The sequence below is a fragment of the Panthera leo genome, chromosome A3, assembly GCF_018350215.1.
Source record: "Panthera leo isolate Ple1 chromosome A3, P.leo_Ple1_pat1.1, whole genome shotgun sequence".
Lineage (NCBI taxonomy): Eukaryota > Metazoa > Chordata > Mammalia > Carnivora > Felidae > Panthera > Panthera leo.
The window spans coordinates 123,516,955-124,075,240 of record NC_056681.1 but is presented as its reverse complement, the minus strand read 5'-3'; the positions used below and the strand labels follow the sequence as shown (position 1 = coordinate 124,075,240).

Genomic DNA, 558,286 nt, shown 5'->3' with positions numbered 1-558,286 from the left:
TAGAGTCCACTGCTGCTTTGCTCATCAGAGAAATCACAACCTGTTCAGTTCTACCTGTTGATGGGAAGCAGTTCTCTTCTCATATCTCCATCCCCAGACCAGGGGTCCAAGTCCTTTACTATGGTAGTCATGCCTACTGTTCACTATCTATTGCTAGCTCTCCTTGTGACCACATGGTGGACTGCATTTTCCTGTCCCCTTGGAATTAGATGTGACCACAGGACTTGTGTTGGCCAATAAAATGTGGGTTGAAATGATGTATGTTCCTTCTAGGGTAAAGCTTCAAGAGCCAGTGCACAATTTCCTGCATTTTCCATTTCCATTTCTGTTTTGGTAACTGGAAGTGTTCTGTTAGCCTGGGTCCTGATATAACAACGATATGGAGGAGGGCCAGCCCCCAGCCAACCCTATGTGGGCATGTAGTGTGTGCATAGTTAACTTTTATTGTTTAAACTACTGAGATTGGGGGATGTTTATTACTGCAGCATAACCTAGCCCATACTAACTGTTTATCCCTCCTCTGTTCATGAGTCGTACGAGTACCCTGGACTGCTGACCAATTAAGATGCATCTCAATTTGAGAGGTGCCAAGGAAACCACACTTGATGTGAACTCATCCTTTCCCTGGCCTCCTGGACATCTCTCTTTCTCCCTCTCATGTCAGTGATTCCTCATCTGTCTTCCCAGTCCTTCTCCTCCTGGCTACCCCCCCACCCCTTGCCCTTGTTTTGTCCCTTTCTTCCCATAGTCACAGTCTTATTTTGCCTCTGGGGGAAGAAAAGCTGGTTCTGCAAATACACCTAAAAGAAATTTTGTCTTGTGAGGGCTTTTGAATCTTTGTTCCTGCTTAGGTGTGCACTGAAGAAAGAAAAAACTGTCCAGCCCAGCCCTTGGGTACCTGTAATAAAAACAGAAGGAGATAAATACACATGCAAAAGCCAGCAGATTATTTCTTTGAGATATAGGCCCCATGCACACAGATAAGCACATGCTAACACCATCCCTTTTAAAATAGCAATGGGTACTATAGATTTTTCTAAAAATTCCTTAACAGTTAATGTAGGAGAAATATTTTACATAATACTTTTTATATTAATATATCTCTTTCTTGTTTAAAAAAATTTTTTTAATGTTTATTTATTTTTGAGAGAGGGAGAGAGAGAGAGAGACAGAGCTCAAGAGGGGAAGGGCGAGAGAGAGAGGGAGACACGGCATCTGAAGCAGCCTCCAGGCTCCGAGCTGTCAGCACAGAGCCTGATGTGGAGCTCAAACTCATGAATTGTGAGATCATGACCTGAGCTGAAGTCAGAAGCTTAAGCGGCTGAGCCACACAGGTGCCCCTTGTTTTTTTTAATTAAAACATTTTTTAAAATGTTATTTTTGTGAGACAGAGAGAGAAAGAGAGAGACAGAATGAGAGAGCACGAAATGGGGAGGAGCAGACAGATAGATGGAGACACAGTATTCAAAGCAGGTTCCAGGCCCTGAGCTGTCAGCACAGAGCCTGATGCAGGGCTCGAACTGAGCCATGAGATCATGACCTGAACCGAAGTTGGACATTTAACTGACTGAGCCACCCAGGAGCCCCAATTTTTTTTTTAATTTGAGAGAGAGAGAGAGTGTGTGTGTGAGCAGGGGAGAGGGGCTTCAGAAGAGAGAGTGAGGGAGAGAATCTTAAGTGCAGAGCCTAATGTGGGGCTCGATCCCAAGACCTTGGGATCATGACCTGAGCTGAAATCAAGAGTCAGGTATTCAATTAACCGAGCCACCCAAGCACCCCCTTAACACATTTCTTTTTAATAGATGTTTAGTATTATTGGCCTAATGTTCATGGATATTCAGTTGTTTCTACTTTGTCATATTACAAGTAAAGCTAGAAGGACCACCTTGCTATATAAGAAAGTGATGATCCAGAAACAGACACCCTCTTTGTTCCCAAATCATCATTGTTCTCCTGGGTCTCCAGCTTGCTGACTACAGATTTGGGAACTTCTCAGCATATATATTTATTATTATTCTTCATATATATTCACATATATATGAGAGAGAGACTTATTAGAACATATAGGAAATGTATATCTCCCATGTTTTTTTTTAATTAAAAATTTTTTGAATGTTTATTTTTGAGAAAGAGAGAGAGAGAGACAGAGTGTGAGTGGGGGAGGGGCAGAGAGAGAGAAAGAGAGAGAGAGAGAGAGAGAGAGACAGAATCCAAAGCAGGCCCCAGGTTCTGGGCTGTCAGCACAGAGCCCAATGTGGGGCTTGAACCCACGAACTGTGAGATCATGACCTGAGCCAAAGTTGGATGCTTAACCAACTGAGCCACCCAGGCACCCTTCTCCTATTTGTCATATAGATATTTGTTGCAGATATATGTATCTCCTATTTGTTCCTGTCTGGAGAACCCTGACTGATACCATGTCACCTTGGACCTTATGAGAAATGCACATTTTCTTGGGCCCTAATGAAACCAATTGGATCATAGCTCTTGGAGTGGGACTCATCAGTCTGGATTTTAACAAACCCTCCAGGAAGTTCAAGATGGTCATCAAAGGTTGAAAGCTGTTGATCTAAAAACACTGGGGGCAGAAGACAGTGCTCCAGGCCCTTGACTGACTTCTTTCATGTGCTCCTGGGTTCCTTGTGGGTTCCACTGGACATTCAGTTTGGCTTGATTATCCTAGAAGTGGATCTGAGACATTTGAGCTTACAAATATCCCAGATTGGCAAAGGCAGAGAAGGCTAACCATCAGCTCACTGCAATCTGGAGGCCCAGGGAAGCCAGTGGTGCAGTGCTAGTCCAGACCTGAAGGTCTGAGCAACAGGAAATCCTAGTTCAAGTCCAGAGTCCTGAGAACCAGGTGATGTCTACAGAAGAAGATGTCTGTCTCAGCTCCAGAAAAGAGCAAATTTGCCTCTCCTCCATGCTTTTGTTCCATTTAAACCCTTGATAGGGGTGCCTGGCTGACTCAGTCGGTTAGAGCAAGCAACTCTTGATCTCAGGGTTGTGAGTTCAAGTCCCATGTTGGGCATGGAGCCTAGTTAAAAAAAAAATAAGTAAAATAAACTCTGGACAGATTGGAAGCTGCCACATTGGTGAGGAGGATCTCCTTCACTCAGTCACTGATTCAAATGCTAATCTCTTCTGGAAACACCCTCACAGACACATTCAGAAATACTGTTTTACCAGCTTCTGGATGTCCCTTAGCCCAGGCAAGTTGACACATAAAATGAATTATCATGGGCACCCACTGCTGGGCTGTGCTCCTCTCTACTCCGTTTACCCTGTTTCTGAAAGTTTCCATCGCCTTCTTGCAGGAACCTCGTATTCCTGTTGGTTCTATCTCACACTGTGGAGCTTTTTTGAACAAGTGTCTTCACCTTCTGTGACTCAGTTTCCTCATCTATAAGACAAGGAGGTTAAGTCTTGCTCCACAGGGCAGTGGTAAGGGGGGGACTGTGTAAGTGTTTAGAAGGCTTCTGGGGACTGAGTACATGTTCACTCCATTCTGCTGGCCACTTCCATCAGGGCATCATGTCTCAGCAGAGGGGTGGGGAAGGCCGGCTGGGCCGAGCAGACCCTGGCTGCACCCACAGGCATCCCTGCCCTGAGGGCTGTATGGTCCAGTAGATGCTATTGTGATGAAGGGATCTGTGGGGGGAAAGACGCCATGTAGGGTTTGTGGCCGGTCTCAGAAGGCAGGATCACGGTGCAGACCTTTGGGACTCTGGAGCAACGCCATGCCCTCCGGGGTCAAGAACTAAATGCCTTTTGAAAAACAATTTCTGGCATGCTTCTGGGCCCCGGAACAGATGGAATGCCTGAGCACAGGACACCAAGTGACCATGCAGCCCAACTACCTGTCATGAACCGAGTCCTGTCAGAGCCACCATTCGTAAGGTGGAACAGGCCCCATAACAATCCACGGTGGGATGGAAGAGGTGCGTGTGGCACTAAGTGTGAGCAGCACCAGAGGGCACAGCAAGCAGGGAACGCAGAAACCCCATGGCCCCTACTGCGGTGCACCAGTGCCCTCCCTCACCAACCGCTCATGGCTGTAGGGAGGGTTCTAAGTGACGCTCAACCCTCGGAGGGAAGACGAAGTGGCCCAAGCTCGCTGCATGGGTAGGTTCCCTTGGTTCTTTGGGTGTAAGCTGAAAATGGATGGCGGCTGCACTCCAACCTCTAAACAATCAGTTTAGAGCATAAAGGAAATAGCTTTTCATTCATTCATTTTCTCATTTGTTTTTTTTAATTTTTTTTTTAATTAAAAAAAATTTTTAACGTTTATTTATTTTTGAAAAACAGAGAGACAGAGGTGAGTGGGGGAGAGGTAGAGAGAGAGGGAGACACAGAATTTGAAGCAGGCTCCAGGCTCTGAGCTGTCAGCACAGAGCCCGAGGCGGGGCTCAAACCCACAAACCACAAGATCATGACCTGAGCCGAAGTCGGACGCTTAACTAACTAGCCACCCAGGCGCCCCCCTACCTTTTTTTTTTCCTTTTTTTTTTTTTTAAGTTTATTTATTTATTTTGAGAGAGAGAGACAGAAAGAGACAGAGAGAGCACGTGAATAGGAGAGGGACAGAGACAGAGAGAACTCTAAGCAGGCTCTGCACTGATGTGGGGCTTGAACTCATGAGCCGTGAACTCATGACCTGAGCTGAAACCAGGAGTCGGACACTTAACTGACTGAGCCACCCAGGTGCCCCTGTACACAAATTTCATCCATTCATCCTCTCTCTCATAAAACATCTGTGGTTTGGCCCTGATCCCTCTGCCTCTCCCAGTAGGACTTGACACTTTTATCTGTCTTCTCTCTAGCGCTTCTCCAGCATTCTCTTTACACCAGACCCTTCCCATCAGCATTGAAAAATGCTAACATCTCAGGGCGCCTGGGTTGGCTCAGTCCGTAAGCGTCTGACTTCGGCTTAGGTCATGATCTTGCAGTTTGTGAGTTCGAGACCTGTGTGGGGCTCTGGGCTGACAGCTCAGAGTCTGGAGCCTGCTTTGGATTCTGTCTCCCTCTCTCTCTGCCTGCCCCTCCCCTGCTCACACTCTGTCTCTCTCTCTCTCTCTCTCAAAAATAAATAAATACTAAAAAAAAAGAATTAAAAAAAATGCTTGTCTCTTTCATCTTACTTAAACATTCCCAGAAGAAAAAAAGAAAACAACAAAAAAAAGCGAAAACAGAACTCCACTTCTCCCAGTATCTGTTTCCTGTCTCTCTTCCCTTCCTTACAGACAGACTTCTTAAAAGAATGGACACCTGACGTCTCAGTTTCTCATCTCCCTGGTGCCCCTCAAGCCAGGCCTCCATGGCTGTCACTCTGTCACTCAGTCATGTCGGTCATGTCGCTTCTATCTGTGTCCCTGCCACAGCCTGATGCAGGCCACCCTCACCTCCTTCCTGAGCTCTGTGATAGCCTCCCAACTTCTTTTCTTCTTTCTTTCTTTCTTTCTTTCTTTCTTTCTTTCTTTCTTTCTCTTCCTTTTTCTTTCTCTCTTTCTTTCTCTCTCTTTCCCTCTTTCTTTCTCTCTCTCTCTCATTCTTTCTCTCTCTCTCTCTCTTTCCCTCTTTCTCTCTCTCTCATTCTTTCTCTCTCTCTCTCTCTCTCTCTCTCTCTCTCTTTCTCTCTCTCTTTCTCTCTCTCTCTCTTTCTTTCCTTCTTTCCAACTTCTTTTCAAGTAACAATTTTTGTTCCTTGGATCCATCTGCACATAGTGACCGGGATGATCTTTTAAGAGCATAAATCTCAGTATTTCACACGCTGCATTAGTGTGCCAGAGCTGCTGTTACAAAACACCACAGACCGAGTGGCTTAAACAACAGAAGTGTGTTTTTTTCATAGTCCTGGATCAAGATCTTGGCAGGTTTGGTTTCCGGGCAGGATTGTCCCCTTGACTTGCTGCGTATCTCACGTGGCCTCTCCTCTGGTCATGTGCTCTCCCGGTGTCCCTTCCTCCTCGTATAAGATCACCAGTTCTGTCGGATTGGGGCTCCACCGGAATGACCTCATTCATCCTTAATTACCTCCTCAAGCCCTGTCTCCAAATACAGTCATATTGTGTGGGTAAAGCTGCAACATACGAATTTGCAGGGGAAACGAGTTCAGTCCGGGACAGACCAAAGCTCTCTACACGGTCTAGAAGGTCCCGTGTGGTCTGGCTTTTGCTTGTTCTCCAGTCCTATCTGCTCAGCCGTCCCCCTTTCCCTGTGTATTTCTCAGTTCCTTCTCTAGGACCTTAGTACACACTGTTTCTTCTGCTTGAAATATCCTTCTGCCACCCTTCCCCACCCTTAGCCTATGTAATCTCCTTAGTCCTCAAAAACTAGCTCGTGTGTCTTCCTCAAGGACTTCCTTCCGACTTGGTCCTGGTGAGGGCCCCCACTTACGTTTTCTCCCTGCACGCCTTGCTTCTCCTGTGGCACTTAGTACCATCGTAATTAAATCTCTGACTGCGTAATTCATTGTTTGATGCCTCTTTCCTTTCTACAGAATCAAAGCTCTGAGAGAATAGGCAACAGACATATCCTATTCACTGTCATATCCCCAGCAGCTAGCATAATGCACTGTACCCACGAGGTGCTTAAAAAATAGTCATTCAAAGAACTAATTCACAAAAGTTAAAGGTAGACTCCTTATCGGAACTTCAGGTGAAGAGAAGAATCAGCAACATCAGTAATTTTAAAACTCTATTCCTCTGTGAACCTGTTTCTAGCCAGGAAAGCCAGGCTGATGGGAATTGCATCGTGCTGACCTACTGTGGAAATTGCACATAAGACTCTAGCTAAAATCTCTGTGGTCATTGTTACGTTTCCATCTCTGCCCAAGTTGCCCAGTTATGGGAGATTGTTTTCGAAGATGGCTGAAGAATTCATCCCATGCTCCTTTCCAATGGCCCAGGACTTCGCAGGCCCTTCTAACAAGAGTGTCAACCTGTCCTCCCCTTAACTCTGGACTGGCCTTATGACTTGCTTTGGCCAATAGAACTGGGCAGAAGTGATGTTATTGTCGGCCTTGCCTGCAAGAGTCCTTACAGCATCCACTTTGACTCTCCTGGAATGCTGCCCAACCCACCATGTACGGAAGCTGGGTTAGCCTATTGGAGGCCGAGAGACCAAGTGGAGGGGAATCAAGGGGACCCAGCTGACAGCCAGCACCAACTTCCAGACATGTGAGTAGGACCCTCTTAAGCCTACTTCCTGCCCAGCTGATCCTTTACCTGACACTAACTGCCTGAGCAAGCCCAGGAGAGACCAGCAGAGGAACCCACGTGATTGGGAGAACAACAAATCTTTACTGGGTGGCTTATTACCCAGAATTGGCTGAGTGGAACATCAGCCCTCCTGACTTCCACATGTTGATCCCATTTCCTTTTCTCTAAACAGTCATGCCCTCCCTCCTGACTCTCTCACTGTCACACTCAGTGTGAGTCATGAGAACACTCCAGAATGTCACTATTTCCAACTATAAATCCAAAAGCGAAAGCAGACAAGATAAGTGATTCACAGCAGCATCTATATGTGTGTCTTTCATGGAGTCCAGATGAAAGGGCGTTGTCAGGAACCATATTCTTGGAAAGATGGCCACTTTCACTCACCTAGGATGTGGGGCTCCCAAGGTGGAAGCTGGAGGCAGAGTCGTCGTGCCCATTTCACATGCCCTTGGCTACAATTTCTAAACTTGAAATGCAACCTAGGTTTTTTGTCATATGAAAAGCTCCTTCCTGTGACAAAGGTCCATATCTTAGAAACTCTTCTGTGTGTACACACTGGCCTATCCCGTTGGCCAGTGCATTGGTCATTGCAGCATTGCTGGTGTTGAAAAAAAAAAAATCAACTGATGGGGCTCCTGGGTGGTTCAGCTGGTTGAGCCTCCGATTCTTGATTTTGGCCCAGGCCATGATCCCACGGTCATGGGATTGAGCCCCACGTCCAGCTCTGCCACGAGTGTGGAACCTCTCTCTCTCTCTCTCTCTCCCTCTGCCCCCATCCCCTGCTCATGTACACACTCTCTCTCTCTTAAAAAAAATTCAACGGAATAAATTAAAAAATTTTTGTTTGTTTATTTTGAGAGAGAGAGAGACAGAGCACAAGCAGGGGAGGGGCAGAGAGAGAGACACACACACAGGATCTGAAGCTGGCTCTAGGCTCTGAGCCTGATGCGAGGCTTGAACCCAGGAGCTGTGAGATCATGACCTGAGCTGAAGCCGGACGCTTAATCGACTGAGCTACTCAGGTGCCCCTCAACTGAGTAAATTTAAAGATCTAATTTGTTTTTTCGACAGTTCATGAGTTGAGAGGCACCTGGGTGGCTCAGTCGATTTGAGCATCCGACTTTGGCTCAGGTCATGATCTCATGGTTCATGAGTTTGAGCCTCACATCAGGCTGGCTGCTGTCAGTGCAGAGCCTGCTTCAGATCCTTTGTCCCCCTCTTTCTCTGCCCCTCCCCCACTCAGGCATGCGTGTGCACGTGCTCTCTCTCTCTTTCAAAAATAAATAAATATTAAAAAAAACCCCAGAGGTGCTTGTGTGGCTCAGTAAGTTTAAGCATCCAACTCTTGGTTTCAGCTCAGGTCACGATCTCATGGCTTGTGGGCTTGAGCCCCGCATCAGGCTCTATGCTGACAGTGTGAAGACTGCTTGGGATTCTCTCTCCCTCTCTCTCTGTCCCTCACTTGCTTGTGCTCTCTTTCTCTCAAAATAAATAAATAAACTTAAAAAAACTTTTTTAATATAAAAAAACAAAAACAAAAAAACAGTTCACGAATTGGGCGGTATCCCATCTGGCAAACAGGAAACAGCTCTGAAAGGCTGCACAAAAATGAAAGGCTTTTATAGGCATAAGGGGGCAGGAAAAGGAAGTTTCTAGCAAAGAGTGGATTGTTTCGGGCAAGGTGACCTCCCTATGGGGGATGGAAAGGGTCTGTGGAGCAGATTACTTCACTAGTGCTAACCAGGTAATTCCAGAACAACTTAAAGGTTACATTCCTGGGAGAGGCTGAAACTACATTTAGGTTAGTTGTTAAGTGTTGATGTGCTGACATGAGGCTTAGCACAAGTGACTCCATTTGGGGTTGTTGTCTCTCTCTTTTGAATAATTGTATCGGAAAAACCTTGGAAATAACCCAAATGCCCAAGAACAGAGGATGCATAAATATTCACAAAATGGAATACCACATAGATAATGTGAATGAGCAAGAACTACATGTACTGGGCACCTGCTGGCTCAGTAGGTAAAGCATATGACTCTTCAGGGTTGTGAGTTCAAGCCCCACAGTGGGTGTAGAGCCTACTTAAAAAAAAAAAAAAATCTCAAATCTCAAAAACCATATCATCGAGTAAAAACAGCAAGTTGCAGGAGTGCCTGGGTGGCTCAGTCAGTTAAGCATCTGACTCTCGATTTTGGCTCAGGTCATGATCTCGCAGTTTGTGGGATCGAGCCCCACGTCAGGCTCTGTGCCGACAGCATGGAGCCTGCTTGGAATTCTCTCTGTGCCGCTCTCCCCAACTCTCTCTCCCTCTCTCTCAAAATAAATAAACTTAAAAAACACAAAAACCTCAGCAAGTTGCAGAAGTTATGCAAAGTACAACATTATTTGTATAAAAGCTTAAAACATGTGAAACACTCCCATATATCTTTAGGACACATTCACGTGTAATAAACGAATAAATATATTCATGGAAATACTAAACAACATATATGAGAGAGGGAGGCTATGGAGCAGGATTGGGGAGGGGTGCACAGTAGTTTCTTCTGTACCAAAATGATTTAAAACGTATGTGGGAAATACAAAGATTGGCAAGGTTGGGTGGCAGGTATTCGTCTTTATATTTTTCTTATGCTTGAACCATTATGCAATAAAAATATAAAAGCCTCCGTCCTTCACTCTCCTGACCAGCCGGTTCTATCTTTACCGTAGTCCGATCTCTTCCACATGGGCTTCCCGGCAGCACTCCTGCCACCACGTGGGGCAAAGTAATACAGCATAAAGAGGTCCATGGCATGCTTAGTTTTATTTTATGACAATAGAGCTTTAAGTCAGGGCAAGTTTCAGAGAGAAAGAGAATTGCCTCCAGGGAGGGCTGTTTTCCCAGTGTGGGCTCAAGAAATGTTTAGAGAAGGGTGACTGGTTTGGACAGGACTTCCTGTCTGCGAGTCCTGCCAGCCTCTCATGAGCCATGGCAGCCACGGGATGTAAAGTACAAGGTCAAAGCTTGATGGAGACATCAGAAAGTGTCTACTTGAGCAGACACTGCCTGGGTGGAGAAGCTCATCCAGAGGCCTGCTTCTGGAAGGGAGGGTGTGGGTCACTGAGGAGGGAAAGGAGGATGAGGGGACATTTGGGAAACATACTTCGGGGAAGGGAGTGAACAAAATGGTATTTGCAGCCCAAGAGTTCCAGAGCCACTTCTGTGTGTGGTCTGGGCAACTGTAAAACCCTTGACCTGGACGAGCCTAGAAATAGCAATGAGTTTTCATGCTCCTCTAAACCACTGTGGTAGCTGGTAGCTGGCCACCGGCACAGACTGCTCGATGGAATTTGGTTTTGACATTTACTGGCAGTGCAACCCCAGGCAGGTTATCTAAACTCTCTAATCTCTGTTTCCTTATCTCGACATGGTGGGGATAATAATAGTGCAACACAAATAAAACTGGCTGGCTCAGTTCTAGCTCGGTTCTGGGTTGCTTCTAGAAGATACATAGTTCCTGCTCAAAAATTTTTTTGAAAAGTAATGTAAATATGTATATAAATCTCCCAAAGTGACAAAGGGGAGCTATAGTACAAAACATGTAATTAGAAATTCCTAAACATCTTCTTTACCCAGCAAATTCCCCGGAGCCCTGTCCTCATGGCTGCCTCTCCCCAAATTCTCTCTCATCTCCACTTCCCTCTTGACCACTTCTTTGGCCTTTTGGACAACTTGCTTTTTTTTCTGAGAGAAGCTTCCGGGCCTTCAAAAATATAAGTCAACTCAGCCTTTCAGTCCTTTTGATTCTCCTTCCCGCTAACGATCATAGGAAAGAGACTGTGGTCCAGCAGGCAAACCCAGAATCCTCTAGAAAGGGGCGAATGGGAGGTGCCAACTGAATAGGCTGTGAATATTGATGCCTTTTGTCCCTGTCACAATAGCATCTTGCTCGGGCTTGTCGTAAGATTAGATGAAATAATGCACGTCAAGAATTTAACAGTAACCGATGCAAAGTCCCCAAACCATTTGTTATGATACCGACTGTTATAGTCACCATTGGCGTCATTATTCCTAGGGACTTCTTTACTTTGTTTAAATTTCAAGAACATGGGGCAAAAGTTCAAAAGGAAGTTCTGAGTTCAACTGTGGTCAAGAGGTTGTGGGGCATTCCCCACGTGAGATGTGCCCCCACAAGCACCTCTCCTTGTGCACCTCTCCACAAGCACCGGGGACATTGCTGTAGTTGATTCAGAGATGGGAGGCACTGTTGGGCAGTCCTCTCATGACTCTGGGAGCCCACCGAAGGGCCCTGACCTTCCCCAGGCCTCCCCTTAGGTGCTGGCCAGAATCCAGGGTGTTCCACATTCTCTGCTCCCTATGGCCTCCCCAGGGCAGCTCACAATCCACTCCACCTGCAATACCTTGGTGGCGGTGCCTCTGCAGAGGGGCCTCATCCTGCGGCCATCTGACTGTCCCGTCCTGAAGAACTGGCAGGCCTGCAAGGGCAAGGTGAGACCATCCCTGGAGTAGTGACCTGACCTCAGGAATGTCCCTTAAGAAGGGCCTCAGCAGAGTACTGTGTGCCAGAGCCAGGCTCCCAGGAAGGCAGCCAGAGCCTGCGGAGATGGGTTATAGGGACCAGAACTACCTAGATACGAGCAGACTTGGAGAGGGAGTCATTTTCCAAGAACTGAAGGGCTGTCCTATGACAAGGGAACAGATGCTGTGTTACTTTAGACACAGCTTCCAGAAGCTACGAGAGGGATCTTCTCCCCTCAGGGCAGTCTAAGTGAGGAATTGTTGTTCTCCTGCCCTGTCAGTGGAGGACTGTGTGTGCACGTGCTCATAGGAGGGGGCGGGACAAGCAGAAGCTGGATGACCCCTCAGGAAGGTCAGCTAACGGTTTTCCAATACGTAGCATGTGTCAGGCACCATGCACCCCAATGTCTATAGCAGTGCTATCAACAATAGCCAAATGTCTATCAGCTGACAAATGGATAAAGAAGATGTGGTGCATATATACAATGGAATACTACTTGGCCATCAAAGTGAATAAAACCTTGCCATTTCCAACAACAAGGATGGAACTGGAGGGTATTATGCTAAGTGCCATAAGTCAGTCAGAGAAAGATATCATATGCTTATATGCTTTCACTCATATGTGGAATTTGAGAAACTGAACAGATGAACATAGGGGAAGGAACAGAAAAATAAGATAAAAACAGAGAGGGAGGCAAACCATGAGAGACTCTTCAATACAGAGAACAAACTGAGGGTTGCTGGAGGGGCGTTAAATGGGTGACAAGCATTAAGGAGGGCACTTTTTGGGATGAGCACTTGGGTGTTCCATGTAGCAGATGAATCATTGGGTTCTACTCCTGAAGCCAAGATGACACTGTATGTTAACCAATTCGAAAATAAATTATAAATAAATAAAATAATTAAATTAAAAAAATACTTTATGTGGCTGAGACTGTTGGTCAGGAGTCCAGTTCTCTTCCATATGGATTTGTCTACATGGCAGATTAAATATCCTGAAAACATGGCAGCCAGGTTCCAAGAAGAAGCTTCCAAGAAGAAGCAAGCCCCAGTGTAAAATCGCTCACCAAGCTGCAACCTGCATCATTCTTGCTGATGTCCCATTGGCTTAATCTAGTCACATGGCCAAACTCAGATTCCTCATGGGAGGGGACCATACAAGCAGGTGAACACTAGGGGGCGTGGTTCATAGAAGGCCACCAAAGTGCCAACATACCACTTAGTTCAAGCCTTCTCTGAACTCCTCAGGCCCCTCCCCTGTGCCCAGTTGTTGTAGCACTTACCACACTAGACTGACTGTTGTACTGTATTGCCACTCATATTTATGGACTGGAGCTCCTTTGAGAACAGGCAATCTACCTGATTCCTCCTGTATCCCACTGCTGGCACCCAGTATGTTTGCAGAATAAATGATCGAATGAGAGTGGCGGCTGCCATTACTTCATAGCTGCCAGATTCAGGCCCTGCCTCTACCTCATAGAGACATCGGAGGTTCAACAGCTGTAAGATGTCACATGTGCTAAGTCCCTAAGTAAGCTCCATAAAGTATGGCAGCTATGTCCTAAACCAAGATCCTGGCACACAGGAAGCAACTAACACATGTTAGTGGAATTAATGAAGGAGTGAATGAGGGATTGAACTTTGTAGGCATATCACTGAGATTTCCAAACTATAGATGGATCAACTTCTTTCTTCAGCATATGTTATGACCAAGTGGAGTAGCAATCACACAACTCCACACTTCAAAGATGAAGCAGTTCCAAGAGAGTTGTCTAAAAGAGAGATTTTTTCCATGCTCTCCTTTTTTTTTTTTAAAGTTTATTTATTTATTTTGAGAGAGAGAGAGCCAGCAGGAGCAGGGGAGGGGCAGAGAGAGAGGAGAGACAGAATCCCAGGCAACCTCCAGGCTGTCAGGGCAGAGCCTGATGCGGGGCTCAATCTCATGAACCCTGAGATTGTGACCTGAGCCAAAATCAAGAGCCATGCCCTTAACCAACTGAGCCTCCTGGGCACCCCTCCATGCTCTCCTTTCTGATTGAGGATCCTTAAGAGGAACAGCTTTGTTTGTGGCTGGAGAGGAAGCAGAGGCCCAGGGATGGCGGGATGAAACATATCCATCACTGCCTCCTCACGATTGTATTGTCTGCTCCCCAGAGTCTGGTTCTGAGCAGGGGCTCCTAATATAGGCTCTGTCTCATGCTATAAATAGCCGCAGGCACATCTTCACTGGAGCCACGTCGGAGTGTGGAAAGCCATTGTGAACTGAACTCCTCCCTATTGCAAAATTCTGACATCATAAGATAACACAAGAAGTGAATCATCTCTGTATAAATACTTTGATTAGATCATTTGCTTTCAAGACTGGAAACAGGGAAGAGAAAAAACTTGGTGTTATTGTCCTCTGGATGTTACAAAAGGGTAACATTCCCTCCTCCCCCAACTGAATGCTAATTACCCCTCAGTTGTGAGAGCAACTTATTCTTCTTTAAAAAAAATTTTTTAATGTTTATTTTTGAGACAGAGTACGAGTGGGGGACGGGCAGAGAGAGAGGGAGACACAGAATCTGAAGCAGGCTCCAGGCTCTGAGCTGTCAGCACAGAGCCCTATGCAGGGCTTGAACCTATGAGCCCTGAGGTCATGACTTCACCCGAAGTCAGATGATGCTTAACTGACGGAGCCACCCAGGCGCCCCGTAGAATAACTTATTCTTTTTGTTTTTAATTTTTTAAATGTTTATTTATTTTTGAGACAGAGAGAGACAGAGCATGAATGGGGGAGGGTCACAGAGAGGGAGACACAGAATCAGAAGCAGGCTCAGCGTGGAGCCTGATGTGGAGCTCGGTCCTACGACCCTGGGATCCTAACTTGAGCTGAGATCAAGAGTCAGATGCTTAACCGACTGAGCCACCCAGGTGCTCCTAGAATAACTTATTATTTAAAAAAAATTTTTTTTATGTCTTTATTTTATTTTGAGAGACAGAGTGTGAGTGGGGGGGAGAGGCAGAGAGAGAGGGAGACACAGAATCTGAAGCAGACTCCAGGCTCTGAGCTGTCAGCATAGAGCCCGGCCTGGGGCTCAAACTCACATACTGTGAGATCATGACTTGAGCTGAAGCTGGACGCTTAACCAACTGAGCCACCCAGGCTTCCCTAGAATAACTATTCTTATGTAAGACCACATTTCCCTAGATTCTATACTTCGGCATATTTTGTCGTTTGGACCTCAGTTTAAGCAATTCAAAGAAAAGGTCTTGGATAATAAAATTAAATAAAAATGAGTTTTTGCTTTATACATTTTTTTCCACTTTATGAAAGGATTAATGATATTATTTTCTTTAGGTGAGCTCCTTTGATTCATTAAAAATGAAATGTATCTAGTTGGGACTCACAAACTGGTTCTGGCCAAATCCAGCCTGCTTTGCTTGTGCCTTTTCTGGGCAATGCAGTGGTTTGCTTTTCAATTCTGGACTTTGATAACTTAGTACAGCACGTTCTCCGGGTGCCCCCCCAGGCCCCACCACTGCCCAGTGTCTTACACACAGTTATGTGACCTGCTGGACCCCTGTGGACACCTGAGTTTCCAGTCTTGCAGTTTTGCATCTTATGGGGAAACTGAGACCCAGAAAGGAGGGTCTGCCCCAAGCTGAGCGGCTAGGAACTGGGAGCCAGGAAAAGCAGGTCTCCAGCCTCCTGGTGTGAGGCTCCCCTCCCTTTGGTTTACTGAGTCTCTGAGTGGCCACACCACTTTCCCATAGGTTTTGCTAAAGTAACAATGTACGTATGTGCTTTTGCTAATGTAACAATGTATGTGCCCTCCCAGCATAGGCCACAGACCTGGCCAGCATTTGCCAGGGTGGATTTTGTCATGTGGGCAGTAGATAATGGCAAGTTCTCCTGACCTTCCTCCTTCCTTTCTGCCCTTCCTTTTTCAGGGTGAGGCAAACCTCACAATGCTGTTACTATCAGGCAAATCTCATGCATAGAAGGAGGAACATGTTTCTACTTGTCCTGTTGCTACTTCCCCCTTCTCCTCAAATGGCTCTGATTAGAAACTTTGTCCGCACAATAGTTACACAGTCAATGTTTTAGCTGGTGCAAAGAGGTATTTCTTTCTTCTGGAAAAATCCTACTTGGTTGTCAAGGCCCTGCTCAAATGTGACTTCCTGTGTGAAGTCACCTCTACCTTTCATTTAGGTATTAGTGATATCTCAACCCCCAGTGGGGTGTGTGTGTATCTTTATATGTTGGTTCTGTGCCCTACTTATCCTTTGTGTCCTTCCTTACCCTTCTGTAGTCCCCTCTTCAATCCGTGCTTGCTGAGTTGAACTGAGAGGATTGAGGTTTGATAGGAGAGTTCCAGAGAATAATCTACAGCCTCTATTTTACTACCAAAATTGGAAAAAAACTAGATGTTGATTCTCTTTGTTGGAAAGGAAAATATGTCATCATGCAGAAAGGCCAAACAGCTCTATTGTTCAAGAAAACACCTCCCAGTGTTGGGATGAGAGTTGGACACATTAGGGAGGGGGCTGCTGATTTACAGGGGGTAGATGAAAGGCACTGGGGGTGCCTGGCCTGGAGAGCAGTGACAGAGAGGGGGACAGGGAGGCTCCAGATTGTCCCAACCACAGTGTTCAGCTGTCTGGGCCCTATGAAACAAAACCCAGCAGTGGGTTTAGCACAAATAAAAGGAAAGCATACCCATAGGAAGATTAACAGGTTTCAGGGGGCTCATACAAAAGTGACTCCCTGAGATGATGCATGAGGGAGTAGCTAGGGAGACACATGGACTTGTAGACATTTTAGAGCAGAGCCATCCAATACATGTGTAACGTGAGCCACACGTGTCATTTAGAATTTTCTGTGGGGCGCCTGGGTGGTTCAGTCAATTAAGCACCCAACTTCAGCTTCGGTCATGATCTCACGGTTTGTGAGTTCGAGCCCTGCACCAGTCTTGCACTGACAGCTCGGAGCCTGGAGCCTGCTTCGGATTCTGTGTCTCCCCTCTTTCCACCCCTCCCTCACTTGTGCTCTGTTTCTCTCTCAAAAATAAATAAACATTATGGAGCACCTGGGTGGCTCAGTCGGGTAAGCATCTGACTTCGTCTCAGGTCATGATCCTGAGCTTCGTGGTTTCCGGCCCCGCATCGGGCTCTGTGCCGACAGCTCAGAGCCTGGAGCCTGCTTCAGATTCTGTGTCTGTCTCTCTGCCCTTCCCCTGCTTGCACTCTGTCTCCCCAAAATAAATAAACATTAAAAAAAATTAGGGGTGCCTGAGTGGCTCAGTCAGTTGGGTGTCTGACTCTTGGTTTCAGCTCAGGTCATAACCTCACGGTTTGTGAGATCTGGCCCCGCATTGGGCTCTGCGCTGACAATGCAGGGCTGGCTCGGGATTCTCTCTCTCCTTCTCTCTCTGCCTCTCCCTTGCTTGTGCTCTCTGTCTCTTTCTCTCTCAAAATAAATAAATAAATAAACTTAAATAAAGATTTAAAATGTTCTGGTTGTCACATTAAAAAACCATAAAAAAGAGGTAAATTAATTTGAATTATATATCCAAATATATCCAACATATTAAATCTAATATATTAAAAAATATATTCAGTTATCTAAAATATATCATTTCAATATGTAATTAATATAAAAATTATTAATGGACTATTTTACATGTTTTTCAATCTGAGACTTCAAATTCTAGTTTTTATTTTATAGTTACAGCCCATCTTAATTCAGGTGCTAAATTTTCATTGAAAATACTCAGTCCGTATTTGGAGTTTATAAAATTTCCAGTAGGGAAAAGTAGATTCACATAGCTAAGTTGTTTCAAACATATGTAAAAGTTTCCCAGTAGCTGAATTAAATATCAGTTTTATCTTTTTATTTTTTTGTGGTCCATATGAGAACTCACTTAATTCTTTCTTTTTCCATTATTATTGAGCTATAATTGACACAGAACATTGGGTAAGTTTTAGGTGTACCCATTTAAAGTGTTGATGTGATATACTTCCATATTGCAAAATGATTACCACCATAGCCACACCTCCATCATGTTACATAATTACCATTTCTTTTTTGTGGTGATGGCATTTATTATCTACTCTCTTAGCAACTTTCAAGTATTAATGCTGTATTTTTAACTACAGTTACCACGTGCCTTAGATCCGTGGAACTTACTCATCTAGTAACTGGAAGTTTGTACTGTCTGACCAACATCTACCCATTTCCTCCACCCTGAATATCAGTTTTTCAATTTCAATTTCAATTAATTAAAATCAGATAACATTAAAAACTTAGCGCAGCAGCATGAGCAGCATTTCAAGTGTCCAACAGCCACATGTGGCCAGTGGCTACTGGATTGGACAGTGCAGTTTAAGGGTGATTAGGAGGTGGTCCATTGCCCACTGCCTACTCGCCTTGACCTGGCCCTAGGCTAGACAGATGGGTGTCTTATCAGAGTTCAATGCCCACATTCTGAAGTTTAACAGTTTAGCTATGGTGGGTCTGTGAGCCCAGCCTTCCCTGTGTTAGGCCTGGGTCGCACTGGGTCACAATCCCAGGGCAGGACTGGGATGTTTTACCTGCTGTTGCTTTTACCTGTGACCTCAGAAAGCGGCTCGAAGGCTCAGCTCTGTAACTCATGGCTGAATGTGCTCAAAAGGACCAGACAGGACCACTTTGGTTTTCCCATATTGCAATAGCATGTGTAGTTCTAGAAGAGCCTTTCCCTTTTCAGAACTCATTGCACTGAGATGGAAGGTTGACAATTTTTCTAGAGACTTGAAGGTACTCCTCAAGTTGGAAAAAAAAGTTAAAAAATCAAATGCTGTCAGGAATGTCTATGGCATTGTTGATTCCCAGTAAATGTTTGCTGGCAAATAAGCATAACTTCTAATTACACCAGAATATCCAACAACTGCTTTCTTAACTAGGGGGAAAAAAGAAGATGGTTTTTGTGGTTGAAGTTGTTTTACATTTCTGTGTATTACATGTAGGGCAAAAGAGATCCATTTTTTATGTAAATTAGCAAAATTCCATAGCTTTATGTCTCTTTCTTTGAATCTCTTTTAAAGTTTTTTTTAAAGCTTATTTTTAATTCTGTGTGTGTGTGTGTGAGAGAGAAAGAGACAGAGAGAGAGAGAGAGAGAGAGAGTGTGCAAGTGCCAGAGAGGGGCAAAGAGAAAGAGAGGATCCCAAGCAGGCTCTGAGAACTCTGTGTGGAGCTCGATGTGGGCGCCATCCCTCGAACCATGAGATCATGACCCAGGCCAAAATCAAGAGTGGGACACTTAACTGACTGAGCCACCTAGGTGCCCTTCTTGGAATCTCTTTCAGAAGTTACTATTTATGGGGCTCCTGGGTGGCTCAGTTGGTTAAGCGGTTAAGTGTCCCACTCTTGATTTAGCTCAGGTCATGATTCTAGGCTTGCAGGATCGAGACTCATGTGGGGCTCAGCAGCGTGGGACAGCATGGAGTCTGCTCAAGATTCTCTCTGTCTCTGTCTGCCTCTTTCCCCCATCCCTCTCCCCTGCTCACACATGTGCGCTGTCTTTCTCACTCTCTAAAAAAAAAAAAAAAAAAAAAAAAGTTTATTTAGGAAGGAATTAATTTCTTTTTTTACATTAAAAATTTATTGTTTGCTTGTTTTAGAGAGAGAGAGAGAGAGCACGTGTGAGCGGGGGAGAGGGGCAGAGGGAGAGAGAGACAATCTTAAGCAGGCTTCATGCTCAGCACAGAGCCAGCCACAGGATGCAATCCCAGGACCCTGGGGTCATGACCTGAACCAAAATCAAAAATTCGATGTTTAACTGACCCAGGCACCCCATGGAAGGAATTAATTTCTTAAGTGTATATGACAATAGTTAATATGTGTGTATAAATATATCTGTGATGAATTCCTAAAGAATCTACTTGTAAAACACCATAGATATACACATATATAGTACTATATACACATGTAAGGTTCTTTAAGGGGGGAAAAAAAAAACCATTAAGATTGCCACAAGGTGGCACTAAAATCTAATGAACATTCCAGTCTCTGGTCTTGTCTGAGAGCAGTTGGGGGGTGATTTAAAGGATCTGTAGGAAATGCTGGACAAAAAAGAAAACCAAACAAATTAAACTGAAGATTGGACAAAGATTAACATCTCCCTTTGTCTGAGGGATAATTTCCCCCTCTCACTGGTGTGGTATCTACCATACAGTGGATCTATATGTTAATAAGACTAATTTTTAAAATGAATTCTTCTTCTGGAGGAATCCTCACTCTTGCCGGCAATGGGAGTGTCCGGTGAAGGGAGAAGGGAGGCAGGGAGGAGTCTGTTTGACACATCACCTAGTTTGGAAAAGTTTATCTTGTGAGTGGTGGAGTCTTTGAAATAGTCAGTCTCCACAGAATTTGTCGACGTCTCCGGGACGTAAAAATGAATACCACGAAGAGAAGTAGCTGCAGAGCACGGATTTTTCTATTTGTTTACTTTGGCATATTTACCAACTGAGTATTTTTAGAAATTATTGCGATATTGAAAGTCAGGCTTGGAACACTCATATATTATGTCTGAGAATCAGGAAATGAGTGAATTGAATCCTTCTTCCTGATTCTTTGTATTTCAGTTTTTTAAAAAATACATGGCACAAAGCTTTAATTGTTTGATATTTTCTTAATATTTGAAGCTTAAGAGCATAGCCAAGGTTCCCAAGCTATATTAAGACAAAGAAAAGCCATGTAAACAATACAGCTATAAACGGTTTTGACTAAAAGAAGAAAAAATAAGATTTTTTTAATAGGCAAAAGAAAGAAAGGAAGAAGAAAAATTTGCAGATGGGAGCCCTAAACCAATGATCAAAAAACCCCTTCTTTTCTCCCGTGGGATCCTACTGAGCAAAAATTACTTGTTGGCAATTTAGTCCCTTAAATCTGGAAAACAAGAACAGTGGAGCTTATCCAGTATGAGGAAAGCCCTTTGGGGCATTTGGATATGTTCCCTATGGGACAGGCTCTAGGGGTTAGGGCACTACTGTCTTATTTGACTTGTTATATCTGTGGTGTTCATGTAGAGACCCAGACCTCAAAATATGAATCATAGGAGAAAATACCACAGCTTGGTGACAGCTGGCTGCATGGGTTCGGTTGGATGGTTGTTAAGGGGGAGTCTGGAGTCTGAGGTAGGAGACCCCCAGAAAGTTCTGAGCATTTGGGTGAATTCTCAACAGTCATTTAGTGATTCTTGCATAGGGCCAGGCATTGTGGTAGGTCTTCAAGATGCTGAGAGAAGATGGAATTTTGGCTCTCTACCAGCTTCCAGTCTTAGACAGGGAGGCAGAAACCTGAGGCCATAACTTCGTCCTGATGTGTGGGTCTCTCCTTTGCTGAAAAACCAATAAGCATCCCACTGCCTCTAAAATGGATATGCCCCAATCTGTTCAGTTGGTACTTTAGCCCTCCATGATTAGCCTCCACCTGAGTTTCAACTCTCTCTCTCCATCAAGTGCAGTCACACTAAGCTATTCCCTGTTCTTAGAGTATGTCTTCCTCCTTCCTACCTCTCTCCTTTTTTAAGGCTTTGCCTCCTTCGAGGAAGCCCTCCCTCTGTCCCCACCCCTCCCTCTTCTGTCCTGTGAAATTCTTTGCCTTAGGTCCTTTTAGATCAGAGTTCGGGATAGATGAATCAAGTCCTGGTGTGTAGGAGGAGACCTAGCACCCTACCAGAGACTAACTTGCTGGGTCCTCACCTGCAAGTCCTCTGTCCGCTCCTCTCTGTCCCCTGTCTGCCCCTCTCTGTCCCCTGTCTCAGGCCTCATCCTCTTCTTGCCTAATGGGGTGGGAGGTTGTTGGATTTTATTGTACTGTTTACTTCTGACAGTTCTCAGCCTTACTACCAGGACCCTAATTCATCATGCAACCCCTGGCTGAGGCTGCCTTTTGCTGCCTGGTAACTTCCTCCAAGTGGACATAAAGTCCTGCACCCAGCCTCAATCTTCCTTTTTCACGGGTCTCTCTTTCCCTAATCCTCACCTAGAGATGGGGGTGTGTGTGTAGGGGGTGGGGCAGGAAGAGGGTAGGCGATAGGACTTGAAGAGCTAGAAGCTAGGCCCAGGACCACCCAGCTCACAGTCAGCTTTTGGTCTCTGGGCCCAAACCTAGGGCTGTCCCAGGGAAGAGTACCAGGGTGGGGGGAGTTGGGAGTGGCGGAGTAGGTTAGGGAAAGGGCCGCTTCTAAGGGAAAAGAAAAAAACCTTGCTCGGAAACAAACGTGTGTGTGTGTGAGCGCGCGTGTGTTTATTTAAAAACAAAACCGCTTAAAGGAGCCGCTCCCTCCCCCACAGGGCCGGCCACCGCTGGGAGTTTGCAAGGAAGCGGGACAATTTTGAGCCAACGCCCCACAAAGTGCAGCCTCTCTCGGATCCGCTCGCCCAGGCCCCGCAGGCTCCCGGCCGCCAGCTCCGGGCCCGGGCTGGCTGCGAACAGGACGCGGGAAAGAGGAGGGGGGAACCCCGGTGCGGCCAGAGCCCCGCAGCGACAGCGGAGGCGCAGACTCCCCAGTCGCCGCCTCTCCCAGCCCCGCGGCCTGGGCCGTCAATCAAGCACGGCCGGCCCCGCCCCTGGGCTGCGGCGGGTGGCCAATCAGAGCCAAGCTCCGCAGCGATGAGCTCAGTCGGCTCGCTTCCCATTGGGCGGCTATATTAAGAAAGTGGCCGAACTCTTTAAATAGCGGGCGCTAGGGCCGCAGCCCGCATCTGCCACCGCAGTCTGCCTGTAGTCAGTGCTCTCTTGTATCCCGGGCGACACCTATAGAAACTGGGGAAGGGACCCGGCTGGCTCCGCTGCTCGAGCCACCGTTTGCGCACAAAGGCACCGACCCCGGGCCCGGGGCGAGAAGAGCGGCCACCGCCCCGGAGCAGCGCGGAGACCCACGGCGCGCCCTATGCCCCCGCGCCCCCGCCACGGCAGCCTGAGCGCACGGAGAGAACGCGCCACCGCGGGGCCCGGGTGCAGCTAGCGACCCTCGCCCCCAGCGCGCAGCCCGAGGTGAGCAGTGAGCGGAGAGCGGGACGGCAGCGAGGCGTTCGCGGGCCCCCTCCTGCTGCCCGGGCCCGGCCCGCTCATGGCGGCCATCCGCAAGAAGCTGGTGGTGGTGGGCGACGGCGCGTGCGGCAAGACGTGCCTGCTGATCGTGTTCAGTAAGGACGAGTTCCCCGAGGTGTACGTGCCCACCGTCTTCGAGAACTATGTGGCCGATATCGAGGTGGACGGCAAGCAGGTGGAGCTGGCGCTGTGGGACACGGCGGGCCAGGAGGACTACGACCGCCTGCGGCCGCTCTCCTACCCAGACACCGATGTGATCCTCATGTGCTTCTCAGTGGACAGCCCCGATTCGCTAGAGAACATCCCCGAGAAGTGGGTGCCCGAGGTGAAGCACTTCTGCCCCAACGTGCCCATCATCCTGGTGGCCAACAAGAAAGACCTGCGCAGCGATGAGCACGTCCGCACGGAGCTGGCCCGCATGAAGCAGGAACCCGTGCGCACGGATGACGGCCGCGCCATGGCCGTGCGCATCCAAGCCTACGACTACCTCGAGTGCTCCGCCAAGACCAAGGAGGGCGTGCGCGAGGTCTTCGAGACCGCCACGCGCGCCGCGCTGCAGAAGCGCTACGGCTCCCAGAACGGCTGCATCAACTGCTGCAAGGTGCTATGAGGGCCGCGCCCGCCCTGCCTGCCCCTGCCGGCGCGGCTCCCCCTCTCGGGCTCGACCCTCCCCCTCCACACCGAGCCCGAAGAAGGGGAGACCTGCGCCCCCCAAGGACCCCACCGGACTGCCTGACGTCTGCCTTTCGGCCCGGCAGCTGTGACCCGGCGGCTCTGGAATCGCCGTGGGAGGCACCGGGCGCCCCCTTTCCAGTGTCTGTGTGCGTCGGGCTGTGTTGCACAGGCCCGGGCGCCCCGCTGAGTGCCAAGGGTCCCCTGAGCACCCCTTTCTGAAGAGCAGAGCCTCTTCGGAGTGTGTGGCTGTGTGTTTGTTCGATTCCCCTGCCCCACTTTCACCCACCCCCGCCTCTGATCCCGGGAGAAGAGCTTGGCGCCGGGGTGCAGCCGCGCCCCATCAGATGTGCGCCCGGAACCAGCGAGCGCCTGCTGTCCCTTGTCTGTAACATAGACCGCGGGAACTGCGGGAGGGGAGGGCTGGGGAGGATGGGGTGTTATATAAATATAGATATAATTTTATTTTCGAAGGTAGGATGGTGTTATTTAATGGTGGTGGTGGGTGGAGTGACAGGGCGCCAGAACAGCTCCGGCCCACCTTGGGTCGGGCGCCCATCCAAGCATGAACAGGACTTGGCAATCTTTCCAACCCCTGGGGAAGACTTTTGCAACAGCCTTGGGGCTGAGAGGACACAGCTTCCAGACTCACGTCTCCTGCGGGCCAGCCCCAGGCGAACCCCTCACTAGCCCTGGGCTGGAGGAGGGAGAGAGGGCTTTGGGTCGTTTTTTTTGCCATAAGCGAACTTTGTGCCTGTCATACAAGTGGAAATTGTTCATTCCAAGAAACTGATGTTATTTGATTTATTTAAAAGCTAAAACTTGCTGGGTTTTTTTGGAAAGAATTCTTTGCACAATTGTTTTATTGTTTGACACTTAATGCACTTGTCATTTGCATAAGACAGTAGCATTCTGACCACCCTTGTACGCTGTAACCTCAGTTACTTCTGATGTTTTTTTTTTAAAGATGATGACTTTTAAACAAGAGGAAAAAGAAACCACTAATTATTGTTTTAGTTTTCTTGAAAAAAAAAGTGGCAACACTGTTTTGCGATTTTATTTGTGCAGGTATGCGCACTATTTTGATAAAAGGGCAGTAACAAGTATTGGGACCTATTTAACCCCCCCCCCCCCTTTTTTTTCTTCACAAGGCAGTCTTTAAAGCTATGTGAAATTTTCTCTGCATCTCTGTACAGAGAATGAACCTACCCCTACCCCTAGTCTCTCCTTTCTCCCCCTCCCTTCCCCACCCAGTGGTACTTCTACTAAATTGTTGTCTTGTTTTTTTATTTTTTAAATAAACTGACAAATGACAAAGTGGTGAGCTTATGATGTTTACATAAAAGTTCTATAAGCTGTGTATACAGTTTTTTTATGTAAAATATTAAAAAGACTATGATGATGACATTTATAAAATGGCTCCTGTGATTTAATAGCGTGTGGGGGCAAGGAGAGACTTCTGGGCAAGATCCTTCTTGCCGCCACTCTTTCCCTCATGGTGTTTGGAGTAAATGAGGCCGAAATCCTTTGGGGATGTGTGGGGGGTTGGGTGGCACGGGAGACCAGTTGCTCCTGTCCCCATCCCAGAGGAAGATGAGTGGGGGACCCAAGCACCCAGTGCCAAAGTCTCTGACCTAATGCATACTGTCTGCCTATAACACCGTGTCTAAGTCCGTGGGTTCTTACTCCTTGAAACTTGAAAGGTTGTCATTCGTGCCTGTTAAATTAGGTAACCTTTTTGTGTTTGTCACAGATGTGGGGCCGAGGTCTCTAGCTAGGAGGCTGGTTACCGGGTTCCCTTCACATCCTCAAGGGGTTCCACAGTACCCCAGATTGCAGGTTGTTACCTGTAGGTTGTTACCTTTCTAGCTGGAGCTCCTAGGTGGAAGGGGAGAGCCCAAATCAGGACCTGATTCTTCTTTCAACAAACTTTTGTCTCGGTGTGTGTCTATACAGAACCTAGAATGCTGTATTCTAAGTTCAGAGAATGGCCACATCACGGACAGAACACTGGATGTTTGGGGTGGCTGTGATTTAAAGCTGGGGCAGCCACATTGTGAGATTTAATCAGGATGACCTCCAAATTCAGACACTTAGCCAACTGCAGGGGGTCTCAGAAGCAGCTAGGCAGGGCAGAGTGATACTTGGAGACCACACCAAAATCCTGCTCCAGGCATGATGGCTCAAATCTGCCAGCTCTCAGCAGTTTCTAGGGAATGTGGCTGATAATGTTCACCTCTCCCAGCTACCTAAGATGTGCGGTTTTTGTTTTGGGAATCCGCACTTTCTGACTTTCCAGCCCTTAGCTGCTCTCCCTATCTCCCTGCACACCCAGGGCTGAGACCGAGGAGTTTCCTTTTGAAGTCATTTGCTTGAAAGCTTGAGGCTTCTGTTCCCTGTCTTTCCAGACACCCAGGGTCTTTTGTTGTGTGAGGCAAACCTGGTTGCTGGTGATCTTTCACCCACTTAAACGTGTCCAGAACAGGGCCTCCTGCACAGCCAGGCCCATAGGCCAACAGAGGGGAATTGTCTGGGCTTCTCCAAGTGCAGAGTGGGAGATGGTCCACCCAGGCTGGCTTCTTCTATGAGCCACTGCCTCCCCCCTTTCCTTGGCCCCCCAGCCCCACTCACCTCCATCCCCAGAGCCTACTGTTTCTTCCTTGCTTAAAGACAAAACTTCCCATTGAAAAACAAAGTGTTGATTTGCAGGTTTTACAGCTAGCAAATCCTTCTGTACCAGGGAGTGCAGGACTCTGGAGAAGAGCTCAGGCTTGGGCTCAATGCCCAGGACTCAGCTTTGTAACCAGCCAAGAGCCCGGAGACCCACCCAGCCCTCTGAAAGGGCCTTTTCTGAATTTCCTGCCTGCTCAAATCTGCCTGGTAGCTAAAAGCTGTCTGGTTTTTTAATTTTTTTATTATTATTATTTTTTATTTTGGAAGACAACCACCCAGATGACGCATGGCAGCCTGAGTTATGCTTGTTTTAAAATGCATGGCATTTAATAATCCTGCCGGAACACACTCTTCTTGCTGCATTAGGATCCAACTGGAAAATATAAAGATGAATTGCTGTAGGCTGGAAAATCAATTAGGAAAAAGAGGTAAAACATCTGGTGTTACTCTTAGGATATGAAAATTCATTTTGCACATTTAAAATAAATGTGCTGAGTTCATTTAATTGCCTGTTGAGCTGTTTCGTAGAGAATAGTGGGGTGTTTCATTGATCCCGGGCATTTCATAGCAAGGGGCACTGGCTTGGGTTCTCGTTTAATCTTAATTTTAAACCAATCTGGATTGTATTTCTAAGTTCTTTTTCACATGTGTGTACTTCTTTTTCAGTGTACTTAGAATGGTGGTTTTCAAACCTAACCATGCATCAGAATCGCATGGAGGGCTGGTTAAAACACAGATGGCTAGGCCTAGCCCCCCGACTTTCTGATCCAGCGGGCCTGAGGTGGGGACCCCAAATTTGAATTTCTAGCAAGGTCCTAAGTGATGCTGATGCCGTGGGTCTGGGGCCCTCAGTTTGAGAACCACTGACTCAAAATGAGGGAGAGTCCTTGTCAATGCACAGAGGAGGGGGTCATCTGGTAGTAGAGTAGATGGAATTCCTCGGACTTAGGGGGTCGCACCCCCACCCCTTGCAGTCCCAGCTTCCTTACCCCAGAGAGTCCAGCACTTTCTGAGACCTTCCCTTCTGAGATGAACCACACATAACCCGTATCTTCTCTACATTCTTGGGCGAAGGGGGCTTTCACGCCCTTCTAGAGATTTATTTCTGTCCCTTGTGAATTCAGAATGCAGCAGCTCTCTGTAATTCGTCCAGCACTGGCACCTACTTTGTCAGCTCTGCTGAGATGAGAGAGAGATACAAAAGCAAATAGGGCAAAGTCTTTGCCCTGGTGGGCCGGGCAGTTCCAGGAATACATTCGCTAAGGCACTGAATACAGTGTGCTCAAATGGAGGCATTAGGCCCAGGGCACAACAGGAGCCTGGGAAGTTGGGGAGGGCTTCTTGGAGGAGGGGACATTTGAACTGAGTCTTAAAGCAGGATGGAGTGATGTGTAGGTGGGAGATACAGCTTCTTTGTATTACTGTGGGGCCTGGCCTCTGGGGAATAAAGCTCTCTTGGGTGGGAACCACCTTCCACTTTTAGGCCCTCTGGCATATATTTCTTCAGTCAAGAAAAATGATGTTACCCAGCCAAGTCAAACACAGCCTCTCCCCTGCCTTCCCTGTCCACACACAGGCCAGTAGAGAAGGTTGGTGATGATGACGGTTTCATTGTTTTCTCTGTGCCTTCCAGGGAGGCGGGGCGGATACAGGGACTGGCTTTGTGGTCACTGTGCTCCTGGGAAACACACAGCCTGGGCTCAAGGAGGCTGGAATACCACAAAGGGACCTTGTACTCTGGCCCACTGGAGGACAGTCCCTTACCACTTTACTTGGCCCATCTTCTGGCTGGAGGGAGAACCTGAGCAGTCAGGCTGTCCCTCCCGGCCCCAACTCTCAGCAGGCCCCTTTTCTGGCCTGAGAGATAAGAGTCTGGAAGACCCAGTTCATTCCTTCCTGCCCATTCTTTTAGCCATAAGTATTTCCTGTATGAGGAAGAGACTCTGTGCCTAGCATCATGCCAGGAGCTTGGGACCCAGTAGACAAATGGGCAAGTATCTTCTGTCCCCTCATAGGGCTTTCCGTCTAGTTAGTGTGTCTGAAAGATGTAATAATAATGATGCTGATGACAGCTAATATTTATTGGCTCAGCATCGGGCCCTATTCTAAGCCCTTCATCTGTATCATTTTATTTAGTCTCTGTATTAGTTATCTGTTGTTGCATAACAGATTATCTCAAAACTTAGTGGCTAAGAATAGCATTTATTATCTCACAGTTTTTGTGAGTCAGGAATCCAGATACAGCTTAGCTGGGTCCTCTGGCTCAGGGTCTCTGCTAAAACTCTAACTAAGGTATTGGCTGGGGCTGGATTCTTCTCAAGGCTCCCCTGGAGAATCTGGCCCACTCACTTGGTTGCTGGCAGGATTCAGTTCTCACTGGCTGAGGCCACATATTCAAGTCCTCACCAGTAGGCCTCTCCATAGGGCATTCACAACATGGAAGCTTGCTTCATCAGTGCAAGTGAGAGAGAAGATCCGGGGAGAGGGAGAGTGTAGGCAAGACCAACCTAATCTTGGAAGTGACATCCCATTACTTTTGCTATATTCTATTTATTAGAAACAAGTAACTGAGTCCAGCATGTACTCAGTTGGAGTATATTACTTAAGGACAAGCATACCAGAAGGTGGGACCATGGGGGACCATTTAGAAGCAGTACACCATAATCTCTATGACAACTCTCAGGTAAATAGTGTTATCCTCACTTCCTGGTGGGATAACTGAGCTGTACGAGGTTAGACAACTTGCTCATGGTCACAGAACACATACAGATTTGAACCCAGGCAGTCTGGCTCCAGGACAATGACCTTACATACATGGTGGGAGGATGATTTGAGAAAAATAACCCTGACTGCAGTGTGGAGGATGGATTGGAACAGGGAAAGCCAGAGGCAAGAAGGGCGGTCAGGAAGACTTTTTCCTGGTCTAGGTAGAGATGAGAAGGCCTGAACCAAGGCTCTGACATGGGGAGGAGAAGGCAGATTGGAAAGGCATTCAGGAGGTAGAAGGTATGGGAATCTGAGTGGGAGGCACCATGCTGACCCCTAGGATTCTGATGTGGGTGATGCTGAGGATGCTGATGCCATTATTTAAGGCAAGAGTAAACAGAGGACAGGCAGATTTGGAGGCAGGGCTCTGGAAGGACATGTTGAGTATGGTTTTATATATAGTGAGTATGGGGTACCACTGTGCTCATTCTCCTCACCTTCCTTCTCACACTACAGGCTTGTACTTTCTGTAGAGTTGGACCAGTGTGTGCTGCTCAGGTCATGGCGAAGGTCGCAGCTTTTATGGATGAGAAAAATCTCCCTTGAAGGGAGGAGACATTCATCAGATCACCCTCCTTGGAAGAAGCAAGTGCTGGGATAGGTCTTAGAAAGTTAGGCAACAGGGGAAGGGGGCTCCTTCATCTCCCTGAGGACCTGCTGTAGGTGATTTTAAGATCTTGCTGGGTGAGGGGAGGAGACGTTTGCTCTAGGTGAGTGGCCAGGGTAGACAGAGACCCTATGAGGGCCATTCATGTTCTGTGGGCTTCAGGAGTAACCATACTCAATGGCCAGTTGCAAGTTATGTCCGGTAAATAATAAATTCCTTTCTGTTCTTTTGGAACCTTCAGTAAAATCTTGCTAAATGTTCCAGCCTGGCTTTATTTAGCTCTGCTGTGGAGATTTAAGGGAAGAATATCATCCATGCCTGGGCAATAAGTTCACTTATTTATTTTTGAGAAAGAGAGAGAGAGAAAGAGAGCATGAGCATGAGTGGGAGAGGAGCAGAGAGAGAAAATCCCAAGCAGGCTCTGCCCTGTCAGCCTGGATGGAGCCCAATGTGGGGCTCAAACTCATGAACATGAGATCATGACCTGAGCTGAAATCAAGAGTTAGATGCTTAACCGACTGAGCCATCCAGGCATCCCACTTTTTTTTTTAGGTTTATTTATTTTTGAGAGAATGAGCATGACTGGAGAAGGGGCAGAGAGAGAGGGAGGGTTGAGAAGCAACACTTCTGAGGGGCTTCCATCATGGTGGTTTCATCCGGAATCAGAACAGGTATCCTTGGGATAAAAATATTCTGGGATAAGATTCGTGGTTGTGATGGTCATCTGTCCTTCTCTACATGGATCAGTTTCCTCACTGCTAGCCACAAGTCAGGATGCCTATGTGGCACTGGTGGCACATAGTTGGATGGGTTTATGGGTCAGCTGAGCAAAGAGGGAGTCATCAGAGAATAGGTGGCAGCAGAAGTGTTGGAGAAGGGATAAGATGCCCTGGGAAGAGTACGTAGAGGGAGAGGAGACTGTAAACTAGATCAGAAGCTCCACGATGAGCCTAGAGGTCATGCCTGCTCCATCACTGCTGAGTCTCTAATACCCAATATGGTGCTTGGCACATACTAGAACCTCAATAAGCTGCAGAATGAATTAATTAATTAAAGAAGAGACAGAGATTTTGGGAGCATGCACTTCTAAGAGACCCAAAGAAGTGGCAGAGGTTTGCAACAGCTGCTGTGGAGAATAAGGGGAAGCATTGTTAAAGAACGGCTGGGCTACATGGAGGGTCCAGTAGTCCTTAGGTGCTGGGAAAGAAAAAAGCAGGGAAATTGCTCCGTTTTGACATGAGATACATGTAACGCAGTAGTGACGAGTAACCAAATATTTTCATCTTGGGGGCTGAGTCGAGGGCAGTTAAGAGAGTGTTCCTAGACGGCAGGGCTTTGGGCCTGACAAAACCAACTGAGAGAAGGTGCCTGGCCCAACAAGCTCCCTGGGGAAATACTCCCAGTGATCCTGGGATGAGCAAGCAGTAGAGAAGCACATTTCCAGGGCTCTAGGCCACCCTCCCCAGGGCCACCAGAGTGGCGGGGTGGGCACAATTACCATCACTTTGGGCTGAGGAAGCTGGGTGGTTTTGGACTCTGGGTTGGGAGCTTGGCATGACTGGTCCATGTTTTCTATTTTAGAAATCGTGATCTGAAAGTACAATTCTAAGGGCTATGGAACCAGGCCTTGGGCTTTTATGACTCTCTGACCTCTGTCCCCTGGCTGTCATTTGGAGCTATTTTCCTTTTCTCTTGAATCCTGAGAGGGGAAGAAACAAATGTTACTAGGAGCAAGTTTCTCATCACTTTGTTAATGATTGATTTCATTTCATTCCAGAACTTGTTTGACCTTTGGATAAACAATTGAAACCTTCTGGAGACACCTAAAAGGAATGTAGGAATGCATTTGCTATTTAATGGTAGAAAGATTATAAATGGGACTCTGACAGAATAAAAAGTATTATTTATAGGAGTGCTAACAAAAAGTCACTTGTAACATACACATTCTTCAGCAATGGCCAAATAAGGGAAAGTGTGATATCTGGTCACATAACCAAGCTGACTCTGTAAATGAGAGTCTCCGTCTACCCATCCCCCTTTCTCAAGCCTGAGCAATCTCTGGCTACAAATTTCTTCTAAGGAAGTCTAGAATTGTGGGACAAATGGAGATCCTGACCACACACACAAGATAACACCGACATAAATTAGCCAGCCTGGATTTTCAGAAGGTGTGTTTAGCTGTGCCAGGGGAGAACTGTTCAAAGTTTTTACTTCCTGGGTAATGGTAGAAATCATAGACGGTATAGTTGGTTACCTGCCAAACTGGAAAGAAAAAACAAAGATGAACTGCAAGGAAGGCATGAACAACTCAAAGGGGAAAGGGGCACTAATTGGGTTTAGAAAGCCACGAGTTGTCCAGCAGGCTGAGGTGATCCAGCCTCCTTCCCTAACATGGGGACAAACTAGAAAGCAGCCTCACCAGTTAGCCCAGGAAATTCAGAAGGCTCAGTGCCATTGTAAAGTGGGATGCAGAGGAGGCCCTGGAAATGGCTTCAGCCAGGGCCACGGACCCACCTGGGCATGTGTAACCCTCTCTTCCTCGGCTGGGTGTTGGAAGAGATTGAAGCTCATGGAGCTGGCCCAGGACCTCAACAAAGATGGGCAGGAGGGGAGCCCCCCTCTTTCCCACTCTGTTGTTATCTCCCCCAGCAGGACAGGGAGTATGTTTAGTGGGGAAATCTAGGATTATAGGCAGAAGCCCCAGCTCTGTCTACACTCTGCGTGCATTTTTGGGCCAATTACTTTTACTCTCCATCGCCTCAGATTTTCTATTTGTAGAGTGGAAATAATTTTGGAGATTAAATAAGATCAACCCAAGCATTCGGCACAGAGCCCAGCTCATCCTAAGTCCTCAACAAATCTTGGTTACCTTCCCTCTAGGGTGTTCATCTTAGCACCTGAAGCACAAAGTAGAAGCGGAATAAATTTTGCTGGATAAATGAGTGTATAATAACTCTTTTGTTTGTCAAGGACTTTTTCAACTGTAAGCTCCTCAATTATCACATCATACTCATTTTTGCAACCCCAGCGTCTAGGGTAGGGTCTGGTACATATAGGTGCTTGGTAACCACTAAGTTATTGAATAATAGCTTGAGTTCAGAGGGTCCTTGATAAATTGGGGATTCTCAGGATTGCATAGGATCAATTGCCACTCAGGAAGGAAGTACCCACCAGTTGGGTCCCAGAGGATGTGGTAGCAGGAGCTGAATCCCCTGAGCTCTGAGGGGAAGGGGGTCTGCAGACCAGCAGGCTTTCTCCCTTGGAGCATGGTGCTCTCAGCAGGGGCTGGATGGGCAGTGTACCAGTTTGTTGACCCATCGACACAGAGTGAGGAGCAGGGTGGCTGGGGCAGAGAGCCAGGGAGAGCCTGCCTAGCTTACCTCGCTGACATGGCCACAGATGGAAGGAGAGTTGGTAACTTTTACAGGTGAACAAGTGCCAGGAAAAACACTGACGACTCCTAAGTGATCAAGAAATGTGCTTGAAAGATCTAGCCATTAGTACTGTGTGTGCAAGACCCAGGACTCAGCTGCTGCATTTGTAACCTGAGAAAGCAAGTCCCTGCCTTTTTTATGAGCTCAGCAAAACCAGCAGACCCCACCATGGAAAGGGAAAACAAAGAAATGAGGACATTTGATCAGTTGCCCACAGTGCCTCTAAGAGCATGAGCCCAGAGCTCTGTTTCTGCAGGAATGTACCAAACGCACCACAAGTGAGCTGGTAATCGCTTTAAGTCTGGGCAAACTGGTTCTCCTGGCACAAGGTGGGAACTGAGCTTAATTAGACTGCAGGATTTGACTGGAGGAAAGGCCTTTGTTCCAGGTTGGCTCCAGTTTTTGTTTTGTTTTGTTTTTACTTTCTTGTTAAATAAGAACAAAAATTGTATTGTCGGGGCAGGAGCACAGGGCAGGGGTTTGGTATGGAAATTCTCATTCAGAGGTAAACTCCCCACATTTCAGATTTTTCAGAAAGCCGACCCTGAACTTGAGTCTGGTAATGCCTGACCTTCATGGGATCTGGGGTGGTATCCTGGGGAGGGCTGGCCGCTGTATGGAGACTTGGCTGGCTCACTTTGGCAGGTTTTCTCCAAGTGACTTGGAAATGGATGCCTGAATCGACTCTACGGTGCCCAATTCCAAATTCTGAGGAGTCTGGGCCACACTTGGGGGTTTGTGGCCTGGCAGCCTCCACGTCTGGGGAGATTGTGCTGTGTTGGTCAGTGGTAGAAAATGAAGTCAAGCATGGTCACTTGGCTTATCTTGTTTGGAGGCAGAAAGTCTTATTTCAGGGTTTGGGCTGGAAGCAGGGATCTGGGATGGATTCCTGAGGGGGCTTTGGAATCATCCTCTTCAAACCACACGAAGATTTGTCAGGCCCCTCCTTGGCAATGGGCCAGGGGTAAAACATCATTTGAGTTCAAGGAAATCTGAATTTGCCTCCTGGAGGGAGTGGACCAGTCTAGCAGATCCTGGTAGTCCAGGAATTGGAGAACTAGAGGTTCAACTGGTCAGGGCCACCAGGAACGGGGTCCAGGCCCTAAGGAAAAGCTTTCTGGGCTCCCTCTCGGACAGACATTCTAAAATCTATGACTAGGATTTGATCTAGCTCCCATCTGGGCCTCTGGGCCTGGTAATTAGTATGGCTCCCCTATCATCAGCAGCCCTGCAATGCCTGTGTGCGGCTGGGTTGGGGTGCTAGGGCTAAGAACAGGGTGACGAGGCAGGTTTGGGGTGAGCACAGGAGGATGGGCTCAGGGCTCAGAGACAAGGGCATCTGAGAGCTCTTCCTAAGGAATGGCCAGGGACTTCTCTCTTTTTGGGACACCTCCTGTCTTTCCTTATACACAATCGTTGTGCCTTTAAGAAATAAAGCCCATCTTGATCCAGCTCATCCTAGGTGTGCTGCTTGGGGCCCAGATCTGGTGGGAGGAGGAAGACGTGAAGGCATACCCTCTTTCACTTGCTGCCTAAAATGAAGCTCTTGTGACCTCCCCCCCCAACCCCCCTTGTCTGTCACCTTACCCAGCTCTCACCAACCGTTCACAGCAAGTCTAGCTGGAAAGCATCAGGACCATGCTTGGGAAATCACCCAGTGGCTGCCGGCTCCATTCCACACCTACTGTGTGTCAGGCCTGTGTGAGCAGGTTGCAGCGGGGGGTGGGGGGGGTGGACAGGAGAGCACCTGAGATAAACTCCCCATCCCTGGGAACTCTCTGCGGTAATTCTCCTTTCAACATCTGGGTATTTCACTACGCAGAAGAGGGGGCAGGGCTGTCACAACTAGAATCCTCCAGTATTTTCTTCCTGAGAATAAACATGGTATTTGAAAGGCAAGAGTCTTCCCATTTCTTGTGAGTAGTGGCTGCTTCTCTGGGCCTTTGGGGCTTAGCTCGCTGTTGTATTTACTGCAGGCCTTGGAGTAAATATCACTTCCAGTGGGAGGCCTTCTCTTGACCTCGCACAACCGAGTGGATAGCCCTTCTGTGTGTTCTCCAGCACCTTACCTTACCCTTATCTCAACACTTATCCACTGTATTTCTTAAAAAAATTTTTTTTTAATGTTTACTCACTTTTTTTGAGACAGAGATGGAGAGTGTGAGTGGGGGAGGGGCAGAGAGAGACGGGAGACACAGAATCCTTAGCAGGTTCCAGGCTCTGAGCTGTCAGCACAGAGCCTGACATGGGGCTCCAACTCATAAACTGCGAGATCGTAACCTGAGGCAAAGTCGGACACCCAACCGACCAAGCCACCCAGGCGCCCCTTATCCACTGTGTTTCAAAAGCCACCCACGAGCCTGTGCGTTCCTGAGGGCTGAGACTGTGTCAGCATGCTGGCTGGGACACAAAAGGTGTTCAGTGTGCTTCTGGTGAGTGGCTAAGTTATTGGTCAAGTCTGTGTGGTGCCTCGAGGGAAGAACCAACAGAAGTTCAAGAGGCAGATTTTGGCTCAAAAGAAGAAAGAATACTGTAGCAATGAGAACAGTCTGAAAGGTCATGAGTCAAAGGTCGTGAGCTCTCTGTCACTGAACATGATCATATCACAGCAGGATAACTCTGGTCCAAAACGTTATAGGATGTTTCAAGTATCAGGTGGATGGAGCTCTCGAGAGGCAAGACCAGCTGCGGATGTTCCCAAGTGCGGGGTAGGAAGAGGACAAGGGAAGGGGGCCTGGAGTTGGCTACGGATGCTCCTTGGAGAGGTCCCCATGAAGAGACAAGGCTGAGTTTTGTTCCCACGGAATCTTCAAAGCAGAGCTCAAAGGTCATCTGCCTTTCCTGACTTCCTCACTCTCCTTCTTCTGCTCAAAACACATTGTTCCTGCCTTTATTAACATCCTCATCCCTCTTTAGTGGAGTCTTTAATTAATTACACGGCTCTCATCTAAAATGTGATCGCTTGGAGTCCAAGGACCCATCTTTAATTATTCGTACCCTCAAGCATCTAGACCTGGGCCTGGCACAAGCACTGAGCAAACTTTCGTGGAACGACAGACTAAATGAGGGCCTTTGTGTAAGACCAAGAGCTCATGGTCCTGCCTTGGAGGGAACAATAGCATATGTGAAGAAATTCAAGGAATAATTTCGTAACTAACTGTGTGACTCTGAGGGACAGTTGTTTCATGAAGGAGCTACTGCAGAATCTGCTGGCCCGCAAGCCGTCCCTGATAGGTTTGGGGGAAGGACTGAAACAAGATGTTTCTTCCTCTGCTCGAATGTAAGTGCCATGAAGGCACAGCCTTTGATCATCGCAGGTGCCTGGCACCACCTTGGTGGTCCATAAATATCTACAGAATGGAAGCATTTTAGTTGCTGTTGTTTGTTTTCTTAAAGCAGATGGAAATGGTGTTGATGATTCATTTGTCCTCAAACTGTGAATGTGAAGTCCAATGGGAAGGATTTGCCCAGAATCAGAAAATCCCCACAGCCAGAGCTGGCTTCATGGGTGCATGATGCTGTCGCCATCTTGAAATTCTCAATTTTTTTAACAAGGAGCCCATGCTTTCATTTTATGCTGGGCCCACAAGTTATGTAGCTGATTCTGCCCACAAAAGAGGACACTGTCAATCCATAGCAGAAGCTGTGCCATGGGAACTTCTGCAGAAGCAGAAGTTCTGCCATGGGACTAGCAGAAGCAAGGAAGAATCTTTGGCTCTGGAAACCCATCTGGCATAGTGACTTGCCTTGTGGCCTCTGGGCTGCTCATGGGGGCTCACGGGCTCCTGACTGATCTGAATCTGCAGCTGTTTCTTCTGCTTAGCTCCATCTGACCTGAAGTGACTTCAGGGAGTGGCAGGGCAGCCACAGTCAATGACCTCACACCTTTTGTCACTGCCAGCATGCTGTCACTGGTGTGGGGAGGGCTCTCTCCCTACCAGCTGGACACTTGTCTGGCACATTTTGTAAACAGTGGCTTCAGCAGCATGGTTCTCACATGAACCTTCTCCACTGCAACCCTTTCAAGGAATTTAGAGCATTTTGCTGACTTGGTTGGAAAACATCAAGTGGTACCCTTAGGGTACCCTTTGCTGATGCCAATCATTTTCTAATTCTTTAGGGCTGAATTCAAGGAATCTTCTAGCTAAGAATGAGCTTACAGAAAATGGGAGCACCTACTCAGGGTGGGGGTGATTTTTCTCTCCCTCTGGTTCAAGGACTTTGATCTTGGTGGGTTGGGGCACCTCCTGCCCCGCCTGGGGCCCAAAGCCCTGTTCATTTCTCTTAGGGAGACCACCAAGTTTTCATGCCTATAGGGTAGTGGGTGGCAGAGTTGTAAGGGAGAGCACCTTTCTGTCCCAGGGGTCTGGACCCCTGTGTGTCTGACAGTATGGACCAGTCACCACTAGAGTCACATTCAATCCTGAGAAAAGCCACCTTCCTCTGCCCCCGGGACACAAGATAGGTAGGATGGCTGGGCTTTGGAAAAGGGACTCCAAAAGCCATACCCATGCTGCCCAGCTCCTGTTGCTGTTTCTTGCTACTCTGGGATGGAGCCCAGTGGGGCCTGTAATCTCACAGAAAGCGGGGCTTCTGTGAGTTTTCAGATTTATTCAGGGTGTTCAGTGAGCATTCATGAATGTGTCCCTGGCATTGTTCTTCCCTGAACTCTTCTGGCTCAGACAGATCTCACTAACAGACAGGTGCACATCAGGCTTTTGAAGGTGGCCCAGAGTAGTTCTTAACCTTTCCTACCACTTTTTGGAAAACAAAAAATGAGAATTCAAGTTGATGAATAGAAACAGAAGATTGTGGGGGTGCCTGAACGGCTCAGTCTGTTGAGCAACCGACTTCAGCTCAGGTCATGATCTCACAGTTCGTGAGTTTGAGCCCTGCATTGGACTCTCTGCTGTCAGTGCAGAGCCTGCTTTGGATCCCCCCGCCCCTCTTCCGCATGCTTTCTCTCTCAAAAATGAATAAATATTTTTAAAAATTAAAAAAGAAAAAGATCTAAAAAAATTGTTTAGAAAAAGAAAAAGATTCTTACAACATCAAAATTGATGTTATTGTTAGATAACATCAAAATTGATATTATCTTTTCTACAAAATAGTATTTTTTAATGTTTATTTATTTTTGAGGATGGGGAGGGGCAAAGAGAAATGGAGACAGAGGATCCAAAGTGGGCTGTGCACTGATAGCAGTGAGCCTGATGCAGGGCTCGAACCCACAAACTGAGATCATGACCTGAGTTAAAGTTGGACACTCAAACGACCGAGCCACTCTGGTGTCCCAATAGTGTTGTTTTTAATTTCTATACACTACTGGATGTGGGAAGGAGGCCAGAGGTCATTCAACCCAACCCCATCATTTTAAAGACGGATAACTGAGGTCCATGGGGGCTGGGGGGCTGCCCAAGATCACACAGCTCATTTGGAGCAGAAGTAAGAACCCAGGCCGCCCTGTCCTTCTCTCTCTCCAACATAAAGTTCTCAAGATACTTTAGTTATTAATTACACATTCACAGTTAAGGACCTGAGGAGTAACTGAAAGGGCATATGTTTTCAGTGCACTGGCAATAGCCTCAGTAGGTTTTATGGCTGTTTGTTCTGTCATTTCATCAACCATTCATCCCGACTCCTCACTGAGCAACTGCCTTGTGCCAGGCCCTGTGCTCAGTACTAGGAATATCACGTAGAATCAGATATGGCTTGAGTCCTCAGGGGCAAGTTGTACTAGGGAGTCTGTGTGTGGACATACACGCCCCCAGCTAGAAGCTCCCTCCACAGTATCCTTTACAGGACATCACTTTGCCTTAGTATCAGCACACTCCAGTTAGAAAACCTGCTTTGAGAGATCTGGTTCAGAGACTTTGAAAGTCAGAAGAGTGAGTAATCCTAGAGGCCCATCAGGTGGAGGTGACTTTTTCAGCTTTATTTTAAGCCAAAGCTGGATTGCTGGATCTGAGCATGCTGTCCAATCGGCTGATGGAGGCATCTGTGTCAATGATTAGACATGAGCACATGTGAAATCTCTCCCTCGCTCTCTCTCTCTCTCTCATACACACATACCACGCAGTGTCAGATGAGAAAAAGGAGACCCAGAGCAGTTTAACCACTTGCCTAACTAGCTAATTAGTTAATCCAGACAGCTAGGGGATTCCTTAAACTTTCCGTTCATTCAGGAACTGAAAAATGGGATGGAGTTTCCCTTAGAAATGACTTCATCTGGGGGCGCCTGGGTGGCTCAGTTGGTTAAGCGTCCGACTTCGGCTCGGGTCATGATCTCACGGTTCGTGGGTTTGAGCCCCGCGTTGGGCTCTGTGCTGACAGCTCAGAGCCTGGAGCCTGTTTCAGATTCTGTGTCTCCCTCTCTCTCTGACCCTCCCCCGTTCATGCTCTGTTTCTGTCTCAAAAATAAACGTTAAAAATTTTTTTTTTTAAAAAGAAATGACTTCATCTGAAATGTCACTGCTTCTAAGATGACATCTTGGAAAGGCATCAAGGTGGTCATGGTCTCCTGTGGTGCCTTAGAATCTCGGGAAGTCACTGCTATTGTGGACGATTTGAAGTGGCTACAAGTCTAGAAGTCAAACTGTACTGTCCCCGATGCCAGTTGCTCCCTGTGACAAAGGCCTGAGACATCTCAGCTGGGGCTGGGGCAGGTGTTGGGCAAGCCCTCCCCCTGCCCCCTTTTAGCCCAAGGAGTCCCTGGGAGCTTGCAGGGTGGCAGGAAGGATCAAGGATGTGTTCAAAGCCTGTGCCCCCACCGCAAGATGTTTTGGTTTAAGTATGGGATTATTGTTCTCCCTTCAAAGCCCGTGATAAAAGCTGCTCAGGAGTGCCCTGCAGGGGCAGGAGGCTTTGATGCTGCAGGAAGGCCAGGACCCTGCCTCCTTCTGTAAGTAACTCAGCCCATCCACACACTCAGAACTGAGGGCTTCTTGAGTGGGAGAGACCTCAAGTGGACTGAGTCCAACTTCCCACGGATGGGTTCTTTCCAGAATAGTCTGCCCCTGTTTGCTTTCTTCCAGAGACAGGACATGTGCTCCTTTTTGAAAACACCATCTACAAGAGCTTTGGACAGGGCTGATCTTCTTGTAGGAAAAGGCCACCTTTCCTTCCCGTAATGTCTATCTAGGGGGTCCCAGCCCCGTGGTCTGAGGGCTAACCCTGCTCTCTGTGGTCCTGCTGCCCTGTGGAGGTGTGAGTCTGGTGTCCACTGTGCTCAGGGCCAGTCATCCGAAGGTCACTTCTTGGCCATTCTTCCCAGACGTGGTTGAGAAGCACAGGGGCTCCTGAAAGGGCGACCTTGAGGATTCTGGAAAACCAAAAGCCAACAACTCCAGTTGCACACTGACCACAGCGGAGCTAAGTAGGGCAACAGCCTCAGAGGCTTCTCAGCAACATGGAGCGTGGAAGCCACAGACTATTGGGGATTCCCTACCTGTTGCCTTGAAAGCTTCGCCCTATGTATATAAGCCTTCTTCCCCCAGGGGCTTAGTTAGCCACCCCAAAGCTGGGCTCTGTTCATCTCTGAGTCTTACTATCTCGACATAACTTCTAGCTGGAGGCAGAAAATTTTCTTGCTGTTTTGGAAACAGCTGGAGTACAAACCACCTCCAGCCTTGGGCTCCAGCCTGGGGACTCAGAACCTCAGGCTCAGTCAGCACCATGTTCTGGACATACATCCGCACAGGGCTGATGGTCGCAGGAGCCCATGGGTGGGCGAGCAGTGGGAGCAGGCATAGATCTGTGGGCAGGGGCCCCCAGGTCATGTCACGCCAGCCTCCATCATTAACCATGGGCCCTCTGGCTTGTGTCCGGAGAAGAGGCCCAAGACGAGGCTGGGCTGGGTGGCAGTGTAGCTGGGGGAGCTGGGAGAGTGTGACCCCTGATGCTCCAGAGGTGACCCTGGAGGACTGGGCAGGGTTTGCCTGGACCGCTCCTTAATGAGCCCACCCAGGCACATGGCTCGTCCCATTCACCTCTTCAGCAACATTTATATTCAGCAGAGTCATCCTAGCGAAAATGATTCTTCCACTGCCTGCCTAACTGAACGAGCAAAACCCCTGGGGGTTATTTGGACAAGAGTATAAACGATCTCAGGAATGTGACCTGACCTAGTAAGTACAGGAAAAATGAAGGAAAGCATCTTCAAGGTCTTTGGGGATTAAGTGGTAGTAGGCATTAGGGGTGTGTGTGGGACTCTGGAAGGGGGTCCTGTTTCTCGTGCACCAATGGGGGCACTATCTCAAAGCAGGAGGAGCAAAAGGGAGCTCGCCTGTTCTGCTGGAGAAGCTGGGCAGGCCCTGTGCACTTAGGAAGCTGCTGTTACACTTCCCTTCAACACAGGGTAATGACCGAGAATTAATGTTTGTGTTTGGGGAATGTGCTTGTTGTGTGTGTGCGCGCACGCGCGTGTGTGTGTGTGTGTGTGTGTGCATGAGAGAGAGAGAGAGAGAGAGAGAGAGGGCTCGAGTGACCTGATCATTACCCATCTAGTGACCTGAGAGAAGGCGGAGACTGTCTGCCCTATACACCGGTGGGGAGACCCAGAAAAGACCCAGATGCCGTGCCCCAGAGCCCAAGTGTCACGTGAATTATGCTGCTGATCAGCAGCCCAAGTTGAATGATCCTGTCAGGCCAACAATGGCACTGGGCTGGAACTACACTAAATAATTCAGACTGGGAAGCAGACTGCCAGGGATTGTGGTTTCACCCAGATTACCTAACCAGAGAAGAAACTGGAAGGGGCAGATCATCCTGGGGTCAGACCACTTTGTGTCTGCTCAGGGAGGTGACTGGGGGTTTTCCCCAAGTAGGGAGGGAGGTTCACTCTGTAGACATCGAACTACGGAGTTGCTCTCAGGGAAAGTCATAGATCTGAGCACAGCTCTGTGCAGCCTTGGGTCTGTGTGGAGAGGGAAAGACCTCCTGAACTGAGCCTCTGCCTTAGGGTGACGATCCTCCCCCAACTGGGGGACTCTTCTTGGTAGCAACCGCTCTGTCTAGATCCCAGCCACTGTGGGCTCAAGGCTGCAATCACCGAGTCTGTTTCCTGAGGGCAGAGACATTGACTACTGATGGATGGGCCCTGCCCAAGCTCTGGGTGTCTGTAGGCCTCCATGGGCCACCCATGGTCAGAGCCAGAGCAGAGCAAACTGAGTCACTGTGCAGCCTGGAGAACTGGGTCCAGGGCTCCTTGATGGCTTTATTTCCCAACTTTTATCCCCAGCTTCTAGAACTGAGGCTAGTACAGAGTAGACCCTCTGTATATCTTTGCTCAGTGGATTTATCAAATAATATAAAATAAGCCAACTTCTTTACCTCAATAAGCACAGCTCAGACATCATACTTTCTTTATCCTTTAAAAATTTTTTTTAAATGTTTTTATTTATTTTTGAAAGAGAGAGAGAGAGAGGCAGAGCAAGTGGGGGAGGGGCCAAGAGAGAGAGGGAGACACAGAATCCGAAGCAGGTTCCAGGCTCTGAGCTGTCAGCACAGAGCCCGATGCGGGGCTCGAACTCACGGACCATGAGATCATGACCTGAGCTGAACTTGGATGCTTAACCGACTAAGCAACCCAGGCACCCCTCTTTTTTCTTTCCTATTTTTCTTTTTTGACATCATAGACTTTCTTTGATGATTTCTAAAATGGTAGAGTCCTGGAATAACCATCATTAGTTAATAATGTGGATGAACATTAATTATATCATCATGGAACACTAGTTATATTGTGACCTTCTCATTTTTGCCTCAAATCTATTTTATTTGTTGGTAAATAAGAATCATTATATAGGAGAACTGGGTCCAGGGCTTTTTTATTTTTTACTTTATTTACTTTATTTTAATTTTTACTTCATAATTCTTTTTTAGAGCTCTGTACATGTTTGCACGCGACTGTGGCATTTGATCTTTGCAACAGTCTTGGGCGATAGGAAGGTTGGTGCAGTTTTGTTACTCCCATTTTCCTGCTACACATATTGAGGCTGAATGTATCCCAGACCTGAGATTCCACCTGATGCTTTTCTTTCGCCCTCAACGGGGAGGCCGGTCCATCAGAGTGTGTAATTCTCCTTTTGTCCCACCAAATGGGAGGCGGCACTCAATCGGGCCCTCATGTTATAAGGCAGATGTAGGCCCCGAACAACCCTGCAATTACCAGGGAGAGGGTGTAATTTGGGGAACTCAGCCTGGGTGGGCTTTATTCTGGAAATCTCCCTTGTGATTAACTCTACTCTTATCAGACAGGATTATGTGTGGGAAATAGAAGCAGTCGGTTCTGACTCTGGCTCAGTCAGGCTGCACTCCATGTGCCCTGGGGGGACACCGTGGCTTCTGTGTCAGAGGCCTCTCTCCTTGAGCTGAGTGTGAGAGTTGCCAACTGAAGCACAGGTATGACGGTCCCCATAGGGACCCCTGCACACCCTGGTCCTGAAGTGACCCCCGAGTCCTGGTGGTGGCCACTCCTCTTCCTCCCCAGGTCCCGGGCAGTGCTCCAGCCCTGCGTGGAGTCTGGTCTGAACCTGCCACTCTGCCTCCATCACCAGCAGTTAGTTGCTGTTGGAGGACGTTCGAGTGCCAAGCCCTGATGTGCGGAGCTGTGACTCCAAATGGGAATCTCAGTTCAGATGGCTGTTTCACCTCTGATTTTCACCAAAATGTACTGTCCTGTCCCAGTTTTCTAACCTGTAAAATGGGTGTCTGGGCCACTGCCGTGCGGTATTCTTGTAGGGTAGCGTGGAGACCGACACTCAGTGACCTGCTCTGTGCTCCATATTTATCTTATTTATTCTTCAAAACCACCCTCTGGGTAGATATTCATGCCCCCGTTTTGTAGTTGTAGAAATTTATACATGGAGAGATTTAGTGATCTGTGGGAAGAAAAACAGAGCAACCCTGGACATTTGGAAGCTGGCCTTCTATTCACAGCCAGCCTGTGCTCCCCTGTTGGACATAAACGATCTCACAGGACACCAGCCTCACACAAGGGCACCCTGATCCAGGGTAACATGGAGCCAACGAGGCTGCTTCATTTTGTGTGAGCACAGGGAAAAAGTCACTATGACACCCCAAAAATATGATACCCCCTCAAATGAGTGCCTGCAACCTCTTTACAGCTGTATCCTCGTCACAGCTCTTCTTATGGGAAGATTGGACACTTGTCCCCCCTTTGTAACAACATCCAGTTGAAAGCAAACTCCCTCCTCTTCGACCTCCCCCAAACCGCCCAACCAGGCTCAGATAGGTTTTTTCTAACACCCTCTGAGATGCCCCTCGTATGTGTTCCTCTATACTGCAATGAGTAATAAACCCAGCTTGTTTCACTGTAGGTGTGATCTTGTGGTCTTCTCGGAGGGTGTTGAGCCTTGGCCAGGATCCCATGGTTGAGGAAGGATGAAGACAGGATTCAAACTGAAGACTCAGGCTTTTCTGATCAGAGCCTGTGTATTACCATGTGGGCCCTCCTGTCTGGGAGAGCAGTGAAAATGACTGATCTCAGCACAGGACAGTGCTCCAAACCCCCAAGGGAAGCTCCCAGTCAGACGGAGGCTCAGAGTTCGGCGTCCACTCATGGTAGCCTTGACTGTGGTGTTACACTCTAAACTTCCCATATGCTCAGAAATCACCCCAGCTAGATAGCTTTCTACTTGCTGACTGTTTGAAAGTGGAAATAGTGAGCCAAACACCCCTAATCTGTCATGTGGTCACACCCATTGACCAGGCACAAAGATCCCCTAGCCTGTAGAGTGATTGCCCCACCCACCCCTGCCGCCCAGCTTCTTGGTGCCTGGCACATGGAGCCTTCCATGTGTTTTCTTGGCAAGGACATCTGAAACCCCTTTCCCAGTATTGTCCTTTGTTCCTGGTGATGTCTCTATAGCAGTGTCCTTGGTCCCGGCAGGGCACTGGCTTGAGATTTAAGGACTAGCCATTCTCACAGACCTTCTGGAGCCCAGAGGTCCATGTACCCAATGGCTCATGACCCAGACTTTGGCATAGCTCCCACCTGAGAGCATCTGGCACCAATACCAGGGGAGCATCCTTGTTGTCACAGCTGCTGAAATAATGACAATTACTGTGGCCACCCGGTGCCAGCACTGTTTGTAGTGATTGTTTTGTGCCAAGACATTCTTTATACTTCTGGTTTCTTCATTAAAAAACCCTATAAGGTGGATACTATTATTCCCATTTTACTGACAAAGAAACGGAGACTCAGAAAGTTTGATACTAACCTAAGCTGACAGACTGTAAGAGGCAGAACCAAGATTTGGGTCCAGATCTGTCTCCAAACAACTCTACTTCTTCCCCTCTCTGGTGTCTGACTACCTGATTACATGCACCCAAGTAGTTGTTGCACTTACCATTCAAGCCTATGGTGGATGCTGTTCTCTGCCACGATACCCACTCAGGACAGGAAGACTCATCCCCCAGTTGCTGGGGCTGCTGTGGCTGCTGTGGCTGCTGACCTCCCTGGGGATTGCCATTCACCAGAGACAGATGCCTTGTCTGAGGTTATGCCTCTTCTAGGGGACGGTCCACATCCAGTGACTGGTCAATGGGGGCAGGTATAAAAGCCTGACCCTTGTCCCATCTGGGGAAACTCTGAGGGGCCATCTGAACTTCATAGTTCCCTGTGGGCTCACCTGAGGCCTTGTGATTGCAGTGCTGCCCACCTTCTCCTTCTCCCAATCCCGCCTCCTTCCTTCTCCCATAGACGGTCATCTGGAAGGCACTCCTTGGGAAACTTCCTGCACAGTGTTCTCTGTCACAGTCTGCTTTCTGGGGAGTGCAACAAGGATGTTTTGCAAGATTAGCTGGGGCTTGCAGATTTACCCACTGGCTCTGTCAGCAGCTGCAATGTCTGGAGGAGGGTGGTTCCTCCAGCAGGAAGGACAGCCATTCCTGTGTCCCTGGCATCAGTCAGCCAAGCCGAAGGCAGAGGACCTATTCAACGAACTCTAGGGCCTCACCTGTTTCCAACAAGTTCTCTGCCACAAGGCTCTGCTAAATAAGTGTTTAGCAAGAAAGCCCAGAGCTAACCCTTTCTTTAAAAAACAATCCAGGGGCTCCTGGCTGGCTCAGTCGGTTAAGCATCCGACTCTGACTCTTGGTTTTAGCTCAGGTCATGATCTCACGGTTCTTGAGTTTGAGCCCCGCATCAGGCTCTGCTCTGCCGGTGCAGAGCCTGCTTGGAATTCTCTCTCTGCTCCTCCTCTGTCTGCACTGTCTTTCTTCCCCAAAATAAATAAATAAACTTAAAAAAATATTCAAAAAATTCAGATTACAGGGGCTGATAGTTTGAGTTTATTTTTAAGGTAAATTAAGGTAATCCACTTTTATAGTTTAACCTCTAAAACAGAATAAGTCATTTATAATGCCTTGACTAGGGAAAACAGCATGGTAACAAAGATATTATTACCTGATTCTCCAAATTCATCACTTATTTAGTTCTCTAGGCCAACCTCTGGGCTAGGGTTAGGGAGGCAGAGATCTAAAAAAAAAAAAAAAAAAAAAAAGATACACACATGATTTTCTTTAAGTTTATTGATTTATTTTGAGGGAGACAGAGACAGCATGAGTGGGGGAGAAGCAGAGAGAGAGAGAGAGAGAGAGTCAGAGAATCCCAAGCCGGTTCTGCACTGTCAGTGCAGAGGCCTGCCGTTGGAGCTCAAACGTGAAACCGTGAGATCGTGACTTGAGCAGACACCAAGAGTTGGATGCCTAACTGACTAAACCACACAGGCGCCCCCCATGTCTGCATTTTGAGCTTACCATCTAGTAGATGAGGCTGACTGACATCAAAGCAGTTATAATAAAAAATATGATAATGATAGTTTCAAGGGTCCAGACTCTGGTTTAGAATGTTGAATGAAAAAAAATGGACATTATATATCCATATTTAATTCAATGAAAACTAGGAAGAGACAAATCAGAAGCTCTGTCATCCAGAGCGATTCCAAAGAGGAGTATAATTTAGGAATTTGCTCATCTTTTTCACTAGCTCCAGACCTCACTCAGCTGAACCTCAAGGGGTTGGGGCTGCCCAAAACCTTTATGGAAAACTTCTTGAGCATAATTGTGTATAACCTGTGGCCATCTGCCAAAGTCTTAAGAGTTATTGCACTAAAATTGTAGTTGATTATATCTCTTTCCTACTCAAAAAAATGTGTAATGCTTCCTTTCCCACCCTCACTGCCTCCTGGATAAAGTTCAACCCTTCTTCCTCCATTATTCCCTAGAAAACTTTCCTTTGTGGTCCAGTTGGTCCACTCATTGGATCCTAAACTGAGGGGACCTTGCAGATAGTTCTGGTCTCCTTGCCTTTGCTCATGCTCATCCCCTTTCTTGGAACATCGTCCTCACTTCTCTCAACAAGCCTATTTAGTGCACATGTCCCAGGCCAGCCACCATTTTACCTCCTCTATAAAGTCTTCCTTTGAAGTGACCTCTAACCTCTGAGAGGTCTTGTATTGTTCCTTAGTAGGATAATAAAGCCCTGTGACCCTGTGGCGGCCCTTCATTGTGGCCTTGACCTGTTATTTTACTGTGTTCTGTCACTCAGTGTTCCACGAGTCTATAAGGTCCCTTGCAAGACTATGACCTAACATGGAAGGGTCAGTTTGTGTCCCAAGAAGTGTCCTAGAGGACCCTTTGGGAGGACTCTTTGCATGTCCTCCATGATGTGATTTATAGGACCAAGCTAGAAATGAGAAAAGTTGCTCCCTTTATCTCTTTATGAAGATTTGGCACATTTGGTGCTCCAAATATTGAACAGAACCAAGACAGCTACTTTGGGGAAAAGGGGTATTATTTTTCACTGTTGAGAATAGATTAACCCAACTTCCTTTTCTTTTTAAGAAAAACCATAAATCAAAAAGGAAAAAAAAAACACCTCTATGTGACCCTGTCTTGGTTCTCTGGGAACAGCCTAATCTGGACTCAATCCCAAAAGGGGGGGAAAAACAATTTTTCAAAATGCTAATGGGCCTACACATTTGAGTTCAGTTCAGGTTTTTAGAAAAATGAACTATGATTCATGTGCGCATGCACGTGTGTGTATGTGCGTGTGTAATGGTACCTGCCTTTGTGTAGCCTGTGTGCTGATGTGTGTGTGTCCAAATATCTGGTCATGCTGCTCTTGAACTTTCCCCGAGTTGAAAACAGGCCTGGAATGGTGCAGGGGGAGCACTGGGTGGCCCACTGGACGCCAGGAAGACGCTCTTACCAGAATCCAACCCTGTGAACACCCTGATCTCTGACTCTCAGCCTGAGATATAGAAGCATCTGCTGTCTGAACCGCCCAGGCTGTGGTGCTCTGTTATGGCAGCCCGAGCTGACCAAGTATGACTTTAGGACCTGAATGCTGGAAAGTGGAGACTGGGTTCAGGAATGAGTTCCTGCTGTGGGGAGGTGGAAGCTTGGTGGGGGGATCAGAATGCTCCCAGACTCACGTCTCCCTGGGCTGGCTGAGACAGGTAACTTCCTCAGACAATCTGCTTCGGAGGAAGCAGTGATTTCGGGTCCAGACGTGCACTTTAGCTCCCACTGTGTAATTAGAGGATGTACAGCAATGGGCAGCTGGGCCCGTGGCGGGCCTGGCACTCAGATCGCGGTCTGTGGTAATGCTCGGCCCATGTCTGGCTACGTAGTGGCTCAGCTGAACTCGGGTTCCTTCCCTCCCTGTCGTAGGGGATGCATGTTCTTACAATCTTCCTCCAGGGAAGCTGGCCTGGGGGGAGAAATAACTGAGTCCCCAGGGTTACCGTGAGACCTGTCTCAGCCTCCCTTCTTCTGGGAGTCTTCCCCATCCTTTCCAGTCACCCCCGCCCATTGTTCTTGCACAGCTGAATTTCTTTTTCTTTCTGTCTTTTTAAATGGAGCAGATGTCTATTTTCTTTGTTTTTGTTTTATTTATTTATTTTGAGAGAGAGAGAGAGAGAGAGAGACAGACAGACAGACATCATGAGCAGGGGAAAGAGAGAGACTCCCAAGCAGGCTCTGCACTGTCAACGTGGAGCCCAATGCGGGGCTTGAACTCATAAACTACAAGATACAGACCTGAGCCAAAACCAAGAGATTGGATGCTTAAGTGACTGAGCCACCCAGGTGCCCCACTGCACAGCTGAATCTCTGGCTGACAAGTCCATCCGGCCTGAAGAGCCCGGGACCAGAGCCTCCTGGCTGTGGTGGGTTTGGTCCCATGCGGCTTCAGAGAATTGACTTGGTCTCCAGCGTGGGGTCGTGGAAAGACGTTGTTTGGACAGGACCATCAGTAAGGAGCCTGGGTGGCCCTAAGCCTGGAGGAGTCTCACAGCCTGGAGGGGAGGCCTCTGTGGGATTTCTGACCTGAGTGAAGGTGTCGGTCCCCAAGCCCCCTACCCCAAGCTACAAAACCCTGTGCTCTGTGGAAATGATCTCCACCTTCTCTTTGTATACCTCCACCGCGAAGGCATTTTCTATAGCTCTGCCAGTGTAAGCAGGCTGTGTCGGGCTGCCTTTGAGAGGCTAAATGGAGGTGGGGAAGACTGAGAAGAGGGAGAGAAAGATAATGGAGGGAGGTTCTAGAAACCTAGATGGTGATATTCAAGAAGGATCTGGCCCAAGACCGGGGTGGTGGACACTTGGGCTGCCCCCCGCGTGGTGCTTTTGAGGCGGTGGTTTGGATGCCGCATATTCTGTACCTTCTAGGAAATGGGAGACCCTCAGGAATCTGGCCATCAGGCCAGGGGCTGCGGCCTGTCAGCCTCTCTCCTGTCTCCTCTCAGCCCAGCGGCCCCACCAGGCTTCCCCACAAACACCCATTCCCTGCTCCCTATTTGGCCCCTGCCCCGGGAGGGGGGCACACTCAGAGGGACCGTCCTGCCCAGAACGCTCCCCTGTGCGAGGGAGGGGCTTACGTAGATCCGAGAGTCGGCTCCTCCAAGCTGCAAAGAGGTGTTGTCAGATCTGGCTGCCCTTTATTTTATTTATTTATTTTTAAAGTTTATTTATTTATTTATTTATTTATTTAATTTTGAGAGAGAGAGAGAGCGCGCGCAAGCGCGCGTGTGCGCGTGCAGTTGTGTACTTTCACATGGGGGAGGGGCAGAGAAGGAAGGGGAGAGAATCGCCAGCAGGCTATGCGCTCAGCACAGAGCCCGAGTGGGGCTCAGTCTCACGACTTTCGATCACGACCTGAGTCAATACAAAGATTTGGCTGCACTTTAAAATGCTTGGTGCAGGGGCACCTGGCTGGCTCAGTGGGTAGTGCATGATCTTGATCTCAGGGTCGTGAGTTGCAGCCCCATGTTAGAGGTAGAATTCACTACAAAACAAAACAAAACAAAACAAAACAAAACAAGAATAGAATGCTTGGTGCAGCTTTTGCTGTCAGGTGGTCCCAGCCGGCTTCTTCAAACTGCCCCTCACCCTGTGTTTTGTATAGCTAAGGAGACAGAGGTTGAGAGAGGCCAAGGGTTCTGCCCGGGGTCACGTATTAGGGTGGGAGCTCCCTGGCCCTGGGGTTCTTGGGCTGGATGAAGGGCTTGTTGCTGCCGTGGAGGGGCATTTTGCTATGATAGGCCTTCCTATAGGCTTACAGGCCACCTCTTGGCTGTGTGGCTGGCCCAGCTAGGTCGGCGTGTGCGGTGGGGTCTGGGGAGGGGCTGCTGGTGCAGCATTCACAACAGCATCTCACAGCCAATCTGTTTGCTCAGGGCCTCTGCCTGGCGTCAGGGTCCAGGGACAGAGTGGCAAGGATTCTGTAGTTTTCATCCATCCCCTCCTGAGTGTGAGTTGTGGGTCCCCTGTGATCTGGGGGCTCAGGAAGCCTGCAAAATACTTCTGAAATTGGAAAGGGGCAGCACAATTGGGGGTGGAGCCCTGGGCAGTGAGGGCCAGTGGGGCCCTGCTCTGTCTCAATTAGTCTTGCAGGCTGTATCTCCTCCACTGCACCCCGAGTTTCCCACTTGCCTGTTGAGGGGTTGAGTGGATGCCTGAAGGCCTGACACTGGGCTGCAGGACTGTGCCTTCTTTGTCTCTCACATCCTTGTAAGACTTCCAGGCAACAGTCTGAGCAAACCAAGGAGAGCCCTAGCCCTTTTTATTACTTCTCTGAGGACAAAATTTGTAGGCCAAGGGGAAACCCAATTACTGTGCCCTTTTGTCTCTTTTGAATTACTTCCTAATCTATCTATTAAAAAACAACCTCAAGCAGTATCCTAAATAAATGGGCTTTAAGCAAGGGAATTATCGATGTGATTCATTCTCCCTCAGGGCAGATGTGCAATTTATCTTTCAGCAAAGCACACAGTGACTTAACAAATTGAGCCTAAGAACAATGGCCATCAGCCCGACCATCCCCAGGAGAAAGAATCAGCATTCTGAGTCAGTGCCGGGGCTCTGACCCCATTAGGGCCTTCTCTGGGGGAGCTCCTATAATGGTGACATCTTAACTAAATTGGGCCCCAAGAGCAGGCAGGCCTGGTAAGGGGGCACAGGGCATAGCCAGGGGCTGAGCAGAGCTGGGCGGGGGACGAACCCCTCCTTCCCTCCTTCTCCTGGAGCCAGGAGGGGCTGCGCCTCAGGAGCCTGTGCAGATTGGCCCAACCTCTCCCATCTCCCTCACTTCACCCCCCCCTCAACCCAGTCGCCTTCCAGATTGCTGCCAGGAGGATGCCTCCCCACCCCTGCCCCCCCCTCCCAGGGCGTTTCACACTCTGATTTTGCATTGCCCTCTGTGCAGTTGAGGGGGCTGAAGGGATGGGGGTCGGGGTGGGGTAGGGGTCAAGGGGTAGCATTCTAGAGGTGGGCACTACATGGACTCTTGGCCCTTGGCCCCATGGCAGCTGCTGCCCTGCTCCACACCCCCCGAATCACAGGCTGGAACAGGGCCAGGGACGTGGGACTGAACCCATTTTTCTTTTTTCTTTCCAGAGATGGCAGTAATTGTTCCTCCCCAGCCTGATGTGGGAGAAGGCTGAGTTTTGCTCTGGACTTGTCTGCACACTCCTGGCCTTCGCCCCTCACCCGGGACAGGCCTGGTCAGGTCTGCCAGGCCCCGGGAGATTTGCTTGCTGGCCCAGGGCCTCACCCAGTGCACGCTGCTCTGCCCTGGGCCCTGCTTTCCTGAGGCCCAGCAGCCAGGGGCCTGTGGTACTACCAGCTGAATTCTAAGTAAACTTTCCCAGAATCACAGAATCTCTTGGAAACAGAACCCCTTGGCAATGTAAAGCATTCTCAGAACTGAGGAATTACAGAAAAATAGAACCTCAAGTTTGGAAAAGATTCTTCGGGTAATCTACCTTCTTTCCAGCACAGTGGCCTCATCTGCCTTCTTGTCTCCTGCTGTCTCCTTGAAAGGAAGCTTGTCCTTGTGGGAGATCTTCCCAGTGCCTCTCTCCTCCCTGGATCCGTGGGTGTCTCCACTTTGCAGTTCCTTTGCAGTTCCCAGCATTTGCGACCTGTGAAACACTAGCAAAAGCAAAGTGTGTGGGATTCTGCGTGGAGGCGGGGAAAAGCCCTGTATCGCTCTCTGTGTCTTTCTTCCTGCAGCACTGGTGCAGACAGGTTTGTGTTGAGATGACAGAACCGCGATCAGAGCCACGAGGGTCATCAAGACTTTGTGTAGAGGACAGTGCCCTGGAGACGCCCGAGCTACAGCAGCCTTTGCGTGAAAGAGAGATAAACTTGGTGAGATTTGGGGGCCATTTGCTACCCCAGTATAATGTAGCCTGTCCTAGCTGTGGTGTTGTGATTTATAATAAGAAGTATATGTATTTGATCTTCGTCCCTGTTTCTGGCACAGAGTCCTCAAATTCCTTGGAATTTCCTAAGTGGTTTGAGCCCTAAAGATGTCTTTTGTTGTGTTGATGAGGTGACTTTTGGGCCACATCTAGGATTAGGGGCTGGTTACCAGTGGAGCCAACCTGAGTACAGGACTGAGACTTTCAGTCCTATCCTCCAGCCTTCCGGGTGGAGGGAAGGACTTGAGATTGAGGTCAGTCACCAATGGCCAATGATTTAATCAATAAGGCCTAGTTAATGAAGCCTCCATAACCACCCCCCCCCCCCCCCCCCCGCAAATGGGGTTCAGAGAGCTTATGAGTTGGTGAACACATGGAGGTTCAAGGAGAGTGGCACTCTTGGAGAGCCTGGTGCCTCTGTACCCCTCCCCCATCCATGCCCTATGCAACTTTTCCATTTGGCTGTTCCTGAGTCATATCCTTTTGTAATAAACAGGTGATCTAGTAAGTAAAATGTTTGAGTTCTGTGAGCCACTCTCCTGGATTAATTGGACACGAAGAGGGGGTCATTGAAACCTGAAATCTATAGCTTGTCAGTCAGAAGCATAGGTGACAACGTGGGGTGGCAGCTGGTGTCTGAAGGTGGGGTGGGCGCAGTCCTGTAGGGCTGAGCCCTACACGTGGAATCCGATCCTGTCTTCGGGTAGATAGTATCAGAATTGAGCAGACTTGCAGGACACCCAACCGGTATCCGGAGCATTGTTTGTTCGTGGTAGGGAAAATCTACCCTACTTCGGAAGTGGTACCTAGCCTGTGTTCCAAACTTCCCGGAACAGGAATTCACTATGACCATGGATTTTGGGTTCATTGCTGAGCAGCTGTCAGGTGGAGAATTCCTTTTTCCCCCAAACTGAAATCTGTTTCCTCAAAGCTCCCTGGTTGCCCACCCCAAGTAGGTGAAATCCATCTTGACAGTTTCTTGTAGTCCTTTGGGGCTCTCTTTTCTCCCTATGCCAGTGACTCTCGCTCTTTAATGTGAATCATTTGGAGGGCTTATTAAAGTGTGGTTTCCTGGGTTCCATCCCCAGTTTCTGATTCAGTAGGTTTGGGTCAGGACCTGGGAATTTGCATTTTTAATTTTTTTTAATACATTTATTTAGACAGAGAGACAGAGCACAGGTAGGGGAGGGGCAGAGAGAGAAGGAGACACAGAATCCGAAGCAGGCTCCAGGCTCCGAGCTGTCAGCACAGAGCCCGACGCAGGGCTCGAACTCACAAACCACAAGATTGTGACCTGAGCCGAAGTCTGATGCTTAATTGACTGAGCCACCCAGGTGCCCCAAGGAATTTGCATTTTTTAATAAAGTTTATTTATTTTGAGAGAAAGAGCAAGCGCAAGCAGGGAAAGGGTGAAGAGAGAGAGAGAATCCCAAGTGAGAGAATCCCACTGACAGTGCAGAGCCCAAAAAGGGGCTTGATCTCACAAACTGTGAGATCATGACCTGAGCCAAAATCAAGAGTAGGATGCTTAACCACATGAGCTACCCAGGTACCTGTAGGAATTTGCATTAAAGAAAAAATTTTTTTAATGTTTATTTATTTTTGAGAGAGGGAGAGACAGAGCGTGAGCGGGGGAGGGCAGAGAGCAAGGGAGACACAGAATCTGAAGCAGGCTCCAGGCTCTGAGCTGTTACCATGGAGCCTGACGTGGGGCTTGAACTCATGAACTGTGAGATTGTGACCTGAGCCGAAGTTGGACGCATAATCCACTGAGCCACTCAGGTGCCCCCGAATTTGCACTTTTAATAAATTCCCAGGACTGTTGCTGCTGGTGGTCTGGGGACCACACTTTGAGACTAACTCTCTGCGCCTTCTGTTAAATCTCCCCAGGAGCTTGCCAGCCCATGTTGGTCATGGCTGCAGAGGTACCCTGCCACGCCCTGCAAAATTAGAGCCCTCTACTTTGGTCCTCCCCTATTGGGCTGGAATGGTCCGAGCCTGGTTTTGTCCTTTCCTTGAGCTGTGTGACTTCCTGGGCAGGGCCCATGGTATATTCATATCTATGGCCCTCAACCTGACACCAGCCAGTCACAGCAGTCAGTAGGCGCTCAGTGAACACTTACTGAGTGGATGAAATGCATTATCTTCACCTCTGAAATCTCTCACTAATCTTCAGGCTCTTTGTACAGAAACCGCCCCCCCCCCCACCACCGCCATGGAACTCAAACTGCCCGCCCTGTAGACATTGGGGTCCCTGCCAGCTTATAGGTGTGTTGAAGAGGGAACGGTGGGTAGGGAGTGTGCACCAAGATGTCTTTTAGTAGAAGAATGGAAACATAAACTGTGATCCATCCAGACAATGGAATACTCTTCAACGCTAAAAAGACATGAGCTATCAAGTCATGAAAAGACATGGCAGAACCCTAAGTGCATATTACCAAGTGAAAAAAAATCTGAAAAGGCTGTATACTGTATGATTCCAACTCTGTGACATTCTGGAATGGAAAAACCGTGGAGACAGTAAAAAGATCAGTGGTTGCCATTTGGGATGGAGATGCAATGAATAGGCAAAGCACAGAGGATTTTTAGGGCAACAAAAATACTGTGTATGATACTGTAATAGTGGATACATGTCATTATACATCTGTCAAAACCCATAGAATGTACAACACCAAGAGTGAACCCTGGACTTTGGGTGATAATGATGTGTCATCAGTTGTAACCAATGGGTCATTCTGGTGGAGGACATTGGTGGTGGGGAGGCTGTACCTGTCTGTGTGGGGGCAGGGGTGCATGAGAACTCTGCACCTTCCTCTTAATTTTGCTATGAACCTAAGGCTGCTCTAAAAAATAGTCTATGAAAAGAAAGAAGAGGGAGTGTGCCTCATCCTCTCTCCAGAAGCTCTAATCCTAGGGCCTGGTGGGGGATGCCCTAGTTATTCCTGTAAAGTCTCAGGAATGAGGCAAGCCTGCTCCTGCCGTGGGATCTGCAGATGACTTTCCCCATGCTCACGCAGGCCAATTCTGACCTTGGAGAAGTATTGGGCTGTCTCAACTTTTGCAAACACAGACAGGCTAGCTCATGCTTGGCTGCTTTGCAGATGGTGTGGGCTGTGACTTTCTGGGGGGCCTGCTAGGCCAGATCTTTAGTTTCTCTGTCCCACATCGATGCACTAAGTCCTAGGGCACCACCTCCTGTATCATGTGCCTTGGCGGGGCTCATGGAAACAAGGCGGTCATAGCTGAGGACTATGATTCCACTCCTGCTGGGTGCCAGCTCTCAGAGAGCCCTGGACGGGCTGAATGACGAACAACCTGTCAAACCTGGCTCCTGAGGATGGAAAGCTCTGAGGCTGACTCTGGGGTGTCCCACTCTGTCCCCAGGAGAGTGCTGACCTTGCTGGAAGTCAGTGAAACCCTAACCCAGCTCCGTAGTTCTGGAAACCAGGCCCATCGTGGAGGGACCCTTCCAAATTCCAAATGCTTACTTATGATTTGTAGAGAAATAGGCAACCATATCCAGAGGCTTCTCTTTGGTCAGCACTGCTCTCTCAGGTTCTCTGGTTGGGTTCTCACTGTGGTGGGTGACAGATGCTGACCCTAGGCTCTATGTGTTCAGCTCCAGCCTTGTTCTTTCCTCTCACCCTCCACTTCCTCCTCCTTCTCCTCTCCTTTCTATTTTAAAATGTTTATTCTGAAAACAGTTAAACATGAGAAAATTGAGAGAGTGCTATAATAGACCTCTCATACCTAGTATCTAAATGTAACAGCTATTCACATTTCACTACATTTGCTTCATCTATGTCTTGCTTAAGTATTTTGTTTGTTTGTTTGTTTGTTTGTTTTTAAATAGGCTCCATGGCCAGAGTGGAGCTCAATGCAGAGCTTGAGCTCCCAATCCTGAGATCAAGACCTGAGCTGACATAACAGAAGCTTAACTGACTGAGCCACCAGGTGCCCCTTGCTTAAGTATTTTGTTTTTTTAATGTTTATTTCTGAGAGAGAAGAGAGAGAGAGAGAGAGAGAGAGAGAGAGAGAGAGAGAGAGAGAGAGATGGAGTATGAGCAGAAGAGAGGCAGAGAGAGAGGCAGACACAGAATCTGACACAGGCTCCAGGCTCCGAGCTGTCAGCACAGAGCCCGACTCAGGGCTGGAACCCACGAACTGCGAGATCATGACCTGAGCTAAAGTTGGACGCTTAACCGACTGAGCCACCCAGGTGCCCCTGCTCAAGCATTTTAAAGCAAACTACTGACATGTATCTTACCCTGAATACATCAGTCAGCATCTCTAAAAAAATAAGAGGAGTTTTCTACATAACCAAAATATCATTGCTGCACCCATAGAAATGAAGAATTCTCTACTATCACCTGACAGTCTGTTTTCAAATTTCTGCAGTTGTCACAAAAATGTCTTTTATGGTTGGTTTGCTTAAACCAGAATTCAAGTGGGTCCACAGATGCATTAGGTCATTATGTCTCTTGGGTCTCTTTTAAACTGGGACTATACCGTCCTTCCTGCAGTATAGACAGGTTGAAGAAACCAGGTCCAGTTGCGCAGATCATACCCAGTCTCCAAACCTGTGGTTTCCCAGGCAGGGGTGGCGGGAGAGGGGCCCTGCTTCTTCTCTAGTGGGCCCTGGGAGTCCCTGCAGGCGTCTTACTGAGGAGGAGGAACCAGATTGCTCGTGGCTGGAAGTGTTTCTGCTTTGAAGCCCAGAAGCTTGGAGAAGCTGTCCCTCCTTTGGGAGCCACTGTGACAAGCAGAGGGTCTGGGGGGGGGATGGCCCAGCATGAGAATAAAGGCTTTAAGACACTTGTGGTCACAGCAAGCCCCTTAGGGAGGGAAGAATCACATAGAGTCTCTGGGAAGGACCCTTTGAAGATGAAGGTCAATGACTCAAAGCTTGTCAGGGCGAGGCACTCTGGTATCTCTGATCCCTCCGTGAGGGTGGGGCCTGGCCAGGGCCCAGCAGCCTCCTGCCCACACACTGTCCCCTTTGATGGGGTGCTGACCGTGCCCTTCACCTCTCTCAGGGTCCACTCCCCCAGAGCAGCTTTTCTTCTGTCTCCAGTGATGCAGCAGCTGTTGTCATTCACGCACAGCTGCCGTGGCAGCAGCTGTGACGTTGTCCAGAGCCCTTGCCGCTGTCCTGTGCCCTGCTCCTGCCTGTCCCAGCTCTCTGGGTGGCTGCAGGTCTGTGGAGCACATTCACTACAAACAAACAACTTCTGAGAGCAGTGTGGCTCCCTCACCGTGAGAGGCTAGGCATGACCTGCCCAGGTGTAAGTTCAGGAGGAATTTGTAAATCAATTGTGTATATGAAGAGATAGCATTTTCCCCTTATTAGATGGGAAAAATTACTCCCCCCCCAAGTTTATTTATTTTGAGAGAGTGGATGCACATGCGTGGGGGGAGAGGCAGAGAAAGAATTCCAATGCAGGGTTTGATCCCTCGAATCGTGAGATCATGACCTGAGCCAAAATCAAGAGCTGGATTCTCAACCGACTGAGCCACCCAGGTGCCCTGGGAAAAATTACCTTAAAAGTTGATAATATTGGGGCACCAGGGTGTCTCAGTCCGTTAAACATGTGACTTCGGCTTAGCTCATGATCTCACGGTTCATGAGTTCGAGCCCCACATCGGACTCTGTGCTGACATTTCAGAGCCTGGAGCCTGCTTCAGATTCTGTGTCTCCCTCTGTCTCTGCCCTTCCCCCTCTCATGCACACTGTCTGTCTGTCTCTCTCTCAAAAATAAATAAATAAACATTTTTAAAAAGTTGATCATGTCCATTGTTGCCAAGGGTGTGGGGAACAGTCTCTTGTTCTCTTGGTAGAATATAAATAGTTTTGGAAAATAAATTGGCAATATCTATCAATAATGAAAATGTACATGGTTTTTCATTCATTCTTTCCTTCAACAAATGTTTGTTGAGTCCCTACTATGAGCCAGACACTATTCCAGGTGTTGGGAATGTAGCAGTAAATCAGACACATGAGGTGTCTCCTACCATGAAACTTATATTTTGGTGGGAAAAACAGATAATACACAAATAAGTCCACACTGTAATTAATAGTGAGTGGCTTTGAGTAAAAATAAGAGGGCAAGGAGATTGAATGTGGGTGAGTTGTGGCTCTTTCAATCCTTTGGCCCAGGAATTCCATTCCTAGGAAACACAGAAATGCTTACACTTGTACACAAAGAGATACAAGCACAAATGTTCATAAAACAAGAAATTGGAAACACCTAAATGCCTAATAATAGAGAAGATGCTACATGAATTGTCCAACCACACAAACGGATCGTCTGCAGCCCCTGAAAGAATGAGACAGCTCCATGTGGACTGAAGACAGATCGTTAAGCATAAGCCGGATGTTATGAATAACATATATAGTAGGCCCCATGTCAGTAAAATAATGCATATGTTTGCGAATGCGTAGAAAAAAGGTCTATTATAAAATAGGTCTAAAATAAAATTCTTTGGGGTAAGGAAAACCAAAACACAATGATCAGAAATAGATACTCCACATCACAGCACAGATGCCTTTCCTAGGGATTTTGAGATCCCAGTTGAGGAAGTGAAATGGCTCCTCAGGTTTGTCAAATCGACTCTGACCTGCAGCTTTTGATCCTGAGGGAGAAAGGGAAGTGAAATGAGCATTTGCTCCCAAATCCAAACTCCCAGCAGCCTCTGCTGGCCCCAAATCACAGAGTTAAGAGGTCAGGAAAGGGGCAGGAAGAGAGGGTCCTGCTTCTACCGAACAGGGTGCCGGGCCACGAGTTCCATGTGGTCTCTGTAGGGGAGGAGTTTCCACCACCATCTAGAGGTGAGGAAACTGAGGTGCAGGAAGTTAAGCGGCTCAGCCAGGGTCACAGAGCAGCTGGGCAAAAGGTGGGGTTTGAAGGTACATCTGCTGAGGTTCAGAGTCTGGTGTCAACGGTGATGGCCTGGGCCACTCTTCAATGACCCCTCCCTGCAATAAGGGCACAGCTGTGAGCAAGTCCCTCTCCTGCTCTGATGGGAAATGAGGACCCTCCGGTCAAGCCGGTTGTGGCCTGTCCCTAAGCCCAGCACCAAAGGAGGCCACCACCTTCTGGGCCCCTACGTCCTGGCCCTTGGGAAATCAGGCACCTATACTTGCTACATCCTGCAGCCACTGTTGTGGTCACAGCTGCGAAATGGTAGTGATAGCGGTAACAGCAATAGTTAACACGGAACCGTAAAAGTAGCTCCTACAGGGGCGCCTGGGTGGCGCAGTCGGTTAAGCGTCCGACTTCAGCCAGGTCACGATCTTGCGGTCCGTGAGTTCGAGAGTTCGAGCCCCGCGTCAGGCTCTGGGCTGATGGCTCGGAGCCTGGAGCCTGTTTCCGATTCTGTGTCTCCCTCTCTCTCTGCCCCTCCCCCGTTCATGCTCTGTCTCTCTCCGTTCATGCTCTGTCTCTCTCCGTTCATGCTCTGTCTCTCTCTGTCCCAAAAATAAATAAAAAACGTTGAAAAAAAAAAATTAAAAAAAAAAAAAAAGTAGCTCCTACAAAGCTAGGCATTGCTCTAAGCGCTTTGCAAACATTCGTTCACCCAACCCTTTTTTAGTTGGCATCATCCCCCTTCTGCAGATGACAAAACTGAGGCACGAAGCATCTAACAACAGGCCTAAAGTCACACAGCCTAAAAGGGAGAGACCGGATCTAATTTCTAGTAATCTTCAGAGCCCATACTCTTGACTTCTCTTGTACTTACTCCTCCAAAGCTAGTTAACACACGTATCCTTATTGTGTGCCGGGCATTGTAAGTACCTTAAGTATATTAACATATTAGTTTTTCTGAGACAATCTTAAGAGGTAGGTTCTATTAAGTATCCCCACTTTACAGATAAGGAAACTAAGTGCAGAGAAGTTAAGTCACTTGCCCAAAGTCACACACTGCATGTAAATGTAAAAGGTGGAATTTGAGCCACACATTTTGGCTCCTGAGTTTGTGCTCTTAAACATCTCTAGCACCTCTAATGCTCTCAACATGCATTTTCTATTTCTAGAGGACTGCAAATCCCCATGGGATATTGCGGCATTCATGGGAGCAAGAACAACTGGTAATTCCTGATCTCTGGTCTCCTCTTGCGGTTGAGAAGCTAGTTGTGTCCCGCTAGCAGTGACCTGCTGTGCTGGGAAGGACAGACTAATCCCTTTGCTGTCCAGCTAACGCCCCTCCCCGAGGTTACAAGCCAGCAGGCGTGGGGAGGGGCTGGGGCTCCAGGATGAGTGGGCGAATTGGAGATCTGGAGCGGTGTGGTGGGGAGGGGGGCATTCAGGAGACCTACACAGAGCTGCCCTCACTCCCTCACTTCCCATTCTCTTTCTACCTCATTAGGATGGAAAGATGAAAGCAATTCCGAGGCAATGTAGCAGAAGTGTCCCTCCAGCTCTGCTCCTGTCCCGGCAGAATGGGGCAGACCTAGCCTGCCGCTGCGTCACGTTCTAGTGCTGGTCTCCCGCCCGGGAGACAGAGAGGGGGCCAGGGCGCCAACCCCTGCTCCCAGGTCACCAGGAAGCTCAAGGGGGTCTCACGTGGTGCCTGCTGGAGAAGCAGGCCGCTGCCAGGCAGCTTTGTGCATTTGGTGGCTTCACTGGAAACTCGTCAAACAGTTGGCAGAAACACTTCCCTCCTCCAGTGACAGGAGCTCACACTTCGGGAGGCACTGAACTGCTCTGAAATGTGATAGCATCGCCTGTCAATTTCTGCACACAGAATGCTGTTTTTTTACAGCGAGAATATTTGTCTTGGCCTTCTGGAACTTTATGGGATTCCAGGCCAAGGATCCCCACTCCCTGGGGCAAGGTTTGGGTGGTGGGTAGGGTATAAGAGGGCAGGGCAATGTAGGGAGAGGTAGTGGAGAGCTCAGGGGAGCAGCTACTCTGTGCTCAGCTTGTGGTAGGGGTGGGGAGGGCTCTGCAGACATTCCTGAGCCCGGCAGGCAGGCAGGCAGGCAGGCAGGCAGTGGCAGCAGCAGGCACAGCTGCTAAGACAGCAGCTGCAGAGCCCCAGAATGGGTCTGAGCGTGGCCTCTCCCTCCTTGGGTCTGGCAGACAACCTCCTGTCCACCCCCCAGCTACATTGCGGGCTGTGGTTGGCAGGGGCAGGCACTCGGCCCTCCCCCTGCAGTTTTGAGCAGATGCAGGGATGGGGGGTGCGGGCAGAGGGTGTCTGAGGAGGTGAAGGACAATGGCGCTGTGCCTGGTGTTCACAGGGTCTGAAAGGAAGACCTGGGCACAGTGTTGGTGCATTTGTGATTGAGGCCTAATTTCCATCTACGGGGCGCGCGTGTGGCGTTGAGGTGGAAGCTGCGTGCTGAGGAGACACTGAGAGGTTTTGACCAGGGTCAGGGCAAGGTCAGGGGGCAGATCTACCTGCAGGGAGGCCGGAATCTGGATGGAGCGCACACACTGGAGTCGGTGACCCAGGTGGGAGGCCATAGCGACCGGATAAGGAATGATGTAGAAATGGCCTGAGGGCAGCAATGGAAGATTCGGTCTTCCATTGGCTCCCCTCTATCCTCAGCCCTGGTGAGACAATGTGCTCAAGGCTGTCCCCTCCCTTAACGGTAGACTCCCAAGGGTCCTGGAGAACACCTGGGTTATGAAGTGGAAGTGACTCTCGGGAAAGGTGAGGATCCTTCCTGCCCAATCCCCTGAAGCTCCGAGATGTTGGAGGGTCTATCTGAGTGAGTCACTCTTGGGCCATGGCGCTGGGTGGGTTCTTGCTCTCAGCCTCTGCTCCTGCTGTCCCAAGACTTCCACAGCTGTCCTTTATCGGGCCATCAGCATTGGCAGCTCATGGATTTAAGCATGTTTGGTGTGCTTTCATCTTTTGTGGGGTTTTCCCCATGATTTAGGCTCAATTTATCTCATTTTTAGCTGGTGGGAGGTTTTTGGGTTTTTTTTTAAGTTTATTTATTCATTTTGAGAGAGAGAGAGAGGCACACATGAGCAAGGGAGGGGCAGAGATAGAGAGGGAGAGAGGGAATCCCAAGCAGGCTCTGCCCTGTGAGCACAGAGCCTGATGTGGAGCTCAAACCCACAAACCGCAAGACCATGACCTGAATGAAAATCAAGAGTCAGACACTCAACCTCCTCAGCCACCCAGGTGCCCCAGCTGGTGGGAGCTTATTCAAGTTAGCTCTTGAGTCTTTCAGTAATTTTAGCTTTGGTATGACAAGAAGCTTTCTGCCCTTGTACATTTCCTTCTGCAGACCCAGACTCAGTCATTTCTCCAAGTGGCCCTCATGACTATTAGTGGGAAATGGCATTCCCAGACCACAGTCAAGGTATATTTGTATTCTTCCTTTCTTAGATAATACAGAATACAAACCCAGTAATGCACCCAGCATTTTCACTTACCCTTATGGCTGTCATGTTACTCAATAGCAGTGGATGGAGATTCATTCTTTTTTTTTTTTTTTTTTTTTTTGAGATTCATTCTTGTTACAGCTGCCTAATACTGCATTTGGTAGATGTACTTAAAAAAAATTTTTTAAACGTTTATTTATTGTTGAAACAGAAAGAGACGGAGCATGAGATGGGAGAGGCTGAGAGAGAGAGAGAGAGAGGGAGAGAGAAAGGAGACACAGAATCTGAAGCAGGCTCCAGACTCAGGTGTCAGCACAGAGCCCAATGTGGGGTTTGAACCCACCAACTGAGAGATCATGACCTAAGCTGAAGTCATCACTAACAAACTGAGCCACCCAGGCGCCCCTGGTAGATGTACTTTCAACAAGCCCCTTACTGGAGAATATCTGATTGGTTCCAGTCTCTCACTATGACAAATTATCCTGCAACAGAGAGCCTTGTATGTGTCTTTTTGCGTCTTTGGAAGAGGTCCCTGAGTGGGATTGCTCTAACAAAAGGTAAACGCATGTGGAATCTTTGTGAATCTTGCCCTCCATGGAGTTGTAAAGTTTGAAAATACCACGGTCTCTCCAAAATGGTGTGACGTCAAACGTTTAGACTTTTGCTGATGTCTTAATAGATAAGGAGTGGCATTTTAGGGTAGTTTAAATGTGTGTCTCTGATAAGTAGGATTCAGTAGTTTTTTAAAATATATATATTTAAGAGCCATTCTGCCCATTTGAAAATGAGATTTTTGGTCCCTTTCTCCTTTAGTTTTAGAAGTTCCTTATTTATTAGGATATTAACCTTCTCTTTTATATAAGTGGCAAATATTTTTTACAGTTTTGTATTTGCCTTTTTACTTTGTTTATGGTGGGTATTGGTCACTTGAATTTTTTGTTTTGTTTTGTTTTTTCAAAGATCATGACTTCATAGCTAAGATCACAAAGATGGACTTCAGGGAGTTTGAATCCCTTGTGCAAATAAATCCCTAATGCAAATTTTGGAGTGAATGAGCATATATGCATTTTTCTGAGGAAAGACTCTGTTCTCTCAGATCCCTGTTGTTTAAGAGCTTACCTCTACATTCTAGAAATCTAAGACTCCTTGCTTTTAAGCTTTGGCAAATGTCCTACCTCTGTCATCTCAGACATCAGTTTCTCCACTGCATAGCGACGGGACTGGGCCAATGGCCCATTACAGCTCTCTCCACACTGGCTGGGGACCCAGAGTCTGGACCTGCCCGGGCTCCCCCTGTGACATCCTCCAAATCCGACTCCTCTTGGCCTTTTGGTGGGAGGCACCACCCTCACTTGCTAAATACAAGACCAATCCTCACCAATCATCCTCACGGCGGGGGGGGGGGGGGGGAGGGGACCTCCCAAGGAGACCTAGGCCTGGGATGAGTCACTTTCCTACTGGGAAAGGTCTCCCTGATTAGCCATGAATGTTGCCAGAAACTCAAGGTAAACAAAGGGTCTATAAGAAAGGTCATACACAAATTACTGGCCCAGAGTGGAGAGAATTTGGCACCCAGGAATACAATAGCCAGCAGGGGTTAATGAATAATTAGACATTAATTCTTTGTGAATGGAAACGAATTATACTTCGCTTGGAGAAGGAGGCAAGCTGCCTGTGGAATGAATGAGCTGTTCTTGCCTCTCAAGGCTTAATCTTCTAGTGGTGCTGGGGCGATGGGGAGCAGAATAACTAAAGTTTTTCAAAAGTCTCCACAATGTTGCAAAAGCCTCCAGATCTGAAGTCCCTCAGAAAGAACAACCCACAAATCTTCGAATTGTTCTTCTGCTTACTCTTCACTTAGGGCCTGTCGATGGCTCTCCAGGGAGAAGAGGTCTGTTATTCCAGGAATCACAATGACCACCCACCGACAAGGGATCAGACTCATTTAGACATTGGTCATCACTGAGAGTCTCCAAACCCAGAAGGCCAGTTGTCTATCCCTGCAGACACACAAAGCTGGGGGCTCGGGTGACAAGCTGCTCTTCTCTGGACCCTGGGCCTCTGGCACAGAGCTCCTAGTGGCTTTGGGATCTGGATTGAGGCTGCCCTGGGCAGAACTGGCCGCTTAGCCTGGCTTCCTGGCATTCACTGGGAACAGGCTGGGAATTAGAGAGGCAATGGACTGTGGTCCAGCAGTCAGCATGGGCAGGGCACAGGGTGACCACTCAGCAAAGGTTTGTGGATGAATGAGAGGGTGGGGGCATGCGGGGTGCACAGGAGCCCCAAAACTGTCCATTAAGCAGGGCGGTGGAAAGGGTGGAAAGTCCAGTGCTTCCTCCGCTATACAGAAAGTGCCCCTGCATTTTCCAGAGTGATTACCATAGTCCTTGTCCCCAGATCTATGAAAGTTGATCTCCCTAGATATTAATCCCTATCCACCCACCCCCATGTCTCAACAGCCCTTGGCCATTTTCAAAAAGGGGCATCAATCAGGCCATGAGAGCCACAGCCCTGGTCAGGCCTCCTGGTTTTAAGTCCCGAGCTCTGCCTGGCAGACACCTCCCTGTTTTCCTCGTCCTACACCTTGTGGTACCTTAACATTCAAAATCACCCAGCAACTTTGCCAACAGGAGCTATGTGTTGGGTCGTGGGGGCTAGCCCGGGCCTAGGCACTCACTGCTGCTCTCACTGAGCCCCTTTAGAAACACTTTCTAAAAAAAAAATTTAGGGGCACCTGGGTGGCTCAGCCGGTTGAGCAGCTGACTTCAGCTCAGGTCATGATCTTGCAGTTTGTGAGTTCCAGCCCCGCGTTGGGCTCTGTGTTGACATCTCAGAGCCTGGAGCCTGCTTCTGATTCTGTGTCTCCTCTCTCTGCCCTTCCCCACTCATGCTCTGTCTCTCTCTGTCTCTCAAAAAGTGAATAAATGTTTAAAAAAAAAAAAAAAAGAAACACTCTCCACTGCCACAGCTGTCATCCGCACAGTGGGGGCACTCTGGGGCTCCCTGACTGTCCTCTCTGCTCTCTCTGCCCCCTGTGGCCTCCCAGGCCTGCTCAGGCTCACAAAGGGCTGTGAGGTAGGTCTCTGCAGGCAGGTCTCTGCAGGGTCTACTTTCTGTCTGCTCTTAGGGCTCCTCATGCTCCTGGCTGTCTCTGGTGTTGGGCCACCTCCTCCTGCAGGGGTCACAGATGTAAAGGCTGAAGAGCAGACTTGTGCCATGGGGATAGGGCAGGGTGGGTGCTGGACCTAGAAGACCTACCTTTACACCAGAGCTGCTTCTGCCCAGCTCCATGACCTTGGCTGGTCAAGGGAGAGGGCGAGACATGGTCTGGTTGCCTAAGCAGCCCAGTCAATTGACTTCCTTGAGATGTGTCTGCCTCAGATGTAGGATGTGATAACAATTCGTTCCTCACTGAACTTTAGTAGAAGTAGATAAAAAAATTAATTATGGGCAAGTTGCTGATGAAAATCAGGATAACTCCTGTTGTCTGCATTCTGGTCTCAGTCTTCATTTAGCATCTATGCTCTTACTATGACTTTTGGCATCTGTCTTCACTCGGTCGTATCCTTTCTCCCCACAGAAGATGAGGACCCTTTTCTGTGACGCTGACTCTCGCTGAGGCTCTGACACCCAGGCTGTTGGCTGCAGGGTGAGCTGGTGGGTAAGTTTGCTTTTGGAGCTCCTAGTTGATACCCCTGTTCTGGTTCACCCTGCTTTCCCTCTTCCCACTATAATAGTGAAGGGAGGGTCTACTCAGGGCAAAACAGGTGGAATCTGGAATACTGAGTCTTACTCAGCAGACTCTGGCCAAATGCAAACCCTGGAGATGGGCCACTCCGGGTCCAGGCTGGGATCTCGGGAGACAGGCTTACTCTGGCAGGAAACCTCTCGTTGGCAAACAACTCAGACACCAGTGGCCCAAACAAAGTGGTTCCAGAGGAGAGAGGGGCGCCCAGGTCCAGCCTAGCCTGGTGGGGAGGCTTGCTGGGGGGACAAGGCCCTGACAAAGCTAAGTCAGCTTTGTTTCATCTCTCTAACCAGGCCTTCCAAACATCAGCAAATGTGTTTGTGGCTCCATCCTGCCCATTCTCTCAGAGGATGGCACGAGATCAGTAAAGATGAAAAAGGTCAGCAACACTCAGTGGTGGGGAGTCTTGGGAAAGGGACCCTTTTCTACACTCTTGCTGGAAGTAAAAATCAGCTCAACCCAGAATAGACAGGTTAGCAATAGATAGCAAAATTTAAAATGTCCACACCCTTTTACACAGTGGCTCCAATTCCAGAAATATACCCACAATGACATAAATATAAAGAAATCCACTCAACATTATCCTTGTTAATAATTACCAACAAGCTAAATGTCAATAGGCAAATAGCAGAGAATTTCAGTAATAGTGGGCTGATGACACCCCCACTAAAAAGGGTACACAGAAAAAGTCTGGAAAAAGTGGAAAAAAGGTACAAAATAATGTGTATAGTAGAGTGTACAGAATAATATGTGTAGCATATTCTAATGTGTATATATATGTGTATATATATACATATATATACACATATTTATAGAAAAGTACACAAATAATGACACACATACCATGCTTAGAGAGACATCTAGTAGGATGTAAACCACAATGCTAATAGTATGCAGTATATAACAGTATGCAGCATATACACTATATAATATCTAACAGTCTGCAGTACATAACAATAAAAGCATATAACAGTACACAATAGCATAGAGTATATAACAGGATATAGCACATAATGGTATACATTGTATAACATTTACAGTATATAATATAGTATATATATATAATACAGTACATACATGATATAATACATACATAATACAGCATACAGTATATAATAGTGTATAGTATTAATAGTATATAGTGTATCACAGTAATGTATCACACTATATAGTATATAGTACATAACAGTATACAGTGTTTAACAATATACAGTATATAAGAGCATGCAGTATATAACAGTATACCGTGTGTATAGATCACAGTATACAGTATGTAACAGTATATAGTCTACAGCATACCCCAATGTATACTAAAATGTTGATAGTCATTACTTCCCATAGTGAGATTTTAGTGATTTAAAAAATTTTCTTCTGTATTGATTTAGTTTTATGAAAGGCAGTAGAGTGTACTGGTTTGATATCAGGCTGTGGGACCAGCTTGCTAGGGCTCATATCCCAGCTCTATCGATTATGAGCTATGCAGTCTCAGGAAAGTTAACTCCTCTGCGCCTCAGTTTCCTCATCTATAGCATAGAGATAATAATTATACCTACTTCACAGGCCTGTTGTGAGGATAAATGAGTAGGTTCTGACACACGTGGAGGGTCCAATAACTGTTAGTTACTGGACTTCATTCGGCAATACTTAGTATGCAAGGCACTGTTTTATTAGTTTTTCACTTATGAAATTGAAAAAAGAACCCAATACAGCTATTTTGGTTTTTTCTTTTTGTTTTCTTTTTCTTTCTTTCTTTCTTTTTTTTTTTTTCTTTAAGGCAGCAGAACCTAAAGAAATGGAGAAACATACTGCGTTCATGGGTTAAAGAACTCAGCATAATAAGGATGTGATTCCCTTCATACACCTATTGATCTATAGGCCCTTCATACACCTATTGATCTATAGGTTAAATGCAATTTGTATTCAATTTCCAGAGAAGTTTCTTGCAGACATAAACACATTTACTCTAAATTTTATCTGGAAATGCACGAGATCTAGAATAGCTAAAGTAATCTTGAAAAAGAAGGATAAAGTGGGAGGAAGGGCTCTACTCCATACTGAGGCTTATTCTATAGCTACAGTAATCAAGATGGTGTGATATTGGCCAGGGATGGACCCCAAATCAATAGAGAACACAGACACGGACACCCAAATATGTTCAGGTGCTGTTTGCAAACGTGGAAAAGCAATTGCATGGATGCAGGAGAGCCTTTTCAACCAATGGTGCTGGAGCAGTCTGTCTATCCACAGGCTAAAGAGTGAACTTGAACCTCAAACTCACACCTTATATACAAAATGGATTGTGGACTTGAATGTAGCATGTGAATCTACAAGACTTTTAGGAAAAAGAAATAGAGTAGATGTTTGTGATCTACAGCCAAGCAAAGAGTTCTTAGACTTGACAACAAAAGCATGGTCCATAAAAGGAAAGATTGATAAAGCAGACCTCACCAAAATTAAAACTCTTGCTCTACGAAACACTCTATTAAGGTGGAAAAACCCTACAAATTAGGAGAAAATATTTGCAAACTACATATACAAAGAAAGACTAATATTTAGGCTTAGGGAACTCTTAAATTTCAATAGTTAAATCCACAAAAAAGCAAGCCCCATAAACTGATTAGGAAATGGATGAAAGACATGAAGAGACGTTTCAGAGAAGAGGACACAGAGGTGGGAAGCACATGAAAAGACGTGCATCATCATTAGCCAGCAGGGAAATGCAAATGAAAATACGATGAGCCATCACGACCTATCAGAATGGCTGGAATGACCAATAGTGACAGCTGGTGACACAGCTAGAAAGGGGCCTCCCAGTGCCCAGCCAGCGCTGTTTGGAAGCCAGCACCGGGAGGATTCAGTCCAGGGAGCACACACCTCGGAGTCTGGAAGAGTCCGCCCCGCGGCCTCCACCAGCACTGCCACACACAGGGACGAGCCAGCCGGGGTCATGCTGCCCTCAGTCCGGCTTGAAGCCGGGCTCTCTGCTCCACCTCTCTGGACAACTCAGGACAAACTGTTTCTAAAATCAATTTATTTTGAATTCCCAGCCTGGTAACTTAGTCCAGGATTCCATGGGGGAGGGGCGGGAGGGGGGTGGGCAAGTGACTGCTTTGCTTTCTTTGTCTCAATTTCCATTCACGCTATTTATGAAATAAATCATACTGTTTTTAAATAGCTAAACAATTTTAAGTACTCTTTTAACCTATTTTCAATCCAATAACATAATAGCAGTTACTGTTCAGATGCTTGTATGCGTGCCAGGCCCTGAGCTAAGTCCTTTATATGTACGACCTAACAGAAGAGTGAGTAGGTAGATTCATCTCTTTTTGCAAATGGGGAAACAGGTTCAGAGAAATTAAATCACGTTCCTGGGGTCACACAGCTCCTAGGGGGCAGCATCAAGACGTGAACCCAGCCACACCTCATTCTAAAGCCTCCCCATCCGTGCTGCCTCCCAACAAATCAGGTTAAATGCCAGTGTCACTGTTATTAGCTCAGGACGGGCTTCTTGCTGGAACAAGCAACCCCACATTTCAGTGGTCAACATGTTATTCTGCTGGTTGGAACTTAGTTTCATGGGCCTCACCTAACTGCAAAGGAGGGTGGGAAATGTGGTCCCACTGTGTGCTCAGGACACAGGACTTGGTTAACACACAGTAGTGCCTCAGCCAAATCCACCTCCAGGGATATTTTTCTCTTCACCAGAACTCACGTCCAAAGTCAATGTCTCATCAGGGTGCAAACCAGCCAATCTTTACAAAATGCCACAAACAGAAAAGCCCCACTTCATGTTCCTGGTATAAAGCCAGGGCAAGACAATTCTCCGTGCAGAAATTTAGAGAATAGATTTTCAGGTCCCTTTGTCCTGCGTCCTTTCTTGTCCTAACACTGAGAACTTTTACTGGCCAGCCTGGGCTGAAGGCTGGGCTGGAGGCGGGCAGGGGTAAAAGGAGCCTCCAGCACCCCTTCCAGCCCGGGTTCTGGGCTCATGCAGGCTGAACAGGAGCCGCTCCCCTCACCACCCACTGCCTCTGGTCTCCTAGCTTGACTTTGCCCGGCAACACGTGTGAGCAGCCCGGACCAGCTGGACATTGGCACGGACCTCACAGAACCACCCACGCCTTCTGTGCCCTCCCCATCAGCCAAGAGCACACGCTGGTCTAACCTGAGCGAAGGCCTCCAGCAGCCCAGGCAGAGGCTCCCCGAGTTCTTTGCCTCTGCCTCCCCTGCCTTTGTCTTTCTGACCCGCCAAGTCAGCCTATTGCGCAGACAACTCAAGTCTAAGAGACATCAGGAATTTGCACTAATTCAATTAAGCAATTAGCCTATCAAGCGGTAGGAAATGCCTGGACTATACCTTCCGTTGAATGGAGCGGACTCTGCCCGAGCTTCTGCTGTTTGGGCTTCAAAAGGCAGTTAGGAGCTTACCCGGGGGACCGTGCCTGCCTCGCCTCAAGGTTGTAAACCAGAAACAATGAGCTGTCTTTGAGGATTATCTGGCTCATATATTTTATCGGGTGCACGGGTGGCACAGCTAGGTGCCAGGAGACTGAGCTCGAGGGCTGGCTCAGTCATGGACTTTTTGTGAATTTGAACAAATCCTTTCTGGCTTGGGGCCTCAGTTTCCTCACCTGTAAAATGGGAGTGCATAATGTCCGGTCTTCCCACTGACAAGGTTGTTGTGGGATAACCTAGGGGGAGATTCTAATAGGTAACCAACATATACAGACAGAAGCCTTGATTTCATGACTGTCCATGTGACAGACTGTTGGATGGATGACCCAACAACATTTCCCATCCCCCTTCCCTGGCCACATTCAGGTCTCAAGGCTGACAAGGCAGCGTCCTCGTTTCCTTAGCCTCTGGAGGAGCATGGCTGCGCGTGGCCACATGACACGGCATTAGCCACGGAACAAAGGGGAAGTGTGCTGGAGGTTTCTGGGAGGACTTCAGCTCTTCTGATTGGAAAACGACAGAGAAGAAAGGGGCTGGTCTGGCTTCTTCCTTTTTGCTTCTTTCTACCTTGAGCTCTGAAGGCATGTCAAGAGCTGTGGTGGCATCTTGGCACCATGAAGAGATTTAGGACCTATCCTAATCAAGTATGGCCCATCTTCAAAGACCCTTTTCCTAATGAGGTCACATTCTGAGGTTCTGGGTAGACATGAATTTTGGGAGGATGCTGTTTAACCCACTACAACTCCCCACCCCCATTCCCTGAACTAATCAACCAGCAAGTTCTAGTAACCTGACCCCCTAAGTATATTCTGGACCTGGCCACTTCTTACTATAGCAATTCGACTACCCTACCCCGAGGCCCATCAGCACTTACCTATCATGACACCTTGTGCCTATAGCAACTCTCTTAGGCAGGGAAGGCAGATGGGGGCCCTCAGCCTGCCTCAGTGGAAGGTAAAATCTTCTTTAGGGCTCACAGTTCTAGAGGTTGTGATGCTTTCTGCTCCTGGCCCCCCACCCCCCCAGGCCATGTGACTCCTCCGTGGCCATGTCATGAGAGGTGACAGCAGCACAGAGAGTGCTGTACCCTCAGCGATGACGAGACCAAGGAGGGAGAGGCAGCGCGATCAGAGAGGCTAGAGCTGGGCAGATGTCCTAGATGCAGGCACAGCTGGCTGGGTCTTGGGTGTGGACTCGGAATCTGGGTTGGCGGGAGAGGACAGGTAGTGTGGGAAGGTGTCCCAGGTCTGTCCTGCCTGGAGCCTTGACAAGAGAGATGAGAAGCCATGGGCCGTCTAGGGGTACAGACGGATAGATACAGATAGAGGCCTGTTCTTCCAGAAATGGACTAAGTTTCTGGGCTCCCCGGAGCTTCTTCTGTGCCCTGCTGGTGGCAAAGGTCCTGACACTTGATGGAGGGACAAGGGTCTGAGGCTGCAGAGTGCTGACCGGCCACAGATGATTCAAAGGAGATTGGCCAGCCTCTGAGTGCAAGGAGAGGCCTTGCAAGTGGGCAGGCTGGGTGGTGGGTGGGCTGATACAGGCCACAAAGCATTGATTAAGCGCCTGCCGTCTGCTTTGTGGGTTCACGGGTTTGTGGGTTTGTAGGAGCACGGTAGGGCTCACGTCAGCATGTCCCCGCAGAGGAAAGAGGAGGCAGGAGTGGGGGGTGGGTGCTGGGGGACGGGAACCAATGCAGGCAGAATCTCAGAGGGCTGAGTGTGTGCCTGCTGTTAACCCCCAGCAGCAGACAGACCCTGCTGGCCATTTATGCTATGGAGGCTGCTACAGCCTCCAGTCACCAGGACCCAACCGAATGTATTAGAGAGGGGACAGGCCCTTCGTTTTTAAGGATGTTCCCACCTGGAGGCAGAGGACCATCAGAAATGACTATGGGGGTCCTTCTGTGATTCTAAAACTAGACAACCTCAAGCTCTCTGGGTCTCTGCCTTCCCAACCTTCCCCCCACCTTCCTTGGACAAAGGAGTCATGGTGGGATCTGAGGCCCATTCTTAGAAAGCTGAAAATAATATGAAACAGAGTTCCTGTTTTAAAGAGAAACACTTTCCTAAGTGGACCTTTCAAAAATTTTGGTTTGCTACCTATTTAAGGAAATATCAAACAGCCCTCCCAAACACAGCTTGCGGGAGGAGGCCATTCTCCACCCCATCCCACTCACCCCATGTCCCCACCCCAGGTGGTTGGAACATTTTCTGCAGCTGCACTGGCTTCTCAGAGGTACATCCTGGCAAATGCTATGGGCCAGCCTCCTCAGCCAGGCAATCCCGTCCTCCCAGCCCACTGCCTGTCCTCTGGCTGGGTCAGAATCGGCAGCAGGGCCCCTGTTGGGGACTCTAGGGAGGGCTGAAAACCCCTGCAGTGGCCTCCAGGAGGACTGTAGCCTCCAGACTGTGTTGACCTGGGACCTTGATTCAGCTCTTCTGGCTTAGACCCCATACAATCGTCTTTTGCACCGCATGCTTCATAGGAAATGAGTGAATGAAAGAGAGAAAAGTAAGAAGGAACATTCTAACGACTTACTTTCTTAAGTCTTTGCCATCTCCATCGCCAGACTCAGCTTTGAAATTCCAGAAGGAAAAGAAGAAATGAAACATGTCACATCTCAGACCGTTCCCACAGGGACTCATTTCAGAAGCTGGGTTCTGTCCTTTTTAAAAAAACAGAATCAATACCATCTTTCATGAAAACAATATTTCATTCCTCTTCAGCTTCAGCCCAGGTCACCCTTTCTGGCTCTGTGCAGAATCAGAGAAGGAGCCAACGAGCAGCTCTCATCACAGACAGGGTGGGAATGTCAGGGCAGAGCAGAGAGGGGGCTTTTTGGAGGGCAAGAAGTTGGAGGGACCCTCTGTTTTCTTCAGGAGGGGCCACCACCATTAATAAACCCCTCCCCACCAGCTTGCAGGCCCTCAACCCACTCAATAAGGTCAAACACCAAACACCGGAGGTCCTCATTCTCTTGGAGCATCCTGGCCAGTGGATTCCAGAATGAACCCTGGTATCCTGCAGAGACATTTGGGTCTTTCCTTCAGCCCCACTATAGGGGGTAGATCAGTGGACAGCACAGGCAATGGTTTATGACATTCATTGCAACGTCTCAATGATTTGGGAGGATGAGGAAACTCAAACATCTGTGCCGTGTATACCATTCCTTTAATGATCTAATAGACGGTGGAGTATACTTAGAATATGTGCATGGCTGGAGCACTTATCTTGGATTTGGAAAATTAAACACACTTAGGTTCATTTATTTCCCCCATTACCTTTAATAGCTTCATAGAACGAGAGAAATGTAGCTCCAACAGGGACACTCCATTCTATTCATCCATGCATTGAGTGTCCTCTACTACATTACTGAAGAGCTAAGGCTTGAGCTGTGTCTGAAGATAAGACATTTTTCTAGAAAGACAAGGAGAATAGTGTCCTGTACAAAGGAGCATTGCAGCCAACAAGTCTGGTCTACATGGGATGCAGCAATTAATTCAACGCTGCTGGGGCACATGGAGCCTGTGGGATGGCAGGGGCTAGTGGGAGAGGTAAAGGTCAAGGTCTCGTAAACTACCCTGAGAAGTCCAGACGTTATTCTCGTGCACATGGGAGCCCCTGAAATGATTTAAGGGGGGAAAGAAGCTTGAGATCAACATTTTTTAAATTAACTATAATTTATCGTGAGATTGGTTTCCATATAACACCCAGTGCTCATCCCAACAAGTACCCTCCTCAATGTCTATCACTCATATTCCCCTCTCCCCCACCCCCATCAACCCTCAGTCCATTCTCAGTATTTAAGAGTCTCTTATGGTTTGCCTCCCTCCCTCTCTGTAACTTTTTTTTCCCTTCCCCTCCCCCATGGTCTTCTGTTAAGTTTCTCAGGATCCACATATGAGTGAAAACACATGGCATCTGTCTTTCTCTGCCTGACTTATTTCACTTAGCATAATACCCTCCAGTTCCATCCACGTTTCTGTAAATGGCCAGCTTTCATTCTTTCTCATTGCCAAGTAGTATTCCATTGTGTATATAAACCACAATTTCTTTATCCATTCGTCAGTTGATGGACATTTAGGCTCTTTCCATAATTTGGCTATTGTTGAAAGTGCTGCTATAAACATTGGGGTACAAGTGCCCCTATGCATCAGCACTCCTGTATCCGTTGGGTAAATTCCTAGCAGTGTTATTGCTGGGTCATAGGGTAGATCTATTTTTAATTTTTTGAGGATCCTCCACACTGTTTTCCAGAGTGGCTGCACCAGTTTGCATTCCCACCAGCAGTGCAAGAGGGTTCCCGTTTCTCCACATCCTCTCCAGCATCTATAGTCTCCTGATTTGTTCATTTTAGCCACTCTGACTGGCATGAGGTGGTATTGAGATTGACATTTTACAAGGAATCTTAAATCCTCCACCCAGGAGCACATCTGTGATGGTCCCCTTTCTCCAATGGCTGAAGATCCTTTTCAGATCATAAACTAGACTATCTCTTTCCAGATGGCAAATGGTGACTTATTAATCCCCTATGGGGGGAGAGCCCCTCTCTGGCCTATATCCCTGGCAGGGCCTGGATGTTGGGCCATCTAAGCAGATGCCACAGAGAAGGAGCCCTGCGTGAACCCCCTTGTCGACTGCTGTAGCTAAGTATGCTGTCTTGGCAAAGAGGGTCCCCAGGATGATCTCGAATGTGTGCAGGCCCCAGGGAGAAAGCGCTGTCTCCATTTTTGGGCCATTGAATTGGTTGAGTTTGGACTTTGCCAGGATAGAAAGTGAAGAGGAAGAGAAGGAAGGACAAAAGTGGCTCTGGACACTGGGGTGTGCACAGAGTTAGTGATGCCCTTCCTGTCTCAGCCTCACCTCTGTGGACTCCAAGATCCTGGAACTTTCCCTAGAGGGGTTGCAGAGCCCCAGAAGAAAGCCTTTCTGCTTCCAGAGCTATGGACCCCCATGAGCACTTAGCCCACATGACCGCTGCCATCTGTCAGTCCAGAGGCTGGGGCTCATGCCAGTTCCTGTATCCAGGGGCCCAGCACAATGCTGGCTGCAGACAGGACATCTGGTGGGAGTTTGCTAAGTGTTGGATGGAAACAGGCTCCTTCCTTCTCAGCCTGAGCCCTGGGTCTCTGAGACCCCCTTAGACTACAGGGCACAGCTCTGGAAGCTCCCTGTGTTTGGAGGCTTTGAACCTGTGAGTCACCACTAGGCCAAGAGCCACTTTTTCTGAGTCCCACATTCTTGCCATGATGTCCACTCATGCTCCTTTGTTTTCCCCTTCTTTTTGATGCCAGAACATTTCTGTGTTTTACTAGGAGGGAGACGTTCCTGTCCTTTCTGCTCCCTGCCCCCTCTACCAACTTCCCTTTTTAGATGGTAAATTTATTCCTTGAGATTCCTGGGGACATGGCCAGGAGCTGACAAGTCCTGTCCCTGCCTCCACCCCTTGGCCACAGTCCTGGGGGACCTAGGATCTGATGGGCTCCCCAGGGATCAGCAGCATCAGGCTCCAGCAGGACTTGGAGCCTAGTTGGTTTTATCCCACCCAAGACAGAAGCCCAAGCCCATGACTTTCTCACCCAGATTCTGTAACCAAGCTCAGTGTCACTGTAAGTAGCAATTGCACTGATAAAAACACCCTCCTGTGAAAGCTGGCAGGTATGCATGGGAAATCGGAGTGGCAGCGGCTTGAAAGATCAAAGTCAGATGTATCTTTTTGGGGGGAGGCAAGACCAGGTTTCAAAGGGTTTTGAGGGGGAGGAATTAATCCTGACTTTATTTTGCTGGAATCAGTTCTTTCATTCTGGGCCAGTGGTGCCCTCTCCCCCTTAAAGGGGTGATTCCTCAGAGGCAGAGAAAGCCTTGTTTCCTTACCACGAGAGAGTTCAACCCTGAATGGGACACTCTCCCTACCCCCCAGGAAGAGGCAAGACTTGATGACACAGCACGTGGATAGAGCCTATGCTATGGCTGCCCCATGGAGAGTGGTTGACAACTCCTCACAGTGATGCTGTGACCTGCTGCTTCTTATCCAAGGTGAGGCCAAGTCTGATTTCCCCTGTTGCCAGTGGAATAACTCAAGGCCAAGTTCTGATCCTGATCTCACTCCCTGGGGACAATGTTGGCTATTCACCCCACTTGGGATAGTGTTCACTTTCCTGCCAAGGGTCCCACATTCCCTGGGATAGATGTCAATGAGAGGTCAATGAGATGGCATTGAGGAATAAGCCAACAGAGCAAGGTCGAAACTATAGTCGAGGTAATAAGAGGACAGGATGTATAGCAAGAGGGTGGCCTTTGGTGTGAGATGGGACTGAGTTTCAGTTCCGTCTCTGCCACCAAAGTAGCTATGGGACCTCGGGCAAACCCCCTCACCTCCTGAGTCAACTCTTGACCATCATGGTCATTGATGCCATTTACTATGTACTATGTGCCCAGAAACTATTACCTCATGTAATTCTCATAACGACACTATGAATAGATATTCTTCCTATTTTGAAGATAATGAAATGAGGTTCTGGGAGATTACTAAACTCACCCAAGACCGATTTAGTTGGTAAGTAGTTAAGACGGGATTTCAACCTGACTCTGATTCCAAAGATGTGTGTAATAGGTTAAATTGTTTCTCCCTGTGCCTGGGTGGCTCAGTTGGTTAAGTGTATGACTTCAGCTCAGGTCATGATTTCGCGGTCCGTTAGTTTGAGTCCCACGAGTGGCTCTGTGCTGACAGCTCAGAGCCTGGAGCCTGCTTCGGATTCTGTCTCCCTCTATCTCTGCCCCTCCCCTGCTTGCACTCTGTCTCTCTCTCTCTCTCTCTTTAAAAAAATAATAAATAAAGATTAAACAAAATTAAATAGTGGCTCCCAAGAAGACATGCCTCATCCGTAGCCCCAGAACTTAGGACTTTGACCTTACTTAGGAAAAAGGTCTTTAGAGATGTAATTAAGTTATGGCTTGAGATGAGATTGTCATGGATTATCTAGGTGGGACTTAAATTCAACGACAAGTGTCCTAGAAGAGACAGGAGAGGAGAAGACACAGAGAAGAGATCGTCACGTAAAGACGGTTTGGAACGATGTGGCCACAAGCCAAGGAACCCCTGGGGTCACCAGAAGCTGGAAGAGGCAAGGACAGATCCTCCCTGAGAGCCTTTGAAAGGGGTACGGCCCTCCCAACATCCTGATTTTGTTTTTGTTTTTTGTTTTTTAATTTTTTTAATGTTTATTTATTTTTGAGAGAAAGAGACAGAGCGTGAGCGGGAGAGGGGCAGAGAGAGAGGGAGACACAGTATGTGAAACAAGCTTCAGGCTCTGAGCTGTAAGCACAGAGCCGGAAGCCAGGCTCGAACTCGTGAGTGGTGAGATCATGACCTAAACTGAAGTCGGATGCTTAACCAAGACTGAGCCACCCAGGCACCCCCCAACATCCTGATTTTGAATTCAGGCCTCCAGAACTATGAGAGAATAAATTTCTGCTGTTCTAAGGCATTCAGTCTGTGGTTATCTGCTACAGCAGTGCTAAGGCATTCATACACTACAATGTATGCAATGCATTTTATTGCTATAAACTACGTGAAAACTACATGCTGGAGCAAACAGCAGTGGAAAAGTGCACAAGGACTCCTAGGTCCTTCCAGACCAGCTGCACTCATTTGACTCCAGCCCCAGGCAGCACGTCCAAGTGGCCTTGAACCACCTTGTTTGGGAAGCTGCTCTCGGCAAAGACAGACTGATTCCCACAGACTGAGGGGGCTCAGCCCAGGCCAAGTGCTCTCTCCTCCGGGCAGCTCTCCTGCTTTTGTGCTGCCCATGACTCAGGCTGCTTCTGGTTTGAGTCCCACTCTCACTGACGGAGGTGCAGAGGTGGGAGCACCGGCCAGCCATCTGGGGGTGGGGGCGGGGGTGGGGAACAGCACAAGCAGGACTGGAGCCCCCAGGTTATTGAGGAATCTGACTGAGTCACCTCCTTTGCTCAGAAACATCCTGTGTCTCCTCACTGCCTCCAGAATCAAGTCCAGACTCCTGAGCCTGGACTCCCAGGTGCTTCACCATCTGGCCCCAGGCCGCTGCCAGATTCCCAGACCCTGGGGATCCCAGAGGCTGACCCAGCTCCGTGAGGCCTGGCTTTGTACCTGAGACACCGGGCTGCGTATCTGCACCCCCATCACTCAGCAGGAGCACAGATCTCTGTCCATGAAGCCAGAAGGAGCTAACCCGACACGCCCTCCCCGGGGGCTCCTCCTCCACTCCTGCCCACCTCGCAAATTAAAAAAAAAAAAAAAAAAAAAAATTAATGTTTATTTTTGAGAAAGAGAGAGAGAGAGAGAGAGAGAGAGTGTAAGTGAGGGAGGGGCAGAGAGAGGGAGACACAGAATCCAAAGCAGGTTCCAGGCTCTGAGCTGTCAGCACAGAGCCTGATGCGGGGCTCGAACCCACGAATTGCAAGGCCATGACCTGAGTGAAGTTAGACGCTCAGCTGACTGAGCCACCCAGGTGCCCCCACCTTGCAAATTCTTGAGAACACTGTGCCCTGTGCGACACCCGCAGTAACTGCCTGGGTCAGCACCCAGCAGTGACACTGGGAATGTAAGCCCCCACAGACCCCACAATTTAGACAGATGGCTCCTAGCTACCTCCCAGCAGAGTCTCACAGCCCTTGGTTACTGTCAAAGGAACCTGTAAAACTCAGGAAATAACATAAAGGTGCCTCCTGAAAAGTCTGTGGGATGTTGTTCTGCCTGAGATGACAAACACAATGTGCCATGTTTGCAAGCAAACATCGTCATAATAGCTTTCCGTTTAGTAAGAGCACAGGATGTAGAGATTCTGCCTTCCTTTCCAGAGGTGACATCGCTAATGCAATCAGCCGAGAAGGTTTTACAGTTCCGGGCCCCCGGGGCGGAACGACCAGGCTCCTGAGGGAGAACAGCCCCCTCCGGCAATCACACTGACACCAGACAGCCCGATGCCACAAGGGACAAGATGGGCAAGAAAGGAAATACTACAGCTGACCCAATCCCTAATGAGTGAGCATGATCCAAGACCCTGAGACCCTCACCCTGAATTTTCACCCTTTAAAAACCCTTGCTTGTGAGCCATCGAGGAGGTGGGAACTTTTGAGCACTAGCTCTTTTCTCCTGAGTGGCATCACACCAGGAAATAGCCCATCTTTCTTCGCTGCAAAAGCTCGGTGTCAGTTATTATTGGCTTGCTGCGCCATCAGGTGGAAGGTCTCCCATTTGGTTTGGGTACAGTGATCGCTCAATGTTTGCTGATGTGACTTGAGTTGAGTGGATTTCAGGGATCCTTCTCAGACTGAGAGTGATTCCTCTCCTTGAAGGTTTACTCTGCACCTGTGTTTGTAGCTTCTCTGCTCCCCACTCTTTTTTTTTTTTTTTTTTTAATGTTTACTTATTTTTGAGAGGGGTGGGAGGGGCAGAGAGAGAGGGAGACACAAAATCCAAAGCAGGCTCTAGGCTCCGTGCTGACAGCTCAGCAACGCAGGAACTCATGGACCGTGAGATTACGATCTGAGCTGAAGTCAGACACTCAACCAACTGAGCCACCCAGGTGCCCCTACACTTATTCTTGCCCTTGAACTTGATCTAGCCACAGCTCACCAAATCCTGCTTTTCAGTGGGCACTTTAGGTAGACCACTGTGTACAGCAGGGCAGGCTGAGTATTGTCAGTCCTGGGGGGCACCATTCACTGAGGCCGTGATGTGAGTGGGACCCTCTGGAGATATACGAGGTGGTGGCCCTGTTTCTAGGTGCCTTCCGTCTCCAGATGCTGGTCCTGGCTCAGGAGGCTCAGACTCTGCTTTTCTTTCCTGGTGCTTTTATCTTGCATCTCTGAACACAGCCAGGGCTTCCTCCTGGGGCTGCAGAATCTCCCGATCACAGAATCAGATGGGTTCTGAACCAGGTCACCCACGAGCTGCCCACATGCCGTGCCTTGTGCCTCAGTAAGGCGACACATAATGTCTGGTCCTAACTGGGGCACTTTTAGAGGAAAAAGGAGCCCTGAGGTATTATTATAGCAGGACAACAGGTGTAAGCCATGACCTTCCCTGACAAGCCAGGGTTCCAACCCAGTCCTGCCTGATGCCACAGACTGCAACATCTCCACTACTCAGCGGAGTACACAGCCCAGGAATGGCCACTGGTGGATAGAAGGGAAAGGCAGGCCCAAAGCAGGGAGAGGTCTCCAGGGAGGGGTCCTGGGGGCCCTGAAAGGGGACCGTCGCTTTGGCTCTCTGTGTCCTCCATGCTGTCCCCATCCTCGGCTGATTTCTGTGAGCTGGGCCAGCCTAGGCCAAGAGCACTGGCACAAAAAGCCTTTGGCCGGAGGTCAGGGCCCTGGGAGTTAGTCCTGGGTCCGTGTAAGTGGAGCCAGCCACTTCCCTGGCCTGGGCCTCAGGTTATCCCTTTTATAAATCAGTCATAATCCCTGCCCTGCCGGACTCACAGGAGGCTCGAGAAGCCTCCGGGGGAAGATGTGGCCGAGGGGTTTTGTGCCCTGCAAGATGTGGCCCCCGTTCCAGCTCGGTACCCGTGCTCGTATTCTCCCTGAGTCTCTGCGGCAGGGACGAACAGGCCCAGGGGCACTTCCCCCGCTCTCAACCACCACCCTCACCACATGTTTCCACTGCAGACCTAACCCTGAGCACATCTCCCTGAAGGGTGGGTGGGTGGGTGGGGGCGGGGGAGAAAACGTCTATGACATTCCTTCCTCAAAGCATTCTGGATGCAGTGGAATAATACAGGAGCTGGGGTCTATCCAACAGCAAGAATGCAAGAAATTGAGAAGCGTCTACCGGTGAGGAGGAAGCAGGCATGGAGGTGTGGGCCAGCAGCCAGGATGCACGGGAGGCATGGAGACCTGCTGTGTGTCACCAAGGAGGAGGCTCATGGTAGCTGGGGCCCTGGAAAACGTAATGGTGGCTGCAGTGAAGGTGTCCAAGCTTCCACTCCTCCCCAGAGACACACTACCCCCGCCCTGGTTACCTGGGATCTCACGCCCTATGTGTACACGATGTGGAGCCAGAAGAGGCAGGTGGTACAGTAGCTCTTCTGGAAGGAAACTGCCTCATCCAGGGTGGGCACGTGGGCCTGAATGGGGGGCTGTCACCAGCTCCTAGAAGGACATTTGAATGGACCAGAGCAGGAGAAGGGCTGGGGGGAGGCTGAGGTCAGCAGCACCCGTCAGTTTCTGATAATTTTAGCCACCCGGGGAGGAGGTCAGTGGTTCTTTATCTGAGACAATTGTCTTCGGTTTAAACGAGCCCCCAGGGAGGCTCTCCAGGCGGGACAGGAAAGACAGCAGAACAGAGGTGGGGAGGCCTCAGGAGGTCGACAATGGGCGGTTGGCTGACTTCTCCCCAGGAAGGAGCAGCCCCAGATCCGAGTGGCAGGGGGATAATCACATCCCAAGGAGGTCCAGGAGGTCACTCTCTGATCTGGAAGAGGCAAGGGAATGGATCACGGGAACGGAAATACGGAAAGCTCAGCCAGAGTTAGCAGAGAAGTCCAGCTGGAATCAATTGTTAGCTCATCCACTTGGGGACTTTCCACAGGACAAAACAAATGTTCTTCATATAGAAGACAGGGGTCAGGGGACCTTAGGACACGGAGAGTTTTCTGTTACCCCGCTACCCTGCGGCCTCTCTGTGTGACCTTGGAAAAGGCTCCTGGACACCAACTTCCTCAGCTGGGGGGTGGGTGCTGGGGCTGAGGACTCAGCAGGATAGGGGGCTCTTAGCAGATGTACCCACTAGGTACCTCTTCAGATGGGCGCTGTCTGCCAGGACATTAGTTTGTTTAAATGAAGGTGTTCCAACCTGTCAGACTCTGGCTGCCCTCAGCGGCCCTACGCCATGGTTAATACCTCAGTTCCAGTTCATCCGGCCCTGGCAACCACAGGGCTCACGATGGCTGACGGGCATCCCCCTCTTCTCAGAGGAAGCGTGGTGGCGGCCAGACTCAGGAAGCCACTGCAGGGCACATCTGGGCACTATGTCACCCAGCAGATCGGAACGGCCCCACTGACTATCCAAATACTGTGCCAGGGATGTGGGCCAGGGAGAGGCCCCCGGGAGAGTCCCATGAGAGGACCCAGCTAGTAAGGGGCAGAACTAGAGTTTGGATCCAGATCTGCCTGGCCTCAGAGTCCATTCTCTTTCCCCGAAGGAGTATTACGGGAGACTCACAGGGGCTGACGCTTGTTACTGAGGGTTTCCCGATGCCTCAAGCTCATGGCCAGGACAGTCATGTTATTGGTTCAAATGAAGCCTAGGGGTTCTATACGGATTCCATCTCATGGTAGAGCAGGACCATGCAGTTGATAACATGTGGCCTTCAGAGCCAGAAAAATCCAACTCTGTCTGTCACCTGCTTGCTATGTGACCTTGGGCCAGTCACTTAACCTTTCTGAGGTTTGTGTTCCTCAGTTGGTAAAAATCAGTAATAATATCTACCTCTTCCAGTTACCCTGAGAATCACATGAGCTGTATTTATAAAATGATTGGAATAGCTTCTGGCACACAGTAAGTTTTCCAAAAAGTTAGCTCTTATTTTAATGGTATCTTCTCCCCTGCCATGACTGGGGCTAAGTACAATTTGACTGGGACGTACATGTATGTATTCGTATACCCGTCCACACATTGAAGCTATGTCAGAATCCTGTGGGTGACTCATTCCTTCCTTTTGTTAAAAGAGAAGAAGCCCCTGACCCATTTCATGTGGTTGCTTTGAAGGATAGCTAATAAATGTGCTCCTAAAAACCTCTGTTAAATGTCAAACCCTTAAAGACATCATTCAAGGAGAGGAGGGTTTCTTCAGGGTTGCACATCCAGCTGGGGACAGAGAAAATAAGAGGTCTCAAAGTTGAAAATGTGTGTTGTAATTTACTTCAAAAACTTTACAGAAAAAGAATGAGAACAAAAACGTATGAGCCTCTAACTACACTGCTCTAAACCTGACTTCTGGTCCTTATGGGAGCCTGTGTCTAGGAGGGTAGACTTAGCAGACACACACTGGAATGTCAAGAATTGATCAGTCTGGGGCTCATACAGATCCTCCCTGGGAGGTCGGAGACATTGAGGCAGAAAACCAGGAGTCCTGCTTGTACCCCTGGGCACCCCTGGGGAACGTCGTGAAGGGGCTTTGAGATCAATGTCGAAGCCCCTGAGATTTTGGTGTGACATAGATATTTTTTTAATATTTATTTATTTTGGGGAGAACACCAGCAGAGGAGGGAAAGAGAGAGGGAGACGGAGGATCTGAAGTGGGCCCCGCGCTGACGGGCTGGACAGCAGCAAGCCCAATGTGGGGCTCGAACTGACGAACTGTGAGATGATGACCCGAGCCGAAGTCGGACGCTCAGCCGACGGAGTCAGCCAGGCAGCCCTTGGTGTGACATCTTTGAAAGAGGGAGACCTCCCCACACCCTGAGGAGGTAGCGGATGGCCAGGGAACTCACCTTCAGCAGGAAGAGCATCCTGGAACTGAGCCTTGTGAGGGCAAAGGCTCCCGGCTCATGGGACTGGGCTCTGCACAGTCTCCCCTCAACCAGAGGAGCTGCTGAAATTGGCTCATGTAGCCCAGGGGCACCACGCCCAGGCCAGTCTGCATCCGGATTTGCTAATTTCATATTACTTTATGCCCCCACTTCCCTGGATCCCGGAGAAAATAGTTAACGTGTCGGAGCCCTTATGACATAGCAGGCATGGTTTCAAGTACTTTCCATGAATTTAGCTCACTTAAACCCAACAATTGCTCTACAGGCATGTCATCATCCCCTTTTCTAGCTAAGCACACTGAAACGGGGTGGACAATGTTGCACACAATGTGTGTGCAACAGGACTGGGGCCCAGCCCAGCTCTCAGGCTGTTCCGTGATAACGTGGAGTCCTCGCCTACTGGCACTTTCAGTGTCTCAGAGGCTGTTCTAAGGCATTCATCTACTGAATCCTCTTAACAACCCAGTGAAACAGGTGTTATCTTTACCATCCCCACTGCACCCATGTGGAAACAGGGCACAAAATGGTCTAGAGTTTGCCCATAGCCACCCTGTCCAGAAGCGTCCACTAGAACCTGTGCACTCAACCACCATACCCTGCTCCCTGGAGGGCTGCCTTTTCCTTGCTGCCCCCTACCCCACCCCTCCTCTTGTTACCTAGGGTTCCATGGCAATGACTCAGATTGGCTCCACCACCCTCTGCTGTTGGGCATTTGGGTGGCCCACAAGGCCCATGCCTCCTTCCTCGTGTGGCTTCCCAGCACAGGCTCTAGAGACTTTTCTGGTGGGGGCCAGCGGAAAGCTGGGAGGCATCAGGATGCTGAGGAAAGACACATGTCTGATCTATTATTAAAAACAGTCTACCCTCATGCAGCCTCTCAAGGTCCCAAGAGAGGAAGAGAGCCTCAGGACGGCCGAGGCTCCTCCTAGCTCTTCTGGGATGGCCGAGGCAAAGGCCTGATCATCATTTATGTTCCTGCCATCATCCTAGAAAACATGACCAGCAGAGTTTTGTAGGTTGTGTGCACCCCAGTTCCTGCAACCCCCTAAGTGGGCATTCAACTGGGTCCAGGATCCAGATTGTGTCTCTGGCTTTGCCTAGGGGATACCAGGGCCAGAGGTAGGTTGAGCTGAGCCCAGACTTTCCCAAGGTCACATTGTTGCCTTGATCCCCTTGGCCTGAAGCTTAGGACTCATTCTTCCCCTGACTAATGTTTTGGAGGTCAAGATGAGACAGGACGCACCTTGGGTTCTGTCCTGACTCTGCTCGTACATCTCTGGGGATTAATTTCTCCTCTATAAAATGTGAGGGCTTTTAAATATATCTAGATGTGCAAGATTCTCTCCTATTTCCCTAAGTGTGTTCCATGGAACAAGGCATTGCTTGAACCAGGGGTTCCATAGTCAAATAAGTTTGAGAAACACTGCATATCTTGGTCCACTCTTAGAAATCTTCAATGCATGTCAGCACATGCTTTAAGAAGACCCCCTTTAAAGTCACCTATTTAGCCTGACTTAACCCCGCATCTCCAATATTTACTCACCAATGGAACACTTAATTTATAAACTTAAGATCTATTAAGCCTTCTGCAAGAGTATGGACAGTAGGTGCCTTGGTGAAACCTACTTGTTCTGGCATCAGGCCTATGCCATGGTCCTCTGCAGGCAAAGAGGTGAAGGAGACAGTCCTGCCTCCAGCAGCATGAGGCCCAGTAGAGGCGTGGGGCACCCACAATCTAGCCTAAGAGCCAGAAGGGAATTCTGGGACGGAGAGTCAAACATTTCCATCCAGGCATCAGGGAAGGCTTCCTAGAGGAGGAGGCCTGAGAGTGAGGCCTGGTGATGGCATGGTGGGGTTGGCGGGGGGCAGGGCTGGATGAAGACATGGGTATCTTGGTCTCACAGTCTGAAGATGGTGTGGGAGAAGGGAGGACAGGGCTCCGTGTCTCCTCTGTGATCTTGAGCATCCTGACTCTGAACCTACAGACTCAAGTCAGCAAATCAAAAGCCTTCCAGCTAACTGGCTCAGGCTCCTTAGAAGACAAATGGATGCCCATCTTCTGTGACTCGATTCACTCCAAATAGCTCATTGGTGTTCCTTCTAGCCACATGAAATTTTATTCTTTAGAAGAGTCCTCTCTGTCCTCTCTGTCCCCTTTACATTCTGGTGATATTTTAGTGCTTCTAAAGCAGTAGAACCTCATGAGTCCAGCTCTGACAGGGAAGAAGGTGAGGGACTGATGTTTCAGGTGTATAGGACTTTTGTTCATTCATTCTTTTCATTTTTCAATTAGACAGGTGTTTATTGAGCACCTGCTCTCTTGTTCATTCATTCCTTTATTTGTTTCAGTCAACAAGCATTTACTGAGTCCCTACTATATTCCAGGTGTTGTGCTAGGTGCTAGGGATCCAGAGTGACATCGACCATGTTCTTTCCCTTAAGGAAGCCCAGAGTCGTAGGCCTCAGAAAGGCAGTGCTCTCGTAATATAACTGTGAAGCTTCCATGCGTCATAAATAGAACACGTGTGAGAAGCTGCTATGTCACAGTGTAAAAGCTGGTAATCTAGGATGTTAGGTACAGGGACTGAGAAGGGCACAAGCATCATGGGCTCAGAGACAGCTCTTGGAAGCGGAGTGAAACAGTAGTCCAGGCAGAGGGAGCAGCTTGTGCAAAGGCACCATGGCCCAAAGAGCTGAAGGCGGAGACCTAGAGTTGACGTCAGAAGCTACACAGGACCCATCATGAAGTGCCTCTTGAGCCATGTTAAGGAGTTTGAACTTAGTCTTGAAGGCTATTAATAGAGAGAGGACTTGATAAAATGTATGTTTTTAGGAAGATCTCTCTGGTTGTGAGTGAAGTGTAGGGGCTGGCAGGACAGTGTTGCCAGAAGGAAGGGATACTGCTACCTAATGAGGGCCCAGCACAGCAGGGGAGCATCGACGCTGGGTTTGGAGGAGACCTCTAAGGCAGATCGGGGCAGCTGTGCTGTGGAAATCCTAGGGGTCCCTTCTCTGGGACAGGCTCTGTCCTCTGCCCAGCGCACCTGCCAGGCAGTGAGGGGAGTGAGGGGAGTGAGGGGAGTGAGGGGAGTGAGGGGAGTGAGGGGAGTGAGGGGAATGAGGGGAATGAGGGGAGTGAGGGGAGTGAGGGGAGTGAGGGGAGTGAGGGGAGTGAGGGGAGTGAGGGGAGTGAGGGCACAATTCCCATGACATGGCACCAACAACAGACACAGGAGCTCTCGGGGCATCTCCGGGGGGACATGTTTCTTTGAGAAAGCAGACAGTTTCTGCTGCAGGACAATCCCTTCACAGTATCCAGGCAATTAATTATTTCTTATCTCACCAAGTAAGGGGCCCATGTGGAAATGACTCCCATCCTTCTGTTCACATTTTATGTTGCTGTTTATTCTGAACAGGAAAAGAGCAGAAAATAGAACTGTTTTCAGATGAATACCAATTAGAGGGTTTTTTCCTTTTATTTCTGAGTGGTGGGAAGAGGGAGAAAGTGGGGGGAAGGGGCCTCTTCTCTAGGGCTGTTCAGGTGGGAGCAGGAACGCCTCAGGGCATGTGCTTGGGGACTGGCCCCTTGCACCTGCCTGAGAAGGATCTGAGAGCACAAACAAGCCAGAGCCTAGAATGTGCCTTAGCCCCAACGTGACAGCCCTTTTCAAGGTTATTCCCTTCTTGAGATTGCTGACAGCAGGCCCTTGTTGATAGAACTGGAGGCAGTTCAGGCCTGTAGAGTCCCCGAGGGACTGGAACGGGACTGGAACGAGAGAAGGCAATGGGGCACCGACTCGCCCGGCAGGTTGCCTGGTGTCCTGAGTGAGCATTGGATTAAGAACAGGGGACCCAGGCTCCGGCCTCTATGCTGCCTACTGTGTGCGGCTGACTATGTTCTCTTCCAGGCTTCAGTCTCTCCCTCTGTAGAGTAGCTCTTCTGCCCTCGACAAATGCCCTGGAAAAAGTAATACAGCTCCCTGACTCCCACACACCCAAAGAAAACACATAACAATACCCTCGAGAGTGAATGGGCCGGGAGTCCAGGTTGGACACTGTGAGGGTGGCACGCTTGTTGGAGGGCCCAGGGTGGTCTCTGTGCTGTGGTTTTGCTGCAATCCGCATCTCCCCAGAAACCGCAGGGACGTGGCCTGCAATGGGCCTTGACATCACCAGAGGCTTCAGAGGAGGGTTTCTGGAGCCTTGGAAGCTGAGATGGGAGTTGACAGGCCCTGGAGGGTAGGAGGTGGAGGCCCAGTGGGGACCGCCTGGCATCGGGGGCTGGAGGGAATCTCTGCCAAGGACTCGCTGTGTGTCCCTGGGCGCAGCCAGCTCTCTGAGCTTCAATTCCTTCATCAGTGTGATGGGGACAGTAAGGCTGGTGCATGTGCCTGGGGGAGACACAGGTGTGAGGACAGGGCGGTCATGTTGACAGCATTCACTGCCACATCCCCGGTGCCTGGTTGGCCTCCAGTAAACGTTTGTTTGTTGGATGAATAATGCATGTGAAATGCATAGTACAGTGACTGGCATAGAATCAAAAGCAAGTGTAGCTGCTGCCCTTGACCTGCTGCGCCCGCTCGGTGCCACCATTGCCCGCAGTGACAGTTACCGGCTTCGACGTTTTGCACACTCAGGGATCCGTGCTCAGCCCAGCCCTGTGGTCTTTTCAATTCAAACTTCATCAAAAAGGGATGTCCGTGCCCAGGTCACCACACCCTGTTCTCTGCCGGCTGCCAGAAGCCTCCATTGTTTGCCCCAGCGGTTGCTGGGGTGTGATGTGAAAGCTGTCTCCCCAAAGGAAGTAGGGGTCCCAGGGCCTTAGTCGGGGTCAGCTGCCTCTGCCCTGCCCTACTCTGGACCTGTTCTGCTCAGAGCAGGGCTGAGCCAGTGCCACCTGGCTCCCCTCAGTGCCAGCCCGGCCTCGGCCACCGCTCCCTGAGCTGTCGGATGTGAGGCTGTTGGCTGCCCCCTCTGGCTTGGACAGGAGTTCCCTTCATGCACCTGCTCCTTCCACACTGACACCAGCCCACCCAAAAGCCCAGCTGTGGTTTTAGGAGCATCCCAGGCCCATCCCCAGCCTCTGGCTGGCCGCTCTGGGATTTGTGTAGAATGCCCAGATTTCTGTCACTCACTCCATACTGACTGCTTAGCCTGGGCTCCTGGCAGCATTCTGGGCTGGAAAGGGGAGAACTTTAGCAAGGCCCACGCACTCCCCCGGAACTTCCTCTACTCACTCTCCCCCAGGTGTCTGCACCCTGCCCGCTGTCCAGGATGCTAGAGGGCCCCTTTTCTCTCTAGAGCCCTCACCCAGCCCCCTACTGCCCTCCATTCACTCTCCTGTTCCCCTAGGGGAGCACTGATGGCCCCTGTGCCCCCAAGACACAGCCACATGTTAATTTGTTCATTCGTAGCACTTAACTAACCAGAAGCTCGCTAGTCCTCTGTGAATAGGGCAGGGGTGGCCTGCAGGTTGTTGTGAGTCGGTTGGTCTGGTCTAGGGCTCTTAGCCTCATGGGGAGGGGCAGGACGGGGTGGAGTCCACCTGGGAGCTCAGTTCCTGATGCCCAGGGTGTGGCCTGTCCTGGCCGGGCCTCCACCTGAGCCACCCCGAGGCTGGTTCTGCTACTGCCCTGCCAGGGCAAAGGCCTGAGGTTGGTGAGGCTGCGAACCTAGCTGGAGGGTCATGACCGGAGAACATTTACTGAGCACCTACTGTGCAGGGTGGTGGTGGGGGGGTGTAGTACCAGCTGTGGCTCCCGTGCGGCCTACCAGTGAGGATAGATAGGGAGGTAGGGGCTGTGTTGGGGCCACAAAAGGAGCCCTGGGGAATGAAGTGGGGGGTTGCCACTCCCATGTGGGCACTGGGAGGCCCTCATCTTGAACTCTGCATTGACTTTCAACCGGCAAAGATGAGGAAGGGCAATCCAGGTGAAGAGAACAGCATTGGTGAAGGCCAGAGATCAGAAGGGATGGCCATCTTGGGGTTGTGAATAATCTGGGCTGTCATGGTGGGGGCTTGTGGGTGAGGAGGCTGGGAAATGGGGTAACCATCTGTCCTGGTTTCTGGGAGTGAGATGTCTCCTAAGACATAAGACTTTCAGTGCTAGAACCAGTTCCACGCAAACTGGGATGAGTTGGTCACTATGCTAGGAAAGTGAAATTGAGTTCTGATAGAAACAGACTTTGAATATATTAGTAAGAAGTTTTGGGGTTTTGTTCTCTGAGCCACAAGGAAGTATAAAGGCTTTTTTTTTTTTTTTTTAATGAGAGGAAGGGGAGGAAGTATCTTCTATAATCAAGCCCATTGATCCCCACACTGATGGGAATATTTATCTCCATTTTTCAAATGAGGACACTGAGTGTCAGAGAAGTTAGGTCACTGGTCCCAGGTCACAGCAAATAAGCAGTTGCTGATTCCAAAACTTGTGTTCTCAACCACTGAATCCTCTGTCTCAGGGTGAGGCTCTGGTAGCCAGGGACTGGGTATTGTGGCCTAACGTCGAGGCCGCCTGGGATCTCTCTGAAGATGGGAACTCAGGCCTCGCTGACCCTTGGTGCCCCTGTCTGTGGCAAGCAGCTCCAGGGCCACTCGGCCTTCCTAGCTCTGTGCCTCTATTGTCCTTCCCAGGTCTGGCTTCAGGGAACAGTACTGAAAGAATGGTGGGGCCTGTGTTGGCCCCACTGTGATTGAGAGAGACCCTGAGGAGCTGACCACCTAGCAGCCCCTCTTGCAGCAAGGAACAGCATTACTAGGAGGACACGGGGTCCAGGAGGAGACCCTGCGGTGGGGAAGGCTCTCTCCTGGCTGAGTAGGTAGCAGGTAGCACATTCTCTGCACCAGGGATCAGTGAGAATAGGCCCAGGTCCAGCTCTCCTCTGCCCAAGTCCAAGCTGCTTGAGATGCGGCAGCCTCTCCTCCCAGACAGCCAGGCACAGAAGCATTAGTGGGTGGCCCAAGGAGCCGTCACCTAGAACCAGGAACTGGTGGGCTGGAGAGAAGCCGGGAATAGGAGGAAGGCCAGCCGGTGGAGCCAGGGCCTGGTGGCCCAGGAGCAGGTGTGGGGGGCGTGGGGCAGCAAGCACGCCTGGTTGGAGGAAAGAGTGTCTGGACAGGTGGCTTGAGCCCAATGACAGGAGTGGCCAGCCAGGTCCTGATCACCCGAATCTAGGGCAGGAAGCCAGGAGTGTTGACGATCCATGCGCGTTATAAGGTGGCAGAGGGTGATCTGAGTGGCAGAGGGCCCTGGCACACATCTGGCTTTTAGGCCATCCTGTGTTCAACGTGCCCCTGGCTGTGGAGTTACACCAGGGAGCCAGCCTGCTGAGGAGGGCATCCCAAAGTCAAGGCTGCAGCAGTGATGCTTCCCCTGCATAGCCACTGGGGCTTCTGGGCAGTGGAAACTTCGCATGGGGTGCTTTGTCGGGAGAGCCCCACATGGGCCCCCAGAAGAGAAATGCTGGTGCAGGTGGCTTGGGCCTCAGTCAAAGGTCTCTTGGTGGATCTGTGGAAAGAGGCATCACAGGTGTCTCAGCCTTTGTTAGCGAGCCAAAGGAGGACTGTTTCCAAAGGAGAAGAGGGCCAGTGGGGGTATTTGACTCCTCTCCGTCCTTTGCAAGTACACAATTTGCTAAGGATCAAGGACGGGTGTCAACCATGGGCACCATGAGAGAGCAACCTCCATAGGCCTTTTTGTGCAGTTCTGGGGTCTAGAGCGCTGGTTCAGGTCAGAAACAATAAGGCCTCTTTCCTGGGCATGAGGTTGGGTTGGGGGACCCCTCAGAGCCTCTCAGGGGGAATCTGGGAGAGGAGAACAGGGGGTTATTGCTTCATGGTCGCCATTTTTGGGTGATGAACACGTTTTAGAAACTGAAATGATGATGGTTACATAACACTGTGAATGTAATTAATGCCACTGAATTGTACACTTATGGCCAAAATGGCAAATTTTATGCTGGATGTGTATATATTTTACCACAATTTAAAATAAGTTAAAAAAAATTTCAAGATAGAAGGAGACCAATGAAACAGGGTGACCCAATGCAAGGTGGTGACCTGGGTTCAGTCCTAGGGTAGAAAGAAAAAAAAAAAAAAAAGGACAGTTAATGTTTATTAAGGAAAACTTGGTGAAATTCGAGGAGTTTATAGTTGTGTTAATAATATTGTCCCAATGTTAATTTCTTAGTTGTGACAAATGTTCCATGGTTACGTAAGATGTTAACATTGGAGGAAGCTGGGTTGGGTGTATGGGAACTCTATGTACTCTCTTTGCAACTTGTCTGTAAACCTAAAATTATTTCAAAATACAAAGTTAAAAGGAACCAAAACAAAAGCCGGACCTGGACTACCAAGAATTGCTGGGGCCAGGCGTGGTGTTGGGCCTCTGGCTGTGCCGGGTTGTGGGGGAAGGCCAGGGTGGCCGCAGCTGGCTCCCAGCGGAGGTGGGCCAGAGTGAGACAGAAGCAGGCAAGACGTGGGAGCTCTCCCAGCACCCTAGCCGCAGTGGGTTGTCTGTGAGCTTTGCTAGTTTTCTGGTGTTCCCTGCTCTCCACAGGGGGGCTTTGTGTCTTCCCTGGGTGGGAACATGGCCTTCCCCAGCCAGCGTGGGGGGCCTTGGGATCCTGTGTGGACACTGAAGCCTTGGTCTGGCTGTACCCCTCCCCCAGCCACAAGCTAAAGGCAAAGGCTGGGGCCCTGCCCCGGTGCTGCCCAGCTCCATCTAGATGCCACACTTAGGGCCTCTTCCCGAAGGCAGCCCTGCTCTCCATTTTGGTATCAGAGATAGCTCCCTGGTGCTTAGAGAATGAATTCCAGCTCTAATCCAGTTTTCTCCCAACACAAATCACTGCTGACCTGATAAACCAGTCAGGAGGTACCAGCCTCAGGGTCTTTGCTCATTCCTGGTTGTTGTTGTTGTCTTGACAATATTCAAATTCAGTTTTTCAAGGTCCACATCAAACTCCGTCCTCCCAATCTCTCTCTCGTGGCATTTGTGACTGCCCTATCTGGAGTCCCTGATTTGTTTTCACACTCAAGTCCCAGGGGGCTGCCTGACTTCCTTTCTGTCTCCCCCTAGAGTCAGCCCAAGGCCTGGCACCAGGAGACCTGGTGAAGGAGTGGTGTAGGTTGAGGCATTTGTGGGACTCTGTCAGAAAATGCTCTCAGGCCTGGGTTCAGCCAAGCCCTGAAGGCATGAACAGTGCCCTGCCCTTGGGGTGCCTGCGACTCTTGATCTTGGGGTTGTAAGTTCGAGCCCCATATTGGGTGTAGAGATAACTTAAAAATAAAAATCTTAAAAAAAATTAAAGAAGAAAACTAGAGTGCTCCGCACTCCTGCCCAGGTATTCGGCTGCACCTGTGCCTCTGCTGGCCCCAGAAGCCCTGAATTGCCTCCTGGGACATGGCTCCAGGCTCCAGGGAGCCAGAGAGGAGCCATTGCACCAGGCTGATGGCTCAGACTTTTCAGATGGCCCTGATAATGGGTCCTGTCATTCTTGAATTGAGGTGACGGAGGCTGCCTTCAAGTGTGGGACTTCCCAGTGGCTGTAGGGAGCCTCAGGGTACAGGGACCTGCCTGCTGTGGCTGCCAGACTGGTCTGGTCAGCCTGTGCTGACCTCTGTTTCTCCCTCTGAGCCAGGCCTGGGGGGTGGGGGTTGGAGGTCCTGCCTGGAACTGGGGGTGGGGGGGTGGGGCGCTGTGGCCCCCAGTGTATTGGCAGGACCTAAAGTAGAGCCCAGACCTCTTCAAAACATCCTCGACCCTCACCCAGCCCCCACACTGCAAAATGTGGCTTCCTTCATCTCTATTTTGCCCTTGGAGGGACCACAGATATCCTGAAGGAGGCCCTGGTTGCAGATACTTCCTCTGTTGCCTCTGATCCTGCCATCTTCCCAGGTCCTGCTTCGGTCTCCCCATGCCAGATGCTCCCTGATGCAAGGGGCTCCCAGAGACCCTGGGTGGTCTTCACGTCCTCTGGTCCCACTACGACTGGCACTGAGCTCAGCGCACAAGGGAGTGCAGGGCCAGGCTGAGCTGTTTCCGGCACCCTGGGTGTAGACAAATGAACCGCATGTGGGAGGTCCCCACTGGAGTCCAGCCCAGCCCAGGATGCTGCGGCTCGTCCCTGGGCCTCATCTTGGGAAGGCAGGTCCTGCCGCACAAGGCCCCAGTCCAGGCCCAGACCCGCCCTGCTGCTCTGGGTACAGCCTCTACTCTGAGCTCCACTCCCCCAGGCTGGAGAGGGGGGTGAGCCCAGAATGTTCTGTGATTAAGGCTGTGGGTGTTGGCTGTGACTGTACGAAAAAAGACCAGAGTGTTTCCAGTAAAACACTGAGTGATCTAGAAAGCAGTGACCATGCCCACCACATGTATTCTTAGAAATACCAGAAAGCTCTTGACGAACTCAGTCTTGGAAACTGGGCTTTGGCAGAAGACAAGGGGGTCTGCGAGAGACAACCCCCCCAGGGCCCTGCCCTGAGCCGAGAGCAGTCTTCGGGGAGGCCTGAGGGGGCAGTCGGGGAGGGCTGTCTGCAGCATCCACGCTGTCCTGGAGCGTCGCGGTGACCTGGGGCCATCTCCCTGCCATTCAGCTGCCTTTCGGGCCCCAGAGTCCTCTGTTTGATAAGCATACCTGTGTCACATGCTCTCTTCCCTTCTTGAGGGATTCCATCTAGCATTCCCCCTGCTGGGGTCTCTCTGGAGGCTCACGGGGTCATGGTTTAAAGCCCCTAAACTTTAATTCCTGGCCCTTGGCTTTGGGGAAGCGTGAATCAGACTACACCACCCTTGCTTATTCCTTCAGCAAGGGCTTGGGAGGGGGGGGAGGGGAGGAGCCTGGGGCAGAGAGACTCTGACACTGTTCCGGGCCCCCTGGCGAGCTCAAGGTGGCAAAGTCAAGTGTATAGGTAACTGTAGCAACAAGTGGGAAGGGACCACAGAAGCCACCAAAGGTTTATACATGGTAAGGAAAGAGAGGTTTGGCACAGCTGTGTAGACTAGGGCAGGCTTCCTGGAGGAAGGGGCATTAGACTGAGACTTGAAAGATGGATTTTTTTTTTTTTTTTTTTTTTTTTTTATCTTGAGTATTGACAATAGGAGCAGGCGATGTGAAGTGGGACGAGGCCGGGACTGTGTCAAGCAGACCTGGTCCGGGTCCCATTCCCGAGGGCTGGTCCTTTTCTCCCTGAGCTTATTTCTCACCAGAAGAGGAAGAACACTGTGACGAAACCATGAAGTGACATGGGAGAAAACGCCCGGCTGCGGGGGTGGGGGCGCCTATGGGCAGTGCCCCAGTTACGCTCACTTGTCCCGAAGGTGGTGATGACCTGGCGGGCGCTCCAGGTTGCCTCCAGGCGGCTCTGGCTAGTCTGGTGGCACCGGTTGGCAGGGAATCATTAGATACCAAGCACCCTCTCACAGAGTAAGCTCAAGAACACTGCCGTAGGAAGAGGTAAATATTGTCACTGTCCAGAGCCATGGGTGGGGGGGGGGGGTGGGGACCAGCACTGTCTGTGTGTCAGCGAACACAGCCTGGAGAGCTCCATGCCCGCGCCTCTCTCCACGGGAAAGGGAAGCCGAGGCCTGCGCCCAGTCACGTGGGGCACCAGAGGGGTTCTCAACGGGGCTCCGTCCTAACGTGGCTCCAGTCCTCCTCCTGACAAAAGACCCCTCCCTGTGTCATGGCTGGAGGCAACCCCGAGCCAATATGTCCATCAGGAGGAACAACTTACATCCAGCAAAAAGACATCTGTTCACACTTTTCTCCTCAGATCTAGCTGTGCATTCGAGGCCTTCTGCGTATCGAAGTGGTCCGGGGCCTGGCCTCCTGGGATGAGGCACAGCATCGAGGAGCACAGAAGCCTTTTGCAGTCCCTGATAACCGGGCCCAAACCATTGCTTCAATCCACAAGCAGCTGTGGAACAGCAAACAGGGGCATCCTTGAGTTCGTTACCACGTGGTTTCCAGGCAACCGTTGGCCAGGCCAGCTCTGGGTCCTGACACCCAGCTGCAGGCGAACGTTGAGAGACTGGGGGGAATCGAGGGAGGGGGGCTCTGACGGGGTCTTACTTCCCGCAGGATGACAGCGAGGTGGGCTTTGCCTGCCAGCTGTGGTGTAGAAACTCTCGCGGGCACAGAGCATTGAGGATTTGACCACCGCCGTTCCTTCCGGGGCAGCGATGGGGCTACAGATCGCCTACTCTAACTCCCCTGTATGAGGGAGGAAACTGAGGCCCAGGGAGAGTGGCAGGGGCCAGGAGCGGGGACGAGGAGCCTGGGGCCTGAACTGAGAGGAGTTTAGAAAACCTCTAACCTGGGTTTGTGGTGGCAGGGGGTGAGGGAGGGGGTGGGGTGGCTGTAAAAGGGCAGCGGGAGGGGTCCTTGTGGTGATGCAACCTTCTGTACCTTGACCGCGTTGTCAGTGTTTCAATGCCCTGGTTGTGGTATTGCAGGATAGTTATGCAAGATGTGACATGGGGAGAAACAGGGGAAAAGAAGACGCAGGATCTCTCTGTATTTTTCTTTCTTCCTTTCTTTCTTTGTTTTTCTTTCTTTTCCCTTTTTCCCTTTCTTTTCCCTTTTTCCCTTTCTTTCTTTCTTTCATTTTTGAGAGAGAGAGAAAGACAGAGTGCGAGCAGGGGAGGGGCAGAGAGAAAGGGAGACACAGAATCCGAAGCAGGCTCCAGGCTCTCAGCTGTCAGCACAGAGCCTGATGTAGGGCTCAAACTCATGAAATGCGAGATCATGACCTGAGCTGAAGTCAGACACTCGACCGACTGTATTATTGTTTCTTGTAACTGCATATGAATCTACAGTGATGTCAAAACAAAAAGTGTAATTAGAAAAAAGAAAGGAGGAGAAAACTTCAGAGCTGGATACACACAGAGGTCTGAGGGGCAGAGGAGCCAGTCCACAGTGGATGGCTGAGCTGGGTGAAAAAGGCCTGTGCCCAGCACACCTCTAGGGGACGGTGTGCCATGGTGCTCAGCTGGACTTGCTCTGTGAGCAGTGGCGTCCGGGCCCAACAGAGTGAGTGTCAAAGGGCGAGGCAGAGCTGAGAGGGTGGCCGAGGGTGGGTGCTGCAGGAGGAAGGGTGAGGAAGCCACCGAAGACCCTTCATGACTAGTGAGAAGGGGTGTGGGGCAGTTGGGGGAGGGGTAGTGTCTGCCCTGTGGCCCAGTGTGGAAAAGCACTGTGATTGCAATCAGAAAGGGGGGCGCCTGGGTGGCGCAGTCGGTTGAGCATCCGACTTCAGCCAGGTCACGATCTCGCGGTCCGTGAGTTCGAGCCCCGCGTCAGGCTCTGGGCTGATGGCTCGGAGCCTGGAGTCTGTTTCTGATTCTGTGTCTCCCTCTCTCTCTGCCCCTCCCCTGTTCATGCTCTGTCTCTCTCTGTCCCAAAAATAAATAAAAAACGTTGAAAAAAAAATTTAAAAAAAAAAAAAGAAAGGGAGTCGCCAGCCATCGGAGGACAGGAGGACCGAGGGCTCTGGGATATCTCTGAACCAACAGCTATTTACATTTCCACAGGGAAGAATTTAGGTCAGATGCCCAAAAGGCAGGGCTTGGCGGCAGAAAGTGCTATCAGAGGGTATTTAATGAGCCATTGGGCTGTGCAGCCTGCAGCTGGGTCAGAAGCATGCGGACTTGCTCCTTGTGTCTGCAGTTCAACCCTGCTGAGCACCCACAAGGTAGCAGGCACTGGAGGAGACTCGTTTACACCGACACCCCTTCCTCGGCCCGGGGCTGGTGACATGGAGAGCAGAGAGATGACTTTAGTAGCAGATGAGATTGAGTCTGCCAAAGGGACTGACAAGGGCTGGGAGCTCTGTTCAATGGCACAAGGTCTGTGGTTTGCAAATGCCTATTCATAAATGCCCTAGACAGAGCCCAGTCACTGAGGTTCCCTTCTGCACACTAAATCAGTGTTCCTGAGCCTCATGTGCCTAGGAAACCCTCCCACATCTTCAGACCTCAATTCTGTTCCCCTTAAGACCCCCACTCTATCTAACACTTCATGTTCCAGCCCAGGCAGGGAAGGCAGCATTCTCTGAGGGTGCCTGCCGCTGACCATGATGCTGCTGGAGGAGCCCCTGTCCACCGGGCAGGGAGGCTGACGGGGCCGATCGCCCTTGTACCCAGACCCTGCCCAACATTCTGAAACCAGGCCTGCAAAATTGCCATCGTCCCTGCTGGGCTTGCCTTGTGCCTGCTGCTCAGGCAGTTCTGGGGGACAAAGCAGACGGGAGGTGGAGGTGGAAAGACCCACATGCTGCCCTACATAGCTCCTGGCCACACTGATGCCATGTGAACTCATCTCACAAAGCCAGAGATAATTAGATAGTGGGTGGGCACCCGACCCATCTGGGCTGCAGGCTGGTGGGAATGTTGACATGGGGAGGTTCTTTTTGAAGGAGAAGGAGGTTCGACCCCAGTGTTCCATAGGCTGGGGGCGTAGATGGATCAGGGAAATCTCAAACAGGGGAAGGAGAGGAAGGGTGAACGGACCGGGTGGGCACCTGGTGTGTTGTACAGGATAAGCCAGGAGGGTTCCATTTAACTTCCTTGATGGTCTCCTGGTCCACCTCATCACTAAGGAGGCAGCGTCACCTCCGATTCAGATGATGGAAGCAAGGCCAGGGAAGATAAAGGACCGCCCAGGCGCTCTGAGCCAGTTGCCAGAAGAAACCTGCTTCTCAGCTGTACTGTACCCAGGCCAGCTCCTACGGGCTGGAAAGGAGAGAGCTCCCCGGAGGAGGCATGGAAAGGCAGCTGGGATGAAGGCTGCAGTCCGACTGCAGAAAGCCTCAGAAGTCAGAGCAGGAGGCTCCCGCGGTGATGTCGGCTAAATGCTCCACAGTTCCCTCATGACGGAAAGCCTGGGTCCTCCCCAGCAACCCTCCCTTTACTGCTGACTCTGGCTTTGCTTCTGGAGGGAGCTTGTGGTGCAAGGCACGAGCACGGGCTGGGACTCCACTCTGGGCTCTGGCACCTCGTAGCTGGGTGGCCCGAGCAGATGCCCTAAGCTCTCTGATCCTCGGTTTTGTCCCTATAGCGGGATCTAATAATACACTGCCAGCTGCCGCAAGCATTGGAGGTACTGTACGCAGAGTGCTGGGTACACGAGCACGCGCAGCAATGAGGAGCTATTAATATTGTGTCAGCTGCTGGAGACTCCGCTTCTTCCTCAGGGTCCCTGTTTCAATCACCCGATCACCTCCACAGGGATTGTTCAACCCTTGTTAATGCTGCGGGATGGAGGTGAATCTCCCAAGGATTCAGACGGGGCCCTGGGGTCTGGGAGATGCCCTGAACATAAGGAAACCGAGCGGTGGCCCTAATCCTGCATCTCACACGTCTTCCACAGCATCCAAGAGGAGCTGCCGATGTGGACAGCTGGTCCCGCAGCGCTCCCCCTCAGAGGGGCTATTAGCTGGGTTATGCATCCATTTGTAATGAAATGGAAGTGTTTTGATTTCTCTAGGAAGCCGGATTTTCTCCCCGATCCTTGCTGCTTTCATCCTTGGACATGAAACGGCTTGTTCTAATCTCATATGAAGGGGCAGCAGTTTATAAGGCGCCCATGAAATTTGATCACCAACTCGGCTCCCAGGCGGCAGCTTTGATCGCTGGGAGGGAGCAAGGCGTCCCCTGCTCGGCGCTAATAGCCCCATGCATTGTTGAAGAGCCACGTTTCGGTGGCAGACACGTTCAGGGAGATACCCAGATTGCAGGCTGGAGTGTCAGCTGCTGGCCTCGCTCCGCGGTGACGGAGCTCTGTAATCGGGCAGAGCCACTAAAAATAGGCTGTCTGTGCAACTCACCCCACCCTTGCCACAGACTAGTTGGGGGCAGCTGACACGGAACGTGCAGATAAGGCAAAACCACCACTTTCCAATTCTCTTAATGGCTGTCCCTCTGATCCAAATGTCTGAGGAATGAGCAGCTGCCCAGGGAATTTCCTTCGGTGGGTGCACATCTGATCCCTCAGCTGAATATGGGCTGGGCTGTGGCCTGTGGTCTCTACTCTTGGAGGAGGACACAGATCCCTAGGCTCTGAGATCTGGGGCAAGGCAAAGGTTGGGACTTAATTATTCCCGAGAATTTGCTGGAAACACTAAGGGGAGTTGGGCAGGCTCACCCTACTCATCCTCACTTACTGTTTGAGGTAGATAACCTGGTCAACCCCTCTTTCGTTCCCTCAGAACCTATTGCTTCATTATCTACAACGTGCCAGGCACTGAAGCTGTAACAGTGAACAAGGGCAGATGGGGTTCTCAGCTGTGGTAGATGGCCTTCAAGTGACTCCTGGATTCATGTACTCACATAGCCCCATCCCACACTGATTAGGCCCAACCTGTGTAATCAGTAGAATATTACGGAAACGATGCAGTGAGGTGTCTACAGCAATTTCATAGGAGACATCGCGGCTTCGGCCTTGTTCTCTCGGATCATTTGTTCTCCGAGAGAAGCCGGCTGCCACGTTGTGAGGATACAGACTGCCCTATGGAGAGGCCTAGCAGCCATCTTGGAAGCGGATCTTCTAGCCCCAGTCAAGCCTTTGGAGGACGGCCACCCTGGCTGACACCCTTGTGAGAGAGCTTGACTCAGAATCACCCAGCTAAGGTGCCCTCAAATTTCTGACCAATAGGAACTGTGAGATAATAAGTGTTTCCTATTGTAAGCTGCTATGCTTTGGGGAAATCTGTGGCAATACAATAGCTGATGTACTGGTCTTCAGAGACTATCACGGTCTGATTGGGAATTAGATAGTGATTACTTCCACCAATAGCTATAAAATGGCAACTATGAAAGATGCTCTATGTGCCTCCCTGAGGGGGGACTGACCTAACTGGAGAGGTCAGAGAAGGCTTCTGGAAGGGAGTGGTGACTGACCTGAGGCTAAAAGGCAAGTACAGGTAAAGTAGGTAAAGCAGGTGAGGAAAGGCACTCCAGGTAGAGAAGCAGCTTGAGCCAAGGCCCTGAGCTGAAAGGGAGCCCAAGGCACAGGAATTTCAGGGAAGCCAAGGAGGTGAAGGGCAGTGAGGGAGGGAGGCACACAAGTGGACGAGAAGGCAGATGGGGCTTCTACCACTGAAGGGTTTGCTCCTCAGCCTAAATGCCATGGATATCCCCGAAGGGGTTTTACAAAAATGAGTAACATGCTCAGATCTGTATTTGGAAGGTTCTCTTAGTTCTGGTGGAGACTGGTTAGCAGATTTTAGTAGATGGGGCTGTGGCAGGAGCCCAGGAAGGGGATGGGATATCTAGAACCATTAATGGTTGGTGTTAATGAACGTAGAGAGAGGTGGACACGTTGAGAGATACTCATGAGGTTGAATTGAGGGTATTTGTGATAAAATGGCCATGGGGGTGATGGCAAGGGAGGTGCCTGGGAGGAGTTCTAGTTCATACAACAATCATGGATGATCTGGGGATTGAACTGGTATGAGAGATTCAGAAAAGCACACCTAATGGGGCAGGGGGCTACGTGACACTGACATTCTGTCCAGGAAGTGCCCGGTGGTCTCAAGGGCACAGGTCCGCCCACCACCTGCTTCTGGGCATGGCCCTGTCCTATCAGAGCTCACAGTCTAGGGGAGCAGATGGTACCCCTGCAGGAAGCACTGAGGGACTAGGAGATCAGTTTGCTTCTTCCAAAGGGCGGATGTGTCAAAACAAGATCTAGGGCAATGGCCCCTGTGGGGCCCTGACATTTTTTCCAGGGTGCCTGGGGATAAAATTATTTTCATAACTGTACTAAGACATTCTTTGCTTTTTTTTCCTCTCATTCTTTCATATGATAAAGGGGAGTGTCCCAGAATCCATGTGGCGTACCATCTTGCTGGGGACTGAATGTAGAAGCAGATATAATCATCTAGCTGTCCATTAAACCAGACACTGAAGACAATTCCACTCTTGTCACTAATCATTGTTTTAGAAAACACAGTAATTTTTCATACAAATATACATGTTAAGACATAATAGATTTATTATTGTTTTTAAATAAATTAATACATAATTTAAACATTTCTCAGCTTGGGGCACCTGGGTGGCTCAGTCAGTTGAGTGTCTGCCTTTGGCTCAGGTCATGATCTCATGATTTGTGGATTCGAGCCCTGCATCAAGCTCACTGCTATCAGTGCAGAACTGGCTTTGGATCCTCTCTCCACCTCCCTCTCCGCCCCTCCCCAGGCTCTCTCTCAAAAATAAACATTTAAAAAATTTTTTAAAAATTTCTCAGCTTTAGGGCTCCCTGGGTGGCTTAGTTGGTTGAGTGTCTGACTCTTGATTTTGGCTCAAGTCATGATCTTGTGGTTCATGGGTTCGAGCCCTACGTTAGGCTCTGTGCTCATGGAGCTGCTTTGGATTCTCTCTCTCTCTGCCCCTCCCCCACTCATGTCCTCTCTCTCTCTCTCTCTCTCTCTCTCTCTCTCAAAATAAATAAATAGACTTAAAATTTTTTCTCAGCTTTAATTTCTATCAATAGCTAGCACCCATCTAAACAGAAGCTTTTATGGGTCCTCAATAATTTTTAAAAGTATAAAATAGGGGTCCAGAGACCCAAAAATTTGAGAACTGCTGATGTGGAACAAGGAGGTCCTTTAACAACCGGGGTCCTTTTCAGGCCCCTCTTTCATCAGTAGCTGAGTCGTTAACAAGATGTCACAGTACAGTTATGTTGGAAACGTGTACTTTGGACATGAATGGCTGTAGTGATCAGGGAAAGCCCCCCTACCACCTCCATCCATGGTGTTCATGACCGTTTGCCCTGGTTGCAACACAAACCAAAGGATAACTTGTGGTTTGTAGGCTGAAAATGCCCTGTGGAAGGCAGATGTAAACTAAGGGCGTACTTAAGAGCGCCTCTTTTCTAAATCCTAGCTCATCTTCTCTCCCTTCTCTCTGTCCCCTATGCTTCTCTCTGTCACCTTCTCTCTGTCCCCTATGCATACCTGTTAATTAGAACATAGACATTGATCTTTCTAAAAACACTTTGGTCCTATTTCTCCCTGATTAGAAATCCTTCAGGGGCACCTGGTGGCTCAGTTGGTTAAGCATCCGACTCTTGATTTCGATTTAGGGCATCATCTCACGCTTTGTGAGTTCGAGCCCCACATCAGGCTCTGTGCTGACAGGGTGGAGCCTGCTTGGGATTCTCCCTTTCTCTCTGCCCCTTTCCCCTCCCTCGCTTTCACACGTGCTGTCTCAAAATAAATGAATAAGCATTAAACAAATAAAAAGAAATCCTTCAACTATTCCAAATCAACTTGGGGAATTAAATCCTAAAACATTATTAAATCATGCAAGGCCCTTTGTGATCTGGTCCCTCCCAGCATCAGTACTTCCCACCAGCCTCAATCAGATACTGGAAGTTTCCTGAAACACCAGGGTCTCTCTTGCTTTGACACTTTGTCGATGTGGTGTCCACTCTACACCCCACTTGTGCCTGAAATGCCTGGCTTCCTTCCTTGCTTCCTCTCCTCCTGCAAGATTCAGCTTAGAAGCATCTTATCTGGGGAGCCCCACAGACCATGCTACCAAGACCTCTAGAATGTTGTATTCCCTGTATTCCCTGTCCCATTGGCTCCAGGGCTGAGGCCTCGCCTGTGTGAATCAAAATGTGTTTGTTTATAGGCAGCGTCCATTCTCACTGGTCATATTCTCATTCTGAGTGCTTAATGCCCGTACCATTCTGGTTGTTAAATATATTTAAGACCACCCCTTCCAAAGGTCTTGAAAGAAAGCTTTCAGTAAATATTTGTTGAACAAATAAATGAAATGAACAATGTGATCTGTCTTCAAAGTCACAGAGTGATTTGGTTTAAGGACCCCACACTGCAGGTTCCCAACCTCAGAGCTGGTGATTAAGGTCCTTCTACTGTACCACCAGCCTGGCATTTGAAACATCCTCCACTGCCCTAAAGTCTGAGAACCTCGGTCAATTGGTAGTTTTCTCTGAACCACACAATAGCAAATAATCAGAGCTTGAACTCCTTTATTTTTTTCTATTTTTTTATGTTAACTTATTTTTGAGAGAGAGAGGGAGAGAGACAGAGTGTGAGTGGAAAAGGTGCAGAGAGAGAGAGGGAGAGACAGAATCTGAAGCAGGGCCCAGGCTCTGAGCTGTCAGCACAGAGCCCAATGTAGGGCTTGAACCCACAAACTGCGTGATTATGACCTGAGCTGAAGTTGGACACTTAACTGAGCCACCCAGGTGTCCCAGCTTGAACTCCTTTACTAGACAATCTCTTTCTAACATGCTAGGCCTTCACACACTTGCACCATTAGAAGCAAGGAAACCCCCTGCCCTGTAAGGAAATGCACTCTCCGGTTTCTCAAGGAGGTCAGCAGACATCCTTGGTCCAGACGGATCATTACGGAGGCCTTGCGCTTTGTGACTGTAATTTAACAGCTCACACTATAGGTGAGGCTTCTAACTGAATGAACTGGAAAGTGTTCAATTTCTTGAAATAATCATGCACTAGAGTCAATATCTTTTCATAAATTGCTCAGAAGAATTTTACCCTAATCCAATCCAATCACTGCCTCTATGTTGGAACACCTAATAAAATGCCAGTGGCTCTGGATTTGGACACTATTATTATTCATGAAACCCACACTCTAGGGTCATCCCTGACCCAGGGAAGAGTATAAAATTATCATTTGTACGTGGATGGGCCATCTGGGGTATAAACAGGCGTGCCCCCACACAGAGAAAGCACAGACTCCTTTCCCTGGCAGTTAAGATCTTTTATGCTCTCCCCTCCAGCCTTGTCTAACCAAGTCCACTCATGCCAACAGTCTAAGGCCAAGCCCATCTGCTTCAGGGACCCTGCCATCCTGGTATGACACCATACTGGGGCGAGTGTGCCTATACGAACACGTTCTCAATGCATTGAGAGGCCTAGTGAAGACTTGGTCACCAGTTAAATAACTAAAAGAACAGAGTAGTTAAACTGGTAAGGTTAAGATCAGAAATACCCAAACTGGCACCAAACGCTGTTTGTTTGGTTGGTTATGGCCGGTGGATGGCAAAGGCATTGTAGCCTCATTTTTTTCATTCATTTGACAAATGTTTACTTAATGCCTGCTAGTGTGCTAGGCTCTGTGTGGGTGCAAGCCCCCACACATCACAAACACACACACACACACACACACACACACACACACACACACACACACTTTTCCTTGGAAAAACATGGAATGCAACTTCACAGGAATTATCACAGTGCCAAAAATTCTCCAAGAAAGAATAAGAAAGAAGCCTTATTCTGCCCATTTCTCTACAGACAGCTGAGTCAGCCTGGAATCCGTGGTCTCCCTGAGGTCTACCCTCTGGGCCTGGGAGTGAAAGAGGTGCCTGTGTCAGTCTCTGCGTGTGGCTCAAAGGCCAGGATCTGCACACTCCACGTGCGGTCAGACTGTCAGGCTGCCAGGCTGGCCAGGTGGGCAATGCCACAGGATAGCAGGCATGTTCTATTGGCAGCCGAGATCTAGTCTGGGAGCTGCCCACCTGCTCAGCCAGCTCCTCTGTGGCCGTCTAGAAGAAAAAAAAAAAGAAAAAGAAAAAAGAAAGCCAAGGAAAGCAGTCTTGGATGATCGATGGGCTGTGTGTGTCTTTCTCTTGCTCCCGTGGATTTTTCCCGTAGGAAAGAAGGGGCTTATCTCTCATTTTTAATTGATTTTAATGTGGCTCAGCCAGGCTAGATCCGATCCCAACTCCTCCGTGGCCTTCGATGAATGTGTGAGGAGCTGTCTGAATGTTAATAAGACAGGTTGAGAGAAGCCAGAGTAACGAGGCCGCTGTGTGTCTGTAAGACTTCCTTTACGGCTGTTGGGGCTGAGCCGCCAGTGCGGACCAATCTATGGATTGCAGGGGTGGTGTGGATATGGGGCTGGGGGTAGTTTGATCTCTAGCTGATGCAAGGGAATATACATGTGCAGTTGTAAATCCAGCCTGAAGGGCTTCTAACTCAATCCACTGCAAGGTTTGAAGCTCTAGTTAGCCTACCTCTCAAAACATTAGCCACCCTCTTCCTGCCAATTCCCCTCTGAAAAGCCTTTGCAGTTAACTGTAGCATACTCTGTACCTTCTGACATTGAGGATTCTCTCCTCATATCCTATAATGTCCCTCCTCACCACCAAGCCTTGCTGGGCTCTACCTCCCTGAATAAACTTGGGCCGATTGGTAAGCTATTCTGGTCCTCAGAGTTCTCCTCTCAAATGGGGATAACAACATTCACCCACAGGGCATTTGAGGTGGCAGAGAAGTTAAGGCAGGTAAAGCGCCCAGCACTGTGCTCAGAGCAATAAATATTCAGATGTTATTTCTTTTCCACCCAACCCCCCTCTTCACCAGGCCAATTGCATCAAGAGATGCAAGCAAAATAATTGGAAACAGGAGGAGGGCTGAAGTGGTATTCTGTGGTGATAGACTTGGGCTCCTGTTGTAACCACATGATAGGATAGCTAATTGATAAGTGCCCTGTCCTGTTTTCTTGGCTGGAAAGAGATAATAGGCACCTTACAGGAGAGGTTCTCAAGCTTAGCTGCTAGAGGAGAAATCCCTAGGGAGATGTTTAACAACCAGCGCTGGGGCTTATGACCCAGAGTCTGACTCAAGTGGCCAGGGTGGGCCAGGCATTGACAGAGGTTGTAGAGGTCGGTGAGGTTGAGATGGGGTGGGGAAAAAGAACTTATTCCACAAATCAGGGCCCCTTCTCACCTATGTATTCTACCTGATGTTCCTCTGCAGGCTTTTTCCTGTGTCACTGCAGTCATCCTAGGTGAAATGCAGTGCTCCCTTGGGGGCCCCCATAAGCCCAGGTGGCAGGTGCATGGATGGAGGAGGGGACATCTGTCTCTCCATGTTCCCTATTCTCCGTCTCCTTCTTGGGTTTCAATGTAGACAGCTGATGCAGCCCACATTAAATATATGCTTATCATTTTCTCGTACAGCCTCCAACACCCAAAGGCTGGTTTCCCAATATTATATAAGCTCTGGAACCCCCTTTCCCAGAGATACCCCCACCTTCTAATCCTCCATTTACATACAAATGTGGCCAAAGCCAGACTCAATGAAACATACATATTTACAGATATCTCATTAATAACTGAAGGGTCTGGGATTCTCTCCAGTTGCGGCTATCGGGTGAGCCGTCATGGTTTTGTGGATGCTGGTAAAAAACACAAGCTTCCTGAGTCAGGGATGAAGGACGGCTTGCTGCTAACAGCAATCACAGTCACCAGAGTAACCGCACTTTGGTGCCAGTTCTCTGAGCCCTTGGTGCCCCAGGGTGACGTGACGAGGATTAATGACACCCCACATGCCGTGGGTTGCAGGGGAAGGAGGAGCTCTGAGCTAGGGACAGCGGCGTCTGCCAGTAAGCGGGGGATGTGTCTGCCCTTTGCTCGGGAAGGAGATGCTAATTCTATCTACCAAGGCTGTTTGCTCTACAATAGTCTTGAAAAGATAATCCAGAACAAAGGGCATCGGCGCTCACTTTGCAAGACGTGCAGAAACAGGAGATCCGTGGAGAATTACCTCCTGACACTTATGTTCTCAGATAGGCATCCCTACCATCTGACACATTCCCAGCATGCATTCACACAAGCATCAACTCACTCCAGCGTGCCTAGAAATCCACACAGTGTCACACGCGTGTCACTGATCTACAACATCCACAGAGCCTGGGAAATACTTGGGCAGGTTTGGAATAGCGCCTTTCTTCCTTGTTTACTGAGAATGCTAGCTGGGGTCTCCAGCTGGAACATATTCACCACATTTACCTTAAAGTGATCCTTCTGGCACAGGAATCTGATTGTACTTAAAACATACTCCTGTGGGACGTGGTTCCAGCTTTCTAACGTGGCCTGTTGCCCTGTGGCCTCCTCGCTTCCTTCTCCCCAGCCCAGCACCCTGTGCTTCAGCCTCAATGTTCCTGTCTGCGCTGTGCCCTCCGGTGTCCCTGTACCCACCCCTGATATGCGCCCCCTCTCAGCCTGAGATTGGGTACCAATCACGGGCCTGCAAGTGAACACTTCTTTACCCCACATTCTTGCCTCATTCGTGTTTGTGCCCAGTGTCCCACTAAGCTCACTGTGGTTTAATCGCCATTTGTTTTCTTGGCTTGCTCCCCATTCTAGGCTGGGAGCTGCCCTAAACCAAGGCCCTTCTTTGACTCCCCTTTTCCTGCTACCCTCCCCACTCCTTGACACACACAGCTCCAGGTGGAAACAGTGTAGGACAGTGACCCCTCCCTTCCCCACCAACACACACACAGCAGCACTAGGGAACTTTCTCAATTTCCTACTGTGATTTCAAAAGACGCTGATCTCTGTCAGCTGCATTAATGAATCACAGCCCAAGAGGCGCTAACCTTCCTAAAAATATCCGAGAACCCTCGGTGCAGAGAGAGCCTGCAAAGGCGAATATATCCTGACGGAGCCAGCCAGCCCTGCTCTGACTGTCCAGGCCATCTCCCACAGTTCCCCTTCTCCACGACCCCATCCTTACCTGCTCTGAGCCCCAAAAACCTGAACTGGTAGGCGCAGAGCCACCTCCAGGAGAACCTTCAGTTCACTCCCACATAATGGATGGGGAAACTAAGGCCCAGAGGGGGAAGCGTCAGAAGCTGAGGCCTCCTGGTTCCCAGAGAAGGGCCCTGCAGTTTGCTGTCCCTGTGGTCAGCAGCCTGCTGGGGGTAGGGAGGAAGCAGGCTCTTCTGTCTAGGGCCCCGGCTGGTCCCTGGTTGTGATGGGGCCTCAGCCACCCCACAGATCCAGGAAAGAGCTCTTTTAGACAGAAGCAGGTCACAGGGTCAGGAGAGGAGCAGGGGAGGTCACACAAGGCCACGATGAAGCTATCTTCTTATAGCAGGTTCATGTTTCTCAACAGGGGAGACAGAACGGCTCCCAAGGTGGAGGGTGGTAGGGATAGACTTAGACCTGCTCTAGAAAGAATGGAGTCCATTCTTGTTGAGATTCTTGCACTAGAGTTTTCCTGGCACTCTCCCTGGCCGCCTCCTGTCACAGAGTCCTGAGGAGTGTCACTGGCAGCTACAACTTTGCTTCTCCACGTGTGGTCCCAGGACCAGCAACAGCAGCACCTGGGGGCTTCCTGTAAGTGCACGACCTCGGGCCCTGCCCTGGACCAGCTGGATCAAATCCCCAAGCAGTCCTTCTGCCCATTAGAGTTTTAGAAGCACTGGCCTATGGAACCACTTAGCAGCAGGCTTCACCTGGCAGTGATACCTCCGGTTAATGGCACATGAACACTATTATTAATTAGCAGAGAGGGGGCTGGGGGTTCTGGAATAGGAAAGGAGGGGTCCCTAGGATGGAGAATCCATATGAAAACTAGAAACTGCTATGCAGCAACTCTGGAGAAATTAGGTTCACAGGATGATTAAATCTGGGGAAAAGAAAGGGTGAGAGATTTTCTCCTGCCCTCTTTCAAGGCTAGGAGTTCCTCTGCAGTCTCGCTCATGGCTGCTTTCCAGTCCCAGCTTGGGCTCCCACCCTGACGGGGAGCTCACCACCACTCAGGCAGTCCATCGCAGGGGGACAGCTGTGGCCCTGGGGAGGCCTCCCTGACAGGGAGCAGACCCACTTCCGTGTCCTGTGCTCCAGCCCTTGGTCCCCGGGTGCTGCCGGTCACCAGGCCTGTCCCTTCTTTGATCCTCAACATTCCACCACTTTGCTCTTCCTCTAGTTCCAGAAATAGTCTGTTTGTGGAGAGTGTTTTTTTTTTTTTTTTTTTGAGAGAGAGAGAGAGAGAGAGAGAGAGAGAGAGAGAGAAAGAACACGCGAGCAGGCAGGAGCAGGAGAGGGGGCAGAGAGAGAATCTTGAGCAGGATCTATGCCCAGTGCAGAGCCCGATGGGGGGCTCGAACCTACAAACAGTGAGACCATGACCTGAGCTAAAATCAAGAGTTGGCTGCTTAACTAACTGAGCCACCCAGGTGCCCCTCACCTGTTGCCTCTTAATTGGTCCCAAACCCCTAGTCTCTCCTACAATCTACCATCTACATGAACAGCAGAGAGATCTTTCTGATCGTAAATGCTATCATAGAAACCTGCTTGTTGGAAATTCTTCAGTCAGACCCCAGGCATGTGGCACCAAATTCAGTCTCTTTAGTGGGGCCCACAAGGCTCTCAGGAAAGGGTTTTGTGGGTGGAGGGGACTCTATGGGCTTTGAGGCCAGACCTGCTTGGATCCAAATCCTAGGGTTCTCTGCAGCCCTTTCTCATTCCTCTCTCCACTGCCTTTTCTCCCTTCCAGGAAGACAAAACCACCACCACCTCTGAAATCTCTTGTGCTCCCCTGGAGCCCTGCTTCCCTCTCCCAAACGTCCTTGCCATTGTTAAGGATCGGGTCCCCAAACCCCTTTTGAGTCTTGCAAAGTTCTCAGCTACGGAGATGGACATCGATGGAGTCCCCTGCCCAGTTTCTGCTGTAGAAGGATGTGTTCTGTCCCGGGGTCCCCCAGCTTTCTGGAGGAGGCAGATAGCAATGCTTATGGGATGTGGCTGGTTCTCCTCTGGTTTTAAAATTTTTTTTTTTCCAACGTTTTTTATTTATTTTGGGGACAGAGAGAGACAGAGCATGAACGGGGGAGGGGCAGAGAGAGAGGGAGACACAGAATCGGAAACAGGCTCCAGGCTCCGAGCCATCAGCCCAGAGCCCGATGCGGGGCTCGAACTCACAGACCGCGAGATCGTGACCTGGCTGAAGTCGGATGCTTAACCGACTGCACCACCCAGGCGCCCCTCTCCTCTGGTTTTTAAAAGTCAAACCAATTTCCCTTGTGTTTGGTCTGCCAGGACTTCCATAACAAAGTACTACAGACTGTGTGGCTTAACCGCGGTTTATTTTCTTGCAGTTTTGAGTCCCCCAACAAGGCCTGGTAGGGCCAGTTTCTGGTAAAAGCCCTCTTCCCAGCTTGCAAACGCCCACTTTCCTCACATCCTCACATGGTGGAGAGAGAGCCAGAGAGGTCGCTGGTGACTCTTTTTATAAGGACACTAATCCTATTAGATCAGGGCTCCGCCCTTGTGATGAGTTCATTTAACCTTAATTACTTACAGCGGTGATGGTGACCATGGTCTCCATCCTAATTGTGCACCTGAGTGTGTTGTGTACTCTGTATACACAGCTTAGCAGGTGTCTATTCCCAGTCGGCCAATTTTTACAGCTAATCCAGCTCTATTTGTGGACACCTCTCTAGACTCCTGTACAGCCCATCATAGTGTTCACACCTGGCTGCCGCCTGAGATTCCAGTGAATTCTCAGTCCACAGAGCTCTAGTATCTGGAGCCGGTAGAGAGAGAGGCAGGGCCAGGGCCCAGGTCCATGAGGCAGAGGAGAAAACGCTGGCTTCAGAGCCTAGGGACATTGTCCTGGTCCCACCCTGTCCCTGACTCAGGTCGGTTCTGATCTCTCTCTGAACCCTCTCCCTGTCTGACAGCCTCTATGGGTCCTCTGAGCTGGCTCATTCTACACCTGTGTTGACAAAGGGACACCACTGTTCGCATGTGGCCATTTAAATTTAAATTAACTAAAGTTAAACAAAATTTAAAAATCCAGCTTTTCAGGGGTACCTGGGTGGCACAGTCCATTAGAGCATATGACTTCAGCTCACGTCATGATCTCATGGTTTGTGGGTTCGAGCCCCACATGGGATCTGTGCTGACAAGCTCAAAGCCTGTAGCTTGCTTCAGATTCTGTCTCCTTCGCTCTCTGCCCCTCCCCCGCTCATGCTCTGTTTGTCTCTCTCTCTCTCTCAAAAATAAATAATAAACATTAAAAATTTTTTAAAAAGCCAGCTCTCCAATTATACTAGCCACATTTCATGTGTTTGACTGCCACACGTGGCTAGTGACTATGGTTTCGGGCAGTACAAATATAGAACATTTCCATCATCACAGAAAGTCCTAGTGAGCAGGGCTGCTCCATTGCTCAGTGAATTTGAATGAGCCTCAGAATCACCTGGATTCTTGTTAAAATGCGGCCTCGGCCTCAGAGGCTGGTGGAGGGTCAGGTTCTTCATCTCCAACAAGCGGTCTGGCTGAGCCCTGCATCTCGGGCAGCAAATCCCTACCGTGCTGCTCTGAGTGGTCAGGCTTCAGCAGCATCAGCACCACGTGGGAGCATGTGGCAGACGCAGGGTCTCAGGACCCACCCCGGAAACACTGGGGGTTGGGCCCAGGAATCTGTGTCCACTGGCTCCCGCCCCGGTCAGTCATCTGCACGTCTCGGTTTGAGACCTCTGATCTAGAAGGCAGAGTCCATCAGGGTTTCCATGAAATAGCTGCTCAAGTTCAACATGTCCTAGAACATGTCCTGCTCTGTCCAAACTTGCTACCCCTAAGCATGGACACGAAGCCTCGTGTCATGTGCGTCAGAGCTCCATCTTGCTCTCTGGGGACTCAGGACAGGGATGGCAGCAGACCCAGCCTCTGTCCATGCTTTGGAGCTCTCTCTGGATCTGGAACTCTCACCAATTCCTGGCGGCCAGGAATCCTCTGTGGGTGGATACAGGGCTACAGTGTCCAGCCAAGGACAGGTGCTCACTTTTGAACCTTCACAGTAGAGGGAGGACAGGCCTCTCTCACCGGCTCAGTCAGTGAACAGAAAGGCCTCAGTGCCAGCCACACGCGGGGCTTAAAGTGGGGGCCAGGCCACACCCAGCTCAGGTTTCTGAATGCTACTGGCCTGCAAATATCGCACACTCTCCTATGGCCCACATCTGTCCTTGGCTGCCCCCCCTGGGTCACAGCTTGCTCTCAGCACTGCCAGGACTGTGCCTCCACCAGGCTGCCCAGATGTTTCCGAAGCCGCTGCTCCCTGCCATTCCTGCTCACTTGCCACACAGTCTAGGGATCCCTCTGAACACCCTGGCCCCTGCTGGTCCCACCTCCACAATTACCCACCTTGGCACAGTGTACCTCTCTGCCCATAGCATGCCCTGACCCAGGGGTGCCCAGGAGGCTGCCTTTGGAGCTTGACCCCCGCAGGCATCTGCACCCTGAGACACATCTGGAATGGGCAGCAGTGGGCACCTGTTCCCTGCCTCGGGCAGGCCAGCTATGCCCCAATGGACACTCCCAGCATTCCCTGCAGCTGGGGTGTGCCTAATACCAGCAGGTATAGAGCTGGAGGATGAGTGTAGGACCTCTGACCCTGCTCCACCTACACTGATCAAGACCTTCCTGGGACAAGCCAAGGCCACCAAGCAGGCCAGAGCAGGAAGTTCTGTCACTCCTCTCAGAATATAGAGGGAGAAAGCACAGCCCAGAGAGAGCCAGAGACCTGCTGGGGACACACAGAGCTCTGGATGCTGAGCCAGGGCTCACCGGCCAAGGCTTTGTGGGAACGGCCATCACCTGTGGACAGAAGCTCTGGGCTAGTTATCTCCCAGGCGCAGTGGTTATGAGGATCCCCATTTTACTAATGAAGAAATGAACTTGTCAAGGTCATGCAGCTAGCAAATCTCCTCTTGGTGATCTGAGCCCTCAGGGCTGGACGTGACCTGTTTCCCAGGACAGGGACACTCTGCAGCTCTATACTTAGCAGCTCTGCCAACCCCCCCCTCCCCCCGCCCCTCGCTGACTGGAAGCTCCCCCTAGAGGAGGTGACCAGACGACTTCTCCCTGTGGTTGAGTTGAAGCTGTTTTCCCTGAGGCTGCTATGTGCCCCTCACCTTTTGTGGCCCTCACTGCACCTGCTTAGGGCTCTCGGAGTCACAGACAGCACCTGAGCTGACTTCCTACCTGGACCGGCCTCTGCACTGCCCGGGGATTGGGAGCATGTGGACCAGAGCAGGACACCCCTGCAGCTCCCTGAGTGTCCACCCCAGCTGCCTGAGCTCCGAGGTCCCGGGAGATGTCGAAGTCACGCTGGACCTCGTGTGCCCCTGGCTCCTGGTCCAGGATGACGAGGTGGAGCGGGCTCCCCCCCAGGCATGTTGGTACCCTAGCCTGGGTGTCTTTCCCTCAGCGGCAGCCACACGCAGCAGGGAGGTCTGCGGGGGCTGTTTCAGGTCTCCCTGTCCTCTTCCTGGGAACCTTGCTGCCCCCCTGCCCCGCCAGCCCCTGAGGACAGGGACTGTGTTTCTTCTGCCCTGTCTCCCTCTCAGAACTTCCCAATTCCAGGAATCCACAATTATTGGGTGGTGTATGGGACAGAAGCCACCTCTCGATAGCATTATCCGGTGAGTATTGCTAGCCCATTTTACAGATGAGAAAACTAAGATTTGGAGAGCTGATGTCACTGGGAGAAGCCCACCTCTTTAGTGAGGAGCAGGGCTGGGATTCAAACCCAGCAACTGGGTTCACGTTTTTCTCAACAGGCCAAACTGCATCCTGCTAAGGTGTTACTTCCGCAATGAGGGGTAGAAGCTTGGAGCCCTCAACCCAATCCCCACTAGACTGCCCGAGGCCAGGCTGAACAGGCACTAGTAGGCAGGAGCTTCAAGGGCTCTCTGCCTGCAGGGTGACGGGGGCACCAAGAGGACCTCCGCCCCGCCCCCACCCCCACCCCCACCCCAGCCGCTCAGCTGGGCCAGACGGTGGGGCTGGAGGAAGGCTGGCCGGCTGGCAGCCAAACAAAGGGGTCTTCAGGCAGACGCTTCCTCACTGCACAAAGCCCTACTTCCCCCCCAGACACAGACCTCGGCCACAAGGACCCCAGAGAATGCCTGGAATGTCCCGGGGCCAGACAGCCTCCTGCAGAGAGGCGAGCTGGCTTTGTGTTCAGTTTGCCTTGACGACTGACCCCAAGTTAGAAAGGTCACTCCCTGACCTGTGACCCTGCCTTCTCATTCTGTCTCTGGGGGAGCCCAGGCTTCCCTCCTGGGAACCCCAGTGTCCCTTCCATGACAGTGGCACCTGGCCCCAAGTTTGCAGCACCTCTGGGAGGGAGAAGAGGGAGAGCTGACTGGTGGGAGCCCAGAGAGACTGTCTCCAGGAGGTAGGACTCTACTCTGAACTGGAGTCCCCCTCCTCCACAGTGTGGAGGCTCCCTGGGAGGCAGCAGATCCAGATTGCACTTCCGCTGTTCCTCCAGGGCGGCTCTTCTGTGCCACAGAGCCCTCCCTGTGGCCGTACCCGCTGGCTCCCCCAGTCCTACCCCACGGGTATGCAGCTAGCGAGGGACATGGACAATACACCCAAAACGAAGGGAGTCCTAGAGCATGAGGCGCACTTCCAAGAAAGAGGAGTGGCGCTGGGTGTGTGGGAGGGGGTTACAATCTCAATCGGTGTGGTCAGGAGGTCTGAAAAGAAGTTTGAGCAGGCTTGGAAGGAGGTGAGCCTTGTAGGGGAAGAGCATTCCAGAAAAAAGGAAGCTTGTTCGGGGCCCAGCAAGAAGAGCAATGTCAGCAGGGGAGGCTCCTAGGAGCCGAGGCAGGAGGTGATGGGGGGAAGAGTGAGGGCCGGGGCAGTGTCGGGCCTCAGCGTTCATGCCTCAGCGCTCATGGGTGCCCTTGTGGGATTGTGAGCAGAGGAGCACTGGGATTTAACGTGGCCCTCTGCTGCCCGTGCAGATGGCCTGGGGGCGATGGAGAACACAGGGATCACACCCCGAGGCTCCCAGTCCTGGCCTGGCCACCCTACACACATCTCTGATTTTCCCACAGCAGCCGCGTCCTGGGGCCTGGGGCCTCGCAGTTGCCAGGACTACGTCCATTCTACACTCAGCAGACAAAGCACTGTGCCAGAGGACAGGATAGGACCTAGAGCCATAGCACACTGTGTCTTTCCCATAGAGCCCCCTGCTGATGGCAGACAGGCCCAGGCAGCCCCTCCTAGTCCTGAGCCCCGGAGCTGAGGACCCACCACACACTCTCCACGTCTGGCTCAGCGCCTGCCTGCCTGCTGCCCGAGAGGCCTTCTTGCTGTTTAGAGCTTGGCCTCCACTCTGGCCTATGACCCGAGGGCCCCAGCACCCACTGCCAAAGGCACAGGCAGGCCTGGTCCCGTAGTTGGGAGACAGACCATCCCCCTAGGGTCAGTGGAGTCAAGAGGGGTGTCAGGGACCCACAGGGCCAGAAGTGGCTTTGTTGATGAGGTTCTCGGTAGACTGAGAGGGCCAACCCAGCCTACTCAGCTCAACTGGGCCTTGTCCAACATAGCAGAATGAATGGACATCCAAAGGAAGGAGAAAGGAGGCCCCTGTTCACCCAACCCCAAAAGCCAGAGACACATTTTCAGCTTGCCTGTGACTCATTCTTCCTCAGCAGAAAACTGTTTTTTCCTTCAAAATCACAGACTTCCACCTTCGGACAATAATGTGTTCTCAGGAAGTTACACGTTTTGTTTTTCTGTGCAAGCTGCTGGACCGGGGGGTGGTGGTGGTATTTGTTTTCGAAACGTTTTATTGTCACGGAGTCTGAGGGCCATGCCGCCCCTCAGACCCCCTGACCTCTAAACAGAATGGCCCTATTTGGTAAATACAAATACAGGACATGTAGCTAAATTTGAATATCAAATGAACAGATACTTTTTTAGTCTAAGTATGTTCCATGTGGTATATGGGACGTGAACAAAAAAAATTGTTCATGTATCTGAAATTTAAATTAAACTTCTATTTCACTTAGCCACCCGCCCCTAAGGCCACTGAGCATGCCATTCCTGGCCATCAGCTGACAGGGTCCACGGTCCCCCAACCACTGGCTCCGCTCTGTGTGCGTCCCTGGAGGTGGGCACTGGGGCCCTCAGGTGGGCCAAGCTCTAATGCAGTTACGAAGCTGAAGTCCACACATCTCTGAACGTTGCCTTGCTCCCCATTTGCCCCCGCCTCTCCTTCTCTCTGACAGGAGGTGCTGCCCCCTGCCCCTGACAGTCTTCCTCCCTGAGGTCAGGGCCCTCAACCTGGTCCTTAAGGAGGAGCTGTGCCCTGGCCCCAGCACCTGCCCAGAGCTTTCTGGCCTCAACCTGAGGGAGGCTGTCCCCACCCAAAACAGTCCCCCACTGTTGCTTACTGGCCACAGACTCCTCCAGGGCTCTTGACTCCCCAGAGCTGGGCCTCTAACCCCCAGCACCTCTCTGTAGGGTAGTGTTTGAAAGGGGAGTTTTTTTCCCTCTTTGCTGGCTGAGGCACCAGAATCTGGAGTCCTGGTTCCACTTTAAAACATTACATCTTAACTGTTGAGGTATGTATTTTTCCAACTTTATGGAGCCCTAGAACAGATGAAAAACCTTTCTTCCATTCTACCACCTCCAAAAGATTGTCTGCAGGTCACTGACCCTGAGCTGTTTGGCTCACTTAGTGGGAAACACCCTCTGGACATCTGCTCTTGGCAAGGCCCAGCTTGGTCTCAGTTGGATAAAGAAATGAAGAGGCTCCAGTGTGGCCTCAAGGAGCCGAGGATGACAGGAGAGAGATGGGCAAATGTCTCATCACCTTACGATGATTCCAGGCTTGCCATGGCAGGTGTTTGGGGGCAACCTAAACTGAGAAAGCAGGGTGGGCCTCCCAGAGGAGGCAAAGCCTGAACTGAATCCCCAGAGGTTAGTAAGATTCTGCTGGGGAAGGAGAAAAGAAACGGTGTTTCAGAAAGAGGAGCAAGGTGAGCAGAGACCTGGAAGCTTCAGGGTGAGTGGCTCTCTGAGTGAGAGGGTTCGGGGGAGGTGAGGTCCGGACAGGCAGCAGGGAAGGATTTTACTCTAAGGTCCCATGGGAGGGCTGGGAAGGATCACAGAATTCCAAGAGGGACCCAAGCTCACCTGAGCCATGATAGGAACAGTATGGACCCTGGGGAGGGTTCAGGTTCTAGAAGTAGGACCCCATCTTCTTCACTACTCACTCCCTTGTAGCCCACACTTTGCATGCAGGAGGGGCCCAACATTTGCTAAGGGAACTTGGGTCTGAACAGACAGAAATCTCTGCTCCTTAATAAAGACAAAGACAAAAACTAAGGCCTGACTCTGGACACAGCTGTTCCTCAGCCCTTCACATCAGAAGTCCCTCATTCAGGCTGCACCCCTTTTTCTCAGGCCTTCCCCTTCCCCTGCTCCCTCTGTGTTTTTCCACTGCTGGGCCCAGGCCCCCTCCTCTCCTGGCACTGCCTGAGCCTTGGGGTCACCCATGGACTTCCAGACTCCCGGAGCCTAGGCCTGCCCGGCAGGCCCCAGCCCTTTTTCCATTTCTTCCTGCTGAACACTCCCCACATTGTTCGCCTTTGTGTCCTTTTTCCTGTGCCTGAGCTATTCTAACTTTATTGCCTTGGTTCTCTCCAAGGGTCACTTGCCAAGCCGGGACTGGCGCCACAGACTGGAGAAAACAGAGTCCCGCAAACCCCCAGGACCTCCTCCCGCTGAGGAAGACAGCAGAGACCCTCCCAGCCTGCTTCCTCCCCTCCGACCATCCCAGGCCTTGCAGGACCCTCATCCTGGCCCATAGGGACTTCTGTGATCCCGCCCTGGGCCCATCTTCACTGGATCTTCTGAGAGAGGCTTTCCCTGGAGGCAGCCTCAGTGTCCCCTGGGGCAGTGAACCCGGTGAAGACCCTGGGTCCCCAGACAAGGCTGGTGGCTGACCCTAATGACAGCAGGCACCGATTCATCAACTTGAAATGGAGCCTTCCCAGTGCCACTCCTGGGAGGCTGGGACAGAGCTCACATCATTAAGTCACGTGGTCCTGTCAGCACATCTCTGTGGTAGGCCGGAGCAGCTGAGGAGAAGGGGGTGCACACGTGCAACACTTCCCGGATGCCAGCGTGCCTGCTCTGTCCTCACTTTACTTCTGAGGAATTCAGGCTCTGGAGGGGTTCAGAGCTGACAAAGCCAGGGCTGGCCCTGAGACCTGGACTTCTGGGTTCACACCCAGTGCTCTTTCCGCCCCGTGTCAAGGGCTGAATTGGTCCTGAAGCTGGTTCCGTGGGGGGAAGCGCAAAGCCCAGGGAGAGGCTGGGAAACATGGTTTGGGCCTGACTCCGCCGCCAACTTCTTACGTGGTTCCCATCAGGCTCTCATTGTGCTCAGCTACCTCCTTCCAGTTCAGAGCACCAAGGTTTCTGGGTTGGGGCCACTTTCCTCTGATGGACCTCCCTTTGACTGGACTCCAGTCAGGCTCTTCTGAGCTCTCCTCTCAACCAGGCCCTGGCTTTTCGGCTTCCATGTTTGTCTCTGCATTGTCCAACTTAGCAAGGATCCTACCAAATCAGCTTTTCCAGAACCCTCCATCATCTGTATCTGACCACCCTTCACATCTGGGGTTCCCATCCCCCACTTTCCCCAGGTGGTGTGACCACTCTGGCCTGCCTTCAGCAGGAACCCTGTAGGGTTGGTATAGCCAGAATCCCCTGCCTGACTCCTGGTGTTTCCTCTTAGAACTTTTCCAGCCCCACCCAGCTCCCACCTCTTGGCTATAATTCCCTCTTTTTCTTGTACCCAGAGTTGAGCCCAGTCTCTCTCCCCTACGGCAACCTCCCATTGCTATGGTCCCTGTACCTATTGTGACTGTCCCTCTGAGTAAAGTCTGCCTTATCCTTCTATAACAAGTATCGTAATAACTGTTTTCTGACTTCTGTTCCAATCAGAATCCCCTCCCACTGCCCTGTGCCACCCATGACCCAGGCCGTGGGGCTAAAAAGACTCCTGATTCAGGTCTTGGTGTAGCCCTAAGGTTTTGAAGTGATTTCCTCACATCCCCCTCTGTGCTATACCTGTGATTTAGAACTCTAGGTCCCTTACAAGAGAGACAGCATGATGTGAAAAAACCAAGGACCTTTTTCTCTAACCACCTGGCAAGTGGGTGAGCAGGCCCCTCCCTCTCGATGTGGGGGAAGGGGAAGTCTGGCAGCCAGATACTTGGGAGAGGAGAAATCTTGTCTCAGGCCCCTGGGCTTCTGTTAGCTTTGGGCCTGGGAGCCATGCCCTGGGGTTCTGTGGAAGAAAGGCCAGCAGATCCATGATCTTGTCATCTTGTCTGGCCTTCCCCCACCTCATCCTTCACACAGAAAAACCCTCTCCTCCTCAACTTTGAGACCCCCCCCTACTCCCACCCACAGAGCCTTGGGTCTCTCTAGGAGGTGTGTTCTTTCTTTTTAAAAAATTTTTTTAAGTTTATTTATTTATTTTGAGAGAGCGAGTATGCACACAAATGGGGGAGAGGCAGAGAGAAGGAAAGACAGAATCCCAGGCAGGCTCAACACCATCAGCACACAGCCCTATGTGGGGTTCGAACTCACAAACCATGAGATCATGATCTGAGCCGAGATCAAGAGTCAGATGCTTAACTGTGCCACCCAGGTGCCCCTATAATTTGTTCTTTCAAGGGAGACCCCAAAGTCCCTGATTCATTCATTTTAATCCTGAAACCCCACATCATCTGGCAGGTTGTGACTCGCCTTTTGTAGACTGAAAATCTAAGATTCAGAGGTTCCTAAAAAAGGAATAGCTCAGGGTAGACCAGCAGTTCTAAAGAAGCACTTCTGGAGGCTTAACCAAATCTACAACTCCCAGCTGTTAAAAGGCTTTCGCCTTTCTGTTCAGAAATTGGCTTAAATTATGTTCCTTTTTCTGGTCTACAAGTTACAAAACCAAGAAATTTTCTCATAAAAATAACAAATACCCAAGCCAGAGTCCGGAGAGCCTCCAGTCAGAGCCAGTAAGTTCAGGCTTCTCAGGGGACCCTGCATTTTCACCCCTACTGGATGGAGCAGGGAGAGCTGAGGGCTTTGCTGCCCTGGCCCGAGGCAGTTTTCAAGGAGACAGAACTGAGCAGGAAGACCAGTGTCAGAAATCAAAGCATGCCACGCCCCTCGACAGGGTTTTGAATGCCAGAGACTGCAAAGCCAGATCCTTCCCGTGCCTGTGCCTGTTGCCCTCAAAAATCCAGAAAGATGTCCTGTTCACAGCAGGGAAAACAATTGCACTGATTAATTGTGCTTCTGTTGATGTCTCCATTCTCCAGACTTCTGAGTGTGTTCCAGTGAGGCCATCTGCCAGATGGAAGTGTTGTCACACACAGCTTCTTGGTGCAAACTGCAAGGCTTGTTGAGTCTCCAGCAAGCCTGTTAGAATTCCTTTTACTAAATGGCCATAATCAAAGAACAAGCTCTTAGTTATCTAGCAATGAGCTTTAGAAATAGATGAGCACGCAAAATCACAATTTAGGAGTTCAGCAGTTTTTCTTTTGCTGCTAAAAATATTAGCCCGTGAAAATCTTACAGTGTTGGAAGAGATACAGTCAATTTGCTAATTGTGTCTAAGAGGTTGATCTGTCACTACCTTCTTCCCACCACTGCAAAGGGCTCTAGGCTCAGGGAGCAGGGCTGAGCGGGCCTGGGAGAGGGAATGTGGGAGATCTCATTCTCAGGCCCCAAAGGGCCTGGACATCAGCAGGAAGAGACGAGTACTATCTGGCTGGAAAAGCTATAGCCAGGGAGATTGGTCAGCCTAGGTCAATAAGGGGATTATGGCCTGGCCAGTCCCACGCAGCTGGCACTTGGGGCAGGTGGTGCTGGATAAGGCTGGCCTCCTGGCCACCTCTCCAGTCTGCTTCCTTATGCGGCTGACTCCGTGTTGGGAAGCTCAAGGGTACCTGGCAATCCCCTTCAGGCCAACCTTGTCCCTGGATGAGTGCAGCTGGCCCCACTGAGCTGAACGGGAAAGAAGCTGGGGTACTGGGTTCGAGACTCCGCTCCAAGTGTTCACTATGCTGGAGGTCCCAGGCCTCTTGGAACATCAACCCCTCATCTCTGTAACGGGATGCTAATATTAGCCTTGCTTGGTTTTTTGCCAGGATTAGATGAGAACATGGAGGGGGTGGTAGTTGTTATTACTGGCATAAAAAGAGCCATTTCCTAGCTCATTAATGTGGAAAATGTAAACGTCTGGATGCCTAAGGACAAAGGCCCCACTGGCCCTTTCCGTACTCCCTCCTGGCTCCCAGATTGTTGAGAGTTTGTTCTGGTTGTTTTGGGACTTCCAGAACAATGGGTCCTGGGGGTTGGTTCTGCAGCTATTCACACCCCCAAAGGATGCATTTGCTGAGCTGAGGCCACATTCCAAGGGTCAGGGGACCTGGGAGGATGTTTACCTGGCTCAGTCCTGCAGCCTAGTGAGCCAAGCTGGGGGTCAAGAAGCACAGGGACACTACCATGTCAACCGTGCAGCTGAGAGACCTAGCTCAAAGCCTCCTGTGCTTATTTTAAGTTATCAGCTGACTCTTAAAGTCAGAAAAGGCCAAGAAGTGCCAACTCCGTCTTCCTCCAGCTCTGGCACCCCAAGGTGCCGTCTGGCCTCAACACAGCCTCTAGCTACCAGGCTCCACAGCAACCTAGCCACACACTGCTTCCACCTTGTGCGTCCCCAAAGGCAGTGAGCCCCTCTTTAAGCATCCTTGGAGGCCTCACTGTAGGGCCAGGTGAGGGGCAGGGCATTAGGGAGGAAGCCAAGCATCTCCTCCCTCCTGTGTTCTCTAGGCTCAGACCTCAAAGCACCTGTAATATTTGTCCACCGGCCTGGCATCCACAGGTCTGAGCTCTTCCACAGCTGTAGAGGGGCGCCTGGGGGGCTCAGTCGGTTAAGCGTCCTACTCTTGATTTCGGCCCAGGTCATGATCTCATGGTTTTATGAGTTTGAGCCCCGCATCAGGATCTGTGCTGATGGTGCAGAGCCTGCTTGGGATTCTCTGTCTCCCTCTCTCTCTGCCCCTCCCCTGCTTGCACTCTCTCACTCCCAAAATAAATAAATAAACATTAAAAAAAAAAAAGAAATAGACCTATACAACAAAGGTGATGTCCGAGAAGCTCCTCACAGGCTATTTGTTTGGGGGGTTGGTGCTCAAGTCCATCCCATCCCATCCTCTTTCTGGCCAGGCTTCTCTCCCTCAATCTTCGCTCATGTTCTTCCTTCTACCCGGACTCTGCCTGTCCCTTCCTCCTTCCTGTCCTCTGAGAACCAGCCTGAGCCTCACCTCCCCCAATAAGACTTCCCCACACAGACCCTCCTTCCACTGGAGCCACAGCACTGGCATCCCATTTTCTACGCTTCGTATGGGACCTCCCTGAGACTCAGACCTGATTCTAGAGGCTCTGCCGTTTGCTGGCCAAGTGCTCTTCCCTCTAAAGTGGGGGCAGTATTATCTATTGCACAGTGCTGTGAGTGCCTGGCACACAGCAGGTGCCGACAATTATTGCTGCCCCCCGACATTCTGCAAGAGATGGAGGACTGAGTGGTTCCCTCAGTGTGAGTCCAGGGCATGTGCCACAATCCAGGGGCTTTTAATTCTACCGCAGGAATGGAAGATGACCCCATCACACCGAGTCTATGCCGTTCTCGGGTCTTCCCTGCCTTCTGGGAAGCAGAACTTATTACCAGAGGGACAATGCAGGCTGAAGTTTCTGTTTCTGTTCTGCATGGAGTCATTGCTTTTATGAACCAAAAGACACCCAGTCATATCCTTTTGTTCAGTGGTAAACAAGTGATAAGGTCAGACTTCCTGCTAATGGATCCTTCGCCATTGAGATGGCCAGGATGGGTGGTTTCTAGAAATTCCCAGCAGCAGTTTGTTTGGGGTCTACAGTCCCTGACCAGCCCCTTTGCCTGAAGGTCTAGCTCCAGATCTGACTGCTCCAGAGGAAGGCCAGGCCTGAACTCACGCCTCATGCTAGTGTCCCCAAAGGTTTGCCCTGTGGCAACACAGATTCCAGGGGACTTTGTGCGTAGGGTCCTATTCAGTCAGGCCATGGCCAGTCTGACTTTGGGAGCCTGTTTGGATGAGTGTCCTGTACACAGTAGGCACTCATAATAACATGGATTAGACTGAGGTTCTAAGGACCCTAATTATGTGGAATAATCAAGCCCATAGGAGTACAGAGGAAGACAAAATTCTGGCAGCTGTCAACACAGCTGAGCCAGAGGGGGTGACATGGGGGGTGACTGATAGCTGAGCTAGGCCTTGAAGACTGCAGTTAGGTGGCCGACAGAGGGGAGAAGAGAGCCTGATGGGTGGAAAAAAGTCAGCAGTGGAGACCCAGATGTGGGGTTGAGTACGAACTGTGTAGGGGCCACAAAGAGGCCAATAGGCTCGGAGCAGAGGCTATATGTTAGAGAAGCGCCTTGTGCAAAAAGGGCCATGTCCCAGGGTCCTTACTGGTAGGAGTGTCACAGGGCCCTAAGTGGGGGGCACTGGGTAGCAGTGGGCCTGGGGCTGTGTCTGGAAGGCTGAGTAATATCTTAAAGAAAGCTGGGGCTGGAGATTCCTGACCTGACTCCCTGGCACGTCTGGAGGGGTCCAGAGTAGAGAGGACTGGAACCTGTATTTGGGCCCCGCATAACCATGGGTGAGGTGAAGACAACAGATGTACAGATTTGAAGAAGACTGGGTATGCTGAGCTGGTGGAGAGGCTGCTGGGGCCAGGCGGGAGCATATCCGGTGCAGGAGAGGGCACGAATCTGGTGTTAGACACTTGAAGTAATCACACGCATTTCTCTCTGGTCGCACCCCTGCGTCATGCACCTTGGGCTGTAAGTGGGTGTCATGCTGTGCCCACTGCTGACTCAGGGCAGGGAGCCCTGCAGTCATTGCAAACATTCCGGAGCCCAGATGCAGCCAAGCCCGTGATAAGTTCTGGAGAAAGGACAAGAGCTACACCTGCCGCTGAGTCAGGTTTGCAGGGAGAGCAGGGCCAGGGCTGAGACTCAGGGCAGCCCAGTGCAGGCGGACATGGCACTGGGGACAATACATGTTGATACTCTTTTAATGTTGGCTCAATATTTACGTGTGGGGAAGGGGCTGAGAGTTGAGTGGGAAGAAGGGAGAAAGGAGAATCCTTTTTGTGGACCTCAGCAGTTCAGCTCTGGCCCCACACACAGCCCATTCGGAAAGACCAAAGTCCTGCGGACCCAGCCTCCTTAGAAAGTTCCCAACTGTCTATGGGGCTGAGTATGGGTCTTGGGGTTCTCACCTCCTCCCAAAGGTCTTGTTTAAGGCATCCTTTGAAACCATGTTCTCCCCGAGAGAAATTCTAGTTCATACAATCTTCCCAGCTCCTTGCATTTCCCATGAAACATCAGGGGCTTGAATATAGCTCCCATGTGGGCAGAGGGGGCATGGAGAAAAAAGACCCTCCAGAGGGAAGAAGGGCCCATCTAGGAAGTGTGAAGGTGCTTCCCTGCCGCTGGAAGGTGGACTGGAGTAGAGATCGGCAGGAGCTGGAGCTGAGCAGGGACTAGAATGACTAAGGCCTTGGCGCTGAAGTTGAAATTACCAGGTTTTGAGCCCGAGGCAAGTGACGTCCTTAGAGCGTCTGCTCCTCCATGCAGGCAAGAGGCAGTCCGTCCCAGGCACTGAGGCTGGGGCGTGGGGGGCGGGACAGGCCTTCCAGAGACTGTAACACAGGCCCGAACACACACACTGGCCATCTCAGAACGGCCGACGTGGCCTCTCACATCAAACCTCAGCAGTGTGACTCTTCAGATGCATGTTTTTGTGGCCGGGGGTGACCACAAACTTGCAAAAGCCATGGTAACGTGTCCCATTTCTCATCATGCTCCGCCAGGCTGGGAACCTCTGATACGGAACACTCAGTGCTGCATCATTTCCCCTTAGGTAACTGGCTGGTCCCTGGCAAGGGGTATAGGAAGGAGGCTTGGGAGCAGTGCTCCTGAATCTTGGACAGAAGTGTAGGGCAGAGGTGGGAAGGTAGCCCACTGGGAACAGCTTCTCTTGCCCAGTGCCTGGCATCCGACCTGTGGCTCTGCAGCTGAGGGAAGCCCTCAGAGGAGGGCTGGGTGCGGTCTGCACAGGAGGGACCTTGGTATCAGTGGTTTCCGGGGTGGGGCCCTGGGCTCCCCACAGCTCTCCCCTGGGCCCTGTAGGCCTGGACTTCATCCCTACAATGTTTCTCTCCAGGTGGTCCTTGGAGCAATGATTGGTCCTGGTAACCAATCAGATGTGAAACACCAGCAGAAGGTGACAAGGACCCCATTCTTGGGCCTCAGACACACTGGGGTGGTTCTTTCCTTGGAGGCTCTGGCCCCACTCATCACCTGCACCCAGAGGAAAGGTGGGCATTCCAAAGAACATGTTTGGGCTGTGAGCCTCTGGGAGGTGAACTAGAAGAGAAGCCCAGCCAAGAGCCTCTTCAAAGCTTTGGGGGGAGTGAAGGGAAGAGAGGAGGCTGCCGGTTACTGAAGGCCAGCTGTGAGCAAGGCAGCTGGCAGACGTAAGCTGGTGCGTGCCCACAACAGCCTTAGGAGCAGTACCGCCATCCCATTTCATTGAGGAGGAAACTGAGGCTCAGAAAGGTAAAGTAACTTGGTCAAGGTCACACAATTAGTGGTTGTGTGGCTCTGTGACTCTGGAACCATGCTCTGTACCAACTGGGGTGAGGGGGGGTATCCTTTAAACAACAACAACCATTAACAGAAATGTCCAAGTTCCAAGAATTGAAGTGGCCTCAGTACCACATGGCTCTCTTTGTTTCTGAAATCTTGGTAGGATCCAGCCAAGTGGAAAGTCCGACCCTGGTTCCCTTCCTAACCTCACAGGCCAAGCCAGGATCGGTGGCCACCCCAGCCCTTGACTTCCCACCAATCCCAGGTTGACCCTCCCTGGGATGCTCCCTAATGCACTTGCCTGGGGTTTCTCTTGAGTTCAGGAAACTCCACAGGACACAGCTGAAGCTGGGCGGCCACCACACGCGTGCCATGTCCAGAGAGAACAAAGTGGGGGTTTCCCTGGACTCCATGAGCACAGGGTCTCTTCTTCCTGGCTGGCTCTCTCTGCCCAGTGTCCACCCCCCACCCCCACCTCCAGGAACTCTCTCAAGGCCAGGGGACCGGGACTCTCAGCCATTAGTGGGCTGTGAGCTTCCCGGGGCTGGCCATTGACAGGGTTTCCCCAGAGCAGCCGATGAGATCATCTGCCATTTCAGGCTGGGCTGAGAGATCCTCAGGCACAACAAAGCAGGCCCAGGAGATATCCTGCATGACTCATCGGTGGGCCAAACACCAGGGGCTTCCGGCCCTCAGGAGAAAGCAGACACAGAGGACCATTGTTTGCCCCGGAAGCCCCCACTGGCACTGCAGGCTCAAAGGGGTCGTTTGTGTTTTCTCCCTGGTTCTCTGGGGGGGGGGGGGGGGGGGGAGGGGTCCACCAGGCGGCCTGGGTCCCTGCAACAGAAGGAAAGTCAGTATCCAGTCACCCACACATAAATCCCATAAGAATCCCGTAAGAGTCCCCCCGATATGGGACTAAGGCCAGGCCTGAGAGGAGGCTCTGATCACCCTTATGTAGGGCAGACGCTTTGCTCACACTCAGCGACACACAGACCCAAGGCTGGCACAGAAGACACAGGGCCTGGTGGCCTGAGCTGGGCAGAGCTGGGAATAAGGAGGGCAGGCTCGGTATGGACCTGGGCACCCTTAGAAATCTCAAGGGGAAAAAAGCAAAATAACAAAAACAAAAACAACAACAAAAACCCAACAACAAAACTTTTTTTTTTTTTTTTTTTTTTTTTTTTTTAAGGAATCAAAGGGTATAAAAGAGAATTCACAGGAAGCAAAATCCAGATGACTAACAAGTTCATGAAGAGGTTGTAAACCTCACTAGTTATCAGGGAAATGCAAATTAAAACAATGAGGTATTATGTTCTCCATGACACTGGCCAGAATTACCAAGACTGATACCAACAAGCACCAGCAGTGTGGGGAAGAGGGAGCCCTCAGGAGCCGCTTGTAGGAATGATCACCAGGTAGGCAAATGATGAGTTTTTATTGAGAATCAGTATGTAAACTCAATGTGTATCAACCTCTGAACAGGAATCCTATTCCTGCACAGATAAACCCCAGAGTACTGGATGAGGCCCTAGGGTAACACTGCAGAGGACCCCTCTCCAAGTAAGGGTCCCCCACCCACCCACCCACTCTCCAGGGTGCAGGCTTTCTTTAGAAAAACGTGGAACCCTGGAGAACAGGCCCCATGGAGGGCCCACACCTGCTGTCCTGCCTGGAACCGGCCACTGTCCAGCTGCTGAATCGGGCCCTTGGGGGCTTGGATTCAGAGCTCTGACCCTGAAGAAGGCAAGACACCCCACTCCCTTTCCAAGCTCCAGGTTGACATCTCAACCCTTCCAACTCAATATTAGCTTTCTATCTCTGGGTAACAAATGACCACAGACTTGGCAGCTTAAAGCACACCCCTTTATCATCTCATCTCACAGTTGCTGTGGGTCAGGGATCTGGGGATGGCTTAGCTGGGTCCTTTGCTCAGGGTCTCACAAGGCTGTAATCCAGGTGTCAGTGGGACAGCATTCTCATCTGGAGGCTCAGCTGGGGAAGAATCTTCTTCTGAGTTCAGGCATTTCCTTGCAGCTTTAGGACAGAAGCCCAGCTCTTTCTGACTGTCCGCTGGAGGCCACCCCCGTGATGGGGACTTCCTGTGGTTCTTTGCCAGGTGAGCTTCCTTGACATGGCTGCTTATTCCATCAAGCTGGCAAGGATGGGCTCTCCACTCACAGGGGGCCCAATCCCACGTTTAAAGGTTCTCATCCAATTAAGCCAGCCCTACACAGAATTATCTCTGTTTTGATTAACTCAAAATCAACTGATTTGGGATCTTAATGACCCCTGCAAAAATCCCTTCAACTTTGACATATTCCATGAGCTAAGAGCAAGTCATAGGTCCTGCCCACACCCAAGGGGAGGGAATTATGGACTGAATATAGGGCAGGAAAACATGGGGCCACTCCAGGGTCTGTCCACCACCTTTTCTGTCCCTTCCATAGAGGAAGGCTCCTCAATGGCTGAAGGGAGTTGAAGCCTCAGGCTGCACAGAACAGCACAGGATGGGACAGGGCAGGGCTGTGGGGGTGGGGGAGGGCTGACAGGGTAGTACTGGGGTGCTTGCCCGCCTGAGATGTGGAGGTCGCTAGGAGAGAGGGAGGGGTGGGAAAAGAGGTCCTGGAGAGGGCTGGCCTCTCAAGCAGCATAAATAAATGAGGAAGGGGTGGACACAGCAGGTATAGTGTGCTTTGCAGGGGCCCTGGGATGGCTACTGAATTTCTCCATTTCCAGGTGGGAAGGCCCCAGAGACAGGCACCTCTCCCTATACATGTCAGCCCCTTACATTGTAAACTCTTGCTCTGTCCCCACTGTCCTTGCCATCAGGGGACCCAACCCTCCTTCCCCTCAGCTTTAATGGGCACCTAAGAGGTAGGCTAAGGGGCAGATGGGAGGGTACTGTATGTACCCACAAAGGGACAATGGGAGGATTGTCAGCCTGCTGGGCTCAGCTCATCTTGCTCCAGGGAGGAACATTGTCAAATGGGAACAAGCACCCACTATGCTGGTCTCCTCCCATTGCTGGGTTCCAATCTGGGAGGGATCCTCTCGGAAGGTCAGAACCTCCAGTGCCTGTCCTGGCAGCCCAGGCTTCAGGACTCCACATCCTCCTGAAAGACAAGGCTCAAGGCACTGGTGGCCCTGGGCAGGCATGAGCCCTTGAACCTGGGATCCTGACCAGGTGTCCTGCCCCTTTCCCTGCCCAGTTCCTAAGAAATTCTCCCCATCCTGCCTCTGCACCTTAACCATCTTTGATGCTCTATGCCTGCCAAGCTGTGGGCTGGATAGGGCACCTGGCTCCTCTGACCAAGCCAATGAGGAGTCCCAGCTCTGTGCCGGCTGGGACTGTGCCAGAGTGGGCCCTGGACCTCAGGCCTGCCTCAATTTCCCCTCACATTCTGGCCTACCTGCCACTCTCACACTAAGCAGAGTGCTCCCAGGACCAGCTCTCCCACCCAGAACAAACATCCTCAGTAGCCCCCAGCCTCTTCTCACACCTTAATCAAGCAAGGATTCTAGAACAAGGCATATGCAATCAAAGGTAGGGCCCTGGCACTATGGATAACCCCTCTGAGCTGTGCTGGCCATGGCACATGCTGTTCTGTTGTACTTGGCCTTTATATGCAAACCACAGAAACCAGCTTTGGCTAACTTACTTAGAAAAAGATTTTAACTGAAGAATATTGGGCCACTCATACTGGGCTATCAGGAAGGCCGGAGAACAAGGGAGGTGAGCACGGTTGGACAGCATCCCCTTGAGGACAGTGTGCTAGTACCTGCCATCCCCAGATGGACATCACTGGATTCTCTAGTCCTCTGAGCCTCTTTCTGAAGCCTTGCATCCCTCTCTCCAGGTTCAAAGCCCCAGGGACAAGGGTCTTGCTGGTCGAGCATGAGTCCCAGCCACCACTCTGGCCAAGAAGTGAGGAGGGGACAGGAGCTCCACGTCATCTTCTATGGTGGGAGGAGGCAGGCTCCCCTTCCTTGGGAGTTGTCCAACGGAAGAAGGGAGAGGCCACCACACTCTCAGGTTAGCTCCCCTGTCTTGGCCATCGTGACACCTGGGGCCCAGCACTGCTGGTATGCACCAGACCATGCAATAGGGGTTGACGTCTCTCTGACCTGTCTCAGGGTGGCTGGAAGACAGGTCACTCTTTGCACCTGGTCAGTGCACTATTCCATATATGGTGACAGTGAGCAATGTACCTTGTTTAGTCCCAGAACTGGGTCCCCCACCAAGCTGCTCAGGTGTCTGTTTCAGGCCAAAGGTCCTGTGTTTCTAATTTGTGCTCCATTACTTGGGGTTTCTGACTCTGCGTATTTGGTACCTGGCTCACAGATTTAGGCTTAGCTAGTATTTTGCTCCTCTAGCGAATGTCCACCCCCAGAGCCATCAAATGGAGGATTTATTTTGTGATTTTAAAAGATTCCCTATAAAATTGTTTGTGGCACTGAACAAGGACACAGAGATGTGTCCCCAGAGAATCCCTGGCCTAGGCTGGGCCAGGCAGGGCTTGAGTAGCCTGCAGCTGCAACCTCCCACTTAAAAATAGCCAGTGTCCTGCAGGGCAGAGTGGAGATTCCCTGTCCCAGCCCAGCCAGCAGGACAAAGGCCGCTCTCTCCGTTCTGGATCTGGAGGCTTCTCTCCTCTCCCACTGCTCAGGGGATGGGCCTGGGGAGGCCTGGGGTGCCAGTCCCACCACGGTTTTACTTCCAGACTCCTGCCCCTGTGGATACAGCATGCTTGCTCCGGCGATCTGAATACTGGCCCTGAACATGGAATGAGGTCCCTGAGCATCCCCTCAACCCCACAACCATCTCCCAACACTGTAAGGCTCTGGGGTCTGAAGGGGAGGAGCAGAGCCAAGAGAGCCACTGTCCAGCTGCGACAGTGAGAGCTTATTCCTTCAGAGTCCAACCAGACCCGACTCGCAGCTCAGACACTCTGACATAGCAGAGGCCCTCTAGGGCTTGCTTCTAGGCTCAGCCAGCTAGCTGCCCACCTTAGGATGAGGAATTTGTCCTCCAAGAGAGGGGATCAGATTGCACATTCCTGAGGCCTGAGTCACTCTGGTTCCGGCTTGGCTTCAGGAATGTGTTTATGCTAACGCTGGGAGGAGAGCTGAGAGCCTGAGACGGGGCTGCACACACAGTAGTTTATTCTGTGTCCGGCTGGCTTGGGGCAAGAGGCGAGGGGCCCTCACAAAGACTAGGGGGACAAGGCTGCGACCTCTGGAGTTACTGAGATGCGGTTCTGTCTGGGGCCCAGAGGACCAGAGAAGGAAAGGGCCAGATTCAATCAGAAATCGGAGACTTTCCTTTGTCCAGAGTTGGCTTTAATTTGATCCCATGAGACAAACAGCGGAGAGGGGCCCGTCCAAGCAGGGCTCCTTTCCAGTGACCCTGGGAAAGGGACTTGGTCCCTCACTACCTCCTTCCGGGAAGGACAACCTCCCAGAGGGCTTGGGGAGACTCTGGCTGCTCCTGGCTCCCTTTCAGAGTCATGGCTGTGAATCGCAGCCCCTAGCCCCTGTTTCATCCAGGGCTCTCTGTTGAGATGGTTCTTTTCTATCCCCAGAGTGGACCACCCAGCAATGGAGAGAGCCCATACACAGCTCAGTAAATCGGCTGCTATCTCAGAGGGCAGATTCAGTCAGCCACTGTGCCAAGCCCTTTACTCTGTGTGGCCCTGTGCCCTGGTTTGCCTGGGACAGTCCTGAGTTGCTGGACAGTTATTAATAGCATCTCTTTTCCCTCTCAAAAGTGTCCTGGTTTGGAAGACAAGTATATATTCACCCTAATTTTATAGATAGTATTTTATTTAATCCCTACAATGCCCTACAAGAGGGGCACTGCTAATAGCCCCATTTTATGATGCAGAAACTAAGGCTTACAGAAGAGAAGTAACTTGGCCAAGGTCATCCAGTTAGAAGTGGCAGATCCGGAAACCATTAGGGACTTCAAAGCCCCTTGGCTTAGCCACAACACCAAACTTCCTCTCCTAAAATCCTTTGATGCTTTGAAGGACTGAGACTAGTATCTCCAAATAGTAGAGAAATAACAATTAAAGTCCTGGAGTTACCTTGGCTCCCTTCCCAGTCCCACACTTTGGCATGCTGTTCCCTTTTTGAGAGACAGCATGCACAACTCTGGTTTGCTCATGGGCAGCAAAAGCATCATAGTCATCAGACGAACGAGCATCATCCTGCCTACTGTGTGCCAGGAGTTGCATCTAATCCTCACACCAACCCTGCAAGCAGGATGTTACGGTCCTCCTTCCACAGAAAGGAAATTCCCCCGGGGTGTGGAGCCGTGAGGAGGCAGAGCTGGGGTCAGAACATGGTGATCCCACCTTTGAGCCAAGCAAACTCTCCACAGTGTGCCATTTGGGTTGCATGCACTACGGAAGGTCAGCAATGGGTTTTTGTTTGGGCTGCCAAGGGAATGAGGTTCCAATGGGCCCATGGCAGAGACAAATGGCTGACCCACATTATGGACCCAAAGACCCCTGAGGCATTTTAGCTACCAAGAAGCCAGGACCATCTTGCCCAAGAGCACAGCAATAAGCCCTATGAGCTGATCTGAGGCCCATACACAGATGGTCTTCACTTGTAGATCCATCACATTTAAAAGGTTTTTGGACAGCGTTTTCATTTCTCAAATGGGAAACACCCAACGACATTCAGAACAGAGCACATCCACCTTGAAGGTGGAGAACAAGACATTTCTGGAGCCCAAACCTCCCCACTCCAGTTTCCCCACCCAGAGATCATCACACTGTGAGAGCCTCTCCCCACCCCAACACACTGGTCCCAGGGGAGGGGGAGGTAAAAGCAAGCACATTCCAGATGGTCCAGGGAAAAGGGGATTTGGGAAAAGGATGTTTGTTCAAAATTTACCAAAAATAGAGAACCGAGGAGAGGAAGAGGCAACCTCTTGACCCATTTAAAAAGCTATTTCCCAGGAAGGACTTTCTAAGTAATGGATAATATCACAAAAGGAATAAGCCAATGGCTTTGACAATGTCAAATTATAAAGCAGTGGTATGTTAAAAACCATCAAAAACAAAAATAGAAGGAAACAACACACTAGTAAAACACGTATGCCACAAACGTAACGGCAATGTAGAGAGAGCTCGTAAGATGATTTTTAAATAAACCCATCAAAGCTGTGTTATAAAAACAGGTGAAAAAAGCAGACAATTGACACCCCCAAAATTTTAAATGGCTTAATAATTATGAGTATTTTTGTCTCATTGATAAGCCTGCAAGTTATAATTTTGCAATTAACATTATTTGCCTTTTGGATAATAAAATTTGCTTTACTGTTATTGCCACAAGCTGGTGCAGACCCAGACACTGGCCCTCTCAGACCTCAGCTGGTGGTGACATAGAAGTAAGGGACAACCCTTCTAGAAACTTTGGCAGAACGTGTCAAGGATATTTAACTAAAAAACATAAATGCCTTGGGATTTTCTCTGAGGAAATAATTAGAAATTCAAACAAAAAATCATGGACAAAGATGACCAAAAAGGAACTGTTGAGCAGCAAAAAAACAGAAGCCCGGGTACTCCAAAATAGGTGCAAAATATTGTGTATTGCAATACAGCTATATAGATTGCACAGCCCCTTAAAATGGTGTTTCTAAAGAATATTCACACAAAGCAAAAGGAACTGTAAAATATTATTGAGCAAAGTAGACCGTAAAGCAATTGTATAATCCCAATTAAAATTTTTTAAAAAATATTTTTATTTATTTTTGAGGGAGAGAGAGACAGACAGACAGACAGAGAGATAGGGCACAATCAGGATAGGGGCAGAGAGAGGGAGACACAGAATCTGAAGCAGGATCCAGGCTCTGGGCTGTTAGCACAGAGCCCAACGTGGGGCTCGAAACCATGAACCATGAGATCATGACCTGAGCCAAAGTCAGACATCTAATCAACTGAGCCACCCAGGTGCCCCTGTGTGATCCCAATTTTAAAAAGTGTATATACGTATGTGAATGACATGGTTACGTAGAAACATGTCGATCGTCAACCAGGTACATCCATGGCGGGGAGAGGAAGTCATGATGCTTTCCCTTCAGTCACAATCTTCAGGGCATGTAAACTGGCACCATCCTCCACCCTCCAAGGATGGTAGGCATGTCAGGAGACCATTTAACGTTCCAGAGGATGGAGGTGAGGCTGGGAATGGGGAAGGAGCCTGAGGGAAGGTCCAGGGCAACAGGGTCTAGAGAGCAGGACATTTAGGTGTCACTGTCTAATGACAGGTCACAGAGTGTCAGGGCCAGTGGACCAAGGGCTGGTGGGCCCACAATATAACCACAATCTGAGTCCAGATGACAGCACCAAGAACCAGTTCCCGGGTCAGCTCTCTGGACTCGGGCATCCTTAGGGGTTGAGTGGACCTACTGTATGGGAAGCCACTACCACTACGAGTCAGGAGAACTGGGTCGGCCTCCGTCTTTGCCCTAAGTCACCACATGGTCTGAGCTTCTCTGGCCTCTGTTAGCTCATCTCTAACACTGGATGTTAGTTCATCCTTTGCCTGCCTGTTTTGAGGACTGAAGCATGGCCGTGTAGACATGTACCTGGATCTGTATAGATCCCTGTGGGTATCTGAGGGAGGGGGCTGATCCCAGGACTCAATAGCCATGGGCCCCTCCAAAGCCAGCTTCTTCTTGGAAACCTTCCCTTTCCGCAAGCCCCAGGCCTTCCCCCCCCCCCCCCCCCGCACCCCTCCAGCACTTTCTGCCTGACCACACAGATCCTTAGTCTTCCGTTGGGTCCCCAGCTGTTTCATGTGTGAAAAGCTGGTCTTTACAATTACTTTGTCAGGTGGTTGGCTACTAATGACCCCCTCAAAGTGCCCCGAGCTCTGTTTGGAGAAGAGTGTCCCTTAGTGGCAGTTCAGAAATGTTTCGCAGTGCTTTTGGAGGACCCAAGCTCCTCTCTGAGGGTGACAGGCCCTGTGCGCTGCAATAGTATGCCTGCTCTGCTCTGGCACACCCCCTGGAGGTGGGGGTGTGCACTGCCACAGGTGACTGGCGGGCCTCTCAGGAGACCAGACCTGGTGCCAGTTGACCCTGGAAATCCACTGAGGGACAAGGTTCTTGCTGGGGGAGGGGAGGGTGTTAGATCTAGCCACTGAGGCTGTTCAACTTCTAAGTGCCAGGATGGGCTGTATTATTTCAAAGCTCTCTTCCAGATCCAAAAGCATCAAGTTTCAGGATTAAGCACCCCAGGACCTTGAGATTCAGAAGACAGAATTCTAAGCGATGTAAATCCTAAGATTCTGAGTGGGCGTTCTCAGGAACACATCGCCAGCTGCCCTCCTCCACAGAAAAAGCACAGCCTATTCAAACCCGTGGGGGCCCTGCCTCCCATTGACTTTAGGCCAGCCAACACTGCTGCCCAGAAGCAGCACACAGCAATCCTGCCACCAGAAAGCCAGGGTTGAGTTCTCCAAAGGGGAAGTGCTAATTAGTCATCTAAAACCAGGGCCTGTGGAAATGAAACGCAGGCATGCGCGACCCTCAGTATGTTTTGTCTGCAGTGTGCCCTCCCAGGATGGGACTTCTCAGACATCTGCGGTCCCTGGCCGGGTCCCTGGGAAGGTCGGAAAGGACTAGAGTCCTTGCCCTGGGACAGACCCCTGCTTCTGTGAAGGAGACATTTCCGCGGGCCCCAGAGTTGTAACTGTCCTCCTCACCATGGTGACAAGGGTGGGGATGGCCACCAGGTGTGCCCCTGCGTCTCTGTAGCTGAGTTGCTGTGTTGCAGTCTCTCCAGGGAGGCTGGGTTCACTGGAGCAGAGGGAACTTGAGAAAGACAGAGCTGAGCACGCCCTGCACAGCCTCCCTGGAACGTGTAGGTGCCTGGATGTACACAAGCACTGCCTGACCACAGGCCTGGCCCCGGGAGCAGCAAGGGGTGGCTTCTCACCCTGGTGGAGCTGGTGAGCTCATCGGCTCCTCTGACTAACGTGCAGGCCGGAACGTTCCCAATGCCGCAGAACCCTCGGGTTTGTCCCCTGTCCCCACCCCTGCCTGGTACAGCAGCCCAGAGCTGCCTGGAGCAGGGCTCTATCTGCAGGGCATGGCAGGTAGGAAGCAGAACTGGGAAGTTGCCTTGACCATGAGGTTAAGCATGGGTGTGAACCTCTCTGAGTTTGGCACTTGAGGACACACATCTGACACAATTGCCTTCGCCAGGTTAATGTTCCACTGCCTTGGACCTCTGTGCTACAAAGGCCCAGATGTTTCCATTTAACTCCATAGTGCAGCTCGGCACTGAGCTGGGGCAGGAGCTGATCCTCCCCCAGCCTTAGTGCAGATGTCAGGCAGAGGCCCTGTAGGCTAAAATGTCCCTGCAGATGGGGCAGAACATCTCTGGGTCCAGGAGGACTGGCTCTGATCACTGAAGGGCCAGAAGAAATGGTTGCTTTCTAAGCCAAGAGCCTGTTGTGGATCTGAATATATTCACCACAATTACACACAGTCACCTCCCCAATTTGGACTTTGTATGTATGTATGTATGTGTGTGTGTATGTATGTATTTTTTAAATGTTTATTTATTTATTTCTGAGAGGGAGGAGGTACAGAGAGAGAGAATCCCAAGCAGTCTCCACCCTCACCATGGAGCTCACCCTCACCCTCCCACGACTATGAGATCAAGACCTGAGCCAAAATCAAGAGTCAGAGGCTTAACTGACTGAGCCACCCAGGAGCACCCTATCTATATATTTTGTTTGTCACTAAACAAAAACCAGTAGGTCTCAGTGACTCTCAGTTCTCTGGGGCCCACATACTGTGGCTGGCCCTAGGTACTGTGTCCCAGGTACCTAGTACAGAATTATCACCCACTCCCTTTGCACACACACACACACACACACACACACACACACACTGACCCCTTTGCTGAGGACAGGGGCCCAGAACTAAATGTTTGGGTCCCATGAGTGAAAGGGCTCCCATGATCGGTCTGGAGGAGGACCTCTGGGAGGAGTTTTGTCCTCATGCGCTAGCCTTGGGTAGCCAGAGAACTGGCCATTAAGTGCTATGGCCTGTTAGCCGTGCAAAAGGGGCAGCATGGACTTTCCTGAGCAGGAAGGCCCTCCCTCCAGCCATGTGGTCACTGCACAAGGGGACCAATGTGCTCACCAAGAGTCCTTCCATCGGATCACTTACTTCCTGGTAAAAGACCCACATGGAGGGGCTCTGACATCTGTACTTTGGAGCACCAGCCAGCTCTAGGATCCATTCCCCTCACAGGTGGGGAGGAGGATTAGGGGGTGATGAAGGTCTCCTGCCCCAGATGTGGAGAGAAAGGTGACTGAGGCTCCTGTGGGTGCTGACCTCCAGAAGCTCCAACCGGACCAGTGGGTCCCAGCAGCTCTCAATTCACTGCTGTGTCCCTGGTGCCTGGTACACAGATGGCACTTAGTCAACATCTGAATGAATGAATGAATGAATGAGGCCAATACATCAGAGGCCATCCAGGTCTCAGCAGTTCCTAGGCTGCCCCTGCTGGACTCCCCACTCCCCTCCAGGTAGACAGATGGGCATGCTAAGGTAGAGGCCTGTCTGAGTGGCTGAGACCTTAGGTTCTGGGCTCTGTGTGAGTCCCTTGGCCCCAGGCTTGAGCCTAATCCTCATCCCCTGTATCCTCCTCCATTCCAGCTTGGCTGAGGGCCTCCCTTCTTCCCAGAACTTCAGGGAGACACCAGTAGCAGGTGAATGGCACCCTCCATTTCCTCTTCACTGAGGTTGGGCGGCACCTTCACTGGAAGGGCTCTCTGTAGGCAATGATGAGTTTGGGTCTTCGCAGAGGGCCTGCGGGCCTCCCTCCCTCCCTCCTCTCTGTATCTCCCAGGTCCTTATGTCTGACTCATTGGCCCCTCATCCCACCCCTTCCCCACCTGACAGAGCTGGCAGATGGATGGGGCTCACTGGGGTAACTGGACCACGCTGTATTTCTAGATTCAGAGTCAATCAGGTGTGGCTACGGCTCTGGGACTGAGCTAGGCATTTCACCTCTACCGACTTCGGTGATCCTTGTGGGACTCTGTGAAGAGCAGCGCATTGTCTCCACGTTACGTTTGAGGAGACTGAGGTGTAGAGAGATGAACTTTCTGGACCAGGATGCAGAGCTGGTGTTTTTTCCACATGGCCCCCCAGGGTCCCCACCCTGTCCCTCTCCCCGCTCTCTCCTGTATTACATGATACTCCCAATGCAGAGGTTCTGACCACTGGCCAGCATGACCTCTTCAAGCAGAGGCGAGCCCTCAGGGGGAAAGCCAGGCTCAAGGCTGGGACACAGGGGAAGTGTTGTCTCCATGGGGGCAGGGAGGGAGGGCTGCAGCCAGCCAGCCAGGCACTGATAGTTTATAGGGGTAAAATCAAAGGCTGTTCCAGCCACTGAAGAGGGACATCTCCATACGTGTCCATGTCCCTGTGAGGTTACCAGCCCCATCCTCCACAGGAGCTGCCAAGGGAAGAGAAACCTTCTGTCATCTTCTGGACCCCTTCTCCTGCTTTACAGAAACAGGACCAAGTCTTGCTTGAAGGTGCCCATCACCAGGTCACAAAAAGCCTCAAACTTGAGCATGGCCACCAGTCCCCGGAAAGCCTCACATGCTCAGACCCTGGGAGCCCCAAGAACCAGAAGGTGCTTAAGGATTTAATGCCAGGTGTTTGTTGTCAGACTTCTGCACTGGCCACGCATGTGGCCCACAGCCCTCTCACCCTTCGGAGCCCATGGGATCTTGTCTGAGATTTCTGAGCAGCTGGAGACCACTGTGTCAGGGAGGCTATGAAATCCGACAGCAGCTGGCAGGCCCAAGGGGAGGCATTTCAACGTCAGCTCCCACAGACATCCAAGGACAGCATAGCCCTGGCCCTGAGGCTGCACACTGTCCGGAGGCCCCAGGGGAGGATCCCACCTTGCATCTTACACCTTCTGTGGCCCCAGGAGTCCCTTGCCTTGTGGCGGCATCCCTCCAGTCTCTGCCTCCATATTTACATGGCCTTTTCCTCTTCTCCGTGCCCATCTTCTCAGGGTCTCTTGTGAGGACGCTTGTCACTGCATGATCTCATGTCACGATCCTCAATTACATCTATAAAAACAACCTTTTCCAAACAAGGCCACATGCACAGGTTAGGAGGTTAGGATGGCGACATATCACAATTCACCCCATGGCAGGTGATTACATTACACACCGCAAGTCTATGCTGGCCCATGAGACCCTGTGGGATCTGTCCCCCATCCAAACTCTGCACCTCCTACCTCACGGCCCCCATACCTCAGCCTACCACGGTCTGCTCATGTACCCCACTCCCGCTCAGGCCCCTGCTGTTTTCCTTACTCCCCAGGCTCCGCAGGTGCTCGTTCTGCTGCCCGGGAAGGCCATACCGTGGTCGTTCTCCCAGAGATGCACACAGTTCTCCCCATCAGAGACAGTGTTCTTCAGGTTGTCACTCTTCTGAAGTGGGGGCCTCCCCACCAATACCTCATCTAAAGCACCTCGACACTCTCCCAAGCACTTCCGCTCTGTCTCCTGCTTTGTCTTTTGCCAGCACTTATCAGCACCGAACATACATGCATTTTCCTCCTTTATCTGGTGTGTGGTCTGCCCTCTGCTAGGGGACAGGGGTGCTTCCGTAAGTTCTGCTCACTGACGTGTCCCAATGGCTGGATGCCTGGAGCTAGTCGGCCTTGGATGAATGAATGAATGAATGAATGAACAAACAAGCTTCTGCTCAGGCTGAGTTCTGAGCTCCCAGAAGCTCTCATGGACATTTAGCTCCACCTGGGGCTTCCCTGAACTCTTGGGACACCTGGACTCTGAGGGCCCCACAAGTCAAGCTGTGTGCATCCTCCTTGTCAAGTTTAAGTCTAGAAGGGGGTCACTGCTGGTTCAGCAGACACTCCCTGAGCCCATAACCAAGTCAGCCCCAGGCCCTGGATCTTTCCTGGCCCTCCTGCCCCCACATGGCCCACACTTACCCTGGTCACATTCAGCCATATGTGCACAGGGACCAGTGTGGGAAGAATGGGCGGGCCCTGCTGCCCCTGCCCACCTCCAGAGCTGCCATGAGGGTGGGGTACACTGGGGGGCTGGTCCTCCCAGTCCACTAAAGCCTGGCATGAAGGCCTCCAGGGCGGGCATTGAAGGAAGGCATGTAGACAGGCCTGGGGGCCCTGCGACACCCCTACGTTTGGTTGAAAATCCCACACCACCAGAATCTCCATTACAGTAGAAGTAGATTATGGTCCCCAAGAGAGAGCCCTGGCCCGGAGGTAGACAGGACACTGGCTTTCTCGTCACAGCTGTGGGATGCACACACGTTCCTTCCTGTTGCTGGTCTTCTGTCTCCTCATCTCTAAGTCCAGGCACTGGAACACACAAGGGAGAGCTGAAATAGGCTGCTTCTTATATATTGACTCAAATAGCTCTGTTGTGGCTGCTTGGAGCACTGAGTTGAGAAGGATTCTGAGGTTCAGTCCAGGGTTACCAGGAAAGCAGCACAGTGGTCAATGAGTGATGTCTGTGACGGGGACGGGGAGGAGAGTGAGTGCCAAGGTGTGTGAAGGCTCAATGAGATGATACGTGAGGGTGCTTCAGGCTACAGGTCTACACGAGTCTGTAGATGCCTACGGTAGCCCCAGAAGTCCTTGCTGAATTTAGTTGGTGACTGTGAGGCAGCCAGTGTGAACTGCTGGCCGGGGAATCTTCCAAGAGCCAGTGCAGAGGCTGCTCCGGGTGGGGGGAGGCCGGGGTGGAGGCCGCAGGACAGTGAGCCGAGAGCCCCGCACTGCACTTTGACTCTGGGGTAGTTGTGGCGCTTGCTGGCAGAGGCTGGCTTCTGGCCCGGGGCTTGGATGAAGAAGGCCATGGCCCTGCCTGGGCCCGGCCAAGTGTCCTCCACAGCTGTCCTCGGGACAGACACGGAGCCATCACATCCCTTCTGGGAATGCTGGGAAGACTTTCATAACCAGAGCGGCCGGATAGGCATGAATGCCTTGGAAGGAGGTGCCCCAACACGAGTAGATTCTCAGTTTCCCATCTGTGGGGGAGGAGTCACACTTGCTGTCCACTTTTCAGGTGGGGCCGGCATCAGCTGTGCCTGACAGAAAGGCGATGGCCGAGTGAGTGAGTGGGGGCCGCATGCCCTGGGGCAGAGCTGTGCCCACCTGGAGGATGCAGCACTTTTTTCTAATTGGCACGAAAGTGCCCTGTGGACCGGTGGTAGCTCTGGGCTTCCAATCATGCCGAATCATTAGCTTCATCATTGTAATTCTTCGTGCTCTAAATGAGGCAGGTAGACCCAGTAAGAGGGAGTCATGGCACCAGGAAGGCTTCATGGAGGAGGGAGGGTCTGAGCTGGGCCTTGCAGGGTCTGCAGCAAAGATGGCAACCACAGCCCCTGTCTGGACGACTGACTTCCCCCAGAGGGACTGCGGCCTGCTCTGTGCTGCTGCCTTTCCCAGCACAGCTGTTTTCTTTCCTAGTTCTATATTTTGGTTCCGGCCTCTTCTGTGACATCAATGCAAATGAGACAACACACACAACAACTTCAAAGCCAAGGAAGCCTGGGGCCGGAGCTATCCCCATGGGACCCTGCCAGGCAGGGAAGCTTGGCAAGTGGTCCCTCAGTGCCCGCCCTCCAGCACTCAGCTGGGTGGGGAGACCTTTTCAGGGCCCTGAGTTCTCTGAGTGGCCCAGAAGAGGCAGTAGTCAGGAGGCAGTGTTTTATGCTAACCCACAAGAGCTCTAGCACCCCTTATGGCTGGAATTTCTTTGTGTGTGTGTGTGTGTGTGTGTGTGTGTGTGTGTGTGTGTGTGTTTTAAATCTCTGGGAACTTAATCAAAGGTTTTTCCTGTGTGGTGCCCCAGAATATAAAATGGAGGAAGACATGACCCAGAGCTTACCCCCTACCTGCTTTTTGGGGGGCCCTGAAACACTTTTTGGGCCACCAGTAGTTTGAAAACTACTGACCCACAGGATGTGACCCAAATGTTTAAGGCTCTTCATAACTCTCCCCTCTGTCCACCCAGCACCTCTGCAGCCCCACCTGTGGCCACACCAGGTACTCCCGATTTCTGTCCAGGCCCTCGTGTGTTTTGACACTATCTGCTTTGTCATCCTGGAACACTAATCTCTCTCCCTTTCTTCCCCCTTCCCTCCCATTTTTCTCCTGGAAAACTCCTGGTCATCCTTCAAGAGCCCGGCCAGGATACTTCCCCAAAGAGACTTACCTTGATCTCCAACTACCAGACACCCACATACATAGACAGTGGCCCTTTCGTCCTCTCTCCATACTGCATCTCCCCACCCCAACATCAAAGTCTTCCTTCTCCTGTGTTTGAAGTGCCTGTTTCCCTGTTTGTCCCCACAAGTGTCTGAGCTCCTTCAGAGCCTGGTGTTTTTTCACCTCTGCATTTTCTGGGCTGGGCCTCTAGGCCCCATCTGCCTCATACAGGTGACTGCTTGGTGCTGACCCGAGGTAGCCCCAAGGGCCTCGGCTCACTGGACTCTAGGTGGGATTTGGAGGTCCAGCTCAGGGCCACCCCTCATGGCCACACAAGGAGGCTGAGCCTGCATCATCGCTAAACTCCACATGAAGTGGGCTCCCTCCATGTTTATGGTGTGGACTTGAAGCACGGGATTTGCAAGCTTTGAGCAGTATGAGGACCTCCACCTTAGCTCTGGCCATTGCCCCCCCTGCCCAGCAGGAAACAGGCATCTGCTCCAGGACTCTGGAGTAAAAGGTCACTTCCTGGGCCAGGGTAACCATGGCAGCATGATCCTGTCCCCTTCCCCTCCCCCAGCAGCCTCAGTCTAGCCAAGTGTCCATGTAAGCTCTGATTTGGTCCAAGTTTATAGTCAGGCTAAGGAAGGTCTTGTGGCAGTTTTCGAGGCCCGGCCAGATTTCCAGACGTCCCAGCGCAGGCTGCCGCTGCCTTACTGGGGGCTTCTGCAAACCCCTGAGCCTTCTGCCTCAGTTTTCTTGGCTCTAAGACAAGGAAGCAGATTTGGGTGAGAAGTGATCAAAACTGGGCTGTAGGAACCTTAGGGATTCCACAGACGTTAGAGTACTTTTGCCAAGCAAACTACTTTGCCTGGAGAAAACGCAATGCTTTTTTTTTTTTTTTTTATTTTTTTATGTAAGACATGTTAAAGCTCTGAGTAAGATTTTTTACCTGAGAAAAAATAATTTTCACTTATTGAAAAAAACACCTAAAAACTACTAGATACGATTTCTATGCATTTAGAAATCCAAATAGTGTGGACTGAAATTCTAGGAGGTTCTCAAAAGATCGAGACTGAGAGAAATTCCGGGGAAGACGAACCGCTTTCTGTTCCCAGCCATAAACCGCTGTTGTCGTTACATCATTGTAATGACAATGATGTAGGGGTGCCTGGAAAGCCTCTTTCCTCCCTGTGTGTTGCCTTCAATGTCAGAAGTTTGCTCACATAAGACTGACTTCTTCAGATATATTGTGCTCTTTTTCTTCTTTAAATGTTTATGTGTTGATTTTGAGAGAGAGAGAGAGAGAGTGAGCACGTGCCGGAGAGGGGCATATGGAGAGAGAGAGAATCCCAAGCAGGCTCCACGCCCCTACTCGGGGCTCCATCCCATGACCGGGAGGGGCACCGGGAGATCATGACTTGAGCCGAAATCAAGAGCTGGAAACTCAACTGACTGAGCTGCCCAGGCGCCCCTATGTTGTCATGCTCTTTAAACTCTTCTTTTAAACCTCCCTCCTCCTTCTCCAAGGGTTCCTGGGCTGGTGAGCTAAGCTTCTCCCTGGAGTATGGGAGGGAGAGGGCAGCCGCTGGGAGGGTAGGGTGGGGGTGGGGAGTGGCTGGCATGAGGTGAGGGGGTGTGGAAGTGCCGGAGGGGCACAGGCACCCGAAGCCTGGGTGAGCACTGTCCCCCAGGGCCTGTGGCCTATTGGAGAGATTACTAAACTCTGCCGGAAAAGTTCCTATTTTTCTGTTCAGGCTCCTGGCATCCGGTCCAGGCCAGGACCTGGGCTGTGGGGGTTCCAAAACAGGAACTGGGGCAAGAAGATGGAGGGGCTGTCACAGCCCGGGGCTGCTCGAGGACACAGCAGTGCTGGCACGTCCCACACTCCCCCCCTCCCCCCGGGGCCAGGGAAGTGCTCCTCACGTGGGCAAGGCTCCCAGCCACAGCCAGCCACCTGGATTCATGCCCAGTTGGGGACATGAGCCTGCATCACCCCAATCATCCCGGACACCCAGGTCAAGCAAATGAGTTGTGAGTACTTAGAATCAGATTCGGATACGTTCCAAACTGGGAATCTGTCTCAAGGGACACTACTGGGCTTGCAGACAGAGGCCAAAGGACTTTGAGCCTTCTCTGCAATGTTCTTTTTTTTTTTTTTGTCCCCAAGGAAAATGTATTCATGGACTACTTGGGTAAAAATAATAATAATAATAAAAGACTTATTTAAAGGCCAGACTTAAAGAATTTACTGTAAAAATATCAGTTGTCTTACAATTGACTCCAAACATGTTCCCTTTCAGAGATGGGGTGGTGGGGAGTAGAGGCTGACTGGTTCAGACAGTGCTCCTGACTTGCTGAATGGTTTGGAATTGGATCTGGCTCCTTGAGCCTCAGTTTCTCCATCTGTACAACGGGGAGGTGGACCCAATATTCTCTGAGGTTCTTCCCTGACATCAGGAAGCTTCACTGTGTGTATAAGGCAGCAAAGGGCTTCACTGTGTGTGTGGGGGGGGGGCCTTCTTGCAGGGGTGACAGTTCACTTCAGATGCAGTGTCCTCTGAGACGCACGCCCTCAGAGGCTTGGATGTGGTCCCAGGGCATTGCATGACAGTGGAGCATGCCTGGGACACTTTGGGCAGGTGAGCTGAGCTGTCTCCCTGGGGAGAGTATGCCAGGCCTCAGAAAGCCCCCCCCCCCCCCAGGACAGTCAGGACAAACAGTGGCATAGTAACAGGTTTAGTCATGTCCCTCTCCGAGTTTGGGACTGAACAGCCATGACCTGTGTGTGTCATTAAGACAGAGATGGTCTGGTTAGGGACATTGCCCCAGTGACCCTGCCCCCGGCACCAATCACTATGACAACAGCTCAATAGGGTCCCAGCGGCCTAAGAATCCTGCTTCCACTGAGAGCGAGGTTGGCTGAGGTCAAAGAGGGATTAATAGAGCCCTGTTCTCATTACACCACAAAGCGCCATTATTACAAGTCGCAGTGGCCCTACCAGGAGATGCATCATGTTTTCAAGTCACAGAGAGCCCAGTCCACCAAAGAGAATGGTTCCAGCATCAGCTTCAAAGTCACCCTGATCCCAGAGGAGGAGGAGGAGGAGGAAAATGAGACATGTTCAAATGTCCAATGGATGGTCACACAAAGCAGGGTAAAGCCAAAGCACAGCACAACTTGGCCTCATTCACACAACGATGTTGATGACATTATTACATTAAAGTCCTCACAATACATAGAAACAAGGTTACAAAATCTGTTGACAAGATGCCATTTTTCTTTCAAAAAATCATATATATACATATACACAGTAAAGATATAGAAGAAAATATTTTAGAATGTACCAGTGATTATCTTTGGAAAGTGGGATTGTGTAATTTTTTTCTTTTGGTTTATCTGCATTTTTTGTAATGAAAATATATTTATTTCTCTTGCATTTCTAAAAACTTTTCTTAAAGTTTGGTACAGAGAATTAGAAGATTGTCATTCTTTCCCTCTGAACAAACTGCAGTTAATAAAATGCATGGGAGGGCACTGATTCGGAGGGTCACGTTTTCTTATAAAGAATATTTATATTCTAATATTTATAATGTAATATTTTAGTAATTCAAGAAAAGATTTAAAAAAAAATTTTGCATTAACCAGTATATAAGTATATACTGAAAGTATATAAGAAAAATTATTCTAAAGAATCCTGTGTATCCTCATGCCTTCTTACAACAGAATGCAATGGAAAGAATAAATCGGGGGTGCCTGGGTGGCTCAGTTGGTTGGGCGTCCAACTTCGGCTTTGGTCATGGTCTTGTGGTTCCTGAGTTCAAGCCCTGCATATGGGCTCTGTGCTGACAGCTCGGAGCCTGGAGCCTGGTCTGGATTCTGTGTCTCCCTCTCTCTCGCTCTCTCTCTCTCTGTCTCAAAAATAAATAAACATTAAAAAAAAAAAAAGAATTTATCATTAGCTTTATCACTGCGAGGGGTCTGAATTCTACCATATTATGTAATAGGCTGATCTTTAGGACTATTGGATGAGCAGAGGTGTTTGTATCTGCAGTGAATGGTCTCAGATAACCCTACTTATTAAGTATCTAGACTTGCTTTTTGTAATTTTTCAATGTCTCACCCACTGCTGATAAACGTCAGAATGAACATTCTGCTCGTGGCAACTCTTTTCCTGCTCTCTCTCTAATTCGGTGCTTCAAGTCTACTATCATCTTAGGAAAAAATGTAGATACTGTACTTTGTCAAAAGTGTGAGTGAACTAAGGGAACACAGAGAGCTGAGTGAGGCCTCGAAGGGGAGGCTCTGACAAGCTGAGGTGCAGAGTGAGAGGTGTTCGAAAGGAATGGCTTCCGGACGCTGGGGTTAAATCACGTAGCATCATGTAAGTCACCTTAAAGAGTTTGGACTTTATCCTGAGAGCAGTTGGAAGCTATTGAAGAATTTCAAGAAGGGAAGTGAGGTGTTTACGTTGGTGTTTTAAAAAGATTACCACAAGGATGATTTCATGTGTGGAGAAACACGAAGGGAAGGAAATTTGGCTGTGAAAAGATAATTATTGGGACTTTTATGTGTGTCTTCTCTTCTAGCTGATGAGCCCAAACACATTCTCCCTTTAAGAGGGGTCATAGGAGAAGTTTCTTTCTGGCCTCTGTGCCAGGAAAAGCGAGGCATCCCCTAAGCTCTAGATATATTTTTATGCCATTGGCCTGTATATCTTATAAATAATTGCATTTTCCTCTTTGCTTTGGCCACCAGGAAGCCCCGTGTATGTAATTCTGCACACTGACTTTACCCTTCTCTCTCTGTCAGATGCAACTTTTGTCTTGCCTAGAATTCTTTATTTATAGTATCCTTACTATTGTTTGAATTTCCATAAGTAGCATCAAATGATTTTTGGATCAAAGTATAGTATTAAAAAAATCCTTTAGAAGTCTCAGCATGAAAAAAAAACAAAAAAAGATCAATAGCTTTTGCTATTTGGGTATGGGCAGATTTCACTATGTTAAATACTGCTTTTAAAAATAAGGAAGTCTATGACACCAAAAGCATAGACTACCAAAGAAAAAGTAAATAAATGGGACTTCATGAAAATTTAAAACTTTTGTGCTTCAAAGGACACTAACAAGAGAGTGAAAAGGTAGCCCACAAAAATGGGAAAAAATATTTGCAAATTCTGATAAGGGACTCATATCTAGAGTATATAAAGACCTCTTACAACTCAATTTTAAAAGTCAAACAATCCAATTAAAAAATGGGGAAGGAATCTGAATAGACATTTCTCCAAAGAGAATATACGAATGGCTAATAAGCACATGAAAAGATGCTCTGTATCATCAGTCATCAGGGAAATGCAAATCAAAATCACAATGAGATATCACTTCATAGTCATGAGGACAGCTATAATGAAAAGCACAATGAGATATCACTTCATACTCATGAGGACAGCTATAATGAAAAGACAGATATTAACAAGTGTTGGGGAGGATGTAGAAAAATCCAAGCCTTCATCCAGCACTGCTGGGAATGTAAAGTGTTGCATTTACTTCACAGTCTGGTAGTTCCTCAAAAAGATAACATGGGATCATTGTATAATTCGGCAATTCTACTGTAGGTATATACCCAGGAGAAATGAAAACATGTCTACACAAAAACTTGCATGTGAATATTCATAGAAATGTTATTCATAATAGTCAAAAGGTAGATTCAACTAATAGAATCCAACTAATAAATGGATGAAATACTGATACATGCTACAACATGAAAAGATCTTGAAAATGTTGTGCTAGGTAAGTAGCAAGTAACAAGAAGCCGTATCTTTGATCATTTCACTTACATGAAATGTCCAGAATGGGCAAATATATAGAAGACAGAAAATAGATTGATTGCTTAAAGTTAAGGGGTGTTGGGGAGATTGGTACATGAGAGCTGAAGAAAGTGGGCTTTCTTAGATGATGAATATATATATATATATATATATATATATATATATATATATATATATATTTGGTGATGAAAATGTTCTGAAATTGATTGTGGCAGTGGTTGTGTAGCTCTGTGAATATAATAAGAACCACTGAATTGTACATTTTAAGGGCGAGAATTGTGTAGTATGTGAATTATATCTCAACAAAGCTTGTTTAAAAAAACCTGGGAAGTCGCCATGCTTGGCCCGCTCGGTATACTTGGCAAGCCAGGTCTACATAGCAGCAGAGGTGGGTTTCAACTCCAGCTCAGCCACTTCCCAGCTGGGTAACCTTCTCCCATAAGGAACTTCACCTCCCTAAAAGGGAGACAGTGTTATTTGATGCAGGAACTAAGAGTGCTAGCACTCAGTAGGGACAGAGCAAGCTGCTCTCCAGAGGGCCCTCCAAAGCACCGCCCCCCCCACAAATGATTGGAACTCACAGATTCTCCTTATGGGAATTGACTGTCACTGGCCTTGTTCATATTTAAATATTTAAATAACAATCCATCAGACTTTATGCGTCTGAAAAACTCAGAGAAGGTGCTGGAAGGCAGGTGTGTGGCTGAGGCCACCTTTTCCATCCATCCCTGTTTCCCAGGAAGCCTGGTCCAGGGTGGGACTGGGATGGTCTGAGGTATGGCTGTCTGCCCTTCAGTGGTCGTTCAATCGCTTGACCCTTCGCTGAGGAATGAAGAGCTTTTCAGTCTACACCCTGTGTCTCTCAGGCCCTATATAAGCTGCCCTACTTTTTTTTTTTTTTAAGTTTTCTTGTTTATTTATTTAGAAGGAGGGGCAGAGAGAGAGGGAGGGAGGGAGAGAGAGAGACTCTCAAGCAGGCTCTACACTGTCAGCGCCCAGCCCAATGCAGGGCTCAAACCCACGAACCATGGAAGAGCCTGGCTGGCCTAGAGTTCTGAGTCATAAAATTACAGAAAGTCAGTGGGAGGTCCCCTGGGGTTCCAGATGGGGAGACTGAGGCACAGAGATGGGCAGGCCCAGCCACAGTGGCCTCCCCAGCTCAGTTCTCTGGAGGACTCAGATGTATTCAGTGACCTCCTCTATGTGCCACACTTGGCTTACAGTTCCAGTGCATTCCTGCACTTAATCCCATCAAACGTATGAGATAGATGTTATTTCCTCTTCTACACACCGGAGTACAGAGACTTGCCCAAGGTCACTCAGAGAGTAAACAAGCTCCGATTCAAACCCTGCCCGTCTGATGCCAAAGCCCATGCTCTTTCTCCTGGACTGGTCCCCCAGTTTCTCCATTTCCGAGGTCAAGCAGGTCACAGGGGAGAGGGTTCTCCATCGCCCCAGCTGCAAGAGGACTCCGCTCCAGACTCAGGATTTCCAGAGTTTGCTTCGGCCTCCTCTGGTTGTGCTGCTACCCTCCCATCTTCCTCCCTCCCCACCTCACTCACTTCTTCCCCCAGCTGCTCCATTCTCCCAGCCCAGGTCTGGCCCTCTCTCAACTTGGGAGCCTCGGTTTAAACTCCCATGGGAGAGAGGGGAAAGCATTATAGACATCCCAGTTCTAAGCTTGAGTCGATCTCTCAGGATGCCTTTTGTTGCCAAGAAAAATGAAACAGATGTCTGGCAATAACTTCACAAGTTTCCTGCCAAACCAGAGGAGAGCTTGTCTTTGGTTTAGAAGCGGCCAAGAAAGACAAGCCCCAGCCCGTATCATTCCCAGGAAACATGCAAACACACACGAGCTTCTCAAACCTGGGAGGCCTGCACTCCAGCAGACTCTCTGGGCAGGATTTCAACATCAGCTGTAGAAACACGCTGCCCCCTTCCTCCACCTGCCTCGTGCCTTCCATCCTCCACGGCCCCCCAGATTTTCCCCGCCACCACCCTGTTCCCCGTTATCTAGTGACTCTGTGGCCTCCTGGCCTGGCAGGCAAGGCTGGCTTCCTGCTGGGCTTGTTTCCCAGCATGCTCTAGGTACCTCTTTGTGTGTGTGGTAAAATACACTAAACGTAAAATTGACCATTTTAACCATTTTAAAGTATACAACCCAATGATTTAGTACACTTACAATGTTGCATGCTCATTGCGACTATCTACCTCTGAACATTTCATCACCCCGAAACGAAAGCCCATAGCTAGCCACTCCCCATTTCCCCAGCCCCCAGCCCCCAGCCCCTGGCAACCACTACTCTGCTTTCTGTCTCTATGAATTTCCTATTCTGGACATTTCATATAAACGGCATCATGTTTGGTTTCTTTTGCTTGGCTTAATGTTTTCAAGGTTCATCCACGTTGGAGCGCAGATCAGGACTTCATGTGGGGATACTTTCTGGCTGAATGATATTCCGCTGAGTGGATATACCACGTTTTGTTCATTTATTCATCAGTTGATGGACATTCACTGGTTTCTGTCTGTGAGCTATTTTATGAATGGTGCTACCACGATATTCTTGTGCAAGTTTTGTGTGAACACCTGTTTTGAATTCTTTGGGGCATTTACCTACAAGTGGAATTGCTGAATCGTATGATAATTTTTTAACTTTTGGAGGAACCACCAATTTTTTTTCCTCAGCAGCTGTATCATTTTACATTCTCAGCAGCAGAGTGAGAGTTCCAATTTCTCCATATCCTTACAAACACTTGCTATTTTTCTGGTTTTTTAAAAAATTAAAGCCATCCCAGTGAGTGTGAAGTGGCAGCTCATTGTGGTACAGATTTGCATTTTCCTGATGACTACTGGTGTTGAGCATATTTTCATGTTCCAGTTGGCCATTTGTATATCTTCTCTGGAGAAATACCTGGTAAAGTTCTCTGGCCATATTTAAATTATTTGTTTTGGGGCCCCTGGGTGGCTCAGTTGGTTAAGTGTTCGACTTCAGCTCAGGTCATGATCTCACAGTTTGTGAGTTCAAGCCCCACATCGGGATCTGTGCTGACAGCTCAGAGCCCAGAGCCCACTTCGAGTTCTGTATCTCCCTCTCTCTCTGGCTCTCCCCTGCCCCTGCTCACACTGTCTCTGTCTCTCTCTTCTCTCTCTGTCTCTCTCTGTCTCTCTCCCAGAAATAAACGTTAAAAAAAAAAAAAACAATTTAAATTATTTGTTTTATTTTACTGTTGAGTTGTAAGAGCTCATTATGCATTCTGGGTACTAGCCCGTTATTGGATACATGGTTTGCAAATACTTTCTCCCATTTTCTGAGTTGGCGTTCCACTCTCTTGATGGTGTCCTTTGAAGCACAAATGCCTTCAGTTTTGATGAAATTCAATTTATTTTTTTCTTTTGCTACTTGTGCTTTTGGGGGCACATCTAAGAATGCGTTGCCAAATACAAGGTCATGAAAATCTACCCCTATGTTTTTTTTCTAAGGGTTTTATATATTTAGCTTCTATATTTATTTAGGTCTTTGATCCCTTTTGAGATGATTTGGGTACATGATGTGAGGTAGGGCCAATTGCATTCATTTGCGTATGTATAACCCCTTTGACACCATTTGTTGAAGAGACTATTCTTTCTGCATTGAATGCTCCTGGCACCTATGTCAAAATCAATTGACCATAGATGTATTGGTTTATTTCTGGTTTCTCAGTCCATTCCATTGGTCTATATATGTCTATCCTTGCATTATCACCACACTATTTTGATAACTGTAGCTTTGTAGAAAGTTTTTAAATCAAGAAGTGTGAGTCCTCCAATGTTGTTTTCTTTTGCAAAATTGTTTTAGCTTTTCAGGGTTCTTTGCAATTTGATGTGAATTTTATGGTTAGCATTTTCATTTCTGTAAAAAAGACCATTGAGATTTTGATAAGAATTGTACTGAATCAGTTAATCAATTTGGGAAATATTGCCATCTTAATAATGGTAAATCTTCTGGTACATAAATATGGGATTTTTTCCATTTATTATTTTCCTCTTTTTTTTGTCTCTTTCAGCAATGTTTTATAATTTGCAGTGTACAAGTCTTTCACTTCCTTGGTTTAGTTCATTCCTAGGTATTTAATTGTTTTTGATGGCATTATTTATGGAATTCTTTTTAATTCCCTTTTTTAGACAGTGTATAGAAATAAAATTGATTTTATGTGTTAATCTTGTATCCTTCAACTTTGCTGAATTCATCTATTAGTTGTAATAGTTTTTTTGTGTGTGTGAATTCTTGAGGATTTCTTACATGTAAGATCATGTCATCTACAAATAGACAGTTTTACTGCTTTTTTTCCAGCATGGATGCCCTTTATTTCTTTTTCTTGCCTAATTGCTCTGGCTACAACTTCCAATACAAGTCTGAATAGAAGTAGTAAAAGCAGGTGCCCTGTCTTGCTCCTGATCTCAGGGAAATGCTCTTGATTCTTGTTGGCTTATCTCCCCACTCTCTCCAGGGTGTCTGGCTTCCTACCCTTGCTGGCTCTGCTGCCCCAAGGAAAACCATTATCCAGCCTTTGCCATATCCTCCAGTCCCCACCTCTGCCCTCTGTCTCTCTGTTGAGTTCCCTGTCTTTCATACTAAGTTTTTGGAGGAGTTCCCTGTGCTTCAGTCGTGTGGCCCCCACTAGTCAGGTAGCATCTCCCTGGCCCTCTCCCTCAGTTCTGAACATGAAGGGGACAGGGACAAACCTCGTAAACACTGAGGTTTGGAAAAAAACACCTGTTTTTCAGGACCCTGAGGGGTCAGGCTTGCTGCAAAGAACTATGTTTGGGCCTGCTGGGCCAGAGGAAAAACAAATCACCAATTCTTGCTGGTCTGATTGACAGGTGCCCAGAGATACCTGGTGGCCATCCATGAGATGCAGGAGTTCTGGGTGCCTGGATCTGTGGCAGCTGGAGCCTGCTGACTTGGCATGGGAACCTCTGTTTGTGGGCAGGAACTTTTGCCCCCTTCCCTCTTAGCTGGTGGGGAATCTTGTAAGTGCCCAGAGTGATGCCCATGCCCCCGAGGCTAGGCACCTCTGTGAAGACAATGGCTTGAGCCACAAAAAAGGTGGGCTTGGAGCTTAAGTCCAGAAACAGAAGCCAGATGCGTCCAGAACCATGCGTTCTTTTGGCTAGTGTGAGGTCATATCCTCCCAGGGGCCCTCAGCACCCCTCTGAGACTGCCAGAGTCTGCTGGGGACCCTCTGCCAAGGCTGGCACCAAACAACTCCCAGGAGAATTGCACAAAACCATCATGACAGTGGTATGCTGGGTCAAGTGGACACAGTAAATAAGAATATAGAATTCTGAGAAACCTAAATTAATAATTTAAAAATTATGTATATTCTACAAGCAGAATGCATATTTTAAAACATCTGTTGAATATTTATAAAATTTGGGTATGTGCTAGGCTATAAAGAAAAACTTTTAAATTACAGAAAGAGAAATCCTACAGATTCCCATTCTCAGACCATAATGCAATAAGACTAGAAATGAATCACAGAGGGATAATAATAATAATAATAGTGATAAAACGTTGGAAGCAAAAGCACAAACATATCAGCAGTATCAGTATTTAGAAGAGCTCTTCACTTTTAAACAGGAAATAGAAACTATGAATTTAGACTTCCAAAAATTAATGAAAATGAGAACATTTTGAAGTCTGTGGGAGGTGACCCAAACTGTGCCAGAGAAAATTCTGTGGCCTTCTGTGTTTTTAAAAGTAACAACGAAAAAGGGAAAGTAAATTAAAAATGTAATTCTAAAAAAAAAAAAAGAACTTAAAAAAAAGGAGAAATGGACACAGTTAAAGTGGAAATTAATGAATTAGATGGAAAAGAAGTAGGGGAGCCTGGTCAGTTGGGCATCAGACCCTTGATTTTGGCTCAGGTCATTGATCCCAGGGTTGTGGTGGGATCGAGCCCCATGTCAGGCTCTGCACTGAGCCTGGACCCTATTTGGGATTCTCTCTCTCTCTCTCTCTCTCTGCCCCTCTCCCCACTCCTCTGCTCACACACACACACACACACTCACACACACACACACACACACAATGAAAATTAAGTCAAACAGATCTTTAAAACCAAAAACTGGTTCTTTGTAAAGATGTATAGAATAAATTTCTTACAAATATAACCAATTAAGAAAGGAGAATAAAAAAAACCCTAAAAAGAAAATTGCACTATTAACCACCAATATGAAGACAAATTTTAAACTAATAAAATAACATGATATGTATCTGACATCTGGACGATTTTCTAGAAAAATATACATGATCAAAATCAACTTGAAAAGAGTTAGAAAAACATGAGCAAATTCATGTTCGTAGAAGAACCAAAATAATTATGACGAGCTAAGCCCCTCCAGAGAGCAGGCCCAGGACTTTTCACAGGTGAGTGACAGTTGGGGACAAGGGCACACTTACACCCCTTGAGGAGGGGGAGGGGTGGGCCTGGGGGTTTGCCCAGGTGCTTTGGAGAGCTTGCCCAGGTGCTTTGTCATTTTTATGGTAGGTCTGTCCTGATTTCAGCATGAGCCTGGGGACCCAGTTCTTGGATTGGGGCTCTGAGCTCCTTCCTCTCCTCTCTCTAAACTTGGGACCATTCAGCCTCAGGCTAAGGGCATGTTCCACAAGCTGAGCCCAAAGAAACCAATGCCAAGAGAAAAATTACCTCAGGAACAGGCAGGGGACGCAGCAGGAGCTGCCTCTCACTAATTAGCAATAATAGCACCTCAGGATGACATTAGGGAAAGTGAGGTGACCTGTGTAAACCTCCTTGTATGTAGCCGTGTAGGGCGTCCACCTTTAAGTGACCATGGGACAAAACAAAACAACTCTCTGACCAATGCCTGAAGCAGGATGAGACTCTCCTGGGAGGCAGAGGCCTGGCCCTGACCCCTACCAACACCCTGACCTGCTGCTCTCACAGGGTCTCGTGAGTAGTCTTTGGCTCTCTGCCCCTTGAGAACCACATGACAGGACTTCCTTGATCTTCCAGCAAGCAAAGGTCCATGCACTCTCTGACCCAGAGGGAGAGCTGGTGGAGGCCTTCAGCAGGACTGAGACTCCAAAGCCCACTCCCGGGGTCCAGGTGGACCCCTGAGTCTCCCCCAAGGAAAGCTCATTTTCTTGAAGGTCAATGGAGCCCAAGCCCCTGGAGCTCGATGAGGCCTTTGGGAGAGTCCGTGGCATGGTTTCCTGGTAATGGGGTCCTCCAGCCTCATCCCATGAGAAGTAGGAAGACCTGGCTGTGCAGCTCCATGGATTTGCTCAGGGGATCTTACCCACCTCTGAAAGGCACTGCACCATCTTGCAATAAATCCTCTCCATCTGCCTGTCCAGGACAACTACAGGGAGGAGGAAGGAAAGATGGAAATCATACAGAAGAGAGATAAGCTTTCAGGGAACCAAGGCCAGTCAGTGCTTCCAGGCTGATGGGATTTTGACCCCTCATACCCCCCAGGGAAATCTGGGGCGGGTCTCTCCCTTCACAGGAGGCTTCCAGCTCCTTCCCTGGGATTTGCCCATCTGCTGGACCAGGAACCCCTCCCACCATCAACCAAACGTTTGTGAGCTTCAGCTGGAACCCAGGGCTCCCTGGAGGCTATAGGCGACGTCATTGAAGGTGGGGAATGGTCTGGGGTGGCAGGAGTAGGAGACATCTTCTGGGTCAGAAGCCTCAACTTGTGGTTCTTCTTTTTTTAAAAAAAAATAGACTTTATATTTTAGAGCAATTTTTAGTTCACAGCAAAATTAAATAGGGAGTATAGAGAGTTCCCATATACCCCCCTGCCTGCACACACCTCTCCCATTATTAACATCCCCCACCAGAGTGGTGCATTTGTTATAAATGATGAACCTGCACAGATACATCACATCATCAAAGCCCATGGTTTACATTAGGGCTCACTCTTGGTGTTGTACATCCTATGTGTTTGGACATATAGTGACAAGTATCCATCATTATAGTATCATACAGAGTAGTCTCACCGCCCTAAACATTCCTTGTGCTCTACCCATTCATCCCTCTGTCCCCTCAGTCCCTGGTAATCATGGATCCTTTTGCTGTCTGCACAATTTTGCCTCTTCCAGCATGGCATATAGTTGGGATCATACAGCACGTGGTCTTTTTTGATTGACTTCTTTCATGTGCGTTTCAGGTTCCTCCGTGTCTTTTCATACCTTAATAATTCATTTCTCTTTTTTTTTTTTTTATTTCTTTTTCTTTTTCTTTTTTGAGAGTGAGAGAGATACATAGTGTGAGCAGGGAAGGGGCAGAGAGAGAGGGAGACACAGGATCAGAAGCAGGCTCCAGGCTCTGAGCTGTCCGCACAGAGCCCGATGCGGGGCTTGAACCCACAAACTTGTGAGATCATGACCTGAGCTGAAGTCAGATGCTTAACTGACTGAGCCACTCAGGTGGCCCGATAGTTCATTTCTTTTTAGTGCTGAATAATATTCCATTGTCTAGATAGATCACTGTTTATCTATTCGCCTCTTGAAGGACATCTTGGTTATTTCCAAGTTTTGGAAAATAAGAATAAAGCTGCTATAAACATTGGTGTGCAGGTTTTGGTGTGGATATAAATTGTTAACTCATTTGGGTAAATCCCAAGGAACATGATTGCTGGATTAAATGGTAAGACTCTGTTTAGTTTTGTACTATGGTTCCTCTTTTAACAGCTTTATGGAAGTATAATTTACATACAGTAAAAATTCCCCTATTTTAAGTGCGAAGTTTAATGAGTTTTGTTTATAGTCATGCTCAAATTGTAGAATATTTCTGCCACCTCAGAAAGTTTCCTCATGCCCCTTTGCCCAGCCCCAGCCCCAGCCCCAGGCAACCACTGATCTGTTTTCTGTTACTATAGTGTTGCCTTTTCTAGAATTTCATATAAATGGAACCACACAGTATGCAGTTGTGGGGGTCTCATTTTTTTTCACCTAGCCTGTTTCTGAGACATTCACCGTGTCATCGTATCTATCAGTATTTTCCTTTTCTTTGCTGAGCAGTATCACACTGTATGGATGTACTTGTTGGTTTATCTGTTAACCAGCTCATGGATACTTGGGTTCTTTCCTTTGGTTGGGTCTGTTATGAATAATGGCGCTATGAACATTTGCATATATCTTTGTGGTTGTGGCTTCTTTCCAAAGGAGAATGCAGGAACCCCACCCCCAGTCCTGCCCAGAGAGCAAGCAGGGAAACGAGGAGGTTGGGGGAGGCTCAAGGCATCAAGAGGAAGGGGCATCACCTCCAGGCCCCCTCACAGGCCAGGCGGGCCACAAGCCGCCAGAACTGCCAGAAACCTTTCTCCCCCCGGACTTTCCCTTCCCAGCCCCGCCTAGCCAGTTGCTCTGAACAAAAGGTCAGGGGCCAGGAGGGGGAAGCAATGTGTTTATTTCCTTGTCTCCATGGTGCTGGGAAAGCTGTACTTGGTCTGGGGTGCGGGGTGCACTGGGATGAGCTCCCTGCTGCCACAGCCCTGCAGGTGTTATTAGTAATCCTCATCAGAATGACGTCTTCTCCGGAGGCTCATTTCCAGCATGTTCTATCTATCCTCCCTATGGTCGCCCTCCATGGCTCATCCAGATCTAGGACCCTGGTCACATCCCCAAACCCCCATCCACCAGACCCCTTTGTGGATCTCAGACGACACATGTGCCACATAGACTGTCTCCCACGACCCCCACCCCACGAGACGTGGCAGAGCGGGCTGCCCACGTGGCAGAGGGGCAGACTGTGGCTCAGATAAGCCCAGAGGCTGGCATAAAACGACACAGCCTCTCACCTACAGCCGCCTTCATACAGCAAGCCCCATGACTCCCCCTTCTCCAAAGGTCTGGCTCTCACTCTCAGAGGAAGAGAAGGAGCACTTGAACCCCAGAATTGCTTGTTCTGCAATAAACAACTGAGTAACAGTGCTCAGAATTTTAAAGATTCACATAGAATGTGTACTAGGCATCAGACATTGATCAAAGAACTTTACAAACAGTAACTCATCTTCTTATAACTACCCTAATGAAGCAGGTGCGATTATTATCCCCATTTTACAGGTGAGGAAACCAAGGCCCAGAGAGAGTAGGTAACTGGCCCAGAGCCACACAGCCAGCAGGCAGGAGAGCAAAGAGCTGACCCATACTTTCAGCCACTGCACTCTGCTGCCCGTGGGGTGGTTTGCTTGTTTCATGTGCCAGTCATTAATTTCTAAAACCGTTTTATTGAGGTATAATTTAATTTAAAATTCATCCTTTTTATGTGTGCAATAAAATAATTTCAGTGGATTTATAGACCTGTGCAATCATTACAGCAAACCAATTTTAAAACATTTCCATCACCCCCCCAAAAGATCCTTTGTGTCTGTTTGCAGTCACTGTTTGTTTTGACCTCCAGCCTGAGGCAAATACTTATCTACTTTCTGTCTCTGAGGATTTGTCTCTTCTGGAAATTTCATAGAAATAGAATCATACACTCTGTGATCTTTAAAAAAATTTTTTTTAATGTTTATTTATTTTTGAGAGAGAGAGTACAAGCAAGGCAAGGGCAGAGAGGGGGAGACACAGGATCTAAAGCAGGCTCCAGGCTCTGAGGTGTCAGCACAGAGTCCCATGCGGGGCTCGAACCCACAAACCTTGAGATCATGACTTGAGCCGAAGTTGGACACTTAACCCACTGCCCACTCTGTGTCTTTTTGACCCTGGCAACTTTCACTCCGCCTGATGTTTTTGAGATTGAGTCACATTGTAACAGGTGTCAGCACTTTGTTTTTTACCGCTGGGTAATACTCCATTGCGTGTCTACCCCACGCAGACACACACGTTTTGCTTGTCCATTGGCAAGCTCATGGGCTTGTTGGTTGTTTCCACTGTTTGTGATGAATCAAGCTGCTGTTGTATACAAGTCTTTGTGGGGCCATAGATTTCCCTTTCCCTTTGGGTATATGCATGGAAGTAGAATTGTTAGATCATTGTGGTAAATTCATGGTCAACTTTGAAAAACCTGCCAAACTTTCACCAAGGTGCTGCAGAATTTTCCATTCCCATGCTGGTGGATTTTACAGTCTGCGAGGTCGGGGTTCCAATCCCAGGGCCACCCATAAAACCCAACGAGCCTGATGAGAATCCCAGACCACCAGGCAGTAAAATGAGGCCCCCGGGCCACCAGTGGCTCAAGCAGAGCCTGTCTGCTGCTCCTGATGGTTGGAGAGACCATGGGGGCCGGGGGGGTGGGGGGGGACCATCAGGAGGACAAGAAGTCAGCTGCTCTGCCGTCTACTCTGAAAGAATCACCTACTGGGACCCACAGCACTTGCTGGGGGAAATCAGCAAAGTGGCTATTAAACCAAAAGGAAAAGCAGAAACGCACACATGGGGAAGTCGAGAGAGGTCTCACAAAGGAAGAAAACCAACTGAAGAAAGCCCCCCGGGCACCCAGGGAGTCAGCCAGCAGCTCTCACGCTCTGGAGGCCGGTCCCCCCCCCCTCCCCCCACCGTCAGCTTTGTCAGAGCCCTTTCCAGCTTCCTCAGAGGCCCTGTGAGAAGACGAAGGGGTGACGGCAGGAGGGCAGCCCGGCAGCCAGCTGCCTGGGAGAGCGTCTGGGCGTCCAGAGCCAGGGTGCTGAGCAGGAAGTGCCGTGGCCCCTCCAGGCCACCCTCTAGGAAGGGGATGCAGCCCGCTGTTCCCCAGAACTGCTCTGAGCACCGCTGACTCTCCATTTTGTGCCACAGCTTGCTCCAGACAGTCATCTTTTAGTAAGTTTTGAAGTTTTCCTATTTAATAATGACATGCAACTTTTGATCAGGAAGTTTGGGCGTTTCAGGTGGCAGCTGCCAATGAGAGTACTCTGCCCCTGGCACGTGGAGTGTCCAACAAAGACCCTTCCCTCCCTGCTCCCTCCCCGACAGAGACAGGGAGGAGGTGACAGGGTACTGCTGAAATACCCACAGAGGCCACAGGATGGCACAGAGGCTGTGGCTTGGACAGGACAGGATGGGACAAGACAGGATGGGATGCTGCCTGCCTCACCTTGCCTCCAACACCCAATGGCTTAGAACAGGAAGTAATTTAGACCATTCTGGGCCTGCCACTGCCTTGGGGAAGGGGAGGCACGATGGCCCACAGGTGGGGGGGTGGGGGGTGGGGCAGGGTCAGGCCACACCTTGGCCATGTGGGGAAGGACCTAGAGTTCCACATGTCACATCCCCGGTGTGTCCTGCTCCCACCTCTGGTTACAAGCGATGTACAAAGCCTGGGATGATTAGCGGCATGTTGATTCCAGCGTCTCCCAAACCTTCCATGGTAAGTATCAAATGGCACCCAACAGGCCCTCAGAGAAGGTCTTTGCCTGGCCCCAAAGATGCAGAAATCATCGCTCTGCTATCGAGTAAGTCAGCCTGCTTTGAAGGTCCCAGTCCCTTAGTGACTGTACTGGGCAGAACATCATCCTTCCCAAATTCACATCCACCTGGAAGCCATGAACCACACCTTATTTGGAAACCAGGTCTTTGCAGATGTCATTAAGGTAACATGAGATCATACTGGGTTTTCTATACTGGGTCCTAATCCAGTGACTGGTGTCCTTACAAGACACAGACACAGAGAAGACACAGAAGAGATGGCCACATGAAGACAGAGTTGGGAGGGATGCAGCGACAAGCCAAGAACTGCAAGGAGTGCCAGCAACCACCAGAATCTGGAAGCAGCAGGGAAGGATTCTCCCCTAGAGACTTCGGAGAGAGTGTGGCCCTGTCAACACCTTGATTTCGGATTTCCGGCCTCCAGAACTGGGAAAGAGTAAGGTCCTGTTGTTCAGAGCCGCTCAATTTGTGATACTTTCTTACAGCAGCCGGGAGAGCTGGGCTCAGGTTGAGAGCCGGGCTCAGGTTACACCAATGCTCCGGGCTGGCAGGTGTCAGAGAGGACAGGAGACGGGGAGGAGCCTGCACAGGATGAGCAAGGGGCCTCTTTCAGCTGAGTCTGCTGTTTGGGCAGGTGGCCCAAAGAACAGAACCGAGAGTCAGGGCTCAGCATGGCTCGTGGCAGATCCAGCTTTACCAGCTCATGTTTTTTCATCTTTGCGTCCTCCGTCGTGCCTGGGAAAGGTACTGTACCCCGGAGGTGCTCAGGCAATGTTCATGGGGTCTCTCGCTCCCTGCGTCCCCTGAGCACCAGGCTGTGCCTCCTGCTTAGCCCTGGCCTCCCTCTCCTTCTCACTGATTGATGGCCTGATTGGCCAGTTGGGCTGGAGGGAGCTAACTCAGCTTTACTAAAAAACCAATTTAGAGGCTGCTATTTGCTGAGTTGTCAGAGAGACATCAGTGCCTCTGAAAGTTGTCAGTAGGGATTCCGCTTACTGAGGCCAGGGGCTCGGCCCATAAGCCCCGCTCCAGAAGCTGTGGTTTTATCCTGAATGCCAGCTGAGAAATGAAATCCTTCAGCTGTCTTTGGTGGCCGAGCCATGGAAAACAAGAGCCCGAGGTCAGCCACGAGAGGGATTAACACTGGAACTCCAGGTTATTCTCACTGTGCTGTTTCATTCACCATGTTGTATGGAACACAGCACCTGCCATCTGTGCTCAGTGCCCAGGCTGGGCGCTGGGCACTGCGCGCTGGGCACTGGGCTGAGGGTGCCAGTGCCTCCTGACCACCCATCCAACAGCCTGCCATTTCCCATTAGTGTCCAGCTCGTCCTGGGCAGGGGTCCCTCCGCGATGAGCTAGAGTCTGACCAGCCTATGGAATCTCCTTCAGCATGAAGAGGAAGTCAGTCTACCTGGCCCCTTCACTTGGCACTGTGGGCTACGGGGTGGGAGGGTGTCACACAGCTGAGCTAGACTGAAACCTAGACCCTTCCATGCCCAGAGCCGGATGGCTGATTTCTCTAAGGGTCCTTCATCAGTTATCCCCACCCCGAGGCCTCAGGGCATTGACAAGGAATGGTTTGGAGTGGTCAGAGTTTGCATCCAAAACTGGCTACTGAAAGGTCAGCCATTCAAAAAGCCTCTGAGTGTTGACTGTGCCCGCTCTGGACAGCAAAGACCCAGCAGCACTGGGAGGCACCTGCTGCCTGGCCGGAGCCGCCTTGCCAGGGAGAGCAGCTCCAGTGCCCTTCTCTTTTCCCCAGGATTTGCTCAGCTGGACACTTGGGGAGCCGGAGAACTGAACATGGTTTTCCACACGAGGCCTCCCTGCAGATTCCAGGGCAGAGACAAACCAAAGCTTAACGCTGGGTGTTTAATCTCCACACAGAGTGTATCAAGTGCCATCAAGGTGGCAGCTGGGCATTAAGGCCAGAGGGCCCCGAAGAGAGGCTGGACTTGTGCTGTCTTGATGCATCCAGTATGAGGACTTGAGCTGCAGGCAGCCCCCCCCACCGTGCATGTGGAGGCCAGGTGAGTTCTAGACAGTTGCAGGGACGTGATCACGGGACACCAGAGCTCAGAAGGTGGGCACTTTCCAGTCAGCCCCATTGTATGGCCTGGCTGGGACAGGAGCTAGAATGGGGACTTTCCAGAAGAACTGAGCTCCTGGCTTCCTGAGAGGAACAATGCAGGAAGGGAGCGGGGCCCTTGCCACAGACAGCACATCCTGTCTGCAAGGCTCACAGGGGCTTCCTAACAAAGGCTGCTGCCCCAAACTTGACTTCTCGGTTTTCTCTGTACAGTGAGCTCTCGGCTGCAGGCTCTTGGCTGTGGGCTCCTTCTCAGAAGAGCCCAACTGTTTATTCCTGGGAGCCAAGACCCCAATTCAAGCTTGGCTATGAGATCCAAAACCAAGCGGTATGGGGAGGCCAATGTTGGCCCACAGGCTGTCCCTGCTTGGGGCCTCCCTGGCTCCTGGGGACCCATATCTAGTTCTCCAGCCACTGTCAGTGTCACAGAGGAGGCTGCCCAGGACCTCTGGGGCCCAGGCACAAAGCAGCACTTCAGAATCTGAGCTCAGGCAGGAGTGTGGGGGCCAGGACAGGCTTGTGTATGGATGGAGGGGTTTATTTGGTAGGGCTGTGTGATATCAGAGAGTAAAGGGCCTAAGACCAGTCCAAGCCTGGGCCAGTCCCCACTCTAAGGAGATAGTAAGTCTGGAGAAGGGAAGGGTCTTCTTTCCAAACTGTTTCAAGAGTCCTGGCTGGCCAGTGACTGACTCAATGACCCCTACAGGGCCTGGGCTTCTAGTCCCTCTGGCTCAGTTTACACAGTGGAATCTTCCCTCTGGCCTCAACTCGCCCTACCAGGCAGCAGCCTGGAGGGCTAAGTGGAGCTGTGGCAGACCCCAGGGTCCTTCAAGGACAGCTTCCCTTGAGCTCACTGTTAATAGATGCCCTCCCCCACATTGTTCCCCCTCAGCCCAGGCACAGAAAAAGACACCAGTAACAAATGTTGGAATGAGTCACTGACATGAACTTTATTGGATTACTGGGTGTCATCAATTCACCAGTAGGTCACAGACCCATGGTGGAGAACCAGCCACAGTTTGAGCATCATTACTGGGGACGTGCACATCTTCATGAGTGTCTAGGCAGCACCAGACACAGTGGACGAACCCACACCACCCATACCACAATGGCAGGTTCCATCTGTGACCCTTTCCAGTGGGCCAGCCCCCAAGGGCTCCAGGCACCTGCCAGCTGAGCCCTCTGCCCCTATGCCACAGCTGGTGGGAGGTGGTGGGTGGGGAGCTGGCATAGGAGAGGGAACAGAGAGGCAGCCCTCACGTCGGCACTCACTCCTTCCGAAGCCTTCCGGGGTGGGGACGTGGAGGTCTGGCAGTGAAAGGGAAGTGCAGCCACCGGGGCCAGCGCCGGGCCCTGGGGAGAGCGGCCTTGGAGGCCGGGTGAGGCCAGAGGAGAAGGCATTCAGCTCTCAGACCTCACAAGTCCCGATTTCCTGTCGCTCTGGCCCAGGCTAGGGGATGGCAGTCTTCTCAGACTAGACAGCTGACGAGGGTGCCAGGGTGCATGAGACACAGCACAGGGCAGAGGGAGCGCTCCCCCCTCCTCCTGCCCTGCAGGACCAGGCACAGCGCAGAAGCAGGGTTCTAGAGACTCTGAAGGCGGCAAGAATCCAGCTTGGCCAGGTGGCCTCCCTCAGGGCTGGCTGTTGGCCCTGATCAGGAAAGCGTCTGGGGGCTTAGCCCCAAACCCCCTTCCAATGTCTCTGTCAAGCAGGAAAAGCCAAGGGACAACAGTGGTTGTGTTTCATTAAAAACTGTGTTTCGTTAAAAACTAGTTCTGGACACAAAGAATATATCAAAAAAGAGATTCTTTGCTCTATTAAAGATCATTCACTGAGAATTTCCTGAGCGCTGTGCCATGCGCAGACCCGCGTGCCGGGGTGTGGGGCATCCAGGAGAAGTCTAAGGCACTGGCCCTGCTCCGGCACAGGGCTCCTTCTCCCTGGAAAGGCGGCCCCGACTGCTGACAGGCCAGTGAGCATGTCCAGATCTGGGGGACAGGGGAGGCCTGGCCGCATGTGCCACTGGACAGAGTGCTCGAAGTGGCAGCCAAGAGCGTCCTGCCGAGGCCCACTGGGAGTAGAACACCCCAGCTCCAGGCCCAGGCAGAGCGCTAGAGGATGCTATGACCATTCTGCTCAGAGCTGCAAAGCTGAATACTGGCCATGGGGCCAGAGGCCCCAAAAGGCCAATGTGTGGCCAGGCCTTCCCTGGGAAAGGAGGAGGGAGGGAGACCAGCGGCTTGTCAGGCTTGAGAGGCAGGGCTGGGCTTCAGGTCTCCCTCAAGTTGGAAACATGGGAAGTTTCCATGCTGCGTATTAGCACCTGGTGACCAGAGCCAGCCCAGGGTTGGGGACACCCTGCCCAACCAAGAGCTCTCCCAGGCACCCACTCAGCACCCATCCCCTGGGGACCTTCTCAGAGCCTACAGGTCCCCAGGAGCCATACATCCCAGGGACTCCACCCCCTCCCCCCAGGCTGGGCAGACCCTCCCTACTATGCAGTCGATACAGTTTCCTGGAGCCCCTCTGGTCACCCTTTATTCTGGGGGCTGAGCTGGTTAGCTCTCCCTCCACAGCCACATGGCTGAGACAATTTGGGCTCCAATTCCTATGGTGACCTCTCTCTCTGTGCCCCACAGGGTTCTCTGACACTCCAGACAAAACAAAAAAGGAACAAGGTAGTAGTACAGGGGTCCTGTGACCTGGGCGGCCACCCCCCTCCCTTGGGAATACAGGTCCCACCCCAGCAGGGCATGTGCCCACCTCACCACATCCCTGCAGGGGAGAGGCTCTGACAGCCCAGGGCCAGCACAGGGGTGGGAGGGTCAGAAGAGGCTGGGGGTGGCCTGGCCAGGTGCATCATGGTCCCGGATATACTGCAAGATGTCCATCTCGTCCATGGCTTGAATCTGCTGCTGCTGCTTCTGCTGCTCCGCCACAGCCTCAGGCAGGCCCGCTTTGGGGGGCACAGCTGGCTTTCTGGGTAGCGCTGGCTTAGCTGCCACTGGTGGTCTGGGCTTAGGCTGGGGCTTGGGCTCGGCCCCCAGGTTCAGAATCTGGTCCAAGTCTTCTTCAACTCTAGGGAACCAGAGGGGAAAGCCCTGAATAGAATCTCCCGCAAAGGGAGCAAGGCCCAAGGCACCCCTGGGGACTGTGCCCAGGCCCCGCCCCAACCTGGCCTTCCCCCATCCTGCCCCCGGGGAGGACTGAGGGGAGGCTTCTCCTTCCCTGCAGCCGCACAACACAGCCGGAGCAGAGCCAGCCGCCTCTGGGCCTCTGGGCCTCCTTGGCGGCCTCTGGGCCTCCTTTTCAGGTGGTCCCACTCTAGACGATGGCCCTGTAGGTGGCTTGTCCTTCAACCTCTCAAGAAATAATAGCAACAGCTGCCAGATACAGAGTGCCTGCTCTGTGCCAGGCACTTTGGACATATTATCTTGTTTTATCCCCAAACCCTTTAGGGTCACGGCTGATCTCCACCCAGCAGATGTGGATGTTCAAGCCCCAGGAGGCCAAGCTACCCGCCTGAGATGACAGCGTGTGACAGTGCCTGAGTCAGAACCAAGGCATCAGACTTCAGAAGCTGAGCCCTTATCTAGGCCAAGTTCAGCCAGAGAAAGAATAAATAAGGGGCTCTGACCACTGTGGGGTGGGGCTGCCCATCCATGGTGCCCACTGAGGGCCACACGGGTGCCAGATAGCCTACTGAGGGTTAGAGCCACCATGGCCCAGGACCTGACAGCCATCGCTGGGTGGGACTAAAGCCCGCAGCAGTGTGATGGTCACACAGGACCAGCCCCAGGTACCAGATGGCAGTTAAGAAAAGTGTGCCACAACCTGGTTCTGCCCTCTTTGCCTGAGGGAGCTCCTGCTACCAGCTCCTGGTGGAGGAACTCAATTTCTGGAGACCAGATGCACACTGCAAGACCCATTCAATCCATCCACTACCCACCCACCCATCCAATCAACATTGTGCTGAATACCTACTGCGGCCAGGCATTTCCACATTCGTTAACTCACTGAATAATCACAAGACACTGTTTGGTAGCAGGTATTAGCCCCATTTTCCAGATATGAAAGCTGAAGTACAGAGATAAAGGGCTTTGCTTGGGGCCCATGGCCAGCTTGTGAAGGAACAAGACTTGGCCTGGGAATGGGTGGGTCTCTTGGGTGTGTCTGCCCTCCTGGGACACCAATGCAATGAAGCCCTCCCAGGTTGGGGTTTCTCCAGGGTGGAGGATCCCTCCTTACACTGAGGCCACAGGCCCCCAAGGCCTTTCAGGTGACACTTGCTGGATCTTTTGCCTCTAAGGACCTGACCCAGACCCCTCTTGCCTCCTCAGGGAGTCCTCTTTTCCCTTGGGACTCTGTGATAACCTCCACACACCTGTGTCCCCTCGGAATTCTCCCTGGGTCAGGCTCCAGGACACTTGCTGTCCACTTTTCTGTCCCTTGACAGATGACAGTCCCATCTGGGACACGGTGATTCAGAGAAGACCCAAAGCAAGAAGAACTGCAAGGCAAGTGACTGACAGGTCTCCTCCCCTCCCTGGGCCTCATTTCCCAATTGGTGAGGGGCTGGATGAGGTCATTTCAGGGACGCTCTCGCTTCCACAAGACGCTAAGAATGCCCTGACCAGTGCTTTCATACTCTCCTTTCGGCCGGGTAGAGGGAGGACAGCACACTGTCGTCCCGTTCCCAGGGGCACAGCAGCCTCTAGCCTGCCCTCTGGGGGAAGCTGTGCACTGTTCAGTCAGATCTGGAACCACAGCAGGAGACCCGGGTTTGGGGAGGGGGGAGGGTCTGGTAACACTGTCCTGGGGGCTTTCACGGAGTTACATGGAAAATTCCCATTGAAATCCAAGGGCCGATGTTTGAATTCCTAAATGAGGGTTCCTGGCCCTTTACATGCTTCTTCAGCCACCGACCAGCAGAAATATCAAGACAGGTGCAGCCCACACCTGGGCCAAGCGTCTCAGGATATCTCAACAGGCCTCATTCGGCCAGGCCGGGGTCAGGGAGGGAGGGCATAGGTGTAGGAGGCAGAAGGCCCAGGTTGGGGTGGGGGGCTTGCATAGGCCACTTGGCTTCTCCACGTTTCGGTGTCCTCATCTGTAGGATGGTGATGGTGGCACCACCCAGCAGGGCTGCAGAGCCACCGTGTACCCAGAAGCACAGCACTGCGCCCACAGCACAGTCCCATCCTGCTCCTGCTACTCCTTCATCAGGGGCCTCAGGTCCGCTTCATCACCTCCACTTCCCTGGTCCTCAGTCTCCCCATCTGTAAATGGGATCCGGCTCAGACATCAGCAGGGCTACGAAGAGGCCTGTCTGAGCGTGGAGCGCCCGGCACAACCGTCCCCTGGAGGGGCTGCCTGCCAAGTACCAGCTGCCAAAGGAGCTCTGGGTCACCCTGCCTGCTTCCTGGGTCAGCCTCCCATGGTGGGGGACACACCCCGAAGGGAGAATTCAGAGCTTCTGTGGATGGCAGACAAGTTGAGCAAAAGGTGTCCTCCCAGCCCAGACCCGGAGGGACCAGCCCAAGCCAGGCCTTCAAAGAGAGGCAGCTGTCCCGGGTTTGAGGTGATGCCAAGAAGTGTAACCCAAGGCAGGCAGCTCCTGACAAACTCAGCTCACACGTGCCCCGGCTCCCTGCAGGCAGCACCCTCCTGGGGCAGGTGCCGGTTCTTCCTGCATCTTCCACAGGAGGCTGGAGCCCAGGAAAAGCTCAGAGGGACTGAATTATCCATACCCTCGGAACCGATCAGAAGCTGCTCTGAGTTGGCAGTCACATTCGGACGACAGGTGGCTGCAGGGGCACCCCTTTCCTCGTGGGCTCCCTGAGTCACGGCTAGAAATAGGTTCCACTAAGGCACGGTCCAGCTTTCTTCTCTTCCAGGTCCTGCTAGTGCAAGGTCAACCACGGAGAGGCTGTGGGGAGTTCTGAAGACCCCAGTCCCACCTCTCCTCCCCAGGCCCCTGCAGAGGACAGGCCTCGGTTAAAGACCACACCTGGAAGGCTCCCACTGGTGTGGCTGCACAGCAAGAGGGAACTGGGGGCTTATCCGCATCCTGTCGGGCACGCCACTCCGTGACACTTCATGCTAGCTGACGGCCGTGACAGAATGAATGGATGGGTGACGCCATCAGTGAATGAATGAGGTTTAAGAAGTTTGCTATCAGGAACCCCGATCACTGCCTGGATAGTCACGGAGCCAGCACAAAGCAGAAGAAAACATGGCTCCCGCTCTCAAAAAGTGAGTTCTCTGTCACCAGACGTCTGGCAGAGTGAAGGCAGGGCTGCAGGACTCACGTTCTCTAAAGCAGTGGCTCCCAGAGTGCTCTGTGGGACACCAAGAGACACCACAGAGGAAAAAGTCCCAGGGACCAACAAGAATGTGAAATGCTACATGGTGTTTCCCACTCATGCCCACAGAGTCCTGCTTAACACCGGTACTGCCCAGCTGTCTGGCCACAGAACTCCTCTGAAGGGAGCACGGAGTTCTGAAGAACATGGGTCGGGAAGTGCTGGTGTCATGGATTTAGAATAGGCTGTGCCAGGAAAGTCACACTGCAATGGCCTCCCTGGGTCACGCGGGGTCCTGGAGATGGCAGAGCCTCCCTGGGCAGGACACACTCAGCAGGGCCCTGCCACCCTCCCTGGGGTTGACTCTAGTGCTCTGCTTCCTTGTGCCTCAGTTTCTCCTCTGAAGACGTAACGACCCCAGCTTCTCCCAGCCTGTCAGGGTTGTCAGGGGTGAGGACACAGGATGACAGTGAACAGATACCAGGGGCCATGGGGAGATGTACAGACAAGAGGCCTTCGCTGTGACTCAGGTTTGGTGGGCATTCACGGGGCTAACAGCCGGAGACTGCTAACGAGGGTGCAGATGACAGCCTTCCGGAACCACATGCCCCGGCTCCATGTAACCATTCTTGGAAAGAGACGGCTCGGCTTCCTGTAAATTGCCGAGCACAGCCGCGTTCTGGGGGGCACAGGTGACCCAACAGAGACGCACAATACCAGGCATGCTCGGAAGCCCAGGGAGAGTTGCTGGCCCAGGGTGGGAGGCAGATCTCCCAGCGTCTCCTCCAAGTACTTAGAGAGTCCTTGGAAGGAACGGGGAGGACAGGGCATGGGCGGTATGCTGGATTCCGATCCTGGCTCTGTCCCTGGGGAGCTGTGGCCTTGGGCCAGTCACCTTTCCCACACTCTATTCTCTAAAATGGAGATAAGAGCACCTATGTCGGGGGCTGGAGGACTGACTGAGGCAGCGTGCAAAATCCAGAACACTGATGCCTGGCACACACTCTGGAAGGAGGAGCCCCCCATGGAACAGACTAAGCCTCGCTCTTTCTTCGGAGACCTGCTGATGGGACCCTGCCGGGTCCGGCCACTGTCCAGCACATCTGTGCTCCCTCCCTCTGGGAGAGCTGCGAGCTACCAAGAGTCCGTTTGACTTGTTCCCAAACCTATTTATGCCAGCTACACTTGCTCTTGCGACTACCTAATTTGATTATTCTTCACATAAACTTTTTAAGTATGAGTGTGAAAAGGAAAAGAAAAAGACTTGCATTCATGAAGTCCTTTCTGGAACTTGCTGAGCTGCCCTGGGCTGCTGACCACCCCCACCCCCTGCCCCAATCCCTGCCACTGCCCCCTGGCCGGCACCCATTCATAGGCTCCTGCCTCTGATGAGCCAAGACTGCTTTCCTTGGAGGCCAAAGCTGGTGAGATGCTCCCACACTGAGATGGGTCCCTGGCTCTGTCCAGGTACTCTCAGAGCAGGCAGAGCACCGCTGGGGGCAGGTGGTACCTGAACAGCTCCGGGTGGGGCGTGGGCCCTCCACTCATATGGGTGGCAGGCAGCAGCAAGGGGTCACCCAGGGGGACAGCGCCGCCGAGATCAGGATCTTCAAACAACTTCAGGGCTGTGGGGAAGGCAGGAGCAGAGTGGTCAGAGGAAGTCCTGGCCCATCCTCAGCTGCCAGAGGGGGACAGGGTGGAGATGGCCTGGCCCAGCCAGGAGACAGTGAGCAAGGGACAAGGCAGAGCACAGAAGAACCAGAGGAATGGGCCCAGGTTGGGGCAGGAAGGGAGCAAGGGACAGGTGCTCAGAGGCTGCCCTACAATTGTCAGGGGATGTCCGGTCTCCTGTGGGAGTCCTGAGGCCAGGACTGTGTCTTTCTCATCCATGTGTTCTCAGGCTCAGCAGAGCCTGGCCCCAGTGGGTGGTCACCAAGTGCTGGCTGCATCAATGGGGAGCATCTACTCTCCACCCTGAATGAGAAGCTGGGTGTGATGAGGAAGATCGGACCTATGGACAAATACAGAAGTTCCCAGGCCACTCGGCTTTCCCCTTTCCAGTTCTGCACAGGACCCTCCCGTGGGGTCTATGCAGGCAACACAAAATCTCTCATCACAATCCAAATTGTACAGAGTCACAGCACAGCTAGGGTGGCTGTGTCTACTTTCCAGCCGGTGGCCACACCTGGCCCCGGAATGACAAAGATGCTTTTGCACCAATCACAACCCATACTTCTCAAGTGATAAAGACGACCACCCTCCTCTTCCACAGGATGAGGACAATAAACATACAGCCCTGGAATGTTCCAGGCTATGGGGACACAAAGCGCAAGGCTAGATTTCTCCAGCAGAAAATCTCCATAAGCTGAGTCTGTACCATGTTGAAACAGGACAACGAGGAGATTTCCATCATGCTCCCGTGTGGCAGGTCCAAAGCCATTGACAGAGGCTGGCTGGGTCACCAAGAGGAATGGGAACACCCAGAGGCTCTACTTACGGTCCTTGAGGGGCATGTCCTCTGCGGGGCCCTTGGGAGAGGAGAGCTTCGGAGCTGGGCCAAAGAGCCCCTCCTCAGGGTCCACCTCCTCATCAAAGATGGTGAGTCGGGATGAGGGTTTGGGCTTCATGGCTACTTCTGGGCGTTTCTTGGGCTTCTTGGAGCTAGGGAATCAGACACAGCTCTAGGTTAGGACTTCTCATGAGAGCCCCAATGGCCAGCAGGTGGCCTGGTCAGAGGCTGGGTGAGTTTGAGCTCGTGTCAAGAAGGAACTTTCCAGTGCCCTGACAGTGGAGACGTGAGACCCTGCTACTGGAAGTGGCTGAGCCCTGTGCCCCAGGAACCACTGACGTCAGGATGTGTGGGAGGAGCAGGTGAGTGAGTGAGCCAGCAGACTGCCAGACAACTCCCAGCCCTGAAGGGCTACCCAGGACTCAGGCCTATATGCATGGTCACAGGTCAGAGAGGCTGCTCTCCTTCTGGAGGCTGCGGGGGTCAATGCCCATAATGCTCCCAGGGGCCAGGCTCAGAGTCACTGCACAGCCCCTTGGAAAGGGGGCTGGACACAGACCTCAGGGCCTGGACCCGGGGAACAGCAGAAAGCAGCCTTGGTAAATGCTCCCTCGTTTCCTCCACACACACACAATCTGCTGGGTGTTGGAGGGCAGGGTGCTCAGAGGCAACCATCCACACGCTCTGGATGTGGACTTCTGGTAGAATCTCAGGCTCCAGCTGAGATGGGAGAAGCTATGAAAGCTGCAAACGCACCTGCTGGAGGCTCCCACACCCAGGACGGAGCACACCTACACGCTCAGTGCCGAGGCCCCCTCATGGTCTTGTGCTCTCGGCCCCTCAAGGTGTCCCAGGAGCAGGAAGGAGATTCGGGATAGGGTGAGGATAAGGGGCTCGGTCCTACTGCTCTTTGGGAGAAAGTGGCACAGGTCAAGGACAAGATAGAGAGCAGAGACTCAGCAGCAGGGCTGTGCCCCACGTGCCCCAGTCCCTGCTCTCTCTCCATCCTGGGCACATCCAGAAAGGCTCATGTCACAGGCCACCTGGGACTCGTCTCTGCTCTGGCGCCACCCCAGGCTCTGCTTGTGGTGCTGGGCAAGGTGAAAGGGGCCTGGCCTCTTCCCTCCTCACAGCAAATACTTCCCAGAAAACTTCAGGCGTGCCATGGCACACACCTTATAGGGCCAGTTCAGCTTTAATGACCCCTGGGAAGTGGGTACCAAAGACAGGCCATGCCCCTCGTGGCAGGCCAGCCAGAGACAGCTCTAGCCGAGACCTGCTGAGTCAGAACCCTGGGGCCAGCCCAGGAAGCTGTGTTGGAGGTTCTGTGGAGCCTAGGGCCTGTGGGCTCTGCCCCACTGCTTCCCTCAATCACCTCACAGCCACCCCTGAGCTGGCCCTGCTCCTGGATCCTGTGCCCCATCCGCACCTGACAAGGAAGGGCAGGGCTGAGGCCTTGCCACCTGCGGCACTGCCCGCAGGTCCGCCCTGCTCAGAAACTAGCAGGCCCTGAAACAGCTCCTTAGGAAAGCAAGCCCAAATCCTCCTCCAGCACACAGGCCCCCAGCGGCACAGGGGAAAGAGGCCTCCCGTGGACCAGAAACCAGAGGGAACATGGAAAGAAGGGGACTGTCTGAAGAACAAAGCAAGTGCGAGAGAACAATCGTGACTGATTACGTCTGGAGAAGCCCTGCAGATTTCAACAATTTCCCTCCTTACACCTACTTCTGGTTCTGAGAGCACAAACTAGGCCTGACTTTCCTGCTATGTTCATTTTCCTCTCAGATTGGATGAATGTTCTTGTCTTTTCTTCCTGAAGACATTTCCGATCTTTCACTGCCTTGAACTGAAATTAACTGAATCTGTGGCACATACGACTGTTCAGCTAGGGACCATCTGTATTCCACCCCGTTATTCCACACAGGCCATCAGTCTGTCTCCCCAACTCTCCCCAACCGTGTCCAGGGGAGACAGTGAATAAGGAGGAAATATGGAGCTTTGACAGCTGAAAGCCCCAGGGGCCTGCCCTCACTGGCTCCCAAACTTTAGTCTCTGGGACCCACAATGTGCCCGGTCCAGAGCAGACACTCAATAATATTGGCTGAGAGAATGGAAGGATGGATGGAGGGATGGATGGATGGATGGATGGATGGAAGCAAGGAAGGAAGGAAGGAAGGAAGGAAGGGGAAAGAGGACAAATGAATAGATGGATGGACACACTGGTGACAGTATAGCTCTTATTCAGACTTATTTCTGCCTACTCCCCCAGGAGGAGTGGAAAGAGTGAAGAGAGGTGGTTCCCAGCACCAGTCTGAGACAGATATAAGCTTCACTCTTCCAGAGCTGGCAGGCAGGTCAGCTGGTCTCCTCATCTGCCCTCAGCCACCCTGTAAGCAGCTCAGGCATTCACTCCGAGTGCCCTCTGTGACCCAGCACTGGCTAGACACCTCCCTTGTGCAAGATCCTGGGCAGGGCAGTTAGACCTGCCACGGTCCCCAGAAGCTCACAGCTAAAAATCGGAGATATATAAACCAATCATGACCACACAGAGCAACAGTTCCAGAACACGCAGAGCACAGAGGAAGGAGCCCACCCAGCTCAGGGGGTTCCCAGAGGAGGCGAGGCGAGGCGATGTAGATGTGGACACAGGCAGAGGGAATGAGGCCTCCAGCTGTGGGGGGTCTGCCAGGGGCATGACTCAGGCATGACTATGAACCAGGTCCCCACGGCAGCTTGGCTCGTGATCCACGAAAACGATCAGTCTTGGCCTGGGGGAGTGCCGCAGTGTGACGAGGAGACAGGGTCAGGGAGAACATCAGAAGGCAAAAGCGCTCCTAGAAAATGTGGACCGTGAGGTGATCAGTGGGCAGAAGGGGCGTATCCAGAATGATACCAGATTTCTGGCTTCTGGGACAGGGTCAGGAATGTCATGTGTGAGGTGAGTCTCCAAGCCGGGTTTCTTCCTTCGCTCACAGATCGCGTGGGCACGGACTCAAGCTGTACACACGGGCCATGGCCCCCGCCCCCTACCATCCCTGCTCTGCCCCTGCTCCTCCTGCGTCCACCCGGTTGTCTGCGGGATGTACCTCCCCACTGTGCTGTGCCCGCCAGCCCTGCCTCTGCACCCACACGGTAAAGGATGCCCCGCCTGTCCTTTCACCAGTTTAGTCTCCTGTCACTAGGGATGGGGCAATGGGGCAACTGGACCCTGAGCAGAGAGGTGTGCCATACACAGACCTGCTCCTGCCTTCCTGGCGGGCACAAAGGAGGTCACCTGAACTTGTGCAGGCTCTGACGCAGCACGGGTGGCGGGAGGTGGGGGGCAGTCTCCCTGGATGGGTGCAGGCATGGGGAAGCACGTTCCTGTAGCATGCAGGCATGTGCGTGGACAGACATCAGCTCTCCTGCACTGCGTGCCTGATGGAAGACAGATGTCCAGACCAGGCCGCACTCTGCGGGCGGACGTGGTGCAAACGTGAGACGGAGGCGGCAGACGCTGAGGCTGACGGCCCTGCTCACGTGGCTCAGGCAGTTCTGGTGACAGTGACAGACGCAGGACAGTAGCCTCCCCTCTGGCCACTAAGGGGGCCTGTGTCCATGTTCCCAGATGCACCTGCCCCCCCGGCAGACCACCAATGGGCACCAGCTGCCCAGGATCTGCATCACTTGAGTTACAGGAGCATCTCCTGGACTAAACAGAAGGCCCTTCTGAAGCCAAGACTCACAGACAACATGACTTACCTTCAAAGCCAGGGTGACACTTAACCAAATAAGGAAATTAATCTCCTCTCCAGTCATACAATTTTCCTGCTTTCAAATAAAGCATTTTTCATTTTTTAATTTTAAATTCAGTTTCTATTGCATTTAGAGAAAATTCTGAATGCCAATAAATACACTTTTGTGAAGCTTATTCCGGGACAATGCTATTTGCAGCAGCACCAGGTCTTGGGGCTTCCACAGTGGCCTGATCATCAGGGCAGTGCAGGTCACCGAGGAGAGGCTGTCACCCCACGAACCGGACAGGCGTCCCCCAGACAGGAGCTTCAGGGAAGCGCTGGATGGGGAATGAGCAGAGTCGGGAAAGCTGTGCTCCAGGCAGAGAACAGTCCTGTGAAAATGCTAAGGTGAAGGAGGAGAGTCTGAGGGGAAGTTGGGGCCACAGCCTAAAAGGTCTGGGGAAGATTCTGGCCTTTCTGTTCCTGGGGAGGAGCACTGGAGGGGGTGGGGGGATGCAAGGGAACCCATGTTCGGCCTCAGGCCAGTCATTTCACTTCCCTCGTCTGTTGTCTGTTAAATGGGAACGAGGAATGCTCTGGAAGCTGGGTGTGGAGCCCACATGCAGGCTAGCCCAGGGCACAGCAGAAGCCTGCGATCATAGGTGCACTTGATACTGTCCAAGGTCACGTCATGTTTCGGCCCAAAAGACTTCATTCTGGGCCCTAACAAGTAAACAGGGCCTGCCTGGTAAACACCCATCATTTGTTGTAACCCCAGAGTCACCCTCAAGGATCTGTTTCTCAACAGCCATAGCCTGAGTGTCCAGGCCACTGGCCCCACCTGGCGGACCAGGACTTCAGTGACTCCCCCTCCCTTCTGGACTTGTGCGTGAGGACATTCCTCCTTTATGCACTGGGGCCAAACACTGTCCCTTACTCGCCATGGCACCCACACCACTGGCTGCACCCAGTGGAAAGCAAGGACCCAGCTCTGGCCACACCCAAAACGGCCCTGCAAGACTGAATATACAGATGGGCAGCCAGCAGAGCATACGGAAGACGGAACTTTGTCCCACCACCTGCAGCGACCAGCCCAGGAGACCAAACCCCCAACCACCCGCCCAGCATGCAGGATGCCCCTTTTCCAGTTAGCAGCCTCCCCTGCCAACAGCCTCCAGTCGGGGCACACCTGTGCCTTCTCTTTTCCCACCAAGAATCGCTCCTACTCCCAGCGTGCCTTTGAGCCTCTGCTAAATGCAGTCCTGGTGGTGGACCCCTCCTTTGCTATGGCCAGTTCTGAATCAAGGCCCTTGCCTGGTCTCACCTGGGAGGCCTTGGTTTATTCCCACATCCCCGACGACACCCCAAATGTTGACATGACCAGTGGGACCTGGCAGTCCCTGCAACTGAGCAACCCCATCACCCCTAACACCCAACATGGAGAACGCGTGGACAAGGGTCGTGAGGCTGGCACCCTGGCACGGACTCAGTCTCAGGCTGGGGGTAATGGGTGAATTCCTGGGCCAGTGGTCAGGGGGCTGGAGCTCCCACCAGGAAGGTACATGGCTGTGTGGTCTTGGCTCCTCAGTAAGATCCACGAATAAACAGTGGATTTGCCTTCAAGTCCCTCACAGTTTAAAGGCTCTGTGTTTTGTTTTTTTTTTTAAGGTTTTATTTATTTTGAGAGACAAAGCAAGTAGGGGAGGGGCAGAGAGAAGGAGAGAGACAGAATACCAAGCAGGTTCCGGACAGCAGGCTCCGGACTGTCAGCATGAAGCCTGATGTGTGGCTCGAACCCACGAACCATGAGATCATGACCTGAGCCAAAACCAAGAGTCAAACACTTAAGCAACCGAGCCACCGGGGCGCCCCAAAGGCTCTGTCGTTTTAATGCTCTTACTTGGAGGCTGCCACAAGAGTTCCAGGCAGCCTGAGGCAGGGGAATGACAGGCATGAGCTCTCAAGGTTCCATCCCCAGGGAGTCAAGCAACCATTCAATTCCATCAAGGACAGCCAATCAAGCCCCTGGCTCGAGACCAAGGCTGCGGGAGGCATCCCTTTAACCTGGCTGCAGCAAGTCTGACAGGCTGTACCAGGTGACCTGGCATTGAGGTAAGTGCTGATGTTTGCGTAACACAACAGGAAGTGGAAAGGCTGCCTTTAGTTCAGCTTACACAAACCAGCACAAAGCAAATCTGAAATACTGATAACATTGTACCAGGGTAATTTCTTGTACTTCTCATTTTATTCTTCCTGTCACTGGGACTTTGTCTTTAATTTATAAAAACAGAAACTGCCCAGTGCCCTCCAGCTGGTAAAGGGGCACCTCTGGGCTTTGAACCTGGCACCGTCTGCTTCTGATTCTGCTCTGGGGTGTCCGCACATCCAGCTTTCCCAGTGGCTTTCAAACCATGCTCTAAGAGGCCCGGACCTTCTGCAGAGCCACGCAGGGCCACGTGCGAGGTGAGCTGAGGCTAAGGGGGCAGAGATCCAGTCTCCCTCTAGTCCTGTCCCAACCAGGCCAACCCTACCTCACTCTGTTTTATATATATCGAGGCTCTGTAGGAGACTTCTCTTGAACTGAAATTTTTGCTACTGAAGGAAAAAAGGGAAGCACTGTCACATGGTGTACTCAGCCCAGACCGCGCACCGACCCGGATGGGGAAATGGACGCAGTGCTGCTCTCACGGGGGACGTGCTGCAATCGATCAGTGGGACGGCTCCAGGGTGCAGCTGGGGGTGGCTGTCACCATGCTCCTCATTGATTTTGGTTCTGGGCCAGGCCGCGGCTGAGTGCTGTCTGCTGAGGTACAGGACAAGGCCCCACTGTGACCAGGAACAACTGCCCTCTGGCAGGTGGTGGGTGACAGGAGAGAAAGCCTGAGAGCTGGAAAGGGCGGGGGACTGAGGGTAGCAGGATGGACCCCTGAACTCACCCTTCTGGAAGCCCCAGCGGATGGCAGAACCGTGGCTGGAGGGCCTGCTGCTCCTGCGTCGTTTCCTTCTCACCATATCCAAGACTGTCATCAACTTTGGTTTCTGGGGCTTCTCAAACGTGAACTTCCCTGTGAATCACCTAAAGGGCTCCTTAAAGCCCAGGTCTGAGGGCGCTTCTCACAAGCTCCAGGGCGAGACTCCCAGCGGGGCCTGCTGTCCTAGGCAGGGGCCAGAACATTAAAGGGATCCCAGGCCCGTGAGTGAGGTGGCCGAGGAGAAGCAGCTTCTGAGGTACCTCACCAGGTACGGCTGGGGCCACCTGCATAGCCCCTCCACAGCCCACCTTGGAGGACATCTCACTTCCAAATCTCAGAACTAGTTTCTCAGATAGAGGAGTCTGCTAACCTTAGTGTGGTTTATTTTGTAATTTATATGTGCATTAAATCATCACGTTGCACATCTTAGGCTCATACAATGTTATATGCCAATTAGGTCTCAATAAAGCTGGGGCACAAATAAGTAAATCCCCAACTAGAGCAAATCTGGGGGTACCAGACAGTGCACTAGGAGGTTTTCAAAACCACAGAGTCATCCCAGAGGAGGGACTTTATCCAAATACAAGGAGTAAAACATTTTTATACTAACATACGTATGATTCTTCTATGAAGATAAGGCAAAATTTGTATAAATAATTATGACAAAATATGTGATTCACTCCAAAAAAAAACATCCAGCTTCACCACTTGAGCCATGCCCAGTGCAGTGGGGGCTGGCTCCCCCTCCTGTGAGCAGAGAGCGGGAAGCCTGGCCTTAAGAGAAGGCAAGTTCATGCAGGAACCAGGCTGTCCCTTGGGGAGCTGAGGGTCCTCAGGGACCTGGGGCTGTAGGGGGGCTCACTGGGCACTGGAGGAAGAGATGAGAGGCAGAGGACCTCTCGGATGAGTAGGGTTTAGAAAAGCAAAAACGCCTTGCCAACAGAGAGGGATTAAGTCCCTAAAGAATTCTACATAACCGAGTAGCACAACTGAGGCCCCTGGGCAGAAGCTTCTAGGGCCTTGCTCTGGGGCAGTTATTTGGGAGGAAAAACTTCATACGTGATAAACTTCCTCACTGCCTGTAACAGCAAAAACGTATGGAAACCACCACAATGCCTCAGGCAGGCCTGGCAAAGCCATGTGCAGGGCATTGACCCAACAGACTAGCACAGGATTAAGAATGTAGAAACCTATTTGCTGATCTGGAAAGACCCAGTACATATGCTGAAAAAAAAAAAAAAAAAAAAAAAAAAAAAAAAAGAGCAAATTATAGAGCGGTGCACACAACATCACCCCATTCTGGTATTAAAAATGTATATCCAAAAGCTATACCTCCATGGCAAAAGGCCTTTTTGCTGTGTTTTCAATTTTTCTGTACTAATCTGTATTATTCAAGTTACAATTAAAAATGGTTTTAACAGAGTGTTTCCAGAGGAAGGCAGAACTATTACAGTAGAACTCCACCTTTCGCAAATGTGTGAAGTCTCTACAATAGAGTTAAACATGAAAATGACGCAGGACATGGAAAGCGACTGTGAGAGAATCCACCGTGAAAAGCACAGCATAAAAGGCATGTGTGCTGTGCATGTAGCGATGTGGGTCACACGGGGACACAAATGCCCAAAATCCTGTGAGCAGCAGGAGAGCGGCAGAGTTGTGATGGGCTGAGTGAAAGCTCTTTCTATCTTTAAGCAGTTTCTACTGGTGTACCAGCTCGTCTTTTCCCTAATCAAAATCAGGTTTAAGAGACAAAGAAAAGCCCGGGCAGTCCCTGCACGGGGCTTTGTGCTGGCGACCTCCCCCCTTCCGGCAGCCCTGTGGTGGAGCGACAGCGCCCCACCGGGTCCAAGGCAGGAAGGACTCACGCCTGTCACCTGGAAACGTGGCTGCTCTGGAAAGCCAGGCCCAGATGGGCACTGGGGGTGGGGGTTGGTGCACATCTGGGACAGCAGGTGCCGCATCTGCAGAAGAACTGAGGGCAGGGTGGGGGATGTACATGCAAAGCGTAAGTCTGAAAAAACCAGAATGCTCCCCACTAAAGGGCAGGGGGGACAGCACTGTGCAAGAGTCAACAGGCCCACCTGGGTGCCCTCGCAGAGGCCAAGGTGGACGCCTGAGTTCAAGGTGGGGCTCTGCCACATATCTATGAGGCTCAGCCAAGTGTCTGCTCAACTCTCCTCAGTTTTCCCATCTGTGGATAATCCCAGGCCCTGCCCACCTTCCAGACTGCAGAATGACTGGAACCGAGGGACAGTGCATGCAAGCGGAGGGCACTGAGTCCTGACTCTGCCTTTTGTGGTTGCATGAATTTGGATGAGCTACTTGTCTCCAAACTTCAGCTTACACACACACACACACACACACACACACACACACACACACACACAGAGCCTGATGCCTCTACTGGCTTCCTAGAGTACCATTTCCCAAACCAGACCCACACAGGTCCTGAGAGCAAGGTGGTGTGTCATGACCTTTAAAAAACAACAACAACAACAGAAATAGGAGTATCTATTCACGAGAATGGGAATCAGTTCTTGGCATTTACCAAGCTCTCAAAAAATGTTAGTTTTTACTTTTCCTGATGGGACCAACAGAACTGACCACTGTCACACCAGTTATTAAAGGAAAAATTAGCAGGAGGTCTTATTAGACCTCTGGGATCCCTTTCAGATGCTAAGCTTTCCCAGGATTCAGAAATCAGCACCCCCCACCCCTGCCACCCCTGAGTGCAGAGCTGGGGACAGTGCTGGGGGCGGGGGGGGGGGGGGGAGGGGGTGGTCCCAGATGGCTGACACATCTCCCGACAATCTGCTACTGAAATAAGTAGAAAATTCAGGGCGGCCCCTGCCAACCCCAAAGAGCATTTTCCTACCCAAAAAAGGAGCCGCTTTGCTAAGCATGACCCTCAGCTGGCGCAAACCACTGAAGTCCTTCTCCGTTTGGCTTTACGTGTGGTTACTCAGAACAACAGAGAGCATGAGTTCAAACAAAGCCTTATCTTTACCAAAATAAAGCCCAAGAAGGGCCTGCAGGTTGTGCAAGGCTGATAAGGAGTGCCTATTACAAACTGCTCCCCAAATAACCTCACTGCCTCTTCCACAGGGCTGCTGATCCCTCATCCAGGTCAAGGTGGCCATGGAGGGCCAGGGGGACCTGACTCCTGGGCACCAAGGCGCTGCCCGACTTCCGGCTCTGGTGCCATGTCTCCCAGAGCACCAGATCTTTCCCAAGAGTGAACCTTGTCCCCTGTAGGCTGGTCTCACGGGGGCCCTGCAGCCACCCCTCTTATGTGTGCCCAGCCTCACATCCCCTCCAGGAGAGGAAAGCTGGCGGATGGCGGGCAGAGTTTTCTGGACTGTGATTTTCATGTCATTTAAGTGGAACTTGCCCCTCCCTAATTTCTGGAACAGGACCTGTGAGACGGGCCTCCCTTGTCTGTTGGCTGAACTTCAATCTCTCATCAGGGCAGAGGGAGTGTCGCTGCGGGTCTGCGGCTGGCTCTGCGGAGGTGCTGGGGCAGCAAGCTGGCACCATGAGAAGGGCGGTCGCCACAAGAGCCCTAAAGAGAGGTGCTGGCAGTGCTCTATTTTCACTGCAGGAAACTGACAAGGGTAAACTGCCAGAGATACACGCTGGCAAGTGGCAGAGCCAGGATTCAAGCCCAAGCAGTCTAGTCCACACTACAGTCCGGGGCCCTGAACTGGATGTGAATCCCAGTACCATTATTTACCAGCTGTCTGGCCTTGTGCATGGCACTCGGCCTCTGCGGGCTTCTGTTTCTTTAATCTGTAAAATGTCCCATTTTACAGCATCTGCTTGCAGGCAGGGCATCAATGAGGCACAGTATGTGAAGTGCAAAGTACAAAGCCCAGTGTGTGGTAGGTGCTCAGAAACACCTAGGAGTTCCCACCTTGCTTCTCGCAGGTTTGGGCCAAGCAGCGGTGAGGGCCCTCGAGTGGCTGAGTCTGTCTGCTTGGGAGGCCCTTCCCACACATCTCAGCCTGTGCCCATCAGACAGGCCTTGGGAACAGATGTCTCTCTGGGCTCATCCTGCCTGTGGTCCCCTACTCCCAGCACAGGGTGGTCCTGCAGTGGGGGCTTGGGAGCAGCTCAGTGACTGGCTAAAGCAGTCAGAGGGCCAGGAAAGGAGAAGGAATCAGATGACAGAATCAGGACACTAAGGGACCACCAAGACCGCAGCTGGCTTACCTCTTCTTCTCCAGCCAGCATATGTATGTATGCACCTGTGTGCATGTATGTGCATGTAAAGGGGACACAGCTGACTGGCTAGGGGACCCCAGGGCTCACTCTACCTTCTTCATCACACAGTCAGCACCCTGAGGGTTATCAGTCTCCTCCACCCATGTAACTCATAGGCCTTATAACCGCCTTGGGGGAGGCAGGGCCAAGGTAAACACCCCTGCTTTAAGAACAACGAAACGCAGCCCAGGGAGCTCCAATCACATGCCACAAGTCACAGGCTCAGTGGTGACCTGGGTGGAGACCCGGGGGCTCTTGGGCTGCTGAGGTGGGGTGTCAGGGGTCGGGACTCCCAAGACTCAGTGCGGAGCTGGAGATCAGGGGCCCGCCCTGGGGCCAGGGAGAAGGCAATGCCTGAGCCTAGCTCTAAGAATAGGCATGTCGAGAGTGAGTAGAGAGCCAGTTCCCTGAGCACCCCAGGTACATGGGGTGATGATCCAGAGAGACAGGTTTTCTCAGACTCTCGGGACAGAGGACGAGAAGAGCCATCACCAGGAACAAGCCAGAAGGAGGGCCCATCTAGGATGGGGAGACCTACCGCATGATGCCCAGAGGGTCCAGTGCCTCTTCCTCTTCCTCCTCAGAGGATTTCCCTGCATCCTGACCCTGCAGGCCTGGGATGGGTAGACCCTCATCCTCCGCTTGGTCCTGCTGCTTGAAGAAGTCGAAAGCCTCCCCGTCGTCCCGGGCCTGGTTGTGTGCCTCCAGGACAGAGGCATCTCTGCTGGTGAGGTCCGCAGCCCCCGGGGATCTGGTGCCTGTGGAAGGAGACAGAAGAGGGCACCTGACACCCATGGCAGGGAATGAAGAGGCATCGCATCACACCTAAGCTCCTGTGCCAGGACCTGAGCTGGGGGCTTTCTACAGCACCCTGGGACCAGGGTTGTGGGTCTGAGTGGACAAGGGGCAGCCTGGGCTCTGAGCCCCTGCTGCAGCCTGTCGGGGGTGACGCGCCCCAGAGAAGCCTAGAGTGGAGTGGTTACAGGGAGGAGCCGAGGAACAGGTTGGCATCACAGCAGCGGCCGAACCTGCATGCCCTGGCTAAGGGCCGGACAAGCCAGCCAGCGTGCATTTGCGGGGCATATCAGGGAGCTCCGTAATCCAGTGAAGATCTGCTCCAAGGGTCTGGGCACTTAGACTATGAGCCCAAGGAGTGCACAGTGAGCTTGTGGAAGATTTAGCACAAACTGTTAACGGTTCTATTACAAACTGGCTTACATCAGCGCTTCTCAAAGCATCTGCTGACGGATGTCCATGATGTGGTAACAAGGAAAGGGAGAGCAAGCATCCGGAAACTTCCATAGCAGCTTGACACTGTCACGACATCCAAGCATGGGATTTTTGTTATTTGTGAAAATATCTGTCTGTGACAGATTGGGAATATAAGAGCTAGTCCTTCCCCACAGATGGGTTGAGAAATGGGTTTAGACCACTTGTTCATCTATACCTAAACAGCCACTGAGCGGTAGATCTTTGAAAGCAGTTCCTTCTTAAAAAATATCATTCTTAAGTAACGAACTTACAGAACGCGTGGCACGTAGGGTATGAATATGTATACAAGAGTAATATGTGTTATTGTAATAAGTAAAACTAAGCAGTAATGATACACTGCCTTATGTTATGCTTTGCTATTGATTTATTAGGACAAACGTGAAAATACCATTCAAAATGTCACGAACCTTCAATTTCATGTAACAGGCATCACGTAAAAAGCATTTTACAGGTAGGGGCGCCTGGGTGGCTCAGTTGGTTAAGCCTCTGACTTAGGCTCACGTCATGATCTCACAGTTCGTGGGTTTGAGCCCCGCGTCGGGCTCTGTGCTAACAGCTCAGAGCCGGGAGCCTGCTTTGGATTTTGTGTCTCCCTCTCTCTCTACCCATCCCTTGCTCATGCTCTCTCTCTCTAAAAAACAACAAATAAACATTAAGAAAAATTTTTTTAAAAAAGCATTTTTCAAGTATGGATTTATTTAAATATTGTAAAAATCTCAAGTGAGAGATCCTGTTTGCACCTGCACTTTACAGATGAAGAAACTGAGGCACAGAAAGGCTAGGAAAGTCAGATCACCTTATCCTGCTTCTCCATAACAGAGGGGGCCAGGAGATCGGGAGTTCCCCCCAATTATGGATCAGCTGGAGTCCCCATCTCACAGTCAACACAGCCCATTGGGAGGTAAACAGGTTGTGATCTCATAGCAAACAACCCGGGGCCCACAAGCCCATGTAGGGGGGATGGAAAAGGAGAGGGGAAACCTGGGCTCTGCAGCCTTACCCAGTCCCAGCCTTCTGTGCATTTACTGGTTTTGCTTTTATTCCTCACCCCTTAAATTTTTTTTTTTTTGGGTGTATTTGCTATTTGTTAATTGTCTTCTGAAAACCTCCCATCTGTCTTGTGAAGCTTAGAGACCACGGTCATTAGGAAGAGTTAAACAGAATGGTCCAAAGAGGGGAGAAAGTCAGGGGGAGAGTCCAGCACCTCCTGATGGGACCTCTCTCCACCCAGGGGTACACAGGCACTTCATCTGCCTTGGACAGCAAGCCTGGACAGCGCCCGGGTGTACTGAGTGGGAAGGAAAACGTCAGCCACCCTTGTACAGCACTTCCTGCACAGCAGGCTCTGTTCTACGTGCTTCACACGCGTGAGCTCACTGGATTCTCTTGCCACCTGGCTGCCAGGCATTGTCCCATCTGACAGCTAAGGAAACTCGAAGGGGAAGGAGATGGCTGAGGACACATACTACAAGGGTTTGAAGTCCCTGCCACTGGGCCAGTGTGGGCTGAGCCTCCACCTGTAGCCATACCCAAAACACACCTGTGGGGGGCAAGCTGAGGGAGATGTCCCCAGGGACCAGGTCCCCAGGCCTGGCTGGCAGGAGGCAAAATGGGGTGTGTGGGTTGAGGGCGGGGTGGAGCTCTGGGGATGGCAGGAGGGGCATGGCGCCAGGGGCATGGGCCTCTGGTGGAGTCAGACTACAGAGAACACCCTGTATGAGCCCCATCTGGCACCCAGGCAGTCAGTCCTCAAAGACCAGGTGCCAGCCTCTCCCTGCCCACCACCACGGCCGGGCAGCAGGTAAGGCCCACCTGCCTCAACAGCCTGGCTGAAGCTTCCTGACTGCAGGCAGTAGCTGTGGACCCATACTGGCCCAGCCAGGGGAGTGAGGCCTAGTTCTGGGCCAGGGGAGACCTCAGGGGTTTGGGACAGAGCCTCAGGTACCTAAGAATTCTAGCAGCTCTGGGCTTCCTGCCAACTCGGCGTCCTTTGAGACACAGCGCAGAATCTCATTGAACAGGACTCTCCTTTCCCGGATGTCAGACTCCCCAACGAACAGGACCTTCCTGGGGAGTGGGGGAAGGCTGGCCGCGGGGTAATGACTGCTCAGTTTCTGGTAGAACTCCTCGATCTCACTGTACTTTTTGGAGACCTGGAATGAGAGGGGCATGTGGTTTCCTGAGTACTCTCCCCCTTGTCCCAACCAGACAGTCCAGAGGCCGGGCTGTTTGGAGAGCCTGTCCCCAGGACAGGTGCCTTGGGGCACCTCTGACCCTCCACCCATCATCCTTCCTCAGCTCCATTCTCAACACCTCTAATCAGTACTAGGCTCAATTATGAAAGTCTGAGTAGCCAGAGAGAAGATACAGCCATGGTGGATTCCAGGCACTGTCACAGGTCCAGGTAGAGACATTTGGCACAGGGACCCTGGCCCGGCCCACGGGTGACCAAGGAGGCCGGCTGCCTCCATTCTGGGCCTTCAGCAGACTAGTGGGGTGACCTCATGGTTTGGCCAGCTGTTAGGTCATCTTCCGACAACCACATGAGTCACCTTTTCTCAACACAGATCTCTGGATCATATTCCCGCGTGCAAGCAGCAGCCTTCTAGCTGGAACCATCCCTACAGGGCTCCAGTGGAGAAGAACCAAATATTACAAGGTTGTTTCTCAGCCCTGCTGTCAGCCAGAACCTCAATGCACACTGGGACCTCGGGGGAGCAGGTCGGCAGGTGGTCCCAGGCCACCAGAGTCACCCTGACACTCAGTTCCCAGCTGAGTTCACATTCTATGAGGCCACCTCTGCATGATCTCTGCCCCACAAGGCTCAGGCCCTGCACGGAGGGAGCAGCCGCGGCACAGTGGGTCGGAGGCATTGCCGCAGTCTGTGCAACCCAGCGTGGGTGCTCAAAGAGTCACCTGCTCTGACCACACACCCACCCACCAATCGCCCAGCATCCTCCCTTGTCTTGGACTCTGTATGCTGGGCCTGGCTCCCCAGCTCCTCTGACGGAGCACTGAGCATAAAAACAGAGATAGACCCACCTCTGCTCCCGGGCCAGGGCCAAACCTGCAGCACAGCACTGAATGCTGGTGTGGCTGAGGACGCTGGGGGTGTCTGGAGGTGCTGACATGAGACTGGCGATCCCGGTGCACAGCTGTGTTGGAGCGCACGGCCCTGGCTAACTACAGCTGTCACCAGAACCCCCAGCCTGTGAGGGTTTCACATGCCGGCAGGCGGCTGGAGCACTGGAGGAATTTAGTCCCCCAGTCCCCTTCTCCACCTTCCCCCTGCCAATGGGGAGTTCCCTGGGCCAGGCGGCTGCAGCCTGCAATTGTCAACTGGATCTGGAGCTGTCCTGAGAACAGCCCTCAAGGAAAAAAGTAAGAGGATCCTTTCAGGAAAGAGATGTAGGTTCTAACCCCTGGGTCCTGAGAACAGTGACTCCAGCCAGGAGGGGGACTCGGCCATCAGGGAAGCTGTGACCCTGAGGATTGAGCGCCCTCTGCTGGCCTGACAGCCCCACGCGGGTCTGGCCCTTGGACCCAGCAGGAGTGGAATGGGGTCCTGGAAGCTTCAGGTTTCCTGAGCACTGATAGCGTGAGAGGCCAGGAAGTTTTAAGTCAGGGTGCCCCCCCCCCCTCCACCGCCCAACCAGGACCCACATTCATCAGTGTTCCAAAGCAAGGGCTTCTCAAGCAGCTTCCTGAACAGCTGGGAGAAGAGGCTTGGGGAGAGGCCATGGGTGCAGAGATGTGAGCTGCTGTTCACCTGGGGCCCCCACGGGCAGGGTGCACAGCACTGCTACCCTGAGCCTCTCCGGGGGAGGCGTGTGTGCTCGTACCGCCAGCACACGTGGGTGCCGCTAAACAGCAAGCACACCCAGTGTCCCTTTTTGGGGGCTGTTTTACTTTCTGATGAGCAGTTCAATTCATGTTTTTATTGAGACATGTATCCTTTTCGGGAATAGAATGCAAAATGCTCCCCCCTCCTTTTTTTTAAGCTAAATCATGAAACTTCAGAGATTTCATGGGGGGTAAATGCATTCTCCTCCGCCCTCACAGGTGGTTCAAAATGTGTGAGAAGCCCCTGCACGCATGGCCATCCATACACGCACTTAACACTTTGCAGTTCTCACTGGCCACAAAAGACTGGCACTGGGGTGATGCACGGGGGTGTAAAGATGTCTCCACCATGGCCTCGCACATAAGGGTGGCCCTCTGTGCAGGACTCAGACCTGCCGGGATGCTCCTCCAGGGCTCCCCGGATGTTGCTTCTCTCTTATGCCCAAAGACATGCACCTCAGATATTCTCTTCTGCTCCCAGCCCTGAAAACGTGTGTGTGTTCAGCTCCACGGTGGGTCAATTCAGAGGATCAGGAGTTGCAAAACCCCAGCACTCAGAGCCAAGCAGAACCAGATCCAGCACCCGACATTAGACCTGGATTCTCCCTAAACGTCATCGATTTAAGTGGGCGCCTGGCTGGCTCAGTCGGTTAAGCGTCCGACTCTTGGTTTCGGCTCAGGTCATGATCTCACGGTTTGTGAGTTTGAGCTCCGCAATGAGCTCAGTGTTGACAGTGCGGGGCCTGCTTAGGATTCTCTCTCCCTCCCTCTCTACCCCTTCCCTGTTCTTGCTCTCTCTCTCAAAATAAATAAATAAACTTAAAAAAAAGGTCAATTTAAGGAGCAAATGAAAGACATCGTGCTCTTTTCGATGCTTCCCATGTGTTAAATATCCTGTAAAGACCGTGCCATACATTTTTCTCTCTTAGAAGGTGATGTCTCTTCTGATAGGTCACCAGAGCTAGGTAATTCATGGTTTTCCTTTCTGCCCTGGCTGCCAGGAGATTCAGAACTAAATATGTGCAAACCTGTAGCTGTTGATCCTGTCTGTACCACAGGACTCTGGCTCATTTTACTTTTAATTAAAAGCTCTCTCTTCCCTTAGCTCCTGCGACTCCATGATGCCCCCTTCTCTTCCCTTCACCTCAGAGGCTCCTCCTTCTCCGTGACTGTCCCTGAGCTGCCTGTGTGTCTGGGGCTTCCTCCTAAACCTTCCCTTTGCCCAGTCCCTCACTCCAGCCTCATGTGTCTGTGGGACACTTCAGACTCCACACATCCCCCTTAGACCCGCCCCTCCGCCGGTGCTCTACAGTTGGTGCAAGCAGTCAGCCAGCAAATGATATGCATGTTACTTTGGAAATACTGTATTTTACAACTCTCTCCCTCCCTCTCACACCAACTCCTGCTGGCCTGCCTCCAGCACTCCCCTGGGGCATCACTGGACTCGTGACTGGGCCCCCTGCCTCCTGCCCAGTTCCTTCCAATCCAACTCCACTCCCCACCAGATGGGCCAGCGAGTCACTCCCCTACTTCAAAGTCCTCCTTGGCTGCAAGACAAGTCAGTCTCCCTACATGCCCTCCGTGACCTGGATCCTGCCCGTCGTCACCCTCATCTTCTACTTCATCCAGGATGACACTGAACTGCGTGTCCAACCTCCGTGGTTAGACTTACGGTTGCTTACACCCCGCCCTCTGCCTGGGATTCCCTTCTCCTGTATAGCTCTATGGGCTCACTTCTCACCTCCAGAAATCCTCCAGAACATTTCCCAAGGGTGGGCCAGGTGCTGCTTCTCTGCACACCCACAGCCCCATGCGCTCCTGTCACAGCCTGCACCTGTCTCTTTACCAGTCTGTCTCCCCTCTGACCATAAGCACCTGAATCGCTCTTGTGCCCTTACCACCCAGCACGCTCTGGCTAGAGAAGCACCCGCTCCCTGATGCTGCTCACACCTGTGCACCTGGCCCCCGGGCCCCCTCAGGAGCACCCTGGCAGAGCCCCCAGCTCACCAAGAACTGGACGACATCCTCGGGCCTGTGCTTAGCCGACTTGAACGCAGCCAGCCGGGTTACCACCAGGATCTGGTACTCCACGTGGCCTGACATCATCTTGCCCCGCACCTCCTGGTGCTGGGGCACGGTCAGGTCGAGGCCTGTGTGGACATTCTGAACTCGCCTGCCAAAGGGAAAGAAGGCAAAGGAAGCTCAGGTTCAAGTCAGCAGGCTTCTCGAGTGAAATGCAGACAGGACCTCGCGGTGGCCCTGCAGGCCTGGGGTACAAGGTTCCTCTGCTGCTGTCCTCAGCGGTCACTGCTTTAGGCCACCTGGCCCACCACACACCGGCCTCTCACGGGGCCTGGCTCGTGAGCCCCAGGCCTGGGCCCTGCCCTTGGGCTGCTCCCGGACAAGGGGCTGTCCCCAGCAGGAAAACGAGTGGGAGCGGAGGAGATGTGGCTCGTGGAAAATCACCAGTGGGAAGGTGTGTTAACACACTCAGTTCATGTGCCCCTGAAGGATGGAGGGGATGCACGTGGGGGCAGTATTCCCACCAAGGAAAGTGCCTGGCTATCTGCACACCGTGCAAGAATGACTACCGCCAGGAACTTGGGCAGAGACACATCTCTTCAGCTACCTGGGGGGAGAGGAGGGGGGCAACCTGGCTACTACAGAACCTGTGTAGCAGGGGGAGGTTGGAGAGGGCACTGAGTGCAGGGCACAAGGCACTGAGAAGACCTCTGTACAAGGTTGTGAGAGGGTGCTTGGCCAAACATCTTGCAGAATCTGTAAACGCTACACAAACATACTGAATTGTATGGGGGGCCAACAAGTCACAAGACATTTTCTCTGAAGTGAGAAAAAACGGTAAGGATGTCCTCATCCTCCGTAAGGGTGTGATGCAGACCCAAGCAGGCAAATACACATCATGCAAACACCTACGACAGGACCCCTCCTCATCAACGTTGAGACCTACTATGTGCTGGGCAGGACTTCCAGAACACAAGCAAAGGGACGCTCTGAGGAGGGCGCTTCTTGGCTAACACTGTACCAGGGCAAGGCCCTCTCCCTCTCTGGCCTAATGTCCCAAAGAGAGTCAAAGACACTCTCCCCCAGGACTCCTTCAACCTCCATGCTAGCACACGACACTGTCACCATGGTGATGCCGTCTGTCACCCACCAGAGAGGACAAGTGCGTATGAAGAGTATACATGCACTGACCACACACCCCTGCACACACACATTTTCATGTGACACAAGGCACATGGTAATGAGCGCAAATCAATTAGGAAGGCCCAGGCGAGCCCAAACGTACCCCTGTGAGATGGAAAAACACACCTAACATATCAGCCTTTTTCCTTTTGCCAGTAATCACACGAGCGCGCTTGGCCTGATGCTGAGTAGAGGCCGTGCTGCTCCGGGCTTTGAACACGGTGTCCACGGTGCTCCAGTTACTAGCGCGGGAGCACAGAGAGGACTAAACATGAGCCTGGTGGCAGCCCGCACAGCTGCAGGCTCTGCAGGCTCTAAGGACCTTACCTAAGTCACTCCCGCTCTGGCAGCTTTACAAAGGGACACAACCATTTCCCCGAGAGGGAACCAGGCACGACAAAGGGAGTCAGCTGCCCGGGTCTCAGCAGGTCAGAGGGGGAGCCAGGGTGTCCTCCCAGGCAGTTGCCCCAGAGCCCAGTGGAGGGCGGCAGGAATTGGGGTCATTATGCTACAGAGCATAGGTGGGAGTGCAGAGGAGGGGGGCCTCTTGGCAGAGGAAAGAAGGCGTGAAGGAACCCTGGCCTCTCTGCTGAGAGGCACCTTCTATCGCCAGAGGGGCTCACTCTCTCCCTCTTAGTACCGTACACCTCCCAGTTCTTTGACCACATCGGGACTTGTAGTCCATGGTCCCACTGCCTTCCACTGATGCTCCTGTTCCTGTCACACCTCCTCAGCTGGGAGGTCCTGGTGAACCACGGTTTCTGGCCTCCATTCCCCTGCCCCATCCCGAAGTCTCCAGTTCTCTGCCTCCTTTGTCCTGGTGCCCAGCAGCTGCACGGGACTGGGATAAACACACAGAGGTGCCGCCTGGTCCCACCTGAAATTCACCGCCACAACCTGCAAGCCACAGCCTAGGCCTGGCACCCCTCCCTTGGTCTAGACTTAGGCTTCTCAAAGTGTGGTCCCTGCCACATTGCTGTCACCTGGAAAATTAGGCCACTGAATCAGAAACCCCGGTGGGGGGGGGTACCAATAATCTTTGTGTTGACAACTCCGGGTAACTCTGATGCCCCTGAGCCTGACTCACTCACTCTCCCACCCACCCTAGACGGCAGGCAAACTTTTGCCATAAAGGGCCAGATAGTAAACATTTTAGGCTTTGCAGGACATATGGTCTCTGTCACAACTACTCAACTCTGTCATGTGGTGTGACAGCAGCCAGACAATAAACTTTATTACAAAGGCAAGAGGTGGGCATGATTTGGCTCACGGGTACAGTCTGCCCACCTATGCTTTAGACCAAGCTTTTCAAACTGCAAGTGCATCTAAGTCGCCTGGGGAAGCTGCCAGTATGCACATCAGGTCTGGGGTGGGACCTGAGAGTCTGCGTTTCCAGCCAGCTCCCAGGTGATGCTGATGCTTCTCAGCTGCTCCTGAGACCCGCTGAGCAGCAAGATATGGCGTCTAAGCCGCCTCTCTCAACAAACCTCCAGTAAACCCCCAGTACCTGTTCTCACCTGACACCCCTGCTTCTTGGTTCACTGAGAAGGGCAGCAATCGCAGAAATCCCCAAGCCTCCCCCTCACAACTGGCCTGCGTCCCACTGGGGACAAACTGGCCGGCTCCTACCTGAGGCCATCACCTACTCAAGGCAGGCTCGTGTAAGTCTTCCCCCTCCCCCTGCCTTCTCCTTCTCCCTCCCCCTCCTCCGGCTCTCTCTCCCCTGAGCACACTGTCCCCTTGCTCCCAAGCCCACAGTGCCTTACCGCCTCACCACACTCCCCCAGGCCCACTCCACTCCAGCCATGCTGGCCTGCTCGCTAGTGCCCAAGCACCCTCTGCCCCAGGACATTGGCTCTGCTGTTCTCTCTGCTTGGTACAGTCTTGCTCAAGATAGCATCATGGCTCTCTCCCTCACAGAGCTTGTCAGGATCTGCCCAACTGCCACTCTATCAGAACAACACTCCTGGACAAAACGGCACACCAATAAACCAGCACTCACTCCTCCTCTTTTTCCCCTACCGTTTTATTTTCCTTCATACCATTTATCATCCCTGACACATCATCCATTTACCTCCTGTCCAGCTGTCCTCACTAAAGCTCCATGAGATGGGCTTCATTTCGGTGACTGCTGTACCCTAGAATCTGAACAAGGACTTGGCAAAGAGTAGGTATGCAATAAGTAGCAGGTGGGTGAATGCAGGTGTGAACCCTAGCGATGGGGGGCTGCGCTGGAGAGCTGAGTTGGGGCCCAACCATGAAGAGCCTGCCTGATGGCTGGTCTCAAGCCTTTGGAATTACCCTGTGGACAGCCCCTCGGGTTTGCCAGCACCTGCCAGCAGGACGGAGTGAGCACTACCCGACTGGCCGTCATCACCAGCACGTGAGACCATGAGCAAGCCCCGTCCGGGCTGGGGCAGGGAGGGAAGCCACCTACCTACCCCCTTCCCAAGCACCCAGCACCAAAGTCACACTCCATCTGCGTGTGGCTGAGCGGGCGTCCGTTGCTGGCCCTACTCATACCTGCCAATCTCAAACCTCCTTTTTGCAGAAAATAAAGCAGGCTCAGGGACAGGTGACTTATGTAGGACCAGGTAAACCTCTGCTGCCAACGAAGACACAACCTGTCACTTCACTGCATCGTGAAGAGGACACCAAGCAGGTTCTGGCATCAGGGTTTGCTTACAGAATTACATTTTCTAGACCTCAAGCCACAGGGAAGTTCAGGTTACAGCGGGAAAAATAACAGCTGGGCTAGGCAATACATTTATTTAGGCAATAAACTGTCGTCTTCGACCAAGATTTTGTGTAGGGGGAACAAGAGAGGTGTATCAGTGAGTCAGTCACTCTGCGGAAGAGTAAAAGCGTGTGCACCCCAGGCTTTCCAGGATCCACCTTGCCCTGGGTCCTCCCGGTCTGGGTCAGGGTGGGCCCACACTGCACCTTCTGCCTCTGGGGCCTTTGCTGTCACTTGCTCTTCTCCCAAGCTACCTCATGAGCAGCTGCCACCTCGTCTCTCCCCTCCACCTGGTTCACTCCTACTCTCCCTGCGGGACGGGACGCGCACTCGCGGGACGCGCACTCGCGAGCAGTCTGGGTTCAGCCCTTGCGCCGTGTTCCTATGGCAATCTGCACCTACTCCCCACACCATCGCTCCCCGTCCCGGCTTGGTCCCGCCCCCCCCCCCCCCCCCCCCCCCCCCCCCCGCCCCCCGTCCGTGTTCATTCCGTCTCCCCTGCAGGGCCGGCCTTTTCTAATTCACCCGCATCCCCAGGGCCGCGCACCGGCCCGGCACAGAGTGAGCACTGAAAGGAGGTATAAACTAGATTTTCAGGCGATAAAGAAAATGAACGCACGTCGGCAGAGAAGGGCAGAGGAGACCCCCTCTCTGCCCGCCTGCGGGACTAGCCAATCCCGGCCTTCCACTGGGTCTTGGGCCAGTTCGTCACCCTTTCAAGGGCCTCAGTTTTCCCCATCTGTAAAACGGGGATACTCAATGAGCCCACCGCTCCTGCAGGACGGTGGGGCGGTCCACCCCAGAGAACCTGTAGGGCCGCAGGGAAGGCCGGGCCGCGGGCCCACGGGGTCGGCCGCCTCTGCCTGCTCCTCCGACTGGGCGCATCGGGCTCGTTCGCGCGCACCCGGAGTCCACGCTGCCCGAGACGCGGCGCCGGGCACGGGGGTCTGGCTCACCTGGAGGTGACGAGCACCGCCGGGGACTGCATGACCGCAGCGGTTCCAGGCGGGGCGCACGGTCACGGGACCCGCTGGCGCCGGCGTCGCCGCGTCCCCGCCCCGCGCGCTCGGCCCGCCCCGGCTCCGGCCCCGGCCCCGGCCCGCCCCCTGGTGGCCACCAAACTCGGCCTGCGGCCGCCGAGAATTTCCAGCGTTTCTGGAACTTTGGGTGCTGACTGAGCACTGACCACGGGAGGCCTGGGTCCACCTGGGCTACGCCCCCTGTCCCCCCCGCCGTGCCCCCCCACGCCCCCCGCACCCCGTGCCTGAACCAGTATCCTGAGCCAACCCAGTGACCAGAAGGCACGCAAGGAAAAACAGAGGAGGCCCGTCGGTAACCCCAAGGCACCGGTTTCACCCTTAGGAGTGCCCAGTGTCCCGGTTCAGAAGGTAAATAACCTGGCTCCTCTGCCTTGGGGAGAGTGTTGGGAAACAACGCAGCCAGTGGTCATGGCCCCGGGGACGCTCAGAGGGTCAAATGAGGTAACTTTACAACCCAGTGAACAAGATCAATTAGACTCATTTGTGGGGCGTTATCTGAAGAAGCAGCAGCCACTCCGAGGCCTTCCAGGGCCTTCTCAACAAGAGCTTCTCAAAGCTCTTTCCTCTCCCCTGCTAAAGAGGTGTTGTTCTGACCTAATCCCACTCCATGGAAGACTTGGTGAGACCCCTGCAAATAGACTCTGGACTATCACACAGGGGGATGAGGCCCAGCCCAGCTCAGCACAGCAAGGATGAAGCGGGGGTGGCCAAGGGTCTGCGTGAGGGTCAGGGATGGAAAATTACTGGAGGAGACAGCAAGGGTAGGGGGTTTCTTGCTAAACGGGGATTCTTGCAGAAGGCAGGCCAAGGCCTAAGACATCAAAGGTGGAGGTGGAGAACTTGATCAGATATGGAGATGATCAGATATTCCAGGTGGGGGCATTATGTGTCAAATGACTTAACAGGATTCTTGCTAAGACTGGGCCATCCATCCCCCAAACTGAAGGGGGAGAGTGGAGTCAAGGGCAAGGCTGATTGGAAAAGAACGATCCGAGGAGCCTAAAGTTTGGTCAAGGAGCCAGTCATTGTCACCCTAAAGTTTTCCCCTCGTAGAGCTGTTAAAACTCTCCCTCCCTTCTGTGTGCAGACCCCCCTCTCCAGGTACCCTCCCTTCCTAATGACACCCCCCTCCCACAATGCTTCCCACCCTCTGGGAAGAGGAGAGGAGGCTTCTGTTTGAGTGCATTTTCCCAAAGAACCAGCTTCCCTTCCCCACCCCCACCACCCAGTACTCCTATCAACAAGTTCTGTAGACACCTGTAAAGCTCTTAGGTCACGGTGGGCAGATAGTGACATTAGTCAATGTGTTTTGTGCTGCTCTAATGGTGAGAAACGAAAAAAACAGGATTCTGCTTGGTTTCTGCCAGCAGTCAGAATCCATCACAAAACTACTCTGCTTTCTCTCATGGCCTTTTCATGCATTCATTCATTCATTTACCCTTCCTTCCTTCCTTCCTTCCTTCCTTCCTTCCTTCCTTCCTTCCTTCCTTTTTCTTCCCTCCTTCCTTCCTCCCTCCCTTTCTCCCTCTCCCTCTCTCTTTTTCTTTCTCTCTGCTCTCTTTTCCTTCCTTCCTTCCTTCCTTCCTCCCTCCCTCCCTTTCTCCCTCTCCCTTTTTCTTTCTTTCTCTCTTTTTCCTTCCTTCCCCTTCCTTCTTTCTTCTTCCCTCCTTCCTTCCTCCTTTTCTCCCTCTTCCTTCCTTCCTTCCTTCCTTCCTCCCTTTCTCCCTCTCCCTTTTTCTTTCTTTCTGTCTTTTTCCTTCCTTCCTCTTCCTTCTTTCTTCTTCCCTCCTTCCTTCCTCCTTTTCTCCCTCTTCCTTCCTTCCTTCCTTCCTTCCTTCCTTCTTCTTCCTCCCTCCTTCCCTCTCTCTTTTCCTTTCTTTCTCTCTCTCCCTCCTTCCCTTCCCTTTCTTTTTTCTTTTCTTTTCTTTCTCTCTCTCTCTCTCTCTCTCTCTCTCTCTCTCTCTCTCTCTCTCTCCTGAGCTGGGCCTCCATTCTGGGCCCTGTGGAGGCTCAAGCTGCTCAGTGGACAGGATGCTCAGCCCTGCGGGGGAGCAGGGTGCAGCCCCTGATGTTGGGGTCATGGATAGGAAGCTGCTGAAGCCGCCTGGGGCTGAGCCTGCATTAAGCCTGTGGAGAAGAAGACAGCCCAGGAGGATCTCGGGTAGCACTTACTTCCCAAGCACAGGTGGGGGTTGTCCCCCCCCCCCGTTGTCGCTGCAGCTGGCAGCTTGCCAGTCACCAATGCCTTGCAGCGAGTGAAACTCAGCCCTGGCCCAGGGTTCCTAAGTGCACACCACCAGGGACATGGCGCTTGTGGTGCCTGCCAAGAATATGACTGGTCCCCCACGATAGAGTGACCCCGTCCCTGAGAGCAATCACATTTTCTGTCTCTGTGGGTTCTGCTCACCCCTATGTAGCTCCAGTGGATAATTGTATACAATGCACGGAATGTGGGATCTAAATCTGATATTTTCTGCTTCCTGCCCAACTCAAGGAGCCCCCTCCATGGCTGAAGCTGCAGTAATGCAAACCACATTGCAGAGGATCTTATAATTTCCCTTTGCACTGCCCTGGGGGAATGCTCCAGGCGTCAGTCTCTCCTCCCCTCCTTCCCCAACCCCAGGGCCCCAGGGGCAGTGCAGTTCACAGCTCACAGGGACTCAGATCTGAGCTCTGGCCGCACCATGCACGGACACTGCCCTTGTTCCTGGTGGGGCAGATCCTCTGGGAGTCTGACTTGTCTCTGTCCTCTGGGGATCTGACTTGGCTCTGTCCTCTAAAGCAATGCTATAGCACTCTAGGGGTCTAGGCGTCCCAAGTGGAGCAAGGCTACCACTGCCCTGGTTATTCAGCAAGCACTCCCAGGCACAGCTCTGGGCCTGTGACCCTGCCAGGATGCAAGAGACACAGGCTTCCTTGGTGGGACTCACACATCACTCAGGAACACTTGGAAAGGTCAACATGGATGCAGGCCCAAGATACACAGGGAAGGGCACATAACTAACTCAGCCTGGTGTTGGAGCAGACAAGGAATTCTTCCAAGAGGAGGCCATGACAGACCTGGGTCATGAAAATGTTATCTCTGAAGCCTTGGGTTTTCTCATTGGTGAAATGCAAGTAATGGAAACCTTTAATTCAAAGTACTGCTGGGAATGACTTGAGATTAAATATGACAGGAATGAGAGGAAGTGTATGGGAAGCACTGTAGATTAGCTACCCAAAGCCATTCACAACCCCTTCCTCTTTAAATTTTACTGCCATGGAGCCTGGAAAGGTAAAACACTCATGGCTCCAGCCTCCCCTGCAGTTAGAAGGACGCGTGTGACAATTCTGGCCATGTATACAGAAGTCCCTGTGGACGGTTTACCTCTCTAGGAGAAAACTCTTTGTTTCTTCCCTGCCTTCTGCCTGGAAAGGGTATGTAATGCTGGAGAGGCAGCAGCCATCTTGTGACTATGAGGCACAAGCTTGAATTTGGGGCCTACACATTAAGGATGGAGGAGGCTGGGGACCTGATGGCTTATGAACTCTCATACAAGCCCCAGACTCTTTCTTGAGATTTATTAAGACTTTTCTTTGCATGACGCTTAGACCAGTCTAAGTGAGGTTTTCTGCAATGGGTTCCTCGTTGGTATGGTTGTAAAGTACTTACATAAGGCCTGAAATAAAAACTGCTCAATATGGGAGCGATGGTAGGGATGCTTGAAGAGGAGGAGGAAGAGAAGACATAAAGTGTGTCCTAGCCAGGGGTGCAAAGCCAGGGTGCCTCCAGAGAGCACAGTGTGCTCAGGGCTGGGGAGGAGAACATGCAGAGGGGTGGCGAGAAGAGGTTTGGGGGGCCTTGTGCCACGCCGAAGAGTTGACATTTATCCCAAAGAAGTGAGTGGACACCCAGGATGAACAAAGGAAGAGTGTTTCAGGATGGGGACTGGGGTGTTGATGCACAGTGCCTTTCTAGGAAGCTGAGGCCAGAGTCAGGGTGGGCAGATGGGATGGGCTGAGAAGGTACGATGGTGGGTGTGGCACCCTACGCCAGAAGCTTGATTCTGAAACAGAGGAGGCAAGCAGGTGACTTCCTAGAACGGTTACACAGATATCATTCGTCTTTGCAGAAAAGGTACAGAAAACATGGCTAGCACAAATAGAAAATAAAATCAAATTCATTCATTCTATACCAGGCATAACAACCATTGCCCTCTGGGCGTTTTGTTCTCTATCTATGTACACCTTTTAGACAACACAAAACCATGCTGGAGGTCCTGTTTTGTAACTTGCTTTTTCTCATTTACCACGCTGTGAATATCCTTCCATGTTAAATTACCTCCCAAGCCATCGTTTGAAATCCTTACTTAGGAAGGTGCCATGTGCCGATGTAGTGTCGCTGACTTGCCCAGTCCTTAAGCTATGGCTATGTAATGGGAAGGTGCTGTGTGTCCACGTGGGAGATGGGGGGCTGGGATCTCTTGAATGCTAGCTAGCAGTTTCAGCCAGATACACCAGGAGGCAGCTTGGGAGATAAGAGTTAGTGTGTCAGAAAACACTTTGGTGAGTCTCTGTGTATTTTCTTGAATAAGGCAGGGTCTCAGGATATTGGGAGAAGAGCCGTTAGACCAAGAGCTTCATCTTTTTGAGTCAAAGAGTGATCGACATTTGGGAGTTGTCTGCTGGCAACTTCTGAGCTCGGGGAGAGATGGGTGGGCGTCCAGCCAGGTGGGGAAGGTCCCTGTGGCGTGATGGCACTCAGCGGCAGCCTTGAGCCTGTTCTGTCGTGAGGCTCCTCCTGGGGTGTCTGGATGGTAAAGTAAAGGGACTTCCGAAGTCTGGAGAACTCGGGTGCACACACACGGACACAAACCTCTCAGTGCCTTTGGTAATTGCCACCAGACGTTCCTCAGGGGGATGATTGCTCCTCCCAAAGCCACACCAGCCCTGGATTCATTTTCTTTCTTTTTTTTTTTAATTTTTTTTTAACGTTTATTTATTTTTGAGACAGAGAGAGACAGAGCATGAACGGAGGAGGGTCAGAGAGAGGGAGACACAGAATCTGAAACAGGCCCCAGGCTCTGAGCTGTCAGCACAGAGCCCGACGCGGGGCTTGAACTGACGGACTGTGAGATCGTGACCTGAGCCGAAGTCGTTCGCTCAACTGACTGAGCCACCAGTGAGATTTCTTGTTTTAGAAGTGCATTTATTTGATTCCTCGTGAGGTTAAACATGTTTCCACCAGTTTGTTGGTTTCAGAATGTTTCATCCTAATGCTCCTGTTTATTTCCTCTGTGTGTGTTAAAAATTTGGCTCTTGGGGGCACCTAGGTGGCTCAGTCAGTTAAGCATCCCCACCCTTTATTTCGGCTCGGGTCATGATCTCGGGGTTGTGGGATCGAGCCCCATGCCAGGCTCTGCACTGACAGTGTGGAGCCTGCTTGGGATTCTCTCTCCCTCTCTCTGTCCCTCCCTTGCTCACACACACACACTCTCTCAAAATAGATAAACAGTTTTTAAAAATTGGGCTGTTTGTCTTTTTCTTACTGATATGTAAGAATGCATTATAAAAGATACTAACCTTTTCTGATATGTATTCTCCCTATTTGTCTTTAACTTATTTTTTCCCCTTAAATTTTAATTTTGAAAAAGCTTCAAACTCACAGAAAAAGGGAAGGGTTCATGCCACATCTGCTCACCCTTCACCTAGACTCACGGTGAGTTTCTGAGATGGAACTAGATCACCCGGGGAGGAAGCAGGGCTGGGCAGAGGGGGCTGAGCCCCACAGTCACAGCAGGGGCTCAGCCTGTGTCGGGAGGAACTCTGATAACACCCCACCCCCACCCCCAAGTCCTCCTGAATTGAGATGAGGAGGCAGGACTGAATACCCCCATTGACTAGGCCAGTCATTGGTTGTGAGCCACCCCAGGAGGGGTCTGACCTTGGTGAGTCAGCGTCCTTCAGTTACCCTGAGTCCCAGGGAGACTCAGTAAGTATTCCCAGCAGGGAGAGGGTAAGCACTTAAGCCCTGCAGAGGGGAGTGGGGCAGCTGAGGAGCTGTACAGGTGTTAACACCGCCATTTGCTTTATCCTTTCTCTCTCCTGTGTTTTTCCTGAGTGGTTGTAGACGCCATGACACTTCACTCTAAATACTTTGGCTCATCCTTTCTTAGAAGGACAGCGTTCTCCTTCATAACCACAATGCGATGGTCATACCCAGGAAATGTGACATTGATACATTACTGTTACCTAACATACAATCATATTCCAGTGTGCCCAGTTTTTATTTACAACTGCTCCCTCCTCCCAATCAAGAATTGAATCGAGGATCATGCATTGTATTTAACATGGTATTTAATGTCATGGGCATTCAGGCTCCATTCTAGGGTTCTCAGGCTTCTCCATCTCCCGATGCTGTCATCTTTGAGGGGTCCACAGCAATCATGCAGGCTACTCCTCAGCTGGTGTTTGTCTCATGATTTCTCATGGTTTGATGTAGGTCACTGTTCAGCACGTAATCACATCAGGGAGCACGTGATGCCAGTGTCTCCCATGATTGGTGACATTGAGTTGGATCATTTTCTTTTCTTTAAGTTTATTTATTTGGGGGGAGGGGAGGAAGGACAGAGAGAGAGAGAGAGAGAAAGAGAGAGAGGGAGAGAATCCCAAGCAGGCTCTGCACTGTCAGCGTAGAGCCTGACAAGGGGCTCGACCTCACGAACGTGAGATCATGACCTGAACCAGAAATCAAGAGTTGGACGCTAAACAGACTTAGCCACTCAGGTGCCCTTGAGTTGGATCATTTTCTTAAGGTCAGTTCTGCTTTTTGAATTTTTTGCCTGCAGGTTTTAAGATTTTTATGTAGTTCCAACCCTGAACATTCCTGTTGGTGTTTTTTTTTTTTTTTAACAATGAAATTATACTTTGATAAGAGTTCCTTACCCCAGACTATGTAAGTATTCACAGCTTTTCTCCAAATATATTTTCTACAATCGATTCTTTGATTCACTAGGAATTCATTTTGGTTTATGTCTTGAGATAAGGGTCATATTCTACCCCCCCAAATACTTAGCCAAGTATCTCATTGGTACGTTTTTTTTTTTAATTTTTTTTTTTAATGTTTGTTTATTTTTGAGACAGAGAGAGACAGAGCATGAATGGGGGAGGGTCAGAGAGAGAGGGAGACACAGAATCTGAAGCAGGCTCCAGGCTCTGAGCTGTCAGCACAGAGCCCGATGCGGGGCTCGAACTCACGGACTGTGAGATCATGACCTGAGCCGAAGTCGGACGCTTAACCGACTGAGCCACCCAGGCGCCCCTCTCATTGGTACGTTTTATTGAACAATTTGTCCTTTCTCACTGGAATTGTCACCATTTTATATGCTAACTACTCACAAGCATTGTTATCTGGACTCCCTATTCTGTTGTCTTGATCTGTCAACGCAACCTTGAGTGCTAAACGGGAATTGCTTTACGTGGATATCTAATAACGAAGCTCACCGAGGCAGATTTACTGTTTGATGATGTAAAAAACGTGCATCTGATTTTAGATGGAGGAGAAAGAAGTGAGAGGGATCCCTGAGGATGGCAGAGGGCTGGGCTACAGAGCATGGGTGGAAGCACAGTGACAGACACACACCTTTGGTGTGGACGCTCCTTCCTCTTCCTCTGTTCAGTCCCCCTGGCCTTTCAGAGTCATATGTTGAGGGCATCTTTCCATGCCCCACACCAAAATCTAACTCTTTTTTTTTTAGTTTATTTATTTTGAGAGAGAGAGAGAGAGAGAGACAGCGTGAGCAGGGGAGGGGCAGAGAGAGACGAAGAGAGAGAATCATAAGCAGGATCTGAGCTGTTAGCATAGAGCCCAATGTGGGGCTTGAACTCATGAACTGTGAGATCGTGACCTGAGCCGAAATCAAGGGCCAGATGCTTAACTGTCTGAGCCATTCAGGCGCCCCTTAACTCATTCTCATAATAGAGGAAGAGCAATCCATGTGAGGGTATATCATAATTTATTTTATTATGGCCCTGTTAAAAGCCATTTTGGTAATACCTAGTTTCCACGACTTCCTCAATTTTAAAAATCCTTGTATACTCATCTTTGCCTGTGTGAGTAGATGCATAACAATTAAATTCCTACAAGTAAAAATGCTGAGTCAAAGGACTTTCTTCTTTAAAATGTTGGTGCTGTCATGGGGTGCCTGGGTGGCTCAGTCGGTGAAGTGTCCCATTATAGTTCAGGTCTTGATCTCGCGGTTCATGAGTTCTAGCCCCATGTTGGGCTCTGTGCTGACAGCTCAGAGCCTGGAGTTTACTTCAGATTCTGTCTCCCTCTCTCTCTGTCCCTTCCCCACTCGCACTCTGTCTCTCTCTCAAAAATAAATAAACATTAAAAAAATAAATAAAATAAATAAAAAGTTGGTGCTGTCACATTGCTCTTGGAAAATCTATGAACTTACATTCCTGCCCAAGGGTATACAGAATGCCCACTTGTCCATTGCTCACCAATAATGGGTTTTATCTTCTGTGGTTTTACTAACCTGAGAGGTAAAGAAAAATGGCATCTCAGTGTTCTTTTAATTTGCAATGATTTGCTGGTGGCTTTTGGGATTTTGATTCTGTCACCCAGTGTTTCCCTAACTCTCGCAGATTTGTGTCCCCACACATCACGATAAGCATTTTGATTAGAGTCCTCCAACTTTTTGTCCAACCCAGGAAGGAAGTCAGGGAGACAGAACCGAGCTAGGGCGCTGCCCTAAATTAAGGTGTTATTTAGAGGTGGACCAGCTACCTAGAAAGGTGGGGAGCGCATAGGGGTGGCCATGGCCTAGGGCCAAGTTTTATAGGCAGCTTCCTCCTGGGCGGCACAGCCTCAGAGACTGTCTCTTGCAGACAAATCTCATAGATGCCTTTGCCACATGGGCCAGAAGACCTGAAAGAGGCCACCCAACATTTGGCACTGGGTCCCCAGGTTAGCCACATGATGCTTACCTACTGGACACTCTGCTGTGGAAACCATGCACACTTTGGTCCCAATGTCCTCATCCTCGGGGGCAGCTGCGAGGTCTCACTTCTGGGATTGGGGGACACAACTGGTTCCCCCAATTCTGCTTCTGGCCCATGCCCAGCCCACATCTGCCCAGACGAAGACAGTATGGTCCCCTATTCATCGTGTGCCTAGAACAGAAACCCTGGACTCCTATTTGACCAAGATTAAAGGACGGGGCGTTACAAATCATTGAACATTCTAAGAGCACCTGTTTTTTATTCCAAAAGGAGTTTTGTGTTTTTAATCTTATTTTTCTACAAAGGTCTCCAAGAAAATCTCCAGAACATTCAGACTACTGATATTCACAAGATGGCAAGCTGATAGAAGGGAAATGTCTCCAAGACAGAGGCCATACAGGGGATACTGGATGCACAGGTTAGAGCAACTAGCCTCCCAAAGGTTAAACCAAGACTTGCCTGGAAAACAATAAAAGCCACCACCAGTGAGCCAGGCACTGTGATGACTTTACCTACTTTATTTCCTTTACACTTTGGCACACCCTGACAGGTAGGATCCCATCTCCATTTAAAGATGAGGAGGTAGGGGATGGCAGGCTACTTAATTTAACCAAGGTCACAAGGCTAGTGCACTACGAAGTGCACTTCCTGGTTTGGAAGCCAGGTCTTTATCATGACCCCATACTGTAGTCTCTTTCCTGACCTCAGAGGAGGCCTGTGGCCCTTGTCCCCTCATCTCCCAGGATACCTTACAGCTTCAGGTGACCTGGTTCAACTGCAGGGGTCCTGGTGCAGGGGCTCCTTGGTCTTCCCCCAGACTGGCCTGGCAGGCCTGGGCTTTGTAGATCGGAATGGGCCAGAGTGCTGCCATACTGTGATGCTGTTATAACCAGTGACCAGCAGATGGCAGTGTCCACCAGCCCTTCACCATTTGTTCCTAAGGGAAAGAAGGGCTCTGAGATGTCCCCTGTGGAACTTCCAGGAAAGAAGGGAACCCACTCCCTTCTTCTCTGTCCCCTCCCCCCACCTAGCAGACCCGGCCCAGGGGCCAGCCGGAGCAGGTGGCCCCCGGGCCAGGCTGCAGCCAACCTGCTGTGGATGCCTGAGCTGTTGCCGGGTAACGGGGAGAGGCAGCCCTGGGTTGAGCATGGGAAATTCCTGGGAGCCTGAGGAAGCCCAGCCCCAGGCATCAGAGGGCTGAGCCAGAGCTCTGCTGGAACCTTCCCGCACCTGCAGCCCAGGCAGCCCCATCCCAGCTCTTTTTGGGGGAGAGGACTGCAGTACATCTCCAACTGAGGGGAGACTGGCTGTACCAGATGCAGTAGTAGGTGGCTCCCTCTGTGGGTCAATGTCACTATCTTCCCTTCACACCCTCCCAGCAAGACCTTCTCCAGGGGCAGAGCCCGGGCTCACCCAGGGCCCTGCCCCCTCACCACCAACCCTCTCTCCAGCTCTGAGTCACAAAGAGCAGAGGCCTGGCGGGTCCAGACTGAGGGAGGCTCCCGTCTGGGTCTCTGGCAGTGGGGCCAGCTCACCTGCTCTCCACCTCTCATAGCTGGACCCACCATGGCCATTTGATTGTCGAGCTCACCGTGCACTTGGCAGGAAGGGCTGAGGGACACGCAGCCCAAGGTTAGGGGCTGGAGTTGGATTCTGGTCTTTAGACTCTAAGGAGCATCAACCAATCATAGCCAGGGGGTATCTGGCTTATTTTCCAATATAATGCTTGGCTGCCCTGGACAGGCGGAGGCTGAGCCCCCATCTGCCTCACCTACAGGGTGCCTGAGGCACAGCTGGGGTAACACCTGCTGAGCTGCATGGATAGCAAAGGCACAGGATCACAGAAGGGACCCGCCATCCCAGATGGCTCGATGCTAGTCACTTCCTTCCCCCAGAGACTTGGCTTCCTTGTGGACAACAGAGCCCTGGAGCAGGCCATCTTTAAGGGACCGGTCATCACACATGGAGGCCCAGTGTCTGGTGTGGCAGGAGTCACTTGTTCAAGACTGAGCAAGCTGCAGGTGGGGCCGGTGCAATTTCTGGTCCCTGAAGGTCACCACAAGGTGGCTCTAGCTGGCAGAATCCAGGACAATGAGTGACCCTTGAACAACAAGGGGTTGAACTGCGTGGGTCCACTTATACATGGATTCATTTTGATAAATACAGGACGGTACTGTAAACGTGTTTTTCTTACAATTTTCTTAACATTTTTTTGTAGTTTATTGTTAGAATACGGTTTATAATACATGTAACATACAAAATGCATGTTAATCAACGGTTTATGTTATCAGCAAGGCTTCTGGTCCACAGTATACTATTAGTAGTTACGTTTTGGGGGAGTCAAGAGCTATATTCAGATTTTTGACCGCACAGGAGGTGGGGGGTGGGTACCTAACCTCTGCCTTGTTCAAGGGTCAAATGTAACTTCCTAAGCGGCAACCCAACCCAGTGTGCCAGGCTCATGCTCCACATGACATGTAAAGGTGCCTTTGGGAGACGCTGTGGCTCTTGCAGGTGCAGTATGAAGAACTTCCTCACGTTCAGAGCTATCAGGAGGCTATGTGGGGTATGAGGCTCCCCATCTCTACAGGTACACAAGCACAGCCCGGTAGCAGTTTGTCATGATTCAGGCATGCTGTGCCAAGCTGGCCCAAATAATCCAAAATGTTCCTTTGGATCCTAGGGTTCTGTGACCTGGTCAAATTCCGGGTGCTCGGAGCGAGCAGACAGCTTCTGCAGCAAAGGGATGAGCAGCAAAGTACTCTCCAAGGGAAGGGTCTGGAGGTCAGAATGTGGGGACCATTCCTCTCCACCCCAGTCAATAAACACCCAGCCCACGACCAGGCTGCTTTTACCCTCCCCACCCCCCGCCCTTGGAGCCAGTCTCACTCCCTGTCTCTGAGGTGGTAACCACTGGAGTCTGGAGTGCTGGGGAGTTGGGAGGTGGTCATCAGACTGATGAACAATGAAAGCTGGAACTGCCTCGTTTTCTGAACTTCCTGCACTGGTGTCGGGGCCTCATCAACAGCTTCCCAGGGACGTCCGGGGCAACACAGAAGGCAGAGGAAACTCCCTTCGAAAGCAGCGCAAAGAACACAACTTCCAGTTCTCTTGCCTGGTCCGCCTACCAGAGGCTCCCTGCATCCCCCAAGAGGAAGCCCCAAGTGAGCCTGGGCCAGCCTGGCATCGCGGGTCCAACAGGGGCCACCTACTCACCAGAGGCCTCAGCTTCATGGAGTCAGGGGTGGAGGACCAGGAACTCCTGGTCTCACGTCTCCCCATCCTCAGGGAGGGCGTCACCTTCACTCCAGACAGGTACTGATTCATGGGCCCCAGTGCATCCAGAGACGTGGATCAAGTCAAGCCCTGGGTGTGGGCCTGACTCTTGAAGCCACCAGGTCACATCATGGAAACCTAGCAGTTGGACCACGTGCTCCTGGTAGCCTGTCCTACTCTGAGCTCTGTGGCTTCTGGAGCCACAGGCAGGCAGGCAGGCAGGCCCTGCTGCTGGTGATGACAGAATGTGCTCAAAGGCAGACGTTGTGAGCTCGTAGCTGGCAGCAGGGGCGGGGAGGAGTCCCCAGGCGGATGCTTTCATGGTCTTCACCTAGACCTGACCCGAGAGTTCATTCTCTGCCAAGAATTTTCCGGAGAGCTAGAGAGGAAAGGCAGGACACTCTGCCTCTTCACTGGGGTTGGGAGGTGTTACAAACCAAGCTTTTCACATTCCTACTTCTCCTGTGGGCAGCCACGGGATGGGCAAAAACAGCTGGTGACTCCAGGCTCTGTCACTTACCAAGTGACCCTCCGCAAGGTGTGCAATTTCTTTGTAACTCAACTTTCTTTGTCTATAAAATGGGAGTAATGATACCTACCTCACGGGACACAGCAGTGGTGGGAATGAAGTAACAGGAGGTGTGTTAAGCAGTTGGCCTGATGCCCAGCGTTCAGAGAACAAATGGTTACTGTCACTATTTCAGGGGAAGGAGAGGGAGCCAGACATCCAGACATGGCTCAAGCATCCCTGTGCCTCCCTCCTCTCTGGGCTCAGCTCTGGTGTGTCCTCTGCTGATCGAACCCCACTCCACCCCTCCGGCCCAGCTTCCCATGTGTCTGTCCTGTGCGTTGCTAAAGCCACAACACATAGAAGACTACTGGCAGTAAGTATTTACTGGAAAGAAGGAATGAATTGGGGGATGGATGAATGATGAACGAATGAATGATTAGCTCACTTTACAGACAAGAAGCACAGGTGGGAGTGGTTAAGTCCTGGCTCAAGCACAAACAGCTGGTGGGCAGTCTTTTCCAGAGTGTTCCAGTGCCTGTGAGCAACTTCTCTTCGAGCCATCATCACCCTTGGGCCCCAGAGCAGACCGGGGGCAGGGTGGGGGGGGGGGCAAGGCTACTGAGTCTCATCTGTGCCAGCCTGTTATCCTGGCCACACACAAACTCCCCGAGGTGAGAATCCTCCCATTTTACAGATGAGGAAATTTGGCCTCAAAGAAGCTAAGGGGCAGCAAGAATTTAGGAACACTAATTCCGAAACCCCAAGGCAGCCGCAGGACAGAAGAATCATATAATCAACACGTGTTCGTTCAGCACGGGCTCTGCCAAGTCTCTGCCAGCACCTTCCCATTCTGTCCTTGCTCTTAAGAGGTCAAAGCCAGGACTAGAACTTGCACTGCTGACCCTGGCCCTGGGTTCCCAGGGTGTTCGTACAAATCATAAAGATTGCTCGCATGTAGCTCTAGGGGGAAAGGAGCTAGAAAGACAGCAGGGACCCAGCACTGGCAAGGACCCAGGGGCCCCCCTGGCTGGGCTGCCAAGAGCCTGACCTGTGTCTCCAGGGGGAGGCACTGCCAGACAACCTGCGTGGGTTCCTGCAGGGCCACTTTGTACCAGCACCGCCCAGAGAGGGAGACCTGTGGCCAAGGCCTTGTTTGTTGCTGGCACTCCATCCTCAGTACCTAAAGCAGGGTGGGTTGAGGCAGCCCTTGTTGTTCCCTCCCCCCCCCCCCACGTCCTCCCTCCCCTCCCCTGCCTGCCGGGCCCCAACCACAGCTTCCCCACACTAATGTCGGGCCTTTCTCCTCCGCCCACCTGATGGGCCTGGGGTCCCGGGGAATTGGCCCTCGCCAGACCTCCCCTCCTGCCCCCATACGTCCCCGGGGGTGATGAGTGGACCAAAGTGCCCAGATGAGCAGGTGCCGCGTCTCCGCGGTGGCCAGCATGGTCATCACTGAAGAGCTTGCTTGGGACCAAACCGCTGGTGCCAGGGAACTCCCCGGGGAAGGGCATGACCGTGGGCCAGTGTGGCGCAACCGGGAGAGACTTGGGACTCACTGGGCTTTGAGTCCTGTGGTGTCATATTGACGCTGATCAACTCAAAGTGACCATGACGCACCGACCCCCGTCCAGATTTCAAGTGTGGTAGCAAAAGTGAAATTTAAAGGAGAAAGAAGGCGTCTGCGCTGCTTTGAGTGTCGTTCCGGCTCAGGTCCTCCATCTACCTACCAAGAAGACCTCGTCCATCCGCTGGACGTTTCCGCACTGGGGCATGTTGGGCTGCCGGTGGAGCTGAGCCGATCCATGCCCGTCGACGACCTCCCTACCCCGCTCGAGTGAGCTCGGGATGCCGCGCAGTGGCTGCGGGGCGTCCCCTCCACCCATCACCCGTAACGGCGGCCAGAGAAGTACGGAGGCGCCAGCCTGAGACTCTCTGCTGCCCGCCCTCCCGGCGTCTGGCCGCGCCCCAACATACCCGGTAGCCCGTTTCCGATGGCCGGCCCCCCAAGAAGGCCGGCGGAAGGTCGTCACTTTCGCTGAACAAATGAACCCAGGGCGCTGCTCCCGCGCAGGACTCCCCACATCACCCCGGGGCTGCCACCGTAATTCCTGCGCTTTGAGGTCTTGGCTCCGGCTTAAGCGCACGTTCTGAGCGCAAACCGTTGCTTTCCAACTGTCGGTCCACATCCATCTGTCTTTCCGGCCTGCTCTTCCAGCAGCTAGCCCTCTCTTCCCTACGGGTCCCCTCCCCTGCTCCCGCCGCGCGTTCCGATCTTTGGAGGCTGTGTCAGGCTGGGCAGCCTTCGAACCGGTGATGAAAAACGCGCCTTTGTGGCAGCCCTGCGCGCCCTGTGGCCTCCGTGCGCCCTTGTGGCCTCTCTGTGCGCCCTGGCCCCGAGGTCGCAGCACTGACCGGCGGGGCCGAGCCCTTCCGTGGCCCCACCTCTGGCGTCTCAAGCACTCAAGGAATTGGAGCGGGCGGGGGGCGGGTGCTTCTCCGCAGGGGAGTGGGGACGAAGCTGGGCGGGTACGCGCGATGCCTCGGAGCCTCTAAATCCGGAGGGCGCATTTGGCTCGGGGGCGGGGTGGGCAGCGGGGGGCGCATCGCCTTGGGGAAGGGAGGCGGGGCCCCGGTTTGTGGCGGGAGCCTCGGGCGGGTAAGACTTGCAAGGCGAGAGTGGGGGCGAAGCGCTACGGCGCGGGGAGGAGGCTCCCGTCCCGGACTCCGCGTTAGGCCGGAGTGGGGGGCGCGGCGCTGCCACTCCAGTGTTCAGCAGGGGGCGCTGCTCCGGGCGTTGGGCGGGGGTGGGGTGGGAGAGGAGGGGGGGCCGCGACTTGCTGCGCACACTTCCCCCATTATTAAACACTATGTTCAAAAGGCGCCGGGGGACTTCCCGGAGCCACGGAGCCCGCGCCGCCCGCCCGCCTGGCCCACGGAGCCCATGGACCTGAGCGCGGCCGCCGCGCTGTGCCTCTGGCTGCTGAGCGCCTGCCGCCCCCGCGACGGGCTCGAAGCGGCCGCCGTGCTGCGAGCGGCGGGGGCAGGGCCGGTCGGGAGTCCGGGGGGCGACGGCGGCAGCGGCAGCGGCGGGCGGACCCTCGCCCCGGCTGCGGGCGTCTCCGCTGCCCCGGCCGCCGCGGCTCCCGGAGTCCGCGCCGCGCGCCGCGCCGCCGGCTCCGGCTTCAGGAACGGCTCGGTGGTGCCGCACCAGTTCATGATGTCGCTTTACCGGAACCTGGCCGGGAGGGCTCCGGCCGGGGCAGCCGCCGCCTCCACCTCGGGCTCTGGCCGCCACGGCCGCGCGGACACGATCACCGGCTTCGCAGACCAGGCGAACCAAGGTACTCACGCCTCTTCTGCGCCCGTCCATCCTGTCCGCTCCTAGGCTGAGGCCACCGCCAGAGCCGAGCCCCTGCTCCAGACCCTTCCGGGCGCGGCCTCCTCACGTCCCAGCCTCAGGTGTTAGAAACTCCGCGGAGTCCCACGCACCCGAACCCGCTGGACTGTGGCGAGAGGCGCAGCAGCTCTCAGGGCCCGGTCCCAGAGGGCTGAGCCGGTCCCTCCGCCGGATTGTCTTGGCCCTGCCGGCCGGCGGGTCCCCTCGAGGAGGCAGGCTGAGTCCAAGATCCGAAGCAAGACGGGGCCCGGGCCGAGAGGGACTGCGCAGTGATGGTGGTGGAGGCGGCAGCGGCTGTTTCCATTGCAGCAACCTCTGCAGATTCTAGTCTCCTGGGGGGGGGGGGGGGCGCACAAATTGGGGGGAATTCAGGGGGATGAGGGAAGAGGCAGGCATTAGACTGAAATAAGTGGCCCCGGAGAGGCTGGTGGCATCACCAGGTACACGGAGGTCCCTTTCTGGCAGGCTGTGTCAGGGTGGAGGTGTGTGGCCATGGGTGTCTGTGCCGGGCCCCTGGGACAGCCAGAGGTGGAGGGCCCCAGTCGTGTGAGGAGGCGAGGGTGGTCAGTGAGACCGTGCAGGAATGCAGGCCTCTCTTGGACCCAGCACCCCACCTTACTCTGCCCTGGGTCTCTCAAAAGTAGGACGTGGGTGAGATTGTGGTGGCGGCTGTGTGTCATCTGGATTTTATTAATCTCGATTGAAGTCATTAAAGCAGATAGATAGGGAAAATTTAACTAATTTCAGGCGGAAATGCAAGTAATGTTTGCCTTAATTCTATCCAGCCAAAGATCCAGCATGGAAGGCAGGAGGGGAAAAAAGGGGGGGGGATAGGGCTGGAAAGGAAGCGGCAGACTGGCCGTTTCTGGGAGCCTCTGCTGGCTGTGCATCCCAGACCCTAGCCTGGGAAAGCAGGTAGATGTGACCAGGTCACCCTCCTCCTGGAACACACACACAATGCCTACCCACAGACTGCTTTATTTTGAGTGTGGGACACCCTGGGTCCAGATGGCTCTCTGGTTCAGTGGCAACCATGTAGCATTCTGGGTGCCCCCGCTGGACTGGATGCTGGATACAAAGCCTGAGTCCTAGGCCAGGGGAGGCTCTAGCCCTAAGGCTGCTGTGTGGGCTCCCAGGATGTAGAAGAGGTGAACGCGCAGGGCTGTGGGCCGGCGGAGGCACCAGCTGCTCTTTCTTAGGTAGAGCTAGGCCTCTGGTTAGCCTCAGCCTGAGCTAAATCTTTTCCTGGGGAGCTCTACTTGGCTGGCCAGGCTCTGAAGGCAGCTCTCCTTCCTGCCTCTGGAAGGAGGGCATGCAGTGGTAGCACATTCAAGAAGGGAGATGCTGTTGGGGGCGGGGGGAAGCTCAGAAAAAGTGCCCACAGGGAGCCCTGGGAGAAAGCAGTGTCGGGGAGGAAGCCCTACTAGCCTAGCACTTGGAGTTTCCCTCGCTCTCCCCTCTGGGTTCAACTTGGAGCAGAGCTACTTGAGGTCCCCAGAAGCCACCGGCAGAGCCCAGACTTGGGACCTAGGGAGGCGAGGGCCTGGCAGTGGTAGTCCGTCAGCATATTTCCAGTGGTGGGGGCGGTCTGCACACTCTCACCGAGTTTGGGGCAAAACGAAACCATATGACCTTCTTCAAAGGGAGCTCCTTATCTGCTGCTCGCTGGAATTTCAACTTTTTCCCCCCCTGAGCCCAAAAAGAAAAAAGTGCCCACGACCAGAAATAAAACCCCCAAACCCTGAGAGAGAAGTCATAACGGAGGGAAATAATATGTCCGCGGAGGGATCGGTGGGTACTGGAGACGACACCTCCTCGAGCCACTGCCTTCACTGCAGCACGGCTTCACTGCAGCCCCCCCCCCCCCCCCCATTGCTCCAAACCCTTCGGAGAAGGTTCCTCGCGCTCCTTTGCCGCCTTTCCTCCTCCATCGGAGGCCGCGGAAAGCTGGGAGAAGCTGAGCCGGGAGTTTCCCATTGCGACCAGCAGCGCTCCTCGCTCTGAGACCTTGGGCCGAGCCGGGCCCCTCCCTAATTGGGCCTTAGTTCCCCTTCAGCATGGCCCGGAGGAGGCTGGATACACCAGAGGGTTTATGCAGCCCCGCTGACGCGTTTTCCTCTGGACTACTCGCACGCCTGGCCAGGCCAGCACGGGAGATCGTGGCCCGCAAGGATGTCCAGGTTGAGCTGGGGAAGAGAGGTAGAGGAAAAAGCAGAGTTTTCAGGGGACATGATTTTTCCGTTTTCGTACAGCCAGGACTCCGCGGCTTTCCTGGGGGCTCAGCGGGGCAATAATGAGCAGTCCGGGTACAGCGCGGGACCTCGGCTTGCCCTCCAGACCTCGGAAGGGGCACAGGACTTCTGATACGCCTCCCGCGGAGCCCTCTGTCAGCCACCGGCCCGAAAGTCTGGCTTCCGACCTAGACCCCGCAAACCCAGGGCTCTGGGTCAGGCAGCGGACCTGCCGTGGCATCGGGTGCAGGGGTATGGTCCTGGCCCCGAGGCTCAGCGATAAGTGAGTGCCCGTGGGTTGTCCAGGTGGTGGAACTTTGGTTCGATGAACCGAAGCCCCGGTCCCGATAGTCGACAGTCAGGGCGAAGGCTCCCTTTACTCTGGGTCAGGCTGGCAGGTGTCTGGCTGCGCCGAGACGACAGGGCTGGCGCCAGCTCCAGCGGGCTTACTCCCGCATCCGGGGCAGTTGGGCTATATGCACTTAGGAGGCCCCGAGTCCCGGAGTGCGGGCTTCGCTCTCCGCTCTCACCGCGCTCTTTCTGTCTCTGCCCGACTTCTGCAGACGAATCCGCAGCCGAGACCGGCCAGAGCTTCCTGTTCGACGTGTCCAGCCTTCCCGACGCCGACGAGGTGGTGGGAGCCGAGCTGCGCGTGCTGCGCCGCGAGTCCCCGGAGCTGGGCCCCGTCAGCGCGACTCCCCTGCCGCTGCTCCTGCTGTCTACTTGCCCCGGCGCCGCCCGAGCGCCCCGCCTGCTGCACTCGCGGGCCGCCGAGCCCCTGGCCGGAGCGCGCTGGGAGGTGTTCGACGTGGCGGACGCAGTTCGGCGCCACCGCCAGGAGCCGCACGCCACCCGCGCGTTCTGCCTCTTGCTGCGCTCAGTGGCCGGGCCCTCGCAGGGCCCGTTGGCACTGCGGTTGCTGGGCTTTGGCTCCCGGGGCAGGGACGGCGCGGCGGCCGAAGAGCGCGCTCTGCTCGTGGTTTCCTCCCGCACGCAGAGGAAGGGGAGCCTGTTCCGGGAGATCCGCGCCCAGGCCCGCGCGCTCGGGGCCGCGCTGGCGGCGGAGCCGCCGCGGGACCCGGGACCCGGCACCGGGTCGCCGACAGCGGTCATCAGCGGTCGCAGGCGGCGGCGGACGGCGCTGGCCGGGGCGCGGGCGACGCAGGGCAGCGGCGGGGGCGGGGGCGCGGGCCGGGGCCACGGGCGAAGGGGCCGGACCCGCTGTAGCCGCAGGCCGCTGCACGTGGACTTCAAGGAGCTGGGCTGGGACGACTGGATCATCGCGCCGCTGGACTACGAGGCGTACCACTGCGAGGGCGTTTGCGACTTCCCGCTGCGCTCCCACCTAGAGCCCACCAACCACGCCATCATTCAGACGCTGCTCAACTCCATGGCGCCGGACGCGGCGCCGGCCTCCTGCTGCGTGCCCGCGCGCCTCAGCCCCATCAGCATCCTCTATATCGACGCCGCCAACAACGTGGTCTACAAGCAGTACGAGGACATGGTGGTGGAGGCGTGCGGCTGCAGGTAGCGTGAGGGCCCGGCCCGGCCAGGGAGGGGGCAGGCAGCCGCGCCACCGAGGACCCCCTGCTGAAGAGCAGCTGTGGGCCGGGGCCTGTCACTGAGCGTGGGTGCGCGTCCGCCTCTGGTCCCGCGCCCGCCCGCACGGAGGGAGAGCGCACGTTCACACTCACACCATCGCTCACACCCACACACTCGTTCACTCATGCACACCTTTACCGTGGGCAGCGTCCGCCAGCCCTGGGAGCAGACGACCTGACGCTACCGAGTGACGCATACCGATGGGGAATGACACATCCCCATCGTACCCGTCGTCCCCTTTTGGAGAGAGGATGGTGTTTGTGGCAGTGTTAACAATCACAGGCGCTCAATCGGGTAGGAACGGGTTAGGGAATTGGGGGCTCCAGAATGGGTGGACTAGTGGGGTACTGGAGTACGTTTTGTCTGACCCCTTTCTGTTTGTGGCTGAGTGTAGGGGAGCACCTGGCTGGGTGGCTGAGTGTTTGGTGTTACACCCTGGGACCAACTGAACAGCTGTAATGTCCTTTCTGAAGGTGTGCGTGGCATGGAGGCCATTTACTCTGGGAAGGAACCGCTGCAAAAGGCATCTTTTTTCCTTAACTTAAAAAAGTCTAACATGCCCTGTCAGTTTTGAAAGGGAACATTTGTCCGAAAGAATGCATCGCGGGGAACTACCCAGATCTGTGCAAAGGCCAGCACTACCCTTTTTAAAAAAATCAGTTCCAATTAGGAATGATCTAGAATGTGGGAGAAAAAAAAAAAGTGTTTTTCTTTTTGGGGGAAGTGAAATGGAGGAGAGTTTTTTAACTGCCAGCCTGATTTGATATGGAGTTGGGGGTGGGGTGGCATGTGCCAGGTTCTGAAGCTCCTATGGGCAGCTCAAGGAGGTAGCGAGCGAGCCTTGGGGGTGCTGAGGAGGAGGCTTGGTGCAGTGGCTGGGAATGGGGAAAGGCAGGCGGCTCTGCCTATTCCTAGAGACCTGACAGGAGGTTTCGCTAGGGAGCTGGGAAAGAGGCCGGGAGGCGTCTTGGGGCGGGCTTCTGCAGAGACTCAGGCTTGTCTGCCAGGTAGGCACAACCGGCTCCAAATGGTGTGCTCAGAATGGGCCAAGATGTGCTTGCGCTTAGCTATCAAGTCTGTGTCGGCTCTTACACGCCTTCACAGCGTTGTTGCTGTGGTTTTTGGCAGTGTGATAGTAACGGGAAGTGAAGCTACACAAAAGTGCTTTTGTGAGATTTCAGCTCCCCACAACCCAGTGGTGCAGAGCGGGGAGGAAGGCCCCCCTCCCTCTGCAGCGTGGAGGGGCATTTTCAGTTTGGCTGCTGTGGCCCCTTCGGAAGGGCGTTGGGGGGCCTTGGTGTGGCCAAGCAGAGGTGGAAGCCTGTCTCCCAGTCCCCATTGTTTTATTTGGTTCATTTCTGCCTGGGAGTCCTTTGTGGCTTTGAGGGAAGGAGGAGAAACAATTTGGATTCCACCTGTCCAGGGCTCCGAGGGCTTCTTTGAAAAACCCTGCAGCCCTGCTGGGTACTCCTATTTAAGGCTCTGTTGGGGTTTCTCCTTTACGGTTCCTGGGAAAGGCAAGCATTCCATCCTTCTGGTCTTGGATGGTAAGGTCCATAGATGAGTTATTCAAATTTTAATTCTCAGTGATTAAACGTGTAAGAGAGAGAGAGATACTGAAGATTTAGACAGCTAATTGACTTAAGGGCCCCACCTGAGTCCTTTTATTATCTTGTAAAATTCCCTCAAAGGAAAATACATTTATAATGTGAATTTATGTGCTGTGGCTATGTGAGTAGCTATAAATAATAAGATGTAAGTCTCTTTAGGTTAAAACAAACTTCCCAAAGCGGCAGCTTTGGTATATGCATGGTCCCATTACGTTTGTGGATTTTGCCAGAGAAGCTTCACTTTTCTAAATTGATTTTAATAATTGCATGGTGATTGCCCTGTCATAATGAAGAATAAAAAATGACACTAAAAGGTTGTAGTATTTGAAGTTTTAGAAAGGGAGTTAATAAGAAACTCACTATTATTCTGGAGAAATTCTAGGTTATTTAATATCTTGGACAAAAGGAAACATTTTGATTCTTTTTTAGTGACTAGGAAAAACAAGTTTGGGGGAAGACATGTTTTGATTTAGCCTGAGCTTTTTTGCGGCAAGAAAAAAATGTCCGTTTTCTTTGTTTCTTCCTAATGACCTCCTTCCATCGAGATGTGTTGTAAGTGATGTGGGAAGTAGGCATCTTCCTATTTCTTGAGGTCCAGGCTGCATCATGTGTCCTTGGGCAGTGACAGCTCCTTCCAGGGTCTCAGATGCCCTCAGGGTGTTCTTGTTTACTGAATGGAAGGAATGCCTCCCGGAATTGCTCTGGAATTGGGTGGAGCCACCACAGACCACCTGTGCCCTCTACCACTCTGCCTGGGCCTCTGGCATCTTAGAGTTCAAAGCAGGTGAACAGAGAAGATGTGTCACACCTTGTAAAAATGACAGCAAAAGGGCCACAGCTTCTGGGTTTTGCTGCTACAATGTGGTTTGACCAGCGTGGCCAGGATTTGGAGAAGGATTCTGCCAGCACGTTTGGTAGTATGGTACTGTCTTCTAGGCAGTGGGGCGCCGGGGGGCTGGGGGGCCCGAATCACTCAGCTGGGAGCCCCAGTCCCCAGCCATGGGAGAGCTGGCTGCTGGCAAGCAGAGATAAAGTGTGTCAGGACTGTGAGTGAAGGCAGCCCCCCACCCTATCCCGACTTGGGCCCCCCTGGGTCTAGGGCCACCAAAATATTCTTCCTAAAGTACGTCGAGTTTTCCGTTTTGTGGGGAGAGACTTGTGTATTCTAGCTGAGACCATTTGAACCACTCCTCCTTGCTGGAGAACAGGGTGGGCATCCCTGCTTGGGGAGCACAGGGCTGGTCAGCTGGGGCGTTGGTGCCTGGTCTGCCAAACACGAGGACAGGCTAGTCACTGCTTCTGGAAGCCAGACATTTCCACTGGCAGACAGCTGTGTCCACTGATGCCCAAATGCTTCCCTGGTTGAATTCTGGCGTTCCAAGCAGCAGCACTGGGCTCTCCCGAGAGAGTGGCAGGCTCTGTTGCCTTAGCTTGAGCTCTGCCCCTCCATCATGTACACACTCCCCTTCGCCCTGACGTCCTGGCGTTTTACTGTCAAAGTGGCATGGGAAAAAGAAGAGCTGTGGATTGTGTGAAGTCGAGTCAAATCCAGCAAACCCAGTGCAGTGTCAGGTCCCCTGACAGTCTCCTGGAAGTGTCAACAGGACTGGGGCTCTTGCTGTCAGTGCTGAGGGGAGTATAGACCACCCTGTGGATGTAATCAGAGTGTAACTCAAATCCTACAAGTCATTTATCCTGTTTGTAATTTTATTCAGACTCATACCAGAAAATAACCCGGGACTGTAGACTGATTTTCTTTCTTAAAGCAGGGAGAAAAATTGAATTCTTTCCAAGAGGAGCTTGTGCACAGAAAAAGGCAGACTCTCGCCTCACTTGAATCTGGTGTCCAGAAAGTCTGATGAGAAGAGAAAGTACAGCAGCTGTGTCTGGGACACAAACATCGTTAGGGCCTATGTCCATGGGGACACAGAAGTGTCCCCAGACCCAGAAAGCAGGGCCCTCTCAGTGGGCCTGGGCCAGGAGTCTCCAGCGGATGCCAGGTGGCTTGGGAGCACCGAGGGTCTGGAAAGCAGCCATCTGTCAGAGGCAGCGAAGGACCTGCGTTGTCCCCCCAGGTGTCTGGACTGGGAAGGAGAGGCAGCTGGCAAGTGAACCCAGCAGTTAGAAGACGTTGGGATTGGGATGGGAGGGACTAGGTCTCTCTGAGGTCTGTCTCAGCAGCACTGGTGTATCTGTGGACTTCTGCACACCCAGGAGTGAACTACCCCATGCTGTCACCTGCTGTCTGCCTGTTGCATGGTCACTTGGGTGCCAGAGCTCTACAAGGTGCCTCCTGAGAGGTCTGGGTCAGTCTGGGCAACCATCTCCCTGCCCGGAGCTCCCACTTCCGCCCCTGTAAAATGAGGAGCTCTCCAGTTCCGTGGGTGTAGGGTTCTACTTGGTCCCAAAGCCCACTAACATAGTTCACAGGCAGAGCGGATGTGACTGTTCCTGGAAAGGGTCCCCTTCCGATATCGTAGGTGCTTCTCACAAGTATCACGGCTCTTGCCTGTGTGTACATGTATGTGTATGTGTGTGTCCATTACACTCCTGGCCTCTGTTGGTGCTTCCTGGATGTGGCTTTGATTTCTACCTGAGTCAAGGCAGGTGCAGGAGAGGCTAAGATCTCGGGGGTAGAGCTCACCTACCCAGAGCCATGACCGTTCCTGTGTCCGAAGTGAGGGACCTGTGCTCACACAGGGGTAGGTAGAGCCACATTTGCTGAGATTGTTCTGTGACCAGATCCTGGGAAGGTTGTCCCCTGCTGCTGGTGCGTCTGTGGGAGCAGCAGAGGAAAGAAAGGCTGGGCCTTGCTGGCAGCCCAGACAGGGACCTGGGACTGTCCCAGAGTCCCTGGAGGAGGCAAGCAAGCCTATGTAGGAGTGAAGTGCGCCAGCCCTCCTCACTGCCATGCCTTTGTCTGGTCCAGCTCGCTGGAGGAGTGACCCGGGGGCAGGCATCAGGACAGCTTCTTCTCTTCCTTTCAGGACAGCTTCTTCTTTTCTTTCTTTCTTTCTTTCTTTCTTTTCTTTTCTTTTTTTTCTTTCTTTCTTTCTTTCGCCTGGATAATGGTGGCAGAGTTTACCGTGAAGAAACACTAGAAGGGAGGAATCAAAAGATGTTATTCATAGTTTTTCAGACAGCTCTGCCTTTTGTGCCTGGAGCCTTCTGGCCATTTCAGCTAGAGCAAGCTTCTTCCTCCTTTTGTGCCATTTTTGGACTTGAATCTGTTAAATAGTTAAATCTTGATGGGGCTCGAGGCGAGAGAAGCCTGTTCTTGTCCGGAAGTCTATGCTTCCCTTTTGTGGAGTCTCCTACCTGGATGTAGCTGCATGAAGGCTGGGGGTTGGCTCCGGTCGTTGGGTCGGGGATACTCTCTGCTCATGATGCACACACATCCAGCTTCCCCAGAGCTTGGCCTCTCCCTTCCCGCCCCCAAAACTGTCTGTGGAGGCTCTGTGCCTGCAGCTGGCCTGGGACTTGGCCATAGGCCTCCTGACTGGGCAGACGTCGCTTGGGGCTTCCCAATGGCAGCAGCAGTTTCGGCAGAGCAACCAGGGGAGAGTGGAGTCAAAGAGTGTGAGATCTTCAAAAAAACTGGTCTGCGTTTCTCTTTTTTATAATGTTTATTTTATTTTTGAGAGAGAGAGCGTGAGCAGGGAAGGGACAGAGAGGGAAGGAGACACAGAATCTGAAGCAGTCTCTAGGCTCCAAGCTGTCAGCACAGAGCCCGATGCAGGGCTTGAACCCACAAACCGAGAGATCATGAGCCGAAGTTGGACGCTCAACTGACTGAGCCACCCAGGCGCCCCAAAACTGGTCTGCATTTCGAGCTGTGCTTAGAGTTGTTGAAAAGTACAAGCACGTCCTCCCAGCAGCACGAGTGGAGGGCGATGATCCTCTCGTTCCTGCCTGTGCAGGTCTCCAGGGAGTAATCCTGCGATGTCACTCACATCGGTGTGTGTGAGTGTCTGGGTCTGGGCTGCGAGAGAAAGGGCTGGTTTCTCTCCCGTGCATCCCCCTACAATGATAAGAGGGCTGCAGCATGCATGGAAGCTTCCAGAGAGAGGGGTATCTATAGTCAGGTGAGTCTGTTGATGGGACAGACAGCTGTGCACGCTGGCATATGAAGCACTTTCTTCTGCGAGTTTAGAAACTCTTCATCCCAGAGAGGCTCACCTGGCAAAGGCTGTAGTGGCAGAAATTTTGTATCCTTTTTCTAAGTCAGTTATAGGAAGCTGAAATAAGTTGTCTAGAAAAACAAGGAAAAGCTTCTGATGGTCAAGTCCCAGGCACCTTTCAGCCTGGCAGTACAGACCTTTCCGGATGCGGCCAGCAGCTTTGGTTTTGCGTTTCTAGTTTACGATCTTTTGAGCTGTTGGCAAACAGGTGTGGTGCAGTGGTAGCTGGAGATGTGGCCAGGCAGGAGGTGGGCCCGTGGCTGTCTTCTTTGCAAAGTCCTCTCTGCACTGCTCCAACTAGCAGTGGCGAACACACCCGCCTACCGCGGGGCGAGATGCCTGTTCTGAGCTTACGCCCTGCTCCGACCCTTGGCTGCAGGAATCTAGAACCTCATCTGAACCTTCTTTCTGGTGCTGAGGTGTGCTTGTGGCGGAACAAAAACCAGATTCCCTGTAAGGCTTATTCATCGGAGTCCTGCTGAATTGGAGGCAAACACAAACCAGTGGGAGGCACACAGGCCGCACTGCCCCTGAGGGCCCTCCCTGGGCTGCAAGATGGGAAGGGGCAAGGTGGTTTGGGGAATCCGCCACACGTTGTAGCTGTTTTACGTACTTGCACATCTTCCCGACAAGCCTGGCTTCTCTCAGACCTCTTACACCTGGTCAGCCCTAGCCTGGACTTCTCAGCAGAGTGAGTCTGACAAGGTGTACAGAAAGCCTTTCCTGGTCTGCATGTTTATGTCTGAGCGCATGAAGGCTGCCAAGGGCAGCAAAAGACACACGTGTCCGAGGTTTCCCCCGGGGCTCGGGACGGCAATAACTTGGCTTGAGGTTGAGCAGGCTGGTTTGAGGAAGGGGTGCCTTCACAAGCAGGACTTATTTTTCTTTGCAACTTATATTTCCGGGTCAGGGCCGATCAGAGTCCGAGGAAAGCCAGCCATTCAGCATTCTGTTTAGAAAATGATGATGCATGTTCAGGGAGAAAGCAAGAATGTATTTTCTGGCTGGGAAATACTCAAGTGTTCCAAGCCAGGAACAGAGACTCTGGAAAGTGGAATTTCTCTGGCATTCTCTGCCTTGAATAAATCACAGCTTGAACATAAGCTTCCTTACAATAATTGCTGGTTTGTTGTTGCTGTTGTTGTTTTGGATTTTTGTGTTTTTGTGTTTGTTTGTTTGTTTGTTTGTTTTGTATTTCACTTTTTACAGTAGTGCAAACAACTTTTATGTTTTCTGTGACAAAGAATCATAACTGAGTCACCTTAGGCCTTTCAGCTGGAAGTATTTCGTCCCAATGAAAATGTTAATGCATTTTTTTTTACAAGGATTAGCATGCTGACTGCAACTTGCCCTTCAGCACATGAGACAAGGAGATTCTGAAAAGTTTGGAAAACTTTTAATACATATACGTATATATGTTTGTATAAAGAGGTTTCTGTAGAACTCTTGCACCAGCTTGTAGCATCCCTTTGTTTAAGCAGGCTCTGCTTTAAGGTGGCCAGTAGCTCCCTGCCCCTTAGTGAGCCACCTTGACCCCGCTGCCAATACTGTGATTTTAAGGAAATGGGCAAAACTCAAAGTGACAGGAATGCTGTCACAGCTCAATACATACCAAAATGTATTATTTTGATGGGGGTTGAAGTCCCTTTCATTTCGTAATGATACCCACTATTTCTCAGCTTTGCTCGGGAGTAAGACGGGAAAAGTGGTGAGAATTTTAAACTCACTTAATGCAAGTTGAACTCTCCTTTGCTGGCAGTGCTTCCAGCTCTGGTTTGGCCAGAGCAGAGCTCTGAGACTTGGAGGCTGGAGACCAGGCTGTATCCCTGCTGTTCCACGGGCCACTGGGGCAGCATGAACTGAGGTCGTGAATGCTGCCCATGCCCAGGGTGGTTGGCAGGGAGCTCTTCAAGGTCAGGTACAAATCCACTGTGTATATGTATTCTCAAGTTTAAATAGATTGTACATATCGGAATGTAAATGAACTGTAAAACAGCAATCTCTATTTTTCTTGACGTTTCTATAGCAGTATATATTTGTTAAACATGCTTGTATACTCTTCGTTAACCATTTTAATATTTTGTACAGATAAGTTGATTAAATATTTTATTGATAAACCTGCTCCCGGCTGGTCTTTCGAGAACTGTTTTTTGCCTCATTATTCAGTCTTTCTCTGATGGTCTTCTCCCACTGCTCAACACTAAGAATGGAAGCCAGCCGTTCAGGCGTTTGGATGACTGCATGGAAAGGGGGCTGCGGGGTATCGCCGGGTCTGTCCGTCTTTATGCTGACCGTCCCCCCTTGACACACCTCAAGCTGTCAAGTGCATACGGATGGGGGCCTCTGCATGGGGCTGCTGCTCCCTGGGGCTCTGTGACTGGTGTGGCTCCACAGGACACTGCACAGCCCCACACTGCATGGGGAAGCACCCCAGCTTGGGTTCAGGGTTGAAGAGGCCAGAACGCAGTGGGAGACACTGTCCCTTTGGAAAAAGAATACTGCCTTATTTATTTATTTAATGTTTTATTTACTTTTGAGAGAGAGAGACACACACACGGAGACAGAGACAGAGAGGGAGTAGGGGAGGAGCAGAGAGAGAGGGAGACACAGAATCTGAAGCAGGCTCCAGGCCCGTCAGCACAGAGCCTGATGCAGGGCTTGAACCCAGTAACTAGGAGATCGTGACCTGAGCTGAAGTCGGATGCTTAACTGACCGAGCCACCCGGCACCCCAGACACTGCCACTTGGGATGAGTGAACATCATCACTGCAAACACAGTCCGAGTGAAAGGTTGTGCTCTTTACAGGCCAGGCTGCTGTGGGATCTGTCTCACTTCAGAAAGCCTGAGCGCTCCCATTCCAGAGGTGGCACTGTCGAGTCTCAGAAATCCAAAGGCATAATGCCCGACGGTAGCAGCTTGCTCTGCAAGGCCAATTATAGATTTTAGGGAAACCAACAGAGTCCTACAGCAAATGGGACGGGCCGCTTTTGCTCAGTGCTCTTCAGACAAGTACAAAGATCTGCGCTCAGCGGCACCGCCTCGGCTGTCCCAGACCAGGCAGGACAGCACCGGCTACACAGCGTTCTACAGCTGTTCCGCCCTCAGAACTTGTTCTACAACAGAGGAAAGAGAAAGCGATTTCATCTGTTCCTTAAGTATTTCTGGGAGAGGAGTGACAGAGCAACAGTTGTGGGAAGGTGACAGGAACTGCCCTCACTAATGACCTGTTACCAGAATGACCTCCTCCGGGATCTGGGGACGGCCAGTGGGACCCACCTATTTGCAGAGCGATGGCAGCACATGTCTGCTGTAATTGGCTGTTCCTGCAGCGTGTTAATGCTAGTCTCTCTCCCGTGAAAGGTAGCTCAAGAAAGTCTGCTCCCCTTTCGCTTCTTAATTTCATTACCAAAGAGTCTTTTTCATTGGAAGGGAATTATATTCGCCTTTCAACTAACTTATGTGGTAGGTATGTGAAAGTGTAAGACTTGTGACCGTGCCATTGAAAAGTGTAGTCTCGTCATGCTGTTTCCAACAATTCTTGGCTGGTTCTTCGCTTTCCTATTTCTCAGTCTCCACTTGGCCTACCCTGGCCTTCCGTGGTTAGGGGTTACCCGGTGAGCAGAGAAGGGGTAGTTACAGGGAGAAAGCAAAGTCAGGGGTGGCATTTAGCACTTTATCCTGTTCCCCAAACACTGATGAGAGCAAGTCTGAAAGGTCCACAGTGACTGAGACTAACGGGAGGTGGAGACCTCCAGCCCTGCTCCCTCTGGCGCACCCTGGTGTGCCCAGTGCCCACTCACTGCCCAGCAGCCAAGGCACATGCGTGCCACCTGCTGTCCCGCTGAGGGTGGCGCTGCCTGACCTGGTTGTGGATGCATCATGCTCCTGTGCTCTCGGGAATCCCGCACTCTTCTATCCAGAAGGAACAGTGATCTGGGGAGAAGCTCATCCTTTGCAACGTGTCACCAGTGTGCAGCCACCGCCTGCGAGGCTGTGGGCGTCTGCCAGTCCTAATAGCATGCAGGTGCACGGCCCTTCGGCAGTGGCCAGTAGGAGGGAGCCCAGCTGCGGTGCGGGGCCTGAGCAGGGTGGATTTGCAGAGGCGGGATCCTAGTCCCTCTGTGAGCAGGGAGGCCCTGCAGGTGCACCCGCACCCCCTGGCTGTAATGGACGCCCAGTCACAGGGTCACATTCCCTTCCCAGGGAAGAGGAATTTTCCCATAGACTTAACCCAGCGAGGAAGTCTGTCCCAATGTAGGGAGGTCAGCACAGGTCCCTCTGCCAGAATGTCTGAGGAATGTACCACAAAATGAAAACGCTTTGCTGTCCCGGAGCGTGGTCTTGTGTATTGTTGCTGTAATTCCCACTCAGGGGTGCTGCACGGGGTTCACGCTCAACAAATAATAACCGCATATTTGGTAGTTGCTAATACCCAAACTCCAGAGGCTTCCTAACCATAGAAGAATGGAAATAACAGTTGCATTTGGAGGGGACCAGAATGGCCATGAAGTGTGGGGGCCTCGCTTTCTGCAGTCCCTGGAGCCAGAAAGCCAACAGTCGATGTCCTTGAGTCCGTCCGTCCCGGTTGTGCACAGCTCAGCTGAGGAAAGGCTTAAGGCAGAAAAGAGCTGGTCCACTTTACATTTCCATTTACACATTCAGTTGTGAGGGATGAAGAGTCCCTGAGACATGATTCCCTGAGAGTCCGACCGACTGAGAGGACTGTGTTTCTTGAGACCTTGACCCTCAGGTATGGTAGAAACTTTTATTAATTTAGGTAAAATTTATTGAATATTCTGTGTGGCAGGCCCTATTCTATAAGCCCTGAGAACACTGAGATGATGAAGACACAAGTCCCATGTCCTCAAACTTTCCTTTTAAGGCCAGGGAAGAGTTTGGCAGCAGGGGTGGGGAGGAGCAGACTGGAAAAGTAGAATTCTGGGAATAGCTGGTAAGTACTCCAGTAGAGACCTGGCCAGGGCACCGTGAGGGCTCCCTCCCTCTGGGGGGAGGAAGGGTCTATGCTGGGGGGCAGGAGTAGTTGGCGTTTGGGGCCGAGTCTGGGGGTGGGCAGTAGAGACATGGGCACTCTCAGAGCTGGAGCAGTTGACTCCAATGTTCTCAGGGTGCAGGTGCGGTCAGAGACACCAGTGCCTGAAGGGCCAAGGCGGCTGTGGTAGAGAGCAGAGGTCAGAAGGAGGGACGGCAGCCTCTGCTGTGACTCCTTGCAATTCACTGCCCTATGCACCCCAGCCCCACCTCCCGCCACACACTCTGCTCCCTCATTCTTCTCAAACTATTCCATTGTTACCAACCACGTGACCTGCCAACCTGGCCCTCATTTCCCTTCCCTCCACTCCTGTGCCAGCCCTCTGCTCTTGCTGGACTGCCCACTGGTGCCTCCAGGAGGCAGCACGGTGCTGTGTAAAGGGGAGGGATCTTGGCTCTGGAGTAGAGGCTGCCTTTGAATTCCTGCCGCCTCTCAGTAGCTGTGAGCTCTTGAGCCAGTCACTTACCTGTCACCTCTGTGGTAATCCATAGTGAGTGTGGCCATAACCTCATGGGACCACGAGGCCCACATGAAACAATGTGAAGGGAGGGCGGTGGCTTCTATGGGCTCTCTCCTCTCTCTCACCTGTCCTTCTGGTACTAGGAGCAGTCTCCTCCACTCTCCTTCTGGGGGTTTCCTCTTCACAGAACTATGGCAACCTAGAGCCTTCAGTCTGGTGGGAGAGGCCAGACCCATGTCCCACAGTGGTTCCCCACATGGCCCAAAGTGAGATGTGTTCACAGAGCACACTTAGTTCCAGCCACTGACCCCTCTTTAAACCTCATTTCCCATGGGACAGTGCGGCCCAAGTATGTCCTCTTCTTTCCTGCAAGAGAAGGCTAGGAACAAAGAGGATGTCTCATGTTAAGGAATGTTTTGCTTCCTGCATCTTTTCTAAATCTACCGTAAGGTCCTCAAGGTGCTGTTTGAGCATCCTCTGCTCTGTGTGGGAAGACTGCATGGCCTTGGGCCAGAAAGCTGAGGGGGGAGGGGGGTAACTGTCCCTCCCCCTGAGTATGAACCAGAAATGTTAAGATTGCAAGAATCAAGTTGCAGGCTGGGTGAAAAAATGCAGAAGCTGAGATGTCACCGGGTCCTCCGCTGCACCAAAGAGAAGACACAGTAAGAGAAAAGCAAGTTTGCTAGCCTTTTCTTTTAGTTACCATTTTACAGAGCATCTACAGTAAGCCAGACAAGGTGCTAGATGCTATACGCATGAACTCAATTAACCCATTAAAAATAAACAAAAGCCTTCCTCAAATCTAAAATCCCATCAGTGCAGAGTCCAATGTGGGGCTCGAATTCACAAAATGTGAGATCATGACCTGAGCCCAAACCGAGTTGGACACACATAACTGATTGAGCCATGCAGGCGCCCCAAAGAACTTTACTTTCTAGAAAAGCATCCATGAGAGACAGATGCAGGAGAGAACATGGTGGCTTTTTAAAAATTATTTTTATAGATTTCAAACTCATCTCAAACTTACAAAAAAGTTACAAGTACCAAGAACATTTTGTTTCCTCTGAACCATGTGAGAGCAAACGGACATGATGCCCCAGCCCACCCCCAGACACTTCAGTGTGTCTGCAGAGTACAAATAAGGACATCCTCTTTTCCACAATCCAACCACTGAAGTCAGAAAATGAACACTGATCTCTTACTCCCAGTTCATCTGTAGATCCCAGTCAAGTTGTGCAAACTTCCCAACAATGTTTTTTAAAGAAAGCGTCTAATTCAGAATCAAGCATTGCATTAAGTTATCATGTCTTTTTAGTCTAATATGGAATTAATTTTAATATAATGTAGGGTGAAGAAAAAAAAATCAAGCCTTTAGAGGTCCCTGGCTCTCCAAGGGTTGGGTGGAGAAGTGGATGGTGAGAGGTACCTGGCCACCTCGAACATGAGAGCCCCAGGAACTGCCTCTGGAGATTCTCTCTGTCCCCTGGCCCAGAGCAGCCTGGCCAAGGCCACTGGTCATAACTCCAGCTTAGACTTTTCACTCAGCACTAGATAAACCCATATGAAGCAAAATATATTTTTTTTAATGTTTATTTTTGAGACACACACACACACACACACACACACACACACACACACACAATGTTAGTGGGGGAGGGGCAGAGAGAGAAGGAGACAACAGACTCTGAAGTAGGCTCCAGGCTCAGAGCTGTCAGCACAGAGCCCGACGTGGGGCTCAACCTCATGAACCATGAGATCATGACCTGAGCCCAAGTTGGATGCTCAACTGGCCACCCAGGCGCCCCATTAATCCTATCTTTTAAGTGAGGACACTGATGCATGGAGAAATTAGAGAAAGTTGTCTAAAAATCACACAGGTGACAAGGCCTCCAGAGTTCCTGTATACCTTATCATGTCATATATATGCATGGAAATATTCAGTGCTTTGTTTAATTCCTAAGGAAATGAACTCCAATCTCCTGAAATCAGATTCTTCTGTAAAAGGAGGAATGAGAAAATCCAACAGAGAGACTTGGGTCCAAGTCTAACTCAGGAGGCCTGTTCAGACGGTACCATGCACCCCCGCCCCCCATACAGAGGTCAGGCCAGGCAGTTCTAAGTGTTGGTTAAACATTTATTTTGAAAATTCATTTGGCGATTAGATGATGAACAGAAAACGAGCCCGTATCTTCTACTTTTCATCATTTATTTAAGCTCTGAAAAACCACCGTAAGACCCAATGTCATATATATGGACAGAGTAATACAAACTAATGCTAAAAGGAGCTGGCGATGCTATTATTCTCTGAGTAGGTGTGATTCACCAGGACTTGGTCAAGGGCTTCAAGTTAGTACTATGAGCATCTCCTATGTGCAAGGCAGTTCAGAGCCGTGAATCTGAGCTTCTGACACCAGATTTCCAGAAGGCCCACCCACACAGCGGCCAATCAGGATTTCGTGTGTAGCCCTATGCCAGTGGCCTGTGTGTCTCCTGGTTTATCTCCGGGGCCAGGAGCACTTGGCTCTTCCCCTCTGAGAAGTCATTTGCTCTGATGCAGATGCTGTGCCAAGGGACAGTAACTCATTCAACCCTCACCACTGGGTTGGCAGCATATCAGAGCTGAAGCTTTCATCAGGGGGCTTTAGACTTTGAAAGGAAGGACAACATTCTATTGTTCTTTTGGAATGATAATGCCATGAGGGGTCTCCTCTAGGAAAAAAACTGAATGTTTTTGATCAACTGTTGACTATTACTGCTGTCAGTGGGATTTATTGGCTCCTAGGATCCCAGGATTGAGTCATTTTAGGGAAGGCAGAAATACTGTGAGCCTGCTCTAGGCTGGAGAACAAGCTTCTTCTCTACTGGTCCTCAAGCCATCCAGAGAAGGTGAATTCACATAATTTAATGGATTGTTTTGGTTCATTAGTAAAATAACTTCTTTCCAACTCACAAAGCCAAGGCAGAAATGTAGAACTCATTTATGGTCCTTCTCTATTCAGCAATTGAAAGATGCCCTCTCAAAAATTACTTACTGGACGATTTGCAGAAGAAAAGAATCATGGCATAGCTAAGAACTCTATCCTCAATGCCTAGCACAGTACTTAGCTCATAGCTGGCCCTCAGTGTAGTTTTATTAGAAAAAACACAGAAGGGGCAAGTCCACGAGGCAGGTACAGACCGGCTTTGGACAACCCGGGGCCTCCCCATCCGGGCCCTGCAGAAGAGGAGCCTACAGCGAGCTCACAACCTGGCAGGCTCAGCACAGAGCTTGCTGGCTGTCTTGCGGCAGGAGGCACAGTCAGGATCCTTCCACAGCTCTTCCTGGTTCCTTCACCAGTGGAATGTCTGGTGAGCTTTATTCTCTGTGTAATGCAGGAAGATCAGGAAGTCTCACTCCTCAGAGAAGCTTTTTAGAGATGGAGACAAGCAGTACCTCCCCTGATGTTGGCCCCGCTGGGGGCCTGTGACCCAATGCAAGGTAGTAACAGGTTGGAGTGGGGGGTGGGGGGAGGTCCTGCAGGCTGGCCTGGCATCCAGTCTGATTCTGATGACCTCAGCCAGGACCTGTACAAAGTTAGTCCAGGCTGATCTCTAGCTCCTGTCCTTAAGGGAGACCCAGGTCCACTGCCAAGACCCACTAGTCATCACTTCCTGCTATTGGAATGTGCGTCCTCATGATCACATACACTTACATTTCTGACTATACGCTTAGCATTCACTGATCTCTTTTACATTTTTGTAATTTCCTCTAGGAGAGCCTGTTCTACAAGGTAACTCAATTAAAACCAACTGAATTTAGACCTCCTTTTGTCTGCAAGGATCCTGCCCACTAGAATAAACTGCATAGTGCCAGCTGGGTATCCCGTGCAAACAGAAAAGGTCTTGTTTAGATCACTGATTACTGTGTTCCCTGAGTCTTGGAAAATGGTTCTATTAAGCCTATGGCATATTTCACCAACTGGGCTTACTTCAGTCTGTAGTGTGGGGAGCTAGCTCGGAGCTGACAGCAAGCCAAGTCTTCTAGTATCAGACATTAACACCGGACACTTACCTACTAAGTACACTACTAACTACTAAGAGACAGCACACCTACCACTGCTATGTACTAGCTGTCAGTGACGCTTCCATGTGTCAGGGCTTCTATTTTGGACAGATCATCCTTTAGCCAGTCAGCTATCATGCCAGCCATTTCTCCGTAAAAATGGATGATAAAAGCATGAGGTAATTTTTTCTCGCAGAGTCGAATATCTCCTTCAGGAAAATCTTTCTTGATGTCTTCATAGTATTTTCTTGGACACCAAGCATCCATAGTACCATAGTAAAATGTAAGCTAAAAGACAAGACAAAAACATTTTATTAGAAAACACTTCCTCTGCCAACACAAACATGACACCAGCAACCTGCAATGCTCTGGTAACAGCCCCTGTACCTGGCCCTATAAGATAGCCACAAGCCTCCCTCCAGACCATGAAACCCATCCCCACATAGAGAGAGTCTTGTGTGATAGATTCCCCATGATTCACTAAAAGGACATGCCAGCAAAGTTGTGTACATTGAGGCTGGGATGGACACTGGAGAGATGGCTGTGGAGGACAGGGAAGAGTGACTGAGACATGATCGCTGAAGGACTAGTGACCATTCATACACACTTCACAGTTTTCACGCAGCCACATGGTAGACATATGGATATGTTTGTTGAATGCATCTAAAGATGAACTAGAGAGACTCAGGCTTCTCAATATAGCAGACGAAAAGTGATCAGAATCCTGAGAGTGTCTGTAACATTTCTGAATAGGCTCCATGCAGCAGGAGAGTATGCAGATTCAGTGGGCGGGTGATATAATCATGCTTCAGGTGATAGCAAGCAGCTGCATGGAGACAGAGCCTCCTTTAAGACATTACTAAGACCCTTACTGGATACTGATCTATACCTGCCCATGACACACACACACACGCACAAATATGTGTATGTACGTATATACACGAATGTGTATATGTGTATGGGTACATACGTATATATGCACATACAGGTATCCCCTGCTTTTCCAAAGTTCATGTTATGCCACTTTGCTTTTATGAAACACCTATGTTAGCATCTGTTTTCGCTAAACGAAAGACACCCAAAGCGGATTTTCGTTTTTATGAACAAAAGCTAAAAGCAAAAATAGTGTTCAGTGTTTGTTTGGCAGTGGGCAGGTACAGAGGCAGCGCACACCTGGAAGAGGGAGTGGCTCCACTCCAGGCTTCCCCTGGAACTACATTTCACATCAAGCCACCATAGCTTTGAACTGTGGCTGCAAGCATCTGGGCTTTACCTGGATTTATTTTGGGCACCCACTAGCATGATGTGTCCTAAAGTATCTGAAAAGCCTAAGAGAGGTTATTTTTTGGGCCTGGGAACACTCAAAAAATTTTCCATATAAATTAAGGTAATTACTTCTTTGCTTTATGCCACTTCAACTTATAAAAGGTTTTACAGGAACGCTCTACTTTTGGATAGTGGGGGAAACCTGATAAGAGCTAACAAAAGACTTCACACAATGAAGTGACACGATCAGGTCTGCATTGTAGGTCACGTACTCTGGCTACAATGGCAAAGAGAGATGGGAGCAGTCAAAGTGTGTCGGGAAGACGACGCGGGACACATTGTGTTATTGCCCACTAGGTGATTTTGATCTAACAGTCATTAAATCCATTATCTGAATATGGACAAGGGAGACTCCTCTGATAAAGACACTGGTCTTTATTACAATAACCTTATGACTTAACCAATATTTAAAGGAACAGTTAAAACAATACTTTAAAGAGGAAAATATGTAGACTACTCCAGAGAGTCAGTTACTAACAACTAAACCTTGAGTTGCAGACTTACTCTGAATTACTTCATAGACAACTTTCTGGTTGTCACCTGAGGTTTTAGTTTTGAAAGCTGCAAAGGATCTGTGGCTCACAGGCTGCTCACTTCTTCTTCCCATTCTCCTGTGTTTTGCTCACTACAATCATTTGTGGGTGCTCCAAAGCCCCTAAAACCAAAATTCATTTTGCCATGGCTCTTAGCAGCGTATGAAGTTCTTTCTGTTGCTGGAGGACAGAGAACCAGGTGGCAGCCTGGCTCTTTCCCCTGGGTATCAGTCTCTCTACTGCTCTGCCATGTTGCAACCCCACCAGCAGAGGGTGACGATTCTGGCCAGCAACACCCTGCCCGCAGGCATTAATTACCTACCAATAGGGCTAATAACTTTAGGTTCTCTCTAAACCATACCCTACCCTTACCCACAAGAATCTTTTAAATTATATCCAGGAAATCGAGTACGTTACAGTCCTCGTGCCCAGTGGTTCGGCACTTCCTCAGAGTATGAAACAGTGCTGAGAAATCTGGAAGTGCTGACTTGGGCCCATGACCGTCATGTGTGTTCCTCTGCCCCAGTGCACTCTCTTGCCTTAAGATTCCTGAATGCCGACAAAGGTGCTTTGGGAACCCTCACACCTGCATAAGCTGGCAAAGTCTTGTGAAAAGCTCTATTGTAGAAGGATCAACTAGAGGGACAGCAAGGCAGAAAGAGCTCTCCAGGGGTCTCTGACAAGGAGCGCTCCATCACTCTGTGCACCTGCTGCTGCTTTCTGCCTCATATTTCAGAGACTATTCCTTTGGAGAGTTTAGCATTTACTTTTCAGTGAGGGAATTACAACTTAAAATGTCTTCATTGAAAAGTCCAGCTTGATGGGCTGGGAAACACCATCCCTTCCCTCACGAATGAAGGTGAGGACAGTTGAGCAGGAATAACACACGTGGATTACAGAGGCCTTACACCTACTTCAGGGTATCCAGAGACAAGTCGTGTCCAAGTAGTTAAGCTACCCAAGACATGTCCAAGGACCCTTAACACAAAGTGTGCAAGATGGCATTAACAGTGAGGATTCCAGATTTCCCATATGTTCATCTAGTTTTATTTCTTAAGCCTCTATGACCAGTAACCATTTAGAGTGGCTGTATTTCGTTAAATCTCTAAGTAATGGTGGGGTAAGGTCTTTTTGCTTGGGTGTTTTGAAAGTTTTCTTCAGACTATATTCACTGAAGGGCAGCCTTCTATGAAAATCTTGGCTTACAAGTAAAACATGTGGTTATTCTAATGCCTTTATATACACTGGCTCAAGATACTTTCCATCCCTGTAGATTAGAAGTCACAGGCAATAGATCTGGACAGAAGGCTCTGCATCTGTAACCCTAAACAGGAAACAGAAAAAGTATGGGGTGTGTGGAGCTACTAGTGGGGGGTGGGGGGAGACAGGTGAAGCAGAAAGAAAGAAAGAACTGGACACCAAAGCACGGTGGTTAAGAGTGTATGTGCTATTATAATATCGATGTGTCAAAACAAAGAACCATCACAACATACAATAATGAACGGCTAAAAACTGAGAATAACATGTTAAGCTCTATATTCACTGCGTCCTTACAACAATACTCTTGAGGAAGGTATTTTATCCTTATTTTACAGAAAAGGAAACTGAGGCATAGTGAGATTAAGTTGTTTAAATTCAAAGAATTCGTGAGCTGTAAGGCTGGGGTATAAATCCAGAGACAACATTCCTAATCTGTACCCTTTACTATGATTTGCAATTAACAGTGAACTGACCCATGTTGTGAAGAGACAAAACCTGAAGACTGGGCGGTCTTCAACTGGCCATGAAAACTGAGAGTGACAATCAAGGGCAGGAGCAAACCCAACAACCTTCACTTACAGCCTTCTCGAAGTCTATGTAGTTCTGGGGCTCTGTGTGTCACGGGTGTGGTAACTGCTGGGACATGACCGGAACTGTTAACTAAGAACCTCAGGTTATCAGCAGGACATTTAAATTCAAAGGTTTGTAAGAAGATAAATAATTGTTTCCTGTAGTTTTATTTCTCCTTGGCACTAGCTTTGCTATGCATGAGAATTGATAAAAAGTACACATTACTGAATGGAAATTATTCCATGTTTCCAAACTGCTGTCATGTTAAGTAATCTGTTTCTCTATTAAACACAAAATTTAATTTTCCCAGTTTTTGTAAATTTAACTTCTCAGGACTGTGCTTTTTGCTTTTCCTCGTGTGTGTTCTGCAGTAAGGTGGAATTATAGTTACTAGAGTGCCTGTGCTCACAGACGTATTTTCCTTAAACATTTCAGTGTGCCCCCAAGGAGCTATGTCCCTGCAAATTGTTGCAGTTTGCTACCATTGAGAAGCCACATTTGTCTTTTCTCATGTGGGTGTTTTTTCTCTCACTTTTTGCTGCTGAAACTAACAGATTCAAAGCAGTCTCACCAAAAATGACTCTAACCCTCCTTCCCATCTGGCATTGGCTAAGTGGTTGAAATTCACAAGGGAGTAAATCTCACTTCTGGAGAAGCTGCCAGACTAGGGAAGAACACAGGCATGTACACACTGGCCCTTAAACACAACAGGCAGAGAAAGGTATAAAGTACTTCTGGAGTCCAAAGTAGGAAAACCTGGATTCTGCCCTGACGGAGTCAACAAACCTTTTAAAAATATTTATTTACTTTTTTTATTTTAGAGAGCGAGTGAGAGGGTGAGCAGGGGACGGGCAGAGGGGGAGAGAGAGAGAATCTTAAGCAGGCTCCGCTCTCAGTGCAGAGTCCGATGCAGGCTATATCCCACGACCCTGGGATCATGACCTGAGCTGAAATCAAGAGTCTGATGCTCAGCCGACTAAGTCACCCAGGTGCCTCAACAAATCTTTTTTTAGAACACATTTTGAGTTGTTGGCTTTTATGCATTACTAACAGAGGATTTATTTTAATAACAAAATAAATACCAGAAACCATCTTATGACCTAAGTTCATATATTTGATTTAGCTGATAACTAAAATCACTTTCAATGATGTATCTCGAAATATTAAACATGCAAAAACCCACAAAAATCCCTATCTGGTGATGTACACACACACACACACACACACACACACACACACACACACACACACAGAGGAATACTATTCAGCCATAAAAAGGAAGGAAATCCTACTGTTTGTGACAATATGGCTGGACCTTGAAGGCGTTATGCTAAGTGAAGTAAGTCAGAGAAAGACAAATACTGTATGATTTCACTTATATGTGGAATCTAACAAAAAAAGGAACTCATAGAAACAGAGAGGAGACTGGTAGCTGCCAGAGACGGGCAGACAGTGGGGATGGGTGGAAGGATTGGGTGAAGGGGGTCAAAAAGTACAAACTTCCAGTTATGAGTAAGCCCTGGGGGGTTTAATGCAGGGCCTGCTGACTAGAGTTAGCAGCACTGTACTGTGTATTTAAAAGTTGCTAAGACAGCAGATCTTAAAAGCTTTCATAGCAAGAAATTTAAATTTGTAACTATGTGAGGTGATTATGTTAACTAAACTTGCTGTGGTAATCATTTTGCAATATATACATATATCACATTCATTATGTTGTATACCTTAAATTAATACAATGTTTTACCTTGATTATATCTCAATAAAGCTGGAAAAAAAATCTCTATTTGTATTACTTTTCTCTATTCAACAATCCAGAGGACTACAGGCATTATAGGAATCACAGGCCTAACAAAAGTGTTTCATAGTCTTAGAATGTTACTTCTTTTCTTTCTCTTTCTTTCCTTTCTTCCTTCCTTCCTCATTCATTCATTCATTCATTCATTTTATTAACCTTATGCATAAGCTGCATTTTATTTTATATTATTTATTTATTTTTAAGTTTTTTAATGTTTATTTCTTTTATTAAAATATTTTTTTTAATTTTTTTTTAAGTGTTTATTTATTTTTGAGACAGAGAGAGACAGAGCATGAACAGGGGAGGGTCAGAGAGAGAGGGAGACACAGAATCTGAAACAGGCTCCAGGCTCTGAGCTGTCAGCACAGAGCCCGACGCGGGGCTCGAAGTCACGGACCATGAGATCATGACCTGAGCCGAAGTCGGACGCTTAACCGACCAAGCCACCCAGGCGCCCCTTTAATGTTTATTTTTGAGAGAGAGAGAGAGAGAGGGAAGGAGAAGGGGCAGAGAGGGGGACACAGAATCCAAGGCAGACTCCAGGCTCTGAGCTGTCAGCATAGAGCCCAACGTGGGGCTCAAACTCACGAACTGTGAGATCATGACCTGAGCCGAAGTCGGACGCTCAACCGACTGAGCCACCCAGGCGCCCCATGCATAAGCTGAATTTTAGAAGCTCCTAAGAATATAATTCATCATAAAGCCAAGTTTGGTATAAGCTAGTTCTTCCTGGCAGTTTAACAAAGCGAACTTCCTCCCTTCAAGTGGTCTTCCAGCGATCTGTTTCATGATACAGTGTAGACTAGAGCAGAGGAGCAAATAGCGCTTCAGGGCCATCATGCTCAGAGTGAAAGGGCTTCTCATAAAGCCTTTGTGTTCTATTATGGTAAAATAATCTGTGAAACTGCTCAAGTTCATTATGCAGTCACAGGGAGAGAACATGGTGCAGTGTGCAGAACTTGGGCCCTGGGCCATACCTGCCTAGACTGGAATTTTGGTTCTTCTATCACTAGCATTCTTCTATCACTAGTTGTTCCCTTAGACTAGTTTCTTAGCCTGTCTGTGCCTGTTTCCTCATCAGCAAGGTGGGGATAGAACAGCTACCTTGTGGGGTGGTAAGGATTGGAAAACAAAGCACATCAAGCACTTGGCATATAGTAAGCACTCTTAAAGGACACATGGTGTTATACCGGTGATAACAATGAGGACAAAGGGATCTCCTGTGGGGGCAAAATCTGTCTAGATTCTTCCCTACAGTGAGAGTTGTGCTCAGATCAGAGGGAAAAAGAAGCCACAGGACCTTAAAATAATTTTTGAGAAAATATATTTTCTTCTGATAAGCTGCTTTTGATGTAAGTCAGGCTCAGAAAATGTGGAAGTAAAGAGACTGTCTTTTTTTCCATTGGATATTCTTTCCTGCTTTGTCAAAGATTTGTTGGCCATACATTTGTGGGTCCAATTCTGGAGTCTCTATTCTATTCCATTGGTCTATGTGTCTGTTTTTGTGCCAATATCATGCTGTCTTGATGATTACAGCTTTGTAGTAGAGGCTAAAGTCTGGGATTGTGATGTCTCCTGCTTTGGTTTTCTTCTTCAATATTACTTTGGCTATTTGGGGTACTTTGTGGTTCCATATGAATTTTAGGATTGCTTGTTCTAGCTTCAAGAAGAATGCTGGTACAATTTTGATTGGGGTTGCATTGAATGTGTAGATTGGTTTGGGTAGTATTGACATTACAATATTTATTCTTCCAATCCATGAGCACGGAATGTTTTTTCATTTCTTTGTATCTTCTTCAATTTCCTTCATAAGCTTTCTATAATTTTCAGCATACAGATCTTTTACATCTTTGGTTAGGATTATTCCTAGGTATTTTATGATTCTTGGTGCAATTGTGAATGGGATCAGTTTCTTTATTTGTCTTTCTGTTGCTTCATTATTAGTGTATAAGAATGCGACTGATTTCTGTACATTAATTTTGTATCCTGAGACTTTGCTGAATTCATGTATCAGTTCTAGCAGACTTTTGGTGGAGTCTATCGGGTTTTCCATGTATAGTATCACGCCATCTGCAAAAAGTGAAAGCTTGACATCTCTTTAACAAATGGTGCTGGGAGAACTGGACAGTAACACGCAGAAGAATGAAACTGGACCACTTTCTTACACCAATCATAAAGAGAAACTCAAAATGGATGAAGGACCTGAATGTGAGATAGGAAACCATCAAAACCCTAGAGGAGAAAGCAGGAAAAAACCTCTCTGACCTCAGCCGCAGCAATTTCTTGACACATCTCCAAAGGCAAGGGAATTAAAAGCAAAAATGAACTATTGGGATCTCATCAAGATAAAAAACTTCTGCATTGCAAAGGAAACAATCAACAAAACTAAAAGGCAACTGATGGAATGGGAGAAGATATTTGCAAATGACATATCGGATAAAGGGCTAGTATCCAAAATCTATAAAGAACTCACCAACTCCACACCCAAAAAATAAGTAATCCAGTGAAGAAATGGGCAGAAGACATGAATAGACACTTTTCTAAAGAAGACATCCAGATGGCCAACAGGCACATGAAAAGATGCTCAACATCACTCCTCGTCAGGGAAATACAAATCAAAGCCACACTGGGATACCACCTCATGCCGGTCAGAGTGGCTAAAATGAACAAATCAGGAGACTATAGATGCTGGAGAGGATGTGGAGAAACAGGAACCCTCTTACACTGTTGGTGGGAATGCAACTGGTGCAGTCACTCTGGAAAACAGTGTGGAGGTTCTTAAAAAAATTAAAAATAGACCTACCCTATGACCCAGCAATAGCACTGCTAGGAATTTACCCAAGGGATATAGGAGTGCTGATGCATAGGGGCACTTGTACCCCAATGTTTAAGGCAGCACTTTCAACAATAGCCAAATTATGGAAAGAGCATAAATATCCATCAAATGATGAATGGATAAAGAAGATGTGGTTTATAGATACAATGGAATACTACTTGGCAATGAGAAGGAATGAAATCTGGCCATTTGTAGCAACGTGGATGGAACTGGAGAGTGTTATGCTAAGTGAAATAGGCAGAGAAAGACAGATACCATATGTTTTCACTCATATGTGGATCCTGAGAAACTCAACAGAAGACCAGGGGTGAGGGGAAGGGGGAAAAAAAAGTTAGAGAGAGGGAAGGAGGCAAACCATAAGAGACTCTTAAATACTGAGGACAAACTGAGGGTTGATGGGGGGTGGAGGGGAGGGGAAAGTGGGTGATGGGCATTGAGGAGGGCACCTGTTGGGATGAGTACTGGGTGTTGTATGGAAACCAATTTGACAAATAAATTTCATATTAAAAACATATGAAGGGGTGCCTGAGTGGCTCAGTCGGGTAAGCGCCGACTTCGGCTCAAGTCATGATCTCGCGGTTCATGAGTTTGAGCCCCGTGTCGGGTTCTGTGCTGACAGCTTGGAGCCTGGAGCCTGCTTCAGATTCTGTGTCTCCCTCTCTCTCTCTCTCTCTCTGCCCCTCCTCCACTCATGCTCCGTCTCTCAAAAATAAATAAACATTAAAAAAATTTTAAAAGAAATATGGAAGTAATATACACTTTCTTTAAGCCTAAAGCAAAGTGTGTTATTATATACGTTATCATGTATAGCAAACATGCACTCTACACACACACACACACACACACACACACACACACACACACTGTATTCCCGTGAAAAGATCATGGGGAAAGACATTAGTTAGAAGATCCAAGATCAGTCATCAACCAAACAAACAGTGAAGCACAACCCCTGTCTGCAAGCCACCACTCATGCTCAGCTCACTGAGTGGACGCTCAGCCACTTTACTTATAAATGAGACCTGGAGCCTACACTGCAGCACCATCTGGGTATTCCTGGTTGAGTATCTTCCAAAATGAAGGATGGCACCAGCATTCGGAGACTACCCTCCTGGTAGGGCTCACAGAGGGAGCCCCTGGGCAGTGGAGATAAGGCCCACTGCTTCCCTGGGTGCTGAATGAACAGGCTTCCCAGTATGTTTACGTGCAGATTTCTTTAGAAAGAGTACCCCGAGCCTTCGAGCCGCATGGCAGGGGAAACAGCCGCCCTGAGAGCAACCAAGGAGCAACGGTGTAGATGTTCAGGGAGGAGACGTGTATTCTCTAGCGTGCTCTGAGAAGTCAAAAAACTTACGCCATTCCTGCTTCCTCCACTTTTTATTTCCTTTTCAGAAATAACTGCCACCCAACAGGTGTGGGTTTGTTTTTTGTTTTTATTTTGTTTTTGATTAAAAAAGCAAAAGATCTGATATAGGGCAGCGAGCTGCTTACAGAGAGGTCAAATTAGTACCCACACACATTTAGGTACTTCCCAGCGAGATCTCCCTGTCCTGCCTTTTTTCCCCTGTTTTCACCCCCCTCCAGCTTTCCCATGCTCAGGGTACTAACCCTCCTGCACTGTATCCCACCCCTGGGGAGAATCCAAAACAGGTTGCTTGCTGCTCATCCCCTCCCCAAAGTCAGACCCGGCACCTGTGAAGGAGACCTGTTTTGTAACATAAGCCTCTTCATTTCAGTTATTTAAAAATCATATTCCTCCTGGGAACAGAGGAGCCTCAAACTTTTACAATTTCACTGCAAGTCTTTCCAAGCAACCATTTTTAGGAACTTGAAGAGTTGTTAAAGAAAGGGAGGCAGTTTAGGAAATTCATTTTCCAATTTACCTTGTTTCCTTTCTTCCTTTTATCCAGAATTGGCTCAATTACCATTCTTGAAAACATGAGAATTAAAATCCCCAAAGATTAAGAAAAGTGGCTGAGGATGGGGGCAAGACCACTGAGCCCTCTCCCTTCTGCAGGCACCTTGGGGAGCAGGTGGAAATCAAGCCACCCAAGGAGGAGGTGAGGGCTGGCGGGTTATTGACCGGACCCCTCTCCAGTGGCTGGAATGACTGCGCAACCAACAGACTTGAGAAGTGGAGCTCTTTCCTTTCCGTGTTAAACGCAGGCGTAAAGGGTCAGAACCCACCTACTCCCAAACAGAAGGCGCTGGACCAGCCAGTGATTAGCTTTGTCTCTTTCTTACCTGGGACTAGAGTACGAAGATGACCTGAGGCATCAGTTTCCCTCTGGTGAGGCTACAGAGTATGAGGCATCGGGAACAAATCTATCCCCTTGTGTTTGTGTTTCCCCCTGGTCATATGCCTCAGGAAACTGGCAGATGTGCTGAAGGATCCTGTTTAGGACCTTCAGCTCATCTGAATCTTCTGCACGAGGGTACTGGCCCAAGTCCTGGTAAAGATTAAGTGCTCCTATGCCTTCCTTCACTACTGTTCATTCCTGTTCAACATCTCTCTCGGGCATCTCAAGGGGAGCAGTGGCTGGGATCTAGAATGGGACTGGGGCATTCCAGGGTCTCTTGGCTATATATTTAGTATTACCAAAATCTTTAACTATAGGATGAAATGAAAACATCTAGGAAGAAGTGTGTGGGGGGAGGAGAAGTTAAGCAAATAGTCTTTTTAAAGCACTCAGAGGCACATCTAGGGTATGACTAAATTTGTAATAATATTAGTAAACTTCTAGCTGAATGCTTAGGGCATGCCAGATACTCTTAAAAGGTCTTTATATGAATTATAGCATTATATTTTTGGAACAAATGTATAGTACTAGATGCTATTACTAAACCATTTTATTGATGAGAAAGGAGACAGAGTGAGGTCAAGTAGCTTAACCAAGGTCACATAAGTGAGCAAGTGGTGGAGCTGGAGTTTGAACCCCAGGCAAGGAGAAGACTCTGCTCCCCAGTGCATACCCACCCCTTTCAATCACTCTTCACTTGAGAACTCAGGGTGTGCTCACACACGTACGTAACATGAAGCTCTCAAGGTCAAAACGATTGACATAAAAACAAGCCTATGTATTTCCAGGATGATTATGACATTCTGAACAGGCTTCAAATGAGACAGGCAGAACTAACACAATCAGTTTCAGACCGAGGCGTGGCGGAAGGCAGACCTGGTTAGTAGGTCCAGGCAGCACTTCCCATGCTCCTCTAAGCAGGACGTGTGCATGTCTGAAGGATTTGCATGCCCGAATCTGCAAACAACTGCACAACGTTTGTTCCCAAAGGCAACGTGCACCTCTGGGCTCGGGTGGGCTAAGCAGGATGGGGAAAAAGCCGTAGCAGAGGGGTTCCTGTTCCTGAGGGCACTTTGCCCCTTTTCCCAAACAACACTGTCACCCTGGCCTGGCTCTCTGGGCGCAGGGCGGCCCTTTTACTGCTGTCTGCCTTTGTCAGAAAGCTGCACCTCGTGTGTTCTCGCTGGGAACAATTTTAGACCCTTGCTGACCGGCAGTGATGCCCAGATTCCATCTGGCAGTAGCACACACCAGCTGTTTCCATTCGCCGAGGCCAGAGATGGTCACGGCAGTTTAGAATTTCCCTCCTAAGTGAGTTTTAAATGAAAACTTCAGGTTTCTAAACCAAACACGAATTCACTTTTCTGTGAATGAGACATACATTCTCGTACAGTTTAGAACAAGGGCAGAACACACGAATGCTGACCTATTTGCCTCAGACACACCAGGTGCCTCCTAACGCAGAACATACCCCAGGGGTTCTCCAAAGAATTGGGACAGGAGTGGCGAAGACGTACAGTTGATTCTCTTCCTTGGGTTTATTTCTATTCTGGATCTCATTCTTGTCCCTCCCCCTCCCGTCTCATCCATTAGCCCCTCTACTTCCTCCCAACCTTTTAAGCTGTGTTCCCCAAGGGTCAATCTTTAGATGTCTTCTCTCCACATACTACTTCCTTTTCTTACTATTACCCAAGCTCATGGCTTCAAATCTATCCTTACCGTTTCCAAATCAAAATTCAGCCCGGACTACCATTCTAAGCTTCACACCGTACGGCCAGCTACCTGCCAGACATGTGCCCACTTGGGTGTCCACAGGTATCTCAAACAAAGTACCCAAATCAACTACTCTCTCAACCACCTCCCCCAACTAGCTGATCTTCCTTCCCTATCTTGTTATCAATCTAAATACAGAGAAATAATCTGAGATTCTTCCATCTCCATTCTCTCATTCTTTCACTTAGTACTAAGTGCTGTTGTTTTTTGTTATAGACTCAAAACTTTAATCAGTGAACTAACATGCACACATGAAGGGCACCTTTATGCTGGCCCACAGCAACACAGGTCAGTAGTTACAGAGTCCGCTCCCAAGTACTAAGTTCTTCTACTTCCTAAATCTTCCCTATCTTACCTCCTCTCCACCCCCATCCCACTGCCTGAGTCCTTGTAAAAGCCTTCTGAATGATCTCCCTACCTCAAATTTCATTCTTATCCCATATTTTCCATATGTTCCCCCAAAATAATCCCTCTCATTTGTTAATCTAGCCACATTCCTAGGGCTGACTGATGTGAACTGGTAGCTCTCAACTGGCTGGCTGTTCACAGATGGCACATGCTCTGATGGGTCAATGGCTGTGTCATATGGTTGTCAAACATTGTGAATATCATTCCTTACTTAAACCCTACAATGGCTCCCTAGCATCTCAAAATAATCTAGCCTTTTTAGTGTAACATCTCATGGCTTCTTGTTCTCAGGCCAGTGCGCAAGCCACAACACCGTGCTGCCTAACCTATATTCTAGTGTCTCCAAGGAAGGGCTTCTTCACTGGGGTCTAAGGGTCCATATGGGTTTGTATAGAAGTGACAGTGGGGGAGGGGTAACGTACACTTGCTTGGGAAAAAGATGACATCTTTATTTTTGCTAACCTCTAACTATAATTTAGTATTTCCTTCAATTATGTATGCAGGCAATAAATGATAATAGTATGAGTAACACCTATATTTTGTCACCTACAAAATTATGGAAATTCTCAAATCGCAGTAAACTTGTTGAGGATAACTAAAAAATTATTTATGCTCATTGCTATAAATTTACCCTGGGTGGCTCAGTCAGTTAAGCATCTGACTCTTGATTTCGGCTCAAGTCATGACCTCACAGTCTGTGAGACTGGGCTGTGCATCGGGCTCCTTGCTGTCGATGTCAGGGCAGAGACTACTTAGGATTCTCTCTCTTCCTTTCTCTCTGCCCCTCCCTCACTCACGCACATGCTCTCTCTCAAAATAAACATTTTCAGTATTAATTCTGACTGCTATTTTATGTCACTATTTAATGTGCTAATAAAGGTGTATATACTATATATCACAAATTTGTTTTTAAGTTATTTTGATAAATATACTTCAATATAATTGCTTTTTTGTAGTAATTTCATGTATTTATTTTATGCACTTAGACAAATTATTTTGCGTAGGGGTCCACACATGAGAGAGCCAAAGAGACGCATGGCACAGGGAAGGCTTAGACTCTCTACCCTAGTGGCTTCCCCATCCATCCATCCAGTACGCATTTGTTGATTACTCAGCAGGTATCGTACATTGTGCTGAGTCTTAGAGATATCAAGATGAGAAAAACATAGTTCCTGACCTGCAGGTGGAGGAAAGGGCAAACCGACCATTTGAATGCTCTGGGATAAATGTAATATTGTAACTTTACACAGGGAGCCAGGTGAACTGGGAGAGGGACACCTAACCAAAACCAGGGGCTGGGAAAGCCTCCTGGAGATAACAATGGAGGCAGGTTTTAAAGGATGGATAAGATCCAGAGGTGCCTGGGTGGCTCAGTCAGTTAAGTGTCTGACTCTTGATTTTGGCGCAGGTCATGATCTCCCGTTTCATGGGACCGAGTCTCATGTCAGGCTCTACACTGACAGCATGGAACCTCCTCGGGATTCTCTCTCTCCCTCTTTCTTGCCTCTCTCTCTCAAAATAAATCAATAAACTTTATTTTTTAATATATACATTTTAAAGTTTATTTATTTTGAGAGAGAACAGCAGCTTGAGCAGAAGAGGGGGAGAAACAGAATCCCAAGCAGGCTCTGTGTTGTCAGTGTGAAGCTGGACGTGAGACTCGAACTCATGAATCCTCACGGATCATGAGATCCTGACCTGAGCCAAAATCAAGAATCAGATGCTCTACTGACTGAGCCACCCAGGTGCCCCTAAATAAATGAACTTTAAAGGGCAGATAGGATTCAGTCAGGTGAAGAAAGAACACAACCTATGATGCCAAAGGACACAGTATAGTCTTTTGGCAATAACTATGAGTCTGGTATATTTGCTTCAGGAAAGGGACATAATTTTATGTAGTATTAAAGCACTGCTAATAAACATAACTGTCTGATACTGTATATAAAGTCTCTAGAACTGTTAAAAACTGAGAACAAACTGAGGGTTGATGGGGGGTGGGAGGGAGGGCAGGGTGGGAGGGAGGGCAGGGTGGGTGATGGGTATTGAGGAGGGCACCTTTTGGGATGAGCACTGGGTGTTGTATGGAAACCAATTTGACAGTAAATTTCATATATTAAAAAATAAAAAAAATAAAATAAAAAAAAAATAAAGTCTCTAGACCTGGGAGGGAGGTTGGGAGGGAAGGAAGGCAGGCAGGCAGGCAGGCAATCAGCCTCGTGGATTTTTCATAGTTAAAAAGGTCCAGTTTCCTAAAGAAGATAAAAAGTTCTCTTCATGTGGACAATGGAAATCCAGTGGTAGAAAATCTGAATTTAGAACCAAAGCCTGGTGATGATAGTTTTCTAGAAGATGAGAAAGAATCCAAAAGCCATCCACATGATGTAGCAGAGAGACTATTTTTAGACTAACTTTCTTGTGGCTTCCTGACTGGATGGCACAAAGATGCGTTTTTTAGAACTGTCTTAAATTAGTGGAATATTTGAGACACACTATAAGATCTTTGTAACAAAATATATGGCTCAAAAAGTCTTCACACTGGAAGGTAGCCCTGGAAGGGCTGGAAGGGAAGCCCTTCCCTGGAAGGGAAGCCCTGGATAGGTATGAAGTTTTTGAACATATATGTTTGGGCTGAAATGGGACTGGGTATCCTTGACTAGAGTATCTAAAAAGGGATATGTCTAGTCTTGGAAATCGGTTTTCAAGCTAAACTACTTATCAGGGTTGTTTGGAAGGCAAGAGGCATTGCCCACCATCTTCCTAAAAGTATGTACCCTTTCAAGTTTCCTTATTTTCTCAAGCAAGACTGAAACATATGTTGATTCAACTTTTACCAATATTAAATTACAGCATGTTTCCTCTTTTTTCATTACAGAAAAAAAGTTGCAATAAACTTCCTGTCTCTCTGTACCTCGTTTCACTTAGGAATTGCAACTATATTATTCTAGTGGAGAGATCAAACTTAGCCGGTACAAATGATAATCAATGAACTGCAAGGTAGTTTTGTATCATTAAACTAAACAATGCTTTACTTTGCAAAATTCCACAAGTACATTTAATGCTATCTTAAAAACAAAACAAAACAGTTTTCTGTAGTTGGAAAAGTTTATTTTTGTGACTGTGTTAATATTAACCTTGAAATGCCTGCCATCTACCATTATACTCCCGTATTTCTCTCCTGAAAGTTTCAGGAAACTTACAGTGCTCCCACAGTTACCGTAAGCAGACTTCGATCTGGGAATGATTACACTTGCATATGGATTTAACTTAGGACAGGAATAAGTTAGCACCTTCTTTTGACCTCTTTCTGAGAACAACATACAAACAGAATCCCGAAATGATGAGTATTTTACAGCAGCTGGCTTACACAGGTGGTAAGATGGGCTTCGACACATGACGGGTCTAGTCATTCAGCAAGTGTGAATTTTGGAAGTGAGCTTCTGCCAGTCTTATTATTAACTGGGAATTGAGTTGTTTTTATGAACTTCTAGCCTTGAGAACTTAAATGCTTTTTTGAAACAAATTCACTTATAATCTAGCTGAAAAATAAAATACTGTTTTTCTTGAATTTTTACATCCTTCAATGACTGGAAACAGCTGAAAGGCCTGGAGAGAGTGTCCTTCTGAGGCCCCAACCTCCTCCATTCAGCTAGTGAGGGTTTCCTTCTGGCTTCAAAATTTCAGTCTCTAGCCAAATGCTATTTTAGAAAAAGATGACCACTGTGGCTGTTAAGATAAACACAGATTTTCAAAAGTCTTCTCTCTGAGTGAAGCTACTATAGATCAATACTCTGAGAATACTTTTTGAAAGAACATATGTACATTTCATGCTTTAAGATAAGTGTATTGGGAGGTTCTAGAAATACAAATTAACACTGTGGCAAGTTTAAGTCAAAGTCTCAAAGCTTATAAAGACATTCTAAACCTGGGGTGGGGTATCTAAAATTTTACTTGTAGACTGTAGGCTCCCGGGCCCTGTATGCTGGCCACTCAGTAAGGGCGCTGCATTATACCCAGCAGATGCCACAGTTCAGCACTGACTATAAAGCTCTGGGTTAGCACAGCCCAACAGAAACATAAAGGCACAATGTAATTTAAAATTTTTTAGTAACTATACTAAAAAGCATAAAGGAATGGATGAAATTACTTTTAATAATCTATTTTATTTATTAATTCAGTGGTCTAAAATATTATCATTTCAACATGTACCCCTTTTGGGTACTAAGTTTCTGAAATCCAATGTGTATGTTACCCTCATTGCACATCTCCTTTCAGACCAGCCACAAGAAACCACATGTGGCTGGCAGCTATCCTATTTAGACAGTGCAGCTCTATCCTATTCAGGATGAACAGACAGACAAGTGATGCCATGGGAGTACCAGGGCCACCTAAATTCTAGGGTACTGAGACATATTCTAAACCATGGCACCCTCACAGTTTCAGGGTCTGGTGCTTCCAAATGTGTTCGTGTAAGACTCTAGCTAATTTGCAGCAGTAACTCCCAAGTACTAAATATTTCAATCTTGGCCTTTCTGCATCTGCTTGTATAGAAATCTGGTCTTGGTGTAAAAGCTGGACACTCCTACTCTAATGCACTGGGGAGTAAAGAAAGACAAGCTGAGTCAACAGGTCATAGTGATGTCAGTTCTTGTCCAGTGTTTTACTCACATGTTAATATAACTCATTTATTCTATAAATATTATTGAGAGTCTTCTCAGAATAAGGCCCTAGAGAGAAGCATTGATTATGAAAAAAAAACCCTAACAAAAACAGGTGGTAAACTATATTTAAGTATATATTTAAGTATGTAGTCAGCTTTACTTCCTTCCTATGCAACTTTTAGAACTGCCATATTTTAACTAGAAGTAGAACTCTGTATGAAATCTACAAACCCTTGAGGTCTTACAGACTCTAACCAGTTCTAGCCCTTCATGCTCAGTAAACTTTGCTGCCCATCTACTTACTGCTTTGCAGCATTAAAGTGATTACCTTAGATAAATGTGCCCTTATGGTTTCGTTGTCTCTCTCCACCACTTTCATCATTTCTTGGCCTCCAAGGTAGACAACATTAGCTATATTAAAAAAAAAAAAAAGAGTCAAACACTTGGAATATGCAGAACAAACACACATGTCAAATGCACTGTATTTAATTCCTGTTCCCCCTTTTCCTTTCAGCAAGCACTACCTGATGTGAGATATCACTAGGCCAAGAGAGGCGTGTGAGACAGGCAGTGTGCATGGCCTCCGGAAGCAAGAGCATGTCCCACAAAAGAACCTGCTCTTCTCACCTGCCTTTCTCAATAGCAACACACAGCAGTACGATGGCCTAATGTCAGACACCTCAGTAGATGGCGTGTAGTGCACCTGATCAGTGTGTTTTTATGATTTAAGGATTAGAAGCACAGATTTTCACAGATAAATCATGTATACCAGGGAAACTGCATGCAGTTACTAATGTGAAACTATCCTGACCTTTTTTTTTTTTTTTTTTTTTTTTTTTTTATATTAAAGATACAACTAAAAGGGTTTAAAGTCAAGGGGCGCCTGGGTGGCTCAGTTGGTAAAGCGTCTGACTTCGGCTCAGGTCATGATCTTACGGTTCGTGGGTTTGAGCCCCACATCAGGCTGTGTTCTGATAGCTTGGAGCCTGAAGCCTGCTTCGGATTCTGTGTCTCCCTCTCCTCTCTCTCTCTGCCCCTCCCCTGCTCACACTCTGTCTTTCAAAAATAAATAAATGTAAAAAAAAAGGGTTTAAAGTCAATTTACAGGCTAAACGTTTTTTTTTTTTTTAATTTTTTTTCAACGTTTTTTATTTATTTTTGGGACAGAGAGAGACAGAGCATGAACGGGGGAGGGGCAGAGAGAGAGGGGGACACAGAATCAGAAACAGGCTCCAGGCTCCGAGCCATCAGCCCAGAGCCTGACGCGGGGCTCGAACTCACAGACCGCGAGATCGTGACCTGGCTGAAGTCGGACGCTTAACCGACTGCGCCACCCAGGCGCCCCTAAAGGCTAAATGTTTTTAATGAGGGTTAGTCCCATTGTACTGACTGCATAATGAGCAAAACTGACCCTCTCCCTTTCAAGATGTCACACACCCGAGAAAGAAGAAAACAAGAGACAACATGAATTTATGCGGCTTTCTTGTACTACTATGAAAACTTTCATTCAATGCCGTGTTCCTTTTCATTTGATTGGTATTATTGTCACTTGGCTTTTTTTTTGTCATCACTGCCTGGTATATGTGTCCTTTTCTTTATTTTCAATCTTTTCTCATTTTGTTTTAAGTATGTCTCTTTAAATCATAGGCTTCTTTAAAAACATAATTTGAAAGTATCTCTTAAATAAAGGACTTAACATAGTCACATCTATTGATCTAAAAGATATTTGGTCTGACTCCTGTCATCCTGTTTTGTATATGCTTCACTTTCTTGTGATTTCTAACTCTTCTTTCCACACCCTTTCGTGTGAACGATGAGTTTTCTTTTCCTATTTATCTATTTAAAATTTATTTATTCATTTTAGTAATCTCCACACCCAGTGTGGGGCTTGAACTCACAACCTCAAGATCAAGAGTTGCATGCTCTTCTGAATGAGCCACCAGGCGCCCCTTTACTATCTTTTAAAAAGTTCTTTTCACTAATAGTCTGAATGCATAAATTCTGTTTTTATTCACTGAATGGTTAGCTGTACCTAAAATTTTGTAAAACGTATTTTTTTCCTACTGCGGTCTAGAATTAATCAGTGTCTATAATCTTTCCTTCCAATAAGGTGACTCTTAGCATCCCTGAACCTTCCTCATGCCTTCCTTCTACCCTGTCTCCTCTTAGGAGCTGTGGGTAATAAACTCTTATTCCAAAGGCAGTTGTTCTCCATGTCTGTCATTTTGCCACAGCTGATTAAAACAAATTCTGGGCACATTTTCAAACAAGGCAGAGGTGGTATGGGGAGGTCAGTGTGGTGGTTTTGTAGGGCAGAGTAGTGGAGGGGGGGAGAGCTACTGAAGGAGGGGCTCCAGAGTCTGCAGAGGGTTCCTCTTCAGCTCCAGCTATGTACTGATTGGCACTATCATGTGAGACACCACCAGAAGCTGGGGAAAGAACCACTTGAAAGGATTTAGATGGAACAGTGTCCAAACTGGAAGGAGTTACTGTTCCTACCAGCCTAGCAGAAAAGTCTTGTAATTAATGGTGTATCGGGGCACCTGGGTGGCTCAGTCGGTTCCGTGCCCGACTTTGGCTCAGGTCATGATCTCACCGTTTGTGAGGCCGTGTTGGGCTCTGTGCTGACAGCTCAGAGTTTGGAGCCTGCTTCAGATTCTGTGTCCCCTCTGCCTCTGCCCCTCCCCTGCTTATGCTCTCTCTCTCTCTCTCAAAAATAAAAATAAAATAAACATTAAAAAAAGGTGTATCAACTAAAGAACTTGGAAAGGTTTTTTGCCTTGGTAGAGGGGTAAAATTAGCCCTAAACTAAATGCTGTTCTGTAAGCAACTAATAAAGCCTAAAAGCAAGAACAGAAAGGATCAAACTATTTCCAAGTAACATAACTGTCCCATAGCAAAGCTTAAGAACATCTACATAAATACAAAAATACCCAGCATCCAACAAAGTAAAATTAACAATGTAAAGCATCCCATAAAAAGTTATCAAGTATGCAAGGCAGGAAAATACAACCCAAGATAAGGAAAAAATTAATAAAAACTGACCCAAAAGTGACAAAGATAATAAAATTGGTAAACATTCAAGAAATGGTGCTGGGAAAACTGGATATACACAATGCAAAAGAATGAGTCGGACCATTATCTCATACCATACACAAAAATTAATTAAAAATGGATCACAGTCCTAAATTTAACAACTAAATGTATAAAACTCTTACAAGGAAACATAGGAATAAATCTTTATGATCTCAGATTAGGTAATGAGTTCTAAGATATGACACTAAAAGCACAAGTGAGAAAAGGGAAAATAAACTGGTTTTCATAAAAATTAACACTGTGCTTTAAAGGACACTGTCAAGAAAAGTGAAAAGATAACCCATAGAATGAAAGAAAACTGTACATCTAATAAGGATCTAGTATCCAGAATATATAAAGAACTCTTACAATTTAACAGTAAAAAGACAAAAACTTGATTAAAAATGGGCAAAGGATTTAAACAGGCATTACTCTAAAGAAGATGTACAAATGGCCAATAAGCATGTAAAAAGATGCTCAACATCATTAGCCATCAATGAAATGCAATCAAAACTATGTGATACCACATCACACCTACCAGGATGCTACAAGAAAAAAGACAAACGAAAGTCAGTGTGGACAGGGATGCAGAGAAACTGAAACCCTCATACATTGTGGGTAGCACTGTAAATTGGTACAGGCACCGTGGAAACAGTTGGACAGTTTCTCAGAATGTTAAATATGGAGTTACTGCATCTATCTAGCCATTCCAATTGTAGGTGTAAATAAACCCAAGAGACCTGAAAACAGAGGTCCACACAAAACTTTGTGGGAATATGTATAGTAGCATTGTTCGTGATAGCCCAAAAGTAGAAACAATGTGCATGGCCATCAAATGAGAAATGGAAAAGAAACATATGATACTGCCATACAATGGAATATTACTGAGCAATAATGAAGTACTAATACATGCTACAACATGAATGAACCGTGGACACATCATGCTAAATGAAAGAAGCAAGTCACAAAAGGCTATTATTATATTGTATATAATATACAATATATATTGTATACAATTATATTATTATACTGTATATTGTATACAATATATATTGTATATAATATTGTATATAATGTTGTATTGTATTATATTGTATATTGTATATATATTATTATATTGTATAATTCCTTTTATAATTAAATGTCCGTTATATATTGAGAAATACATTGAGAAATACATTGAGAAAATAGATTAGTGGTTGTCAGGGACTGGGGTAAGGGGGAAATGGTGAGTGATGGGCATGGGGATTCTTCTGAGGTGATGAAAATATTCTAAAGTCACATAGTTGTCATGGTTGCACTACTCTGAGAATATACTAAAAAAACAACAACAACACTGAATTGTGCACTTAAAAGGAGTGAGTTTTATGGCATTTTAATTACATCAAAATTAACCTATTTTAAAAAAATTGGTATTTGCAGATATTGAAAGTTCTATAACCTATACCATATATTTGAGAAGTGAGAAATATTGAACGTGTTAAATAGAATTATGGAAGATATAAGAAAGACCATATCAAACTTCTAGAGATGAAAAATACACTAGATGGGATAATAGCAGAGCAGACATCATTAAAAAAAAATTAGTGAATTGAAGACAGCAATAGAAACTATCCAAAGGGAAACACACAGAGAAAGAAAGTGGGGGAGAGGGGGACAGGGGCAAGAACAGAACATCAGTGAACCACAAGTGAACTTCAGAGTGGCATCATACACCATGTGACTGGAGTCTTTGAAGGAGGGAAGCACAGAAAAAAATATCTGAAAAAATATTAAAATATTAAAACCATAAACCTACAAATCCAAGAAGCTCAAAGAATCCCAAAGCACAAGAACCATGAAGAAAACTATATTAAAGTACCTAAGGAATTGCTTCAAACTAGTATAAAGAGAAAATCTTAAAAGTAGAGAAAAATGATACACAGTTGATCCTTTATCAACATGGGTTTGAATTGTGTGGGTCCACTTAAACATGGATTCCTTTTGATAAATACAGGACCGTACTGTAAATATATTTTCTCTTCCTTATGATTTTTTTTCTCTTACTTTATTGTAAGAATAGAGTATATAATACATATAATACACAAAATATGTGTTAACTGTTTATGTTATCTGTAAGGCTTCTGCTCAACAGGCTATTAATAGTTAAGTGTCTGGGGAGTCAAAAGTTATACACAGATTTTTGACTGCATGGGGGGTTGGCGCCCCTATTCCCCACATTGTTTAAGGGTCAACCATCTTACTTACGGAGGAACCAAAACTTAAAATGACAGCAGATTTCTTCTTGAAATGATGTAACTAGGAGACAGTGGAGGAATACTTTTAAAGTAATGAAAGAAAAAAAAAGCCTGCCAATCTAGAATTTTATAGTTAATGAAAATAGCTTTCAGACATACAAAAACTGAAAGAATTAACTACCAGTGGAAGTAAAAGAAATGTTACGAGAAATACTTGAAGCAAAAAGATGATATCTGATGGAGATTGTATCTGCACAAGAACATCAGATGGGGCGCCTGGGTGGCTCAGTTGGTTAAGCGTCTGACTCTTGATTTTGGCTCAGATCATGATCTCAGGGTTCATGAGTTCAAGCCCCATGTCAGGCTCTGTGCTGGAGACGCAGAGCCTGCTTGGGATTCTCTCTCTCCTTAAAAAAAAGAGAAATAGTTATTATGTGGGTAAATTTAAAATACAATTTTTATTTATACCTCTTTGTAAGACAACTGACTGTTTAAAGAGAAAATAGTAATACCATATCAAAGAAGTAAAATATATGACAACAATATCACAAATGCTAGGAGGGAGAAAAGGCTTACTGTTGTTAAGTTTCTTACGGTATACTTCAATGGTAAGTCATTTGAAGACTGTAAAAGTTAAAAATGTTGATTGTAAATCCTAAAGCAACCACTGAAACAGCAAAACAAAGAATGACTAATAAGCCAATGCAGGCGATAAAATGAAAGCATAAAATATCCAATTAACTCATAGGAAGGTAGAAAAAAGCAAAATTGGAACAAAGAACATAGGAGACAAATAGAAAATATATATCAAGATTACAGATTTAAGCCCAGCTCTATTCACAACTACATTAAATACAAATTGTCTCAACATTCAAATCAAAAGGCAAAGTAGGTAAGAAACCAAGATTCAACTATTTGCTGCCTGTAAGAAATGGATCTTAATATAAAGACATAAATAAACTAAAAGTTAAAAAACAGAAATAAATCATGCTAACATTAGTCAAAAGAAAAGTAGAATGACTATATTAATATCAGACAAAATGGATTTCAGAGCCAATAATACTACCAGAGATAAAGAGGGTGATTCTGTAGTGATAAAGTGTCAATTCATCAGGAATAAATAAAAGTCCTAAATGTTTATGCACCTGGTATGTTTGAACTTCAAGTACATGAAGTAAAAACTAACAGAAATTCAAAAAGGAACTGAAAAATCCACAAATATAGTCAGAGATTTCAATACTCATCTTCTAATAATTAATTTTTTAAAGTTTATTTATTTTGAGAGAGAGAGCGAGAGAGCGAGAGCATGAGCAGAGAGGGGCAGAGAGAGAGGGAGAGGGAGAGAATCCCAAATAGGCTCCACACTGTCAGTGCGGAGGCTGATGGGGGGCTCTAACTTACAAACTGTGAGACCATGACTTGAGCTGAAACTGAGAGTCGGATGCTTAACTTATTGGGCCACCCAGGCACCCTGATATCTTCTAATAACTGACAGAACAGTTAGAGAGGAAAATCAGTAAAGATACAGAAAAGGACACCATCAATCAACCTGACCAAAGTGACATCTATAGAACAGTCTACCCAATGAGAACAGAATATACATTCTTTTTAAGTATCCATAGAGCATTTCCCTAGTTAAGTCATATCCTGGTCCATAAAACATGTATCAGTCCGTTAAAACAAAATCATACAAAATACACTCTCTGGCCATAATGGAACCAAATTAGAAATCAATAACAGAAAGATATCTGGAAAATCTCCAAATATCTAGAAATGAAGTAACACATTTCTAAATAACCCCTGGGTCAAAGAAGAAATCTAAAGGGAAATAAAAGAGCATTGTGAAGTGAATAAAAAGAAAAACACAACATATCAAAATTTGTGCAACATGACCACAGCAGTATTTAGAGAGAAGTTTATAAAGCACCAAAAACCCAGTTTATAAATGGAAAAAGATCTCAAATAAATGACCTCTGTTCCACTGTAAGAAACCAGAAAAAGAAAATTAACTTCAAAGTAGGCAGGATAAATAAGAATGTTCATAGCAGAAATTAATTAAATAGAAGCCAGAAAAACAGTTGGGAAAATAAATGACACCAAGAATAAGTTCAGTAAAACTGATGAACCTTGAGCCAGACTGATCAGGAAAAAACAACATGTGGGAAGACATAAGACATAAAACATTACTAAATATCAGGAAAGAAAAGTGACATCCTATAGATTTTACAGATGCCAAAAAAGATAATCAAGGTAATTTTATGGACAACTTTATGCTAAGAAATTCAACAACTTAGATAAAAACGTACAAAATCTACAACAAAGACAAAAGTTTTAAGCTTACTTGAAAATAGATAACCTGAAAAGTCTTATATCATGGAAATTAAATTTGTAATTTAAAGCCTTTTCACAAAGAAAACCCCAGGGCACGAGGACTTCATTAGTCCATTCTACCAAATATTTAAGGAAGAAATAATGTTGATTCTACACAAACTCTTCCATATATCCTACACATATGTGGATACTGGATTTCTGACAGAGGTAGTATTGAAGAGCAGCAGAAAATAGGTGGTCTGTGGCAGGCAGAATTCTAAATTGAAACAAATAATCCTTGCCCTCCCGGAATCCACTCCCTTTTGAGTGGGGGTGGAACCTGTAAATCTGATGACATATTACCCCCATGACTGGGTTACGTTATAGAGCAGAGATGACTTTAAGGGTGATTATCCTGGTGGGCCCAACCTAATCACATAAGTCCTTCAAAATCTGAGTTTTCCTCTGGCTGGTGGGAGAAGAGGAAGTTAGAGATTCAAAGTGCTAAAAGGATTAGAGGTACCATTGCTGGTTTGAAGATGGAGCATGTAGACAGGAATGGAAAGTGACCTCTAGGAGCTGAGAGGGACCCCCGGCTCACAGTAAGCAAGAGAATGGGGACCTCAGTCATAAAGCCACACAAACCAGACTTTTCCAACAACCTGAATGAGCTCTGAAGTGGATTTCTGGATGTGCAGGGCCATTAGGGAGGTTTCTGAGATCCAGGCAATGGTGACTCTTGAGATGAGTGGGAGTTATATGGGAGTTTGCTTTGGGATAATTCACGGGAGGTAAAAACATTTATGTTTTAATCACTTTTCTGTAGTGTCATTCCTCAATTAGAAACAACTTAAAAATCTGAATAACTTGGTAAGGAATTTTATATTTCTAAAAGTAAAGTTTTTATCAGGGAATGTATCTCACCCTACCTTTTTTTCCATTTTTCCTCCTGATAATTTCTCATCTAAGTATACTTTTTTTATTTTTTAAGAAAGTAACATACCAGCTTCCTTTCCTGTAATTGCTCCAAGGAAGCCATTTTTTTTTTTTTTTCATTCCTCAGAAATGCTCATAACACAACACAGTGGTCAGAAATAATAATACCAAATGGACATGTAATTTCCTAAGGGGAAAACACATTTCTCTTGGCAATGACTGTCAACAGCATTCCTGGAAACCCAGCAGAATTCAGAGTTTCAAGCACCACAGTGAAGGAAATATCCAGAAGTAGGAGTAATGGAAACAAAAACATGAAGGAAAGAGAATGATTTCGGAGAGTGTGAGTTGTTTATTTTTTTTTCCATTACAAATCTAAATACAGGTGTAAAAAAACTCGCCAAGGAGTCCGATACTCTATTTTATTTGCTACCATATCTTCTGAACCTGCTTAGTGTTCAAGTGTCACTACAGGCCTTCACGTTGCAGGAGAGTGGCTAATGGAACAAAAGGAGTGGGGGCCGGCGCTGGAGGGACCAGTGGGACTTGCATCTCACAGGCCAGACTAAGCGTCACTAAGCGCTTCCAACTACATGTAATATACGACAGAACACTGCCTTCTGCTGACCTCAGTTACCTGTACTGATGTGATTTTTCATCTTTCTGGAAAAATCCCAACTCATCTTCATGTCTGAATTCATTTGTCTTCTCTTCCCTTCCTTACTTAGGTAGAACTGATTTCTCCTTTATTGGTACTACTCATGTCCTGTGGTTATTCTCATGACAGCCCTAATGGTGATGTATTAAAATTCTTCCATGCTGGAAGTTAACTTAAAGGCAGGAGCTATATTTCATTTATTACTCTTGCCAGTGCTTATCTGAGTATTTGGTTCACGGCAGGTGTCAGCGAGGGTTGTTAAATGAAATGGGAAGGGACTGAGCTGGTGTTGGTTTTTTTTGGGGGGATGGGGGGTGGTGAGAGGAAAAACCTGCTGCTTTCCTTGAAGCGGTGCAAGAGCTGATGTCTGGCCACAATGGAGGCCAGAAGTGGAGGCAGAAGCACACTGACACCGGTGAGCCCGGCGGGGAGGTAGTGGTATAAGACTGGGACAAATCACTCCAGGCGCGGGGACAGTCTAAGAGCTTCTGCTGAGACTGGCCGAAAATTAGGCCTCATAAAGCACTGGTCTCAGCAGTGGGGGACAATGCAGAGGTAAGTAAACCCACAATTAATGACACAACAGGAAGTTTGGGGGAGATGCATACATAGTTGTCTGAAGTAGAGCTTGGGCACTGGAAGCCAAGTTGTCCTGCTGTTGTGGTGGCAGGTGGCCCAGGGCCACTAGTAGGGCTCCACAGAATGCTTCAGTTCGTTTGGTGTTGCCATTATACTGATGATTATAACTATCCATTTAGTCTGCAAACAGATCATCTTATTTCTGTGACACTAAGTTCACCAAAGTGAAAACCACAACTGAAGGTATTTTTTTAGAAAAAATAATACAGCTTTTTAGAGTGGCAGATTATATATATATGTTTCTTTAGAAAAACATAGTAAAACCTTCATTGAATGATTTAATTCTAAACCAGAGATGATATTCTAGTGTTGTATCCAATCAACTTTTGTCCTAAATCTTAATACTGACTACACACACACACACACACACACACACACACACACACACACACAACTTCTCCTTCATGCTGCATTTTAGGCTAAACTTCCGTTAATTAGTAAAGCTATAGTTGCCTTCTATAAATAGATTTTTCTAAGCTACACACATAAATGAGAGGAGAGGTAACAAAGGAGTCTGATTTTGTCTTATTCAAAAAATTATTCTGATTGGATTAAAAATATTTTGAGAAGAAATTTGATTCTGTAATAAAGCTTATGTTTCAGTTCATTGAAAAGTTCATTTCATATCATTGTACATGTTTTAAAAAGCTATTTCCATATAGATCAAGTAAAGGAAAGATAATGAAAGTTTTTGTTTGTTTGTTTTTTGTTTTGATTTTTACAAGAATGTATGCAACAAAATAACATAACCTACCAGGAATGACCTTTGTCTCTGCACTGTTTTTCTAGTTAGGTAACTGAGAGGAATTAAAACATCCATTTGGCCTAATGAAAAGACCCCAGAATATTTTTTAAAGTTAATTATCTTGACCTGTGATACTGCTAAGCTAAAATATATTTGCTTTCAGCTTTGATCAGGAAATCCAATTTAGCTGTCTCAGTGAAAAGCCTATGTCTAATGAAATAGAAGAACATCTATTGTAAAGAAAATATGTAGTAGCAAACATTCCAGAATTAAAGTAAAAAACCTCATATATTTTCTTTGAAAACAACACTTAAAACAATTTAATTATGTAAATTCATCTGATGAACACTGTGGTAAAGTTTATAAAGTATGGTAATTGAATTAGGGCTACTCTTTGAATGATGGATAGGAAGTGGTTTTACTCACTCAGTTTGGTGAAGGAGGCTAATACACAGAATCTCAGCCTACAGGAAGGGCCGTCTTTGCCAAAAGGGCAACAGCATTTGAAATACTTGAATATTTTGGTTCCTTGAATTTTTCAGACCTTACTACAACAAAAAAATATGTGTATAAACTAAAGGATACAGAAAATCAGTTTCTATCTAGATAGGGCAGGATTTATTATCCACTACTTGGACTAGCAAACTTCCTCCGTTTGTTTCTGTAAGATTTCTACTAAAGCACAGACATTACATAATGTGCAAATACTGCAAGCCCTCCTAAAAGTCAAGCTGGCATGTTCAAGGTCACTCTTTGGATGACAGGAAAGCCAGAGAAACAGGTCTACAGAGGATGTCACAGATTGCACAGACTCTGAGAATGATCTTGGAGCTGGTCTTCCTTTGTCTTGATAAACCCTCTCTTTGGGTAACCTAAAAATCATGCTGCTGATTCAAGTGGCTGGTCTGAATACTGATTACATTTACCATTCATGGGATATAAGCTTGGAAGAAGTCCACTAATCACCTGCAAAAGCCAGGGTCTTATTAGTATGGGTATTTCTCAGCTGGGACCTTCTTCCTTTTGTAGTAAGCAAGGTAATAGGAATTGCCTAAAGGATTGCCAGGGCAAGCCCAGGCAAAACAGCTTCTATGGTACTTGTTGCAAGAGGAGGCAAGGGTGATATGAGACCCAAAGGGGATAGGTAGGAAGAGACTGGCTAGCATGATTAAAATGCTTGGTTAAGGATCAGCCTAGGATCACTACTATGAGACTTAACTAAAACCCAAGTAGACAATGAACCAAGAACCCAAAGAAGAAAGATGAGTAATTTTTACCTGCTTTCCCTTTACCCAAAGTTACACAGATTGAGTGAGTAATGGGGAAAAAAAGAGACCGCCAAAGTACCGCTTACATGGACATCAGAAGGCCTGATCTAGAACAAAGAGAACAGAACATCAGAGAAGGAAGGATGTCTGAAATAGGAGAGCTATGTTCCAAAAGTATGTTTGCACGTTAGTTATTTGGAACAGAGATGAAGGAAGGCAGCTGAGGGCTCAGTCTGCTTTAGAGTCTAATTTGCACATAGTGTAACTCTACAGGGGTTGTTGTGTGAAAAAGGAATCCCAGGGCTCCCCAGGCAGCAATGTGGCTAGAAGGTTCTGGTTGCCTTGAGTCTGGGAGGATAGTGTGTCACGTCCAAACTATCTTGTTCCTGAATGCCTGCACTTGGGGCCACTGAAAGATGCAGCAGGAGGTCAATCACTATAGCTGAAAGGAAGATTCCTTTCTCTGAAGTGCAGCTTATACAGCCTACTTCTCTAAAAGGGTGCTTATAACTCTGGTAGAGAAAAATTGGAAAACATCTTTAATTATCTTTTGGTTAAAAACATTAAATACTTGACTATATATCATATGTGTTACATAGTTACTAAATGTATATAGAAAAACAAATAAAACTTTTGTATACTCCATGTCCTGGTTTGAGTTTAGAACATATTTCTATTTTTTTTTTTTTAATGTTTATTCATTTTTGAGAAAGAGAGAGAGACAGAGAGACAGAACACAAGCAGGGTAGTGGCAGAGAGAGACACAGAATCTGAAGTAGGCTCCAGGCTCTGAGCTGTTAGCACAGAGCCCAATGTGGGGCTCAAACTCACGAACCATGAGATCATGACCTGAGCCCAAGTGGGACGCTTAACTGACTGAGCCACCCCTGGAACATATTTCTAAAGAGGTATAAGAAAAGGCACCCCTGGAACATATTTCTAAACAGGTATAAGAAAAGCACAGGTAGCTGTCTACCTAATGCCTATCAGAAACTCATGTTTTGGGTGAAGTGTTCTATAAATGTCTATTAAGTCCTGCTGGGTGAACACTGTGGTTGAATTCTTCTACATCCTTGCTAATTTTCTGTTTTGTTCTATCAACTGTTGAGAGAGGTGTGCTTAAGTATCCAACAATAATCGTGTATTTGTCCATTATTTCTTTCAATTCTATTGGTTTTTGCTTCATATATTTTGTAGCTGTCTTGTTTGGTGTACACATGTTTAGGATTGCTGCCTTCTGTCTTCTTGGTAGACTAAACCTTTTATTATTATTGTGCAATGTCCCTCTCTGTCCCTGGTAATTTTTTTTTTGTTCTGAAGTCTACTTTATCTGATATTAATACAGTCATTCCTTATTCCTCTTGATTATTGTTTACATGATGTATCTTTGCCCATTCTTTTACTTTCAATCTATGTATATATGATTATACTTGAACTGGGTTGTCTGAAGATAGCATATACTTAGGTAATGCTTTTTAATCCATGTTGTCAATCTTTGTCTTTTAATTGGTGTATTTTTTCCATTTCCATTTAATGTAATTATTGGTATATTAGAGCTTGTATGCCATTTTATTATTTGTTTTCTATTTGTCAAGGTTTTTTGTTTGCTGTGTTCCCTAATATGCAGGGGTTTTAGCACTTAGTAGGAAAAGCAGGGAAAAGTACACCTATACCATCCTCCTGGAAGCAGAATTCCTTGGAGAAAAATGGAGTCCCTAACTGGAAAATGCTTTTTATAGTTCCCTCTATAGGGTAAAAAGAAAAATACCAAAGGGGGAAAAACTGTAAAGAAAAATAAAATGATTTATTGAAGTAAATGTGGAGTAATTTTATACATGTTTGCCAGAATTTCACGTAACTTCCATTTTGGTTTCAAATAATTTCCAAAGTGTACTGTTCCTTTAGAGATCATCTAGTCTCACCTTTGTTTTGAACAATGACTGAGGGCCAGACAGGGGAAGGGACTAAACTGAAGTCACAGAGTAAGTCTGGACCAAAATGAGTAAGCAAAACCAAAGCAAAACCAAAATGAGAATTGAGCATTTCTGACTTGCAGTCAATACTATTTTCACTTAGGCCATCTCTTTCTCTTCTATAATATGAGGGAAGGATAAAGGGCTGGACCTTATCCTTCTTTAAGGGACTTCTCCAACTTCAATCTTTGGTGATTTTTATAACTGTCCTTATCCTTGCTTCCTTTCTTCCTGTCTCATCTTCTTCCATTGCTATGCTAAGGCTGTAATAAAGAATGGACATTGGGGAAAGTATGGAGCAGACAAAAATCCATAAAAATACAGAAAATATATTGAACTTGTACTTGTAATGATTGCTTCTTGCTACATATTTGGAAAAATAACCTTGTATAATCAATCTGTAGCTGTACAACAGGGCTGTGACTTGTTCCTGGATTCATTATGTACATGACTGTGTGGTGCTCTTAACACAGGTGAACACGGTAAACTTTCTTCAGGAGTCTTGCCATTACGATTAACTGGGGCAGAAAGACAATAGTAGCAACTATGGTAAAAGGAAGCTTAGCACAGTGGTAGACAGTCAAAGTTTAAACACTACCCACTAGTTGTGTGACTGTGCCAATCATGTAACTTCTCTGTACCTCAGTATCTTCATCTGTAAAACAGAGACAGTAAAATACCCAAACCTGATTAGTTTTGAGAACTACAAATAAAAGCTTAGAACGGTGCCATTAGCTGCTGCTGCTGCAACTGTTGTTATATCATTCGTTGGAGGCTTATTATAAATAAAATCTTATATAGACACATTGCATATATTATATTTAATTCTGCAATAACCTCTTGAGGTATAGATTAAAAAGGATTATATTATTATGAAAATAATTTATAAGCATTCTATGAATTAGTATTAACCTACAAAGGTAGATTACATTTAAAAACAAAGGTTGAAGGCAAAAGATAAAGTAGCAAATGTTCCCTGGCACATTCAGAAAATATACTCAGCACAATATCCAGTGTTGTATTACCATGACTATTATTTATTACTTTTATCATTTAAACTCCTCCAAAAACATTTAAAGAGGAAAAATAAAAGCATAGCCTGTTCCCTCTATGGGAATATTTGGCCTGGTTTCCTTGGCTGGTTTCTGTTAATTTCTCACACTGGACTAACAGGGCACACGCTAGACTCCTGCAAATATTCCTTCCCACCATCTGGCAGCAAGAGGGGAGAATCAGAAGGGTAAGGTTTACAATTAAAGCTTGATGAAATTAAAATTAAAGCTTCTATTTCTATTTTTATTTTATGTCTGGTTTTAAGCTTTGGGGCTCGATATTCATGGACTGTCTGAGGTTGTTCTCTTACTACTTTCTGATACAAGAATAAACATAAACCTTTTAAAATGTGCTTACCAAGGCAGAATGGTTCCAATATATTCAGGACCGAAAATTCGTACTGCACGTTCATCATTTGAAGGCCAATTCTTGTTATCAGGGACCTGATTTTCTCAGGCCATGGTTTAAGTAAAAGGTAGCCAAAAACATAGAGAGCATATCGAAGCCAGCACAGAAGTGGAGTGGCGATCCTGCCGTTTGGTGACTCAGATAGTCGCTCGATTGTTGGAAAAAGCAGAAAGGAGCGAATTATCTACAATAAAAAACATACTTTGATGAGAAGTTTCTTAAGGGATAACCCACTGTTTTACTGTTTCTTTTGTACAGTACTGACAAATGACTGGGTTTCAGAATATGACTGAAGATCTGTTCTAAATGAGAAGAATCACCATATGCTGTCTTCTCAGTGCACAAACAATCTGGGGAGCATAGAAGGATGTCCCTTGAGTTATTGGGGTTAATTTTCAGGGCGAGGAGCAAATCAGATTCCTAGATAACTTCCTGATTGTGACAGCAATTCACAATCCCTTTGAAGGATTGCCGAAATTAGGAATTCATATACCATTTGTTATACCACCTCGACTGACTAATGATAACAGAAGAAAGTAGAGCTACATAATGAACTCTGTTTCTTTTATTTTTAAAATTTTTTAATGTTTTTTTTATTTTTGAGAGAGAGAGAGAGAGAGAGAGAGAATGTGCGAATGGGGGGGGGGGAGCAGAGAGAGAGGGAGACACAGAATCTGAAGCAGGCTCCAGGCTCCGAGCTGTCAGCACAGAGCCCGATGTGGGGCTTGGACTCACAAACCATGAGATCGTGACCTGAGCTGGAGTTGGATGCTTAACCGACTGAGACACCCAGGTGCCCCTAAAGAACTCTGTTTCTAAGGGCACCTGGGTGGCTCAGTGGGTTAAGCATCTGACTTTGGCTCAAGTTTGAATTCATGGTTCATGAGTTTGAGCCCTGCATTAGCCTCTGAGCTAACAGTGTGGAGCATGCTTGGGATTCTCTCTCTCTCTCTCTCTCTCTCTCTCTCTCTCCTTCTTTCTGCCCCTCTCCTGCTCACTCTTTCAAAATAAATAAATAAATACACTTTATTTTTTTAAAAAAATATTTATTTATTTTTGAGAGCAAGAGCATGAGCAGGGGAGGGGCAGAGAGAGAGAGGGAGACATAGGATCTGAAGCAGGGTTCAGGCTCCACGTCTGTCAGCACAGAGTCCAACATGGTGCCCGAACCCACAAACAGTGAGATCATGACCTGAGCTGAAGTTAGGACACTCAGTCAACTGAGCCACCCAGCCACCCCAAAATAAATAAACTTAAAAAAAAAATTATGTGTCTAGTCAGCATTTCTTTCACTGATTATATTTGGGGATAGTTCACTTTTTGAAACACTCCTCTATTCCTTACTGTTACCGATAAAAGATAATCTTTAACAGGACCAAATACATTTCTAACAAATGATTTAACCTTAATAAAGTGCAGGCTAGAAACAAGCAAAGCTAGAAATCTCTACATACACAGGAGAATGTTTAAGGACAAAAATATAATTCAACTGAATTCATCAGGATGTCAAGAAATACATTTTAATAATACTCCACAAGAAAGGAGCATTGCTAAAACATTTTACATTTACCATTACGTACTACCAATATTTTAAAAATTAATGAAAATAATTTCTATGGGGGATCAGAAAAGGCAAATAGTTAAGCACAGTCCCTATTAACAATACGGTAATATAAATGAAATAGATCACCAGTATTAACAGAGTGTAGAACAGGAAACGAGAATGGACACAATGGTTTTACTTTTTTTAAAAAAAAGTTTCAGCTAAATATAAGATACATACAGAAAAGCATATAAAATATGAATATGCAATTTAATAAATAATGTATAAAATGAACAGCTATGTGGCTCCAGAAGCAAAACACTGACAGCATGACATCTTCTAATCCCAACTCCTACCTCTCCTCACATCTTAGGTTACTTCTATCCTGACTTCCTTACTTTGCTTTATATCAATACTTATCATTCCTTAATACTATAATCACTTCCTTATTTTGCTTTACATTAATACTTATTGTCCTGTTATAGACTGAAGTGTCTCTCCCAAATTCATAAGTTGAAGCCCTAACTCTCACTGTGATTATATGTAGAGATAGGTAATTAAGGTTAAATGAGGTCACAGGGTGCGGCTCTGATAGATAGGATTAGTATCCTTATAAGGAGACTGACCAGAGAGCTCATTCTCTCTTCCCAGGCACACTCAAAGAAGAGGTCTGCTGAACACACAAGGAGAAGGTGGCTATCTACTAGCCAGGACGTCTCACCAGAAACTGTCCATGCTGGCAGGCTGATCTTGGATTTCCAGCCAGCAGAACTGTGAGAAAATAAATGTCAGTTGTTTAAGCCACCTGGTCTACAGTATTTTCTTATGGCAGTTTGAGCAGACTAATACATATTTCTTAACACTACAGTTTAATTTTGTGTGTTAATGAACTTTACATAAATACAATCATGTAGTATGTTTTTGTGTTTTACTTCTCTCAACACTGTTTGTAAGATTCATTCATGTTGATATATGCAGCAATAGCTTATTAGCTTTGCTATATAGTTTTCCACTGCATAAACATATTGCTATTTATTTTATCTGATAGATATCTGGGTTGTTTTCAGTGCAGAGGTATTACAAACATGCTGCTAGGAACATTTTTATGTGTGTCTTTTGATGCATGTATGTATGTATTTCTGTTGATGACAAAGTACAACTTCTATGTCATATGGTATGCATAAGTTCAGCTTTAGTAGATGATTCCAAATGATTTTCATGCCAACAGACATGAGAGTTCATACTGTTACAAATCCACACTACATTTGGTACTGGCAAACTTTGTAATTTCAACTACCCTGACATATTTTCACTATGACCTTTTTTTCTCTGATGACCAGTAAGGTTGAACAGCTTTTATGTGTTTACTGGACATTGTCTATATCTCCTGAAGTGCTTATTCAAGTCTCTTGCACCCTTTTCTATTAGGCTGCCTGCCATTTTCTCTTCTTGATTTGTAGGTGTTTTTGCGTGTGTTTTGTTTTTGTTTTTTAATTCTACATTCTAGTCCTTTGTCACGTTGCAGTCCTTGGCTTGCCTGTTCATCTCTTATTTTTTTCTCAATGGACCTAATTTCTTAAGTTTGATGCAGTTGAATTTAAGTCTTTTATACTTACTGTTTTTGGTGCTTAGTTCTTTTTTAAAAAATTTAAAAAAAAATTGTATTTGAGAGAGGCAGTGAGTGAGCAGGGGAGAGGGAGAGGGAGAAAGAGAGAATCTCAAGCAGGCTCTGCACTCAGCACAGAGCCTAATGTGGGGCTCCATCCCACAACCCTGGGATCATGACGTGAGCCGAAATCAGAGTTGGATGCTCAGCCGAATGAGCTACTCAGGTGCCTCTCTTTATGCCTAGTTCAAAAAATTCTTGTCCAACCTCATATCATGCAGATACTACTTTTTTCATTCAAAATGCTTTTTTTAGAAATTAGGTAATGCTACCTCTGAGCTGTTCTACAATGTATGTTTAAGCCTCTGGTTGTGTTCAACTACAGCTGTGGGTGTGTTCCTTTGATTTCAGGTATCAGTAACTCGCCATTTCCCTTTTGTATTTACATTCCTCCTTCTGGATGAACTGAATGCACTTTTCCTGGTAGGGGCTGACAGTAAAGGTGGGTTTTTGTGGACTCTTTTTCATTCTCTACCATTGACAGTCCTTTTCCATAGCAACATTGGGTGACATTAACCAAATGTTCAAGTTGATCTTTAATTTGAACTAATATATGGTCTATTAGTGTCTCTCTTACTAATAGAGAATAGGGATTTTTTTAAAAAAGGTTTATTTATTTTAAAAGAGAGAGGGACAGAGAGAGAGAAAGAGAGAGAGGAAGAGAGAGCTCCAGAGGGAGAGAGAGAGAATCCCAAGCAGGCTCCAGGCTGTAAGCGCAGAGCCCAACACGGGGCTGGATCTAACAAACTGTGAGAGCATGACCTGAGCTGAAATCAAGAGTCAGGCGCTTAACTGACTGAGCCAGCCAGGTGCCCCAAGAACAGGGATTTGAAGGTGCAACCATGGAGGACTCTTTTCTTTCTAATCATCGTTCTTGTTTTTCCTTGGTCATATCTGTCAGCTGAGTGCTCAGCCATTTCCTATAGACTTTTCCTTTTCTCTCAACAGTAGCTGAGATATTTCTTTTTTGCTCATAATAATTTACCTCCACTATGTCTTCTCCTCTGTCACATAAATAAGAATGTACTATTCCTTGTGGCCTTGGTGGTGAATAAAAGACATTCTTTGGGAGCAGGGAGCCACAGTCTTTTCAGATGATTTTTTAAATGCTGCATTGGCAACAATACATGCAAATGCTCAACATGCATTTGGAATGAATGCAGGGTCTCAGCTAGAATTTGGGAACTTCTGTCACCTTAGCATCTTCTTAAGTACAAAGCAGAAAAGAAGCTAAATGGATTGTGTGTATTTAATAAAGGCACTCATGGGGACTTGTGATGTAGATGATCTGGGCTCCAAAACGTCAGAGATGATCCAGAATCCTCCAGTCAGAGCCAGCTGCCTGTACTGCAATGGGTTTATACAAAGATTATATACAAAGATTCACATAAAGGTTATGGGATCTCTGTGAAGTCTGACTAACCGAGAAAAGTCAGCTAAAAGAATCCTCCCTGGATGCCATTTTCAGTGTGAACTCCAACTCCGTGTATTCAAACACAGACAGGAATGAGATCAGCTCTAGAATCCCAGGACTTTTCTGACACTTGGTCTTCTTCCTCCCCCTGCCACTTAGCCCTCCTCCCACTGGGCTACAGCCTTCCTGATTCAGCAGTAACCACCATGGGGTGAAGACCAGGGTAAGCAGGGTGTGAAAGCGCCAGCATGAGGCCTCTTCTGTTGCAGGAGGCACCTGTAAAGAATCCAATAGCTTTCCAACATCTCCAAGCCCTTGAACAGACCTCCCTGTTCTTGTATTCGGTGAACAGTTGTATGTCGCTACTTCACCTTTGCCTTTCTGCCCAAAGACATCCTTCAGGACCGTGGCCAGAGGCTCAAAGTCAAGTGTGACTGCTGTCTCTCTTAGAGATATGGAATATACCCTCAGACTGGCAAAATTAAAGAAGTCTAACAACACCAAGTATTAAAGATGTGGATCAACAAGAACACTTACACAGCATGGCATTAACTATTAGACTTTCCTCCTCTGTTTCTCAAAGTACATGTTCTTTAGGGGGTGTCTAGAACTGACACAGAAAGTACATTGTTAGTATTTTGTTGAACACTAGAAGTTTAAATCGGGGATCTGACACTTCGCTTGGGTAGCAAGCAGCATGCTTTAAGAGTCCAAGAGTAGAAATGATGAGCTCTCTCAGCGACTGGAGTGGTGTTACAATTAGCCATCGATTTTACACATGCAAACTCAGAAGTCTTTTCCCTCTCTTTTGGGTAGTTCTAACATCATGAGTCCTTTTATTCCTGTTAAGTGCTACCAATGTTCTATTGGACTTAACCAGACTCGAGAAATTCTAACAGAGTGGATTTATGCAAAGCAATCTTTGGTGCTGGGAGAGGCAGGTTTCTCACTGCCCTGCTGAGGCCTCCCAGCTGAAGGATCATGAAGGAGCTACTTGCCCCAACCACAGGAAGTCTTCTCCCTCGAGGCTGCAAGCAGGTGTGTCAGCAGCTGCAGTGGCCACAAAGGGAAAGATGAAGGAACTGACTTCTTGGCTTCAGCTGGCCTCTCGATGGCCAGTCTCACCAGGAGCTATAGGAACACGCCATGCTGAGAAAGCCAGGCTGGCTACAGTCCTCAGTCACGGCAGGCTCCCCAGCAGCCAGCATTCTTTAATAGCTTCTCCAAAAACTCTGTGGTCTAGTCATCCACATTTAGGTTCATAATCTACCTGAAACTGATTGTCATGTGTGCTGTGAAATATGGGTCTAATTTAATTTCTTTCCATATGGAAACTCGATTTTCCCAGCATTATTAACTGAAAAGGCTGCCCCTTCCCTGCTTTTCTGCAGCGACACTCCTGTTGTGAATCCTGTGTAGATGTGAATGGGTCCTTTTCAGGGCTCTCTGACCTGGCCTACTAATCTAACTCTGGGCCAATAGCACAATGTCTTATCTACTAAAACCTTCACAATATCTTGATATTTGGTAGAAGAAGTTAAACCCCACCTTGTTGTTCTTCAAAAATGCCTTGGGTATTTTTGGCTCTCTGCAGTTCCATACACATTTTGGAGCTGCCTATTCAGGTTCCACGAACATCTCATTGAGATTCTGATTGTATTCAATTTATAAATTGAGGAGAAGTAATATCTTTACAATACTGAGCTTTCCAACCCATGAACATGGGATAGTTCTCCGTTTATGTGTCTCTGAAAATGTTTTAGACATTTTACATATAGTCATCTTGCACAACTTTGTCAGAGTATTAGGTACTTATATTTTTATGCTATTGTAAATAGGATATTTAAAAAAATTAATTTTCTAAGTGGTTGTTGCTTATATATATGATATAAATAATATTTACATGTTGATTTTCTGTCCAGCAAACTTTAAAGTCCCTTATTGGTTCTAATAACTTGTCTGCAGATTCTTCTGAATTTTCTAAGCACACACTTATATTATCCACAAATAATGACAGTGTTGTTTCTTCCTTTCAAATATTTTAATCTTTTTTCTCTTATATTACCTGCGTTAACCAAAACCTTAATACAATGCTGACAGAAAAAAATTCTTGTTTCCAAACAAAAAAAACTTTTTCCCAATATAATCACTAAGAAGCATTATGTGTACTGAAGGTTTTCTAGAGATATACTTTGTTGGATTAAAAACATTTCCTCTATTCCTAGTTTGTTAATTGCTTTTTAAAATCATAAATGAATGTTGAATTTTATCAATTACCTTTTTTGTACCTATTGGATGGTCATATGACTTTTCTCCTTTCATTTATTAATGTGGTAAACCATCAATTGATTTTCTAATGTGAAACTAACTTTTCATTCTTGGGATAAACCCACCAGGGTCATGATACATCTTTTTTACATGGTCTCCTAGTACTTTGTGTAGGACTTCTGTGTGTTGATAAGTGAGCCTGGTCTATAACTTTCTTTTCTTATGTTATTTTTTTCCAGGTTTGGATGTAAAGGGTTTGCTAGTTTGAAGAAATTGAGTTGGAGAGTATGGTGTCCTCTTCCATGGCCTAGAGGATTTCATAAAAGAATAATGATTTATTCTCCGAATATTTGATAGAACTCACCAGTGAAGCCTAGAGTTTATTTTTAGAAAGTTGTGCCTACTAAAAAACAAAACAAAAAGCTTTGCCTATTGATGGATTCAATTTCTTTAATGTCTTAGGGCCATTCAGGCTTTTTAAAAATTCTTCTTGAATCTGTTTGATGTTAACTTTTCCTACAGGTTTGTCTATTTCATTTAAACTTCAAAAATTATTAGCATAAAATTATTTATAATATCCTGCAATTATACTTCAATCTCTGGACAGTCAGTAGCAATATCACTCCTTTCATTACTGATACTATTAGTGCCTGATAGAGTAAACCTTTACAATTATGAAGGAACTATCTTCACTTCTGTTAATGCTTCTCTCTTAGGGGTTATTTTAATATTAACATAGCTCACCAGCTTTCTTTTGGTTAGAATTTTCAAGATATAACTTTTCCTACTCTTTTACTTTCTACCTTTCTATGACCTTATATTTAGAGAATATATTTGGATTATTTTTCTCTATCTAACCTGAAAATCTTTGTCTTTTACCTAATATGCTTAATACATTTACTGCATTTTTATTTAAATAATTCCTAGTATTTTGAAGCTACATCTAAAATATAAACCTAAAATCCTACGTTGTTGCTTTTCATTTTTTGTATATCCTCACCTTATTTTTTTCTTCTTTCTTACTATTTTTTTTGCATGAGAAAGATACAAATAATAAAAATATAATTGATAGTAAGTATTAAATAATTGAGTGATACAAAAAATGAATAAAGAATATATGTCAGTAAATCACAAAAATGATTAACAATTCTAAAGTAATTATATGACAATTTAAGGAATGAAGATGAATAATAATATAATAAGAAAAATGCATATGTTAGTAAAATGTCCACGGTGGCATAGGGAAGAAATAAAATAATGAAAGAAGACTAGGACTTGGTGGAAGTGACAGTATACCCTTAAACAGGGTGTTGAGTGAAAAGTGACGTTTGAGCAAAGTCAGTCATGGAGTAAGCTGGGAAATATTTGGAAAAAAAGTTTTTCTGGGAGAGGGAGGAGCAAGTCAAGTGCAAAGGCCATAAGACAGAACCTAATTTGTTGTGTTGAGCAAAAGCAAGGAGTACAGTGTCACTGGGGTGGGGTGTGTAAAAGGAGGGCATTTCACGTTGTAATCACAGGGGCGGCAAGGGGACAGAGGATGAGGGTCTAATAGGACTTTGAGTTTTACTCTGGGTAGCCGAGGAGCCTTTGGAGGGTTTTGGAAACAGAGGTGGTATGTCTGACTTCCATTTTAATAGAATTACTCTGGTGTTTAATATTATCTCAAAGGTACTAAATCAATGAAATCAGACAAGATAAAAAAATGAGTTCTAAATATTGGAAAGGCAAAATTACCATATGACTTTTGTTTAAAATATTTTTAAAAATCTCATGTATAAAAATAATAGCTAAGTACAAATGTAAGAAAAAATGTAGTGCTTATCTAAAAAAAATTTTTATACACAAAGGGGCATTTCTTTGTTCTTCTGTTGCAAAAGAGATACAAATTCTTCCACCAAGTTAATTTATTAATTCATTCAGTCCCAATTAAAATACTAAAACATGGTTGTTATTTTGAAATTTAATGAATTATATTAATGTTAATTTGGAAAATGAAATGCATTAACCATCTAGGAATTCTGAAAAAGAAGAGAAAGAGATTAGCTCTTCTAAATATTAGGCAGATTATGAAGCTACAACAGTTAAAACTGTATGGTATCAGAAAAGGATCACATAATTCAGTGGAACAAAAAGGAGTCTCAAAACAAACCTGAAATACATGTGGGAATTAAATTTAGCATAAAGGCATCGGTGGAGAAAAAAAGGAGTTGTTCACTAAATGCAGTAGGGAAAACTGGAAAAAAGAATTATTTGGAACAGCAAAGGGCTGGAGATGAGAGTTCATAATGAGGAGTGGCCCCACATATTGTGGTGCACCCATACAATGGAACATTATACTACAATGAGACGTCAGATAGATTTGCACCTGCAGACAACAAGGATTTCCAATTTCTCTCTCTTCTTTGAAACCAGCTGGTTGGGATTTAGCAAGCTTTAAATGAGACATTCTATGCATTTGGGCTCATATGCTCTTTGGGCTTTTAATTCAGAAAACACAAAGGCGATTTTGTTTATTTTCAGGTTCCTCAACTATGTCCTATAAATGATACCTGGAGATGTCACTAGATAATGCAGTCTCCCTCCACTAACTGGACTTTAACTGTTCAGCTCTCAGTCTTATTTCCTCATCTGGGCAACTTTAACACTATATTAGTAAATAACCAAACCAACCACTATCAGGGATTTGGTTAAAAAAATAATTCCAGGCGGGGCGCCTGGGTGGCGCAGTCGGTTGAGCGTCCGACTTCAGCCAGGTCACGATCTCGCGGTCCGTGAGTTCGAGCCCCGCGTCAGGCTCTGGGCTGATGGCTCGGAGCCTGGAGCCTGTTTCCGATTCTGTGTCTCCCTCTCTCTCTGCCCCTCCCCCGTTCATGCTCTGTCTCTCTCTGTCCCAAAAATAAATAAAAAACGTTGAAAAAAAAAATTAAAAAAAAAAAAATAATAATTCCAGGGAATAATGTGAGATCACTACCTTTAATCCTAATCCCTAAACCTTCTGCCATTTATAGAATAGCACCATGGATGATGAAGGAATATATGCAGAACTAGGACCTTTAGGCACTACAATTCTTCATTAGGAAAGTAAAACTATTATGTTCTATCGTACTCTGTTTGTCAAAGCAGAAAAATATGTTAAATGGGAAATCTAGAAAGAAATGTTTTTGTTTTTTTTTTCCCCGCCTGGCCAATCCACAGTTAAACAAGAACAATTACCTAATGAAAATTATCTGGTTTTTTTTTAATGTTTATTTATTTTTGAGAGAGAGAGAGAGAGAGCACAAGGAGGGGAGCAGCAGAGAGAGAGGGAGACACAGAATCCAAAGCAGGCTCTAGACTGAGCTGTAAGCACAGAGCCCAATGCGGGGCTTGAACCCACGAACTGCAAGATCATGACATGAGCCAAAGATGGATGCTTAACCGACTGAGCCACCCAAGAGCCCTGAAAATGATGTTTTCTAAGAAGTCTGGTAGTTTAGTCCTTTATTATAACTCATTGCTCATTTTAGTTTCAAGTTTATTCACTTCAAAACAATGGCTTCCTTGTGATTATTAAAATGTCCTTAAAAGATTTAGAGACTATAAATGGTTAATACAGTTACTGTCCTACTAAAAAATATACCATACAGATTCCATACTAGTTATGTAACCCACAATATAAAGGAACTTCGGACTGATCAAATCAGCTGGCAGAAAGAGGAAGCAATCCGTTACTTTGTATAAATGATCCATTACTGTGACCCATGTTAAACAAAACTGCATGCAAGGGAAACTCTAAAAATACACGAGCAACTACAGGGTTACATGTGGTTGATTTATATCAATAACAAAATGAGAATTAAAGTGCACTCTGAAATCATGGGAATGTACCGAAACAATAAGGAAGTTCTAATATATACTCTGAATGCATCATTGCCTCTCAAAACTATAAGAAGACCAAAGATTGTTTATCACAACTAATACTTAGTTGATGAGACTGGTTTTCCTCTTTTGCCTTTGGAGAACAACAGTTATTACCTGTTGGGTGAAACTTATACTTTCCTTAGATACCATAATAGTAACTTCGATGAAATTTATAGCCCAAATTTGATAGGATAAGCCACAGTAATAAAAATTTCTTTTATTCATATAGAAACCCATTGGCAAAAAAATCACCAAGGTCAAGAAAGTGTACCCAATTTTATAACACAGCTGTGCAGAGAAGGTTTCCAAATCTGTGTACATGACAAAACATTTTCTTATGTTACTGTCTCATTAAAGAAAGAACTTATAGGCTGGCCAATTCATTCTACTCTAAGGAAACATTTTCATATATTTCACATTCTCTTGAAATCTACCAGAGTCAACTTTGATGATGAAGCACAACCATGTTTTCTTGACTAGTACAGGAAAGTAAATATACACATTGGGACTTTTTATAGAGGTACATTTTGGGGGATTAGATATAGTATTTTGATGTTTATTTTTCCTGAATTTATTATTATTATTAATTACTTTACAGAAAGGAAGTTAGGAACAATTTGAACTATAGCCATAAGGTAAGATGCATGATGTTCAGGTGTGGGTTGTATGCAATCTGTTTCATTAAATGGGTATTTTTTTCTTTTTAAAAAAAAATTTTTTTTAATGTTTATTTATTTTTGAGACAGAGAGAGACAGAGCATGAACAGGGGAGGGTCAGAGAGAGAGGGAGACACAGAATCTGAAACAGGCTCCAGGCTCTGAGCTGTCAGCACAGAGCCCGATGCGGGGCTCGAACTCATAGACCGTGAGATCATGACCTGAGCCGAAGTCGGACGCTTAACCGACCAAGCCACCCAGGCGCCCCATAAATGGGTATTTTTTTCTTAAACAAAGAGTAAAATCCAAAAAAAAACCATCAATAAATTTTACTGTTCAGATAATGTACTACAGATGCATCCATTCTTCTAGGGTGCAGCAAGGATGCCTCTATGATAGGACTAAATGAAGCCCATGCTCCTTTAACATGGTCAAAAGAACAGCATCACTGCAACTCTCCCTATTTGTTTATTAGCTGAGCCCACCTTCTGTCGTAATGTCAGGGTGCTTCTCCACTGCACATGTTAAAAACAAGAATGGATGGCACACAGTTTTTCCTTCTATATGATTGCCAACATTGTTAAGACATGTTAGGAAACATGCACGATAAACCACACAGCCTTCAAAGATAAAGTTGCTAGAATCAAATCACAGACCTAGAAATAATCCTAGTTTAAACCTGTTTCTCTCTCTTTCCATAAGGCCATGTTTTCCTCTCCTGAGGATAAGACTATTCAGCTTATTTAATCACACATATGCAGTTTATAAACTGCAGATGCCATTCTATTCTAATGATCAAGTGCTTGCTCTTTGAGATATTATATTTTGCTTAACAATTTCATACATGAGTAAGATAGGAATATGCCCCACAGTAAGAAAGTGCTTACAATAGCAGTGGTAGTGTTAGCTTACTACTTCCTAGGAACTATGCTAATGCACCCTGTGTACATTATCTCATTTAATACCTGTAACAAACTTATCAAACAACTGTCTTCATTCCATAGATGAGAAAATGGAGGTTTACCGACAAAGATGAGGTATGCAGTCAAGCATAACTTTAGAGCCCATGCCATTAATGACTATATACACTATATACTTGCATACAAAATAACTTCTTAGCAATCAATATTATCTGGTGACACAATTTCCTATGTTTGAGCCAGTCACTATCATTATTGTTAGAGGCATGCCAATATTTACAAGTGTTTTGAACCATTCAGCTTCAGAAATAACTAACCCTATGTCTTACGAAATAGAACATGGGATCCTTCAACTATTGATTACTGAAAAAAATTATGCCGCTTCAACATGTTTTGCTTAAGAAAAAATTGGCGTTCGAGAAAATGACTACTTTTACCATTTTCCATGCATTTGAATTATAGTCATGACTTTCTGGGAAAGGGATTTTTCTACAATTTAACGACCTGAATGTAAAAAAAAAAAAAAAAAAAAAAAAAAAGCCATTCCATGCATTTAATCTACATGTCAATGATGCTAATTACAAGGAATGCTTGCATATTTGCAGGTATACTTATATCTTATGATTACACTTAAATGTTTAAAACATGGGTTCAAAATCTTCCCATAGCCCATTCTTCACAAGCTTTTGTCATTTTATACACTTCATATTTATTTTGAATGCAAAAACTCTCTCTTCGATTCAGCTTAATCTCTCTCGGAATTCACTTTCTTTTGAGTCTTTCAGATTCAGAATCACAAAGCACTCAAATAGAAAATAACGATGCTCACAGACCCTTGCAGTACAGCACTCCATGACACAGCATCTGTTGTTCTGAACTGAACTGCGTCCTCCGGGTAGCCTCAGAATGCAGCGAATGGTGACGACAGCAGACCCATCCTCATGTCTACGTGACTACCACGGGCTTTTGGCAATTTCAGCTCTTTCTTGGTTTCCAATGGCAAAGCGACACAGAATCTAAAAGGATGGTTTTACTGACCTAAAACCTGCTACTTGGCAATTCCCTAAACTTGGAGCTGGAGTAGCCTATGTGGGTCAGGAAACAAAAAATTCCAATTGTTCAGCAGTGGGGTTGGGACTTTCCAAAATTAAAAACTCCAGTCTTTAAAAGCTTAAGCCAAGAATAACTGAGAAGGAAGGGTCATTAATTAGGCCTATTGCTTGTTTTTTGATTTATTGATTGATTCATTCATTCACTGAGGATAAATTGGCACCTACCATATGCCAATGCTACGGTGAGTGCTGGAGACTCAATGGTGAATAAGACAGAGAGTCTCTGCTTTCAGAGAACTTAAGTCTAAGCAGAGAGACATTTATAATAATGCAGGATGGGTAGTATGCTATGGGAAAGAAAGAGTACAAGAGAACCATACAATGGGCACCAGAAACCTCTGATTCATCATGGCCTAGAAACCTTTGAAAGGGGCTTTGGAAAGAGAAGCTGACAAATATTCACTGAGTACATACATGAGCAAAGTGCTGACGACTTTGCTCAGGGTAACTCAAGGAAACCTGTACAAAAGACTCCTCCCCATTTAACTTTGCTGAAAGACACTGGGAAACATGTACACTTCAGTTTCATATACTAAAATGCCATTTACTAACCTGAACTAAGATGAGGGAAGGTATCCACTACAGGTTTCCAGACCAACGAGAGCCTAACAACGGAGAAGCCCACGGCCAGAAGCACACTCTGGGTGCATGCCAAAGCAGCACACAACAAGGGATTTCTGCTCAGAAGCTGTCCCAGTAAACACTCCTAGCTTCTCAGAAGTCAAAAGGAAGGCTCACAGTACGGCTCTCAAGATTCATTTTATGTGGCGACAAGCACATCCAATAGGGAAGCTAAGACTCTAGGAGGCAGAAATGAAAACTTGGGAAAACAAGTTATTTGGCCCAAATAACTGAAGTTCATGCATACGCCCCCCATTGCCAGCTTTGGTAATGAAACAGGTAAGGATCTATCCTCCTTTCAGATCAGGAAAAAATAGATGTATCAAAGATGTATCTTAACATATCTTCTTCCTCATAGGTCTCTGAAGGGGGTGTTCCTGCTCCCACTGACACACAGATACAGCAGGCTCCTTACGGTAGTATCCCTCTTGGCTGTCTCCTAGGCTCAGCAAACACCTGAGGTAGTTTCCAAGTCCTCCCACATGCCTCACTGCATTCCTGAGACCTTAGCTTCTATGGAGCCCAGAGAGGGGACAAGTGCCTTGGGGAAGGCCCTTCCTTACCTTCTTGTAACGGGGGTGGACGCATTCCTGACAGCCTGTAAACATCTCTGCTCTTAAGAGTATTTGGCATACACACGCAATAGGTCACTAATTTATCAATTGAAAATGTTCCATGGTATCTGAAAATGCTATGTGATGGACATGGGAATTACGTACAGTAAAACCTTGGATCGGGAGTAACTTGATTTGCAAGTGTTCCACAAGATGAGCAAAGATTTCTAACAAATTATCTAACTTGATAAACGAGCGAGGTCTTGCAATACGAGTAATACGTGACACCGAATGTCATGTGATCACAACTGAGCCGATGGTTCTTGAAATTTGCTTTGATATATGAGTGCTTTGGATTACAAGCATGTTTCCAGGATGAATTATGCTCACAAACCAAGGTTTTATTGGACTTTGTTATCAGCTTAAATTTTAGCCAGCAACTAATATTCTCTATATATCTGAGCGTGTATACACACATATAAATATAGTCAGTATATATACTGTATATGTGTATATATATACACATATGTATATATGTATGTATATATACAGTATATATACACCCCTATACTAGATACATGAGAGAACACAGACACAGAGACAGATGGAGTGTGAGAGGGAGAACAAGTAGTAAAGCAAATGAGGTAAAATGCTAACTGTAAATGTAGATAAAGTGTATATGGTATTTTTTTAAAGTTTATTTATTTATTTTGAGAGAAGGGGAGAGAGAATGTGCAGGGGAGGGGCAGAGAGAGGGGGAGACACAGAATCTGAAGCAGGCTCCAGGCTCTGAGCTGTCAGCACAAAGCCTGACCCGGGGCTCAAACTCAAGAACCGTGGGATCATGACCTGAGCCAAAGATGCTTAGCCGACTGAGCCACCCAGGCACCCTGTGTATATGGTGTTCTTTGTACTATTCTTATTCTTCCAACTCTTCTTTAAGTTTGAAATTGTTTCCAAACAAAGCATTAAATAATTAAGTACAGTCCACCACTGCCCTCTATCCCCAGCCATGGCACTTCCAATCCCCTTGGTCTTGCTCTACTCTTTCATGATCTTTCATGTTTATTATCATTTTCCCTTGCAGACTGTGAACTCTGAGAGCGCAGAGCTTCCTTTCTGTTTTGTTCACGAGTACCTTCACGTCTAGTACAGGGGCTCAGGGACAGTGCATGGCGCCTGACTGACTGAATGAATGCAGGTCTGGCTGATGGGCAGCAAATCCTCCAAAATGACTGCCTCATCCAATACCTTCAAGCAACTCCTCCTCTGCAAGCCAGCTCAGGACTACAGGTTTATTCTGTATAGAAACTGAAGAAGAGAGCTTTTGGAGCTGGGTCAGGCACAGAGAAAGGCAGAGGAAAGGACCCACAGGAAAGAGGGATCAAATGAAAGCTTAAACACTGAATGCGGACACTCTCGCATGCAAACACCAGCCTCTCGTGCTGCTTTGCTCTGATGATGCTGCCCTTAGGCAGGAGATTTGGACACTTTTTTTGAGAAACTGAATGGCTTCAGAGAAACACCATACAGACAGTGACACTGACAAATGCCACACAAAAAATGTCAGGATACCTGTCCAATCACCCTGCAACGAGGCTGACTCATTGATAAGGCCCACTCCCACACAAAACCGCCAAGGATTTTCGGTGCTTCATTCTTAAACATGAAGAGATAACAAAGGAATGTCAGACATTTGAGCAAAGCTTCAATTATACTACACAGATCAACATAAACAAAATATGAGAAAAGGAATCCAGAATGAATCGCGATAGTACAAAAAGTGCAACAAAACTCCAAAAATTTGTTCTCCTCAGAAAGAGAAAGCGAGTGAGCCATAAGATAAAAGGGACACTACAAAAAGGGAAAAAAAGAACAAGAAGCTATCTTAGAAATTATTTGCATGAAGGCTGAAATTAAAAGTTTAGTTATATAAATTATAAGAAAAAGTCGGGAAAATATCCCATATTTCTCAATGTGTAGAATGAAAAAGCAAGGGTGGGGGGGGGAGGAGAAAGAGATTGATAATGGAAAATAAAATAAATCAAGAGAATCATTTCTGGATGTTTAATATGTAAATAATGAGACAACAAGGAAAAAAAATATACAGGAGAGGTTTTTGGTACATAAGGATGCCAGTTTTCAAATTAGAAAGGATAAATAGTCCAAAGAATATCATCATAAAATGTAATAATGGGGATAAAGTAAAGATCCTAAAATTGCCCAGAGAAAAAACAAGTCACATAAAGAATCAAAAACTCAAAATGGTATATTTTTCAATAGCAGATCTTGAAGAACTTAAAGCCAGGCAACAGCCGGTCACAGTGGAGCAGGGAGGGCAGACTAGCTTACTGCAGAGCAATCTTCCTGCCAAGAACAATTAGAAAAGCTGGAAAAAGTATTTTCTTAAAGTGCCTTTGAAAGCATCAAAGGCAGAAGAGACTGAAAGGGCCAAAATTCTAGAGAAAAAGGAAACTCAAGAGAGGTGTGTTGAAACAGCTTTTCTTATTTACCAATTTGTGAGCAGTAGCTAAGAGGACAAGAGGCTGAAATATAATATGGCTCAATGGTCTAAATTTGGGCATTTGGTGCCCATTAAAGAGAAGGCACCCTAGCCTTTCAGTGGGAACTACCAAAGGGCTACCCCCTAGAAGTAGTGACCAACTGGAAATAGACCAACTTTCACAAAGATATTGTTAGTTTAGCCTGATTCCAGATGGCATTAAAGTGATCATCCCTCACCATAATTGCTAGTCAAAAGCAAAAGGAAATTCTCCATGGAGGAATCTAGAAGCCTCATATTGTCATAACAATTTTTCACATAGAACGTCAGGTATTCAATTAAAAAAAAAAAAAAGAACAGCTTACTAAGCAATGATGGTTCATTTTCCATGTCAACTTGGCTGGGCCATGGGATGATCAGATATTTGGTCAAACACTATTCTGGGTGCATCTGTGAGGGTGTTTTGAATGAGATAAATATTTGAATCAGTAGACCACGTCAAGCAGATTGCCCTGCCTGATGTCAGTTGGCCTCATCCAGTCAGCTGAAGGCCTGAATAAAACAGAAAGACTGAGTAGGAGAGAATTCTTTCTGAGGACTCTTTCTGAGCCCGGACATTGTTTTTCTTCTGCCTTTGGACTCTGAGATGTGAGCTCTTCCTGGGCCTCTAGCTTGCCTGCTCTGGGACTAGAACTGATACACCACCTGCTCCTCCTGGGTCTCCAGTTTACCGACTACAGCTCTTAGGACTTGTCAGCCTCCAGGATTGTGTTCGCTAATTCCTTAGAGTTAATCCCCTTCTATATGCACACATATCCCACTGGTCCTGTTTCTCCGGAGAACTCGGACTCCTACACAAATATACTGAGGGACAAGAAGACATGACCAAAAACAAAGAGGGGACAGCAGGAAAGAAATGCAACAACATGAGACTTGGATACTGAGATTATCAGACACAACAGAAGTTTACGACTTTGTAACAACAAAAATTAAAAAATGGAAATTTTATAAGCAAAAACTAGAATAGCTGAATTGAGAATGCAAAAGTTGGGTTTAAAAGTTTATAGGTAGCTGAAGTGAAGATTGCTGAACTGAAAAGCAGTGTAGGAGAAAATATGTAGATTGGGGTGGGGAGAGAAAAAGAGTTCTTTTATGTAAATTATACCTCAACTTAAAAAAAAAAGAAAAGCTTAAAAATCTAATAGTATCAAATGAATTACAATACCTATGATGCAAGGTGGAATATATAAGAATTGTGAAAAAAAAGGTTTCAAAGGAAGGACAATAAAAATGACCGAGGAGAATCAGAAAAGAGTTCTGAAAAGAGTCTGCATCTGAGATGATTTTAGAAGACGGGCAGAAGGCATCTGTTGGGTGCTGGGAGGAAAAAGCAGAAAAAAGTGGATAAGAAGAAGTGATAATAGCTAGGAGGGAGCACTAGGTATGCACTGGCAGGCACAGGGACTACGGCCACGGGAGACTATCTCTCTCAGAGGACCTTGAGGAACATTCCCCTGCAACTCAGATAACCAGAATCTGCCCCTAAGATTTCATGAAATCACTTCTGAGTCAGCATCAGTCAACATTTGTATGATGTTATGGAAGCCCTCAGAGCCTTTCTCGCCTGCAGTGGGGCTCACGAAGCTCCTCAGTATCTCCCTAAGGGTACTGAGCAATGGAAAAGGAAAAGGTTGAATCTTTAACACTCAATTTGGTTTACTATAGAGGCTCCCAGGACTCTACTGGTAAGTTAAAATTATTTGTTGAAATGGAGTTTCTGTACTATCTACAGACTTCATTTATGCATACTCCCTCTGGACTCTGTAAAATTGGTACTGGGAATGCTGTATTGTCTGCTTTCCTAGGGACAGGCTGCCAGAAATGATGCTGGCTTCAATCTTTATCCCTTCATCAGTATATCTTTCTGACACCTGATAATCTGGCTTCTTCCCAACCCAATGCAGTTAGTCTGAATTGGCTTGGAATGCAAGATCTCAAGACGACCACATTTTCTTCTTGTGAAGCATCTCCCCTTCAGTGCCTGCTGGGCTTTTTCCACTTGAGGGAATTTGTTGTGGCCTACGTTACATATTGCTCACAGATTTTCCATCAGAGCAAGAAGGGAGGGGGAAGGAGCCTCATGCACTGGACAACCATACTAGAGAGCCTTTTCCTTCCCTAAAGACCACATTCGCAGTTCTCATCTCCATAGGCTGATAGACATAAAAAAGAATCTTCTGGCTAAAATGAACACTAGCCACAGAAGAACTTCACAGAATCTTGTTCATCTGTTTTTACACTTTTGCAGATTCTCTCTTCTCTGACTGCTGTGCTCCATCCACTAAGGCTCTACGAGTCTGTATGTCTGTGAACACCCAGTTCACTGGCATAACAAAGTCTAAATGTAGCAAGGTATGAGCGTATTTTTCATCCATCTAACTGTGAGGGTATTCATAAAGATAACCCTCTGCCTTAGCACTGGCACTCACTCATATCCCAGAGCCTCTTAGAGTCCTAGCCACTATGAACCTTATAGTCCGATGAGATTTGAATAGGACTGTATTGTTCTGAAAAGGAACCTTCTTTACTCTAGCAGTATGATGAATGATGACTTAATCCCAACTGTGATTTAAAAAAAAAAAAAAATCACATTCAAATAACAATCATGAAGAGACCATCAAAACACATACCTATCAACAATCCAAATTATTCTGGGAATGGTGGGGGGGACACAGGTTAATAAAAAATCACCAGGAAGGACAAAAGCCTAGCTGACTGAGTAGAGGATGAAGAGTAGGTAGGACAGGTAAGACCTGAGCATTGCTGATACTGCGAAAGATGCTGCTACCGACTTGGTGACAGTACTGGTCTTAGGGGTGGGTTTTCCTGCAGAGAGACCAGGAAGTTGACCTCACCTTTTTACTTGTCACCCTTTTATCTGTTATCGATTGCTGTCTAACAAATTACCAAAACTTTTCTCTCCTGAACCAACTTTCTGTTATGAACTCTTACAAAGTGCTTTCTTAAAAAACAAAGAAAATACATAATCATTAAATGCTTATAGCAGTGAAGAAACATATGCCATTAAAGGAAATCTTAAAAAGTTTTTTAAATGTTTATTTTTGAGAGAAAGAAAGAGACAGCATGAGCAGGGGAGGGGCAGAGAAAGAGGGAGACACAGAATCCAAAGCAGGCTCCAGGCTCTGAGCCGTTAACACAGAGCCCAAAGTGGGGCTCGAACCCACGAACCGTGAGATCATGACCTGAGCTGAAGTCGGACGCTCAACTGACTGAGCCACTCAGGCGCCCCGAAAGGAAAATTTTAAAACACAAAGTAAATAGAAAAAAAATCACCCCCAAACTCACCACTCAAACACAATCACTATATTCACCTTGGTAATTTTATTTTCAAGCTTTTAAATGTATGTTTTCATTTAATATAGTTTTACTCATACATTCTGTATATATTTTAATACTCTCCTTAACATTCTATAACTCTTGTGTACTACAGCACCCTTTGGGAATATATTTTGATAGTTGCACATTCTATAGTCCATTTAACCTTTCCTTTAGGGCGGAACATTAGGGTGTTTCCAATTTTTTGCTACAACAAATGACAAGTTTTTGTACATGAGTGTTTTCTCTATCTTTGGGATTTTTTTCTTAATATAGATTCCAAAGAAAAGAATTAGTAGGTTCAAAGGGTATGGGCATTTTTTATAGGAATTATTTTTTTCTGATAACACACAGTCATTGTAAAATAGCAGAAACAATGTAGAGTCTCTACCTCCAACATACCCTTAACTCTAAACCCAGAGATCACTAATATAAGCCACCTGGTGTTTACCAGTTCAGACTTTCTACAAGTGTATACAGAAGTATATACACATACAACATTAAACTTTTCTTAAATACTGCTACTATTGTAGCAGCTCATTTTGATAACTGTCGAGGTCCATTTAGCAAGCATTATGAAGTGCTTCTATATACTCAATAAGCAGACATTATTAAATACTACCATATACTAATTTATTAAGCACCGTGTCATGTGTTGTGCTAGGTACGTATTTTTTGATAGATTTTATTAGCTCTTCTTTAGTGAATTATCTGTTCATGTCCTCTGTGCCTTTATTGGAAAAGCTACTGTTCTTTTTATTGATTTCTACAAATTCTCTATAATAAGAAGCTAACCTTTTAGCTTAGTGGCTAGGAGCATGGACTTTGGAGTCAAACACACATGGGTTCAAATCCTACCACAGGCACTTACCAGCTGTCTAACCCTGAGCAAGTTACTTCTGTCTGAGGTCTCAGTTTCCTCATGTAGAAAATGGGAACAGGAGCCCCTCAAAGAGTTGCTGGGTAGATTAAGTAAGACCCACAAATGATAGCACCAGTAATATACTAACTGCCACAGCAAAAAATAGTTCATAATTTAATCTTTAATAATTCTAAATATCTACAAGAGAACTAAGTATCTTCTACAAAATTTTATACCCTAATATGCAACAATGCATAACAGTTCAAATTTTCATTGTTTTCTTATTAGATAAAACAATATTGAGAGGAGGTGCTGTATTATTCTCTAAGCATGAAAACTCAAGTTAGATAGGTTTAAAATGACCTACATAAAATTATGATCTATCCATACTTTTCTGTAAACAATTTCACGTTCAGTTTAAAAAGGTACGTGTTGAGCTACAAAAGCAATTTATGGTACATTTAGTATGTTAAGTCTCTCTGTCTACTACATCAACCTTCAAAGTTACATTTACTTTTTTGCCTTCCTGAAATTTAAGATCTTACAAACCAACTGTAAAAAAACATTTTGGGGACAAGGAAATCTGAATATTGACTATATTAGATGATATCAAAGAATTATCATTTTGTTAGCTGTGATAATGACATGGTGATTATATAACAAAAAGCCCCCTTTTCAAGATGCCCAATGAAGTCTTTATGGGTAAAATACCATGAGGGTTACAATTCAACTGAAAGTATTTAAGAAAAAAAAAAGGCAAAGGTAACAAAATACTAGTAGCTATATTAATCTGGATAATGGGTTCTGTAAATTCATTATACAATTACAATTATTTTTATTTTTCTGTTTGAAGTTTTTCATGATAGAAATTTTAGATGATCAATTTAAAAAGGAGTCTCTTTTTCCTTTCCATCTATATTAGCTTAGATAGCTGTATTCGTGCTTTGCTGAGATGGACTGCAACTGAATATAACTTTAAACTGCTTTATATTTTTTTAATGTTTATTTATTTTGAGACAGAGAGAGAGAGAGAGAGAGAGAAAGAGGAAGCAGGGGAGGGGCAGAGAGAGAGAGAGAGAGAAGAGAGAGAATCCCAAGCACACTCCACGTTGTCAGCACAGAGCCCAATGTGGGGCTCAATCCCATGAAGCATGGGATCATGACCTGAGCTGAAATCAAGAGTCGGACGGTCAACCAACTGAGCTGCCCAAGCGCCCCACCTTTACACTGCTTTAAACTACTTAAACACCTTTCCCAGGCTATGTCTAAATTTCCTATCTCCAAAACAAGGTGGTTAGCTAAAGGCCCACATACAACAGTTGACTGATGACTTCCGCCACCAGAAGAACATTCTCAGAATTTGTTATAATGCCACAAATACAGCTACTTCAGTGCCTAGAGACACAATAACATAGGCATTGGGGTTTGCTGGAATGCAGAGGCCACTGCAAAACATAAGATTGAGAACTCACACCCTGAAGTGTGGGGCTTAAGTCAGCTTCTGCTCACAGACTTCTGCTACCTTGCCACTTAAATCCAAGAAAGACAGTGAAATATACGTTCCCACCCCAGGTTTGACCCTGATAACTCAAGGAAATGAGAAAATACTTCTTGGGAGTGTTGTTTCCCTGAACAATCTGGATATCCGCACCTCTACTCAAGAGGGTCACTGTGCTTGTGGATAGGGTCGTAGGCAGAAAGAGCTAGGATACGTGAAATACAGAAAAAAAAGAACTTTCCTATAGAGAACCTGATTAGCATTCCTCCTGCTTCCAAGGGAGGATGTGAGAAGACAGAGCTGACATGTTCCCGAAAGACCAGGGGCAGATTTAATTGTCCACGGAATCTTCATACGTTCTGTGTTCCCAGTTTCTGGAAAGTTTGGTGGGAGCGTGCACCAGCATCACCTGCAGCACGGATAGCTAGGTCTCAGCCCTAACGTCTCAGATTCAGTACGTCTGAGTGGGACCCAATAATCTACACTGCTAACAAGACCCCAAGTAATGCTGATGCTGCTTTGAGAAATGCCGGCTTAGATATCTGAATGAGTGCCTCATATCATCTATTATATTCTACTCACAACTATGCCTGGGCCAGGAAGCGGTGGTGATAACATGAGTGTAGGCAGCATATAAGGCTGTTTGGCTAGTAGCCACTTCACTTCACTTGCCTTACTTGTTCCTTTAAACACATGTCATTAACTCCCAATATACTGGGTCTGTGAGAGGATGGGGAGAATTTTCCATATTTGATAGTACCATGGATACACAAATACTAAAATGTTTCAATATTTAAATCAGAAAAGTGCTCAGAAATACTCAGATGAAACGCATTAGATAAAGTACTAAGTATTAACATGCATGAAGAATGTTTTATTATAAACCCCTGTTTTCACTTTCTTGCAGCTTTCCAAAAAAATTAGCCCTTTGTGGTGAAATTTTCCATGCTTGGTTTCAGCCCAAAGGTGATTTTTTTTTTTTTGCACAGTTTGAGAAAAATATATTAAATAGTTTTTGAGTTATGAAAAGATGAAAAAAGCCCACACAATTTTTCCACTTTGAAAGCAATTTTAGGATTTTTTAAAAAATATGCAGATGACTAAAAAATGGCTGAAGTCAAAAAGTTGAAACTTTCCATGTGTTCAGCTTTCAGCAAGGTAGTCTCCTGGGTAATTCAGAAAAGATAATGTGTATGCATACACATAAACAGATAAGTAAATACATTTAAATAAATGCATAAGTGATTGGTAAAATAGCATTTCATCATATTCTATATAAACCTGCCTCAGAACAGGGGATTTATTATTTTCTGAAATGGAGTCTTTCACCAAGCAGAGTAGCTAGCTGTTGACTGCCTGACCTCTGTGGTTTTCACGTACCAGGGGTCACTCATGGTTCACAAGGACACAAGTGTGGCATTCCTGTGCCCTGTGTCTACAGAACCACCCACTTCCTTCCATACTCCATCTCCCCTCTGCCCCCAGCTCCCTCCTAGGATTCTGATTCATTGTCTTCTGAGTTCAATTTCTGCCCTTGGCCCATGCCTGAACACCAAGTCCCTTTATCTTCCTTGCTCTAGAAAACACACAGGTTCTCATTCCTCCTAATTCTCTCTGAACTCCCCATGAAAGCATTGACCTGCTTCTCATTAAAGTCTTCCCTGTGTATTTAAAGAGCTCAAGTATTAAAGAAACAGCAGTAGAAATCTTACATTTAGGCCCAAGAGGTTTTGGTGGTTTGTCAAAGTAACTTACTCTACCCCTTATCATCATGACCCCCCCTAGCTACCTCACCTGGAAAACAGATAATGGAAAAGTTAGAAAACAGAAGGCAGAGTCCTGGTTCTGCCGCTTCATGGCTAACTGACATAAAAGTCAGACACGTAACTCTCTGGAACTATGGTCTCTCCATCACAAAATGGAAAAAATTAGGTTGTTTCTTGTCCTTATTACATGTAAACTTGTTTTGCAAATTTCAAATGAATGTTGGGTATAATTGTTAGTGATGACAATAGATCAATTTTAAAAACTGTTTCAGGTTTCTAGACTCAAATGAAGAACCAAGTTAAATCACAAAAACACTTTTGAAAGGGTTTAGTCCAAGATTAATAAAAATTCAATTTTCCTAGTTTCCAAGTGTGCAAATTTAAGAGACAAATAGATGATGATGATCCTCCAACAAATGTTCCCATTTCTCTTTCATTCTCAACATCGCTCTCTGCATGGGCTATTCCTCTCAGCATGTGAAATGCTCTCCCACTTACAGGGAAAAAAAGGTTCTCTTGACCAGTGTACTCTTTAAGTTATCATCTTGTCTCCTCCTCTTCACTGGCCAATTCCTGGAACACGATCCATTTATCACCTAACTGCTTGCAATCTCCTTCTCCCACTATTTCACTACAAACGTTCTCCTACGGGTCATTAATGGCCTTCTGGTTACCAATACTAGAAGCCTGAAGTTCTCTTTGAACTCAACTCTGCTACCCTATTTCAGTTATCTATTTTCACATAATGTACCATCCCCCAACTTATGGTTTAAAACCACAATGATTACTCTTTCTTATTCTGTGGGGTCAGGAATTCAAACAGGGCTCAGCCGGACTTCTGTTCCATGTGGCATTGGCTGGTCACTCCCTGGGCTGCATTCAGTAGCAAATGAGATAGGCTGAAAGGTCCAAGGTTTCACTCACACCTGGTTCCTCCTATGTGGCCAGCATGGGCTTTTTCACAGCATGATGGTCTCAGGCAGTTGGACTTTTGTATATGGCAGCTGGCTTCCAAGAGGGAAGAAATGGAAGTTCCCAGTCCCCTTAAGCTGAGAATTATTAGAATATCACTTCCACTGTATCCCATTGGTGAAAGTCACATGCCCAGCCCAAATGCAAAAGAGAAGGGAAAGGGACTTCATCTCTTGAGAGAGGAATGGCAAAGAATCTTTGGCCATCTTTAATCCACCATGTATCCACATCTTCCTTGACATTCTCCTTTCTCTTCTCTTACTCAGTGGTACACTCCAGCTTAGGGTAATGGCTTTCAATTTTTTTTAAACCTTAACTCACAGTAAGATATACATTCTACATTGTAATGTAGGATATCAACACACTCCATAAAAAGTGAAACAGAAGTTTCGCAATACAATACACTAATACTTTCTATTCTACCTTATTAGATATATTTTTACAAATGCTATTTTATTGTTCACAAACAAGTTTCTCTGCTCTGAGGAGGATGACACTTTGCAGCCTCCTTACACTCTGCAGTCTGTTGATGGCAGACTTGGTCGTATAACTTGCTGTGTCTAATGCTGTGTGAAGAGCAACAAATGTCACTTCCAGGCAGAGGTTTTAAAATGCAGTGGCTGGTTCATTATTTCCTTTTTATCTTCTGCCATGAGACTGGAATATTCCAGATGGAAGCTACTCCATCAATCTGGATTCTAGATTAAGAGTGCAAGGTGAGAACTACATGGGGAGACTAATCCCCAAAAGACTTGTATCATGAACAGTAAATAAGCGTTTGTTGTTAAAAGCTACTGACCCTGTGTTACTATAGCACGGTCTACCCTATCTTGACTGAAGCCACTGCAGTGGCTTCAGAATCCACGAATGGACTGTAGTTGTTATTTTGGAAAATTATTACATCTTTTTCCTCTTCCTCTTCTTTTTTTTAAAAAAAATTTTTAAAAAATGTTTATTTATTTTTGACAGAGAGAGAGAGAGAGAGAGAGAGACAGACAGACAGAGCATGAATGGGGGAGGGGCAAAGAGAGAGAGGGAGACACAGAATCTGAAGCAGGCTCCAGGCTCTGAGCTGTCAGCACAGAGCCCGAAGCGGGGATTGAACCCACGAACTGGGAGATCATGACCTGAGCCAGAGTCGGACGCTCAACCGACTAAGCCACCCAGGCGCCCCTCTTCCTCTTCTTCATCCTCCTCTCTATCAAAGAAACTCATTCTCCTCATATATATCTATGACCCATTTCTTTCCTCTCTTAACAATTTCCCTTGGCAAATTCCATATACTGTCTTCATTATTTCTCATCTGAACTAGTAGTAAACCTGCCCATCACTTGGTTGTTAGCTTCTTAGTCTACACTCTCTCCCCAGTTCACTCACCTTTTTCTTGAGACATTAATATTTCTGATGCAGGACTATTATCATCACAGGTCCTTCAGTGGCTCCTTGCTGTCCAAGAAATAGAGTCCAAACCTCGAGCCCAAACTTTCTTGTTCCCACTTCTATCAGCCTCGGTTCTCACTTCCCACGGCTCCCTTCATGCACACTATGCTGCACCCTAATCAGATCGCTCACTGCTCTCTTCATGTGTCCAGGGATAAAAACCATTTTTTTTCATACTGTTCCCACTGCTTAGAATATATAACAACCCCCTACCACCCAAACATCGAACTCTCTACTCCTACACATTTCTAAGTACTAACTCAGTCTTCCCCTGCTCAAATACCAGCTCTTCACAAAGTCTTCTGATCTTCTCAGTGAGGGGCCATCTCTTTCTTCAAAACATTCAGAGCCTTAAGGTACCTCCTCATTTTGCCTTCCGTTTCTTAACACTTAATCTAGGGACAGGTCTCTCACAACAGTCACTTTGACATGTGAATGATCTCCTATTCTTCCCCCTCCCTCCAGTTTATCTCCACTGTTGATGTTATATGGATGTTTCTCACAAGCATATCTAACTTTGACTGCAGACATGAAGGTTCATCAGAATATAGTGGAAGTGCACCACAGTCTAAATAATCTCATTGCTTGCAGAATATTTTTTTTCCTTACTGCAGACAAGAGGCACTCTTAAATCAACACACATGTGATTTAACATGCTATTTTAACTCTTTCAGTAAAAATTTTCAAGCTTCTCAGCTGTACTTGCAGTGTGTTTTGAGTCTCTCAAATTTTGAGTACCTAAAACACCACCAGGGATCCCAAAAGAAACAAAAGAAAGCTCCGAGCAGTAACAAATCCATGTACTTAATTTCATCAATTTTACTCTTGTATATTCATTTAAGACCTGTCCATTCTTTTTTTTTTTTTTTTTTAACGTTTATTTATTTTGGAGACAGAGAGAGACAGAGCATGAACGGGGGAGGGTCAGAGAGAGAGAGAGGGAGACACAGAATCTGGAACAGGCTCCAGGCTCTGAGCTGTCAGCACAGAGCCCGACGCGGGGCTCGAACTCACGGACCGCGAGATCATGACCTGAGCCGAAGCCAGCCGCTTAACCGACTGAGCCACCCAGGCGCCCCAAGACCTGTCCATTCTTAACACAAAATTCTAACATGATTATCTTTTTTCTCTACTAGCAACAAACTGCAGTAAGAAATTGCAATAGGGAAGAAACACGGAGCCTAACACTGAGGAAGGAGACAGAGAAACTGTAAAATAAACAGACAAGTTTTTATTTTTATTTTTTAAAAGCACTATTATATAAGGAACTTTAGGACATAGGAAACTTCCTTTGATTGTGTTTTACTATAGTATAATAACACTTTTTCAAAATGATGTCCTTGAACCACTAATTCCTCCATAATCAATATGCATTGTTGAAGGATGCAGATGCAGATAAGGATGCAGATAAATAATAAATTTTAGACACAGTTTTATCCAACTGGATAAAAGAATCTGGTGTTTCAAAAAGTGAGTTCAAGTAATCTGGAAATTTCATTTAGAGAGAAGACATTTTTGCCAAGCAGACAGACAAAGGAAGCTCTATGTTATTGTGCATTTTCCCCAAGAAAAGGCCAAATGATATAAAAAATTAAGGTTTTGAAGGATCTGCTATCCCTGGAAGGGAATGAAGTGTTTTCATAAAGTGCTATATAAATACTTAGAGGAAAATAAAAGTTAAATTACTTGAGGTTCACCTCAAGACTCAGTGCTGAGTCTACTTAAGAATCAAGGGCTTTCAACTCCCAACCTTGAACTTTATGCAAACAATTTACTGGCAAAATCAGATGGCACATTTTTTTAACATACATAGGATCAATGTTGAAAGAAGATTCTAAATAGTGGGGATAAGACTACTATTTCTGCTCTGATTACTCCACCTCTAGCTCCGAATTGCTAAAACAGCATTCATTCATGGAATCTCCTGTTCCCTGAGCTGCAATGTAATGGACCACGTGCAGCTTGTTGCGTATAGTCCACGAGTATAGTGAGCTATTGGCAGGCTCTGTTATCATCCTAAGTTTGAAAGACCCATCAAATATCTTCTTAGACTCTCTTTATACCCACAGCTAACATAACAGGACCCCACCCCTGGATTCAGACAGAGCTGAGACTGCATCCTGGCAAGGGACTGTGCTCTCAGTTCCCATCCATGAAAAGAAAGATGGGACAAGACTGTTCCCAAAGCCCATCTCAGTTCTAAGATCCTATGAGTCTAAAACTATGTTTATTATTAGAAGTTATGACAGCTACTATTTAACAGTCTTCCAAATATCTATTTTCTCTAGCTTCTATTTAAATTCTTTATTCTGGACATTACTGTCAAAACATAGGAAGCATTTCGGTAATTCTATGTAACAAATTTGCTTAAAGAAACAAAAAAAATTTTAATTCTAGATTTTTAAAGAAGCCATTTTTTTTAGTATATTTAAATATAGGTCAGATAATACATCTAAAGTGTACAATAAGTTACTTAAAATGATTTTAAGACCAAAGTTTCCTATAATTAGTTATAAAAATATTATAAAGAACTGAACCAAAATAAAAGCAAATAAACCAGCTACTAAACTACACATATGTCTTCAAAATCTTATGGGAGTCAAATATTCCAGTAAAAATAACAGAAGAGATGGAAACACAAGTTTCTTATTATCACACTTCATATGTTATAAAACATAACAGCTAACTTATTTTTGGCAAAATGATTAGGGATTGCAACACTCTGGCTTACACAAACTTATTTGATTGTCCAATGCATCTTAAATGGAGCGTGTCATGCTAACTTCAGGCATGCAGGCACCGTGCCGTCTTAGAGTAGCCCAGAGACACTGAAATTTCAACACTTCAGCAGGGATCACACCACCGATATTAACTGGGCCAGGTGTTTAAAGAGGGGTGGGGGGAACTTCAACAATGCAGTTAATTGAAACCAGATAAAGTTTTTGAATAATAATAAAAAAAATCATACAGATGTTCACCGTCTTCCCCGGGTGACCTTTATGGACAATTTATCGCACGCGTTATTTTCTAGAAAACACCCGCTTTAAGAAAACACAGTTTCACATGTCCCTCTGAAAACTCTATAATCACAGTATGAGTTATGTCTTCACAAACAGAGTACGTTAAGCTCATGTTTCATCTTCCTTTCCCCTTTTCACCACTATTTCAAGGGCAAGAACACCTGGAAGTAGAGCAATAATTAGAAAGCTCTAAAGCTAAAGGAGCTGTAGGAAGCTGCATTAACCTTAAGATGCATTTGTATTTTTTTCCCAATAGATCTGTGAATGCAGGCCAAAATGGAGAGATGGGTTCAAAACAGGTGTGTTCAACAACTGCTTTCAAATATGCACAAGAGAAACCATTCAGAATCGAGAAACATTCAAATCGAGAAACAAACAAAAACCAAAAAGATCGGTGATTAAGTTAATAGACTGTGAAGGACTCAGAAATGAATATTTTCTTCTCTATGTTTACAGAATAGTGTATTTGTCAGGGCTCCCCAGAAGGAAAAAACCAATAGGAGATACACACACACACACACACACACACACACACACACACGCATGCACGCACAAAGATATAGATATATATAAAAGGAGACTTATTATAGGAACTGGTTCACATGATTATGGAGGCCCACAATATACCATCTGCAAGCTGGGAACCAGGAAAGCCAGTGGTATGATTCGGTCCGAGTTTGAAGGCCTGAGAACCAGAGGAGCTGATGGTGTAAGGCCCAGAGTTGAAGCCCAGTGAACTCAGAGCTCCAGTGTCAGAGGTCAGGAAAAGATGGATGTCTCAACTGAAGAAGAGAGATAAAGAATCCTCCTTTCTTGAGTTTTGTTCTATTTGGGACCTGGATGGATTGGAGTATGCCCACTCACAATGATGAGAGCAAATCTTCTTTTCTCAGTCAACTGATGGAAATGCTAATCTCTTCTGGAAACATCCTCAGACATACTGAGAAATGTTTTACCAGCTATCTGGCTTTCCCTTAGCCTTATGAGTCAAGTTGACACATAAAATTAGCCACCACAAATGGGGGCTCCTAGGTGGCTCAGTCGGTTAAGCATCAGACTCTTGATACTGGCTTGGGTCATGATCTCATGGTTTGTGAGACTGAGCCCCATGCCCAGCACAGAGCCTGCTTGGGATTCTCTCTCCCTCTCTCTCCGCCCCCACCCCCACACCTCTGCTTGTGCATGCACTGTCTCAAAATAAATAAATAAATAAAAATTATCACAAATGGTAATGCTATTATTATTTCAAATATGCCAAGGACTCTTTTCTTTAAAATATGTATTTTTTAAGTGTTTAAAACACCTGGGATAACTAATAACCCAAAATGCTATTTCATATCAGTTTGCTATACTCTATTTGACAGGATAAACTCACCTCTATACTGGGAAATAAATGCATTCTTTTAATTTATATAGATCTATGTATCTACATACTTGATTGTACACCACACAAGTGGAATCCTAACTGTAGTAGTGGTGTGGCAGGCATCCTCTGACATGGCTCCCAGTGATCCTTACTTTCTAATATTCATGCTCTAGTGTAATCTGTTCCTCGAGTCGCGGGGGTGGGGCTAGACCTAGTGATTTACTTCTAACAAATGGAATACTGTAAAAGTAATGGGATATGATTTCTGTAATGAGGTTACAGTCTGTGACTTCCATTTTGCAATCAGACTCTTCCTCTGGCTCTTCTACCTTAGTTGCTCTAATGAGGCAAGTTAGAAAGACTCTCCCATGTTAAGGAACTGAGGGTGAACTCCACCCAAGTGCCAGCAATGAACCAAGGTCATCATTCCAAAAGCCCTCAAGGAATGGAGTCCTGCCAACAACCCCATAAGTGAGCTTAGAAGCACCTCTGTCTCAATTCAAATCTTCAAATGAGACTGTAGCCCTGGAAGACACCTTGACTGCAGTCTCATAAGATCATAAGATCAGCCAGATCCCAGACCCACAGAAACTGTGAGAGGATAAACGTGTATGGTTTTATGCTATTACGCTTTGGGGCAATTTGTTACTTGCTGTTGATAACTAATATAGTACTTAACTTAATTAGTGAGCCAATGGTTCCACTGTCATTTCCATCATCATAATAATAGCTAATACCTATTGTGGAACTTCTAAGGTCTAGACAGCATTCTTACTTCTTTATATAATTCCTCACAAAAATCCTTTGGGGAACATATTATTATCCCTATTTCACAGATGAGGAAACAGAGGTACAGAGATACTCCATAACTTGTCCCAGGTCACACAGACAAAATATGACACTGACTGTTTGAACGTAGGTAGGTGTCTTAGCTCTGGAACCAGGGCTTATGGCAACTGTGTAAACAGAAGCACTGAGTGGCAGGGCTGGGCACTGTGAAGATGGTAACCTCATCACACAGTACTGGAGGAGATTTAGAAGGCACAAAAGAGATTAGAAGCCAAGCCAAATGCTAAAAACAGAAATGAAATCTCTCCTTTCTGATTAAGATGGTTTATCCATGGGAAAAAAAATAGAAACAATAAAACAGCAAATGGATTGCAATCTTGAATTTATCAAAATCACATTCAGAAATGAAAAATACATTTTCTTATACTCAATAAAAGAAAGTTAACAATTTCCATTTGGTATTAAAAAACACACCCACGGAGGCTATAGTTGTACATTTCCTAAAGGCGATTATAAGAAGTAAGTGTGCCAAGCTGGTAGAAAAAGAAAATTCCTAGTGAGCTCCGAAACTCCACTAGATGTATTTTATCATATGGAATGAGATTCCAGGAAGGAATCACTTTCAATCTTGCATTTGGATTACAAGGTTAAATAGTACTCCCTCACACCCCGTACTTATGTAAGATCACAGTTATCAGACCTATGGGTTAGTGTGTCTCCTTCACGAGACTTTGGACTCTCTTACCTCAAAGGCTGTCTTACTCACTGGGATGTCCTCGAAACACAGCTCAGGGCCTGACACATGGCCAGTGTTTAATATATGTTTATCAAATAAAGAAATGCTTTATGTTGTGAATTGCATCCATTCAAAAGGTCATTTCAATGGTACATGTTAGTGAAAGTACAAGTTTCTGTTTTAAGTCTCTTCTAGCTCATCAGCTTTCTTGGGCACTTTAAACAGGTCTCTGTGTCTCCAGTGTCTCACTTATCATCTGACACCTAGTGGCACCCAATAATTTGCGAATGAATAAGTGAATGTCTCAAAAAGGCTGCCAAGCTGTGGAACAGATAAGGGCCCAGACTTATGACCTAATAAAGATTTAGTGTTCCATAAAGGGCAGCTGTTGTTTGCCTACTGATGATAATGATGATGATAATGATGATAAATTTTCTTCCTTTTGAAAGGAGGCATGAACATTTGCAAAATACTCTCCCAATAAAGATTCTTGCTGGGTCGTAGCTGGTAACTGCTCTTCACTATTCTTTTATAAAAGACAATGAGTTACATACAACTTCAGAATTCCAGGTAACCCTAGATTCAATGGCATCCATCTGGAAAAATCCCTACCTCTTACCGTATTATTTTTTGAAACACATGGAAATTTCATGAACATACATACACTAGCACAGGCCCACGGTAATACAAATAAAAGTAAACACAGCCACCAAATAACCCCCCTCTCTGTTTTACTGATCAGTTAAACAAGAGACAAAAGGGGGAAGGAGAGCTGAGGAGGATTTGTGCAAGAGCATCATCAGGCACCTACCGTCACCGCCTGAGGCATACTTACTGGCAGTTCAGGAGCAAGCTTCAAAATCTCAAGGGAAATATAGCAGCCTATTGAATGGCCAATGACCACAAGTTTCATTTCCTTTGGCACATGAGTTCTCAAGAAAGCTAGCTTGTGTTCCACTTGACCTTGTAGTCCATAGATGTCTTTGATTTGTTGAGCATTTAAATCTAAAAGCAAAAGATATGAATATGTTTTCACTCAATTAGTGAAAGTAATAAATTCACTGGGAAAAATATCTAAAAAAACTAACAACAGTAGCAGTCACCATTTATTTAAAGCCTACAAATGTGCTAGCTACAGTGTTAACCACTTTATTTAAATTACATCAACCAGTCTTCACAACAGTCCTGGAAAGGAAGTATTAGTGATTTCATTTTATAGATGAAAATCCCAAAGCTCACAGACATTAGGTGATAGACTGACAGTCACACACCTAATAAGTGAGAAAGGTGAGATTCAAACCCAGGTTTTGTCCTCAAAGCCCATGAACTTTCAACTATTCCATGAACTACAGTTCGCTTAGGCCACTAGTTTTCAAACTTTATCAGGTATCAGAATCCTCTGCAGGACACGTGAAAGCGGTGACTGCTGGGCCCCACCACCAAACTTCCTGGTTCAGTAGGTCTGGGTTGGGGCCCAAGAATTTGCATTTCTAAGCATCCCGGACATGTTGGTCCCAGGACCACACACTGAGAACCACTGGTTAGTCCAGTTTATATTATTAATAGACAACTATCCATGACAGTGCTTCATTATTTGAGGTAATTTTTGTTTGAAGAACTTTGACTGAAGGGCTTAAGGAGAAATGTTGTAAGTTGTTCCTTTTAACCAGCAGCCTTAACTGAAATATCCTTTCTTCCTTTCCTTCCTTAAATGAACTGTCTTCTGGAATCTTCAAGAGCTAATTAAAACTTTAGCTAATGTCCAAGAAAAATGAATGAGTCTTCCTTTGTGTTTAACCAGTACTCTCTATCCTTATTACAACCCTTTATCATACTTGTGTTATGGTCTGCTTATTTCCTCTCGGAGGCTGTGAGCTCCTTGGAGGCAAGGTCCATCTTTTCATCTGTGTCCTCTGTGACTACTAGCACGCAGTAAATATTTGTGTGGTGTGAAAATATGTACTGACTAGACATTCTCTGAGGATGCTGTCAGCTCTGATATTCTATACATATAGAAAACGTCAATAGGTTTTCCTTATGAACCTGTAATATTTCAAAGTATCATAAGGTGTAATAAATTCTTTATTAAAATTTGGATTACTAGAATTTGACTCCTACAAGTTACTCATGTGAACTATAATGAGCCACAACGTGGCTCATTCGAAAGGTACCCGAAACTCATTGCAAAGGACTGCTCTTTAGTTTTATCTGTACATGCTGTTTTCATTTTCTTCGGTGCTCAGCTCCCCCCGTTAATCAGGCCAACTCTTCTTCATCCTTCAACCTCCCAACAAGTGTCATCTCCTCTGAAAGGCCATTTCATGATTCAGTAGGCGAGGGGAAAGTAGCCTTCCTTTCAGTTCCCACAACATCCCATCCACGTTTATCTCACCACACTACTCCTGATTTATTCCTACTTTACAATTTATGTCTCTTATCTCTGTCTCCCAATGCCTGGCATACAGTTTCTGAAGACCTTTCTACCCAGTCAGTGAGGCTTAGTTCCCTTTTTCCATGGTATTACTGATCTCTCGGGTAAGATGTGTTCTGCCCTAATCCTTCTTCCTATGTCAGCCTTGAATCCATTCTCCGTTTAACAAGGAAGTTCAGCATCAAACAGACTTGGGAAGAGACAGAATCTGGAAGTCTGACTTTGGTAGGGCCCCTGATAGCTCCCAACCCAAATGTTTATTTAATATTACACTTAAGTTTGAGTAGTTTATGCTTCCCTCTCAGTTTATCTTCTCTGATCAGTCCACCCAGAAGGGATCATATTGTTCTCGGATACTCTAAAAACAAGCATCTGTAACACCTGCAAGCCAAATCCTTTATTTTTCAAAATACACAATGTTTGAAAATGTCAAAAATCTTCCTTTCGTTGGGATAGTATGGTGTAGTAAACATCATGGGTGCTAGGGGCAAGATAAATCTGGGTCTAAATCCCAGCCAAGAACCTCACTAGGAGGGTGGCTAGGGCAAGTCCCTTAACCTGGCTTAAGTGTCCTCATATATAATGGAGGTAGTCTTGGCAGTGTAAACACAACGCTTCTGAAGCACAGAGCACAGCTGTCTGGCATAAACTGTGACAGAAATGATAGTTACGATTGCTGTCACTTCAGTTCCTGTCATTTATGTCCTCCCTCGAATATATACCAAGGACATTTACGTGGATAGTGTAAACAGAAAGGGAACGAGCTAAATGCAGTGAACATTTTAAAACTTCACTGGCAGCAGAAATAACGTTCTAAAAGATTATATTTTGGATAAACTTTAATGCATATTAAAATTCAAAAGATTACTCAAACGAGTATTTCAGAAGTAAATCTGGCTTTACTTCTGGGAACTCCTCAGAAGATTCCCAAGGTAAACACGTTACTTATTAGTGTCTGCTGTAGTAATGAGATTAAAGGAGAAAGCACTTTCTAGAAACAATGTTGATAGCAAATTTAAATGTGCTACCTGGACATTATTTTACTAGCAAAAACTAGAAGTTAAAAATCTATAAACTTCACTACATATTTTCATATTTTATTTTAATATACTCTGAAAAAATGCTAGAGATCATTAACTTACTGTCCACAAAATACAGTAAAAAAAACTACATTCAATTGTACCCAAATCAGAAGAATAATAATATGGAAATTACTTAAGCTATTCTCTCTATAGAAAAATGTACTCCAAATCACAATCAACAAAGTATGTTTGGAACATAATCTTTATCCAGATACAGTCTTAAATATGATACTGACAATTCCATTTTAGAACCTGGCCCTATTTCTTAGGCCCATTTCTATGGAATTTACTTTATAGCTCATTTACTGATGCTGGAATTTATTTCAAAAGGTATATATAATCTGTTTCTACAAAGTTCATAGAGGAATTAAGTAATATTAGCACTTCATATTTACTTTTCATCTAGTTATTCAAATTGATTGATCCAGTTATTAACATTCTGTCAATCTTAGATCAAAATATTATGGGAGTGCCTGGGTGGCACGTCAGTTAAGTATCTGACTCTTGATTTAGGCTCAGGTCATGATCTCACGGTTTGTGGGTTCAAGTCCTGCATTGGGCTTTGTGCTGGCAGTGTGGAGTCTGCTTGAGATTCTCTGTCTCCCTCTCTTTCTCTCTGCCCCTCCTCCCTCTAAATAAATAAATAAGTAAATAAATAAATTAATTAATTAAAAAAATAAATAAAAAAATATGTATCCCTGACAGATTCAGGATACAGGAAATCTGAGAACTATTATTTTGTTCCATTTCACATCAACTGAATTGACCACTCTGACAGAAAATGGTGACTAGTTGGCTCATGGTGACTTTGAAAATACAGATATAAATACAATATACTCCCTTTCCCTTCAAGGAGTTCAGAATCTAATAAGAGCAAACAGAAATAGATAAAAACACAATTGTAAAACACTGAAATAAGTATATATCAAGCATTTCCTCGAGAAAAGGACACATTTTTACTGCATCACAGCTGAAAGGTAATGCATACTGGTTTCATGAAAACTACTGTGTCCTTCTCCAAATAAACCAAGATAAACATCCAGGAAATATTCCTTACTAATGCATACTACTATAAATGTATACTCTATACACTCAAATGCAATCTAACTAACAAAATTGGAGATTAGCCTACATGAGCCTTTTGCTGGGACTGAGTCTACAGACAGTAGCTCTCCGCTCTCACACCAGAATTTCTCAACTAGTGGACTCTTCCATCCTGCCCCCATCATTACTCCAAAGCTATTTATTAATAATAACTTCAATTAAACAACTTACATAGGGATATTAAAAGGCTAAAAATGGCACTTCATATTTTAAAGAATGCTTTGAAGAAGACATATATGATTTACTCTTCAGGTAAAGCTTTAAAAACACAAAACAATATCACATGTTGTGCATCATTACATTCATGTCACTACAAATATAATCTACTCTAAATTATAACTGGAGATAGGATCTAAAAATGAAAATTTTCTGTATTGTTTTATTTATTAACAGAAAATATCGAGGCAATGATGGTAAATATGGCCATTATGGCAAAGTGTTAACTATCAAGAGAAAATCAACTAACCGAATCTTGGACTGTTACACTACTGTTTGTACTTTTCTACATTTAAAATTTTTTTCTCAAAATAAAAGAAAAAATTTTAATAAAGAATGCTTTGGCATATTGTTCTTACCTATCTTACATCAGTTTTATAGGGGAAACCACCCTTCACTTCTTCATTACTTTCTTTTTTTTTTTTCAACGTTTTTTTTTATTTTTTTTTTATTTTTTTTTGGGGGACAGAGAGAGACAGAGCATGAACAGGGGAGGGGCAGAGAGAGAGGGAGACACAGAATCGGAAACAGGCTCCAGGCTCCGAGCCATCAGCCCAGAGCCTGACGCGGGGCTCGAACTCACGGACCGCGAGATCGTGACCTGGCTGAAGTCGGACGCTCAACCGACTGCGCCACCCAGGCGCCCCTCTTCATTACTTTCAATGGAATACAAAAGCCCCAAAGGACTTTACCTAGATTTATGCCAAATATCAGTGAAACAGTGGACATGAACTGCCTCTAATTCTTTATGCTCATTTAATTTACTGATCCAAAGGCCTTCCTTTTATGATGGTGCCCTGAATTTACTAAGTCGATGTGAAAGCACACCCTCATAGTTTAGGCCCTGACTGTCCCTGGCCCCCTAAGTAGTTCTGTAAACTCCCTGTATCTAAACATTGGTGTGACTCTGTTAGCCTTTAAGGTATGTAATGCAGTGACGTTAGGCACTCTATTTAAAACTGCTATCAAACAAAAACCTTTGTAAAACCCAAACATGCCTTGTAAAATAATTTCTAATTATTATTCTCCAAATAGATGGTGAAAACCGGGGTCATCAAATTATGCTTTCCAAAACCCTGACAAAACCCAATGATCTGCTAAAGATTTCAATGGGGGAAAATATGGGAAATGAGAGAGAAAGAGAGAGACAGAGAGATTGGTTCAGCAAGGAGAACATAATGTTATTACAGTAAATAACAAAAGCTCAAAGGCATAAAAGCGTGAGGTGTAATTTTGGAAAGTGATGAGTTCTGTGTCTATGGTTATAGAGAGGTGGGACAAGACAAATGAGGTCGGAAAGGAAGGCTGCAACTAGATCAAGGAGGACACTGAACATCACCAAGGAGTCGGGGTTCCACTGCATGAGCAGTAAGAAGATACCTAAGGTCCACAAAGAAAGGGGCAGAGACCCAGTAACAGGACACTAACTGCAGTGTCACTCTCCTTAGTCCTGCTGTGCTTCATACTTCTGTCTCCCCCAAGACTCTACAATTTGCTTGATTCTTAACTTCTTTTCTTGCTCTGCCCTTTGGTTTTCTGTCTCTTCCCACTTAGTTAGAGACTTGTTTATTTCCAATGACTGTGAGCCCCGAGCATTGACTGACTGTCCTTGCCTTGGGCTCATCTAACCATTCCATTTTACCATCATGTTCCTCTGACAGTCAAGGTTCTGGCAAGAGAGAAAACTCCATTTTTCTCTCTTTCCTTCTGTTTGAATACTGGAATGGGAGTGGTTTATTGTTTCTTTGGATAAGCATGACCCAAATTCATCATTAGTTGAAAGATTGTATAACTTTTTTAGGTAATGTTTTATCAGCTGAAACTAAACCACTGTGATTTCTAGCTTTTATGTTATACTTTTTGAACAAATGACTTAAAATAGTTGATAATGAATCTGCCATCAAGTAAGCTGACTCTACAGTAAATCAAAGCCAGAAAGAGTTTATACTTCTAATTCCTCACATTTTCTTTTCACGCTTTTTTTTTTTTGTCTTGAATCACCCCCTCCTGACATCGGTGAACATCTGTTCTCCCAATTATACTCAATTTATGATTGTGATAATGTGGTGCAACTAGAATATTATTTCCAACTGTTCATAATTTTAACATGTGCTAATATGAAGCAAAACATACTTTCAACATTTGATGGGTGGTTATAGCTTATGTCCTTTCTCTCAATGATTACATCTTTTTCACGCCATATTCTGCATGTCAAAAAACCTGTACTTTAGAGCAATAATCTTGGACGATGAATAATATATCTGTCCTGCCTATCCAAAGCAATCTACCATGGATTGCATTTGCAAACATAACTTTCACTATGTAAAACAGACGAAAGCAGAACTGTTCTGGTTAAATGAGGGTGCAAGTGGGGCCCACAGCACCCTCCCCTGCCCTGCACAGAGGTTTTGGCTCCTCAGAACAGACAGAAAGGCACCAACCTGGGGCACCTGGGTGGCTCAGCTGGTTAACCATCCGACTTCAGTTAATGATCTCACTGTTTGTGAGTCTGAGCCCCACATTGAGCTCTCTGCTGTTAGTGCAAAGCCTGCTTCAGATCCTCTGTCTCTCTCCCTGCCCCTCCTCTGCTCGCATGCTCTCTCTCTCTCAAAAATAAAATAAACAAAAAAATTTAAACAAATTTTTAGAAAGGCACTAACCTAAAAGGCGGAGACTGGAATTTCATGTAATAACCAAGTAGGTTGCCAATAAACCCTCGATGATGATGAGCTGTCCATTCACCCTCTCTAGATAAACCACAGCTTCCTTTGGCCCTCTGGTGGCCCTCTGGGCTAATGCCTCTAGATGGCACTGTTCTCATTAGGGAGCAGAGGAACCAGGCTCTAATTACTAAGTTATTAACTCAATAGTAGAGAAGCAGCCTAAGCAACAAGTATACTCAAAGTTATAAATAACGAGAACAATAAAACAAGAACTAAAGACATTTCTCAGAAATCCAGACATACAACAGTTAATTTCTACTGGTTTTCCTCACTAGTGTTTACTGGTGAAGATCTACAGTAATGGTTATGAAAATGTGGTCTCAGGACTAATAGTATCAACATGACCCAGGAACTTGTTAAAAATGCAAATTCTCAGATCCCACCCCACATCTATGTGAATCAACAACTTGGGGTGACACCCACTCATCTGTTTTAACGAATCCGCCAGGTGATTCTGATGCTGGCCAAAATTTGAGAAGCCCTCATCTAGGGTTACTCTTTGAATCTATTTTCAACTTTCAAAGTTGCTCATCATGTTCAAATGCTTGGTTTTGTCTTCACTTAAGGACTTACTGTTGATAACTGAGTTGAATGTTGCTCTCATTAGGTAATTCAGTACACAGCTTCTATTGTAGATGGTCTTTCTCACCCAGGTTAAGAATGTAGGAATCAGATATGTTAGCTAATCACCATTACATTACAGAAAAGAGGATGCATTATCCTTCACTGAGTATCCCGAGGTATTTCCACTACTTCCTGGCTCCCTCTGTCCTGGGCTTGTCTCTTCTCTTGCCAGAGGTTAAGATAACAGGCCAGAAGGGCCGGCAGCTTCTGGAGGTTTAGCATGTTAATTGAGTCTGTTTTCTAAGAAGAATTCTTTTAACACCTCTGTTTTCCAAACAGCAAAAACACACTTTGAGCAAACATATAAATTTCCTTACAAAGGAAAAACTATGGTATTGAACCCCCAAATTTCTTTGGGCACATTATGAAGAAATAGATTAAAACAATAAAGATGTATCTTTTAAAATAGTTCATAGCAGAGCAAGTTTGCTCTACATTCTGTCCACCTTCAGTTACATTTCAATACAATGGCTGTTGAAATAGATGTTTTTAATCAAGGCAACAAGATCTGTGTATTTAGTTTCACTTACTACTGCTCTGAAAATCTCTCATGCTAGGTAATCAGGATCGACTTACTTTTCAAAGTATACCCTAGTCTTTTGCAAAGTGTAAAAGACTCTCAATCTCAAGTGAATTGCATTCATAGAGGGACACAAGGACACACACACACACACACACACACATGCACACAAGTGTGCGCAAGCACACACAATAACAGAGAGAAAAAGACACTATGAAAAAGGCACTTCTGTCAAAATTCTGCCACTCACCAGCAGGTGATTTAGCCTTGTTGGGCCTCATTTTCTTTCCTTAAAAAATAAGGGTTCATGGTAGGATTGCTGTAGATACTTTTAGATCTAAGATTCTATAATTATTTTTATTTCTTTAAAGTTTTTTTTCAAGAGTGGAAACTTTCAAACATACATAAAAGTAGAGAGAATAGTATAATAAACCCCCAAGTACCCATCATCCACTATCTATAATTGTTTTTCTTCAGCTTTATTGAAATATGATTAACAAATAAAAATTGTATGTATTTAGGTTATACATGATTGTTTTTACGTGATGATTTGATATGTGTATACAATGTAAAGCGATTACCACAGTCAAATAAACATATCCATCACCTACGCAGTGTAGTGTAAGTACCTGACATTAAGCTTTTGATTGACGAGGTATCCACTTCAAAAGACATCCATCTTCAATAAACATATTGCCATCTCTATGACACAGCTGCTAGCAAAACAACCAGATAAGGAACTATACCACCCCCCCCCCCCCCACAAAGGTACCTTTCAGAAAGCCTTGGGTAATTTAAATAACTGACTGTTGTGTGACCCACTTCTACCTTCCCAAACCCTGATTCTGGCTCTACAGAGTAAACCTCCAAAATTGTAGACCCCCCACCCTCAGACCCTAATAAAGGCAGAGCCCCATATCTATTCCCCGTGCCATGTACCCTCCAGGAACTATAGGTAGTAAATCTTGTTTCCTCAGAGTTCCCTGATGGTATGATGGTTTCTTGCTGAAGTGAATCCTGCGGATCACAATAAGAACCACAAGAGCCAGCACAGCCATAAATATGTGCCCTGATGGAGGAAATGTCTGTGGAGCTCCCTACCAGCGATGTGTGTGTGGGCAAGTGCTGCAGGCATCCCTAACTAAGGGCACTGCCATCAGTAGGCTCGAGATGGAGGGAATAATCACCTCTTCTCTTTTTTGTGATGGTGCAAACACCAAGATCTACTCTCTTAGCAAATTTCAGTTATACAATATAGTATTATTAACTAGAATCATCATGCTGTACGTTAGATCCCCAGAACTTATTCATCTTACAACTGAAAGTTTGTACCCTTTGGCCAGTGCCTTCCCATTTCCCCCATTCCTCAAATCCGGCAATTAAAATTCTAGCCTCTGGTTCTGGGAGGTTGACTTTTTCAATTCCACATATAACTGAGATCATACAGTATTTATCTTCCTGTGTCTGGTTTATTTCACTTAGCATACTATCCTCCAGGTTTATCAATATGTTGAAAAGGTAGGATTTCCTTCTTTCTTATAGCTGGATAATATCCCATTGTGTCTACATATACATTTTCTTTATTCATCCATTAACAGACACTAAGTTGTTTCAATATCCTGGAATTATCCATATACTGTGAATAACGCTGCAATGAATATGGGATATCATATCAGATATCTGAGATACTGATTTCATTTCCTTTAGACATATATCCAGGGGCGCCTGGGTGGTTCAGTAGGTTGAGCGTCCAACTCTGGATTTCAGCTCAGATCATGATCTCACAGCTCATGAGATCAAGGCCCATATCAGGCTCTGCTCTGACAGCACGGAGTCTGCTTGGGATTCTCTCATTCTCTCTCTTCCTCTCTCTCTGCCCCTCTGCCACACACGCGCTCTCTCTCAAAATAAGTAAACAAATATTTTTTAAAAAGATATATATCCAGAAGTGGGATTGTTGGATCATATGGAAGTTCTATTTTCAATTTTTGAGGAATTCCCATATTATTTTCTATAATGGTTGTACCAACAGTACAGAAGGGTTCCCCTTTCTCCACACCTTTGGCAATACTTGTTACTTTTTTTTTATCTTTTTGATAACAGTCATCCTAACAGATGTGAAGTGAGTCTCACTGTGGCTCTGATTTGTACTTCCCTAATGATTAGTGAGGTTGAACATCTTTTCATACACCTCTTGACTATTGAAAAAATCTGTTCATTCTTAAATCAGACTTTTAATTTTTTTGCTATCAAAGTATGTAAGTTTCTTATATATTTTGGATCAGATAGATGGTTTACAAATATTTTGTCCCATTCCACAGGTTATCTTTTCATTTTGTTGATTGTTTCCTTTGCTGTGCAGAAGCTTTTTAGAGATAGTCCCACTGTTTATTTTTGCTTTTCATACCTATACTTCCAGTGTCATATTCAAAAAATCACCACCAAAACCACTGTCAAGGAGTATTTTTCCTTATGTTTTCTTCTAGAATAAGTTTTATGGTGTCAGGCCTTAATGTGAATATTTAATCCATTCTGAATTAATTTCCAGTATTTCAGTTTATAAACTGTATTTCAGTTTATTCTTCTGCATTTGGATATACAGTTTTCTGAACACCATCTACTGAAGATGCTATCTCTTTCTTCATTGTGTATTCTTGGAGCCCCTGTCAAAGATTAATTGACTTTATATGTGTGTGTCCATTTCTGAGCTTTCTATTCTATTCCACTGGTTTGTTTTTATGCTAGTGTGACACTGTTTTGATTACCACCTTTGCAATATAGTTTGACATCGTGAAGCATGACGCCTTCAGCTCTGTTCTTATTTCTCAAGGTTTGTTTGGCTATTTGGTGCCTTTTATGATTCCATATGAGTTTTAGGATTTTTTTAATTTCTTTTTTCTTTTAATTTTTTTAACGTTTATTCATTTTTGAGAGACAGAAACAGAGTGCAAGTGGGGGAGGGGCAGAGAGAGAGGGAGACATAGAATCCAAAGCAGGTTCCAGGCTCTGAGCTGTCAGCACAGGGCCCAATGTGGGGCTTGAACCCACAAACCATGAGATCATGACCTGAGCCGAAGTCGAACACTTACTTGACTGAGCCACCAAGGCACCCCGGATTTTTTTTTCTATTTCTGTGAAAAATGCCATTGGAATTTTGGTGGGAATTTATACAAGGATTGCACTGGATCTGTAGATCTATAATTCTACATAGAAGATAATTAGGGAAGTAAAAAAAGATGGTGGAAGTGTAGCAGAAGAAATCTGAGCTACTAAAGTACTGAAGTGAAGTCTGACTTACCAAAGGCCTGAGCACAGAGTGGAAACTGAGCAGAGAGGAGTGGAGGGTTTCCGGAGATGAGGGTTCTTTTTAATGTTTGTTTGTTTAGAGCATGCAGAGGAGGGGCAAAGAGAAAGGGAGACAGTGTCAGAATCCCAAGCAGGCTCCACGCTTGTCAGCACAGAGTCTGATGGGGGGCCTCATCTCACCAACTGTGAGATCATGACTTTAGCCAAAGTCGAGAACCGGATGTTCAACTGAGTTACTCCAGGCGCCCCTGAGATGAGGGTAATCTTACATGTGATATCTTAAAGAAAGAGGAGGACATAGGAAATCTGGCTGATGACTTACCTAACAATAAACAATGTAAGTCCAACAGATTTGTTGTAAGTACAGGCATATTTTTCCCTAAGTGCTAGCAAAGAGACAAGTTAAAATGAGTAAATTAAGTGAAATTGGTGGGGTGCAGGGGCGGGGAGGAAGGAGATTAAATTCCATTCTCAGGAGCTGGTATCTCATGTTAAAATCAACTTAGAGTTAACACAGGACTCTGGAACCAGAACTAACATTTCAGGAAGCTGATCTTTACTACCATATGTGAGAATTAAGAGGGGAGGTCAAAAGCCAGGGAGCTGAGATGTTCACAGTGAGGTGACACACAAAGAGTTTGAGCTACGGCTTCAGGAGGGAAAAGAAAAGAGAAGCAAACTCCATACTAACAACAGAACCAAAGAGCCATCAACCTTGTAGTTGTGAGCGTGGTTCTGGTTCCTAAATTCTGCAAAAACTACATTGTGTCTTGACCATATGTTCCAGTTAACAGCCAAAAACAGGATGTGGATAAAAATAAGACACCTCTTAGCTGTCACCCGTTTCTTCAAATAAGGCAATTATTACAAATTTAGCACACATGCAGATGTTCATGGATGTGGGAAGAAATTCTACTTAGAACAGAAACTTCCCTCATTACTCAAGGCTTCAAAGAATGAGTTTCTTTTTTTTTTTCCTTTTTAATGTTTACTTATTTATTATGAGAGGGGGGAGGGAGGGAGAGAGAGAGAGAGAGAGAGAGAGAGAGAGAGAGAGAGAGAGATTGGGAAAATCCAAGCAGGCTCCACACTGTTAGCATACAGCCTGACTCAGGGCTCAATCCTATGAACTATGAGACCATGACCTGAACTGAAATCTAGAGTTGGGGGCTTAACTGACTGAGTCACCCTAGCACCCTCAAAGGACCAGTTTTGAAATACTTCTGAGGACAGACCAAAGGCAACTATTAAAACCTGATTAAATATTTAGTAAAACTATTTCAAGTAGTAACTGGTATGTTTTAGTATTATTCAGGTACAATATATATTCAGGTATATATATATATATATATATATATATATATATATATATATATATATATATACTGACCTATACTTGTGATCAGATTTGGAATGTCAATACGTAACATTCGTGGGGCACCTGGGTAGCTCGGTGGGTTGAGTGTCTGACTCTTGATTTCACTCAGATCATGATCTCAAGGTTTGTGAGATCGAGCCCTGAGTTGGGCTCTGTGCTGACAGTGTGGAGCCTGCTTAAGATTCTCTCTCTCCCCCTCTCTCTCAGCCTCTCATTTGTTCTCTCTCTCTTTCAAAATAAATAAAGCTTAAAAATATATGTATAAAACATTCTTACTCATGACTGTCCTGGACTAAATGTTTGTCTCCCTTAAAATTCTTATATTGAAGCCATAACCCCCATGTGATGGTACTGGGAGATAGGGCCTTTGAGAGGTAATTAGGATTAGAGGTGGTCGTAAGGGTGGGGCCCTAATGATGGAATTAGTGGCCTTGCAAGGAGAGACATCAGAGAGCTTCTTGGAGCACATGAAATTGTTCTGTCTCCTTCCCTGTCATATGAGGACACAAAGAGAGAGAGGCCATTTGTAAGCCAGGAGGAGGGCTCTCCCCAGAACCTAACCATGCTGTAACCTTCATCTTGGGCTTATAGCCTCCAGACTACTAGAAAATAAATTCCTATTAGTCAAGCTACCTAGTCTATGGTTTCTGTTATGGCAGACCAAGTTAAAACAGTGATAAAGAGCACAATGTAAATATTAAATTATTTTTAAATTCCAGTAATTTTTAGGTCTTAAGAATGGTTTTAGATTTATAGAAAATTTTTACTGATTAGTACAGAGAGTTCCCTTGTCACCTGCCCTTTTCTCCCTCCCTACCCACATGTGGTTTCCCATATAATTAGATGCTCATTGAAATGCTCAAACCACAGGAGAGGCACACCAGGACGAGGAGCAACTCAGCAATGACACCACAGCCACCTCTCTCCCACCTCAAATTAACTAAGGGACATGCTTAGGACAAATGGCCCTTGAATGAGATGCCTACAGAGAAGTTAAGTTGTTTTTTTTCCCTCTCATTGTTTTATTTTAGAAGAGTGAACATGCCAAATTTTTATGCTTTAGCATAAAAATACTTGCTTTTAAGCAAGTAATTTGCAGCTATATGGTTTTATGTCCTGCATTTAAAGGCCTCCAGCAATGGAGTCAGAGCTCTCTCCCCAGGTCGAAGGCTCCTCCGTGTCTGGCCCTGCCCAGCACTGGCACACCTACTGAATCTCTCTCCCTGCTGTGCTAATTCTTCTGCCTGTTACACCTGTGCACTCGCCTCACCCCCTAGATCCAAATTCTACTCAACTGTCAAAACCCATCTATTCCACAAAGTCTTTTCAAACCGATACTGTGTTCTCTCCTTTGTTCACTTCTTCAATATCTACATGATTAGCAGGCCAGGGTTTATCACTTAATCATTCTCTAAATGTTAGAGTAAGGGCCTCTTTAGAGTAAGGACCATGGCTTATAATACTTTTTTCCCCCACCACCTCGTGGTACAACTCTGGAGATATAGTGCTTGATCAATAAATATATAGCTGATTACTAGCTGGTACACAGAAAAGGCAAGTTTTACACACATTGTTTGATCTGCTCAAATTTTTAGAGAAAATTACCTTAAAAAATTAAAATGACTCTAAAAACCCTAAAATTACCAAAATGTGAGAGCCTGGGCCCAATACCACAAGCAGAGGTTTTCAATGATGTAACTCTTAACCTTAGCAGGCTTTCCAGATTCATGAACACTCACTCACTGTAAAGGAAAGCAGATGTTAATAAAGACATACCATCTGAAGTTGTAAGAATCTTCTTGTCTTTGGGCGCCAAAGCATGTCCAGCATGACTGATAACCCAAATTGGAAAGCGTCTGTTTGTTAAGGAGTACAGAGCCTTTGCAAATGGTACATAAAAGGAACAAAAACCTGGATTACCTAAGAAAAGAAACACAGATCTTAGTTAACCAAAGCTAAGCTCACATAAGAAGATGTGCAGAGTGGAAACGATGGATTTATCCTCACACTTTCTTCTACAAATCTGTTAACATTGACACATACACTTCAATTTTAATATCCTTTCTGCCTTAAGTCTGGGAATGATCGCTCAGAAGATTCCTGCTCCTGCTTTGTTCTCCAACTGTTTCAAGATAAATTCTTCCTCCCTATTCCTTAATAAATGGAGCCACCAACCCTACACCAAATGCTCAAGTACTAACACCGGTTTCTCTCTGTTCTTCACAGCCAATTTCCTAGTAAGTCTTGTGAACTTGGCTTCCAAAATACATCCTCACACTGTCTACTTCTCTCCATTAGCATTATCATTTCCCATCAAGTTTTCTGCACTAGTCTACCAATGGGAGTTCTGGCTACTCTTGTCCCCCGGGAATCCATTCTTCAGGTACCCAGAGAGATACCCTCAAACTTCAGATCAAATCATAGCTGTATCCTATTTAAACACCTTACACTGGCTTCTCATTATCATCCTATTGGTTTAAAGTCATTAATCTTGCCTCTAAAGCCCTTCAAGATATTATTCTGCTCAGTTACCAAGCTGCATGAAAACAAATCAGTGTAAGAATCATTCACAAAGCGTACTTTGAGGAGTGTACTGTTTCCTTGTCATTTATCACAAGTACTTCTATTGTAAACATATGTATAGTTTGACCTTTTGGGAAAAAGACCACCAACATATAGATTTTTCTTGTGTATGTACAGAAGGTATTTTTGACATGGGTTTGCTATAGAGAAACAGAATGAATAATAACCTTTTAGAAAAAAGAGTCAATCTGATATATCTTAGGGGGAAATGACAGTGAAATGGGGTTTCATCTTGCAGTCACCATCTGTATAATGCTTTCACAGACACTAGTTCATTTCCAGCAATATCTATTGTACAATTTATTATTTTTTCATGCTATTAGGTTTCTCTTCTTTGTAATTAGATGACATGGTTTTGTTGCACTGATATGACCTCTGCCACCCTTGTCAAATGACACTGATTTCTTCATCATTTCAGTTTTCTTGACAGGGAATGTAGCAAAGCAGTTAAGGGCACAGACTCTGGAGCCAGACTGTGGGAGGTGGAATCATGGCTTTGCACTTATTAAGTGTGTGACCTCTGGAAAGTTATTTAACCTCTCTGAGCCTTGGTTTCCTTGTCTTCAAAATGAGGATAATAACTGCACTACCTAATGTGAGAACTAAGTGAATTAATAAAGGTAAAGCACCTAAACACTGCTCGATGCGAGTGCTGTATAAATGTTAGCTACTCAGACGTGTCATGGCTAGCGATGGCGGTAAATGGTCTTGTCGTCCATATCGCTAGTCTGCTTCTGTTGCATTCAGACCTAGTGACTTGAGTTCTAAATTCCTTTTTGTAACTGTGCCAGTGACATCTTTGTTAAATAGTACAGAAACTTCTTAAATGCAGTAATATGTTCTCTGGTCAGCTGACTGGCTGACGAAGAGAGGAGGGGTGTACAGCACTGGGGCTATAACATCTAAGGTGGGTGTGGACAGCACTGTTTCATGTTTTATATTTAAATCTTTAATAAGTTTGGAATATTTTTTAGTATCAAGTACAAAGTAGCAATCCAACTTCTTTCCAAATGATTAGCCAAGTGCCCCAAGACCATTTATTACATAACCCATTCTTTCTGCATTGATTTGAAATGTCTTCCGAATTCAACCCTGAATTCTTACATTTGCTTGCTAATTCTGATTCCAAATAATTCCATTTATTTTTTCCTTTTCTCCTCTGCCAGCACCATACTGCCTTGATTACTACATTGTTTTTCTTCCTTCCTTTCTTTTTTTTTTAAAATGTTTCGGTAACTGGCAGGCCAAATCCCTTCTCTTAATTTTTTCCCCTAAATTTTCTAGGCTGGTGTCATAACCTTTAGAATTATTTCCACCAGGTTCAATTTTTAAAATTTATTTTTGGAATTCTGATGAAATTCACCTCATTTATACATTAATTTAAAAAGGTTTGATGTTTTTTATATTACTGAGTATAATCTTCTGGGAGTGGGTTATATCTCATATTTAAATGTTTTAGGTCTCTCAGCTAAGTTCCACCATTTTTTTTCACATGGGTAGAAAATAATAGTCATCAACATTTTAAAGTGCTAGAAATTACTACATGCTAGGCAGCATTTGAGTGCTTTACATGTATTAACTCATTTAGTCCCAACCTGAGGTAGTACTATTATTACTTCCATTTTATGAATGACGAAACTGAGGTACAAAGAGGTTGAACAACTTGCCCAAGGTCACACAGATGATAAGTGCTCAATAAGTACTTGATGACTGGAAGAATATACAAAAGAAAATAATAATACTGAATTTAGAAAAGAACATAAACTACCTGACACTGATTTCTTCATCATTTCAGTTCTTCAACATAAACTATCCCATTTAGGATCTTCTGCATACCTTGTATTAGTTAATCTTACAAAAGCCCCACAGAGTAGCTGGCCTTATCATTAGGAATAATGAATGGGCAATTACTTGCACAACACCTGGCACACAGAAAGGGCTGAATAAATGGTAGCTATTATTACTATAATTGTTATTATATATTTATTTTTTTATTGAATAAATCTGACATGTCGTGTTCTGTAAGTTTAAGGTGCACAGCACGTTAAAACTGGTTTAAGGAGAATCCAAAGATAACACCCACATGAGTTAGATGCAATAATTACCACGAATCACAATGAGTTACAATATGGACCTGAAAAGTACTAGCTAATGAATTGCTACAAAACCAGTTTTTCCACCTATCTCTGGGTTCTGAGTTCTCTTGCTTAATGACTATAAGATCTTAAGCAAATACCTTGAAGCTTTCTTGTTCACTATTTTGTCATCATCAAGTAAATGATACTTTCAACTGCTTCATGTTCATTTCATTCTATTCAGTACTATAGCTTCTTTTGTATATTCTTTTAGTTACCAATTATTTACTGATCACCTTCTACATGGAAGTCACTGTGTCAGGCACAAGACAGTTAAAGGCCTTTTTATAATTCATATTCAGTAGGAAAATATATACATATAACTAAATAAATAAAGAAGCTAATTCAAGAGTGGGAGAAGTTATATGATGATTGTGGGAGGATCCTCAAGGGAAGAGATTAGGGTGGCCTGAGAAAAATGTTTAAGGAGATGACCTTTAGCTAAGACCCAAAAGATGAAAAGAAATCGACCTTGTAAAAATTTGAGGAAAGAAGATACCAGAACAGGAGAAGAACAGGTATGAAGGCCCTCAAGCAATGAAGAGCTTGGCTCCTGAAGAAACAGAAGAGTCCACAATGGCCAGTAAGTATCAGGAAGATCCGACTGACAAGTGAGATAGAAGTGGAAAATGTAATGCAAACCGTTTAAATGTCTTTGCATACTTCACTGCTTAAATATCATGGCCCTTAAATAACATTTTATGAACCATGAATTTAACTTCCTGGTTAGGAAACCACAAAAAATTGAAAGGGTCTTATTTCTGCAGCTAAAATCAGATATACACACATTCACACATGTATGTATACGTGTATTTTCAGGTATAGGGATGTTTGAAAACATTTCAATACAAAACTGCTAGTAAAACTTTTTATCAAAGGATATCAAAATGTGTTATAAACATATGCTTGATCAAACATATAGTCAAGTGCTTGAGTAACATATAACAGAGGCTGTGGTGACCATCTCTAGACCCCAACTGCCAATAAACTATTCAACGTTGCAATTGTAGATTTTTGCCTTCCACTTAATCTTGTAGGAGACAAAACCTGCCACATATAAAGTTAATGTGGCATAGCATCTATACAGAAGGTTGTCAGATGGAAAGAACACTGGGCTTGCACATGGAGCCTTGTCCACTCCATTTCTGATCACTGTACTCAAATCTAAGACATACTGCATGACTCTATTATCCCCAAAGGACCACTGGAGAGTCATAATGACTCAATATATTTTACAGTGAGTTCTCAAATTGGTTCCCTTTGGTCATTTCTCTATTTAAAGAAAGTCCAAGGATATTGTTACTTAACAGAAATTCTACAACAAAGCTTCACTGGAAAAGACGAAGTTAAAAGTTCCTCAATCTGTGGATTCTAATAAATCACTCCTCATTATCATTACCAACTTAAAAGTGATTAATTTTGCTAGCTGCAAAAGCAAAGTGATTTAAAATGACATGTTACATCAATCTATCAGAGACAGACTAAATATGATGTCTTCAGTGGTTTAACAATCTTTGAAATACTGTCATCCTAATTTTCCCCACAGTATAAATAGATTAAGCCCAAATATAAAATACAATTCTGAACTCCATAAACTAATGAACAGCACCAGCCTTCAGCTCCCATGAACTCCAAGGAAAAGGGCCAAGGGCAGCAATGAGAATAGAAGGGCAAACATAAAAGAACACTGAAAAACTAAGAATGATCTGAAAATGTCAAAGCACCACAAAACAATGACACCACAAAGCAACAAATGTTTTAAGTTTCTCTTTCTTCACAGTGTCTTCCCTGAACGCTCCCTCTATCTGTCTCTTCCTCATATTTTAAACCTGGCTCTGCCCTATGGTGGACTCTTCCTTTCAAGCGTCCACAGTAGAGCCTGCACTCTTCTCTAACACCTCATGCACCTCAAGGAGAGCAAAGACTTTTGCAACACAAGCTTCCCAGCTCTGAGGGTAAGTGAGTGAGTGAACGGACACCTCTGAGTAGGGAAGCACAGGGAACTGTCAGCTCCACCTACTCGTCTACCTTATTGCAACAACCTCTCCTCCTCCATTTCCATCTATCAACTTCTTAGTCACTCTCACACATTCCCTGAAAACCCTGGCCCTTAAATAACAATTTTAGGTGCCATTCCATGTCAGGAGATTTCAAAATCTGGGTAGATTCACTGAGCCAACACTTTTGTCCCATAATTCATTACCCTGATCAAATTCAACGAACTTCCTGCACATGAAACTTAAGCAACTAATTCTGATAGCCACAGCCTAGGATCAGTGGTAAGCATATCACAATCTCCTGGAAGGCGTGTTAAAACACAGACTGTTCCACCCCCAGAGTTTCTGGTTCAGAAGGTCTGGGTGGGGCCCGAGAACCTGCATGTCTCATGAGTTCTCAGATGATACTGCTGGTCCCAACACCAACTTTAAGAACCACTGGTTTAGATTTTTTCATTACCCAGAAATGGTTAACATTCAAACCATTCTACCTCTGATAGGTCAGACTTCACTCCCAATATACCTGCTATTCCATCACAGTGCTGCTCAAAATCTACTTGTTCTCAGTTGATAATTCCTTTCATCCTGTATACCTGCTATTCTCAATGCTGACCACTTTCCTCAGGGCCCTTATCTACCCTCTGCCATATTTATTCTCAACAGATCACCTCAACTCTTAATTAGAAGAAAAAACAGAGCTCAGGAGGCAGGAAATTACTTTACTCTCTCTGACGTGCTTTCACACTTTCTCCACTTTGGTAACTAACTTCACCTCCTTCATGCTAGCCTCTGAAGAATATCCTGTCTCCAGTCCAAGACAACATTTCTACTTACCTTCTCAATCCTATACTCTACCATGGCCTCAAATCTCTGCTCCATCAAACAGTACTTGTCATGCCTATAATTTCAAACTCTCCCTAGCTGCTATTAAAGCATATGTATTTTTAATTTCAATAGATGCCAACAGACTGCTTTCTAAAATGACTGTTATATCATGAAAGGAAACTGGAAATTTTATTTCCAGAAGAGGTTAAACGGAAGAGGTTTTGGGTCAGGAATCTTAGGCCAACTGAAAACAGAAGCACTATACTGAGAAGAGCTTTGATTAACTGTTACTAAACACTGAAACTTCCTACCTTCTTTCCCTTGTTCAGCCCTGAACATTCACAAACAGGCTTCCACTCCTCAAACAGGATATTGGGAGATTCCTTCCTAGGAAAACTGAATGACCCAAGAAATAGGTAGAGATAACTGAAAGCTGGAAATTCTCCAGTGAAATGCTGGGTTCCTCCCCAATTACCCTTACCCTAGTGTGGGATCTAGGGTGACCAGCCATCTTGCTCTGCATAGGACTGTTGTGGTTTTAGTACTGAAAGGCATGTGTCCTAGAAAATCTCTCAGACTACAATAGCTGGTCACTCTAGGCACACCTGAGGACAAGCCTCATCCCTGAACACAAAGATTCCAATAGCTGTTTGTGTCTTCCTCTTAAAAATGAAAGGGTAGTCAGGATTACCAGATATTTGAGGAAAAACAAATGCTAATGCAAACAGAAAAAGGAAGAAAGTAAAAAACTCTAATAATGCAAGAAGCCAAAGAAAATGATAATTTATCCATGAAACAGGTGACTATAAAAAAAGAAGAGAAAACATAGCTCTTAGGATTGAAGTATATGACTCTCTGGTTTAAAAGGGTACACAAAAACCTATAGTGTATGAAAAAAATATCCATACAAGGTGCTCTATGGTAAAGTTTCAGAATCTTAGAACAAAGAAAAGACCTAAAATGCTTTTCCTTGCAGGTGAGCTTCAAATACAAAAGATAAAAAATCAGAATGATATCAAGACTTCTCAAAAGCAGCTCTGGACTGTGGAAAACAGCTAAAATGCCCTCTAAATTCTAAGGAAAAATTATCTCCAAACTAGAAGTTTAAGACATTTTCTGACATGACAGATCTTTAAAAGATTACTTCCCATGTACCTCTTCTCAGGAAGTTACTAAGAGATGTGCTTAACCAATAAAGCAAGAAATAAGAAAATGTGGGATCCAGGAAATGGAATCTAACTCAGGAGAAAAGTGACAGGAATTCCCAGCATGGCCTGGGCAGCAGACCTACAGAGCAATCAGTCCAGACTGGAGCCAATGAACTGAGAGTTCTGGGAAGCGTATCTCCAAAGAAACAAAACAAAACAAAACAAAAATGAGAAAAACAAAACCAAAACCAGACTGATTACTCAAATGCATTAAAAGAACGTTTTTTCTCATTTCCTAGAGAATAATTTTAGGATAAATTAGTGATTCAAAAGTAGAAAACTAAGCAAATAAGACAATAATTAGCTCAGAGAGAACAACAAGAAAAAAATGTACAAGAAAAGAAATGCAATCATAATACCTCATTGGCTTAGCTATATACGGTATGATATATAGTCACAATTTCATTCTTAATCTTAATCTTTAAGGCTGATATGTGTCTATCTATCTCTATATAGATATATGTATACATATCAGATAGATAGATATATCTATATAGAGATATAGAGATATATCTCTATATAGAGATATAAAGATATATAGAGATATATCTTTATATAGATAGATATCTATTCTCTCTCTCTCTCTCTCTCTCTCTCTATATATATATATATATACATAATATGTTCTAACTTACAAGTTTAAAAGGGCTTTGAATATCTACGATCAAGAAACTACCCCGGACATTCTATTGATAGTGATTCTGCAAAAGTCACAAATGACCCAGCTTCCACATCTCAGAATAAATAAACGTTCCACAGTAAACTTACAATCATCTTGGAATGAGACAGAAAAAATTATTTAGAAAAATGTCACAAATTTGGCAGTTCTAATTATTCTAGGTATTAAGAAATTTTAAAAAGATTACAAAACTATATGCATACTTCCAATTATGATTTAAAATGTATATGTAAGAGTCTCTTAGGGTTTGGCTCCCTCCCTCTCTTTTTTTTTTCAATATATGAAGTTTATGGTCAAATTGGTTTCCATACAATACCCAGTGCTCATCCCAAAAGGTGCCCTCAATACCCATCACCTACCCTCTCCTCCCTCCCACCCCCCATCAACCTTCAGTTTGCTCTCAGTTTTTAAGAGTCTCTTATGCTTTGGCTCTCTTCCACTCTAACCTCTTTTTTTTTTTTTTCCTTCCCCTCCCCCATGGGTTTCTGTTAAGTTTCTCAGGATCCACATAAGAGTGAAACCATATGGTACCTGTCTTTCTCTGTATGGCTTATTTCACTTAGCATCACACTCTCCAGTTCAATCAACGTTGCTACAAAGGGCCATATTTCATTCTTTCTCATTGCCACGTAGTATTCCATTATGTATATAAACCACAATTTTTTTATCCATTCATCAGTTGATGGACATTTAGGCTGTTTCCATAATTTGCCTATGTTGAGAGTGCCGCTATAAACATTGGGGTACAAGTGCCCCTATGCATCAGTACTCCTGTATCCCTTGGGTAAATTCCTAGCAGTGCTACTGCTGGGTCATAGGGTAGGTCTATTTTTAATTTTTTGAGGAACCTCCACACTGTTTTCCAGAGCGGCTGCACCAGTTTGCATTCCCACCAACAGTGCAAGAGGGTTCCCGTTTCTCCACATCCTCTCCAGCATCTATCGTCTCCTGATTTGTTCATTTTGGCCACTCTGACTGGCGTGAGGTGATATCTGAGTGTGGTTTTGATTTGTATTTCCCTGATGAGGAGCAACGTTGAGCATCTTTTCATGTGCCTGTTGGCCATCCGGATGTCTTCTATAGAGAAGTGTCTATTCATGTTTTCTGCCCATTTCTTCACTGGGTTATTTGTTTTTTTGGGTGTGGAGTTTGGTGAGCTCTTTATAGATTTTGGATACTAGCCCTTTGTCCTATATGTCATTTGCAAATATCTTTTCCCATTCTGTTGGTTGCCTTTTAGTTTTGTTAGTTGTTTCCTTTGCTGTGCAGAAGCTTTTTATCTTCATAAGGTCCCAGTAGTTCATTTTTGCTTTTAATTCCCTTGCCTTTGGAGATATGTCAAGTAAGAAATTGCTACGGCTGAGGTCAGAGAGGTCTTTTCCTGCTTTCTCCTCTAGGGTTTTGATGGTTTCCTGTCTCACATTCAGGTCCTTTATCCATTTTGAGTTTATTTTTGTGAATGGTGTGAGAAAGTGGTCTAGTTTCAATCTTCTGCATGTTGCTGTCCAGTTCTCCCAGCACCATTTGTTCAAGAGACTTTTTTCCATTGGATATTCTTGTCTGCTTTGTCAAAGATTAGTTGCCCATACGTTTGTGGGTCTAGTTCTGGGGTTTCTATTCTATTCCATTGGTCTATGTGTCTGTTTTTGTGCCAATACCATGTTGTCTTGATGATGACAGCTTTGTAGTAGAGGCTAAAGTCTGGGATTGTGATGCCTCCTGCTTTGGTCTTCTTCTTCAAAATTACTTTGGGTATTTGGGGCCTTTTGTGGTTCCATATGAATTTTAGGATTGCTTGTTCTAGTTTCGAGAAGAATGCTGGTGCGATTTTGATTGGGATTGCATTGAATGTGTAGATAGCTTTGGGTAGTATTGACATTTTGACAATATTTATTCTTCCAATCCATGAGCAGGGAATGTTTTTCCATTTCTTTATATCTTCTTCAATTACCTGCATAAGCTTTCTATAGTTTTCAGCATACAGATCTTTTACATCTTTGGTTAGATTTATTCCTAGGTATTTTATGCTTCTTGGTGCAATTGTGAATGGGATCAGTTTCTTTATTTGTCTTTCTGTTGCTTCATTATTAGTGTATAAGAATGCAACTGATTTCTGTACATTGATTTTGTATCCTGCAACTTTGCTAAATTCATGTATCAGTTCTAGCAGACTTCTGGTGGAGTCTATCGGATTTTCCATGTATAATATCATGTCATCTGCAAAAAGTGAAAGCTTAACTTCATCTTTGCCAATTTTGATGCCTTTGATTTCCTTTTGTTGTCTGATTGCTGATGCTAGAACTTCCAACACTATGTTAAACAACAGCGGTGAGAGTGGACATCCCTGTCGTGTTCCTGATCTCAGGGAAAAAGCTCTGTTTTTCCCCATTGAGGATGATGTTAGCTGTGGGCTTTTCATAAATGGCTTTTATGATCTTTAAGTATGTTCCTTCTATCCCAACTTTCTCCAGGGTTTTTATTAAGAAAGGTTGCTGAATTTTGTCAAAGGCCTTTTCTGCATCAATTGACAGGATCATATGGTTCTTCTCTTTTCTTTTATTAATGTGATGTATCACGTTGATTGATTTGCGAATGTTGAACCAGCCCTGCATCCCAGGAATGAATCCCACTTGATCATGGTGAATAATTCTTTTTATATGCTGTTGAATTCGATTTGCTAGTATCTTATTGAGAATTTCTGCATCCATATTCATCAGGGATATTGGTCTGTAGTTCTCTTTTTTTACTGGGTCTCTGTCTGGTTTAGGAATCAAAGTAATACTGGCTTTACAGAATGAGTCTGGAAGTTTTCCTTCCCTTTCTATTTTTTGGAATAGCTTGAGAAGGATAGGTATTATCTCTGCTTTAAACGTCTGGTAGAACTCCCCTGGGAAGCCATCTGGTCCTGGACTCTTATTTGTTGGGAGATTTTTGATGATTCATTCAATTTCTTCGCTGGTTATGGGTCTGTTCAAGCTTTCTATTTCCTCCTGATTGAGTTTTGGAAGAGTGTGGGTGTTTAGGAATTTGTCCATTTCTTCCAGGTTGTCCAGTTTGTTGGCATATAATTTTTCATAGTATTCCCTGATAATTGCTTGTATCTCGGAGGGATTGGTTGTAATAATTCCATTTTCATTCATGGTTTTATCTATTTGGGTCATCTCCCTTTTCTTTTTGAGAAGCCTGGCTAGAGGTTTATCAATTTTATTTTTTCAAAAAACCAACTCTTGGTTTTGTTGATCTGCTCTACAGTTTTTTTAGATTCTATATTGTTTATTTCTGCTCTGATCTTTATTATTTCTCTTCTTCTGCTGGGTTTAGGCTGCCTTTGCTGTTCTGCTTCTATTTCCTTTAGGTGTGCTGTTAGATTTTGTATTTGGGATTTTTCTTGTTTCTTGAGATAGGCCTGGATGGCAATGTATTTTCCTCTCAGGACTGCCTTCGCTGCATCCCAAAGCATTTGGATTGTTGTATTTTCATTTTTGTTTGTTTCCATACATTTTTTAATTTCTTCTCTAATTGCCTGGTTGACCCACTCATTCTTTAGTAGGGTGTTCTTTAACCTCCATGCTTTTGGAGGTTTTCCAGACTTTTTCCTGTGGTTGATTTCAAGCTTCATAGCATTGTGGTCTGAAAGTATGCATGGTATAATTTCAATTCTTGTATACTTATGAAGGGCTGTTTTGTGACCCAGTATGTGATCTATCTTGGAGAATGTTCCATGTGCACTCGAGAAAAAAGTATATTCTGTTGCTTTGGGATGCAGAGTTCTAAATATATCTGTCAAGTCCATCTGATCCAATGTATCATTCAGGGCCCTTGTTTCTTTATTGACCGTGTGTCTAGATGATCTATCCATTTCTGTAAGTGGAGTGTTAAACTCCCCTGCAATTACCACATTCTTATCAATAAGGTTGCTTATGTTTGTGAGTAATTGTTTTATATATTTGGGGGCTCCAGTATTCGACGCATAGACATTTATAATTGTTAGCTCTTCCTGATGGATAGACCCTGTGATTATTATATAATGCCCTATTTCATCTCTTGTTACAGCCTTTAATTTAAAGTCTAGTTTGTCTGATATAAGTATGGCTACTCCAGCTTTCTTTTGACTTCCAGTGGCATGATAAATAGTTCTCCATCGCCTCACTCTCAATCTGAAGGTGTCCTCAGGTCTAAAATGAGTCTCTTGTAGATAGCAAATAGATGGGTCTTGTTTTTTTATCCATTCTGATACCCTATGTCTTTTGGTTGGCACATTTAGTCCATTTATATTCAGTGTTATTATGGAAAGATATGGGTTTAGAGTCATTGTGATGTCCGTAGGTTTCATGCTTGTAGCGATGTCTCTGGTACTTTGTCTCACAGGATCCCCCTTAGGATCTCTTGTAGGGCTGGTTTAGTGGTGACGAATTCCTTCAGTTTTTGTTTGGGAAGACCTTTATCTCTCCTTCTATTCTAAATGACAGACTTGCTGGATAAAGGATTCTCGGCTGCATATTTTTTCTGTTCATCACATTGAAGATCTCCTGCCATTCCTTTCTGGCCTGCCAAGTTTCAAAAGAGAGATCAGTCACGAGTCTTATAGGTCTCCCTTTATATGTTAGAGCACGTTTATCTCTAGCTTCTTTCAGAATTTTCTCTTTATCCTTGTATTTTGCCAGTTTCACTATGATATGTTGTGCAGAAGATCAATTCAAGTTATGTCTGAAGGGAGTTCTCTGTGCCTCTTGGATTTCAATGCCTTTTTCCTTCCCCAGATATGGGAAGTTCTCAGCTATAATTTCTTCAAGTACCCCTTCAGCACCTTTCCCTCTCTCTTCCTCCTCTGGAATACCAATTATGCGTATATTGTTTCTCTTTAGTGCATCACTTAGTTCTCTAATTTCCCCTCATACTCCTGGATTTTTTTATCTCTCTTTTTCTCAGCTTCTTCTTTGTCCATAATTTTATCTTCTAGTTCACCTATTCTCTCCTCTGCCTCTTCAATCCGAGCTGTAGTTGTTTCCATTTTATTTTGCAGTTCATTGATAGCATTTTTTAGCTCCTCCTGGCTGTTCCTTAATCCCTTGATCTCTGTAGCAAGAGATTCTCTGCTCTCCTTTATACTGTTTTCAAGCCCAGCGATTCATTTTATGACTATTATTCTAAATTCACTCTCTGTTATCTTGTTTAAATCATTTTTTATCAGTTCATTAGCTGTTGTTATTTCCTGGACGTTTTTCTGAGGGGAATTCTTCCGTTTCATTTTGGATAGTCGCTGGAGTAGTGCAGGACTGTGGGGTACTTCCCCTGTGCTGTCTTGAATAACTTGCGTTGGTGGGCGGGCCGCAGTCAGACTTGATGTCTGCCCCCAGCCCACCGCTGGGGCCACAGTCAGACTGGTGTGTGCCTTTTCTTTCCCCCTCCTAGGAGCGGGATTCACTGTGGGGTCGCGTGGCCCGTCTGGGCTACTTGCACACTGCCAGGCTTGTGGTGCTAGGGATCTGGCATATTAGCTGGGGTGGATCGGCAAGGTTCACAGGGGCGGGAGGGGCAGGCTCAGCTTGCTTTTCTTTCAGATATCCGCTTCGGGAGGGGCCCTGCGGCACCGGGAGGGAGTCAGATCCGCCGGAGGGATGGATCCACGGAAGCACAGCGTTGGGTGTTTGCGCGGTGCAAGCAAGTTCCCCGGCAGGAACCGGTTCCCTTTGGGATTTTGGCTGGGGGATGGGTGAGGGAGATGATGCTGGTGAGCGCCTTTGTTCCCCACCAAGCTGAGCTCTGTCGTCCGGGGCTCACCAACTCTCCCTCCCGTTGTCCTCCAGCCCTCCCGTTCTCTGAGCAAAGCTGTTAGCTTATAACCTTCCAGATGTAAAGTCCTGCTTGCTGTCGAAACACACTCCGTCCGGCCCCTCCGCTTTTGCCAGCCAGAATTGGGGGCTCTGCTTGGCTGGCGGGCCGCCCCTCTGCCCCAGCTCTGTCCGCCAGTCCGTGGAGCGCGCACCGCCTCTCCGCCCTTCATACCCTCTTCCGTGGGCCTCTCGTCTGCGCTTGGCTCCAGAGACTCCGTTCTGCTAGTCTTCTGGCGGTTTTCTGGGTTATTTAGGCAGGTGTAGGTGGAATCTTAGTGATCAGCAGGACGCGTAGTGAGCCCACCGTCCTCCTACGCTGCCATCTTTCCAGGATCCTCTTTTTTTACTCTTAAAAACTGAGAATAAACTGAAGGTTGATGTGGCGTGGGAGGGAGGGGAAAGTGGGTGATGGGCACTGAGGAGGGCACTTGTTGGGATGAGCACTGGGTGTGGTATGGAAACCAATTTGATAAATTTCATATTAAAAACAATAAAAATAAAATGCATATGTAATACACAACATAATATACATAATATAAATGCACTGAAGAAAAACAAAAAGCCCAGCCACTAAAGTACTAAGCGTGGTTGTTATTAATAGTTTGAGTGATTTTATTTCTTTCCACAAAGCTTTTTATATTTATCAAATTCTCTTTAAAATCTGAAAAAGTTGTAGAAGTATCTGTATAAAGACTCCTCATCCAGATTTTTAAACTTACCTGTAATAATAAAAATAAGCAGCTTAGGCCTGTTGGCTCTCTGCTCATTGAAGAGGTTAGTCCAGGGCCCACATTTTAGAACCTGGGTTTCAACCCCGCAACATAAAATGAATTCCTCATGCACAGGAACTTCCTCCTTGATACTGGAGTCCATTTCTAAATGAGAGGAGAAAAACAATAAAATGAGTTGCTAAAATGTAAAACCTTGGGCCAAAGACAATATTCAAGAATTTTTTAAAAAAGGCAAATTTCAATAAACACAAGCATATATGTTAGGTATATGACCACTCATCTATTCTGGATTATAGGATCACACACACACAAAATTAAAACAAACCACAAGAGTAAGGAGAAACAGAGAGACACATCTTCAGTGAAGTAAAAGATTTCACAGGAGTATGAATCAGGATCAGATTAGCCAGAGATCCTACTAAACATCCTATAACACCTAGGATAACACTCACAACAAAAAAATTATCTAGCCCAAAAGTCAACAGCGCCAAGATTGAAAAACCAAACCAAACAAAACAAAACCCTACTCTAATACTAGGTGCCTATAGAGTACAGTTTGTCCAGCATTTGGTTGGCTGCAAAGTGTTTCTTCTTCCTCTAGCTCTCTATTCTGGCAGCAGCAGCAATGTAGCAAGAGTCCCAGATAGTACCTCAGACCAGGTGGCTGCTCCCTGCACCCTCTCCTCAGCTCACATGCACACTGAAGAGCCAGCCACCTGACCTCTGTCACACACAGTAGGCTGGAAGTGCCTTGCCCAATAGAGCTCTGGGTTGCTTAAAAAAAAAAGGAAGCTTCTTCAACTCCCTATTCCAGCAGTACCCAAAGCAGTGTCCCAACTTGCTCTGTACCTGCCTATCAGCCTCAACTCACTTGGAGTTGCTCCTGTGGCCCTCCATGCAGGCACCACACGCTCCAGACCTCACACCTACACCAGCACCCTGGTTCACTCTGCACACCCTCCCACCAGTCTTGGTTCACTGGTCCTGACATGGCAACTGTGGATCAGCTTTGGCGCAGGCAACCACCAACTTTCTCTACCACACACTGGGCTGCAACCACACCTTTTAAATAAGATCTAAACCCACGTTCCCAGTTTGTCTCTTCTTGGGTACTTTCCCTCATCCCTAGGGGATCTTTAGAGTTTTCTTTATACAGTAACTTTATAGTTTCTCTTCTTCCACAGCTTAATAATTCCTTATATTAAATTAACCATGTGAGTTACTGTGTGGCTTCTGTCTCTTGAATGGATCTAGATTGATACATCCTGCATTGTCTATCCAGATTTTTTTCTTCAAATCTTTCCCATCTTAGACGTAGCTCAAATCCTACCTCCTACTTGAGGTCTTCCCTGAACACCTCAAATAAACTCTAAACTCACAGCACCTTTCTTTAACATAAGTCAACGGTGGTAAAGGTAACCAGGTAAACTTCACCTGGTAATCTATGCACTTGTTATTCATGTCATGCCATACTCTCACAGCACAACAGTCAACAAACTCACTACCGGCACCACCCAAACCTCCCCAGATTGACAGCCACCTTAGGTTAAGGTAAGGATTGGACACAGGAAGGAAGAAAACATTAACATACACCCCAATCTCCATGTGTAACCCAAAGTCTAAAACTTTCCCAAATAAAACGACTTAGAAAATAAAAAAAATTCTTACTCAAAAAGTGGGGACTCCTCTTCACTCAAAATAAATTGACTAAATAAATGAAAGTATCATCTCACATTTTCTTAAGGATCGATCTTTAGTTCACTAACACATGTCACTGTACTCCAATCTCTGAAACTGTCACAAAACAGAGTATATTTATAAAGCTCTTATGACATTTATAAAATGTTGGAAACAATGAGATTTAACTGTTCTATACTGCATTAAATTAGAGCACCATCCGAGAAGACACTGGATAAACTGCATACTTGCACTAGAAGAGAATCCAAAGTTATTAACTATATTCTATTCATAAATACTTAACTTTAAACAAATGACATGTTGGGAGTTTGATTAGCCACAAAATTAATGAGAATTCAAATAGATAAGAAATTCAAATACAGTCTATAAAATCTGGAAAACAAAAAATTAATTACACCTCTAAAATACCTCAAATAAAATACAACTAAGAGACCTGGAGTAAACCTATGTATTACAGAGCATCTTTTTTTTTTTTTTAATTTTTTAATGTTTTTATTTATTAAAAAATTTTTTTAATCTTTATTTATTTTTGAGAGAGAGAGACAGACAGAATGTGAGCAGGGGAGGGGCAGAGAGAGAGGGAGACACAGAATCTGAAGCAGGCTCCAGGCTCTGAGCTGTCAGCACAGAGCCCGACACGGGGCTTGAACTCACAGTCCGCGAGATCATGACCTGAGCTGAAGTCGGACGCTCAACCGACTGAGCCACCCAGGCGCCCCAACAGAGCATCTTTTAATTTTACTCACACTTATGTTTCTGATTCCCACATAGCCAAAAATAATAATAATAATAATAATAATAGTAGTAATAAAAAATAAATAAATAAATGAAAAGCAAAGGAAACCTTAACAGTAAGAAATTTCAAGTTCTTCCTTACCTAAGAATCCAAGGTGATTTGGTCTGCAAACAAGTGTCCAATTAAGAAGGGACAATGTGTTCTAAGTATATAATAGTAGAGGCTGATGGCCCTACCTACACACACAGCCTATAAGCAATCTTAAATGAAATCAGCTTTGATAACCAGCAAGACTTAGGGTGGATAAAAACCAAGTGTGAATACAATTTGTGTCACTTAGGTAAGCTTTACTTACCTAAATATAGGTGTTCATCTGTTTTTATTAATGGGTTTAATTTTATTTAGAAAAAAAATTTCCAATTAAATCTTACACAAACCTAGACAATATATAAAACAGAAAAGCAGCATTTGATCAGTATAAATTTTACAGTTCAAATTTATACTATTTATTTATTATAAAGTCAGCCGGTGAGACAGTGAGGCTACATTAATGAACAAAAATATTTGCAAGTGGAGTTATAAATGAGTCTCATTTAGCTTTAGCATCCAAATCCAAATAACATTTGCATTTCATTTTGGCTACTCAATAAGAATTCTGCTTTATTCATGCATGTAAGAACTGCAAATGATAAAAGTATTTTTAAAAAACCTGTGTCATACAAAACAAAACACAATAAGGTATCACCTCACACCTGTCAAAATGGCTAAAATTAACAACACAGAAAACAAAAGATGTTGGGGAGGATGCAGAGAAAGAAGAACCCTCTTACGATCTTGGTGGGAATGCAAACTGGTACATCTACTCTGGAAACAGTATGGAGGTTCCTCAAAAAATTAAAAGTAGAGGGGTGCCTGGGTGGCTCAGTGGGTTGAGCATCCGACTTTGGCCTAGGTCATGATCTCATGGTTTGTGAGTTCAAGCCCCACAGCAGGCTCTGTGCTGACAGCTCAGAGCCTGGAGCCTGCTTCGGATTCTGTGTCTTCCTCTCTCTTTCCCTCTCCCCTGCTCTCACTCTGTCTCTCTCTCTCAAAAATGAATAAACATTAAAAAAAAAATTAAAAGTAGAACTACCCTATGATCTAGCAATCGCATTACTAGGCATTTACCCAAAGGATACAAAATACTGATTTGAAGGGGCACATCCGCCCCAATGTTTATAGCTCCATTATCAACAGTAGCCAAATAATGGAAAGAGCCCAAATGTCCATCAGCTGATGAATGGATAAAGAAGTTGTACTATATGTATATAATGGAATATTACTTAGCCATAAAAAAGAATGAAATCTTGCCATTTCCAATGACATGGATGGAGCTATAGGATATGCTAAGCAAAATAAGAGAAAGACAAATACTATGATTTCACTCATATGTGGAAAATGAAACTTAGAAAATGAAACGGATGACAGGGGAAAAAGAGGCAAATCATAAAACAGACTCTTAACTATAGAGAATAAACTGAAAGTTGATGGAGGGAGCTGGGTGGGGGATGGGCCAAATGAGAGATGGGTATCAAGGAGGGTACTTGCTGTGACAAGCACAACCAAATTTGTGTTGCAATGTCCAGATAGTCTTCAATTAAAGTACACTAACTTTGAAACAGAGGTAGTAAGATGATTTTCTTTCAGAGTTAAAACACTAGGGCTGTGTTAATGTCCCACAACTACACAGAGCAGAGCATATACTTTGCATGTACCTGAGCCCTGACTGACAGTTAATTAATGATGTTTCTGGGCACTAGTACTAAAACTACTTGTAGAATATTTAGTGACTAAACAAGTGAAAATTGAATTTTTTAAGTCCCAGTGATGAGATATAAAATTTGTAATTGTTTTCAAAACACAACAAAAGAAGTACAAATATGTACAAAAACAGCAGCAGAAGCTTTATTTAAAGTTCTGTTAAGTTTTTAGTTACTCTATTAATGAACGTTAACATACTGGAGAGCTCTATGAATCTGGTGAGTCTGGGGGTTGTTTTAAAATTAGTTTAAAACGTACATTAGAATTAAGTTCAATCCCATGTTAGCAAGGAAAGCCTTGTGTTGAAACCATATGAAAAGCTAGAGAAAAAACAGTACTGGAAAAAAAAATCTGTTAGAAAAATCAGTAACCAATAAAAGAACTGCTCAAGAATGTGTAATAAAAGAGGAAATAGAGAATATAATTAATATAAATATAAGAAGAAAGCAGAGAAGTAATACAGACCAAGTGTAACAAATAAAAAAAAAACCAGTAAAACTACTTAAGCCCAAATATAACAGTAATAAATTAAGTGTAAATAGACCAATTACATTAATTAGATAAAGGCAAAGATGATCAGATTGGATAAAAATAAAACAAGTAATTGTGTGCTACTTATAAATAATACACATTAAGAATAAGGATACATAATGTATAAAAGTAAAAGGATGGAAACAATAAACCATGGAAATACTAATCAAAGAAGAGATGGTATAGTTATACTGAAGTCAGATTCAAAAAGTAAACTTTAAAGTAAGAAGCACATGAAACATAAACAGGAACATTTCAAAAAGTCAATCCACCAGGAGACCATAACAATTCTAAATAAGTATGTACATAATATTTTAGCCTCCAGAGATAAATTAAAAATTAGCAAATGTAAAGGGAGAAATAGATTGGACCACAATCGTGGTAGAGGATTCTGACATACCTCAATATCTGAAATAATAAACAAAGAAAAAAGCCAATAAAAATATAGAAAACTTAATTACATAATATTTATATTAACATAATTAACACAATCAGCATGTGTAGAATTCTGTACCACATAATTGCAAAATGCACATCCTTTTCAAGTGCACATGAACATTTACCAAAACTGACCATATACTGAACCATACAGCAAGTCTCAATAAATTTCCAAAAAAATGAAATAATAGAGTATGTTCTCTAACCACAGTGGAAATTAGATAAAAATAACAAAAATAATAAGAAAATCCCCCAATTTTTGGAAATTAAACAATAAATGTCCAAATAACTGATGAATAGGGGAAGAATTCACAATGTAATTGAAAACTAAGTAATAATGAAATGAATAATGAAAATAAGAAATTTCAAAGTATGGGATGCAGATAAAGGTATGACTGCAGGAGAATTTAAAGTCTTAAAATGCTTTCTAAAATATTAGGGAAAAAGGGCTGGACATTAAAGATGTAACTATTTATCTTAAGGAGTTAGGAAAAATAAATGAATCCAAATAAAGAAAAATAGAAAAAAGAAAATAATAAAGAATAGAAGTTAATGGAATAGGAAAAAAGTTTACATTTCAGAGGATTAACAAAGCCAAAAGGTTAGCCTTTCAAAAGAGTTATAAATAAATAAGCCCCTGAGAAGACTCATAAAGAAAAAGGGCACAAATAACCAATAAGATGGGAAAAGAGGCTATCACTCTAGGTTCTATGGACATTAAAAATATAATGGAGTTATATCATCAAAATGATAAAGAATATCATGAAGAATTTTATGCCAATACATTTGATATGGGCAAATTCCAATACAGACAAACATAAAAAGGCTAGAAGACTCTTAATAGTCCAATAGCTAGTAAAGACACTGAGTCCATAATTCCTGGGCCAGATGAGAGTCAATGCTTAGGGAAGAAATAACACCAATCTAACAGAGTTGCCCGGAAAACAGAAAAAGAGAGATCACTTCCTAACTCATTTTATGAGCCCAGCATATCTTGGTATCAATACCTGACATTATAAGAAAGAAAAGTTACAGGCCAACCTCGCTCATGAACATAGATGCAAAAACTCTATTCAAAATATTAGCAGACCAAATCCAGTGATTCATACCATGGCCATACATGACAATCAGATAGTGTATATATCAGAAATGTGAGGCTGTTTAAACATTCAAAATTTAGTCAATTTACTGCATTAACAGAATAAAGGAGAAAAGCCATATAACCATCTCAACCAATACAGAAAATACACTTGATAAAATCCAATAAAGAATCATGAAAAAACTCTTTAGAAAAAAAAGAAAAAAAGGGATCTCCCTTGATGAAATATAAGTATCTATAAAAGAAACCTACAGCAAACATTTTATTAAGGGTGCAATGCTGAAAACCAACCCTACCCCCACCTCCGACCCGGAAGTTTGAGATCAAGACAAATCTGCTATCAACACTTCTATTCTGTGTTGTACTTGAGGTCCTAGCCAATACAATAAGACACAGAAAAGAAATAAAAGTATGTGAATTGGATAAAAAGAAAGCAAGCTGTCATTATTCACAAACAAGATCACATATATTTTATGAGTGTTCCAGTTACTCTTGCTACATAACATATTACCCCAAAATTTAGTGGCTTAAAGCAACCATTTTACTATATTCATGGATTCTTTGGGTCAGGAATTGACAAATGGCACAGCAGGAGAATAGCCTATCTCTAATCCATAATGTTGGGGACCTTTGCTGAGAAGACTCAACAGCCGGGTGTGTGATATGTACACTGGGGGCAGGAGATGCCATCTGGAAGTATCTCCATTTACATGTCTGATGACAGATGCTGCTGTCAGATAGGTTTTGGCCAGGAACACCTGCACTGGACAACTCTATGTGGTCTTTCCACATGGACTATTTTGGGCTTGTTCAGAACATAATGGCTGAGTTTCAACAGCAATTGTCTCAAGAGGACCAAATTAAAACAGTAACCTTTTAAGACCTAGCCTCACAAGTCACATGGCATCAGTGGCATGTTAGCCACAGCCTACCCATATTCAAAGAGAGGAAAAATGAACCTCTCTCAAAATGAAGCATGTCAAAGTCATTGCAAGAAGAATATGCGGTATGGGAGTTATTGTGGCCAACTTTGGAAAACACAACCTACCAAAATAAGTTAAACAAAGATACATAAATTTCAGTTCTGCAGAACTTTTCAAGTTACACTAATAAGAATTTTTGACCCTTTAAGAGAGGGACAGAATATACATACAACCTTCTAAGAGCTGATTTGACCAATTTTGTCAATGGTGATTGTATTAACTTTTCCCTTTAACATCTCACTCTCTTTTTCTGAACAGTTTGGGAAGGTGTTGAAGGCACAGGAAGTCTGATGGTTTTTAAAATGGGGAAGGATTTGATTAATGTAGTTCTTTTAAAAAGACTGTGAAAGACGGGGAAAAAAAAAAAAAAAAAAACCCCAGAAGAATACACTAAAGCTTGGATACTATCAAAATAACCTAAGCAGGAAATGAGGCTGGGAATAAAGGAGTTGAATGAGAGACTAGAGTCTTAGTAATTTACTGATTCTGTATGACAAGCCAGGGAAGGGTGAGTGCAAAGATGACTTAGATTCTGACGCTAAAGATGAGGAGAATGAAAGCACTAGTCCACACAAAGGGGAAATACTGGGGAAAGGAAGTTAGTTGGAGGAAAGGAAGCTGATTCAGTTATGAACACAGCAAGTGTCGCAAGACAATAAGCGACAATACCAGAAGAAAGTGGGACCCACAGAGCTAAAGCTCCAGAAAGGTCACAGTAGAGAGATGATTTGCCCAGCTCCTTCTTTTTTTTTTTTTTTTTTAAATTTATTTTTTTATTTATTTTTTTTTTTTCAACGTTTATTTATTTTTGGGACAGAGAGAGACAGAGCATGAACGGGGGAGGGACAGAGAGAGAGGGAGACACAGAATCGGAAACAGGCTCCAGGCTCTGAGCCATCAGCCCAGAGCCTGACGCGGGGCTCGAACTCACGGACCGTGAGATCGTGACCTGGCTGAAGTCGGACGCTTAACCGACTGCGCCACCCAGGCGCCCCTGCCCAGCTCCTTCTTAAAGAGCTCCTTTGTCTTGGCTTCTATGATACCTCCCCATCGTCACTGAGAACCTTTTCCTCCTCCATTGACTGTACCCAAAGGTTCTGCCCCAGGCCCTCATCCCTTTGAGTGCTAACTACTGAGCATTTTCATCTGGGTGCCTCACTGATGCACCAAACTTTTATAAGTGTCAAAAATTAAAATCATCTTGTTTCAAAAATAAACTCTACAGATCCCATCCTAGATCCTGACTTTGTTGTTATAGAGAGTACCATTATTCACCCAGTCACCTAACTCAAAAGATTCTTTGACAGCTCCTGCTGCAATTTTGGGGGAGGGGAATTTCCCTAAGCAAGAAAAAAAAAAAAAAAAAAAAAAGCCAGCTAAAAAATGAAAAGAACAATTAGAAACAGGCATGAACTAAGAAGATATGTAAAGTCATATAAGCCACAGGGGAATGTTTCCAGAAAGTTAGAAGCTGGTAATGAATTTTTAAAAACATACAAATGTCAAAGAGCAAAAGAAGTGAGGCAATAGTAAGAACTCACATTTTAAGAGTACTTTCTATAAACCAGGCACTGTGCTAAACACTTTATACATATTGTCATCACTTAACCCTCACAACAAATCTTATGAGATGGGTACTACTGTTTCCTCCCTCTACCCCAACAAAACATGTGAGAAGAAAATTGACTGAAAGATACTAAGGAATTTGCATAAGGTCACACAACCCGTAAACTGGACTGTGGTAGAGTCAGAATTTGAACCCAGATGTCTGAATGACTCCAGAGGTCATGTTCTTTGTTTGAGAAATTTTACACACACACGCACAATTTCATTTGAATGTATAAATGAGATATAATATATACTGGGATTTTTAAAAAATGGTCAATTACTTTTTAATCTTTTATATGCCTCATTTCTACCTCTCCTTTTCACGTCCATGCATATTACTCCTAAACTCAAGTTACTAACTCAGTATAAGGTCTTCCATATCTTTCTATAATCACATACACATATACATAAACATTTATATGAATTTTGATAAATATGAATTGTCAGTATTTGGTAAGTAGGAGCATATTATACACACTCCGATGTATTTTACTTTCATAATAACACACAAAAATCCTGCTAAGTCAAATAGTGTAACTCCAATTCATTATTTTCAATGGTTCTATAATATGGATACACTATAATTCATGTGACCATTTCCCTGCTGACAGGCGCTCCACTGACTCCCAGTATTTTGAGACAATGTTGCCATAAGTACTCTTAAATCCCCATGTTCTTACATATATCCATATACACCAGTTCTTTTGTTTCTAATGGCCAGATTCCCAAGTGTGGAATTCCTGGGTTGAATTTTAATAGGTATTGCCAGATGGCTTTCCAAAAGGGTGTAAGAATCACATTTCATCCAGCAATCTAGGAAGGTATCTTTCCCTCTATAATCCTATCATCAGTAAGAGTTACCATTATTTTTAATTCTTTTAAGTCTTCGCGTATAAAACATCGCACTCTTTAGTTTGCATTTCTCTGGCTGCTAGTGCATTTGAACATCTTCTCATGTTTGCTGGGCTTTTGGACTTTGTTTTCTATGAACTGTCTATTCATATTCTTTGCCAACATTCCAAATGGGTTATCTTTTTATTATTGACTTGCAAGAGAATTTTGTATATTCCTGACCCTTGGCCCTTTTCTGGATTCCTATATTTTACATACAGCTTCTTAGATGTTTATTTTCATTTTTGTTATTCTAGTTTTTACATTTAAAGTGTTAATCCACCTGTATAAGTATCTGCTTTGTTTTCTTTAAGATAATACCATTTAATAAAGAAAACATCTTTTCCTCCACTGAATTAAAATACAATCTTTTTCACATAATAAATTTTCATATTTACTGGGACAGAGTTTCTTAACTACAGAAATACAAAGCACCTTATAGTCAAACTTCAGAAAACCAAAATAAGGGAAAAAAATCTTTAAAGGAGCCACAGAGAAATGACAATAGTATCTATAAGGGAACAGTAATTAGAATGTCAGATTTCTCATTAGATATCAAGGAGGCCAGGAAAATGTGGCACAACATTTTTCAAGTGCTGAAGGAAAAAGACTATCAACTACAAATCCCGTATCAAGAAAAACGACCTCTCAAGAATGAAGGGGAAATAAAGATATTCTCAAATGAAGAAAAACTAAAGGAATTTGTCCCTTACAGACCTATCCTTAGGAAGTTCTCCAAACAGAAAGAAGTAAGTGAATAAGGTTTAACTTCAGAGGAGGACGAACAATGGAATGATTAAAAGCAATGGCGAATATAAGGGACTATCCTTCTCCTTATGAAGCTCTTCAATCATATTTGATGCTTGAACCAAAAGTTCATAGCATTATTTGATGTGGTGCTCAATGTATATAGAGGAAATAGGACAATTACATATGAAATGTGGAAAGGGTAGGGGCGCCTGGGTGACTCAGTCAGTTAAGCGGCCGGCTTCAGCTCAGGTCATGATCTCACAGTTTGAGCCCTGATTTGGGCTCTGTGCTGACAGCTCAGAGTCTGGAGCCTGCTTCAGATTCTGTGTGTGTCTCTCTCTCCACCCCTCTACTGCTCATGCGCACTCTCTCTCTTTCTCTCTCAAAAGTAAACATTAAAAAAAATTTTAAAGTTGAACGTACAGAAAAATGAATGGAATAAAGAGCAGTTTTTTGAAAAAGATCAATAAAATCAATAAAACTCCACTAAGATGAAAAGAGAGAAGACACAAATTACTAATATTAGGAATGAAATAGGGGTTTATCACTAAAGACTGTAGAGTACTAGTGGGTTGATAAAAGACAAAACCAGACAAAGACAGCACAAAAAAAGAAAGAAAACTACATACCAATGCCTGTCATATCTATACCTTAATAAAATATTAGCAAAAAGAATCCAGCAATGTATAAAAATTATTATATGCTATGATCAAGTGGGATCTATTTCAGGTACATTTAACATTAAGAAATCAATGTAATCCTCCATATCAAGATGGTAAAGAAGAAAAATCATATCATACATATTAACTAAATACACACCATGTGACCTAGCACAATTGCATTCTTGGGCATTTATCCCAGAGAAATAAAAACATGTTCACACAAAACCTTCAAACAAAGGTTCATACTAGTCGTAACTGTAATAGTTCACAACTGGATACCACCCATATGTCTTTCAACAAGTGAATGGTTAAACAAACTATGGTAAATCATACCATAGAATACTACTCAGCAATAAAAAGAAACAAACTATTGATACACTCGACAACTTGAATGGATCTCAAAGGAATTAATGCGAAGTAATCTCAAGAAGTTATACACTGTATGGTTGTGTTTATACTACATTCTTGAAACAGACAAAATTAAAGAGTTGGAGAACAGACTAGTGGTTTCCAGGGGTTAAGGACTGAGGTAGGATGAGAAGGTTGTGGCTATAAAGAAAATGGTGGTTATATGAAGCTATATACACACACAAATGAGTGCTTATGGAATGGGTGAAACCTCAATAAATTCTGTAGATACATTAATGTCAATTTTCTGGTTTAAAAAATTATACTATAGTTATACAAGATGCTACCATTGGGGAACATTAGTTGAATGGCACATGGGGACCTCCTTATACATTTTTTTTGCAACTTCCTGTCAATATATAATTTATGTCAGAATAAGAAAGTTTTTGAAACTACACATGTATTTATTTAATTGCAATTGGTATAAGTGGAATTAAAGAGAAAAACCAGGAATCTTACCACACAGTCACATGTAAGCTTCAAAACATACAGCTGCAAGTCAACACATAATAGATGCATAAACAGAACCTTTTTTAGTCTGCTTACTATTAAATTTATATTCATTTCATCTTTCTCCAAATAACATATTAGAGGAAGTCATCATTTTCTATATTGACTTGATGATAATCTCACCAGTCGCAACAAAACCACCTTCTTTGTAATTCTTTTCATTTGTGCAGTACATTCTCGTCCTCTGACTTTAACAATGCCTGCACGACAGGACGTACAACTGATGTTATGTTATTTGTCCAAGGTTACGGGGCTTTTAAATGGCAAAATCAATTCTATAGTCTTCTGACTCCTATTCCAGTATTTTCCAGTCACATAGCACTCTGAAATTTTATGTAGTACTATAGAATCTGAATAAATAGCACAGTATTGTAGGAGAAAGTCAGAGAAGGAATGGGCATGATGCACATTATACCAAAATCCTGCAGGCGTTCACCTTTAGGTGGAAAAATGGGGGATGGGGGGAACCAAAAGAGACTTTCCTATTTATCATTTTAGAAAGAAGCTTAAAAAAAAAAAAAAAAACTTCATGAATAAAGATTTCAGAGATTTCCCCTAAGTTTTCTGGGTTTCTTTTTGTTATGTCTATCTCTTTCATCACAGGGATTTGCTCTTGGAACAAAAGTGGCTAAGAACTACGGGTTCAGATATAGACTATGAACTCTTCCAGTGTTTGGCATACAAGACACAAAGCAGGTGCTCTGTTACTACTTGTGAGAGGAGAAATGAATTTGTGAATCAAAGAATACATGTCTCATCTTGCCTTGTGTGAAAAAATAAAAAAACTCAAGGGTAAGAATTTACAGTTAAGGCCTTAGGGTGAAGAGCGATTATAAAGCAGTGTGAGCACAAGATGCCTGCTGCAAAGAACATCTAGAGAGCTGTGAAGTGGGTGTGGGTATGGGTGTGTCATTCGGTAACAGTGGACGATTATGGAGTGTTTATTGTGTGTAAAACACTGTTCTAAGTGCCACAAGAATTATCTTGTTTGATAAAACAATCTTAACCAATGGATACCAATGTATCCCATTTTACAGATGAGAAAAATTGAGGCACAGTCTCCTTATTTAAAATACCATGATGCAGGGCAAGCAGTTGAGGCAACTGAAAGCCCCAACGGTTTCCCCAACATGCTACATTCTAAGTTCAAAGGAAGGAGCTCGGTTCTGACGTCGGTGCCACAGAAAAATATTTGAGCAACTAAGACTGAACATCAAACATGTGGTAGGGAAGTGTCAAGTTCAGAGACTGGCCCACGAGTCAATACTCAAGGGTACCTGGTGTAACAAATTTGTTAGAGGATGGGGGGAGGAAGCTGATCCGACGGAGAAAACTGAGGTCAAACCAAAACAGCCTTTAATGACCCCTCCGATGGATAAGTGGGACGCTCGAGGGAAGACAGTGACTAGTCCAGGCCTAGTTAGAGGCTTAGAACTCTTAGAATTTCCTAGAGGTGCAAGAACTCTGATCTTTGTGGAGTCTCCGGCCCAGACTGGCCCCTGCTAGTCACTTCTTCCCGGCCAACTGCCCAATGTCCAAGCCCCTACTCCCAAAAGGGCCGCCATAAACGTCCCGCAGGCAGGCTGCAGTTAGTACAAATGGCTCCTTACCGCGCCCATAGGAGCGACTGCTGGGACAGCATCAGAGTGGATCCGAACCTCGAGCGGTCGCAGCAGTCATTTACGCCCTGCGGGCCGTCTGGCCCAGGGCAACACAGGCTCTACGAGAAACCACACAGAGGAAGGTCTCTGGCTCCCCTGTGCCTGCTTGCCTGTCGGTTCTCGCGCAAAATCGTCCCCCCACGGCAATGCCTCACCTGTCAGCCTAGAAAACAGCGGGCTCTATCGCAACGATGCTGCTTAGGCGGCACTCGGAGCGGAAGTCCCGTCTACCCTTACGTCATAGCGCGGCGCCGGGCACGGCTGCGGAGAGGCGGTCCTTTGAAGACGCGCGACGTTCTCAGGTTTGCGAGGCTCTTGAGCGTGGGTTGTGGCGTGTGTTCCTGTTCAGCGAGAGCGTCGGGAGGGTGTAGCTGTTCTGGACCTTTGTCTTCCTTTTCATTTGAATGTTATCCTCCTCTTATTGCAGTCAATCTCGTTTGCTTCTTCCCTTACCGCGTTGTCCTCCCTTCCTCCGTTAATGGTTTCGTCTCTTTCTTTCCCTTACCCATATGCATAGGAAAGTTGATTCTCAGTGGACCTTGTTTGTTAGCATTAAGAGGGCCAGCCTCTGCTACTGCACACTTTAGAAAAATGTGGAAAATGTCGAATCCAGAGATATTTCGAACTTAACGTACCCAAGCTCCGTGAAGACAGTTACGCTGATCTTGTGAACTGTTGCATTCTCAGTACCCAGCGCATAGTAGCTGATCCGTGTTCATCTGTCCAAAAATGCAGTAGTGAATGTGACGTCGTTTTATAGCCAGAGAGGGAAGCAGACAAGTAGGCTGGCAAACCAGTAATCTTACCCACAGTTAGGAAAGAAGCTTTGATTCTTTTGTATTCAACATCAGTATCCATCAGTGATAGGACCACCATCCAATGGGTTGTTAGCAGCGGACTGGTACCTCTTATGCATTACTTCTCCATTTTTCAGTTTTACTTCCTTAATAACAATAGTTAATGATTTTAGAAAAAGCCTCTCACTTCCTAAGAGGTTTTTTTTTTTTTTTAATGAATTAACTCATTTTTAATCCTCCCAACAGCCCAATGAGGTCAGTATTAACATGTGACCATAGAATCTGGCAACACAAATACACAAACTAAATGAGTGATTACATTGCAATGGCATTACATGATATGTTCAAGGTATTTTTTCTCATCACTAATGCACAACTCTGTGTGCATTTCAATGAACATGATTAACTAATGCAGCCTTTCTTTGAATCCTTGTGAATACATTTGTGGTGCTTTGCTCAAGTGATTTATGTCTCTGATTTCATTAAATAAGCCTATGCCAGAAAACCTAACCAAGAGAGTTCAATCACTTAAAAACAAAGATCTCTTTCCAGACTGATGGCCACTCTATGATTATCTCCATTTTTATCTGCACAATAAAGTAAGGCACAGAAAATTAACTTGTCCAACCTCACTTGGCAGAGCTGGATTCTACAACTCTATATGGTACCTCATGCTTGGATGAGTTCCCACTCCCTCTGCTATTGTTGAAGCACTTACTCTTCTATACCTGATTACTTGAAGCAGCCTCATTGTTTTCCACGTCTTCTTGCTGTTTCTGGAATGCTCATGCTGTCTTCATTAAAGCTTTCATTTGTTTTGTGCACACTCTTCCCTCTGTCCAGTATGCTCTTCTTCCTCCATTCCCTAATCCCTCCACCACCACCACCCCAACTGCAACATATGCAAGATTCACTTTGGAATGGCATTCCCTGGTGCCCCAGGTATGGTGAGGTCCCTCCTTTTTAGTCCTATATCACCATTTATATTCTGTTAGGTTGCTTATTTGTCTTCAGCATTAGACTGTGAGGTCCTGGAGGACAAGTACCCCTTCCTTCTTTTATCTTTGTATTCTCTAGGTCTAGAATAGGGTATGAGACATGGTGAGCATTCTGTAAAGCTGTGTTCAAACGATTCTGCTCAAGTAGTGGAGTGGAGTGTGCTGTGAGGCTTATAGGATCCATTTGGCATTTATTCCAGGTAAACTTGCATTGTGGAATTTTTATGTGAGTATCTTTTTCCACACTGGTTTCCAGGTCTAATTAAGAAAGAGACTTCCTTGCAAATTATGCTCCATACAGTCCTTGTATAAAGACTGTGTTAATATTCTTATGCATGTATTAATTTATTTGAAGGTCTGGGTATTTTGAAATCAAATAATCTTTTCTAGTTTTATCCTCCATCAATGCTTATGAAATTTAGTGTGCATAAGAGTCATCTAGAGAGTTTGTTGAAACAGGGATTCTTACTTAGTAGGTCTTTAGTGGGGCCTAGAATTTGCATTTCAAACAAATTCAGAGATAATGCTGCTGCTACTGCTATTTCTCAGGTCATACTCTTTTCATGGCTCTGCATTACATGGTAGTCATAGAGAAATGCTTGGTGGGAAGACAATCGTCTTGATGTATAGTAATTTGTACCTAAGAATATGTATAATTGTCATCACTTCTAGCATTTACAACAGATGATCCACAAAATATTTTTGTGAAATGGATTTGCACTGCAGCATTCATTTATTTATTCTTTAAAAAAAAAATATATATATATAATATATATTGCCTGCTGTGTGCTAGGTATTGTTTCAGATGCTAGGGACAAGAGAGAAAGATCTTTGCTTTCTTTTTTGTTGTTTGTTTGTTTGTTTGTTTAGTTAGTTATTTAGTTAGTTGTTTTTAATTTACCTCCAAGTTAGTTAGCATATAGTGCAATAATGTTTTCAGGAGTAGATTCCAGTGATTCATCCCTTATGTATAACACCCAGTGCTCATCCCAACAAGTGTCCTCCTTAATGCCCCTTGCCCATTTAGCCCATGCCCCCACCCACAACCCCTCCAGCAACCCTCAGTTTGTTCTCTGTATTTAAGAGTCTCTTATGTTTTGTCCCCCTCCCTGTTTTATGTTCTTTTTACTTCCCTTCCCCTTATGTCCATCTGTTTTGTATCTTAAATTCCTCATATGAGTGAAGTCATATGATACTTGTCTTTCCCTGACTGATTTATTTTGCTTAGCAGCGTACCCTCTAGTTCCATCCATGTTGTTGCAAATGGCAAGATTTCATTCTTTTTGATTGCTGAGTAACGCTCTATTGTATGTATGTATATGTACATATATATGTATATATATATATATACACACACACCATATGTGTGTGTGTGTGTGTGTGTATATATATATATATATGTATATATATATATATATATATACACACATACACATATGGTGTCCATATACATATACATACATATGAATGGATAAAGATGTGGTGTGTATATATACATATACATATACATATACATATACATATACATATATATACATACATATACATATATATACCACATATACATATATACATATGGTGTATATGTGTATATATGGTATATATATGTATATATATGTATATGCCATGTATACATATATATGTATATATATACATATACACATCATATATATATATATATATATATATATATATATATATATATACATACACACACACACACACACACATATATACATGTATATATACACACACCACATCTTCTTTACCCATTCATTCGTCGATGGACTTTGGCTATTATTGATAGTGCTACTATAAACATTGGGTGCGTGTACCCCTTCGAAACAGCACACTTGTATCCCTTGGATATATACCAGGTAGGGCAATTGCTAGGTTGTAGGGTACTTCTATTGTTAACTTTTTGATGAGCTTCCATATTGTTTTCCAGAGTGGCTGCACCAGCTTGCATTCCCACCAACAATGCAAAAGAGATCCTCTTTCTCTGCATCCTCGCCAACATCTGTTGCTGCGTGTTGTTAATTTTAGCCATTCTGACTGGTGTGAGGTGGTATCTCATTGTGGTTTTGATTTGTATTTCTCTGAAGATGAGTGACATTGAGCATTTTTTCATGTGTCTGTTAGTCATCTGGATGTCTTCTTTGGAAAAGTGTATAATCATATCTTTTGCCCATTTCTTCACTGGATTATTTTTTTGGGGGTGTTCAGTTTGATAAGTTCTTTATAGATTTTGGATATTAACCCTTTTTCTGATATGTCATTTGTAAATATCTTCTCTGAGAAGGATCTTTGCTTTCTTGAAGGACATCAGATAATTGAGAAAGTAAGAAAGAAGAAAGTAACAAAAGAAAATTAAAGGACAATGTGAAAGAGAGTGGCTAAATTAGGTTGGGCAGCCAGGCAAGTATCTGAACTGACCTAAATGGTAAGAAATCAGCCAGAAGATCTAGTGGAAGATAATTCTTACATTCATTCTCATTCCCTGTATGTATTTTATTTATTTAAAAAAAATTTAATTCCAGTGTAGTTAACACACAGTGTTATATTAGTTCCAGGTGTACAATACAGTGTTTCACCAGTTCCATACATTACTCAGTGCTCGTCATGGTAAGTGTACCCTTAATCCCCTTCACCAATTTTACCTACCTCCCCTCTGGTAACCATCAGTTTGTTCTCCATAGTTAAGAGTCTGTTTTTTGGATTGTCTCTTTTATTTATTTTTTCCTTTGTTCATTTGTTTCTTAAATTCCACTTATGAGTGAAATCATACGGTATTTGTCTTTCTCTGACTGGTTTAATTTGCTTAGCATTGTACTCTAGATCCATCCATGTCGTTGCAAATGGTAAGATTTCATTCTTTGTCATTGCTAAATAATATTCCATTGAATGTATATGCCACCACTTCTTTATCCATTGATGGATACATGGGCCACTTCCCTAATGTGGCTATTGTAAATAGTGCAGTGATAAACATAGGGGTGCATATATTCCTTTGAATTGGTGTTTTTATTCTTTGGGTAAATACCCAGTAGTGCAATTCCTGGATCATATAGTAGGTATATTTTTAATTTTTTGAGAAACCTCTATACTGTCCTTTAATATTAGCTGCCTCATATCTTAGAGCACTATCCTTCATCCGCTGCTCTATATAAATGCTTCCCTCCTCCCCCACAGCTTTAAATACCATTTATAGACAATTCTCAAAGTCACATCGGCAGCCTAAACTGCTCCCATAGGTTCCAGGCTTATAGATCAGATGGCCTCCCTAACATCTCCACTTGAAAGCCAAATAGGCATCTCAAAGTTAACATATCCCACACAGAATTATTGATTTCCAACTCTAAGGGCAAGAATGCATTCATATCTCAGTACAAAGTTGAAACAGGACCTGAAAAAGAAAAACAAACAGTTGGGAACTGAGGTAGAATTCTCTCCTGACTTCACTTCTCTCTGGACATCTGTTTTGTCATCATTCTTCAATCCCTAGGCTACCTGAAAGTATATGGCTGTTCATGGCTCATGCAATCTGTGTTTAGATGAGGAGTCATTAGTGCTGTTCAAATAGTTTCTACTTCCTACCTTCTAGGCATTTGCTAGGAATGCACTTCCTTTATACTTGGGAGGAGAGTGAGAGGAGGAGAGAGACCAAGAGGATGTGAGCAGTTCTGTCCAATGAGTTGTGAGGAAAAATGTTATGTCACTTCCAGGCTGAGCAGTTGATTCCTTGTGTGAGATCCTTCAAAGTTTCAGCTTTTTCTTTGGCACAGTGATGACAACATTCAAGATGGTGTCTGTCCCAACAGGCTGTATCCTTGAGTAGCTGCTGTTGCATAAAGCCTTCTGATCATCCTGGGATGAAAACATAGAAGAAAGAAATCCACCTCTGTGTTAATTTTGGTGTGGTTATGGTAGTACATTGTAGGCTGTGCAGACTGACACACAGGGACAGCCACACAGGGAGGCTCTTTCTTCTCACTCTCTTGATTTTAATTCCAAATACTCAGGGGGAGAATTTCAGATTGGCTCAGCTTGGATCTGTTTTTTAGCAGTCGTCCAATCATCAGTGACATGGGCTAGGGGTCATATTGTACCTTATACAGAGGGGCCCTCTGCTCCAGTGAAGGGGATCATAGGGAGTAGGCAAACATTCCACAAGAGTGTTTACTGTAAACACACATGGCTATAAAATTAGACAATTGTACACTGATTTAACAACAGTATATGAAATTGAAAAATTTTAACCTTTTACATGAAAATTTTAGACTCTCATTACTCAATGTTTATTGACCACCTATTACATTCCAAACTCTTCCAGGCACTGAGGACACAGAGGCAATCCAAAGAGAAAACACTTGGTCTCACAGAAACACAATAAACAAATGAAATGCATTAATGTCTGATGATGGGGAGCTAAAAGGGTAAGAATCAAGAGTAAGGAGTGCATTAGTTACCTATTATTGCTTAACAAATTACCCAAAACATAGCAGCTTAAAACAGCAGGCATTTATTATCTCACATAATTTATTATCTCCTGAGGCTCAGGAATCTAGGAGTAGCCTAGATGCGAGGATCTAGCTCAAAGTTGTTCATGAGGTTGCAGCCAAGCTCATTGGTCAGAAACGCAGACATCTCAAAGATCCCCTGGGGCTGGAGAATCTACAGCTGAGCTCAGTCATGTGATTGTTGGCCAGTCACTGGCTGACTGGCTATTGGCCAGTGGCTGACCTACTCTAGCTCACAGTTCCTCACTGGCTATTGGCCAGTGGCTGACCTACTCTAGAGACATCCAGGGACTCATTTATAAGAGCATTCAGGAATGGACTCCACATTTTATTGATGTAGCAATGTCCACAAAAAGATGCGATGCAAGGTTTTCTGATTATTTAACTTCATGACTGAGTGGCAAGGAATCATTTATGGAAAGAAACCTTTAAAATGTAAATTGAGGCTTATGTCGAATAGGCTAATTATGGAACTCTAAGGAATGTAAATGACCAAAAGAAGAGACAGAGACTTTTGTCATCTAATATTTATTGAACATTTATTACATGCCAAGTTTTGTGCCAAACACTTTATATAGTTCTAGAAGGGGAAGAGAAATTTGAAGTCAGAGTTCAGGATGATGGTCTCAGATAATGGTCTTCTTTTTGCCCTATCCATTCAAATTCATGTCTGAGTCCTAGAGAGAGAAGGATTATAGCAGGAAGCAGACAGAAGTAATTTTCCCACAAAATCTATGAGAGATTTTGGGATCCTAAAGTAGTTCCCCTCAGGAACTACCATGACTAAATATGATACCAAGGAAATATGTCTCTTGTTGAGCACAGAAATGTCTGCACGGTGTCCAAGGACATGAAATGATTTCAGGGGACTGTCAACCATATGCAGCCCTTACAAGGAAGAAAGTGCAGTGGAGGTAGCGTCAGAGCCTCTTGGCATTTCATGGGCGATGTTGCTGATGAGAAAGAGAGGAAAATGGCTGCATTTCTGATATGGCCCAGATCAGCTATGTGGGGACACTTGAAGATAACTCCTAGAAACTGCCACAGTTGTTGAGGACCCTTTCATGGAAGTAAGAGAGTAGTTGGGGACACTGCAGAAGGGATGGAGAGCCCACAATAGCAGTGAGATTGAAACAGAGAAAAATGTAACACCTAGATATTTATGATAGGAAGGAATATTTCTGGTGGATGTTATAAGGATGTCAGAAGGACCTGCACTTAGTCGTAGAATATGTTCCCTTCTTCCTCATTATTCCATTGCACATAAAGTTGAAAATCTTGGTTAGACCCCCTTTGAACTAGGATATGTAGATTGAAGATTATGTAAAAAGGGACAAGAGGAAGAAAAAGAGCAAAGACACAGAAGAAAATAAAGTTTTTTTTCTAAGTGTAGAAGAAAACTAAAATTTGTTCTTAATATATGTTCTAGAGATAGAACCACTAGTCATAAATATCAGTGACTTTTGAGTTGTGGTTTTCCATTGGCTCTAATAGTGAATTTTATTCTTTGTAAATTTTTAAGTATAGATAATTCTAAAAGCTTGTGAAACATACAATTGCTTCATGCAGCCTCCATAGGATAGCTCTGCTGTACCCTGAGATCCACATTAATATCTTTTCAAACACCTTAGATCAAGAAAACTGATCCACTTAGAGATTTATTTATCTTAAATGTAAGTTAAAAATCAATAGCTAAACCATTCATAAAACCATATTTAACTCCTATATTATAGCTATCCTGTGCCAGCTGGCATTTAATTATGCAGAGACCCAAAGAGATAGATGGCCCTAAAAGCCAGCACACTTGAGCTGTGAGACTTGGAAATTCTTGCAGAAGTACTGTTCAATGATAGCATTGCCTTCATTGCTTATAAAAAGAATGATTTTTTTTTAAATCTGGCAAACATCAACATTTAGATATTTGATACATCTCACATGTATATATATATATATATATATATATATATGTATATATATATATATTACAGAGAGACTAAAATAATATTTTTAAGACTTTCAAGGTCATTCACCATACATAATGTAACTGCAACTCCAAATGTTTCATTTTAATCCATCAATATGACCCATTAATTCCCCTCAATGAAACCCACATCATAAGGAAGCTTTTAATGTCAGGGCAGGGTACAGTGAGGATAAGAAAAATATGGGAGATGTAGTTCAGCTATCACTATAAATTAAAGACAAAGTAGAGATTGGGACTAGCTACACATGAATATTCCTTTAGAGTACAGTATGTTTCCATTTTATTGGATTCCTCAGAAATGAATTGCTCTGTTCAACCTAGTTTTTGTGGACTAGTAATATTGTTACTTTTACAAATTATTCCTTCTTATTTTTCAGTGGAGACTTTAATGGAAATTCCCTAGGAAAATAAAAATGGAATTTTTCATAAATCAAAATGTCTTTCCATATCATCCATTTGTTGAATAGTCGTGGACTGAAAAATGGTCCTCCAAAGATGTCCATGTCCTAATCTCTGGAACCTGTGAATATGTTACCTTACATGACAAAAAGGACTTTGCAGATGTGATTAAGATGTGTTAAGGATCTTGAGATGGGGAGATTATCCTGGATCATCCAGGTGGACCTAATGTAATACCAAGGGGCCATAGGAGAGGAAAGTGGAGGGGGGCAGAATCAGAAAGGAGAATGTGATGGTGGAAGCAACAGTTCTATCAAAGAAACAGATAATGAGGTGCTATGCTGCTGGCTTGAAGATGCAGGAAGGGGCCACAAACCAAGGAATGTAGGTAGCCAATTTCTGGACAAAGCGAGGAAATGGATTCTCTCCTACATCTTCCCAAAAGAACAAAAAGCCTGTCACCACCTTAATTTTAGCCCAGTGAAGTTGAATTTGAAGTTCTGATCTCCAGAACTGTATAAGAGAGTAAATATGTGTTGTTTTAAGCTGCAGATTTGTGGTAATTTGTGGAAGCAGCAATAGGAAAGGAATATACCAACTAAATAAAGGCTTAGATCATTTCTGTTTTGTAAACAAATGAACAATATTAAACAAGTAGATTTCAAGCTTCAGAATATTAGCTATTGCCAAAACACTGTGCCTTCTCTTCCACCAAATATTTCCCCTCAGTGTACCTTTGTCCTGTTGTTGGCTGAATATTCCTGCTTGATGTGACTTTTGACAAGTATTTAGTCTTGACAGAGAGAAAGCCAACCGACTCAGCTAATTTATGTTTTTCTCTAATATTGAGCTTTCTTTGGGTTTAGCCATATGTGTTAGTTTTTTTTTTAATTTATAGTTTAAAAATGCATTATGTTGTGATCTTAAAAATTGCAAAGCCATCTTATTCTCAGCCTAAACCAACCAAGCTAACATATTTAATAGCTTTAATGAGACCCAAGCCTACAATTCAGCTCTCTAAATTATCCATCAGAGATACCGCCCTCTGTGATCCTGGGTACCACATAACAGAGGAACTAAAATGTCTACTCTTCTCCTGCCCTGCATTATGGTTTCTCTGTTAAACTTTGCCTTCTTGGATTTAGATACCTTTAAAAGAGTCGTGCTTGCTTGTCTTTTCATAGCCTAGTTCCTAAAAAAAATAAAATGTAGTCACATTGTTACCATAGAGTTCAAATCCATTCTTAGATTCCATTTTCATTCGTGCTTTTCTTTAGAATTCTTAACTGAAATTAACAAAGTTAAACAAAAATTTTTAAAAGAAATGTTAATATTCCAATATTACTAAAGGATCTCAGCTTTTAGTTCTGGCATTACCCATTTTTGTAACATTTAAGGAGGTCATAGAACCACATTCATTTTCATTTTGGGGGTGATTCTTGCCCCTGGTTAGTAAAACTGAAATATCAACCCCAAAGAGCATCTGTGGGAGTTGAGTAGATGGGTGAACTTTTGACTGCTCACATCTGGCCCTCTCCCTGTGTCTGGGGAAATGCCCCACAGATAAGTCCTATAAGATCTTAAGTATTGTTCTAGACTTGGTTTGAGTTAACTTTTTCTAGCCCAGGAGATGAGATTATCCCACATAAAACTGTCCTGATACTGTAGACGAGCTCATCATCCAGTGCCACAGTGAATAGCATGCCCTTAAGTCAGAAGAGGAGGAATTCAGTTAACTATATGTTGGGTAAGGAGAGCTTTTGACTGAAGGGAATTCTTGAGTCCTGTCTTGAAAGATAGCTGGTATTTTCATAAAGGAAAAGGAAAATGGCATTCTAGATGAGGAGATAATTTAACAAAATTAACTGGTCTGAAATGGCATGATCCAGTGGAAAAAAGTTGATTCTAGTCATAACTGCACAATCAAAACAAATAACACTTTTTACCTTATATGTTTTCACTAGGGTTGTGCACATTTTTTACTAATGAATTGCCCTGAGCTCTTCCATGTGTATTTCAACATCCAAACCTGTGTGCCCTTACATATCCCATGTCCTGTGTTTAGAATGCAGTTGCCTTCCTTGGTAACCCTACCCCCAAATAGACCAGAAAAGTCTGTATGCATTTTCCAATACTCAAGTAACACTGCCCTAATTTTTCTAGGCAGCAGAATTAGGCTCCTGGGATTTTGAGATACCTTGAACATCTCTAACAGTCTAGCACTTACTACATCTACAGTATGTTCACTTGACTGTCTTTTGTCTGTTTGCTTTTTTTGCTGAAACATTTAAAAGAAAATTCTTAAAATGATACTACTTTAACCTTAAATATTTTAGTGTGAGTCTCTAACATAAGGACTTTTAATAACAGAAACAGCAGCACTGTTATCACCCCTCATAAAATTAACAATAACTCAGTAATATCTTTTTATTACCCAGTTCTTATTCAATTTCTTGAATTTCTCTAAAATGGATTTAGCTGACTGCATCCTCAAGGTTCCAGTTGGGGGCTTCTAAGACAACAAAAGGATTTGTGTTTTACCATTGGAGTACCTTAAGATTGTCATTTAAACTGATTGCACAACCTCTGTTTTAGCACAGCAGGAACAAAAATTAAGATAGAAAAAAGAATGGAGAATAAAATTTCAGCCTTGAGGATAGCATGGCTTTGGATTTATTATATAATGTACTCTTCTGGGCCAGTTCATAGCCTTCTGGGGGAGAAATCTATCTTGTCCATCGAAGCCCCAGATTACCCAATTCTAGGTGGAATAGCCTCCTGAGGGTAAGAGCAGGACTCTCCTTATGGGTCTCTTTCTTGAGGGATGTAGACCATAGACTCATGGTCAAACCAAATGAATTTTTTTTTTTTTAAAGCTAAAATGTATTCTCCACTTCCAATGTTTCTCTCCAAGGTGAAGGATCTAAATGAATGTAATATTCCTGGCCTCTCTCAATCCCTTCTTCTCTCTGCCCCAGGAAAGTGGAGTGACTTGCATGATATATAAGTTTTGGAAGAATAAACCGGGCATGCTTAGCTCATTTCTGTTTTCTTCTCCGAGCTAGCTTCCCACAGCATGTAGGAGGTCTTTGCTTCTCCATGATATAACCTGAGCAAGTCTCCACCCTAACTGAATGCTATTTGAGTAAATCTAATTCTGGGGTTCACTGTGCAGCCCCTTTGGACTAACATGTCAACTGTGGACCCTAATATAGCCTTTATTGGAAATCCAGATGATGTTTTGGTCTCCATATGTTCTATTCCTAGTCTTCAGATTTTTTTTTAGAACCCTGATGAAAATGGAGGGCACTATTTTGGGAGTATTCTCAAAAACATAAACAATCATAAAATGTTATGTTAATACACTACTATATTCTATTGGTTAATATTTTATGTAGGATTTTATATTGATATTCATAAGTGGGATTAATATGTAGCTTTCTTTTAGGGTTTTTGTTACCAGGATTACACTAGCTTCATAAGAAGAATTTAGACATTTTCTTTCCTTTTTTTTTTTTTTTTCTATGCTCTGGAATAATTTGAGTAGTATTGGAACTAACAGCAATTTATATTTTCCTAAAATCACCCTTTTAATTCAGTTTCTCAAGTTAATTTACTAAGAGTTGAGCAAAATATTCACTTATGAATCTTGCAGTTTCCTCTATTTGTGGTTATTCCCTTATCATTTCCAGCTTTTGTGCTTTCATGGTATTGCCCATTTCCTCACTTGATCAGATGACCTAAAGATTTATGTTAATGTAGGTTTAAGATTTTTGGAAAAAACATTTCTTGGATTTATATGTTTCTCCTTTTAAATTCATTATTGCATATGCGTTATTTATGATTCTTCCCTTCTGCTTTCCTTGGCATTCTTTTTCTTAACTTGAGTCTTATTTGTAAATATAAATTTTTTTAGCTATGAATTTTCCCCTGAGCTTTACTTTGCTTGTATCCCATGATTCTGATGAGTAAAGTCATTTGATAAACAAGCAGATGTGCCCAGTTGAGAGATCTGTTGTCCTGTGAAGGAGATAGTTGAGTGATCTATTGTTTGGATAAATAGGTTTTCAGGAAGTCATTTAAGCAACAAAGTTATTCCCAATAATTTCCTGCCCTTCCACCGAAAGACTTGGTTTTGGTGACCCATTGGTATCAAGCTTGGCTATATGGCTTGTTTTGGACAATGAAATGTTAACAGATGGTTCATTGAAGGATTCTCCCATTTGTCTTTCCTCTCTACCCCAAGATCAGTATGTCCCATGTTGGGACTATTCATTTGAGCAGGGTCCCAGAATGAAGAAGATACAGAATAGAGGTGCAATCAATCAGTTAAAGACATGTAATGGGAGCAAGAAATAAATCTTTGTTGTTGTAAACTGCGGAGATTTTTGAGTTATTTGTTATTGTAGAATAAGCTAGCAAAACCGTCTGCTATAGCATGTACTGAATATATATACAAACGCATATAGGTATATATTCTATATTCCTTCATATGTACCTTTATATACTATATACTATATATCATGTATACCTAGATATAATATAGGAACATCTTTTGAAAAATAAGGTATAAGTAAATTTTATGGGACTTCAGATGCAATTCTTGCTAATTAAATTATTACAAAAATTTATAGTTGTGTCTTTGCTTTTATGACACATCTGTAGTCATAGCCATGATTTGTCTGATGCTAAGTCTTGGGTCAGAAAAGTTCCTCTGTTACAACTTTTTTTCTTTGAGAAAATTCCTTGCTCTATACCCATCACCTTTGGGACATGGTTCTAGAAAGCTAATAATATGAAAAAAAAAAAAAAAAAAAAAAAAGAAAGAAAGAAAGAAAAGAAAACACTGGCTCTACTTGTTTGCAATTTAAAAATTCTGACTTCATTATTCCTTAAAACCAGTGGAAATGACCCATAATCTTAGTAACATATTTTTATAAATGTTGTCTCTTCCAGAATAAAAGTGTCTCCTGTAACTATTAGCATGATATACGAAGATAGTTTAAAAAAATTCCTCTAACTAGGAAAAAGAAAATATTCTAATTTTTTCTTGAAGCTGTAGTCAAGAAGTCAGGTAATATTTAAAGACTCTAAAATATGCATCTTATTTTGAAACCACAGATTAAGAGCTGTACTTTTATTTAGCAAGTACTTATAATTTTACAATTATTTTAATATTATGGGTTACAGAACACTGTTGTAGTAGATCTAAGCAAAAACATAAGATCAAAAAAATATTTGAAAATATTAATTTTGGTTCAATACTTCCTTCTCTGTATTGTCATTATTGTACATGGCAAAGCTGGCATAAGAAAATCTGGTTAAATATCTAATTTTACACTTGATCTTAGCTAAAAGGCTAAGAAGCGATTTTTAAATGTCTAATTTTGTTCTTATAAACCCCAATTCTCAATATGTTAGTACAAATCTGAGTTTTAGTATGCTAATCTCTGAGTAATCAAATATGCCTAGGAAAAAAATAATCTGCGGGCAACTGCATCTACAGACCATATGATTTGCATTATTAGTACTTTCCATGTAATAATTCTACACATTGTTATCATTAGCAACACTATTTCAATCATGAATATCACCAAGTTCAGAAGAAATCATTTCTGAATTGTCTCTATTAGACCATGATCAAGAGGAAAAAATACAAGACCGAGTTTTCCTTTAGTGTTGTATCTGACATTTTTAAATAGACTCATTTTCTGTGGTTTCATGTAACCTATTACATTTGTCACTGGATGGCAAGGAGGCCTGTCTCTCATTAGCACTTCCGCTAGTACTTGAGAAAAATATCCTGAAAGAAAAAAGATTCAATTTGCCTCCCCTGGATTTGGAGGCATTTGATTTTTTGAGAATTTCAGTAAATATCATCTCTAATTTTAGTTGAATACCCCTCACCATATGATATTACAAGATATAACTAACATACTATCCGCCTAGAAATATGTTTCTCTTTGATCCTAAAAATGGCTTTTGATTAAAAAATTGGCTCTCCATTATGTTAAGAGTGAGATAGAATTTAAGTGGTGGTGGGGGAGACTGATCTGTAAATGACAGAACAAAAGAATAGATCAGAATTAGATCTGTGACTTTTTTATCCATCCCTTATTTTTTTCCCTCCTTTATGTTTATCTGAGTCCCAAGATTCCCTGACAACTTTCGCAGATTTGGACTGTGTTTACACTGGGTTTCGTGTGCAGTGTGTCAGTATGTGTGTGTGTGTGTGTATGTGTGTGTTGTCTTTGCAAGGAAATTTTGGAAAGTGTTTTTAGCCCAGTTGTTTGCCTTGCTCCTCCTCCCCCCCACCCCCCATTACCAAAGATGTCCTTATCGCATCTGTTAGTGACTCTCTATTGAGGTGAGCCATTTATAAGAGAGAATTCCCCTGTACCACTCACCTATGGACATATCCTAGTGTAAGTGCTGAATAATCTTACAGTTGTGCAAATCAGACTATGTCACTCCCATGCTTAAAATTGCCTATTGGCTCTCTCTTACCTACAGGATGAAACCCACAGTCCTCTATTCAGCTTACAAGGTCTTCATGATCTGGCTCTAATCTTCCATTCTGGTCTTTTCTCCCTTGCTGTAGGAGTTTTAAAAATCTAGAGCTTTTCTACAAGCTGTATTTTGATCCCTTTGTATTTACACATCTATTTGTTTAGTCTTAGATGGCCTTCACCAACTGGGGAGGCTAATTAATTCTTTTGTTTTAGTTCAAATGCTAAACCTTTTCAGGGAAGCCTTTTCTACCTGCCTGGAGCATCCTCCAGATTTCCCACTGTACTTTGTTACACACCAACTGAAGCAGAGATGGCTAATTTACTGTCAATCCAATATCTATTCTTCTCTCCTTCCCTCATAAAGGATTTCTAATTTTATTTGGGGTGTCAGGTGCCAAGTTTCCAAATGTATTGTGGCCAAGTGACCAATCTCTGGCCAATAAACTACAAATATATGGTGGGTGAAACTTCTAAGAAATCTCAAAAGGCAGACAGTTATCTGGCACTGACCTTTTATATTTCCATACTGCTTGCAATATGGGTGTATTGGCTGGAGCTCCAGCACCTATCTTGGACCATAAGGCTCTCATGAGAATGAACACTATGTATTAGAGATGGTGGGGCAGAAAGATGGAAAAATCTGAGACTGGCACTGTAAGGCTGTCTTAACAGCCTTGGACTATGTACCTCCGAACTTCTTTTACCTGAGAGATAAAAGTTTATTTATCTACTTCGTGCTTTTGAAATATGCTTGTGGAATGCAGTCTTTAGTTGGGTTTTCTCTTACATTCACCAACTCTTGACTAATGCATCTGCAAAATGAGAACTAGCAAAGTTATAACATTGGTCTTTTATCATATATATCTCCCCTACTCTGTTATTTCACAGGAGGAGAGCTGGGGTTACTGTATTGTGTTCTTTTTTTTTTTTTATGTTCATTTATTTTTGAAGGAGAGAGAGGCAGAGCACGAGTGGGGAGAGGCAGAGAGAGAGGGAGACACAGAATCTGAAGCAGGCTCCCGGCTCTGAGCTGTCAGCACAGAGCCCTACCCAGGGCTCGAACCTGTAAACCATGAGATCATGACCTGAGCTGAAGTTGGACGCCCAACCAACTGAGCCACTCAGTCGCCCCATGTTGTGTTCTAATATAACAAGACTATCATGCTGAGTTCTGTCAGGCCATGATCCTTGAATTGGTGGTACTGGTAAGAGTGGAGACTTCCCAGAAGGTCATCTTGGTGTCTATCATCTAGAGACCAGGCAAAGTCTTCAGATAAAACCAGAACAATTGTAAGGGGGAACTCAGTTGATAAATAACTGGGCCTTTCTCATCCTCTCTGAGCCTGAGCTATGAGAAGTTTACGTTTCCATAAGGATACTTTTAGGTGAGAAGGCATATGGGGACCCAGACTGAGTGGGACCCTTGTTGTGCATCACAGAGTAAAAGTGAGTAAGCCATAGCTTGTAAGTTGATTCACTCTAGATGCATGCTGCTCTTTCTGTGTATTTCCACTTTAAGTGTTTCTTCCCTATCTAAGTAGTATTCAGAGGTGCCAAGGCAAGGGCCTGTGTCCATGTAGAGTCCTTCTGAAGTCAGTATGATGGTAGCTGTAAGAATCATCCAGGGTCCACAAGAATAAGGGAGAACTCAGGAGGAAAGAGTGAGGAAAGTGAATCAAGGGGCCAGCCACACCTTTCACCAAGAGTACTGCTTCTAATGCAAGACCCTCCATTAAGGAATACTGAACTTCCCTTCAGTTAGGACACATCATAATAGAAGGGCATATGGAGGTCATTTAGTCCAACCTTCTCACTTTACAGATGAGGAACTGAGATCAATAGAGGTTACATGAACTTGCCTGTGTTAGTGACAGAGCCAATTCAATGTTCTTCCCACTATGCAATATTAATATCAGGTCACTGAACAAACCAATTTTCAGTGAAAGAAAATAAATTTTAAAAATTGTGTGTTTGTGTATTTTTATGGAGAAGAAAGCCACAGGTGTTTTTTAAAAAGTAAAAAAAAAAAAAATTAAGTTTATTTTATTTTCAGAGGCGGGGGTGGGGGTGGGGAGCAGAGAGAATGAGCAGGGGAGGGGCAGAGAGAGAGAGAATCCCAAGCAGGCTTTGCACTGCCACCAACATGGGGCTCAAATCCATGAATCATGAGATCATGACCTGAGCTGAAACCAAGAGTTGAATGCTTAACTTGACTAAGCCACCTAGGCACCCCTAAAAAAAAAAATCCAATTTGCAAGGGCATTCATGAGCCATAGCACAAATAGTAAATGTTGGGAGAATGGCAATTTTAGTAACTTCTTCATCTGTTTGTTCAAGTTCCTGTGAATGAGATTCCAAAAGACAAGTCCTTCCCACTCCCTAACTCCATCGATCAAGAAGTTTCTCCTGAAGGTAAGTAGCTTTTATTTTCACTGTAATCTCCCCTTGATGTCTCACTATACTTGTAACTAAAGCTTTGATGGGAAAATACCTTAACTACAGTAGGTGCTCAGTTCAGAGTCTTGTGGATTTTCCATATGTAATCCTACCTGCATATGGATGATGTTTGTTTCTATCAGCACTGACTGCACGGAAAGGCCTGGTGCTCCTCAGTCAGTTCTGATATTTTCCTTTGTTCTTCACAAGTATTTGCTCGGTTCAACATGATAATTTGAACTTGGATGCTCACTCATTCAATATCATTTCTGACCTATGTTGACTCTGAAAATTAGGTTTATTTCCAAAGTGATTTTTCTTTACTTATTTTATTAGATATTTTATGCATCACACTCCCTTTTCTCAGAAAAAATAGCTAACAAAATAAATTTGAAAATGTTAACATCATTGAGTGGGTGAATGAATGAATGAATGAATGAATAAACAGCATTTTGAAGGAGAAACACTGGGTCCAGTTGTAGCTGCTAATGGAATGTGCTGAGTTGCCACTCGCCTTGACTGAGTCATTGGTGTCTCATACTTACGGCCTGCTTTCAAAACCAGCATGCTGTGGTATCATGCTATTGAAATAATAATGAATCCAGTTTTGTTCCTGGTATTCTTCTGGCCCTTCTCCCACCTAGTCAAGTGGACATTCCACATTCCCTACAGTAGGGTAGGAAAGCACGGCAGAAAGCAGAAAGAAGGCAATCCTTGCTTTTGTGTTTCAAAACTCTTAAGTCTCAGTAAAAGGGGAGGAATTCCCCTCTAGGACCTGGACTGTAGACTGGAAGCCTATATATGATAAGAGAAAACTTGAAGACATTTCTTAAGCTAGGAGGGTTGAGAGAGAAAGGGAGAAGATACAATTAATTAGGGAAGAGCTTGGGGAAAATGGGATGGACCATGGGAGAAGAAGAAAGATGGCATCTGGAGAACATTCAATGTTCAGTTGAGCAAACAGCCAAGGTATTCACTATCCATGAGCCATAAAGAAGTTAAGTCAGTACTCACAGGATGTCTAGTCTCCTTTTGATTATCCCTTGAGTTGAGGAGACATGACACTTGCTCTTGGAGCCAACTTCTTAAAGAGAATTTCCCTTGCATTAGTCAACATGCTACCAGTGGCCCCATAGGTAGTTGTGACTTTCTTTCCAGAGCTTTTAAGAAACAAATTTTTTAACGTTTATTCATTTTTTGAGAGACAGAGAGAGACAGAGCACGAGTCGGGGAGGGGCAAAGAGAGGGAGACACAGAATCCGATGCAGGCTCCAGGCTCTGAACTGACAGCACAGAGACCGACATGGGGCTCAAACTCACGGACCTTGAGATCTTGACCTGAGCCGAAGTCAGACATTTAACCGACTGAGCCACCCAGGTGCCCCTCTTTCCAGAGCTTTTGATTGGACTCTACCAGATCACACTGTGTGGAAATACCTCTTACTTGATGTTCTAGGGCATTCACAATCCCTCTGAAGGAAGGCAGTGTCCTTGTCCGTAAGTCTTGTGCTAAGTGAAAGCAAAAGTTTCGTGACCTTGGGTTTAGGCTTTTAAATATTTTCGAGTGTACAGCACAAAGAGTCCCCCCACCCTTTTTTTTTCTGTCAAAGAGGGGAAGTTGATTTGGCTAAGCAAGATAAGGAATGTGGCCAGAATAAGGTACGAAAGTGGAGAGGTAAGAGACCAATAGAAAGGCCTCCTTGAAGCAATACACTCTTCCACCCACTATGTGACTCTTGCGAGATGGGCAGAGATGCTCTTGTCATGTCCACCCCTTGTTGGGTACGTTGCAGAAACACTGCTGGAGCAGCGCTGCGTGTTCTCACCTCCCCATTCTCACAGGTCAGGGGTAAGTGGAAGTACTGAGGGAGGTAGAAGTACTAATTAACCCTCCCATCCATTTTCATCTCTGGACTCCAGTCATTAGTGTCAAAGCCTGGAAACACATATGCCTTTTATCAAGGCTATAACTTGCCCTCCTCTCACAGTTTATGGGGTTCTGATAAAGATCCTGCCACGTGGGTCATTTTCTATATGGTGTTAAAAGGATTTTTTCAAACCTGTTCTGTCATCTAATGAATGTTACACCCCAGAGTTGCAATTTCAATGCCAATCATGGTAAATTTTGGCAGCAGAGAACGTGTACTTCTGTCATTTCCTATAAAGTCATATATATAAAAGTGTCAAGACCTCTCTAGGGCCCAGAAGAGAAATGCTGGTTTAGACAAATCATGAGCTACAAGCCTTTAATGTGTGTGATGGTTAATTTTATATGTCAACTTGGCTGGGCCATGGTGCCAAAATATTTGGTCAAACATTATTCTGGATAATTTCTATGAAGATGTTATTTGGATGAGATTAACATTTAAATTGGTAGACTTGGGTTACCCTCCATAATGTAGGTGGGCCTCATCTAATCAGATGAAGGCCTTAAAGAATAAAGACTGGCTTCCTCCTACCTCCAAGCAAGAGAGAATTCTACCACAAGATTGCCTTTGGATGGCAGCTGCAACTCTTCTTTGGGTATTCAGCCTCTGGACTACTCTGCAAATTTAGGACTTGCCAAGCCTCTATAATCATTTAAGCCAATTACTTGAATTCTTAATCCTTCTTGGTCTCTTTGTCTCTCTCTCTCTCTCTGTCTTTATATGTTGTGTGTATATAATTACACTGTTGGGTTTCATTTTTCTGGAGAACCCTGATTGATATAACATGTGACCTGTTTTTCTAGTTACCTTATTGTTACATAACAAACAACCCTAAAACTTGGGGTGCCTGGGTGGTTCAGTCCATCAAGCAACTGACTCTTGATTTTGGCTCAGATCATGATTTCATGGCTTCATGAGTTCGATCGCCGAATTAGGCTCTGCATACTGACTGCTCACGGAAACCACTTGGGATTCTCTCTCTTTCCCTCTCTCTCTGTCCTCCCTCCTCTACTCATGCTCTCTATTTCTCTCTCAAAATAAATAAATGAAACCTAAAAGCAAAACAAAACAAAAAACAAACAGCCCTAAAACTTAGTGGCAGAGCTGGGCTGGCTCAGCGATGGTCTGGAATAAAGATTGACTCTTTTTTTAAAAGATTTTTTTTTTTTTAAGCAATCTCTACACCACACAGAGCTTGAACTCACAACCCTGAAATCAAGAGTCACACGCTCCACTGACCCAGCCAGCTGGGCACCCCAAGATTCACTTTTAAGATCACTCTCACACATGGCTAGCAAGCTGGTACCAGCTGCTGTCTGGTAGCTTAGCCAGAGCTATTGGCCAGCACCCCCATTCCTGTCCATGTGCACCACAGGCTAGTGACTCACAGCATGGTGACTGTGTTCCAACCAGCAAACAACCTAGGAGAGAGAACCAGGCAGCTGTACCACCTTTTATGACCTAGCCCAGGAACTCACATAGCATCATCTCAGCCGTAATCACAAGCCCGCCCAGACTTAAGGGGAGAAATTCTAGGGTTGCCAGATAAAATACAAAAATGCTTAGTTATATTTGAATTTCAGATAACAATATTTTTTAGTATTAAGTGTGTCCCATGCAACTTTCAGGTCATACGTATACTAAAAAATTTTTTGGGTTTCCTGTATTTTCTCACTTGTTACATCTGGAAACCCTCTTACAGACCTTCTCTATTGATGAGAGAAGAGTCAAAGTCACATTCTGAGGAGGGCAAATGGAATGACAGTATTGTTGCTCCCATATTTGGAAAAGACTCTGCCCGTCCCAGTCTGCCCTCTGGCCATAAGAGTTGCCACCCCTTACATGTGTGAAATACATCCATCCCTTATCCCTAAGACCATCCATTCTCATCCCTTTAGAAATCAGCTTGAAGTCAGTATCTCACCATCTAGATCAGGTCCAGGTGCAGGTGAAGGTCCTCTGTGGGGTACCATCCCTCAGGTACAATTCCTTGAGTATCATTCCTTTTGTTTTGTTTTAATATTGTTATTTATTTTTTGAGAGACAGAGGGTGAGAGAGAGCAAGTGGGGGAAGGACAGAGAGAGGATCCAAAGTGGGCTCTGTGCTGTCAGCAGCAAGCCCGGTATAGGGCTCAAAACCACAAATCCTGAGACCATGCCCTGAGCTGAAGTTGGATGCTCAACCGACTGAGCCACCCAGGCACCCCATTGAGTATCACTCTTTTTTGTCTAAGTTGATATGCTTCCTTTAAAAATGTTGTGAGCTTTTGTTTCAATTTATAAGCATCTCCATTAGACCAAAGTCTCACTCACAAATCTCTAGATACGCCCTCCTCTACCTAACCTCCCTGAGGGACTGCAGTCAATGGGACAAGGCCCTTAAGATTCTTAGAAGCCCTATTGTTTTGTTTCTTGTTTTTGTTGTTTGCCTTAATTCACAAATAAATCAACATGAAACAATACATTAATAAAAGAAAGGATAAGAACCATAAGATCCTCTCAATAGATGCAAAAAAAGAATTTGATGAAATACAGCATGCTTAATTGATAAAAACCCTCAAGAAAGTAGGGATCATATGCGGAATTTAAGAAACAAAACAGATAAACACAGGTGAAGGGAAGGAAAGATATGTTAAAAACAGGGAGATGAACCATAAGAGACTCTTAAATACAGAGAACAAACTGAGGGTTGCTGGAGGGGAGGTGGGCAGGGGGATGGGCCAAATGGGTGATGGGCATTAAGGAGGGCACTTATTGGGATGAGCACTGGGTATTATATTTGAGTGATGAATCCTGAAACCAATACTACACTGTATGTTAGTTAACATAGAAATCCTGAATTTAAATAAATAAATTTAAAAAGAAAAAGAAAGTAGGGATAGGGTGAACACACCTCAACATCATAAAGGCCATATACAAGAGACCCAGGTATTATCCTTAATGGGGAAAAACTGAGAGCTTTCCCCCTAAGGTCAGGAACATGACAGGGAGGTCCACTCTCACCACTATTGTTCAACATAGTACTGGAAGTCCTGGCCTCAGCAATCAGACAACAAAAAGAAATAAAAGACATACAAATTGGCAAGGAAGAAGCCAAACTTTTACTCTTCGCAAATGACATGATACTCTATGTGGAAAAACTGAAAAACTCCACCAAAAAACTGTTAGAACTGATACATGAATTTGCAGTCGCAGGGTATAAAATCAGTGTATAGAAATTGGTTGTATTTCTATACACCAATAATGCAGCAGCAGAAAGAGAAATCAAGGAACAGATCCCATTTACATCTGTACCGAAAATCACAAAGTACCTGGGAACAAACCTAACCAAAGAGGTAAAAGTTCTGACAACTATAGAAAGTTTATGAAAGAAATTGAAGAAGGCACAAAGAAATGGAAAAACATTCCATGCTTATGGATTGGAAGAACAAATATTGTTAAAATGTCTGTAGTACCCAACGCAATCTCACATTTAATGAAATCCCTATCAAAATAACACCAGCATTCTTCACAGAACTGGACCACACAATTCTAAAATTTGTATGGAACCAGAATATACCCCAAATACCCAAAGAAATCCTGAAAAAGAAAACCAAATCTGGAGGCATCACAATTCCAGATTTCAAGCTGCACCAAGACAATATGGTATTGACATAAAAACAGACATATAGATCAATGGAACAGAATAGAGAGCCCAGAAATGGACTCACAAATGTATGGCCAACTGATCTTCAAAAAAGCAGGAAAGAATATCCAGTGGAAAAAAAGACAGTCTCTTCAGCAGATGGTGCTGGGAAAACTGGACAGCAACAGCAACGTGCAAAAGAATAAAACTGGGTCACTTTCTTTCATCATACACAAAAATAAATTCAAAATGGATGAAAGACTTAAATGTGAGACAGGAAATCATCAAAATCCTATAGGAGGAAATAGGCAGCAACCTCTTTGACCTTGTCTCGGGAGACAAGGGAAACAAAAGCAAAAACGAACTACTGGGACCTCACCAAGATAAAAAGCTTCTGCACAGCTAAGGAAATAATCAACAAAAACTAAAAGGCAACTATCAGAATGGAAGAAGATATTTGCAAATGGCATATTAGATAAAGGGTTAGTATCCAAAATGTATAAAGAACTTACCAAACTCAACACCCAAAACACAAATAATCCAGTGAAGAAATGGGCAGAAGACATGAACAGACACTTTTCCAAAGAAGACATCCAGATGGCTAACAGACATGAGAAAAGATGCTCAACATGACTCATCATCAGAAATACTAATCAAAACCACAAAGAGATTCATTCCACCTCACACCTGTCAGAATGGCTAAAATTAACAACTCAGGCAACAACAGATGTTGGCAAGGATGTGGAGAAAAGGGAACTCTTTTCCACTGCTGGTAGGAGTACAAAGTGGTGCAGCCACTCAGGAAAACATTGTAGAGGTTCCTCAAAAAATTAAAAATAGAATTACCCTAAGACCCGAAGGGTCACATGCACCTTGTTGGAACATGCAACCTAGAGAGTGTATCCTAGAGGATACTTTAGGTAAATTTCTAGCATTTCTAGGGAGATTTTTGGGTTGAAGGAACATACGTGGTTCTGTTACATGTTGCCAAACTCTTCTTCACACAGGGTTCTTTCCCTTTTGAAGCTTCACCAGCAAAGTATGAAACCATAAACTAACCATAGCCTTGCCAGCAGAGCACATTGCCACGTTTTCAAATTTTGCTAATCTATTGGGTAAGAAATGGCATTTCAGTGTGGTTTTAATGCCTATTCTTCCTATCATGAGTAAGGACAACACCTTTTCATATGTTTTGGAGCCACTTTTGTATCTCTTTTTGTGAATTGTCTGTGTTTTTGCCCATTTTTCCTCCCAAATTTTAGAAGTTCTTTAAAATTAGAGTTAGGAGCCCTTTATCTGTGATACTGTCGCGAATATTTTCTCCCAGTTTTATTGCCTTTGGATTTTGAGTTGCAGCAAGATTTTTTTTTTCTCTGTTGAAGTGAAAATGGAGATCACACATGTGTTCTAGTGCTTATGTGGTTTCAGTTAGCTGACTTTGGTATTCATTTTGTTCCCCATTTTTTTTCTTCTTCTGAAGATTCCTGACCCTTTTGTCAAGTTAAAGAAGTGCTTAAAATATTTTATTCAGAAATTGTAGTGGTGTTTACCAGGGTGTTTCATTCAGAGGATTGAATCTGCCATGCTGCTGGAAATACAGGGAGCTAATCTCTTCTCTGCAGTCCTTGAAGAAGACAGTGTGGTTTACCCCCCAATTCCTGGACCTACAGTATTACAACCTGTCAATCCTTTCAGTCATTTGCTTTTGACCGATCACACTATTTTCCTCTAAAGGTATTGGGAAAAAGAAAACAGTGCATGCTAACTTTTTCCTAAAAGCTTCCTTCTGTATTTGCTTAAAATACAATAAAATATAGATTATTCAGCTAAGTCTATATATTTTTAAAGGAAAGATCTCAAGCAAAAGCAAGCTTAATTTGAAAATATGGTGCTTGAATTCTAGACATGGTTAGCAAATATTAAGACAATTCAAATTTTCCTCAAGATATAAACCCAAACAGGAGCATACTCTTCAGTATTACAGATATTTGTTTAATGGATAAATGAAACTCAAATAATCAGTTATAAATAATTATTTTTTTAAATTTTAAAAAAATTTTTATTTATTTTTGAGACAGAGAGTGTGAGTCGGGGAGGCACAGAGAGAGAGGGAGATACAGAATCTGAAGCAGACTCCAGGCTCCGAGCTGTCAGCACAGAGTCCGACGTGGGACTTGAACTCACGAACCATGAGATCATGACTGAGTGTAAGTCAGACACTTAACTGACTGAGTCACCCGGGCGCCCCCAGTTACAAATATTTAAATTGTCCTTATCAATGAAGTACAGAAATGCTACTTCATTAGGAGATCATTAACTATTGTTACAAGGTATCTATGCTTCTTTCCCTGTGATCTAGAATTGACTAGGTATAACAGCTTATAGTAATTGTACACATGGTTCTTATGCAGCCAAAAAGGTGCCCAGATTTCACGTAATGGAATTTCTATTTCTTTGCACAATTATAGATGAAAACAAAACTCAGATTTTTGGAAAACCCCTCTCTCTAGTCCCAGGACACACTCCTGGATTTGATCTAGTTTAATCATTGCTCCTTGTACCTGGTGCTTTTGCATTCAGCACCACAGACATTGCTCCGAGCAGATGTTTTTGCACAGGAGGCTGCTTGCAGCAAAACTTAATTTTCTATCAGCTGATTTTGGTCTCCAGCTCTCCAGATTTCACTGTAATTTCTCTCACATTCTGAATTTGATGAAAGGTTTTAGATGCGCTGTTGGTTAAAAGACAAAGCTGCTAAGATTTTTACTAGACCAAATATGATCTCTACTGCCAAGGACACATTTTGGCAATCGCTGTCATTTTTAATGATAAAGTATGGAAATCTGAAAAGAAGGTTTGCGAAAAAAAAGATTTCTCTCAAAATGCTCCAAAAATTTACTATCTATAAGGCATGCTCCTCATTATCCGCCTTCTCACTCAATTCTTAGTTCCCAGCAGCTGCATGGTCTCTGTGGCTAGCTCTCTGTGGAGTGTTTGCTTAGTCAGTGTTGGTGGACTCAAAGAATGATCCAACAGGAGCAGACAGTACATGAGGACACATTGGCAAATCTCTTAGATCTGAAATGGTTTCAGTGATGGTCTGATACTACACGACTTAAGTGGATTTAAATATGGAATAATAACCATCATAGTCTTTAGTTCTTAGGTGAGAAGGTTATTGTCTTCATAGTTGGCTATAAATATTGCAGGAAGCACAAGCAGCTATCAGATTATTATTAAATTAATTCTAAGAATGTGAACTATTTAGGGCCAAAGCTATGGACAATATCAAAGGAAATTAAGTACACTGAAACGACGTGATGTTTGATGTGGAATATCTGTGGAAAATCTGAGGCTCCCTTTCTTTGCTCTGGCTCACGATGGGTTTTAGACTGTTTTCACAGACACCGTTCCTGTCTGAAGCTCACAACAGTCTTGTGGGGCATGTGGCTGAGAAAGTTTCTGTGCCTTTTGAGAGGCCAGGAATCTGAACCTTAGAAGGGCTGATTCACCTTCAGAGGTTTCCAGCATTATTGGCAGAGTTCAGACTGAAATACAGAACTCTGGCCTCTTCATCCAGTGCTCTTTCTTGTTCTAACATTGGAAGAAAATAAAACATAAGAAAGAAAGGGGTAAATAAGTTCACTTTCATCTGTTGTTACAAATGGTAGGTTTATATACCAAATTTTTTAAATGTAGTAAATTTGGTGAACATTATAATAGACTTTCTGGGGTTAAAATGTCTTTTTACAATTCAGATATAAGGTGAAAATAAGCTTTGTGGAATAATAAAGCCCTATGAGGGAGTAAATGGTAACACTGACTCTACTGGTTAGCAGGGTGTTTTTCTTAGTAGGATCTCTTACTAGGGAGACCCTCAGCATACACTCCCATATGCAGTGAAAGTGGAAGTCCTGCTAGGCTTTGCTGGGGTTTCCTAGAGGAAACACCTCTCTTCCACACTCTGCACTGGATGGATGGATGGCAGTGCTCTGGAGAGTCAATGTGGGTTGCTACTTAGTAGGAAATTTCAGAAACCTCCCTCTAAGGCATTAGTTGTAGACCAGAGGAGAGGAGATGCTGAGAACGAAGGCAGAGATGGGACTCAGAAGGCACATGCTAGACTGTCATCATTGTTTGAAAATTTTCTTATGCAGAACCTGGTCTAACACCATCATCCACTGTGGGATGGAGGTTACTTTCCAAGGCCCAGATCGAACAATGTATTTTTATGCTTAGAGAATTCACAGGTAGAGGTATCCCAGCATTGCAAAGGACAGTCCTTTTTTTTTTTTTTTTTTTTTTTTTTTAATGTTTATTTACTTTCGAAAGAGAGAGAGGGAGACAGAATCCAAAGCAGGCTCTGCACTGATTGAACAGAGCCTGATGTGGAGCTTGAACCCATGAATGTGAGATCATAAGGTGAGCCAAAGTAAGAGGCCCAACCAACTGAGCCACCCAGATGCCCCAGGACAGTCCTTTTTGTGGCTGTGCTTCTCTCTGTTGCCAGACATGCTAGGGCTGGTGCATCTTGAACTGTGGAATAAAATCCCCCATTCTCATTTCTTGGCTCTTAAGAAATTACTCTAGAAATTCAGCCTCCAGTTCATTTGGTTACATATGTGCAAAATGCACATGTGTGAAAATGCAGCTAAACATAATAGCAATTAAATCAGCACTTAAAAAAAAGTTTTGGATAGTTAAAACTCTTGAATCCTGATCCCATATTCTGAGATACAATTTAGGGACTATATTAGGCCAGAAAATTTCTTTGCAAATCCCCTCGAATTTTGTAGCATGATGTTTTGTGTTAACAGTTGTTAAAATGCAAGTTATCGAGTGGAAAGCCTGGCAAGAGCATCTATACTGAGCTTAGGCACCCTCCCTTTGGGTCCCTCAAAGTTAGGAGCTTTGCATTTTCCCTGTAGCTGGGGCTGGGGCTGGGATTGTGGCTGGAGCCATGGCCAGTGTTGACACATAAAACAATTCTTTAGAAAACAGAGGGGATTTAGGAAGCCAAATGCAAAACTAGTAATGATTGGAAGAAATCTCATTTATGATAAACCAACTTGTAAGTACAAATTGGACCAAATCATTGAGCTACTTTCTTGAGCAGCCTTAGTTTTATTCCCCCCAGTGCTGTGTCTGTACCTGCCTGGCATTCTGCTGGCCACGAAGGCATTCACGTGTACGTTCAGGTCTAAGCCTATTCTAATGGTTCACCTCATTCACAAATGGGGGTCTTCAGAGCCCAGCCCTCCTGAGGCCTTTGGGAAGCAGACAAAGGGATGAGAAGGAAGGCATTTTGGCACGAAGCTCTTAGTTAAGGCATCTTTGCAGGCTCTAATCCACCATCCACACTTGCCACCAGAAGTGCCTTCCCAAAACACAGATCCAGTCATGTCACACTCATCTTTCTGGCACACTGCTCCAGCTTTCAAACAGTTCAAACTCAGGCCACCTGGTGTCTTATCATCTTTGCTTAGGTGGCCCCTTCTGCCTGGAAAAAACAGTCACCACAATGACAAAAGAAATCCCCAAGACCCATTTAGATTTCAAGGCTCTGTTTTGGTGTTTTTTCTTTTGTGAACAATTCCATGATTTCCCACCTTTATCTTTACTTCTAAGATAGAACTAGGCTCCCTGTTTTTTATGTGTCACCAGAACACAGTGCTACTTATGGATTATACTGCAGGTAACTCTTTGCAGACGTGTGCACACGAATGAGCTGTATGTCAAGCTTGTTGTGGGCTGAGCCATATCTTCTTCCCATATGTTGTACAATGGAGGCTCTTAGAAAATGATAAATTAGTCAGTTAAAGGAGCAAACACAAGAATCCCAGAAGAACCATGAGGTTTCCGGTTATCAGAAGATATCGTTTATTTTTGTGATTTCACCTATGCCCTAAACACTGATGATTTCCTCTCCGTCCTACACCTCTCTCCTGAGCTCCAGATTTGTATCTCCAATGCCAATTAGTCATCGTCACCTGGATGTTTCTTAAGCACCTCAAACGCAACATGCCCATGGCTTACCCTACAATCTCCCTCCCAGTGCCCAGTTTTCTTTTCCTGATCCCAGTGAATGTCATCACCAGTCACTTACACTCCAAATCCTGGAACCATCAACTTCAGTAAATATTTGTTGAGTGACTACCTTAGACCTTGCACTGGGAAAATATTTTGATATGCATTGCCTTATCTTTGGCTTTGGCTATGGCTTCATACCAGCATTTCAGCCCTACTCTACCAATCCAACCTGACTTCAATCTGCTCACTTTGCTACAGAGTTCCCCTCCCCCTCCTCTCCTCTTGGCAGCAAATGTCCTAGTTAAAGTTCCAAAACCTGTCACTTATTGTAATCCACACAGAATAAAGTCCACATCCAGCTCATCATCTAGAGCTCTGCATTGTCTTCTCTGACCCAACTACCTAGCCTCTCCTTAGGTGCCCTTCTGCACCCCAGAGCTTCCATCTCCAACAATACTGATGGGCTAGTTTGTTTTTGCAAGTCTTTCTCTACCATGGTGTCAGGCTGGAGACGTTGTTCCATTTCCTGGGGGCCCTTTATCCTGTTCTATACTGTTTGAAATCCTACCCAACCTTAAGGTTACCAATTTTTCAGTATCTCCTTGGATTTTAGTAATCACTGCTTCTCCTATACTTCCAGAGTCCTTGCTTTGTGTTATGGTGGTCACAGCCATCCTGGGAGGGCTTAGTGTGAGGTGCAAGAGGGAGCAGTCAGTCTGTCTGGTTCTACTTCTAATTTAGAATAGGACAATCCATCATTGGTCATAATCCCCATGATCTTTAATTATTATGCCTTGAATCTGTGGATGGAGAACACCCCAAACCAATGCACTTTTGGGAGCTTTGCTGCTTCACTGATTTAAAAATTAAAAAGTTATTGGAAACACATACATGTCCTATGAAAACAAAACAAGCAAAGCAAAACTTTGGACGGAGTGTGGTAGCATCGCTGTGGGAGTTTCAAGGAAAGGGCAGGGAGTGGCCAGCTGGGTTAAGGAGGCTTAGATGGAGACAGTAATAACATCAGATGACCATGGCAGTGATAACATCAAGGCAGGCCCTAAGATAAGTGTCACATCATTTGTTGGGGGTGCGTTAGGTAATTGTCCTACTTTGCCACAGCTGGCGTGAAGTGAAGTAAACTTGGCCGTGATTACTGTGTGAAAACATGGTGTGGAGCCAGTAGTAGGTAATGTTAAAACTTTACCTGGAATCAGAATGATTAATTCAGGGTAAAGTTCAATAGGCTGAAGAAGCACATAGATAGTAGAGCATAATTTGGGCCAAAACAACAACAAAAAATTTAACATTTTCTCAATTTTATTTTACCTCTTGAATTATATGGAAAATCACTTCCAAACTTTTATATTCTGGTAACATGGCACTGCATGCTAAGTAACACTGATTTTTAAAGTCATTTACTCCCTGCTGGGGAGTGTCCTCACCGAGGAAGATGCTGACTGCGTGAGGGCAAGTCACGCAGGGCACGCAAGTCACGCAGGGCAAGTCCCTGGCTTTCACCAAGGAGAGCTGGTGAGGACTCCAACTTGCATCAAACCATGCAGCTCCAAGCACCAGAGACCGAAGGGGAGAAAGAGGAATGCCTTCCCCAGAGTGGAGGACAGCAGTCCCCTTCTGGGTTGCTGGGATGGCTGCCTTTTGCTGGAAGCAAAAGAGGGGCTCCTGATGCACTCTCCTGTCTGAGAAACACTGGCTTAAGAACATGGGATATGTTGTGAGGGTTCTGCCCCTCACCCCCACCAAGCAGGTGCCGGTGTCTCTTCACTGAGGAGACCAGACTTAGGGTCTACAGCCCTGTGTTTCATGCAGGCACCATTAGAAGCCGGCTGGGTCACCTGGAGTTATGAGCATGTTTTCCATTGTTCTACTGAGCATGAACAATCCCTTCTTCTCCTCCTAGTGCTAGAAAGGAGATCTGAAAGCTGGCAGGGTGAAGGATGGGGAAGCACTTTGTGTTAGAATGTCTGATAGCCCACCATTAGCCTGTGAGCTAAGGCAAAGTCCTTAGTCTGCCTGGAAGGGGTCAGACACTAATTATCACTCATCAGCATCTTGACTCTTTCCTGAGAGACCCTATCTGAGGATGAGGTTTAAAAGGAAGAAAAAAAGAAAGGAGCCCTGAGGTCTAGACACTGATGGGGCGGGCTGCCCAGAAAACCAGGGATAAGGATATCACAGGTCATCTGTAAGAGTGAGGGAGGGAAGACAGAAGAGGAAGACCAGAGATATGGGGAGCATGGTGTTGGAAGGACAGATGGAAAGAAATAGAAAACCCTCACTTGCCTCCTTTGGTTCCTGGGCTTGCCTTGTCCGAAAGGGAATAGATTCAGCCAGAGATCCCACCCGCTCTGGCTGACCGGGGAGCCTCACTCAGACAAGCAGACAGCAGGTCTGGGAGCAGAGACAAAGCCTGAGGCCATAATGGCCTTTCTTTCCACTGAGAGCCAGAGTTAAGCTCATTTAAAGAGACTTGGTGGAGAGGGGGCTGTGCCAGAGAAAACAGACAAGCAAAACAGAACCTCACCCAAGACTGCAGGCTGGGAAAATGGACAGAGGAACATGGATTTCTTTCTGATATGGGGGCTTGGCCGTAAATGGCAAAACATGTAAAGGCCCTGTTGGGAAAACAGGTTACACAGAGAAGACCATTTCCTTAAAGAGCAGTTTGTCCTCAGCATACATCGAATTTTTACCTCCTTGAACACGCAGCCCTTAAGTCAAGGTTTTTCAGCCTCAGCGACTATTGGCATTTGGGGCCAGATAGTACTTTCGTGGGAGGGGGCTGTCCTATGCATTGTAGGGTGTTTTCGCAGCATCTGCGGTCTCTACCTATTAGATGCCACTAGCACCCTCTCCCCAATGTGACAGTAAAAAATGTTTCCAGACATTTCTTTTTTTAAATATGTATTTATTTTTGGGAGCGTGCATGCAGGGGAAGGGCAGAGAGAGGAGGACAGAGGATCTGAAGTGGGCTCTGTGCTGACAGGCTGACAGCAACAAGCCCAATGTGGGGCTCGAACTCATGAACTGTGAGCTCATGCCCTAGCTGAAGTCGGACATTCAACCAACTGAGCCACCCAGGCGCCCCTGTTTCCAGACATTTCTAGACGCCCTTGGGGGTACAAAATCTCCCCTGTCTGGGAACAACTTGCTTAGATGTTCTAAAGGAGGATGTTTGTTTGTTACTTTGTTCAACGATTTCCTGGCCTCAGTTTTTCTTTTTTTCCATCCTTGGACTAAGTTTATAAACTCCATTTTCTGTAATTAATTTGTTCATTCATTCAATCAAGTTTCCTCCTCATTAAAGGGGTAGTGGTAACAAGAAAGGACATTTTGGAAGTTCAAATGAGACCGTGTTTGAGCAAATGGTAGATCAGCTGTGTCTTATTTAACTAATTAGCAGCATAATCAGTACATTTGCAAAATTATTAATGGAGGCAGCGTAGAATGCTTCACTGAAGCACTGAGTTCGGAGTCAGAAAACCTGCGGCCCAGGCTCTGCCCACACATGTGGGCTTCGGCAACTCACCCTTGCCAAATGGGCTTCCTGTGGACATGTGTGGCACACCCACATGGGTATTGTCATCTTACTTTTCCACTTTACGAAGTTAGAAGCACATAGTATAAACTTTCCACTAGGAAGCTTTCTGCAGAATGGTTTGTGTTGGTCTCAGTAGTAATCTGCATTAAATGCATCAAACACAGGAGGGGTGATTTGTGTAGGTAAACCCAGAGAGACACACAGGTATAAAGGAAGCAGGTAGAAAATTGCAAAAGTGATCCGTTTGATGAATCATATGGGAAGAATCACATACATGCTTATCAGAAACACGAAAATAGGAAATACCTTTAGCAAATGACTGAAACAGAAAGCAATTAGCAAAAACCTAAATTTCACAAGAGGCTAGAACTGACTGACTTCATAGAAAATGCTCTAATAGTTATTTTTTAAAAAAGGGAAGTGGAAGGAGCATCTGGTACATGAACCCCTGAGCAAGTTGCCTATATGCAAATTCACTTTAGAGGGATTGATTTTAGGCCAACTGGCTTTAGTTAAATTGTTTTCTTAGAAAGTTGCACTGCTCTGGTGATTCTGGTTACACGAAAGTTTTTGGAGTAAAAAGAAACAGTGTAGGTGGATACAGGAAAAGTAAAATGAGGCAGTGTTAAAGGACAGGTTTCTTCCCAAAGGCTATATCCCCGCAGGCCTGGAACGTAACAAAGTGGAGACATGGCTGGCACTGACCCTCAGGGGAGGTCCCTGTGGCAAGAAGCCTTCCCCAACCAGTGTCTCCACCCTGGTGCTCAGTAACTCCTTGTCCTACTTCATTCTTCCTCACAGTACAGACCCCAGTTCAAGTTATGTATTTATTTGTTTATTTGCTTATTGTTGGTTTCCTGCACCCCATCCCCCTCAAGTAGCATACACATGCACTCATACATATGTGTGCACACATGCGTGCACACACATATAAACACGTGCACACACACAGATGTTAACTCTTCAGTTACTACTGTCTTCTCTAGGGCTTTTCCTTCCTGCTCCTTCAGAACCTTTAGGCACTGAATATTGTTTATTTGCTTATTTAGCATTAGATGTTGGGCTACTTACACCCTGACAGTTGATCCTCAGGACATGTCTGCCAGGTAGGGATCACATCGCATTTTTAAGAAGTTCACAGATCTAGTAGGGTGGGTTCAATGGATTCACAATAAATCATTTATTTTAGACATGAAGAATAAGGTGTTCAGAGAGGGATAGTAACACGCTGAAGATCACACAGTTAATAATGAGACTAGCAGGTATTTAAAGCAAACAACTAAAATCGTTCTAAAATGCCTTAGTGCTCTAAAGGAGCAATAAGCATCAGGCAAAGTATCCTTCAACTTCCACCAGGACCCACTGTGCACTTTGGGTCTGTTCCATGCCTGGGGACAGAAAAGAGGCATGGAAGGCCTGTGGAAGGTCATGTGACTTACCTGGTGAGGTGGGCGACATCTGCTCAGGTCCCCAGCTCTGGGCTCCTGAACCCGGAGATGGTGCTTGAGAAGCTCTTTCCAATAGAAATATAAAGGAATTACATTACTGGGTATTTACCCAAAGAAAACGAAAACACTAATTTGAAAACATATCTGTACCCCTATGTTTATTGCAGTATTATTTGCAATAGCCAAGATATGGAAGCAGCCCAAGTGTCCCTTGATAGATGAATAAAGAAGATGTAGTATACACATACAATGGAATATTATTCAGCCACAAAAAAGAATGAAATCTAGTCATTTGTAACAACATGGATGGATCTAGAGGATATAATGTTAAATGAATTAAGTCAGTCAGAAAAAGACAAACACCATATGATTTCATTCATATGTGGAATTTAAGAAACAAAACAAATGAACAAACTAAAAAAAAAGAGACAAAAAAAAAAAAACAGACTCAGAGAACAAACTGGTTGCCAGAGGGGAGGTGGAAGGGGGCTGGGTGAAATAGGTGAAGGGGATTAAAAGTACACTTATCCTGATGAGCACTGAGTAATGTATTTATTGAATTTTTAAATCACAATATTGTATACCTGAAACTAATATAACACCATGTTAATCATACTGGTTTTAATGGTTTTAAAACAAATAATAAATAAATATTTAAAAAATATGCAATGTGATCCATAATTAATTTAGAATTTTCTAGTAGCCACATTTTAAAAAAAGGAAAAAGAAATAGGTAAAATTAATTTTTAACATATTTTATTTTACCCACTATATCCAAAATGTTACCATTTCAACGTGCCATTAGTGTAAAAATTAGTTATGTTGTATTTTACATTAGCTCTGATGTTAAAGTAAACCAAAATTTAATATTCGGTTCTTCAGGTGCTCCAGCCACATGTCAAGTGCTCCATAGCCACATGTGGCTGGTGATGGTGGTGATGGAGAGCACAGGGCTAGAAATATTTGGTGCTGGTGGCAGTGAGGAGGAGCTTCCCTCATGTGTCTCTGTGTGTAGTATCTCATTAAGGAATTTAAAGACTCTCCAACATGGCTGGACTCTCCAGGGTGGCTGGACTGTTTACACAGTGGCTGTGTCTCCAAAAACAGGACAGAAGCTGCATGCCTTTCATTATCCAGTCTCGAAAATCACATCGCGTTGCCTCTACTATATTACATTGTTGTCCATAAACTAAGTTTGATGGGAAAACAGCCATGCTCGAGTGGTTGCAGCGCAAAACCTAAAATATTTACTGTCTGGTCCTTGACAGGAAGAGTTTGCTAATCTCTTCTGTAGAACATCACAATTTGGGATGGCATGATTTTTAAGTGGGTTTTTAAATGGCAGAATAAAGTTAAGATGGTGCCACCTTCTCATCTTGGAGATTAAATCAAAGCAGCAATGAAAACAAAAATCAGGCATATTTCCATATTCAACAAAAAAGGAAACATCTATAACCTCGAACCACAAACTATGAGGAAATGCAGTGGAGGTTGAACAAGAGGAACCATGAGATGATGTGTGTGTCTGGATATCTCAGAGAAAGCTGGCAGAACAGAGTTCTCTAAAGTGGATGGCCCATCCTGAGGGGCAAAATCAACAATTTCTTATTTGGAACAATGGGGATATCACGAGCAGAGTGACAGCCGGAGGGCTCTTGAACTTGATTTGCCACCGGGGATTGTCAAAGGTAGACAGTGCTGTATCAGAGACCCTGCCATATTGTAAGAAGAGTAGAGGAGAGAGATTCTCTACTGACAGCAGCACCCTCCAAATCCCCAAATTGACTGGAAGAGGTAAAAGCTAAAAGCTTACGCCATTCTTCATTTCTTCACAGGTGTAGTATATTAGTTTCCTAGTGCTGCCATAACAAATTTTCATAAACTTGGCAGCCTAAAACAGCAGGAATGTATTCTATCACAGTTTTGGAGGCCAGAAGTTTGAATTCAAGGTGTTGGCAGGGCTATGTTCCATCTGAAGTCTCTAGGGAAGAATCCTTCCTTGCCTCTCCCAGCCTCTGCTGGTCCTGCCATTCCTTGGCTTGTCATAACTCCAGTCTTTGCCTACATCTTCACATGGCTTTCTTTCCCATGTCTCTATGGCTGTGCATCTTAACTTTCTCTCTCCTTTCTCTAATTAGGACATCAGTTATTGGATTTAGGGCCTACCCTAAATTCAGGATAATGTCATACCAAGACCCTTAACTTAATTAGATCTGCAAAGACCCTATTTCCAAACAAGGACACATTCACAGTACCAAGGTTTAGGATTTTGGGCAGCTCTTTTTGGGAGACACAATTCAACCCACTCCTGAGAGTGTGGTGATTTTAATTTGTTTTTTAATGTTTATTTATTTTTTTGAGAGAGACAGACACAGAATGAGAGTGGGTTAGGGGCAGAGAGAGAGGGAGACACAGAATCCAAAGCAGGCTGCAGGCTCTGAGCTGTCAGCACAGAGCCCGACACGGGTCTCAAACTCAGGAGCCGAGAGATCGTGACCTGAGCCGAAGTCCGATGCTCAACCGACTGAGCCACCCAGGTGCCTCGAGGGTGTGGTGATTTTAAAACATGGCCCCAAATTCTTTGAGATTCCTTTCTTCAGAGGGAGGAGTCTATGGCTTGTCTGTATGAATCTAGTGACCTACCCATTAAACAATAATTACTGATTCTTCCTTCCCTCCAACTCTTAGTAAACTTTATCTATGTCTCTATGAATTTACATGTTCTAGATATTTCATGTAAATGTATCATATAATACTTTTTTTTACCTGGCTAATTTCACTTGACATAATGTCTTCAGTTTTCACCCACATTGTAGTATGCATCAGAACTTCATTCTTTTTTTATTATTATTAATGAAAAATATTCCTTTGTATGTATATACTACATCTTGTTTATCTATTTGTCTACCTGTTGATGGACACTTAGGTTATTTCCACTTTTTGGCTATTGTGGATAACACTACTATGAACATTGGCAGACAAGTATCTGTTTGAGTCCCTGTTTTCAGGTGTATACCTATGAATGGAATGGCTGGTCCAATACGGTGATTTTTTGTTTAGTGTTTTGGAAGAACCAACAGACTTTTCCAGAGTGACTGCACCATTTTACATTCCCACCAGCAATGCACAAGTGTTCCAATTTCTCCACATCCTCACCAGTACCTACTATTTAAAACATTTTTTTTATTATGAAATTTATTGTCAAATTGGTTTCCATACAACAATACCCAGTGCTCATCCCAACAGGTGCCCTCAATACGCATCACCCACCCATCCCTCTTCCCACCCCCCATAAACCCTCAGTTTGTTCTCAGTTTTTAGGAGTCTCTTATGTTTTGGCTCCCTCCCTCTCTAACCATTTTTTTTTCTTCGCCTCCCCCATGGTCTTCTGTTAAGTTTCTCAGGATCCACATAGGAGTGAAAACATATGGAATCTGTCCTCCTCTGTATGACTTATTTCACTTAGCATAACACTCTCCAATTCCATCCATGTTGCTACAAAAGACCATATTTCATTCTTTCTCATTGCCACGTAGTATTCCATTGTGTATAATATTCTGCACAGCAAAGGAAACAATCAACAAAACTAAAAGGCAACCAATGGATGGGAAAAGATATTTGCAAATGACATATCAGACAAAGGGCTAGTATCCAAAATCTATAAAGAGCTCACCAAACTCCACACCCGAAAAACAAATAATCCAGTGAAGAAATGGGCAGAAAACATGAATAGACACTTCTCTAAAGAAGACATTCAGATGGCCAACAGGCACATGAAAAGATGCTCAACGTCACTCCTCATCAGGGAAATACAAATCAAAACCACACTCAGATACCGCCTCATGCCAGTCAGAGTGGCCAAAATGAACAAATCAGGAGACTATAGATGCTGGAGAGGATGTGGAGAAACGGGAACCCTCTTGCACTGTTGGTGGGAATGCAAACTGGTCCAGCTGCTCTGGAAAACAGTGTGGAGTTTCCTCAAAAAATTAAAAATAGACCTATCCTATGACCCAGCAGTAGCACTGCTAGGAATTTACCCAAGGGATACAGGAGTACTGATGCATAGGGGCACTTGTACCCCAATGTTTATAGCAGCACTCTCAACAATAGCTAAATTATGGAAAGAGCCTAAATGTCCATCAGCTGATGAATGGATAAAGAAATTGTGGTTTATATAGACAATGGAATAAAGCATTTTAATTACAGCCATTCTAATAGTTGTATCTCATTGCGATTTTGATTTGTATTTCCCTAATGACTAGTGATGTGCAGAATCTTTTCATGTGTTTATTGACCATTTATAGATCTTCTTTGGGGACATGTCTTTTAAAAGCCTTTGCCCACTTTTTAATCGAGCTGTTTGCCTTTCTGTTGATAGGTTGTAGGTATTCCTTCTATATTCTGGATATTAACTAACCTCTTATCAAATACATGATTTGCAAAGAATTTTTTCCCCCTTGCCATGGTTGCCTTTTCATTCTGTTGATAGTGTCCTCTGATGCACAAAAGTTGTTAATTTTAATGGAGTCCAGTTTATCTATGTTTTTCTTTTGTTGCCTGTGTAAACCACAGTATCAACTGTCTTGAGTTGTTTAACAAGTGATGTCTTTCAGCTGAATTGTCCTCAATATTCCAATGCCTATAAGATGCGTAATATCACCTGTTTTAGAGTTGATTTTTCTTCCTAGAGATAACCTGTGTGTGTGTGTGTGTGTGTGTGTGTGTGTGTGTGTGTGTATGTTTCCATCTTGGATGGGGACAAGAAGTTTGGACAATAAAGTATAGCAGTTGTGTGTATGTGTGTGCATTCAGATGAAAGCACTTTATTCTGTGGATGCAGGTGGATTTTCCAAGCACCCCAGAAACACAGAAAGTCATCCTCTAACTTTGTGGACTTCAAATATAATTTTCTTTCCATGTCTAGGAAACAAAAGCACACTCACAAAGTACATTCAAGAACCTATGGAAAGATTTGGGTCCCAATTCCAGATACTCTTTCTTTCAGAATAGATTTAATTCATGGAAACTGCTGGAATATTGACTTAATCAGTATAAAAGTTTAAAGACAAACTTGACATGAGCCTCATGATTTCCTTAAATTCATATTTCCAAGTGATAGCAACATGGAAGCAGTGGTCTGAAAGAGCAGAATTGGAAAATATTTAAATAAGCCATTAGTCCTGCCAACTCAACACCAGGGCATCTTGACCGCACATTTGGAACTACAAGAAACAAGTCATAAACCTCTGAACTCTGGGAATGATTAAATTACATCTGGCATTAGAAGAGGCAGGGTGAGGTCCTTCAAGCTAGCCACAGCTGATCCTTGGAGTATGTTTCTAGCCTCTCTGGGAGGAAGCTAAATGGAGCCAATGAGCCTGAGTGGACATTTATCAACAGGAAGGGAAGGCCAAAGGTCACAAGAAAGGGTAACAGAAAACAGAAAAGAAGGGTATAGGACTAAAGTGTTGCCAAGGACAGCTTTGTATAAGGTGGAGTCTGATGGAGAAAGGAGGAAGAATAAAGCTTTTCTTTCTAGAACCACTCCAGCTAAGCATGAATGTGGATGTGAAAAACTGGAGCAGGAGAATCCAGAAATTCTGTTCTAGAAATCAGTACCTCTCCAACTTCAATGTGCCTTCGAATGGCCAGAGGATCTTGTTAAAATGCGGATTCTGACGAAGTTGCTCTGGGGTAGGACTGACGTTCTGCATTCATAACTACTCTCAGGTGATTCGATGTTGCTGCCCGCCCCCCCCCCACTTTAAGTAGCAAGGCTATACATTGAAGATAAGGTAGAAAAAGAAATGAAAGAAATGAAGGAAGGATGGAGGGATAGATACTCTAAGAGTTTCTCTGTGGATCACACCATGGGACTATCTAGATGAGGTCCTTAGTTTCTTCTGCAACTGAATCTCCTGAGTAGGGTTCACAACAGAATTCTTTCTTGTAAGAATTGTGGCTGTTGACTTCTCTTGAATTTGTGTGAAAAATGCAGAATGTGGTGGTAATGCAGAATGTGGAGTGGTTCATTCTCCTCATTTTGGGCTGGGAGACACCATGACTTCAGAGTAGGGAAACCTTGGGGGCAGAGACATCAGTTTTTCAGGGTAAGGACTAGAACAGAAGCAGCCACATGAAATCTAAGAGTATAAGGGAGCATACATAAACCATCTCTGGGAATGCCTAGAAAAATATTGCTTTGGTGAACCTTATAAAAGTTGAAAAATACACAGCCTTCCAAGGAACTACACTGTGCTGACTGGAGAGCCAGCATCAAGCTGTCTGTCCCAATAGCCCACAGAGAAGAGGGTGCAGAATCCATTGGCCTTCCCCCCCCCCCCCTTTCCCTGGTCCTAACCCAACACTGGAGAAGCTAGAAGAGGGTGGCTATGAGAACATCTGAAAGACTCTCTCTTTCTTTGATCTTAAATAGTTCTAAAATATGCTTTAACATATATTTCTTTTGCTGTGAATCTGCATGTTTGTAATTCTTGTGAATTTTTATTGTTTATACTTTCTTATTGAGTTATAAGAGCTCTTTATATATATTAATACAATTAGGACTTTCTTGTATGTATATGTTTAAAGTTTTAGAACACATGGCCTGCAAGGACGCAAATACTACTTTTTGAACTTTAGTCCTGTGGATCACTAGTGTCCCATGGATACTACTGTTGCAGAACGAGCATGCAAACTGAGTGGCGCATTGAGAACAAATGGAGGTTAAATGGGACTACCACCAAATGGCTAATTAAAGGTCTCATGAATACTTATTTAGTGCCTCATGAAAATTAGATGGATCACATGCCTCATAAATATTAAGTGCCTACTTGGGCCTTCCATCCATTCCAGTCTGTTTTAGTACACATTTCTTCTACTTTTTTTTTTTTTTTGAAAAATGTTTCTCACATGATACATATTTCTATACTTAGTTTTATTTATCCTCCTTACTTGTTTCTCTAAGGTTTTAATTGTAGAATTGAATTTTTATTTTATTTTATTTTATTTTATTTTATTTTATTTTATTTTATTTTATTTTAGAGAGAGAGAAAGTGCAAGCTGGGGAGAGGGGCAGAAAGAGAGAGAATCTTAAACTGAGCATGAAACCTGACATAGGGCTCAATCCCACAACCCTGGGATCACGACCTGAGCTAAAATCAAGAGTCAGATGCTCAACTGACTGAGCCACACAGACACCCCTGAGTATTCTTTTCAAAAAATCACAAACATTTATTACTATTTATTACTCCCCAAGGCAGTTTGCAAAAACTGGGGAGGTGATATAAGAGGCACAGAGGTACAATTAGAAGTCTCCTTTCATAAACTGAAGTATTTCTCCCAATCCTGACCATGTTTGGGCCCCAGAGAGCATGGGTGGCTGGGGAAATCAGCCACATTTCTTCTCCTCAAGGCTGTGTAAAGCCCACATATCCAAGTGTGAGGAGAGCTTGCATGTTCTGACAGCAAGATGGGGGCTTCTTGGAGGCCATTGTGGGGCCATGGAAAGTATGATTGTTCAGGAATTGTAGTACAGTTGTGAATGGGACCGGCTTCTTATTGCACACACCTGTACTCTTGAGGTGGGACAGGAGTGGCTGGTGGGACCCGTGCTCTTATGTGTTAATTCCATACAAAGCAAAAACTAACTGAGATCAAAACTGGAAACATAAACAAATCCCATCTTCCAACATTTATGACATCCCATATAATTAATGCACAAAAGTGAAAACTTAAATTACCCTCATAAAATGAAAAGTTATTGGAATAAACTTTATTCCCTCCATTTAATAGGAATCATTAGGCTTTTACTTTACATGGAAAAGGGGGATCAAAGGCATTAAAGACCCATTATTTAAAGTCAAAACAATGTTTTATTGGGTTTCATGAATTAAAATAGATCAAGGTCTTTTCAAAGTTCAGAAACAAAAGTGAATAAGTTTAGGAAGAAGATGTAGCACGAAAGGGAAGAAAGTTAAAACACTAGAAGTTCTATACTTAAAATAATAGTTCTTTGCTCCTCCTCCAACTCTTGTGTTTGATAGAAAAACAGAGATAAATCGTTTTCATTAGCTAAGCATATTCTAATGTTCTGTTAGCTAAATGGAAATCTTATTATAGTCCCTGGTGGAATAATTTAAGCTAGTGTTCTTTATGTGGCTCTGCATATAAATATCTAACTTCAGAGTTTTAACCAAGATCCAAATCAAACAAAATTAGTTAATTTCATCTTTCAGTAAGACATTGTTCAACTAACACACAGGTGTACTCTTTGGAAAGAAGCCAGCTAGAAAATACTTGAAATTGACTACAGAGAAATTACTAGAATTTACTAAAGACCATAGGTTACAGTTTTAATTACTTAAAGAGCAATTTATTCAAATAGCCAGGAGGGGTTTTAATCTCAGCTGAAAATGTTTGGGTGGGTTCCATTTTAGTTTTACCTTATTCTAGAATCTAAATCTTGTGAGTTTTTTTCCTCCCCAAAGTACCATATTGCTTTTTGGGTCATGCCAATAAATACAAAGTTCTTATTAGTTGAAATATGGGCAAACAAGAAATACTCACTCACTGTCTAGATACTCTTGATTCACATGTCTAAAGTACTTAGGATGAATGATACCCATGCCCCTTTGTTCTGCAAATAGAGCTGAAAATCTCCAAAGATTAGCTTTTCTTGCAGTGCTTCCAATAATAATACTTGATTACACAAGGAATTGATGTAATAATAGTTTCAGATAATAATAATGCCTAGCCCTTAAGCATTTGTCATCTTCGAAGTGTTTTAACCATTTAATCCTCAGCAAATCCCTGTGAAATGAGGAAGTCAGCAAGCAGTACATTATTCCCACTTCATAGTCTTGAACCCCAACCACTGAAGTGTGTTTGCTTACTCCTGTATCACTTGGATCCAGCTAGGGTGGATGAATTGTGAAAAATGTTTCTTTCACCATTTCGTTTTGTCTTCTATAAACCATGATGCTGGCAGAGGGCTGCTGTTCTCATTATTATTATTATTATTATTATTATTATTATTATTTATTTTTTTTTACATTATAAGCATTAGCTCAATTATCTTAAGTCATAAAAATACCTTCTTTAGTATGAGTGAGACACAACTCCAAGGCCTCTGCCTCACTAGATTTGGAAATGTTGTTATTTGTTATTAGGGAAAGTCCCTTTGCTTGAAAGATAGTCTAGAAATAAGAGGAAACTTAAAGACTTAAAAGCATTTAAACTTCATCCAGATAAAAGAGTTTGGAATTTTAAACAAGATTATCCAGATTTAAGAGGAAAACACTTAAATATTTTTAATAAAATCAAGTGATTACTTGATTTTTAACAGCAAATTGAAAAAGGACAATAAAATGCAATCATTGTTTCTAATACCTGCTAATCTTCACTCTGCATTCAAAGCTCTACTTGAGGTTTGATTTAGAGAATTCCGAGGAATAGTTGCTATGTCAGCCAGGATAGAATAGGTTATATTGTGATGACGGATTAATCTCAGCATCTCAGTGGCTTAACACAACAAAGATTTACCCCTCATGCTACCTGTTCATTGTGAGTCAGCCAAGAGATTGGGTAGGAGAGGGGGCTCTGCTCCTGGCATCCAGCCGATGGATGCTCCATCGTCTTGTTGCTATACCCATGTGGAACACATCTCATTTGCCAAAGCAGAAGAAAAGAGGAGCATAGAGAAATCACATGTACTCTTCTATAATTGGATCTGAAAGTGACAAGTATCATTTATGACCAAAGTGCATTTACCAGATAGGCTAGAAGGAGAGCAAATGAACTGCATGGTTAGCATTATTGCCTCTGCCACAGTTACTATGTGATCTTCATAATACTTTCTGTATACACAATATTTTTTATAGATACATACTATATAACATATATTTCATATCCTTATAGCACATTATGTATATAACAGTATTTTGTGTATACACAATGTACATTACATGTATGTAGATCTTATTTTACTTATATTTGTTATGAAAAGTTGAATGAAAAGTAAAAATATGTATTTCCTTTCTGATTTCCATACCATTTCAGAGGAGCAATTCCATTGAGAAAACCATTTGCCTCAATAGAAAATACAAAGAACAGTAAGAAACTAATTCTAATGTCTGTGCTATGGAACACTCTGCCTTCATCGCTGTAAGCCTGTTGAATGAAGAGCTTATCGTCTAAGTTCTTTACATGTTCAACCAAATTGTAATATTACATATTACCAAATGTAATAATATTACCAAATGTAATATTACATATTACACTCCTGAAACAATTCTGACTACAGAATTTAAATGGCAGCAATGTTAGAGCACAGAGGGTGATATGGTGTGTCCTAACCATTCACCACATCCAGGCGAGATAAGCCAGGATTTGTTAATACTCTGGCTGCAGCATGCCATTTGCAAGCTCAGAGTCCCATATCAAAGGGATAGTAGCCTAAAACAATAAGCTAAACATTATTTAATAGTGGTGGGGGCTTGGAGTAGTGGGATCTATTTTCTGGCCATTTGAAGGTTGCTCAAACCACTATAAGGAAGCATGGCTGAATATCTGTAGATGTTAACTGGACTTTGCCTGGTTTTTAAGTTCACTCTAATTTTTGAGGTGTCTTGGATATTTTGCTCCAGGAAATGTAATTAAATGCAAGAAATCCAGGTGGCTAAGTAGAATGACCACATTTAGAGAGGGCTTAGTGAGTGCCAGGTATATTACTAGGTGTTTATAACATTATCTTATTTAATGTAGACCCCACAATGACTATTTGAGGTAGGTAACAGATTCATTTTACTGATAAAGAGATTAAGATCCAGACAACTTAAATAAACTTGCCCTAAGCCATAAGCCTGTAAGTTGCAGAAATATGACATGAATCCACATACATTTGTCACATACATTTGTGAGCTGACTGGATGAAAGGTCTGGTCTGATATACTGGGGTCCAGTTAGACTCGACTCCATCCTTACCCCTTTTGAGTGTCACTGATGTTCTGCAAGTGCACATGCTCGAGGAAGGCTGGATGGCCCTCCTCCATCATAGTCTGTGAAAATAGGCTTAGCTTTCAGAGAAGTTAGAGAAAACCCAAGTTAGAAGCTCGCTATTCCCTGAGAATGTATCTTTTGTGTATTAGTCATTACTTCATTCTTAACATCTTCATATAATTCCTCTTCACTTTTCGTATCTTCCTTGTATTTTTTCTTTCAGCTTGCTGTGCCTCTCTTCTGATCTGACACTTCATGCCTTTCATAAAAAAGCTGTTACTCTTATTCTTAAATCTGTTTCTCCTGTAGGAGACCAGTTTCTATTCCTTTCTGGTATGTCGCAGTGATATGCAGTTCTCCTAGCATAGGGCTGGTCTTTTCTCTGCTTTATCCATTCTCCTTCCCACAACATCCACTGGAGCACCCAGGAGGCCAACAGCTTCTCTGACAATGGTGTCCTTTGGCCCCTAGATTCTGTGTGGATTTTCCCTCTAGGAAAGAAGAACCAAAACTGAGCCCAGTGGGCAAGGATCTATCTGTGGCCCAATAGAGACTGATTTTTGCCATGTTCATTTCTGCAGTCTTCCTTGTTCCAGCCCACCTCTTAAGCACATCCAGGGGGAACACACATCTTCCAAGATAACCAGAGGATAGATGCTGTCCCAGGAACATCTGTGGGAGCAGGCAAAAGAGAACTTAGCCCGAAGTAAAGCTGGAAGAGCAAATGCTTTGGAACCAGGACATCCTGCATTGGAATCCTGGCTCCAGGGACACTTATCACAGCCTCCAGAAAGCCCAAGTTGAAAGTAGTCTCAAGGTGTGCTCTGGTGTTTGCTATGACATCAGAGGAGTTTTACACCCAAGAAATTTGGGAAGTCTTTGAGTGCAGTAGGCAAGGCTCGATCTTGTTCTGAGCTACCCACCTACCACTCTGCCACCACATACCCTTGGCTTTCTACCTATCAGATAGAGATCTGAAACTCATTCCCAGTGTGAAAACCAGGGGCAGTCAGCATTGAAGTTCTTTTGGGGTGTTGTGTTTTAAGCAGGTGCATGTGAGAAATCCAATAAATGTATTTTATTGAATGAATGAACATTTCTCACAGGGGATTGTTTTGCAAAGAGGAACTTTCAGTGTAGGAAGCCTTGACAGGGCCTCTGAGAGCAAATGGAGAAGTGGGGGAGGGAAGGGGTGTCCATGCTTACTTGTGAGCTTCAGCCACAAGGTACGTCGGATCTGCCAGGGAGCCCCAGGGATGATGCCATAATTTCCTGAAAAAGAACTCTAGAATGGGGTGTTTTATGTTCCTTTTCCCAGGGGTTTATTCATACAGTTGTACCCAGACCACGATGGTGGCTCTTGCTTCCTTTTCCCTTTGTTCCTCCCTTGGGCTAGCACAGACGCTTGCCATCTGAAGAACTGGGGTGACTGTGAGCTAGGTCCAGCCTCCAGCCCAGTACTAGCCCTCACACCCTCCCTCAGTGCAGACCCCGGACTTTTTGGATTTTCTGTCCCTCAGAGTCCTGTGAAAGGTCTGGTATTTGAGATGTGTTCAGACACTGAGAAGCAGAGGTTAGGGTCCCATGGCTGCAGGTCTGAAGAACTTTAATTAGAGGCTTCTCCAGACCACCCGCCTGCCAGCCTCTCTAAGGCCCTGATGTCTGCATCCCAGAAGGGTCCTCGCCGCTGTGGGTGGCAAACCACAGCAGGACGCCTGAAGGTAGTCAAGTGGGCCTGAGGAGGCCCTCAGACCTCAGCTGGTTTTAATCCCATAAAACTGAAACTTAATATATGAGGGAGGCAAGATAAAAAAAAATGCTTTTGTGCTGCATCAGTGTTCCATGTTGGCCTCCAAATCCCATTGGGTCAGATTCAACCACAATAATGATGATGATGGTAATAGTACTAACAGCAATCACAACAACCATGGGATGATAAAAGAGAAAAGCAGAAACCAAAGGGGGGATCCTGACACTGGCACTGCCTGGTGTGTGTTGTCCTGGTTGATTGAACAGGAAGCCCAAGTAATGGGTCCCAGTGACTGCAGGTCCCTCCAGTCCCAGCAGCTCTGCTGGGGGTGCTGCCAACCTGGGGTCATCCTTAGGCCTGTGTCTGGTTGCCCAAAGCCGAGCCTGGGGGTCCAGTCAGAATTCTGTTGGCTTCTCCCCAGCTATGGTGGCCTGACATCCTGGCCTCTGGGCTGAGGAGCACTTGTCTATGTGTCCTCCTAAAGATACTTTAGCAGCTGGAGTCAGGACGAGAGCAAGTGACCACGAGTAGAAGACTCATCCCCTTTTGTTACTTGATGAACTCGGTATGAAAAATAGGGCACCTTTCATGTATCTCTAGGTGAGCGCTTTCACCAGCTTTACCACAGTGGTCTTGAGTTTCCACTGCCCCACTCGTAGGCTGCCTTATGGTGGCCCCAGGGGAGGCTGACTTCCCTGTGCAACTGTCACCACCATTGTCCACTCTGAGTCACTGTAGTCTGGCTGCTGCCTATGGCACTGCTCTTGCTGAGCCTGTGAGCAGCCTCCCGATCAGTGAATCCAGTGGATACCCACTCAGGCCTTGTCTATCTGGCCTCCTTGGGGCATGTGACACGTGGCACCAGTGCATCCTTTTGGCATGACTGATGCGTTTTACCCCTTTCATTCCCTCCAACCTTCTGGCCATACCACTGTCCATGGTAGGACGCTGTTCCTCTGCCTCGGATACTGCAGCTCCTTGAGAACCCAGCTGCAGCTCTCTGTTCTTCAAACCACTTGTGAACAATCTCTTGGTTCTTCAGCCAGGTCCCCACAGTGAAGGCTACAATGGGCCTAGCACAACTGAGAGAGGCTCAAGAGAGTACTATGCAATCAATCCTACCTCAGAGGATCTTCTCCAGCATCCATATCCCAAAGCTGCAGGTGAAGCATGTCTGGTTCAAACTGGACAAGTTGGGAGTTTTGGTGACTGATGGCATAGACTATGGATAAGTTAATTTTACAGTTCTTAAGAAGCAAAGAAGAAATCCCCAACTAACGACAGGCAAAACAGATGACCTACATATATGGGAAAATCTGTTGTCCTCCTATCTTTGAACCGTCCTCAAAACTCTCCCTAATTCCTATAAGTAAGAGGCTTGGTTCTCTACCTACTTTGTAATCCACTGTTCTGGAAAACAGGAGGAGGAGATCACTGTGTTCAGGGAAGTGCAGAGCAAAAGTGAAGACTTTCTTTTTTTTTTTTTTTAACGTTTATTTATTTTTGAGACAGAGCATGAATGGGGGAGGGTCAGAGAGAGAGGGAGACACAGAATCCGAAACAGGCTCCAGGCTCTGAGCGGTCGGTCAGCACAGAGCCTGATGCGGGGCTCGAACTCACGGACTGCGAGATCATGACCTGAGCTGAAGTCGGACGCTTAACCAACTGAGCCACCCAGGCACCCCTAAAGTGAAGACTTTCAACAGCCTAGAGGGGAGGGGAAGGAGGCCAAAGGACAAATGTGGGCAGGAGTAGGAGCTGAGGAAAGGCCCATAGAGCCCCACTTGTTTCTTTTCTAAATTGAACAATAACCGATATTAATACAGCCATACAATGACTGAGAATACATAGGTCCTGTCACAAGTGGAGATCTTTGTAGAACGAGGGTGGGCCTACAAGAGTTCTTCTCTGGGATTGGCTGACTCAGGGCCTTGCGACTGAACAGCCAGCAACAGTTTGCCAATGCCAGAGCACCGTGGCTACAGTCAGCCAGCCTGGCAATAACTGTTGGCGTCTTAGGGAAGGATTTTTGAGGGTTTAGAATCCTTACAATTATAACTGTTGTATGGTTAGGTCCAATGGGGAATAGGAAAATCAAAACTCCTGGGAATGACTGATGGTTCTCTGGATAGTTCCTGCTCCTCTTCCCCTCTCTGTGAGGTCTTCTTATCCCTGACAGAGTGAACTTCACAACCCCTCCTCTGTGTCCCCTCTGTATGCCCTTCTGCCATTTAATTTCTTTGCATCTGCCATAATCATCTGTTAACCTCTGCCTCAGCCACTGGACTGTATGTTCCCTGAGGTCGGTACATCTATTTCTGATGCCTACCATTGTTCAGGGCATACAGAAAGTCCTCAGGTAATTTTGGATAGACGAATGAGTGATGAATGAATAAATCAATGAATCAAGATTTAAAGTGACTGGTTTTCAGAGGCAGGTTGGGAAATCATTCCCTAGCAATGGACAGACATTTTTGGGTGTTTGTAAAGCCTTAGATGGTTGATAATGGAGCACAAGAAGCATGCCAACCAGGAAAGACATGGGGATTGTGTCATCAGGGCCTTGGAGAAGGAGCATGTTTTAGTTCATTAAATGTTCCCTCTGAAATATCAGGATGACATAAAATACTGGGCCTTCCCTAGGTGAGAACCTCTTTCTAATTTATGGCCTACATACAACTAAACATTGAGCTGGACAGGCAAACTTGTGCTTGCTTTTTTTCTGTATTATTCTGAATAATTTTTCTATTCCCCCCACTACTACCTCAGGAGATTGACTTAAGGAGCGTGTCTCAGATAAAAGCATCCTTACAATATAACGAATTCACTACAAAACATTTTAAAAATGATTACAGGTTTTAGTCGATGAGTATGGCCAATGTTGGTTTTCTTATCCTGGATCAGCCTATTACCGGGTCTGAGAGCCCAGCATTGCCAATGTAGCATCCTCTCCATGATACCAAAGGGTTAGCGTGCTGACCCCTGGATGGAGCAAACATTAGATCTATCAATTGTTATCACACCAGTTGTTTTAGAAAAGCCCTTTTCCCCAACCCTATGATGACAGGGAACTTGTACCATTTTATGTATAAAAGAAGGAGGCCCCAGCAAAGGGAAGAAGGCATTCAAGTTCTGTGTGTGCTGGGGCAGAACAAGAAAAGTATTGTTGAGGAGAAAAGGCAAAGTCCCCGCTGAAGTGAAACCGTATCAACCTGCCTCTGAGAGCTGAAGGCTTTTCTGGAGCAGGAGAAGGAAATAGAGCCCAGCTCCCTCAAGCCTGGTGGGCTGCTTAGCACCCCAAGTTGGAAGATCTGGGGCTGGGACATCCTCACCGCGTTTGCATTATTTCATTAAGCTGTTGACAAATAAACACATGGAAACAATCCATAGCCGGGTGCTGATTACATTTTCCTTCAAAGGCATGGCAGGCCCTGTGTCTTCTGTGAAAAATTATCTTAATCTTTCATTGACATTGAACCCACCCTCACATTTTCCAAAATTTCTTAGTCATGCTTTTCAAAGGGTTTGATTGCTGTCCCTTCTAAATGATTTTGCACAGTGTTCACCTCTCTCTTGTCTTCTATCCTGGAGGAACTTGAGGCCAGATGACAGCTGAGCTGACCACCAGCATCATCATCCTTACAATAGACGCTGCCTCCTGTGTGGTGGCCCACTGAGTAACCCTACCATCTGGGCCCATTCTGCACAGCCAGAGTACATTCTTCCTTCTTGGTTATGTGTGTAAAACCAGAACCTTCTCAACCAGATCATAAACACTCTGCAGTTCAGTGTCTCCCACCCTCCGTAACACTGCTGGATTTTCATTCATTGATTGATGGTCTAGCAACCTCAGGAGTATATACTGAACTAATTTCTCTTGTGTGCATTCATAATGATACCAGTTCTATACCATCCTTGGAAAAATGGGGGAATAGTCATATAGTAATTTTTCATGTTCTGTGGTTCAGATGATACTAGAAAGCTCCCCAGTTGAACAGTTCACTTCCATAGCATGAACGGCAGCCTACAATCAGGTCAACTTGGCAACCTGCTCAGCGGTGTTCCACTGGGTCATTGTGAGTGAGGGAAGGAGGTTTCTTGGAGGTTTATCGTAACTTTTTTATGTAGGCTTTCCTTAGAGCATATCTGCTCAACTTGACAGTCTGTTTATGCACAGGCCTCCTGATACACCACGTACTAGTTAAAATGTCCAATATGGAAAGTATTATAACAGCTATGCAACCACCTTTGATTAGAAGCAGCTTTGGCTTCAGATGTGATCAGGGTTAACAGAAAATTGGGCATGTGCAGAGGCTGGCTTAACGACTTTAGTCTTTGCTCTCCTCTTGTTTATCGTTTGGTAACCTTGGGAGGTGATTTCTAAAGTTCTGTGTTCCCTATAGAGTGTCCCGTGGTGTTGACATTGAGGAGCGCAGATATAGAACACGTGAAAACCATTTATAGTAGCAACTAAGCTTTTGGGCATAGAACTTTTTGAATGTTTTGTTCTCAAGCTTTGGCTCATTACCTGAGAGGTGGAGATCCCTTCTTTAACAAAAACAACAGACCAACATAAACCAAGTACTCAGACAGGTAATGTCTGATTACCTTGGTGTTTTCTATTTTGAATTTCTTAACTACCCATGATTATTAAGTATAGAGCCATGCCCTCCAACAGGTTCCCTTGAAATCTTATCTAAAACACAACATGGTTTTTTTTGTAATGAAAAGTAGCCGGCTCCCACTCAGAGTCATGAGGTTGGTGTGAGCCTTACAAGTGTGTAGCCAGGGTGGGGAAGGGGCGCGGGTGGGGCGCGGGGCTTGTCCGGCTGGAATGCAGCCCTCCTCTGTTTGCCAGGCCTTGCTCTCTGGTCCTAGACTGTGTCAGTGCAGAGGATAGGACATCTTTTTGTAACTTGTCATCTCAGAGGGGCACCCTTTTGGCCAGAAGCACTGCAAGGTGTGTCTGCCACGTTCCTGTGGATGCCTGCTTTTCCCTGCCCTCAGCCTCCAGATGACGCTGGGGCTTCGCTACTGCTGAGGAGAGACCAGAAATAGAGGAATTTCACGTCTAATGCCATCTACCCCAAGTGCCTGATCTCTCCCACTTCTTTTCAGCTTCTTCGGTGATACTCCCACGCACAAAATCAGCAAACATGAAGGATTTTCTTGCATATCCATATCCTATACGTATGAATGGGATGTATAACATGGCAACATTATGACTTATGTGGTTTTTTTTTTTCTCTCTGTAGTTATCTATTTGGCCCTTCCCTCCCCACTCAGCCAATTTAAACAACTAGGCTGTGCTGTGCTCAGTGCTTCAGGAAAGGCATGGGAAAAGCAGGAAACAGAGAAGGGGAAGGCTTGTCTTCACATGTTTCCAGAAGTCGATGCTCTTTTTTTAAGTTTATTTATATATTTAGAGAGAGAGACAGAGTGTGTGCAAGTGGGGGAGGGGCAGAGAGGGAGAGAGAATCCCAAGCACGTTCCACACTGTCAGTGCAGAGCCCAACACGAACTGACGTCATGATCTAAGCTGAAATCAAGAGTTGGACACTTAACCGACTGAGCCACCCGGGCACCCCGAGAAGCTGATACTCTTTTTTTTTTAAGTTTATTTATTTATTTTGAAAGAGAGAGAGAGAGAGAGCATGAGTTGGAAAGGGGCAGAGAGAGAGGGAGAGAGCGAGAATTCCAAGCAGGATCCTTTCTGTCAGCATAGAGCTGATGAGAGGCTCAAACTCACAAGCTGTGAGATCATGACCTGAGCTGAAATCAAGAGCCAGACATTTAACGGACTCAGCCACCTAGGTCTCCTGAGAAGCTGATACTGTTAAGGGAGAAGCAAGGCCTCTGTATGAAGATTAGATGAGATGGACATCCTCAATAAGAGCAGAGATGACCACTCCTGTCCTCTTTAGGAAGGGCCCTCCTGGGTGAAGGAAGGTTGATAGAGAGTTCTGTGCTCTAGCTGTTGGCAATTCCATCTGGGAAGACTCTCCTGCTCCAACAGGGCATAAAATGAGTCCTGTGCCTTCATGGGCAGCACAAGAAAGCTGATGGAATAGTGACATCTAAAGGATTTCTGCCTGGAATGAGGGGTTCTGCTGAGCACTTGTGTGGACTGAAACCTGATGACCAGCAGGGAGGATGCCTGCATGGCCTCTGCGTGACCTTCCACCCCATCCCCTAGCCCTCAGTGAGCTTCCTGGAATACACAGTCCTGGAGAAAATAGGAGCTTGAGACCAAGCTTTTGCTGCCCCTGTGCAGTGGGATTCAAACATGAAGTCATAGAAGAACAGGTGAATTTCACACCTGAGTGGTGAGCAAGGATCCAAACCTGCTGTAGGATCTGTATAAACCAGACTTTCCCCCACCTTTCCTTTCTGCCTCACTCCACCCACACCTCTACCCATGGTTCCATAATTCTTTCCCACACCCACGTTCTGGGGAGGAAACCCACTAGAGCTGTGGGGCTGCCTAGGGGCGGTTGGGGTGAGGGGCTACATGGCCGAGCCCAGGTGCTAGTGAATGTGATGCTAGCATGACAAAAGCATCCGGGAGTGTCCACTCACTTGTCTTCACACACACCCTCACCCTGTGGCCAGAGGAAGATGCCAGCTCATGTTTGAGCCTCAAGCAAGGAGTTCTGTCCCTGCTCTGTCTCCTGAGAGTCCAGCCCTGTCTTCAGAATCTGGTGAGAAGGGCTTTTGCTACCTGGGATCCAGGTCCGCCTCTCTGACTTTTGAAGGAGGTGTGCTTACAGCACAGCAGGGCTGCATGGCTGGCGGGGCTGGCACACCCCAGCCATGACAGGTGTGAGCCAGTGAGCTTTGTGCCACCGAGATCCTGGTCCTGGCTCTAGCAGGGCTTGCCGTGTGACCACAGCACTTGCCCAAGCTTCTCTGAGTCCCTGATTCCTCCCTGGGAAATGAGGAGACCGGATTAGAATGATCTGTAAGGTTCTTCTAGCTCTTTGGTATTTATGACAGTTGCTGCCATTTCCCATTTCCCTGATTTGGGGCAGCAGTTCAGTTCTTTTATAAACCTGATGGAGTTTCTGTCCCTTTTGTATGCTTGGACCTTGAGAGGGCTCCTTCCCCATCCCCACTAGTGATGATAACAGCAATATTTCTCAGGTGAACAGGGCTTTCTAGTTTAAAACAATAGTGTCACATTAATTGATATCATTCAGTATTCGGGACCTGCCATTATGAGTCCCTCTTGTACTTCTCATTCCGGTTATCTGCCTCTTTGGTGATTGATTGCCTTTCTATTTCTTTTGCTTGGCTCGGAAGGCTTCTGAGTGTGCCCAGTGCCAGCTCCTGCACATGGCTACTGTCTTCTCAGAGATACCCCATGCACACCTCCATGCCTGTTTGTAGTGACCAAAGCAAATGGCTTTCATCACACTTTAGTTTTTTTCATTTTAATTCCAGCATAGTTAACATACAGTGTTATATTAGTTTCAGGTGTACAATATAGTGATTCCACAGTTCTATACATTACTCAGTGCTTATCATGTTAAGTGTACTTTGAATCCCCATCACCTAGTTGACCCATCCTCCACCCACCTCCCCTCTGGTAACCCTCTGTCCTCTATAGTTAAGAGTATACTTAAGAGTCACCTGGGTGGCTCAGTCAGTTAAGCATCTGGCTTCAGTGCAAGTCATGATCTCACACCTTGTGAGTTCCAGCCCCACATCGGGCTCTGTGCTGACAGCTCAGAGGCTGGCACCTGCTTCAGATTCTGTGTCTCCCCTTCTCTCGGCCCCTCCCCCACTTATACTGTCTCTCTCTCAAAAATAGATGAACATTTAAAAAAAGAGTCTGTTTTTTGGTTTGTCTCTTTTTTTCTTTGTTCATTTGGTTTCCTAATTCCACATGAGTGAAATCATATGGTATTTGTCTTTCTCTAACTTATTTTGCTTAGAATTATACTCTCTAGATACATTCATGTTATTGCAAATGACAAGATTTCATTTTTTATGGCTAATATTCCCTTGAGAGTGAGCAAGCTCGAGTGGGGAAGAGGGGCAGAGGAAGAGAGAGAGAGACAGAGAGAGAGAAGAGAGAATCTCAAGTAGGCTCCATGCTCAGTACAGAGCCCGACACGGGGCTCAATCCCACAACTCTAGGATCATGACCTGACCTGAAGTAAAAAGTCAGATGCTCTACAAATTGGCAAAGAAGAAGTCAAACTTTCACTCCTCACAGATGACACGATACTCTACATAGAAAACCCGAAAGACTATGTCTAAAAGCTGCTAGAACTGATACATGAATTAGCAAAGTTGCAGGATACAAAATTAATGTACAGAAATCGGTTTAATTTCTATACACCAATGATGAAGCAACAGAAAGAGAAATCAAGAAATTGATCCCATTTACAATCAATCCCATTTACCAAGAACCATAAAATATGTAGGAATAAACCTAACCAAAGATGTAAAAGATCTGTATGCTGAAAACTATAGAAAACTTATGAAAGAAATTGAAGAAGACATAAATAAATAGAAAAACATTCTATTCTCATGGATTAGAAGAATAAATATTGTTAAAATGTCAATACTACCCAAAGCAAACTACACATTCAATGCAATCCCAATCAAAATTACACTGGCATTCTTCCTAGAGCTAGAACAAACAATCCTAAAATTTGTATGGAATCACAAAAGAGCTTGAATAGCCAAAGTAATGTTGAAAAAGAAAACCAAAGTGAGAGGCATCACAATCCCAGACTTTAGCCTCTACTACAAAGCTGTAATCATCAAGATAGTATGGTATTGGCACAAAAACAGTCACATAGACCAATGGAATAGAATAAAGACCCCAGAATTGGACCCACAAATGTATGGCCAACTAATCTTTGACAAAGCAGGAAAGAGTATCCAATGGACAAAAGACAGTCTCTTCAGCAAATTGTGCTGGGAGAACTGGACAGAAACATGCAGAAGAATGAAACTGAACCACTTTCTTACACCATATACAAAAATGAACTCAAAATGGATGAAAGACCTAAATGTGAGACAGGAAACCATCAAAACCCTAGAGGAGAAAACAGGCAACAACCTCTTTGACCTTAACCTCAGCAACTTCTTACTCAATATGTCTCCAAAGGCAAGGGAAGTAAAGGCAAAAATGAACTATTGGGACCCCTCAAGATAAAGAGCTCTCAGCACAGCAAAGGAAACAATCAACAAAATTAACAGGTGACTGATGGAATGGGAGAAGATATTTGCAAATGACATATTGGATAAAGAGTTAGTATCCAAAATCTATAAAGAACTTACCAAACTCAACACCCAAAAAACAAATAATCCAGTGAAGAAATGGGCAAAAGACATGAATAGACACTTTTCCAAAGATGTCCAGATGGCCACCAGACACATGAAAAGATGCTCAACATCACTTATCATCAGGGAAATACAAATCAAAACTACATTGAGATACCACCTCACACTGGTAAGAGTGGCTAAAATGAACAAATCAGGAGACTATAGATGCTGGAGAGGATGTGGAGAAATGGGAACCCTCTTGCACTGTTGGTGGGAATACAAAATGGTGCAGCCACTCTTGAAAACAGTGTGGAGGTTCTTAAAAAAATTAAAAATAGATCTACCCTATGACCCAGCAATAGCACTGGTAGGAATTTACCCAAGGGATACAGGAGTGCTGGTTCATAGGGGCCCAGATACCCCAATGTTTATAGCAATGCTTTCAACAATAGCCAGATTATGGAAAGAACCCAAATGTCCATCAACTGTTGAGCGGATAAAGAAGATGTGGTTTGTATATACAATGGAATACTACTTGGCAATGAGAAAGAATGAAATCTTGCCATTTGCAACAATGTGATGGAAATGGAGGGTATTATGCTAAGTGAAATAAATGAGTCAGAGAAAGACAGATATATGTTTCCACTCATGTGAAATTTGAGAAACTTAACAGAAGACCATGGGGGAAGGAAAGGGGAAAAAATAATTTTAAACAGAGAGGGAGGCAAACCATAAGAGATACTCAAATACAGAGAACAAACTGAGAGTTGAAGGGGGTGCAGAGGAGAGGGGAAAATGGGTGATGGGCATTGAGGAGGGCACTTGTTGGGATGAGCACTGGGTGTTGTATGTAAGTGATGAATCATGGGAATCTACTCCTGGAGCCAAGAGCACACCGTATACACTGTATGTTAGCTAACTTGATAATAAATTATATTAAAGCAAATAAATAAATAAAATAAAGAGAATCCTGTAAATAAATTAAAAAAAAGTTGGATGCTCAACCTACGGAGACACCTAGGTGCCCCACCACATCATGTTTATCCATTCATCTATCAATAGACACTTGGGCTGTGTTCATATCTTGGCTGTTATAAATAATGCTGCAGTAAACATGGGGGTGTGTATATCTTTTCAAATGAGTGATTTAATATTCTTTGGGTAAATACACAGTAATGGAATTACTGGATCATATGGTAGTTCTACTTTTAATTTTTTGAGGAAGCTCCACACTGTTTTCCACAGTGGCTGCACCAGTTTGCATTCCTAACCATAGTGCATGAGGATTCCTTCTTCACATCCTCACCAACAATTTTTGTTTCTTGTGGTTTTGATTTGTATTTTCCTGATTAGCGATGTTGAGCATCTTTACATGTGTCTGTTGGTCATCTGTATGTCTTCTTTGGAGAAATGTCTGTTCATGTCTTCTGCCCATTTCTAATTGAATTAATTTGTTTGGGGATGTTGAGTTGTGTAAGTTCCTTATATATTTTGGATACTAACACCTTATTGGATATGTCATTTGCAAATATCTTCTCTCATTCAATAGGTTGCCTTTTAGTTTTGTTGATTGTTTCCTTTACTGTGTAGAAGTTTTTTTTATTTTGGTGTAGTCCCAATAGTTTATTTTTGCTTTTGTTTCCCTTGCCTCAGGAAACATATCTAGAAAGGTGTTGCTATGGCTGATGTCAGAGAAATTATTGCCTGTGTTATTTTCTAGGATTTTTATGGTTTCAGGTCTCACATTTAGGTCTTCAATCCATTTTGAGTTTATTTTTGTGTATGGTGTAAGAGAGTGGTCCAGTTTTTTTGCATGTGACTTTCTAGTTTTCTCAACATCATCTGTTGAGGAGACTATCTTTTCCCATTGCATATTTTGCCTCCAAAGTCAAAGATTAATTGGCCATGTAATTGTGGGTTTATTTTGGGGGCTCTCTGTTCTGTTCCATTGATCTATGTGTCTGTTTATGTGCCAGTACCATACTGTTTTGATTACTACAGCTTTGTAGTTTATCTTAAAATCTAAGATTGGGATACTTCCAATTTTGTTCCTTTTTTTCAAGATTGCTTTGGGTCTTTCATGGTTCCATACAAATATTAGGATCGTTCTATCCCTGTGAAAAATGCTTTTTGTATTTTGATACGGATTCCATTAAATCTGTAGATTGCTTTGGGTACTATAAATATTTTAATTATATTTATTCTCCCAGCCCATGAGCATGGAATATCTTTTCTCTTTGTTTGTATCATCTTCAATTTCTTTCAATTTTGACCACACTTAAATAGCACTTTATGTTTCCATTTATGTGAAGAATCTACTGTTATTCTGAGAAAAAGTGCCACAAAATGCCAAATTTAGGTATTTTAGAAAGCTTCACACAGTCATATAGAAAGTTTGCCTCCCTGAATGGAACACTGCTAGGGTTTGACATATACTCTGCCAGTCTTTTCTCCACACAAATGTACTCTGCGCCCCATCACCTCCACTTGTTTAAGTCTCCTCCTAAGATTGAGAGATTCAAGTATTTTTATTTTTTGACCGTCTAACTCAAGGCTGGATAGGGGATAAACCTTGTTCCATAATAAAGAAAAGGAGACAAGTTAGCAGGAGGTTCATCTATTCAGACTGCTTTTTAGTATTTTTAGCTTCCTCTCCCCTCTCCTCCTCCATCTTCAGTGTTTGAAGCTTCTCTTCTGCTCCATTAAGATAGGGAACAATCTACACAAACAAGGTGCACATCTAGTCCTGACCATTTCCTTTTGTCAGAGATTAAATTTGGAAATCTTCACTAAGATGAGTCTTTGGCTCCCATAGGAGGCCATTCTTGTCTTCCTGCCTCTCCATTTCTCCTGTGCCCCAGGTCAGCAGAGGGGAAGTACTATTTCATATTACCTTGAGCAGGACTATCTCCTGGCTAGAAGCAGTCATCTGCCTGGGTGTTGGAATAGAAACAGGGACAGAGTAGAGGTGGCATTAGGTAGAGAAGAATGCCTATGTTTCCTTAGCCATTTTCCCACCTATTGTGTCCTTAGGGTTTCTGCCTTTGTATGGCTGCTTCTAACCATTCAGGTGTGTGTGAACTTTGCATTTAACAAAGAATTTGTTTTCCTATTTCCTCATCGGAACCTCATAATGCCCTTTGAGCTGGGCTGGGCAGAGTGAAGTTCAAGTGGTGGTGGCTTGGCTGAGGCACCTCAATGGAAGAGATAGGACATGCTACACATACCCCCTGACTCTCAGGGCCCATGGCCCAAGAGCAGTTGGCTAGCAGTTTATCCCTGAGGCTGTGAACCAGGCCTACAGCTGCTACAGATATGGAGCACAGGGAAATTGGGTGATAACTGGCTCTTTTCTATCCTGGAGCCCTTTCCAAGATTCAGTGTTTCTGTATGGCTGGGCCTCTTAGGGGGAGAAATGTCTTGGGGTTCTGGGGTATAGTTGAATCCCCCCTGGGTGGAGTTAAGAGCACCTTCACTGGGTAACTTTGAACTTTGCACCAGATCATCCGAGTTAGGACTGTTTATGCATCCTCTGAAAGATTGGTGTGCTCACAGAGTCGTATCACCATTGCAGGTATGGACTCAATCTGGAGCCAGTGATAAATGAGTGCCTACTGGCTGAATATGAATGTGAGTGTCTCTCAATCCAGAACAGCTCTTTTATGGGATGCTACATATTCTAGAATGGGACTGTGCTAGAATGTATTCCTTCTCCTTCCATCTCCCTGAGCTCCTGACCCTGAGGCCCACCTTCAGACTCCCACAGAATCAAATTTCTCTGCTGATTTTGGGCTTGGTGACAACTGTATGTGTGCATGTATGTGTGGTCATTGTTTTATTATGATCTCTCTGCTCCCCCCGCCGCCTTCTACACTAAGAACCATGAGTGATATTGTTTCATTTCCCTATTATAAGATAGGCAAATGAGTATGCTATATATACATGTCAAGTGAATGAATGAATAATGGAGTCTGTTTTGTGGGTGGAGGTAGTATGTCACTGGGAACCATCTTAAAGTCCTTAAAAAACAATCACTTCACCATAAGTCTGTCTCATTGCTCACAGCTAGCAAGAGGGAGGAAACCGTCCCACATGTTTGGGTATGGGCTCCATGAAAATCCTTCACTTCAGCCTGATTGACCACTTATTTCTTGTTGGCGGGGCTCCCTTGATAGAAAAGTTGGTTTTTCTATCTGATCTGGGGACTCTAGATCTGTGGGTGCAGCAGACTGAACTTGGCTTCCTGCTGGATCTCAGATGGTGCTGTGATGATCCACACTCCTTTCGTTATCCCCTTGTCAGTGCTACCGACCGGCCGAGGTATCTGCAGTGGCTGATGTCAGCCTGTCCCTGTCAAAGTTTCTGAAAAGCCCTGGCGTCTAGAAGCTTCGTGATCACAACCTGCCTCCTTATATTTTATTAGGTGTCCAGGTCTTCTCAGTGCTCCCTGTGGACCCCAGAAGGTAACACTAACATTTCTCCTGGGGAAAGTGTCTGAGTGACAGAGAAAACAAGTTTGAGCCGTGTTGCAGCCCCTCAGTCCACCTGCCCACTCACTCCACGCTGCTCACACACAGAGCAGCCGGCCTTACCACCCAACTGGCTAAGCTTAGCCATTAAACTCCGTTTGAAGTTTTATTTGCCTCTATTCTTGTTATCTCAGTGGGCAATCATTCCCAGGACAGTTTGTAACAAATAGCATTTTCTGTTCTGCTGAGAACACAGGCCCCTGGCCTGTAGCCTTGTTGTATTTGAGAGCCTAGCCCATCCCTTCCCCCAGTCCAAACCCCATTCTTTCTTGCTCCTTGTTGTTGTTTTTAATAATATTATTTATTTCTGAGGGCCTCAAGTTTACAGAATTGAAGTATACATATGCCCCCAGTTCATGTCACACTAGCATAAAGTCCTTTCGTTTTATTTTTTCCCTCCATCTCTGTCCCATTCTCTCCCTCTGCAGGAACCTGCTTGTATTGCAAGGCCTGAAATGCTGTGTGCTGCCTTGACTTCTCTGAGCCTCACAGACCCCCACCTTGCTCTTATCAGACATGTCCCCACCCAGCGGGAAACTCTCTCCTCCTGGCTAGTCCCCCTCCCAGCTGGACCAGCTGCTCCCCATTCGGTTCTCCATCTAATGGTTTCACCTCCCAGCCAGCCTGTGGAATTATTCAAACAAGCCAATCACATTCTCCCTTGGAGACCAGGGGCACCCCACCCTTCAGTTAGTAAATGTGTGTTATCTACAGCCTCTGTGGGTTCCCTGTGCTCCCGAGTGCAGCCCCGGATGGCCCTGTGTCATGTGCAGTGTCTTCCCCCTGGCTGTGAGTACACATGATTAATAAACTGCTGTCCATCTTGTCTGTCCCGTGTCAGGTGTTGTGTGTGCAGGACTGATACTATTTAGTACAGGGGATCCCTCCTTCACCAATGGGCTGAACAGTAGGTAATGAGAACAGCACTCCATGCATTTCATGTATGGACTTCCAAACCATCTTCCACAATTTCATTTAGACGTATGGATAGCCGTTTAAACTGCATGATGTGCTTTTACTTCGCAGAAGGTGTTGTGCTATAAATCTCAGTTTTTTTCCTGGAGCATTTGCTTCTAGTGTCCCCCATATCCTTTTGTCACTGAGTGTTTATTCTCCTGGGACTTCAGGGGAACTTTCTCTGTTGTAGGAGTGGGGCAGGTTGCAAGTGCCGGGTGGTCATCACCCCTGGGAGCAGTCATCAATCAAGGAAGGTTATAAAACCCAGCTTTCTTACAACCCTGGGCTTGCTCGAGGCTCTTCCCCTGAGATCCTCAGTGGGAGGGAGGCCCAGCTGCCCACACAAGAGCCCTGCTCATGAACCAACTCTTCCCTTCCCTCCCCTCCCTTTCCTCTCCACATCCCACCTCCCTTGTCACCTACGAGTTCTTCCTGTGATCACCATCCACACAAACTAGTTACCCTCAGATCCTTGTCTTAGGTTCTGCTTCTGTTTTTCACCCAATGCTGTGTGTGAGAACTCCACGTGTTGCTATATACAAATACATTCAGTTGCATGGGATCCCAACATTGGGTGTTTGCTACAGTTATACACCCATTTCCCTGGTGACAGCTCCCTTGCCCTTAACCTGTCTTGCACTGGCCACCCTTGGCCCCCTGTCCATGTGGATGGGTCAGTGAGCCTCTCTGGAGTAGACATGCAGGCACAGGAGGGCTGAGGTTGAGGGAGCATGCACACTAAGTATTGTCAGATTTCTCTTTAAGGTGGCTCTGTCAACGTATTCTATCACTAGCACAGTGTGTGAATTGACTTTCCTTGTTTTGCAGGCTGGATTTTCCAGCAACAGGCACCATGATGGAGTTTGGTGAGTAAGAAGGTATTTATTAGGGATCAACACCTATAAGGGAAGGAGGAAGGAGGAAGATTGAGTAGAGGGAGAGGCTGAGCTGTGATGTGGGCCTGGGGAAGCCTGGGCAAGTCATGGCCGACCCTGCAAGAAGTTGTGAAGTGAATGTTGCCCATCAGCGTCATGTGCTGGGCTGAAGTGGTCAGGCCTTTCTTTCCCACTGTGCCCATGACTGCTGAGGCCAAACCTGAACCTTGAAGGTAAGAAGCAAGTCCTTTCTTGAATGGGAATCTGGGCATACATCTCCCTGCAATGTGAATTGAGAAAGTGGTATCTCATTGCTCTTTTGATTTGCATTTCCTTGATTACTGGTGAGTTTGAAAATGTCTTTATGTGCCCATTAGTAAAGCTGATTCAGCCAGTTAGAACCAGATGTTAAAATAGCCAATGCTTGAACCCCCAAATGCTCCTCAACACCTGGCCCAACCAACTCATCCCCTCCACTGGGACCCCCTGGATCTCCCCATAATCCAGTATCCACAGGGGTGTCTAGCACCCCAGGGGACCTCCCTGCCCCTGCCCCCGTGATTCAGACAGTCTGTTCTTTTGGTCAGTGCCCATGCCATATCTGCTCTGAAAAGCACCCTGAGAGTGAGCTGTTATGGTTTCCTTTCCCTGAACTGCCTGTCTGTAACTTTCTGTAATCTTTCAATGGAGTTTTGAAACCTTATCCAGGAGGATGCTGTTTCAGGTTTCAGGGCTTTTGTGGTGGTGAGTATGGGGTAGGTGAGGGGGAAGGGTTTAGGCTGGTACCTCCCTAGGCTAGCCCCTGCAAGAATCAGCAGGTCTCCAGGTCATGGGCCAAACAGATTCAGGGCCTGAGAGAAGGTGAGGCTGAGGATACTGGGGGTTCCTTGGGCACAGAAGAGCAGGGGTCTGCACCTGTGTGTACTGAGAACCCAGGTAATCAGTGACATTCCTGAGGAAGTTCTACTGAACACCTACTGTGGCCATCCCTGGGTTGCATGGGGGAGAGGGTGTCCTGCTGTGGCCTTCACACCAGCTCAACACACCTGCCTCTATTACTCTGTGCCCTACTAACCTCTGCCTGCTCAGGGCTGTCTCCCAAACACCTCTTCTTTACACTAAATCCCAAGTAAACTTTATTTCTAAAACACAAATCTGGACATATCTATTGAATTTTCAAATCCCTTCAAAAGCTCATTATTTATTAGCATTGTGTTATCCAGGGAGCAGAATTGGTTGGGAGCCCTTTTAGCTTTACAACGGATAAACATATAAATGTTCCTCACCACAAAAGGAAGTTTATATATAGTTTAGTTGTTTAGAATGGTGAGTGTTTAGATGTAAACATTTGAAAAGCATGAGAAGGAAATCTTGTATTACAGAGGTTGTTTTTGGGTTATACTACTCTGAATGGTTGCATTCATTGTTTCACATTTTTAATGTCCACAGCTCAGGACTTGGGCTTTTTTTTTTTTTTTAATATGCCAAGAATTAAAGTGAGAATTGAAAAGAAAAAAGAAAAAAAGAAGAAAGAAAAGCTCCTTATTGTCTATAGCATAAAATCCATTAGCCCAGCACGAGACTTTCCTTAAACTGGTCCAACTCTCAACCTGTCCCATGTCCCACAACCCTCTTTCTCACCCCCACCCCTTGACCTTTTGTCTTTCCATCCCCATTACATCTTTGTTTTGTATGTTTGTTGGGGGACTGGGGTGGGGGTGGCCAGGAATGAAATGAAAGAGATAGGCAGGGACCTTGCTTCTGGCAATGGGGAGCCACTGGGTGAGTTAAGCAGACACAAGCCTGGCCAGCTTATAGTTGGGCTTCCTCAGCCTCCTCTTGTGGTTTTACCTAGGAGCTTACCCAGTTGGAGTCTTTCTCCAGGCTCCTGGGTCTCGATGAGCTCCCACTGGCCACTGGCCAGCACCTTCCTTGGCTCAAGCAACCTTGGCTGCTTTGTTAATGGTCTTGCTCCATGGGTCCTGGGATTTCTGATTCTGGGAGAGCTGAATGCAGATAAAGCCTGGACTCTCTCCTGAGGCTCCAGTCCATGTTAAAGCTGTTCCTCGTCTGAATAGAACTGTCACTGAGTGGGAAGGAGTGGGCATGTGTGCCCCATGGCTGGGGGGGTGGTCTAGTGAAGCCAAGATCCCACTGCCTTTTGTGTTTCAAACAAGTACTGTTTCCTTCAAATGGTTTTGCAACTCAGTCCCTAATCAACAGGATATAAATGCCACAAGGATGGAGGAAAAGGGGACACAGTGCCCAGCCTAAGCCAAAAGAGCTTATGTCGAGGGGCCCCCACAGAAGCCTATGTTTTCATTACTAAGCAACTTTAGGAGGAGTATGGGGAAAGAAAGACGGTGGGGTAGTAAGTCTGCAATAATGGCTGCCATGTGGAGGGAAGGCAATGTTACCCAGCTACGAACTAGAAAGCATGGTTTATATTTTCAACAGTTGGAGAGAGAAATGAAAACTGAATATTTGCTGCACCTGTGAAAACATATTTGATCATGATGGCAAGTCCAGCATTCTTAGTGCGGGATTCATATTTCATAACTCGTGTTCAAACAAGAAAAATGATTATAATGTTAAGTATTTCCTGAGTTTATTTTGATGGATGACAGAATAAGTACTGTATCTTTCACTCATTAAAATACAGATTGGTGTAATTTAATAAATGAACTTAATACACAGATGTTCCAGGCTGTTTTACCAGGGTGTATATTAATCAACTTCTTTATATATGATCCTCTTTTATATTTTTTAAAGAAACTTGCAGGAGCCAAGAATTTATTAGATTTGTATGCTCTAGGACGAGTATCCAATGTCAGGTACACGCAGGAGTGTATTAAGATGAAACGGAGCCAGAGTCTGCAGAGCGGCCAGGCCCCCACAAGGGTCGTCCTGGGCTTCCAGCCGGCTCTCTGGGTCATCTCAGAGCCAGCTCACAGGTCCCTGCTGAGCTTACTTGCTGCCACTGCCCCAGGTCTGCTCAGAGGTGCTTTTGGAGACCCTGGTCAGAAGTGGTAGGCTTGGGCACTGAGATGGTCCAGACTGGACAGTGGCTCTGCTGGGGAAGAGGCCTGCAGCCCAGGGGGCCTCACAGGCCCTTCTCAGATTCCTTGGCCACCCTCAATGGCCTCTCAACTCAACGTCACTCTCCCTTTCCTCACTCTCTCTTGGCAGCATGTTTGGGGACTATGCTTTGTTCTGTCTGTGTTTCACGCAGGCAAGCTCACCTCGCTAATGAGGCTACAAACTCCTGAAGGCAGGGGCTGTGCCTTTGCCAGATCCCACAGTCTGTGCTCAAGGAATCCGCGGGTCTGTACCGATTCTATGTGTCTGAGTCAGGACCTGCCTTCTGACTGAGGAGGCTCTGGAAGGGGACATAGAAACCCTGGTTTGGCCATTCTAGAGGGTGCAGGTTGAGAGGGGTAGAGAGGGTGGGGACCCAAGGCTAACTTACCTCTCTGGTGAAGGACAGAGAAAGCATGAGAGTAGGAACTTCAGCTACCTCTTCTCTCATTTACGAATCTTGTTGAAAAGTGACTTCAGGTTCAGGGAAGTGGTCTCTGGCTGGCAGCAGTGGTGGGAGGACTGGAGGAGGTGTCTTGGGTCACACAGCCTGCTCTGTCCACACAGAGCCCTCAGTTGTCTCTTGAAGCACCTTGCACTCTCTCGTGGTTCTGGAACTAGAGTTTTATTTCTTGATGCACAACTCTGGATAGAGACACTGCAAGGCCGGGGGCCACATATCATCCATTTTGGCACCTCTGTCCTCATCAGAGTTTAGCCCAGGCCCCTTGTGTCCTCTCCTTATCACCTAGGTGGATGGTCAGTGCAGGTTGGCTTGTATGGCATGAGATAAGCCCGCCACCCAGAACAGAAACACTGGTGTCCGTCCAGCTCCCCCCAAGGATGGGTGCTCCCTGGCAGCTGCAGGCTGAGCCAGCCCATTCCCCCTGCAGCCCCTCTGCACCCCTCGGTGGCTCATCAATCACACGGGCAGGTCCTGCGGGTGGGTAGTGGCTCTGCTGTCACATGCCTGTTTGCAATAAGCTCTGGCCATAATCATTAATCATTCATTGAAGCTGTGGTTAGCGGCCCTCAGTCAAGTAGATGGTTTCAGGTTTTCCGGGCTAAGTGCCTCTCCAGCAAGCATCCTCCTCAGCCCTTTCATGTCCAGCCATTTGATGTTCTGTGCATGCCGAGCTGGCCTCCAAGGCCAGGCTTTGTTTTGGAGGGTTGTTCTGAATGCTTCCCTCAGGGCCAGGCCAAGAGAGGTCTGGGCTCCAGCTCCACGTCTGCACAGGAAATAGAGCTTGTAGGATGAGTCTCTGTTGAGCACTTCCGAGAGCCCAGTTCTCTGCCAGGCCATGGGGATCTTAGAGAAAGGGAAAGTACTCACTCTACCCTCAGACCCCCATTTAGGGACAGAGCTCATACAAGAAGTTGGCCAGCAAGATGGAATTTATTAGGATGGAGAGGACTCAAACAGCTCTTTGGTCTGCAGGTTTCCCAGGAGGGTAGATGCCTGGAGGCTGGGTGGTGGAGCCGGAGAGCTGAGGGAATACAGGAGCAGAGGCTCAGGTGAGGACAGCTGTGCTGTGTGGTCTGAGCCGGGCCTTCGGTCTGAAAGGCAGACTGAAACTGTTGGGCAATTGTCTGGAAACAGTGGTGACAATAAAAACCTTTTTTGCTAGGAGAAACATTGAGAAAAATTAACTTTACGTTTAATCTGAAGATGACAGTTTCCTGCAAGTTACTAATACGGTTATCGTCAGAGGTTCCTGAGTTGCTTGAAAAGATGCATAATGCACAGGAGTGGAATATCCCGGGAAAAGCTGGGACTAGAGTTCCGTCGGGTTCAGCAAACACTTGTCGGCGCCTCCTAGGTGCTTGGGGCCACCATGGTGCCACAGAGCCATTTCTATGTCATGGGCCCAGGAAATGTCCTGTAAATGCAGACAGAAGAGTTGGAGCAGGCTACAAGGGCCACGCCTGGCTCCACAGTTCCAGGGGGGAGGGACTCGGGAGTCTAGAGCTACAAGGAGCAGGGGCTGGAGGTTTTTGGTTGTTGAAATGTGAAGTTGATGTAGAGATATTACTGAGGCTGATACCCCAGCCGCCATTTCAGTATCTCTCCCAGAGAATGTTTCTTGCCGAGAAACATTCACTGTGTGTTCATCCACTGAGGCACAGCTTTGAACCAATAAAAGAACTGTGGGTATTCAGAAGTAAGAGACATTGCATCTGGTTGAGGGGGATCAGGAATGGGTGCATCTAGCAGATGGTCTTTGGCAAGGTCTGGAAAGATAGGAAAGACTTTCCCAGGAGTGGGCTAGAAAGGAGTTTGCCAGGTGGATGGAGGAGGGGACACAAAAGCACAGAGGATAGCCTGAATTGCTGGCTGCTAGGGTCCCTGTGCCAGGGTGGAGGAAGATGAAGCTGGCGGCACAGGGTGGCATGAAGCTTGGAGTTCCAGGCTGAGTCTCTAGCCCTGGGGAGCTCTGCTCTGCTCCTAGGTCACCACCCTACCTGCTTTATCCCTGTGTTTTCACCCACACTTCTCATCCCTGTTACACAAGATGCTCTCTGCCACCTGAGAAACTTGGGAAACTTTTCCTCTCTTTGCCTCCTGGAGAATTTCCCCTCATCTTGCAAGATCCAACTCACATGGTAGCTCTTCCTTGCAGCCTTCCCTAACTGCCATGATCTGCATGGATTCCCCTCCCCACACTGAGGGCTTATGATGCTGCCCACCACCGACTGGAAGCTGTTTGGGGGTGAAGGGTGGTGACAATCTGATACCTGCTTCTGCTACTCACTGCCTGGGTAACCAGCCATCTTGATTTCCTTATCTGTTGGAAAGAACAAGCATTGCAATAACAATGCATTAGCAATAAATGGAATAAATAAAATGGTTTGTGTGTCATGCCTGCTACAGCATTTGGAACAGAGTAGTCAGACAAGGTTAGGCTTCTTCTCACTCCCTGACCAAGTTCTGCCTATGCCATTGTCAGCCATTCACAGGTAAGTCTCCGCAACCAGGCTGTGAGGTCCATGGTGGGGAACCCATGTTTCTCGTGCTCTCTGTGTCTTGTACAGTTACAGACTGGAGCATGGGCTCGCACTACTTACTATGGTTGCCTTGAAATCTGCTTCAACAGGACTCCTCCACCGTGGAGAAGGAGCACAGGAACTCTTCAGGGAAATTTGTAGATGCGGGAATCAAGTTTGTTTGTTTGTTTTTCTTATGAATGTTCTGATTAAGCCAGAAACTTCCTGAAGTCATACAATTCTCCTGTCCCCAGAGAAGGATTTGAATAAAGTATCCTCTTGCTGGAAGGAAAATTAGAGATAATTAGTTCAGTGGTTTTAAAAATTTGTAAAGGACTGGAGCCATTTTTCTCAAGTGAAATTTTATATGGAACCTTAAGCTACCTGAGCAGACAGAGCATTATTTTAGGAATATATTGGTATTTATTATTGATTAACAAAATTAAGTAAATCACATTGAGAAATATATTTATTGTAAAATTTCACACTTATAATAAGTGAATGAATAATAAATCAACTTGACAAAGGTATTTATTTTATAATCTCAAACTTTAAAAAATATTTAAAAAATTTTTTTAAATGTTTATTATTTTCAAGAGAGAGAGAGACACACACACAGAGTGTGAGCAGGGGAGGGGCAGAGAGAGAGGGAGGCACAGAATCTGAAGCAGGCTCCAGGTTCTGAGCTGTCAGCACAGAGCCCAACATGGGGCTCGAACTCATGAACCGTGAGATCATGACTTGACCCAAAGTTGGACTCAACTGACTGAGCCAACCAGGTGCCCCTAAAAAAAATATTTTTAAAATAGAAAATTTTGAAATAAAATATTTCTGAAATCCATAAGGTAACTTGGGTCTCTAGGGCCCAGAGCGTGTGATATGACTTACTGATTAAGTCCACCTCTTTATAACACAGATGAGTAAACTGAGGCTTGGAATGTGTCAAGGACATGTCAAGGCCATACAGAGAATAGGTGGTTGGCTGGGGTGAGAACTTAGGTCTCCTGCCCCTACAATGCCAGGGCTCTTTCAACTATATTCTTGATCTCTCCTAATTTGTCTGAGTAAAACAGTGTTTTCCTTGTTATGTGCTTTCTAATAAGATACCCCAACTCCATAGTTTGATTTATATTTAAGGCTTTCTTATACTCTTGTGATGAGCATGAAACAGGCTGCTTACTGAGCTAATAGTGCAACTCGGAAATCTCCATCTGTGTCTTCCCATCTCAGCAAGAGAATTCTGCCCTGGTGATGGATAATTGAAATGGATTTGGTCAGCCAGGCCTCTATACTCATGATGGTTTTATGTTTGCTCATCTGTCAGAAAAGTAAAAAGCAAAGCTGGTAATTTGTGTTAACTAAGCACCTTCATTATAGGAACTCAAGGGAAAGGGTGGGGAGCAAAACATTTTTTCGTCCAGCTGTCCCGGATCCTGAGGATGATTTGTGTAGTTAAGGAGAAATTCTAATAATGTTGTGCGTATGGAAAAGTTTAAGGCAAAGATGATGGGTCATTTTCCAAGTGTTCGGGTTGAATATCAAGAGCTGTGCAGCTTCCTTCCCAACTCCTGCTTTTCCTGGCTGGGTCGATCTCACATTGTGCCTCTCGCGTGGGGCAGTAATGACCTCTATGAATTCCCAGCTCACAGATGGCACCTCTCCAGTGAGCCTTGACAAAGACGTAGATGTCCCACAGGGACCCAGAATTTCCCGCTCTTCGCCGAAGAAGGCCAGAAAAAGCCTTGCTCTGGAGTATGTTGGATGCTCAACATAGAATTGCTTTCTTCCAGCTCCTACTCCTGACCCCTGGTTCTGTCTGGCAGGTGTTCAGTACCCAATTCCAGGCAGCATTTTAAGACTGTCCCCTCTTGTCTTAAGGCAGCCCTTTCTGGGGTTATTCTTACCTGCAGAGAGAACAGGCTAATGGTCTCCTTTAGTGTCCCCTGTCCTCAGGCAGTCTTCCCCTTCTGCTCATACAAGAAGGCTCAAAACCCCTTCCTAGGCCGTAGAGCCTCTTCTTCCCTAGCTGGGATGGAGGGTGGGAATCCTGATACCTCTGAAGAGGGAGCTAAGGGTCTGATTGTTGTGTTGGGGTAAGTGGCCCGCATTGCCTCTTCCTTTGGAGAAGGAATGGTATGTGGGTCCTAAGAAATTGAAATTATAGGACAGGATCACAGAGAAGAAAGGAGAGAAAGTAACAAAAGAACTAGGCCACCTGACCTATTTTGCCCCGGGATAAAGCAGGTGAAGAAAGAGCCCAGTCCTGGGCATTTTGAGGTGATGTTGTTTCCTGCCCCTTGGGACAAGGGTAGCCCTGGATCTGACCATCCTGAGCTAATAAAGATGCAAGTTCATTCTTCTATTTGCACCAGAGATCCTCTCTTTGTTAAAAGGCTCAGAGCTGAGCTTTTTTAAAGAGCACATTTCAGGTAGGGTTAGAGTCACACGTACAGAAAGTGATTTACCCACACACTTCCAAGAACACATCCATTATCCAAAACAAAATTCTAATTGGGCCTTAAGAGTCATCAAACAAAAATGAAGAGTTTTTTTCCTTAATAGGGAATAAGGTGTGCATGCCCTATAAATCATCTCTGCTAATTCTGAATGATGCTGCATTTGTTTATAGGTGCAGGAAACTATAATGGAAGAGGGTGAGAGGAATGTGAACTTACTGGTTTTCAATATAGGGTATCCCATAGGGCCTTGAGTTTTGGCTGGTCCAGTATGGCTAAAGATACAACATGGAGTGACGTACTATAACCAAATTTAAAGGAAAACATTAATCTTTTGAGACCAAAATGTGCATCATTTCAGCTGCTGCTGATCACAGCTGTGGATGGTGAGGCCCCACCCACCCACCAATTTCCTTGACTAATCAGGAACATCTCTGTATGGCCATGTCTCTCAGGCAATTTAGAGCCAAGGGTAAAGCTGAATGTATCTCCCTTTGTCAGATTCAAATCTTCTTTCTGAGGAGGTTGTACCTGAAGAGTTAAAGGCAAGTCTGGCAAAATAAACAGGGATCAAAATGTTTGCCAGGGAGTCTTTTTAAAAAAGAATTGCTCTTTCTCTTGGAGCCTTGGTTGACCTTTATGTGTGAGCGGGTGGAAATGTCCCCAGGAAATCTCCAAAACCTCAGAGGAAGCTGTTGACAGGCTTCCAGTGAACTGGGTTTTTGCTTGTGCTCTGGAGGTAGAGAATAACAGATGGACTTTGACAAACACGGACAGATGAATATAATCTTCAAAAAGTAAGTTTTTTACTTTTATTTTTTTCCCACTGGCAGCATTACAAGCTCACACTATAGTGTTTCTGGGCACCACAGTGGGGGTCCTGGTCTAATGGAAGTTTTAAAGAAATTATAAAGAGTACCTGACTGGAGTGAGGAACTCTGTGTGTTTAGACCAGTCGCCTAAGCTCTCCATGGAGACATGGTTACTCATTTGTAAGTAGAGATAACAAAAAAGCCCTATTTACATGTCTGAGCTGTTGCAAAAACTGCATGGGGCACCGGAGATATCAAACACTTTGTGAGCAGATTGGAGGCTGCAATAGCTCAGCTTCAGAAACTCAGCAGGAATATTACATAGAGTGCAGATTGGAGAGAGGGTGGTGGCAGGACAGGGCTGGATCTGAGGGAGCAAAGGTGAGTGGAAGAACCATTGTGCTATCTCCAGGGAGTGAAGACGTTTTCTGTCACTCCACAGATGTATACTATCTTTACTTGGAGATCCACTCCTTTCTTTTCCAGGCTTAGAGGGTTTTGGTCCAGTAGGAGAAAAGAGGAGGGCAGAGACTGACCCAGTGTATGAATCTCCTCAGAGTTTCCTGAGCATGTGATCAGAGGCAACACCTCCTCCCCCAAATGGACACTGATCCAGAGGTCAGGTGAGACCTCCACATCCCTGATGTCCTTGCTTCCCAGTTCATCCAGTGGTGCTGGGATTGAGGATGCTGGAACGTCCACAGTGGGAATGGCAGGCATAGTCTCCACAAAGCACAAATGGCAATAGTCCAGAAAGATGGGGGTAATTCAAAGGTGGCTTGTCTTTTCATTGGCAATTAACCTGAAGCAAAATCACAAAAGCTGCTGAATTCTGTGCAGTCTGGGCACAAAAACTTGGGGAGCACTAGTCGTCAGTGTTAAACTAACTCAGCCATAATTTAAGGTCATAACCACCAACCTCACGTAGGCCACCTGAGCAGAGGCTGTGGAACACCTGAAACCCAATTCTGGGATGACTTCAGGGCCGTTTGTATTTTTGGTATCCCTGAAATTATTGGACTGGGTATCTGGCTAATGGAGGTGCTCAGCATCAACACTTTTTTTCTCCCTGCCACCTACCTCAGAAGAATCCAGGACTATGGTCCAGTTAGCTCCCGAACAGAGGTCAGAGCTGGAGCTCTCCAAGGTGCTGATAGCTCAGGCCAAGTTCCCCAGAGGACACATTATTCTGCAATGCACCTTGAAGCCCACCCAGGTCATCTGGAGGATCTTTCTTTGCCTTCATTCTTGTGCCAAGAAGGAATCTCTGGTAGGTTTGAGGGAAAGAAGATGCCACTTAGGCTCTCCAAACTGGGGTGGGAAGATTGACCAAAGGATCTGAGCAAACCTCAGAATGTAAAAATGATGTATCCCCAAGATGCCTGCAGGAGCCTAACTCAAAATGCCTTACTACTTGGATGTATCCACCCTTGAGCCAGACATGTTCACACGAGTATATTCCCATCACCTTTGAGAAATCAGGAAATACTGCTTTTAGAAAGAGTCTAAACCCAAGGGGGGTAACTTGGGGCAACCTGTTGATAGACTGTAGATGTGACTAGTGAAATCAGCTGGAGTCTATTTGAGTAGTTCAAGCCAGAGACAAGTACTGAATTAGGTCAGTGACTTTATCACTGAGAGAATCCTGCAGGATTTAGTGAGTATTGGATGTGGAAGTTGGGGTGGATAGAGGTGTCATCCTTGACTCTTAAGGTAATAACTTGGGAAACTGCATAGATGATAATGCCATTCACCAGAAGAGCTATAAAGTTTTTGGGCAGGATGGATGATGTACATGTTAAGTGGGAGGTGCCAGTGGTACTTCCAGATGGGTTGTCTAGTAGCAATTGGGTACATGGTTCTGGAGCTCTGCTGGAAGGTCAGGGCTGGTGTTAGAGGCTTGGGGATTGTCCCTGAAGGGGATGTGGTTGAAGAGATAAAAGATTAGACCAACCAGGCAAAATGTGTAGAGGGAGAGGAGAGGAGGGCAGAGAACAGGTGTTGGTGGAGTGTCCACATTTTCTGGGTATGCTGAGGCAGAAGTGCTTATAAATGAGTCTGCCACAGGGATCTCATCATCTGCTCAGAGCCTACTTTATCACCAACCAGACATCATTCCAGTCACTTCTTTTTTATTCTCCTCTGACATATATCTACATATATTATATTATATTGATATAGATTTAGATTTGGATGTACAGAGATAGATTTATTTTAAGGAATTGGCTCATGTGATTATTCAGGTTGGCAAGTCCAAAATATGTAGGTTTGGCCAACAGGCTGAAAATGCAGGGAAGAGTTGACGTTTCAATCTTGAGTCCAAAGGCAGACGGGAAGCAGAATTCCTTCTTTCTTGGGGAACATCAAATTTTCTTAAGGCCTTCCATGGATTGAATGAGGCCCACCCACATTATGGAGAATAATTTGCTTTACTCCAAGTCCAATGATTTAAATGTTAATGTCATCTAAAAATTACCTCCACAGGAATACCTAGATTGGTGTTTGACTACATACCTTGGTACTGTGATCTAGTCAAGTTGATACCTAAAAGCCAAACATCACAGGGTGGGACACCCACTGGAAGCCTCACACCCAGGTTCAGATGAGGGCAAATAAATAATATAAATAAAAAATAACCTGTCCCTTCACAGTTACTATAATGACCCACATGCCTGCTCCATCTCACCATGCTCACCACGCTCACCACACATATGCACCCCGGATAGGGAGGAACAGGGGGTGTTGGGCCACATACCTATTCAATCACATTTGCTCATTCCAGCCTGATCTTTATGGATTCTTCAACCTAGTTCTCATTTCAGCCCTCCTTTTCTCTGACGGCCTATTCTGGATGCTCTTCTTTGTTCTCTTCATGGAGATTCTCCTTCACATTTGATTCTAGTATTTGTTATATTGCACATTTGATCAGGTAATGGATGCTTCAGCTTCCACTCAATCTCATCCTCACAGGTATAGGAAGGTTATAAGACCAAAAACATTTTTTTTTCCATTTTTATTTCAAAGCTAGAAAAAGTGAAATGGAGAGGAATTAAATTACTGCCCAAAAAAAAAATCTTTCAGAGAAAGTCTAGGGCTGCCAACAATGGGGTTTTCTGCATAGCTGCACCATTCCCCATCTGTGTCGGAATCCTTGGTGCATTTTTCAAGCTTAGTGTCCAAGACATCTCCAGCCTAATAAGAATAAGGTGCCCTGGGCTGGTTCCCAGCCAGGGTGGGAGTGAGCAGATATGCATTCCTTTGAAGCCCATTTCAGATTCTGGAATGCTTTCCTGGAAACCACACAATCTCAAGAGAGATTCATCACCTCCTGATGCTGCCTTAGGACTAGGTCAGGACAGGGGCCCTGGACCCCTGAAGGAGACAGTGTCTGCCCTGATAAGCAGCTTCCTGTGTGGTGGCTGCAGGATTTACTCAGAGCTAGACTGGGCAGATCTGGCTGAGATTCAGAATCAGCCCTCCACCTCATCTCTCTCCCCATCCTCCTCTCTCCTTATCCCCATATGTACTCCCCTACAAAGCATGAAAGTGGGGATTTTGTTCTTGCATATCAGGGCAGAAGGCCCAGGGCCAGAGGCACAAACAGATCTGGGTGTGGATCTGAAGACATTCTCCTATCTAGGAGCTGGGGATAGGGTTTGGCTTCCCCATTGTATAATGATGCTGAGATGTCTTAGGAAGGCAGCTGTAGGAGCAGTCATGTGAGCACTGGAAAAGGAGTCAGGAGTCTTGAGACCATGTCGTGAATCTGCTGTCCCCTTCCTGGTAACCAGGCAAGCTACAAAGTCAGAGAATGGTGATGCTAGATGGGTCCTTAGGGTTATTTACATTTCTCTCATTTGAGAGATGGGGAGGCTCTAAGAATTCACAGCATTGGCTCAAGGTCCCAGACTGAGGTGGTGTCGGAACCAGAATTAGAAATCAAGAATCCCAACCAGTATACTTCCCATTATTGCCTCTATACCTACTTAACTTCTCTAGACCTCATATTTCCTCATCTATCAAGTGGAGGCCAGTAACATCTTCCTCTCAAGACCATTGTAAAGACCAAGTGCAATTACGGATCAAAAAAGTTTCTAAAATGGTGGAAGTATTGGGTCCTAGGAGTGGCACCTACTTATGTGTCTTGATCTGGGTATAGGTTGCCTTCCCACATGTGATATAGCCCAGCATGGATTTAGGTATGAATTCTAGCATGATGGATGCTAGAGATGATGCCCAGCTGGTGCTCATGAGTTTGTCCATGACTGGTGTTAGAATACTGAAATGCTTAATGTCCCAATCTCCCTGAGAGCCCTTCTGCCACCTTGGACTCTCTCCCAGAAATTAAAGAATACACATTTGACATAGCATGAGGTCTCCAAGGACTCTGCTTCAGCCCAGTGCCAGTCAGCATCAATTCTGATTGGCCAGTGTTCATATGATATGATACCATACCATACCATATATTTTGGTTATCTATTGATATGCAACAAACCACTCTGAAACTTAGGGGCTTTAAACAACAGTTTGTTATTATCTCTCAAAGTTCTGTGGTTTACCAGGCTCAGCTGGATGGTTCCCCATTGGGATCTCTCCTGTGCCTGCAGTCAGATGGTATTTGGGCCTGTCATTATCAGAAGGTTCAGCTGGGCTAGAATATAACAAGGCTTGATTCTGTGACTAGAAGTTGATGTGGCCATCAGCTGTGAGTTCAGTGGAGGTGTCCACCCAAATGGAGCACTTACATTTGGCCTCTCGAACCAAGCAGTTTGGGCTTCTCACAGCAGGGTGACTGAGTTTCCAGGGTTAGCATCCCAGGAGCCAGTGTGCCCAGGGCAGGAAGCTGAACTGGTGTGGTGCCATGTTCACCATATACTATTCATCAAAGCTGTCAAGGCCCTTTCAGATTCAAGGGGGTGGGGGAGTGCCAAGATCACATTGCAGAAAGGTATGTGGGTGGTAGATCCTATTATAAAATCATCCTTGGAAAATACAATCTATCCTGATCACTGTGGGAAAAGCTCACCAGTCTGGCACTCGGTCTCTCTGATGTCCCCCTTCTGCCCTTCCTTCGACAGCCCTTTCTCCTTCCCATGCATGCCTCCCTGGCCTGAATGGGAGCATCCTCTCCGCTTCCAGAGCTCCCTCTCTTCTGTTGTCACATCTGCATCAGAGAAGAGAACTGACAGCACTTCTTCACAGTCTTACATCTAGGGCCTCCACAGCTACCTTTGACCAGATTTACATCAATGACGTCATGGTGCAGCCTCAGGAGTGTGCAAGAGGCCAGTGTGAAATCTCATCCCTTGGGTATTTGTTGGCAAGGAGGGAGCATGGTGTGGCAGGAAGCATTGCTATCAGAGGTTTTTGGGTAAACTTTGACCCCTGCCAGACATGAGTTCTGAGATAATGGTAGAATATAGCAGTGTCATGAGTGAACTATGTGAAAGGGCTTTGCCTTCCCCAAACAAGATGTGGTTGGATATCTCTATATCCTTGACATCACATCCTCACCCTTGCATGCAGTCTTGTGTCTACCTAGGCTGAATTCTGGGTGGTGTTTGTACAGTTCCTCTTGCTTCTCAGATAGGTCTGTACCCTCATCTTCTGGGGCCAGGGCAGGGTTTGGAGTAATCATCAAACATCATTCCTATCTAGAATGTTCCAGTCACCTGGTTTCCCTCACCCAGTATGAAGTGTGGGCACATCTGCAGTCTGTGTCTCTGCCAGGCACTTTCTCACACTTCTCCCTGTCAAAACTTTGCCAAGCTTATCTTGGGGAGAAGAATTTGTATGGCCTTCCTGTCCACTGAGGGAAGAAATCAAATGGCTTTTGGTCTCTCTTTCATCCAACCAACCCCCAATGTGCTTTTTAACTGAGGGAAAATCTGTTATTCATAAAGAAAAACAAAAGATGATAAATTATAGAACCTTGTAAAATATATTAACATTAATCCACACTTTCTTTTAGATAATTGAATTTAGAGTGACATCAGCCAGACTCTGTAGCTCATGCAGGAATGCCAGCCTCCCTCAGTTTTTTTTCATTCTTTTAGTGTGATCCCAGAGAGGCCTGGTTAAGTCCGAGGGCCTCCATTTTTCTTTAGGCCAGTACATGTTGTAATCTTGTCCACAATTTCATGACTTGCTGTGAATTAGGAGCTTCCCTGAAATATGTCTCTCTCAGTATTGTAAATGACAAGTGACCTTCTAACCAAATGTGGCTTCATTAGATGACAGGAAAGAATTAAATATCAGGATACAGGGTAGTAAGGTTTTGATATTTATGAAGGTCAAATGAAGGGTGAGTAATACGACAGAATATTCCACTTAAAGTCAGACCGGTTCCTGGGAACTGATGCGTGGCTGTTCTTCGGTGCTATAGGAAATGGGTTTTCTGCAGAGTCCACTTGTATTGCCAGGTTGTGGACTGTCCATGGTTTGCATGAAGCCACCACCACATTTTAATTGTAACTGGAAGACTGGTTGGGGGGGAAAGGTGGAAAATGTCCAGAAATAACTTGTTTCTGCCAACTGTCTTAATCTTTCACTTTAACCAATTATTCACTAGTTAACTGGTGTTTTGCCAAAGAAGAGGTCTCAGGAGAAAGGCTGCTTTGCTCATGTGAGAATCCCTGTGATTTGGCTCTGCTGGATTTCCTGTCTTTGCAGACCTTGTTTTTATATCTTCAAGTCGTAGAAGTCTGGTTTTAAAAGCCATGTTCAGTGCAGTTCACTGGCTTGGGGCCACTCAGTGGAATGAGGAAGGGGCTTTGGGTCTGTCAGCATTGGCATCCTGATTGGTGTGACCCTGTGATCTGGAGGCTGTTGGAGCAGGGGAGAGTTGGTGGGGGTTCAGGGATGCTAAGACACTAGGGTGGTCCATTCCAGGTGCAAGAAGTTTGTCCCCTTAGGTCCCCAGCATCTTGGGGATTCAGAGGCAGGGCTACCATGTAGGACTGTGTAGGTTGTGCACAAGGGTACCCAATCAAAAGGATGAGCAGTGGATGAGTTTTAGCCAGTGTCTGTTTTTCAAGCCCTGGTGCTGGACTGCATCCGTCTGGAGCAGAGGTTGGCAAACAATAGCCCATGAGTCAAATCAGGTCCATGGCCTGTTTCTATAAATAAAAATATTTTGGAACATAGTCACAGCCCTTTGTTTATGTGTTATCTATGGCTGCTTTCATGTGACAAACAGCAGAGTGAAGTAGTTGTACAGAGACCTTCTGGCCTGCAGAGCCTAAAAACTTTATCTGGCCCTTGACAGACAATTGAGCTGGGGAGAGGGGTACCTTTTTCTAACTGCAAAGGTTCTGTCTGCCTGCCAAGCCAGAGTTGCAACTGAAAGGTAGGGACTGTCTTCCCCTAATTTGCACAAAGGTGCCTTGTGGGCCAGTAAGGTCATCAGGAGGAGATCCCAGCCTTGCCTCTGAGGGCGGGAACCTCTGGGAGCCAGGGCTCAGGGGGCCTTACCGCAGCCCCTGCAGGTATTGGTGGACTCTAGAGCTGGCTCCAGGCCGTAGAAGAACCACAGGCTTGCTGTGCTGAGAGGCTTTTTGGGGAGCGAGGGGCTAGTTGTAACAGCTCCCGGAGGTAAAACAAATGGTTTCCTTGTTCCTTTTCCAAATAACCGTAAAAGAGAAGGTTTGTTTTTGGATCTTTGTCGCTGGCCACTCCATAAAGAAATGCAAACTGTCTCATGGGTTATCATCAACCACTTGTTTACACAGCAGGGCTGATTGACACGGTTTATTTTTCTGCGGTTTTTTCTTCTAATCCAAAGTGAAATATGAACTAGAGAATTCACGGAGTTCCCTTCACCTTTTGCAGCCCAGAACCTGCAAGGGAGGTGACTGTTTTCACTTGTGTGACATTATAGGCCCCATTTAGATCTGGCCGCACCCATGTGAAAGGTCAGGTCAGCCATACTTGAAAACCTGCAGAATCACCTGTCCTCCCCAGGGGATCGATGCACAAAGCAGGACCAGGGACTGGTAGGATGTAAGGCTGGAAGGAAACTCAGAGCCATCTTGTCTTTTGACAAGTCTGGAGCCCCTTCCCTAAGCATCAGCCCCAGTGAGATGCAGTGACTTTCCCAAGGCCTCACAGCAGCTGGTGGTACCTTCTCTGGTCAACCTCCAGTAGGCAGGATTTGGAGTCCAGGCAAGACACCCCCATGGCAGGAAAGAAAGCCATGGTGGTCCAGATTGCAGAGAGCAGGGCCTGGTGGGAATAATCCTGTAAAACTTTCAGCATGCCCAATGCGCGATCATTTACAAAGCTCTTCTCACCTGTGATCGTACTTCTCCCTGCAATCCTATGAGGCTGACACTCTGCCCTACATTCCATTAGTCGTTATATATTGTTTAGAGATAATCTCAAAAAAATCTGGCTGGATGGGATGGAATAAGAAATCTTATAGCCTGCACATGTTAAAGGGATAATACAATGGGTCCTTTTTACTTTTCTTCCTTCTTTCTTTCTTTCTTTCTTTCTTTCTTTCTTTCTTTCTTTCTGATAAAAGCAAGCAAACAAAATGCTTTCAGCCTTGTTAACTGTGCAACAACCTATTTTTTAAAAATTGACTACACAAAATCAGAGCAGGAGTGGCCTGGCTGTAAGAACGGTCACGAGGACAGACCTGGGGGTCTGAGGCAGGTGGAGTTTGAATCAGAGATGAAGAAGGCTGTTCGCAGAAGATAAAGCTGCGGGAGGCCTCACCATGTGGGACACAGGATCCAGAGCCACTAGTCGCCCTCCCTGTAGGAGAGGGACAGCAAGTGGGCAGCATTCTGAACGCCCAAAGCATTACCAGGCCACTTCTAGAGGCTGCAACCACTCATGCCTGACCGCATGGAGACATGTTCCCCACTTGTCTTCCTCCAGGCCTTGTGCCACCAGCTGTTGCCCACACCCTCCTGGAGAGTGTGGGAGCCCTGGAATATCCAGAACATATGTAATCCCAACATCTGTTTGGAGCCTCCTTCCTTGAGATGTCATGTTGGCCCTTGGCCCCCAGCACCGGCCTGCACATCCCTGTACACATACGCGTGGTGTTTCTCACGGACACTCTGTATTGGCTAGGGAAGTGTCTGTGGGAGTGTGGTGGGCTCTGTTTCCTCATAAGTAAGATACATCAAGTAGCCTTAGTCAGCAGGTGAATTAACTCCCTCTAAGTAAGTTGGAGGAGGAACAGTGCTCTAAAGACACATTATGCTGAGTGTGTGTGCGTGTGCACACACATGCGCGTGTGAGACCTTCCTGTAAGAGTTTTGTTAGCTCTCTCTGCCTTCACTGAAGGGACTTGCACACAGCAAGCAGCATGAGATATTTGAGACTGATAAGAGGTAGGCTTTGGGCCTGGAAGAGAGTGGGAGCATTGGGACCTTTTCCCAAAGTCATCTCTAGTTCTCAGAGTCCCAGCTTTGGGACAGGCTCTCATTTATTTGTGAGATTTGACTGGGCTTCTGCCCTGTCCAGTGACAGGGGAAGAATTTGCTGCTCTGTGTGGGTCTGTCCCTGCCCGTCAGTCTGCAATTCAGGACCAGGTGGAAGAGAACAGCCAAAGTCCCTTACGTTCAGGTTATCGATGAAATCAACAGTTGCAGCAGTAAGCCCTAACCTGTCCAATGCTCAGGTTTATACCTCCTGTCAGAAGCAATTCTGGAAGGAAGCTTTGTCTTTGCCAGTCTCCTGAGCAATCTTTCCTAGTGTGACTCTCCCTTTCCCCGGGTGTGGTGTGAGCCATCTGACTTTGGCGGAAGCTGCTTCAGTCGGGGCTCCAAAGCAGTTTCTGGAATCCAATGACAGGACTGTAGTTCTGTTGCTTATTATAAGGAAAAGAACTCCATTCTTGGGTCATACTAGCTGGAAGAAGGAGCCTCTCAGGATTTATTTATCCTGAGGTCAGAGCCAAGAATTCTGTGGGGGGTGTCCTGCACTGGGGTAGAGGGAGTGGCAGGTGTGAGCCCTGGTGCATCATGGGAGAGATCAAAACAGACTGTAACCCTTCCAAGGGCACAGGCATGTTTCTCAGGCACTGTCTCTTCAACTTCCCTCCCTGCTCAGTCCTCTGCTTCTTCCAGAAATCTTCTGCATCCATCCCAAGTCACGGTCCTCACCCTCCGAGAGTCCAGAGCATCCTTGGTCTTTGCCTGGAGTGCCCGACAGGGTGATGGCTGGCATGGGAAATAACCCAGCCTTGCTTCCACACTTTTCCTACAAAAGATCTTCTCTATCCTAAGGAACTGTAATCTGTAAGTTTGGCCAGTTTGGACTCGGACCCAGGAGCTTAACCAGGTAGGTGAGGCCATGTATAAATCAGAACACCTTATCAGGACTTTGGCACTGAATTTGCCCACTGGGTACCTAAGTGTGGTGTGACCTGGGCCCCAGGTGCATAAGGGATGGGTCTCTACTCTTCCCAACTTCCCAGGACCTTCTATCTTGTCATGGGTTAATGAAAAGCTTTAAGTCTTAGGGAAACATCTTTGTTGAAATAATTAGTATTTTGAAGAGATTATTTAGGACAACAACTGTTCATCTTTTCTCTGAAATGACCTGAGGCCTTGACCACAGTTGCTTTTTCCCCCTGCTTCCCATTTTGGTCTCTGGAATTTGAGGGGATGGCATGAGTTTCTTGATACTCAGAGAACCTTGGAACACCAATTCCAGAGTAAGGAGGTGAGGGACTCATAGGAGGTTCTGGGGAATGAGGTGTTTGTCTCTCCAAAGACCACACAAATGTTTTTTAATATTTGATGCTTGGATTGCATTTTCTTGTGCTTTGGACATCACTAAACATTTCTGAGAGCAAGGGCAAGACAGATCTCAGTCTCTTGTCGTTTGGTGTAAAATTTTCCTTTTCTTTCTTTGGTTTCAATGTCTGCTGCCTCTGGTAATGTCTGGGTAATCAAAAGTTATCTGAGTGATAAAAAATAGCTCTCTCTTCCCTTTCTTTCTGCCCCTCCTCCATTTGCACTCTGTCTCTCTCTCAAAAATGAACATTAAAAAAAAAATAATAATAATAATAATAAAACCTCTCTCTCTGAAGCCCAGAAACATGAGTTGAGTGATGGTCTTTGAGAAGAGTACCTAAGTGCATAATGGCTGGTATGTGTGACAGGTGGTCTGGTCTGGTGGTCTCACTGACAGAACAACCCACCAGTCCAGGGAAGGTAGAACAGACTTAACCTGCCAACACTCATTTGGATTCTGAGTCAGAGCATGATGGGGTCACCAGGACATGTTGTCTAGGGAAAGGATGATTTGGGGGGGACTAATCAAAGGGAAGGGGAAGATAGATTGCATGGTCCCAGAGATAGGCCAATAAAAGACAGAATGTTCTAACAATCAAAGAGCAGTGTTGCCTTTAGTCCTAGAGAGAGATGGCAGAAGCTGGGGAAGTACTTGATAGGATATTGCTAAAGAGTGTTTCTATAATGTTGGAGACCTATGAAGCCAAATGTACAATAAGAACATACCACCTGGTGGTCTTCAATAATAAAATGACACACACGAACTGATAAACACCTGGCTTAAAAGAATGCCCATCTTTTGTGAGAAAATATTGAAGCAGGAGGATAAAGGAAAGAATAGTGCAAATTTAGAAACTTTAAAGGCATTTGATTATCGTGTGTCTTGAAAACAAAGTCGTGATGGTTCACCCAGGATTAGTGCAGTCACGGCCAGTACTCAATCCACTTCTTCTCAATCTATTCAGAGGAGAATAGCTCTTGCTGGACAAAGTCTGTCAGTCCTCATACATTGAAGGGAGTGGTCCTCAGGACAGGTCCCCCTGGGAGATGAGGACAGTCGTGCAGGTTCCCTTTCTACCCACCATCCCCACGCGGCCCATTCCCACCACAGACGGAGACAATGGCAGTCAGGCAGAAGGAGGCTCCCAAGGGCCTCCTTGCGTGGAAAACCTCAAAGTGCTGCCCAATGCCCTCCATTCCCCCTGGCTCCACCCCCCCCCCCCATGTGTCTCCTCATCTCAGAGATAATGCTGGTTGCTGGGTTGCCATCCCACCATTTTGCTGCTGCACAAAGGGCACGCTGAGGCAACCCAGCAATAAAAGCAACTCGAAGGGAGACCAGCTGTACTTATAAATAAACATCCCAAGCACATTAATCTACTGAAGGTTTTTATGAGGGGACGCATAAAATTTCAAATAAAGGGCTAATGGGAAATATGTCCGAAATGTTGGAACTGGTGATGTTCTACAGTAGGGAACGGCCCAGATAGATCCATAAAACGAAATGTAACTCACAACTGATTCGGTTTTAAGACCTCGGCCCTCTCACTCCCACACCTGAGTTGTATATTTTATCTGAAGGGTTGTTTCATGTTCCAGAATCAGCTCTGTTTGCAAGCGAGCTGTCACAGTTTTATGGCCTTGACTTTAAAGAGCAGGACATTTCTTTCCTGGAGAAGAGGGCTAATAGGAGGCAAAATGCAGGGATTATGGGCTCTCCCACAAATCCAGGCTAGCAGATGCGCCTCTTTTCTGTAATCAAAATGAATGTTTTCTTTGGATCCAGCTAGGAAGGCCCCTTAAAACATCCCAGGAACAGGAGACATGTGCCAGGCCAGATAACAGATTGGAAGCAGACGGTGAGGAAAGCAGGTGTGTAGCTCTTTGGAGTACCTGCTCCTCTCCCTCTTCAGGACAGGTAATTTAAAAAAAAATGATATGGTGATTTTCTTTTTTTTTTTTTTAAGTGAAAAACCAGAGATGGCATATGGTTAGCATTGTCCCTGCCCTGCCCTTCACCTCTGTTAACGAGCCACGTTCTTCCCCCTGCTGGGGCTACTCGGATGGAGCTCTGTTTTGCGTTCTTTCCTCCTTAACTTTGTTCCAGACCGTTCTGGGCTGCAGGGGAGGACACCCCCCACCCCAAGTCAGATCCTTTGGGGGCAGTGCAGAGAGCTTAGGCTGGGGAGTTAGAAGGGGTTCATATCCCTGCTCTGCCACTTGCCAGGTGGGCCACACGCCCCACCTTCTGTTTTCTCACTGGGAAGAGCAGGAAATAAGCACCACCATCCCAGGCTCATGGTGGGGTACGTGGTGGGTCTGCAGAAATCACCTGCCCGGGTCCGGTCAGACTGCCGGGGCTCACAGTTAATTGTTGATCGTGAACAGATCCTTTTCTCTCCCTGAGCCTCAGTTTTCTCATCTATAAAATGGGGAAAGTAATGCCTCACAGGGCCGTTAAGAGGATGAAAGGAAATCTGCACAGCACCTTCTTATCAGAGCGCCTGCCACCCAGTAGGCACCCCTTGAATCCTCACCGTCATTGCTGTTGGGTAAGCAGAAATCCAGCTCTTCGGCAGACCACCTGACTCACCCAGACACCACAGGGCTAAAGTTCAGTGAAGTCAAAACCAGACACCCCACACACTGCTCCTTTGCTCATAATGGGGCCCTTGTTTAATTCCGGTCCCAGCCTATCTTGGACCCTCGGCTTCCTCTCGCTCTCAGGCTAGCCCATTCGCTTTGGGCTCATCCCATGAACTTGGTTTGCCAAGCTGAGTGATGGTCGGTACTGTCTAGGGATTTGGCTTAGATCCCTCTTGGGCTGTTTCAGCTCCTGGGTACCTTAGACAGGGCCTCCTGTGCTAGCTCTGGTCCCTGCATCCCAAGTACCAGCTCTGGACTCTCTGCCACCCTCAGGTGGGTCAGTTTCAACACCCCATGAGAGCCATGAATGGTCAAAGGTGAGGGAGAGTCAGGTCACGCTAGACACTTTCCTCCAATCCTGTTTGGGGGCCAAACACTAATTGACCTGCTGTATTTACTCCACTTTGACAGCAACAGAGAACAAAACACAAACAACATTAACGCACTTGCTACCAGCAGGGGGGAGAACAGGGGCAGTGGAGTCAGTATCATTCGTGTCAAGTTTACGCCACACTCCTAGTGTACTGTCTGTTGTCTTGGCGGATCACCCCTCCTCTGGGCTGAAATAAACTCCTCTCCTCCTCTGCCCACACTGCCCGCCTCATGCTACCTCCTGTGGCTCTTTAGTTTTTTGTGACTTTGTTTCTCCATCTTCCAAGGGAGATTGAATTCAGGGAGGGTAGACACCATGACCCACACCTCCCTATCCCCCCTTACCTCACATCACAGAGCAGAACCTCAATAAAGGCTAAAGTAAGGGAGGCCAGACCACGTGGAGAGGCCATGCTGGGGATGTTCAGCTGAAGACCGGTGTCTTTGTCTGTTAGATGTACGGAAACCTCAAGACTTTCTCCTGCCCCAGCCTCTGCTGACCACAACCACGCAAGGGACCTGGAGGAGTGCCATCTAGCTGAGCTCTGGAACCATGAAAATAATAAATATAAATGATTATTGTTTAACACTCTCAGGTTGGAGTGGCTTGTTGAGCAGTAATAGATGCTTGGATCACTGATCACTTAGGCGTCTCTTTTGGCGATTTGGAAGGTCACGAGGGCCATAAGCCATGCTCTTTAAGAGGGCTGGTGGTAGGAGGTACCCAGGCTGCCATAACTTCCCACCAGACCTGCATGCCAGGCTTCAGGATGGCCAGGGACCTTGGGCTATGGGATTCCTCTGGCTGGACCCCTTGCCTGGGGAGGCATTGGTTGCTTGGCCCTTGGGGAAAAACCCACCCTTCCTCCTCCGGCAGAGCTGGGAAGATATCCAGGGCCAGCTGTGTGCTTTGGAAAGCTACTCCTGTGGTTCCTCGTCTCTCTCCCCTGTGCGGGAGTGTAAGATTAACCTCCAGTTTTATACCCTGGAACTCCAAGTACCATACAAGTTTCAGTGTTTTTCAGGTGCAAGTTCTTTGTTTGGCTTTAGCAAATGAGTACAATAACAAGCTGGAATATGCAGGTCCTCAGGGGGGTGGGTCTGGGAACCACAAGAGTAAAGGGGTTTCCAGTTACCCTCTGGCTTGTGCTCAAAGTCCTCACTCTCCCTGAAGAATGGGTGTGAAGGCTCAGGCTACGCAATGGTCTGGGAATGGAGACTTGGAAGAGAGACTGAGGTTCCCCAGAATCACAGTCCACGCCTTTAGCTAGCAAGCAGGTGGTCAGACAGAAGGGAAGGGAGTGGGGGTGGTGGTGCTGTAACGAGGGTGTGTGATAAGCACGGTATACTCTTTCAAGATGGTTTTCAGCAGCTCTACTTGTCTATTAGCCCTGCTGAATGTTTGCATCTCCCCCAAATTCATATGTTAAGCCCTAATCTCCAGTGTGATGATATTTGAAGGTGGGGTCTGTGGTAGATTAATGAGTTTAGATGAGGTCATGTGGGTGGATCCCCCATGATGGATTCCTGTCCTTACAAGAACAGGGAGCGACCAGAGCCCTCTCTCGGCTACGTGAGGACACAGCAAGAAGGCAGCTGTCTGCAAACCAGAAAGAGGGCCCTTCCCAGGCACTGAACCTACTGACACCTTGATCTTGAATTTTCCAGCCTCCAGAACCATGAGAAGTCAATATTCATTGTTTAAGCCGCCCAGTCTATGGTGTATGGTATTTTGCTATAGCAGCTCGAGCTGACTAAGACAAGTCTTGAGATCAATTTTTAACTCGTCTTCTGGGCCCAGAGGGATCTAAGAGAGCATCTCCTCCAGCCTGATTTGTTTACAGACCCTCAAGTCTTGGGGACTTGCCCCCATGTTCTTCCCATTTTTCTGTCCTACTATGGCTTTTTCTACTGATATGTTGGAACTTGTTGGAAGAGAGGAGGGAATTTGCCTACTCCATGGGTTTATATTTCCAAGTCAAAGGACATCGGTAAGTGTAAATGGTCTGATTAGTAAGTTTGGGAGGAGGAAGTGGATACTCCTTACCTCTCACCCACTGCCCTTTCGGATTGCCTGCTGGCATAGTACAGGTGCTCCTGGGGGCCCTTGGCCATGAGGTAAGCTTAGCAACAAAGGCATGGCAGAAGAACCTGTGATCTACTGGGCAGATCTTCACCCTGGGGCCCAGCATGAGGAGACCCATGGTCTGCCCACCGAAGTCGTGCTCCCCAATAGCTCTGTCAGTACAAAGCTGATATTTGGGTCCTCATCCTCCTACTCCTGTGCCTACTACGAGTTGGTTTGGAATTTCAGAAGGAAAAAGGATGCTCTTTATTAGACCCCCTCAAACACCATACCAGCTTTGTAAGTATTAAGTAAATTAATCTTTTACCCATGATATGAGTTCCAAATACTTTTCCTAGGTTTCCCTTGATCTTTTCGTTTGTTGTTTGGTATTTTTCCTCTTGCTATGGAAATCAAGTCAAATTTATTAATCTCATATTTTGTGGATATGGAGGTTTTGTGTCATGTGTAAAAAGCCCTTCCTGCCCTGCTGGATTATCAAATATTTTTTTTTGTGTTTTCTTCAGGTACCTACCTGCCTTCATGTGTTTTGTTTAATCCTGGTAGGGCATGTTACCAGGAGCCTGGATAGATTTTACTCAGAACTAAGGAGGCAACTCTGACCACTTTTCTCCTGGAATGGGACTTTGGGAAGCGGCAGAAGGAGGGACAAGGGAACACAAGGCCACGTATCTTTGCACTTGGGTTGGTGCCATTCAGTGGGTGCAGTTATGGGTCAGAAGTCAGTCTCTAGAGTTGCCTGACAACTCCAGTGGCCATGACAGGGAGGAGGAAGAGCTCGCGTAGCCTCGCTCTGGAGCCCAGAAAGGGAAGGGGCTCTCTCAGCCACTCTGTGAGCTGGGTGGTTAGAAGGATTGGAGCCCAGATCTGGTGACCACAAGCCAAGGGCTTGTTCTCTGGACTCAGAGGTCCAAGCCCAGCTTGGTTCCAGCCAAACTAGAGAGCTCAGCTGTGAGGCTGATGGGCCCTCATGCCTCCTCACCCTGAGTCCCTGCTGCATGGCCCTGAGGTCTGCTGTGCAGCCTGGGCCTGGCTGAGCTCAGACTCCTACTGAGCATGCGTGGGCTGCCGGGATGCCCAGAAAATCAAGACCGGCCTGTCACCACGGCCTCTAAGAGAAAAGTGGTGAGTTGCCTCCTCAGTTCTGAGTAAAATCAACAACAGGCTGCAAACGTGGGACCACTTAGAGACCAAAGTCTTCCTGCATCGGGTACTTGTTACTCCCTAAGTTCCTTTCACATGTTATAAAGGAACATGCCTTTGGGGAAGCAGGGTGAGCCATGTGCTTGTCTTCTTTCAGCCCCCTTGTGACTTCACAGCCTGAAGGGCAGGTTGATGAGCAGCTCAGTGTGCTCCCACCTGCCTGCCAGCAGTCCCGCCCCCTTCCCACCAGCTCGTCCTCAAATAATAAAACGGTCCCAGTCTTTGTTTTTCATAAGTATAATTAACAGTGAGAAATCCTTTGGTCCTTCTCTGATTCTTTTTATACAAATTTAGGGTGGGTCTGGATGAATGTGAAGATCCTTTACTATAGTTGTGGGCTGTGTGTATATTTAAATTTTTTATATTAAATCTTGTACTGTCTCCTCTCCCAATGATGTGATCAATTTGATGTGATCTTTGGTTGCTGTTTCTTCCTAGCTATCTTTTCTTCTTGCCCAGAAAGCCCTGAATAGCTTCTACCAGGGCTACCTTATACAGTTGCACAGGGTGTGCACTGCACAAGGGGTACCATCCATTTTATAGTCTATAGGCTGAAAGACACCCTTGAACTTGTGCACTATAGCAGCCCTATCTCCAGTGATTGTGTGGTCACAATTTACATAGGCAATTCTAATTCTCTTTATAATTAAAAGTTCATACATCATAACCCAAAGCCACATGGGAATATTTCTTGGGTTACCTGCTATTCTGGAGTATCCACACTGAACTCATATTAATTATGTGATTACGAGTGGCTCCCCCTCTCTTGGTTGAGCTGAATCAAGGATGTAAAAGGAAAATGTCAGATTAAATTGATGACTAATATGCCACCTGAGCCCTGGAAGAATGGGGAAGGTTATTCCATTTCAGAGAAAGATTTTATTGGCTAAAAGAAAGATTTAGGTTGTAAAATCCCAAGTAAGTGGGAAGAGGAGGGGAAACATTCTTGTCAGGGTGGGAGCAGATTTGAGGGGAGGATTCTTGGACCAATCAACATCAGTCTATAGGTCTGAGGAGAGTGTTTCTATAGTAAGCATTTTTAGTATTTTGTCTGTTTGGGAAATCTGCTAGGTGTGAACCTCCCACCTCCTGCTATGGAAGCAGAAATGGTTTGAGAATTCTCTTCAAGACCCTGACCGCTGGGGGTTACAGATATATGACTAAAGGTCAGCCAGTCAAATGCATCCATTTGGAACTGGAGCCAAAGATGCCTAGAAGCAGAAGCTATTTAGAATTCTTTCTGGCAGAGGTGGAATTCACCAAAGGTCCAGGCCCAGGGCCCACTGGCTGCAGGGACCGTGATGAGCATCCAGCAGCATGAGGCTGAGTCTCCCATGGCCCAGATTGCCACACTCCGCCTAGCCCCCCTGAATTCCAGCCTGTTTCCTGATGCTGATTCTCCATATTTCCTATGGATTTTGTAAGCTACTGGATATCCTTCCTAAAAATCATATTCGAGCTTACCAGAGTTAGCTTCAGTTTTTACAACCATGAACCCTTAGATAAATCCCCTCTGCTCACAAAGGCCTGGGATCTTATTGAAGTCAGAGTGATCCTGTCTGGCAAGCAGTGATGTACTGATAAACCATTCTCTAGAAAAAAAAGAAAAGAAAAGAAAAGAAAAATCCCTGATTTGTGACATTTGGCAAGGAGCCAGGACAAGCCAGCTTCTGCACAGCACCGTTAAGACTTAGAACCAGGCTCTGAACCTTTGAGCAAGAAGGACACCATCAGATGTGGCTTTTATAGCTAAGGTCATGGGTTTGCCACATACTGACTTGGTGAGTGTAAGGAAGGTAGTGGTGATCAGTGGTCAGTCTCCTAACTGGGGTAGAGACTAAGGCCAGGCCCGGGCTGCTGGGGCTCCCTCAGGCCAGGAAGAGTGCCTTTCCTTACTGTGGGGAGGGACAGAAACGTATCTTTGCTTTAGCCCTAAATCTTGCCTGACTACTAAGCAGGATTCTGTGACTTAGGGCCAGCTGCTTCTTCCATCTGAACCTCAGTTTGTCCATACAGAAAAAGGGGTGGTACCTGCCGTAGTAACACCTGTTTTGTACTGGAGCCACAGTGGGTCAGCTCTGCAGGGACAGCTTAAAACCTCTGGGGCTGAGGCCGAGAGACTGAGTCTCGGGGGAGGCTCTGACTTGGCAGCATTTCCATGATGCGTGCCTGGTGTGTGTGTCTCTGTGTGTGTTGTGAACAGTGTAGTAGAGCTGGGCCCTGGGGACATCCAGTCTAGTGTGGCTCTAGGCATGTGTCTTCGATTACTGGCACTCAGCGGGTGAGCAGACAACAGAGTCCTGTTTTAGGCGACGTAAAGAGGATTTGAATGTTTAATAAGAAAAGGATGGGCAAAACATGCTGTAAGAAATCCACAGAATGTCACTGGCATCGGCTGGCCTGCTCCCTCTGGCGTGTGATGACAGGATTTTGTAAATAGTCTGATTAATTGGTGTCCTCTGGTGACCTAGCAATTCACGATTGGAGTTTGGGGTCCGTTCCTGGGATGTCCTGGCCAGTTGCAGAGAGAAGCAAGGGGGCACAGCATGATTTCCTGGCCTCACATCAGAAAAGGCCTGAAAATAGCTCCTGAGCCTCCAAAAGTCATCAGTCACCACATGCCAGCAAAGCCTGCCCTCCTTCGAGGCTCTGAAATACTAGAGCTTTCCGCCCCGCCGAAGCCTCCCCAGCCTTACTGCACAGCCTGTAATTAGGGCAAAGTGTGAAACTTCTAAGGTCTTGGGCAATCTCACCTACCCTGCTCAATAGCCTGAAGTCTGCTCAAGTACCTGTTTGCCTCTTTGCCTCTCAGAGCATTCTCTTGGCATTAAACCCTGAAATGTCTGGGTAGATATTGACGTTCTCAGTAGCAACTCCTTACATTGATCAACCGCATTAATCCGACTCTGTTTCATATCAACTGGTTTCCAAAACAGAATGTAGGTTAGCTCACATTTGCTGGTACCACTGTGCTTGCCCTCTTGGCTCCCCCGCCCCCTGGCCCTGGCATGGGTCAGGTCTCAAAGCTGCAAGGCGGTGTTGCTGATGCCCAAAGGGTTAAATGGCCATCTGCCCCCATTTGGCCCCAGCAGCTGTGCGAAGCTTGCCCGAAGCTCCCCCAGAGCTCCAAGAGCTGTAGCCCTGGGGAAGCACACTGTTGGAGGCAAAGCACCAGGCTCTGGTTGGAAGTCCGGTCTCTTCTCTTTGTCGCCAGACTCACTCACTTCCTGTTTCACCACCTGTTTGCCTCCTGACCCTGTTGCTGAGAACCCTAAGCGTCTGCATTCTGGGCGGACCTAGGAGGGGGTCCCCTGACCGGTTCCTCTAGTCTGGAAAAAAGGGGCAAAATTCCATTTCAGAAGTAAAGCCGGGAAAGAAAGTCTGTGCTCGAAACATATGTATTGGGGGACAGGAATTTTCCCCATTCTCTTTTCCCCATAGAAAGCATGCTACAGCGATATTTTAACTATTCACTTAGCCTTGAATTAGCGTGATGTCATCCAAAAGGACTATTAGTCTGAAGTTACACTTTCAAAGCCAAAAAAAACAAAAAAACAAAAAAAAAACCTCTTGCCCCCAAAATAAACATTACATATGTTCAACCATAGGAGAACAGGATTATAGACTCTGGGAACTGGAAGGAATCGTAGAGTTTATTTTACAAATGAAGAAACTAAGGTCTGGGGAAGGATGCTTCCTGCCTGGATTCAAGATGAAAGGTCAAGATTGGGAGCCCGCAGAGCTCTTGCCACATTTCAGGAGGGCGGTCCCGTGGGATTATCTGAGGTAGCAGCTGAACCAGATTGTGCCGCCTGCCATTTGCATGGTAGTGGTGTTTGGTCACAGACTGTGAGGAGGGGATGTGGGCCCAAGGGACTGCTGTCTTTTCAGGTTTCTGTGCCACTTGGGACATCCAAAGCCATTGGCTTGATTGTGTCAAGGAAAAGCTCCTGGTAGTAGGCAGGGTACTTAATTTTTTTTTCCCCCATAGGATCGGAGGGAAGATGGGTCCCAGTAGGAAGAAACAGCTGTGTACATTTCTGCTGTTGGAACCTTTGTGGATAATCCCCAAAGGTGCCAGTGGCTGGCTGGGTGAGGAAAGGGTACTTGGATGGAGGTAGGCTGTTCGTTTGTGAAGCTACCCAGGAATGACCAAGAAAGCCCAGTGAGGGCAGTGGGGGGGTTGGGGGAGGGCTCTCTCCCACCTCAGGGCCAGACTCACCCCAGAGCCTTAGCCAGTTTCCTGAAGCCCGTGGGTGCTGAGGGGTGGGGGGTGCAGGGCAAGAGGAATTCCCTCGACCCTGAAAGACACCTGACAGTTTGACGGGACCGTTTTGACATAGGGACATGTTGTAGTGGTATAAAAGGTACCTGTGAAATACTCAGCTCTTTCTTTTCATTTTTCTTTCTTTCTTCTTTCTTTTTTTAATTGTAATTACTAGCAATATGGGTAAAAGAGCTCCCTCTGCACCCAGGTGGGGCTTGGGGGCTGGGTAATAGACAGGGGTATGAATCATATATGTTACTTGACAAAAGCACAGCAGAAAAAGAAAAAAAAAAGCTTTTAATGTATGGAAGGGGCTGCATCAAAAAGTCCCCGATTAAAAACCGCTACATCTAAATATGTCGCTTAGATTCTTAGCAGCCCTGGGGGAGTAGCTCAGAGGGGGCTTTTTACTACCAGTCAAGTGCCCTGAACCCCAGGTCTCTCTGCTCCCTGCCATGCTTGCCCCTCCAGCTCTGCACACCACTCCCTCCCGCTGGGTCCTGGCCCTCTCCTGCAGGGCTCCACCCTCCTCCTGAGGAGCAAGACTAGAAAGACCCAGCTGCGGCCTCATTACTGCTCTCATCCAACCAGTCTCCTCTGCCCAGGCCCGATGCTTGGGTCTCAGTTCCCCCAAATCAGCACTTGCAATCTGCCCGAGACTTCAGCTGAGACTGAACCTCTTGAATTCTTGAGAATGACTGCCTCCAGGAATGTGTCTATACTGCCTGGGAACCGAAAAATAGAAGTCTTTGTTCCAAAAGGAATGTATTTGAATTCCCTGTAATTGCTTTGTTGGGCCAGAGCAGCGGGACCTCAGCTCAGCCTTGAGGCACCAGGACTGTCCTAGTTACCCTAATACGTGTCCTAGGTCTTTTGTGTGATTAAAGAGAAGGAGAGAGGGGCCAAGGTATCAGGTCCCAGATGGCTGGTGCTGTCAGTCCCTGGACCCGAATCCACATGAGACAGAAAACCTGCCCAGAGACACAGACAGTGAGGGAGGAGGTGAGCACTGGGCTATGCTCTCTAGGTTGGGGGGCCAGCAGGCTGGGAGACCAGAGGGTCTGTACACAGTAGGGGCCTAATTCATACCTGTTGAATGGAAAGGGTGATGAGGCAGCAGAACAGCTTCCTAGAATGCCAGAGAGCTCTGCTCAGTCATAGCCTACCCTACCCACAGAAGCCCAGCCTTCTAGAACTTACCTATGCCCCCTTGCTGGTGTTCAACCATCTCTGACAGTCAAGATTTTTCAACCCCAGTGCAATAGCCTTCTACTTAAGATTTGATCATATTTCTCATCTGCTCAAAAATCTTTCCGGCTCTCCAAGACCTTCAGTAGTGCTCACTACAGTATTTGTCACATGAGGTGTTATTTAAAATTGGCTTCTGTGATCTTGCTTCTGTCTTGAGGATTTACAACACACATTGGCCCACCTAGGGGCCCTGAAAAGACCGGCAGGGAAGGCACTGGTTTCCCAGACTTGGCTGTGGACTGTGTCTTTTTGTTTGCTTAACATCTATTAGCACACAGCAGAGTATGGGACATGCTTTGGCAACACTAACCTTTAGCATAAAAACCAAATGAATTAATTAGTCTTGTGCTCAAGAGATTATGAAATCTGCCCTCAACCTAAGGTTCTCCTTGTCTCCTTATCATGTAGCTCCTCTTGTCCATGCATACTCTTCCTCAAGCATGCTGACTGTGGGGGCTGAATCATGTTGCCCTAAAATTCACATCCCCAGTCCCTATCCCCAGTCTCTTAGAATGTGACTATATTTGGGGATAATGTCTTTAAAGAGGTAATTAAGTTAAAATGAGGCCGTGACCTCTATATCCAAGGTGACCCCTAGATCCAAGGCGACCGGTGTCCTTATAAGAAGAGGAGATCAGGACACACAGAGTGGTGCCAGACTTGTGTGCACACAGAGGGAAGACCATGTGAGGACACAGGAAGAAGGTGGCCGTCTACAAGGAGAGAGGTTACAGGAGAAACCAACCTGCAGACATCTTGGTGTCAGACTTCCAGCTTCTGGAACTGTGAGAAAATAAGTTTCTGTCATTTCAGCCACCCTTGTGAGGTATTTTGTTGAGGCAGCCGGAGCAGACTGACTCACAGCTCTCCCCACTGTCCCCCCCCCCGCCCCCCCCCCCCCCCCCCCCCCCCCGCCAACCCCCTGCCCCCAGGGTTTATGCGTTCCATCCCGTGATTCTGCTTATGTTCCCTTCCTCCTGGGATGCCATTCTCCTCCAGGGCTCCGCCACTGTCTTTCTTTTAGCAACGAAATAAACCAACAAAACCAAACAGAACAGAATTCTGCCTACCTTTTAAGGCCTCGCTGCGATGCCTCCTTTTCCAATCAGCTGACCCGGATCCTCTCACTTCTGGGCTCCCACGGCTGGTGGAAACGTCAGTCCTGCCCTCCCCTCCCTGCGTCCTGCTACAGTGAGTTGAGCATGGTTACTCAGCTGCCATATTGTTGGATCTCTGGGGGCAGAAACTTGTGCTGTGTCCCAGACCCAGCAGCATTCCCCAGCACATAACAGGTGCTCGGTGATCATTTTCCGGTTACAATTAAAATTATGTCTCTGCACCCAGCAGGCCAAGAGGAAAAGTGCCTGGCATGTTCCAGTTGTTGGGATGCTGAGACCAAAACCGTAGTCTCTGCTCCAGTTCAGGGAGGGCTATGTGGAGGAGGGGCATTTGAAGGATAGGTAAGAGCTGAAGTCATGCCTCTGTGCGAGCAAGGGAACAGAGAGCTGCTTAATCTGAGTTCCAAATAACTAACGTGCGTTTGACTTGATGGCTGGGGACCCTGTTCCCTGCTCACAGAAGTCACTCAGGAACCACGATGAGGACGAAGGCAGACCATGCACCGGCACACCCGGCTGTCGGGCTCTGCTCCTTGGTGAAGTCCCTTCCACTGACCCTGTGGAGTGGGAAGGCACAGGTAATGTGTAGCGGGCAGAAGCCAGGACCTCCTTCTGGAGGCTAGGACGGGTGGCACCTGTGCTGGGCCACCAGCATCCGAGTCAGCGGCTGTCACGTGGAGTCTGTCAAGCGAGGCATCTAGCCGGCCCGCGGCCTGGGGAGGAGGGCCCCCTGAAAGGGGAGCTTTGACACCCTCCACTCTGATCTGAACACAGGTTTTTAATTTCCCTGTAATTTGCCCTTCTCCCTCTCCTGGGCTGGCTTCCCTGTCATTTCATTTCCTGCCGTATTCTCATCTTACAGCAGAGGTGAAGAGAGTTGACCTCTCCTTGCCCCAAAGCTGAATAAAATACAGAACAGATTTTTTTTTGTGAATAAAAATAGGCTTCAATACCACTGGCCAGTCACCTGAGGCTCCTCTCAGCACGCTGGTCTAGTTCTGTCCCAGCTACCGGCCTGTGGGACAGGGCTGCACAGGAGGGGGTGGGGGTGGGGCGGGGGGGACGGTCCGGGTCCGAGGGGAAGGGGCAAGAAGGCCAGCGCCCCGGTGAGAAGGGCAGCAGGCAGCGAGAGCGAGGCCAGTCCAGGTGGCTGGTGGACACCTTCGTCCTCTCCCATGAGAGGCGGTAGTGGGCATGGAAACCACCTTGCAGGTCGCCCTTTCCAGGGGACCGAGGAGGAAAGATTGAAATGTCAGCACCTAGTGGGAAAGAAATTTCTGTCTGGAACATTTGGGAAAATTCCAAGAGGGATGCAATTAGTCTCTCCTAGCAGAGTAGGGGACATGTGACTTTAGAGCCAGATAGACTGCACATCTGTCTGGTCCTTGCTTTCTGCAGCGGGCTGTGTTATCTCAGACCAGAAACTTAATCTCTGAGAACCTCAGTTTCTTCATCTGTAAAATGGAGACAAGGTAGATTCCATAGGTCAGCTGTGGGAATTAAATAGAACAGCACACGGAAGGTGCTCAGCACATAAAAGGTGAGTCCTGTTCTATCTGTGTGATCTATTATTCGGGTCTAGGTGTAAACATCAGAGGGGCCGCCTCTGACCTTGCCCCCCGCGCCCCCACCCAGCCCTACCGTCTAATGCAGTCACCAGCTCTGGGCCATTGAGTGCCCTGTCCTCTGCATGGCATGGATGCTTCCTTGTTTCTTTAAGAGTTTGTGGTCTGAAGTTTCCCGGAAGGAAAGCCTGTGAAAGCAGGGGCCCAGCCTCTGTGTGGACCACGGTACCCCAGCACCCACCGTTCTGGCAGAGTGGGCCCTGGGTCACGAGTTATTAAATAAATAGCTGCAAAAAGATGGCTATTATTTTTATTGTGTCAGGGCAACCTTTTAACATTTTAATTACGTTTTTGTCCCTCCCTGTATTTTGCCATTTTCCATCCCCTTTTCAAGCAGTTAGCAGCCTGTGGGCTTCTTTCCTCAGGGGAGATTTGTGGCTTGTCTGAAAGCACAAGTCATCTGTGAGACACTCTCTTTCCTGGATTTTGTTTCCGAAATGTCTAAAACCATTGACAAGATTATGCTAGAGCCTCGAGGGTTTAAGGAGAGAGAGAAAAGGAGGGAGGGAGAGACAGAAAGAGATAGAGGAATGAGAGATGAGAGAGAATGAGGGAGGGGGGACAGAGGCAGAGGGAGGGAGAGACATTTTGCAGGAAACTTAAAGAAGGAGACACTCCCCATCATCCATCCCACCAGGTCTTGAAGGAGATTTCTGGAGTCTGGATGGGGCAGGAGGAAGCTCTGGGTTCTGGGAACAGCAATGGATGCCCAGTTCCCCCCCTCCCCCGCCCCAGGATAATGCCCTAAGGAGGGGTCAGTATTCAGAAGGTGTGGCTGTGACATGACATAGGGAGGCAGGGACTGGGTGCCAGGGTCCCCAGTGATAGCAGTGGCACAAGAGAGGCAGCGTGGACCAGTGTGATGATGTCTGGGTGCAGCTGGCCAGGGCTGGTGGCTGATGACCACAGGAGTCATCCTGGTTCCCTGAGGCTCCTTTCACCCCAGAGCCAGCACTGCCGCTATGATGGTTGAATTTAAATGTGCCTCAGAGTCAGAGCTCAGTTATTCACCCTCCTCTGCATTACTTACTCACTAAGGACTCATGAACTGCCTTTGGGTCATGGACTTTGAAAGGACCGATGACCCACCCTGTGCCCTGTTTGCAGAGAGGGGTGGGGAGGTGTGAGCAATGCCAGTCTGGTCTGAGAGAGGGCAGAAAGGAGAGTGCTACCCCTGTACCTGCTGTCACTCCTGGGCCCTGCCTGGTCCAGGGCTTCAGGGGTTGTGAAGGCATACAAGAGAGGTCATAATTCCCTATCTTCCGACAGCACAACTAAATCTAGTAAAACGGCCCCTGGACATAGTTGATGTATAGTATCTGTCACTTTTCGTGGCTTCTCCTCCTCACTTGTGTTATATCAGAACCTCATGGCTTTGCAACCAAGGGGAAGCATGGGAGAACCGGGGGCCTCACATGTGACCACTTGCCACCCCGGTGGCTTCTTGCCCAGGGCCACGTGGTTCATTAGAAGGCTGCCGGCTCCACTGGCAGCTGCGTGCCTGCTCTGTATGGGGGCCTCTAGGGTTACGGTGCTCCCTGTCCACGTTTCCCCGGGCACACAACTGCAGGTGCCCTGCTCCTGGGCTGCATGTGGGTGGGCTAGGGATCTGTTTCCTCTGCCAGCTCACATTTCCCTTGGACACCTCCCTCTGTCTCTCCAAGAACCAGCTCCTGATTCCTTCCCCACTAAAACTAGATAATTCTCTTTGTGGAGCTGGCTTTCCAGAGAAGTCTGCCTTGTCTCATATAATGATGTCTCTCTCCTCTTGCTCTGAAGAGGAGGGATGTCAACAGGGTACCGGCTCCAAAAGAAATGGCCAACATCTGCATTAGCTTCCTATTGCTGCCATAACAGATTGCCACAACGACACAGATTTATTATCTCCTGGTTCTATATAAGTTTGACAGTGGGCTAAAATTAAATTGTCCACAGTGCTGTGTTCCTTTCTGGAGACCCGAGAGCTGAAGCCACTCCTTTCCTTTTCCACCTCATAGAAGCTGCCTCATGGCCCTTTCCTTCATTTTGATAGCCAGCAGGTAGCCTGTCTCTGACTTGCTCACAAAGGAGTGACACTCTATCTGAGCAGCAACCAGGTGAGTGGATACATGCAATCCTACAGTAGGTGAGTGAAGTGTGGGTTCAGGGAGGGAACAGAGTGGGAACCAGCAAGGCCAGGAGGCTCCTTGCCAGGGTGTTACCCAAGCCAATGCTTGGCTTAGCTCTCCAACTAGACTGGAAAAACTTGAAGTCAGGGACTGGGGTGAACTCATCATCTTCCTTCCCTCAATGCTAAGTTCACTGCTTTGTACCCTATAGACACCCAATAAATACCACTTGCAATGAACTGATTCAACTCTTTTGGAGTCATTTTTCTTCTCTTTGGGGCCACAGTTGCAGAACCATGAGGTGACGGGAAGTCAGGGACTCTGGCCCATGCTGGGGGTGGAAACAGCATCCTCAGGGGGCAGAGCCCTGGCCCTAGGGCTCCCTGTCCGAGTCAGGGTTTGGAGAATTTTCTTTATTGTCTTGCATTTTGCCCCATCAGAGATGACGCTGGAAGCTTTAGTCCCATGGTGGGACCTCACCAGGAATCTTCCCAGACATCAGGGAACTGGATTTGAGAACCGCTTTTGGGTTCAAGATGGACTGAAAGATCACTTGAGGGTTGATCAGTGATAGATGTCTCCTCCTTTGAGTTCCTTCATAAAATAACATGCTGGGAGTGAGGGGATGAAATTGAGCAAGTGAAATAATTGGCAGAGTGTCAGGAAGCACTTTCTGGGCAGATCTATTAGCTGTGCCCTCCCCCAGGGGGAGGGGGCTATTGCCTGAGTCTGGGGGAGGCATGTTTTGGCTACAGGAGGGAACATCCTGGGGGCTCTGCCTCTGGGCTCCTCCCCTGAGGTTCTGGCCTCCAGTCAAAAACTTCCTGCTGCAGATTTAGCCTGGTGAGGCCCCTAGGCTGTGAGCATCTTCTGACCCTCTGGCCTCAGATTATTCCCCTGCATCCCTGTCTTCTTTTTCACACAGAGCCTCTGAATGGGGACCCTACATGGCTTCTAGGACCTGCAGGCTGCAGGGGAAGGCTGGCCCCAGGGATGTCTGCAGGTAGGAATCACTGTCTGGCAGGGCTGGCTCAGGACTGGGCTGAATTCTTGGTGGTGGCTTCATGTTTGCTGAGGGAATGAATGGCAGAATGCCACGGACGGAGTGAGGCTGAATGTTAGGTCAAGGTTTGCCTGTTATTCTCCTTCTTCAACTGGAGAAACCCTCCTAAGTTCTTGTGACACCCAGGTCATACAAGGGATGACACTACATTGGACTTGAGTGTCCTACTTTCCTTGGAGGGCCATTCTTCAGGCCAGCCTTCAACTAGGACTGGCAACCAATTCGTGGGCAGTGAAGTTAATGTAGCCAAACATTAAAAAAAAAAAAAAAAGACATAGGAGGCGCCTGGGTGGCTCAGTCGGTTAAGCATCTGACTTCAGCTCAGGTCATGATCTCGTGGTTTACAGGTTTGAGCCCCAGGTCGGGCTCTGTGCTGACAGCTCAGAGCCTGGAGCGTGCTTCAGATTCTGTGTCTCCCTCTCTCTCTGCCCCTGCCCCACTCGTGTTCCAAGTCTCTCTCTGTCTCTGTCTCTCTCAAAAATAAATAAACATTAAAAAAAAGACATAGGACAAGTACAGTTGTCTTAGGAATATAGGTATTACTTTGTAAAAAATGTGTTTCAGTTTTGTGTATGATCTATAGAATACTAAATGAGGGTTGCAATGTGCAATGTATTTCTCCCCGTGGTTCAAGATTAAAAAAAAAAGGTTAGGGCATCCCAGGGATTGTGGGGGATCCCATGGGGAGTGGGGAGAGATGCTGAAGCTCTGACCAGCCAACTTCATTGACTGTAAATAAAGATACATAAACCATCCAAAACATCCCTTTCCTGACACCTGGGGGGCAAGTGGGAAAGTGCTGGGTGGGAGGTGGGAGGCTGGGGTTCTGGGCCTGGATCTATCCTGTACTTCTTGTGTGTGTTGCTAAACCCTCCTCCAACCTTAGTTTTCTCCTCTCACAAATGGGGAGAGACACTGCGCACCTGTGTAGGGCTGCCCTCTGGCGGTGAGATCCGTAACTTGCTGCAGCCCTTGACTTCCAACTTGGTTTGTTGATTGGCCTGTGGCTCTCCAGATTCTGTTTGCCTGTGAGAAGGGGCAAGGTGAGCTTCACTCCCAGGTGGAGTATATAGTACCTCAATGTGTGAGTTGTGAGGTGTCCTTAAAGGCCCCTGCCTCGAGAAATATTCCCGTGTGACAGTGGACAGGACAGACCTTTGAATATTGAGTAACTCTTTCAAAGTGTGGGAAGTTGGGCTATGGAAGGCTTTAGGCCATGGGATTAGGGTAGCAGCCTTCACCAGCCTCATCGGCAGCAGGAGTTCGCTGTAGGGCCCTGCCTGGAGTGGCCAGGTTGAAGGTCGGTGCTTCTGGGGTGGGCAGCCATGAGGCCTCTGGGTCCTAAGACGGTGTTGTCTCTTCTTGACTGCCCACAGCTGGTCTCCTTCCCTGCAAGTGTCTTTACCAAACGTCAGAAACAGCAAGTGGCACTGAGGGCTGAGGCTTCCTCCCAGGGGACCTACCAGGTAGTCAAAGTTTTGATGGGGTCCACCTGCTTTAGGGTACTTTGCTATTTGCCAGGTCTTCTGGATGCATCTGCTGGGTCTGAACAGGGTTTTCTGGAGCTGCTAAGAGTGAGACTGGAGGTTTATGGCATGCAACTTATTTGTCTTGCCACTTGCCTCAACCTCTTCCTTTTCTCCTGGTATCAGAACCTATTTGCATCTCCATTTAAAGCTCTAATTAAATTCCCTTCAGTCGTTGACTCAACCTCCTGCAAGAGAAGTGATTTTCTGAGAAATTTCTTACTTAAACAGTATGCTGTATTGTTCTGAGATTTACTTCTAGTAAATTAAGAAGACTAAATGCTCCTGGCACTGTCTCTGCATTGAAAAAGGTCAGTTGTCTGCAAGAGTAATGCATCCTCAAATCCTCCAAAGCGAATACCTTGGATCATTGCATTTAAGAGGTACTGAACAATTGTTTGTTAGAAGGTTGAACGGACGAATGGGTGGGTGGAATTTCAGCAGGGGTACTTGAGGTGACGCTTCTGGGCTGTGACGTCACAGAGTTGTGCGAAGCAATAGGATGTGTGAATCCCACTATTATTGGACAGGATAGGTGGCCTGGAGCCAAGTCTGGGTACTTAACTGATAAGATGGAAAGACCCAAATAAACATTTGGCAAAATGGAGTCAAAGCACTTTTCAAAACAGTCATTTATGTTATTAAACCCCCATCTTATGGGGATCTGAGGGTCTAAAGTAGGAGTGTTTTATCTTTAAACAATTCACTTGTCTTCTGACTTCACGAATCCCCATGATGGCTTTGTTTTGAGGACATCACCAGTCTACCGCAGCCTAGAAGTGATTACCAAATGGCCTGCTTCATGCACATGGTTCTGACTTCTAGGCTGAGTTCAAAGCAGAATCCTTAATAATGATTTTTAAATAATATTATTTTAATAATATTAATAAGTTTAATAATAATATTTGCTTAAGAAGATAATAAAGAAGATTTGCTTTCCTTTACAATTTCCCATGCTGGTCCCTTTAGAAAAAAAAATAGAAATATCCCTATTTCTACAAGTGAAGACTTTGAGAAAACATTAGAATGTGTATTTGAGTTCTTGTCCACACCCTGTCATGACGAATCATGGAGAAGTGTCCCTTCTTCATTCTCTTGATGGGAAATGGTGGTTGTTTCTTGGAACAAATGAAGTAGGGGCTTTAATCCTCCAATCAGGAAACACCATGCTGGAAGCTGGTTTCAGGGCTCATGGAATCATGTGGAAGGATACAGGTATGGCCTTGATACCTGTATCAAAAGAAATTGATTCAGAGTTTGGAAGAAACACTAGAATTCTACACAATAATTTAGAGCTGTATTTCCCACAGCTATGGGTGAGTAGCAATGGCAACGTGTGACATGATTTTAACCAAGACATGGATAAGTGTTTTTATTTTAATGGCATATATTTATTTTAACAAATTTATTTAATGGTATATATTTTGTGGAAATTTACTTAATGACATTTAAAAAAAAATTTTTTTTTAACATTTATTCCCTTTTGAGAGACAGAGAGTGACAGAGCATGAGTGGGGGAGGGACAGAGAGAAAGAGAGAGAGAGATGGAGACACAGAATCCAAAGGAGGCTCTAGACTCTGAGCTGTCAGCACAGAGCCCAACGTGGGGCACGAACCCACAGACTGCAAGATCAGGACCTGAGCTGAAGTGGACACACTCAACCGACTGAGCCACCCAGGTGCCCCATTAATGACATTTATTTTAATGGAATTTATTTGTTTTAACACATATTAAAAGGATATACAACTAACACATCTTAGTTTGATTTCATGAATATTTTAGGAAAAGACTAAAGAAGCTATTTAAGTAAAAACAAAAAAAAGCCATGTTAATTTAAAGAAAAGTAATAATAGTATGTGGTGATACTGTGAGGCTGGTACCTATGCAATGAAGTTTGGGGAACAGATTTAAAAGGAGTGTTTTTATAGCACTGTAGGAGCAATACTTAGATTCTTCAGTATCCTTTAGAACAAATATTCAGGACCTGCCATCTACTTGGGGGAAGGCTCAGGTGCTGTGGTTGTGTTTGGGGAATGTCTCAAAGGCATGGCCACTCTCCTTGGCTGTGGGGGACATTTTGACTAAAGGATCTTCCTAGATCAAGACTCTGTGACTCCACCAGGAAAGATACCCTGTAGGCAGTGATGTCTGCTCAGGAGAGTGGACCTTCTCTAAGATTGTGCCTGGACCTTAGGGGGAAGCTGACGCTTACAAAGCCTTCCCCTCTGCCCACCTGTCCAGGATGCCATTGCCAGACACTAGGACAACTTTCCCCAGGGTCATCATACCTCAGGGTGCATCAGAGAAGAGGCCAAGCTAACAGGTAAGCTTCTGTGAACTCTGGCTCCTCCACTCTTTGTGGAGGCAAGCAGGCGTGGCACCTTCCCCAACCCCCCATCACCCCAAATGTATCTATCTCCTTCAGGATAAGACAGGAGGAATGGGCTCTGCCTTTATGTGCTTTCCTGAGTCTTTGGTGATTGAGAAGTGTCCTGGGAGGACACTTAAGAGGACGGTTTAACTGTTGAGGTGCATTTTCTGTGAACTTCGGCCTTGATTAGAGAATCCATCCCTAAGCCTGCCCTTGCTTGGTATGTTGGCTCAAGACTCTCAGAGACGGAACTCAAAAAGTGCCCAGAGCTGGTGCTGGGGATGCCATTTGGTGGTCTGGGAGTTGCTGATTGCTTTCTCTGTCACAAAGCCTTTGATTTCCACCGGCTCATGTGTACACATGTGGGTATTCTTGGTGGCCTGACCATTGAGCATAATTAAAAGAAATGATTGGCTTTCTCTTGATGCAAACATCTGGTTTTACTTGAAACAAGATGACTTAGCTGTTTCAGAAACATTCTTGTAACCCTGGATTCACATTTTCTTCTTAAAATATATATTTTCTCTGTAGGGCAGCATGTTAATGTAAACAGTCCGTGTAACTGACAACCGACAGTTTCAGAAGTATGTGGGGCTCCAAGCACCGGAGGAACCACAAGAATGATTGCGTTTTTGATTTGATCACTGGAAATCTGTTTCAACAGTCACTCTGATTTAAACAATTACTCTGATTTATACTCCAAACGCTATAATTTGCAGAAAATGTAACCATGTGAGGACATTATTGTAGAGTATGTCTTGGCAACTTTGTTTTGTTGTGATGTCATTCCCTTCAGCTTCAGCGAAGCGCTGAGAGAATGGAAGAAGGAAAACAGGGTCCTTCCTTCTGATGTGCTTTCCCAGCCTCCAGGGGAAATGTTCTTAAGGCTTCCTGGTTTACTGCTCCTTACCAGTCCTAATCCCCAAGGCCAACTCTGCAGGGCTAGGAATGACAGCCAGAAGAGAAGTGGACCCAACGTTTTCTGAAGGTCAAAAAATTAAGGACTGAAGGATTAGGGAGTAGGTGGCTGATTTTGTCTTCACCCGCACTGTGTACAGTTATGGAGGGTGAGTGGGAAGCGTGCTCTCACACCTTGTTCATTCTTCAAAGCCCAGGTGGGTGGAGCTGGACGATTTAGACAGCTTGAGGTTTAATCCCTTCATTTCCCTAAGAAAGGAAGATCCAGAGAGGTAAAGAACCTCACTCAGGTTCTAAAGCAAGGGTCAGGGCCAAGGGAAGCACCTGGCCCCTGGGTTTCTGATTCACTGCCAGATTGAAAGGTAGGCATGGAGTCACAAGTTGGTCCCACTTTATGCACAGAGGATGTATTTCAGTAAAACGCAAATACAAAGTCAAAAATGAACAAAATTGAGTGGTCTTTATTTTGTAGAGTATAGCTTAAGAAAGCTAGCTGGGATTCTGACTTCTTGCATCCCCATGGAGCAGAGGTTCTCATCTGGGGTCAGTCCCTCCCCACCGAAGGAACATTTGGCAATGTTGGAAATCATTTTCGGTCATCACTACTGTGATGAAGGTGCCACTAGCATCTAGTGGACAGAAGCCGGGGATGCCACTCAATATTTTACAGTGCACAAGACAGTCCCCCCACCCTCCCCAACAAAGAATCACATGGCCCAAAAGGTCAGTAGCTGAGAAAACCTGACATATTTTCCCCACACAGTGACAAGAGTGATCTTTTTAAAGTATAAATTAGATCGTGTCACTTCCATGCTTAAAACAATATGGATCTCTAGTGTAATAAGAATAAAATTTAAATCATTTGCTTTAGTCTCAAGGCCCTATAGAATCTACCCTCTGCAAACATCTTCCTTTCCCTATTTCTCCATTCTGCTCATTTATAATACTCCAGCAGCAATGACCTTCTGTCCTTCTCTCCAATTTTCTAAACTTGTTTCTGTCTCAGGACCTTCGCACTTGCTGTTACTTCTCCTTGGAACAGTGTTCTTTAGATCTTTGCTTGATTGCTATCTCATCTCTCAAATCTCAGGTTAAATGTCACCTCCACAACAAGTCTTTTCTGAACTCCCTAAGTAAAACAGGCCTTCTGCCCACTTCTAACACACAGACACAGATGCAGACACAGACACACACACATCCCACATCCCATTACCCTATTTTATCTTGTTCATAGCACTTATCGACACCTAGTATTATCTTACCTCTGTTCATTTGGTTGTGGTGTGCCTCTGTCCCCTGAGTTTCTTAAAGACAAAACAAATCTTCTGGAATAGTACAGAGAAGGGCTCAGTAACTACTGCTGCCTGCCTGCCTGGTTGTCAATATGTTGAATAGAAGCTAAAGTGATTAGAACATCTTTTCTCTCTTGCCATTGCCTAGCTTTCAGGCTATCATCTTACTATGAAATCATATTTCAATAATATGAGCTGAGCGTGAACTCTTTCTCTCTGCGTTCCTGCTATAACCATACCAGCCTCCCCCAGTCCACCCCACCCAACTAGTGTATACCTTAGCTGGCTGAAGCACATGTCATGCATGAGGAAATGCAAAAGAGAAAAAAAAATTAATCATTATTTTTCAAAATACTTCTGTCATATATAACAGAACACTGTATATAACAGTGTTTGTTATTTTTAGAAACCCCACTTCTCTGAGGCAGCAACCCCCACCCTCCCTTCTCTATTCCCAGTGGGTAGCAAGATGTGCCCCAGCTGGTTGGCCTGCGTGCACTGGCCCCAGTAATTGAATGTTGGTCAGCTGCCTCCTTTCCTGCAGCACAAACATATTTAGGGCTGTTTCTACGCTGGTGAAAAGAATTTGCTTCCTTGCAAATTAGCAGAGAAGGGTAAATGCAGAAATGCTGGATTCTCAGGAGCCATTTCCAATAGCAGGCTACCAATGGCCAGCATACAGGCAGCCTGAGATTTCACCCCCACAGTAGGTGAGGTCATGGGAATGTTTCTCATGCGTGAGTGTGGGTCGTGGTGAGTGTGTTTGCACAGGTCTTGTGTGTGCAGTAGGTGGGTCTCTGTGTCTATGATATCCCAGAGGTAAAAAATTAAAAAACGGGAAAGGATATTTTGTGTATCAACCCAGGAAAGAGTGGTAGGAACTGCACATTTATTTCACATGAACTAATAGCATTTGGATAGTGGCAGCTATTTGTAGCTTTTTATTATATGTTTGCAAATGACCTGAGTTCAAATACACTTACTAGCTTCTTTTGAAAAAGTACTTAATTCTGAGCCTCGTTCTTATCTGTAAATTATGGCTCACAATTCATTTATGATGGTCAAAACGCTACCAAAACTCTGTCTCTACCTTCCCCCTGCCCTCCCCTTGCTGGCTAAGAAGCGTCTGCTATCCTTGCCTAATAGTTTTGGGGTCTTTATTACCCAGATTTGGGGGTGTGGGTAAGGGTAAAACACGGAGCCTTGTAGGATTTCCATTGCAAATGGCAGGTGCTGGCTGAAGAACAAAGATGGAACCAGGGCAGAGAAGCAGAGGAGATAGAGTCATGCAGACTTAATTGGGAGTGAGTCTCTTTCCCTCTGGGCTGAGGGAAGAAAGAGGATTCCAGGGCATCTGTCAAGCATGTGAGCCGTGGTAAGAGAGGGAACTGGGGAAAGACAATCTTTAAGAAGGTTCCCTGTGCGTTAGGACAGTAATGCCACTTTGGTATTTCCTTGAGGGACTATAGTGTTGATGGAGTCTGTTCTTCTATCATTTTAACGGCTCCACAGAGGTTCCTTTGAATGTGATGGTCCTCTTAAAAGCAGAGCCAAAAAGTCAGACTTTATTCAAGTTAGGTGAATTTGCGCTGTGGTTGTGAGTGTTAAATGTGCATTAAATATGATTTTTGTGTGTGTGTAAATTTTAATACAGAATCTGGTAAACATTAAGCACTAAATAACATGTAGCTCCAATTAGCTTGCTAATTACTGTCTTATCTCTCAAAGGGCTGATTAGAGTTTCAAGAGTTCACAGTCTCTTTTATTTGGCACTTACCATTTGCCACTGTTTTTCCTGGTCTGGATTTTCTTTTGGCAACTCATATCCCAAGTCCTATTTTCTCAGAGCTGCTCGTGAATCTAAGACCAACTTCTCAACTTTGTTTTGAGATCCAGAGAAATGGAGCTCGGCTTTAAGGATATGAAATACCTTTCCTTAGGAACGTGTAGGCCTGGGTCCTTTGGAAATATCTTTGTGCAAGCAAGGGAGTGACAGTTGTGATAGGAAGTTGATGGGTCAGCTAGGTTCTTAGTCAAGGGTCCACTGTGTAGCCTGGTGAGGTGGTGGTGGTGGGGGGGTCCCATGAATGCCAACCTAAACCCCTTCTTCTTCCCACCCTCCTTGTTCCTTCCCTGTTTTAAACTCCAAAAAGCACCAAGCTTGCTTTGTGCTCTGGGAGGATGATTTAGTTCTTCTCAATAGGACAAGCTTAGGATCAACTCAGTCATTATATCCTGTGTGATGTCTCAGGACAAAGTGTGATACAGGTGACAACTTTTAAAGAGAAATTATGATATCCCCAGGACTTTCACAGTGCCTGACCCAGTAGAAGCTTTACCATATTGTGGCTGGAAGGTGGAGAGGCTTCCTCTAGCAGTAGGCTATCTTTCTGACTGCTACAGTCCTTACTCCCTTCATCCCTCTTTCAGCCATCTGCTGTATTGCTCTCACTTTGTTCCTTGTGTGCTGGTCTCAACCTTCCATCCATCCCAAGGGCAGGAAGTCCATTTCTTTTCATGGGAAATCATTCCCCAGAAGGGCGAAGCACGGACACAGGTGTCGGTTGCCTGGGGTGGAATTACAGCCTTACTATTAGCACCTGGTGACCCTGAGCCAGTTAATCTCTCAAGGCCTCAACTTCATTACCTGTGAAAGAGGGCTATTGCTAACACCTGTCCCATAAAGTTGCTATGGCTTAAATGAGTTAATACTGAACTCTCCTTGGCATGTAGTGATCACTATGTAAGTTTTGTGGGGGTGATGATGGTGATGGTAATGATGATGGTGATGATAGTGACTGTGATGATAGTGATGGTGGTCATGGTGGTGGTGATGATGGTGGTGGTGATGGTGGTGATGGTGGTGATGGTGATGGTGGTGGTGGTGATGGTGGTGGTGGTGATGGTGGTGGTGGTGGTGGTGGTGGTGATGATAATGATAGTGATGGTGGTGGTGGTGATGATAATGATGGTGATGGTGATGATGATGGTTGTGGGGTGATGGTGGTAATGGTGATGGTGGTGGTGATGATGATGATAATGATAGTGATGGTGGTGGTGATGATAATGATGGTGATGATGATGGTGGTGGTGGGGTGATGGTGGTAATGATGATAATGATAGTGATGGTGGTGGTGGTGATGATAATGATGGTGATGATGATGGTGGTGGTGGGGTGATGGTGGTAATGGCGATGATGGTGGTGATGGTGATGATGATAATGATAGTGATGGTGGTGGTGGTGATGATAATGATGGTGATGGTGATGATGATGATGGTGGCAGCAGTGGTGGTGGTGGTAATGGTGGTGATGATAGTGATGATGATGATTTTTTTCTTCTCTTTGCTTATCAGCACCCAGGACAGGTCTGTGCACAGAGTTGGTTGGTCTCAAAAGATCTCTTGCTTGTCATAACCTGGACCTGAGCTAGCTTTGAGGTCTCTGTGAGAGGTGGTAGCAGTGTCTGAGCTGACACTTTCCTGTGAACAGTCAGGGGTCACCCCTAGGAAGCAATGGCAGATGAAGAGTTTATGCTAATGCTACAGTGAGCAGAACCTGATAGGGTTGACCTGCGGGGGCTGTGGGGACACCCAGGGCCCCACATAATGCTGAATTGACACACATGGTGACAATTACTATGACACAGACACTCCTTCCTTTGGCCGTGAGCTCTTACTCCTTCCTAGGAGTAGCTGCCCATATTATTGTGAAAATAACCAAAATACATTTCTTTTTTCTTTCCTTTCCTTTTCTTTCTTTCTTTCCTTCTTCTTTCTTTCTTTCTTTCTTTCTTTCTTTCTTTCTTTCTTTCTTTCTTTCTTTCTTATTTACTTATTTTAGAGAGCGAGGGAGAGCGCGAGAGCACACAGTGGGGGAGGGGCAGAGAGAGTGACACATACAGAATCCAAAGCAGGCTCCAGGCTCTGAGCTGTCAGTATAGAGCCCGACACTGGGCTCAAACTCACCAACCGTGAGATCATGACCTAAGCCAAAGTTGGATACTTAACTGACTGAGCCACTCTGGCACCCCCAAAATATCTTTGAATCCAAATTTTTGGAAGTTGTTACCAGGGCAGTCAGTGGGATGGACAAAAAGGGTCACTTTCCACTCCTAGCCTCTGTGTCTTGAGAATGGTAGTTGGAACCAGTATACAGGTTTGCTCTGAGGGAAATTTTTATTTTATTTTTTAAAGAAAACCTCCATTTTCTGTATCAGCAAGAGGCCAGACCCTACTAGGTTGGACTGGCAGTGGTCCCACAGAGGGTGGCTGGCCCACCCAGCTACTTGGGTTCTGGACTAAAGCAAACTTCATTTAAATTCTGATTTTCTCTCTCAGAAGTCTGTTCCCAAATTTTGTGGTTCCTTGATTCAAGTATTTACTGATGGACAGTGACCTCATAAGAGGAAAAGGAGCTTTTGGAATAGTCAAAAGAGAAGGCCCTAGATTAAGATCTGGGCCAGAGACTGAGCATTGTAATCTGAGGATGAGTCTTTCCCTAGGAAGACTGTCTTTTGGTTCTTACCCCCTGCAACAGGTGACTGTAGAGATGATTTAGACCATAACAATATGGGAACATGTATCTTCTTAACATGTGTCTTTATTACTAATTCTGACCTGATTTAACTAGAAGATTTAAGTGTATTGTTGACTGGCTCTCCAGGGACCCTAGACTCCTGAAGTGGTCAGATGGCCCGGGAAACTTTGCTCACCATTGCATTAGGGACTTTAACTATTATGGAAAAAGGTCTGAAAAAAAGATCTGTTTCTGAAAATGGTTGGGTATAATCTCAACCTTAGTTAGGCAGCATGGGTCAAAATGGAAATCCCAGTAGGAGGAATGAGAGAATGAAATAAACTCATGTTCATGAGGAACACAGGGTGAAATACACAAGAGTTGGGGGAAGAAGGACAGATGCTGAAGCAGCATCTCCTGTCTGGCTAGCCTGAGTGTGGCAAACAGGTAGGAGATGCCAAAAATTAAGTGCAGTTAACTCTCCTAACTTCATTCTGAAATTTCAGACCCCTTCCTTTGGCAACTGTGACAGCTCTTTCATTAGGAGGTGTTAGGGACTGAATGTTTGTGTCTCCCCCCAAATTCGTATGTTGTTATCTTAACTCCCAATGTGCTGGTATTAGGAAGTGGGGCTTTGGGAAGGGATCAGGTTGCAAGGGTGGAACCCTCATGAATGGGATTAGTTCCCTTGTTAGAAGAGACACAGAGCTTGGTTCCCTCCTCTCTGCTCTGTGCCATGTGAGGATATAATGAGAAGACATCACCCATGAGCCAGGAAGCAGGTTTTCACTAAACACCATATCTGCTAGTAACTTGGTCTTGGAGTTCTCAGCCTCCAGAACTGTGAGAAATAAATATTTGTTGTTTAATCCATCCAGTATATGGTATTTTGTAATAGCAGCCCAAGCTGACTACAACAGGGGTCACTGTTAGCCAAGGTCAAGAATATAGTGTCCCCAGAGGTGGCAGGGCCCTACAAGCTGCTTTCCTATCCTCCATCAGGCAAAGCCAGACTTTCTTATATTACAGAAGTGGCAAGGTCCCAGGGGAGCCTATGGAAGTGTACAAAACTCTTGAGGCCCAGGCTTGGACCTTCTGTAATGTTGTGCTCTCTGAGTTCTATTAGCCAAACTCAATCATCAGGTGAAGACATAGATTCCACCTTTTGATGGGAGAAGCCACCTTTGATGGTGTTGATTCTTGCAATCAACCACAGGTGTCCTCTGTGCTTTTTGTAGCTTTAAGGATTTCCTTCCCGCCCTTTGAAGTCCATAAAATAATTTGTGAAAAGAAAATCTGAGAAGAACTTCAGTGTCTGGGAGATTATAAGGATTCCCTTTTAATGTCAAAATGTTTCAAAAACCCCACAGAATAGTTGATGGACTTTCACAATCCAATTAACTGAAAAGTTAATTAATAACTAAGTTACCACAAATTTGAGAAAGTTTTGAAATAAATGTGTGTCTTTCAGTGATAGTAGCATCAATATGCATTAAAAAGATAGTTAACATTTATTCGAAATAAGACATACTAAAGCTTCAGGCATTAATGTGCAAACAGCCTCACGGACCTCTTGTTATGGCTCTAGGATATGATATAGAACCAGGCCCATAGGATAAGGACCACTGTTCTGCAGGAAATGAAGAACTGGCCTAATGTAGAGATGTAGAAGCTGGAAAGAAATCATGGCCGGAAATGCCTGCCAGTGGTAATGGATATATCTGGAGGGCAAAAGAGAGTCATTAACTGAGATCCATGACAAATTTCTGTGTGTTATTTTATATTTGCATTTGAAAGTCATCATCCTGGGCTTTGACAGAGGGGTGTGTTCAATATAGAATTTCTGCTTTGCCTGAAACATTGGCTTTTGGCTGTAAAAGTAACACATTGTCAATTGTCTATATTTTGGCCTTCACACTGCATTTCCTTCCCTGCTGTGACACAGTAACCAGCCACATACCTCCTCTCAGCCTGCTCTGTGCTCATCAAAAACATGCCTGTCTCTCTCTCAGAGCAATGACAACTCTACCGAGGCTGAGATCTGGCATTCAAGCCCCTCTGTCAGCCAGAGGTCTCCACCTGTGGAAAATGGCCACCAGACTTCCCAGGAGAAGTACAGAAAGTTCTGATTTGTTGAGCATCTTTGAATCATGGTGGCCCAGATCAGTGCTTGTTGTCATGGTGACAAGCTTCAGCCAGGACCCTCTGGGTATGGGGTGGCCAGGAGAGGGGTGGACAGAGAGCCCATAGACATGGCCTTTGGCAATTAAGACCATGCCTCTTGAGGTTAGGCTTGAGTTCAAACCTCTATTGCATCCATTATTAACTATGTCTCTGGGCAATTTGCTTGACTTTATTGAGCCTCAGTTTCCTTATTATAAAATGGGGATAATAACACCAACTTCAGATGATTGCAGTGAGCATTGAGTGAGAAAACGCCAGCAAAATGCTTCTCCCAATGATTGCTCTCTAGCATGTGCTTGGAAAACATTAGGTTTTTCAGTGTCAGCATTGCTTGTGCTACGTTTGCACGCTACCTGATTTTTAGTCTGGCGTAGGCAATGCATTGAGGCAAGGATAGCTTGTAGCATGCTTTAAATAGCATCTGGGAAGAATCTGTCACGTTTTGGAGATGCCAGCCAAAGAATATCTTATTTCTAGCCAAGAACCTTGTTTGTCCAGCTACAGAGTGTGGCTTATTTATCTGAGACAAAGTCACCCCAGCCCCGTTTTTCATATTTACTTCTCAAGAAGTGCAGCCAGAGGAGGAAATTAAGTTGTGGCTTGGTTGCAGCCCAAGATGCAGACATTTTCCTTTCTGATAGGCGCATCTGCCCTTCCAGTGGCCCCGTGAAACATGCAGGAACGGAGAATCACTTACGGTCACTGGAGGAATTGATACCCCTTGAAAGAGGGTTGAGAATAATGCAAATGTCACGTGATATCTGCTGCCGCAGAATGGAAGGAACAAACCAATTAACTGATGGAATGTGGAGCATCTAGGGGAGCTGTAGGGGCTCTGGAAGGCCACAGAAAGCAGCAGAGTGGGTCCCCATGTGCACAGGAGTCAGCTGCCAGTGCTAAGTTTGCTTAGAGCTAAAGCCAGTCCAGTGGCTTTTTGACTGGCTCTGGGTCATCCTTCCAAATTCTCAGTTTTCTTATTTTCTTTTTAGAATGGACACCCCCCTCTTTGGACTCATAAGCTCCTACGTCAGGATCCAACACCAAGCCCAAATTCCTCCCTTTCTGGAATCTTAAGTTCCCACTGCCTTGTGGCTTTGCTGTTAGGCTGCCTTCTGGAGCAGCTGTGCCTGGATATGCCTCTTTTGTTGAACTGCCAGCTCGGCTGAGGACACCAAGTCCTACCAGACTTGTACTGAGTCCTTACCCGAGGCAGAAGTAGATTTTTAGGGGGTGCCTGGTGCATCAAGTGAAGGATCTTTGGGAAAGTGTGCAGCCATTGATTAGCAATGTCTACTGTGGGCAAGGGCATACACAGCATAGGATAATCAGGGACTAGTGACAATAAGTGATTGAAAAATGTTTGTAAATCAAATAGCTGAATGAAGAATAAACACAACAGACAAGTTGAAGTGTCTTCCTGAAGCTCACATAGGCAACTTGTTGTACAGCATGGACTGACAGCTTTCTTTTGATTGGCAGCTCTGAACTCCTCCTCCATGTATCATTTACTCTTGCCCTTGCCTTGAAACATGGCGGCTGTGGGAAGTCATCAATAAAAGTGGGAGAGGGGATCTGGTAAAGGCCAGAGCTCTTTCTCCAGCGTCTCTTTGATCTGGTCAGAAACAGATGTACCTGGAGCCAGCCTGGGAAAGAGATAGACTCAACTGAAAAGATATAGACTTCTCTGGGGGTACACCTGGCTTTCTCTACCACTCAAACAAAATTTGATGGAACTTGCAACTGGGAATTGCTAGTCACGTGTATTCACCATCTAGAAATTATTTGTTAATCAATGAGTGTGCTTTTTTTTTTTTTTTTTTTGTATGTTGGATCACATCTGGAAATGATCTATCCCCATAAGGGGATATTGCCCATAAGGAAGATGATTAAAACTTCTGATTGTGCCCAAATGAGTATGGTAATGTTTAATAAGGACCTGGGTCTTGGGATGCCTGTGAGGCACATTCTGGAATCCTCATGGTTGGGACTTCAGTTGAGTCAAAGGGACCAAAGGGAGGATTTGGAAGGTGTTGGCTTAGTTTGTTTCCTAGCCTCGTGTGGGTGAGCAATCCTCTGCTCCCCACTTGCCTTCCACCTGTCTCTCTGGAGCCCAATTTCCCATTGCTTGATTCTCAAACACATCTCCAGCCTTGTTTCCCAGGGTGGAAGGAAGGCAGGGAGGACAATGTGGTTGTCATTGAAACATTGACAGCATAGGATAATCAGGGACTAGTGACAATAAGTGACTAGCAACTCAAGGAATATGCTGAGAATCCCAGGATGTGGAGATTATCACCCATTCTCACTCTCAGAGAGTTATGATGATTTAGTCTTTATGACCCTAAAATTTCAGATGGCTCAGACAAAGTCATAGAACATGCCAGCTGCCTCAGGGCTGGTTGGCTGGACCTCTGTCCTGTAGAAGCCTGCACTGAGTAGGCAGGGCTGGGCCGTGCTAGCCAACTTCCCTCACGGAGGGGTGCAAATTGCAGGGTGAGAGAAAAGCCTAGGTGTAGCTTGGCTTGCTGTCCTGGGCAGTTTGCTACATGCGGTGACTTAGGATGTCTGCCATGAGCCCCAGAGTTGGAAGAAAGGGCTCCTGCCTGGGCTCTCCTACCTTGTATTTCCCTGTAACCTCCATGTGGGTCTAGGGAACCTGGCTACTTGCGTGATTCCAAGGGCTGAGGAGAAGGGTTCTAGCTTCGCCCCTTAGCCAGGACAACAGCCTCACCAATTAGTCAATAGGTGGGCTCCATTTACCTCGGCATCTTCTTCCAACCGGGCAGCTCTCTGGGTCCCTCAGAGTTTTTCTGTCCTTTGGCCTCCCTCCAAAGAGACTAAGGACACTGAAGACTAGAAGGAGAAGGAGACTTTCTTAAGATCTCATGGGATTCTGGGGGCAGAACTATGACCTGAAAGAAAATTCCTGCCCATACCCCAGTTCCATATTTCCTGATACCCCTCTATCTGCCAGATGGAGATGAGTATTTTTCTTAGGCCCCCTGGACATTTGATAAATTAGATGGTGCCATGGCTTTTTCATCCCCACAAAAGTTATTGCCCAGGCATTGGAAGACAGCTGAATAAAGAGCTAGAAGCAGGAAGAACCTGAGAGAGAGAGAGCCAAGACCACAGTAACAACCAGCACCAATAGCCTTGGGAAGAGAAAGGAAGCAATGCTTACTCACCTTAGCAGATTGTGTGGCATGGGGCCCTCAGCCCAGGTTTATGTTTAGTTCTGCAGATTTCCTGTGAACCACTGAGTTCTCACTGGCCCAGGATGCCGTTCTTCTCAGCTGGTCTGAACATCTGGGGCTTTTCTTGGTGTGGCATGAACAAAACATGGTAAGGGGACTTAAGTAACAAACAAACAAAACCCCAAACAAACCAGAAACAATATGGCTCTTGTCACTCACTAGAGAACACTAGCCAAATGATCACCTTGTTCTGGATATTGAGATCACAGGGTATGTAGTTCAGGCCTCAGTGCAGTCATGTCAATGCTTTATGTTGTGCAAATTCTTAATGTTACTGAGGGGGGTGCTGCTGAATTTTTCTAAGTGTGTTTTCCAGGGATGCAAGGTAATTGGGGAAATTATAGGCGAGTCAAAGCAACATTTTGTGCTTGTTTTCTCCTCCTTGTGCTACTCCAAGTGCAGGAATGGGGGAGAGAGCAAAAAATTAATTCTGCTCAGCAGGCTTTGTAGCAGAGTTTTCTCCCACTGGCCATTCTTGAGACTCCCTCGTGTCCAGCTGGCTGTCAGGGACAGTGACTGTGGTCCAGCACATGGAGAGCCCCTGAGAACTGCAGAGTTGGGTGGTGAGGCTAGGGCAGACTCTCCCTATCCTAGAGAGGACTTGGGGGTCTGAGAGTAGCTCTAGGGTCTGCTCCATACTGGTCCTCCATCCAGTGAGGAAGGCGCTGTCAGCTTAACACCCATGGATTGGGCAATGCTCTGTAAATCCCTCTCTTGGGCTGAGCATTTTTGGCCCATTTTGAGCTTTAACTCGATTTGGAAATTTGGTTTGGAGCCAACAGTGGGCCTTAGCCTGGACCTCAGGGCTGCATATAGAATATCTGTCTCCTTGGGCTAGGGACAGCCGGTGTGCAGATGCTGCTTTCTCTGCTCAGAGTGGCTTGCAGCTGCATGGGGAAGTGGAGGTGAGTGGTGGGGATGACTCAATCCAGCTCCCTGGAGGCAGGAGCTATCCAGAAAACTGGCTCCCTGCCTTGACTCCTTCAGCTGATGTCCACCTGGAGAAAGCAGGCACAAGTATACAGGTGATGGGTGGTGGGGGGAAGAACACATGAGGGTTCAGGAAAGGAAAGGGTCTGAGACAGATCTTGCCTTTGTTGAGCTGATTCTGCTGGAGACAAATACAATCAGTAGGTTTATGAGGCCATTACTCTGTGCCTGCTCCTGCCCTGCGTGTGAGGATGCCATGGGACATGACAGTGGCACACAGGGAGGGCACAGGGCTCTTTCAGGCTACAGGCAGGTGGGTGGCCCCCATTGAGAGTGGCTTGGTCCAGGGGTGGCACCTCTAGTGAACAACTGGAGAATAGAAATTCGCCTGGAAGGCTCCCCAAACAGCCCTGTTGGTCTTGGCAGTCAGGGCCTGTGCCTTCATCAGGGTCACCTCTGAAGTTCTCAGGGGCCACTCATACAGAATGAAACAGAGACAGCACATGGGCCGCTAAAAGAGCACTTCCCCATGAGAGAGGACCCTGAGCCAAACTTTGGATAAAGTTCTTCAGGTTGTGTGATTTTTGTGTCAGGGCATCTTACTGAAGTGAGACACTCCCTGGAGAAACTCAAGCCTGGAACCCGTGCTGGGAGGGAGCACTTTGTCCAGCAGAGACCACAGTTGCTGCTGTGCCCACCATGCTCAGACACTGCAGGCCTTTCCTTGAAGGCTCAGTTGTTATCCTGGCCATGAGACATTAGATGTCTCTGGAAGGTATCCTGGTAAACAAATTTAAGTCAGAAGGGATATGAGAGGTTCTAAGACTCAAATACCTTGCAGAATAGAAGGGAAGTTTGCAGCCCCAGTAGAAGTCACAGAGGCCAATAACCAAAATGTCACTGTGTTACTTGGGAATAAGGGGAAAGCCTTGTAGGCAGAGCTACTCCAGACAGAATCAAGAGACTTGTGTGTTCTGTTCTCTTCTAAAAGAGCAGCTGGCACATAGAAGGTGTTCACTAAGTGTTTGCTGGATGAACGAGTACAGCCCTTCTCCACTCCTGGGCCTGTCTCAGCACCATGTTGGCTCTGGCTGGAGTGGGGGGCAGGGAGCTGAGGGAGCCTCCAATTTGTGCTCAGGTCAAGAAGTGTGGGCTTACCTATACAGGAGCTCATTTGAGAGGAAAGTGCTGTGATGCATTCGTGGGGATTTCTATCACTATTACAGGAAGGCCATCCTCCCTGGGTGTCTCTGAGCACCCCATGCAGAGCATCAGGCCAAGTGGGGAATGCCCTGGACCCTCACCAAAGCTGATGCCAAGCTGGGGCTCACCTGGAGCCAGTGAAACCAAAGCCTCCTCATTCTCTTTGTGGCAAGAAGCTGAATGTGTAGACTTACCAGAACCTTGAAGCCTGCTGGCAATAGCACCTGCCTGCCTGTGACCAGGCTACTTCTCTTGTAGATGAGGTTATGTCTATCAAGCGGAGCACTGGTGTGTGCTAAGAGCTGTAGGCCAGGCTGAAAAAACACTTGCTCTTGGCCCTCCTTCTCAAAGGGTCAGAGCAGTCATCTGACCATTGTCACTGAGCCCCTCTCTGCCTCCACAGATCAAGTTGCACTACCCTGGATTTCAAAGAAGGCAACATGGAGCAGGAAAGAGAATTCCAGAAGCAAAGGCTGGCAGTAAGCCTGGAAAGGGTATCTCTGGTAGCTACAGGTAGGCACCAAGAAGGATGAACCGGGGTATGTATGGGGGTGGTGCATCTGTTCGTGTGTGTATGTGTGTGTGTATGTGTGCATTCCTGCAGAAGTGTATGTGTGCATTCCTGCAGATGTGTGTATCTGTGTGTGTACATGTGCATGTGCCTGGTGTCTGTACATAGACACCTGGCAGAGGCCTGCTGTTAAAAGATAAACTGAGGCATATTAAACATTTTGAGGGTTTATGTGAGCAAAATCAATTCAAATTGGGCAGTGCCAAACCAGAAGTGCTTGTGAACATGCCGCTGACAGAACTAGTCCCGAGACTTTTATAGAGAAGACCTGGAAGCAAAGTAAGGAAATTATTTGATTGGCTATAGCTGAAGTAGTTGCCTTGTTTGGGAAAGTCTCATTGCTTGTGATTGGTTGTCCTTAGGTTTTGATATCTTAAGCTTGAGGCATTCGCAGGCTGGTTGTGGTTTGCATATGTCAGCTGCTAAAGCATCATCACAACCACCTCCATGTGATGACTTCTGTGTTTAATTAATTTAACATAGGCATTTCTGAGTTTCCATGTCCCCTGTGCACAATGCATTGGGCCAGGTGTCAGTGTAAGAAATGTGCCCACCTGCCTGTGCATGTACATAGGTTACTGTCACCAAGGGGTGACACCCAGCCTGATGTGGGCACTGGCCAATCAGAAGGGACACTGTCAGTAACACAGCATGACTAGAGTTCAGGCGAGGCCCATGGATCCCTTTAGAAGGGGCTGCAAGGACTGGGACAGAGCGGGGAACAAATGGGGAGCTTGGGCCAGTGGCCATGTACCAACTGGTTCAGGTGTATTTCAATATTTTAATAACCAGTATAGTTTTCTTTGTGCTAATGGGAAGAACACCAGTTCTGCTGACACCAAAAATAAAGTTGGGTGAGTAATTAAGGAAATATGTTCTGGACATTAAAGGGAATGACAGAATCAGATTTCCATGTTAGACACTGTTGGCTCTAGACAAGTTACTTAATGCCCCTGGAAAACTGGGACGACCATACATACCTACCTTTACGTAAGGTTGGTGTAAAGACAAAACGAGATAACGTCAACACAGTGTGCCTGGCACATAGAAGTTGTTAATACCACTGGTGTCATCATTGTTATTATGAAAATGACATCGCATATGTCACCAGATATGGTTTGGGAGACCATGTAGACCTGGATTTTAAGCGCACTTTGCTGTTTATAGCTTGTGAAAGTGAAGCTATTCAGTCTTTCTGAATCTCAGTTTCCCCACCTATAGTCCACATAGAAACCACAATATGTTACTATGGGTTTGTTCTAACACTATTAACACCATTTTGCACAAAGTAAGTAATTAGAGATGAATTCCTGACGATGATGATGATGATGGTGGTTGTGGTAACAGGAGGGACCCCTCTGTAGTCGTCAGAACCCAAAGGCCTTTAGAAATCATCTGGTTCAACCATTTCATTGTACAGATGGGAGTGTTGTGGTCTGCAGAAGTGGTACGTGTGACTGGCCTCAGGCCACCCTGGGGGTAGCAGCCTGAGGAACCAGCTGAGGCATCAGGCTAGTGGGCCTCTAGCTGGGAAGGCCTTCTTCACTTTGACGCTGCCCCTTGGACCTTGCAAGACGGTGGTGCCACACACACCTTTCGTTATATAAAATAAATGTGTGGATGTCTGCTCCCATTGTTCATCCCTGCAACCCAGGCTCCTAGTGACTTTGTGAAGAGGAGACAAAGGAGGAGGGTGTCACTGGGCTACTTCCCTGCTGGATGCAGCAGTGGCTTGGCTGGCTTGTGCAGGGCTACACTGGCCCCATCACCTGCAAAACCTCCACTCATTATGAGGCCTGAGTAGATGCTGCCTTTAAATTAGTGGCAGAGGAAAAAACTAAGGGGAGGCCAGGCCTCCCCATATCTTGGGTCCTGAACGTTACAGAAACTTATTGCTACTTTTGGCGATTGACGAGGTAGGTAAGGGCTGCTGTCCCATGAGATGTTCAGATGGTTCTCAAGGAGTAGCAAGTTTCTGAAATCAGATAATCGGATAATAAAAATAGCACGTACTTATACAACATTTCATTGTGTCAGACACTACTCTGAGCAACTGACACACAGTGATATCTATCATGTTCACACGGACTCTCTGAAGTAGGTGCTATTATCATCCCCATGTTACATATGAGGAATGGAGATACAGTGACCTCAAAAGGCCACATCCCTGGCTCAGGAGGGAGCTGGAATGAGATCTGGGTGGCTGGACCCTGGAGTCTGTTTTTTTTCCTGTGTCCTCTGTTAGAAGCTGGGACTGAAGGACAAAGCTTCTTCTTTCCCCTGGGGGAGATCTGGGCTGAATGCTGGGAAATTGTAAGCGTGGACATTTCTCCCAGCAGAGAGGAAAGCCCTGGAGCTCCACGGTGTGGCTGGGCTGCGCGGAAAGGCACTTGCTCTGCATTCCACGGCGGCCATGTGCAGTTGCTCAGAGAGCCTCTGGGGAGCATCATTAATCATGATGTGGCCCCTCATGGGGACCGGCTGTACCTCGCCCAGCCTCTCTCCTCTCACTTGCTAAATTCTCACTGAGAGAGGGGCCATGGCTTTCCTTTGGTGGGTAGGCTCCTAGCATTCTTGAAGGTTTGTAGTTGGGACCAATTCTGACCCAAAGTTGATCTACAAGGTTTTGCTGCCCCACCCCCCGCCTCTGCCAAGGACCTGGGACCCAGTCACAGGCTACAGGGGGGACCAGATGTGTGAAAGCCAGGCTGGCCACACAGCAAGGAGAGGAGAGGGCTGATGGTTCAGAGGACTGGAAGGGCCTTGCAGGTTGGGGATCTGGGGTCAGAGAAGACTTCCCAGAGGAAGAGGAAAGACAAGATGTGGCATGTCACTGGGAAAGGGGGGGGAGGGGGTCCTGTTGGCAAAGCCCTGGGGGCCACATTTGCTGAGCCCTTTTCCTCATGTGTCAGGAGGGCTGAACATCACCCCCCAGGGTAGATTTATTTCTTCATCTCCTGTGCTCAGTTCACCCTGGCCTCTCTGTGTACCCCATGGGACAGGGCCCCAAAGCACATGGTAGGCAAGCTAAAGACAAGTAACCAGCTGGCTCCCCGCTGGGACCTTAGTGCCCGGCAGAGCACCTGGAGCAGCAGGCTAGACAAGCCTGGAGGGCTTCAGTGTGGCCTTCACCTTGTCCTAGGCAAGGCTCTCCTGAGACTGCAGAGCCTCTGGATTTGTGTCTAGGCAGGGACACTGGCCCGCCCTGGTGATGCTGCATCGTCCTTCAGGACCCCACCTGCAGCCTAGGCCTTAGGGAGCCCTCAGCCCCCTTCCCGCCCACCCCCTCCCACCACGTGGGATGGGGGAGATGCAGGGAAGTGTCAGCAGGAAGTCTCAGCGCTGACCTGCATTGACCTCAGAGCAAGCACATGGCATTTCCTGGGAGCTAGGCCATGAAAATAAGAAGGCCCCTCCCTTCTCCCTAAGGAAAGACCACAGAAAATTCGGGGTGCCCTCTGTCCTCTTCCTCTTCAGAGTCTGTGAGTCCTGGGGGAGGGGCACCATCAGGAAGCACATATCCTAAGGGATTTTCAGTTTGATTTTCTGTCTGTGGGCAGCTGGAAAAGCCAGTGAGGCACTCCTGTCCCAGTGGGCGATGGATGCCCTTCTCTCTGGCCGAGAGCAGGCCTGAATCCAACCTGACGGTCCTGCCCCAGCCAGGGTGGTGACAGGGGGCGGGAGTGGCTAGATTCTCAGGGGTCCCTGGGCCTGAATCGTAACCTCTCCTGGGGCTGTTTTATATTCTCACCTCCAGGTTTTTATTTTGTTTAGAATCGCTCACATTATACTTCAGCACTTAATTCAACAGCCATAGAAAATATTGCTCTTTTTACTTTTTTTCATCTTTTTGACCTAAGATCATGTTGGTGCCAATTTCCTTTAAAATAACTCATTACCTGCGGGCCATTGGCGTGAAATCCCAGCGGTAGCCCCCACTGACCCTCTCTCTGTAATTCCAAGGCCTCCCCTTGCTCACCCTCCCCTTGGGGAGCCTTGGCCTCTGTGTTTATACACTAATGTTTTTTCTCACACATTCATTGTGCGGCTTTCCTTAATTTGGTGTCCCACCGGGTGCCGGCGGGAGGCCACTCAAACATTATGTCAGTGATCTCAAAATTGAACCCCAGGGCTTTCTTCTGCCAGTGGCCGGAGCAGATGTGTGGCACACTTTATTAACTCAAGTACCCACGAGTTGAAAATTTCATTAGTTTGAGGGGAGGGCTAAGTCCCATCCAGAGACCTGGTCTGGACAGATTCTTTGTGTCAACCTGACCCCTAGCAAAACGGATTATTGTTCTAAGTGAGACAAGTGACCTAATGTTCTGCCTGTTACGCACACATGGTCTGTAACCTTTTAAAATATGAGTGTGGGAAAAGAGCGCATTCTGCCACATCCCTGACCGCAAATTCCTGACAGGTGGCAGCCAGGCTCTTAGCAACCCACAAGGAGCCTGGAATTATGGAGGGGCCACAGTGGTTTCCTTAGGCCAGGTATGGGCCAGGTCAGGAGACGGACGGCTAGGGGGAAGGAGCCCATGGAGGCAGAACCTCGGCCTCCAGTGCCACCCTGTGACAGGCCAGGGCACAGCCTTAGCCTGGTGGTGGGCTGGGAAGGGCCCAGAAGCAGCCCACCTCCCATGCCCCCACGGCATGGGTCACGGGTCGGTCGTAGGCTAGGACCAGGGCTGGGAGCAGTAGATTTCCAGTAGCACTGGCGGGGGTGGGGGTGGTTAGGGGGACGGAGAGGGGGTGTGGGGAGCTCTGCCATGGAATACTGGAGACTGACTAATGGGGAAGCACTGGTTTGTCTCTTGTAAAAAACATTTACCAAGGCTCCATGCCGAATGTTGGGTGCAGCCACATCCCTGCTGAGAATACTCCGTACAAACCCACCAGCCCCCCTGGGTCCCCTTCTCTCCCTCTGTTCTAAGTGACCTCATGTTCTGCCTGTTAGGCGCACATGGTCTGTAACCTTTCAAAACACCAGTGAAGGAGAACAGCATCTTCTGCCACATCCCTGACCACAAATTCCTGTCTGGTGGCAGCTGGGCTCTGTGGAGAGAAGGAAGGACATGCTCAGCTGAGTTCACCTCCTGAGGCCTCCACAGCAAGGTCCCTAGCTGGGGCCTGGGGAGGAAGGAGGGGTGCTCTGACTGTGGCCCGGGCGTATGCAATGGTAGGGGACCAAGGGTGGGTGAATCACCAGGTTGGCCTGGGAGATACCATCTCCATGCAGTGTGTGGCTGGAGAAGAAAATCAGTTATAACCAAGGGACTTGGGTAGGGCTCCCAAGGGAGGAGGGCCTGAAGAGGCTTCAACAGACCAGAAGAATGGGCCAAGGAGGGTCCTGAGAAGGAAGGGGACAAGGTGTGGATCTTGACGGGAGTTTTGGGGGGTGCTAAGAGGTGGCTAAGATTATCCATAGCATATTTTCTCTGGATTGTGCTTATGGTACAGACATAGCGCAGTTCTTGGGCTGAGAGAGATTTCCACTTAGGTCTCCGGTGGGGCCTGCTATGGAGATGTACCCTTTGATGATCCCAGCTCCTGTAGCTGCATAGGAATGCCTGGAGACCTAGGGACACAGCCCCCAGGCCTGGGCTTGGCTCTCCCCAGAGTCTCTGTGACCTGGCCTCCCAGAGAGCTGAGGAGAGGGCCGCCCTGGCCCCTACCTTCTGACAGACACAAAGCAGAGCTGGTTGTAAAAACTTAATTAAATGAAATATTTTAACAAGAAATTCCAAGAACAGAATGCCCTTCTCGTCAGCAAGCCCTCACAGAAATAAAAGCTGACAGGAAGCGTGTGTTCTGCCCGACAAGAGAAAATTTCTGCAAGAATCAAGATAGTGCAGGGAGTTGGCCTGAGCTGGACCAGCATGTGAGCCAGGCTCGTTCCTGAAGTCAGAGCCCACAAGGGGAAGGGTCACTGATCTGGGAAAGTATGGACTCCTGAGGATCCTTTTTCCATTTGACGCACCTTTACTGAGCATCTGTCACGTGCCAGGCAGTGTGCAAGCCTGCGTGTGCAGTGCTGTCAGCCCTCACCAGATGCTCCTGTGCTTCTGTGAGAGGGATATTTTTATAAGATGAAGAACGGGAGTCTTGGAGGTTATGTGACTTCTTAGCCTTGGGTCAGAGCTGGAATGAGAACCTGGTCCTCCTGATTCTCAAGGTCCAGGCTCCTTTTGATGTGACTTGCCCTTTCTACCACAATGGAATTGCTGCCTGGCTAGAAGCATGGCCACATCCAGGGCTGGGGAATGCCATCATGGCTTCCCTTGGGGGAGCACAACCAAAATCTGTCCCTAAAGTGGACAGAGGAACCTCATCCCCACTCTGAGGAGAGGGCCTGAAGACCAGAGTGACCCAGGCTGGGGCTGCTTGAAGTGTGGTGGCATCCCAGCTCGTGTCAGGTGGAGTGGGCCTCCGTTGTGGGCAGACAGGTGATCAAAGCCAGAGCTGTCTGGTCTTAGAAGGCTTCCTTGAGAAAACCTTGACTATTTCCACAGTGGGTCAGGGAGGGTGTTTCAGTCACAGGGCAAGGAGTAAGAACCGCCGGAGGCAGGTGGCAAAGCATGATGCATAGCCACGGGGGCGGGAGGAGCCTTCGCTGGAGGTGAGAGTGGAGCCTGAATCAGTGACTGACTCTCCAAGGAAAACTTGCTCTCATGTATGTGTCCGTGATGATGAGGTGACAGTAAGCATCTCCTGCTCCTCTGTCAGTCTTGGCCTCTGTGAGGAAAATGTTCAATGTATGCACACCAAGCAACTTGCTTGATTGCCCTTGATTGGTTATTTCCCGGACTGGAAGTATTTCTGTAACAATAGAACCAAATCCTTCTTGCTACAAGGTGGGTTTACCACATACAGGCTTCCAGTAGCCTCAGTAGGACTTGGCTTGGTACCAACATGACTATGGGTGAAGCACACTCCATAAAAAACGTGAAATTGGCAACGAAGATTCATTTTAGGTACAATGGTTCACTGGAGAAGAGGAAACTGCTTTCCAAGAGCATTACCCACCAGGTTCTCATATATTGTAAATTTCAAATACACTTTGATTTATCAAAGTGAATACCCAAATCTTATTTAACCTAGTAAATGTGTATGTAAACTGAGGCAAGGCTGTAACTGGCTCAGAAATCAGCTTACAACCTAGGTGACTTTTTTTTTTTTTGCAGCAGAAAATTGCCTGCAAATTCTATCCTCTACCATCTCCCATCTGTTTTCTTCCTTTAGGCACAGAAAAGGAATAGGCAGAGAATGTTCTACCAGGAACTTGAATCCCCAGGACCCAACTCTTACAGCAAAACCAAAGACTTTACTAATTTCCCCTGAGCAGGGTTCTCATCGTGACCTCTTAGGAGGAAGCAAGTACACGGGGGCCTGCCTTTACCAATCCACTTTGTCCCAGGAAAATTGTGTGCAGAGTTTTTGATAAGAAGATTCTTTAAAAAACATGGTAGGATGAGTCATTGCCTTGTTTTATTTGTGAAGAGTGAAAAAAAATTATTTTAAAGCTGGCTGCATGCACTTGGAACCTGCTGGCCTAAAAGGAAGGAAAAATGTTTCCTAGTAAGAAAACTGCTTGTTTTTTTCTTAAGTGAAAATAGGTCAATGGGCCTGTTGGTTATAAAACATGACACCCCACCCCCTTCCTAGATATAACCACAGAAGAGTTGAATTATTTCTCTTTCCACAGTGACGAGAGTCTTCCTCTGCTAGGTAGGATAGACAGGGTTTGAGGACTTGGGGAAAGTTAAAGGGGTGGACAGAGAGAGTGAGAGACCTAGACAGAAGCACATGGCTCACAGGACAGCCATGTGTTAAGAAACCTTAGGAAAGCATGTGAAATGGGGCCCAACTGGTTTATTCAGATGTCAAAGAGGAAGATCTTGAAGGCTGGGTAAGTTGGGCACATCCAGGCTGCCAACACTTGGTTGCAGAGTAAGTTTTAGGCTTGCATTCTGTGTATATAGGATTTGCTTAAAATAGGACACACTGCGGTCATATTCAGGCCACAGTTTGTCAGTATGGGGAGGACCCTAAGGGCAGTGCCTCCAGTTCACAGAGGCAGTTAGGTCAGCAACAGAGATGGAGCAGGAGCCAGGCCTCCTGACAACCATGGAGGAACTTCTGAGTAGAGGTCTCCCCAGAAACCGCCAACTGCCCCACTGGCTGGATGGAGAACTGGGAGACTAGATTTCCACTGGGGCTTCCCAGGACATGGAGGGGTGGTCAGGAGGCAGGAGGCCAGTTCTTGGGGGGACAGGGGCAGTTCCAGGGCTGGGAGCAGTTGTAGAGGAAACAACAGGGCAGTTTTGCCTCACCACCACCCTGAGCAGCCACTGGCAGCTCAGCCTCCTTGGAGGACGTGGATAGTCTCTCTTTGAAGGACTCATGGATTCTAACTCCTTCCTCCCACCATCCAAACGCTTTTGTGAGAGGAAAATGTTAGAAATAAGCCCAATCGACCCTATCAAAGGAGGGACCCAGAGACTCATAACACACTGAAAGGAGGCTTTAATCAACATTCTTGCAAGAGTGGGTGTCAGACAGGCACACCTGGGGCAGTTTCATCAGGCAGCCTGTCTCCAAGCATGCAAGTCCCGCCCCTGGTTCCTCATTGGCTGAGTACTACAGAGGTTACAGCCTTACCCAGAGGTCCCCTATGCCCATGTAAGGCAAAAAAAGTGGTCTGACTGGAACAGAAGTACATTCCCTGAGGCAACACAGAGACTTTCACTCCCTCCTCCCTTTGTTCTTTGGCGCATGCTCATTGCAAAGCCCAAGAAAATCAGCCTCGGAACGGAGAGGGGAAGAACCGGGAAGAGAAATGTCTAAGGGTTTGGGACTCCATTGTGGGGAATGGGGAGGGTTCGTACCTATTTCCAATAGGTTGTAAACCTATTGCTAATTAGAACAGCTTTTATTTGATATTTCTGAAAATGAATCATCTCCCTTATTTCTCACAGAAAAGCCTTCAGTGTCACTTCAGCGAGATGGTTAGTCACTCTACAAACAGTGCATGCCAGTGCTGAGTGAGTAATTTCACAGGACTTCATAGAAGGGAATGATTGCTTCAGCACACTCGGTGGACCCCCAAGAAGGGCTGGGCCCATCATCTCCCCAGCCAGTAAGGTAAAACTTAAACAAAAACTGACAAGGCCTTAGCGGAAGCCCATTGCAAATGGTCTGGTTGATTTCAGGGTTTGGTCTGGGGCAACAACATGGGGCAGCAAGAAATAAGAAACCAATGCAAGTACATGGCCCGGGTGTGCTTTAGAGATGATTGGAACAGCCTTTGAAGGCTAAGAGACATTGTTTAGAGACATTGTTTACTGGGCCCTGAAGGATTTTCCCAGTATGCATAAAAGAAACAGCAATACAAGGAGATGAGAATCCAGTCCCAGGATCCTCAGGCCTTCACACTTGGCCATCACCAGCTTCCCTGGTTTTCCAGCTTGCAGATGACAGATCCTGGGACTGCTTGTTCTCCATTTACTATGTTCCCATAGTAAATTTCTCATATCCTGTTGGTTCCATTTTTCCTGGAGGACTCTAATATATGTTTCCTTTCCCCTGCCCCTCTCCACCAGGTATAACCTATCCTGAATTTGAGTTTATCATTCACTTTCTTCTGTTTTTAATGTTTATTTATTTTGAGAGAGAGAAAGAGAGTGCATGAATGAGAAGGATAGGGTCAGTGAGAGAGGGAGAGAGAGGATCCCAAGCAGGCTTCATGCTGTCATCACAGAGCCCAAGTGCGGGGCTCGATCCCACAAACTGTGAGATCATGATTCAGCTCAGCTGAAATCAAGAGTCAAACGCTTAACTGAGTCACTCAGGTGCCCCTATTATTCACTTTCTTTAAAACTATAATCCTAGAAAACAAATTATGTGGTTTTAGTTGATTTTAACTTTATTAAAGGGGTATTGTGCTGTGTTTAATCTCCTGAGACTTACCTTTCATTCCATATTATATCTGCAAAATCCTTTTAAATAGTTGTGTATAATTATAACTACACATCATTCATTTTTACTTCTGCCAATAGGACACTATTAATTTATCCACTCTCTGCCAGGCACTTGATATACATTATCTCATTTAATCTCCATTACATCCCTCTGAATGAGAGGAAACCACTTTCTACTACTGCTCTGAATAGCTCAACCTGTTCTTCCATTTTAAAGATGAAACTAGAAAAACCAAGTAACTTTCTTGAGGTTGCAGAACTCATGAATGGTAAAGCCTGAATTTGGCTCCAGTGCTTAGGCTTTGTGTGAAAAGAGGGAAATACAGGCTGCCCCAGGATTCCCTGATTCAGCTGAGTAGAGCTATAGGCAACACTTTACCCTATTCTTGCTGTTGTTTCTATGATCATCTAGTACATCATGTAATTCCAGAAATGTTCTAATGACCACAGGGCCCGGCCAACCAGCACAGCCCCACTATAAATGGCTCCTGGAGCTGTTCTGGCCTCCCCACTGCTCTAGAGGGACATACATGTCAGCCTGAGTGGATCCCACTTGATGGAAAAGCAGAGAAGCAGTGGAGTTCACTTGGGGAGCCAGGGGGAGTTGGTGAAGTTGGGTGGTTTGCTGATTACCCTTCCTTTAGGCTACTCTCTAGTTTAGAGTCTAAACTCTAAATACCTCTTCTTAGTGCAGCTTAGTGCATGCTGCATAGCCACAGCCCTAGCCATAGCTTAAAAACAAGGGTGAGGACATGAATCTACAGGTCATGGACCAGGCCACCTCCAAGGCCTGAGTTGTTCCTCTCACCTGAAACTGGGCCTCAGTGGTGCTAGTTGAGGGTGTAAAATTGACGCAAAGGTCAGATCTTAGTGCGTTAGTGTCCCTGGTATCACTGACCTGAAGCACTGCTCAGACCTAAAGAAGGTATGAGCCAGTTTGTATAGGAGGAGAAGGGCAGAGCCCTCTCCTCACAGAAACATGTGTATCTACCCTACCAACTTTTATGAGGAATTGGAATGTTTTTTTGTTGGTGACCCCCGAACCAACCCACCAACAAATGGAGTGCTATGAAGGGAGTTGTAGCTGACCTCTTAATGTGAAACAGCAAGACAGAGAGATGAGCTAAGAGGCAGGGTCTGTTTCTGCACGTTTATCTCTGGTTATTAGACATTTTTAGAGGGAACATCTGTTTGTCCACTCTGGTTCCCATATTGCAGGCTCTATTTGAGGGCCAGCTTGGTCCCTTCTCTGACTTAATGGGGACTAAGTCATCAATTAGGGCCAGGAAGGGGACCTAGAATAAGAAGTCAAGGGGGCTTTGCTCAGCTCACTGATAAAGGGCCATTGGGCTCTTCAACTAACCAGCCTTCAAGTGAAAAGCAAAAAAAAAAAATGGAGTTAGCTTTAAATGCATCTGGTGGGGCCCACTCCCAGTTAACCCATTAATTACAATATTGTGGGGACAGCATGACTACTCCAAGCAGATACTGGGAGTCAAACTAAAGCACACAGCTTGATCATGCTTCCAAAGTTCCAGGGCCCCAGGCTGGGCTCCATTATTTCATTTCTCCTTTGGTTTGAAAGGTTGGTTTTACAGAAAGAATATCTATGTTTATAGTAGGATTTTCCACATCATCTGATAGCATTTTTGTTTGTTTTTTGAGAGAAGGAGAAAGAATGCTCTCATGTGTGCTCTAAGGGGGGAGGGGCAGAGGCAGAGGGAGAGAGAGAAAATCTTAAGCACACTCCACACCTAGTGTGGAGCCTGACCCAAGGATCAATTTGAGGAGTGTGAGATCATGACCTGAGCTCAAATCAAGAGTTGGATGCTTTACCAACTGAGCCACCCAGGCATCTTCATAGTATGTTTTTCAAAGATTATTACTCCATAAGTACAGGGTTTCTATTTGGGATGATGAAAAAGTTTTGGAAATAGTGATAGCTGTGCAACATTGTGAATATAATTAATGCTACTGAGTGTACACTTAAAAATGGTTAAAATGGCAACTTTCATGTTACATATATTTCACCACAATTAAAAAATTGCAGTAAAATATTTCATTCTTCCATAATTTGGCTATTGTTGAAAGCGTTGCTATAAACATTGGGGTTCATGTGCCTAAATGCCCACCAACTGATGAATGGATAAAGAAGATGTAGTTTATTATAGACAATGGAATACTACTTGGCAATGAGAAGAATGAAATCTGGCCATTTGCAGTAATGTGGATGGAACTGGAGGGTATTATGCTAAGTGAAATAAATCAGACAGAGAAAGGCAGATACCATATGTTTTCACTCGTATGTGGATCCTGAGAAACTTAACAGAAGACCATGGGGGAGGGGAAGGGGGAAAAAGTTACAGAGAGGGAGAGGGGCAAACTATAAGAGACTCCTAAATATTGAGAACAAACTGAGGGTTGATGGGGTGGGGCAGAGGGGAAAGTGGGTGATGGACATTGAGGAGAGCACCTGTTGGGATGAGCACTGGGTGTTTTATGGAAACCAATTTGACAAAAGACTGTATTTCATAAAAAATATTCCATTCTTTTTTTTCTTCTCACAATAAATTTAAATTACTTCTTAAGAAAAAAGTTAGGCCGGAGGGAAGATGGCGGCGTAGGAGGACGCTGGGCTCACCGTGCGTCCTGCTGATCACTTAGATTCCACCTACACCTGCCTAAATAACCCAAAAAACCGCCAGAGGATTAGCAGAACGGAGTCTCCGGAGCCAAGCGCAGATGAGAGGCCCACAGAAGAGGGTAGGAAGGGCGGCGAGGCGGTGCGCGCTCCACGGACTGGCAGGAGGGAGCCGGGGTGGAGGGGCGGCTCCCCGGCCAAGCGGAGCCCCTGAGTCTGGCTGGCAAAAGCGGAGGGGCCGGACGGACTGTGTTCCGACAGCAAGCGCGACTTAGCGTCTGGGAGGTCATAAGTTAACAGCTCTGCTCAGAAAGCGGGAAGGCTGGAGGACAAAGGGAGGGAGAGTTGCTGAGCCCCCGGAAGGCAGAGCTCAGCTTGGCGGGGAACAAAGGCGCTCGCCAGCGCCATCTCCCCCGCCCATCCCCCAGCCAAAATCCCAAAGGGAATCAGTTCCTGCCAGGGAACTTGCTCGCTCCGCGCAAACACCCAACTCTGTGCTTCTGCGGAGCCAAACCTCCGGCAGCGGATCTGACTCCCTCCCGCTGCCACAGGGCCCCTCCTGAAGTGGATCACCTAAGGAGAAGCGAGCTAAGCCTGCCCCTCCAGCCCCCGTGCACCTTGCCTACCCACCCCAGCTAATACGCCAGATCCCCAGCAACACAAGCCTGGCAGTGTGCAAGTAGCCCAGATGGGACACGCCACCCCACAGTGAATCCCGCCCCTAGGAGAGGGGAAGAGAAGGCACACACCAGTCTGACTGTGGCCCCAGCAGTGGGCTGGGGGCAGACATCGGGTCGGACTGCGGCCCACCCACCAACTCCAGTTATACACCACAGCACAGGGGAAGTGCCCTGCAGGTCCTCACCACTCCAGGGACTATCCAAAATGACCAAACAGAAGAATTCCCCTCAGAAGAATCTCCAGGAAATAACAACAGCCAATGAGCTGATCAAAAAGGATTTAAATAATATAACAGAAAGTGAATTTAGAATAATAGTCATAAAATTAATCGCTGGGCTTGAAAACAGTATAGAGGACAGCAGAGAATCTCTTGCTACAGAGATCAAGGGACTAAGGAACAGTCACGAGGAGCTGAAAAGTGCTTTAAACGAAATGCAAAACAAAATGGAAACGACAACGGCTCGGATTGAAGAGGCAGAGGAGAGAATAGGTGAACTAGAAGATAAAGTTATGGAAAAAGAGGAAGCTGAGAGAAAGAGATAAAAAAATCCAGGAGTATGAGGGGAAAATTAGAGAACTAAGTGATACACTAAAAAGAAATAATATACGCATAATTGGTATCCCAGAGGAGGAAGAGAGAGGGAAAGGGGCTGAAGGGGTACTTGAAGAAATTATAGCTGAGAACTTCCCTGAACTGGGGAAGGAAAAAGGCATTGAAATCCAAGAGGCACAGAGAACTCCCTTCAGACATAACTTGAATCGCTCTTCTGCACGACATATCATAGTGAAACTGGCAAAATACAAGGATAAAGAGAAAATTCTGAAAGCAGCAAGGGATAAACGTGCCCTCACATATAAAGGGAGACCTATAAGACTCGTGACTGATCTCTCTTTTGAAACTTGGCAGGCCAGAAAGGCTTGGCACGATATCTTCAGTGTGCTAAACAGAAAAAATATGCAGCCGAGAATCCTTTATCCAGCAAGTCTGTCATTTAGAATAGAAGGAGAGAGAAAGTTTTTCCCAAACAACAAAAACTGAAGGAATTTGTCACCACTAAACCAGCCCTACAAGAGATCCTAAGGGGGATCCTGTGAGACAAACTACCAGAGACATCACTACAAGCATAAAACATACAGACATCACAATGACTCTAAACCCGTATCTTTCTATAATAACACTGAATGTAAATGGATTAAATGCGCCAACCAAAAGACATAGGGTATCAGAATGGATAAAAAAACAAGACCCATCTATTTGCTGTCTACAAGAGACTCATTTTAGATCTGAGGACACCTTTAGATTGAGAGTGAGGGGATGGAGAACTATCTATCATGCTCCTGGAAGCCAAAAGAAAACTGGAGTAGCCATACTTATATCAGACAAACTAGACTTTAAATTAAAGGCTGTAACAAGAGATGAAGAAGGGCATTATATAATAATTACAGGGTCTATCCATCAGGAAGAGCTAACAATTATAAATATCTACGCGCCGAATACCGGAGCCCCCAAATATATAAAACAATTACTCATAAACATAAGCAACCTTATTGATAAGAATGTGGTAATTGCAGGGGACTTTAACACCCCACTTACAGAAATGGATAGATCATCTAGACACATGGTCAATAAAGAAACAAGGGCCCTGAATGATACATTGGATCAGATGGACTTGACAGATATATTTAGAACTCTGCATCCCAAAGCAACAGAATATACTTTCTTCTCGAGTGCACATGGAACATTCTCCAAGATAGATCATATACTGGGTCACAAAACAGCCCTTCATAAGTATACAAGAATTGAAATTATACCATACATACTTTCAGACCACAATGCTATGAAGCTTGAAATCAACCACAGGAAAAAGTCTGGAAAACCTCCAAAAGCATGGAGGTTAAAGAACACCCTACTAACGAATGAGTGGGTCAACCAGGCAATTAGAGAAGAAATTAAAATATATATGGAAACAAACGAAAATGAAAATACAACAATCCAAACGCTTTGGGACGCAGCGAAGGCAGTCCTGAGAGGAAAATACATTGCAATCCAGGCCTATCTCAAGAAACAAGAAAAATCCCAAATACAAAATCTAACAGCACACCTAAAGGAAATAGAAGCAGAACAGCAAAGGCAGCCTAAACCCAGCAGAAGAAGAGAAATAATAAAGATCAGAGCAGAAATAAACAATATAGAATCTAAAAAATCTGTAGAGCAGATCAACGAAACCAAATCAAAGAGTTGGTTTTTTGAAAAAATAAACAAAATTGACAAACCTCTAGCCAGGCTTCTCAAAAAGAAAAGGGAGATGACCCAAATAGATAAAATCATGAATGAAAATGGAATTATTACAACCATTCCCTCAGAGATACAAACAATTATCAGGGAATACTATGAAAAATTATATGCCAACAAATTGGACAACCTGGAAGAAATGGACAAATTCCTAAACACCCACACTCTTCCAAAACTCAATCAGGAGGAAATAGAAAGCTTGAACAGACCCATAACCAGCGAAGAAATTGAATCAGTTATCAAAAATCTCCCAACAAATAAGAGTCCAGGACCAGATGGCTTCCCAGGGGAGTTCTACCAGACGTTTAAAGCAGAGATAATACCTATCCTTCTCAAGCTATTCCAAGAAATAGAAAGGGAAGGAAAACTTCCAGACTCATTCTATGAAGCCAGTATTACTTTGATTCCTAAACCAGACAGAGACCCAGTAAAAAAAGAGAACTACAGGCCAATATCCCTGATGAATATGGATGCAAAAATTCTCAATAAGATACTAGCAAATCGAATTCAACGGCATATAAAAAGAATTATTCACCATGATCAAGTGGGATTCATTCCTGGGATGCAGGGCTGGTTCAACATTCGCAAATCGATCAACGTGATACATCACATTAACAAAAAAAAAGAGAAGAACCATATGATCCTGTCAATCGATGCAGAAAAGGCCTTTGACAAAATCCAGCACCCTTTCTTAATAAAAACCCTGGAGAAAGTCGGGATAGAAGGAACATACTTAAAGATCATAAAAGCCATTTATGAAAAGCCCACAGCTAACATCATCCTCAATGGGGAGAAACTGAGAGCTTTTTCCCTGAGATCAGGAACACGACAGGAATGCCCACTCTCACCACTGTTGTTTAACATAGTGCTGGAAGTTCTAGCATCAGCAATCAGACAACAAAAGGAAATCAAAGGCATCAAAATTGGCAAAGATGAAGTCAAGCTTTCGCTTTTTGCAGATGACATGATATTATACATGGAAAATCTGATAGACTCCACCAAAAGTCTGCTAGAACTGATAACATGAATTCAGCAAAGTTGCAGGATACAAAATCAATGTACAGAAATCAGTTGCATTCTTTTTTTTTTTTTAATTTTTTTTTAACGTTTTTATTTTATTTTTGAGACAGAGAGAGACAGAGCATGAATGGGGGAGGGTCAGAGAGAGGGAGACACAGAATCTGAAACAGGCTCCAGGCTCTGAGCTGTCAGCACAGAGCCCGACGCGGGGCTCGAACTCATGTACTGCGAGATCATGACCTGAGCTGAAGTCAGCCGCCCAACCGACTGAGCCACCCAGGCGCCCCCAGTTGCATTCTTATACACTAACAATGAAGCAACAGAAAGACAAATTGAGAAACTGATCCCATTCACAATTGCACCAAGAAGCATAAAATACCTAGGAGTAAATCTAACCAAAGATGTAAAAGATCTGTATGCTGAAAACTATAGAAAGCTTATGAAGGTAATTGAAGAAGATTTAAAGAAATGGAAAGACATTCCCTGTTCATGGATTGGAAGAATAAATATTGTCAAAATGTCAATACTACCCAAAGCTATCTATACATTCAATGCAATCCCAATCAAAATTGCACCAGCATTCTTCTCGAAACTAGAACAAGCAATCCTAAAATTCATATGGAACCACAAAAGGCCCCGAATAGCCAAAGTAATTTTGAAGAAGAAGACCAAAGCAGGAGGCATCACAATCCCAGACTTTAGCCTCTACTACAAAGCTGTCATCATCAAGACAGCATGGTATTGGCACAAAAACAGACACATAGACCAATGGAATAGAATAGAAACCCCAGAACTAGACCCACCAACGTATGGCCAACTCATCTTTGACAAAGCAGGAAAGAACATCCAATGGAAAAAAGACAGTCTCTTTAACAAATGGTGCTGGGAGAACTGGACAGCAACATGCAGAAGGTTGAAACTAGACCACTTTCTCACACCATTCACAAAAATAAACTCAAAATGGATAAAGGACCTGAATGTGAGACAGGAAACCATCAAAACCTTAGAGGAGAAAGCAGGAAAAGACCTCTCTGACCTCAGCCGTAGCAATCTCTTACTCGACACATCCCCAAAGGCAAGGGAATTAAAAGCAAAAGTGAATTACTGGGACCTTATGAAGATAAAAAGCTTCTGCACAGCAAAGGAAACAACCAACAAAACTAAAAGGCAACCAACGGAATGGGAAAAGATATTTGCAAAATGACATATTGGACAAAGGGCTAGTATCCAAAATCTATAAAGAGCTCACCAAACTCCACACCCGAAAAACAAATAACCCAGTGAAGAAATGGGCAGAAAACATGAATAGACACTTCTCTAAAGAAGACATCCGGATGGCTAACAGGCACATGAAAAGATGTTCAACGTCGCTCCTCATCAGGGAAATACAAATCAAAACCACACTCAGATATCACCTCACTCCAGTCAGAGTGGCCAAAATGAACAAATCAGGAGACGATAGATGCTGGAGAGGATGTGGAGAAACGGGAACCCTCTTGCACCATTGGTGGGAATGCAAATTGGTGCAGCTGCTCTGGAAAGCAGTGTGGAGGTTCCTCAGAAAATTAAAAATAGACCTACCCTATGACCCAGCAATAGCACTGCTAGGAATTTACCCAAGGGATACAGGAGTACTGATGCATAGGGGCACTTGTACCCCAATGTTTATAGCAGCACTCTCAACAATAGCCAAATTATGGGAAGAGCCTAAATGTCCATCAACTGATGAATGGATAAAGAAATTGTGGTTTATATACACAATGGAATACTACATGGCAATGAGAAAGAATGAAATGTGGCCTTTTGTAGCAACGTGGATGGAACTGGAGAGTGTGATGCTAAGTGAAATAAGCCATACAGAGAAAGACAGATACCATATGGTTTCACCCTTATGTGGATCCTGAGAAACGTAACAGAAACCCATGGGGGAGGGGAAGGAAAAAAAAAAAAGAGGTTAGAGTGGGAGAGAGCCAAAGCATAAGAGACTGTTAAAAACTGAGAACAAACTGAGGGTTGATGGGGGGTGGGAGGGAGGGGAGGGTGGGTGATGGGTATTGAGGAGGGCACCTTTTGGGATGAGCACTGGGTGTTGTATGGAAACCAATTTGACAATAATTTCATGAAAAAAAAAAGAAAATAGAATTGGCAGGACCACTGGTCTCTTGGTTTTAAAGGGTAGAACTGCATCTCCTTCTTGGGGAGGTTTACACGAAAGATGGATTCTTGGGTGGTAGGCCTTGGACAGGGCGCTGCCCCCAGGCAGAGGGACTGCAGGTTGGGGGAGGATCCTGCAGCAGCTGCTGGATTCCCAGTTTCCTCTTCCCTGCAAGGCAGGCTCTGTCAAGGTCAAAGATGCAGGTTGAAGAGACATCTTGCCTGGCTGTTGTTTCTTCTTAACTAGAAGGATCATGGCAGCTTTGAAAACTACTGAGTCAGATTGTAAATATTGACACCAATTTCCACAGCACCAATTACAGGAGTGGGAAGACTCCCAAAAAGACAGAGAGGCAGTTTAAAGCCTTTGGTAATTAAAATAACACCTGAATAATGCAGTAAAGTCAATGTATCATTGAGAATCAGAGACTGCCCGCTCATGGGGCCTCCTCGGGTAGAGGGGGTGGGGAGCAGGCTTCCTTTAGCTTCAAGACAGGACTATCGTCTAGACATAGGGTGGGAATGGGGACCCCAAGCCTGGGATTTTTTTTCTTTAAGTAATTAAAGAGATTATCCTCTTTCTGAAAAAAAAAAAAAAAAGTTAGATGTATATGTTGGTTCAGTCTCAAGATAATACCTAATTAATTGCATGAGAAAAACAAATTCTCTGTTTTCTTGTTAAGTTTCTAAAGATACCTATAAGGTCATAAAATTAATACAATATTCAGTTAAAATTCTCCTTTGTTGCTATTCCTTTGAATATTGTCTCTCTTGCCCACATCTGCAGCTTAATATCCTGCTAGTTATTTCTGCTTAGGTACACCACTGCAACTTGAAAGTTACCACAGTTGCTTTCCAGCTGTGATAGTCTATGAGTCCATGCCTTACACCAATAATCTGCTCCCAACACATTCCTCCTGTTTCTATTGATGCCCCATGGCTCCTACAGATCATGCAGTTTCAAAATCTCACAACTCTCAAGTGTGCTTTACTCTTTCTTCTTCCTTCTTCTTCTGGTGTCCCCTGTACCCCTTGGTACCCTCTTGGTTCCAGAGATTTGCCAAGGCAGCTCCCTTTCTTATAGCTTTTGAACCCATCCCTTCTGTTCTAAACAATGAGCCCCTTGGTTCTATCAATTAGGACTTCATGATGCTTCTCATATTCTATCCTTTCTCACCATTCCTAGAAACTATGACTTGGGTAACTAAGGCACTCAGCATCTTTCATTTGGACCCTGGCACAGCTTCATATCTGTGTTCATCCCATTACAATTTATCTTGCGTGAATTATCCCATCAGTTTTCTTAAATCACAACTCCTATCACCCTTCCTGCTCCAAAACCCTCATTGGATGCCCTTGTCCAGCAAAGAAGTTACCACCTTTAACTCTGGCTTTTGAGCTCTCTGCAATACTGCCAATCTTGCCTTTCCAATCCCGCCTCCCCTTACTTTTCCTGTGCTCTGGCCACTAGATGATCCAGTGTCTCTCAAACACACCCACCTATTCTTTTTTTCCTCATGTTTTTATTCATGTAGAATACCCTCTCTCCCTTATCACTTGTCAATGTATCTTCAAGATTCATTCCAACATTCTCCATGAAAACTTCTTGATTCTCATTCTTTCCTATTATAGACCCTCGTAGTTGCTTTGTTTATACCCATCAGGAGAGAACACATTCCACCTATGATTGACAAATGGACAGATATCTAGGAACTGCATCTTAATGACCTTTATCTCCTCTCTAGATCCTTTGTGCTTAGCGTATAGAAGCATTTAATGAATGTTTATTGAACCGGATAGGTCTCCTTCCCTCTATTCTATCTCCTTGCCATAAACGCATTTACATTATCACCTAATAATCATGGCACTTCTTATCTGTACAGCATTAAAGGTTGCAAAGCTCTTTCATATCTATTATTTCAACTGACTTTTATGAATAGCCTTTCAAAGACAGGTAGGATAAATACTAGCCTTACTTTGTAGTTAAGAAAATAGGCTCACAGAGGGGAAATAAGTTGTACAAAGCTATAAGCAAATAAGGAATGTAGCCAGTAATTGAACCCAGAGGTGTATCCTGATTTGTAGTAGAAGACCAAAGAAGAAACCAAGCAAAGTCCAAGCCCTCCCAAGTATCTCTTATTCCACCTTTATGGATGGCATAAAGAAGATATTCTAAGCCACCCAGGAGTACCTCATAAAGGGATACCAGTCAGGGAACTGAATAGGTCGCATTGTGCGATTACATGGTCATTTTGAATTTGTGTTTTTTCTTTCTCTCATGCCCTAGATACAGATATTGTTACATGAATACCAGATACCTTGGATTCCTTCTTCCCCTCCAATTTAAGCCATAAGTCAAAACCACCTTTCAGTTTGAACTCTTAGTACATTCTTGCTACTCAGTACATTTTTGCTCATCAGGGAAACTCTCCTAGGACTATGCCTAGGACCACTCATGTGATGCCCTGGGACCTGGGCCTAATTTTCCTCCTGCTATCACATTTGGAACTGAGCCTTAATTTACCCACTCATCAATTCTCTCAACTATCTGTCCATTCATCCATCCATCCATCCATCCATCTATCTACCTGTCCACACATCAGGTGGACATCCATTGAATCAATGCCATCCATTGATTGATTATCCAACAGACTTTCCCTGAGTACAAGATTCATCACTACCATATATTCTACCTCCTTAGGACTCTTTCTGGCTCCTCAGTTCCAAAGAATCCTGTTAAGACAGAAATACGCTAATGTGTTTTTCTTTTACAGGTAATGCTTGTGTATTTTAACAGTGAGCTTCACGAAGGGAATGTGAAAGCTTTATGAAATATGGTGGAGGTTGAAGGCGTTTTTGGATGTAAAGGATCTTTTCCAAACAAACCTCATATAGGATTTGGAGGGGCTAGTAATCTCCAATTTCCTACTCCCCAAAGGTCACACCCTTCTTTTGTTATTCAACACTGTTGAAAGGAAAGGTATAGCTAACCTTCCTGAAGATATTAGTGATGGTTGTCCTGCATAGGTTCTTTGTAGCTTTCCCTTAATAGATCTCAGTTTGGATGCTCTGCCTGGGGGTTGCCAGTGTTTAAAAACAGAGCTTGAGATAAGTGGATGTGGCAGGAGAAATCCTTGGGTTTTGATTATACTTTGGATTGTTAGATATTAAATGTGGAGAAATGAGGAAATCCAAGAACATAAATGTATGCTTGATCCCAGAAATGTTAGGAGTACATATCCCCCTGCCCCCTTTTCCACACTTACTTTCTGTGCCTTGAATGGATCCTGGCTAAGCTGCAGGGAGACGTCTGAGGTCCCTATTATCATGAAGCCCTGGGGGCCAGGACTTCCTAGTCATCCTTTCTCAATTTCTGGCAGGCTAAGTGAAATAAAAAGCCTGTTGGTTGATCTCAGCCTAGCAGAGAGCCTTGCCTGGAAAGAGCAGACTGTGGGTGAAGAAGACTGTGCAGCACATGAAGACAAATGAGATGCTTCTTGGGATCAAATTATGTGAAAGCTTTTGCAAATAGTTTTTCCTTTTCAGTTGGCAAATACAATTCCTGATATTGGTTACCTTTTTATTTTTTTAGGTGGCAAAATATTTCTCTCCTCAAATTCTCCCTTCCCCTTTTATTCTATTACTCTAAACTCAGTATGTATTCTTTGACAGGTTTTGAAATGCCAGACATTTGCTATCTTTCAATATGATTGAGCCAAATTGAGTGCTATGATACACAATAAAGAATTCATTTATTTGTTTTCCCTCCCCCAAGTTTAGTAAAACAACTCAGATACTGATTTTCTTTAACTTGCAAAAAAATGTTATTTCCCAGAGTTCAGAGACCTTTAGCGATCTGATGCCAGCTTCAGTGCAGACCCAGTTCATGTGTGCTTCTGCTTATAGTCAGCTGCTTGCCACGAGGCTGGCTCACTGTATAGTTATATTAATACATACAGTTTGAGTTTTTCCCCTACTATATGAAAGTTTAATAGGAACGGAAGAATAAATGAGAATTGCATAAGAAATTAAAAGGTGATAGTAAATTCTCCTGGAGAAACCTTTGCGGAGGGGATCATGTTATTGACTGTGGCCGATTGTAGCTCTTTCAGTAATTCAGTGATATATCTCAGAAACATGTGGTATGTTTGAGTGGACAGGTCAATCAATCTTTTGGACTCAGTAATGAATTTTTCATAGTAATCAGAGAGTTGGTCTGAAAAATCCTGTAGTTTATATCTGAACTGCTGGTGGTAATCAGAAATGATTTCCTTCATTGCAGTGGCCTGGCTTTTAATTATTTCCTGAGCACTGGTAGAAAGCTCTGCAATCTTCTCTTTCCCTTTTCCATCTGCATCAGTAAGGATGCTAAGGTATTCCTGGATATCTTTCTGCACAAACTGCTCAACTTGATTTGAGAGTTCGGAAATCAAACCAGCAGTACTGATAGTGTATTTGGAATGGAAGTCCATAAGGACATCCACTAGGTTCTTGATCAAGCTGATGATCTTTTCTTCAAGTTCATAATACCTTGATGTCCAGCTGACCACAGTTGGATCAACGTATTCTTTGTGAAGATCCTTTATGAGCTGATGGAGCTGTTGTAACTGTTGAGAAGCTTCCTGGAGTTGGTTTTGGACAAGTTCATTAAACTTGTCAAAGTTAATTTTCAGGAATGTAAAAGCAGTTGGAATATATTTTTTGAAGATTCTATTGATCACGTGTTGAATATCATTAATGAGATAAGTAAATTTCTTTCCCTTTAAGTGTTGAATTTCTTCTTCTATCTCTTGGAAAGCTCTTTCTAAATATCTCTGAAGATGACTTAGCATCTCTGTAGTCTTGATAGACTGAAGGTTATTAAGTGCATCCTGGATCTTTTGTGATAAAGATTTCAACAGGTTCCCAAACTCCAAGACAACATCTCTTAGTTTATAGCTCTCTGAATTAAAAGGAAATTTAATCTCTACATCCTTGATTAGCTCAGATTTCTCCATCAGGTCTTGGAAATAGGAAAACAGTATTTCTAACCCACTATGGATTTTTGAATATACCTGTGACAGCACCTGCCCTACTTCCCTCATGACCATAGTGAAGAGTTCATCTCTAGAATATGTCCCCGCTTTTCCTGGGAGCTGGAATCTGGTGAACTTTAGGAAGTCAATCAATGAGTCAACCTGATGACTGACTATGTCTTTGTATTCCTGAGTAACTCCCATTAATCTCTCAAACACCTTATTCTGGAGTCCCTGGAAATCAGCTTGGCCCTCCTGAGCCAACAGTTCACGGTACAGATCCTGGGCCTTTTCCTTCCACTGCTGGTAGGTTCTAGTGGTGGCCCTGGCTACCCTCTGGAGCCCCATATCCACCTCATCAGTCTGCCTCATGGTGCTTTGATAGGCCCACTCAGCACTGTTCTGCAGACTTCTTCTCAATTTTAAAGAAGCATCTCTCAGATTGAGTCCTGTGTACTCCTGGTGATACTTGTTGGCATAGTCATAAAGGACCCCGGTGGCCTTGGGCACATTGTCTTTGAGAGAGCTTAGTAGTTCAGACACTGCCTCTTCTTCCCAGCTGACTTTGATCTGACTTTTATCATCAGATTCCTGGTACCTCCACTCAGTTTTGAATATGTTGAGTTTTTTATCCAGAGAGGACTAAAACCAGAAAAAAAGGGATGATAAGAAGATGTTTTCAATTATCCTGATTACATAATATACTATAGTGAAACTTCATTAGCAGTTAAAAGTAAAGATCAGAGGATCTTTCATATTCTGAAGGGGGTTTATCTTTAACATGTCAGTTCATGTGTTTGTCTTATGGTTAAACAAGTTCACTGCTGTTAATTCCTCTTTATCATATGCCTCAAAAAGAATAAAATTATGCATGGCATTTACATAGTAACACTTAACATTAAGGCTTTCTTAGAACCAAAGATTATAAAAGGAGGAGGAGGGAGGGGAGGAAAAGGAGGAAAAGGGGGAGGAGGAGGAGGGGAAGGGGGAAGAGGAGGAAAAAGTGGAGAGACAGGAGAAGTAGAAAAAAGGAAAAATCCCAGAGCTCATCTAGCAGAGCCCTAGAATACCAGTATCAGGAGCCATTCATTCTCCAAACTTATGACAAACTTTAGCAGTAGAACCTGATTGCTTCTTCTTTACTAATAGCATCTTTGATTTGGCCCAGCAGAGCTTGTAGAGTATATCAGAGAAATTTGGCATATCTGAACTAACACTTCTATTGTGGGGAAGAATTCTGAAGCCTCAAATACTTTGGAAACCACTATTTGAAAAATGTATTCAGCACATGGCAGACTTTGCTCATGATTTAGGTGATGAGACATAACCTCATCTTTCTTTTTTTTTTAATTTAATGTTTATTTATTTTTGAGAGAGACACACACACAATGCGAGCAGGACAGGGGCAGAGAGAGAGGGAGACACAGACTCTGAAGTAGGCTTCAGGCCTGCTGTCAGCACAGAGCCTGATGCGAGGCTCAAACTCACTAACCACAAGATCGTGACTTAAGCCAAAGTTGGATGCTTAACTGATAGAGCCATCCAGGTGCTCCATAACCTCATCTTTATAAATTTGCCGAAAACTAATAAAATAATTGTGGAAATAGGATTGAGTGTGCATCTAATTATAATCAATAAAACCATTGTAATACATTCTGGAGAATAGTTTCTCAGAGAAAAAGTTGAACCTGCTCATTGCTTGGTTTCATCTACTTTGGGAAAGCCTGGAGAGGCTTTCTGATCTGCCCAAATTCTCTACTCACTCTTGGGGTGAGTAATCCATTAGATGGGACTCACCTGAGGGCGGTAGTACAAGTTCCATTTTAAGGTATTGTTATTGCCTTCCAAGTCCAAGGCCACAGTGCCTATGGCTGGGGAGGACACTGAGGAGGAGAGGCTATTCTTATTTAGTTGGTAGTGCAGATGGACATCAGTGAATGTTGGGCTGGTGATGTCAAGGCGAATGTCTTCTTTCCAGTCCCTGAAAGGAGGAAAGCAGATGCGCCATCATGAAAGGGGTATGGACATGGAAAAAATCAGAATGATTTGAAAAGGCATAAGATTTCCACAAAAGTTCCATACCAAAGTCCTTGATATTTGTTATCTTCTTTATATTCCGCACTGATGTCATGGTGTGCGAATGTTCCCTTTGGCCTATAGAATAACACGCCATCTTCAATTTTGTGTGTTCCCACAACTGTAGAGGAGAGATGTTATATTTCATTAGATTAGTAACCGCAGGACATAAGTATTTTCATTGTAAAAGCCAGGAGAATTCTATCTTAACTATATGCTTTCCATATTTGAAACATGCAGCCCACATTTAAGAAAAAAATAGAAGGAGAGGCGCCTGGGTGGCTCAGTCAGTTGGGCCGCCGACTTCGGCTCAGGTCATGATCTTGCGGTCCGTGAGTTCGAGCCCAGTGTCGGGCTCTGTGCTGACAGCTCAGAGCCTGGAGCCTGTTTCGGATTCTGTGTCTCCCTCTCTCTGACCCTCCCCCGTTCATGCTCTGTCTCTCTCTGTCTCAAAAATAAATAAACGTTAAAAAAAAAAAGAAAAAAAAAGAAAAAAATAGAAGGAGATATTATTGGTCCTAAAAAATCATCATAGAAAAAAATATACTTTCTTTGAATCTATTCCTCTTGAATGCCAGTAGGTTTTCTACAGGGTGGTTTTTTACGTGTGGGGTATGTATCTTTCTCTCTTTTAAAAATTTTGCTATGGAGAGTAATTGTGCTTCCGGTCATGTACAATATGTTCTTATTTATTCACAACTCTCATTGCAAATATATAGCATCTAGAAGAGGAGTCAGGACATTTTCTTACCATTTAGATCATATTCCAGGAACTGAATGGTTGAACTGCACGTGGAATTCAGGAATGTTTCAACGTATTCTACTTTGTTTTTCAAACCAGTGCTCCAAGTAGCATTATACAGGGGAGAGGCCACTCCAAAATGTGCAGTCAGTGCTCCAAAGGAGGGTATGAAAATTCCAGCAGGTACAGAGAACTTGATGGAAGGAATCTCAATAGTCTGCTCAGGCATGGTAATAGCTGGCAACTCAAAGTCTGCAATCTTGCTGGCCACCTCATTTAGATACTCAACAGCACTGCCAACTGAAATACTTTTTGGAAGGGTGAATTGGGACACAGTTAACTGAGATGCAGGTATAGTTATTTCAAAAAAGGGAACTGAGGCATCTTCTGGTTCAGAATATTTTGTTAACACATCAACTTTGGGGAATTTCACTTTGGGTAGTGTTGGTATACTGAGGGCAAATGGCAAAGTGCTTAGCTTCTTGTAGATTTTTATTTCACTGAAATCAAGTGTGTAGGACGGAACCTGAAGATCAGTAAATGGGACTTGGAATGTAGGTATGACAAGACCTGAACTTAGGCCATTTAATTTCAGTCCGGGAACAATGAATTTATCAGCCAATTCTTGCACAGGGACAGAGAAATGATAGCCATTGGGGTTTTTCGTGTACACGAGAGAAGTCGAAGCATGAAGATACTGTTTTCTATCAATGCTGGTGGTTACATCTAGCTTTAGGAGGTCCCATAAGCTCTTGTCATAAACTGGTAGGGCAATGTCTTTGAGGAACCACAGAGACACTTTTAAGGAACTTGCAATGTCAAGGCGTGCTTCTTCTTGGTCATTGGAAAGGTGTACATTGTTCTGGAAAAACCCAGAATGAACCTGGACCTCACTTTTCCAGCTGACCTTCTGATGCTCAGAGTTAGCATTCAGGGACACATCCTGGCCAAGGTAATTGATATCAAGGAGGGAATTGGGCTGACTTGCACGGACCTGAACAAGGGCTGACATTTTCCATGGGGAGAGTTCCAGGGTGGCTTTGCTTGTATGCTCTCCAGATGTTAAAAAGAAGCCCTCTAGCTGTAAATGGTTTTTCGTATTGTGTTCCCAGATGGCATAGATGCGTCGGATAGTGGCTTCTCCAGCAAAATTTTCTTTTACTTCAAGGTTCCAGATACCATCGACTTTGGAAGCCCCTTGCAGCTTCACTAAAGACCTAGTACTCTTGGAATTCAAATAAGTGCTGGCCTCACTGGCAATAGTTCCTGAATATTCCCGGGAAAGGACTGAACCCTTGATATCTCCTTTGGTAGATGACTCAACAGAAAAGTAAGAGGTAAGGCTTTCTAAAATGAGCTTGTGGTCAACTGCCCCAGTAGCAGTAGAGTAAAGTTTGGGAGAATTGAAATCATATGTTAACCCAATGGATGAAGAAATAGTAGGCTTTGACTTGGTATTTCCATTAAGTTCTTGTTTGAAATTCATTTTCAAAATGGGAATTTGGACTTTTGCAGATGTTGTCACTGATGCTTCCATGCTTTTCTTGGTCAGACTAATAGTACTGTCATGATTGCCTTCCATGAATTTATTACTCAGAGACAAAGCTGTGGCTAGCTTTAAGCCTCTTTTCCTTGTCAAACTTGAGGTGCCCTCTAATTTGTACTCCAGTGTGTCAGTGACGGAAGAAGAGGAAGTAACAAAATGAGCAACAATATCTGACTGGTTATAAAGTCCAGCATTGGCATTCAGTGTGATGACACTTGACTTAAAGGAAAAGTCATAGGTAATATTGCCCATGGCTGGAATTAAAATATTGTTTGGGGTACTCACTGCCTGGAAATCTTTTACATAAAAAGGGATTGGGATGGAATGCTTGTCTTTGTTTTTCTTATACTGAGCATTTACACTTAAATCAAACGATTGCTTTGTTGTCTTCAAGAATTCCTTCAAGCCTGTTTTTTCCCATAAGGAGAAATCTTTCACCTGAGGAGTTGTGAGCACTGTGTAAGGTAGAGTCATTTCAGGAATTGTTAGAGGAATGTTCAGAAAATCCAGATTGGCTTCTCCATTTATTCCTACGTGGGCCTCAATGCTGTTCTCATTGTTTCCAGCAGAGAAGTTTTGATGGTACTTATACTGATTGAATCTGGCACTTGCTTGCCAGCTTGCTTGCTGGGCACTAGGACTCAAAAACAGTGCATAATTATTCAGGAAGTCTACCTTCCCTATCAATTTTAATGGAAAACTAACTTTCAAATTCCCTTCATTGTTTGTGGATGCAGTAATCTCAAATGGCTGTGCTGTAAAGAAAAGAGAATTTTTCAAAGTTCCAATAACTTTTCCATTTAAATGAGCGTCATGGTTACCAGTTATCTCTGCCTTCCTTTCTCCAAGCAATGCTGTGCCTTTAGCAGCTAGAACACTGCGGCCCACATACTGGGATTCAACCTGTGACTGGATTTCAAATTTAGAAAAGTCGAGGAAGCCAGATTCATAAACCAAGTTTTGGCTTAGTCTTAGAAGCTTGCTACTGATCTTATTAGACAATCCAAAGGATGTGATGGGTCCTTCCACAGTAAAGCTAACTTGTGATTCATGTGCTCCTTCATCTGAGAATGTCTGGTGGGCCCATTTCCATGACCCTATTCCAGAAGAAGTCCATGCTACGTGTCCAGCTTCCAACAGGGTTTTGATTTCATTACGCAGCTCAGCCTGGCTGGAGAAGTCCAATTTGGGGATGTTCAATTTGTGGAAGTACTTTGTGTTGCTGTCCAAAGTAAGCTGATTGTTTATCCTGACAAGCACACCATTACTAAATTCCAGCATATTTTTTTCTGTGTGTAAACCCGCCACTGTATTTGATTTTCCCTCAACAGCATTTCCAAAAAACAGCACTTCACTCTCATGCTCTGTTTTTATGTACTTGCTGGAGAACCTCATGGATTGCTTTATAACCAGTGGATTAATATTAGAGTCTGAAAGCTGTCCATTGGCTTGAAAATCAAAATTGAGAACTTCTAATTTGGACTCTCCTTTGGCAGTGATGGAAGCTGCGATCTCCGCCTTGTTCCCTGAAGTAGTTGCATTCTGAATGTTGGCATTTGCATCTAATACGAAAAGGGGAGATTGGATTTTCAAAATGCCATGCAGCTTACCAAAAGAAGGGACTTCAACTGTGTGTGACAGGTGGGGAAGCTGAAATTCTGGTATGTGAAGGTCAGGAATTTGGTAATTTTTTAAATCAAGATTTGGGATTATGAATTCTGGAATTGCAATTTCTGGAAAATAGAAGTCTGGCACAGTGATTCCAGCAAGAATGGTGTCCAACCCCTTCAGATCCCTCAGGTATATTTCCGGAACTGGCCACTGCAGCTCACTGGACAGCATTTGGTCAATGGTTCTGATGATCTTAACTTTTATTTCTACCAAGTCAATTGTAAAAGAAGGAACATGGAATGTGTTAAGGACAGTAAACTCTGGTGTGGCAAACCTGGATGGGATTTTTATATCTTTCAAACTTTTGAAGTTGATCTGAACTGATGGAATCTTCAAATCTGTCAGGGGGACTATGATGTCAGGAGTCTGATATGTAGCTTCCTGAAGAGCACGGAGACTGACTTCAAAGGCAGGGATGGTCCCAAAGATGGTCTGGATTTCAGGAATAGTGAACCCTTGTTCTACCAATGCTTTCAGGTTTCCAGCCCAGTCTTGGAGAGAATACTGTTCTGCAAAGTCAGTAAGGTTCTTAGCAGCGAGACTCCACCAATCAGAAATATAAGTGACAAGTGTGCTGTAAACCTGGCCAACCAGGGACAGATATCGCTGAACTTCCTGCTGAATGTCCATTTGATACACTCTGTCTCGTATATCTTCCAGAGTCTCTTGGAATTTGGCTTTCATGGAAGTTAAAAATACTGCACTTAAAGCCTCCTGTAACCAATCAAAGAATAAGGTTATTTGGATGTCCTTTGTGTTTTCCAGATGGACTGAGACCATGGCCTTGATGTCCTCCACAAACAGTGTTAGTGCTATAGCTTTCTCTGAAAGTGCCAGGGCCTGGATTTCACCATTGATTCTCTGAGTCACTTCGTGGATTTTGTTATTGGTTTCATCTACAAACTGGTGATAATCAAATGACCTTAATTTCTTTATCAACATGTCAAGGAATCTGTTTACTTCTTCAATGATTTTTTTAAAAGACAGTGCTTTAAGTTGCTTGATAGCATCATCAATAAGCCTAACCAATTTCTCAAAGTGATCTTTTATGTTAACTTGTTGTAAGACATTACTTAGCTTCTCAACAGTCTCCTTCAACTGATATTTATGGGCCAACTGTACTGATGTATCCATTAAAACCTGCATGTGTTGGTCTATTTTATACATCTTAATTAACTTATGGACCTTGGCTCCAAAAGCATTGATTTTGTCAACTACTACAAAGTCTTCCATGAGATGGATAACATAGTATTTGATGTGCTCAATAATTTCTTTTACTCTTTGAAATGGAATTGTAGTTCTCAACTTATGTAAAAGAACTCTAACATCCATAGCCTCAACCTGTTGTTTTAACTGTTCAGCAAGGTGCTGCATGTCTACATTCTGAATCTGTGTCTTGAGCTGTTGCAATTTTTCTTGCATCTGGATTCTGATTTGATACCTAGTATCTGCATTTTGAATCCAAGATGCAGGACTACTTCCAATTCTGTTAAAATCAATCTTTTCAATAAACAAATACACATCATGGATTGTTTTTACTAAATTTTCATGGATATGGTAATGTTCATCAAGAGTTTTTAATTTTTCAATGATTTGATCAATAATCTCAGCAATAGCTGTTTTAAAATCATGTAAATCATAATTATCTTTAATATACTGATCAAATTGTATCACATATGTTTGTAGTTGAGATAGTTTTTCATTGAGGTTGATTTTGGTATTGTTCAATGCAATTTGTAGATCATTTTCTGTCATTCTGTAATTTTTTGTGAAAGCACTTAGTTTTTCCTTGGCACTCGCAACTTGACTCTCCCAATTGAATGCATTCAGATAATCATTAACTTGCTGTGGGAGTTTGTCCAAGGCTTCTCTGTATTTCGTCATAAATTGATCAATATTGATGATTTTCAATTCTCTCTGTATGGTTTCCAGTGCCATTATAATGACCATTCGTTTCTTCTCAAAATATTCTGGCAAGATTTTAAAGAATGGGAGGTTGATGGTGTGAACATCTTGATTCTTATCATATTTTACAAAAGCAACAACAGTGAATTCCTGAGGCTGGTCAATAGCATCCCTCATCCCTAAAGCATCGATTACGTTGGTGGGTTCACTGAGGAAAAACGGCACTTGAATTGAGAAGTCTAGCATGGCAAAGTCAGCCAGGGCTTGTCCTCTAAGCTCCACACCAACTTTGTCTTTTGTATTGTAAGCATCGAAGTCCTGGCTGTATTCATTTTCGTTCAGCTGGGTCTTGAGTTTCCAGGTGGCTGTCTGCTCAGCCGGAGTGAGCAGGGCACTGACTTTGTGATCAAGAGAAGCACTGATGCTGCTCTTCAATGGAAGATGGTGATTTGTGGATCCTTTGTAATCATGAGAGACAGTAAGGGCCAGAGGTTCTGCTTTCAACAGGAATTTGCTATACAGCTGACCAGTATGCTCTCCCCAGAAACTCAGTTTTCCATTGCCATTTGTATGTGCGTCGATGGTCATTGTAAATGGCGCCATTGCAGAGTGAAAAACGTTGCTGAAATGGAGTGAATCAGAATTGTAGTTTGTACTGATGTCAATGGCTGAAGCCAGCCCAGCGATGTTTGTGTTGAGCCGATGGCTGAACTCTGTACCCTGCACCTTAGCTACGGTGTCTGTCTTATAACTTGTGGATAAGTCAGCATAAGAAATGGTGTAGATGTGTTTTATTTCATTATTTTGGTAGACTCCTTTTATGTTCCCACCCACATTCAGCTTCAGGGGCTCTAGTCGTAATTTCCCACTGTTGGTTAGATCCAGAGCGCTGAATTTCAGGTCATTGTTTAAAGTAGTTACAAGAGAATAGGGCTGTAGCTGTAAGTTAAAATTTTGCTTATAAAACTTGTCAGAGCTATAAATGTTGTCAAGTTTTGAAGAGAAGTCCAGTGACAACCCTGCGATGTTCAGGTTGTTCGTGTGGTCAAGCTTCATTTCAGCATAAGAGCCCATCATGTCATTTGAAAGCTTAAGTCCCTCTTGGCTGATTTTGAAGTTAAAGATATTTTTGCTGTCAAGACCCAAAATCATGGCCTGATAAACACTTCCCAAGGACACCTCTGTGAGGGCAGCTTTTCCATCTAGGCTGAATTTTGCATTGTGTTCCCTGAAGCGGCCATTCGTTGTTAGTCTCACAGATGCTCCAGAGGGGCCAAGTGCCGCATTCAGCTCATTCTCCAGCACCAGTGGACTATACCTCAAGTTACTCGTTGCACTGGTAGACATTCCATCTCGGGTAATCCTTAGTGTTGCTTTGTGAACACCACTATTACTTTTGTCAGTGCCCAAAATATCAGCATTTAATTCAAGGCCATGGGAATTGAGTGTTCCAGAAAGTAGGGTGAAGAATCTCAATGACTTGTAATCAGCCTGATACTCAGAACGTAGCAATGCATTTTGCTCAGAGAAGGTGAGATCTATTTTGTTAGAAGTGGCAAAGTCCTCGTACTTCCCATCTGTGTCAGATTTCATAGTCAGCTCATAGTTCTCATATTTTAGGGAAGCAGTATTTTTAATGATGCCACCTTGCAGATTCGAGGTGGAGGTTAAGGAGACAATTCCATCCTCATATCTTCCTGTTATCTGGTTGGTGCCCTGGAGGTAGGAGGAGTTAAACCTCAGGTTGGACTCTCCACTTAACTGGCCAGTGGTAGAATCCTTCTGATAAGATAGATCATATGTGCCTTTGGCATGGAATGAAGAGACTCTGAGCTGCCCATCAATCTTGACTTCCTTGACATACAAATGATGTTTCCTTTTTGAGTCCACATGTACTGAAGCAGACATCTGAGGACCCCAGGCACTAGAAGCATAAAATGTTAGCAAGCTTTTTGAGACTGGATTGTTTCTAATTTTTTCTGTGTGGCTGAATACCATCTTTGAATCCAGAAATTTGTGGTGTAGAGACCCATCATATGACAATGTGAATGTATTCTTGTGGTCATATGTTGTTTCTCCAGATCCTGACATAAAAATTAAAACACATTAGTTACATTAAGTAATAAAATTTCCAGAGCAATTTCTATGTTCAGAGTCTTTCAATAATAAAGTCCCCCTCCACTCCCACCAACCAAAATAAATAAACTTCCACTGATCTGGGTTAGTTGTGCAAGTCTCCTTCATTGATAACACAAGCATAAAATCTGAAAGCAAAAGACTTCCCTGACCACCGCAGATCTTGTTGGGTTCCCTTATCAAGGGCTTCTCTGTGCCTTATACTTATCCACTATACCCTATCATGGCACCTCCTACGTTGAATTTTCATTGCCAGGTTAGCTATCTGCTTTCTCTGTTACTGCCCTAGTAGGATACTTGGTACATATTATATGCTTAATAAATACTTCTATTAGATGAATGAATAAATAGGCTCCCAAGTAGCAAGGAAAACATCTGAAAGAAAGCCCAAGTCTTTTCCTTCCCAGAGGAGGCTATCCCGCCAGAGCCTGTGATGAATTAGCCCGACCACGGCTCACCTTGCACACTGTAGGAAAGCAAGTCAACCACAGAGTCAGCCTTCATGTAGTACTGAGTCTGAAGCCTCAAATGGTTGGTGCTGGTGTTGCCACCAGTGTACGAGGCAGACCAGTTGTACAAATTGCTGTAGATACTCGTAGAGAGGTCTAGAACACCCAAGAGAGGTACTCGCAGTTGATACGACTTGGGAATGGTAAAAGTGGGGACTTGGAATTCCTGAGATGGCAGGTAGAATTCCACCGACTTGAAGTTGATGGCTAGTGTCCGAATAGCCTCTAACATCTTTAGATCTTTGGAGGATTTGCCACCAAAAGGCAAAGGAATCTCGATTTTCACACTATTCTTGTTCAATGTGTATTTGACCCGGCCATCACTGAAATGAACAATAAGGACAATGTCTGCAACAGTCAGGCATCAAGAATTCAAAGTTCTCTGCCATCTGACCTTCCAAGCAATGGTGCATGTGCCCCATTCCCAACCCCATACCGTACTTTTCTTCCTGCTACTCCCTGTGCCCGGAATTGTGCCTTTTACCTCTCTGCTCATCAAACACTCAAATCCATTCAAAATCCTTCCAAGAGTCAGTCCTTTACATCAGTCTCAAAGAACATGCCACAATTCTGCCAACATAGCTAGTACGTATTTGTTCATTTGTCAGTGTCTACATGGTGTCTTCTGGGAGGAAGGATGATACCTTAACTGGTTTTTATCTTCTCACTGCACCTCGTCTAGTATCTTACACACATGTGACGCTTGATACTTCATATTTGCTAAACTGAAATGAGGCAGCTGGATATGTGGAAGGTGCAGGTGTGGAAAGCAGTGATAGGGGGTTACAGTTTTAGCTTCCACTGAGTGGTGATGACACATCTGTGTTTTTGACTCCCTGAGTCACAGGGATGTTATCTGTGTCGTGAGGCTAACGGTACCCTTTCTGCTGACCTCACAGAGCTGGCACAAGATACCTAAAAGCACTTTGTAATATTCTCAATACTATGCTTCTACATATGTACATGTACTATGTATTATGCATATGCATATGTACTCTGCTCCTGGACTATTATAAGTTATCCTAAAGGACAAGAGCAGAATTTAAATGTTGTAAGCAATGAACTGTTGATAGCATGACTCCAACAGGGACTAACACTGCCTATCTGGGACCCCAATCCTCAGTGGGAGGATGCTTAATAAGCCTTGTCCATTTCTAAGGTCACACAGGCCTATCTTCTGTACAGCACAAAGAAGACTGTTGGTCAGAAATACTAGCAGTGAAAGAAGAGAGTCCTGGGTCGTCTGAAGCTGACAATTTTTCCTCTTATCTTTAGTAGACTTTGGTAGACTTCAGCTGTTTTACACTTACTTGGTCTATTTAATTTTGCTGCTCAGCCATAGACTATGGAAAGGCCCACGTGACACAGATCACTTCTTACTTTTGTTTTCATTTTTAAAGTGTTTTTATTTATTTTGAGAGAGAGAGAGAGAGAGAGAGAGAGAGAGAACAAGCAGGAGGGCCAGAGAGAGAGGGAGAGAGAGAGAATCCCAAGCAGGTTCTGCACTGACAGCATGGAGCCTGATACGGGGCTCAAACTCATGAACCATAAGATAATGACCTGAGCTAAAACCAAGAGTTGGACGCTTAACTAACTGAGCCACCCAGGCACCCCCAGATCACTTGTTTTCTTAACCTTGAAGATCATACAGAGAATAGTCAATCTAGAAAAGACTACAGTGTTTTTAGCTCCTGCTCTTTTGTTTGTTTGTTTGTTTGTTTTACTGTCATGAAATAAAGCAAAGCATCCCACGTATTTTTGGAAATAGAGAAGTGGACAAAGCAGTTTGGAACTGACTTCCCCACAAGGATGGGGCTATATTGCGAAAGTGAATATCCCCTCGGGACACTGCCTTCCTGCAATGCTCCAGGGCTGTTCTGACCCTCAAGAGCTCCACAGCCATCCTGAAGTCAGCAATTTCTCTAGCCACTCTCAAATCCCCACAACCAATTATGAGCATATCTTGATCCGGAACAAAGGGAGTTCACTTACAACGGAGGAAAATTAGATGGCTTTCAAATCCAGGTTGCAGAGAATAAAACCTCTTTGGGTGAATATACCAGAATCCCCCAGTTACTTCCTTAGGTTCTTTCCGATTGGATTGGTGTTCACGTTCAGATCCCATGTTCAATAATGCAAAAATGCCACAGTGCTTATGCTACAGTTATTAATCTCCTTAAGATGCTTAAATTATTTCCCTTAAAAATGTAAATTTATAAACAGTCTAAGTTACACTAAGTGAAATCTTTCATTTACTTTTCATGGTTCAAGAAATTTTTTTTTTTTTTTTTTACCTTTTCAAGAAGAGGTTTTCTGGGATGTGGAAGTTTGGCAATCCCATTTTCTGGAGGTACAATTCTTTTAGGCCACTGAGGTGATCTTGCAAGTTCTGGGCATAAGGAAGACTCCCAGATGCCTTCTGAAGCCATGTATTTGTTGCCTATGAAACAATAGAAGTTTTTAGAGCAATGGGTATGGGTGGATGGGCCTCCAAGTACAATTAACATTAGGTGATAATCCATATTTGACACATCAATCATTAAGCAGGATGATGCACTGAAGGTGAAAAGCAAATCACAGAAAATTGTGAATTTTGGCTGTTAGTCATTGATCTCTTCCTGTATTTTATAAAAAGAATATATAACATAATCAAACTCCTAGCCAGGGTCCTAAAGCTTCCTTTGATATTATACGCATAGTAAACTCTTCTGCCTAGTACTATTCATTAGGTATTTATCACACACAGCCTGGTGTAACTGGGTAACTAAACACCCGTGAGTGTTTCTTCGCTCCTCAGGAATTCTCTGGGGTAGGAAGCATACCTTATCCATCTCTGGATACCCTCTTTTACCTAACTCAGGGTTGAGTATGTAATTAGTCCTTATAACCATGTATTTATTGACTGACTGATTTGTACTTACAACTATTAATTTGGAACCCATGTGCCGGAAAGTCATGTCTGTTTGAGGAACTCTGTGATCCAAGAGACTATTGGCATACATATGCAAGCTTTTAGGATAATCAGAGAGATCCAGGGGGAAGTTAGAAGCTGCTTTTTTGGTATCCACATTGGTGCCTGTGTTCCATTCAAATTCAATCTTCTCTTCATCTGAAAATGCACGTATGAAACAGTTGTCAGTGGTACTAGGTCAGCCCCTAACCCATGTCCAGGTGCTCTCTGGAAGTACCCATGGGGAGAGGAAGGACATACCATAACGCCATGCCAGCTTCTTGGAAATTGTTGAGCCATAAGCTGTAGCAGACGAGTCCATTTGGAAGAGTAGTTTTGTGGGAGACCACTGGGTGAGGATTTCACTTCTGGCTTCTGCTTGCAGACGGGGTATGGAAATAACACCTTTGATTTTGCCTTCTTCACTTCTGTCGTAGCTATTGGGAAAAAAAAATCATTTGATGTCAATGACTACCCATGCCAAAGAGACACATGGGATCAAACAGAAAAACCATTTGTGGTGATAAAAAGGAGGTACATGAATGCCCCCCAAAATGAACTCATTAACTTCTGAGGCCAACTTCAGCACAAATTCAGGACTTTCCAGGAAGGTATGGGGGAAAGACAAGATTTTCAAAACCTGTTTGAATCCTGCTGTACCATTTACTAGCTCTGTTGCTTTGGCCATATTATTTAACTCCTCTGCGCACCATTTTCTTATCTATTAAACAGGGAAACTCAGACCTATGTTGCAGTTTATTATGAGAACTGAGATAATTCCTTTAGCACAGTGTCTGATGAATAGTAAATGCCCAATGAATGGTAGGAAGATCCAACTGGACATTGTACAGAGGGTCAGAATGCTGAGGGCTCTATCTGCCCCTTGGAGCACAGACTGGGGACACCCCAGGTTTGGTCAGTTTTAAAGCTCAAAAGGAAGAAAGGAAAGAACCAAGACTTCAAATCAGGTCACCCTGAGCCTTCATACCTTACGTGGCCGGTAAGAGTGACCTCAGTGATTTTCTTGTTCTGGATGTCCAAAGTGAGCTTGTAAGACTTTTTTTCCACAGCAGATTCATCACGAACTCTGAGGACTGTCCCAAGGTCAACATCAAAATCTGGAATTTGGATTTCACTAGACAAAGTCATACTCTGCCGGTTATATTTGAACATCATAGTAGCCTCAGACTGCTTCACACCTGAAAGGGTGTACAAGAGAATCAAGACATGTGCATTCAAAGCTATGTTTAGGAAGGAAGGGGAGGAAAAGGCAGAGAAACGCTAAGCATTCAGTGTGCTTCAATGAGGACACAGTTCAGGATTTTACGGGTGTTCGTGCATTTGTTCAGTATGCAAATATTTATTGATTGCCTGTCACGTGCTTGGCACTGCCCTTGGCACTGGGGAGACCTTGCCCTTATGGAGCTTACATTCTGGTGGGGGGTGTCCAGACAGTCAAGAAGCACATTATTTATGGCAGATGGTGATATGTGGCAATAAGGTGATATGTGGGCAGAGACCAGAATGAAGAGAAGGGCTGAGCTATGCCATGTTCTGGAGGGACCTGGAATGCAAAGGCCCTGACATGGGAGACACTTGGTGTGGTCAGAGAACAACAAAGGCTCGAGGCCTTCTGAGTCAGCAGACATGACATCTCTGTGTGACCCTCCACCTGTGTCTTCCTGGCTCCTTGCCACCCCTGCCCTGCCTTCCCCTCTCCCAGACTTCTTCCTTTGTCATGAGATTCCTAGGTTTTCTTTAACTCCCAGGTGTGTTCTTTTTACATTTCTGTAACATTGTTACATGACATGTTTTTCAGCATGCACCCCCCTCCTGTGGGTTTTGTTTTTCTCACTTGATTTTGTGACATACCATTTCTACATTACAAAATCTTCCAAAGTGAACACTTAAGTTCACCCCATCCCCTAAGACCTGCTCCTCCACCAGCCTTTTCTATCTCAGTAAATGGCAACCCCATTCTTCAGTTGCTTAGGCCAAAAAACTCAAGAGTCATCCCAACTCAATTTTTTCTCTTACAGTCAATACCACATCAGCAAATCCTGAGAAGCCTGATCTTCACAATATGCCCAGAATCCAACTACTTCTTAGATCTCCTCTGCCACTGCTCTAATCCTACATCTCTGGCCTGGATTATTGCCAGAACCTAAATACTAGTTTCTCTGTCCCTGTCCCCCTAAAGTCTTTCCTCAATATAAACATAAATCAATTCATGCAAACTCTCTAGTGGCTTTGTATTTCACTCAGAGTAAAAGCCAATGTCCTTACCATGGCCTACAAGACCATCCCTGCCCTACCTCCCCCTTTCTCTGTGACCTCATCTTCTACCATTTTCCTCCCTGATCTCTCTGCTTCAGTCATACCAGCTTCCTTCCTTTTCCTCAAACATGGCAGCCACAACCTGCCTCAGGGCCTTTGCACTGGCTAACCCCCAGCCTGTAACACTCTTTCCATATGGCTTATCCCCTTACTTCCTTCAAGTCTCTTTTTTATTCTCTTTCACCAGTGCTACTTTCCCTTGTCATTTCAAATGGCACCGTCTTCCCCCATCCTTCTTCCTCCCTGCCACTCCCAGACATTCCCTACACCCTTTTATGCTCTATTTTTTTCTCTAGTGCCCATATGGCATTCTGAACATTTACTTGTTTGGCTTCTTGCCGTAAACTGCATGAGGACAGAGACTTTATCACCGCTGTTTATTGTTCCAGCCTCAGCATGTAGACAGGCCTGACACTTTTCAGGCATCAGTAAATATTTGTTAACTACATTAAAATTAAATAAGTTGTCCTTGTGAGTCCTGGACCTGAGGCTGAGGCAGAGATGTGGGAGCCCTTTCTAGATACTTGCCTTCGGTCTGAGTTACAAACTTCAGGGTGTCCACCAAGATTCCACCCTCTCTCTGCAGTTCGTAGGTTGCGCTGGCAGAATACTGTTCTACTTCTCCAGTGGGCTTCAGTTCCAGAGCAAACCTAAAGGTGTCACAGTGTGTATGGTGCATAATGTTAGAGCTTTCAGCAATGAGATTAAGGACCCCCAAACAATTTAGCCACTATTTCAACAACAAAAAAATTTTTTCCTTATTTTAACATTGGCTCTTGTCCCTAACTAATGATGACCCTTCTGATCCCTTTCAGTCCCTCCAAAAGCCAAGGTTAGGGAAGACCCCAGGGTGTTTGGACAAACAGAGCTGGAGCTGGCCGGTTGTGTTAGCAAAGCTGAGGACAAGTAGAAGTGCTGAGAGTTGAAGGCAAGGAGCCCTTAAGCACGGCCAGGGCTTTGAACACACCAGTGGGCTCCAGGAAAAGTTGTGCTAACGTGTCTCAAGGCTCGGAAATATGGACATTGAATTAGGAGCAAATTGGAATCTGTGCTGTGATCCCATTATCTAATGCATAAGGGAGAAAAAGGGGACACCATCTACAAAGAGAGGCTTTTAAAGGAATATCTCTCACTGGCAATGCTACAGCTCCCTTGAAGGAGTGTGATGGAATCACTTTGTTAATTTTTGAGCTGAGACTTCCTTAGGGGTTGTGACTGCTTACCTTCCTGCCCCACCCTTCCTCACCTATGGAGAAACTCCATCCTACACTCAAAGTTTAGTAGGAATACAAGTACACTTCAGGTGCGTTGGGACAGAGGACCACTATCGTAACTAATCAAAAGGTGGTGCAAACCCCTAAAGCTGGTGGCACAGCCTCTTAGAACACACAGCAGGTTTCCCCTTTCCTGCCAGGTGGCCACAACGTAGGAGGTGAGCAGAAGCTGGGTGGGACATCAAACATCTCTGACCTGGTGCCCCCGGTCAGCAGACAGTAGGAGGTGGCTTCTGGGGAACTGGCGTTGGAGTAAGAGCCCGACGTGCAGTAGTCCAGGCCAGTAAAGAGAGGCTTGCAAGTCGACCAGGACTGCCTGTTCTCAGTGAGAGGTGGAACCTCTTGTGTTTTGGTGGTAGAGACCAAATGCAACGTGTTACTGGTGAAGAAAGCACAAACCCTAGTTACCTTCAAGTCATGAGTTGAAGTGAACATCACTGATTCTCTCAGTGCTAATATTTGCCCCCTTAACCTGCTTTCTCTCTCCTCTCTGTCCATACCCACCCCAAATTATTTGATTTACAGAAACAACTAACAGTATGAACATCAGCAAGGCTAACAAACACAGTGAGTTTTCCATTACAGACATTGTACAAGTCGTTTACTTTTGTTAGCTGTGATCCCTACAACAGCAGACATCAGGAGGTGCCTTCTTTTACAGAGGAAACAGAGACTCAGAGATGTTAAATAATGATCACTGGGACCTAAACTCAGGTCTTTTCCCATGAAAAGAAGGCTAGAAGGAACTCTTACTATACTGGCTTCTTTCCATTTCTTTCTCACATGAAACCTGTCCAGGTCACCTCTCCCATTGTGTGAATGCACGCCTGGGCACACACACTCACTCACACCCCTTTCTTTCCCTGCTAGCCCCTTCTTGTCTACCTCCCAGTCAAGAAACCTGTCTGCCTTTGTGGTCTCCATCCTTTCAAAACGCTTCTCACTGAACTGTTACCGTGCGTCTGGGATTGCTTCCATCAGCATCTCCAATCACCGTCTTGCTTCCAACTCCAATAGACACTTTTAGGCATTATTTTCCTTGATCTCCCAGAAGTACTTAGTAGAGCTTCTCACTTCTGGCCAGATTAAGACTTTAGCCACCCTTCTCTCAAGTATGTATTTGAACACATTAGGAAGTGCGACAAAGTTCAACAATGTCCCGATTTCTCCAAGGATGCTTTCTTTGACATATCATGTTCTTTCCTCAGTATTGTGTCCTCCTTTTAGGGGTGCCCTAAAATCTAGCTTTTCTGGGGGGCCGGAGCCCTGAGTGCCAGCTTTGGCTGCCAATGGGGCGATCCACCCTGGTGGCCACTTCTGGGCTTCTATGACCCTTTATGGCCTTGGTGCTTCTGTCTCTGGCCACTCCTTCTCACCCTTTGCTGTTCCCCTCTCACTTCACACGTTAACATTTCCCACATTTCTGTGCTAGTCCCTCACGTCTTACCCTACACCAATCACTGTTTGACCTCAACAACCTCTATCTGCAGGTGCTAAATCGGTATCTGTAGCTCTAGCCTGCTTACCAAGCTCAGACCCATTGGTCCCACTGCCACTGGAGATTCTTACTGGTTGTCTCACAGGACTTCAAATGCAGCATATCCCAAACTGAATTTGTCAGCTTCCTCCAAACCAGCTGCTTTCCCTATTTCAGCGAAAGACACCCCCACTGCCTTTTCCTCTTTCTTTTTCTTCAACCCCACATCTGGTCAATCACCAAGTGCTCTTGTTTCCACCTCCTGAGACTTTCTGGAGTAGGCTCACTCCTCTCCACACCCTCCCTGGCACTCTTGTGCAGTCTGCGACCTGTTCTCACCCACACGTGGGTGTGACAGAATCCAGCCAGTCTCTCTGGCTCCAGTCATGCTTCGTTTCCATCCCTGTCCCACTCTGGAGTCAGAGGAGGTCTCCTAAAACACCAAACTTGCTTGATTTATGCTCCCATTTTAAACTCCTTTGCCTTCAGAAGAGTCCAGCACCCTTCAGATGGCTGAGAAGGCTGATCCTTGCCAGCCTCTGTCACCTCCCTCCCTGTCCCCTGTGCACTTCACCACACTGAGTTTTGAGTTTCTTGCAGCTCCTGAGCCACATTCTTTTTCCTTCGGGCTGTTCTCTTCTCTTGGCCTGGTAACACTTATTCCTTTCTCTTTTTTCTGCATATCTCTGACATGGTCTTCATGTCGATTTCTTCAGAGAGCTTTCCCTGAGTGGCCCAGGCTACCTCATACAGAACTTCATGTCCTTCTGTGCTTCCTCTCAGGCCTCCGTTTGTTCTTAGGGTTTGCTTCCCTGCATGTCCTATCTGTGAACTTTAAGTGCTAGAAGGTCAGGGACCTTGTGTATCTCATTTAACATGCTTTGTATAGAGTTGGCACTTAAATACCATTTTTACTATTTTTGAATCGACAAATTAATGTGTCCAAGATATACAAACTAAGGCAAATCGATGTTTGAGGATATCATCGAAAATGGAGCTCTCCAGGGGCGCCTGGGTGGCTCAGTCGGTTAAGCGTCCGACTTCGGCTCAGGTCACGATCTCACAGTCTGTGAGTTCGAGCCCCGCGTCAGGCTCTGGGCTGATGGCTCAGAGCCTGGAGCCTGCTTCCGATTCTGTGTCTCCCTCTCTCTCTGTCCCTCCCCCATTCATGCTCTGTCTCTCTCTGTCTCAAAAATAAATAAAAACGTTAAAAAAATTAAAAAAAAAAAAAAGAAAATGGAGCTCTCCAAATACGCTGCCTCCCATAGTCATGAGACTAAGACTTTCCTGCTCTATCCGCTGAGCTAGTTACCACAGATCAGTATGTCCTCTGGTATTTTTCCTGTGAAAAAATGTTCATTTCCCAATGATGATTTTTCTAGAGTTTGTGTTTCTTCTTCTCAAAACAAACAAATAAACAATAACAAAAATCACCTAATAAGAAGTGATTAAATAGCAAGTCCTAAATCTCAGTTTGGTAAAATGTGGACAGTTGAAGAAACTGTAATTATGTAATGAGTCTAGGCTAGGTTAAAAGTAGGTAATTCACTACATTCTCTCCCCCCCACACCCCCATGGCCACAGGGCCTTGAATTATGTTGGGCAGCCAAGCCCTACAGATCCAGTCGCAACCTTCTCTCTTACACTGGCTAATCAGAGCTGGAAAGAGAATTACCTGCCACTGAACAGCCTGATTGGCCTCGTAGGAGATGGAACCGTGAACTTCAGCTGCCCGGCTTTCATGGCAACTTGCACACCCAGGCCTGTCTCGTGGAAGAAGTTGGTGTTCATTTGGATCCCCGTCCTTGAAAAGTCCGGGATGATGATGCCCATATTTGTCACAAACTCCATGGACACAGAGGGCTTTGCCATCAGCTCTGCCTGCATCTTTAAGTCAGAAAACGACCTGTTCAGGTTCATTAAACACCTCAGGCCCCTGGCGTCAGATCAAGTGCCCTTCCCCACCCATGTGCTAACATCTCTGGATAGCTCACACCTTAGGAAACAGTATTGTGATTTCTTTTTTTTTTTTTTTTTAATGTTTGTTTGATTGTTTGCTTAGAGAGCCCATGCATACATGCCAGAGGGGCAGAGAGAGAGACAGGGAGAGAGAGAATATCAAGCAGGTCCCCTTCTGTCAGTACGATGCCTGATGTGGGGTTTGACCCCATGAACTGTGAAATCATGACCTGAGCTGAAATCAAGAGTCAGAGGCTTAACCAATGGAGCCATCCAGGCACCCCTACTGTGATTTCTTTGGAGGAAGAAAAGCCACGTTCTCAGTTCCCTAGAGCCAGACACTGATACCCAGCACTAGGAAGTGCCCCAGTTAACTTTAAGCATAACAGGATGAAAAGATGACAGGAATCCTCATTTATTGAGAGAATAGCGGTCTCCTTACTGCCAGGAGCTAGCAAGGTGGTGCCTCCTAGTGGAATCCTAAAGTTCATAAAAATGCGATTACAATGATGATGTACTTCATCTTCAACTAGACACACATTTTAAAATTGTACAAGAAACCCACCCCTGAGGAAAAGAATGATCTAAGGAATCAAAACAATGAACAGGATCTTACATTGGCTACTTCCAGCTTCATTCCACCCCTGATTCCAGGAGTGATGACTCCAGAGGAGGAGATTTGCAATTGTAACCCAAGTCCGGTGGGGAGTTCAAAGGCGTTGTCCATGAAGATGTAGTGAAGAAACAAGTCGCTCCTTAAACCTTTCTTGATGGCCTCGCCAATCTGTGGGTCCAACCGGGTACAGTAACTACAAGTAAGCCTCATCAAACTGGGGTTTGTGAAATGTGACGTCCCACATATCACACAATAATTGTTTGTTATCCAGAAGGGACAGACTAGCATATTTTGATTATCTGAGTATTTGATAAAATTAATGATTATCAGTTTTGACAGGTTGGGATATAAGAAATTTCCCTGGAAAGATACCATGTCATTTTGAACTAGTGGTTTGGAGACCCTTGAGAATATTGCCGTGCCTCAGAGCTTTATGTGCTTTAAGTAGCCTTGAATGGCATGGCTTAATTCCAGTTATTTGGAGTCTCAACATAAATGAGGTTTTATGTAAGTGTAATATATTATGATAAAACCATTTCTTCTTGAAACCAATGAGCTATTGACATGATAGACATAATAGTATGTATTAGTTTTTTTTTAAAATGACATTTCTAGAAAATAACTTGTGGTCTGTTTTCTTAAAGCCAACATTGTTATTTATCAAATACCAGGGAATATATTTGGATATTTTCTACCTTATTAATAAATTAATAATAGTGGAAACTATAGCTCATATTTAGATAGTGGACTACAGTTTATCAAATACATTCCTTCATCATTATAATTTCAATATTAAAAGGAACCTGTAACATAGATATAGGGAGGTAACACTTAATATTTTTTTCCAGATGAACAAATGAATGCTCTAAAAGATATACCTAACGTTACAAATGGCCTAGTTTCTAAATGTTACCAATTATTTGCAGTCTAAGAATCTTCCTCTCTGAAATTCAAGGCAATTGAATTGCTTTATTGAAGGAAGTACCAGCACTTTCTCTGGTTTGTGGGACAGGATTGTAAGGAGTCTGGGAGATCTAAAAAGAGCACTGGCTAATCTCATTGCCCTATCATGGGGCCTGGCCGACTTACCATCTGGGGGATCCCCTGCAGAGTGCGAACACCATTCAGCAGCAGCTTTCCCAGGAACTGGAGGTCATGAAGCCTGACAAAGCCAAGCTCCTCTCCCAGGATGCGGAGGTAGGCTCTGGCTTCTGGGAATTCTCTGGATTTCAAATCTTTGATCAGCTTCTCAATATTGAGCATAATTCCATTGACCATGTCCTGGGATTTTAACAACAAAATGTCTAATGAGATGTCAGCATTGTCAGACATTTAGAGTCCTGATGTGAGGCCTATCTGCTGCCGCCATGATGGGCTAAACACAAGTATTCAAGGTGGGGATCTAGAGAAGCCACTGAAATCAGACTCCCACCTTTTGCTGAAAAATAGATAGCTCCTCCAAATTGAGATGAAAAACAACAACAACGACCCTGAGGTCTTACCACGGATAGCAATGCTTCCACACTGTTCTTAATTTGAATAATGCAGGCACAGGAAGATGTCAGGATTCATAGGACTAACCAGGAGTAGAAGATTGTCTATCCCTCACCCCTTCCCAGCTTACCCCTTTCTCCTCTGATAAGGGATGAATACTAGGGGTTTCTTGAGAAAATGCAGCTGCTGTATAAATTGGCCAAATGCTTTAAAAACACACCATCCTAGACAAGTTCTTCTTAGAGTTAAGAAGAATTCTATAGATTGATGCTTAGTCATTGAGAAAGAAGAGAGTGTTGATAGACCCAGAACACAGCAAAGAGCCTCAGCCTCAGGTGGAGGTAGTTAAATTACAAGGTGGAGGTGGGGCCATCTGTGAACATCTAGGAGTAAATTATTGCCCTGTCTTTCAAACTGAAATGTGCATACATGTCACCTAGGGAATGTCCTTAAGATGCAGGTTCAGATTCAGTAGATCCTGGTGGGGCCTCAGAACCTGCATTTCTAACACGTTCTGATGTGATGCAATTGCCTGAACCACACTTTGGGTAAGGCAAAAAATTAAAGAATAAGAAACTCCAGGTTATTCAATCTGCTTTCTACTCCTTAAGTGGGGTCTTATGCTGGCTTCAAAGTGGTTTGCTCCCACTAGCTAGTACACTGATATGAGTAAGAGCCAAAAAAAGCAGTTAATTATGAAAATATGAATTCAAAAATTGTAATAGTATCTGCTTATTGATCAATCAGTACCAGTCAGGCACTCTGCTTAGCATTTTACATACTTTACTTCATTTAGTTTTTAAATCACCCTGGGAGGCATGGATTATTAGCACACTCTGGGGATGTAGAAACAGACATAATATCAAACAGCTTTTCTAGGTATGCAGTTTGAAGACAGTGTGGTGAGAATTCAAACCCATGCCCCCGAGTTTACACTCTTAATCATCATGTGAGAGTGCCTCTAGTGAGTCTGGCCGCTGGGCACATTGAATATCCAGGAGGCTTATAATTACAGAGGACATAGTCCTTATCCCCATAGGACTGGTTAATAACAGTCGTAACTGTCACTTCAGCTAGACAGTTCCTTGATGACTTCTAGGCTTGGATAAAATGTTTTCACATTGAGACCGAAAGCCTTCCTTGAGGGAGTACTTAACAAAAACATACCTGCTCACGTTTATCATCTTTGGTATAGCCAAAATGGTCCACCAAGACCTTGGAGACATGATCAGGAACTTGGCCATCAACCCAGTACAAAGCCTTGTTGACACTGTCTGGGAAAAATCCTTGCTTTCCAAAAAGAGCTTCCAATGTTGGCTCAAAGCCTTTTCCTTCCAAACCAATCTGAGAAAGAAAATCAGGCAAGAAAATGCCGTCAGGTTTCTTTGTTGTATGTCAGCCTCTAATTCCTCTCTTTATGTCCATTTAATTAAACAAGTATTTAATGAATACTACAGCGTAGGAGCTGAACTTAGCACTCCACAGGAGTTGTGGTATTTAATTCTTACTAGAATCTTGAAAGGCAGAACTTATTATTTGCCCTTTTCCAGAAGAGGCAGCTGAAGTTCAGAGAGGATAAATAATTAAACAAAAGATTCGGATTGAGAATGAATTTGGGGTTTGAGTCAGATCAGTCTGATTACACAGCCCATGCGTTTTCTTGGATTTTGGTTCTAAGGACTTCTCTGAGACATCTGCATTTCCGTTAATACTACAGAATCATGCCTCAGGTGACCTCTAGCTGGAAGGCAGGGGGGCAAGGGAGGTGGGAAAGAAGAAGCCCTCAAACAGTTGGTATGAATGAACTGCCTGAATATAATTCCTCCCCAGGCTGCCTCACGGCTCCCTCAACTTCCTATTTGTGGTGTTGTATACAACAGGAGAGAGGACGTAAGCCTCTTCTTAGTATCACACATACCTCAAAGAGGTCTGCTGGAGCAAATCCAAAGACAGTGAGGGTTGTTTTCAGCATGCTTTCTTTAGGAAGGTAATTATTTGGATCAAATATAAGATTTCCTTCAATTTTGGCTGAGACTGGGTCAAGTGATGGAAGGGAAACAGATTTGGAGAGGTGGTAGTTCCGGGAAAATTTTGTGAAGTCCATGATGGTTGGGAGTTGAGATCCTTTCAAAGCATCTTCCACTAAGCTTTTCAAGCTAGATGGAAAGAAGGAGTGTTATTTTTAGCTTACATGTCATATTACTAATCCATTGTCTGTCCCACCCCAAGGAAATAGGGATTGCCAATTGCTACTAAAAGATTTGGGTTTCATTTGCTCAAGAGCTTGGCTCAGGTCTGGTGCACTTTTGCATGAATGTTGCCCAGGAGAAAGAACACTCCATAAGGGTAGGCAGTGGCCTTTCGGAATGAGGTTTAGAATTCTAGCACTTTGTTTCAGATGGGGGAACATTATTCTTACTTACTCTTTGATATACAGTTCTTCTGAGTTTAAGATGTTGGTGATGTGGGAAGCCACAAAGTTCTTCACTTGTTCATTCTGTTCCCATGGGAGAAACTGGACAATCTGATTAATATCTGACTGGGAAGGGCCCCTCATCAGCATGAGATAGGCAGCCAGTCGCTTATCCCCTGGAGAGGCATCACTGAGGAAAACCTGAAGAAGGACTTCCCGGACCTGTAGCCAAAAAAGGAGACTATTACCACTGTCCTTTGGTCAGAACACAGAACATGCCTGGCAAACACTGGTGGGGTCTGCTAGCAGTTTATTACGTGCAAGTCGAATTTCTTTCTAATAACTTTCCAAATGCTGGTACTGAATCTTCTCACCAGTATCCCTCAGAACAACCAGCTCCAAGGAAGGGTCTCAGAAGACTCGTGTCAAATGCATGTTGCATTCAACTATATTAACATACTCAAGTTGTGACTTGATGAAGGGATGCTACTAGGTGAAAGTAAAGTTGTTTTAACACAAATTATTTCAGTGTGGGAAGGGGCAGTGAGACTGTGGGGTGAATAAATAAGGCATTTTCCAAAACTCTGGAGTCATTTCCACCCAAAGTAGGGCCAGGTCGACAATCCTAGTTTGGGAAGACTGGGGAAATCAGGCATGTTTTCCTAAGATGAGTGGCGGTTGATCTGGTAGGGGGGAAGCATGGAGCTAAAGTCTCATATTCTGAGTGCTAGAGTAGCAGCATGGTCCAATATTTCTCTCTTGTCCACAGTCAGGTCAATAGGCTTACTGAAATTGGCAATTAGAAAGCAGTAAAATAAAGTAAGCTGAATGATGAGATTTAGAATCTCATTCCAAGTCCTTGTTAATCTGAATAAACTTTTTACGTTTAGACATCCTCTGTGGACTTAACCTCATCTTTAAGTTCCATTTTCCGCAGGGCCTGGATGGCAGCCTTCTGAATCAGCAGTGATGGCTCTGAACTTTGGATACATTTCAGGATTGAAGACGTGAGTCTTGGGGATACTGTCTCCATGGTTCTGCCAGTATTTCCAATGACCTGCATTGAAAAGAAATGAGGGGGAATCAGGGCGCAGAATGAGAAGTAGGGGGTATCCAGGAAAATGCTTCTGAAATGATGTATATTATACAAAAGACCAAAAGTACCCTCAGAATTAAGTAGGTGTGATCTTCGTTCCCAGTGCAATCATCGCGAATCTGTTCCAACAGGTAATCAGCAATGTCCAGCAGGGCCTGGGTCACCACAGGGTTTGTCTCATGATAGCTACGGAATAAGAGTTAGGACTCAGCAAGCATAGCTAGGTTTACCTTAACAAACTTGTGTGTGCAGATTTCTTATTTCGGGGCTTTACTCTCAAAACGGCCAGTGGAAAAACAGTGTACGCGTAAGAGTCTGGAAGTGGAGGGTAGGGTATGACCTTAGTACAGAGATGTAGGGTCTTCCTCAACTCCTGCGAGGAGGGCCAGTGTGAAACTCACTTGTTGACCACGTGACCCAGAGCATATAAAGTGGTCCGGCTCTGCTGCTCCTTTGCTGTGCTGAAGATCTCCTGCAGCCTCTCGGCCGAGGGCTCTGGCATCAGGGCCACCAGGTAGGTCACAACATCTGTCAGAAGGGGGTTGGCCTTCTCACTTCTCAGCCACTGGAGGATGTGAGTGTAACACTGGGGCTGTCCACACTGAATCAAAGCTTGTAAGGTGACGGGGCTGAGAAAGAAAGAGCAGAGGATTACGTAGATCACCTTTAGGCAGCTCCATTATCCTTGGCTCATGATGCTCCTCTGTCAGGAGTGCCCTGATCTCCTGTATTCACTCTCCAAATCTGACCATCTTCCGAAATCCAACTTGTATCCCAGGAACCAGGAAGCCTTCCCTATAAGCACTATCCCCTGGGGAAGCACCACGGAGGAAAGTCTGAAGAAGGACCCCAGATTTATCACCAAAAGAGCACAGTTATCCCCGTCCTTCGTTCAGAACATAGAACATGCCAGGCAGACACTGGCATGGCCTCATTTTGGTCCTCAGTCCCTCCTCTGACATTCCCAGCACTTAGAGCCAGTGCCTTGAAGTATAGAGAAATCACGGTATTACTTTGTTTGCCTGAATTCTCTCTCCACTAGCCTAGGATTCCAGAGGGCACAGATGTCTTTTTCTCTCAAACTTTCCAAGGTGCTCACCATAGAATGAGGGATTAGATTAGTAGATATCCATCAAAATGTGTGAAGTATTTCCCTCCTATATTAACACACAAATGCATATCTGCCTTGAATGCAGTGTGTGTGTGTGTGTGTGTGTGTGTGTGTGTGTGTGTGTGGCCCATGGAACTCTAAGCATGTTAGCTGATATTTCTCTATCCAGCAAACATTAACTGATTGACTAGTTGATTAGCTGGATTGATATTTTAATGGCCCCTGAGGTTTTCTGCTTGGCCAACGTTTGAAAGTTCAGCCAGATACCATAGGTCATACGAAAGATATGGTTGCAACCATTAAAGAAATACCTGGACACCTGGATCAGCTTTGGCAAGAGGGATGTGATTGCCTCATTGTTGAGGCCTCTCAGCTCAGTAACCAGTTTATTGAAGAGGTTAGCTCTCTGGGCATTCTGGTCAGAGACGTGTAATGTTTGCAGTTCCTGCAGAGTCTTCACAATGGCCTCGGCCTGCTTTGGGGGTGATGTGGATTTGGTGATCTCAAAGGCCAGACCCACCTCCTCGGTACCTGGGAGGAGGAAAGCGTCAAAGGGATTCCTGCTTATCTACATTTCAACCACCTCTTGGTCTACTAGAAACTAGAAAGTAGGGAGGTATCAGCAAAGAAGAAAAGAAAACTATACTGTACTCGATGCCTATTATGTATCTGTCTCTGTGCTAGGTATCTGACTTCAATGTCTTTTACTTTAATGCATTTGCTCATCATACTATCCATATGGGTTGCTATTATTCGTCAATTTAAAGATAAGGAAACTAAGATCCATAGATGAGCAACTCACCTTGCCTAAGACCTCTCTGAGTGTAAGAGGCAGAGCCGTAATTGAATCCCAGCTTGTCTGAATTTGATATCAGATTACCTCTTTACTGGAAGGAAGCAGAGGAGGTGCTATGGCTGAGGCTAGACCCACTGGTGCTCACCTGCCATCTTTTCCAGAGGGATCAGCTTATGGGGGGATGATCCTCTGTGTCTCCTCCATCACCCTGCTCTGACCCATGCCAGCATATGTGTTAACGTGGGAAATGTGGGGGAATAACAAGGGAAATGTGGTACCATGGAAAGAGTCCTGACTTAGACTAGACATGGGGGCTCATTCTGCATCACTTCTAATATTCAGAGACCTTGAGTACATCACAGACCTCTCCATGTGCCATTTTCCCCTCTGTACAGTGGGTATGAAAGTCCACATAGCTACTACCATAGGTTATGCATTCCCTCATTGAGAACAATGAGGGAATGCATTAGACAGATTTAAATACAAGACAAATGCAGGGCTAGAGTTGGACTAGAGATCGCTAAGGTTCCTTCCTACTCTAAAGATGGATTCCTGACCCCAAACGCCCTCTCCCACTTCCCTACCTCATCCAGGTTCCAGGCCTAATTACTGGGTGTATAAGGTTGTCAGATCTACCAAAGGTAGACTTAGGAGGCCAATTTCCTATTTCTGAAAATCTGGGTAGCTTTGGGACACTTCTCCTTTTCTTTTGTCCCATCACCACTTGACATTCTGAAAGGAACATGCTTGCTCACTAGAGTGGCCCAGAGCCAGAACACCAAAGCCCGCTGGACTCATTAGTCAGCAGACATTTCCCAGGACCCAGCAAGAAGCTAAGCCATGATACATGGTGTTTCTTGGGCAGACTTCCCAGCCCTGGCAACTGTGTGCACCTAAAATCTTACCTTCATCAAAGAAGCGGCTGTTGATCTTAGGTGTTTCTTCAAGTTTCAATGTCTGTGTAACCTGTGCCATCATCCCATACTTATTCCTGGTAACAAAGGAAGTACATCATGTCATGGATGGTCAGCTCCTCAGAGCGCACTATTCTTTTCATGTTGAGTGTTTCCCTCGTCTCATTTCTACCCAAATCCTGCCTATTTTTCAAACCATTAAATTCAGCCTCTTTGATCCCCTCGCCCGCCAATGAACACCACCTACCTCCACCTGGACATGCTAGCTGTCTTTCTTTCAGAAGGACATCTGTACCTTACACCTCTCACCAGTCTGGAGTGCCCAGAGTATAGGGACTAATTTGTGCCTTGAAATTCCTGTGTATTACCCTCAGCACAATGCCAAGAATGAAGCAATTACTCAGTAAATACAAGTTGATGGATCAGGTTTCAAAATGGATTGGTATATCCAAGTCTCTGGTCCCCATCTCAAATCCTCCATAAAACTGTTCTAACTCTTTTTTTTTTTTTTTTTTTAATTTTTTTTTTCAACGTTTTTTATTTATTTTTGGGACAGAGAGAGACAGAGCATGAACGGGGGAGGGGCAGAGAGAGAGAGGGAGACACAGAATCGGAAACAGGCTCCAGGCTCCGGGCTCCGAGCCATCAGCCCAGAGCCTGACGCGGGGCTCGAACTCACAGACCGCGAGATCGTGACCTGGCTGAAGTCGGACGCTTAACTGACTGCGCCACCCAGGCGCCCCTAAACTGTTCTAACTCTTAAAGTCTGGGTCTCAGATACATTTTGTTGATATCAAATTATTTTGCATGCCTAAGATTTTCCTGCTGAATTTTCTGTTTGCTTGAAAATGGCGACAGGGATGGGCTGTGCTCTGTAGCTCCTCATAGCCTCCTCCAGGCACAGCCTCACCTACAACAGGGCACCCGACAAGCACTCATCTTACACCGACTCCATAAGTGATGAATCAGGGTGCAGAAGGTAACCTACTTGTAGGAAAAAGGCAGGAACACATGTTGCTCCTTACAGATGGCTTCTGACACATGCTTCTTCTTGGGGTCCAGAGTGTACTGGCAGGACTGGTTGCTACTAATCAGAGTTGACAAGGGGCCGATCTGTGAATGGGATCGGGAAAAGCATTTTGATTAGTTCCTGAGGCTTGAACCTGATTCTTCTGCAAGGGACATTTACCTTCGAGGAAGATGGGAGATGGGAGTTCTGCACCACTAGATAAACTCAGTTATAGAAGGGAACTTGGTACTTGACATTGAGACAAAAGGATGCAGCAACTTGGCATACGCCAAGCTGAGTCAAGCTGTACTCTTCTTATTCCACCCCAATGGACCTCTCATCCTGTACAAAGTGTATATAACCTGGTATTGCATGCATACTCACCCACTGCACATTGACACTCGACAAACTACTGCTTCTTAAGTTTTCTTTGCCTAGAAGCCTGTCCTTAAGGCTCTCTTGCACTTTTACATCCTTTGTATCTTTCAGGTTCATGCTCCACATCCTCCACGAATCTTTGGGTCTAGACTGATTGATGCTTGCCCACCATTTCTTCTAAGTGGATCTACCAACAGCTCTGCCCAGTGAGCTGTTTGAATAGTTGCTTTCTCCTTCCTGGTTGGAGTTAGGATTGCTTGTCTGTACTGTTCAGTGTATAGCTTTATCAAGTATGCCATTTATTGTCCTTTATTAGCATGTGTAGGAAACTTGTTCCTGTATTAGACTGTAAGTACCCTGAGGGGAAAAATCCATGGTTCATCTGCCACTGTCTCTGACCCTCAGTGCTGCCTAGAGTAAGTCTGAGCATACAGCAGGTGCTCAAGATAAGCCAGTGCCTTGGCCTCTTTTGATTGTGGCTCTTGTCATCAGATGCCCTATTTTTGGCCCCAAGGACAATGACCAGGAACATTGCCAAGCATGGCAGTGATTGCTCAAGACCTTCCAATTTACTGAGATAAGCTGTGATTCACGTCCCACAAGATATTACAAGGCATTGGGCAAGCTCTGGTAATGTGGTGCTGCATGAGCCCTGTTAAGGTGACAGCAGAGAAGGTTAATACTAAGGGGGTGGCCTAGACAAGAAGCAGAGGGGCCAGGTATTGATCAGGGTTGTATATGGGATGAAAGGAAATGACACTAGAATGGTCTTGGTAATGTCACTCCATGGGAGTGAGGGAGAGGAGAGCAGAACACAGGTCTTGGGGCTTCCTCAGAGGTCAGATGCCTAGAGGTGGGGGGACATCCAGTTCTCTTATAGGAAAGAGTGGCAAGTGGCTTTGCTGCCCTACATTAAGCCCTAGAACCTTCTCATGGATGGACAGTCATTATTCTCCATCGATGGCAGAAGGTTTGGTGCCAGTGACAGAATAACGGCAAGAAAGACAGAGCTCTGGGCTGAGAGTCAGGAACCTGATTCTTGTCTTGACTTAATTAATAACAGGCCATGTGGCCTCTATCAGTCCTTTCCTGGTTTGGTCCTCAGTTTCCTGCTGAAATCTATATGAAGATGAGGCTGGGTTGGATCTTCTCTGAGATTCGTACCTGCTCTAACATTCCAGAATTTTAATAACCAAGAGGACTGTGCTCAGTGCAAGGAGCGATGTGGGTGTGAAACTTACCATGCCTTTGATGAGAGCAAGTGGGCTAACTCCTGTGCTAATGGGCTTGAAGCGATCACACTTCTCCAGGTTTCTTTCGATGGAGATTCCTGTTGCCACATTTGCCTTCTTTGTTTTAACAGTTAAGTCACTGGAACAGTTTCCATACACAGTATCCTATGCGAGCAGAAGAGACAACAGGTTTATCCGATGGATGTGCGAAAGCAGCCTTAGGTGCTTCAGAAGGGGTGGGAAAGGAGCCTTGGAGAAAAGGCAGGAGCCATATGGACAGGGAGGGGACTTTCTTCCTCTTAGGCAGAGTGTGGGCATTGCTGCTGCCTGGCTGGCCAGAGGCAGAGTAAGAAAGCCAGTTAAGAGTGGTTCTGGTTCTGATGCACTCCAGCTTGGCCTCCCAGGACCCAGCTAACTCTGACTTTTTATTCTGGGCTCTCAGATCATTTTCTCTATTGCTCATTTACGGCATGTATTCCAATCTGCCTTGTATTTAATGTATCTTGGTTTTCTCCCCAGACCACGAGAACTCCCTGAGGAAAGGCTTCTGCAGGATACATCTCTGTATTCTCCAATTGTGGTATAGCATAGAACTTAGAACTCAGTAAGGGCTCAGAAATGTTCCCGGGGCTCAAGTAAATTGAATTGTCTCTCAGATTGAAACTTGAAATTCTTAAGAGAGGCTGGCAACAGATTCAATTATTTTCTGTGTTGAAAACACACACAGGCTTTACTTTGTGACACCTGGTGGGGATAGAAAAAAATCAAACAAAAGAGTAGGGTGGCCAGGACTCCTCAAATACTGCTTTCAAATGAAGCCAACTTGCTCAGCCTGTTCACGAGGATCCACCAGTGAGCCCAGGAGAGAGGGGGAGCCTTGGGTACTGTGTAGCAAGCCATGGAGCCACATGAATAACCCACTCTACATACACAGTGGGACCTGGCTCAAATATGTGAAGAGGAGTTCAAAGGGCCACTATTACCCACTCTCTGAGCTCTCACCAGAAACAACACTTGCTCATCCTCTTCTGTCTCTGGAGGAACCAGGAGGGCAGAAATGATGCCCCTTTTGATGTTCAGGATGTGTTTAGGCTCCTCCTTCTCTGGGTAAAGTAAAACTTGCTTTCCTTCAGGAATGGCCAGCCTGAGTTCGTACCTGTTCCAGAGAGAGTGTGGTCACGGAAGTGTCTTTTCTCCACTGTGAGCCTGTTGGACGTGAGCTGGATCACTTTGCAGCCTCCTTTTTTTTTTTTTACCGTTTTTTTTTCATTTTGCATCTTTTCTTTACAAATGTACCTACACATATACACACATTTTTCAAAAAAGTATAGAAATATGTGTATATTTTTGGCATTCTTTTACTTCTTTACCTGTTTTCGCTTGACTCACGCATCCCGTATCTGTTTGCCACCCACATCAGTCTCTGCTGACGTGCTCTTCAAGGAACAACCCACTGGGTATTTCATTTCTATCTCCACACGCAGGCAATCCCATACAGAGGTGTGGGGGTGGAAGCATTTGCACATAAAGATTTTTTTCATTGCTTGTTTTATACAAACGACATTGTGTTTTCCACATTTTTCTCTTTCTTGCTTTTCTCACTTAATTATACTCCATGGAAATCCTTTGACTCGTTTGGTAAAGCTCTAACAGATTTTTTTTTAAAAAAGCTATAGAGCATTCCCATTTTATGGTTATATATAATTTATTCAGACATTCTCCTACTTAGTGGCATTCACTTTATTTCTGGATCTTTTTTCCCCCACACGAACAACACTGAAATAAACATCCTTATGCATATACTACTGCTTTTCTTTTCACGGGCTAGAATCCCAGAGTTTTGAAATTGCTGTGTCAAAGGCAATAAGTATTTTTAATTATAATAGCTATTGACTATCGGCTCTCATTTCTACCACCAATGTACATATGTACACTTTTCCTCGGAGGCCTGCCAGCAACAAGTGCTGTAGCTGTTTTAAATTTCTGTAGTCTTATGGGCATAAGGTGATAAATACCTTGTTGTTACCTTAATTACACTTCCTGACTACTAGCGAATTTGAGCTTCTACTCATATGTTTGTTGGGTAGTCACTCGTATGTGGTCTCAGATCGTGTCTGAAGCCCATGTCAACTATGATCTTAGGGACTTCCCTCTGGGGACTCCCTTTTGGGGATTCAGGGCTGCACCTTTTCTAGTTAAGTCAGCAGGAAGAGAAGGGGGCCAGGCACATCTCCTACAGCTCGACATCCTCACTGACAGTTTCAGACACAGCCATGTGGGCTTGGAAAGCCTTGTGGTGATCAAGAGCAGGAGTCCCTTTTGTTCGGAGAGAGATAAGGACCAAAAAGTAACTCCTAGTCCCTCCTGTCACTGCATCCCTCTCCCTCATACACATTTAGTTCTTAAAAAAACTATTGGTGGGAGTCAGAAGCCTCAAGGCTTACTCTGCAGAGGAAGGACTGGCTTTCATGTCTAATGTGTAACAAATTGAAGATGGGCAGAGAGCTCCTGGTGCTACCAGATCAACGAACCTCTATCACTGCTTGTATTTATTTGCACACACTTAGGACACCATCAGCTGTGATTCAGACTGGAGGCAGGGGTGATGTTCAAAATATTTAACAACAGGTGTCACATAGACATTGATCAGTCAGAAGACACACCAGCTGTAAACACCAGGAATGGCCTGGTCAGCGTGCACCAGCAAAACGCTCTAGACTAGAGGCTGGGCTTGGTCTCCATGCTGAACAGACCCCGCACCACCATGAGTAGCCACACCAACAAATCCTGCTGGACCCCCTCTTCCCCAACGAAGAGCACTAGGTTCCTGTCTCATTTAATTCTTTAAACAAAAATTCGCTTACTTAAATCAACCATCTCAGCCTTATTGTCTCAAGGAGTTTTAAAGCATGAAATTATTTGAGAAACACAGTTAAATGATAATTAGGGGAACTTCACTAGGGGAGGGTAAATAATGCTTCCTCTTTCTGATTTTTGTGACAACTTAGCAATTCCCTGATCCATGGTGAATACATAAAATACTTATTCTCACACACATGCCTCCTATAAACACATAGATTCATCCCTCACTGGACACACACACACATGCAACACACACACGTATATGCACAATACATGCAGTGACTCCCAGAGTCAGAAGTTTACACAAGCCCGTGCCTTACTTGGACATGGCAGCAGCAAACTCCTCAGAGTTGCTGGTCTTGTGCAGCAACGGCTTCCCCCTAGCGTTGAAGCCATACCCCTCCTTCAGCGCACACTGGCTCGTCTTGAGGATGAAGCTACACAGTTGGGGCACCTCCAGTTCAACCTGGGAAGAGGATAGCAGCACCTGAAGACTCTCCACCAAGAATGTGAGCCCCTCCACAGCCCAGGCCTTACTCTTTAATCAGGACACTACAGGTAATCCACTGGGGACTGTGATACCTGCTCCCCACGCCACATGGGTCTTTAACATGCCTTCTGGGTCCCCCATGAATCAACAGACTTAGTCCAATTTTGGGTCTTTTTTGCATTCTGAGGTACCAAGTTTTTTAAGTCTGCCCCTGTGCATGTAAAGGAGGACTTATTTTTGTATTGGTTCTAAAGAGGCATGACTGGTTAGAGGGAATGAAGCCTGGGAGCAAGAGGAAGACCAACAGGAAGCAGGAAGCAGGCTATCATTGGTTTCAACACCAAATGTTTCCTTAATGTCACCAACCCCCCCCCCCCCCCCCCCCGCCCCAGACCCCATTGTTTGTATCTATCTATTAGGGCCTCTTCAGAGCTTCTCGTAGAGCTGGCGTGTATGGAGATCCCTAGTTGTCATCTAGCACTGTTAAAGAATTTTCTGCAATGATGGAAATGTTCTATTATTTGTGCTGTCTGACATAAAAGCTGCTAGCCATGGGCACTTGAAATGTGGCTAGGGTGACTAAGAAACTGAATTTTAAGTTTTACTCAATTTAAATAGCCACATGTGACTAATGGCTACCTTAGTCGACAGCACAGACTACGGGGCCCTAGAAAGAAGAGGTCAATGTCTCAGCCTGACTTTTCTTCCCCAACACAAATCCCAATAGTGGCCCTTAGATCCGTTCCATATCAACATGGGCATGAATACAGTCATCTGAACCACAGGTAAAATTTTATTCAAGAACAAACTGCATGTTTAATTTTTTTTTTTTCTTTTTCCTTTTAGCAAAGACACTGTTTGGCTTAGAGTATCAAAACTGCACTCCAGAATGCTTTCCTGAGATGCCCACCTCCCTTGGCTCACCCACTGGGCTTCTCTCATCATGTTAAATCTACCGTCCTGCAATGCTGATATTCTAGATATCTATTCCAATGGCATCTTGCAAACGAATGGAAAAATAAATCTGGTTGGCAAAATTTTCTGTGGCAGACAACTCAGCAAAGTGGCTGACTTGCAAACTGAGGGCCAGTCCCTGTACTTTGAGGTCACAGCAGTCCTAGCATAAGCTGGGTTTGCTCAGCCGTGGACTCCGTGCCTCCGGGTGCTCCTCCTCTCCCTCCATACCTTACAGTTGATCCTGGTGGTACTTCTTGCATCAGCGGCCCCAGGAACACCACTGGAACTCTCAGCCTCATAGTTGTACACATACTTCCGGAGGTGCTTGAATCGAGTTGCTCCTTCTAAAATGGGGAGAAATAGGTCAACTACGTAGCAGATAACTCCCCCAAGGATAGTCAACTCTGGGAAGAGAGGGGCAGTGGCCCAGATCATAAAAAATGGTAATTAAACTAAAATTATTATTTTCAAGTTTATTTATTTATTTAGAGAGCGCGAGAGAGAGACAGAAGGGGGGGGGGCAGGGGCAGAGAGAGAGAGAATCCCAAGCAGGAACTCAGGAACCATGAGATTATGGCCTGAGCTGAATCAAGAGTCATACACTCAACCAACTGAGCCACCCAGGTACGCCTAGACTCAAATTATTTTTAATTGACTGCATTATACTTTCCCTTTACAGATTTAACTTCCCCACTGTGTTTCATTGAGGATAATGTTTACATTTGATGGTATTTTGGATGTATCCTCTGAGGTGCAAGGAGGGGAGCGTTAAACAATGGGGCTCAGAAAGTCTACAAGAGAAACAAGCAAATACCTCTAATACCTTTCCAGCTTGAAAATACCACAATTCTGTGGCTCTTTTTTGGTTCTCACAAATCCATGAGGCAGAGTTCATTAAGTTTTAGGAGTATCTGTCTTAAGAAAACCTCAGGGAGGAGTATCTGGAGGTTTCCATTGTGCTGGAGAGGAATTTGCCTAACAATTTGAGAAAAAGGACATTTGGGGCAAGAGCGCAGATGCAGTGACGCGAGATGGACACAAGATGGCAGTGCTGCCCCATCGGAGGCCAGCCTCCCGCTCTCAGGAAAACACTGAGTACCACCGCAAGGCCAGCTCCTTTGACCCCGAGAGGTCAGGTAAATATGAAGGACTGGGGGGCTGGCTTCTGCACAAAGGTTAAAGTCAGCATTTCCTCACCCTCATATGTTTCGAATTAATGATTAGCCACCGATAAACAGATGGTGATGTCTCTTTAAAGTGTCCACGGGCCCACAGCGTGACAGTTCCTTCCCCACCCTGCCCTAGGCCATGCTTTTGGGACAGAATAGAACAGCAAGGAGAAGAGAATTGAGCTCCTTTGGAGGTGGAGAGAGGCCCCAGGAACTGGCTTCCTGGGGCTCAGAGCAGTGCACACCCATCCCAGCATCCCAGCATTTTAGTGAGCTGGCGTGCAGCAGGGTGGGCTGGGGAGTGGGGGCGCCCTTCCCTGCCCAGTGGGGAAGCGCCTTACTTGGGCAGCTGGGGCTGACGTTTTCCAGCACCTCGTCTTCTGTAAGAAAAGGAGAAAGACATTGGTGGTCTCTCCCGTCTTCCGATGATGGGCCCCAGCGTCTCACCGGGAGGGGCACCGCAGGGGTCTTCCAGCTTTTAGAGGAGAAGCGGCTCCTGGAGAACCCGCTCCCCAGCCCGTGCTCTCCCCGCCCCCCCACCGTGCTGCGCGAGGATGAGGCCCCGCCGGCCCTTTTCCGGGTCCCCGGCGCCCCCGGCCCCCTCCCCGAGGACGCAGCCCCGCGCGCCCGCACGCCGGCCCGCCCCACTCACGCGCCCAGGCGCCGGCGGCCGCCAGCAGCAGCAGCAGCAGCGTGGGCCTCGGCGGGCCCATGCCGACGGGGTGGGCGGCTCCCTCGCTGCGCCTCGCGGGAGGCCGGCGGGCGGGCTGGCTGGCTCCTCAGGGACGGGCACCCGCAGGCAGCCGCCCCGCACCCGAGCTAGGAATGCGCGGCCAGCGCCCGCGGCCCATTTATACCGGGCCGCCCGCCCAGGCCGCAGCGCCCTGGCTTCGAGAGAGCGCGCTGGGCGAATTGCAAAAGGTCCAAAGGGCAGCCGGGCCTGTTTGCTTTTGCTCACCGGGCTCGCCTGGCCTCTGAGCTCCAGGAGGGGCCGGCCGGGGGCCTGAGCCCAGACCCAGCCAGGGCCACGGCAGGCCTCTACTCCGGCCTGCTTAGAGTGGGGCCCTGGGGCAGGGGTGCTTGGCGCCTGAGAGGCCTGCCCCGGCCCAGCGGGGACTTCAGGAGATGACCGGGCACGTGGACAGAGCCCACCCCCTGCTCCCTGCCCCCTGCTCTGATTTTGTAGCTATTTCCAGAGCCAGTCCGTAACAGACTCTTGGTTGGGACGTTTTCCTTTCTTTTTCATTTTGGTGGACTTTGTCCTGGCAGGGTGCCCCTAATGTTCATCAGTACTGTGGCTGTGCGTCACCTGCCTGGGATTCAGCCCACTGAGACCGAGCAGAGGGAGAGGGGAAGGAGGCCTGGTGAGCGACTGACTGGGTGTTCTGAGGAACCTGGTCTCATTCTCCTGCCCCACCCCCACCATCTTCTTGGAAAATTGAGGAGAGGAGGCTTTTTCCTACATGCACCAGCTCCTGAGTTTCCTCTCCAGTGAGGGGGGGGGGGGGGTGGATGGACAGGGCGTGTTGCCCCTACACACCCGAGCCTTCTCCACACATCCTTCCCTTCTTCCCACAGGAGAGGTTGGCCAAGGTGCGCTTCCTCTCCCAGCTGTGGGGAATGCCGCACCGCATGGCTACTCAGCACCACTGGCTGTACTGACCCAGAAGCCATCCTAAGGCGGGGTGGATGGGCTGGCACAGTGGGGGGATGGACCGACGACTGAGACTGGCCTGTCCACGAGGCACCTCCAGTCTGCCTGGGGTGACAAGATGCACGGACAGGCAACTGCTGCTGAGAACTGCAGGTAGACTGTCAGGATTGTGAAAGTGCGTGGGGTGTAACTGCGGGAGGGGTGCAGGGCGGGGGTGAGAGTGAGGGGCCTGAGCACCAAGGCCCGACAGGGGACTACTGGATGCATGAGCATGTGCTGCTCAGACTAGCGCTCATGGTGGCGAGCTGGTGCTTGTGTACATTCAAGTGGAACAAACTACTTGTGAAGTGTTGAGATCTTCTGGTGGTGAGAAGGATGGTTCCAGAAGGGTTCCTTCCGGAACAACAACGTTTGCCTTGTTGTCCCCAGCACTCGGGGCCACATTTCTCCTCATTCGTGTTTTGTTGTCTTTAGCCAGGAACTCCTTGGGCAGCTAAACTCCCTGCAGGGGTTCAGCTGCTTTGCATCTGTGCTCTGTTAATATGGTTAAAAGTCTCAGCTGGCCATGCCTGCACCTCCGAATTGTGGAAAGTCTGGAGAAAGGATCCGTCCCCAGCCCCATTTCTCTGAGCATTTGATCAGAACTGTTTTGTGACTGACCTTCCACCGGGAGCTGGTGTTAGTATTTCTGGAAGTGGGTTTTCACTTTAAAGAGGATGGGTGAAAAATTTAGGTCTTAAGAACCAAAAGGAGGTGAGAGATGAAGTCAGTGTACTACTGTCAGTGTCCACAGACCACATCAGTTTTGTGATTTGGGAATCAAAAATGGATCTGGTATCTTGGATGCAGAGAAAAATCGTGGGGTGTTTAGATGCTTCTGAGCTGTCATCATCTCCAAAGAAGGAAGCCCAAGACTTGGAAACATGGGGGGTCAACTTCTTTATTTCCCTCATTTCCTCTGGAAAGTCACCCTGGGCGGGGCTTCATCCTCTGACAGGGTCCAGTGCACAAGCATCATCAAGCAAATGTTGAATCATCGCGTTGACTTGACTACACTGGCAGCAATACTAGGAGGATTCATATGTAGATTTTTCTTAAGTTACAAATTCTCGCAGATCTTTTGTCAAAAGCTATTTGAAAACGCAGCATTCATTGTGATCACGGATATCACCCTTCATTCCTTTCCTTTGGGTAAAACATTTCTCAGTTCCCTCTCCTTAACAAGTTCTAAGTTTCAAAGGATATCTGCTAGTTTTTGTAGAGACCTCAGATGGAATTAGGATTCAGGAAGTCTTATGGCATAAACTGTAGTCATGAACAGAAAAGATACTGGTCCAGAAAGGTCAGCTGATAGGAAGGAAAACAGTGCATTAGACTCAATAAGTCCAGAGATTGAGTCCTAGCTTTCTTGTGAAGTTTGTAACCTTGGGCAAGTGACTCTGTTAAGTCATCCCTAAAATAGGATTAAAAATATCTACGTTCCTCCTAGGAATTTTTGAGAGAAGTAAGTGAAACAATTATGTAAATAATTGCACTGATAGCATGATGCCTGGCCAAAAGAAAAAAAAAAGAGTGACTTATTTATTAATGTGTGTATTAAAGTGGAAGTATATTTGTAGCATACTTATTGAACTAGTTAACTAAAATGTATACAGAATCAGGGATTAATAGAACAAAAATAGGAAATGAGGGCTGAGGAAAAGCACACAACAGGGCCTCCAGGAGGGCTATGCATAGCTGTGACCAAGCATCCCTTTGTCTCTTGATGATTCCTTACATTTCTGAGTGTTTGAAATCACTGCCCTTTCTGAGGCAAATGGGGACCTTCCTACAGCAGGCAGACTAGTGACTCTAGCAGAGACACATTCTGGTGTCATAAAGATGTGGCTGGTTAATCCCAGCCAGTGGCTGTGATTTATCAGCTCATGAATGCAGAGTCCCTTTGGGTGAACCATCAGTCTGAGTAAACACAGAGCTCTGGGTTGCCATTAGAAAGCCACCTGACCAGTGGAATTTCAAGGAATTAGATAATGTTGAATTTTCCAGTTGTAGTCTCTAGAAGTGAAACTATGCATTCTGTTTATGTGCAGGTGACCAGAAAAGTCCTGGCCAAGTTTAGGGCACTATGGAAGTTATTAAAGAGCCCCCAGAAACTTAATATTTTGAGTTCAGTGCAATTTACATACTGGTATAGATGTTCAGTACGTAATTTGACGAATACTAATGAATGAATCTGTGCCATTCAGTTATACCCCTCATCGCTTCTAGGATATTTATGTACAGTGACCATGATGCCAAATAAATCTTCTCAGTGACACGAAACAAGGAAATACAATCTGATACAAATTATTCTCAGCTATGCTGTTCAAAAAACTCATCTGGAAAGTAGGGACCAGTATTGACAATGACTAATTAGCCTATCTCTTTTCTGCCTCTGACTGCATTGTAATTGCAACTGATGCCCAGAAGTTGGAAAGTAAACCTTAAGAGTTGTGGATGGAACCATGCATGCCCAGTATGGTCTGTACACATATGTGCACACACACCATGCACACCCTCCCCCCCCCACCTCACACACACAAATGAGAAATGTCAAGAAAAACATGGTTGCATTTAGGTGGATGGGATAGGTAGAAGGTAGTGGGATGGGCCAGTGTCAGCCAAATGAAGGCATTACTGATGGCTGATTAACCTCCTGTTAGGAAGCAAAAAAAGAATTTTTCTCACTCCCTTATTCTGCTATCCAAGAGATAAGGTCAAAATGTTGAGTAGCATTTCTCCCCAAGGGAGGGAACTCAGATGTCAGCACTGTGTTACCTGCCGTGAGGCTCTGTGCGTATGAACTACCACTTCCTTGAAGATGCACATCTCATCCAATCACCTTCCAGGGCAGGCTGCTGCCCTACCTACTTGGAGGAAGCTTTCTCTGGGTCCAGCCCAGTTGGACCTCACAGCTTCTAACCCTGCTCTCTTCTCAGTTTCTTTTGTGAACAACCTGTCATGTAGAGCCTTCATACAAACCTTCTGCTGTTGCTCTGAACTTATATTTTTCCCCGATAATATGATTTTAATTTTTCATGTGTTAACCTATTACCTTGCCAACCAGAGAGATAAGCTAGGAGGGCAGGAACTGTGTGTGGTTTTCACCTTTGTATTCCTCATCTTTCCTGTTCACCAACACCTTGTAGGAGGCTGGGCAGGTGCTAGTTAGGGAATACATACTAGGATTATAATGTGAGATGGTACTTGTGAGGCAGGTGTTTTTTTGTTTTTTTTTTTATTTTTTTTATAATGCATGAACTTCATTTTTAGTCCTGGGTGCTGCCTGCGTGTGTCTATATCTTAATTCAGAATGTGTGGTGCATTTGAATCGGTATGAGAGAAGTGAAGCAGGATCATGGGACCGTCTCAAAAACTGTCTGTCCTTTACCTGTGTGATGAGTGGACAGGACTAGGTGACCTCTTAGGCCCACTGCAGCTCTGACTAATTTGATTCTGTGAAGACTCTGCAACTTAAAAAAATAATAATTTATAAGTTACACTGGGCTCACACCTCATGATTAGGGGCTGGAGCTGAGGATTCGGAATCATTGAGAAGGATGGATTTTCTGAGAGGCCACCTACCTCTGTAAAGACTTGCATTCTTGTGTCTGAGAAATAGAATGCTCCACTCATTTCAAACAGATTTCCAGCTAAGAGAGTGCATGCCTTCCTAGAGGGACTGGGCAGTTCTCAGGGAGTGCTTCCTGGTGTCTGACCTTAGTCTTCGTCTTTGGTCAGATAAGCTTACCTTGACCTCAGATAAGCTTCCATAGATATACCTTAGCTTGTTCTTTGAGAGGCTTCTTGCTGACTTTTGTCAATTACTTTTTACTGACCTGTTTTTTTCCCTTGAGTTTTCCTTATGTTCTCACAGGACTAAGGACTGGAATGTACTGCCCTCACAAGGCTGAGGCCAGTGCTGATGGTAAACAGATGGCTCACTGGCTAGCTGCACCTCACCATTGCCACCTCACCATGAGCCATTGATTCTCAAGTGTTTATGGAGGTCATAAGCAGTATGTCCTCTGAGAGCTTACAGATGAGGAGAAGGCATGAATAACATCCCAGCTAACAACTAGTGTATATAAAGTGCCCAGTGTGTGGTCTGTGGGTCTCAGAGGTCCTGACTTGAGCTGCATCTTGGATGGTGGGCAGGATTTGGTAATTGGACTGTGTGGTACCATTGGAAGAACAGTGGCAGGAAGCTGAGACTATGATGTCCTGAGGGTTGGTAACCCAGACAAACAGCTGAGTCCATGGAGAAGGCTGGGGGTAGATGGGGGGAGGGCCAGGAACTGAGCTTTCTGGCTAATTCAATCTTTGATTTAACTGCGGGTTACTATACAAACTTCACAGTATATATTTGGCATTAAATATAGTACATATGCCATTCAAACCCTAGGTTGCATAGAAGGCTGTGAGTATTGGGCTGAGTTCTCCTTGTCCAGAGCTCTAAAGGGAAGTGGAGGAGCAGGGATTCACAGACTATTAGACACAAAGATTTTAAAAGACTGACCCTAGATACATAGAGAAACTGAGGCCCAGACACCTGTGGTGGTGGCTGTAGTTTCTAACACAAGGGCAGAGGTAGGGCAAGATTATAAACTATAATATTCATTCTACTCTAATTGCATTAAATCTATGTTGACTACATAAAATTGCTTGGAGATTGTTTTATACAGATGAATCTTTGATATCAGTGTATGTTTCCTTATAATCTACTGCCCATTAAAAGTGGAAAACTTAATTGATTTTTTTGTGGATTTGTATTCAGAATAAATATTGTTATGTAACTAATTATATAGAATCATAGAGATTTGGGGGCTTAAAGGGCCATTAAGGTCATTGAATCCTACTCATCTCCCAATATAGGTGTCCCAACAGTCTGAGAATTCCTGGGCACTCATCAGGAGACTGCCTGAAGAGTGCAATTTTGTGAGATTAGATAATGCTCTAGTCTGCCAAACAATTTAAGAGTCCTAAAAGAGAAGCCTCCCAGCCTGCTTATCCACAGATGGTCGGATGGTCCTGTACATGGACAATAATGCTCTGTAGCCCTATCTCATGTCTCTTGTGTTTATGTCCCCTGTCCAGGTCACAGACCATCCATTGCAGGGAAAGCTCTCTGAGAAGAGTGACAATCTGGGGATAGATGATGCTCTGACACTGTCATACCAATTCCGAAGTCAAAACCAAGTAATTACCAGATTGTCTGATGTCTTCACCTTACCTCCTTCCTCTCTATTAGTGCAGGGAGTGGAGGTGGGGGAGTCAGGCCAGCCCCAAAACTCAGTCTACTTTGGTTTCTTGGTCTCCAAAACAGAAAGTAGGTAAAAGTATGTGCCATTTAGTATCTGGGGTTCCTTGTCTTTCTTTCTTTCTTTCTTTCTTTCTTTCTTTCTTTCTTTCTTTCTTTCTTTCTTTCTTCTTTCTCTTCTTTCTCTTCTTTCTCTTTCTTTCTTAATTGGGGCACTTAGCCTTAATAAAGTTACTTTAAAATAAATAATGATCACCTTCAGTGTTCTGAGAGCTATCCTAGAAGGGGACTTCTTTAATAGCTTTACTAAGACAAAATTCATATCATAAAATACACACTCATTTTAGGAGGATAGTTCAGTCATTTTTAGTATATTCACAGAATTGTACAACATTTACCACAATACATTTTTAGATGTTTTTATCACCTCAAAAATAAATCCCACACCAGTTTGCCAATGCTCCCTCAAATCTGCATTTACCCAGCCCTGGGCAGCCACAGATCTATTTCCTGTCTCTAGATTTGCTTATACTTGACACTTTATACATATAATCATAAAATGGGTGGTCCTTTTTGACTGGCATCTCTTCACCCACCGTAAGGTTTCCAAGGGTCATCCATATTGTAACATTTCATTCCTTTTCATTGCCAAATAATATTCCATTGGATGGATATACCACAGCTTATTTATCTATTCATCAATTGGCAGACATTTGTGTTGTTTCCACTTAGGGGCTATTATGAATAGTGCTGCTATGAACATTTGTGTATTAGTTTTGCATGACATATCTTTTCATTTCCCTCAGGTAAGAGTAGAATTGCTGAGTCATATAGTTAACTCTACTTGAAGGACAGCCAGACTTCAGACTTTTCCAAAGTAACTGCACCATTGTGCATTCCAACCACCAGTATCTGAAGGTTCCAATTTCTCTGCATCTTTGCCAACACTTATTTTTATCTGTCTTTTTGGTTAGAGTCATCCTAGTGGGTGTGAAGCAGTATCTCGTTGTGGTTTTGATTGGTATTTCCATGACGGGTAATGATGTTGGGCATTTTTTCATGTTCTTATTGGTAATTTGAGAAATGTCCTTTAGAGAAATGTCTGTTCAAATCCTTTGGGCTTTGAACTTTTTAATTGAGTTGTTTTGACTTTTTGTTTGTTAAGTTGCAAGAGTTCTTCATATACTCCGGATATAAGTCTCTTATCAGATGTAGTATTTATAAACAGTCTTTCATTCTGTGGGTGCCTTTCACTTTTTTGATGGTTGAAGTACAGAAGTTTTAAATTCTGATGAAGTCAAATTTATTTTTCTTCTGTTGCTTGTTTTTTGGTGTCATACCTAAAAAATGTTACTTAAAACAAGGTGAAGAAAATGAACTTTTATATTTTCTCCTAAAATGTTTATAGTTTTAGGTTTTCTATTTATACCTGTGATCCATTTAGAGTTTTTTTTTTGCATGTAGGAGATTCCTTTTGAGCCTTATTTTTAGAAATGTCTAGGTTCTGTGAGCTTGTACATGGCCCTGACTAACCTCTCCTGCTACCTGCTCATGGGGCATTATCTGTTCCCTGGGAAGATGACATCAGTCCTATTGCTCAATGAGCAGAATCAGTCCCTTATCAGAGTACTGCTCCTCCCTGGTGCTTTCCAAGCAGTGACCAGTCACCTGGGACTGAGAACCACAGTCCCTGAGGGGATAGGCCCTGAGTCCTTGTCTTTTCAGTAGGAAAAAAAGATGTTTTTGGTCTCTGAGGCTGAAATCCAAAGCTCCTTGTGGAGTCCCAAATGCCACAATGCTGTGATAGCTGTCTTTGCTTTTTCTGCAGAAAGGATCCAGTGAAATGAAGTTTTTGTTTGCACACCAAACAGTTCAACATGTTCTACAAGGAAACATAGTAATAAACTAGTATTAAATAAAACTAGTATTAAATAAAACTAGTACTAAACAAAACTAGTAATAAATAAAAGAAGTGACATAATGAACCTTAGAATGGTTACTCTGGGGGTGAGAAGGAGAAGAATGGGAGTTGAGAGTGGGGGCAGGGAGTTAGAAGGGGGACTATTCAGGAGTGTCTTGGTGGCTTATTTGTCTGGGCATCCGACTTCGGCTCAGGTCATGGTCTCAAGGTTAGTGAGTTCGAGCCCTGCATCAGGCTCTATGCTGACAGCTTGGAGCCTGGAGTGTGCTTCAGATTCTGTCTCTCCCTCTCTCTCTCTGACCCTCCCCGACTCTCTCTCTCTCTCTCTCTCTCTCTCTCTCAAAAATAAACATTAAAAAAATTTAAAAAAAAGAAAGCTGGCAAATTATAGGTTCTCTGCCCCTTTCTTAAAAAAAAAGAAAGAAGAAGAGGGACTATTCAAACAAATAAACCAACAGACCATTGATAACAGTATGCCAGACACTGAGGGGGGGAGAATGGTCCTCTCTCTGCTCCTGAGTGCAAACAAAATGATAGTTATATAAGTATAAATATTTTTTTAAACCCCAATATTTATCAAGCACCAAAAATGTACCAATCCTTATGATAGTGAACTTTCATAAATTATCTCATTTAATTTCCGAAAGAAAAAAATCTTCAAAGTAGATATTTTAACCACCAATCTTACAAATAAATAAGGAAGCCAGAGCTAAATTCCATGCAGCTCACCAGGTTCTAATGTCTGCATTATGCAAGTAGGGGCCAATTATGAATGTGTAAGAGGATCAAATAAACCAAGGTTGCATCTCGGTGACTCTGGTCATACACACAGAAGTTGCCTTCTAACTGGGGAGGGAAGCTAGTGTCTTACTAAGAAGAGCTGCATTCCACATTGCTTTGAGGGTTTGTTAAGGGCTTTGGTATTCATTATTTCTTTTAACTCTTCTAATTGTCCTGTGCGTTTTATGCTGTATGTCACAGGTGAGGTATCTGAAGCTGCCTGGAGTTAAATGACTTTCCAGGATCACCTGGCTGATAACTAGCTGAACTAGAACTCAGGTTTTCTTCCAATCCCAAGTAGTTTGTACGCCATCATCTTGAATCTCAGTGAGAAGATTAGGAAATCCAGAACTCTTTATGGCATTTGTTCAAGAATTAAGGCAGGGGTTATTGAGCCTCAGCTGTCTCCCAGAGAGGATGCTCAGAGAAGCAACATGAAAATACCGTAGCACTCACGGCCGGAGCTGGAGATGGGGCTGAGTGGCATTTCCTAAGGTAGGCTTTTGATAACATTCAGATTTCCGAAGAAATGTGCTTGTGGGGAAGCACATACATGCGGAAACACCTGCGGTCACTGCTCTTTGGATGAGATTTTAATGTAAACGCTGTTTATTGCAATTTCCCTCTTCTACATGCCTTTTCCCCAAGTAGATACATGAGAAGCTGGCTCACATACCTTACTTCTTTTCCATGTTGGTTCTGTACATACATAATGGTGTTTGCATGGCTAATCCTCCTGGATCACCCTCCAGAATATGAGACACTGCATCACACCCTGAAAATCCTCTGAGAATGACTCAGTGTGAAACAATGTGTCTGTTCTCTCCTTCCAGACCAGGTCTTGGGACTTGAGTCCCTCAGGGGAATGGCTGATAGCATTCTCTATCACTGGCTGACCCATGAGCATAGTTAAAGGTCATCCTTATAAGTTACTTTGGAGAAGTCCAATATAAAATGGTAAATTGAGGCAATTAATTCAAATTAATCTATTCCTCTTGACTCTTACACTTTTTTTAACCTGAACATTTTAGTTGAAAATGGTGATGGATGTCTGAATTATCCAGATAATTACTTCATTCTCACTTCGTTAATGCCAGAGCTGTGTCTTCTTGTTAGAGGGCAGATGAACTACTCCCTTACTGCTCAGAGAAGCTAGAACCTTCCTGAAAGGAGGGAGGTAGACAGGTGAGGAGTTTTATGACTAGAGCAGCTTCTGAGTTCATCCCACTGATGACCCCCATCTATTGCTCTCCTCAGCTAGATGCTGTGCTTCCATCTCAGTGCTCCCCTGCCTTATCATTCTTGCATGGGTGGAGAAGAGGTGCTCCTATGTGTGTCTCCTCCCACATGCCCTCACCTTACTTGGGTCCCTCTCAGTACTCTCACTACCTTGCCCTGGTCACCAAGCCTTAGCCCTCATTTCCACTTTGTCTCCAGGTTGTCTGTTCTATTCCTCCTCCTTCTTCATATTTTCTTTATCACATCCACCATTTTCGTACTCCATTATCTCTGAACGAATGATTGTTTTGAGCTATTTTGTGGCCTGTGATGCTGGCACATGTGGAATATACCAAAATGATTCCCCAGATAGCCTGAGTATTAATTTTGATAGGGCTTCGATAACAAAGTACCACAGACTGGGTGGCTTAAGCCACAGAAATTTATTTTTTCACAATGCTGGAGACCAGAAGTCCAAGATCAGGGTGTTTGCAGAGTTGGTATCTTTTGAGGGCTTTCTCCTTGGCTTGTATGTGGCTGTCTTCTCTTCCCTGTGTCCTCACATGGCCTTCCCTCTATGTCTGTTTCCTAATCTCCTCTTTTTATGAAGACACCACTCATATTGGATTAGGGCTCACCCTAATGACTTCATTTCACTTAATTTCCTCTTTAAAGGCTCTTTCTCCAGGACAATCACATGCTTTGAGGTACTGGAAGTTGGGACTTCAAAATATGTCTTTGTCTGCTTGGACTGCCATAACAAAATACTGAGTGCTTAAACAACGGAAATTTATTTCCTTACAGTTTGGAAGCTGAAATTCTGAGATCAATATGGTAGCATGGTTGAGTTCTGGTAAGAGCTCTATTCCTGGCTTGTAGGAAGCCTGTGTCCTCACATGGCAGGGGAGTAGGGATGGGGTGAGGAGAGGAGAGGGAGAGAAGTTCTGCAAATATCATTACATTAGAGATTAAGCTTTCAACATATGAATTTTTGGGTCAACACTGTTCAGTCCACAACAGCATATGAATTTTAGTGTGTCTGTGGGGGGATACACTTGAGCCCAGAATAGTCTGAATAGGGGATTAAAAACACAAGTATATGATTTCCTTACAGTGGGCTGTGATATGGACCCATATTTTCTTTGTTTCTTGAGAAGGGTTTTGAAGAGCTTCAAGAAGATCCTGTTAGTTGACTACTTTACTGTAGACTATGGTCCAAATAGTTTTGTATCTGCCTCACAGAGCTAAATATGGCTTCCTCAGTGTCTGAGTGCTTCCTGAGTTGGGTTTTGGCCATGGTGCTTGTTGCACTGGAAGAATATTGTTGGAGAATGCTCCTAGGGCATATTAGTGGGCAGCATTGCTAATGCATTCCGGGGGCCACACAGCCATGAAATCCTGGGACATTTATTCCAAGGGTAAGAGAAATCCAGAAAACAACTATCCTGGGACATTAAGACAGTCTGTCAACAATAGCAAAATAACCCAGGAAGAAGAATGATAAAGCTTGTTGACTTTTGCTCTCTAGGAGCTATTTTTCTTCTTGCAGAGTAAACTCATCTCTGGGGGATTAAAGGCAGCCTCCCAGAGAGCTATGGACTCCCTTCCACCTCCAGGCCAGCAATTCACTTAGCTCAAGAGACAATGGTGCCAGTGACCTGAGTCTAATCTGGAAGGGCAGATTAATGCTTGACACTGTGGTTGCTTTGGGTAGGGAACAGAGAAATAAAGGTGTCTCTGGCAAGAAAAGATTAAGTGTAAAGACTGTAAATTAGGAAAGAATCATTTATGTGAGATATCAAGCTTCTTCAAGGAAGTGCTGGAAGAAATATTTTTGGTTATTTAGGAGATTTTAAAAAGTGACACTTTGGATGTAAATCAGCCTATGAAAAATAGTATGGTAATAGTATATTTGGTAAAAATGATATCAAAATATGGCAAAAATAGAATTATATTGCTTGGCTGAGTAGTCTGATTGAACCCAACCATAGTTTGATTCCATTAGGGTCAGATAATTTATACTGTGTGATTTTAATTATTTTAAATATGTTGGGGTTTGTTTATGACCCAGTCTATGGTCTATATTGTTAAATATTTCATGGTTACTTGAAAAGACTATATTCTACTGGGTTGGGTGTAGTTTTCTATAAATGTCAGTCAGATTCTGTTGGTTGATGGTGTTGTTGAGTTCTTTTATATCTTTTCTTATTTTGTGTATTGATTCCATGAATTGCTGAGAGTGGGGTGTTAAAGTACCTGACTAGAAATAAAGCTGGGACTCAAAAACCAGAAAGAATGAGGCTTCCTCCTATCAATCAATCAATGAATCAATCAATTAGTAAAAAAGGCATTTTGAGATACAGATGGGCCCAGTTAAGAGAATTGGATGTTTTCTTTAGGTGTGATATCAGTGTATATAGGCTTATGCTGATATACTGAAGCATTTGTAACTTCCCTTTATCAAGATTTTCTATGTTTGATTAATTCATCTGGTTAGCCAGACTTGGTTCAAGGCAACCTATGGACTAAGGAGGATGGCAGAGCTTCCACATGTTGGATGGTCTACTAAGGAACTTACTCTTGTTGTAGAACAAGTTGATGGCAGGCAGCCCCAGAAACCCACCATTTTTTCAGAGTTGGGTACTGGTGCTTCCTTTGCTCATGTATCTATTCTTTTTAGGAAGTGGACCAGCAGAGTGGTTAAGAGCATAAATTCCCAAAGCCAGAGCTTGGGCTTACATTGGCTGTGTGATGGGGACATGTTATTTAGTGTCTTCCTTCTCTTTCCCTACCTATAAAAAGGGAATCATAATAGATGTTCCTGCCTGATAAGGCTTTGTGATTATTAAATGAGTTAATGCAGAGAAAGTACTCAGCCCAGCTCAGGAACATGGTAAAGCGTAGGTAAGTATTAGTTATCATCACTGGTCTGTCAGTACATCCTTTCTTCTTTTTTTTTAAATGCTTATTTTTGAGAGAGAGAGAGAGAGAGAGAGAGAGAGCAAGTGTGTGTGGGTGGGGGGCAGAGAGAGAAATACAAAGATATTCCCACAACATTGTTTGTAATAGCAAAGTTTAGAAACATATTGAATGTCCATTCACAGGAGACCAATTCAATAAATTACTGAACAAATACATAATGGAAAACTATGCAGTTCTGTATGTGCACCAATATAGAATGATCTCCGAGATACACCGTTATGTGAAAAGTAGATGAAAATAATAGTTATAGCATGTTTTCTGTGTAAAACTGTGCATACATGTACAATATTGCTACATACAAATGTATGCTTGTATATGCTTATGCCTTTTTTTTCTTTTTATGAAATTTATTGTCAAATTGGTTTCCATACAACACCCAGTGCTCATTCCAAAAAATACCCTCTTCAATACCCATCACCCACCCTCTCCTCCCTCCCACCCCCCATCAACCCTGTTTGTTCTCAGTTTTTAAGAGTCTCTTATGCTTTGGCTCTCTCCCACTCTAACCTCTTTTTTTTTTCCTTCCCCTCCTCCATGGGTTTCTGTTAAGTTTCTCAGGATCCACATAAGAGTGAAAACATATGGTATCTGTCTTTCTCTGTATTGCTTATGCCCTTTTTATTAGAGTTCTTCAGAGAAACTGAACCAGTGGGAACCTAAATTTGTGTAAGTGTATATACTTAGGTGTATATGTGTGTATATAGTATATATATATATATATATATATATACTATATGTGTATATAGTGTATATATACTATATGTGTATATACTATATATATATATATATACACTATATGTGTATATATACATATATGTGTATATATGTGTATATAGTGTATATATATAATATATAGTATTATATATATTAAATGTATTTTACATCAGGAGTAAGTATTATCTATTAAAAAACAAGTAAAATATAATTTTTAGAGAGTGGTAATGGGTAAGATGGTGATGGTGTGGCCTAGAAGATGGGGAGGAGAGTGCAAACCTTGCTCAGAATTTACTCTTACATTTAGGAAGATAAGGAGTATAAACAAGTTGCTCCAAGTGAACCTTATGGTAATCAAGCACCCAGAAACATTTATGTTCCAGTGTATCTTATATGTGTTTTTGATGCAAGGAGGCACGAATGGTAGAAAAGTTTGTAGACCTACGAGTCGCACAAAGTACCTGGAACATAGCAAATATTCAACAAGTTTTTATTGATTGAGTAAACAGAGAGGTGGACCCCTCTGCCCAGTTATAGATGATGAAGTTCTTTTGAGCTTCAAGGAGACTGCAAGGTGAAATAAATAAACTTTCCCGGAGACTGTATGAGCTCTGGGAAGTCCCCTTGGCATTTGTGTGTTTTGCAAATATTTCAAATATGCTGTGTTTGTTCAATGAATAGATGAATGAATTTGTTGAACAAAACTTTTCCATCTTCTGTATCTCGCGTGGGAAGGAGCTATCTTTGTATATGGTGGCAAATATTTAATCACATGTCTTGATTGATGGAGATTCATAACTTAATATTTCTCATCTATCATTCACAATTTGTTTCCTTTCTGTTTTGTTTGCCTATGAGATGTGACAATTAGACTGTTTTCCTCTAAGGTAGTTTCCATTGTTCCATGGAAAGATCACCTCTTGGGGGCACCTGAGTGGCTCAGTCGGTTAAGCGTCTGACTTCAGCTCAGGTCATGATCTCGCAGTTTGTGGGATCGAGTCCCACGTCAGGCTCTGTGCTGACAGCTCACAGCCTGGAGCCTGCTTCAGGTTCTGTGTCTCCCTTTCTCTCTCTGCCCCTCCCTTGCTCACACTCTGTCTTTCTCTGTCAAAAATGAATAAACTTAAAAAAAAAAATTAAAGAAAGATCATCTTTTGTATTAAAGCACAGAGTTAATAGGAATGCTTCTGGATGCTCAATTGGATTTGAAAAGGGTATTGGTATCTTAAGAGAGTACACATGTATTTTAAAAGATCAAGAGAATATCTATGGCAAAATTATTTGCAGCTTACTTTTAAGAAGTTCTGTTGGCACACACACGCACACACACTTTATTCACAACTCTCAAAAAATTACTGAATAAAGAAGGGGAAAAAATCCATATTCTCTTGGTGCAGTAGATGGTTTTTGGTAATTTCTACCATCTGTGTGGCCAGACTTAACTTGGAGAATGTTCTTCTTTAGTGCTATGTGAAATTCCTCTGGCTCTACCCTTTAAAGTATTGTGCTACTCTGACCACAAGCACAGAATCCACTTTTTAATTCATTTTTATGGTTAAGTAGCGTGATATAACTTTTATTTGAGTAAAATTCTTGGGGATTTGAAAAAAAAGGAGTAGTTTAGAATTGGAAATATAAACACCCTGGTACATAAACCACCGGCTCACTTTTTCAGCAAAATAACCTATTAATTCATACCAATGAACTATAAAGCTGCGAAGGGGAGAATATATTTCTCATTTCTCAGCTATCTGAAAACTGTCACTGGGCCAACCTTAATCAGCTTTCCCATTATCATCTAAATGTACATTGAAATGTAGCATCATAAACTAAATGGATATTTTACATTATCACGTTAGATTTTCACTGGTTGTATAGCTGTCTGATATTATTTTCTATTATTTTAGAAGCCAACCAGAGCTCCTTTTATACAATGCTTACACAACTCTCCAAATCAACTTTATATAACTGAAGTCACACAGTGTAGTTAACTGTTAATTTTTCCTACTCTTTATTATTCTATTGGTAATGACCCAGTTACAACAGAGATAGTTATTGATTTAGAATATTAGAAAAAATAAATAGAAGACAACTTATGTTTTATACAGCCTAAATTTTTCACTTGTCACACCAATGTTTTAAAAAGTGAATGAATTAACATTGCTAGTGTTAATTATCTGTAAGAAACTTACTACTCTAAATAATTAGGTTTTTTTCATACAAAGAGAAAGAAGCATCCCAATTTAGGTATGGAATTAACCTTCTTTGAACTCAGGAAAACTATACCTGTGAAATTAGGCCACAGTTAATCTTCTGATTAAAACACATGGATTCAGCTTATACAATTGTGTAAAAGTTATTTAGTGATTTAGAGGATGCTTCCTACAGATAAACTTTCCCCTCAGGTCCTCAGTAATGAAGAAAAAAAAATAAAGAAAAAAATGCTTCTCCCACAACAAAAGCAAAAAGAAATAGACACTTTCAAAGAATAAGTTTTAGATTTGCTTAAATTCAAATTTTTAAAAAACAGATTGTATGTACACAATGCAATCAGATAACAAATAGCCAAACAGGACTCTGAATTGCAATAAGCCTAATAAAAAAGAAACATTGTGGCCCACTGGATATGAGATAGCCCACCTAGTCCTTTGTCTCCACATTTTCAAAAGCAGCAGTCACAGTGACAGACTCCACTATGGGGCAGTCTGTACTCTTCACAATGATGACAGAAAGGGTAGGATTGGCTGCATTGCACTACAAATTGATTACGTTCAATTTACTTGTTTTGAACCTGCTGCCACAGTAGGAGAGACACTGGAATGCTTGCACAGATGTCACAGGACTTAGTGACATATGACACTATATTTTCAGAAAATGAAGGTCAGCCCTTGGGTTTGGTCAAAGCATCTCTAATTGATCTTCCACAGGGTACATATTTTCATGGAGGCAGTGATACCCTATCACTAGGGTCTGATAACTGACCACTCAGCAAGTTGATGTTGGGGCAGTAAACTGGAGAGAAGCATGCTTCTGTTACTCAAAAGCACCTCTCACCTCCCGCTTTTTATCCAGGATTGCAGGAACTACTCTTCTTAATATAGGAATATATAAAAACTACAGTGGAGAAAACTAATCATTTAATAAACTTGGGGGCACACAGAGCCCTTTGTTGATCTGATAAGAGCTAGTAGCTTCTTACTATAAAAACCTAGAAATGTCCAGCAAATTTTGCACAAAACTTCAAGGGAGTGAAGCCCCTGAAACCCATCCATGGACCCTAACAACTCCTTAGTTAAGATGCTTACTGTACCAGCTAAAGGATAAGGTTCATACTTAATTCCTCTTTGTATCTCTAACCTTTCTAGTGCAGTGATGGGCCTGGAGTAGATTTTCAGGTATTTTGGGAATAAATAATTTACTGGGGGTTGGAGTTGGTGCTCTCATTCACAGGGAGCTCCAGAGCACCTGTAGAAAACCTCCTAGAGACTCAGTGCTCTCATGTCGGCCATTGCCAGAGGTCTACTGCTTTCCTGTTACTGCCTCTTGTCTGTGTGTTCAGGAGAGAAGGATTCCAAGAAGATAATGAGTGATGGATGTGGGTGACAATCAAATGCAAGCAACAGCAACCCCAACCTGACTACACTGGATAAGTCATGAGTGAGGTCATTGCTGTCAAGCTGACCCTGTTTTTGGCTCTTGCCCATTATGTTAGAATATTAGAATATCATTGTACTTCAATAGATAGTATAGTTAACTGCTCCTGTGTCACCAAGAAATCTTTGGAGTGAGCCAGAGAATCAGTGCACTGAGGTACAGGTCCAGAACCAATGGTCTTGGCACGGAATCTGTGCTATAGAAAGAATACAGGAAATGGCTTCAAATTTATTCAATGCTCTGGCTTTAGAAGCATGTCTTTTTCAGGGTGAGGAGAGGATTATGATTGCTTTGTGTGTCTGTGTGACAGGGGGATGGAGAAGGAGGTCCCAAAGCTATGGACTCAAACCATGCTTTGAGAGATATTTTGAGGCTATACTTTCTAAAGCACATGTGACCTGTGACATGATTTTAACTCCTGGTCCAGAGCCTTCAGTATTGTCTCAGAGATCCCCCTTCCCCCCCCCCCCCCCATGCCTTGGTAGTCCTTAAGAGTGGAGTCACACTGAGCCATGAAGCAGGATGTGTCATTGATAGCTAATCAGTGCAGATATCAGGTTTCGATGAGAATGCCCCAGTGGCAAAAGTTTGGCTCAATTACAGTACATCAATAACACAAATGTGGCAAGTCTCCAATTACAGATTGTTTTTACTGCCTGCTTCTTACTCTGTCCTGGCCTATAGATACTATGCATAGTGACTGGCCAGGGTCAGGACTGAGGGAAGATGATCCAAAGAAGAGAAGATCTAGGCTCTGCTTGTTGTGAGCTGGTAGCTGGGGTCAACCAGGCAAGCAAGGACCACAAAGGGGAGAATGGCTCCACATGGTGGCCCAGGCAGATTGTTCAGGCCCTGTCCTAGTTCCTTCTCTTTTGTTCTTCTGTGAGCCAAATGTCACTCTTTCTCTAGGGTTTGCTTTCATTGGACCTCCTGGAAATCTCCCCTAATATCTCAGCTCCACCTCCCCTTCTGTGATCTCCTGTTACCAAAGAGGAATTATTACCCACGTGGCATTTAAATGTTCTCAATAGTCTGCAGTGTTTCTGGTCATTCTCCTTCTAGTTAGATCCTTGAGCACAAGACATCTATAGGCACTGTCCCATGGGGCTGAGCAAGTGTAGAAATCAAGAATTTGTAGATTGAGTAAGTTAGGTATCCGACTATTAAATAATTAGAGAGCTAACAAGGCTGAATCCAAATTATTTTATGAACATTGGCATGGAGAGGGCATGTAGTCTCCTCAGCATTTTTCAAACTTTTTGAAGATGACCCAGATTAAGAAATTCTTTTCCCATCACAATAAAGTATTCACAAATATAAGTAATAAAAGCAAAAGTTACCTGAAACAAAACTTACCCTTACTACATGTGATGCACTCTGATATTTTCTGTTATGTTCTATTTCATTAAAAAAAAAATGTTGGTCACCACCCATTGAATTGATTTCATGATCCACCAATGGGTGGCTACTTTTTGTTTGCAAAACATTGGCTTGCCTCATGGGATTGTAGTAAACCCGATAAGGAATTCTACCCTCCTTTCATTCTTCTCTAAAAACCATAAAAATATTTTCTATTCGTACATAGTTTACATAAAATCCAGAGCAAATACTTATAACAGTTCTGAAGTAGGTTTAACTGTATTTCACAGCTAACAAGTGGTGAAGATGAGATGTAAGACTCCAAATCTTGGGCTCTTTTCACTTTATCATGCTACATCCATTATCATATCTGTGTCTTTCTAGTTGTAAGTGCCTAAAGGACCAGGGATACACCTAGCATCAGGCTGCATGCCCAGGAAGTGCCTGGTGAATACCTGATAAACAGAAGGTTATAATAAGGTTTGTCAAAGGCCATGCCTCTTATGAGGTATGATTATACTTCATGTATAATTTCATACCTATGACGGTATATGAGCCATTGGTCGATTGGGTGGCTCTGGAAAAGTCTCCCGAGCTTAGAGGGCTTCTTCAGTGAACACATAAGAGGGACTGACAGAGGGATACTGTTTGATTCCTCCCTATATTTGAGCTTTTCCTAGAGCTCCCAAAGAAAGTTCCAGAAAGGCATTAAAAGCACCAAGCAGGAAGATCTTTATTTCTGCTAGTTTTCCCAAACAGCTGGTTTTCCAAGTCTGTTATTTGTAGACCTGGCTTCTACCAAACCCTAAATCCATGACCAGTAAACTATTGAGAACATGCCCCAATTTCTGTTGGACCTCTCCAGCTAAATCTGATGTCCTTGGGAAACACAAACGTCTGTCCTAAGGTATATATATATGTGTGTGAGGAGGTAAGGTAAAAGAGTTAAGACTGAACAGGCACTGAATAATCATCTGTTGAATGCATCAATGAATGACTATATGGATGAAAAAACTCAAAGTGTAAGCATATGCTATACATATGTAGATATTCAGGATTTTTTGTATGTGCTCGTATGAGGCTGTTTTCCTCAGTGACCTAGGAGGGGGAAATGTGACAGTCCTCTGGGTACTTGGAAAGGAAGGGACAGGTAGAGAGAGGAGTTGAGAGAAGAGTTGAGAGAAAAGGGAAGATAAGAACTGGAAAGAAAAATGAGAGGGAAATATGTGGCTAGAATAACAGGAAGAGGACCCAGCGACACTGAATGTTGATCACAATCTTTGTTAGTTCTAGAATTAACTTTATCTTACCTGTTACTCTGTATACTTTGTTGGATTCAAAGTACATGTTTCACTGGATGGAAAGTTCCTGTTTACTTATTCTTTCTGACCTAATTTTAAAAGGCTATTTAACCATTTTGGTAAGTTTCTTATAGCTGATATACCTCTGAGCTGAGGTGAGGAATGGGAGGAAGGGGTGTCATGGTGGCTTCTTAAATCCAGTTTATGTGGAAGGACTGAGAGGGGAAGTCTTCTCTAGCATTGAATCAAACAGAACCCTCTTAGCAGGAGCAAAATAGGTGATGTTGCAATGAAAGGATTCACCTTTCAACCTCATGTTTGATATGGTTTTGGGAAAAGAACAGCATTCTGTCCAAAAGTCAAGTCAAAAGCTTCTCCACACATTGATTTCCCAATCCAGGACTGGTAATATCAAATAAAACAAAGGCCCTTTCCCCAAATGAAGGCATTAGTAAATATGTCTTTGCTCTCCTGGGAATTCTGTTCTCTCACAACATCTTTCTGAATAATCACTTTCCATCGAGAGGTGAGTTTAATCTTTCCATTGAACTATATGGTGATGGAAGAGGCCAGTGGTTCCAAGGGCAGAAGAGAAGTCTGGTACTACCCTTGGGCATGGGAGAAACATTAGGATCAAGAGCACAGCTACTGGAGCCAGACTGCCTGATCTGAATTTCATTCTGCTACCAGCTATGTAAGTTACATAACCTTTCTGTGCTTTATATGTGAAAGAGGGATAAAATAGTTTTATTTCTAGGAATAAATAAGTTAATACAGGTGATGCACTTAAAACAGTGACTTAATCAGGCATTTAATAGGTCCTAGATATTAGAGGATATAAGAAAAGAAATATTCATTTTCTAAATTCAGAGTTTATTTTGGTAATTTTTTTTCATTTTAATGATGACTAGTGGCTTCCAGAATCTTGTAATGATAGAACTGAAAGGAATGTTTATTTTACAGATCTGCAAAAAAGCCCAGAGTTGAGCTCTCTAAGGCCACATAGCTACCTAATGGCACATTCAAGTCTTAAAACCAGACTTCCTGATTCTAGACCATTCCCCACTGTACCATACTCCTTCCCTAGAGGAGGATGTCCAGGACCAAGAAAGTTCTATCAGAACAATAATTATAATCAGAACTACAGTACCTCCCCCAAGGACTCCCATGTCACTCCAAAGACAATCTTAAGCCGACTCATTCATTCATTTGTTCATTCATTTACTCACTCAGCACTGAGGCTACCCACAGAAGGTACAGAAAAGTAAAATATAGATGTTGTCCTTAAAGGACTTCAATTGAAATTGGGGCAATAAGGTAGGCAGAAATTAAAGTGATACAATAATGTAGTTATTTCTCTAAGGTGAAAAGTATTGGAAAGGTTAGGCATCTTTTGCTGTCTAACCAATCACATGTTCAATAAGAAGTTTCTGATAGGGTCAGTAAATTTATGAATGACTAAAATAAATGAAGCCAAGTAGATCTCCTATGAGTTGGACTGTGCTTAATGTTTGCTGTAGCTATAGGTGTCAGAGGCTTCAAATTTCTGTCGTGTCTGTTTTTGTCTCCCTGTTATCCGGGGATTCCCTACCTCTTCCTTAGACAGAGTCAGTGGTTTGTGGTGGTGAGGTGTTGGGAAAGGGAAGCGCTCTGTAATTGTATGGTAAATCTCAGTGCTTTAGTGTGCCTGGGTCCTTGGGATGTGACGTTCATAAGTGCTTCTTAGAATCCCCCCATCCTGTAAGTAAGAAAGGAAGGGTCCAGGGGGATGGAGTCAGTGGAGTGTACTTCTTCCAGGTAGCATAAATCTGGTTAAATCATTCCCCTGGAGAATAGGACTTTGTTATGGAAGAGATTCTGACTTTATTTCAAAAAAAAAAAAAAAAAAAAGAAAGAAGAAAGAAAAGAAAAAAGAAAATTTCTTTGTTGCCTGTCAGAGCTATGAGGTTATCTTTCTTGGCTCTTCACCATGAGAACCTGGTGGGGTCTGAGAAGTAAAGCCCATGAAAGCAAGAGAGACCCCTAAGAGCGCTGACTCCAAGAGTCTATTTCTCTCATACTAGCCTACACTCAGCTCTAGTGATTTGTCAAAATTAGCATGAAAGTGTTCCTATCAAAGTATGGCTCCAGTGCTCCAGGTAAGCAGATCTCAGTAACTCTCTGGATTCCATTCTATGTCCAGTTTTCTGGGTGGCTCTTTGCCATGCAACCTCAGCTCCCTCACGAGTCCAAGAAAAAGTTATTAATTTTTAGTTTGTTCAGTTGTTTTTCTTTGTAAAAGATTGGGAGTGCTGACAACATCTACATGTATGGCTGAACCCTGAAGGTCCAACTTGATTAGTTTTTTGCATTTGCATATGCAAATGCCGGCACCATTTATTGGAGAAACAGTTCTTTCCCCATTAAATCTTTTGGCATTCTTGTCAAAAACCATTTGACCATACATTTGAGATTTTATTTCTGGACTTTCAATTCTGCTCCCAATCTTTATGTCTACTCTCATGCCGGGACGACACTTTATTGTTTGCAGTAACACTGTAGTAAGTTTTGAAATTGGGAAGTGTATCCTCCAAACCCACTATTCTTTTTAAAGATTGTTTTGGTTATTGCATTTCCATATGGATTTTAGGGTCATCTTGTAATTTTCTGAAAGAATCCAGCTGGAATTTTGAAATAGACTGCATTGAATCGAGATCATTGGGGAGTTTTGTTATCTTAATAGTACTGTCTTCCAGTTCTTAAATATCAGATGTCTTTCCATTTATTTTAATATCTTTCAATGATATTTTATAATTTTAGGTGTACAAATGTTATACTTTATACTGTATTAAATGTATTCCTAAATATTTTATTCTTTTAATACTACTATAAATGGGATTGTTTTCCAAATTTCATTTTTGGATTGTGCATTGCTCATGTATAGAAATAAAATAATTAATTTTTTATTTTAATCATTTGAGTATAGTTAATATACAACCTTATATTAATTTCAGGTGTATAACATAGTGATTCAACAGCTCTAAACATTATGCTCTGCTCACCACAAGTGTAGCTACCATCTGTCACCATACAATGCTATTACAATATCATTGACTGTATCTCCTGTGCTGTGCCTTTTATTCCCATGACTTATCAATTTCATAACTGTAAGTCTGTCCTAGTCCCCTTCACCCATTTTGCTCATCCCCTTTCCCTCTGGGCAACCAATTCTCTGTATTTAGAGGTCAAATTCTGCCTTTTTGTTTGTTTTTTCATTTGTTTTGGTTTTTAGATTCTACATATGAGTGAAATAATATGGTATTTGTCTTTCTCTGTCTGACTTATTTCACTTAGCATAATATCCTCTATGTTGTTGTCTCAAATGGCAAGATCTCATCCTTTTTTTATGACTGTGTAATAGTCCATTGTATATGTGTGTGGGTATGTATGTATATACGTGTTTATGTATGCCACATCTTCTTTATCTGTTTATCTGTTGATGGACACTTAGGTTGCTTCCATATCTTGGCTATTGTAAATAATGCTGCAATGAAATAGGGGTGCATATATCTTTTCAAATCAGTGTTTTCATTTCTTTGGGTAAGTACTCTGTAATAGAATTATTGGATCATATATTATTTTTATTTTTATTTTTATTTTTATTTTTTTGAGGAACCTCCACACTGTTTCCACAGTAGCTGTACCACTTTAGATTCCCACCAACAGTCCACAAGAGTTCCTTTTTTTCCACATCCTCACCAACACTTACTATTTCTTGTCTTTTTTATTTTAGCCATTCTAACAGGTATAAGGTGCTATCTCTAAGTTGATTTTTTTAAATGTTTATTTTTGAGAGAGAGAGAGCACAATAGGGGGAGGAGCACAGAGAGAGGGTGACTGATGATCTGAGGTGGGCTCCATGCTGACAACAGACAGACTGATGTGGGACTTGAGTTCACAAACTGCGAGATCAAGACATGAACCAAAGCTGGTGGCTTAACAAATTGAGCCACCCAGGCACCCCTCTAAATTGATTTTTGTATGTTGATCTTGTGTCCTGCAACCTTGATGACCTTGTTTATTAGCTCTTATGATTTTGGAGTGTTTATTTTAAGGTGGTCAGTTAAAGCTTCTCTACGGTCCAGTGAAATTGGGATTTAAAATACCTACAATATTTACCCATTAGAACCATTGTTATACTAAGAAAGCACAATCTTTTTTTTTAACATTTTATTTTTTTTTAAGAGAGACAGAGAGAAAGAGAGAGAGAGCAGGGGAGGGCATAGAGAGAGGAAGACACAGAATTTGAAGCAGGCTTCAGGCTCAGAGCTGTCAGCACAGAGCCCCATGTGGGGCTCAAACTCACACACTGTGAGATCATGACCTGAGCTGAAGTCAGACGCTTTACCAACTGAGCCACCCAGGTGCCCCAGAAAGCACAATCTTAATAAGATGGTGATGATAAGATAAACAGTAGCTAGAAAAGTCATGTGGTCCAGATGATTCGTTTTTATTATGGGCCTAACTAACATGAGCATGTTTATAGGCTGAAGAGAAGGAACAAGTGGGAAGAAAGAGATTGATATTTGAGCAAAAAGAAAATGGCTGGGGTGCCTGGGTGGCTTGGTTAGTCAAGCATCTGACTTTTGATTTCAGCTCAGGTCATGATCTCATGGTTGTGGGGTTGAGCCCCGCATCAGGCTCTGTGCTGAGAGCATGGAGCCTGTTTGGGATTCTCTCTCTCTCTTTCTCTGTCCCTTTCCCACTTGCGTGATATCTCTCTCTCTCTCTCTCCCTCTCAAAATAAATAAAGAAACTTAAAAAAAAAGAAGATGGCTGATAAAGTGTCAAAGGAGTCAGAAGGGGGTGAGTTAAGTGTAGGCACTGACTTTAGATACCTTAAGGTTTACCTTATGTTCTTAGACGTTGAGAAAGGAGTCAAGGGTACAGATATGAATGAGAATGTGAGCTCGAATGTACATTAAAACTGCTGACTAAAAGCAAGAAGGTGATGGAGAGTAAGCTTGATGATTTCAATTTCTCCATGACATAGGAGCCTTGGTGATCTGCTGAGGGGAGGAGTTTTGGGGAGAATGGCAAAAGTTTGGAATAATTGTTGGGGAGGTTGAAGAGCAGTCTGACCAAGAGCAAACCAAAGGGTCAATAGGTGTTGCTAAGGGACATGTGCATATATAAAGAGACATAGAAGTAATAATGCTGCATCAATCTTGGGCTAGAGATTTACCGTACAGTTGCTGTAGCAGGGAAAGTATATTAACAAAAAAGTGTTAAAGATGCTGGTAAAGAATAATGGAGACAACTAGTCATGTTATCACAGACTAGGTTGGCAAGGGAGCTTTAGAAGGTCCCCATAGAGTATGAAAAAATTGTGTTAAAGAACTGGAGGTCCTTACAGTCAAAAAGTAGGTTTAGTGGAAATAAAGGTACAAGAAAAGTAAGTAGAAAGATAAGATGTTAAGACCCATAGTAGAATAATGGACTTCAGAATTTCTGATGTGGTACAGCTAGTAAGATTCCAGATGTGACTTGGCCAATTATAATAGAAGTGACAGCCACTGGAATTGTGGAGGTCCAAGTCCGTGTTTCTGGATGGCTCATTTACATGAACCTTGATATCACCCAGAATTATGATAGTAACTGGGGTAGAGAGAAAGATCCAGGTCCTGTCATTGTCAATTAATGAAGAGTGGTAACTGGGAAGTTGGTAGATGTCATTAACAAAGTGAGGCAGAGGTTGGTATACCTGAATGACCCAACCTCATAGATTCACATTTACCCAACATACCTGAGGGATACAACATTCCCATTAATAAGAGTGACACACTCTGGAATGGTTCTTAAGGTGAGGGAACATCATAAGAGAATGTTTGGGGGTGACATAGGGGGATAGTCCATATCTATGCTAGAAAAACTTAGTTTGATAACTCTGATTATACCCCATTAAAAAGTGTTAATTTCCACTGTCCCTCTCTTCCTAGCGAGAACTGCTCTTTTACGGATGGGTACAGAAATTCAGGGAGAGTTCCTGAGGAGCATGTAGCTTCTATCCCATCCATACTCCTGCTTGCTACTGAAGACTATATAAAGACATGAATCTAGATTGCTGACAGATCTTTTCAAGGAAAAATGCACATAATTTTCATAATTACACTCAACTTGATACAAAAGAGCCTAAATTCATATATTCGCTTTTTATAACTGAGATGTTACTTATAGTGAAGTGAACAGATCTTAACTGTTGGTGAATTTCTACAAATGCATATAGAATATTTTCATTACACCAGAAAGTTCTCTGGTGACCTTTCCCGCTCAATTCCTGCCCTTCTTGAGGCAACTGTAATCCTGATTTCTAGCATCAAAGGTTAGTTTTGCCTGTTTTAGGACTTTATATTAATGGAAACACAGCATGTACTCTTTGGTGTCTTTTTTTTTTTCTGCTGAGCCTAGCAAGGTTTAAAGTTAGAATTTGGGGATTAAAGGAAGTCATTTTAATGGAAAATTCTCATTAGTACTAAGGTGGCTAAATTCAGACCAGAACAAAGGCAGGTGTGTGAAAGGTCTCTGGTGTGTTTCCACCTCCTGCATAGTTTGCCAAGAAAGCCTAAGACAAATTTTAGTTAAGCATTACAGGAACTATCCTGTGGCCAAAGCCCAGTAGGCTTTGTGGCCCCATCACCTGAACTCCCCATTCCTGAACTCTTTATTGTCTCTGAAATGTATCAGAGGAAACAGTTCCTTTCTGTACCTTCTGAGAGGGATAATAAACCTGCTATGTGCTTGGTAGGATGGTACTGTTCCTGCCTCAGGGCATAAAAAGAAAACCCTAGAATATATTCTCCAATGTAAAAATGAAATCCCAGCTTAAACATGGTATCCTGGAATAGATTTCTTAACATCTGTTTTAATAGAAACCAAAGTCTGAGCAAGTATCTTTCCCTTCCTTAAAACTGTGCTTATGTATGTGGTGATGCTATGGATGAAATGTTTGTGTCCCCTCCAAATTCATCTGTTGGAGCTCTAACCCCCAGTGGGGTGATATTTAGAGGTGAGGCCTTTTGGAGGTAAGTAGGTTGGATGAGATCATGAGAGTGGGGTCCTCATGATGAGATTAGTTCATTTATGAGAAGAGACCCAGAGAGAAGTCTTTCTCCCACTCTCTTCCTCTCCCTCTCTTCTTCATCTCTCTATATATCTCTCCCTCAATATTTCTCCCTCCTCCCTTCTGTCTCTCAGTATACTGCCCCTGCCCGCCATCTTCCTCCCTCTCTCCTTCCCAAGAGAAGACTTAGAGTGAAGTTATCTTCTTGGCATCTTGATCTTGGACTTCCAGTCTCCAGAACTTTGAGAAATCCATTTCTATTGTTTAAGCCACCCAGTCTGTGGTATTGTGTTCTGGCAGCCCACGCTGATTAAGATAGGAGGTAAAATTTATTAAGCACTAACTACGTGTGGGACCCTCTGTCACATGTAATCTTTGAAACAAAACTAGGAGGTAGGTACTAGTATCTCCATTTTGCCAGGAAGGAAGATAAAGCTCAGCATCACACAGCTGGTAAGTGATGACAGATATCATCGAATCACCCTCTGCTCCAAGGAAGTTGTGCCCATTTATTTTCTCACTACAACCCTCATACACTTACTAATCTTCATAAATAACCCCAACCCTTTAAGAAATTCCTGATGGGTCTGTCTCACCATAAGGTCTTGATATCATTGCTTCCTTTTTTGAGCTAATGGTTGAGAATGGTGACAGCTTCTGCAACCAATGAAATATTGGCTTTGATGCTTCCGTATCAGCATATACTCATCTACAGGAGGATTCTTAAGGAAACAGAAGGGGGCTGGGTACTTGTACAGACAGGCAATGGTGCCTTGGCAAGGGAAGGCACCATGGGCAACATTTAGGGAGGCAGCTGGAGGGAGGGATATTCTGGTTTTGTCTTGTCTCAATTGCCACATTATTCTAAGGGGGTCTTGGATCAGAGATGAGATTAGGGGAGCTGAGACTGCTTTGGGATTGAGTGGTATGTCCCTAATACAACATACATTTTGACTGAAGTCTGCTTACTAGGTGAGGAACTTAGGAGCAGAGTCCCACAAAATAGGGGCCTCAAAACACAAAACAAATAAAAATACAACTGAAGGAATACACAAGGATGTATCATCTCTTCCCTATTGCTTTCTCAATATGGAAAGTAGTGGCATTGGCCTGAGTCAGTAGGATAATGTCATGATGGTGAAGGCCTTCTTGGATGGGTAGCCTTTACTAAGATAGGTACATATCAATGTTACACAGCTGGGAAGAGGCTGAACTAGTATTTGAACCTAGTTTCTTTCTCTCCCTTTCAGATTTATTGAGTTATAATTGACATAAAATTGTAACGTATTTAAAGTGTACACTGTGATGATTTGACATATGTATATACATTTTAAAAAGATTTCTCCCATCTAGTTAATTAGCACATCCATCACCTCACATATTTTTATGTGTAATATATATTGTAATGTTATGTACATATTTTATACATATATATACACGTATGTATGGTGAGAATACTTAAGTTCTACCCTCTTAGCAAATTTTAATTATAAAACAAATATATAGTGTTACTAACTATAGTCACTGTGTTATACATTAGATCCTTACTCATTTTATAGCTGAAAGTTTGTACCCGTTTACCAGCCTCTCCCTATTCCTTCCCCCCACCCCTGCTCACTCCCATTCCTGGCAACCGCTTTTCTACTTCATGTTTCTATGAGTTTGGTTTTCTTTTTAGCTTCCACATATAAGTGATGCCATGTGGTATTTGTCTTTCTGTGTCTAACTTAATTCACTTAGCATTATGCCATTCATGTTGCTGTAAATGGCAGAATTTCCTTCTTTCTCATGGCTGAATAATACTCCCTTGAATATATAGCCTATATCTTCTTTATCCATCTGTTGATGAACACTTAGGTTGTTTCCATATCTTTGCTATTGTGAATAATGCTGCCATGAACATGAGAATGCACCTATCTCTTATATTTCCTTTTTTCATTTCCTTTGGATATGTACCCTGAAGTAGGATTGCTGGATCATATAGTAATTCTATTTTTAATTTTTTGAGGACTCTCCATGCTGTTATCCACAGTAGCTGTGCCAATTTATATTCCTACAAATGGTGTTAAATGTTTCCCTTCTCCCCACATCCTTGCCAATGCTTGTTAGCTCTTTTCTTTTTGAGGAGAGCCATTCCAACAGGTGTGAGGTGATTTATTGTGGCTTTAATTTGTATTTACCCAATGATGAGTGATGTTGAGCACCTTTTCATGTATCTGTTGGCCATTTGTATGTCTTCTTTGGAAAAATATTCATTTCTGCCTATTTTAAAATCGAAGTGTTTGTTTTTTGCTATTGGGTTGTGTGATTTCTTTGTATATTTTGAATATTAACACTTTGTCATATATATGATTTACAAATTGCCTTTTTAGTTTTAGTTTAAAAAAAATTTTTTAATGTTTATTTATTTTTGCAAGAATGGCAGAGAGTGTGAGCAGGGGAAGGGCAGAGAGAGGGAGACACAGAATCTGAAGCAGGCTCCAGGCTCTGAGCTCTCAGCACAGAGCCCAATGCAGGGCTCGAACTCACATACTGTGAGATCATGACCTGAGCTGCGGTCAGACGCTTAATCGACTGAGCCACCCAGGTGCCCCTGCCTTTTTAGTTTTTGATTATTTCTTTTGCTGTGCAGAAGCTTTTTCATTTGGTGTAGTGCCAGTTGCTTGTTTTTGCCTTTGTTACCTTTGCTTTTGGTGTCAAATCCGAAAGATCGCTGCCAAGATTAACGTCAAGGAGCTTACCACTGATGTTTTCTTCTAGGAGTTTTATGGTTTCAGATCTTAAATTTAAGACCTTAATCCATTTTGAGTTGGTTTTTGTAGATGGTACAAGATAGGGATCCAGTATCATTCTTTTGCATGAGGTTGTCCAGTTTTTTCAATTACCATTTGTTGAAGAGACTATCCCTTCCTTACTGTATATCTTGGCTCCTTTGTTGTAAATTAACATTTTTTAAAAAGTTTATTTATTTCTGAGAGAGACAGAGCATGAGTGGGGGAGGGGCAGAGAGCCAGGGAGACACAGAATCTGAAGCAGGCTCCAGGCTCTGAGCTGTCAGCACAGAGCCCGATGCGGGGCTCAAACTCACGAGCCGTGAGATGAAGTATCATCTCTTCCCATGACCTGAGCTGAAGTTGGACACTTAACCTACTGAGTCACCCAGGTGCCCCTCCTTTGTTGTAAATTAAATGACCTTACTGTAGATAGGAGTTTATTTTTGGATTCTTTGTTCTGTTGATCTATGTGCCCATTTTCATGCCAATACTATCCTATTTTGATTACTATAGCTTCATAATATATTTTGAAACTAGGAAATATGAAGCTGAATCTGGTTTCTTTCATTATAATAACTATATTCTTTTTACTATGTAATTTTTCCGCTTTACCCTAAGGGGTTTCCTACTGCCCTGTTACATTGGCCCCAGTAGGTATATAGGTAATTTTCTTAATTTCCCACAGCACAGCTGGGAAATATTTTTTAAAACAGTTGATTTATTCAGATTTTCTATTCCGTCTTAGGTCAAATTTAATCACTTGTATTACAGGAGATATATTCATTTCTTCTAGGTTTTCCAGCGGATTAGTATAAAATTGTTATATTCTTGTAATTTCCTTTTATCTTTTACATATGTAAAACTCATTCCTAATTTTTTTTGTGACTTCTCTTTTTCCCTTGATTAATCTTGTGAAAGGTTTTTATTATATTCAATTAACAATGAAAAAGAAAAAATAGGGGGAGTTTGGGGAGTTGACAAATGCCACCTATTTGATAAATATTTTTTATGAACTCTCTGCCATGCACTGATCCTAGTTAAATGCTGCTGATAGGTGGGGTGACCATATGCCCCAATCTATGCCTATTTAAGGTATAAAAATTAATAGAACTCCCTTTTACTCTCAACAGTAATTTGGGCCAAATTAAAGTTGACATGTACAGTGGTAGCTTTAAGATAAATTTTGGTGGAGTTTTGAGGATGGAACCCTGGTTGGAAGGACTTACAAAAATGGAGGCGAACATCTGGAGACCATAAGAGATGATTATTTTGAAGAGTTTTGCTATAGGAAAGGGAAGAAATGAGGTAGGAGGCAGAGGAAATGGAGTTGTTTGCTATTTTACCTGTTTCTGCCTTTATTATTTTTATTTCTTCTTTATACTTTCTATGGGCTTATTTGAGTTGTTTATTTCCTAGCCTCTTAGATTAATGTGTAATGCATGGGAAGCCATATATATCTTTCCATGAACAAAACATATAGGTTCTGATATGGGGTGCTTTCGTTTTCATTAATTTCTAAATTATATGAAATTTCAACGTTGACATTTTCTTTAAGCAATGAATTATTTAGAAGTGACTTAAAATATCTAGATGCCTGGATTCAATTTAAAAAAAATTCTAGTTTCAAGGCACCTGGGTGGCTCAGTCAGTTCAGCATCTGACTCTCGATTTCAGCTCAGGTCATGATTTCGTGGCTTGTGAGTATGACCCTCATTTCAGGTTCTGTGCTGACAGTGCATGGAGCCTGCTTGGTATTCTGTCTCCCTCTTTCTCTGCCCCTCCCCTGCTTGCTCTCTATATCTCTTTCAAAATAAATAAAAATAAACTTAAAAATTTTTTTTCTAGTTTTAATACACTATTTTCAATTAAGTGGTCTATATATCTCTATGTATCTTCTTTGTTTAAAATTTTTAACGTTTATTTATTTTTGAGAGAGAGAGGGAATGAGTGTGAGCAGGGGAGGGGCAGAGAGAGAGACCAAAACACAGAATCTGAAGCAGGTTCCAGGCTCCAGCTGTCAGCACAGAGCCCAACGTGGGGCTTGAACTCAAGAACTGTGAGATCATGACCTGAGCAGAAGTTGGATGCTTAACCGACTGAGCCACTCAGGCGCCCCTCTATATGTCTTTTTAAAAAAAAAATTATTGTAATTTCCTTTCTGACCTTCTATAGGACCAATTTTTATAAATTTTAACTGAGTAAAATGAACAAATTGTGTATTCTCTATTGAGTATGAGTTCTATGCCTATCTATTATCATCAATTTGTTAACTATATTATTTAAGTCCTCTGTATTGTTACTCACGGTACATCGTAGTGGGAGACTTTAACAGACCTCTCAGATGTGGATTTGCTAATTTCCTTTTGTGATTTTACCAATTTTTCATGTACTCCAAAACGATGTTAGGAGCATTTAAGTTCATGATTATTAGATCTTCATGGTGAATTATTTAAAATGTGAAATATCCTCTTTTAAACTTGTAATCTTTTTGACTTTCGATTCTGTTGTGTGTGATGCTGATGCTGCTCTTAGCAACTTTCTGTTCGTGGTTGCCAGGAATATGTTTTCAAGCCTAGAGTAATCACAGTTTTGGCTTTTCCTGGCAAGCTGCATGTGGCTGGATTCTTAAAATCCAGCCGATTTTACCTTTTATAAAACAGACTAATCCAGTTCATATGTATCATTATTTTGGATGTATTTAGACTTATTCCTGCCATGTCATTTTGTGTTGCAGTTTAACATCCTTTCTCTCATTTCCGCTTCAGCCTTTCCACGGATGGCTGGGATTTCCTTTGTTCCTCTTTTCATTTACTGGTTTGAAAACCATACACATTTTATTTTTATGCTTCTAAGAGGTTACACTTAAATTTTTATCATTAATGTTTAAATTTATATTTTTCTAACAGCGTGAGGCTGCTCACTACCTACTAACTTTTTTTTAAATTATTTTTTTTAACTTTTCACTTGTTTTATTTTTTATTTTTTAAAATTTACTTCCAAATTAGTTAGCATAGAGTGCAACAATGATTCCAGGAGTAGATTCCTTAGTGCCCCTTACCCATTTAGCCCATCACCCCTCCCACAACCCCTCTAGCAACCCTCAGTTTGTTCTCCATATTTATGAGTCTCTTCTGTTTTGTCCCCCTCCTTGTTTTTATATTATTTTTGTTTCCCTTCCCTTATGTTCATCTGTTTGTCTCTTAAAGTCCTCATATGAGTGAAGTCATATGATTTTTGTTTTTCTTTGACTGACTAATTTCACTTAGCATAATACCCTCCAGTTTCATCCACGTAGTTGCAAATGGCAAGATTTCATTCTTTTTGGTTGCCGAGTAATACTCCATCGTATATATATATATATACCACATCTTCTTTGTCCATTCATCCATCAATGGACATTTGGGCTCTTTCCATACTTTGGCTATTGTAGATAGTGCTGCTGTAAACATGGGGGTGCATGTGTTCCTTCGAAACAGCACACCTGTATCCCTGGATAAATGCCTAGTAGGACAATTGCTGGGTTGTAGGATAGTTCTATTTTTAGTTTTCTAAGGAACCTCCGTAATGTTTTCCAGAGTGGCTGCACCAGCTTGCATTCCCATACCTACTAATAACTTTTGACAAACCTTCTGATACTTTTATTTTCCTGAATTCTTCATTAGCATCCCTGCCTCCATCTTCTATATCCCATGTTGACATAATCTGAATTTTGACACCAGAATTTTGTTTTTAAAAAATAATTTTAGGGGAACCTGGGTCGCTCAGCCAGTTAAGCATCCATCCGACTCTTGATTTCGGCTTAGGTCATAATCACAGGGTCGTGGGATTGAGCCCTATGTTGGGATCCACGCTGAACATGGAGCCTGCTTGGGATTCTCTCTCCTTCTCTCTCTCTGACCTTCCCCCGGCAAATAAATTAATTAAAAAATTTTTAAAAATTTATAATTATGTCTCATAGAAAAAGTAGTTGTATTATTTTCCTGCAACTACTGCAGCTCGTTGTTAAATCTTGGATTCATTTTCCTGTAGAGTCTCTAATAGTTCTCTTAGCTTTCAGACAGGATCTATTGAGTTATTAAAACTCTGACTTCCTGGGTATTTGAAAAAAATCTTATATTGTTCTCACATTTGATTAATATTATGTATGAATATAGAAATTTAGATTTGAACTTCTTTTCTTTCAGTGAAGATATTATCGAATGTCTTTTCTTCATCCAATACTGTTGATGAAACACCTAATGTCAAATCTGATGAGAATGACTGTGAATAGTCGCTTTATCACCCTCTCTGGAAGCTTCGGCAACTTCTCTTCACCCTTGTAGTTATCCTCATAGCTTAGAATGTTGGCTAATATTCTGAATTGTCACTACCTTTGTAATTGGCTTTTGTGTGTGTGTGCGTTTATTTTAATCCTGCTCTATATTTGAAGGACCATTTCAATCTGAAGATTTATGCTTCTTCAACTGTAAGAAGAAATTCCATTATTTTTTTTAGATTTTATCTCTCTTTTATCCTCATTATTCTCTATTAGATAGATGCTATGACATACAGAACTTTCCTCCATATATCTTCAAGTTTTCAACTTTTCTTCACCTTGTGCTTCATTCCAGATATCTCATTTCCTTCTCAGCTGGGTCCAGTCTTCTAATCCTATCTACTGAATTTTTTATTTCAGTAATTACATTTTTTTTTATTTCTAAGGTTTATGTTTGGTTTGTTTTACACCAGACTGTTCCTGATTGTCACTTCTTCTTATCACTCTATTAATTTTTCATAATCGTAATTCTTCTGTTGGCTTGTTATCTATTTTTCATGGTGGCTTCATGTCAGATGTTGGTGATTTTGGCTATGGGCTCATCTTTGTGGTTTGGATACCCTGTTGGAGTCTTTATACTTCTAGTCCCATGGCCAGCCATCAGGAAGGTATTGGGGTAGCTACTGAGGTTTGTGCTCCATAATGTTTTCTGTGAGAATAGGAGAAAGGCTGCGTGTGTGCTGGGTAGGATATCTTAGAAGCCAATATTCTGGACTTAGTCATTCATCTGGGCATTTTCAGGCTCTACTCTCCTTGAGCATGGCCCCTGCCCAAGAATAGGCCTGAATGGATGTGGAGGAGGACAGCAGGCTTTACCAGGCACAACCAGTGTGGGTACCCAAGTCCTTTCCCTGTCATTTGCATTGAATGCCCCCTCTCGGAGCCTGGCTTCCACCACCTGGAGGCATGAGATAGGCTTGGTGATGCCCCTATCTTCTGTGGCATACTTTCCAAAAAGCTTCAGAACAAATTCCAGGCTGCTGTTATCTTCTTCAAACTAATCTGGTGTATTTTTAGACCCTCAGGAATTTTTCATAATTTTGATTAGCTAAAAATTTCTCTTTGAATTTACAGAGTAAGGTATGTATTCTCATACTCAAAAAAGAAATGTAAGGCTTAGAGTAGAAATATAGAGAGCATTGGGGAGGGAGAGAACATCGCTGTCTGCAATTAGTTTCCTATCTGGAAGGCAAAGCTTCCACTTTTACTTTGGGTTGTTTGCCTTTTTCTCATCTATACTAGAGACAGTAAGCAATTGTCACTTATATTGTAAATATTTGTTACAAATGCCTTTTAATTTTGCTTATGGTCACTTCTGAGATACAGAAATTTTATGTTTTTATGAGGACAAACCTGTCCATTTTTTACTCTAAGATTTCTGGATGTTGTGTAATGCTCAGGAGGCCTTCCTAATACATAATTGAAACCTATTTTTATTATAGTGCCTTTTAATATTTCATGGTTCAATCTTTTGTGATTAGATATTTCATGTTTAGGTATGGATTCATCAGGGTTTTAATTTTGTGTTTCGTGTGAGATTTGATGTGTGTCCCATTCCCTCTTTTCTAAGATGAAAGCTTTTATTGCTAATTTCCTTCCTTGCTCCGTTACCTTGTTTTAGGTGGGTGGGTGTGCAGGGGCAGTTAACATTTTTTAGTGCATAGGTCATCAAACCATAATGAACCAAACTGGTATTTGATGGATGGACTGTGCAACACTCAGAGTTCTTGAACTTTGAGATGAATGTAGTACCTGCCTGGAATTTGGGGAGGAGACGAGTGTGAAGAAATGTAGGTACATGAAGCCAGAGAAGCTGACTGTGGCAGAGAGCACCAACCACTGAAATGATTTTCCAGTTTTCCCCTTGGACACATAGCTAGAGTTCATCTCCCTGGCCCCCTCTCTACATAACCAGGTGACTACTGTTCTCTCCAGTAACAGTGTGAACAGTCTTCATGCCAAGCCCATAAAAACCTCTCACTTGTACTCCTTTTTGAAGCCTGGATATATAGGTGATGAGGTTCTAGGAGATGGGGCCACAAGATGAAAGGATTTTAAATACGGACAAGGCCGTGTGGAGGAGAGTTGCCTCCTGGCCAGAAACATTCTCCTTGGACTAAGACTGAAGTGAGAAATAAGCTTCTTTGGTGTCTGCCCAAATAAGACAGGGGATTTAAGTTTCTGGAAGATATGCTGTATTGAGTTAGGGAAGTTTCCTTCCATTTTTGACTTACTGTTGTTTTGTTTTTTTTTTTTTAATTTTTTTTTTTTTTTTACATTTTTATTTTACTTTTCAGAAACAGAGTGAGACAAAGCATGAGTGAGGGAGGGGCAGAGAGAGAAGGAGACAGAATCTGAAGCAGGCTCCAGGCTCTGAGCAAGCAGTCAGCACAGAGCCTGATGCGGGGCTTGAACCCACAAACTGTGAGATCATGACCTGAGCCGAAGTCGGATGCTCAACCGACTGAGCCACCCAGGCGCCCCGACTTACTGTTGTTTTAATCAGTAGAGGGTACTGATTTATTTTATTTCTTATTTTTATTTTTTTTAACATTTATTCATTTTTTTTTTTTGAGAGATAGAGACACTGTGAGTGGGGGAGGGGCAGAGAGGGGGAAACACAGAATCCGAAGCAGGCTCCAGGCTCCGAGCTGTCACCACAGAGCCTGATGTGGGGCTTGAACTCACAAATGGTGAGATCATGACCTGAGCTGAAGTTGGATGCTTAACTGACTGAGCCACCCAGGTGCCCCTTATTTTATTTTATTTTTTTAAGGTTTATTTATTTTTGAGAGAGAGAGAGAGAGAGAGAGAGAGAGATTGGAGGGGTAGAGAGAGAGGGAGATACAGAATCTGAAGCAGGCTCCAGGCTCCAGGCTGTCAGCACAGAGCCGGATGCTGGGCTTGAACTCATGGACCACAAGATCATGACCTGAGCCAAAGTTGTATGCCTACCCGACTAAGCCACCCAGGCACCCCTGTTGTTTTATTTAAAAAAATCTGACAACTACTTAACTCTAGAGAAAAAACTGATGGTTACTCCAGAGTATCATAGAAATATTATTATGCTTAAATCCCCCAGTGTAATAAATTATAATTATTTTGTTGAGTTTTGATTTAACAATGTCACCATTTTCTAATTTATTTATATTTGCTTTTATTTTTATGAATTCCTTCCTTCTACTTGGTTTTATTTTGTTTTCTTTTTCTAATATCTTGAGTGCTGTTAATTTTTTGTTTGTTTAATTAGAAAGGTATTCAGGGGTAAGAAGTTTCCTATATTCCATGAGTACTGATTCATAATATTCTTTTATTATTTGCTAACTGGTGTGTTAAT

At 45.6% G+C, this 558,286-nt stretch overlaps 6 protein-coding genes across 12 annotated transcripts; 3 read left to right on the top strand and 3 right to left on the bottom strand.

Moving 5' to 3' along the window:
* Positions 1-22,454: 22,454 nt before the first annotated feature.
* Positions 22,455-24,901, top strand: RHOB (ras homolog family member B). Its single transcript, XM_042933594.1, has one exon. The coding sequence runs from the start codon at positions 22,838-22,840 to the stop codon at positions 23,426-23,428; it is 591 nt and encodes a 196-aa protein (XP_042789528.1). The 5' UTR covers positions 22,455-22,837; the 3' UTR covers positions 23,429-24,901.
* A 139,648-nt stretch (positions 24,902-164,549) lies between these two features.
* On the bottom strand, positions 164,550-195,460 carry HS1BP3 (HCLS1 binding protein 3). The gene is made up of 7 exons (XM_042933593.1): positions 195,400-195,460; positions 190,510-190,675; positions 186,605-186,812; positions 183,926-184,145; positions 172,425-172,588; positions 171,438-171,552; positions 164,550-166,700 (listed from the first exon to the last, which is right to left on the bottom strand). The coding sequence occupies exons 1-7, from the start codon at positions 195,429-195,431 to the stop codon at positions 166,448-166,450; spliced, it is 1,158 nt and encodes a 385-aa protein (XP_042789527.1). The 5' UTR covers positions 195,432-195,460; the 3' UTR covers positions 164,550-166,447.
* A 15,739-nt stretch (positions 195,461-211,199) lies between these two features.
* Positions 211,200-215,417, top strand: GDF7 (growth differentiation factor 7). Its single transcript, XM_042930284.1, has 2 exons — positions 211,200-211,599; positions 214,450-215,417. The coding sequence occupies exons 1-2, from the start codon at positions 211,200-211,202 to the stop codon at positions 215,415-215,417; spliced, it is 1,368 nt and encodes a 455-aa protein (XP_042786218.1).
* A 13,489-nt stretch (positions 215,418-228,906) lies between these two features.
* Positions 228,907-339,973, bottom strand: LDAH (lipid droplet associated hydrolase). 2 transcript variants are annotated; one of them, XM_042933592.1, is made up of 7 exons: positions 339,903-339,973; positions 325,961-326,116; positions 311,757-311,900; positions 297,432-297,601; positions 263,543-263,777; positions 248,620-248,702; positions 228,907-231,120 (listed from the first exon to the last, which is right to left on the bottom strand). In XM_042933592.1, the coding sequence occupies exons 2-7, from the start codon at positions 326,112-326,114 to the stop codon at positions 230,896-230,898; spliced, it is 1,011 nt and encodes a 336-aa protein (XP_042789526.1). In that variant the 5' UTR covers positions 326,115-326,116; positions 339,903-339,973; the 3' UTR covers positions 228,907-230,895. The 2 variants fall into 2 exon arrangements, with proteins under 2 accessions (XP_042789526.1, XP_042789525.1); XM_042933591.1 differs by lacking the exons at positions 311,757-311,900; positions 325,961-326,116; positions 339,903-339,973 and having other exon boundaries at positions 228,907-230,152; positions 230,884-231,120; positions 297,432-297,596.
* Positions 339,974-340,011: 38 nt separating this feature from the next.
* On the top strand, positions 340,012-466,296 carry LOC122216577. 6 transcript variants are annotated; one of them, XM_042933589.1, is made up of 6 exons: positions 341,391-341,486; positions 357,295-357,369; positions 400,443-400,482; positions 402,334-402,371; positions 458,809-458,918; positions 466,219-466,296. In XM_042933589.1, the coding sequence occupies exons 1-5, from the start codon at positions 341,465-341,467 to the stop codon at positions 458,886-458,888; spliced, it is 255 nt and encodes an 84-aa protein (XP_042789523.1). In that variant the 5' UTR covers positions 341,391-341,464; the 3' UTR covers positions 458,889-458,918; positions 466,219-466,296. The 6 variants fall into 6 exon arrangements, 4 of the variants coding, with proteins under 4 accessions (XP_042789523.1, XP_042789522.1, XP_042789520.1 ...); XR_006200977.1 differs by lacking the exons at positions 341,391-341,486; positions 402,334-402,371; positions 458,809-458,918; positions 466,219-466,296 and adding exons at positions 340,012-340,049; positions 400,977-401,425; XM_042933588.1 differs by lacking the exons at positions 341,391-341,486; positions 357,295-357,369; positions 458,809-458,918; positions 466,219-466,296 and adding exons at positions 400,068-400,339; positions 425,942-425,988.
* Positions 466,297-481,475: 15,179 nt separating this feature from the next.
* APOB (apolipoprotein B) lies at positions 481,476-520,592 on the bottom strand. Its single transcript, XM_042933585.1, has 29 exons — positions 520,532-520,592; positions 520,221-520,259; positions 518,939-519,054; positions 517,584-517,729; positions 515,404-515,557; positions 514,411-514,566; positions 512,771-512,895; positions 511,774-511,859; positions 510,384-510,603; positions 509,363-509,590; positions 509,030-509,147; positions 508,776-508,922; positions 507,876-508,087; positions 507,371-507,608; positions 506,620-506,796; positions 505,048-505,239; positions 503,959-504,126; positions 503,059-503,270; positions 500,103-500,285; positions 499,161-499,282; positions 497,284-497,494; positions 496,557-496,732; positions 496,267-496,454; positions 495,640-495,785; positions 493,295-493,668; positions 485,588-492,784; positions 484,843-484,957; positions 484,558-484,741; positions 481,476-483,402 (listed from the first exon to the last, which is right to left on the bottom strand). Exons 1-29 carry the CDS (start codon positions 520,590-520,592, stop codon positions 481,774-481,776), a joined length of 13,320 nt encoding a protein of 4,439 aa, XP_042789519.1. The 3' UTR covers positions 481,476-481,773.
* Positions 520,593-558,286: the final 37,694 nt, after the last annotated feature.

Excerpts from the sequence above, each read along its gene's own strand:
- RHOB (XM_042933594.1), top strand. The coding sequence starts at position 22,838 with ATGGCGGCCATCCGCAAGAAGCTGGTGGTGGTGGGCGACGGCGCGTGC.
- HS1BP3 (XM_042933593.1), bottom strand. The coding sequence starts at position 195,431 with ATGCAGTCCCCGGCGGTGCTCGTCACCTCCAG. Across the intron at positions 186,813-190,509 it reads AGGATGTCGTCCAGTTCTTG|GTCTCCAAAAAGTACAGTGA; the intron begins GTGAGCTGGGGG and ends CTCTCATTCCAG. Across the intron at positions 166,701-171,437 it reads CCCCACCCGGAGCTGTTCAG|AGTTGAAGAAGACTTGGACC; the intron begins GTACCACCTGCC and ends CTGGTTCCCTAG.
- GDF7 (XM_042930284.1), top strand. The coding sequence starts at position 211,200 with ATGGACCTGAGCGCGGCCGCCGCGCTGTGCCTCTGGCTGCTGAGCGCC. Across the intron at positions 211,600-214,449 it reads CGCAGACCAGGCGAACCAAG|ACGAATCCGCAGCCGAGACC; the intron begins GTACTCACGCCT and ends CGACTTCTGCAG.
- LDAH (XM_042933592.1), bottom strand. The coding sequence starts at position 326,114 with ATGGACTCCAGTATCAAGGAGGAAGTTCCTGTGCATGAGGAATTCATT. Across the intron at positions 311,901-325,960 it reads GCTTATTTTTATTATTACAG|GTAATCCAGGTTTTTGTTCC; the intron begins GTAAGTTTAAAA and ends TTCTTTTCTTAG. Across the intron at positions 263,778-297,431 it reads AGCTTGCTCCTGAACTGCCA|ATAATTCGCTCCTTTCTGCT; the intron begins GTAAGTATGCCT and ends TTTTTATTGTAG.
- LOC122216577 (XM_042933586.1), top strand. The coding sequence starts at position 400,122 with ATGGGCTCCATGAAAATCCTTCACTTCAGCCTGATTGACCACTTATTT. Across the intron at positions 400,340-400,442 it reads AGTGCTACCGACCGGCCGAG|GTGTCCAGGTCTTCTCAGTG; the intron begins GTATCTGCAGTG and ends ATATTTTATTAG. Across the intron at positions 400,483-400,976 it reads CTCCCTGTGGACCCCAGAAG|GAACCTGCTTGTATTGCAAG; the intron begins GTAACACTAACA and ends CTCCCTCTGCAG.
- APOB (XM_042933585.1), bottom strand. The coding sequence starts at position 520,592 with ATGGGCCCGCCGAGGCCCACGCTGCTGCTGCTGCTGCTGGCGGCCGCC. Across the intron at positions 506,797-507,370 it reads CTCCAGCAGACCTCTTTGAG|ATTGGTTTGGAAGGAAAAGG; the intron begins GTATGTGTGATA and ends TTTCTTTCTCAG. Across the intron at positions 484,958-485,587 it reads CCTGGAATATGATCTAAATG|TTGTGGGAACACACAAAATT; the intron begins GTAAGAAAATGT and ends TCTCCTCTACAG.